The sequence below is a fragment of the Pongo abelii genome, chromosome 14 (assembly GCF_028885655.2).
Source record: "Pongo abelii isolate AG06213 chromosome 14, NHGRI_mPonAbe1-v2.0_pri, whole genome shotgun sequence".
NCBI classification, from domain to species: domain Eukaryota; kingdom Metazoa; phylum Chordata; class Mammalia; order Primates; family Hominidae; genus Pongo; species Pongo abelii.
The window spans coordinates 46,028,368-46,605,083 of record NC_071999.2 but is presented as its reverse complement, the minus strand read 5'-3'; the positions used below and the strand labels follow the sequence as shown (position 1 = coordinate 46,605,083).

The following is a 576,716-nucleotide window of genomic DNA, read 5'->3' as shown; positions in this document are numbered from 1 at the left end:
ATAAAAATTGAAGTGGGTCAAAAAAATAAATAAGCAGTTTTTAGTATATAACATAAATCTATCACTAAGGCATACGTACATAACTTTGTTTTTCTTTTCCATATATTGTATGTAAAATGGCATCTCTCAGAGTAATGGGATTTCTTTGAAAACAGAATGGGTAAATGTGTATATAATGACTCAGCTGGATCAGCTAGGTGGTGATCCTTTTAAACCACTGGCAAAATATCGCTCTCCAGTGAGATCCATTTTCCCTGCATCTGGTAAGTCTCATGCCATATGTAAATGCTCACAGCTTGGTTTGCACCAGAAAAATTCTGTAGCTATAATGCAGTCCAGCTCCTTTACTTTTCTTTAAGAGTTTTTTAAAAAATTAGTTCTTCTTCCCAACTAGATGGATGTTGGAATCCATCTGATGGAATTTTTGCCAAATACTCACAGCATTTATCAAGTCCAGTGGCCTGAGGTTATGTGATACCTTAAGGACTTAGGAGAAAATGATTTTTTTTCTGTCATGCAGTTCCTGGTGTTTGTCACAGGATAGTAAAAATCTCTCAATTCTTCATTTTTAGATAACAATCAGCAGAGACAGTGGTGAAGATGTAAGCTCCCCCAAACACGGGAAGGAGGACCCAGACAACATGCCTCACGTGGGCGGCAACACTTGGGCTGGCGGAACAGGTTGGTAGCACAGGCATTCTCCTGAGTCAGCCTTCCCGAGGTTTCCCAAGCCCATTAGGCCAGCACATCGCCCCTGAGAAGACTCAGAGACCGGCTTTCCTTCTCAGCCTCCTTCATTACTCAGTTGGATTGTTGTCTTGCCCTCTGCCCCAGCGTGACATCAAGGCATGTGAAGAGCCTGGCATTTGGAGTCCCACAGGCTCTGCCACCCTGTGACCTAAGAACATGCCGATCCTCCTCGAGTTGCTTCATCAGTCAAAGGGGGATAGTGTGAACTACCTTAAATTGTGGTGAGGATTAAATGAGATTACGATTGTTAAGCACTGAGCATAGTGCCTGGCATGAAGAATATTTTCACTAAAGTGTTAATCCCTTCTTTTAAATTCCATGACCTTGGGATCATGCCAGAAATCCACAGTAAATTCTTTCTTGAGCAACTGACTTTGAAAAGATATGGTCCTTGTCTTCCACATCTTCGAAGTATGTTGAGGATGCAAGATTTCGAGATAAGGCTGGTTGCAGTCTAAACCGATGGCCGACTCCTTCCTCTTGGCTGCCCAACTAGGGCATTGTTCCCAGGACTGCCGTCTTCCTTTTTCCTCTGCGGCAGCTGGAGCAGACACATCTGCGAGTCCACAGGAATAGGGCCAGACTGTGTGCGCACTGTCTGAGCTTATCTCACCGTGAGGAGTGCTGGCAGGAGCTCTGTACTTCACCTTCCTTAGGATGGTCTGTGCCTCTTGGCCTTGACAGCCTCGGGAGGAAATGGGTTTCTCTGCTGAGACAATGTGCTATCAAATAGGCCTGTGGACTTCTTGCCTACTCTGTTTATTCATCAAGCATCAGCTTTAAACTAAGGCTATTTTTAGAAATGTCCTTTGATCTGGAAGTTCGCATCAAGCCAACAAGATTTAATCCATATGGAATGCATTGTGGAACGAGCTGGCCAGGTGTGGTTTCCCAGCAGTGGACTACTCTGGGGGAGAAATTCCTATTTATTACCAAACTTGAATATACTAGCTCACGTATCTGTCCAGATTGAGGCTACATTTGTTTCACCTGGCTTTTAGTTTTCAATTGATCAAGGCTCCTTGGCTTCAATTTCTCTTTTTCTCTCCCCCATTCTTTTCCCTCAGAATTCTTTACTTTGAACTGAGCTCTGGCCCAACAAGTCATTTGATTCCCCTTTCTTCATCAATGCTCCTTCCTTCCCCACCCTCCCCATTCTCTTCTGAACTGGTTTGGAATGTCCAGGCTTATGCCCTGCAGTCTTAGAACCTCTGGTAAGCATTTTCATTTAAGTAGTACAAATTACAGGCTCTGGGAAGTGGAGATCATGAAGAGCACCTCCTGCTCCACCCCAGTGCTACTTTCCCCGGGGCCCTGTGACTCACGTGGCCAGTCACTCACACCAGCTTCTGATGGTTCCACCACTTTCTCCCTTTCACCAGAATGATAACATCTCAGCACCTAGGAAGCTTTCAGCCCAAATTCATGATCCACCCATACTCAGGATACCCTCCTGTAGGAAAGGAGTTAGATCCCAGAAACACCTTTTCCTCCTATAGCTCATTGTCACTGTCTAGTTACTGCACCCCTCTGCCTATTGGCTGGCCATGAGTAAGAAATGGGAGTCACACACATCCCCAGAAGGAATTTTCCACCACCCATTTCTCAATAAAAGTGAAATATGTTCCAATCAAAAGATTAAAGTAGTGTAATTAATAGGCAGTTCTCATGGTATTTCCCAAAAGGAAATGACCTACCTGGACTTTCATAAGGAAAGCAGTTCATATTGGGTTCTTGGTTTTAGTTTTGTTAGACCAGTTAAAGCTCAGTGGTAAGGTGGGGGTGGGGGTGGTGATGGTGAAAGAAAAATGTAACATAATTTACCCGAAGTCTAAAAGCCTTCAAATTTTCCACTTTATGAAACTAGAAATTGCCTAATTCTGTGTAACTAGGCTTTGTTTAATAATAATAGTAAAAGCAGTCCATTATATGGCTTTTATTATGTGCCAGATACTGCTCTAAGCATTTTAGCTTCATGACAATCCCATGAAGTAAATAATATTAGTATCCCCACTTTATAGAGAGGAGCCTGAGACACAGAGAAGTCAAGTAATTCCCCAAAGATAAATGGCTGGTGGGTTGGAGCCAGGATTCAAACCCAGGCAGTCTGGTTTAACTATATCATAATATACTCTACAATAGCAGTGTATTATAATATACTATACTGACCCTCCAATATTGGATTCTCTTCTAAGTTCTCAAGTTATATGTGAATGAACAAAAGAAACGGGTTACTAGTATTCTAATCTACCCCTAAATAGGGGTAACAATCTTATAGCCCAAAGGCCAAATCTAGCCAACAGATGTGTTTTTTTCTCTGGTCCATGTAGTGTTTTAAAATAATTTCAATTTTCATGTATTTAGACAAGGTAAATCCTAAGTTAGCCAATGTCCCCACCACTTTTTATCATATGACCTACCTGGCCTTACAGGCATTTACAATATGAACAGTTCATACAATGTTATGTTACAAAACGTAATATGTATATGTAATATGTATTATGTAAACTTGAGTTTCTATTGAAAGACTGTTCTAAAGCTGGTGGTGTTTATGTTATATATTGTTCAAACCAAAAGTCAAAGTTGGTGTAATAATTGGCTTCTAATCTTGGCTAAGCCAGTGATACGAGGTCCTGAATATGTCATTTCGCCTCTCTGTGCATTATTTTTATAATTTGCAAAACACAAAAAAACAGTATTTATAGCTTAACTGTCTAGGTTTTTTAAGGAAAACTAAGGTAATATGTGAGGGAGGGAAACAGTTGTTCATTTAATTACAAATATATACTAAGTATCTATGATATTCAAACCACTCTTACAGGTGCGGTAGTACAAAAGTAAATAAAATATCTCATCCATCATATAGTTGGTGAGAAAAATAAATATGAAAGGATAACAAATAGTACACAAGAGTATGGATCCTTACGAGGTAGCGGCATTAGCTAAGGTATCATAGAAGTTGGAGTAAACCTTGATATATAGGTAGTATTTTAATGGATGGGAAAAAGGAAAAGCATCCTAAACAAGAGAATACATCTTTTTCCAGAAGAAGGTAATTTGACTGTTTAATTACTAGTTAAGTACAATTAATATCCTCCACAAGGCTGTCCTAAAACCATGACCCAACTTTTTTTCTGTGGTCAAGTTCAGATTTATCATCTGAATTTCCACGTTTTCCTTCCAGGGGGAAGAGACACGGCAGGCCTGGGTGGCAAAGGAGGCCCTTACCGGCTGGATGCAGGCCATACGGTGTACCAGGTCTCTCAGGCTGAGAAAGATGCAGTTCCCGAAGAGATCAAGAGAGCTGCTAGAGAGATGGGCCAGAGAGCATTCCAGCAGAGGTCAGTGTTCCCATCGCATTTAGAGCAGCACTACTGCTATGGTGAAACGTCATGATGGACTGTTGGGGAAACCTAGATTTGTGTGTGTTTCCACCTCCACCTCATGCAGCAACTCGGACCTCAAACTGAAATCCACAGCTATCCCCGTCCCTAACTGAAACAGCCAAATAAACAAAATCCCCTGTTCTTTCTACTCAGGCTCCTTAAAATCTAAAGCTCAAATCACCCCATCCATGTCTATCTGTTCCTAGGCAACATAGGGAATTCAGGTAAGTCTACACAATGGTCCCTTCCTGCCCTCAGAAATCTTGCAGATTAGTGCGGAGACAGGACAAGGGAACATACATACACACATGCACAGAGTTAAGTGCTAAAGTCATAGGGTGCGGAGGCTGTCCCCTCCAGCAGTGCAGAGAAAGGCAAGTTTAGTGGGCTGATGTGAGGTGGGGCCAGAGCTCAGCTAGGATTTAGAGATGGGAAGAGAAGAGCTAGAATATTTCAGAAAGGGAAAACTAAATGAGCAGAGGCACCAGGGCAGGATGAGCATAGTGTCTATGGCAGAGAGAGGCAGCTAGCCCACTCAGGATAATGGGTACCAGCTCGGGAGGAGGGACAGTGAGTTTGGATGGGGAGGCCTCATCAGTGAGTAGAGGCCTTAATCTAGGCCAGTGAGCCTGTGGCCCTCGGACATTCCCCAGCTGTTCTGGGCCACTACAATAGGAGCCATTTAAAAAATAAGAAGAATCCACATGATGTTACCCTAGACATCCACATGTGTGTTTCAGCTAAAAGTGAAAAATACCAAAGAACCACCATATTTCCTTTTAGATTCCAGGACCTGGTAGTAGTTTGGGAAGCAGATTTACATTTATTTTTGTGCTGCATGAAAGGAGCTGGGCGCAGTTAGAAAAAAGCATGCTAAAATGTATGAGTTATGAAATTCCTCCCACGTAGAACATCTGGTATTACATTACATGCTGTGCTTCCACATCCTGCAAGTAAACAGTACAGGATAATAGAGACAAGAATGCAGGCCCTGCCGCCACACCCTCAGGAAAGCCTGCCAGCTCAGACCCTTGAGGGTTCAGCAGGTAAATAACACGCTTGATGCTAGAGGCAAGAGTGTTGCTCTTAGCCCTTCTGCTGGCTTCCCTGGTGACTATTGACAGTTTATCTGTCCTCTTTGTGCCTGAATTTGCTCTTCTGGAAATAAAATTCACTCTCCCTTTCTCCCAGGGAGGTTACGAGAACAGGTAACTATGTTAGGAATGAAAGTGTTTATACCTCTCAAAAAAGGGTAGAGAATAGTGTAGTGAACAGTCTTGTTAGAATGAAAGTTCTCTACATTTCTTATGAATTATAAAGTACCCATTTAGAAAAAGAACTAAACAATTGGACATGTGTCATTCTCCCCTCCGCAATTAATGAGTTCTATTGTTGCCAACCTTAAAACCTGCCAAATAATTGTTCAGTCTAAATTTTTGCCCAAGTGGACAGGTAGATAGAGTGTTCTGGCACACGCATAGTTCACAGGGAGGCAGAAAGGTAACAGTGCCTGGCCACAAGTATGTACCCCCTTCTCCTGTTGCCGTAATAGGAGTAAGGAGTGTGGTTCTCTTCAGGACAATGGCCCTACAGGGGAAGAAGTAAGGGGCATCTGTGCCCATAACGCAAATGAATTTAGCGGATGTAAGAGAGGAAAGAGAGGACATGGGGAAGGGATGAGGAAAATATACACCTCTAGTAAATGCTGCAGAGAAGAGTCTCAGTTGAAGTAAAAGAGAATACCATAAGGTGGTTGAAAGACAGAGGAGTTGGCCAAGCGTGTAAGAAAGGAGAGAAAGGAATAGAAACACATGGAGATCCTGAGAAAGATGGGGCACAGCAAAACACCAAGAGAAAGATGTTGCTTTCTACTTTCATGTAGAAATGGGACTTTCATCCCATTTGGTGAATATTTCATTTAATGCTGCTGAAAATTTTTCAACTTTTTATTAGGAACTTTTCAAATATAAAAGTTGAGAAGAACATATAATGAATGCGATGGACCCGACCCCCCATCTTCAAGAAGAAAAATCTGGCTCCACTCCTAGTCTTCTCTGCTGGCTTGTTTTGAAGCTAATCCAAGACTTCTATCATTTCATTGTAAATATTTCCAAGTGTATCTGCATAATATAAAAACAAAAAAATACAAACTCACAATACTATTATTGAGTCTTTAAAAAGTAATAATTCTTCACTATCATCAAATAATAGGTTTTAAAACGGTTTTGTCACTTAGGCATATGCAGAATGAGGTCAGCTCCCACCATTGATGCTTTTGTGGCATCCTGTACCTTTTCTCCATAACTCTTATCACTCTTTCCCGTTATGTGATTTGTGTGAATAATTGATTGTCTCTCCTCTGACTATAAGTTCCTGGGGGGCAGGCATCCATCTGTTTTGTGCTCTAGTATAACCCCAGGACCTACACCAAGAACCTGGTATGTAGCAAACCTTCATATGTATTTGTGGAATGAATGATACACACATGCATACAAGTAATGGACTCATCCTTTAGTACTTAATTCAGAGACTGGCTGAAACTAGGCAGTCCTAGCTGTGAGCCAGAAAGTTTGTGTAGTGCCTTGGAGAGCCTAATGCTGCTAAGTGGGTTCCTGACATCATCAACACAGCATTTTAATAGCATCTATTTGTATCTGGTTTTAAGCTAGATACCAGCCCTTACATATCAAGAATATATTAACTCAGGCAGACTAACAGAGAGAGACAAGCATAAAACATGAATAAAATAGAACAGAAACATTATACCAGTGAAAAGCAAATGAAATAGACAATGAGGTACATGTACACACTTAGAAAAGCGTCTAGGGTAGGCACCAGCTGTGGAGATTGCATCCACTACCATTTGCAAAACTAATCAGCCTCACACAGTGGATCTAAGCTTATGTTTGTTTTCCTTATAATTGATTCAAAATTATAGTATTTAAGTCTGACCTATAAGAAAAAGTAAAATGAGAACTAAAATTCCCAGACTCTTACGTAACAATAAATATACCCTTTAAAAATATACTGTGCCAACAAAATGCAGTTAGTCCACAAAGATTACTAGGATGTGAAGCAGCTGTGCCCTGCAGTTTTGATCAGGGTTAAAGAAGCAGAAAGATATGTTTCCAGCTAGTTTTGTGGGCTTGAGAGTATTAGCAATGGGTACCTCATTTGATCCAGAGGCTAAAATTTCTTTTCTTTCTACATCCCTTGCTTCAGTCATCATCTTTCAAAATTTATCAGCTTTGATTGCCTTGTAGGCGATCTTTCTGAAAACCGACACAATCTGGAATATGGTTTCCAGATTTCTTCATAATTAAAACAGCATGTGGTTTGTTTTGGGTGCAACATGATCGCACCAATGGTAGGCCTATAACTGGAGCTAATTCTGATCACTCTGCAAAGATCAGTCTGCTCCAGGTGGCTTACCAAATGGCTAGCTCCTTCCTTGATATGTATGTGTGTATGTATGTACATATGTGTTTTTATGTGTGTATATATGTTTGTATTTATGTATACACCTACAACCCATACCTCCAACATTGCATGTGTGCGTGCGCGCGCACACACACACACACACACACACACACACAGTAGTTTAGAAGATTGTGTTATGGTTAGGCTTTTGAGACATAGGTTCATTATTCCCCGTCCTAATATCAGTACCTTTTATATTTATAGAAATATACGGCATAGTACCTAACATATAGTGGATGCTGAAAATGAATTGAATGGCTGAAATAAAAATACGACTCAGGATTATTTAAATTGCAGCATCTTAAACTAACTGTAAGTAGAAAGTTCATTTGCTGGGTGATCTCTCTTGGGTTTTACAGAGTCGTATCCATAATGCGCTAATTTAATCACATATTTCTATATATTCTCTCCTCCATCCCCTCCCCACCCCATGGACAGCTGTGTCTACATTTGTTTCTAATCAGTGCTAATCTCGCTTATTTGAGAAGAAGCATATTGACATATAAACACACACCGGTTTAGGTATGAAGGGGTAGGTGGCATGTCCTGCATTGTTCATTGTGCCCAGCTTCTGTCAGCCTTGATACTTGAGACATAACTTAATCTAATAAAAAGTCATAGAGAGATTTCAGAGACTGCCAGAAACTAAATACAAGAGGTATTGTCAGGAGGTCAAGTCCTATACACGTATTTCTTTTTATTCTTCAGGACTGAGAGTTAATTAGATTTAGAAAGGCACCTTGGCATGTCACCTCAAGATACAACCATTCAGATATTATAGTGGCCTTGTCTATATTTATCTTTTAATAGTCAGTGTTTTCAAAGTGCCATCTAGCAGCACTTATTGAGTGCCACTGTGTGCCAGGCAGGTATTGTGGTAGGTACTGGAAGTTCAATGAAAAAATAAAACATGGTCCTTCTCCCTGAGGAATAGAATAGAAAACATCAGAGTACATCCCATGTAATAAAAGTATTTTTCATTAAATTTTTGGTTCAGTTATCCTATATACATACATGCATTTGTGTATACAAGATCTCAATGTAAAACATTTCCTACTATGGAAAGAAAAATTTGAAAACACCATAATAGAGGGCAACAGGCCTATCTATTAAAGCAATAAAGTATGTGAGTTTCATGGTAGATGTCTGTATAGGGCACATGAAAAGGGAATGGCCAGCTTTATGCAAGGGCTCAAGCAAGACTTCAAAGGATGTGGCCTTTGAGCTAGATCTTGAAACCTAAGTGGGTATTATCCAGTGGGGTGATAGGGCAGGAATGCCAGTCTGCCCCATGGTAGTCTAGGCCTAGCATTATGTAATTGTAATAAGCTTCTAGCGCTCTCCCCCATGGTGAATGGATTTTTCCCAGTGCTCAACCTGACAGGGAGGAATAGAGAACATTTATTCTCATTCAGTATTTGAGGTTTCTGTTTTAGCTCAAGGTGATAAAAAATACACATTAGATAAGAGTTTCAGCAATACACCTAGGATTCATATCTCTAACATTGCATGCATAAACATACACACTAGTTTAGAAGATTATGTTATTCTTGGGCCTTTGAGATATGCACTTATTATTCCTTGTCCTAATATCAGCACCTTTTATATTTATAGAAATTTATATAAATGTGTGATTAAGTTAATGTATTATGGGTACAACACTGTAAAACCCAAGAGAGTTCACTCTGAATGAACTTTCTACTGACAGTTTAAGATGCTGCATTTTAGTAATGCCGAGTTGTATTTTTATTTCAGTCATTCATTTCTACTTATTTTGAGCACCCATTATATGTTAGGTTCCATGCTAGGCACTGTAAAGATAAAGATGAGAAAGACTCAGCCCTTACCTAAAGGAGTATAGAGCCTAGTTGGGGAGACAGGAGGCAGATAGTTACAGCATGGAGAGCAAATTCTCTGAGGGAGGAATGAAGTGAGATAAGAGCACAGAAGAAAGACCCGGGGATCAGAGCAGACTTCCTGGAGGAGGCAATCATTGACTTGAGTCTTGAAGAGTAAGTGGGAGTTAGTAAGCAAAGTCAGGGGAGGGATACTCCAAGTGGGAGAGAAGCACTTGCAGGGCATGTGATGTGTACGGGGAGCTTCTAGTGTGCTGGTGGGGCTTCAGTGAAGCAAATGATAAAAACTGATAAAAAGGAGCAGCATACTGGGAAGATAGAATTTCAAAGCCACAATAATATTAAAATACAATTGTCCTGTCTAAATTACACTGTCAGCAATTTTAGAAAACTCTCACATAGGGATACATAGCAGCACATTAACTTACATTCTTTAGGCTTGAACTGTTATCTTGGTCAACCAAATACATGATCTTGATCTTAAAAAGCAACCCATGGGAACCCTCTTAGGAATCTGCCACATGAACTGATCAGCTGCAAACATCACAATATGGCTTTGGGATATAGCAATGGTGTGTACCACAAAGCCAATTCATACTGGCTCATGAGAGCCAATTGTGCACATTTTTTTCTAACTCACTGTTCATAGCTTGTAACTGATCATGGTGGCAAGGTTTACATCATGGAAATCAGCAAACACTACAAATCTAGGACTTTTTTCTTGTCCTAGTTTGTTAACTATTTACTAGCACACTACTGGATGTTACCTCCTTTGAATCTGGAAGCATAGCTGGAGACATCACTTCTTGCCTTTTCTCCTCAACAGGAATCTGAGTTTCCAAGGAGTTTGCTAAAGTTCTAGCAGGAGGTGAATGGAAGTAAAAACCCACATATACATGATTTAAGCTGTTAACTTTTTATATTCTTCTGGTCTCAGGCTAAAGGAGATCCAAATGAGTGAATACGATGCTGCAACCTATGAAAGGTTTTCAGGTGCTGTTCGGCGACAGGTGCACTCCCTCCGAATCATCCTGGATAATTTACAGGTAATCTTCTACTTATGGACCAAGAAAATAACCTGGGCCCAAACCTGGACACGTTCCTAAAGTCTTGGAGAAAATTATCTGAACCCTAATTAGCCAGTCTGAAAAAATGTATCAGTGTGAAAATGTCTGCATAAAACTGGACTATCCCATGGCTTTCTTTTTGATCATCCAGTGTATGTATTCTGTATGTCCCCTGGCTCCTCCTCTTTCTGTCCTCCCCTTGCTCTCACATTGCCTGCCCTTTTGCAGTTTCACAAAGCTCTCAATGCTGAGGAACCAGTTGGTACTGCTACTGCTCCTGAAAATATTAAGACACTTCAGTATTTCCTAAGCATGACTATTGTTTGGAGATTTCAAATTAGAAATTGTGCTCTGTGGTCAGTTTGCACAAATAATTTAGGAGGGGCTGAGTGTTCCTTAAAAATCAGAAACTAAATCAGACTATTTTGTCTAAAGAGAAAGCAAAGCCTCATTTCAGGACAAAGGAAGAAGGTTGGGAGCCAAGCTGTGCCCTGCTTCTCCATTCTACTCTGGAATCTTGTGTTTCTTTTCCATGAAGTATTTCAAGCTGATTGCCTTTCCCTTTTTGGTTCTTATTTGTAATTGTTCTTCTGGGGGAAGTTTTATTATTTTTGCTAAGTATTGGGGATTAGAACTTGTGTGATGCAGTTTTTAATCCACCATTTTAACCCAAAACTCTGGAAAAGCCTTATTTTTTCAAAAGATCTAAACCGTATCCAGAGATAATAAAAGTTCTGTCATTTCCAGGAGGAAAGATCTTTATAATAATTAACCAGATGTCTAATTTCAAAATCTAAGAAATGTAAAAATTAAACCATGTGCTTTAAAAAAAATCTATATGCAGTTGTTTAGGATGAAACAGCATAAGACTTTATATAAACTATGTGAACAACATGATATTGAATGATTGGATCTTCTTACATAGTCACTCATTTGACAAGTGTTCATTGCCCTGGACATTGAGAGCACCAGGACACTGCCAGGTTGGCTCTGAGCTTCAGGGTAAGGCAATAGTTGGCTAAGGGCCAAAATGGATGATTCAGAGGAGGTGAGAGTGATGGGAGAATGGTGCCTATCCTAAGACTTGAGAATGAGTATGGTTCAGTGATTCACTCACTTCTTAAGTTCTCGATGCACACCAGGCATTAGAGATAGAAAACTAAGATACATCTTCTGCCCTCAAAGAAGGGACTCAAAGTCAACTAAATTTCCTAAATTCTGTAGAGAATTTTGCACACAATGCTATGAGACGAAATGAGGAAAGGCTTTGTGGAGAATGTAATGTTTGAATTTACTCTTGAAAGATGCTAAGGAATTTCCCATGTGCTTAAGGAGTCAGGGCATGTCCAACAGAGGAAGCAGTATGCACAAGTGCACAGAGGTATAGGAGAGCGCAGTGAGTTCAGAGAAGGACAGAGTATTTGGTATGGCTGAGAAAAGCACACCCTGGTGGGAGACACTGGCAAGAGAGGAGGCTGCCAGAGTCGTAGGCACCAGATCCTGAATAGCCCTGGATGCCACAAGAACATGCAGACAACATTGAGTCCTACCCTGTGGGCAGAAACAGAGGCCCTTAGAGGATTCGCAGTGCTACAAAGGGATATAAGAATACATTTTTAATTGAAGGTATCAGATTCCTCATCTGGTATTAGTTGATGTCTTAATTGGTATTTGTTGGGGACTATGCTATAGTTGCTTTTACAAGCACTATCACATTTAATCCTCAGATCAGTGCTTTAGATAAATGGTATCGTGTTTATACAATCAGCCAAAAGATGAAAAGTCAGGTCCACTGCTCTGACTTCTCACAATCACACACAAATGAAGCCTGGGTTAGAATTAGAGTTAGCATCAAGGAATGGCTCTTCCGCTAATCACCACAACAGTGAGACCAGTATCAGAAAACAGTGTCCAGTTTTGCTTTCAGCTTTCAAAGAGGAATGAAAGAAAACTCTGAAGGTCTCAGGTAAAAGCAACAAGTAAGATTAAATGCATGGAAAACAAAGTAGCACCTATTTTTTAAAAATCCTTAAGGGGGTTGGAGTCAATAACTTACTAAATATCCTCAACAAGAGTAGTTATTTCAGGGGAGCTTATCCTCTTCCTCTCTGGAGATCTAAAAGAGAAAATAGGCTTAAGTAATACCAAGAAAGAGTTTTAAGATATAGGAAAGAAGACAAAAGCAATTTAATCCTTGAATAAGTAGCTAAAATAGATGTAGAACTTCCGTCTTTAGAAATCTTTACAAACAATACCAGCATTATAATAATAGCAAGCATTTACTGAGAATTTACCATGCACCAGGCATTCTACTAGGTGCTTTACATCGTCATCGTCACCAAGATCACCTCCATCATTATTGTCATTCTCTGCAGCCAGACAGCCTAGGTTCTGTAAAATGGGAATGACAGATAGTAGTGTGTTAGTGAAGAATTCAGATGATATGCTTAAACAATGCCTAGCATGCAGCATTCTCTACAGAAGGATTCGCTTCATCGTTACCTTCATTGTACTTGCTAAGATTTATCAGCCTGGATTACAGGCCGGGTACCCAGTCAGGTACTTTACATTCATTGTGCTATTTAACCTCTACAGAAACCAGTATGTATAATTTTCTACATTTGATAGATGAGGAAACATACATTGTGTCCATTCTCATAATCCTGTGAAATATTGGTTCCATTTTTGCCATCTTTTGCCCCCACTTTATGAATGAGAGACCAGAAGATTAGAAAGATGATGTAACCTGTCCTGGGCTGTATGGCTAGCGAGGCAGGTGCGGCCCAAAGCTCAGTTCATTATTGTTTGTTAGGGTCTCTTTTCTCTTTCTCCAACTCAACAATTCCATAAAAAGCATATTCTTACATATACTCATAAAACATTTTGCATCATTATCCAAATGCCAACACAGCATTTTTCAAGTGTTTTCCTTATTGAATCTATTTTTAATCCATAGGGGAGTTATTCTCAGGTGGGCCTTCTAGTCCTCCATTTAGGAAGATAGGGCTAGTTTAAAACCTAGCTACTGACCAAGCATGGACATGGCCTTGTGTAGAATATGGAACTTTAGATTGAAAACAAAGCAAGGAACCTTTGATTTGGTCCCATTTTGCCATCTTCTGCTAGTCCTGTGTGGCTCCGATTGACTCATATCTTCCAGCTGTTTTGAGGTTGCTATGTAATCCAAGTAACCATGGGTGTTTCCTTGGTGAACGGCACAAAGTTTGGCCAGGAACTAGCAAATCATCACTTGAGATGACTTTCCAAAGCACAGCCTCAGGCCCACTCATTGATTCCAGGTGGGATTTAAGGAGCAGGAAATGCTGTTGCCACCCATGTTAATGTCTGCTTTAACATGTGCCTATGTTGCAGTACATGTCTTTCCTCTCGATTAAGATAGCTATCACCAGTGACTTTCCTTGGCTTCTTTGAGTTATTGAACCTTTTCCCTTTTGTGAATCGATTGCATGAATCTTCTCATCAGTCCATAAATACTTCAATTATTCTTGGTTCAGAATCTCAATCTCTTATTGCAGCATGCATGCTCTAACAAAAGAAAACATCCATTCTTACAAAAAACCACTTGATTTTAATCATATCTTCTCTCCAATGTTTTTCTGATCTATAATCATAATTTCATTCTCAGGCTAAACTAAATTAACCTTTCTCTGATTGCTTTGGCTAGCATGATATCTCCATGAACAAACAATTATGTTCCTTTTTTCCCCCGTGGTGTTTCAAAATAAGCTTTTGTTCAGATAAATAGTGCTTTGAACACTGATTGTGTAGCACACACTGTGCTTGGCACTGAGGGCACAGAGATTGATAAGATAGTGTCCCTGTACTAAGAAAATTCTGGGCTTGAGGGGCAGAGAAGGCAGACACCTAAAGAGCTCTTTCCATTTAATATGGTAAGTACCTAGGTAGAGGGAGGCTTAGAATGTGGTGGAGCTCAGAAGAAAAGGATTCAAGGATAGATTTTGAAGGTAAGGGTACATAAGCTGAGTCTTGAGGGACACACAAGTATTAACCAGACAGAGAAGAGTGGAAACAACGCCCCAGAAGAGGGCACAGCACAGACGGATGCATGACACTGTGTGGTCTCAGGCATGAGCTGAGAGCTGGTTCTATCTTCTTTAGGAAGTTTTGTAGCCATGGAGGAGAAAGTTTCAGAGACAAGAGAGGTGGAAGCCAGGAGATTAAATCTTAAAACAGTATCAGTTATTCGGGTGAGAAGTGATAGGCACCTGAACCAGCGTAATTGAAATGAAAATGGAAAGAATGAGACAAATTCAAGAAGCAGTTTGGAGGTAGGACAAAAAGACAAGTGACACTGAATGTGAGGGAAGGGAAATGGGAGGTTTTCAAGCCCTGGAGGACAGAAATAGGGGACACAGGAAGAGGACAGACTTGTGAAGAAAGCAGATGTTTGCTTTGGATGTTATAATATGTTTTCTCACTATTGGGACACCTATGTAAAAATATCAAGCAATGATATTTAAAGTTTTCAAAACCTGAATTTGGAGTTCAGGAGCAAGGTGAGGACTAGATAGGGCTTCATGTTTATATGGCTATCTATATATGTATTTCTGTGGTCATCTGAATAGAGGGACAGCCCAAGCCAAGGGAAGATGTGTCAACTAAAGCAAGAGTGTAGAGCAAAGAGAGGGGAAGGGTGAGAACAGCCATGTCAAGGAACGTCTACATGTCACAGGAGAGCAACAAAGTGCCAGTTACTCTTTCTTAGCACATCAAGAATGGCTCATCACTCAAGACATGGTGTCAGTGGCCATGAGAGGACAACTTCATCCAGGTACAGCCTAGAAATGTAGTCCTGACTTCTAGGCTGCATGACTATGGGCATCTCTAACTCAGTCTTTGCCAGGTGACCATTAAAATTATTTAAGTAGTCAAAAGCTTTACACATGGAAAACCCCACATGTCAGGAGAAATTAATGAAGAGCGCTAGTGACATGCAAACAACTTTGAAGAATTTTTGCTAAATATACTTTGATGGGACCCCTCTCAAAGACAACTTGAAAACTTTCCTGAGAAATAGCATTATTTGTGAGTAACTGCATGAGAGCTAACAGAATGTCACTAACATCCCTTGATTAGAAAGGCAGGGAAAAGAAGAAAGAGCCCTAGAACTGGTGAGAAGCAGATCACTTGACCTCCATTTTGTTACTGCCATGCAAAAGTGTTTGAAAGCAGAAGCGCTAGGGAGGCATGGTTGTGAGAGAGGTCTAGGTTTCATGCAGTGGCTACAAGCAGGAAGCTGAAAGGTGAATAGCCCTGGAAAAAGGCCAGACCAGCCCCAACTTATACTTGGCTTGAAGACTAAATCGCAAAGGAGCCAAATGCCCAAAGTTGGCCCCATTGCAGTGGCTTTTCCAAACAAAATAAGAAATTATGTGGTGATGAAGTTCTCATGCTGGGACTGTCCACAGTTTCAATTCCTTCCCTGCTGAATTCTTGAGCTGGCATTGTAGATTTAGTTCAACCAGTTTAAAATCTCTCAAGGAGAATTCTAGTAGAAACTAAGTGGAAAGTGAATGCAACCGAGGAGCATCTGTCCAATCTGTTCCTGAACAGTTTTGTATCTCATCATTCGAGAATAAGGACACAGAAAACATAAAATAACATGGGATGTATGAAAAGGTTGTGTACTGAGGTGGAATAACAAGCATTTAAGATATTGAAGATGCTGCTGGGATAGAATATTCTTCAGAAAACATAAAATTTTTAGAAAACATCTGCTTTGTGTTCTCACAATTCAAAGAAATTTGAAGTATGTGAAATAAGACATAAATTGAAAACTATCTGGCTAAGAAGCAAGCAGAAATAATAAGGGAATTGAATGCAATAAGGAAAGATAAGAAAACTAAAAGTGCACTGCCAAAACTCAAATCTACATGAAAAGTAGAAAGAACAGACTCCATCCAGTCTTAAGTCTAAGTAGCAATGTGAACAAAAAACTTGAAAAGTTATTCCAGAGGAAATAAAGGGGTAAAAACCATAAGAAAGCTAATTAGTAAAAACAAAGTAGAGAGCTGACATTACAGAGCCCTGAGTTGTCCCAACAAATAGAACAGTACATGAAACATGGTAAGTGCTTAGTAAACATATGCTGAATGAACAAATCATATCCCCATAGAGGAGGCCACTGAAAAATATTCATAAACAGTAACCAAAGTAGTAACAAAACCATACCCAGCTGAAGAAAGGCCTAAGTCTATGGATCAAAAGGACTTTACTAAGTACCATGCAAAATTAACAAAGAGAGAAGCACTCAACACAGCTTCATGGAATTTTAACATTTCAAAAATTTTTTAAAAAAATCCTAAAAGCAGAGAAGCAGATGAAAAACAAGCTATTGTCAGAGAAAGAAAAATTAATTTTACATTAGTTGTCCCTAAAACCTTGAATGCCACAGGATAGTGGAACAAGGTCTGCAGGATTTTGAAGAGACAACTCTTGTGACCCAAGAATTCTGTGCACAGCCGAAGTACAAAGGTGACAGATATTTGCAGATATTCAGAGGCTTAAAATGTCTCTTAAGCACCCTTTTAAAAGATAACTTTGAAATAAATATATATATTTGTATAAATACTCTAGTCAATTAGGAGAGGAATCAAAGTTCCTTTGTGATATAAAAGGACCAGCAATGAGCATTAGAAGGAATTCAACACAAAATCAGGTCTAAATAATTGCGGTAAATATATTTTTTAAAAACTCAAATATCAAGAATCATTCTTTTTAAAGGTATACAATATTAAAAATTATGAATTTAATAATAATAATCAGAGCCTAAATTCTCATATTATTCTTAAAATTAAACAAAAATCAAGAAGATTTTTGATTCTGTTGGTTTTTGGTTAGTTAAATTGGTATAGAGAAGGAATAGAAGAAAGTAAAAGTGTAACAATTTATGTTACATATGGGAGAGGCAAATACCCTCATTCCTGAAAACCATAAGAGAAATATAAGTTCAATCATGCTTTTTAAAGACTTAAAGTTAACCATGTTGGTTCTTTCTAATATAGTTCTTACAAATGACAACATATTTTATAAAAATTCCTCTGATTGCTATGTGAAGAGGGAACTGTACAGGAAAAACCACTTTGGAAAACTGTTTAAAACTGAAGGAAGGAGACCATTTAGGAGGCTGCTGCAGTGCTCTAGGGGAGAGAAAACGAGGACAGGACTAAGGCTAGGCATGGAGATAGTAAGAGATGGTCAGATACTGCCAGGAGTTGAGAGGATTTGCCCGTGGATTGGGTGTGGATGTAAGGGAGTCAAAGATGACTTCTCAGTGTGGGGCCTGAACAACTGGAAGAGTGGGGTTGCCTCTTGCCCTTCACTGAGATGGGGGAGGACTTAGAGAGAACAGGTTTTCTAGAGTGGAATCCAGGGTTGAGTTTTAAACTTGTGAAGTATAAGATGCCTGTTATGTTTGCACACCGAGATGTGCAGTTCCCAGCTCCTTTTAATTACAAAATATTTAATTCTTGAAGGAAAGACCTGAAATAATTTTAGTTCATAAAAAGTGACTATAGATAGTATAGTGTTACTCAACATAATGATTTAGTTCCACATCAGCATCCAAGAATATAAACTCTTCTAATGAGAATCACCATAGATGATTCACCATTTTCCCTTGCAATGAGATATTACTTCAAGAAACATGAATCCCTTGGAATAAGGCACATATCTCCGCTTTTCTTTCACTATTTAGAGCACCTAAGAACCTACACAGATATTTAGTAAAATATTTTTAATGGCTATACCAATATGTTGAGAACCACAAAATAAAATTTTGTGTTTCCACTGATTAATAATTTATCTTATAAATTCAATATGAAAGTTTTCCTTAATCCAATAATTATTTGTTTGAGTCATACACATTTGTAGCATAAAAATATATGTTGGTTGAGCATGAAGAGATATTAAAATAATGGGAGCTAATGTTTAATAAGAGAATCGCTGTTCACAGGTACCCTCTAACATCATTTACAATTATTCATTCGCCCAACAAATATTTCTTGATGATCTTGTAGGCTTTATTCTGTAGAATGTGTACACTCTCTATAAAAATTGCTACTTAAGTCTTTTTATTCTCTTCATTAAATTCTGAAGGACTAATATAAAATTGGCTTGATTATAGAGTTTGTAGGTAAAAAAAAGTCTTGATTAATCATAACCCAAATAAGTAAAGACATAAGATTAATCCGAATGATTTCAGTGCTGAAATCATAAGACAAAGTGTCACAAACCACAAGATGATTGGTTTTTGTCAAGTTTATTTATTCTGTCTTTAGTGCTACAGATGTGTGTGTCTGTGTGTGTGTGTGTGTGTGTGTGTGTACTTTCTGGTTAAGCAAGTATTTCCTGGAAAATGAATTAACCAGAATACATCATTCTCTGAGTATTTCAGTGAGTCTAAGTATTCTTTGTGTGAAAGTAATAAAATTGTATTTCTTTTTCAGAAAGTCTGTAACATAGACTTTTTACTAATGCAACCTCATTTTATATATAATGAACTCTCATTAATGTGAATTTATGTATAATACAAAACAGATGGACATATTTACAGGGATACTTCATGCAATAGGAATATATAACAAAGAACATGTTTGGCCTTTTATTATAAACAAAAGCATATATTTAAATGCAGTAGGAACTCACTATTTCAAGAAGTATTTCACTAAGTCTCATAAAATACAGACGCCTTTATATACACAGTCCAAAACAGTAAATATTTTTATTCAGCCTTCAGTAACTTTCTAAAGAGCTCCCCCTCCAGCCCATTGCCCCCAAGAGCATTCATTCTGACAGGTCTCTTCCTGTTTCAAGTTTCCAAGTATTTGTGGGCTGGCTAGAGGATAGAAAATCAAATTTCTACCCATATTTATCTGCAGGTTACATACTTGAAAACTAATGAACAGTGCTACTACTATAAAAATGTCTTTGTGCCTAATAGTTTTGACTCAAAAGGCTGATACATATGTTTACTTCTCAAGAACAAAAACTACTGGTTCATGTTCCTAAAAATATCAATGGCAAGCAGTACCAAAGGTAATTCATTTATCTGCAAATAAAAATAAAAATGAAGGAGTATGCTATACACCAAAAGAATGGCTAAAAAAATTATTTTAAGCTGTCAATATCAAGTGTTGGTGAGGACAGAAGCAAATGAAACCCTTATACTCTGTTCACAGGAATGTAAATTGGGAAAACCACTTTGGAAAACTGTTCATCAGTATACACTAAAGCCGAACGTATCCATACTCTGTGACCCAGCCTTTCCACACAATGAAATATGCACATACCTGCTCCAAAAGAGATGTTCAGTTATGGTGGCATTATTCTTAATAGCCCCAAACTGAAATCAACAGAATTGTAGAATGGGTAAATTGTGACAAAGTCATACAATGGAATACCGTTGCAGCACAAAAGAGAATAAAGTCCTGCTACACACAACATGGGTAACTCACAGAGATAATGTTGAGCCACACAAGCCAGAAACAAGAGTATATATTGTATGATTTCATATTTATGAAGTTCAGAAACAAGCAAACTTAATTTATAGTAACAGAGGTCAGTATAGGGGTTACCTTTGGCAGGAAGAAGGTAACGTCCAGAATGGGGCACTGGGAGGCTTAGGCGGTGTGGATGATTAAGATTGTGTGTTTACTTTGTAAAAGTACATTCTTAAGATTTGTATACTTTATTACAAGTACTTAAACTTGAAAAGTTAACCCCCAAAAAGGAAGAAAAAGGTAGCAGATTTATTGGAAAAGGTGTATCCCTCTCCCTTAATCTCACTGCAAATTTTACCAAGTCCTTTTCTTTTATTGGCATATGTAATGGAAACAGTCTTCAAGCTAGAGAGTACCTTAAGGGCAGATAATCATTATGGGAAAAGAAGCAATATCAGCACAAGAAAATTGAGACCTAAAATCCCTGGATTCTTGCATGATGGTGAACAAAACTGAGAGTTACACGTTTTGCTTAATTGCATTACGTATCACAGAAAATGTAACAGCTTTCCTTGAATTTTTTGACAGGGCCTAATAGTGCTTCATGGTACTTGAATCAGTCTTCTCAACTTCTTCTAGTTTTAAGCATTCTGTGATCTATTTCATGAAATGTAGCGGTTTCTCCCTCTTTAATTGCATGGCCTGGGACATGCAGTCCTCTAGGAATTTGTCTTCCCAACAAATTTAAACCCAAATTCTTCCCCTTGGGGGAATCTTGCCTTTGTAAATCTTATTGGAAGTGTAGTCATTTCTGCAGCAAAGAATCTTGCTTCACTTATAGTGTATTTGCATCCTAATGCTCCATTTCTTTGCTCATTATTCTAATTTTCTATATAGTGTAATATTTTTGAATTGTTTAAGATAATAGTTAGGAATTTTAACTGAAGTTAAAAACAAACCTGAGCTATCAATGGAAATAATTCCGTGAGCTGATGCCTGCTATGCTCTGCCAACATCAGCTGTGTGTCCTCCAGCTACAGCAACCAGGTCACAATTAGTCCCTCTACCCGTCATCTTGACAACTTTTTTTTGCCATCAACTATAAGATATATTCTGGTTTTAGAAACACCAAAATAAAGAGGACAGTAGAATTATTAATTAGAATTTTAGCATTTTTTATTTTCTCTATGGTAAGATGGTGGGGTTTTAAATTTATTTTTACTACAATTGTGACCTGCATTAGAAATCACAAAAATTAGCTCACACCCATAGTCCCAGCACTTTGGGAGGCTGAGGTGGGAGGATCACCTGAGGCCAGGAGTTTGAGACCAACCTGGGCAATATAGCAAGATCCCCAACTCCACAAAAATTTAAAAATAAAAAATTAACCAGGTGTGGTGGTACATGCCTGTAGTCTCAGCTACTTAGGAGGCTGAGGTGGTAAGATCACTAGAGCCCAGGAGTTCAAGGGTGCAGTGAGCTATGATCATACCACTGCACTCCAGCCTGGGTGTTAGAGACCTTGTCTCAAAAAAAAAAAACAAAAATTACAAAAATGACAATCTGTAGCCATTACAGTGGCTCTTTACATGGTAAAAGCATCACTGGTTAATAAAACCATGTAGCAGCTAATGGGATTGGGTAGGGAGTCCTTGGGGTCATTGCCTTGTCAATGTATTTATGAAAACTTGGAAAATCAATGCTTCATGATGACAGTGGCATGGCCGATAAGTAACATGTTATATACAATTTCATTCCAGTTCTAATCCCACATTTCTCTTAAACCCGGCTCAAGAATCCAAGTTCCATGCCGCTTTAATGGCTGCTAACCACTGCCACCATGTTCTCTTTTACTTTCTTCAGTGCTGGTTTTCCCAGTCTAGACTAGTCTGTGAGAGTCTGTCCTCATCTGTGAAAGCCATTAGAATCCAGTGCTCTGCAGCTTGGTACCTCCAAGAGTTGTAGAATGTGAAGACTGAAGGTACATAGATGGTCATCCATAATAGCATTTCCCAGGATAAATTATCCAGGAAGCCTGAGGATTATCCACACTAGAGAACAGAAATGTTAGGAAAGAAGAGATAAGAGCTAATTCCCAATCACTGGTGCAGGGAGGGGGCCTGAAAAGGACTGTGCTGTGTGGTCAAGGTTGTCTGTCTGATTCATAGATAGACCAGTAGGAAGAGATTCTAGAAGACTGTGCACATTCCTTCCTCTTGCCACCCATAGCTGGGTATCTGATCAAGTTTTACATGATAGCTATGCTCCAGAGTGACCCATTTTCCTGAGAGATCATGGGATTCTTGCCAAGAACATCATCTGGAAAGAACATTCTCCCAAGGGTCGCATACATGGTAGTTCTTAGAATTAACTGCGCACCAAAATTAATAATCTATATGCTGGTGATGTTTGCATTAATATATCGGTATTCCAAAATGGTAATTTTGCCCCTGTTTCCAGCAAGGGTATCAGGAACAAGGAAACAATACATACTGTAATACCCAGAGTTATATTGTGTGGTGCTTCTTTGTGTAATGGCTGACCTGGCCCTAAAACAGACACCAGCTGCCTGAGGCTTAGTGGCTTTGTATTTCCAATGACAGTGCCATCACATAGCCACCTCCCATGAAACACTGATGGAAGCATGCTTAACTTAAAGTGGACTAAGTTGTCCATATGTGTTTCATCCACTGCAATAAATAATAGTACCAGCTAACACGGCTCACCAGGCTTTTTCTTAGCTGATTCCAAGTAAGATTTTATTAATTTTACAATGCTTACTAAAGTAGAGACTAGTGTTATCTTCATTTTAGAGATGAAGAAACAGAGATGCAGACAGGTTAAGTAATTTGCCTGAGATCAGATATTGAACAGTGGTGAAAGAACAGTTAGAGGCTGTTGCTGGAACACATAATCTTAACTACTACTTTAGTTTGCATGCATAAAAACATCTTAGCTATTCTTCCCACTCATTAATGTAAATATAGTAGTTGGCTGTAATAAGCATATGCCTTGATTGGGATACTATAATTCTTTATCATTTTACTGCCATAAAATTAGTCTATCTGGCATAATTGTAAGTTATTTTAGCAAAGTATTATGTGAAAAAACTTTTAGAAAGTAATCCAGAAGATTTCTGAAAATAGACAACCAGAAAGACTTGTGGGGTACAAAATGTTCACATACTATTGTTTTCAGCCATTTCCATTTGCACTCTAAGTCCCAGAGAACTTGAGTAACAAACTCTTTTCCAAAAGGTAGAATTCTGAAGGTCACATTTTCTCGGGGCTTACAGACAATGTTAACAAATTCAAGCTGATTATTTTAACTAATAAACTTTTGAGAAGCACCATGACAGAAAATCTGTAAGAAATGTGTCCCCATTATTATATTTCCAGATATTGGACATCTCTCCAGGGACTCATTTGCATACCATCTTTCATTCGTTTTATTGTTCCATATGTTGAAAGAATTAAAATGGACAAAGGGCATTTATTTGTCAGCAGAACAGAAACCACTTCATTTATATGACTGTGTTCATGCAGAACCATCACTTACTGAAAAGATCCCAGGTGTGTTTCCTGTTATTCATGCACAAAGTATGTCAGAGACCCTGCAGAACTAATTAAGGCTTTGTGTGTGTATGTGTGTCTTTTGTAGGCTAAAGGTAAAGAAAGACAATGGCTAAGACATCAAGCTACTGGAGAATTAGATGATGCCAAGATCATCGATGGGCTGACTGGAGAGAAAGCCATCTACAAACGTCGGGGTGAGCTGGAGCCACAAGTAAGTCATGGTGAACTGCTAGCCTCAGCTCTGCATAGTCTAGCCCTCTTTACAGAAACTTGCTTTCTTGGGTTGTGTCAAAATATCACAAATCCTGAATATGGTAACCAAGGAAAGCATTATGTTAAAAAAAAAAAAGAAGAAGAAGAAGAAGAAAAACCCCATAAATATTATACTATTTATTATTCAACTCAAGGTCCCAGCAAGAAACATAAAGCATGCTCAAATTAGGTAATTTAAGAAACAGTCAGTACAAAGACTATTTACAAAAATAAGGGTGGGGTTTAGGAAAATCAAAAATAAACAGTGCAGTAACCTAGGGATAGCAACAGCAGGGATCTAACTCACCCTGAGGCCTAAAAGGGCAGAATGAGAGAGCAGTTCCTGGAACCTGGAGAAGGCAGTTGATGGAGTGGTGGCCTTCAGCAGAAGGGGAGCCAACCCATGGGCAACAGCAGAGAGGGGGCCAAGGGAATAAATACTCCACCCTCACCCCCTGACTTCCACCAGTGCCTCCCATGAGCAGAACCCACTGGAAGCCAGCAGCCAAGAGGCCAGCTGATGTGGTTGTAGGGGCCAAGGGAAAACTTCCCCTTCGCCCTCTGAAGGTTCTCTGAAAATCACCTCACAAAAGGCACATTCATAGAAGAAGAGGCATACAAATGTATTAATGTGCACCGGGGTGAAACCAAGGGTGAGTCCCCCTCCACACAGTGAGGTACAGATGCTTATGTACCCTTCTTAAGGGAAAAGGAGATGGAGAAGTGTAGATGATTTTACGGGGGTAGTAAATGGTTTTAGGGCAATTCAGTGGGCCTGAAGAACAAACAGTGGCCTGGGACGGAGTCTGTTGGGCCCACAGAGCAATGGTTTGTAACCGAAGTCTGTCCAGGTGTGTTGACAGACTTCAGCCTTTCTTCCTGTGATATGAGTTCAGTTGATGAAAACTCAGGGAAGGGCCCAGAGTAACGGTTTTATTCTTTGGAGCTCTGAACTTTAGACAGTTGAAGAAACTTCAGAGAACAAATTATCCAGTGCTTTGTGGGGAGAGGGAGGAAGGTCAGTGAGACGTTGATCCTGCTTCTTCAGTTCAGCATGTCCAAGCACCATATTTAGAGGATATCGATTTCTGAGCCCCAACACGGATTGTCCATACAGATCAACTCCCAGGACACAAAGCAGGTGCCCTGGAGGGGAAACTGAAGACACCTGGTGTGTCTGTTAAGCCTAGAGAAACCTTCAAGTGAAAACAATAAAACAACCTTGGTGATTTTCTACTGTTCTCTTACTTTAAAGATCAGTGTCCATCATATAACTGAAAAAAAATATAGAAAATAAGAACGTCTCCCTTAAGTAACTATAATTGTAGTATGTAAAGTTTTAGACAGCCATAAATTTAAAATATTTGCAATGTAATAGCAAAACAAAATGGTGACAGGATGAAATATTGAGTCTCTTGGTGAGCTCTGTGATCTCCTGTATTCCTGGGTAACCAGAATTGCTGAGTTGCCACTGAGAGCTGGGGGTGCAGTGACTGGTAGGGGGAAGGGAGAGTCACTCCTTTTAAATATTTATTTAGAGAGGATCTGGTGGTGATTTGGGGAGTTCTTATTTCTGTGTCATTGGTATGAGTCAACAACTGCTTTCTTTACTGAATCACTGTGGTCAACAAATGTGTTTGGATACATCTGAAATTTTGAGTAGTCATGGAAGCATATGTATAAGTGTTCTTTATTTGGGCAGACTTAACAAGTTTTTAAGAAATATGTTGAATTTGCCTCAAACCATTACACTCTCAATACCCACTGTGTGTTCTTGAAATTACTAACTCTGCTCATTATTTTTTATATTTAATAACAGCAAATATTTAATAACAGAATAATCTGGAATTTTTCTTCTTTCTTTTTTTTTTTTTTTCTAGAGACAGGGTCTTGCTCTGTTGCCCAGGCTTTAGTGCAGTGGCACAATCATAGCTCACTACAGCCTCAAACTATTGGGCTCAAGTGACCCTCTCAGCTTACCCAGCTGAGTAGCTGGGAATATAGGCACATAGCACCACCCTAGCTGATTTGTGTATTTTTTTGTAGAGATGAGTTCTTGCTGTGTTGCCCAGGCTGGTATTGAACCCTTGGCCTTAAGCAGTTCTCCCACCTTGGCCTCTCAAAGCACTGGGATTACAGGCATGAGCCCCTGCACGCAGCCTTCTTCTTTTTTCTTGTCAGCAAAACTAACAAACTTTTTTTTTTAAATCTGCAAATTGGCAGTCATGGGTCTAAAATAAAACAATCTTGTAATCTTAATTGACAGTTGTTTCTAGATAGCAATTTGATGCCACTTTTATGCTTTCAAACTGCCAAGAAAAGAAAAGCACTAATTCAGTAATGTGGAAGGAAGAGAAGATATGCAGCTTAGTAAACACAAAAGTCATTTTTAAAATCTTTTCTTTAATTTCTTTGCCAGACCCCCAACACATAACTTCGTTTTAGGAATCTGACATTACTTGTGGCCTATGTGGAGAATAATTTTCAGGTCACTACCCAACACATACAAGTAAAATTGATATGGGCTTCCCTCCAAAATAACACAAACTCTTGCTAGAGTTACTGACTCTGAGGCATGAAGTGAAACTGACATGTCATTCCAGATTATTATTTTTAAGTCATCATATTATTTTTAAGGCATCAACCTTGGTAAGTCAACTTCACTAGAGTGAGCTTTGAAAAGACTATATTCCAAAGGAAAATATTTTCCACGTGGCCCCAACCATTAGCACAAGTCTGAAATTCTGTTTACCGCAATACAACCGATAGATGCCTTGCTACCTGCTAGGACAGCCTTGTGCAGGGCTGAGCCTATGGCTGGTCTGCCCATCTCGGGGCTGGCATGCTGGGGCTTCTATGAGATCCCCAAGACAGCCACCAGGGGAAGTTTGCCAGTTCACAAACGGCTTTTCTGTTATTCCTTCCCTCAGCTTGGCAGCCCACAACAGAAACCCAAGCGTCTGCGCCTGGTGGTGGATGTGTCTGGTAGCATGTACCGTTTCAACAGGATGGATGGCCGGCTCGAGCGCACAATGGAGGCTGTGTGTATGGTCATGGAAGCCTTCGAGAACTATGAGGAGAAGTTCAAGGTAATGACATGAACTAAGAATAATGAGAGGCATCACTGACCACGATGATGGATAGGTGGATTCAAACTCCATCCAGAGTGAATGAAAATCTTCATCCTCTCACCGGCTCATTCGTCAGTACAGAGAAAGTGAAGCTTTTGTTTTATCTGAAGTAGTAATTGTAAAATAACGCCATAATTTAAAATCTGATTACTACAGAAGAAATGCAGCAGCCATGATGTTAGAAAAAAATGAGCTGCTTAGAAGCAAAAGTCTGTTCCCAGACTCCTCAGAGCCTCCTGTGCTTATCCCAGTTCCCCATACCCACCCACTCTTGCCCCATCACTAGCCAAGCAGTCTTCCAAAGTTTGAGTCCACCCTGAAAGCTTCAGTATCACGTTCCGTTTCCACATGGGCAAGGGTTATACAGTCATTGGTGTCTCCCCAGTTAACAATGACGATGATTATCCCAAGAGAAAAGCAGCTTTCCATTTCAACTGTTTCCATTTTGGTATTCTTAGTTTGCTGCACACCCTCCATTTCAGAAGTCTGAGCATGGAGAAGGGACCCCCAATGCTGCTGTGTTACTGCTTGATATGAGCCTATTAATCCTCTCTTAATCAGCCACAGAGAGCACCTGCACTTCTGGCCCTTACCAGAGCAAACAACCTTGAATTCAGTCACATGCCATGTAATTATTATCAAAAGTTCAATCATGAGAAATGCTGTATGCAAGTGCAGACATGCATGAAGGACACACAGTCCATAGACAGACTAGATTTTATTACGGATCAAACATGTCCTACAGAAATCGGTGATGTTAGATTGCTATTAGGCTTGACATCCCACATGCACCCCAGGATTGCTTCCCTGAGTTGTGTCTCTGTGTTATGAGGTACGCAACAAGAAACAGATTGATGAAGCCCATCACTTCATGTACTTTAGGCCTATTATTAAGGATACTGCCCCCCTGAATTTCCCAGAGCCCCTTGTGTGAAGCTCTACATGAGGAATTCCTTTTAGAATTAAGTGGAAGAAGAAGGGCAGCTTCAGCTAATGAATGCTGTGCGTTGCCGGGCTCTGTCCAAGTACAGGATACGAATACAAATAAGACATGGACTTTCACCGTGGGGAGTAGCTTTGTTTCCCTTGAAGAACTAAAATGTGTTTCCCCTTGTGATTAGTGAAAGCCATGGAGCTGCTTAAGATTCCCTCTTGGTTTTAGTTGCCAGGAAGCTCAGAGCCAAAATCAAAGACCAGTTATGACAACTTTGTTATGTCTCATGGCTTGCAGACCGGTGTTCAGCTTTTTCCTTTTCTTCACCCTTGCTCCCTTCAGGTATAAGTTTTCCTTGATTTTTATTTTTTTTAATGCTTTGTGGGTTTATAGAAAATGTTTATTTTAAAATATTTTAGGTCCTTTCTAGTATGAGATAGATTATAGTTCTTAAATCACTTGGACCATTGATGACTAAAGAATTGTTAGACATCTATTGTATCAGCATAAATACCCATATCCTACCTAATGTTTTAAAACCTTTGAGTGTTGCCAATATTTGGATCAGTCCCTTCTCCTGTTTTATGGATCTTGAATTTCAGTGTTCCTCGGCTCTCTTTGAGCTATATGGAGGTTTTTTTTCCTTTTTCTTTTTCTTTTTTTTTTTTTTAAGACAGTGTCTCGCTCTGTCGCCCAGGCTGGAGTGCAGTGGCACGATCTCAGCTCACTGCAACCTCTGCCTCCTGGGTTCAAGCAATTCTCCTGCTTCAGCCTCCTGAGTAGCTGGGATTACAGGTGCCCGCCACCACGCCTGGCTAATTTTTGTATTTTTAGTAGAGACGGGGTTTCACCATGTTGGTCAGGCTGGTCTCGAACTCCTGACCTCGTGATCTGCCCATCTCAGCCTCCCAAAGTGCTGGGATTACAGGCGCGAGCCACCGCACCTGGCCCTATAGGGAGATTTTTAACCCAATGTAGACCATAGCAAATATACTACCATTAAAATTGGCAGATTCGTAGTTAGCTTGAATAAAATCTCCTGTTAGAAATAGGATTTCTACATTTTTGAGGGCAGAGCTGCTCTGACATGTGAAACTACTTCTCCCAAGTTTTTAGAAAGAAAATTCATTAGGAATTAACCAACAAATTGGTTGACACAGCTCCCTCCCCAGGACTCGGTAAAGGATAAGACAGGGAAGAAGGTGGCAAAGTTACTAGTGTTCAGGGTGCCATTCCGATGCCTCCAGGGAGGTGGTATCATTGTCGCACAGCAGGCTGAGTATTTCATTGCATCTCATGCAGCCGAGTGTATAGAAAGATCTCCATTTATTCAGTTCTCACTTATAAAAGTCTATAATATGGAAGAACTATTAATGAAACTAGACCTTTCACACACAAAAAAGGAACAATATCAAGGAAATGAGCATTTCACAAGATGTTGTTTCATTTTTTTTTTTTTATTGACAGTTACAGACCAAACTGTTGCCATATGACCTGCTGGATGTCAGTTAAATTCTGCGAAATTACAAACATTACCTGAGCACTTCCTAAGAGTAGAGCACTCTGCTGGGTAGCCCAGTGAGGGAAATGATGAAAACTACTCATTCTGATAGAAGGTTCAGTGAGCAATGTGTGAGCAGAGCATGCTTCTTCACATGTGCCTCTGTGGGTATCATCCCTAAAACAGTGTTTTGCTAATACTCTCTTCAGTTGCCACAGTAGTATAAAGAATTTCCTCAGTCTTTATCAGCACAACCACAGATCTATTGAGAAGACAACCATAGTTAACATCTGACTGAAAAATCCAAGTGAAATTGTAGCAAGACACCAAGATAAAATAAATTTTTCAGGCCTTGAAGACATTTTTTATGCCATTAAATTCTTAACAAGAAGCACGTTAATGGTTTTAGTCCCATCACATTCACTACAGTTACATTATTTAAGACCATAGAAAGTCTTAAGACACCGGTGTATTAAAATCTTTCCAACCAAAGGAAGAGACCTTAAAACATCACAAAACAAGCTCTTTGAGCCTCTTTCAGAAAAATTGAAACCTGGGTGAGTGTCTGGAGGGACAAGGTGGACCCAGCAAGGCATATGAGTCCTGTTCCTGCAAACTCCTCATTGTGTCCACAGACTTTAGAACTGGGGTCACCTCGGAGGCCATTTACTCCACCATCCTCATTCCACAGACAGAAAGCCCAGGCCCAGACACAGGTGGATTTTCCCCAAAGTTGGAAGACTAGCAGGAGATAGTAGCATAGAGCCCAGGACTCTTATTTGTTTTCCCTTTTTTTGTTTGGTTTCATTTTTAAACTTTCTCCTTTATTTCCCAACTTTCTAATTTGAAAAATTTTAAACCTACAAAAAAGATTGAAAGAAAAGTAAAACCCATGTTCCCTCACTTAGGTTCACTAATTGTTACCGTTTTGCCTCACTTGCTTTGTTTCTTTCCAAATATTTACAGTACTCTCTCTACCCCCGCCCCCAAATCATTTGAAAGTAAATTATAAGCAGCATAATGCTTTACCTCTAAATACTTCATTATATGTCTCCTAAGAGTAAGGACATTCTCTAATACAACTTCAATACCATTATCACACCTAAGAAAATTATCAGTAATCCCATACTGTCTTATAATATCCGACTCAAATTCAATTTTATCAGTTGTCTCAAAAGTACCTTTTATAATTGTCCCCTCTCCCTGCTGTCCACCTAGGATCCAAAGTTCACACCTTACTTTGCCTCTTTTAGTCTGGAACAGCCACCTCCCCTACCACTGCATTTTTTTGCTTTTCATGACAGTCACTTTCATGTCCCTCTCATGAGGGTCCAGGCCAGTTGTCTTTTGTTTTTGTTTTTGTTTTTGTTTTTGTTTTTGTTTTTGTTTTTGTTTTGAGATGGAGGCTTGCTCTGTCACCCAGGCTAGAGTGCAGTGGCGTGATCTCAACTCACTGCAGCCTCTGCCTCCCAGGTTCAAGCGATTCTTCTGTCTCAGCCTCCCGAGTAGCTAGGACTACAGGCGTGTGCCACCACGCCCAGCTAATTTTTGTATTTTGAGTAGAGACAGTGGTTTCACCATATTGGCCAGGCTGGCCCGCCTTGGCCTCCCAAAGTGCTGGGATTACAGGCATGAGCCACCGCACCTGGCCCTAGACTGTTTCTTATACTGGATTTTCTGGTTGCTTTCTCATGCTGCCATTTAACTTGTCCCGATATCCCCTGTATTTCCAAAACTCCTAACAGGCCTTCTCTCCATATGGGACTTTGTATCATCTTCCTGCCACCCCTGGCAATGTGTCTGAGATTTAAGTACCCACAAGCCACCCAATCTCTGCTAGGGCTCCCCAGGCCAATGTGCAGGGCAGGAAAGAGGTAAGATGGAGCTCCTTACATTCTGTAAGAGTTATTTCTATTTATAATTACAGTTGTCCCTTTGTATCTATGAGGGATTGGATCCAGGATCCCTCTCAGATACTAAAACCTGTGGATGCTGAAATCTTCCAGCTGGCCTTCCTCTCCATGGGTTCCACATCTGCATATGCAAAGGGCTGACTATAAATGTTTGGGGGTATATAGGTGATTGGTGCACACAGCACAAAGTGTAAGAGGTATAAAAGGAGGAAGAGTGAAGAGTAAGCCACCACCCGCCCCCTCTCAGCTCCCAGCTCCTCTCTCCAGTTCAACCACTATTAGTGGAATTATCGGTCTCTTCTCAGAGATATTTGATGCACATACATTCAGTGGCTATGTACCATGCATTCTGTTCTGTATCGTTATGTTATATGATCATATGATCATATTCAACTGAATACTTTCATTTTCTCATTTGTGAAAGGCATAAAGGGAATAGGAATAACTAACAAAAGGATTTAATTTACTCAGAAAATAGAAAATTGTGCATGAACAGAAGACAGTTTGAGGAGCTCCTAGAGAAAAATGTATATTCCATAGCCCAGAATGGCATCACACGTGGGGTCATTAGGAATTCAGCAGTGTGATCTGAGACTCCCCAGCCCCAGTTCCAGACAGTTCTTAATGTTGTCTTCCTGCAGGTATCCCTCAGTTGTAAAGGTGTCTAGTCTGTATTTGCTTTGAAACCTTCAGAAGCCGCTGGCCTGGTCTGTGATCTGGACTCTCCCCATCTCTCTTGGCGTCTGCTTTGTATTTTGCTTGGCTTGAGCACAGCTCCTGAGCCGTGGGTCATTACAGTCTAGATCCCAGAGGCTCATTTGGAGTCAGCCTCTATTTTTTATTCCACATTATCATGACCTGTGCTAAACCACAGGGACCCTAGAGCAAGAATTACTGAGAAGGAAAGGTAATTCAGTGGCAAGACACATCTCTAAGCCATTTGGAGTGTTTAAAGTTTCTCATAATTGCTCCACCAACTGAATTCAGCTATTCCCGGGAATAGCATTCACAGTAGGTCACTGAAGACTAGCGCAACGTCATTTGCTTATAATCAGCATAAGCTCCTCTACTCTTGTAGTCAGCATCATTCTTATTGTTCATGTAGTGCTTCAAATTAAAGTGAAAAGTAGAATAGTACTGTTTGTGTGAACCGTTGTCTTTTCATCAAGAAGCATTTTTTTCCTTAACCTTCATTCCAATTTGTTCCTCATGCTTTCTCCAAGCTCCTGGGAATGTTTTCACTGTAATCTTGAAATAGACCTCCTTTTCAAAGGCTCTTAATGGCTTAATTTTTTTTCAAAGTACTCAATAATACCAAAGTTAGGTAACTATTTCTCCACTAAGCACTCAAATAGTGGGACCAGAAAAGAGATTTATTTCATTATTCAGAAGTTGCACTTGGAAAAAAAAAAAAGAAACTTATTGTTTCTGTGAAGGCCTATAAACCATATTCTAGGGCAGTGGTTTTCTAACAGTGTAACAAGAACCTTTGAAGGATGTTTGGCGGTGGAGGAGGGCAGTGAGTAGGCAGCACTTTTTGCCCCATCCCCCTCCATCCCCAATTCAACTACAACAATTTCACATGTATAGATAATGCATGATGTTTCATAAGCTGGGCTTTTGTGCAGTATTTCATTTGAAGGAAGGGTTCCACTGCTAACAAATTTTTAAAGGAAAGGAAGAATTAGCCATTGTGTTAGGGATTATGTACTGGATTATTATTTCTTACAGGCTCTGAGGGCTTTCTTTCTGGAAAAGGTGCCATTGACCCTCGGATTTAGATGACTCACTCCTCCCTTGACAGAAGAAAACAAGGCATTAGGTGTTCCTAAAACTAAGAGAAGCAGGCTTTTTCATTACAATTCTTAAATATACCATTAAGTTTATATAGAATTTGGGGGGTAGGAATGGCCTTGGAAATTATTTTCACCAACCTTTTTGTTTTACAGAAGAGAAAACGAAGATTCAAAGAGGTTCAATGCTTTGCCCAAGGTCACACCATTACAGTGCAAAGCCAGCATTTCTGACTTCCACTTCAAGGCTCTTAGTTGATGTTTCATCCCTGTTTCTTATAGCCGTTTTATCTCTGTTCAATTTGGTTTTTTTAAACTGTAATTCAGGAGCAAGTGTATCATTTATGTAAGGTACTCTGTCTTCTCCTACCCTTGGCACCTCACCATCCAAGGGAGGTATAATAGACAAACTTTTCTCAAAGATACCTTGATCAGAAAGGCTGAGTTAACTCCCAGGAGGAAGTGGAAACATATGACTCACAAAACAGCACCTGCCAGGGAAATTTCTTCTATCAAGAACTTAATTCAGTATCTGTAATTAACCTCTTTCCAGTACCTCAGGAATGTTTCACAGGTTTAGAAATGGAGACCAGTCATCCTATTAGTTTAGGCTGTGAATAAATTCTTATTGCTACATGGAGATTGGACCAAAGGAGGTCGTACATACTTTTCTGAGTCCATTCAAACAAGAATTCGAATTGATTCAATTGTGGATGTAGAAATATTGGCCAACCCAACCATTCAAAAACGAGTAGAGATGGGAGGGGAGCGTAGCTGGGGAAGTAGTTATTTCTCTGTAGTAAAAACACTGGGCCGGGCACAGTGGTTCATGGCTATAATTCCAGCACTTTGGGAGGCCAAGGTGGGTTTATTGCTTGAGCCCAGGAGTTCAAAACCAGCATGTGCAATGTAGCAAGACCTTGTCTCTACAAAAAAAAATACAAAAATTAGCCAGGTGTGGCGGTGCATGCCTGTGGTCCCAGCTACTCAGGAGGCTGAAATGAGAGGATTACTTGAGCCCGGGAGGTTGAGGCTGCAGTGAGCTGTGATCGTACCAGTGCATTCCAGTCTGGCCAATGAGCAAGACCCTGTCTCAAAAGAAAACCAAAAAATAAAAACAACCAAAATGGATTTAGTGTCAGAAAACATGGGGTTTGACCAACACCCTTAAGGAAATCTGTTAGTCTCTCTAAGAATCAATTTCTGCATTTGTGACATAAGGATAACACCCCAAAGCTTGTAGAGAAAATCAAAATGAGATGAGATATATGGAAGCCCTTTGTAAAGTGTAACAAACTATAAAGTCAATAAGTGTATTGTCCTATCCTTTCAATGACCCTGGGAGGTGGCAAGACAGATATTACCCCATGTTGTCAGAGAGGTTAAGTGATTTACAAGCATACAGTGTTAGAGACTTTCTAAGCCATCATTGTTTACAAGGTAGAAACAAGGTTTAGAGAGGTTAAGTGATTTTTCTCTAAGTCAAAAAGCTTGTTAACGTCAGAGCCTAAAATCCTTGACCTTTCAGTACGTTATTCTTTTCACGTTGACTTACATGATATGAAGAAAGGTCAGCCAGCTAATGCTATAGGTTATTACGTAACTAACACTAGGGTTCCGCTAGCAATTCTCTTGACTTTTTAAATCACATATTTATCTTCTGATCCTGTGTAGCCCGTAGTTAGTGGCACCATCTGAGAATGGTGTATTTATATTTCTAGAAGGACATGAGAATTTTACACCTAGTAGTTTTAATAAATAGCCTTAGATGATTGTCTCATACCTACTTACAATGTGGCTGCATAATAAAGCATAGCATCTCCTAAAGCCAGCAAATGGTTGTCCGTCCTAATAGAAATTTACACATAAATCTTATTCATAAAATTGCTAATAGCACTTTGTCCTATGCATTCTAAACATTATAAATCATTCTTATTTGATGATAAACCACATCTTTGACCAAAATTTCAGCATTTGTTTTTGTTTGTTATACTCTTCTCTAAATGAACAACACTTCCAAAAGAAAATATAACAAAGGGGCATTTAAACAGATTTCTAAAGCAAAAAAGTATTTAAATTGGTCCTCTGCAGTTGAGGCTTTTCTTTACTACTGTGGCTTAATATTTATGTTAAATGCTAAACGTGAGACTGCACAGGGTTTTCAGGAATGCTCTGAAAAGTGCAGAAATCATGATCATAAAAATTTTGAGCTCAGAAAAAATTCTGTTCTAAATGTTAGGCGGTTTGATAATGACAGTGAGGATCTTGTTTATTGACTCCTGTGGCTCCTCCATGGAAGCATGCTCAAGGCCCTGTCAAGTTGGATTTCACAATCATCGCAGAAACCAGATCAGGTGAATGGCAGATTTAGGAGTTAGAAAATGGAAATGAATGAGAGTATGCGTCTTTTCCATTAACCCACAATTTTCAGGATTAGCAAATCACTGTTGGTAAACCATGTTGGAATCCTTGGATAGCAGATACTAGATAATTTTGATGGAGGAGTATTGCTGGTAATGGAAGCTTAATATAATCTGCAGTAACGCCAGGGTATGGTCCACATTTGGATGTACTTTAGATTCCTCCCAAGCGTTTTATTGACTTTGGGCACAGAATAATCCTCAAACCCATCTGGAAGATGAGAAACCAGGGCCTGCAAACTATTTTATAAGCTCCATCCTGTCGCTTAGGTGTCTTCTCAAGCCTTTGCAGTACTCACCAGGCACAGACAAAGGCTGGTCTTTCCTTACCACAAATAAGAGATGAGAAAGAAAAAGGAAGGGAAAAAAAGAAGAAAGAAAGGGAAGAGGGAAGAAGGAAGAAAAAGAAGCATACAATCCACCTTTCTTTGTCTCATTTGCCTAGAAAAGTATAGTATATTTTTTTTCTCCTGGGCATATATTTAAATGGTAGATAGATATATCAGTCACACAATCAAATGATAGATGGATGGTTGCTAAAATATTTCTGAACGTTTTAATCAGCCAGTATCTTGTTTTAATAAAGACCAGCTAAAAACTGTATTTGTTGACTGCTCTTTGACCAGTTACATTGACCCTGTGACAGACCATATGATCAAAGATTTCTATAGTCTCATTCACTGTCATCTAATTAGAAAGAACTCTAGCCATCAGTTAAAAGGGAGGGAAAAGTCAAACACATTCATAGCCCTCTTACCTCAGCCCAATATAAGAAACCTAGTTCCATGTCAGGGAACTGATCTTATTCCCTCATGTGTGAGATCCTGTTTAACAGATTACTTCACCAGCCCATAATGAAAGCAACCTGCCTGGCACCTTCTCAGGAGAACTTTCCCCTCTTGACTACAAACAGTTCCTGCTATGACCGTTGTCAAATCAGTCGGGGCCTCCCTGGAGTGTGCTTCCATGGAAGGATTATGCAAGCTCTCTCCACATCTGTGCCAATCCTACCACTGAACCCATGGATGACCTTAGTCAAGCCTATGCTGAAGCCAGAAGTTTCCTATCGTGAGCAATTTCTAACAGCTGAACTGAGCTGCTTTTAGTTTCAGTTTTTATTTGGTACCTTTTCACTCTATTGATAGCAAACTATACTAAGAATGATTTTTTTTTCTTATATGGAATGTGTTACATCATTAGAAATCATTTACTGTCAACCTTTTTAATGCATTGATAAATTTCCTTCGCTATTCTTTTATATTTAAACCAGGCACAGAATAATCTCCCACCATCTCACCCCCATCCATGGCCCCACTCTGGCCCTCCTCTGACCATGACCCTCCCATGAGGTGAGGTGTCTATGGGGCCAAAGGGCCTTTAAAGCCTGTTTCTAGATCATGCTCCTGGTACCTGGGATCCCCAACTATCCTCATCAAATGACCCCAGGCCTACTTCCAAGTCCTGCGTGGGCCTCTTTCCTAAGTCCATCTTCCTAGGACAGACTGGCCAATTGTGTGAGAACCCCAAGGTCTGAGAGGTGGGCAGGGAGTAACTGTTGTTTATGATGGAGTGATGGAGTGTGGATGTCAGCACTGGGTGTCCACACACATGCATTTGAGGTACCTCATGGGGTGGGACAGAGCTAGCTATGAAAAGAGAAGGGCATGGGCTATGGGCCAGGGGCCATTACTGCCCATGTGACCATGTTCTAGCACAGAACTTCCAGGAACCCAAGTATTTGAAATTTGGCCCTGGCTTTCCAGGTTATTATAACGTATATTTTATCAAAGTGGGAGGACAGAACATGTTTTATTTAACAGTTGGTAGCCTGATGTATATCTTTTACATATTTAGACATCATATATGGGCCTCCATTTATTCCCTCCTGGGGATAACTGTTAGGTCTTCACCCCTAGCCACATCTCTCCCCCAGGACACAAGTTCAGCATATCTATAATGGAACTCATCTTCCCCAGGAAACCCTTCTTCTCACTTCCTATTTTTGCATAATAACATTTTCAACCAAATTTTTTTTGTTTCGTTCCATTTAAAACAGTTTCAGTTATGTTATGGATTGTTGTTTGTCAGCTAGCATGGACTAACCACCATTTATCCCATGATTGTTGAGGGGGAAAAATGCATTCCAGCTTCAAACAGCATATTTGTAGAAGAATGTAGCCCACATGCAAGGGAAAAGCTTCTTATTGCCCCAACTTGATTGCAAACTCTCTTACAGCATTTGTGCAATAAACATGCTAGGCACTCTCTTAGATTCTAGAAATTCAAAGAGAAATAAGCTGTGGCCTCACCTTCAAATAACTCACCATTTTAAAAGGAACATACATGAAAAGAAATAACTGCATTGCTCTACAACACCTAGAGTATGTGCAACTCAAAGTTGGAGGGAACTACCTCACCCCAATTATAGTTTACCTCAGACCCCAGACTTTTTTTCCAGACTCTGTGAAAGGGTTGCACTTGACTCCCAGCTCTAGCCTTTCTCAGTAGACAGAAGTTTCTCATGTACATAGTGAGATTAGAGAATTAAACACACATCTGTCTCACTGCATTTCTTTATGGCCATATGTTGAGCAACTTTGGATCCAAAGAGTTGAACATTAAAGATCTAATGACTGTTTTTTTGTGGAGAAAAGTTTATAACTTTCTGGTTCTCTTGCATGTAGTATGACATCGTTGGACACTCTGGAGATGGCTACAACATTGGCCTGGTTCCAATTAACAAAATCCCCAAGGACAATAAGCAAAGACTAGAAATTCTGAAGGTAAATATATTTTATTACCTCTGTATTATGAAAGCTTCTATCAGATTAGGTAAAGACTAAAAGGATTCATTGAAGCAGCAGCAGATACACAGGAAAGAAAAAAACTGTTTCACAGACATTCAAGTATTGAACTGAGAAAACACCCATCATGCCTAAAATCCTTTCCTCCACCATATAAAATTTAAAATTTGTCCCCTACATATTTTTAGGACACTTGGATTTAGATTGGGATTCTACAACCTGGGCCCCCTTGTATGTCCTATATGGTTCTTCTCAGCCCCTACATGTGCAGTAGAAGGAAAAGAATGACCCCTTTTAAAATTTGTTTATTTCAATAGTTTTTGGGGTACGGGTGGTTTTTAGTTATATGGATGAGTTCTTTAGTGGTGAATTTTGAGATAGTGTACCCATCACCCGAGCAGTGTACACTGTACCCAATATGTAGTCTTTTATCCCTCACCCCCCTGAGAAACTCCCCCACCTTAGTCCCCAAAGTCCATTATATCACTCTTATGTCTTTGTGTCCTCATAGCTTAGCTCCCACCTGTAAGTAAGAACATACAGTATTTGGTTTTCCATTCCTGAGTTATTTCCCTTAGAATAATGGCCTCCAGCTCCATCCAAGTTGCTGCAAATGCCATTATTTTATTCAGTTTTATGGCTGAGTAGTATTCCATGGTGTATATATACATTTTCTTTATCACTCATTGGTTGACGGACACTTAAGTTGGTTCCATAGCATTGCAATTGCTAATTGTGCTTCTATAAACGTGTGTGCATGTGTCTTTTTCATATTAATATAATGACTTCTTTTCCTTTGGGTAGATACCTATTAATGGGATTACTGGATTGAGTGGTAGACCTACTTTAGTTCTTTAAGGACTTTCCATACTGTTTTCCATAGTGGTTGTACTAATTTACATTCCCACCAGCAGTGTAAATGTTCCCTTTTCACCACATCCACATATTTGGCTTTATTTCTGGGTTCTCTATTCTGTCTCATTGGTCTACATGCCTATTTTTATACCAGTACCATGCTGTTTTGGTAACTATAGCCTTAGTATAATTTAAAGCCCTGTAATGTGATGCCTTCAGATTTGTTGCTTTTGCTTAGTATTGCTTTGGCTATCTGGGCTCTTTTTTGGTTCCACGTGAATTTTAGGATTGTTTTTTCTAGTTCTTTGAAAAATAATGATGGTATTTTGATAGGAATTACATTGAACCTGTTGATTGCTTTGGGCAGTATGGTCATTTCCACAATATTGATTCTCCTCATCTATGAGCATTGGATGTGTTTCTGTTTGTTTGTGTCATCTGTGATTTCTTTCATCAGTGTTTTGTAGTTTTCCTTGTAGAGCTCTTTCACCTCTTTGGTTAAGTATATTCCTAGGGTTTTGTGTGTGTGCAGCTATTGTAAAAGAGATTGAGTTCTTGATTTGATTCTCAGCTTGGTCATTGTTGGCATTTAGCAGTGTTACTGATTTGTGTATATTGATTTTGTAACCTGAGACTTTACTGAATTCATTTATCAGATTTTAGGGTTTTCTAGATATACAATCATATCACTGGTGAGCAGAATGACTGCTTTTAGAGTGCTCTCTGTCCCCAATTTTATGTATAATTGATTTCACACACTTAAGCCTGCAATAGAAAAATGCACATCACAATTTTAAGTCAATTTCCTCCATCGTTATTGATGTGAGTACAATGTTTTTAGTATTATACCTTTGTTTATTGGAAACTCAACTCATTCCTTATTTTCCTCCTGTGTCATCTGCATCCTCCAATGTGATACCAAGTTTTATATTTTCTTATATTTTCTCACTTTCAGTGGAAGTGCAAACTTCCACTTAAAACTAAGTGCCCACTGTGATAGTTTTGGAATGATATCCTATATCTAATGAAATTCTATGCCAGGTACAAATATCACTGTATACTGTTGTCACTCAAATATGCAAATTAAATAGAACTAATTTAGAACGTACTACTCATGGGTAATAATTGGTATGTATGCATGCTCATGGTCAATAGAAAAATAATCATATTTGTTAAAAAAGAAGTTTCTCACCATGGCTTTTGTGCAACTTCTCTTACCTCCAGACAATGCATGCCCACTCTCAGTTCTGCATGAGTGGGGACCACACGTTAGAAGGGACAGAACATGCCATCAAGGAAATTGTCAAAGAAGAAGCTGATGAGTACTTTGTCATAGTCTTGAGTGATGCAAATCTGTCACGATATGGAATACATCCTGCTAAGTTTGCTCAAATCCTCACAAGAGACCCTCAAGTAAATGCTTTTGCCATTTTTATTGGCTCTTTAGGTGATCAAGCAACCAGGTAAGTGTCATCTGAGCATACAGAAAAGGGCAGGTACAGAGACACTGAGTAGCTAACACATGCTGTTTTACAGGCTTAGCACCATGAGGGACAGTGAGGCAGATGGAGGAAAAACAGAAACTAGAGTTGCTAGCCCAAGGGGTTTATAATCTAGTTGAGGGGATATGTTCTAGCTTTTGTTTAGATGAACAATAATAATTTTAAATCAATTATTTTTTAGTTTATATTTAAGCCACTAATAAATCATTGACAAATTGATTTGTCACTAATAAATTGGGTAGTATTTTAGACATTTGGCACTTTATATCAAGCTCCTAAGCTCAGGCTAATCATTTTGTGTTCAAATCATATTAAAAATCGTGAACATCTACTATTTTCCTTAGCATAGGAGATAGTGTGTGTGTGTGTGTGTGTGTATGAATGTCTATACATATTAGACATATATATACACACATATGTATTATATCCCCATAGAGACATCGCCTACATATATGCATGCCTGTATATATATAGACACACTCACATGTATCCCTTCTTACTGCTGGAGAGACAAGGCAGGTGAAACACTTGGCAACAACGTAAGACAATATACATATAGTTAGATACTACACTGAATATACTAAATATTCAATAGAGAATCTTATGATCAGACAATAAATACCAGCGGGTATGATTTGAAAGGAGAGATCTGGAAACACTTTCATAACTTGAACACACTAACATTTATCTTTTTGAATTACAAACAGAGCTCATGGTTTTTCTGTGTTTAAAATACCTGTAAGAAACACAAAACACCAGTGAAAGTAATCTTAAAAAAAAAAAAAAAATCCCTGCCTAAAGCATAAAGGGCCTACCTTTTTGTTATTCCACCCCTTTTACTTGTCATACTCTGTGACTGGAGTTGTTTTAATATCCAAAATGCTAGCAGCTTTTTCTCTTTCTATTCCCTTTGCCTTGCTGCAAGGTTGCAGAGTGAGGTTGAGAACAGACTTAATATCATGTAGTTATAGTCATTTTATGACATGACTTTGCATTCTTCTTAGTTTTTACAAGTTAGCACCTTGCATCTTTTAGAACCTCCACATCCTCAAACACAAACTATGCCTTTTCCACCCAGGTTTTCCTCAGCATCAGCCCAGTATTAGGCAGACAACAAGCTCAACAAATACTAGTTGAGATGAAATGGCTATTTTGTCTTTCTAGTGAACAGATCCTGTTTGAATACTTAAGAAAGCACAATAATACCCTTGTGGTTTCCTAGGGAAATGGTCCAACATCCACTGGCAAAAGATATGTTGCAGAATTAGCTGGCTTACCAGGCTACACAGGATGGTTGAATTTTATTAAATGTCATTCCAAAGCCAGACTTCACTGGCACAGTGAAAGGAGGCGTTCTTTTGAAGAGAACTGTGTCTTACAGTTTTGTTGCCTTCAAAATGGCCTTTTGTTCCAAATGATAAATTAGTATTTAAAAAAGTATCGTAACTTCAATGACATGTTATTTTTAAGGATAATTCAAATCAAAACCCATTATAAGTTTTTTAAAATTTACTTAAAAATGAGTTGGAAAAAATTTCATAAGCCTATATAACCTCAGTGTCATTGAAGCAGTAATTGGACAATCCAGATCACATTTCACATTGTGTGATGTGGACCAAAAAAAAGAGAGAGAGGCAAAGAAAGAGAGAAAGAACCACTCAGGGTTTGGCTGGGCAGTGTTTTTAGAGGCCTGTTTTCTAAGGAAGGAAAAGCACTTAGAAATACAGTGTGAGGTCAACATATTTGCTAGACCCAGGAGGTGAGCTGATTCCATATGAATCCCTATGGCTCTGTTATACCAAAAGAATATGAAATACCAAGAAACAGTAGTAAAGAAAGAAAGAAAATTTTTTCTTTTCAAATTCGCTGACTTTATCACTGAAAAGACCTTTCTTTCAGTTCCCTGCTTTTGCTGTGTCTTTCCTTGTTGCTCTTCCAAGCCTTTCATTGTTTAATGACAACTAATTCAATGGTAGGCAGAGAGCAAGGTATTAGAAAGTAAAAACTTCCTTTCCTAAGAAACCATTAGGAGGCTGTGGTTTGCCAGGGCAGGAGGTGGAAGGGAGCCCCATTTACAGTGGTAACTTCCTTTCCCTTTCCATCCTGGCAGGCTTCAGAGAACTTTACCAGCTGGTCGGTCTTTCATTGCCATGGATACCAAGGATATCCCTCAGATTTTACAACAGATCTTCACCTCCACCATGTTGTTGAGTGTCTAAGAAGTGCCCTTCGTCACCCTGATGATACCGAGATCTGAAATAAGACAAGAATAAAGAGTATTCTGAAAAAAAGAAGATACGGATGAAGTGAACCCATGCAGTGACTGGATGATTCCGGCATTCCTGGGTCTTCCTACATTTGCTCAGTAATGAGAATTCAGAAAAGCAGCCAGAAGGAGACTTGAACATGGAAAGATACTCCATTGATGAGTTTAGAAGTCATTAGGGCAAGCTAGTTGACCTGCACTTTATCAAAGGTTGGGGTTAAAGGAAGGTGGTTTTGAGAACTATGTGTTTGGTCTATTTCCAAAAACCTGAGCTGGAGAAAATACTTTGCTTTTGCCTTAACACGTCATCTGGTCACCTTAGAAAAGCGACCCCATCAAACTGAGCCTTTGATGTCACATTCTGACACAAGATGCAAGTCTGTGCAAAACCCACCAAAATGCTCCTATCCAGCAATTATTTTTATTTTCTCCCTGCTCTGTATTGACCAGAAAACAATGATTTTATAATATTTCACCCACCAAAAAGTCCCTCCAACAGCAATATTTTATGAAAGGCTGGCTGTTCTCAATAATTTCATTTTCTTGGCCAAAGCCAAAAGGAATCAAAAAATCCTTGGAGTGCTTGCCTTTCCACGTGACTTTTAAAAGGCTCTTAAAGAGCAAATGTCCTCTTCTCCTTGCTGCTAGAGTGGGAGGAGAAAGACGTCTTGCCTTAAAAGTTTACTGTTTCTTCTGTTCTTCTAGCATCTCAAAAAATTCACAGTACTCCATTTTGGGGTCCAAACTGTAATGCTCAAAACAATAAATGCTTACAAGAAAATTATTTATTGAGAATATTCATATAAAAATTACCTAAAGCAAAGTAAAAAAAGTAAAATCAAGGTGGTATATTTGAAGTGAATGGTGATTGGAGATTTTTAGCTGTAACAAAAAGAAAGAAAACAACTTTTTTTAAAGACTCATTCTTTTTTCTTTCAAAATGTACCTTATTCCCACACACTCTTGGGCTGACCTTTATTTTATCAACAGGCTCAATATCACTTTGTTTAAAATCAGATGCTTCAGCAAAAGTCATTCTCTCTTTAACCATATAATTTAAAAACTCCTCTTCACTACTGATAGCAAAATCAGAAACTTTAGGGCACCAGTGAGTTGAAAAAACTGGTCTTAAGTTGGAAAAGCTATTATTAATAATATTATCCTATCCATCCATATATATTGAAATTGTACAGGTCCATAATTTCAATTTCATTTTAATTAATTATAGGAAAGAAGAAAAGATAATACCCATTTGTTCTATCACCCCCTCTCCCTATCATTAACTATCAAATAAATAAAAGCAATCTGATTTCCAGCATGGCACTACCCGGTGAGTTTGCATGGCTTTCTTGTTCCTCTAGTGAGACACCTGCTCCATGTATTGAACCATTCAATGATGCAAACAATTTCAATCCAATATGTATCTTTAAAAATATAATTGTATTCCAACAGTCGCCACAACAGCAGCTAGCATTTACTGATTATTTACTGTGAACCAGGTATATGCTAAGTGATTGCATACATTATTTCATTCATCCTCACAACAATGCATGTAACAGGGGTATTTTTGACCTTATTTTGCAGATACAGAAAGTGAGGCTCAGAGAACTTAAGTCACTTTCCCAAGATTCCTGTTACTAGACCTTTCACTAACTATTCATGGTACCATTAACATCCTCATTTTACAGGTAAATAAACTGAGGCTTAGAGAAGTTCAAGAAAATAGGCCATGCTCACAGCCAGGCAGGGGCAAAGCTGGGCCTCCAGCCTCCAGGCCCCTTAATGCCTGTGCGTCCCTTGCAGTCCCACGCCTCTTGCTGCATCTCACAAATGTACTTGTCACACTCCTGCTGCCTTTTTCTCTTCCTTCCAGTGTGGCTTCTCTTCTTGTACCCTGTCCACATTCACAGGGCTCTCTTCCTCTCCCTTTCCTCAGAAAGTCTATCTGCCCATATTCGAGCACTCAGAGGTGTGGGGACCGAGGACATGGGACACTGTTGGGGGAACACTTCTAACTGCTCCTTCCTTGCTAGGCACAGCAGCGATCTGAGGAAGTGCCCTTCCAAGTGGCAGCTTAACCCCAAGGGATGCCCCTTAGCTAGCAGGTCACTGCCCGTGAAAGCCTTTGGAAGTGGAATCCAAGGGAGATTAAAGGAACAGCCAACCTTTAACAAATCCTCCCCATGCGTAGCTACCTGAGGAGGCAGAAGCCATTTTTTTGACATGGAAAGAATGTTCTCAAGTAATTTAATTTACCTTTCTCGACCAGCCAGACATCCTCTGCAATTGTTATTTTTAAAAAAGCACAGAACTCCTGGCTTTTCTGATTTGTGAAAGGGAAGGATGATGGGGAAAGGGAATTGAGACTGAGAAGATGAAGAGCTTATTTTCACTTCCTGCAATACCTAAGAAGTGTGTGCATTTATTATTAAATGTACTTAATTATAGAGCACTCCAAGCTGTTCCCAGGCCCTTCTTAGGGCCAAGACATTATAATAAATGCATTGTGTGCCTCGGGGGGTTCCACTGAAAGGCATCTAACCCCTGTCTCCTTAGTAAGCACATGTAATGCTGAGAAGGTTCATTGTTACCCGTGAGCAGCCAGGAGGTATGAATGCTGTGAATAGCTGCAGTATATGATGCATATTCCCCCTAGAATCCTTTGTGTGCCCGACAAAATGACCTCATCACAGATGGGGAGGCTCAGCACAGCCATAAGAAGTGGATCAGAGGGGGAGTACTTGAAGGGAACCCATCAGATGTTTGGAATGAATCACTTAATTCTTTATACTACACTCTTTCCTGTGAACTGTCAGAGGAGGAGAAATCCATCAATGCCAGCAAGATTTTCTCTAAACAAACTCTTGGGCTTTGAAAGCCGTTTGGAAGTGGTTTTCAGTAGACAGCCTTGTCATTGTTCCTGAAAGACCAACCCTGGAGGCTTCCACCCTCCCTCCACGTGGCTCCTTCCTGTGCCTGTCAGATCAGGCAAAATTAAATTAAATAAAGCTGGGAGAAACAGACAAGGGGAACAACAGGAATAGTGGCTTATTTGTTGCATTTCGATTTGTTTCCAATGACCACAATTATAAGATATTCCACAAATTCTAAGCCAGCCTCTCCTGCCTGGACAACTTGTTTCTGGAATTGCATCTTAGGAATAATCAAATGTTGACTTATATTTAATACATTGTACATAGCTTTTTAATCTTATTAAGAAACAAAATGTCCACTTTTATCATTTTTTTCCAACCAGTAACATAAATGGCTTTTAAAAATACTTAAGGTCCAATTTCTGGTCAGGAGTATTTCATAAGGTTCTTTTTCCTTTTTCTTTTTTTTTTTTTTTTTTTGAGATGGGGCCTTGCTCTGTCACTCAGGCTGGAATGCAGTGGCACAATCATAGCTCACTCAAGCCTCAACCTCATGGGGTCAAGAGATCTTCCTGCCTTAACCTCCTGAGTAGGTGGAACTACTGGTTCATGCCACCATGCCCAGCTAATTTTTTTTTTTTTGGTAGGGACGGGGTTTCACCATGTTGCCGAGGCTGGTCTCAAACTCCTAGCCTCAAGCAATCCCCCTACCTTGGCCTCCCAAAGTGCTGGGATTACAAGTATGAGTCCCTGCACCCAGCCATGAAAACTTATTGCCTTTCCTTTACTCTTGTTCTAAGATTTGCTATGGCAAAAGTACTACAGGTAACAGAAAGGAATTCCAATGCTCCAGCTTATCATGGCGAGCAATTGCAAACTCTAGGTATAATTTGTCTGTGGAAAGGAAGTTCTAGACCCTGCTCAGCTATTAAGTACCTGTGTAAACTTGGGCTAATCACTTCTGGGTCTCAATTGAATTAAACCTATGAGTTAAAGGGGTTGGACGTGAAAATCCACTGCTCCATTATCTCAAACAGGAAATTGACTTGGTCCCTCGTATCATTTACAGGAGCCACACACTTCAGTGCAACTTTTGTCTCCAAAACCCCACACATGCAAAAGATAACCTATCTCCCAGTATACAGAAGATTTTGGCACCTATATCAACTGCCTTAAAATAATGTTACTGACTGAATATGCATACTAAAAGTTATATAAACATAAAATTGAACAAAGGAGGCTTTCCCTCATCAGCTGAAAGGATTATTTCTGTTTGATAGTTATTTACAAGATTTCTGTGTATTGTCTCATGCTTTGCACTTGGCTGCCTTAAGATAAAATTACATGTCTGCTGATGGGCACATTGAAAATCAAAAAGGATCAGGAATTGGAAAACTACTGTGTGCCAAGAGCTGACCTTTGTTCTGCAGCTGAACAATGAGTAATTGTGTGTGTGTGTGTGTGTGTGTGTGTGTGTGTGTGTGTGTGTGTGTGTAATTGTTAAATCCTGTAAACAAAATTTCCTCCAGAGGGTAAAAAATGCTTGCCAAGGAAACATCTCAAGTTGAGGATGACATGACAACTCTTTTTCGAGACCTAAGCACTGCCTGGGGCTTTTGCCTTCAGAGACGGCATCTGTTCTTGCATGGTGGTGCACGTTGGCTTTGGAATACCAGGGCTACATAATTTTAAAATCAAGTGGTGCTTGTGGTATTTGGCCACTCAGAGCAAAGTATAACACTCTTTTAAAGTGGTTTGGATCCCGGGGGTGGGAAGAACGTCATGTTCTGCTGTAAGAAATCTCACCAAGGGGACATGTAAACTCGAAGGAGCGTCAGCTACTTCTCCAGATTCCCCTCTTCTGCAGGTGCCAGAGACTTGGAGTCTTTCCTCTTTTTCAAAGGCTTCAGTGGAAGTACTTTGGGGCTGCTAGCTCCTTCCCTGAAGGAACAACCAGAGTGTGTGAATAAATTCAGACTCCAAAGATGGTGAGTGTGACCACAGAGGAGTTTCAGAATATAAGAATGTATTAATATGAAATGCAGCTCTGACGCATTAAGTCATGGTAGCTGGGATTTGACCTGGAAATGGAAGAGAACAATGTCTCTCTGAACATCCTAAAGCAAGTTTGCTCCTTATGCAGGCCAGAATATGGCAAGAAAATAATGAGCCTGTCAAGAGTACTCTGTGTAATTGGTCTCATGACATCATTGCTGTACATGAAGCCTTACTGATTGAAACTTGAAGAAAAATAAGTATATTTACTCAGAGAGGACATTAAAGTTGGATTTTTCAGTGCAATGTGTTTCTATTAATAAATACTGCTGCTAATTTAATGAGACTGACCATTTCTTTATTCCAGCACTAATTCTTTCATCATCAGGACTCCAGAAACAGAGTGAGTCTCGACAAAGCTAGTTGATCCATTTCCTTTTACAGAAGATTTTACGGCCCATATGAAATTCAGCCCTAAAAATGGCCTAGAAAGGAACACTTGCAGCCCCAACAGAAATCAAATAGCAAAGCTGGGGAAGCAGCCTGATTGACTTGCCCCCTAGGGGTGGTTCCTACAGAGCCTGAGGCTTTTGGGGAATCCAACGGCCTCTGCAACAAGTGGATGCTCAGATCCAGGGTGTCACACACAAAAAAAGAGCAGATGACAGGGGCTACAGGGGAAGGCCAGGGTTTAGTTAATGGATCCATGGGTTGAATAATAAAATTGTCTATTTGGCAGTTGGCAAAGAGAGAATATTTAACTAAAAAGTTTCCTTCAGGGCTCCGGTGTTGGAGCAGCTATTTTCAAGGCTGATAGAATATGCATGTCCATACATTGCAGGCTCAAGTACAAAGATTTGATATTAAATATGTAGTGCCAGAACTGAAGAATCTCTTTTTGCATGACCTTTCGTGGTGACTGGAAGAAACGGGTATACTCTGCAGAGGTGGAAGATTGTAGCAGCTCCACAAAACCGCATGAAAGCAGATATTCAGTCACTTGGCTGGAATGCAGCTCCACACAGCTGGCCTGGCGCTGTGCCCTGCAGCATCTGAAGTCTATCTGTACAGTGGTGTTTCCCTGCAAAAGGGGCTTCTCTTTTCAACTACAAGTAGCCCTGACAGGCTACCATCATGCACCCCTTGGTCCGAATTCTTTCATTCCCATGCTTTCCTCCTAACCCCCACTGGTAGGAAGGTCCTTAGACAAGAGGGTCTGTGATGGGTTGAGGAGGTAGAATTGGCTGGGGGCCATTTGCAGCTTGGAGCATTACTCAAGCAGAGGACCCAGACCTGGGACACAACGCGATGGCAGGAGACATGGGCACCTTGGGTGACATTCTTGCCTTGGGCATATATTCTGCCGTCAGGCCTCCTGAGAGCGCTCACTGAAGGCTGTGTTGGGTTTGGATGGCAGTGCCTTGGTTCTCCTTAGTCTTGTTTTTGCAGAGACACCCAGTTTTCCACTTGTATTTTTGCCTCCATCTTATAGAAGTGCTCTGCCTTCCTGACCTCTGGGTTATGGAGGCAGGCGCAGCATGCATGTTAGGGAGGTAATTTCCTAGCTGTGATGAAAGACCTCTGGCCCAGAGGAAGGGCAAGGCCTTTGAAATGGGACATCTACTCCACAGCCTGTGGGCCATTATTTGATGATGTGAACAAATCAGATTTTTTTTTTTTTTAATTTCTAATTTGGTTTGCCAAGAGAACTCTTGCCCTGTACTGTGGGCCTTCAGGAAAACAATTTATACCACCAAGAGGCCACTACACTTCTTGGGAGCCACTTCTCTTTCCTTGCAGAAACAGGGCCTGGGTCATGCCCCACTGTTCGGCACGACAAGACATGAGGAAGTTCTTGCGGAAAGCGCATTGGAATTCCTGAGCTCCAGCCGGGTAAGGACTTAAATGAGATCAGTGTGTGCCTGTCAAACTCAAAATCGAAATATATCCCTCCTGTTGAGTGTAAGTATTGAGTACACGTCAGTGGAGTCTCCCCTACTAAGAAGTTTTCTAAAGTGCCTGTGATTCAGCCTTTAAGAAGAAGCTGTTGTGTAACAGTTTTTAAAAATCCTTGAGTATTATTTCCTTAGCACTAAAAAGACCAAGTGCCTCTGAAAAAAATGAACGTGGCCTTCTAAAAACAAAAAATAAAAACAGCTCCTTTTTCTCTTTAAGATGGTTCTCTTCAGGTACAGTGGCTCATTGCCTGTAATCCCAACAATTTGGGAGGCCGAGGCGTGAGGAACACTTGAGCCCGGGAGTTCAAGGCCAGCCTGAGCAACACTGGGAGATCCCATCTCAACAAAAAATTTTTAAAAATTAGCTGGGCATGCTGGCACATGCCTATGGTCCCAGCTGCTCGGGAGGCTGAGGGGGGAATGATCACTTGAGCCTGGGAGGTCGAGGCTGCAGTAAGCCATGATCATACCACTGCACTCCAGCCTGGGTGACAGAATGAGACCCAGTCTCAAAAAAAAAAGAAAAGTTTATCTTTTTTCCTCTTCCAAGGAGAAGCAGTTTTGTGTTTTCTGATCCTTGCTTGACAAATTACCTCCCTTGCCACTTCATTACTCCTACCCACAAAGTGCTTATAAAAAAAGATTCATGACACAATTTCCCCCTTAAAACCATGTCAGCCCTTCCCCTTGATAGTCTAATTTGTCCTGTCATTTGGACATCATTCAACTAGACTGTCCCACCTAGGTCTTCTGTAAATAGAGGTCACATGGCTGGCACCATGAAAACATTCTATATGTCAGACAAACCAAAGGATGAGCATAGAAGGAAGAGAGAAGTCGACGTTTGTGATAAGAAGAGGCACCCTAGTTGGCATAGTCAATTCCATCCCGCCAGGTCACGAATACCTGAGAAACCCGAACTCAAGTCTACTTGGTGCAGGCTTCAGAGATGGCAGGATCAGTGCAGAATCCTGGGTCTGCCTGCCCTATGAGCCCCGTGACTTGGGGCAGGTTTTCTGGTCTCTCTGAGCATCAGGTTCCTCACCTCTAAGATGAGGATCATAATCCCATCTCTTAGGGTTCATGTGAAGATTGAAATAAAATAATGAAAATGCCTCATAAACCAGAAGTGCTATCCAGTTCAAGAGGCATTTGGAGTTTGATTTGGGGTTTTCGTTTGAGGTTTCATTTTATCTGAAAGGTGTTTATTGGGATGGTCTCCCATTCATCTTGATTCAGGGAGCTTGTGGTGCTGCTCTGTCTGAAGGAGCATCTTTCTGTAAGCCTTACTTGTCCCCCTGTCGGGTAGCAGATGACAAGCTGGGCAGTCAACAACGTAAAACTCCCAGACCATGGCAGTCTTGGGGCATCTTGAGCATTTCACATCCATGACATAGCAATCCTAGCTCTGCACCAGGCATTTCTTGTTTCCACTTCTCTGGAGAGGATGAGGGAGGTCCTTTGTGAGAGGCATGTTCTCATGAGGAAGTCGTCACTTGCCCCAAAAGCAGGAGCATTTGGTTTTAAGCCCTCAGAGGGAAGTGGGCCCCTAAGAGATGAGAGTCTCTTTGACCAATTCTGTTTGGAAACCAGGTCATCCTGGTCAAACACCTCAGAGCAGATGCAGAGCCCAGAGCAGCCTCTTTGGATGAATGAAGTAGGAACCAAATGAAAGAAAAGCCCCAGGTAAAGCATGGAGGCCACTCCTCTCCCAGGACTCCGTTCCACCAGGACCATGCACAGCCTGTGCTTGCTGCCTGATTTGCACACATGGTTGTGATCCTGAATTTGTTTCCTGGTGAAAACTGTGCTTCTCAAACTCTGTCATGGCCTGCCTCTGGATGAGGCGAAATGGCCTTTCTTAGGAGTGGCTCCGAGTAGTTTGCCCTGCAACAGGTTTCTCTTGAGGAGGCTGTTAGCACTGGAACTGCCTTAAAGATGAAGACTGTAATAGAGTCCCTCTGGGATGTTTTCCTGGCCTGTTCCCTCTCCTCAAACCCAGGGAGAACCCTGACTCAGGCACTCAGCTCCCAAAAGAACTGGTCCCTTTAGTCAGTTCCTTCTGGGGGGAGTCTTAGAGGCTAAGCCTAGGGGGGGCCATGTTATGGCATATGCAAGGAGAATAATTAAAAATATTACTATTATTATTACATAAAATAATAGCAATAGCTAACTCTTACCTAGCACTTCCCATGCGCCAGGCACTTCCTAAACACTTTACATGGACAAACTCCTTATATCCTCACAACTCCTTCAGACAGGGACTGTTCTTATTCCCATTGTATTTGAAAAGCAAAGAAAACCAGTCTACCCAAAAAGAAAAAGTAAACTTGCTGACTGAAGGAGAGAGAAGTAAATACGGCACCCTGGAACTCTAAGAATGGGGCTGTGGGTCCTAACTTTCCAATATCTGGTCGCGGTTCCTTTGGGGGCTTGGATGGACCCCCTTCCTAGATAGAGACCCATAAGATGCCTTGGTGTCCTCCCAGCCACCCCCTTTTCACTTAAGCTAGCTTGGGAACCATGGCAGAGTCGTTTACTGCTCAAACATCTCCCATATTTCTCTGGGCCCTTGCAATTAGGTCAGGATGGTGAAACTGGTTCTGGCCACTGGGCTGTGAACACAAGTGATGTGTCAATAGTGGGCTAAAGCCTTTAAGAGCTAGTAGGCAACCCTCCAGCTCTCTTTCACAGAATCGGGGTGAGTGAGAAAACTATGTGTTTTAGATGGTGTAGCTCTACCTAAGATAGCAAAGCTTCAATGAACCTGGGATCCTGGGTGTTATGGACTGAATATTTATGTTCCCCCAAAATTCCTGTGTTAAATCCTAAATGCTGCTGTGACAGTATTAGGAGGTGGGGCCTTTGGTAGGTGATTAAATCATGAGGTGAAGGCCTCATTAATGGGATTGGTGCATTTAAAAGAAGAGACACAAGAGCTCTGTCCCACTCTCCACCATGTGAGGATATAATGGGAAGATAGCTGTCTGTAAACCAGGAAGCCAGCTCCTACCAGACACTGGACCTGCTGGCACCTTGATCTTGGACTTCCCAGTCTCCAGAACTGTGAGAAATAAATGCTTGTGGTTTAATCCACCCAGTCACCCACAGTAATATGTTATAGCAGCCCAAGCTGACTAAGACACTGGGTGATGGTATGGAGCAGAGACCCCCACCAATTTGCACAGCAGCCTAACAAATATAGGAGGTTAGTTAGGTTTGTTGTTTTTCTCATAACCTAATGCTCCCAGATTGAAATAAAGACCAAGAAATCCAGTAAAATTTGGATTGAAGGAAACAGTTCCTTGCTGCTGGACAGCTATTTAATTAATTGGGTCACCACCATGCAAGGCACTCAGAAAATGAGAGAAGACATTTAAGACCCTTCCCTCTAGGTGTTTTCAATCAACTGGGAAAACAGGATGCATCACCAAAAGAGTGTGGAGAAATAACTCGACAGCATTTGACACCAGCTTCTGTGGTCCTGAGGCAATTAGAATGGCCCTAGGTGCTCAGCACACTCTCTCATCATTCTTTCCATATCTACCTTCCCTGTTGTGGGAAGAACAAGAGCAGGAATCAAGTCTTGTTTGTCTTTGGCCTGGCCCTGAAAAGTGGTTAATAAATTTTTGCTGAACGAATAGCTGTGGGATGGGGAGGCACCATGGGCCTGGGAGGCAGAACGAGTTCTGGCTCTGAAAAGCAGGCAAGACCCACATGAGCCAAGAGGAGTCAAGGAGCCCCAAAAGAAAGGGAAGGTAAGTGTAGTTCGAGCAAAAGCCTGGATTTGGAATGTCCCAGGGGTAGCTGAGCTGGCAGGCCTCAGAGGACTCTTCTTCTCCTCCTCAGCTGCCACCATCCAGCCAAGCAGCTCTAGGCAAGGCCAGACCCTGAAAAGCAGCCTTCTCCTCACAGCCACTGTGGTGGCCTCTGGGCTGCCCAGCTGTTGACCCCAACCTTGACTGGCCAGGGATAAGGTGGGAGGTTGGCTGGTCAGCCCAGGCCTGCCTGGAGCCCAGGGTAATGATAGGTCAACAGAGCAGGCCTCATTATATGGAGCAACTTCGTGATGTGGCTGTTTTGTTTTACTTACATTTTTTTTTCTTCTTGGAAATGAGCTGAGAACCTTCTTTACCCAAGATTACAAGTTGGGTTGGTGATGAAAGGTCTGTCCTGTGCAGAAGGAGCCCTAAGGCAGGAATTTGCAAGTCCTTTTGTTGAAAATGGCTTGTTCTATGGCCTAAACAAAAACAAGAAAAAAGGGAAATCAACAGGGAGCATCAGAATCATCTCAGCCTTTGTGAGGCTGCCTGGGATTCTCCGGCAGATCATCATGGCTGCCAAACATTCCTACCTGCGCACAACCCAATAAGACACCTAGATTAATAAATCCCTAGAAGACTTTAGAGAAAATCACTTGGCCCATGTTCCCCAACTCAGGCAAAACTGCGCTTCAGTCCGTCACTTTGCAAAGAGCCCTGAACAACATGGATTAGTCAAATGGAATGGATGCACAACGGACAGACAGATGGACAGACGGATGGATGAATGCATGGATGGATGGATGGATGGATGGTTGGATGGATGGACAGATAAATGAGTGGGTGGGCGGTGGGTGTATGGATAGGTCAAAGATGAGAAAGTCTACTCTGTTTAAAATATCTTAGGGAAAAGAAATTCCCAGGGCTTCTGTTAGCACCCATGATAATAGGGCAGCAGAGGAGGCATCTCAGCTTTAGACCGAGCAGGAATTTTGCCATATCTGCTAGAGTGGTAGCATAGGCCACCCCTAATCCATCCACATGAGAGATGAGAAAACAACTGGAAACAATTCCAACTCAACGGAAGAGCAAATCAGACACACAAACTTGACCCTATAACAAAATCTTAGTAGTGGCAGGGACAAGGATGGCTGTGTGACATTGAACATGAATTTGTGTCTAGATCAGCCCCTGGTGACAAGCAGATACCCAGGAAGCTGTGCCCAGATAGTAGCACATAGTGACACCCAACAGAAACCATTTTTCTCTGGGTACCTGAGACAGTTCCAAGTGACCACATGCTGCCTAGCAAGCCCCAGAGGTATTGGCGCAGATGACCTTAAGTGCATGGACATTGGATTCAAATCATGACCCCATACTAACTAGTTTTCTGTCCTAAAAAATAAAATATTTTTCGGTATTTTGTATTGAAAAATACACATAATAAAATTCACCCTTTTAAAGTGTACAATTCAGCATTTTGGAGTAGATTCACGAAGTTGTGCAAACATCAGCAATCCCTAATTCTACACCCCATACTTGCTAATAGTTACTTTGCATCACTCCTCCTGTCTCCTGGCACCACTAGTTTACTTTCTGTCTCTATGCATTTGCCTGTTCTGGACATTTCACACAAATGGATTTATACATTGTGGGACTTTTTTTTGCTTCCTTCACTTACCATAATGTTTTCAAGGGTCATCCATGTTATATCATGAATCACTATTTCATTTTTTTTTACAACCAAATAATATTCAATTACATGAATATACTACATTTTGTTTATCCATTCATCAGCCAATGGGTCTTTCAGTGAATATGAATAATGCTGCTATGAACATTCATGTTCAAGTTTTCGTGCAGACATATGTTTTCAGTTCTCTTGAGTATTTAACTAGGAGTGGAATTCCTGGGTTGTGAGATAACTCTACATTTAATTTTTTGAGGAATTGCCTAATTGTTTTCCAAAGTAGCTATACCATTTTACATTCCCACCAGCAATATAAGGGTTCCAATTTTTCCACATCCTTGCCAACACTTATTCTCTGTCTTTTTGACCATCACTGTCCTAGTGGATGGGAAGTAGTAACTTGTGATTTGAATTTGTATTTTCCTAATGACTAATGATATTGAGCAACTTTTTTTTTTTAATGGAATCTTGCTCTGTCACCCAGGCTGCAGTGCAGTGGTGTGATCTCGGCTCAGTGCAACCTCCCCCTCCCAGGCTCAAGCAATTCTCCTACCTCATCCTCCTGAGTAGCTGGGATCACAGGCGTACGCCACCATACCCAGCTAATTTTTGTATTTTTTGTAGAGATGGGGTTTTGCCATGTTACCCAGGCTGGTCTCAAACTCCTGGACTCAAGCAATCTGCCCACCTCAGCATCCCAAAATGTAGGGATTACAGGCGTGAGCCACCATGCCCAGCCCAATATTGGGCACTTTTGCATGTGTTTATTGGTCATTTGTATATCTTCTTTGGAGAAATGTCTATTCAAATCCTTTGCCCATTTTTAATTGGTTATTGGTCTGTTTATTGTTCAGTTGTAAGAATCCTTTATGTATTCCAAACACTAGACCATTATAAGATATATGATTTGCAAATACTTCCCCCATTTTGTGGGTTGTCTTTTCACTTTCTTAATAGTGTCCTCTGAAGCATAAAAGTTTTTAATTTTGATGAAGTTCAATTTATCTATTTGATTTTGTTTGCTTGAATTTTTGGTGTCATATCTAAGAAACCATGGCCTAATCCAAGGTCAGGAAGGTTTACATGTATGTTTTTTCTTTTAAGAATTTTACAGTTTAGCCATTTAGGTCTTTGATCCATTTTGAGTTAATTTTAGTTTATAGTGTAAAGTAGGGGTCCAACTTCATTCTTTTATATGTGAATATCCAATTTTCCCAGCACCACTTGTTGAAAAGACAATTATTTCCCAATTGAATTGTTTTAGTATCCTTGTCCAAACATAATTGACCCACAAATAAATGTATGGGTTTATTTCTGGACTCTCAAGTCTATTCCAGTGATTTATGTGTCTATCCTTATACCACTACTATACAGTCCTGGTTATTGTAGCTTTGTAGTAAGTTTTGAAATTGGAAAGTATAAGTCCTCAAACTTCGTTCTTCTTCTCCAAGGTTATTTTGGCTGTCATGAGTCCCTAGAACTTCCATATAAACTTTAGGATTTGTTTGTCATTTCTGCAAGAAAGCCAGCTGGGATTTTGGTAAAGATTCCATTGATCTGTAGATCAATTTGGGGAGTCTTGCCATCTAACAATATTAAGTAACTCAATCCATGAACACAGGATGTCTTTCCATTTATTTAGCTCTTCTTTAATTTCTTTCACCAATGTTGTGGAGTTTTCAGTGTATAAGACTTACACTTCTTCTCAAAATTTATTCCTAAGTATTTTATTCTTTTTAATGTTATTGTATATGAAATTATTTTCTTCATTAAAGAAAATAAATTATTTTCTTCATTAAATTAAGAAAATAAATTATTTTCTTCATTAAATTAAGAAAATAAATTATTTTCTTAATTTTCAGGTTATTCATTGCTCATGTAAAGAAATACAATTGACTTTTATGTATTGATCTTATGCCCTGATACTTTACTGAACTTGTTTATTATTTCTAATGGAGCAAGTTAGAACATCAAAACGCTTACTGTTCTTACTGAGATTCAGCCACTTTTCTTAAGTAAGTGCTACCCAGATTGCTGTGTTTACTCAATTTCCAGACTTTCGGTAAAGTTGAATTCTGACCATTTTTGCCAGGATTCACATTGCTTTTATGGAGAAGAGTGTCTTTTGAGGTCCTTATTCCACCATTTTCACTGACATCACCCAGCTTAAGGAAGTTTTCTATGCCTCCATTTCCCCAACTGCACAATGAATTTCTTATCTTTCCATAATTTTTTGGAGATGATTAACCAGGTAATGTGGTAAAGTGCCTGACATGAACTGGCACTAATAGGTACGCAGACAACTTCTCGTCACCAGAGACACAGGAAGGAACTGGTGATGGATGTTCAGTAGCTGCCTGGCCGTGTTCGTGAGCACACAGCAGTGCAATCCTCGGAAGACTGAGTTTGTACCCAAATAGCCTCCTGGCTGGGCCCCGGCCTGGGTTATAGTCAGTTCCTCAGACTCCAAACCCGCCTTTCCCTCCCTGTCTCCCACAGTGCACCACCTCAGTGTCCACTCCCTACAGGAACGTGTTACCACTCCTGGAGGGGATGAACGCAATTATGCTCACAAGGCCAAGTGAGGTCCACAAAGCCCAAAGGCAGCGAAAGCCATCTCAGGCCTCAGCCAGGTTGGAGGAGGCAGAAAAATCCATCCCTTTAAACCACACCAGCTCCACTCACCTCCACTTCAGGTCAGCCCTGGTTAGTAGGACCTTCATGAGTGGTTCTGAGAAGACTAAACCTGGAGGCTATGTGGTCTGTGGTATCAAACTGAGAGAGCAACTGAGTCATGCAGTTAACCTGGACACCCATGTAGTGCCTTCTCCTGGCTGCACAGGGCTCCCAAACACATCAGCTCAGCCTCAGTAGCTCTGAGCGGGGGTTCATGAGCTGGGCGCGCACAGCTCCATCCAGATGCTCCACTCACGCCCACACTCCCACCGCTGGCCTGAGCTCCTGACCAACTTGACAGCTGTTATCCCCTTTTCTGGAAAAGCCTCTCGCTCCACCCCTACATGCTCACCCTCAGTCTTTTAAGGTCTGGTTCACGTGACCTCCCAAAAGACCCACCCTGGAATCTTCTTTGCAACTGCTTTTCCTCATACATGTACTCATGCATTCAGCAAATATTTGCTGAGCACTTGCTGTGTTTCAGACACCATCCTGGGTGCTGGAGGCACCACAGTGAACTTGCTCTTAGGGAACACACATTCTAGGGGCAAGAGCCTGCAAGTAAACGGGTAAATGTATAATATGTGGGTGGTGACAGATTCTGAGAATAAAAGGAAAAGGGTAGCTCATACCTGTAATCTCAGCACTTTGGGAGGCTGAGTTGAGAGGATCACTTGAGCCCAGGAGATTGAGACCAGCCCAGGTAAGACAGTGAGACCCCAACTCTACAAAAAAATACAAAAATTAGGCAAGTGTGGTGGTGCATGCCTGTAGTCCCAGCTACTTGGGAGGCTGAGGTGGAAGGATTGCTTGAGCCCAGGAGGTCAGGGCTGCAGTGAACTGTGATCAGGCTACTGCACTCCAGCCTGGGCAACAGAGTGAGACCTTGTCTCCAAAAAAAATTAAAAAAAAAAAAAGCGTTAGAATTCGGTTAGGGGACACTATTTTAAGTAAGGTACACAGGGAGGCCTCTCTGATAAGATAATAACTGAAGAGAAACCTGAAGGAAGGAAGGCAGTGAGCTGTGCAAATATCAAGAAGGGTGTTCTACTCAGAGGGAACAGCAAGTACAAAGGCCTTGCAGTGGGACTGTGGGAATCTTAGAGAACAGCAAGGAGGCTGGGGTGCCCAGATTGGCATAAATGAGGAGGAGAGCAGCAGACAATGAGCCCAGGAGACAGCAGGCACCAGACCTGGCCAGCCTTAGAGATTACAGTAAAAATTTGGGATGTCCCGTGATGTAAGTTTAGAATCCAGTGAAGATTCTGAACAGAAGGGTGACATACTCCAAATTGCATTTTGAAAGGACTGCTCTGGGTGCCACGATGAGAATAGACTGTGACGGGCCAGGAATAGACTCAGAGGGACCAGTTAGGAGGTGGTTGCGGTAATTCAGACCTGATAAGATGCTAGCAGAGGTGGTGAGCAGCCGTCAGAGTCTGGATATATTTGGAATGTGGAGCCAACAAGATTTGCTGATGGATTAGATGTGAAATGTGAGAGAAAGAGGAATCAAAGATAACCATAAGGCCATTGGCTTGCAATACTGAAAACATGAAGCTGCCATTTATGGAGATGGGGAAGCCAAGCATATGGAGTAGAATGGGTGAGCCTTGACCTTGACCTTCTGCCTCCAAGGTCATGCTCCTTCCTCACAGATGCAGTCCCAGTTATGGCATGACATGACTTTAGCGGTGTCTTCCCGAGCCATTGGCAGACATCTGCAAGTTTTATCTTTTGATTTGAGCACCTTGGACTTTCCAACTGAGATCCTCTTTCCTCCGGTCCCGTTGCCTGAATGTACTGGGAAGCAGCAGGGCTTGTCCAGGTCATGGTGGTGACAAGAGGCAGCTGGCTGGACACCCCTGTGAGCAGACCCGAGCTGAGGCAAAGTCAGGCTCAATCCAGCAGGGCTGGTAGGAGCGGAGGAGCGGGCATCAGGGCAGGAGGCCTCACCTCACCTGCACAGTAGAATCACAGGGGAGTTTCTGTCGGGTCCTACTCCAGGCCAATTGCCAGAATGTGGGGGTGGGAGCCAGGCATCCCTGGTTTTTAAAGTTTCCTAGTGTTCGGCCAAGGTTGAGAGCAATTACCTTCGATCAGGAAGTGCATCTTCAGTGCTTCTTGATGTTTGCTGATTCCAACTGTGCTTAGCAAAGGTCTAGGCACTGTGGGGGGAAGAAACACCCCTGTCCTTACAAATTAAGGTGAAGCAGAGAGGGGCTGCAGGACATTCTCCTCCTACTCAGCACTGAAATCAAATCAGACTCTCCAAGAAAACACTGAATCCTCCTGGTCTCGCTTAATGCCTCTCCATCTCTAGCCTGGCTTTGAAGGTGAAGCATATTTGAAAGATTATTTTTAAATGCAATCTGGCAAAGCCCTGCCCGGAAAGTCTCCCAAAAGGGCCCACGGTGTGTGGAATGTGGCAGAGAGGTGACAGAGTGTGGGCTGAGCCAGTGATGTCCTGGGCGTTCCTTTCCCAGCCATGGGCACTGGGACAGGCTGGAGTGGTAGCCAGGACCCAGAGGAGAGTGAGAGAATGGTAGTTCCCCCAGGGCACACTGACCTGCAAACAGGTCCAATTTCAATTCCAGATGCAGGAGGCTGAGAGGAAGGCTCCTGCTCCCCACATTCATGCCCATCAACAAGCCATGCCACATCCAGCAGCCAGCCAGCCATTCATTGCACAGAAGCCCCCTCCAGGCCAGCAGCAGCTGTCTCCCTTCTTCAGTCATCTGTTCCTCAGACACTTTTGTGGACAGGGCCCAAATAACTTGATTAAGGTAAGATGAAATGAGACACGTTTGCTCCTTGAAAATTGCTAACATCTGTCCTGGCTAGCAGAGCCAGCACTCTTTGTAACTGAGGAAAGAGAATCCCTGAGGAGTCTGGGTGTGGGGACGATGGCGTTCCCTGTGCACCCACCTCCCACCTGCCTGCCCCTGGGAGCCTGCAGGGAAGAGAAGGCATTGCCGTATGAGGACCTGGATGCAAGTCTTGACTCCACCAAGACTCTGTGTGCCCTTGAGGCAGGTGGTGACCTCTCTGGGCTTCAGTTTCCTCACAGGTTTGCCGGGAGGAGGAGCTAGAGGATGTGAGCAGGTGCAGCAGACATGAGGTGGTGCTCTATTTGCCCCTGCAAAGACCTCTTTCCTTCCTGTGAGCCCAGAAGGAAGAGAGTGAAATGACCAGCACATGGCCACAGACTGACCTTACGGAGGTGGCCTCAGTGGGTGGAGATGGGTCTGGCTTCAGCGTCTGGTCAGGTGAATGAATGACTTCCAAGAACTGTGCACACGGAGACGGTTGGCAGGTGGACCCAGGGCTGGCCCCAGAGAGAGATCACTGTGATGCCACTTTATAGCTGATGACATGAGGCCAAGAGGCATCTGAAGATGTTACAATGACCCATTGCTTGTCCAAGTCAGCGAGGACACAGAGAAGGAGCCAGGGATGGCGGTTCTGGCATCTCCCACGTCTACAAGACGGCATCACCTAACATGGCCGCAGCTTCCCCACTTCTGGGCAGGCTCCAGACTGGGTCCCTATGGTGGATTAATGATGGCCACAATTCCTTGTCATTCTCCCACCAAGAATTTACTTCCCTCCCCTGGACCTGAGCTGGCCACAACAGCTCAACCAAAGGAAGGAGGAAGAAGTGATGCTGGACCAGCTTCTGGCTAAGTGTTAAGAAGGCTTCTGGTTCCGCACTTTGAGGAGCCCTGAGCCTCCATGTGAGAAGCCCCCAGCTCCCTTCACCAGAAAGTCTGCATGGAGACACCGCATAGAGAGGCCATATAGGGAGTGAAGGCCTTGAGACCACGTGGAGAGGCAGCTGTTCTGGGACCCTGGGAGAGCATCCAGGGGACTCCAGCCCAGGCACCTTCTGCCTGCAGCCTCCCAAGAGACCCCAGGTGAGACCAGCCAAGAACTGCCCAGCTGAGCCTAGTCAACCTGCGGAAACATGGCAGGGAATAAACACTTGCTGTTACAAGCCATTAAGTTCGGGGTGGTTTATTACACAGCAGTGGATCACTAAAGACCTCTCCGTTGCTGTCTTTAGGTAACTTTCTGCTGCCCTCATCTAAGAGCCAGGCCCCAGAAATCGGAAATGCCCTCGCATCAGGGTCCCTGTAGGGCGTCTCCACAGCATCCCTTGTGGTGCACGTGTCTTCAGGTCACCTCCGACTTTTATATGTCACACAATGTGCAAGTGCAGAGGATGCAGGAGGCACCAGACGGACCTCGAATTGTGAAATCCCAGGAGCCCATCTCCTGGTTCTTGTGGACAGGCTTAAAACACAAACAAGCCCTTCTGATTCCTTTCATCCTCTTCCCTCTCCTGGGACTGACTCTGATTCAGCCCCTCGGAAGTGCCGTCAGCTGTGGCCGCTCAGTGCCTTTCAGGCCTGGCTTGTGCTCACGCTGTCGGCCTGGGGCCCACCCCCAGCATTGGGGCAGCTTGGTTCTTGCAGCCTCTTGAGTGCAGACTCGGCCTCCTCAAATCCCTGCAAGGCCTCCTGCTTCAGGGCAGCTCTGAGGGGATGGCCTGAGCCACGTCCTCACCAGCACATCCTGATGGACCCAGCCAGCCTCCAGCCTCCCCTAACCACTGGCACTGGGTCCCCCACCCACCTGTGACAGGAGCCCCACTCTTCCAGGTCAACAGGGAGGTATTAAAAACTCTCATTCCAAACCAAGTAATTCTCTCCAAAAGAGAACCGGGGCCTCTTCACTCATCTTGGCCCCTATTCCATGCCTTGGCCTTGGAGGGACAAGTATGGTTTAACAGATATTTTTATGAACAATTTCAAATGTATGCGAAAGCAGAGAGAGATGTAGATCAGGCCCCCATGGGCCATCCCCGAGGCTGATGGCCATTGTCGTTTCCCATCACCTAGCCTCTGTCTCTGCACTCCAGGTTACTCTGAAGTAAATCCCGGCTATCACACCATTTCATTGTAAATATTCAGGCGTGGAGCTCTAGAAGCGAGGACTCCCCTCTTCAACAACAGTGCCGTCGTCCACATGTTCTGAGAATCTCGTCTGTGCTGGGCCCTGCCCCAAATGCCTCCCAAGTAAGGTCCACTGTGGAATGCACTAGAAATGAGAGTGCAGGGCTGGCCCTGAGGTGTCAGCTCCCCAGTTTTGGATGCTCCATAGAACATGGTAGGGCCAGAAGCCAGAGGAGAGTGAGAGAATCACAAATAGACACGCAGGACAAGATTCCAAAAGCCGACTGGACTTGGACGCAGCCACAGTGCCGCTCTGTGCACCGACGCCCCCTCTCATCACCTTCCCCACTACAGCTTCCTGGCCTGGTTTTGGTGTCCTTGGGTGGCCTCAGAGCTGCAGACCCCCTGAAGGTAAAATGGCTTAGTCATTCACTGTCACCCCAAGAATAGTGCAGATTCCAGTGAACAGCCAAGACCAGCAAGGGCCATCTGCCCGTGGCCCATGCACCAATGTCCCTGTACTGCCCTTCTTGGCGCTACCCAGAATGCCTCACTCAGAAGTATGGCGGGACTCCCGGCTTTCCCATACATCTCAAACAGGGACCAGAGCAGGGGAAATAAATACGAGAAATTAAAGGCTGTTTTCATTATGTAGCATTTTGAAAACGAGTTAGCTTGCAAATTCCTAAAACGCAGTAATTATGACTTTATGCCGTTTTGTGTCTCTCATAGTTTCTATACCAGCATTTCTAACCTTGACACTATGGAATTTCAAGCCAGACAATTATTTGTTGTGGGGGGCCATTCTGAGCATTGTAGACTGCCTAGCCTGTACCCCCGGATGCTAGCGGCAGCCTTTCTTCTCCAAGCTGCAACAACCAAAAATGTCTGCAGACATTGCCAAATGTCCCCTGGGAGGCAAAGCTACCCTTTGGTTGACAGCCGCTGATCTATAAAACAGTAAGTATTGAATTCATTTGTATCTTCATTTATTTCTATTTGTCTTCAATTCCCTCTGAAAGAGATGTTTACTGACTGTGCTAGATAAATTAGAAATGGGGGGGTGACTGAGGATTTTCTCTTTAAGAGCCTCACGTTTGCCTGTCTTAAGGGTTTTGATAAAACTTGCCAGCAGTTTTGTGATCACAATGGCTATTAAGACTTCAAATATATACATTATACTTAAACCAGAAGCAGCTCAACAAAATAAAAACTAAGCAAGTAATTGTGGTATACTGAATAATAAGACTAACTCTTCTTGTTTTACAAAAATTTTTTTTTTTACACGAGATGGTCGCTAGGGTTGGAGACAGAAATAAGTCGACCTACTGTGATGTGTTTCCCATAGACTCTGAGAACTAAGATCGTAGTTTTACAGAACTTGACCAAAGATTTTTATCCATTTTTTGGATTTTTTTCTCATTCCATTATTTTTCCTTTTTTATTGCACCCCTAAAAGAGGCAAAACACCCTTCACAATGTCCACATTGCAGCAAAAGCTGTGGGATGATTTACATCTAGCTAAAAAGTTAGAAGTTTCTGCAGCGACCAGTCCTGCATTCCCCTCATTTTTGCTGATGATTTCAGTAGATGGTTTGGCCCTGCCTTGCTATCAAGAAGTTCAGCTGTCTTCCTTGAGCTCACAGATGCTGGTGCTGGGGGAAAGGTCCCAGGCTATTGATCACCAGGCCAAGGCAGGCTGGCTGAGTAGCTACAGAGATACTTACCATGGGCCTCAGGGCTGAGGCTCCAAGAACTAAGGTCTCAGGCCAGTGCTGTGTGGCCACAGTGCCTGCTGAGGGTGCAGCCTCGCGAATCCCCAGCTACAGTGCAAGGGCTTCCTTATAGATGAAGTGTCGCTTTAGTAAGCAAAGAGCAGGGCCATGAGGTAATGGACTGAGAACAGGTGGACCTGGTGAAGAAACAGAGCAAGGAATGGGTATCTGTGGCCCCTTGGAAGAGGCAGCAGAGAGCTCCATGGGAGTGGGAAGCCGGAACAGGGAGGCTGATCTGCCTCCCAAAACTGTGCCTGAGACCGAACCTCTCTCCAGCCCGAAAAGGGGCCAGGAGGGCTGGGCTGCCTGTCCTCGCAGCCTCTTTAGGGTGGGGGTGGCAAGAATGTTTCTCTCCAGCGACACATCCAAGCCTCTCCTACGTTGTCAGCCACTCTGCTTTGAGGCTTAGTTCCAACCCCTCCCAGGAAGGAGGAAGAAAAGACTCATGCCCGAGACCAAGTCCCAGCAGGCATCTCCTTAGGACGGAAGATGGAAATGTTAACCTTTTCTGCTTGCTGAGCAGGCAGTGAAAGGAAGGCTGTTGTGAAGAATAGGACCCTGGGCACACTCCGTGCTTGGGGACATGATGTGCCCTCGACCACAGTGCACAGGGCAGAGGGTTGGAAAGCACTGACCCTGCTGCACAGGGGAGGCATTCAGGGACCTGGGTTCCCACAGGGCTGGCTGGTCAGTGCCTCGCGGGTGCCCAGCTGGGCTGGGAGTGGCCCCCTCTCCCACGGTCGTAAACAAGGCTGGCCTCTGGAGGGGCTGCCCAGACAGCCCGGTACACCCAGCAGGCTGGGCCCAGCTCATTCCACTGCAGCCGTGGGGGCCCTGGGGACTTAAACAGAAGCCCGTGTCTGCTAACAGAGGGAACATTGTTTCCTGGAGTGGGCTGCACTTTTTTCTCCTCTCCCTTCATAGAGGACAGGGCCATGGAGGCGTGTTTATGTTATTGTTATTTCCAGCTTGGCAAAAATGTAAATGTGAGAGTTCACACTGATGGGATATCAACAGCATTTTCCCTGTGGACAGGTGCGGCTGTCACCCACTGCTCAGATCCAGGAGGGCAGCTCCCCCAGGGAGGCCAAGGGGCCGGGAAGGTGAGTACACACAGAAGTCAGAAGTAAAGAGCCACCAGCAAAGGTGACCCACCTGGACACCTTCACCACAGCAGCACTGGGCTCTCCCACTGTGCTGTGATGCTGCAACCCGGGCCTCATGCGTATCCCTGGGCCTGCCCCAATGCAGGCTGCCTGTGGCCCGTCCCCTTGCCTTCTCCAGGTAAAGAGTCATTCTGTCCCTGGAGCTTTCATGGTGTCTCATTTAATCTCCATAACAATAAATTCATTCATTCATTCATTCATTCATTTATTCAACCATCTATCCAGCCATATGTATTGACACTGGGTTCTGGGGTCAGAGAAGCAGATGGCACAGATATGGAGAGAGGAACTTCTGGGGAAGACAGAAAGTAAACTAACGATTACAAGAGGGATGGATGAATGGCGGCAACAACAGTACTAACTACTAATTCCCAAGACCTTGTGATGCGCTGGGCATATAGAAACTCACTGGATCTTTCCCATGCTGATTCAAAGGACTCATTCCATCCCTGCTTTACAGAGAGAGCTGAGTCACTCAATCACGGCCACACGGTTGTTAAGTGGCAGAGCGGAGGGACAGCCCCAGGAATGCCCAAAGGCTGCTCCCCCAGAGGCAGCCCTCGGTTTTCTGAGGCCCGTGGGAGTTTGGGGGCAGATACACACTGAACTTCCCTCTTGGGGTCGGGGCTGTTTGCAGAGCCCCGGCCTGCTGTGCAGGGTCAAAGGCTGGTCCTCTCCAAGTGTAAGCCAGGCCTTAGGGAGAGGCAAACACTGCTAACTGGTTCCTGCCCTCCCAATGCCTCAGTCATGCTGGGCCCTCTAACCCCATCCTGCTGGGGAAGAGTCCTAAGGTCCAGTTAGCCAGGAAGGACAAGTCTAACCCAGTGCTTCAAGAAGTGACTTAGGCAGCATCACCCATGTGTGACCAGCTAGTGCCCCAGGGCTTGGCCTAAGAGGAGAGGAGGAAAGAGCTTGGCCTGGGAGTTAAACAGCCTTCCCCTGGATCCTCCACCAATAAAGCTGATGAAGCTACTTGCTGCCACTGGCTCAATGGTGCAGGGAGCGGAGGGGGAAACCAAGGCCTCCAGCCTGGAGTGTGGAGCCTGGTGAACAGAGGCAGGGAACACTGGCAGTCAGGGAGCGTGTGGTCAGAGGAAGCAGGGTCAGTGATTCGGGCTGGAGCTCCCCATGTGGGAGGATAACTGCATGTCAGAGGGGCAGAGTGTGCATTGAACAGATGTCCCATTTGAACCCAGAAGGAGAAGGTCATTGTTTGGATCTTCTTCTTAGACAAGTGAGATTAAGAGACTGACCCCACATCTCAAAAAAACAACTATCCAGGGGCACAACCAAAAAAACATAGTCCAACACATCAATCATGGTCAACAGCTGAAAAAAGGTGGACTTGTGAAGGGACCAGAAAGGGAGCATGGGGGTTGCTGCTGCAGCCGCTGATCCCCAGCCCTCCTGACACCTGGGGAGAGCGCGAGGCACTGCTTCGTCCCCATGGCTTGCGTGGCTGCCCTTTCCTCCATACGAAGATGAGATGCAGAGAGGGGCCTTGGCCCAGTGTCCTTTGGAGACTTTGGTGAGAACTTTTTCCTGTGTGTCACTATCTCCACCTTTACCTGACAGACAAAACCAAACCACAAACCACGGCGTTCTCCATTATTAGGCCCCACGTGAATCATCCCCACAAACCACACTGCAATCCAAGTGCTGGGAGGATGGGCCCCTGGACAGGAAAGTACTCAATACTGAGAGAGTCTAGTGGGAAAATATCCTCAGAATCAGGGCTCCTGTTGAACAACTGCTCTAAGAAAGTCATGTGGCGAGGCAGGCAAGGGCACACTGCCCTGCATCCCTGGCATACCAGTACATGTGGCCCGGGGGAGGTTGCAGATGTAGGTATGAGCCTTCAGCCCTCCTCACCTTGCCAGCCTGCTGCTTCTCTCGCATGTTCCTCTCCCATCCCCTTCTGCTGCAGCAGCTGCCCTTGGCCCCACCAGATCTAGGGTGCACACACTAACAATGAGGAGTTCCCTTCAGGACAAGCCCAGGAGAGAAGCCAATGCAAACTCTGGAAGCAGGCTCAAGGCCCCCCCGAGCAGTGTTTCAGGACCCCAGTGCCCAGAATGTGGCCTAGCAGGGCAAGCATGGTTTCCTATGAGCGCATCTCCTTGGCCCTTCAGCTTCCTTATAATGTGGTTTAGGGCACAGTCAAAGGAGAGACGGAGCAGCTTTCTCAAAAAGGGGACCCAAGCAAGGGTCCTATTGCCTGACTTTAATGGTGATGCCATCTGTGTGGACAGGTGTGTGTGTGTGTGTGTGTGTGTGTGTGTGTGTGTGTGTCTAGTTCTCTCTCTGTGTCTCTCATGCATACATGCATAGTCTGAGACCCATTTAAGAACCAAGAGGCAAACAAGTCTTCATTCAACAGACCTTTGCTTAAGCAAAAACTACACCATGGCAGGATGGGTTCTTCCATCCTCACTCAAGTTTTGCTTTTTATATTTCAATTCTGGTGGGAAAGGGGACTTTTTATCATCATTATTATTATTATTATTATGTGGCATCAAAGTTATGCCAAGAATGATTCATATTTGTGAGAATCTGTTTGTTGCCACATCTCCACTATGGTGACATCACCTTCCCAGGAAGCGAGGGGAACAAGTTGCCCAGCACAGGACACAAATCATGAATGGGTCACTCATCAACCTGGGGCTGGAGAAAGAGAAAAGGACACCCAAAGGGAACAGGTATGAGCCCGAGGCAAACAGCGAAGGTGTTTTCAGCCTCCCTGCTCTGTCCTTTCAAGCAATGGTCAGGTCAGGTACGGCCACAAGAGGAGATGCAAGACAGGCACAGGAGAATGAAGTCCATTACACTCATAGGCTCCAGAAAGGGGGTCACCACATACCAAGCAGGACCACAGGGGAAGCACCAGTGTTGGTCAGGAGGCAGAACACAGGGGCGCAGGGTGAGCTTGGACCATGGCCTTTGTTGGAGTCTCCTTGGGATAGCCAGGGTGGGGTGAGCAGCTTAAGATGGGCTAGAGTAGATAATTTTGAAGGGCTTCAGGCTGTCTGGGTGGTCTCCAGCTGCCGGCACCTGGCCCTGGGATGATTAGGCAGAGGAACATAGCCTCCTGGGGTGTGCGGGCCAGATGGATGAGGTATGCCCTGGGTTGGGTAGTTTGCATATCAAAGGCATGACCTCTTGCTGTCTCTAAGGATTGACTAGCTCCAGAGAGCCAGTGTCTCCACAGCCAGAAAGGGTTTTTTAAGATGTCAAAATATAATAAACTGTGTGCAATGGTGCGTGCCTGGAATCCCAGATACTCAGGAGGATAAGGCAAGAGGATTGTTTGAGCCCAGGAGTTCCAGGCTGTAGTGCACTATGTTTGTGCCTGCGAATAACCACTACACTCCAGTCTGAGCAATAAAGCAAGATCCCATCTCTAAATAACAAAATCAGTTCCTTTGACTCCAAGCATCTTTGTGATCAGCTCCAAAAAAGCAGTCTTTTTCTGGAACTGGACAGCTCCTGAGGCTCCTCCAGGTGGTATGGAACTGTGGCAAGGATAACAGCCTCAGGCCAACCCTCCTGAAATTGTGTCTGGAGTTGGTTCCTTCTGGTGGGTTCGTGGTCTCGCTGACTTCAGGAATGAAGCTGCGAACCCTTGCGGTGAGTGTTACAGCTCTTAAAGGTGGCTTGTCCAGAGTCTGTTCCTTCTGGTGGGTTCATGGTTCTTGCTGACTTCAGGAATGAAGCTGCAGACCCTCACGGTGAGTGTTACAGCTCATAAAGGTAGTGCAGACCCAAAGAGTGAGCAGCTGCAAGATTTATTATGAAGAGTGAAAGAACAAAGCTTCCACACCATGGAAGAGGACCCCAAAGGGTTGCTGCTGCTGGCTCAGGTGGCCCCTCCCATGTCTTGCTGATTGGTCCATTTTACAGAGTGCTGATTGGTCCATTTTACAGAGCGCTGATTGGTCCATTTTTACAGACTGCTGATTGGTGCATTTACAATCCTCTAGCTAGACACAGAGCACTGATTGGTGCATTTTTACAGAGTGCTGATTGGTGCATTTACAATCCTTTAGCTAGACACAGAGCACCGATTGGTGTGTTTTTACAGAGTGCTGATTGGTGCATTTACAATCCTCTAACTAGACGGAAAAGTTCGCCAAGTCCCCACTGGACCCAAGAAGTCCAGCTGGCTTCACCTCTCAAAATCACTGGCAGAACTCAGAACTGAACCAACACTAAACACACGCACCTGATGCCCTCCTTCCCACTTGCTTTTCAAGTTAAGGTGCTTATGCCAAGTGAGCCTGACGTTATGACTCCAAATAGTGTCAAAACCATGTCAGCAGTTTTGTGGGGCAGAAAAAGATGGTTGCTCTCTCTTTGCCTGTGGCCCAGTGAGTCCTCAGAGACTGTAGCGAAGACACCAACACCACGAGGCTCAAGGGGCACCGCATCTCCTGCATCTGCCAGGTGGAGAGCAGCTGAAGGAAGCCCTTTCCCAGCCTGTCACCGGCCAACATGGAGAGAGACCACAGTGACGCATCTCACCTGTGGACCAGGGGAGGGGAGCCAGCCCCACCTGCCTACCAGCAGCAGGAAAGAACACATCCTGCAAGGAGGGGCAGCAGGGCTGCTTGCAGAAGACACTCTTGTGTATTCAGTGGGTTGTCCCCCAAGGCCAGGTAGGCACCATCAACACGGGTCTGGAGGCATTGCTCAGGACAACCCCAGGAGAGTTGACCTGCATTGAATGGAAGTTGAATGATGAGAAACCAGCCAGTCCTGCTGGCCATCCCTTCTTCACAACCATACCTGCCACCTGCTCTTCCAGCTTGCAGGTGACAAGGCCCTGTGGTGAAGACTGGGAAACACACCTGCTGTGGCACAACTGTTGTATTAGGTTCAAGCAGATTACCTTCAACATCCCCATATACAATGAAATCATCTTCGGTCATAATGAAATGAAATGAATACTAATGGCCAGAGAAATTAGTGGCAGGATTGAACTTTGTATATATAATTTTGCCAGTAAAAACTTTTTAATAAAAGCAAAATAAATATTACAATACAAAAATTAAAAAGTCATGGATTAATCATTACCCTAATGTGTTTTTTTTTTAAGTGGGGGCATACATGAAGAAACACTTCCAAAAGAGTGAACTCCAAAGCTTTAGAGACTGGCTCGCACCCAGACAGACAGAACTGAAGCGAATCCAGTTCACCAGGCTAGCCTCGTTCATTTCCACCCTACTCATTCAACACAGGAATACAGTGTAGATCCAGAGTAGGAGGAACCAACTGCCCCAGAAGTAAGCACCAACAATTCTGAATTGTCACCCTTGCAAACTGACTCTTGGAACCAGCCTGCAACTGACTCTGCTTATATCTTGTGTAATTGGAGGTGTTCCAAATTAACTTCCATGTAGAAGGCAATGTTTATTAAAACATAAGTAATAAAACGTGCACTCTTTAAGCCTGGACATATATCACTAAAAGTCAACACTAATAGCAGCAACTGTTTAGGACTTAGACTAATAAATGGTTTGGGGGGAAAGAGTAAGTACTTCATCATGGACATTGCTTAGAATAACCAGCATACAGTGATAATAAAAAGCTGACCAACATGTAGTCAGTTTTACTACTGTTTTTAATGATGCTACACACAAGGCACTCCTTTATTGCCTGCATGCAGGGTAGGCTGTTCCCACCAACTACCCTTGGTATGCCACTGTGTCCTTGCCCCCAAATTTCATCAAATCAGATGAAGTGCACTGACACTTACTGTTAGGAACTATATCATTATTGTTGCCTGACTTGCGGAGAAGTCAGTCATTTTCAGAAACAGTCTACTGCAAGAAGCTCTTTCCTCTGGAATGGCCATACAAAAGGAATAGGGGAAATATGTTTAAAAGGAAATATCAACAGGTTTCATGATCACTTAAGAACTGGAGGTTTCTGCAAGACAAAATACAGCAACAGCCAAATTTTAACTCAAGCAAGTTAGGAAAATTATTTTCCATATATATGACAGGCCAAGTGTACTTGTATTGAATGCACTCATGCCAAGTGACCAATAACAGCAAAATCCATTGATGTCCCAATATGTGTATGACAAAGACATGGACAGAAAATTCACAGATGAGAACATGTGTGCAAGATGGCCGAATAGGAACAGCTCCAGTCTACAGCTCCCAGTGTGAGCAACGCAGAAGACGGGTGATTTCTGCATTTCCAACTGAGGTATCAGGTTCATCTCACTGGGGTGTGCCAGACAGTGGGTGCAGGACAGTGGGTGCAGCGCACCGTGCGTGAGCCGAAGCAGAGCGAGGCATCGCCTCACCTGGGAAGTGCAAGGGGTCAGGGAATTCCCTTTCCTAGTCAAAGAAAGGGGTGACAGATGGCACCTGGAAAATCGGGTCACTCCCACCCTAATACTGCACTTTCCCAACAGGCTTAAAAAATGGCACACCAGGAGATTATATCCTGCACCTGGCTCCGAGGGTCCTACGCCCACGGAGTCTTGCTCATTACTAGCAGAGCAGTCTGAGATCAAACTGCAAGGCAGCAGCAAGGCTGGGGGAGGGGCGCCCACCATTGCTGAGACTTGATTAGGTAAACAAAGCGGCCGGGAAGCTCGAACAGGGTGGAGCCCACCACAGCTCAAGGAGGCCTGCCTGCCTCTGTAGGCTCCACCTCTGGGGGCAGGGCACAGACAAACAAAAAGACAGCAGTAACCTCTGCAGACTGTCCCTGTCTGACAGCTTTGAAGAGAGTAGTGGTTCTCCCAGCACGCAGCTTCAGATCTGAGAACAGGCAGACTGCCTCCGCTCAGATTAGGCTACCCCCAAGTAGCCTAACTGGGAGGCACCCCCTAGTAGGGGCAGACTGACACGTCACACGGCCGGGTACTCCTCTGAGACAAAACTTCCAGAGGAACAATCAGGCAGCAGTATTTGCGGTTCACCAAAATCCGCTCTTCTGCAGCCACTGCTCCTGATACCCAGGCAAACAGGGTCTGGAGTGGACCTCTAGCAAACTCCAACAGACCTGCAGCTGAGGGTCCTGTCTGTTAGAAGGAAAACTAACAAACAGGAAGGACATCCACACCAAAAAACCCATCTCTACGTCACCATCATCAAAGACCAAAGGTAGATAAAACCACAAAGATGGGGAAAAACAGAGCAGAAAAACTGGAAACTCTAAAAATCAGAGCACCTCTCCTCCTCCAAAGGAATGCAGCTCCTCACCAGCAACAGAACAAAGCTGGACGGAGAATGACTTTGACAAGTTGAGAGAAGAAGGCTTCAGACGATAAAACTACTCCGAGCTACAGGAGGAGATTTGAACCAATGGCAAACAAGTTAAAAACTTTGAAAAAAATTAGACGAATGGATAACTAGAATAACCAAGGCAGAGAAGTCCTTAAAGGATCTGATGGAGCTGAAAACCAAGGCATGAGAACTATGTGATGAATGCAGAAGCCTCAGTAGCTGATGCAATCAACTGTAAGAAAGGGTATCCGTGATGGAAGACGAAATGAATGAAATAAAATGAGAAGAGAAATTTAGAGAAAAAAGAATAAAAAGCAATGAACAAAGCCACCAAGAAATATGGGACTATGTGAAAAGACCAAATCTACGTCGGATTGGTGTACCTGAAAGTGACGGGGAGAATGGAACCAAATCGGAAAACACTCTGCAGGATATTATCCAGGAGAACTTCCCCAATCTAGCAAGGCAGGCCAACATTCAAATTCAGGAAATACAGAGAATGCCACAAAGGTACTCCTTGAGAAGAGCAATTCCAAGACACATAATTGTCAGATACACCAAAGTTGAAATGAAGGAAAAAATGTTAAGGGCAGCCAGAGAGAAAGGTCGGGTTACCCACAAAGGGAAGCCCAACAGACTAACAGCGGATCTCTCGGCAGAAACTCTACAAGCCAGAAGAGAGTGGAGGCCAATATTCAACATTCTTAAAGAAAATAATTTTCAACCCAGAATTTCATACCCAGCCAAACTAAGCTTCATAAGTGAAGGAGAAATAAAATACTTTACAGACAAGCAAATGCTGAGAGATTTTGTCACCACCAGGCCTGCCCTAAAAGAGCTCCTGAAGGAAGCACTAATCATGGAAAGGAACGACCGGTACCAGCCGCTGCAAAAACATGCCAAATTGTAAAGACCATCAAGGCTAGGAAGAAACTGCATCAACTAACGAGCAAAATAGCCAGCTGACATCATAATGACAGGATCAAATTCACACATAACAATATTAACTTTGAATGTAAACGGGCTAAATGCTCCAATTAAAAGACACAGACTGGCAAATTGGATAAAGAGTCAAGACCCATCAGTGTGCTGTATTCAGGAAACCCATCTCACATGCAGAGACACACATAGGCTCAAAATAAAGAGATGGAGGAAGATCTACCAAGCAAATGGAAAACAGAAAAAGGCAGGGGTTGCAATTCTAGTCTCTGATAAAACAGACTTTAAACCAACAAAGATCAAAAGAGACAAAGGAGGCCATTACATAATAGTAAAGCGATCAATTCAACAAGAAGAGCTAACTGTCCTAAATATATGTGCACCCAATACAGGAGCACCCAGATTCATAAAGCAAGTCCTTAGAGACCTACAAAGAGACTTAGACTCCCACACAATAATAATGGGAGACTTTAACACCCCACTGTCAACATTAGACAGATCAATGAGACAGAAAGTTAACAAGGATACCCAGGAATTGAACTCAGCTCTGTACCAAGCAGACCTAATAGACATCTACAGAACTCTCCACCTCAAATTAACAGAATATACATTCTTTTCAGCACCACACCACACCTATTCCAAAATTGACCACATAGTTGGAAGTAAAGCACTCTTCAGCAAATGTAAAAGAATATAAATTATAACAAACTGTCTCTCAGACCACAGTGCAATCAAACTAGAACTCAAGATTAAGAAACTCACTCAAAACCGCTCAACTACATGGAAACTGAACAACCTGCTCCTGAGTGACTACTGGGTACATAATGAAATGAAGGCAGAAATAAAGATGTTCTTTGAAACCAATGAGAACAAAGACACAACATACCAGAATCTCTGGGACACATTCAAAGCAGTGTGTAGAGGGAAATTGATAGCACTAAATGCTCACAAGAGAAAGCAGGAAAGATCTAAAATTGACACCCTAACATCACAATTAAAAGAACTAGAAAAGCAAGAGCAAACACATTCAAAAGCTAGCAGAAGGCAAGAAATAACTAAGATCAGAGCAGAACTGAAGGAAATAGAGACACAAAAAACCCTTCAAAAATCAATGAATCCAGGAGCTGGTTTTTTGAAAAGATCAACAAAATTGATAGGCCACTAGCAAGACTAATAAAGAAGAAAAGAGAGAAGAATCAAATAGACGCAATAAAAAATGATAAAGGGGATATCACCACCGATCCCACAGAAATACAAACTACCATCAGAGAATACTATAAACACCTCTATGCAAATAAACTAGAAAATCTAGAAGAAATGGATAAATCCCTCGACTCATACATCCTCCCAAGACTAAACCAGGAAAAAGTTGAATCTCTCAATAGACCAATAACAGGCTCTGAAATTGAGGCAATAATCAATAGCTTACCAACCAAAAAAAGTCCAGGACCAGATGGATTCACAGCCGAATTCTACCAGAGGTACAAGAAGGAGCTGGTACCATTCGTTCTGAAACTATTCCAATCAATAGAAAAAGAGGGAATCCTCCCTAACTCATTTTATGAGGCCAGAATCATCCTGATACCAAAGCCAGGCGGAGACACAACCAAAAAAGAGAATTTTAGACCAATATCCTTGATGAACATTGATGCAAAAATCCTCAATAAAATACTGGCAAACCGAATCCAGCAGCACATCAAACAGCTTATCCACCATGATCAAGTGGGCTTCATCCCTGGGATGCAAGGCTGGTTCAACATACACAAATCAATAAATGTAATCCAGCATGTAAACAGAACCGACGACAAAAACCACATGATTATCTCAATAGATGCAGAAAAGGCCTTTGACAAAATTCAACAACCCTTCATGCTGAAAACTCTCAATAAATTAGGTATTGATGGAACATATCTCAAAATAATAAGAGCTATCTATGACAAACCCACAGTCAATATCATACTGAATGGGCAAAAACTGGAAGCATTCCCTTTGAAAACTGGCACAAGACAGGGATGCCCTCTCTCACCACTCCTATTCAACATAAGTGTTGGAAGTTCTGGCCAGGGAAATCAGGCAGGAGAAGGAAATAAAGGGTATTCAATTAGGAAAAGAGGAACTCAAATTGTCCCTGTTTGCAGACGACATGATTGTATATCTAGAAAACCCCATTGTCTCAGCCCAAAATCTCCTTAAGCTGATAAGCAACTTCAGCTAAGTCTCAGGATACAAAATCAATGTGCAAAAATCACAAGCATTCTTATACACCAATAACAGACAAACAGAGAGACAAATCGTGAGTGAACTCCCATTCACAATTGCTTCAAAGAGAATAAAATACTTAGGAATCCAACTTACAAGGGACGTGAAGGACCTCTTCAAGGAGAACTACAAACCACTGCTCAATGAAATAAAAGAGAATACAAACAAATGGAAGAACATTCCATGCTCATGGGTAGGAAGAATCAATATCGTGAAAATGGCCATACTGCCCAAGGTAACTTATAGATTCAATGCCATCCCCATCAAGCTACCAATGACTTTCTTCACAGAATTGGAAAAAACTACTTCAAAGTTCATATGGAACCAAAAAAGAGCCCGCATTGCCAAGTCAATCCTAAGCCAAAAGAACAAAGCTGGAGGCATCACACTACCTGACTTCAAACTATACTACAAGGCTACAGGAACCAAAACAGCATGGTACTGGTACCAAAACAGAGATATAGACCAATGGAACAGAACAGAGCCCTCAGAAATAATGCCGCATATCTACAACTATCTGATCTTTGACAAACCTGAGAAAAACAAGCAATGGGGAAAGGATTCCCTATTTAATAAATGGTGCTGGGAAAACTGGCTAGCCATATTTAGAAAGCTGAAACTGGATCCCTTCCTTACACCTTATACAAAAATTAATTCAAGATGGATTAAAGACTTAAATGTTAGACCTAAAACCATAAAAACCCTAGAAGAAAACCTAGCCAATACCATTCAGGACATAGGCATGGGCAAGGACTTCATGTCTAAAACACCAAAAGCAATGGCAACAAAAGCCAAAATAGACAAATGGGATCTAATTAAACTAAAGAGCTTCTGCACAGCAAAAGAAACTACCATCAGAGTGAACAGGCAACCTACAAAATGGGAGAAAATTTTCGCAACCTACTCATCTGACAAAGGGCTAATATCCAGAATCTACAATGAACTCAAACAAATTTACAAGAAAAAAACAAACAACCCCATCGAAAAGAGGGCGAAGGATATGAACAGACACTTCCCAAAAGAAGACATTTATGCAGCCAAAAGACACATGAAAAAATGCTCATCATCACTGGCCATCAGAGAAATGCAAATCAAAACCACAGTGAGATACCATCTCACACCAGTTAGAATGGCGGTCATTAAAAAGTCAGGAAACAACAGGTGCTAGAGAGGATGTGGAGAAATAGGAACACTTTTACACTGTTGGTGGGACTGTAAACTAGTTCAACCATTGTGGAAGACAGTGTGGCGATTCCTCAGGGATCTAGAACTAGAAATACCATTTGACCCAGCCATCCCATTACTGGGTATATACCCAAAGGATTATAAATCATGCTGCTATAAAGACACATGCACACGTATGTTTATTGCAGCACTATTCACAATAGCAAAGACTTGGAACCAACCCAAATGTCCAACAACGATAGACTGGATTAAGAAAATGTGGCACATATACACCATGGAATACTATGCAGCCATAAAAAATGATGAGTTCATGTCCTTCGTAGGGACATGGATGAAACTGGAAACCATCATTCTCAGCAAACTATCGCAAGGACAAAAAACCAAACACCGCATGTTCTCACTCATAGGTGGGAACTGAACAATAAGAACACATGGACAGAGGAAGGGGAACATCACACACCAGGGACGGTTGTGGGGTGGGGGGAGGGGGGAGGGATAGCACTAAGAGATACACCTGATGCTAAATGACGAGTTAATGGGTGCAGCACACCAGCATGGCACATGTATACATATGTAACAAACTTGCACGTTGTGCACATGTACCCTAAAACTTAAAGTATAATTACAATAAAATTTAAAAAAAAAAAGAAAATTCACAGATGACAGAAAATTCATGATTTATAAAGGAACAATCATTTCCTCATAGCCAGGCTGTGAAACAAACACGAAACAAAAAGGAACAATCATAAGGAAAATTGTTTTCTTCTCAGGCACTCAACCAATGGCACTTAAAAGTAGGATATCGGTCAGGCACAGTGGCTCACACCTGTAATCCCAGCACTTGAGGAGGCTGAAACAGGCAGATCACGAGGTCAGGAGTTCGAGACCAGCCGGGCCAACATGGTGAAACCCGTCTCTACTAAAAATACAAAAATTAGCCTAGTGTGGTGGTGGGCACCTACAATCCCAGCTACTCGGGAGGCTGAGGCAGGAGAATTGCTTGAACCCAGGAGGCGGAGGTTGCAGTGAGCCGAGATCACGCCACTGCACTCCAGCCTGGGTGATAGAGCAAGACTTTGTGTCGAAAAAACAGCGGAATGTCATTTTTTATCTCTCGTAGTTCCAGTAATACGAGAGTGTAGTGAGATGAGCCCCTCTCACACTCCGTTGCCAGAAGAATAAATATCGGAATAATAATCATCCTCCAACAGTTATATCCAGTTTGCTCTTTCACATTTGATGTTGTTTATAGCATTGGGCCACAGCATTCTGAGGATTTAGACACCTTCTCCGAAGGAAATTGAGCCCCCTCCTTGAAGCTGCAACAAGAGCATCCTGAGCTCCAGCCTGAGCAGGGCTGAGAGTGTTTGTAGGAGTTTGAGATAGGAGGGTCTTCCAGAACAAGCCTTTCCCGTGTTCCGCCAACCATTGGCAAGAGAGCTCTGTCCTGTGGGGTGTAGATAACATGCACATCAGAAGCATCTTCGCCTGATTCCCAGTCTTCTGGTAGCTCCGTTCTGCCAGACAGGCAGGGCGTTTTCTTGGAAACTTGTAAGTGTCACATTTTGTGTAAACAGGGAGTTCCACTAGAGTCTTTCATCATCACAACACATAAAAGACACATTAAGAAATTCCTGAAATTGCAGCCTTAAGACAAAGGACCCAGCTCTATGCCACAGGCTCACACATTCTTCGGGTGGTAGATTGCATCTCACATTTTAAAATCTCTCAGCAGTGATGATAGAGTAGGTAAAGAAACACTATTGTGAGGGTTCAGGGCCCCACGATGGGCAGCACAGCTCACTTCTGTTCAAAGGAGTTTCATTTTACCTGCTTCCGGATACACAGAAACCTCAGTACAAGATTCCAAAGGAGCAGACTGGGGAGGATTATCACCTTCCGAACCCAGAGCTGACCTCCGTCTCACTGAGGCTTCAGCAATTCTTTCTGCAGGTGGGACATCGGCTAAAGGGCCTCTATTCCCACAGAACCCAGCCAAACGTAGGTGGGCAAGAGGAACATGCTAGGACCAGAGGCTCCTGAAAATTGCCGGTGGCTGCATCTTTTGGGAGAAACCATTTGCAATATGAATTGAAAGTCTCTGCTCTCTCAGAGCTTTTAAGATTTTTCTACATGTCATTGTCATTATAAAATTGTAAGAGGATATATTTAGATTTGAATCTTTTTTTTTCATTGTCCATGCTCAACACTCAACAGACTCTTTTATTCTAAAGATGTATTGGCTTTCTTCAGTTTGGGAATATTTTTTCTATTATTTTTTAGGTAAGAGACTGGGAGTGGTGGCTCATGCCTGTCATCCCAGCACTTTGGGAGGCTGAGGCGGGAGGATCTGTTGAGGGCAACAGTTCCAGACCAGCTTGGTCAACACAGTGAGACCCCATATCTATAAAAAAATTTTTAAAGATTAGTGTCAAATTATGACAATAATTAACAGTAAAAATAAATTCCTTTACATTAGGTAAATGATGAGTTAATGGGTGCAGCACACCAACATGGCACATGCATACATATGTAACAAACCTACACGTTGTGCACATGTACCCTAGAACTTAAAGTATAATAAAAAAATTAATTCCTTAAATAATAATTTTTAAAGCCCTTTACATGTAAAGCTAAAGCCCACCATTCCCAATCCATCTCCATGCCCAGCCTTACCTACAGGAACCACTATTATGAGTTTGAAATATAAATGCACAATGTACGCACGCACACACACACACACATTTAACAGATATATATATATTACTTTGAAGAGTTTTCATCCTTCTTTCTTTTCTTTCAACCTTCTTTCCTTCTTCTTTTTTTTAGGAATGGGTTCTTGCCATGTTGCCCAGGATGGACTCAAACTTCTGGGTTCAAGAGATCCTCATGCCTCAGCCTCTGAATAGCTAGGACTTCAGGTGCCACCTCACCCAGCTTTTTGTGGGGTGGGAAGGGAGGGCTTTTTCTGTCTTTTAAGGACTTCCCTACCCCAAAGTCAAAACCACATATTTCTTCTATGTTTCTTTAAAATATTTTATGGCTTTGTTTTGGACATTTAGGCCTTTAAAACAAGTGGGAATTTACATTCATGAATAACGCAAGGTAGAGATTCAACACCTTTTTCTTCTCTATGAATAACCAATTAGACCAACTGTGCTTACTGACCCATCTATCCCCACATACTGGAGTGCCATTTTGTCACACACCAAATGCCCATGTGTATATTGGTCTGTTCCATGGTCTGAATGTTTATGTCCCCCAGAATTCATACCTTGAAAGATAATCCCCAATGTCATGGTATTAGAAGGCACGGTGCTTGGGAGGTGACTAGGCCATGAGGGTGGAGCCCTTAAGAATGGAATTAGTGCCCTTATAAAAGGGACTCCAGAGAGCTCCCTTTTCTCTTCTGCCATGTGAGGACACAGTGAGAAGGCACCATCTATGAAGCAGGGAATGTGAGTCCTCAGCCAGCACTGAACCTGCTGACGCCTCAGTCTTGGACTTCCCAGCCTCTAGAACTGTGAGAAACAATTCTTATAAACAGTTCTTCTAAACTGTTATTTATATGCCACCCAGGCTATGGTATTTTGTTATAGCAGCCCAAACAGACTAAGACAGTCTAGTTCTTGAGTTTATTCTGTCCTACTAATCTACTTGCCTATTCTATAGCAATGTCACAATTTCCATTTCTATAACTTTAAAATATATCCTATTAGGTTGAGAAAAAAGCCCCTCTTCTGATGCTTTTGGCCATTTCTTTTTTAAAAGATGGGTAATACATGCCTAGAGTACAAAATTCACAAAGCATGGTATAAAGTCACCCTCTTTCTTTCACTGCTGTTCCCCAGCTATCCAGTTTTCCTCCCCAGAGGAAATCTCTTCCATTTTTTTCCAGGAATATCCTAGGCATATATCAGCATATGATTATGGAAGTATTCAGTATGTATTTTGTAAATCCTTCCTATCAGTATATATAAAACTGTCTCATTCTTTTACATTCCACTGTATGAAAACCATGTAATTTATTTATCCAGCCTCCCATTGCAGATATTAAGCTTGTTTCTGAGATTTTACTTTTCGAAATAATGTTTCAGCAAGTATGCATGCATATACATTCTACACATGTGAACATATCTGTCCAATAAATCCTTAGACGTGTGACTATAGTCAAAGAGCACTGACATGTGTTTTTAATTCTGATAACAATACTAGAGGTTCCACCTGTTTATATTCTTATCTTAGATATGTTAACATACTTCTCTGCACATCCCTGCCAACACAATATGCTATCAAACTTTTGGGTTTGATACCAGATAGACAAAAAATGGCATCTCATTGTCCATATTTGCATTTACTTTATTATGAGTGGGTCAGCCATCTTCTCATATGTTTAAGAACCATTCGTACTTCCTTTTCTTGTCCTTTGCTCTTTTTCTTTGATGGTTGTTCTTTTTCTTATTGACTTGAGAGAGCACATTGTTATATTCAATAATTTAATTTCTGTGGCAAATATTGTCCCCATCATTTCCCCATCAAAACATCATTTCTCTTTTGACTTTGTTTATAGTGGGATTTTTGTCTGATTGCCATGCAGAATTATTTTATTTGTATTATTAAATTTATTAATCTTTTATATGGCTTCTGAGTTTTGTGCAACACTTAGAAAGGCCTCTCTTAGTTATTTTTAAATTGTCTTAAATTTTATGCTTTCCTAATTTCATTTTATAAGGTTAAATCTTGGATCCGATTGCCATTTGTTTATATAAGAAGTGAAGCAGGGGTCCAGTTTTCTGTCTTGGTCAGCTTGGGCTGCTGTAACAGAATATGATAGAGTGGCTTAAACAATAACCATTTATTTCTCACAGGGCTGGAGTCTGGGCAGCCCAAGACCAAGGTGCCAGCAGATTCTATGTCTGGAAAAGGTCCTCTTTCTGGCTTGCAGATTACCATCTTCTTATTGTATTCTCACAGGGAGAAAAGAGCAAAGGGAGAGAGGGGGAGGAAGCAGACTCTCTCCTGTCTCTTCTTATAAGGACACTAACTCCATTTGTGAGGTCCCCACCCTCATGACCTAATCACCTCCCAAGGTCTCACCTCTAATAGCACATTGGGGGATTAAGATTTCAGCATGTGAATTTGGGGAGGGCAGACACAAACATTCAGTCCACAGCACTTTCCCAGATGGCTCTCTGGAGTATCAACATTATTTTTAACAGCCTACCTTCCTTCATTAATATGCAATGCTCTCTTATCATATATTTGTATATGTGTTTGTGTCTATTTCTGGAGTTTCTATCCTGATCCATTGATTTGTAGGTTTCTTCATACCCAGTACAATATTGCTTCAATTGCTGTGGCTTTAAAGATGGGTTTCAGTTCTGGTAGAGCTATTCCCTGAGTCCCCACCCCACTCCCCAGCCCCATCAGGTGTCTCCATCTTTTTCAGAAAAGTCCTGGCTGTGCTTGCATGTCTACTTTTCTGTAGACTTTTAGTCACAAACATTTCTTATTGGTATATTTTATTAGGGTTGTATTAGATTTATGGATTCACTTATGGAGAATTGCCATCTTCATGATATTTAATCATCCGTAGACAGAAATAGACTATGTATTTACTTGTTTTCCAAGCCTTTTTTTGGTTATCTCAACATTTTAAAGTCCTCTTCATTTAGATCTTGTATGTCTTGTCATTTACTCTTGAGTATTTTGTCACTGTGTTGTCATAGACAGGATCTTTTCTTCCATTATAACTGGTTACTATTTCTATATAGAAAAGCAAGTTATTTTGCATATTGATTTTGTATTCACCAACTTTATGAATTTCCCTTGTTATTAGAAATTACTCTTCAGCTTATTTTCTTGGGTTTTCCAGATATAAAATCACATGACAATACTTATAAATGTCTCTCTCTCTTTACAATTTATTCTTTTGTCTACATGCATGATTTAATGCTTCCAGAATAACATCAAACAATAGAAACTTCCTCCTGCTGTTTCTGACTGTAAGAATATTTCTCATTTTCTCCTACTTTGAGCATAATGGCAACTTTGAAATATGTATATTTCTTTTATTTATCATGCTTAAAATTATTTACCTATTCCTAGTTTATAAAACATTTTTGGTCAAATATGTATATTAAATTTTGCCAAATGCCGTATCAGCAACTATGAAGGTAATCATGTGAAAATCTATGCTTATCATTTTCTAATATTGAAATATCCTTCCATTGTTGGCATAAAGTCCTCCTGACCATAGTGATTTATTTTTCCAACATACTGTTGGACCCCATTAGCTAATAATTTAATTGAAACTTTGCACCAATATTAATAAGTAAAATTGCAATTTTATCTCTTTTTTTGCTCCTTTTATGATATTTTAGCATCAGTGTTTTGTTGAATTGGATGTGTTTTCTTCTTTTTCTATGGACATTGCATATATCTTCCTTCAAAGGTTTGATAGAATTCTGCTGTGAAGCCATCTTTGGTCAGGTGTCTTGTTGGGGTGGAGGGGGTATGGTGGGAAGGTGAGAGGTCTGGAGTAGAAAGGACAGAAACAAGAAATACGTGTTTTCTCCCCACTCAAAAGAGGTTGGCAACTACAGGGGTTCTTATCATTCAGTCTCTCTCTTCCATCTGCCTCATTCTCAGAATGTCTCCTGCAAAGATAGTTTACCTAAGATTCTGTCTTTCAGCACAGCCTCTCCTAGAGGAAATAGGTCTAGGGAAGTTATTGCCCTTGGTCCTGGTACCCTGTTCTCATGGTTTTGATGCAGGGTAGGTTCTTGGCTTCACCCAGGGAGGAATTCAAGAGCTACCCAGTGGTAGAAGCCAGTTTTATCGAGGCAAGCAGGGTTACAGCTCCGTGAGTGCTCCTTCAGAGCAGGGCTACCCAGGAGGCAGTGTGCTGAGAGTAGCAGCCAGGCCAGCAGTTAGACCCACTTTCATAATATGCTAATTAAGGCGCAGGCTATTCAGAACTAGCTAGAAAATGAGTGGTAAGTTCCAAGTGTTGCCAGTGGCAAGGGGTGGTAATTTCTGGATGTCGCCATGGCGATGGTAAACTGGCATGGCACTAGTGGGTGTGTCTTAAAGACCCATGCTTTTGGCACCTCTTCCCAGCTTCGTCCAGTCTTCAACCTGGGTCGGGGTCCTGCCTCCTTCCTACCTCAGTTTCAGGTAAGTTCTTGCTGGTTTGGGACCCAGTGAACCTCTCACTTTGCAGAAGCACTCTCTGCTGAATGGAGCGGATTGCTGCAGCCACAGCATCTTCAGCGTCCTCACTCCACATTCTTGACCTTCTCTTCACTGGGCAGCCCTTCCTCAAATGTGGTGCTGGGCCTCAGATGTTTCCTAGTTTAATCAAAGATTGAGTTTACATTTCTGTTTCTTATTCTCCTTGTTGTCTGGGGGCTCATACTGAGAAGAAAGTTTGAACGGAACCTCTACTCTGACATCTGAGAACTGGAAACTAGCCTCCCTTTGACTTCAAATATTCTTATACACTCTCTTTTCCTTAGGAAGTCAAGGGTCTGTTTTACAAATAGCATGAAAAAATTCTGTTGTTGTCAGGATATATATTGGATCTCCTATGGGTATAGAAAGTCCTAAATCTGTCAAACACATCCCTCAACTACATATTTTATTTTTCCTTTTGCCTCTCCTTCTGGGAAACCTCTTTTACTCAAACTTGAGAGAGCTTTAAAAACTGATGTTGTCTGGAGCCACCCCCAGAAAGTCTGATTAATTAATATAGTATGCAACCTAGACACTGAGAGCTTTAAAATCTCCCTAGGTGATTCCAATATGCAATAAAATTTGAAAAGCACTCCTCCAGCCCACTAATTCAATCTTCAGCTCTGTCCATTTAGCTCATTAACGTTTTTAACAAAATAGAATTCCAGAAGAGAACTTGCTTACAAATTAGGTGAGGGTCGGAGGGAAAGGGAGGACTCAGGGACGACACCCAGGTCTCTGGCTTGAGCCACTGGGTGGATGATGATGACTTCCCAGGATGGGAAAGACTAAGGTCAGGTGGGAGATTAGTTTGGGGTGGGAAATCAAGAGTTCTACTCTGGACAGGTTAGGTTTGAATTGTCTGTGAGACAGCCAAGAGAAGAAGACAAAAATGCAATCTCAGCACCTAATAAGTACAGTACGAAGTTACTAACCATTAAAGGAGAAAGTCATGAGCCCATACTGATAATCAATAGACAAGAAAGTACATGGGTAGGGAAAATGAAGGTCTTACTTCCAGCACAATCCAGAGGGTTGACAGGTCAGTGTGGGGGGAGTGATGGTTGGAGTCGGAAAAGCACCATGTTCCAACCATCCTAGTAAAGGTTGGGTCAGGGACAAATCATCAGCAGATGCTAAATCTAGAGGTAAATTTTGATGAGGAACAGGATATTTGTCTGGTCTTAAAGTGTCTCCCCACAGACCATATGTTATTTACAAGGAAGAGAGAGGGAATAACCAGTGATTATACAGGGGAGAAATCAAACAGCACTTTGACAAGGTGATCAAAATTACCATCGCCAATGAGGCATGGGCGGATGCTGTGTGCCTCCAGCTGTGATGCCCTGAGAAGCACACACCTAACCGATTCGTATTTCAGCAGAGCACAAGCAACCTGAACCTAATCTTGAGAAAATATCAGGCAAAACCAAAATGAGGAAGTCCTATGTAAAATTTTTTTTAAATGAGAGGGAACTGTATTTTTCAAAAATGTTAATGTACAGTGTAATATACAGTAAAAACATTAGTAAGGGTATTTTTGTGTTCTGAAGGTATTGAAAGTAAGCAGCTCTAAGATGGTCAAGTCGATGGGTATAGATTCCAACAGCGCAGGTTTGAATCCTAGCTCTGACCTTTACTAATTGTGACATCAGGCAAGTTTCTTACCCTCTGTATGTTTCAGTTTCCCTGCATGTAAAATGAGAATAATAATAGTTCTGACCTCATGGTGTGGGGGCAGGGACTATAAGGATTCAATAAAATTGTGCTCAGTTTTTTAAAAAATGTCAATGTCATAAATGACAAAGAAAGGCTGTGGAAGTGCTCCAGATTAAAGGCCAAAGAGACATCACAATTAAATGCAATATCTGACTCTAGTCTAGATCCTGTACTATAGCTTTTTAAATAAGCCCTAAGGGATATTTTTGGGTTAACTGACAAAAATTGCAATGTGAATGGTAGACAAGATAAAGCATGGCTCAGAAATCACCGCTGAAGAATGCATCCACGTAATCAAACACCACCTGTTCCCCAAAAACCTATGGAAATAAAAAATTAAAATTATAAAAATTTAAAATTAAAAAAATTAAAAGTTCAACCAAAAAAAGATAAAGCATAGTAGCAATGTTAAATTTCCTGAAGTTGATAACTGCACTGTGGTTAGGTAAGAGAAAACCTTTTATCCCTAAGAAAACTGAAGTGTTTAGAAGTAAAGGGCCATGCCTTCAAATGGTTCCAGGAAAAAAAATATACACACACACACACACATATGCATAACATTACATATTATATATGTGTGTGTTATAGCTATACATACACATAGAGGAACACACAGAGAAGAAGAAAAAAATAAAGCAAATGGAGTGAATGTTAATTTTGGGTAAATCTGGGTAAAGCATATGCAGGTGTTTTCTGTGCTATTTTTATTTTTGTAAGCTTTGTATAAGTTTGAAAAAAAATTATTTCAAAAAAGGTTGTTTTTGTTTTTGTTTTTTGAGACAGTGTTTTACTATGTTGCCCAGGCTGGTCTTGAACTCCTGAGCTTAATCAGTCCTCCTGCCTTGGCCTTCTGAGTAGCTGGGACCACAGACGTGGGCCACTACATCCAGCTCAAAAGGTTTGTTGTTGTTTTGTTTTTAATGCAATTGAATATACAAGTCTAGAGCTCCAAGGAGAGAACTAGACTAGAGACAGAAATGCAGGAGCCATCGAGACATAGTGTTGAAAGCTGTGAGAATGGAGGAGCTCATCAAGAATATTGAAGATGATGAAAAAGTGGCCAGGACCAGGGAACAGGGATGTTCAGAGATCAGCCAGAGAGAGCAAAGCCAGCCAAGAAGACAGAACAGGAACCACCACTGAGGTGAAAGGAAACCAGAGGGCTGAGGTGTCATGGAAATGAAGAAAAGACAAGGTTTCGAGAAGTGGAAAATTATCACAAATATGGCTAACAGGTTGCCTGAGATACCGACAGTGATATGACTGCCGGATGCTGGACTTAGCAAGGGGGAGGTCATGAGACACTTTCATAAGAACGGTTTCAATGGAATCATGGTAGAAAAAGCCAGATTGTAGTGGTTCCCAGAGTCAACACAGGGCGAAGAGGTACAAATCTGAATAACTCACAAGAAATACGGCGATGAAAGGAAATGAGAAACAGAGTCCACTTTCTATACCACTCCAGTACCATCCTCAATCCATCCTCCAGTAACTTCCTCAATCCTGGGGTCTGATGTTCTTCCAGCAGTTATGATTTTTTTTTTTTTTTTTAATAAAACAAGGTCTTGCTCTGTTGACCAGGTTTGTCTCAAATTTCTAGGCTCAAGCAGTCCTCACATCTTAGCTTCCTGAGTGGCTGGGACCACAGACATGTGCCACCATGCCTGGTAAGTTATGGATTTATTGTTGTTATTATTTAATTTATAAAGAAAAGAGGTTTAATTGACTCAGTTCTGCATGGCTGGGCAGACCTCAGGAAACTTACAATCACGGCAGAAGGCATCTCTTCACAGGGCAGTGGGAGAGAGAATGAGTGCCTTATTATTTTTTAACAGCTTGTCTGTAATTTCTGTGGCATACTGGGTGGAAGGAGAAGTAAACAAGTGTCTTCAGTCTACATCTTGAACCACAAATCTACATGACTTTATGTCCACTAATGTCATTTAATCCTCACCACAATCTTTTGTTTTCAGTTAAATCAAAAAGTGACATTCTTCTTGTATCAAGCCTTCTTAAACATTGAAATGCATTCATTTTTATGCTCATGTTCTTTGGCAATATTATTTCTTCCCTTTTGCCCCTCATTTCCTAAATTGTTTTAATGGGTTCATCTCTAAAATGAAGATTGTTTTATTTTCTTAATGCTACCTACTTTTTATCACCCCAATATCAAGACCTATCTAGATTTTTTTTTGTCTTTTACATGTGAAATGGATGTCAAAAATGGATAATTCACCAGCGCATTTTAAGACAACATGAAAGCAAGCATTTCAAAGCAATAACATGCCATTACATTTTTGAAAAGTAAGTATCATTGGTACTTAAAAGAAGTACTGAATTCCAGAAGCATATTCTTATATTGGACATTATTCATAATGGCAAATAAAGTTCATTTCCACAGTAATGATTTCCGATAAGCAGTTTTCTTTTTTTGTTTTTTTGAGGGTTCATTTTGACTGTTTCAGACTTAAATCTTGAATATCAGTCAGTGACTCAATCTTTAACATAACAATCAACAGTAGACTTGAAAATTGAATTGTTTCAAAAGGCAATGATAGCAAGAAAAAGCTCTTGGCATTTGAAGAGAAGTACATATACATAGAAAGAAAGTCAATCAAAATACATAACTTTGTACATGTTAGAAATATCCAATATGCCACCAACACAATTGCCCTGAAAGAAAAAAAAAAAAAAAAAAGCCTTCACCACAATCTTCTGATGAAAATGTTATCATCCGTGTCTGAAAGCTGAGAAGCCTGAGGTTGGAAAGGGTCAAGTGGCCAACACACAGCTAATCACTGATAGCTTTAGGTTTCACACCCACATTTGTTTGCTTTCAATGCTCACACCCTTTCATCCCACCATCCTAGACAGATTATGGAACACAATGTGCTACGTGGGATGGGTAAGCAATAGAAATGTAAGGTTAAAAAAAAACTATGCCTCATTCTCTTGAGTAATTTTATTATCTCCTATTTTTTCGATTTCTCTTACTTTGGTAAAGTTTCTCTTGAATACTTCAGCTTTGTTCAGCTATACTCAGAAAACAAGGAACAGGATTTATCTTGGGAAGATTATGGAGTCAAACAAACCTGGATTTGAGTCCCAGCTCCAGTGGGGCCCTGAGAAAGACCCTGGTATTTCCACCTGTAAAGTGGGGTTAAGGTTACTCTGGGCATTAGTGCTAATACGTGGAAAGTGCTTGGCATTCGGGAGATACTCTTCAAATCAAGACCTTCCCCACAAAACATCTTCCTGATTAACATCCCTATTGCAGGATGCCACTTGGTTTTTAATATCCAAACTTCAGGGAACATATGTATCTCTCTCAATGCCATTTTTTGGCCAGAATTTATCTAAGGTAAATGTAAATTTATATCCCTAAAACACAACACCCTACATTTTAAACAAAACAAGGTATCTATAAAGTCTTGAGAAACATTACAATTACACTTAACAGAATGCCAGAACTGCCTGTAGAAGATTGTATAAAGCATGGTGAACCTCAGCAAAGGGGATGAGGGTTTCCCAAGTTGTTGGCGCTGACAGGCATCACGGTGTCACTTCTTACAAAGTAGGCCTTAACAACTACAGTGTTTTAAGCTATTTTTAAGTATTTTACATCCTTTTTTTTTTTTTTTTTTTTTGACAGAGTCTCACTCTATCACTTAGGCTGGAGTGCAGTGGCTCAATCTTGGCTCACTGCAACCTCTGTCTCCTGGGTTCAAGCGATTCTCCTGCCTCAGCCTCCCAAGTAGCTGGGATTACAGGCGTGTGCCACCACGCCTGGCTAATTTTTGTACTTTTGGTAGTGATGGGGTTTCACCATGTTGGCCAGGCTGGTCTCGAACTCCTGACCTCAAGTGACCTGCCTGCCTCAACCTCCCAAAGTGCTGGAATTATAGGCATGAGCCAAGCTGCCCAGCCTAGTATTTTACATCCTAATGTGGTAGTTTATTACATATATAGATGTTTCAACACATCTAATCACATTTGGGAAGTTGATTGGTGGATGTGTGCCTTATAACCTTTTCCATTTATAATAACAGGAAACTTACACTAACAGGAACACCAGATCCCAATGCACAGCAAGTATTATTAACTATAGAGTTAATAATACTGTAATTCTTTACTTGAAATTTGCTGAGAGTAGACCTTAAATGTTTTCACCACACACACACACACACACACACACACACACACACACACAGTAACTAAGGTGATGAATGAGTTAACTAATTTGATTGTGGCTATCATTTCACAATGTATATGTACATCAAATCATCACATTGTACACCCTGAATTTTATTGTAAAGATTCAATTTTATATATTGAATCTATAATCTAAACAATTATACTTCGATAAAGCTGAAAAAGTAAAACTAAATGACAGGAATTGTTTACTGGTTGGCATTTTTACACAGAACATCTGATATTTAGGAACGGATGACTGAGCTTAACTGTCCACCACCCTCAGCAGAGGTGAGGCTGGTATATCAGCATCAAAAGAAGGCCATTTCCAAGGAGGAGCAGAGTCAGATGCCCTGTAGTCAGTTCCTATAACCTAATGCCTTGTAGGGGACAACTGTCATCTGTTTAGTCACCAAAAACCTGTATTGCCTTCTGTGTTTGTGCCCCTGCAGTGAGACCCACCTGTCACTATAGAAATCAAAAGTGCCAGACACTGGCTTCTCCAGTCTCTGTGGCAGGTAGACAAGGTAAGTGGCCTGGCTCTGTCCCTTACAAGAAGCGGCAGGTCTCCCTGCACAGCTTGTGTTCTGGCAATGGGCAGTGATGATCTTGGTGGCAGGACATCCAGTTTCTAGGTGCAGGGGCTCTGTTCCAGCCAGCACCTAGGGTTGGGGTGTTGACAGTGGGCCCTGTAGCAAAGCAAATATCTTTCCCAGATGGGTTCAGTGGCAGAAGTTAGGATGCTCTACCTGGCTGTGCAACTTCCAAACCACATGCCCCAGGGCTCAAGGGATACTATGAGCTGTCCACTGTTGTTGATAAAATGTCTCTGCTTCACCAGCCGGGGCAGTTGCTTTTGCTTGCAGCTATAAAACCTGACTGATAAAAGGATCTTGCATTTTCTTGGCTAACGAGGGGATCCCTTATGTCTGCTTCTCTTGGCTATATCAAATACCCAGTGGCCCTGGCCAATGGCCGGTGCAGGCAGAATGGCCTCCCAGTAGTCACACACTCTGAGCCCTGATACCTTTCAGATCTCAAGAAATTGGCCACCTTTCTAGCTAGTAACTGGAACATCCCCAAGAGGATGTGCGTGCCTGCTCCCCACTGTATCCTGGCTCTGTAGAAAACCATCTCTGCCTCACCACCGCCCCCCTTCCACAGGGACTGCTTGGAGCCTGTGGGCTGCCTTGCTGCTGAGTATGGGAAAGGAGACAAAGAGCTTAGGAGGAGCACATGCTTAGAAGTTCCCCAAAGCATCTAGGAGAGGCTTGTCTCTCGTTAACACTGGTTTGCAATTCTCTGCCCAAAATCAGACCAATCTGTCATCGCCCTGGGCTGACACAGGATGAATCAGACCCCGCAGATCTGGGGACTCCTCGATGGGCCCCCCAGCCACCCTTGGCACAGACACCCAAAACCACTGAGCAGACAAGCCCAGGAGGGGTTTCTAACCACGACCCTGACAAATGCCCAAACCCAATGCCAAGAGCCTCCTCCTCCATCCCCTGGGCCTCCAGATTGTGGGTCTTTTCCTTCACGTATGGCTGTGTCTGAGAAGCCTGGTGCCTTCCCAGAAGCCTCCCTATGCTAATTACACATGTGGTCTGCTGAGGAGACTCATGCTGACTTTGGAGGTCAGAGGCAGCAAGAGCTACACAGCAATAGATTGCTTCACCCGCTCCTGTGAGCGTTGGGTTCTCAGATCCACCATCTTTTCCAAGGAGCCCTCTAGTCCGGTGTCTTATCTCATGGATGTACCGCAACTCCCTTCAGGTAAGTACATAGGTTTTGTAATCTCCCTAGGAAAAGTGAGGCCAAGCAAGGGCAAGAGGGACTCCCAATGTGGCAGAAGAATTCACATGAAGCCAGATTGTGCCAACTCAGGGCTGCTGGTGCCAGTGCTGGTGACACGTCCACATTGGCCATTGATGTCATCATCCACGCTGCTTACTCTTTAGAGGACAAAGGCCCCCATTTCCTCCTTTCAGTTCTTCCCCTTTCCACCCATTAAACAAAGTATTCTTTGGAAGTTTATAGTTCTCTAAGGACTCATCAAGGGGAAGAATGAGAAGTTATCGTCACTAGAATCTAGACAACAAAAGGATGTCTTAGCTCTGCTTTCTAAGGAGTGGCTTACTCTCCAAACAAGATTTGTGTTGCTCTGTTTATCATCTCTTGCATCACGGATTGGCTTCTTCTGATGGAGCTGGCCTGCTCCAAAGCTAGGATGTCTTCCCACCCATGGGGACAGATGGCAGGGGTGATGGGTTGGGAGCAAGTTGGAGCCACCGTGAGGTGCTCTGATGCCTCAGAGGCCAGAACAACACATCCTAAGCCAGGCTGTGGGAGATGGTCACCCAAAGCCAATTCAGTCCACTATCCCCACCACATCCCTTTCTGGAGTTGGGGGTGATGATGAAAGCCCCTAGAATGCTCTATCCTCATTGTTTTTGACACCAAAAATTTCTCTTCAATTTCCCATACACAAGCTGTAATGTTGGAGAGCTGCAGGGCTTTAGAGCCTGGCCCCAGCCCCTCCTTCTACAGTCAAGGTGACCCTACTTCACACCCAATGCAAAGGCAGAATGCAGAAGGTCACGCAGAGATGTGGTCTGGGGTGTGGTGTGCAGAATGCACCCAGGTTCCATATATGGGCCTCTTTGGCCCAGCCTGAAGCCCAGCATGTGGCATAAAGGAGAAAAGTAGCTGGAAAGCTCCAAAAAGCTGACCCTGCAACTCTGAATTCTACCCACACAAATCTAGCCAATGTCCAGAATGGAGGAGAAACAGATCAGTGGCCTATTGGTTTTCAAGTCCAATTCTGATCCTCGTATGCCCTGATAGATGCACCCAGATCTAGTCAGAGTTGCAGGGACTCTGATGTTGAGGAGGATCCCCAAAGCAGTGAGTACATAAGGACACACTGAACTTCACTGAAACCATCTGTTAGACCTCTGACAACATCTTTTTCAGCTTCGCTGCTACTGAGAAAACACAAGGCCACTATTTCTCTCCACTTTGAAGTAGCTACAGTTCATTCTATATCCACAATCTCTCTCTCTCTCTCTCTCTCTTCCCCCCCATCCCCCCAACCCTGGGCTCTCCTCTCCCACAAGGAGTAGACGCTAGGCCCAAGCAGAGCCTCCATAGTTGGTTGGTGGGAAACACTAGGTAGGCTGTCAGGCTGGGGTCCATGCAAGTGGTGCCATGGAAAGGAAGCCACAGGAACCACCAGCCTCCAAGGAACCAGGAGGGGGACACATGGATCACTTTGGGTGAGGGAGGCTGTTAGGCTGAATAATTCCCTCCCACAGATATCCACGCCCTAATCCCTAGAACCTGTGAATATGCTGCCTTACACGGTAGAGCAGACTTTGCAGATGGGATTGTGTTACGGATCTTGAGATAAGGAGATGATCCTAGATGATCTAGGTGAGCCCAGTGCAATCACAAGGGTCCTTACAAGAGGGGAAAAGAATGGTGGGGGGCTCTAGAAGCTGGAATAGACAAGAAACAGGATTCTCCAGAAGACTTCAGAAGGAACGTGGCCTTGCCAACACCTTGATTTTAAACTTCTGACCTCCAGAATGGTAAAAGAATAAATTTGCATTGGTTTAAACCACTAAATTGTTGGCAAATTAACAGGGAACTACTCCAGAGATCTCAGGCATGAATTCACAGGACCAAGAGGGAGAACTGGGACAGCCTCATGGGGTGCAGTCCCTCAGGTCACAGATCTGGTAGTGGGTGATTCCATGATCTCAAGTTACAAGAAAAGCCTACATCAACTGGCTTACACACAACAAGAAGTCCAAAGGCAGGAGGCTCCAAGCTTGGTTTTTTTGGGTGACTCAGTGACATGGAGAGGACCTTGGTTCTTCCCATCATTCCCTTCTGCTCATCTCACTGCTCTCTCAGTCACAAGATGGCTGCCAACGTTCCAGGTGTCACATCTGGGCATACCATTGCCAAGACTCAGGAAAAGGAGCCATTTCATCTTTGTGTCGCTTGTTGAGAGTGAGGAAACTTTTCTCAGAACACGTATCCCTCTCTCCTGCCCCCTAGACACTAGGGGACTTCCCCTCACATCTGGCTTGTTGGCCAGAATTATACCACATGTCCATGCTTAAGGCAACCACTGGCAGGCAGTATCAGAGCTCTTTGATGAGTTTGCACACCAACTGGCACTTGCCCCCCAAAGCCAGCCTTCCTGAAGCATTTGGCTATTGGGCAAAGGGTAGAGACCAGAACTAAATCAGGGTTGTGCTGGCAAAGAAGGGGATAAATCCATGGTGGGTAGGTGCAAAATTGTCTGCTCCACTGGTGCATGGAGTGGACTTCAGAGAGACCCAGGAGTGTCTCTCCCTGGTACTGCAGACAGTCCCGGAGCTTACACAGCCTGATCTTCATGTAGGGAGGGCTAGGATTGACTGGCTTGTTTCCATCACCATGGGGCACCTCTGAGCAGCAGTCTTGCCAAGCCACCCTGGTGCCTGAGTGCCCCCTCACCTGGCCCATTGCCTTGACCCACATTGTGATGCCTGATGGAACCATCTGGGTCTCAGGTAGCAGGGCTGGGTTCTGCTAACATGCTAACATACTGACACTAACAAACTCCATCTGCGCCTGCAATTAAGATGGGGAACAATTGGGGCTACTTTCCTTAGAAAGCAGCTGTAGACATGGCAGGCCCCTCAAGCTTCATGGATTTCTCCACCAGCCCATTTAGTTACCCACCAGATGCAGAGTCTGCTCTCTTAGCCGGTTGGCCTGTAGCCTCCTCAGCCTGCTCATGACTGGTGATGGTGTCCCAAACTCCCTCTCCATCTGGCCACACTGTGGGCTTCTCCCTGCAGCAACCACTCACCTCATAGAAGGCATCAGGTGTCCTGGTGCAGAGGATTCCTGTGCTCACCTCACCATCCCCCTCACCTTGCTCTCCAGGCCTCAGACACGAAGTACGAGAGGAGGGAGCTAAAACAACAACAACCAAACAGACTGAGGGTGAAAGGAATATGGAAGGAAAAACAAAAGCAAGCTAACTGCAATGTGATATCCTGGATTTGTTCCTGGAACAGAAAAAGGACAGAATGGAAAAACTGAATAAAGCACACTCTGAATAAAGTCTGTGGAGAGTTAACTGTACTGGGCCAGTGTTAATTTCTTAGCTTTGACAAATGCGCTCTGGTTGTGTGAGACATTAACATTAGGGGGAGCTGGATGAAGGTACAGAGAACTCTCTGGGCTATCTCCACAACTTCCCCATAAATTAATGATTATTCCAAAATCAAAAGTTTATTCTCTTAAAAAAGAAAAATAAAATAGCATGAGGCCCGGCCAGGTTCCTATGCTATGTTCCCTCATCAATCCCCGTGGCTGGGGAGAATCCTCTGCCACAGCCCCCACCCTGAGACCAATCCCAAAGAGAGAAAGAAGGACTTCAGAGAGATTTGAAACCCAAACGTTTCTAGCATATATAGTTCCCAGGTATTTGGAAAAGGGGGAAAGGTCGGTATGAGAATCACTGGGATTAAAGAGGTGTCTTAACAGCAGGAGTTCTCAAAACTACTAATAGGGTCGATGCTTTCTAACTCTCCAAGAAGGGGCTATGTCATGAGGCATTTCTCAATGTTCATTTTGCTTCTCACTTAAGCCACCTTGCAGAACCAGCTCCACCCACCCCTGGGGGGCCCCTGCCCCAGCCTGACTCTCCGGTCCTCTGCGACAGCTTCTGCTGCCTTTTCAGCCCCACCTTGAGGCCCAGTTCTGACCTTAGAACTTTCCAGACACGATCCATGCCCAGCATCTCAGTCTGAGAACTGGGTCTTCATGGTATTGTATTGTGTTGGCAACCTGCCTGGAGCCCAGGCCCTTGAGATTCTCATCGCCTCATCCACATCATAAGCCCAAGCACATGGGGAAGGACAGGGCCATCCTTTTTGACAGACAAGGAAACTGAGACCCAGGGAGATTAAGTCCTTTGCCCAAGGTCACCCAGCAGACTGCTGCCAAGGCTGTGCCTTAGCCACCTAGTCCACTTTCCCCACTACTGGCCAGCCCCTCACCTGCTCCCAGAGGAAGTCCCCATGGGCGTCCCTGCCTGGGCATTTGTACACATTACCTGACCCACCATGGCATTCCTGCCAGCACCCCCCATCCACCTGGCCAGGACTTGCTGTCACTTCGTGGTTTGGCTGACTACTGCTGCTCCCTGCCTTTGTCCTTTCTGTTCCCACACCAGACCTGTTCTACCTTAGCGTTCGCAGCTCCTGCTGGCTGGGTACCCTGGCTGCAGTTATCCTGCCCTCCCCACACTCTTGGCCATTGCCAGAGTTACGGCAAAAGGAAGGAGGGGAGGCTCCGAAAGAACACACCTGCAACAGGCCCAGGGGAGAGTGAAAGCATAACTAGGAACCCTTGTCCACCTGGCATCCCAGGGTGCAGTGCACTGACCCCTCCGCCCTGTCACTGGGGCCTGGCACAGGCAGGTGGTCACTGCACTTGGCCACTGAGCCTTCCTTACTTCCTGCTCCCCTTCAAGTGACCCAGCTGCTAACCGTGAGTTATGTCAGAACTAACCTTGTCCCGTAGACTTTTAAGCTCTTAGACCTTGTGGGTAGGGTCCAGGGTGACACCCCACAATCGAATAGGTCAGTCTAGGAGCCAGTGGCACTGGTCTCATAAAACTCCTGAAGTGCTGGCTGGGCACGGTGGCTCACGCCTGTAATCCCAGCACTTTGGGAGGCCTAGGTGGGCGGATCAGCTGAGGTCAGGAGTTCAAGTCAAGCTCCAATTTATAGCCCATTTGTCAAAAGATCACCACCTGGGACTTGTAATTGGCATCTGAAGTGGGGGCTGTCCGTGGGACTGAGTCTTCAAGCTGCAGGATCTGACACCATCTCCAGAATTGAATTATAGGACACCCCCTAGCTGTGTCCACTGGAGAATCAGGTGCGGATCACCTGAGGCCCAGCCTGGCCAATCTGATAAAACCCAGTCTCTACTGAAAATACAAAAACCAGCTGGGCGTGGTGGTGGGCACCTGTAGTCTCGTCTCAGTTACTCAGGAGGCTGGGACAGGAGAATCGCTTGAACCCGGGAGGTGGAGGTTGCAGTGAGCAGAGATTGTGCCACTGCACTCTAGCCTGGGCAACAGAGCCAGACCCTCTGTCTCAAAAAAAAAAAAAGAAAAGAAAAGAAAAGAAACCTCCCGAAGTGCTTTATGCTCCACTTGTTTACTTTGAAAAGAGAGGTCTCATGCAAAGGCACTGACCTTTCTCTGATGTTACTTTGAATTGCATTCAAATTGTGACATTTTCCTTTTCCATTCACAGTCCATTCCAGAAAGATGTTTATCCTCAGCCAAAATCAGCACAGGGAAGTTTGTAATGCAAACGCTGTGAGTCTTTGCTCCTAAGGGATCTCTTTTCAGGTGTAAGTAGTAACACATTTAATATTAAATGCCAAATGAAGAGCCAAACTAAAAACCTGATATCACTGGACAAATAGGGAAACTTTAAAAAATAACGCTCCTTTATTTATTAAACATTAAACTCTAGGACTGCCTCAATTTTGGGGTGGCTGCTCCATCTCTAAGAAATAAAAACTGGGTGGATGATGACTTCTGGCATGCTGACCTCACAGTATCTACCAAGACAAGGAAACAGTCCTTGAGATGCAGTCTTTCTGCATGGCCCATGCTTAGGGCCTGTCAATTCATTTTCTTTCTGCGACCTCTAAGCCACTTACATTCATTCCAATTTTCCTTGTCACTCTCTGTCACATTCCCCTGTTTTAATTTTTCCATACCATTTGTTGCTCTCTGAAATTATTTTTTAACTATCATTTTTTTTTTTTAACCTGTCTCTCCACTAGAACATAAGCCCATGAAAGCAGAGCCTTTGCTGGTCTTGTTCACTGGTGAATCTCCTGAACCCAGAACAATACCTGGCCTGAGTAGGACCTGGAGCACAATCAATGCTGCACAGGTTAATGCCATCATCAGCTTCCACCCTCCTGGAGAGGCAGAATAGTATCAGACAACTTACTTTCAAATCCTAGCTCTACTGCTACATAGCTTTGTGTTAGATAAGTTACTTGACCTTTCTGGGCCTCAGTTTTTCCCATCAGTTAATATATGTGAAGCCCTTAGGATCGATTGTAGTGCAATCAATAAGCACTCGTTATTATTATTTAGTCAGGGCCAGCGCCAGGCAAACCCTTGCTCAGCTTCATGGTCACTGGCCTGGTCTCTTTCCAGGGCCATGCACCCAGAGCTTCCGGTTCCAACGCCCTCTCATTGTCCGTCCACGTAAACGTCTCCATCCCATTGCCTGGAGGCTAACAAATCTGATCAGACAAATTCCACCAAAGTATGTGAACAAACCTGCTGTCTCCCTGGACTAAATAGTCACTGGATTGCCAGGGTCAGCAGTGGAGTGAGAAGCTCACCATGCGTGGTTGGCTGAAGGCCCAGCCCCATGTGCTTAAGAGCTTTTCCCTCTGGGGATCTCCCCATAATGACCGCAGCCTCACTCATGGCCTCAAACAGGTTGGCTGAAGTGCAGGCACAGGAGTGCTCCTCACTGCCCCCACAAGACAGCTGAGGACAGGTTGGAACAGTTACCAACTTTCCTGAGGCTCAGAGATGACAAGCGTCTTGGTTACTAGGTGCCGTCCTCATGCTGTGTCCTCAGCTGGAATAGTCTCCCTTCTGCCTTCTCCTGGCTGCATGTGCTATCCATTAAATCTCTTTGGACATGCCACTTCCTGCAGGAAGCCCTTCCTGACCCTACCACTCTGGGTGAGTTCCCTCTCTGTGCCTCCTGAGCAGGCCCCTATTCACATAGAGTCACTTGAGTCCCAGAGAGCAGGGCCACTTCAGTCTTCCCTAAGTCACTATCCCCAACACCTAGCACAGGGCCTGGCACGGAGTGGGCCTCCAGTCACTGTTTATGTCCCCCCAGAATTTATATGTTGAAGTCCTTGCCGTCAATAGGATAGTAGTAGGAAATGGGGATGCTGAGGGGTGATTAGGTCATAAGGGTGGAGCCCTCATGAATGGGATTAGTACCTTATAAAAGGGACCTCAGACAGGATTCCAGTCTGCAACCTGCAAAACGGCCTTCCCCAGAAGCCGATCCCGCAGGCACCTTGATCTCAGACTTTCGGCCCTCAGAACAGTGAGAAGTACATTTCTATTGTTGTAAGCCACCCAGCACTGTGTTATGTCTAGGGTACTGGGTTATAGCAGCTCAAAAGGACTAGAAGAGATACTATTTGTTGAACTGCTAACCTAAAATTTATTTTAATTTCAACTTTCAGATGATGGGTTTCCTTGCTTCTGGTTGGAAATTCAGCTACTGCTGTATTGTTGGAAAACAGATTTCTGTAAAAGATGATAAAGTGAAGCGCTTCACAGGAAAAACAAGATTTCCCTCTGTCATGCCACCAGGGGCTCCTAGACAGCACCCCGGCGTCCCCTCCACGGCCAGTAGCTGCCCTGAGAAACTTCTAGGAGGTGAAACTAACACGCAGCGGGAGGGGCTGACCTGTTCTGGATGGGGCAGGCTGGAACCACCTTGTACTGTGGAAGACTGAGGTTTAGTGGCCATTTCCTAGCCTTAGGTTAAGTCCTGTCTTAGATGAGGGTACGGTGAAGACTCCCCTCAGAGGAATTCCTCTCACTCTCACGCCAACACACCCAGCGTATGGTGATACCAACCGGACCATGAGCAGTGTGGGCTTCCATGCACTGCGCTCCGTGCTCAGCGGATTCTTGCTCCTGCCTGGTCCTCTCCCTCCTTTCCCACTGGGAAAGCCATCGAAGTTCACCCAAGGGAGCCCAAGAAAGGGCAAAAGAGCCTCTTAAACTGCAGCCGTGAGGACATTGAGGAATCAGAACATGTCTGGATTAAATGTGCTCTTTCTGAGAACAGAGAGAAGAAAGGTTAGATATCTTTTAAATGGAAATGAATTTATTTTTATGCACACTATAAAAAAATTAAACAGTACAACAGGAATCTAGGGAGAACAAGTCCTTTCCCAGCTGGGATCCTCTAAGACTCCAGTCCTCTCCTGTTCCAGCTCTTTCAAATATGCGGTCTTAGCTAATTTTAATTTTAATTTTTTTGTTTTTAATGGACTGTGTTTAATTACATTTTAATTTTAATTAAATGTTAATTAAACAAATAATAAAATAGTCATTCTTATTTAGTATTAAAGATATTCTTAATGTTCTTGAAAAATATTAAAACACAATAAAGATGTTTAAAATAAAACTGACAAAGACTGAAATAAAATGGAAAAGCAACAAAATGCTAACAGTCAATGATGGGGCTAACCGTGATTTTTTGTCTCTATATACCTTTCTATTTAAAAACATTTATATCATAAATATGTATTATTGTTACATTATTAAGAAATCACTCTTTAAATCTGATACACTGAGATATAGTTGACATACAATAAACTGCACTTAGGTGTATAATTTGCTAAGTTTTAGCATGTATATACACCAATGTATCACCATAATCAAGACAAAGAACATATCTACACAACTTCACACCATATACAAAAATTAACTTAAAATAGCGCTGGAACCATAAAACTCACAGAGAAAACACAGATGCAAATCTTCATGACTTTGCATTAGGTAATGATTTCTTAGATATGACATCAAAGGTGCAAAAAAACAAAAGAAAAAAGGTAAACTGGGCTTCATCAAAATTTAAAACTTTTGTACTTCAAAGGGCACCATGAAGAAAATGAAAAGACAACAGACAGAATGGGAGAATATATCTGCAAATCATATATCTTATAAGGAGTTTGTATCCAGAATATATGAAGAACATTTACATCTCAACCATAGGACAAGCCAATTGAAAAATGGGCAAAGGATTTGAGAAGGCATTTCTCCAAAGAAGATTTACAAATGGCCAATAAGCACATGAAAATATGTTCCACACAATTAGTGATCAGGGAAATAAGATACCACTTTATACACACTAGGATGGCTAAAACAAAAAGACAGACAATAACACTTGTTGACAAGGATGAGGGAAAGAAGACATTGACTTGCAGCCAGGTTTTTACCATTGCAAATAAAGCTATGAATATTTTTGTGTACAAATCTCTCCTGGCTATCTCTTTCAAATGCAGAAGTTTTTAATTTTGATGAAGGCCAATTTATCCATTTTTTCTTTTAAAGATCTTGCTTTCTGTGTTTTATCTGAGAAATCTTTGCCTGACTGAAGATCATAAAGATCCTATGTTTTCTTCTAGATGTTTTGCAGTTTTACATTCAGGTCTATCTTTGTACCCATGGATATCCAATTGTTCCGGCACCATTTGTTGGAAAGACTCTCCCTCTAGTCCTTCAGGTGGGTCTTTCCCCATCCTTGGCTTAGTTTCCTCACATATATTCTTTGGTGCTCACTGTAATGCTCACGAGACCCCTCTGCATACTTCCAGAGTTCTTTCTCTGGGCAACTTCCTCTCCTCTTGGGCTCCCCTAGATAGCTCCAGGGTGGAGGATGGTCACCAGAAAGACCAAGCAGGATTAGAGGGTTGGAGCTTTCATCCCCAGCCCCTCCCCCAACCTCCAGGGAGAAGAGAGGGGCTGAAGGTCAAGTTGATCACCAAGGGCCAATGATATCATCAATCGTGTGTATGTAATAAGGCCTCCATAAAAACACAAAACGTCAAGGGTGCAGATGAACTTCCAGATGGCCAAACACCTGGAGGTTCCCAGAGGGTGGCGCATCCAGAGAGGGCATGGAAGTTCCATGCCCCTTCCCATACCTAGCCCTATGCATCTCCTCCCTCTGGCTGTCCATCTGTATCCTTGGTAATATCCTTTATAATAAATGGGTAAACAGAAGTAAAGTGTTTTCCTGAGTTCTGAGGCCCACTCTAGCAAACTAATCAAACCCAAGGAGGCAGTCATGGGAACCCCAATTTATAGCCCATTGGTCAAAAGTATAGGTCACCACCTGAGACTTGGCATCTGAAGTGGGGGTGGTCCAGTGGGACTGAGTCTTCAAGCTGCAGGATCTGACACCATTTCCAGAATTGAATCATAGGACGCCCCCCAGCTGTGTCCGCTGGAGAATCTGGTGTCAGGGGTGTCATGTTGAGTATGTGTCAGAGCAGGCAAAACCGATTGGTTTTTCTTACCCTGTAAGACAGGCCCACAGGAGGGTAATTCCTGCCCCTCTCATTCTACCTTGGCAGGAAGTGGAAGTTCGAATGAGTTGTTTAATTGACTAGTGGATTTTGAGAACAAATAAAAGGTGGCCAAATTCTTCTGAAAGCTCAGTTTCCTAATTAAGTTCCAAGTCTTTAATGTTGGAGGGGAATAGTCACCCCAGCCATTGAAGGCCATGTCATCTCTACTGTCCAGAAACACAAAGCAGAGATGTTTCACACTGTATGTCTAATGAATGTTGTAAAATTGCCTCTTGGAGGTCCTAAAACCTTCCACTGATCGCTTTTCTTTTCAAAATCCTCTCAAAGTCCAAGGAAAGGGGCCTTTCTTAAACTTGTAGGTGTCAAGGGGACTAACCATCACCTACCCAAACCTTAGCCTAACACCTGCCATGTTTCCCACAGAAATAATGCACATGCATAGAATAAAACCCATTAAGATGTTCGTTTTAAGTGGTGTGCCCTAAGCCAATATTCATGGCATTTTGTCTAATTTCACATCAGAGACAACTTTTGTGTCTCGTTTCTCAGCTCTTGTTCTGTTTCCTCATTTGTCTCTCCCTTGCTTTCTTCTTGGTTCTTCCTTCTCTCCTGCCTGGTCCTCAGAGGACCCTGAGTTCATTCATAGGAATTATTTTACCCCAGCTAGGGGTTGCTAGACAGCTTTTGACTCCACCTTAGAAGCCAAAATAAAAAGCAAAGAACATTAAAACTCACCTTTATCTGGAATGCTGATGTTTTTACTTTTAATATAGTAGTATATTTGGCTGCTTATTTTGGATCTGATGGAAAATCAACCCTTAGCAGAGACAAAGGTAAACAGCCTTTGTGGATGGATTATTATGTGCTGATCTTTTACAAATAATAGATACATAGAATGAGAAATCCTCGTGGAGCAAAATCATAAATGAACCTCCCCTTATAACCATCCTGTTGGGCTAGTTCTTCAACCTGAGGTCAGGTTGACCTTAGGATTTGCCTGTCCACTGGCTTGACCTCAGATCATGGTCCAGAATACCAAGGAGCCTCGACATATGGCCCAGGCTGGTCTCGAACCCCTGCCTCAGCCTCCCAAAGTGGTGGGATTACAGGCGTGAGCCTCCATACTCAGCCAAAATGAATATTCTTAAGACTCAGGGTATAATTTCTGAAGCAAATTGTGCCAATTTACACTCTTACCAGCTATGTGTGAGGGTTTCTGTTTTAGTTCTCCTTGGCATTCTTTGAGGATACTTTAAAAATCTTTGCTGTAAATCCAATTAAATCTCTTTCTTTTGTAAATTGTCCAGTCTTGGGTATGTCTTTATCAGCAGCATGAAAATGAACTAATACAGTAAATTGGTACCAGTAGAGTGGGGCGTTGTTGAAAAGACACCCAAAAATGTGGAAGCGACTTTGGAATTGGGTAATAGGCAGAAGTTGGAACTGTTTGGAGGGCTCAGAAGAGGACAAAAAAATGTGGGAAACTGCAACTTTCTAGAGACTTGAATGGCTTTGACAAAAGTGCTGCTAGTGATATGAACAATAAGGTCCAGGCTGAGGTGGTCTCAGATGGAGATGAGGAACTTGTTGGAAACTGGGGAAAAGATGACTCTTGTTATGTTTTAGCAAAGAGAGTGGTGGCATTTTGCCCCACCCTAGAGATTTGTGGAACTTTGAACTTGAGAGAGATGATTTAGGGTATGTGGCAGAAGAAATTTCTAAGCAGCAAAGCATTCCAGAGGTGCTATTAAAGGTGCTGTTAAAGGCATTCAGTTTCCTGGGCCAGGCTCAGGGCTCCCATGCTCTGTGCAGCCTAAAAACTTGGTGCCCTGGGTCCCAGCCACTCCAGCTGTGGCTGAAAGGGGCCAATGTAGAACTCAGGCCGTGGCTTCAGAGGGTGCAAGGCCCAAGCCTTGGCAGCTTCCATGTGGTGTTGAGCCTGCGAGTGCAAAGAAGTCAAGAACTGGGGTTTGGGAACCTCCGCCTAGATTTCAGAAGATGTATGGAAACACCTGGATATCCAGGCAGAGGTTTGCTTCAGGGGCGGGTGCTCATGGAGAACCTCTGCTAGGGCAGTGCAGAAAGGAAATGTGGGGTCAGAGCCTCCACACAGAGTCCCTATGGGGGCACTGCCTAGTGGAGTTGTGAGAAGAGGGCCACTGTCTTCCAGACCCCAAAGTGGTAGATCCACCAACAGCTTGCACCATGCACCTGGAAAAGCCACAGACACTCAATTCCAGCCTGCAAAGGCAGCCAGGATGGGGGCTATACCCTGCAAAGCCACAGGGGTGGAGCTGCCCAAGACCATGGGAATCCACCTCTTGCATCAGCATGACCTGGATGTGAGACATGGAGTCAAAGGAGATCATTTTGGAGCTTTATATGACTGCCCTGCTGGATTTCAGACTTGCATGGGGCCTGTAGCCTTTTTGTTTTGGCCAATTTCCCCCATTTGGAATGGTTGTATTTATCCAATGCCTGTACTCCTATTGTATCCATGGAGGAAATTAACTTGCATTCGATTTGACATGCTTATAGGTAGAAGGGACTTGCCTTGTCTCAGATAAGACTTTGGACTGTGGACTTTTGAGTTAATGCTGAAATGAGTTGAGACTTTGGGGGACTGTTGGGAAGGCATGATTGGTTTTGAAATGTGAAGATACGAGACTTGGGAGGAGCCAGGGGCAGAATGATATGGTTTGGCTCTGTGTCCCCACCCAAATCTCATCTTGTGGCTCCCATAATTCCCATGTGTTGTGAGAGGGACCTGGTGGGATACGATTGAACCATGGGGGCAGGTCTTTCCCATGCTGTTCTCATGATAGTGAATGGGTCTCATGAGATCTGATGGTTTTAAAAATGGGAGTTTCTCTACACAAGCTCTCTCTTTGCTTGCTGCCATCCACGTAAGATGTGACTTGCTCCTCCTTGCCTTCTGCCATGATTATGAGGCCTCCCCAGCCATGTGAAATTGTAAGTCCAATAAACCTCTTTCTTTTGTAAATTGCCCAGTCTCCCAGTCTTGGGTATGTTTTTATCAGAAGCATGAAAACAGACTAACACACGTGTGTGTGTGTGTGTGTGTGTGTGTGTGTGTGTTCCTTTTATACATTTAGGAATCTATTCTAAGATAACAATAAAAACTAACAGGCCAGGGCCAGGTGCAGTGGCTCAAACCTCGAATCTCAGCACGTTGGGAGCCAAGATGAGAGGAGCTTGAGCTCGGGAGTTTGAGACCAGCTTGGGCAACATAATGAGACCTCATCTTTACTAAAAATAAATATAAAAAATTAGCCAAGCTTGGTGGTGCAGACTTGTAGTCCCAGCTACTAGGAAGGCTGAGGTGGAAGAATCACTTGAGCCTGGGAGGTCAAGGATACAGTGAGCTGTGATTGCACCACTGCACTCCAGCCTGGATGACAGAACAAGAACTTGTCTTAAAAATAAATAAGTAACAAAAATGTGTGTAAAAATACTTTTTTAAGTATTATTTACCCTTGTGAAAAATTGGAAATAGCTAAATTCCTAACATTAGGGAATTGGTAACACAAATAACAGGAAAACCATCTCCTAAATAGTATCATTCATTGAAACTAATGTTTACAAAGAGTCTTTAACAACATGAAAGAATTCTTCAGCTATAATGCTATGCATTTTTTAAAAGGCAGGATAAAAGGCATTTTTTTGTAAACTCAGAAAATTTCAAATGCCAATTGTAATCATCTTTGGATAGTAGAATTGTAGATTATTTTTATTTTCTTTATTATTTTCTGTACTTTCCAAAACATGTATGTATTTTTGTCATAGTCAGAATAAAAATACTATGTGTAAAAATACAGTCCTTCCTGGAAGCAGGAGAATGGGCGTCATTCTTTCTAGTCTTGTGGTTCACATAGAGCCTCCATGGTCTTCATTTCAGATTGCACAAATTCCAGGCAGATCCAAAAATTCTCTCCCAAGCAGCCTCAGTTTATCTCATCAGAGATGAACATTCTATAGTTTTAACCTAAAGATAAAATGGAAGCATTCATTTTACAACAAACTATTCAAAGTGTAAGAACAGATTCTTATTCCAGGTTGATTAGCATTTCCTAAATCCTCTTTCTTTCTTTCTAGACTTGCTGCGCCCTCCCCAGGATTTGGAGATGGCCTCCTGGACTTAGGAGCATCTAGATTCCAGCAGATATCCTAACCAAAGTTTGGGAAATACTTTTACTTATAAATTCAGCAAAGAGAACATTGGAATGCGTCAAAAGAAACTTTTACTAATTTATCAGTCAGCCATAGCAACATAACATACAACCACAAAATCTCAGTGACACATCCTAACAAGCATGCATTTTGCTCATGCATCTGTTTATTGGCTGGAGGGCCATCTGATACAGGCTGAGCTTGGCTGAATAGCTCTAAGCTGCAAATTGGGATCAGATCTTAATCCACATATCCTTTATTCTCCTTGGACCAGTGGGCAAGCTTGGCATGTTTTTCTCATGATGGTGGCAAAGGCCTGAAAAAATAAGCCTAACCATGCAAACACATATTAAGTCCTGCTTGCGTATCTGTTAACAGCCCATTGACCAAACAAGTCACAGGGTGAGCCCAAAGCTGAGGAACAAGTAAGATCTGCCTCTAGTGGCAGGAACTGCAAAGTCACATGGGTAGAGGTGTGAACACAGGAAAGAGTGAGGAATCGGGGCCAATAAATCAATCTATCACAACCAGTAAAGAAGGAAAAACAAATAAAAATGCAAACATGGAAGGTGAAAGTTAATTTACCAAGAGCAGACTCCTCAACCAAAATCTTTTTTTTTTTTTTAATTTCCATAGGTTATTGGGGAACAGGTAGTTTTTGGTTACACAAGTAAGTTCTTTAGTGGTAGTTTGTGAGATTTTGGTGCATCCATCACCCAATGCAGTATACACTGCACCTTATTTGTAGTCTTTTATCCCTCATCCCCCTTCCCATCCTTTTCCCCTGAGTCCCCAAAGTCCATTGTGTCATTCTTATGCCTTTGTATCCTCATAGCTTATCTCACACTTATGAGTGAGAACATATGATGTTCAGTTTTCCATTCCTGAGTGGCTTCACTTAGAATAATACTCTCCAATCCCATCCAGGTCGCTGCAAATGCCATTAACTCATTCCTTTTTACGGCTGAGTAGCATTCCATTGTATATATATACCACAGGTTCTTTATCCACTTGTTGATTGATGGGCATTTGGGTTGGTTCCATGTTTTTGCAATTATGAATTGTGCTGCTATAAACATGTGTACAAGTATATATAATGCCTTATTTTCATATAATGCCTTATTTTCTTCTGGGTAGATACCCAGTAGTAAGATTGTTGGATCAAACTGTAGTTCTACTTATAGTTCTTTAAGGAATCTCCACACTGTTTTCCATAGTGGTTCAACCAAAATCTAATGGACAGCTCCTGTTCCTAGTTACCTTCTCAACAGCTCTGTTGCAACCCAGCCCCCAGATCCCCAGAACTTCAAGCATTTCTTCTACCCATCTCTTTCAGAGGAGAGACTGCAGCCAGAGATCACCTTGATAGGTTATCAGGTAATGGACATCATCCTAGGGAGAAGATGGATTCCTTGGCTTTACTCTACAGAGGAACACCAGAGGTTGACGCCTCTCCCAGCCTTCTAACCCAGTCCAGAAGGAGGCTTGATATGGTTTGGCTGTGTCCCCACCCAAATCTTATCTTGAATTGTAGCTCCCATAATCCCCATGTGTCATGGGAGGGATCTGGTGGGAAGTAATTGAATCATGGGGGAGGGTTTTTCTCATGCTGTTCTCATGATAATGAATAAGTCTCACGAGAGCTGATGGTTTTTTAAAAGGCAGTTTCCCTACACATGCTCTCTTGCCTGCCACTATGTAAGGGGTGCCTTTGCTCCTCCTTTGCCTTCCGCCATGATTGTGAGGCCTCCTTAGCCATGTGAAACTGTGAGTCCGTTAAACCTCTTTTTCTTTATAAATTACCTAGTCTCAGGTATTTCTTCACAGCAGTATGAAAATGGACTAATACAGGCCTCAAGGCCATCAGTCTGCCTGCACTCCTAAGCCCCTTCGTAGTGATAAGGAAACAGGTCTGGAGGGTCATCTCTCCAGTCTTTCCTGGAGGCAGAAGCCTGAACTACATGTTAGGTTCCTTCTAAGTGGGAGACTGGTGGATTCTATCATCACTGAAGGGGCCACCATTCATCTGAAACACAAAAAAGAGCATTCACTAATTGCCTTAGAATATGCTAAATGCAGCCTAAAAGCAACTTACTTCTCCTCCTCTTCCTCCCCTTCCTCTTCATCCTCCTTTTCAAGCCATCTGTGAAGCAGACCTGAACCTTCAACAAAGGCCCTGAACCAACCCATCCACACTGCTGGGGGCCCCGGGATGCACCAGAGTAATGATTTGCATTCCGACTTTATACTTGTGTCACTCATAAAAGTCAGGTGTTCCACCTTCTGCTGAGAAACACAGGGGTTCAGAGTGCAGATCTTTGGAGTCCGAAAGACCTGGAAGCCTGTCTCCCAATTTTTACTTACAAAGTGACGTTAGACAAATGGGTTAACTCCTCAGGTTCCTCCTTGGTAAAATAGGGACAACAATAGTAGCTACCTCCTAGGACAGTTGCATGGATATTGTGAGATAAAATCTCAAAGTGCTTAGGACAGTGCCTGCCACATCGTAATGCTCAATAAAGTTTGGTTATAATGATGAGGGGCTGTGGCAGGAGGATTGCTCGAGCTCAAGAGTTCGAGGCTGCAGTGAGTTATGATTGTACCACTGCAATCCAGCCTGGGTGACACAGCGAGACCCTGTCTCTAAAAAAATGATAAAATAATAATAATAACAACAATTTGATGGGAAAACTATTATCTCCAAGCTGGAAGATACCCAATCCTTGTGAACTCTAAGGAGCAGGCACCCTGCATCACACATCTCATGTCTACAGAATCTAAAACGCTTAAAAGACTGGACTCACCTTGAAGATGGAAGGACAGTGTTTGGGTCAGTTTGGAGTTATCCACTCCAGGGTACTCAAACGTTATAATAAAGATTTTTGTGGTCTGAGCAGGAATATGCAAAATCGCAGGTGTTGGTGGCCAGTGAACTTAAATGCGAAACCACAATCACCTAGCGATAAGCCAGGAACACCTGCTGGTATCTGTTAGATGCCAACACGTGGTGTAAAGCAGCTCTTTCCTTCTGCATCCTTGGTTGAATCAACTTAAAATCTTTCATGCAACTGAATAAGATGCTAGTTGCCATCACAACTCCACCTTAAATTGTGCCTTCTTTTGGTACATTCAATGTGTTTCCAATATATTTCCAAGGCCCCTTGGTTGCATTTGATAAGGATGTGTTGACTGTTTATACTGTGGCAGATGTTTTGGGCATGTAAAAGACAGAAAGAAAGAATGAAAATAGGCATTTTTTGAGTTCCTGCTAGGATAAACAACCTTATGGTTATTTATAACGCCCCTGCCCTACTTTGTTTAAGGGTGGATCCAGAGAAAGTTAATTTGTGTAACTAGGATTAAGGGGGTAAAATGGAAATACTGATGCTTTGTATATGAAAAAAGGAGTGAGAGACCCAGAAGAGGGGGTCCCACACTGGGCAGAGGCAACTTCCTGAAGAGGCATGAGGCTGAGATGAACAGGTGGGACCAGGGAAGGGAAGGGGAGGAGGGAATAAAGAGGAGGCAAAGGGGCTGTGAGGAGAGAATTTGAGCAGAGCAGAGCCAATTAAGGTGAGAGTGGGATGAAGCCCACTTGATCATGGTGGACAAGCTTTTTAATGTGCTGCTGGATTCGGTTTCCCAGTATTTTATTGAGGATTTTTGCATCAATGTTCATCAAGGATATTGGTTTAAAATTCTCTCTTTTTTTTTTTTCCCACAGCCAATATCATACTGAATGGGCAAAAACTGGAAGCATTCCCTTTGAAAACTGGCACAAGACAGGGATGCCCTCTCTCACCACTCCTATTCAATATAGTGTTGGAAGTTCTGGCCAGGGCAATTAGGCAGGAGAAGGAAATAAAGGGTATTCAATTAGGAAAAGAGGAACTCAAATTGTCCCTGTTTGCAGATGACATGATTGTATATCTAGAAAACCCCATAGTCTCAGCCCAAAATCTCCTTAAGCTGATAAGCAACTTCAGCTAAGTCTCAGGATACAAAATCAATGTACAAAAATCACAAGCATTCTTATACACCAATAACAGACAAACAGAGAGCCAAATCATGAGTGAACTCCCATTCACAATTGCTTCAAAGAGAATAAAATACTTAGGAATCCAACTTACAAAGGACGTGAAGGACCTCTTCAAGGAGAACTACAAACCACTGCTCAATGAAATAAAAGAGGATACAAACAAATGGAAGAACATTCCATGCTCATGGGTAGGAAGAATCAATATCGTGAAAATGGCCATACTCCCCAAGGTAACTTATAGATTCAATGCCATCCCCATCAAGCTACCAATGACTTTCTTCACAGAATTGGAAAAAACTGCTTTAAAGTTCATATGGAACCAAAAAAGAGCCCGCATCACCAAGTCAATCCTAAGCCAAAAGAACAAAGCTGGAGGCATCATGCTACCTGACTTCAAACTATACTACAAGGCTACAGTAACCAAAACAGCATGGTACTGGTACCAAAACAGAGATACAGATCAATGGAACAGAACAGAGCCCTCAGAAATAACGCCACATATCTACAACTATCTGGTCTTTGACAAACCTGAGAAAAACAAGCAATGGGGAAAGGATTCCCTATTTAACAAATGGTGCTGGGAAAACTGGCTAGCCATATGCAGAAAGCTGAAACTGGATCCCTTCCTTACACCTTATACAAAAATTAATTCAAGATGGATTAAAGACTTAAATGTTAGACCTAAAACCATAAAAACCCTAGAAGAAAACCTAGGCATTACCATTCAGGACATAGGCATGGGCAAGGACTTCATGTCTAAAACACCAAAAGCAATGGCAACAAAAGCCAAAATAGACAAATAGGATCTAATTCAACTAAAGAGCTTTTGCACAGCAAAGGAAACTACCATCAGAGTGAACAGGCAATCTACAAAATGGGAGAAAATTTTCGCAACCTACTCATCTGACAAAGGGCTAATATCCAGAATCTACAATGAACTCCAACAAATTTACAAGAAAAAACAAACAACCCCATCAAAAATTGGGCAATGGATATGAACAGACACTTCTTAAAAGAAGACATTTATGCAGCCAAAAGACACATGAAAAAATGCTCATCATCACTGGCCGTCAGAGAAATGCAAATCAAAACCACAATGAGATACCATCTCACACCAGTTAGAATGGCAATCATTCAAAAGTCAGGAAACAACAGGTGCTGGAGAGGATGTGGAGAAATAGGAACACTTTTACACTGTTGGTGGGACTGTAAACTAGTTCAACCATTGTGGAAGACAGTGTGGCGATTCCTCAGGGATCTAGAACTAGAAATACCATTTGACCCAGCCATCCCATTACTAATCATGCTGCTATAAAGACACATGCACACGTATGTTTATTGCAGCACTATTCACAATACCAAAGACTTGGAACCAACCCAAATGTCCAACAATGATAGACTGGATTAAGAAAATGTGGCACATATACACCATGGAATACTATGCAGCCATAAAAAATGATGAGTTCACGTCCTTTGTAGGGACATGGATGAAATTGGAAATCATCATTCTCAGTAAACTATCGCAAGGACAAAAAACCAAACACCACATGTTCTCACTCATAGATGGGAATTGAACAATGAGAACACAAGGACACAGGAAGGGGAACATCACACTCTGGAGACTGTTGTGGGGTGGGGGGAGGGGGGAGGGATAGCATTAGGAGATATACCTAATGCTAAATGACGAGTTAATGGGTGCAGCACACCAGCATGGCACATGTATACATATGTAACTAACCTGCACATTGTGCACATGTACCGTAAAACTTAAAGTATAATAATAATAATAATAAAGGTGAGAGTGGGGACGCTGTGCTCTCGAGTGAGATGTAAACCCCTCCCGTGTCTCCACCTGGGATCTTCTTTTCCTGCTCAGCAAGTTGAACATGCGCAGTGTGCAGAGACGGGCTTCGAGGAGAGAACAGCAGGCCTGGGGCACAGGCCATGTTTTCATTTACCTAGAGCTCTGCTATCACAGGGTTTGAGAGCTCATTTCCAAAACTCTGGTGTAGAAAATATGCCTCGGCCTGCAAACAGTTATGTGAGTAAATTGTATATGTTTAGGTGAGGAGACTTGGGAACTGGTGGGAGGGGGTCATTACTATAAAAGACAGAAACCCCATTTCTCTCCCCTTCCCAAAAATCCATGCTTCCTCTCCTTTGGCTGGATCTGCTGAGGGTACCTTGAGAATTTTTTTTTTTGAGACAGGGTGTCACTCTGTTGCCCAGGCTGGAGTACAGTGATGCCATCACAGCTCACTGCAGCCTCGACCTCCTGAGTTCAAGGAACTCTCTCATCTCAGCCTTCCCAGTAGCTGGACTACAGATGTGCACTACCACATCTGGCTAATGTTTGTATTTTTGTATTTTCTTGTAGAGACACGGTTTTGCCATGTTGCTCAGGCCAGTCTTGAACTCCTGAGCTCAAGCAATCTGCCAGCCTCGACCTCCCAAAGTGCTGGGATTAGAGACGTGAGCCACCGCACCCGGCTGGGGAATATTTTTGACAGGTGGAAAATTTTTCAGGGTTGACTTAGCGGACCCTCACACAAAAGGCACCAAAGCAGGAAGCAAGTAAAAGTTCACATCCTCTTTTCTGCTCCAGAAAAGATGAACTATGTCTGACTACCTGATGGAAAAATCCTTTCATTTTTGATTGTATGAGGGAAACACTAACTGCCTTCAGAAAGGAACTCAACACTTCAGTGGCCCAAGACAATAGAAGTTGGATCCTCATCCTCCATCAGCCTGATGTGGTGCTCCTGGTGAGCACATGGCTGGCTTCCACGTGGTGATTCAGGCACTCAGGCTCCTGCCATCCTGCAGACCTGCCATTCCTAGTGCCTCAAAGTCCCCTGCACCCAAACTGCAGAATAAAAGAGAGAGTACGGCAAAAACCCACCCACTTCTTAAAGGCCCAATCCCAGAAGTGACACACATCTCTCCACTTCCATCCCACTAACAAGAATTCATGACGTGGTCACATCCAGATAGAAAGAAGGCTGGAAAATATAAACCTTATTCCTGTTGGGATAGCAACAATTCCACACTGTGGAAAGGGAAGCTTAAATTTTTGGTAAATAGTTGGGTGCATAACATGTATGCCTGTTAATACATAGTTTTATTTCTTTTTACCTATTTCACTTCTCTCCAACAAGAGTTCCACAAGAGCAGGGATTTTATTTTGTTCACTGGAGAATCCCCAGTTAGTGATGATGCCTGAACTGAGCTTTGAAGGAGTTATCCAGGTGCAGAGGCTGGAGAGAGGCAGGCCATGCCAAGGGGGTGGATGGCAGGAAGTGTCGGGTGTGGTATGTTCTGAGTGTTGCAGTCGTCTGCTCTGGCAAGACAGGAGTGGAGTCTGGGCCATGGCATGGCAGGCTCTGAATGGGCAGGGCCCTGGCCTCACAGTAAGGCATTGAAATGGATCCTTAAACACCATAAGACCCAGAAACTCCACTCCTAGATAGTTAACACAAAACAAACGAAAACGTAGGCCCCCACAAAAACCTGTACACAAGTGTCCATGGCAGCACTATTCATAATCGCCAAAAGGCAGAAACAACCAAAATGTTCATCAGCTGATGAATGGGTAAACACAATGTGGCACAGCAACACCATGAAATGCCAATTAGCCATGAAAAAGAATAAAATACAGATACATGTTATAGTGCAGGCCAGCCTTGAACACATTGTGCTAAATGAAAGAAACCAGACACAAAAGACTGCATATTGTGTGATTCTGCTAATATAAAATATGCAGAATAGGCAAACCCGTAGAGGAAGAAGTAGATTAGTGGTTGTCTGGGGCTGGGGGGAAGGCAGATTGGGGAGTGAGTGCTAATGGATGAAGGGTTTCTTTTTTGAAGTAATGAAAACGTGGAATTAGCTAGTGATGACGATTATACAACCAAGTGACTACACTAAAGACAACAGAATTGTATACTTTTCTTTTTGAGACAGGGTCTCTCTCCGTCACCCAGGCTGGAGTACAGTGGTGTGATCTCAACTCACAATAGCCTAGACTCCCAAGTTCATGCCATCCTCCCAGCTCAGCCACCTGAGTAGCTGGGACTACATGCGTGCATGACCACGCCCGGCTAACTTTTGTATTTTTTGTAGAGACGGGGTTTCCCCATGTTGCCAAGGCTGGTCTCGAATTCCTGGACTCAAGCAATCCATCCACCTAGGCTTCCCAAAGTGTTGGGATTACAGGCATGAGCCACCGTACCCAGGCTGAATTGTACTTTTCAAGGGTGGACTCTGTGATATTTGAATTATATATTAATGAAGATATTCAGTGAAGCTGTTGTTTTAAAATCTATCTTTAAGCCAATGGGAAAGCATGGAAGGGTTTTAAGCAGGTGATGGTGAGGCCGTCAGGTGTCACACTGGTGGTGATGTCATCAGTGGATTCAGCAGTAAGAAGAACAGAGACTGGTGACCTGGGTGAGACTTAAGCCAGAGCTGAGCTAAGGCAGGGGTGTCTGGGATGGAGAGAACACGGGGACTTGAGACAGGACAGGAAGGTGGAAGCAAGGGGAGACGGTGATGGACTTGGTGACAGCTCCACATTTTTACCAATGGGGCTGAGCTGGGCTAATGAGTAGCTGGTGGAGGGGAAATCTCCTAGAGTTAACGCTGGGTCAAAGGTGGAAAAAATAGAGAAGGCACAGAACCAGCTTAGCCGCTCTCCCTGTAAAACCCCATCTACCAAGCTGGCCAAGCAAAACCTGCACAGGACATAAGAAGTGCCAGGCCTGCTTCTTGTCCAATTGTGTGCAGTTGAGGAGTCGCTGGGTCAGTCATGCTGCTGGCTCAGGGATCCACCTCCTGGGTGTTTGTCTTTTCAGCAACAGAACATGAAGCAAGTTTTCAAGGTTCTTGACTCGCCTGTCCCAGCAGCAGTGCCACTCCTAGCAACCTGGGTTGTGCAACGTTGGCTGCTGGCTTTGGGGCTCCTTGACATTTTGTCATTTAAAAAAATTAATAAATAATTGCACACATTTAAAAGCTATTTTTGTGTCCTTGGGATGTCTCCCACTGAAGGAGAGGGTGATGTTTTGCAAGTTAGTTTCCCCGGTTGCAAGAACCTTGGAAACTTTCTCCATGTTTTGGTGCTGAAAAGGCAAACTCCCTAGAGGTTAATTCTTTTTTATTTCATTTCTTTATAGAAATGGAGTGTTGTTATGTTGCCCAGGCTAGTCATGAACTCCTGGCCTCAAGTGTTCCTCCCACCTCAGTCTCCCAAAGTATTGGGATTACAGGCATGAGCCACTGAACTCAGCCAAGAAGGTGAATTCATTACCTGATTAGTGATTTGGGTAATGAATTTGGTACCTGCCAAATTTGATATCCTGTCCTATACCAAACTCTACAACTCAGGTGGGTTACGCAAACACCTGCTCTGCAGCAGGGATCAAGGAATGTAGAATGGATAGAACATGATCCATGTCCTCAGGAAGCTCACAGGCTGGTGGGAGAGAATAACTCTGAGGCAGATGGGTGCAAAGTTATGGAAATGTGGTAACAGAGGCCTGTGAGGTACATCCAACCTGAGAGGGGGGGAGTGGCTTCCAGCCTTGGGCTCCTCCATGGTCTGTGGGCCCTGAGGCTGGCCTCATGGCCATCATCTCATGGTGTAACTTCTCTTGACTGGGAGAACCCAGGGGGCATTGCAGAACTGGAAGGCAGGGGAGGAGGAGCTGGGATGTTGGGGAAACCCCAAACAAAGAAGACGTTTCAGGTAAAATCCCAAATGCAAGAACAGGAAAGTCAAATCTAGGGTTACTTTTGGGGGATATTGACTATGAAGGGCCCCAAAATGAGCCTCTGATGGTACTAATGTTCTATATTTTGATTTGGGTAGTAGTTACAGGTGTGTGTGTATGTGTGTGTGTGTGTGTGTGTGTGTGTGTGTCTTGAGGGCTATGTCAAAAAATGAGACAAAACAAAACTCTAGAACTGCTAAGACAACTGGATTATTCATTATATTTTTTCCACAACACAAAAAATTATTCACCTTGTATTTCCCATTTACAAGTGTTTTCATCTTTGTGATCTCATTCATTTCTCTTAAAACTCAAATTAACTAGGACTCATATTTTATGCCAGAAACTCAAGTTGAAGTAGGTTAGATAACTTGCCCAAATCTTAGAAAGTAGCAAAGCCAGGATTTGAGGGAGTTGTCCTAGCTCCTACTCCAGCTTTATTCTCATTATTCCAAGCTAGTTTAAAAACCTGGAGTCATTAATTTCATATTCTAACCGCAGGAATTTAAGATCAAAGTTTGTGCAAAGAGGGAAGAAGCACCTCTTACCTGCTTCTAACGCAAACTCCTTTCAATTCAGTTCATCCAAGCCTCTATCTACCACGTGTTCCTGGCAACATGGTGTGGGTACACCAGCCACACCTTTCAACACCTCATGGTCTAACGGAGGAGACAGGTTTTGTGCTAGTCTGGGCGTGGTGGAAGCAGGGTATGACACAGGTGCTATGTAGGAGATACGAGGGGCGATGTGAAGACAAATGAGGCAGCCATGGCTTCAGCTGGCATTAATCTTATTCCCAGGATACTCAACTATCTAGAGGACCAAGCTGGGTGGCTGCCACACCAGCTATCCTTGTGGCTCAGCTCCTGAGGAAACTGGTTCTATGCATTTCCCATGGCCCAGCCTGGGAAACCGAGGGAGCCCTGGTGCTTTACCCAGCTCCTTTTTTGGAAGGCATGTGTTAACTGTGGCGATGTTGACCCTGGTTCCTTCTGAAGTTGTGGGGCATTGGCTAGAAGATGAAGGAAAACACTGAATTTCATTGACAAAGTGCAAGGCTCTGAGATTTCTGCCTGATCATAGTCCCAAAGAGGCCAACCTTTGAGCCTGAATGGCAGGAGATCAACAGACCCAGATCTTTCCATGGGGGCTGCTAGTATGAAAGAAAGAGCATGTGCATAACCGCAGTGAAACTAGGTGCAGGCTGGCTCTGCCATTCACCACCACTGTGACCCAAGTCTTCCTCTCCTCATCTGTTGCCTAGGGATAATAATGCCTGCCTCACAGGGCTCCTCTGAGAATGAAATGAGAGCTCCCACGTGAAATGCCTCGTGCATGGTGCTGTTACCCATTGGTATTGCATTCCCGCCATGAGGAGATGGTCAGAGCTTCTCTAAAAGCTGGAGTGGATTCCTTTGGCATCACATTCACATAAACATCCCTCTTTAGGCCACCCTCTTTGAAAATGACTTCATGCTCCTTAAACGCTAGACTTGTCTATTTAAATCCCAGGACAGGATGTCTTTGCCCTCAGAAACTTGTGTGAGCTCTGAGGTGATCTTGCTGCCCAGAAAAGGGTACATTTCACTGACAGTCACCTTGTTCCACTGCATTGATGAGATGGAGCTGAAACAGCAACGTTAGGTGATCCCAGGTCAGATTCTCTTTTTAGCCTGCCCTGCAGCCTCCGGGCACAGAGGCGCCAGCTCACGCAGTTCCACCATGGAAGTGGTATTTGGTTCCTTAAAGTAGAAGAGCTCAAGAGGGGGTCAGTGAAGAACAGAGACCTGGGGGGAGCAGCCACAGGACAGGAAAAGCTTACGGGCTCCAGGCCCACCCTCTGCCTTCAGAAAGGGACTTCCCTATACCCTTTAGAGCAAATGATAATCCATTCTTTTGAAATGAAAAAGCCTCAGGAGAAAGCAAACCCCAACACTCCCACACACTCCCCACCAGATAAGTGTGTCCAACTTAAATGTCTTGTGCTGTCCCTTAACCCTGGGGTCCCTTGCTTGGTATGAAAAGCAGGTGACCTTATTTTTTTTATTGAGATGGGGAGCCCGTTGCCCAGGTTGGAGTGCAGTGACACCACCACGGCTCATTGTAGCCTCGAACTCCTGGGCTCAAGCAATCCTCCTGCCTCAGCCTCCTGAGTAGCTGGGGCTACAGGTGCACACCACCACACCTAGCTAATTTTTTAATTTTTTTGTAGGGATGGGGTCTCACTTCGTTTCCCAGACTGCCCGCAAACTCCTGGTCTCAAGCAATCCTCTCATCCCAGCCCCCTCAAAATGCCAAGATTACAGACATGAGCCACTGCACCCTGCCAGGTGACCTTTTTTGAGTAGCATTAAATTGCCATTCAGTCTTTTGTTCTCCAGGCTGCAAAACCCCAGTCCTCTTTGAAATAAGAGGTCTTATTACCCAACCCCTCTGTCTCCACATTTTCCATGCCTTTCTTGGATTGTGCAGCCAGTAAGAGACTTAGAAAACAAGTGTCTAATATCCGAGGGAAGAAACATAAGCCAGGTGTCTATCATCTTAGGAGAAATAAAGTAGTGATTGTCTACTTAATTATCAGGAGAAAATGCTAATCTGGCCTTTCGGATCATGTTAATGCATCTGTCTCTTTTTTCTTCCCAGGAGAAAAAAACAGTTTTGCCTTTAAAAACAGGATTTAATACAGCAGGAGCTGAATTCTGGACCTAAAGATGAGGTGGGATTAAAAAAGGAAAATTCACATGCGGGAAAATTAACTAATTTGGTATCTCAGGATCACAAATTACTAACAATTGTGTGCAGTCTGGCTCAGCTTGAAAAACCTCCAGTGAGCAGCCTGCCAGAGAGGAGCAATCTCTTCACTTTCTCAATCCAGATTTTAAAGTGTTTAAAGGATCCAGATTTTGTTTTCCCGTGTGCCTTAGGACCCACAGGGCCGTGGCCCTGATTTGTTTTGTAACCTCTGTGAGGGCCAGCTCTAATCTTAGCACAATGGGTTTCCTCGGATCAAGGTGACCTCCCTGCACAAATGTTTTTCTTGTCTGCATGCTCCTGGCTCCCTGGCCTCCCATCTTATATAACCTCTTTTATCTGTGCACACGTGCTTGGTAAGGGAACAGCCTTCTGGACACAACTAATCTCTCAGTCGGTCCTAGGTCCCCTTGAGATTATGGTGGCGGATTATATTTTGGGTTTGTGGAGCTATTTTCCCGATGGCACATTCACATCTCTGATTTCACCTTCCTGAAACGTTTTTGTTTGAGAGATGCAGTGTTTCATCACTTAATCCTTTGGCCCCAGCCTCAATTTTCTTGTCTCTGAAATGAGGCAGCTTAACTAGAGTGAGCTTTTTTGGATCAGCCCATTAGAGGCAGCACTGGCATCAGGACCAACAGCTCTCATCTTTGGAAGATGTGCTGCCAACTCACCTTCCAGGATCCTGAACTCCATTCTGCTTTAAGTTTGCTTTCCTTCAAGTCTACTTACTGCCAGAAAACTCCCAAAAAACCCATCCTGTTTCCCAAATTCCTCTCTACTGCCCAAGTTATCCCAGGAACTTACTCTACACTCGTGCTTTCCTAAGAAGCAGGAGGCCCTCCCTCGGAATCCCCTCTATGACAGTGGGTGACTCTCCTGCGCCCTTCCCCACCCAGGGCTCTCAGGGCCTCCTTCCTGCAGCTCCAGGCCTCATCTTCAAGATACCCTCAAAGGAAGGGTCACATTCTGGTCCTGCCCCTCCCAGATCTGATCTTGGCTGGGTAGGGGCTTCCTTTGGCTCCGAAGCCACAGCCAAGCCCTGACTCTTCTGGTTCCAGAACAGGCTTTGGCTCTGGGCCTAAGACAGCAGGTCACACACCTCCCAGGAGCCCAAGGGAATGGGCCCTTCCCATGTGCTGCATGAAACCCCAGTTAGGAACATAATCCTGTTCTGTAATGTTGACAAGCAAGGGCGAGCTTCCAGAGGCCATCATGCTGTTGCCAGCAGGACAGTCCAGTGAGTTGATCAACACGAGATCATCTGGGGCCCCTGCCTTCTCCTATAGGTCTGCCAATCAAGACCAATGTCTTTTGTCTTCTGTTCCCTCTAATTCATCACACACGCACACACACACACACACACAGGCACACATGTGCACACACAGACACACACACACATATGCACGTGCCCACAGTGTGCTAGTACAATGCCCTCAATGCGGCTCGGAAGACTGTGCTGACTTAGAGTCTTTGAGTTCCAAGAAAAAGTATTGATACAGTGTTAAGATCAGGGTTAGCCTTTTCCTCTACTGCCATTTGGGGTACCTGAAGTTCCACCATTAGATACTCATTCCTTTTGGCCTCAAAGTTCTCGCAGTCTTCAGAGGCCCCTGCTCCCCAAGTTAGTTATAAGTAGCTGGGGAAAGGGCTGTCATTGGCCTCCGGCACCAGTGTTGGCTCTGGATTAATTTTTCAGATGCTTTGGTAGAGTGGAAACAAAGTCCTGGAGAATGGAAAGCAAAAAAGGCCTGCATGAGGAGGCTGACCAGGCGAGGGGACAAGGCCAAAATGTATCCCACAGACACTGTGTCGTGGCCAGCCTACCTGGGCTGTGGAAGGAGTGGGAGGTTTCTCATTCATTCAATGGACATGGACTGAGTGCTTACTATGTACCAGGCACCATGCTCACTGCTAGAGATGTGGTGGCAAGCCACAAGGCTCCTGTCTTTGTGGGGCTTATGGTCCAGTTACAGGAGGGTAGGGAGACATTAACCAAAACATCACACTACTGAACATGTCATTGCAAACCAAGATGAGTGCACTGAAGGAAGGCTCTACAAGAACACAGCACCAACAAACAATCTAGACGGATCTGGAAGACTCTGAGAAAGTGATGCTTGAGCTGATCCTAAAGAAGTAGAATTAACTAGAAAAACCGAGCAGAGTGGACATTCCAGGCAGAGGGAACTGAGTGTGCAAAGGCCCTGCAACGGAGCCACCTAACGCTGCCATTGTGGATAGTCATACTCCTTAACCTTCAGTAAACCCTGAACTTGAAGGAAAATGTTCCCTTCTAAAAATGTGTTTCCCTTTCCCTTTCCCTCCCATTCACCCCAGCACTTGATACCAAGCCATGCAGAGAAGGTGAGTTGTGCAGGAGAAAGCCTTAAAAAAAACAAACCTTGCAGACAGCAGCTATGACAGCCGTTTCCTGTTTGGTGTCTGTCACTGCAAACCTTCTTAGTCAAATAAATTAACACAGGAAGGCATTTTGGAGAAGTATGTGCTTCTTGCACATACTGAAAAACCAAGAAAAATTCCATCTATTTTTCAGAGAAGAGCTGCCAGTCTGAGGACAGGGCCAGAGCCCACCAACTGTATGAATTGAACAGACCCCAGGCCATTTAGTCCTATTAACTTGGAGGAATCTGAGGCCCAGAGAGGGGAAGGGATCCAGTTCACAGCAGGACTGGGGCTTTCACCCTCTCTCCTGCCCCTTTGCCCAGTGTTTTTTCTCTGCCTTCCTCGCTGTGATTGCATTAGGCCAGATCTGCCACTTTCTTCTATCAGACAAGGAACAACAGGGCTAGAACTGCCCTCTGCAGCCTGTAGGCAAAGCTTAATTTTACCTTGGGTATGGGAGCCCAATGTCCTTGTGGTATGAAAAGGAGGAGGAGGAGGAGTGCCAGACACTTTTTCTTTTCTATATTTGATCATTGCAATGACCCTAGGAGACAATGACTGACACCTACAGTTTACAAATAGGAAACAGAGCCTCTGAGAAGTTAAATAGCTTGCTCAAGGTCACCCAGCTACTACATGGCAGAGCTGGGATTCGAACCCTGTCTAGCCTGAAAGCTCATACTTTCTCCTCCTTTCCTCAGCCCAGACCCAGGGGGATGTTCCCATGGAGAAGCTCCTCAGGATTCCCAACCTTGACTAATTGCCAATGGCCACCCATCGAGTGCCCCTCATTTCAGACATGCCTCTCACATGTGGAACATGCAATGTAGCCTGCCTCTGTCATGATCCCCCAGGGAAAAGGTATTCATTGGTTTTTCTGTCCCATTCTGGAGGCTGGCTGGTGTATAAATATTTGGGCTGGCACTAGAGCCTCTTACTCTTGGGTGTGTGCAGTATTTGTCATTTTGTTTTGCTCTAACTGTTCCTCCCTGAAGTTAGAACAGAGAATTTCCAAACTCAAAAACATACCAGCTTTGCATGCACAATATTCTACCAGCTTTCCATATACAATATCCAGTCTCGTTCTGTTCCAGAAAAGCCCACTAGCTGACACTCTCCAAATAATAATCAGGCAGTTTGCAAGGCCATGGTCTCAGCACTCAGATCTTGGAGGAAGGGGAGTGCAATAGACCCCACTGACTTGAGGTTACCTGTAAAAGCATTTCCCAAGGCATGTTCCAAGGAACACTAATGACGCTGTGGATTATTGGTAGCTTTTTCATCAACAAACAAAACAAAAACCAAAAACAGACCAAATCTCTTAGCTGCAGGATTTCTCAAAGCCTTCAATATGCTGTGGCAGAGATAACTAGTTGTTCTCCAATAGTCATTCTCTTCCTCTTTCTTTAATAATAAAACTCTTAAATTTTAGCTGAACACATATATGCCACCTAGAGACTTTTTCCTGGCCTCCCTTTCAGCTGGGAATGAGGATGTAAGATCTGAATAAGGGGATGTCTCTTCTAGTCATGTCATTTAAAGAAATAAGCCTGTGCTTGACTTGCCATTTCTCCTTTCTGCTGGCTGGGATGTAAATGTGATGACAAGAGCAGGAGCAGCCACTTTGGACCAGAAAGCCACCTACTCAGCCTTGTACTAATCATCTCTGGATTGTTAGAAAGAAACTTCCACCTTGTTTGAGCCACTATATCTTGGGGTCTTTGATCCAGAACTTAGACGGGCCCCTAAGTAATGTAAGCACTAATAGGCATAATGAATCTCTAAGTGGAGCCTATAGCATGCAGCATTTCTCAAGCTCATATGACCTTAACAGCAATTTTTGCAAAACGAGTTAGGACTGTGCTCCTTGAAACATATCTTGGGAAACTCTGAAAATACTTTTTTCAACATTCCCAGAACCCCAAACTGTGACTGAGTCCACAGCACACTTGTCCTTAAGTCATTATCCAAAAGAAGCTTATGGAATACAACTACCCGCGCCCCCTCCCCCTCTACACACACACACACACACACACACACACACACACACACTTATGTAAAGGGATCCATTTCTTTTCCCAAAACCACTGACTTTCTCCTCACAACAAGCCACAAAACTTCACACCCTACACTTCTGACTTGGGGAGTCCAGATCCCAGGAGCTCGTAAAGAAACAGCAGCGAAACACAGTTAGATCTTCCATTCCAGAAGATTCACTGTAATAAAAGTTACAGTGAAAATGAATAGCTGCTGGTGCCATGATGAAAAAAAAATTGCCTAAAGCAGATACAGATTCCCAAACGTGAATAAGAACCAGATCCAGGTAATGGAAAAATTAAGTTTTGAAAACAAGTCAAGAGCTTATTTGGTTAACAAAGAAAATATTCCCACAACTAACATATTTTATGGTGAAAGTCTGAAAGCTTTTCCTCTAAGATCAGGAACAGAATGAGGATGTGTCACCTCACCACTTCTTTTTAATACTGTACTGGAAGTTCTAACCAGGTTAAGAAGGGAAGAGGAAGAAATAAAAGGCATTCAGATTGTAAAAGAAGAAGTAAAATTATTTCTATTCACAAATAATATGATGTGTATAGAATCCACACACCCACCCTCACAAAAAAAAACTTATTAGAATTAATATAGAATTAATAAATATGTACAGCAAGGGTACAGAACACAACATCAGTTTACAAAAATCAATGGTATTTCTATGCTAGCAATGAAAAATCTGAAAATAAAGAAAACACTTCCATTTAAAATAGCATCAAAAAAGGAATGAATTTAACAAAAAGTATGCAAAAATTATACTGTGAAAACTACAAAACATAGCTGAAAAACATTAAAGAAGACCTAAATTAATTTAAAGACCTAAATAAATTTCATGTTCATGAATTGCAAGGAAGATTTAATATTGTTAAGATGGCAATACTCACAAAACTGATCTATAAATTCAATGCAATCTCTGTGAAAAATCCTATCTACCTTTTTTGCAGAAATTAATAAACTGATACTGAAATTAATATGGAAGCCAGGTGTGGCGGCTCATGCCTTTAATCCTAACACTTTGGGAGGCCAAGGTGGGAGGCTCCCTCGAGGCCAGGAGTTTGAGACCAGCCTGGGCAACAAAGCAAGATCCCCATCTCTACAAAAATCAAATAAAATAAATAAGTTAAGGAAAATGTATATGGAAATGCAGGGACCCAGAACAGCCAAATAATCTGGCAAAAGAAGAATAAAGTTGAAAGACTCATACTTTCAATTTCAACCTTGCTATAAAGCTATGGAAATCAAGACTATGGTATTGGAATAAGGATAGACATATAGATCAATACAATAGAATTAAGAATCCATAAATAAACCTATGAATAGTCTATTGATTTTCAACAAAGGTACCAATACAGTTCAGTGGGAGAAAATAGTCTTTTTAACAAATAGTTCTACTACAAATAGTAGGCTGAGGCTGCAGTGAGCCGTGATGGCACTACTACATTCCAACCTGGGTGACAGAGTGAGACCATCTCAAAAGAAAAAAAGAAAAGAAAGCACCTACAACTAAACAGAAAGAAGACAACCTAGGGAGAGGTGGAGCAAGATGGAATAGAAAGCTCCACAGATCATCACCTCCCACAAGGACACCAATTTAACAACAATTAAACAATTTAAAAGCACCTTTACTTTGCTTTAAAAGCAATTAACAATTTAAAAGCACTTTTGTAAGACCCAAAAATCAAGTGAACTCTCACAGTACCTGGTTTTAACTTCATATCTCTGAGAGAGGCACTGAAACCAGCAATTGTGAGGCATTGAATTCAGTGCTACCCTTGTTATAAGAGAAAGCAAAACCAGACCAAACTAAGCTGACACTTGCACACAGAGGAAACATTTAAACCCTAGACAGAGGGGAATCTCTGATCCCAGCAGTACGAACTTGAGTTCCCGCAAGCCTCATCACCTTGGGCTAAAGTACTCTGGAGCCCCAGATACACTTGAAAGGCAGTCTAGGCCACATGGATTGCAACACCTAGGCAACTCCTGGGATGAACTGGGCCCAGAAACAGTGGACTAGGGGAAGCACGTGACCTACTGAGACACCAGTTGGGGTGTCTAAGGGAGTGCTGGCATCACCCTCCACCCAGCCCAGGTTGCATAGCTCATGGTTCCAAAAGTGACCCCTTCCTTTTGCTTCTGGAGAGGAGATGGAAGAGTTAGGAGGACTTTGTCTTTCATCTTGGATACCAGCTCAGCCACAGCAGGACAGGGCACTGGTGAGAGTCATGAGGCCTCCATTCCAGGCCCTAGCCCCTGGACATTTCTAGCCACACCTTGACCCAGAAAAGAATCCGCAGCCTTGAAGGAAAAGACCCAGTCCTAGCAAGATTCATCACCTGCTAACTAAGGAGCCCTTAGGTCCTGAATAACCAGCAGTGATACCCAGGTACTAGGTTGAGGGTCTTGAGTGAGACACTGAGTCTTGCTGGATTCAGGTGAGACTCAGCACTTTCCCAGCTCTGGTGGCTATGGGGCAAGACTCCTCTTGAGAAAGCGGAGGAAAAAGTAAAGGGAACTTTGTCTTGCAACTTAGATATCAGCTCAGCCACAGTAGGGTAGAGAACCAAGTATTCTCTTGGGGTTCCCTATTCCAGGACTTGGCTGTTGGATGGCATTTCTAGACCTGTCTAGGGGGTCCACTCCTCTGAAAGGTGAGTCCCAGGCCAGGCAGCATTCACCACGAGCTGACTCAGGCGGCCTTGAACCTTAAGGGCACATCAGTGGTAGTCTGGCAGTACTCCATGTGGGCCTGAGGTGACAGTGATCATGGAGTGAGGCTCCTCTACCTTTGGAATGGAGAGGGAAGAGTGGGAAGGACTGTGTCTTATGGTGTGAGCGCCAGCTCAGCGACAGGAAAATAGAACATCAGGTAGACTTCTAAGGTTTTTGCCTCTAGTCTCTGACTCCCAGAAGGTACCTCTGGACCCACCCAGTGCCTGGGGGAATTTGCTGCCCTGAAGGGAAGGACACAGGTCTGGCTGGCTTTGCCACCTGCTGACTGTAAAACCCCCAGGCTTTGAACTAACATAGGCAGTAGAGAGGGAGTGGTTACAGCAGGCCTCAGACAAGACCCAGTGCTATGCTAGCTTCAGGTCTGACCCAGAGCAGTCCTAGGGGTGGTAGCCACAGGGGTGCTTGTGTCACTCCACTCCTAGCTCCAGGTGGCTCAGAACAAAGAGAGAGAGAGAGAGAGCCCATTTGTTTGGGAAACAGTAAGGGAAGAGAACAAGAGTCTCTGCCTGGAAACCCAGATAATTCTTCCAGATCTTGTCCGAGACTATCAAGGTGGTACTTCTATGAGTCTGGAAGAACCACCACATTACTGGGCTTGGGGTCTTCCCTAAAGCAGATACAGCTTAGATTGTAACACTCAAGTCCTTTTGAATATCTGGAAAACCTTGCCAAAAAGGATAGGTACAAACAAGCCCAGACCATAAAGACTACAATAAATACCTACCTCTTCAATGCCCAGAAACAGATGAACTTCTGCAATTATTAATACAATCTAGGAAAACATGACCTCACCAAATGAACTAAATAAGGCACTAGGGACCAATCCTGGAGAAACAGAGATATGTGACCTTTCACACAGAGAATTCATAATAGCTGTTTTGAGCAAACTCAAAGAAATTCAAGATGACACAGAGAAGGAATTCAGAATTCTATCAGATAAATTTAACGAGAGATTGAAATAATTAAAAAGAATCAAGCAGAAATTCTGGAGTTGAAAAATGCAATTGGCATACTGAATAATGCATCAGAGTCTTTTAGTAGCAGAATTGATCAAGCAGGAAAAAGAACTAGTGAACTTGAAGACAGGTTATTTGAAAATGTACAGTCAGAGGAGACAGAATAAAAAAGAATGAAACAAGCTATTTGAAAATGCAGTGAGAGGAGACAAAATAAAAAAGAATGAAAAAGAATGAAGCATGCCTACAGGATCTAGAAAATACCCTCTAAAGAGCAAATCTAAGAGGTATTGGCCTTAAAGAGGAGGTAGAAAGAGGAGAAGAAAGTCTATTCAAAATGATAATAACAGAGAATTTCCAACACCTAGAGAAAGATATCAATATCCAAGTACAAGAAGGTTATAGAACAGCAAACAGATATAACCCAAAGAAGACTATCTCAAGGCATTTAACAATCAAACTCCCAAAGGTCAAGGATGAAGAAAGGATACCAAAAGCAGCAAGAGAAAAGAGAAAAATAACATACAATGGAGTTCCAACATGTCTGGCAGCAGATTTTTCAGTGGAAACCTTATAGGCCAGGAGAGAGTGGAATGATGTATTTAAAATGCTGAAGGAAAAAACTTTTACCCTAGAATAGTATATCCAGCAAAATTATCCTTCAAACCTGAAAGAGAAATAAAAGACTTCCCCAGACAAACAAAAGCTGAGGGATTTCATCAACACCAGAACTGTCCTACAAGAAATGCTAAAGGGAGGACTTCAATCAGAAATAAAAGGACATTAATAAGTGATAAGGAATCATCCAAAGGTACAAAACTCACCGGTAATAGTAAGTACACAGAAAAACACAGAATATTATAACACTGTAACTATGATGTGTAAGCTACTCTTAAGTAGAAAGACTAAACAATGAACAAATTGAAAATAATAATTACAACAACTTTTCAAGACATAGACAATACAATAAGCTATAAACAGCAACAACAAAGTTTAAAAGTGGAGGGACAAAGTTAAGGCATATCATCTTTGTTAGTTTTCTTTTTGCTTGCTTGTTTGCTTATGCAAACAGTTTTAAGTTGTTATCCACTTAAAATAATGGGTTATGAGATAGTGTTTGCAAGCCTCAAGGTAACCTCAAACTAAAATCCATACAACATAAACACAAAATATAAAAAGCAAGAAACTAAATCACATCACCAGAGAAAATTACCTTCTTTAAAATGAAGACAGGTAGGAAAGAAAGGACAGAGGGGAAGGCCACAAAACAACCAGAAAACAACTGACAAAATGGCAGAAGTCCTCACTTATCAATAGTAACATTGATTGTTGGCCAGGTGCGGTGGCTCATGCCTGTAATCCCAGCACTTTGGGAGGCCAAGTTGGGTGGATCACCTGAGATCAGGAGTTCAAGACTAGCCTGGCTAACATGGTGAAAACCCATCTCTACTAAAAATACAAAAAAAATTAGCCAGCTGTGGTAGAAGGTGCCTGTAATCCCAGCTACTTGGGAGGCTGAGGCTGGAGAATCACTTGAACACAGGAGGTGGAGGTTGCAGAGAGCCAAGATCACACCATTGCACTCCAGCCTGGGTGACAAGAGCAAAACTCTGTCTCAAAAAAAAAAACAAAACAGTAACCTTGATTGTAAATGAACTAAACTCTCCAATCAAAAGACATAGATTGGTTGAACAGATGAAAAACCAAGAGCCAAGAAACACACTTCACATATAAAGACACATAGTCTGAAAATAAAGGGATGGAAAAAGATATTCCATGCCAATGGAAACAAAAACAAAAACAAAAAAACAGAAGGAGTAGCTATACTAATATCAGACAAATTGATTTCAAGACAAAAACTATAAAAAGAGACAAAGAATGCCACAATATAATGATAAAGGGGTCAATTCAGCAAGAAGATATACCAATTTTAAATATATGTGCGCCCAACACTGGAGCACCCAGATATGTAAAGCAAAAATTATTAAAGCTGAAGAGAGAGATAGACTTCAATACAATAATAGCTGGAGACTTCAACACCCCCACTTTCAGTATTGGACAGATCTTGCAGATAGAAAATTAATAAAGAAACATTGGACTTAATCTGCACTATACAAGAAATGGATCTAATAGAGAGTTACAGAACATTTCATCCAGTGGCTACAGAATACACATTCTTTTCCTCAACACATGGATCATTCTCAAGGACAGGCCATATGTTAGGTCACAAAACAAGTCTTAAAACATTTAAAAAATTGAAATAACATCAACCATCTTCTCTGACCACAATGAAATAAAACTAGAAATCAATAATAAGAGAATTTTAAAAACTACACAAATACATGGAAATTAAACGATATGTCCTGAATGACCAGTGGGTTAATGAAGAAATTAAGAAGGAAACTGAAAATTTTCTTGAAACAAATGATAATGGAAACCTAACCTACCAAAACCTATTGGATACAGCAAAAGCAGTACTAAGAAGGAATTTTATAGCTGTAAGTGCCTACATCAAAAAAGAGGAAAAACTAAAAAAAAAATCTAACAATGCATCATTTTTTGTTTGTTTGTTTGTTGAGACGGAGTTTTGCTCTTGTTGCCCAGGCTGGAGTGCAATGGCACGATCTCAGCTCACTGCAACCTCCACCTCCCAGGTCCAAGCATTTCTCCTGCCTCAGCCTCCCAAGTAGCTGGGATTACAGGCACCCTCCACCACACCCTGCTAATTTTTTGTATTTTTAGTAGAGATAGTGTCGCCATGTTGGACAGGCTGGTCTCCAACCCCTGACTTCAGATGATCCACCCACCTCGGCCTCCCAAAGTACTAGGATTACAGGTGTGAGCCACCGCACCTGTCCACAATGCATCTTAAAGAATAAAAAAAGCAAGAACAACCCAAACTCAAAATTAGTAGAAGAAAAGAAACAATAAAGACCAGAGGAGAAATAAATAAAATTGAAATGAAGAAAGCAATACAAAAGATCAGTGAAATGAAAAGTTGGTTTTTTGAAAAGTTAAACAAAATAGACAAATCTTTAGCTAGAGTAACTAATTAAAAAAGAGAGAAGATCCAAATAAATAAAATCGGAGAATGAAAAAGGAGACATTACAACTGATATTGCAGAAATTCAAAGGATACTTAGTGGCTACTATAAGCAACTACATACCAATAAATTGGAAAATATAGAAGAAATGGACAAATTCCCAGACATATACAACCTACAAAGATTGAACCATGAAGAAATCCAAAATGCAAACAGACCAATAACAAGTAACCATATCAAAGCTATAATAAAAAGTCTCTCAGTATAGAAAAGCCCAGGACCCAATGGCTTCACTGCTGAACTCTACCAACCATTTTAAGAAGAACTAATACCAATCCTACTCAAACTATTCTGAAAAATAGAGGAGGAGGGAACACTTCCAAACTCATTCTATGAGGCCAGTATGACCCTGATACCAAAACCAGACAAAGACACATCAACAAAAAAGAAAACTACCAATATCTCTGATGAAAATTGATGCAAAAACCCTCAACAAAATACTAGCAAACTGAATTTGACAATACATTAGAAAGATCATTCATCACATCTCTTGTAAGTTGTATTCCTAGGTATTTTATTCTCTTTGTAGCAATTGTGAATGGGAGTTCATTCCTGTTTTGGCTCTCTGTTTGTCTATTATTGGTGGATAGGATGGCTTGTGACTTTTGCACATTGATTTTGTATCCTGAGACTTTGCTGAAGTTGCTTATCAGCTTAAGGAGATTTTGGGCTGAGACGATGGGGTTTTCTAAATATACAATCATGTCATCTGCAAACAGAGACAATTTGACTTCCTCTCTTCCTATTTGAATACGCTTTATTTCTTTCTCTTGCCTGATTGCCCTGGCCAGAACTTCCAATACTATGTTGAATAGGAGTGGTGAGAGAGGGTGTCCTTGTCTTGTGCTGGTTTTCAAAGGGAAAGTTTCCAGCTTTTGCCCATTCAGTATGATATTGACTGTGGGTTTGTCATAAATAGCTCTTATTATTTTGAGATACGTTCCATCAATACCTAGTTTATTGAGAGTTTTTAGCATGAAGGGGTGTTGAATTTTATTGAAGGCCTTTTCTGCATCTATTGAGATAATCATGTGGTTTTTGACATTGGTTCTGTTTATGTAATGGATTACATTTATTGATTTGCATATGTTGAGCCAGCCTTGCATCCCAGGTATGAAGCCAACTTGATCATGATGGATAAGCTTATTGATGTGCTGCTGGATTCAGTTTGATTATAAATCATTCTACTATAAAGACACAAGCACACGTATGTTTATTGCAGCACTGTTCACAATAGCAAAGACTTGGAACCAACCCAAATGTCCATCAATAATAGACTGGATAAAGAAAATGTGGCATATATACACTATGGAATACTATGCAGCCATAAAAAAGGATGAGTTCATGTCCTTTGCAGGGACATGGATGAAGCTGGAAACCATCATTCTCAGCAAACTAACACAAGAACAGAAAACAAAACACTGCATGTTCTCACTCGTAAGTGGGAATTGAAAAATGAGAAGATATGGACACAGGGAGGGGGACGTCACACACTGGGTCCTGTTGGGGTTGGGGGTTAGAGGAGGGATAGCATTAGGAGAAATACCTAATATAGATGAGGGTTGATGGGTGCAGCAAACCACCATGGCATGCATATATCTATGTAACAAATCTGCACTTTCTGCACATGTGACCCAGAACTTGAAGTATAATAATAATTTAAAAAAGAAAGATCATTTATCAACCAAATGGATTTATCCCAGGGATGCAAGAATGGTTCAATATACATAAATCAATCAATGTGGTACATTATATCAACAGATCAAAGGACAAAAACCATAAGATCATTTCATTTGATGTTGAAAAGGCATTTGATAAAATCAACAGCCCTTCATGATAAAAACCCTCAAAAATCTGGGTATGAAAGGTACATACCTCAACATAATAAAAGCCATATATGACAGACCCACAGCTAATATCGTACTAACTGGGGAAAAACTGAAAGCCTTTCCCCTAAGATCTGGAACATGACAACAATGCCCACTTTCACCAGTGTTATTCATCATAGTACTGGAAGTTCTAGCAAGAGCAACAAGAGAAAGACACAAACAGCATCCAATTGGAAAGGAAGAAGTCAAGTTATCCTTGTTTGCAGATGATATCTTATATTTGAAAAACCTAAAGACTCCACCAAAAAACTATTATAACTGATAAACAAATTCAGTAAAGTTGCAGGATACAAAATCAACATATAAAAATCAGTAGCATTTCTATATGCCAATAGGGAACAATCTGAAAAAGAAATAAAAAAGTAATCCTGTTTGTAATAGCCACAAATAAAATTAAATACCCAGGGATTAACCAAAGTGAAAGAACTCTATAACAAAAACTATAAATCACTAATGAAAGAAATTGAAGAGGACACCAAAAAAATGGAAAAATATTCCCTGTTCATTGATTGAAAGAATCAATCTATGTTAAAATGTCTGTACTACCCAAAGCAATCTACAGATTTAATGCAATCCCTATCAAAATACCAATGATACTCTTTACAGAAATAGAAAAATAATCTTAAAATTTCTTTGGAACCACCAAAGACCCAGAACAGTCAAAGCTATCCTGAGCAAAACGAACAAAACTGGGAATAGCGCTGGCAAGATGACCGAATAGGAACAGCTCCGGTCTGCAGCTCCCAGTGAGATCGATGCAGAAGGCGGGTGAATTCTACATTTCCAACTGAGGTACCTGGTTCATCTCATTGGTACTGGTTGGAGAGTGGGTGCAGCCCACGGAGGGTGAGCTGAAGCAGGGTGGGGTGTCATCTCACCCAGGAAGTGCAAGGGGTTGGGGAATTTTCTCCCCCACCCAAGGGAAGCCATGAGGGACTGAGCCTGCTCCTGCTTGTCCCACAGTTTTCGAACCCACAGACCAGGAGATTCCCTCCGGTGCCTACCCCACCAGGACGCTGGCTTTCAAGCACAAAAGTGGACAGCCATTTGGTCAGACACCAAACTAGCAGCAGGAGTTCTTGTTTTCCATACCCCAATGGTGCCTGGAACGCCAGCGAGACAGAACCGTTCACTCTCCTGGAAAGGGGTGCTGAAGCCAGGGAGCCAAGTGGTCTGGCTTGGTGGGTCCCCCCTCCATGGAGCCCAGCAAACTAAGATCCACTGGCTTGAAATTCTCACTGCCAGCACAGCAGCAGTCTGAGATGGACCCAGGACGCTCGAGCTTGGAGTGGGGAGGGACATCCACCATCGCTGAGGCTTGAGTAGGTGGTTTTATGCTCACAGTGTAAACAAAGCCACTGGGAAGTTCGAACAGGGCAGAGCCCCACTGCAGCTCAGCAAGGCTGCTGTGGCCAGACTGCCAGATTTCCCTTCTCTGGGCAGGGCATCACTGAAAAAAAGGCAGCAGTCCCAGTCAGGGACTTATAGATAAAACCCCCATCTTCCTGGGACAGAGCACCTGGGGAAAGGGGCAGCTGTGGGCACAGCTTCAGCAGACTTAAACATCCCTGCCTGATGGCTCTGAAGAGAGCAGTGGACCTCCCAGCACAGTGATCGAGCTCTGCTAAGGGTCAGACTGCCTCCTCAAGCAGGTCCCTGACCCCCATGTATCTTGACTGACAGACACCTCCCAGTAGGGGCCAACAGACACCTCATACAGGAGAGATCTGGCTGGCATCTGGCAGGTGCCCCTCTGGGATGAAGCTTCCAGAGGAAAGATCAGGCAGTAATCTTTGCTGTTCTGCAGCCTCTGCTGGTGATACCCAGGCAAATAGGGTCACAAGTGGACCTCCAGCAAACTCCAGCAGACCAGCAGCAGAGGGGCCTGACTGTCAGAAGGAAAACTAACAGAAAGGAATAGCACATCCACTCAAAGACCCCATCCGAAGGTCACCAACATCAAAGACAAAAGGTAGATAAATCCACAAAGATGGGGAGAAACCAGTGCAAAAAGGCTGAAAATTCCAAAAACCAGAATGCCTCTTCTCCTCCAAAGGATCACAACTCCTCACCAGCAAGGGAACAAAACTGGACAGAGAATGACTTTGACTAACTGACAGAAGTAAGCTTCAGAAGGTAGGTAATAACAAACTCCTCTGAGCTAAAGGAGCATGTTCTAACCCAATACAAGGAAGCTAAGAACCTTGAACAAAGGTTAGATGAATTGCTAACTAGAATAACTAGTGTAAAGAAGAACATAAATGACCTGATGGAGCTGAACAACACAGCACGAGAACTTCGTGAAGCATACACAAGTATCCATAGCCAAATCGATCAAGCAGAAGAAAGGGTATCAGTGATTGAAGATCAGCTTAAGGAAATAAAGAGAGAAAACAAGATTAGAGAAAAAAGAGTGAAAAGGAATGAACAAATCCTTCAAGAAATATGGGACTATGTGAAAAGACCAAATCTATGTTTGATTGGTGTACCTGAAAGTGACGAGGAGAATGGAACCAAGTTGGAAAACACTCTTCAGGATATTATCCAGGAGAACTTCCCCAACCTAGGAAGACAGGCCAACATTCAAATTCAGGAAACACAAAGAACATCACAAAGATACTCCTCAAGAAGAGCAACCCCAAGACACATAATTGTCAGATTCACCAAGGTTGAAATGAAGGAAAAAATGTTAAGGGCAGCCAGAAAGAAAGGTTGGGTTACCCACAAAGGGAAGCCCATCAGACTAACAACAGATCTCTCTGCAGAAACCCTATAAGCCAGAAGAGAGTGGGGGCCAATATTCAACATTCTTAAAGAAAAGAATTTTCAACCCAGAATTTCATATCCAGCCAAACTAAGCTTCATAAGTGAAGGAGAAATAAAATCCTATATAGATAAGCAAAGGCACCACCAGGCCTGCCTTACAAAAGCTCCTGAAGGAAGCACTAAACATGGAAAGGAACAACCAGTACCAACCACTGCAAAAACATACCAAATTGTAAAGAACATCAACACTATGAAGAAACTGCATCAACTAATGGGCAGAACAACCAGCCAGCATCATAATAACAGGATCAAATTCACACATAACAATAGGAACCTTAAATGTAAATGGGCTAAATGACCAATTAAAAGACCCGGACTGGCAAATTGGATAAGGAGTCAAGACCCATCAGTGTGCTGTATTCAGGAGACCCATCTCACATGCAAAGACACACATAGGCTCAAAATAAAGGATGGAAGAATATTTACAAAGCAAATGGAAAGCAAAAAAAGCAGGAGTTGCAATCCTAATCTTGGATAAAACAAACTGTAAACCAATAAAGATCAAAAGAGACAACAAAGGGTATTACATAATGGTAAGGGGATCAATGCAGCAAGAAGAGCTAACTAACCTAAATATATATGCACCCAATACAAGAGCACCCAGATTCATAAAGCAAGTTCTTAGAGACCTACAAAGAGACTTAGACTCCCAGACTTTGACTCCCACACATAATAGTGGGAGACTTTAACTTCCCACTGTCAATATTAGGCAGATCAATGAGACAGAAAATTAACAAGAATATTCCAGGCTTTAACTCAGCTCTGCACCAAGCAGACCTAATAGACATCTACAGAACTCTTCACCCCAAATCAACAGAATATACATTCTTCTCAGCAGCTCATTGCACTTATTCTAAAATTGACCACATAATTGGAAGTAAAACACTCCTCAGCAAATGCAAAAGAATGGAAATCATAACAAACAGTCTCTCAGACCACAGTGCAATCAAACTAGAACTCAGATTTAAGAAACTCACTCAAAACTGCACAACTACATGGAAACTGAATGACTACTCCTAAATGACTACTGGGTAAATAACAAAATGAAAGCAGAAATAAAGATGTTCTTTGAAACCAATGAGAATGAAGACACAATGTATGAGAATCTCTGGGACACATTTAAAGCAGTTTGTAGAGGGAAATTTATAGCACTAAATGCCCACATGAGAAAGCAGGAAAGATCTAAAATTGACACCCTAACATCAAAATTAAAAGAACTAGAGAAGCAACAGCAAACAAATTCAAAATCTAGCAGAAGACTAAGATCAGAGCAGAACTGAAGGGGGTAGAAACACAAAAAGCCCTTCAAAAAAATCAATGAATCCAGGAGTTGTTTTTTTAAAAAAGATCAGCAAAATAGACCACTAGCCAGACTAATAAAGAAGAAAAGAGAGAAGAATCAAATAGACACAATAAAAAATTATATAGGGGATATCACCACTGATCCCACAGAAATACAAACTACCATGAGAGAATACTATAAACACCTTTGTACAAATAAACTAGAAAATCTAGAAGAAATGGATAAATTCCTGGACACATACACCCTTCCCAAGTCTAAACCAGGAAGAAGTCTAATGCCTGAATAAACTAATAACAAGTTCTGAAATTGAGGCAGTAATTAATAGCCTATCAACCAAAAAAAGTCCAGGACCAGATGGATTCACATCCTAATTCTACTAAAGGTACAAAAAGGAGCTGGTACCATTCCTTCTGAAACTATTCCAAACAATAGAAAAAGAGGGAATCCTCCCTAACTCATTTTATGAGGCCTGCATCATCCTGTTACCGAAACCTGGCAGAGACACGACAAAAAAAGAAAATTTCAGGCCAATATCCTTGATGAACATCGATATGAGAATTCTCAATAAAATACTGGCAAATTGAATCCAGCAGCACATCAAAAAGCATATCCACCACGATCAAGCCAGCTTCATACCTGGGATGCAAGGCTGGTTTAACATGTGCAAAACAATAAACGGAATCCATCACATAAACAGAACCAATGACAAAAACCACATGATTATCTCAACAGATGCAGAAAAGACCTTCGACAAAATTCAACACCCCTTCATGCTAAAAACTCTCAATAAACTGGGTATCGATGGAACATATCTCAAAATAATAAGAGCTATTTATGGCAAACCCACAGTCAATATCATACTGAATGGGCAAAAGCTGGAAACTTTCCCTTTGAAAACCAGCACAAGACAAGGACACCATCTCACACCACTCCTATTCAACATAGTATTGGAAGTTCTGGCCGGGGCAATCAGGCAAGAGAAAGAAATAAAGCGTATTCAAATAGGAAGAGAGGAAGTCAAATTGTCCCTGTTTGCAGATGACATGATTGTATATTTAGAAAACTCCATCGTCTCAGCCCAAAATCTCCTTAAGCTGATAAGCAACTTCAGCTAAGTCTCAGGATACAAAATCAATGTGCAAAAATCACAAGCCATCCTATCCACCAATAATAGACAAACAGAGAGCCAAATCATGAGTGAACTCCCATTCACAATTGCTACAAAGAGAATAAAATGCTTAGGAATACAACTTACAAGGGACGTGAAGGATCTCTTCAAGGAGAACTACAAACCACTGCTCAAGGAAATAAGAGAGGACACAAACAAATGGAAAAACATTCCATGCTCATGGGTAGGAAGAATCAATATCATGAAAATGGCCATACTGCCCAATGTAATTTATAGATTCAATGCTATCCCCATCAAGCTACCATTGACTTTCTTCACAGAACTGGAAAAAACTACTTTAAACTTCATGTGGAACCAAAAAAGAGCCTGCATAGCCAAGACAATCCTTGGCAAGAAGAACAAAGCTGGAAGCATCACGCTACATGGCTTCAAACTATACTACAAAGCTACAGTAACCAAAACAGCATGGTACTGGTACCAAAACAGATATATAGACCAATGGAACAGAACAGACGCCTCAGAAATAACACCACACATCTACAACCATCTGATCTTTGACAAACTTGACACAAAAAAGCAATTTGGAAAATGTTCCTATTTAATAAATGTTATTGGGAAAACTGGCTAGCCATATTCAGAAAACTGAAACTGGACTCCTTCCTTACACCTTATACAAAAATCAAGATGGATCAAAGACTTAAACATAAGACCTAGGGCCATAAAAATCCTAGAAGAAAACCTGGACAATACCATTCAGGACACAGGCATGGGCAAAGTCTTCATGTCTAAAACACCAAAAGCAATGGCAACAAAAGCCAAAATAGACAAATGGGATCTAATTAAACTAAAGGGCTTCTGCACAGCAAAAGAAACTATCATCAGAGTGAACAGGCAACCTATAGAATTGGAAAAAAGTTTTGCAATCTATCCATCTGACAAAGGGCTAATATCAAGAATCTACAAAGAACTTAAGCAAATTTACAAGAAAAAAAGACCCCATCAAAAAGTGGGCAAAGGATATAAACAGACACTTCTCAAAAGAAGACATTTATGTAGCCAACAGACTTGAAAAAATGCTCATCATCACTGGTCATCAAAGAAATGCAAATCAAAACCACAATGAGATACCATCTCTCAACAGTTAGAATGGCGATCATTAAAAAGTCAGTAAACAACAGGTGCTGGAGAGCATGTGAAGAAATAGGAATGCTTTTTTAAATTTTTTTATTTATTTTTATTTATTTATTAATTTATTATTATACTTTAGGTTTTAGGGTACATGTGCGCAATGTGCAGGTTAGTTACATATGTATACATATGCCATGCTGGTGCGCTGCACCCACTAACTCATCATCTAGCATTAGGTATATCTCCCAATGCTATCCCTCCCCCCTCCCCTCATCCCACAACAGTCCCCAGAGTGTGATGTTCCCCTTCCTGTGTCCATGTGTTCTCATTGTTCAATTCCCACCTATGAGTGAGAATATGCGGCGTTTGGTTTTTTGTTCTTGTGATAGTTTACTGAGAATGATGATTTCCAATTTCATCCATGTCCCTACAAAGGACATGAACTCATCATTTTTTATGGCTGCATAGTATTCCATGGTGTATATGTGCCACATTTTCTTAATCCAGTCTATCATTGTTGGACATTTGGGTTGGTTCCAAGTCTTTGCTATTGTGAATAATGCCACAGTAAACATACGTGTGCATGTGTCTTTATAGCAGCATGATTTATAGTCCTTTGGGTATATACCCAGTAATGGGATGGCTGGGTCAAATGGAATTTCTAGTTCTAGATCCCTGAGGAATCACCACACTGACTTCCACAAGGGTTGAACTAGTTTACAGTCCCACCAACAGTGTAAAAGTGTTCCTATTTCTCCACATCCTCTCCAGCACCTGTTGTTTCCTGACTTTTGAATGATTGCCATTCTAACTGGTGTGAGATGGTATCTCATTGTGGTTTTGATTTGCATTTCTCTGATGGCCAGTAATGGTGAGCATTTTTTCATGTGTTTTTTGGCTGCATAAATGTCTTCTTTTGAGAAGTGTCTGTTCATATCCTTTGCCCTCTTTTTGATGGGGTTGTTTGTTTTTTTCTTGTAAATTTGTTTGAGTTCATTGTAGATTCTGGATATTAGCCCTTTGTCAGATGAGTAGGTTGCGAAAATTTTCTCCCATTTTGTAGGTTGCCTGTTCATTCTGATGGTAGTTTCTTTTGCTGTGCAGAAGCTCTTTAGTTTAATTAGATCCCATTTGTCAATTTTGGCTTTTGTTGCCATTGCTTTTGGTGTTTTAGACATGAAGTCCTTGCCCATGCCTATGTCCTGAATGGTAATGCCTAGGTTTTCTTCCAGGGTTTTTATGGTTTTAGGTCTAACATTTAAGTCTTTAATCCATCTTGAATTGATTTTTGTATAAGGTGTAAGGAAGGGATCCAGTTTCAGCTTTCTACATCTGGCTAGCCAGTTTTCCCAGCACCATTTGTTAAATAGGGAATCCTTTCCCCATTGCTTGTTTTTCTCAGGTTTGTCAAAGATCAGATAGTTGTAGATAAGCGGCGTTATTTCTGAGGGCTCTGTTCTGTTCCATTGATCTATATCTCTGTTTTGGTACCAGTACCATGCTGTTTTGGTTACTGTAGCCTTGTAGTATAGTTTGAAGTCAGGTAGTGTGATGCCTCCAGCTTTGTTCTTTTGGCTTAGGATTGACTTGGTGATGCGGGCTCTTTTTTGGTTCCATATGAACTTTGAAGTAGTTTTTTCCAATTCTGTGAAGAAAGTCATTGGTAGCTTGATGGGGATGGCATTGAATCTGTAAATTACCTTGGGCAGTATGGCCATTTTCATGATATTGATTCCTCCTACCCATGAGCATGGAATGTTCTTCCATTTGTTTGTATCCTCTTTGATTTCATTGAGCAGTGGTTTGTAGTTCTCCTTGAAGAGGTCCTTCATGTCCCTTGTAAGTTGGATTCCTAAGTATTTTATTCTCTTTGAAGCAATTGTGAATGGGAGTTCACTCATGATTTGGCTCTGTTTGTCTGTTATTGGTGTATAAGAATGCTTGTGATTTTTGTACATTGATTTTGTATCCTGAGACTTAGCTGAAGTTGCTTATCAGCTTAAGGAGATTTTGGGCTGAGACGATGGGGTTTTCTAGATATACAATCATGTCATCTGCAAACAGGGACGATTTGACTTCCTCTTTTCCTAATTGAATACCCTTTATTTCTTTCTCCTGTCTAATTGCCCTGGCCAGAACTTCCAACACGATGTTGAATAGGAGTGGTGAGAGAGGGCATCCCTGTCTTGTGCCAGTTTTCAAAGGGAATGCTTCCAGTTTTTGCCCATTCAGTATGATATTGGCTGTGGGTTTGTCATAGATAGCTCTTATTATTTTGAGATACGTCCCATCAATACCTAATTTATTGAGAGTTTTTAGCATGAAGGGTTGTTGAATGTTGTCAAAGACCTTTTCTGCATCTATTGAGATAATGATGTGGTTTTTGTCTTTGGTTCTGTTTATATGCTGGATTACATTTATTGATTTGTGTATTTTGAACAAGCCTCGCATCCCAGGGATGAAGCCCACTTGATCATGGTGGATAAGCTTTTTGATGTGCTGCTGGATTCAGTTTGCCAGTATTTTATTGAGGATTTTTGCATCAATGTTCATCAAGGATATTGCATTAATAATGGGAGACTTTAACACCCCACTGTCAACATTAGACAGATCAACGAGACAGAAAGTCAACAAGGATACCCACGAATTGAGCTCAGCTCTGCACCAAGTGGACCTAATAGACATCTACAGAACTCTCCACCCCAAATCAACAGAATATACATTTTTTTCAGCACCACACCACACCTATTCCAAAATTGACCACATACTTGGAAGTAAAGCTCTCCTCAGTAAATGTAAAAGAACAGAAATTATAACAAACTATCTCTCAGATCACAGTGCAATCAAGCTAGAACTCAGGAGTAAGAATCTCACTCAAAACCGCTCAACTACATGGAAACTGAACAACCTGCTCCTGAATGACTACTGGGTACATAACGAAATGAAGGCAAAAATAAAGATGTTCTTTGAAACCAACGAGAACCAAGACACAACATACCAGAATCTCTGGGATGCATTCAAAGCAGTGTGTAGAAGGAAATTTATAGCACTAAATGCCCACAAGAGAAAGCAGGAAAGATCCAAAATTGACACCCTAACGTCACAATTAAAAGAACTAGAAAAGCAAGAGCAAACACATTCAAAAGCTAGCAGAAGGCAAGAAATAACTAAAATCAGAGCAGAACTGAAGGAAATAGAGACACAAAAAACCCTTCAAAAAATTAATGAATCCAGGAGCTGGTTTTTTGAAAGGATCAACAAAATTGATAGACTGCTAGCAAGATTAATAAAGAAAAAAAGAGAGAAGAATCAAATAGATGCAATAAAAAATGATAAAGGGGATATCACCACCGATCCCACAGAAATACAAACTACCATCAGAGAATACTACAAACACCTCTACGCAAACAAACTAGAAAATCTAGAAGAAATGGATAAATTCCTCGACACATACACTCTCCCAAGACTAAACCAGGAAGAGGTTGAATCTCTGAATAGACCAATAACAGGAGCTGAAATTGTGGCAATAATCAATAGCTTACCAACCAAAAAAAGTCCAGGACCAGATGGATTCACAGCCGAATTCTACCAGAGGTACAAGGAGGAACTGGTACCATTCCTTCTGAAACTATTCCAATCAATAGAAAAAGAGGGAATCCTCCCTAACTCATTTTATGAGGCCAGCATCATCCTGATACCAAAGCCGGGCAGAGATACAACCAAAAAAGGAACGCTTTTACACTGTTGGTGGGTGTGTAAATTAGTTCAACCATTGTGGAAGACTGTGTGGCAATTCCTCAAGGATCTAGAACTAGAAATACCACTTGACCCAGCAATCCCATTACTGTGTATATACCCAAAGGATTATAAATCATTCTACTATAAAGACACAAGCACACGTATGTTTATTGCAGCACTACTCACAATAGCAAAGACTTGGAACCAACCCAAATGTCCATCAATAATAGACTGGATAAAGAAAATGTGGCACATATACACCATGTAATACTATGCAACCATAAAAAAGGATGAGTTCTTGTCCTTTGCAGGGACATGGATGAAGCCGGAAACCATCATTCTCAGCAAACTATCACAAGAACAGAAAACCAATACCACGTGTTCTCACTCATAAATGGGAGTTGAACAATGAGAACACGTGGACATAGGGAGGGGAACATCACACACCGGGGCCTATTGGGGGTTGGGGAGGGTAGGGGTAGGATAACATTAGGAGAAATACCTAATGTAGGTGATGAGTTGATGGGTGCAACAAACCAACGTGGCACATGTATACCTATGTAACAAAACTTCGTGTTCTGCACATGTACCCCAGAATTTAAAGTATAATAAAAAAATATTTTTAAAAGGACAAAACTGGAGAAATCACATTACCTGACTTCAAATTATACTACAGAGCTATAATAACCAAAACAGCATGGTCCTGGCATAACAACATACACATAGACCAATGGAACAGAACAGAGAACCTAGAAACAAATCCACACACCTACAGTAAACTCATTTTTAACAAAGGTGGCAAGAACATACACTGGGGAAAGGACAGTCTCTTCAATAAATGATGCTGGGAAAACTGGATATCCATATGCAAAGAATGAAACTAGACCCCCTTCTCTCACTATATACAAAAATCAAATCAAAATGGATTTAACACTTAAATCTAAGATCTCAAACTATGAAACTACAAAAAGAAAACATTGGAGAAACTCTCCAAGATATCAGTCTGGGCAAAGATTTCTTGAGTAATACCCCACAAGCACAGGAAACTAAAGCAAAAATGGACTAGATGGGGTCACGTCAAGTTAAAAAGCTTCTGCACAGCAAATGAAACAATCAATAAAGTGAAGAGACAACCCACAGAATGGGAGAAAATATTTGCAAATTACCCATCTGACAATGGATTAATAGTCAGAATATATAAAGAGCTCAAACAACTCTATAGGAAAAAAATCTAATAATCTGATTTAAAAATGGGCAAAAGATTGGAATAGACATTTCTCAAAAGAACACAGATGGCAGACATATGAAAAAGTGCTCTACGTCATTGATTAGAGAAATGCAAATCAAAACTACAATGAGATATCATCCCACCCCAGTTAAAATGGCTTTCATCCAAAAGACAGGCAATGACAGATGTTGGCAAGGACGTAGAGAAAAGGGAATCCTTGTACACTGTTGGTGGGAATGTAAATTACTACAGCCACTATGCAGAGCAGTTTGGAGATTCCACAGAAAACTAAAAATAGAGCCTACCATATGATCCAGCAACCCCACTGCTGGGTATATGCCCCCCAAAAAAGGAAATCAGTGTATCAAAGAGATATCTGCACTCACATATTTGTTGCAGCTCTATTCACAATAGCCAAGATTTGGAAGCAACCTAAGTGTCCGTCAACAGATACACAGATGAAGAAAATGTGGTACTTATGCACACTGGAGTACTATTTAGTCATAAGAATGAGATTTAGTCATTTGCAACAACATGGATTGAACTGGAGGCCATTATGTTAAGTGAAATAAGCCAGGCACAGAAAGACAAACATCGCATGTTCTCACTTATTTGTGGGATCTAAAAGTCAACAGTTAAACCCATGGAATTACAGAGTAGAGGGTTGGTTACCAGAGGCTGGGAAGGGTAGTAGGAGGTCAGGGGGAGGTAGGCATGGTTGATGGGCATAAAAAATAGCTGGAATGAATGAATAAGGCCTAGTATTTGATAGCACGACAGGGTGATTACAGTCAATAATAATTTAACTGTACATTCAAAAATAACTAAAATGGTATAATTGGATTGTGACACAGGATAAATGCTTGAGGGAGTGGACACCCCATTTTCCATGATGTGATTATTACACATTACATGCCCATATCAAAACATCTTATGTGCCCCATAAATACATACACCTACTATGTACCCACAAAAACTAAAAATAAAAAAAAGTTAAAAAGACGACCTAATTTTAAAATGGGCTAAGGATTTGAATAGACATTTCTCCAAAGAAGATATACAAATGGCCAGTAAGCACATGAAAAGACATCATTAGTCACAGAGAAATGCAAAATAGGCCGGACGTGGTGGCTCACACCTGTAATCTCAGCATTTTGGGAGGCCGAGGAGGGCGGATCACGAGGTCAGGAGATCGAGATCACCCTGGCCAACACGGTGAAACTCCGTCTCTACTAAAACTACAAAAAATTAGCCGGGCATCGTGGTGGGCGCCTGTAGTCCAGCTACTTGGGAGGCTGAAGCAGGAGAATGGTGTGAACCTGGGAGGCAGAGCTTGCAGTGAGCCAAGATTGTGCCACTGCACCCAGCCTGGGCGACAGAGCGAGACTCCATCTCAAAAAAAAAAAAAAAAAAGAAAGAAAGAAATGCAAAATAAAACCACAACGCAATACCACTTCCCACCTGCTAGAATGACAAGGCAGACAATAACAAGTTGGCAAGGATGTAGAGAAACTGGAATCCTCATGCATTGCTAGTGGGAATATAAAATGGTTTTCCAAACTGCTTTGGAAAAGTTTGACAGTTTCTCAAAAAGTTAAACAGAATTAACATATGACCCAGGAATTCCACTGCTAGTTATATACCCAAGAGAAATGAAAACATATGTCCCACACAAAAACTAATACATGGGTATTCATAACAATATTATGTTAGCTAAAAAGTGAAAACAACCCAAATCTTCACCACCCAATGAATGGATAAACAAATTGTGGCATATCCACACAGTGGAATATGATTTGACGGTGAAAAGAAATGAAGTACTGATTCATGCTACACATGGATGAACTATGAAAATACTATGCTAAGAAGCCAGACACAAAAGATTACATATTCCACTTATATGAAAGGTCCAGAATAGACAAATTTGTGGAGACAGAGAAGTACATAGACAGTGGTGATGGCTACAGTACCTGTGTATATGCTAAAAACCACTGAATTGGGTGCTACAGTATGTGAATTAGATCTCAATTTTTAAAAAAGAAATAAAATATTTGAGTTCAACCCAAAAGTTTTCCTGGAAGCTTGAGGAAAAAAGTTAAAGAAAAGCAATTTAGTTTCCCGATTCCCTAAAAAACAGATCAAATATAGTAGATAGCTTTTGAAGATACAAGTAAGATTATAAGTAGTTATGTTTCGGATTTATGTCCTTTAGGAATATAGGGATTCGAGTTTTAAAATAACTTTATTCTGATTATGAAAGTAATGCCCGGTTATTTTAGAGGAGGTTTTAAAGACAGAAAAGCACAGATAATTATGAGCTTTCTTATTTTTATGCCTCTCTCCAGCCCCCACAAAGGCAAGTGGGAGAAGCGGTCAGTGGCTTCTATGTGCAAAGCCCACCCGTCAAACTCTTCGCACCAGAGGTTGGCTGGACATTCCATGAAGACCAGCACCATCAATCTTCCTCCACACACAGATCTTAGAAAAGCACCATCGTTTTCAAGTCTTCCAGCTATCTCAACTTTCCCTCGTATTTAAGTCCTGGTACTTAAATTGTAAGAACTGGTACTTCCCTTAATTCAAAGAAAGAGTCCATGCCACCTGCAATGGTGCCAAGATATGAGAAGGAGGGCAGAGACAGACTAGAAACCTAACTTCCAATGAAATCACAATCCTCAAATTAAAATTTCCCAGCAGCCGTCTGCCAGCATTTCCTTCCAGAGCACTGAATGAGCTAAAGGAACACTTTAAGTTTACTGTCCTCTTGTCTAGTGCAATCAGACAGCACCCAGGGGCCTTGCTAAGGAAACAAGAGGCATGTTACTCCCACTAGAATATTATTTGAATGGAAATATATTTTAAAAAATAAAAAGAAAAGGAAGCAGACTCCAGTTCAAATTTTATTTGTATACAAAAATATATTATCACGGGAAAACTTACTGCTATTTCCAACTATATATAATTAATTACAAATATTTTCATAAAAGCACTTTAAATTACAGGAAAGCTATGTTTTAAGAGAAAATACAATATTAGCATGGATCATCTGTTCTAATACGCTGCAAGCAGGCAAACAAAGTCAGTTTCACTGTCTAAATTGCCCAGAAATGGGATCAAGGGCTGACTTTAAGGTGAGCCTGAGAGTGGCCTGGTAGAAGGTTGAGTGCACGTCTTCATCCCCTCTGGCAGCAGATTCTAGTAGCTGATTTTAGCAGGTCCTCGGAACTTTCTGAAGCTTCTCCCTTATGATGAAAGGACCCAGAACTTCTTGTTTCACATACCTGTAAATGAGAGATAGGTAAGGTTATCCACTCAGAGGCTCACAATTCCTATGCTTAACCACATCACACTGTCTCAGACGTGCATCAAAGCACCAAACTCCATGCCGGGCTTCCCACACGATGAGTGTCTGATTAACTGGAATGACTGGGCAACCCACTGCAATTTCCATGAAGTAGACAGGCTTGTTACATGGGTCTAATACAAATTATGCTGCAATTATAATAATCCCTGTCAAAACAAGCCCTGGTCTTCTGATGTAAGATGGTGCAGTACATAAGAAAAGAGGCAATAAAATCTTCAAGCAAATAGAGATGATACAAGGACTTTCTATCCGATATTTAGGTTTGTCTGCAAGAGTGTTAAGAACATAGTTATTTTTAAATAACCAGCTTTGGATTTAATTTTTCAGAGTTTACCCGGCTCTTTACCAAAGAAGAGCATTAAATACTTCTCATAGAAAATCAACCCTTCCACTGGAAAATTAAGGGGCTGGGACAAAATTTTCCTAGCCCACTCTGTGACTAAACAGGACCCCCCATAGCAGAGTTGCTGAACCTTCCATCCCAGAAGCTGGAGTTGGTCCTCCTGGCTTTTGCAATCTTATCCTTTGGAAATAGAGTGTATAGATAGATTGTGAGGGTCCCTTCTTCTGGGCCCCTATACTGCAGTTATAATTTGATGTCTTCAGTTCTCAACATTTTTGGTCACACAAAACAGGTAACCATTAGTGTAATTCCCAAATAAGAGGCTTGCAAGTATGCATACCTAATCCAGGTCATTCAGTCACTGGCATGGGTCTCTGGCGAAAGGCCCCACAAGCCAATTCTCTCTTTTGGCACCCACATCTTAAAGTTAAATTTCACCCAAACCCTGGATCTAACCTGGGAAAATTACCCTGGCCCATGGGATGAAAGCCTTTTGGCTTGTTGGAGTAATGCACTTGTGGTTAATCAGTTCATTTCTTCTCTGAAAAGCCTGACAGGCCATCATGATGGTAATGCTCCAGTCTTGCTTGCTCTCCATTTCTCAAACAAAATGCCGTTGTTTGCTAGTGAGCTGTTCTCACTGTTTGGAAATGCACATGGTCTACTTTAACACAAGCTTATCCCAGAATTTCATTCCTAGCCACTAGAGTCCTGTTTCTTCTTCTTCTTCTTACTATTTTGACAGAGTCTCGCTCTGTCACCAGCTGGAGTGCAGTGGCGCAATCTCAGCTCACTGCAACCTCCGCCTCCCAGGTTCAAGCAATTCTCCTACCTCAGCCTCCCAAGTAGCTGGGACTACAGGTGTGTGCCACCATGCCCAGCTAATTTTTGTTATTTTTTAGTAGAGATGGGGTTTCACCATGTTGGCCAGGCTGGACTTGAATTCCTGACCTCAGGTAATCCACCCACCTCAGCCTTCCAAAGTGCTGGGATTACAGGCATGAGTCACCACCCCATCCTAGGGCCCTGTTTCTAAACCTAAAGAAGCCTTAGGATGAAACTTTCTGCCCCACGGCAAGCTGGTTAACATTACAACACTTTATCAGAAGTGTCTGTTAGTTTTTTGTTTTTTTGTTTTTAATATCAGACATGTACTTACTTGCTAAAGTTTTGTCAAGATCAGCAATGAAGGCTTCTAGCTCTTTTGTGTCTCCTAATTTAGCTGTAAAACAGGAGAGAGAGAGAGAGTTCAGTTTCCATAACAAAGACAGCTGATGACTCCACGTTGAGTTTTCCAGGAAGTTGGAACTTCCAGAGTTATAGAATGGATTATTTCTATTTTACATCTACCTCCTTATTTTCAGAGACTTAATTGAAGAGTGTCCTGGGCCAACCCTAAGTGTGTGCTCCAGTGTTTTGATACAGTAAACTCAGAAACTGATTCTGAAGACTAGCCTCAGTGTTTCTTTATTTTTTAGTTCATCACCACCCTCTCCAACCATCCCACCCCACTTCTCCCTCACATAGAAGAGGAATCTTCCTTCACTGTCTTAAATGTTTGCAGGAGAGTGAGGAGCAGGAAGGGAAGATAAAAGGAGTTTGGTTTTTGTATTGTGTAGAATATGAGTTATTAGTCAAAAAATTCAGTAAGCATAGCACTGTGCAGAGCAGACACCTAGATTGTGTCATTCCTGTGGCACTAGCCTTCTGATGCGTTCTTGCTTGTGCTGTCCCCCCAGGGCAACGCTGCAGCCCTCAGAGTTCCTCCAATATGAAATGAATGAAGAGTTCACTGTTTCTTATCAAAATGGTACAGGGAAGGCGCCATGAGTCTTCTGGGTCCAGGACAGCCTCATCCCCTCCAGGTACCCACACAAGGTAACGAGTCCTCATTCTGATTTGGTTCTCTCTAGAGCTTCAGATGTAGAGATTTTTTTCATATAGCTGACTTTATTTCTGTAGAGTTCATCACATCATTCATGCCTTCCCTGAAATGCAGTACTGGACAGTTTTATTAATTAACACCTGCTAGCTACAAATGGCTAATTGTTCTTAGCTTTTTAAGTCAATTTGCCACTACGGGCTTTTTTTCTCTCTTTAATTCCTACCTCTTGGGGATCAGGTAACAAATCTGAGCACGTTTTAAGCTACTTTTTATACTGCTCTGTCTCTGAATTCAACAGATCCATTACAGACTGAGGGCTGGATAGTGGCAGAATTCCCAGTGGGTGCTAATGTTGCTATGTTGAGAGGGGAATTTTAAAATGCCTCTTTTGAAAAAAGAGTGAAGTCCTGTCTTATTGCCAAAGTGAAAAGAGTGATGGAATTGTCATTTCTTTTTAACTATGTTCCATTTTTATTGCATTCTGCAACTATTTTCAGCAAGTATAACTTTTCTGAAGGAAAAAAACTCCTTTTGTTTTCAAAAAGGCACTTGTCCAATGTAACAGAACATTCAACTCTCTAGCTGAAGACATTTTACCAGTTCCAAAAAATAAGAAACTGCTTATGCATCTTTAAAGACATTTTAGGTCTATTAATACCACAGTAGAGACAGGCTGGAGCTGCTATTTTAAATCATGTTAGATCATAGCTTATCTAATAATGACAACCCCATTTAATTGCTAAATTGGTCATCTGAAAGCATTGGTTAAATAATTAATGCACTAAAAAGAATTCTACTATCTGCAAAGGCAAACTGCTGAGTTTTAAATTCTAGAACCAACAAGTCTGGGAGGAGACTCCTAAGAAACACTGTCATTTGCACAGTCTTGATTACATCACATGAGAGAGAAGAGTCTAGTCTCCAAATTTTCTTTTTCCCTGTGACTTCAGGTTTTCTGCCCCAAATTATCTGATTTCATGTTCACACTGATTAAAATCCTGAGAAATAAAAAAATCCACTGTATACTCTACAGTATTAAGACATTAGTCTTACCTATTTGTTTTGTACATTTGAGAAAGATTGTTTAGGGGATAAAAGGGACAGAGAAGGGATTGAGAAGGGGAGAGGAATAAAAAAGCAAAAAACTCAAATTCCAACTAATGACCTTACCTTTCTGAGGAGTGACAGTGGGAGAGAGAAGAGCTGGGGTAGAGTCTGTTGGAGAATTCAGTTTTTCATCACTGAAGCTGAAGCTGTTCCTATAAAGTGAATCTGCACTTTTCAGGAAGGAAAATATACTCATTAGAAATAGTACTCATGAGATTATAGACTTATCACTTTATAGTCTATTGATAACCAACAATTTGTCTTCAAAATAAGCCAAAGCTGCAAATCTATAATAAAGAAAACAGCCAGGCGTGGTGGCTCACGGCTGTAATCTCAGCACTTTGGGAGGCTGAAGCAGGTGGATCACCAGAGATCAGGAATTCAAGACCAGCCTGGCCAACATGGTGAAACCCCTCTCTACTAAAAATACAAAAATTAGCCAGGCATAGTGGTATGTGCCTGTAGCCCCAGCTACTTGGGAGGCTGAGGCAGGAAACTCGCTTGAATCTGGGAGGTGGAGTTTGCAGTGAGCCAAGATCACACCACTGCACTCCAGCCTGGGCGACAGAGTGAGACTCTGTCTCAAAAAAAAAAAGATTAGAAAACAGGTTTATTTCCAGGTTTTATGTTTATGCCCCCAAAATGATTCAAGACGGGGGAGAGAGAGAGTGTGTGTGTGTGTGAGAGAAAGTGTGTGTGTGAGAGTGTTTGGGTGAAAGAGTGTGTGTGTGTGTGCATGAGTGTGTGAGTGTGGGTGTGTGTGTGATAGTGTGTGTGTGAGAAAGTCAGTGGATGACTGTATGAGTGTGAGTGTGTGAGTGTGTGAGACTGTGTAAGAAAGTGTGAGAGTGTGTGTGAGATGTGTGCATGTGTGTGGAGTGTGTGTGAGAGTGTGTGTGAGAGAAAATGAGTGTGTGTGAGAATGTGAGTGAGAAGTGTGTGTGGGAGTGTATGTGAGTGTGTGTGGAGTGTGTGTGTGTGGAGTGTGTGTGAGTGTGTGTGTGTGAGAAAGTGAGAGTGTGTGAGAGTGTGAGTGAGAAGTGTGTGAGAGAGTGTGTTTGTGTGTCCAATCAAGTACACCAAAGGCCCTTGCTTCCCTAATACAGGAAGGGGGTGATAGGATCATCATGACCAGTGCTTGGTTGATGGTGGGGCTTGGTGGGGGGGGGGTAAGGATTTTAGGCAAAAGGAATCATCTCAAGTGAAATATGTCCCTTCTGCCCTCTGAGCCTCCTAAAATACAAACATCTGGTATCCCATGACTTAAGCCTCTTTCCCTGCTCAAGAGAGATCTTTGCTCTCTTGCTGTCCTATAATTTAATAATCCTCTCTTTTACTTAAGAGAGGTTTTCCTAAGAGTCTGTACTCTTCAGATAAGCCAGAAGGTCAAAGATAAAGACATCTTCTCCTGGAAGTTCATCTATTAGACACTTGGAGTGACTTCATGGCTCCCTCTATTCTCATACCTCCAAAGACTTGAACGACAGCAAGATGAGGCCCCAGAAGTTCAAGGCTGAACTGGGAGTCAAGGAGACCATCCAGTCAACTACTAAGTACTAGGGTGCCTTTGATCAAGACGGTATCTCTGGGCCTAGCTTACTGATCAATAGAATGGGAAGGTGGACTAAACAATCCTTAAAGGCACTTCTAGCTCTAAAGTTCTGAGATTCTCTGAGTCCTGCTAAGGGGAAGGAAACCAACCCACGGTTGGCCCAGCTGTGTGGCTGTGACTCAGAAAGGGGCTGCTGGCTGAGCAGCACTGACTCAAAGGGTGCAAAGGAAAGGCAGGCAGCAGAAGCAGGATGTGGCCCCTGAGGTCACAGGGAACAGCCTTCCTGGTTAAAACAAAACACAAAGCCAGCCACAGCTGGAGCAGAGAAGTGGCTCTTCAGGTATGAGAGGGCAGCTGAATGATGGGGGCCTTACCAGGTCCCCGCCTCCTCGGGATTCTTCCACTTTAAGCCAATTACCCCCAGCTTAGGAGGAGGCAAAAACATCTCTGTTTGGTCCCATTAACTGAAAAGGAATTTGCCTAAGTGACAAGAGATAGGCCCGGTATACAAAAAGTATCAGAGTTTCCGGAAGAAGAGGTTTCTGGTCTCAGGGAAATTCGGCTTTGTCCCTAAGAGGCTGCCACAACTTCTCAGGTGCCTCACCTGGCTCCCTTTCCCCCCACCCTCTCCTGCCCAGGGGCCCACCTGCCCCCTGCTCTTTTTCGCTGACACCACCATCTTGTCCACTTTTCCAAACATGCCCAGAAGATCCTTGAGAGCAACCCTCACAATCTTTGCTTCCTTCAGAGGTCCAGCCCAGCTCACCTGAAACGACCACCATCACTGGGCTTTGAGGATGAACATGGACTGAGATCCAAAACCCTGGACCTGATACCTACATTTCCCCAAAAATACATTCCTCAGAAGGCTGGTCCTCCGAGGGCTGTGTGATCAAGTACACCTGAGAAACACCAAACAGCCTTGGTCATTCCCGTGGGTATGTCCACTTCCAACATCCTGAAAAGACTTGTGGTTAAACAAAACCAGACCCATTTCCCCAGTGTACCTGACCACGGGACACTTTTTTGTGGTGCTTCTGCTACTACTTCTCAGGACCCTTGGACTCTGTGGATCCTTTCTCGGGAAGCCCTCCTGCTGGCTCCCTCAAATGAGCCCACCTCCAAAGGAGCTCTCCAATTCTCCCAAGGGAAGCCCTTTCCCCTTCACACAGGAAGCTGGCCACACCCACTGCAGACCTGCAAGGGAGCCTTACTGTTGTCACCATGCAGTCACCAGGAGAATCGCCACAAATACAGCCTGAGAAACTCATGGGGAGAAGATAAGGCAAGATTTAGGGGCGAGAAAACCACAGAGGGTCCTGAGGAGGCAGGCCTCATGCCTAGACTCTGAGCCAGAAAATACGAGGCCCTTGGCACATTATCTGTGGCTATGAAGGATACCTGAGAGCTTCGCCCTCCTCCCTGGCCCAGAGGCTGGCTGGCCCAGATCACAGGGACCACACCTCCGCTCTCTATCTCCCACAAGCAGCTGGCCTGGGAGAGCAACTTTCCACGCCACTGTTCACTCCACCCACCCGGCATGCACCACAGGCCCTACCCTGACTTTGAACTTCAGCTCTCTTCTTCCCCTACTCTCTAGCAAGTTTCCATCCACGTACACTCCTCTGCAGGGGAGAAAGACACCACAATTTTTTCACCTCACAGGCAAGGAGGCCAAACACTATTGAATGTTGGGAGAAGGAACAATCTAGATATGGAAAGGCCATTACAAAAGAGGATGGTAGCAGGAGAAAAAAGGAATCCAGCAAAGATTCAGGAAAAGCTCAGCGTAACTCATGGGGCCTGGAGAGAATCTGTAGAGAATGAGCCATAGATCCGGAATATTGCCAGGACTGCCCTCTGATCCTTTAGGTTCACAGGCTAAATGCCTTCTTGACGTGAGAATTTTTCCTTAACTGAGAAAATATACAGACAAACTGACAGCCACTCCCACAGTGAGGGAGGAAGAGGAGGAAAAATACTAGTTACAATATCTATTTATATAGAAACACACGCACACAGAGGCATGGCAGCACAGCTACACTCACTTCCTCCTGCCCGCCCCCGCCCTGGCCACCACACACACACACACACACACACACACACACACACAGACACACATTAGCTCACGCCCCAGCTCATTGCCACACCATGACTTCACTCCCTTTCCATGAGGTGTACAATCTGGGACAGACCCAACTCCAAGTTTTGAAATGTTCAACCTTCGACCATCAAGAAGAAGCTGACCGCCAGCATCCTTGAGCCAAACCTGCTGCAGCTGAGGCACACCCTGTGATGATATTTACACATTGTGTATGGCACAGATGAAAAGAGAGCCCTCAAGGCCTCAAAGCTACACCACTGGCGAGTGGGCATCTAGCATCTATGCCACTGTCGAATGGGTGTCTAGAGGCCATGTGAAAACCGCATGACCCTGTAGAGTCACTCCGTTTCTTCCTTGTTAGAAGAAGAACAATAACCTAGGTGCTCTGTGTATAATGCCTGTGGTTTTAATGATTTAATTCTAAAGTTCCTAGCAAAGTGTAGAATAGCACTCCTGAGAGGGAAAAGGTAATCACAGAGAATAAACAGAATCAAGATTCTCCCTCTTCTTGAGAGAGAGCAGCAACACTCTTAAGAGATCTTTCGCTTCGGTGGCATCCTAGAACAAACCTCCCAAGAACAAACCCTCAACACAGAAGTACCCCAAGCTCTAGACCTCTCTTTACCCTTAACCAATAAAATTTCTTTCCACAGAGTTTTATTAAGAATATACAATGGGCAAAATCTCACGCAAGACAGATTTCAAGGTAGGCAAAGTCGGACATCCTGTTCTTTTCCCTCCCCTGGAACTCTATTCCTTGCAAAAGTAATAGCCAGTTAGTCTGATTAAATGACAGCAATGTATTGCTGGCTGATCACATATTCATGTATTATTACCCTGCGTGGGTATCAGGTGCTGCTATTAATAGGGGCTCGAGGGACCTAGAACAGTGATGATTTGGGGAACCCTGACAGGTGGTAAGGCTGGATATTTGAGGGCCTTACAACATCGGCTTCAATCAGCTCCGAAGCACCATCTCACATGTATCTCAAATTCCCATTAGAAACATCCCTGGCAAGTCCAGTTAGTGTACTGAAGTCAGGAACCTCAAATTCCGGGACCGCGTTTTCTAAGGCACCATCAAAAGAAAGAAAAGCATACAAAATATACAACTAACAGAGTCTGAGAAACTCTGCTGCAAAATAGAGGCTTGTTTAAAAGGTAGGTGTGTTTTTTTAGCTCGGGGGGTTGGGAGAAAGGTAATTTAGGGTTAGCGCATGTCAACGTGCTGCTCCAGGGGGAAGTAAAACCACAGACAGTAAACCTTACCCAAGGCTCCTGTAAATATAGAACGATCCCACACACGTTTAAAGCAAGCAAACTATAGTAATTAACTGAGAAAAAGAAAGCTTTGGACCTACCTCCCTTTTGCCACAGGGAATGGCTGCGGGTGTGGGTTGAATTCTCCTCCTGAAAATCTAAATTCTGATAGCCTCGCCAAAGGGGGGCAAAATAAGAAAGAGCGTCTTTCCTCAACTTCTCCACCGTTGTCCCAGCTCCCTTTCTGGGACCGCACTGTCCCTCTATATGCCTTGCCAAGCATCACAAGACCTGTCACCCATGCAGAATTGCTAACACAGTACCAGGGAACCCTGAAGGCTCCTCACTGGCCTCATTCTCTCACAGCTTGAACAAGTTCAGGTTCTACCTCAGTGGCTTCTAAGCCACATAAGCCATCTGTCATGCTGGTTCTCCAGGGCCCACAAGGTCCCCTCTCCCAGGGCCAGGCCAGAATAGTCTAGGCAAAGATATGCAGGTGTTCTAAGTCTTGCTGATGATAAAGCAGCCAGTTCCTCATTTCCTAAATGGTCCTACAATATCATAATAACCCTAGCATACACAGTAGACTTCAGACCTTTTCTATTGAGCAGCAAAACACTTCCCACCTCAAAGGAAAAATTATGTGAAACCCCAATACATTAAAGATATAAGTGCATACCACCTTTTAAAGTTTAAGTTAATATTATAAACTTCTTATAAAGTCAACACACTGATTAAAACTTGAAACATAATGAGTTGAAATTTCATTTAACACATTTGAGAAATCATGGTGTACCTTTTACAGTTTTAAAAATACTGAAAAGAAGATATATTTCTAAAAATAAATTCAAACCAAAGGTAGTCAATTTCTAAAGCACCTCTGAGGATGAAGTTTGAGAAACACTACCCTCTTAATTGCATTGCCCTTTTCCTGCTGAAGTTAAAATCACTCCCACTAAAGTGCCTGATTTTTTTACATGTTGGAATCAAGTCTAAAGGAAAGTAACAACTCTATTTTGATCAACTACATTTGAATTCCACACCCCCCATCCCACCATGTGAAGTTATACTGCAATTGTTATTTTGGTCCTCTTCATGTCTTAAGAGGCCTCCCTGAAAGTGGGAACAGGAAGGAGTATTTCCTTATTAAATATCTGTTCTTCTTTCCTATCTGAGTAACTTTTTCTTTCAGTACAAGGAATGGCTATTTTTTGCCTTCGGGTGCAAGCAACCTAAATTTTTTTTTAATAATAATGAAAAAGTATTCTTCAAAGAACAGGATTGCTGTTTGATCTTCCTTGTAAGGTTCGTGCACCTTCAGACAGAGCTGTAAAAACTAGAGCAAAAAACAAAGGTAACATTGGTTTACAGCTTCATCCAAAATATTTTCATGCAAGACACTGGCTCCAATGTATCTATATGGTATGGCACAGCATGTACATTGTAATGATATCTTGAAAGCATTCAACAGAGCAAATATTTTCTCCCTAATAGCACTATTAAATAGCATCCTTTCAATTTCACAGCTAGAGAAAGTAAATCCCACTCATCACCCAGGGCCTTGACAAAGCTCAACCTAGGCTCCTGCCAGATGACCACCACCTCAAAGAGACACCTTCATAAACAGCCATCATTGACAAACAGGCACGTGATCTGGGCTCAAAAGGACTTCAGTCTATTCGTGAAGACACAGTTCCCATTCTAGCTAATAAATCATCATCATCATCATCATAGCAAGTGTTTGCTAAAAGTAAGCTGCTGTTATTATCCTTATCCTGGTGTGTCTCTCTCTTGATGAGCTAAATTTCAGTAGTATCTACCTCTCTTAAGCATTCTCTCCCATAGAAAAGCATTAAACAGACAAACGAGGATAACAAATGTCTGTACTCAATTCTTGGCAGCAATTAAGATACACATATTATGCTTCCTTAAGAAATTACTATTTAGATACACACAGCTTCTGCCAACAATATTTCTGACCAGCCTTGTGAGAGAAAAACTACACATTTAAAGCAAAGACAAATGTCATCTGAGCTTTCTTTATGTTCTTCCCATCACTTCTCTAACCACCAAACTAAGGGTTAGTCCGTTAACAACAAAAGCAGAAAACAGACACATATAACCTAAGCAAAACTACAAACTATCCCAGCTATCTCCCCTGAAACTGTTAAGAATGTGTTTCTATGTCTTCTCTTTAAGGCATCTGAAAACAGATCCTAGATCTGAAATCCCACCCAGTGGAAGTTGAAATCAGCCATGAATGGGCACGCTCAGACCTATTCTAGCAGAGTGAAGCTGTTGCTTAGAAAGGAGCTGTTCTTTGCCACAGAGCAGCAGTGACACACTGTCCTAGCTTTCTTTTCCATGGGAGAATCTGTATTTGATGAATAACTTGCTCCAATGCCCCAGTAGGAGGAGACATATTTAAGTTTGGCCTTAGGAATTGAGACAAATTTCAAAAATGTTAACACTTTGCTTTGAAATTGAAAATGAACCTATTCATTAAGAACAAAGTCCAAAAATTCTAAGTGGAAAAGTAACAGTACTTTCTTCCGTCCCCTTTCACCTCAAAAGCTGCAGCTTGGTCTAACTCTTTGGCAGTGCTACCAAGGAAACAAGCTGGAACTCAGCTTTCTGAGTCAAACCCTGACCAGGGTGGTGAGCGCATTCATCACTTTGCAGAAGCGCAGCTCATGTTCAAGTCTAGCCCTGAATCTTAGCCCAGGAACAAGGAAGAGCTCCAGGTTTCAAAATAAGAGAATCACAAGGAAAGGCCATTACTTTCACGTCCTGAGTCAAGGGCAGCAAAAGGAGTGACATTCATGCCTGTAACCCATCTAAGGATTAAAGCCTGAAGAATAACACAGAAGAGTTTAAAATTGACTTCGCACTTTGAAAAACAATAAGTAATTCTGGATTTAAACCAACAATCATGTAATACTAAAAAGGCACCTAATTTGCTGTTTGAGGTACCTGTAATCCTCCCAGGACATGTGAGTTCCTGGAAAAAGCTGTCTCTTTTGTTGTTGTTGTTGTTGTTATTTTGTTGTTGTTGCTGTTGTTGACAAAGTTGTTCAGGACAAAGAGACCCTGGGGTAGTCTCCATTGTGAAAAAGGTCACCAGAAAGCACCTTCATGCCCATGTGCTCTCTGGCTCCCCCTCCAGCCTGGTGGAGGACCTGGCTGAAAAATACTTGAACTCAGCTGTGCCAAAGGTTTTCATAACTGCATGCAATGGAGCAACAAGTCTGAGAGCTAACGGCCAGAAGAAAATGCAAGCAGTTATTTCATAAATCCCAAGAACAGCAGTTTGGGCTTATGAAACCTTTCCTGGTTTCATGAATATTTCCGTTCTGCGCCCTCCCATATCCCCACTGTACCCCCTCATTCCACTGGCGCTTGTGCCGCGTCTGCAAAGTTACAGCTGAGAGGGGAGAGGCACGGAAAGGAGGAGGGAAACTGTGGAAAGGCCTGCTGCAGGTCCAGGGAGTTCTGTCTGGCTGAGTCAGGACAAGCTGCTTAAACTCGCCTGCCTGGTGACACACCTGTGGGCGGCAGGTGAACCAACCTGCCCTCCAGCGACCTTTCCCGTGATTATCGTCAGGGGCCCCGCCACCACTCGGCCTACTGCGTTGAGCTTCAGGAAACCATTCCTCAGTTTACTGATAAGAAAACTGAGGCCGCAGTCTTCGCGGGCCAGGTCCTGGGAGCTGGGAGATCCCGGCGCCATCCTAGCGGGGGCCGCACTTACTCTCCGAGTCGCTGAAGCCACTGCTGTCGCTGACGCTGGCGCTGCTGCGCCGCTTCATGCGCTCCAGGTGCTCCTCGTAGTGGAAGTGGCGCTCGTGGAAGGGCGACGCGAAGTCGGCCAGCACCGCGTCAAACTCGCACAGCGCGTCCGACAGGTCCTCCGCGGCCGCCGAGTCCAGGGCCGGGGCTGCGGGCAGGGCCAGGGGCTCAGTGCACGGAAGTCAGAGGGGCAGCGGGACCACCTCCCAGGGCCAGGAGGGGCCGCCACGGTTGCCGAAAATAACTGACACTTGGCGCCTCTGCCAAGTGACAGCCACGCAGTCGCTGTTACCTTGTAATCTTCTCCACCACCCCCGAAGTGCGTTCTATTACCAAGTCCGTTTTACAGACAAGAAAACTGAGCCTTCGCCAGGCCCAGGGTCACCCAGCGACTTGGCGCGGCCAGACTCCTCCCCAGGCGCTGCGGATTACCTGTGCCCCCCGCTCCCCCCAACTCCGGGCGCGCGCGGAGCTGGTGGTGGCGGGAAGGTGGGACATGGGGGCCAGCCCGGGCCAGGAAGGAGGCTGCAGCCACCAGCGCGGGAAGACCGGGGACAGGTTCCCGCCGGGGAGGATGGAAGGGTGGGGGGTGAAGGGACGACATGGGGCCCCTCCTTTCTCACCCGACATCTGCAGAGCCGGGACTTCAAGGGGACCCCAGATCCCGCACTCACCTGCGGCCGCGGCGGCCGCGGGGCTGCCCTGCGCCGCGGGCGGCTTCATGAGGCGGCTCAGCTGGGTCCGGCGCGCGTGGCCTTGGGTCCTGCGAGGTGGCAGCCGGGGCTATTCGGAGGCTTGCTGTCCCGCACACTCCCGCCCTGCCAGTCCCTTTGGTGCTGCGCTCCAGCCGCGCCGCTCCCAGCACGGTCCGCGCCCGCCCTCCCACCGGCTCCGGCTCCGGCTCTGGCTCCTAGATCTTATAGCCTTCCGCGGCCGGAGCGGAGGCGGGGCCGGGGCGGGGCGGCGGAGGCGGGGCCGGGGCGGGGCGGCGGAGGCGGGGCCGGGGCGGGGCGGCGGAGGCGGGGCCGGGGCGGGGCGGCGGAGGCGGGGCCGGGGCGGGGCGGCGGAGCCGGGGCGACGGGTCTGTCCCCGCCGCCCTCCGAGGAGGCCCCTTCCCCCAGGCACCGCCCTCGCCACGCGCCCGCCCTGGAACCGCGGTGACGAGGAGTCGCCGGAGCCCCGGTTACAGCCCCAAATATTTACCCGCCTCTCGCCCGCGCGCCCTGACAACCCGACCCACGCGGTGTCCTCGGCGTCACCAGAGCTGACTGCTGGGCGCGAGCTCCGCGGCTTCCCGCCTCGTGCCAGGCACCTCCGCCAGCCGCAGTTCCCTCGGCTGTGAAGTGGACGTGGGCATGCAGAGCCTCCCTGGATGGCGGCGAGGGACGAAGGAGCCCTCGGCCGTGTCCCAGTCGGGTGTCGGGGACGCGGAGGTCCCCTCCGCATTGTCCCAAGGGGACTTCCGAGATGGTGGGCGGGCGGAGTGGAGAGGGTCGGGGGCGAGAGGGGCAGGAGTTGGGGGAGTCCTGAACTGTTCCCACCGCGGAGCGCGGGAGCCTGAACTATGGTCCAGGGCGCTCCCGCCAGCCTGACTTTATCTAGAAGGGGTTTATTATGGGAAGAAACTACCGCGTCCACGCAGAGCGAACAGGACGCCTTGCAGTGTTCACGGAGTAACGAGCCACCCTGCCCCGCGGCCTGCGGGGGCGAACGCCCTGGACTGTGTGCTGAGCTAGGCGCTAGCCTCTCGCCTCTCGCCACAGACGGCTAATTAAATGTAGAGCAATTAACATGCAACGGAGTGAAACATTCAGCCTCCACTCCCAGCTAGTTTTTGTATTTTTAGCAGAGACGGGGTTTGTCCGTGTTGGCCCGGCTGGTCTCGAACTCCCGACCTCAGGTGATCTGCCCACCTCAGCCTCCCAAAGTGCTGGGATTACAGGCGTGAGCCACCGCACCCAGCCAGGACTTGTTTTCAGAATATAGAAAGACCCAAAATAGGCAATGAGCAAAACATTGAAACATACACCTCACAAAAGAGTATATATTAATGGCCAATGATCATATGAATAGTCCTCCTCTCTTGTCTGCTCTGGGTGGCCTAGGGATATGCTTGTCTTGCGGAGGCGCAAGCACTGTGGGCTCAAGAGTGGGGAGCCTCTTTCCCTGGTAAGGGGAGGACACCACTGGGATCTCTGGTGCCATCTCCTGCAATGGATCTTCTGATGTTGGGTCCAACAGAACTTCAGGAGTTGATTTCCCTGGGTGGGTGGAGCGGGATCTTTCCTTAGCTATCTGTCCCTTTGCAACTAGTATTGCTGCTGCCTGCCCTCTTAGCCACTGTGGGGGGGGTCTAGCACCAGCTGTCACCAAGTGTCTGTGTATGGGAACTGGTCTAGGTATCCTTTACCAGTTACCTTGTGCCACACCTTAGAAGCAAGGGACCCGTCCAGGCTTCCTTCTGATGGCCAACCCACTTCTAATGGTGGGCAATCTATTTCCCACAAGGTTCTAAGTTCCCCTGGTGGTCTGGTGCTTAGGATTTGGCGCTCTCACCGCCACTGCCGCGTTCGATTCCCGGTCAGGGAACCAAGAAATGGAGCAGGACGAGCTGCGGACAATACTCCTCAGACAGCGGATTAACGAAAGGAGGTTTTTTTATTCTGCTGGGAGCTTCGGCAGACTCGTGTCTTAAGAGCCCAGCTCCCTGAAGGAAGACAGAGTTCCTGGCCCGTTTAAGGGCTTACAACTCTAAGGGGTTCCACGTGAAAGGGTCATGATGGATTGAGAGCACATGTGCTTAGAGTGGGGGGGAGTTAGTCTTTTCACCTCAGGCCGGCTCATCAGTGCCACCGGCTGGTCTTGACACTGACTTCATTCCTGTTGTTTTCCAACTTTTACTTCCTCCTCTTCAGAGACAGGAGACGTTAGTGAAATGGCTTCTCTCCTCAGGGCGACAGGATAATATTACTCCCAATATCGCAGGGGGTGTACACACCCCTATGAAACTCTTCTACTATCCAGAGGGAGAGAGGATGATATTACTCCCAATAGCACAGGGGGTGTACACAGCCCTGTGATACTCTTCCTAATAGCCGCAGGGAGAGAGAATGATATTACTCCCAATATCGCAGGGGGTGATACACAACCCTGTGATATTGTTCCTAATATCCAGAGCAAAAGAGGATGATATGACTCTCAATATCGCAGGGGGTGTACACCCTTCCTGTAATATCGTTCTTAATACCCTGGGAGGGAGAGGATAAGATTACATTGAATATCGCAGGGAATGTACACCCTCCCCCTCTGATACCCTGCCTAATATCCAGAGGAAGAGAGGATAATTTACCTCCCAATATCGCAGAGGCAGTACACCGCCCCCCCCCCCCCCGCCGGTGATATTGTTCCTAATATCCAAGGGAGGAGAGGATGATGCTTCTCCCAATAAAGCAGTGGGTGTACATTACCCTTGTGTTATTGTCTCTAATATCAGGGGCGCGGCGGGGGGGAGAGAGGATAAGATTCCCTCAAATTTGGCAGGTGGTTTGACGCCCCTTGTGGTATTGTTTTTAATATCCAGCGGGGAAGACAATAATACTACTCTCAATAGCACAAGAAATGTACATCCCCCTGTGATATTGCTACTAATATCCAGGGATAGAGAGAATGATGTTACTCCCAATATCGTCAAAGTGTCCACCCCCCCCCTTTGATGTTGTTCTTAATATATGGAAGGCAAGTATGATATGACTCCCAATAAGAAAGGGGGAATACACGCCCCTGTGATATTGTTCGCAGTATGCTGTGGAGGAGAGAATGATATTACCCCCAATATCACAGGAGGTGTACACCCCTCTGTGATCTTGTTCCTAAGGTTCAATAGAAAAGATAATCTTACTGGAAATATGGTAAATACACTGTGTGTCCACAGTGGCTGCTAATATGCAGGGAGGGACGGGGGTTGATATTACTCTGCGCATCAGCGGGGGGTGTCCATGCGCCTGTGATGTGGCTCCTAATACCCATGGGGAAGGGGAGTAGATATTACTCCCCGCATCACTGGGGGTGTCCACCCCCCTGCGATGTGGCTTGTAATATCGGGGGTCGGGGGGTGATATTTCTCCCCGCATCACGGGGGTCGCCTGCCCCCCTGCGATGTGTATCGTAATATCCAGGGAAGGAGAGGGGCGTGATATTACTCCCCGCATCGTGGCGGAGTCTATCACAGGTCGGGATACTATACACCCCCTGGGATATTGGGCGTACACCCCCTGGGATACTGGGAGTAATATCATACTCTTCCCCCCTGAATATTAGGAACAATATCATGGAGGGAGTGTTCACCCCCTGCCATATTGTGAGTCATGTCATTTTCTCTACCCCTGGACATTGGGAACAGTATCACAGAGGTGGTATACAACCCCTGCGAAATTGGGAGATATATCTTCCTCTCCACTTTTGGATATTAGGGACAACATCACAGGGGAAGTCTACATCTTCTGGATAATTGGGATTAATACCGTCGTCTCCCAGCCTGGATATTAGCAACAAGATCACAGAAGGGATGTACACCCAGTTCGATATTTGGAGTAATGTCATCGTCTACCCCTGGCTATCAGGAACAACATCACAGGGGGCTGTACATTTTCTGCGATATTGTGAGGAATGTCGCAATATTACTTATCACAATTAATAATATCAACTATTAATTGATACTAATAATCATCAATATTAATAACCGATAATATAATTTTTAAAATCAATACTGATAATAATCATAATTAATATTAGTTATACTAGCGATAACAATAAATGATTAATATTAATGATTAACGCCTGATATTAAGTGATATTGATCTTATTCATTAGAAAACAGTAATATTAGCTCCTAATAATTAATATTAATATTAGTAATCTGAAAACTTTTTATTAGCAATTATTTCTTAATATTAATATTGATAATTCTTATTCATGTTAATAATCAAGGTGTAATAATTCATACTAATATTACTCCTAATACCACAGTGGGTGTACACCCACCTGTGATAGTGTTCCTAATGTCCAGGGAGGGAAAGAGCATGATATTACGTTCAATATCGCAGTAGGTGTACACCCACCCGGTGATATTGATCCAAATATAATATCCAGGGGGTGGAGTACGACATTACTCCCAATATAGCAGTGGGTGTACATCCACCCGGTGATATTGCTCCTAATATTCACTGAAGAAGAGAATGCTATTACTCCCAGTATTGCAGGAAGTGTACACCCCTTCTGTGATATTGTTCCTAATATCCGGAGGGGGAGAGGGTGATATGAGTCCCAATATCCCAGGCTGTGGACACCCACCCTGTGATATTGTTCCTAATTGCCAGGATGGGAGAGCACGATATGACTCCCCATACAGCAGGAGGTGTACACTCATCCTGGTATATTACTCCCAATATCCATGGAGAGGAGAGGCTGATATGACTCCCAATATCGCAGGGGGTGTACATCCATTCTGTGATATTGTTCTTCATATTCAAAGGCGGAGAGGTTGATATTACTCCCAATATCACAGAAAGTGTACAAACCCATGTGATATTGTTGCTACTATCCAGAAGAAGAGAAGATGATATTACCTTCCATATCGCAGGAGGTGTACACCCACTCTGTGACATTTTTCCTAATATGCAGGGCGGAACAGGATAATATTCTTCTTAATAGCACTGGGTGTGTACAGCCCCCCTGTGATATTGTCCTTAATATTCCAAGTCGGAGAGGATGATCTTACTCCCAATACCGCAGAAAGTGTACACCACCCCAGTGATATTTTTCCCATCATCCAGGAGAGGAGAGGATGACATTACTTTCCATATCGCATGGGGTGGACACGCTCCCAGTGATATTGTTCCTAATTTCAACGTGGGAGAGGATGATACTACACCCAATGGCGCTGGGGGTAGAAACACTCCTGTGATATTGTTCTTCATATCCAGGGGGAAGAGGATGATATTACTGCAAATAGTGCAGAGGACGTACACCCGTCTGAGATATGGTTGGTAATTTCCAGAGGCGGAGAAGATATTACTGACAATAAAGTAAAGAGGCTGTGTGGCCACCGTGGCTCGTAATATCCAGGGGGGGACAGGGGGGTGATATTACTCCCCACATCGCGGGGGGTGTCCGCCCCCCTGCGATGTGGCTCGTAATATCCAGGGGAGACGGGGGTGATATTACTCAATTACTCCTAGGATGTTGTCTCTACTGCCACACTTGGTTAACACCCTGGGACATTATTTTCCGTATTCTAGCAAGATGCCACTACTAAAGTCACAGCGGGTATACACCCTATGATATTATTCGTAATATTGTAGGGGAATGTTAATCCTGATGTCACAGGACTCTACACACTGTGTTATTATTCCCAATATCCTAGCGGGACATTAATAATAATGTCACAATGTGTGTACACCTTGTGGTGTTATTCTTAATCTCCTAAGGGGAGGTTACTTTTATTGTCACACGGGGTATGTTCCCTTTGATATTATTCATAATATCCTAGAGGGATGTCACTCCTTATGTCACAGGGTTTGTACACCTTGTCAAATTACTCGCATTATCCTTATAAGATGTCATTCCTCATGTCACAGAGGGTGTACACTCTGTGATATTATCATCATATTCTAGTTAAATGTGACTTTTAATGTCACAGAGGGTGTACACCTTGTGAAATTATTCGTTATACTTTTGTTAATGTCACACGAGTGTACACACAGTGATATTACATGCAATATTCAATAGAAATGTTACTCGTAAATCACAGGTCCTGTACACCCTTTAATATTCTTCGTAATCTTCTAGGAAAATGTTACTACTAATGTCACAGGGCGTGTAGACCCTGTCATAAAATTCCTAATATCCTAGCGGGAGATCACTACTAATTTCACAATGCGTGTACACCCTTTGATATTATTCGTATTATCCTAAAGAGATGTTACTACTGACGTCCCAATGCGGGTACGTTCTCTGATATTCTTCGTTATATCCTTGGGGGATGTTACTTCTAATGTCACACAGGGTGTATTCCCTGTGTTCTATTTTGTAGTATCCTAGGGCAGTTTTACTTTTAATGACACAGAGGGTGTACACATTGTGATATTATTCGTGATATTCTAGAAAGATGTTACTCCTTATGTCACAGGGGTGTACACCCTCTGATAGTATTCATAATTTCCCAGGGGTCTATACTCCTATTGTCACAGAAGATAACACCCAGTGACATTATTCGTAATATTCTAGCGAGATGATACTCCTAATGTCACAGGGGGTGTACACCCCGTGATATTATTCTTCCTATTCTAGGGGGATGTTACTCTTAATGTCACAGGTGTGTTCCTTCTGTGATATTATTGAAAATATGCTAGCAGGATATTACTATTAATGTCACAAAGCGTGTACACCTTGTGATATTATTAGTAATATTCAGGGGGGATGTTACTCCTAACGTTACAGGGGTCTACACCATGTGATATTGTTCTCAATATTGTAGGGGGATGTTACTCCTAACGTTACAGGGGTGTACACCATGTGATATTGTTCTCAATATTGTAGGGGGATGTTACTCCTAATGTCACAGGGGGTGTACACCCTTCGATATTATTTGTAATCTTATAGAGAGATATTACTTTAAATATCACAGTGGGTGTACACACATGGGGTACACCCACTGGGATATTATTTGTAATATCTTCAAAAGATACAACTCCTAATATCACAGTGGGTGTACCCCATGTGTGTACACCCACTGTGATATTATTTGTAATACCCATGGTAAACATTACTTCTAGTAACCCACAGAGGGTACACCCTGTGATATTTTTCATAATATCATAGGGAGATATTGCTGCTAATAACACAGTGGGTGTACACCATGTGTGTACACTCTGTGATATGATAGCTTATATCCTAGGGAGATATTCCTTCTAATATGACAGTGAGTTTGCACCCTGTGATATCATTCGTAATATTCTAGAAAGATGTTGCTGCTAATATCACAGAGGGTGTGCCCCCAGTGACGTTATTCGTAATATCCTAGGGAGATGTTACTCCTAATGTCACAGGGGGTGTACACCCTGTTATATTATTCGTAATATTCTAGGGAGGTGTTACTTTTAAATCTCTGAGTTTCTGCAAGGTGGACAGCTGGGCAGCCAGGAGGAGGAGGAAATAAAGCAGAGAACCCAGGTCCTGGAAGCAACACGGCAAGTCATCTGCAGCTTTCGTTTTGTCTTTTCCTTCCCTTTTTCTTTATCCCCTTTTACATTCTTTTTTTCTCTCTCTCCATCCCTCATTCTCTTCGACCTGCCCCTGGCACCCACTGGTGATGCCTCGAGCTAACAGACCAGCAGCCAATCTGGGAGCTGAGGCCATGAAGCTACCTTCAAATGCAGCTCTCCCTCTGGCCAGAGCTGGGGTGCAGGGAAGTAGATATCCAACCCAGATCTTGCATGATGGCTCAGGGTCCCTGTCAGCTAAAGAATCAGTCGAGCTGATCTTCAGAGGAGCCTACAAAACAGTCCCATCTTTAACAGCTGCTATAATTTACCAAACAAATGAAGAAGGTCTTTACCCAGGAGAGATTGGTTGGCTGCTGTCAGCTGCACCCCACTGTAAGGGAACGTGCCCACACACTGGGGAGATGGCTGGGCAAGGGGCCCGGACTCAAATGGAGTGTCACCACCTCTAGGATGAGTGTCACTTTGATTCCAAAGGACTAGTACCCTCTCTCTTTCCTAATTACAAATATATTTTAATATATACGAAAACATAGAGATTGAGTAATACTGTGTGTACCCACCACCAAGAATTAACATGTTAACAATTTGTCATGCTTGCTTCCGATATTTTTGAGACCTAACTTAAACATACAATAAAGTACACAAATCTTGAGTGTACAGTTTAATAAATGTTTACTTGTGTAAACACCTGTGTAATTACCATTCAGATGAAGATGTAATATATCATCATCACCCCAGAAGGGTCTCTATGCTATTTTCTAATCAGTAGCACCCCATAATGAACCCTTATTCTGAATCCTGTCACTAGGAATTAGTTTTGCCTATTGTAGAGCTCCTTAAAACAAAATTACATTGCATGTAATCGTTTATGCCTGGCTTCTTCTGCTTAACATAATGTCTATGAGATTCATCTGTGTTCTTGCAGAATTAATGCATCCTCCTGAGGGTGGACATTTGAGTTGTTATTTTGTTGTTGTTGTTGTTGCTGCTGTTGTAAATAGTGTTGCAATGAATAATCTTGCACCTGTGTTCTTGGGTACATGATTAAGACTATCTAACATCTATATCTAGAAGTAGAATAACCAAATTGGTTTGATTAGTCACTGGCTAGTATAAAGCTGCTATGAACATCCTTGTACATTTATTTTGGTGCTCATGTATACTCACTTCTCTTGGGTTTCTATCTAGGGGCAGAATTTCAGAATCACGGGATAGGCATATGTTTCACTTCCACAGATACTGCCAAACCGTTTTCCAAAGTGCTTGAATGAATATACACTCCCACCAATGTCTAAGAGTTCCAGCTGCTCCATATTTGTGCCAACCTATGATGTGTTAGACTCATTAATATTAGCCATTCTGGTGAGCGTGTACTGGTCTCTTACTAGGATTTTTCTTCTTCTCCTCCTTCCCCTCCTCCTTACTGTGGCTTTAATTTACATTTCCCTAATAAGTAACAAATTAGCCACCTTTTCACATGCTTCAAATATTTTTGAATAAGAGAAAAGAGCAGCACAGATAAAGTTGAAACTCCCTGATCACCCTTCCCAGTCCAAGTCACCTTCCTCCCCAGAGACAGCCACTACCGTGAATTTGGTAAATACTCTCCCATCCATATTTTTATATCTAAACTATATTTATGTTTCCATAAAAAACCTACAGAATTTCTTTCTGTGGTTTTTCTAGTTTACATAACTGCTTTCATGCTGCAACATGCTTTGTTTTCATTCAGTATTGCTTTTGCACCTATTGAGATACACACAGATCTAGTTTATTCATTATCTGCCAAATAGAAGTCCATTGAATGCCTACAGCATGATTTATTCATCTACTCTCCAGTTGATAGGCACTTGGGTTATTTCCAGTGTTTCTCTCTCACAGATAATGCTACAGTTACCATCCTTGTACATATCCCCTGTGCCTGCATGTGAGTCCCCTTCTGTATGCATCTTGATTCCTTCCCTAGAAGCAGATAAAAGGCAAAGCTTAAACTCAGCCCCTTTTCTGTCCCAGGGCCTCCTCTGGTCCTCAGCCACCTGACCATAGTGACAGAGATGATGAGTGACCATCTCATCCCTCACTGAGAAGGGACAGGGAGTTTTCATCAGCCCTGAGCCTAAATCTTTCATTAGCCCTGAGCCTAAATCTTTTATTAATTTTTATTTATAATTAACATATAATAACTGTATATATGTATGGGTTACAGTGTGATGTTTCAATATATGTTTACATTGTATAATGATCAAATCAGGGTAGTTATCATAGCCATCACTTTAAACATTTATCATTTCTTTGTTGTGACATTCAAAACCTTCTCTTCTAGGTTCTTGAAATGTATACTGCGTTGTTATTTACTATAGTCACCCAGCTGTGTGATAAAACACCAGAACTTACTCTTCCTGTCTAACTGTAACTTTGTACCCGTTGACCAGCCTCTCTCTGTTCTCCCCTCCTCCCTACCCTCCCAGCCTCTGGTAACCACTATTCCCCTCTACTTCTATGAAATCAACTTTTTTAGATTCCACGTATGAGTGAGACCATGTGGTGTTTGTCTTTCTGTGTCTGGCCCTAGGCCCAAATCAACCATCACATCCTTATAGTGGGATTTACACACATTCTAAGTTCCAGAAGGTCATTTGGTCACACAGATCTCCTTCCAGAAAAAGATGAGTTAGCCTTTGATTTGAAACAGGACAACCACAACTTCTTGTATTTTTAAAGACCAGTTCTTTTTCTTAATTGGCATCTGTGTTAGTCCACTTGTGCTGCTATAAAAAAATACTGCAAACTGGGTAAATTATAAAGAACACAAATGTCCCTGGGTGTGGTGGCTGATGCCTGTAATCCCAACACTTTGAGAGGCCGAGGCAGGAGGATCATTTGAGGCCAGGAGTTCGAGATTAGCCCAGACAACATAGTAAGATGCCGTCTCTACCAAAAATTTTTTTAAGAAAATAAATTTTAAAAAAGAGATGTATTTCTCACCGTTCTGGAGGCTGGGAAATCCAAGAGCAAGGCACCAGCATCCAGGGTCTGGTGAGGGCCTTCTTGCTTTGTTCTCACGTGGTAGAACAGACAGAAGGGAATGAACCCACCCCCTAAGGCTATTACACTGGCAATTAAGTTTTAACATAAGAATTTTGGAGGACAGTGGAGACAATAGCAGCATCTCTTCCCCCGCACACTCCTGACCACTCTCTCCTTGAAACCTGTCCTGAGTATCCAGCTCCTGGCCTCATCATTCTTCTTGGGCCCCTGCTGAGTCCTCCTTCTTTGTGTGATCATTAATGTCAGTGGTTCCCTACTTGTCCTTTTCTTCCCACTCTACACTCTCTTCAGGCCATCTCCTCCCCTCTCAAAATCTTACCTAACATGCAAGAGCTTTCAAGTCTCTATTTCCAGAACTGACTTTTTTTAACTTTCAAGTCTCTTATACCCAATCACCCGATGTTCCTCCACAGACACTCTGTGGGAAAACTTCTAGTTGTTTCCTAATATCAGGTCTCCCCATCCTGTTTAGTAATGAATAGGTGGACCCATGAATTCCTGAAATAAAGACTATATTCCCAGCCTGTTTTGCAGTTAGCTGTGGTAATGTGACTCAATTTTGGACAGCAGGCTGTAAGCAGAAGTATCCTGTGAAACCTCTGGAATGCCTCCTTACGGGAAGGGGACAGGCACCCTCATCCTCGCTTCTTCTTGTTCCATGAAAGACAGACCTGAAGCTAGATTTCTCATCATGGGATGGAAGTCACTTATTGAGGATGACAACAAAAGGCAAGAGAATCTTGGATCCCTGATGCCGTGAAGTTGCTATACCCACTGTTCCTGGATTACCAACAAGAGAAAGGTAAAATAAAATGTCCACCTTGTGGGCTGGGCACAGTGGCTCACACCTATAATCCCAGCACTTTGGGAGGCTGAGGCAGGCGGATCACCTGAAGTCAGGAGTTCAAGACCAGCCTGGCCAACATGGTGAAACCGTGTTGCTACTAAAAATACAAAAAATTAGCCAGGTGTGGTGGGGTGTGCCTCTAATCCCAGCTACTTGGGAGGCTGAGGCAGGAGAATCGCTTGAATCCTGGAGGCAGAGATTGCAGTGAGCTGAGATCATGCCATTGCACTCCAGCTTGGGCAACAAGAGTGAAATTCCGTCTTAAAAAAAAAGTCCATCTTGTGTAAGCCACTATTTAGGGGATTTCTGATCTTTACAACTGAACCTAACCCTGATACCGAATGCCTCAAACAAATCCCATCTGGAATCCCTCAACCCTGGAATTGTGAGTTTAATAGACAGTCGTTTCTTTATGGCTTAAGCAAGGATGAGTCCTGTTTCAGTGACTGTATTCTTTTGCTAGGGCTGCCATAGCAAAGAGTCACAAACTGGGTAGCTTAAAACAATAGAAAGGTTTTCTCTTACCAACTTTTGAAGGTTAGAAGTTCAAAATCTAGGTGTTGGCAGGGTTGGTTCCCACTGAAGTCTCTAAGGGAGAATCTGTTCCAGGCCTCTCTGATAGGGTTTGGCTGTGTCCCCACCCAAATCTCATCTTGAATTGTAGCTCCCATAATTCCCACATGTTGTGGGAGGGACCCACTGGGAGATAACTGAATCATGGGGGCAGTTTCTCCCATACCATTCTCGTGGTAGTGAGTAAGTCTCACGAGATCTGATGGTTTTATAAGGGGAAACTCCTTTCACTTGGCTCTCATTCTCTCTCTTTACTGCCGCCATGTAAGACAGCCTTTTGCCTTCCACCATGATTTGAGGCCTCCCCAGCCACATGGAACTGAGTCCATTAAACCTCTTTTTCTTTATAAATTACCCAGTCTTGGGTATGTCTTTATCAGCAGCATGAGAACAGACTAACACACTTTCCTAGCTCCCGGTGGTCTGCTGGCAGTCTTTGGCATTCCTTGGCTTGTAGATGCATCACTGCCATCTCTGCCTCCAGCTTCACATGGTGTTCCCCATGTGTCTTTAGCTGTGTCTTTTCTCCTCATTTTAGGAGGACACCAATCATATTATATTAGGCCCACCCTAATTCAGTATGACCTCATCCTAACTTGATTACATCTGAAAAGACGCTATTTCCAAGTAAGGTCACATTCACAGGTACAGGGGTTAGGATTTGAACATGTCTTGTGGAGTGGGACACAATTTATCCACAATAGTGAAATAAACCCCAAATTGACCTATAGTAACTAAAATCATATTAAAGAAGGATAAAGTTACCCTACGTGGTTTCAAGACATACTATAAAGTTACAATAATTAAAACAGTGTGGTATTTGCCAAGGACTGGCCAATGGACCATTGGAACAGAATAAAGTCCAAAAATAGTTATATACATATTTGATTAATTGATAAATAAAACTGTCCATGAAATTCAATAAGAAAAGAAAAGTGTTTTTAAAAAGTGGTGCTGGAATAACTGGCCATCTGTACAGAAAACGTTTTACTGTAACATCTACTATATACCCCCCACAAAAATTAATTTAAAATAGATCATAGACCTACATGTGAAAGCTAAAACTATAAAACTTTCAAAATAAAACAGAAGAATATCTTCATGACCTTGATGTAGTAAAACATTTTTTTAGACAGGTTACAAAAAGCACTAATTATTTTTTAAAAAATATTTTTTTTTTTTTTTTTAAATTTCTGAAGTATTTATTGATCATTCTTGGGTGTTTCTCGGAGAGGGGGATATGGCAGGGTCATAGGATAATAGTGGAGAGAAGGTCAGGAGATAAACACATGAACAAAGGTCTCTGGTTTTCCTAGGCAGAGGACCCTGCGGCCTTCTGCAGTGTTTGTGCCCCTGAGTACTTGAGATTAGGGAGTGGTGATGACTCTTAAAGAGCATGCTGCCTTCAAGCATCTGTTTAACAAAGCACATCTTGCACCACCCTTAATCCATTTAACCCTGAGTTGACACAGCACATGTTTCAGAGAGCAGGGGGCTGGGGGAAAGGCCATAGATCAACAGCATCCCAAGGCAGAAGAATTTCTCCTAGTCAGAACAAAATGGAGTCTCCTATGCCCACCCCTTTCTACACAGACACAGCAACAATCTGATCTCTCCTTCCTTTCCCCACACTTCCTCCCCTTCTCTTCAACAAAACCGCCATCGTCCTCATGGCCCGCTCCCGATGGTCGCTGTCTCTTCGGAGCTGTTGGGTACACCTCCCAGACAGGGCAGCCGGGCAGAGGCGCTCCTCACCTCCCAGACAGGGCGGCTGGGCAGAGGCGCCCCTCGCTTCCCAGACGGGGCCGCCCGGGCAGAGGCGCTCCTCTCCTCCCAGACGGGGCGGCCGGGCAGAGGCGCTCCTCACTTCCCCGACGGGGCCGCCCGGGCAGAGGCGCTCCTCGCTTCCCAGACGGGGCCGCCCGGGCAGAGGCGCTCCTCAGTTCCTCCCAGACCGGGTGGCAGCCGGGCAGAGGCGCTCCTCACCTCCCAGACGGGGCGGCCGGGCAGAGGCGCTCCTCACTTCCCCGACGGGGCGGCCGAGTAGAGGCGCTCCTCACTTCCCAGAGGGGGCAGCCGAGCAGAGGCGCTCCTCACTTCCCAGAGGGGGCGGCCGGGCAGAGGCGCTCCTCACTTCCCAGACGGGGCGGCCAGGCAGAGACACTCCTCACTTCCTCCCAGATGGGGTGGCGGCCGGGCAGAGGCGCTCCTCACCTCCCAGACAGGGCGGCCGGGCAGAGGCGCTCCTCACTTCCCAGACTGGGCGGCCGGGCAGAGGCGCTCCTCACCTCCTAGACGGGGCGACCAGGCAGAGGCGCTCCTCACTTCCCAGACGGTGTGGCGGCCGGGCAGAGGTGCTCCTCCCTTCCCAGATGGGGCAGCCAGGCAGAGGCGCTCCTCACTTCCCAGACGGTGTGGCGGCCGGGCACAGGTGCTCCTCCCTTCCCAGATGGGGCAGCCAGGCAGAGGCGCTCCTCACTTCCCAGACGGTGTGGCGGCCGGGCAGAGGTGCTCCTCCCTTCCCAGATGGGGCAGCCAGGCAGAGGCGCTCCTCACTTCCTCCCAGACGGGGTGGCGGCCAGGCAGAGGCGCTCCTCACTTCCCAGAGGGGGCGGCCGGGCAGAGGTGCTCCTCACTTCCTCCCAGACAGGGTGGCAGCCAGGCAGAGGCACTCCTCACCTCCCAGACGGGGCGGCCGGGCAGAGGTGCTCCTCATCTCCCAGACGGGGCAGCCGGGCAGAGGTGCTCCTCACTTCCTCCCAGACGGGGTGACGGCCGGGCAGAGGCACTCCTCACCTCCCAGATGGGGCGGCCGGGCAGAGGCGCTCCTCACCTCCCAGACGGAGTGGTCAGGCAGAGGCGCTCCTCACTTCCCATATGGGGTGGCGGCCGGGCAGAGGCGCTCCTCACTTCCCAGATGGGGCAGCCGGGTAGAGGTGCTCCTCACTTCCTCCCAGACGGGGTGGCAGCCGGGCAGAGGCGCTCCTCACCTCCCAGATGGGGTGGCCGGGCAGAGGCGCTCCTCCCTTCCCAGACGGAGTGGCCAGGCAGAGGCGCTCCTCACCTCCCAGAGTGGGCGGCCGGGCAGAGGTGCTCCTCACTTCCTCCCAGACGGGGTGGCGGCCAGGCAGAGGCGCTCCTCACCTCCCAGACGGGGCGGCCGGGCAGAGGCACTCCTCACCTCCCAGAGTGGGCGGCCGGGCAGAGGCGCTCCTCACTTCCCAGAGTGGGCGGCCGGGCAGAGGCGCTCCTCACTTCCCAGAGTGGGCGGCCGGGCAGAGGCGCTCCTCACTTCCCATAGGGGGTGGCAGCCGGGCAGAGGCGCTCCTCACTTCCCAGATGGGGCAGCTGGGCAGAGGTGCTCCTCACTTCCTCCCAGACGGGGTGGCGGCCAGGCAGAGGCGCTCCTCACCTCCCAGACGGGGCGGCCGGGCAGAGGCACTCCTCACCTCCCAGACGGGGCGGCCGGGCAGAGGCACTCCTCACCTCCCAGAAGGGGCGGCTGGGCAGAGGCGCTCCTCACTTCCCATATGGGGTGGCAGCCGGGCAGAGGCGCTCCTCACTTCCCAGACGGGGTGGCGGCCAGGCAGAGGCGCTCCTCACTTCCCAGATAGGGCAACAGGGCAGAGGCGCTCCTCACTTCCTCCCAGACGGGGCGGCCGGGCAGAGGTGCTCCTCATCTCCCAGACGGGGCAGCCGGGCAGAGGCGCTCCTCACTTCCTCCCAGACGGGGTGGCAGCCGGGCAGAGGCGCTCCTCACATCCCAGATGATGGGCGGCCGGGCAGAGGCGCTCCTCACTTCCCAGATAGGGCGGCCGGGCAGAGGGGCTCCTCACATCCCAGACGATGGGCGGCCAGGCAGAGACGCTCCTCACTTCTTAGACGGGGTGGCGGTGGGGCAGAGGCTGTAATCTTAGCACTTTAAGAGGCCAAGGCAGGAGGCTGGTAGGTGGAGGTTGCAGAGAGCCGAGATCACACCACTGCACTCCAGCCTGAGCACCATTGAGCATTGAGTTAGCGAGACTCCGTCTGCAATCCCAGCACCTCGGGAGGCCGAGGCAGGCAGATCACTCGAGGCCAGGAGCTGGAGACCAGCCCGGTCAACACGGCGAAACCCCGTCTCCACCAAAAATACAAAAACCATTCAGGCGTGGCGGCGCGCGCCTGCAATCCCAGGCACTCGGCAGGCCAAGGCAGGAGAGTCACAGGAGCCCGAGGCAGGGAGGTTGCAGCAAGCCGAGATCCCGGCAGTACAGTCCAGCTTCGGCAACAGAGGGAGACCGAAAAAAGAAGGAGAGGGAGACCGAAAAAAGAGGGGAGAGGGAGAGGGAGAGGGAGAGGGAGAGGGAGAGGGAGAGGGAGAGGGAGAGGGAGAGGGAGAGGGAGAGGGAGAGGGAGAGGGAGAGGGAGAGGGAGAGGGAGAGGGAGAGGGAGAGGGAGAGGGAGAGGGAGAGGGAGAGGGAGAGGGAGAGGGAGAGGGAGAGGGAGAGGGAGAGGGAGAGGGAGAGGGAGAGGGAGAGGGAGAGGGAGAGGGAGAGGGAGAGGGAGAATATTTTTAAAATAATTTTTAAAATATTTTTAAAATAATTTTTAAAATATTTTTAAAATAATTTTTAAAAAATATTTTTAAATAATTTTTAAAATATTTTTAAAATAATTTTTAAAATATTTTTAAAATATTTTTAAAATAATTAGACCTTATCAATATTAAAAACTTTCATTGATCCAAGACACCAATAGAAAAAGACAAGCCACAGACTGGAAGAAAATATTGCAATACATATATCTGACAAATTATTCATTTATTTATTTATTTTGAGACAGAGTCTCACTCTGTTGCCCAGGCTAGAGTATAGTGACACGATCTTGGCTCACTGCAACCTCTACCTCCCAGGTTCGAGTGATTCTTACGCCTCAGCCATCCAAGTAGCTGGGATTACAGGCATGAGCCACCACTCCCACCTAGTTTTTGTATTTTTAGCAGAGACGGGGTTTCTCCATGTTGGCCAGGCTGGTCTCAAACTCCCGACCTCAGGTGATCTGCCCACCTCAGCCTCCCAAAGTGCTGGGATTACAGGCGTGAGTCACCACACCCAGCCAGGATTTGTTTTCAGAATATAGAAAGACCCATCTACAAAGTAATCACAAATAGACAACCTGGTAAAAATTAAAAATGGGCAAAACATTGAAACATACAACTCACAAAAGAATATATATTAATGACCAATAATCACATGAATAGTCAAATATACAATTACCCTATAAGCTAGCAATTCTCCTACATATTTATCCTCAAAGAAATGAAAAACAATATAAAAAGGAATATTTATTCATAATAGCCAAAAGCTGGTAACAACGCAGATGTTCATCAAAGGAAGAATGAACTCACAACTGTGGTGTATTCATGCAATAGAATACTGCTCGGCAATAGAACGAACTACTGACACACACAGGGATAAATCTTAGAAACAGTATGTTTGCAAGAGTGCTGCGGTAGGTGGAATAATGTCCTCTCAAAGATGACTATCCTAATCCCTGCAATCAGTACGTTATCTTATCTGGCAAAAGGGACTTCATATGATGAAGATTAAGGATCTTGAAATAGGGCAGTATGCGTGGGTTATCCACGTGGGCCCAGTCTAATCACATGAGTTCTTAGAAGTAGAAAACCTTTCCTGGCTGTGGTCGGAGAGAGAGATGGCTACAGAGGAATGGTAGAGATGCAACATTGCTGGCTTTGAAGAGAGAGGAAGGGGCCATGGGCCAAGAAATGCAGGTGGCCTCTAAAAGCTGGAAAAGACAAGAAAATAAATTCTCCTCTAGAGCCTCCAGAAAAGGACACAGATCAGCAGCTACCTTGACTTTGATCCACCAAAGTCCAACTCTGTTGGACTTCTAATATAAAAAACTTTACTGTTTATTAAATAATATGTATTTAAATGTGTGTTATTTTAAGCCACTAAATTTGTGCTAATTTGTTACAGCAACAACTAGAAAACTAACAGACGTGCATACTATATAGTTCCATTTATATGGATCCAAAGTCCAGATCAGTAAAATTGATCTGTGGAGCTATGTGTCAGATCAACGGCTGCTTCTAGGGAAAGGTGCTCCCCAGTGGAAAAGGGCACAAGGGAAATTTCAGAAGTTCCACCTTGATTTGGGTAATTGTTATATGGTGGTGTGCCTTTGTCAGAATCCATTGAACTGTACAGTTAAGATTTATTATGCACATAACTGTATATAAATATACCTCAGTAATACTTTTTTTAAAAGAGGGGCAGCTATGCAGTTTGCCTCCCCTGATTATCAGGATTTTCTACCCATAAGCTCTATTCTGTTTCCCTTTTCAAAAGCAAGCACATGTGAGTCTTTGCATCGAGACCCACGAAATCACCATCTTCAAGCCAAAATGCCACCACTCTAGCCATCCTAAAAAGTCCCAGAAAGCCTAGGATTTCTCTGGCAAATGGGTGTCCCTGGCACAGTCTGTAGGAAGGAGAAGCCATCCTGGCACCTGACACATATCAGACCCTTCACATTCACCCTCTGTCCATCTGACGAACCCATGATATCAGTATTAGGGTCTCCACTTTACAGAGAAGAAAACTGAGTTATATTTCAAAAATAGCTAGAAGAGAGGACTTAAAATGTTCCCAACACATAGAAACAAATACACAAGGTGACAGATACCCTAAATCCCCTGACTTGATCATTATACATCCTATGCACGTAACAAAATATCACATGTACCCATAAATCTGTATAACTATTATGTATCAATTAAAACTTTTTTAATTACAAAAAAATGAAGAAAACTGAGGTTCAAACAGCAAAGAACCCACCTGACATGATCCAGCTAATGGGATACCGTGCTTTGCACCCCATCTGTCTGACTCCTTAGTTGACCTCTTTCCATGACCCCAAGTGACCTTCCTCCTACACTGCCTCCCTAACTCCTGCTAATTGCCTGCTTCCTAGCAGGGACCACCAGTGATTTATAATAAATGAGGGACAAATGTAAGCAGAATGTTCCAGAGGTAAGAGCCCTCCTTAAAGAAAGCCTAGCATGGCTGAGAAGACGGGACTTTTTAGAGAATGAAAAATATCTGTAATTTTTTTTACAGATTTCTGTGAATATAACTGACTACAACAAACATAATTGGATACATTCACAAGGTAGCGAACATAACCAACTCCCTGCTCTATTCCCTTCTCACTCTTTCCTGTCCCCTCCCCATTCCCAGGCAACCGATGATCCATTCTCTGTCACTATGGATTGATTTGCAATTTTTAGAATTTTATGTAAATGGAATCATGCAGTATGTACTCTTTCTATAATTAGTGTTTGAGATTTCTCCATGTTGCTGTATATATCAATAGTTCACTCCTTTTTTATTGCAGAATAATATTCCATTGAATGAATACATCACAATTTGTTTATCTACTCACCTGCTGATGGACATTTGGGCTGTTTCAACTTTGAGCTATTACAAATACAAGGACAGGCAGATGCTATTGTTTTCTCCTGGGTAAATACTTAAGATTGGAAAGGCTGGTCGACGTTTTAACTCTTAGAGAAAGAAGAGCACTTTATTTTATTTTATTTTTTTTTGAGATGGAGTCTCACTCTGTCGCACCCAGGCTGAAGTGCAGTGGTGTGATCTCGGCTCACCGCAACCTCTGCCTCCGGGGTTCAAGCGATTCCCCTGCCTCAGCCTCCCAAGTAGCTGAGACTACAGGCATGTGCCACCACGCCCGGCTAATTTTTTTGTATTTTTAGTAGAGATGGGGTTTCCCCATGTTCACCAGACTTGTCTCAAACTCCTGACCTCAGGTAACTCAGGTATCTCAAACTCCTGACCTCGGCTTCCCAAAGTGCTGAGATTACAGGTGTGAGCCACCATGCCCAGCCTAAGAAAAGCACTTTCATGTGATTTTAAGCCAAAGCAACCACAGCACTTCTTGAGCAGCCTCAAAACAGGAGTTTCCCCAGAGCTGGGTTTTACAACTTTCTGCTGCCACCATCTGGGAATCAAAAAGACAAGTGGTGTCCTCAGGATCCACTCCCCGGACCCAAGGTCTACCCTGCCCTCTCTGCTCTCTCCAGCAGTGCTGCCCCCACCCCACCACACCCACAGCCTGCAACCCAAGCCTGCAACCCACTCAAAGACCATTTAGCTGACCTGGTTACTGGTGATGAATTTCTGAGTGGTTCAGCCACACCCATAATCAATGGGAAGAAGGAGAATACGACTTAAACATTTTTAGTCCTAATGTGACAGAGGAAAAAAAAATATTCCAAATGCTAGAAATAAGCTAGCACCCCCTTTGCAACCCAAACCAGCTTTGCAAATTGTGATCTATGTCACTGGTGTTTTTGTACCCTGGTGCCTGCCACTTGGTAAGTATTTAATTTACATTTGTTGAATGGATGAATGAGTGAATGATCACCACACACATTTCTCTAATTAGCAACAGTAAAGGTGCAGTTGGTTCCTAATAAGAGCACTCTGAACTAAGGGTCAGAAGACCTGGACTCTGATATTTGCCTGGCCCATAAACTAGCTGTGTGCCAGGATGTGCAACCTTTCTGAGCCTTGGCTTCCTCACATGTAAAATTAGAAAACAACCTGGCGACTTTAGCTTTTGGGAACATTTAAATAAGAGCCACAAGCAAAAATCCTTTATTAACTATCAGTGTGTCACAAATGTACAATATCAACATTTACAAATGTATTTACAAATGTATTCACAAATAAAAATAACTATACAACATGCCTTTTTACACTGTCTTCTGAAAACACAAATCTGTCTCATACATTTAGGGCTGTGTTGTTCATGAGTTAAGGAAGAGCAAATTTATGCCACCCCTAGTAAACCAAGACATGGATGCAGAGAGGTTAATTGAGTCTCCGAAGATCACCCAGGGAGTCATTTTTTGGGCAAATTTGACTCTGTCTCTCCCTTCTGAAGATACACATTCCTCTTTCTCTCCACATTTCCAGTAGCATTTCTCTGTACTGATGTCTCTGACACTGCTAAATGTGGAGATAGACTTTATAAGACTAAGTGGAAAGCAAATGCGAATTTCTTCCTTGCACCAATGAGGATGGTTCATTTATTTTATAAATGGTGTTAATTAAACTTTCTCAGATAAAGACCACCTAGTTCCAATACATAGTCCAGCACTATTAGAATACAATAAAGCTAACAGACTGTCAGGCCTCTGAGCCCAAGCTAAACCATCATATCCCCAGTGACCTGCACGTATACATCCAGATGTCCTGAAGCAACTGAAGACCCACAAAAGAAGTGAAAATAGCCTTAACTGATGACATTCCACCATTGTGATTTGTTTCTGCCCCACCCTAACTGATCAGTGTACTTTGTAATCTCCCCCACCCTTAAGAAGGTTCTTTGTAATTCTCCCCACCCTTGAGAATGTACTTTGTGAGATCCACCCCCTGCCCCCAAAACATTGCTCTTAACTCCACCGCCTAACCCAAAACCTATAAGAACTAATGAGAATCCCACCACCCTTTGCTGACTCTCTTTTCAGGCTCAGCCTGCCTGCACCCAGGTGAAATCAACAGCCATGTTGCTCACACAAAGCCTGTTTGGTGGTCTCTTCACACGGACACGTGAGACACAGACTATTAATGCAAGAGATTATTTTCACCACTGTCAGAAAAAAAAAATGATATACAGAAATCTAAAATTCTTCAGAATGGGCCAAATTCTCATCTGACCCTTATTTGTCCTCGTCTGCTCGCACCCCCACATTGCCCATCTGCTCTACGCAGAGCTTATTTTAAATGAACATCTGCTTTGGTTTGGAGTCGAGGTTGGGAATGGAGCAGTAAATCATGACTTTGTAAGGACCAGGCAGTGGGGTCTCCATCTTCTGCTATCTCACAGCCCTGTTTTGTACATTCCAGTGTGATTACTTCACTCTGCCCTGTGTTCTAACACAGGTGCTCACGGGGTAGAAATGATTAAATGAACACACACATAAACTAGGCTGACACACTGCCAGCATTGTGTGAGTGGGGAGAAGTAGAAGAATGCAATATTCCTTGCTAAGTAGCATCTTTTTCCAGATTCTTCTGGTAGAGAAAACTTCAAGATGATCACACTAATTACAATGAAATATGAATAGGGTAATGATCATGTTTTCAATAATAAGAAACAGACCAGCTACAGGGGGTCCCAGGGCTGTGGAAGCAGCACCCCTCATGACCCCATCCTGTCACGCTTAGAGTGGGGGAGAGGAACCCACTCATTGTACAGCTAGCCTCATGGCTTCCTGAATGAGGTGTTTATCCCCTTGATTTGCTCTTCAGAAAGATGACCTTTTTGAGAAGGAAACATAGTTAACTTACTAACTTCTTAAACATTTAGAGTTTGGGTAACTTTGCATGAAAAAGAAACAATGAAATATTAAGCTCTATGTTGTCAAGGTAGTAGAAAATCTTAGTGTTCAATAAAATCTACCATAAGTAAAGTTGAATATGGTAACTTATGTTAAATGCAAGGGGGAGGTCAGTGTGAGTATAGAACTTTTAAGCTCTCATTAAATGTGGCCCAACATGAGCAGCTGTTCTTTGGATCATCCCTAATACATGTGAGCATCACTAGCACCAGGAATTTGTTCTCTAATTTCACTAAAAGGAAAAAAGACTCCCTGGAGAGTAGCAGCTGATTGAATGTCTTAGAGAAGGAAAAAAGATTACTTTGAAACTGGAATATCCTATTGTTTCCAGAAAGCAAAGATGTTTTTTGAAAATGTCTGGAGTACAGCAACTTGGGGTAGGCTCCATCTGCCATGTAATGACAATTTAAGTATCATCATCTTTATATGCAGTGGAAATCAGTGATTCTCAAACCTGAGAGAGTGTCAGAATCCCCTGGAGGGGTTAAAACACACACATGGCTGGGTCCACTGCCGGTTTCTGATTCTGTGGGTCTGGAGTGGGGCCCAGGAATCTGTATTTCTAACATGTTCCCAGGTGAAGCTGCAGCTGCTGATCCAGGGTCCACATTTTGAGAACTGGTATCCTAATTGAATTGAATGAGTATAAAGTATCCTAATTGAACTGAATGAGTCTGTGAGTACCTGTAAGTTCATTATGATACTCAACAGAGAAGAGTCTATATAAAAGTTACAGAAAGGTAGCTATAAAAACATTATTACATATGTTAATATATTTGGAGGTTTGTGTCTCCTCTTAAGTACATGTTGGCTTATAAAGCATAGTTCTTCTGGAATCTGTGTAAGCAATAAATGAACACACACACACACACACACACACACACACACATATAAATCCACAAGTTAATGAAACAATTCCAGGAAAAGCAGAAACTTTACCAAAACCAGAAATCTAATCAGCACCAGCTGTACACTTATAATAAGGTAGAAAAGGATCCAGTTGTCAATCAACACATATTGCATAATAACCAATCAAAATCTTTGTATTCCAAAATGATTAACTAGCCAAATGGCCCAAAGAAGAGAGCTAACTGAGTTCCTCTTCTCCTGGAAAAGAAAACCTCCAAATGATTCATTGTAATGAGATACTCATAAGGCAGTAATGTGTTTTCAATTAAAACATCAAACAAGGTGAATACATCATAATGGCAGAACAATGAGTTTGTCAAAGCCATTTGAAACCTAAACCAACATAATTTCTGAGAAATATACCAAATTTCAACAAACCAAAATCTGTGAGAAAGTCATCGACTTAAAATTCCCATTGATTAAACAAGGGGCAACTTAAGTATAAAAGGCACTTGGCTAATGACTCAGGTTTTGCCTTAACACTGGACTATGAAATCAAATTGAGGTCTCAACCAAGAACCTCACAGATCTTGAAAGTGCAGAAGATCTAATTTTTGTTTTGTTTTATTTTTACCTTTATAATCTGATAAGATTATTGCAACTTTAGGGGGAGAAACAAATAAAATTGGATCAAATTGCTGTAATTTCAAATATGTAACTGAGAAGGCATAAGGATAAGAATAAGAACAGAGTAAGAATAAAAGCCTGTATATCTGCACAAAGCTAGCTAGCACATGAATGCCAACAGTCGCTATTTATAATAACCAAAAATTGGAAACTACCCAAATGTTCATCAACAAGTGAATGAATAAGAAACTTGGGGTATATCCATAGTATAGAATACCACTGAGCAATAAAAAGGAATGAAGTATAGATACATGCAGAAACACAGATGAATCACAAAAATATAATAAGCAAAAGAAGCTAGACTTAAAAGAGTATTGTAAGATCTTTGTGCTATTTAGTATCTGATTAAGTAGTTTTTTAGGTGTTTAAAACATTTATGAGAAGCTTGTCTGCTGGACTGATGACTTAATCAAATATTTAGAAACATTTATAAGGTGACTTTTAGTCAATATTGATAAGTATGAGGGATTATAATTGGTAAAAATTCAAACATTTTTATTTATTATTGTGGAAGTCCTGTATACATATGTAAGGGAGTATAAATTTTAATGAATAGAGGAATGCTAATTGTTTAAAGTGTTTATAGGAATATGCATTGTTACATTAAATAAGGCATAATAGAAGAGAGTGGTCCTCGCTTGCACAAAAGCCTCTTACACATTCAATAATGCATCAACATACATCAGTACAATTCACCCCCGGTCTTTGTCAGTATAGGCACATGCATATGGCAGGGCTGTAATCAGTGTTTATAGACCATCTGTGGTCTGTTGTGTCCACTTAATGATTCTTCACATATATAATTTGACCTGTAGCATCGCCCACAGCATTGTCAATTTTTGAGATATTGATAAGGCATTCCTAGTATACCACAGTTTGACAGGCTTTTTCTCCACCATGGGGCTTAAGTTCAAAAGCATGGAAGATTTTTGTTATCAACCGTTTCTTTCTTGCATTGTGCACTAGTGACAGCCAGACCCAGCTCAGAATCCCAGCTTCACCCTGTCATAGCCATGTGACCTTGCCCACCTGGCCTTTCCCAGCTTCACTTATCCCAGGGTTATGGAGAGGATTACAGAGGCACTGCAGTGCCAGGCACATAGTAGCCAGATGTGTTGAACCCTAGATCTAACATAGTTTTCAGATGTTCTTCATTCTCACTAAATATGCTCTTAAGGGCAGCGAAGCCTTTCAATTTGAGTGTAATATTAACATAGCTTCTGTTTAGGTTGCTTTTTATATTCTAGACGTAATCTGCTTTTCTTCTTTGGGAGTTCATTCAAGCTTACATTTTTCATTCCTCAAACCAGTATTTTCCCCACTTTTTTGTTTTTGTTTTTGTTTCTTCACTCCTATGCTTGCCACCTCTGCTACTCCTTCCTGTGGACCTTCTAATCATTTGTGCTGTCTTTTCTATTGGGTACATATCTTTTCAATGTTTTCTTTAGGCATAGATTAGTGTATGTGTTTTAAACAGAGTTGTATTTTATATACTGTTTATAACCTGTAACCACATGATCAGTTTCCATGTCTTTAAATATTATTTCTCATCATTTTAATAGGTATGTGGATAAACTGCAATTTAATCAGTTCTCCATTTTTTAACATTTAGATTTTTACTTTTTCACTATTGTAGATATACTCTGATAAATATTTTAAGAGCTATATTTTTAGACTCATCTATGATTGTTTCCTTAGAATAAATTTATAGATATTAAATGGCTGGGTCAGAGAAAAATATAAAATTGTAAGTCTTTGAGTGTGTATTTTCACATTACCTACAGAAAAATTATACCAAATTATGTTATAGCTTTCCACAGAAAACATAAGGCAATCTTACCATGTTGATGAATTTTGTGTGTACACTCTTATACTGATCAATCTTTAGAAATATTAATATTTTCAGTAAAATATTAACATTATTTCCTGAATACAAATAAAATGCTGAGCTCACATTTTACCAATCTGATACAAAAAGAAGTGAATACTGTCTGAAACGTCACCTTTATTAAACCAGTGCTCTGTAAGGGCACCTTACAATGTGGTACCTGGTGTTTGTTTTTTTAACTTTTTAAATTGATACATAATATTTACACATATTTATGGGGAGACATGTTTCATAAAAGCTCATTCAGTTGATTCGGAGATCAGTGTGTGCAGTGACCTGGGGGCATTCCTATCCCCTTGTTGCTCTGATTTGCCTGAGCAATGCCGAATAAGCACTTTGTTTCAACCACAAGGGTCTGGGCTCTGCATAGCTATACCATGCCTTTTAGATTAAATCTGATTTCTTCCTTCAAGTGAATGCTTTACTCTTACAGCCAACAGGGCACAGAGTTCAGAGAAAGAAGATCATGTTCTATAGTGTTTATTAATACCTTAAAAGCATGTACCCATCTGTTTCCAGTTTGAAAGAAATCAAAGGCTTATAGAAAATCAGGCACTGTGAATCAATCAATTAATTATTGTTGAGTGTTGACAATGTGCAATAATAAAATTCTTGTTATTACATAAACAAAATCAGAGGGTAAACTTAAAATACATTGGTAAATATTCTACTTTCTTTTAGGTTTACTTACTTTTTCTGGAATATTGGATGAATGCTGGTTGAATTTTTTTTCCTAGATGCTTATTTTCCCTTAACCTGGAGTAAGAAGACCATAAAATATCCTGTTTTTCCTCAAAAGATACTTTTTAAAATGATGAAATTAAGTGTCTCATCATATAAGTATTGGCCTTATGTGCTTCTTCTGTGAAATACCAATTTATGTATTTTGCGTATTTTCCGGTTGAGTTGTGTTCTTATTGATTTATAGGAGTTCTTAAAATTATTTTGATATAGAATTTTTGTTAAATGTGATACATCCTCTCTGTTTGTAGCTTATCTTTTGACCTTATTTAACACGTTGTTGATGAACACAAGTTTTTAATCGTTACGTAATGAAATCCATCACACTTCCATTTTACAGTGGGCTTTTTTGGTGTCTGATGTTTAAGAAAGCCTTCCCTACCCTCAAGATCTAAAGATATTCACCACTTTTTCCTTCTGAAAGTTTTAATTGCTTTTGATATTTGAATGGTTAATCCATCCAGAGTTGATTTGCATGTCTGATGTAAGATAGAAATCTAATTTACTCTTCATACGGATAGTAACTTTCTCCAGTGCCATTTATTGAACTCCTGATAAATAACTCTGGAAATGCAAATCAAGACCATAAAAAGATACCAATTTACATCCATTTGATTGGCAAAAATTAAGTCTGGCAACACCAAGTACTAAAGTGGGTAGATGAATAAGATAGCTTAAACATTGCTGGCAAGAGTATAAATTGCTACAACCGCTTTGGAAAACAGTCTGGCATTATCTTGTGAAGTTTTCATTCACACATCCTACTACTAACCCAGCATTTCATTCCTTGGTAGAAACCAAGGAAGACTCTGGCATGTGTGCACAAGGAGAGAGAGCCCCTTATGAGAATGTTCACCACAGTGATGTTGATTACAGCAACACATGGTAAAGCCTACACTCTGGAGTCAAGAAGGCCAGATTAATAAATTATGGTATATTCACACTGTGGAATACTATGTAGCAGTGAAGATGAATGAATCACAGCTAACCACAACAATATGAATGACACTTCGTAACAAAAAAACATTAAGTGGGGAAACAGTCCCAGAAGATTATATATGGCATGATATCTGCAATGGACTAAATTTTTGTGCTTCCCCTGCTGCACCAAGAATTCATATGTTGAAACCCTAATCCCAATGTGGGCCTGTGGGAGATAATCAGATCATGAAGGTAGAGCCCCCTTGGATGGGATTAGTGCCCTTATAAGAAGAGGCCTGAGAGCTAGATAGTGCTCCTTTCACCTTTTGAGGATACAACAGGAAGATGGCAGTCTGCAACTCAGAAGAGAGTCCTCCCCAGGGCCCCACCAGGCTGGCACTCTGATCTTGGGCTTCCAGCCTCCAGAACTGTAAGAAATAAATTTCTATTGTTTATAAGCCACTCAGTCTACAGTACTTTGTTATATCAGCCCACACTGACTTTAAAAAATCTTTTTTATAAAAGTCAAAAGCAATTAAAATTAATCATTATGTTATTGACATGCCTATATGTGTGCTAGAAATATATTTTAAATCAGCAAGTAATAAAACCACAAAACTCAGAATACACTATGTCAGGTGGGCAGAGGTGGAGGGACCCCAGAACTTGGGGCTCCCAAGCAAGGGCTGTGACGTGCTATAACGCTCTCTTTGGGGCTCTGCAGTTCCCGGCGTCTCCAAGCTTTCAGGCACCACTGCTTTCCACCTTGTCCAGACACTAGTCTGGAAGCAGAAGCCGCTTGTAGTATGTCTGGTCCAGCCGTAGCCTCGCACGAAGCCATTGCCTGTGCCGGTGCCTGGAGCTGCCCACCCTGCTGCAGATGGCACACCTGGCTGTGGGCAGTGGCCAGACCCCGTGATTGCTCATTCACATACTCCCTGCCTCTCTGTGCTTGGCTTGACTTTGGCAGGAGTGGGATCCAGGCTGGTAGCACAAGCCAAGCTCAGCCTGACGGGCCGAGTCGGCAGAACAAACCCAGTGGGTGCAAGCAAAACCCAAGCAGAGGTGCCACTGGCCACAGAGGTTTCCGGCTGGTGAAGCGACATCCTAAGGATCCTGTGATAATCCCAGGAGGCACCAGAGGGGAGCCGGAAGTGACTGTGAAGAGAAGGAAGCTGGTACAGAGCGCCTTACTGAGCACATTACCACTGTGAGAGGCTGGGCCTGAGCTCAGGTAGGAGACTCTGGGAGCTGCTGTGGAGCACTCAAGGCTATCCCACCTGACGGGCTGGGAAGCTGGGGTGTTCATCCTCCAGATCTCCTTTGTCATCCACCGAGGGCTGGTCCCAGGGCATTACCTCCCTGTCCCTCGTCTCCCTCACACTCAGGCAAAGGGGAAGCTCTCTCGGGGACAGACGTGTATTTACAGTCAGACACCCACCAGCATGTCCTGATATGAGCACTGCCCATAGGAGGTGGGTGGGGCACTGAAGCCTCTCCGCTACCAGGCAAGTCAGGACACGTCCACTTCATTGCTTCTGTCAAAATTGAAGAAGGCGCTACTCAAGTTGTCCACAGATAGATGATTAAAAAGGCGTTTGATGGACATCACTCCATAATTTTTGGCATAAAATTAAGAAAAGTTTTAAATTATTGAATGATGTTGATATACAAATTCTAATCTTCTCTGCCTTTTTATTGATTGATTGATTTTAATATATACTTAAAAATTTTTTTACTGCAGATATTTAAGGTTGACAACATGGGATGTTTTGATATAATGAAGTGGTTACTACAGTCAAGTAAATTAACATAGTCATCATCTCATATAGTTACCTTTTTTGCATATTTATTGGAATTAAGTTAATTAATATATATTGATTACAGCTATATCTCTGTAAAAATAGAGATAATAGGAATAAGTGATAGTCATCAGTATGTAATATTTAATCATTGGATACATGAACTAAAGGTTTAAAAGGCCAATAAAATTGTACTTTTATGTTGAATATTTATGAAAATATGTGGTATATTTAACTTGTTTTTAACATGCTTAGAGTCTTATGGTCACTGAAAATTTTTAAATTTCTAATTTCAGTTTACATGGGAATTTTCATTCTGGAGAACCATGTAATTGGCATCAATTAAACAAATGGAGAATTTGGAGTGGAACTATAGGTTTAAGGAGAAACCTATAATTATGTATTATAATTATGTAACCTATAATTACGTATTATATATTATATATAATATATAATTATGTATTATATATTATATATATTCAATATATATAATACAGCTGTTAAAATAAAAGTACTAAGCAGATATAATGAAGCTCATAGAGTACAGAAGTGCCCAACTAATATAATATTCAATATATTATATTGAATATTATATACAATATAATATAATATATTATATGTAATGTATATTATAAATGAGATATGTATTATATATAATATATAAAATATAAATATCAGCCTGGCATGATGGTGCACGCCTGTAGTCCCAGCTACTCAGGAGGCTGAGGTAGAAGAATCGCTTGAGCCCGGGAGGTCAAGGCTGTAGTAAGTTGTGACGGTGGCACTGTACTCCAGGCTGGGTGACAGAGCGATATCCTGTCTCAAAAATAAATAAAATAAAATAAAACTAGATTATGGTGATGGTTGCAGAACCCTTTGAATATGCTAAAAAACATTGAATTGTGCACTTTAAATGGGTGAGTTCTATCTTAATACAGCTGTTAAAATAAAAGTACTAAGCAGATATAATGAAGCTCATAAAGAGAGTACAGAAGTGCCCAAAATGCTGGGAAACTCTGAATTGGAGCATGACATTCCTCAGGGCATCTCGTGTACCTCTCTGGAGACAAACTGTCTGTATGTGTTTCCTTTCTATTCTCTGTTGTGTTACTCACAGTCACAAGCCTGATCAACATGGTGAAACCCCATCTCTACTAAAAATACAAAAATTAGCCAGCCATGGTGGAGTGCGCCTGTAATCCCAGCTATTCAGGAGGCTGAGACAGGAAAATTGCTTGAACCTGGGAGGTGGAGGTTGCAGTGAGCTGAGTTCATGCCACTGCACTCTAGCCTGGACAACAGAACGAGACTTCATCTCAAGAAAAAAAAAAAAACAACTCTCTTAGGCACATTGATTTGCAGAGATACTTGAGGGTGCCAGCCATGAGGCCAGCCCCCACTGCTTCTGTTTTTCTCTGCGCACGGTGAGAAGCAGATCAGGCTCTGTATTTACAGATGGGAACACTCAGAGCATGAAGTGGCACATGATCCTCTCTCATAACATAAATTTCCTCCTTCCATTCAGGCACTGGTCCAGCGTGTATTTTAGATTCCTTCTTTTGCATCCATCAGCACCTCTACCACTCATTTCATAAGCCAACCTATATTTTGCTCTTATATTTTTGATCTGATTGAGTAATACAGCTACTAGTCTAAGCCAAAATTGGATTGATTTACTTGTGACTATGAGTAACACAACAGAGAATAGAAAGGAAACGCATACAGACAGTTTGTCTCCAGAGAGGTACACGAGATGCCCTGAGGAATGTCATGCTCTAGTTCAGAGTTTCCCAGCATTTTGGGCACTTCTGTACTCTCTTTATGAGCTTCATTATATCTGCTTAGTACTTTTATTTTAACAGCTGTATTAAGAAGAACTCACCCATTTAAAGTGCACAATTCAATGTTTTTTAGCATATTCACAGAGTTCTGCAACCATCACCATAATCTAGTTTTATTTTATTTTATTTTTGAGACAGGATATCGCTCTGTCACCCAGCCTGGAGTACAGTGGTACCATCACAACTTACTACAGCCTTGACCTCCCGGGCTCAAGCGATTCTTCCACCTCAGCCTCCTGAGTAGCTGGGACCACAGGCATGCACCATCATGCCAGGCTGATATTTATATTTTTTGTAGAAACAGGGTTTTGCCACATTGCCCAAGCTGGTCTTGAACTCCTGGACTCAAGCCATCCACCCGACTCAGCCTCCCAAAGTGCTGGGATTACAGGCGTGAGCCACCTTGCCCAGACCATAATCTAATTTTAGAACATATTTATTCCACACAGAAGAAAGTTCGGATCATTAGTAGCTGCTCCCGATTCTTCACACCCCGTTCTATACACACACCCCTCAACTCTGAGGAATAATTAATCCACTTTTGTCTCCATAGATTTGCCTATTGCAGATATTTCATACAAATGATTCATATGATTTGTAACAGGCTTCTTTCACTTAAATAATGTTCTCAAGGTTCATCTGTATTTTAGCATGTATCAGAACTTCATTCCTTTTTATTGCCAAATAATATTCTATTATATGGATATATCACATTTTATTTATCCATCCATCAGGTGTTGGAAACTTGTATTATTTCCACTATGCGGTTATTATGAATAATGCTGCTATAAACATTTGTGTTCAAGTTTTTCTGTGGACATATGTTTCATTTCACTGAGCGCATTTACTAGGTTAAATGATCACTCTTTGACTAACATTTTGTGGAAGTGCCAAACTGTTTGTCAAAGTGGCTGCACCATTTTACATTCCCACCAGCAATGTATAAGGGTTCCAGTTCCTCCACAGCTTTGCCAATACTTATTATTTGTCTTTTTTATTGCAGCCATCCCAGTTGTTATGAGGTGGCATCTCATTGTGGTTTTCATTTATTTCCTTGAAGACTGGTGACATCAAGCATCTTTTAATATGATTATTGATTAGCCTTTTGTGTATCTATCTTCTTTGGAGAAACATCTATTCAGATCCTTTGTCCATTTGTTTTATTTTTTGTTGTTGTTGTTGTTTGTTTGTTTGTCTGTTTTTTGAGATGGAGTCTCACTCTGTCACCCAGGCTGGAGTGCAATGGCACTATCTTGGCTCACTGCAACCTCTGCCTCCCGGGTTCAAGTGATTTCTCCTGCCTCAACCTCCGGAGTAGCTGGGATTACAGATGCACGCCACCATGACCAGCTAATTTTTTGTATTTTTAGTGAAGACGGGGTTTCACCATGCTGGCCAGGCTGGTTTCGAACTCCTGACCACGTGATCCGCCCACCTCGGCCTCCCAAAGTGCTGGGATTACAGGCATGAGCCACCATGCCTGGCCTTTGAACCCATTTGTTAATTGAGTTATTTTTCTTTTTATTATTGAGTTGTAAGAATTATTTATATATTTGGAGTACAGGTCCCATATTAGATACATAGCTTTCAAATATTTTATCCCATCTTATGGGTTGTCTTTTCATTTTCTTGATGGCATCTGATAAGGTTTGGCTCTGTGTCTCCACCCAAATCTCATCTCAAATTGTAATCCCCATGCGTCAGGAGAGGGACCTGGTGGGAAGTGATTGGATCACAGTAGTGGTTTCCCCCATGCTGTTCTCATGATAATGAATGGGTTCTCACAAGATCTGATGGTTTAAAAGTGTATGGCAGTTCCCTCCTTGCTTTCTCTCTTTCTCTTTCTCTCTCTCTTTCTCCTGCTGCCACGTGAGATGTGCCTTGCTTCTCCTTTGCCTTCCCTTATGATTGTAAGTTTCCTGAGGCCTCCCCAGCTCTGCGGAACTGTGAGTCAATTAAACTGTTTTCTATATAAATTACTCAGTCTCAGGTAGTTCTTTATAGCAGTATAAGAATGGACTAAAACAGGATCATTTGCACCACAAAAGTCTTACTTTCATTTATTTATTTATTTTGAAACAGAGTCTCTCTCTGCTGCCCAGGCTGGAGTGCAGTGGTGCGATCTCGGCTCACTGCAAGCTCCGCCTTCCGAGTTCACGCCATTCTCCTGCCTCAGCCTCCCAAGTAGCCGGGACTACAGGCGCCTGCCACCACGCCCAGCTAATTTTTTGTATTTTCAGTAGAGACGGGGTTTCACTGTGTTAGCCAGGATGGAAAAGTCTTGCTTTTGATGAAATCCGATGTATACATTTTTGTTGCTTGTGCTTCATATATAAGAAACTGTTGCCTAACCCAAGTTCTCGAAATTTACTCCTATGTTTTCTTCTATGAGTCCTAATAGTTTTAGCTTATATATTTGGATCTAATTTTGAGTTAATTTTTGTGTGTGATATGAGGAAAGAATCTAACTTCATTCCTTTACATGTGGTTATCTAGTTAACCCAGTACTATTGGTTGAACTTATACTTTTATATACCTAATTTTTCCTTAATTCAACTAATCTTTTTTATGTAAGAAATATTTTGAAGAAAACTTTGTAGCACTACTATAAATGTAAATGAATATAATATGCCATAAAAAGAAGAGAATATAAATACTAAAAGACAACAACAACACTCTGGCCTGGGATGGTGGTTCATGCCTGTAATCCCAGCACTTTGGGAGACCAAGGTGGGCAGATCACTTGAGCCCAGGAGTTCAACACCAGCCTGGGCAACATGGCAAAACCCTGTCTCTACCAACAAAATACAAAAATTAGCCAGGCGTGGTGGCGTGCGCTTGTGGTCCCAGCTAATTGGGAGGTCGAAATGGGATGATTGCTTGAGACTGGGAGGTGCAGGTTGCAGTGAGAAGAACAAAAAAACCACTGTAAGATTTTAGTTAGAGTTGCAAATGTGGAAGGCCTACTTTCTTTGTTAAAAAGGGGGATCAACAACAGTTAGGGAGGCATTAGGGATATACTATCACCAAACTAAGATATTTCCAGTGAGAAGGATTGAAAGAGGGGATTAGAAAGGATGCTTGTCTCACTAAATGATTTCATGTGAATTAGGGCCAGGTCCCCATGGCACTAAGCATGGGTCCCTCCTTTTGGGAAACAATTCTCTGTAACACTGGCATGTGCACTAAAGGAAAGAGCCTGGGCTGGAGAGGGGACCCAGCATGGGTTTGAATCTCAGGCTCGCCACTTATTGTCTGAATCTAGGCAAGTTTCTCAGCCTCATTGAACCTTGTTTGCTCAGCATAGACAATTGTTTCCTAATGGGTGGTGTGAGGATTCTGTGCTACAGTAGACAGAAGGCAGGCCAACATGGGGTAAGCATATGGAAAAGTCAGTGCCCTCTGGGTGTTCTTGCTACTTCAAGAGAATCTGATGCACAAGCAGTGCTCCCCAGAATATGGATGGAGGCCTGAGCCACATAAGAATACCCTGGGGGAGATACCCCCTTCCAATTTGGTGACTACGTTGCACACAGTTTGGCAACCACTCTCATACACCTGCTGTGGGTCTCAATGGCTGTCCTGACAGATCGGCCTTGGCAAATTTTCCCAGCAGAATCTGAATCAATTCCACTCCTGAAGACACCACCTCTGACAACCACTTCCAAATTTCTCTCAAAGCTTGGAGAATTTGGTTTTATCCATAATAGGAGACAAAAGCTAAAAGCACAGAAAATCCAAACAAAAAAGCTGAAAGCATGGAAATCCAAACACATCACTAAATGATCAGCCTTCCCAGAGGCAGTATGGCGGCTTCAGCCTGTCCCACTGTCTTCCCCTCCCCAGCCTCTGCTGGTAGATACTTTCTGCAACCAAGGCCATCCTGGGCTGCAGAAAGGAGGGAATGGGAAATCCTCACCAAGAGTAATCTCCCTGAAAAACCACAAGCCCACTCATGACATGAAGAACTACTGAGCCCCTCCCATGGCCACAGTGAGGATGTTGAGGGGTATAGATGCATGAGGGGATCCAAGAAACTGCATCTAGAACCTCACTGCCTGGCAAGGGAGAGGAAGCACACATCAAGCTAAGCATTTCATGAGAGAGGCTTCCTGAGGCATGACATCTGATATGGTTTGACTCTGTGTCCCCACCCAAATCACATCTTGAATTGTACTCACATAATTTCCATGTGTTGTAGGAGGGGCCCAGAGGGAGATAATTTGAATCATGTGGGTGTTTTCCTCCATAATGTTCTCGTGGTAGTGAGCAAATCTCACGAGATCTTATGGTATTATAAGGGGTTTCTTCTTTTGTATCTTCTTCATTTTTCTCTTGCTGCTACCATGTAAGAAGTGCCTTTCACGTTCCATCATGATTCTGAGGCCTCCCCAGCCATGTGGAATTGTAAGTCTAATTAAACCTCTTTTTCTTCCCGGTTGTTATATATAAAGTCAGTGCCACAAAGAAATAGCACTCAAATATAAAATTTTCTTTTAATTCTCAGCAGGGCAAGGTACTTCTATAGAAGGATGCGCCCTTACAGATGGAGCAATGGTGAGCACACATCTGGACAAGGAAGGGGAAGGGGTTCTTATCCCTGATGCATGTGGCTTCTGCCGCTGTGTCGTTCCTCTATTGGCTAGGGTTAGACCGCACAGGCTAAACTAATTCCAGTTGGCTAATTTAAAGAGAATGACGGGGTGAGTGCTTTGGCGGGAGTCAGGGCAGCGCAGGTAGCAATTGGAATGAGTTAGGGTGGAGCTGGTGATCTGAATGAGTTAGGGTGGAGCTGGTGATAGGAATGAGTTAGGGTGGAGCAGGTGATCAGAATGAGTTAGGGTGGAGCAGGTGATCAGAATGAGTCAAGGTGGAGCAGGTGATCGGAATGAGTCAGGGTGGAGCAGGTGATCAGAATGAGTCAGGGTGGAGCAGGTAATCAAAAAAGGTTGTTTCACGAGGAAGTAGAGATGGTAAAACCCCATCTCTACTAAAAATACAAAAATTAGCTGGTAGTCCCGCTATTTGGGAGGCTGAGGCACAAGAATTGCTTGAATCTCGGAGGCAGAGGTAGCAGTGAACTGAGATCACACCACTGCACTCCAGCCTGGGCGACAGAGTGAGACTCTGTCTCAAAAAAAAAAAAAAAGAGAGAGAGACGGCTCCATAGCCCATCACCAAAGTCCCCAACCCTCTAGCTTCAAATATCTCAAATGTGGGTGTTCACCATTATAAGTATTCTGTGCTGTTCCTTCCCACCCTGACCCCTTTTCCTGTGGGAAATTAATGGAGATCTCTCATGCGTTCAGCCAAGAGTCAACATACCCATTTGCTGCTGGCAGCTGGAAATCAGCCAGGTGTGCGGTATTTATAGCACAAAACCAGCAAATTCTCCCTAGCAGGGCTTTCTCACCTCCCATCCCCTACACACCCCCAGAGTCAGTTATTAAACATTTACCAGGCTGGGCATGGTGGCTCATGCCTGTAATCCCAACACTTTAGGAGGCTGGGGCAGAAGGATTGCTTGAGCCCAGGAGTTTGAGATAAGCCTGGACAGCATAGCAAGACCCCATCTCTACAAAAAAAAATTTGTTTTAATTAGCTGAGAGTGGTGGCACGCGCCTAAAGTCTCAGCTACTCTGTAAGCTGAGGCAGGAAGATTGCTTGAGTCCAGGAGGTCGAGGCTGCAGTGAGCTAGGATCACGCCACTGTGCTCCAACCTGGGTGACAGAGCAAGACTCTGTCACAAAAAATAAAATAAAAAATTACCAGTATATGAAACTGGATCCCTTCCTTACACCTTATACAAGAATTAATTCAAGATGGATTAAAGACTTAAATTTTAGACCAAAAACCATAAAAACCCTAGAAGAAAAGCTAGCCAATACCATTCAGGACATAGGCATGGGCAAAGACTTCATGACTAAAACACTAAGAGCAATGGCAACAAAAGCCAAAATTGACAAATGGAATCTACTTAAACTAAAGAGCTTCTGCATGGCAAAAGAAACTATCAATCAGATTGAACAGGCAACCTACAGATTGGGAGAAAATTTTGCAATCTACCCATCTGACAAAGGGCTAATATCCAGAATCTATGAAGAACTTAAACAAATTTACAAGAAAAAAACAAAAAACTCCATCAAAAAGTGGGCAAAGGTTATGAACAGATGCTTTTCAAAAGAAGACATTTATGCAGCCAACAGACACATGGAAAAATGCTCACCATCACTGGTCATCAGAGAAATGCAAATCAAAACCACAATGAGATAGCATCTCACACCAGTTAGAATGGTAATCATTAAAAAGTCAGGAAACAACGGATGCTGGAGAGGATGTGGAGAAATAGGAACACTTTTACACTGTTGGTAGGAGTGTAAATTAGTTCAACCACTGTGGAAGACAGTGTGGCGATTCCTCAAGGATCTAGAATGAGAACTACCATTTGACCCAGCGATCCCATTACTGGGTATATACCCAAAGGATTATAAATCATGCTACACTAAAGACACATGCACACGTATGTTTGTTGCGGCACTATTCACAATAGCAAAGACTTGGAACCAACCCAAATGTCCATCAATGATAGACTGGATTAAGAAAATGTGGCACATATACACCATGGAATACTATGCAGTCATAAAAAAGATGAGTTCATGTCCTTTGCAGGGACATGGATGAAGCTGGAAACCATCATTCTGAGCAAATTATCACAAGGACAGGAAACCAAATACTGCATGTTCTCACTCATAAGTGGGAATTGAACAATGAGAACACATGGACACAGGGAGGGGAACATCACACACAGGGGCCTGTCGTGGGGTGGGGGCCTGGGGGAGGGATAGCATTAGGAGAAATACCTAATGTAGGTGACAGGTTGCTGGGTGCAGCAAACCAACATGGCACATGTATACCTATGTAACAAACCTGCACATTGTGCACATGTACCCTAGAACTTAAAGTATAATAATAAAAAAAATTACCAGCATATACTTCTTCTTGTATATACTTCTCTACATTTTTTCTCTACACTGCCCTTTACCATGAACATTTTACTCGTGAGAAATGCCAAGCAAAGACACTAAGTGATTATACAAGACTGAGTGTAAGTCACAGCCTCGCTCTTGTGACTTCTTTCCTCTACACCGCATGCCCTGACTTAAGCCGCCTCCCCCCACCCACACCCCTAGTTGTGATCGGCACTCCTACACTACTTCTCACCTTTCCCCTTCACCTCTTCCAACTAGATTTTTTTAATCTTTTAAAAAAATAATTTAATTTGTAATTATTATGAGTACATAATAGTTGTACATATTTATGGGGTGCATGTGATGTTTTGATACAGGCATACAATGTGTAACTAGATTTTAAGGGCAAGAAAGCACGGCACAAGAGATGAGGTAGGTACAGCTACCTACAGCTGCAGCTAGCTACCTCATCTTTTGTGCCATGCTTTCTTGCACTTAAAATCTAGTTACATATTGTACACCTGTATCAGTGCAGCAGTGGAAGTGGAGCTAGCTACACCATTTTAAAAATATACTTTTTAAAAAGTAGAGAGCAAAAGTAGCCTATGTCCTGCGGAGCCACACTTGTAATGGTCCCCATTATGAATCAGGACCCTCCAAGCTCATTTTGAGGATTTCATAGTATGTACTGAACAGGGTGAATTTGGACAGTGGTAATGACAATTCTGAAGACTAGCAGGAAATGAGAAATGAGACCGAGCGCAGTGGCTCCTGCCTGCAATCCCAGCACTTTGGGAGGCCAAGGCGGGCGGATCCCTTGAGCCCAGCCTAGGCAACATAGCAAAACCCCATCTCTACAAAAAATGAGCCAAGCATGGTGGCGTGCACCTGTGGTCCCAGCTCCTTGAGAGGCTGAGACAGAAGGACTGCTTCAGTCCAGGAGGTCGAGGCTACAGTGAGCTGTGATTGTGCCACTGCACTGCAGCCTGGGTGGCAGAAGGAGACCCTGTCTCAAATAAATAAATAAATAAATAAATAAATAAATAAATAAATAAATAAGAAAGGAAAGAAGTATTATAGTAGCAATAGATCATTTATATTTCATATTTCAAACAACAGAGACTATAGGTATGAGAGAGCAACAGACTAGATTTTTACCTATTTCCCCATATCTCTGAATCTGATTTCTTTTTTTTTATTTTCTGAGCACCTAAGTGCTATGAGAAATCTAAAGATACAAAAGCTTAGAATGCCTGGCTTGAAGTTTCCAGACTGCCTCTAGTTTTAGGTGATCAAATTTTGTGTCAAAATATGAAATATGCACATCTTTGCATTAAAATAAAATTATGGTCAGGCACAGTGGCTCACACCTGTAATCTCAGCATTTTGGGGGGCTGAGGTGGGTGGATCACTTGAGTCCATGAGTTTGAGACTAGCCTGGGCAACACAGTGAAACCTCATGTCTGTAGTCCCAGCTACTCCAGAGGCTGAGGTGGGAGGATCACCTGAGCCCAGGAAGTCGAGGCTGCAGTGAGCTGCAATCGTGCCACTGCACTCTGGCCTGGGCTACAGGAGTGAGATCCTGTCTAAAAAAGAAAGAAAGAAAGAAAAATTATGAAATGTTACCTAAGCCATTGAATTTTTATCTTTATCTTTTTATATAAACACTTACAATTTTTTTTAGAGATGGAGGTCTTGCTATGTTGCCCAGGCTGGCCTTGAACTCTTGAGCTCAAGGCTTCCTCTCACCTCAGTCTCCTGAGTAGCTGGGACTACAGGTATACACTACCGCACCCAGCTTAAACATTCATGATTTTTCATATGCTTTTTGAGGTTTAGTCTGGCTCTTTGGTCTTTGGTTCAGGAAACACTGTCAGGGGTCTTTGGGGCTGTGGGAGGACCCATCTGGAGCCTCTGATTGCAACATCCAGCCCATAAACAAATTGCTTATAAGATGCAATTGCCTCCTTGGGCTCAGAAGGTTCTAACCAGCTACCTTTCAAATAAATAAATAAATAAATAAATAAATAAAAATTTTTAAAAAGAGGCTCAAATGCTTACTAAACTAAGGAGAACAGCTCCTAAGTACAGAGTGCTGCCAGATGGACTACAATCAGACCAAATTCTAACTGCATCACCCAGGAGACACAGTAGATAAATGACTTGCCCAAAGTTATCCAACTTGAAGGGCAGCACCAAACCCATCTTACTCCAAAACCCATGTTCTTTCCTCCATGCCCTAGTCTCAGATCATGTGCTGGGAAGAGATTCAAGAACTAGGAAGATGCTGCTTTCAAATACAGCAGTGAACGGTCTCCCTTGATCCTCCCGCTACTAACCCCCAACCCAACACAGCCTCTCCACCCTCTGCAAGCTCTTCATCTCCTATCTTGTCACCTCCCAGAGAAGAGAGTCTCAGTCCCAGCTGCACATTAGAATCCCGGAGGAGCTTTAAACACAAACTACACCCAGGTCCCACCCTGGTCAGATCAATTGAATCAGAATATCTGGAGGGAGAGTCCTGAGCATGATGTATATTTTTTAACTCACTTCAAGAGATTAGAATGTGCAGCCAGCATGGAGAATCACTGTCCCAGAGCCAAACATTTGTTCTCTGCCAGGGCCACACTGGTTTTTAAAAGAAATGTCATTGCCCAGTTTCTATCCCAGGCCAAGTAAATCCAAACCTCTGATCATCATCTTTTAGAGTATTTCTCTCTACAGTTTAATGTAGGGTGTTGGTAGAATTGCCAGACTTTGTAAACCTGTTTTCTTTAGTTGGCTTATGGAATATAGTTAGACCATTACTACACACTGATAATTAAGAAAAAAAAAATAATCTCTGTGAAGGGCCCGGTTATGGGTTTCTTAAGCTCCCGGAGATGTTCTCACAGCATTCAGTTTCCTTCCAGGTATTAGAGCCCTGGAGGCCTCAGAGGTCCCAGGAGAGGGGCTAGCCACGGAGTTCCTATTGTCTAAAATAATAATAATAACTCAAGGAACAATGGAAAGCCACCTTGATCTGTAGAATCCATTAGGATCCCAAGTCCTTGTAGGATGCCAGAGCCCTGGCAAGGTGAGGTGGAGATACAAAAAGAATAATAACAATGATGATGGCAATTGAAGTGCTTTACATACGTTTAGTCCTCACTGCAGTCCTATGAAGAAGGTACCAATGCCCTATTTTGTAGATAAGGAAACTGAGGCATAGAGATGTTAGAGGCGTTTGAACCAGAGCGACTCCATCTTGAGCAGGGGCTGGGTAAAATAAGGCTAAGAGCTGCTGGGCTGCATTCCCAACCAGTTTGGCATTCTGAGTCACAGGATGAGATTGGAGGTTGGCACAAGATACAAGTCATAAAGACCTTGCTGATAAAACAGGTTGCAGTAAAGAAGCCAGCTAAGACCCACCAAAACCAAGATAGTGACGAGACTGAACTCTGGTCATCCTCACTGCTACACTCCCACCAGCACCATGACAGTTTACAAATGCCATGGCAACATCAGGAAGTTACCCTATATAGTCTGAAAAAGGGAGGCATGAATAATTCACCCCTTGTTTAGCATATAATCAAGAAATAACTATAAAAATGGGCAACCAGGATCTCTCAGGTCTCCTCTATCTATGGAGTAGCCATTCTCTATTTCTTTACTTTCTTAATAAACTTGCTTTCACTTTACTCTGTGGACTTTCCTCAAATTCTTTCTTGTGGAAGATCCAAGAACCCTCTCTTGCGGTCTGGACCCGGAACCCTTTCCGGTAACAGAGAGATTCACTAACATGCCAAAATCACACCTCTGCTAAGTGGCAGAAAAGGAATCCAAAGCCAGGCAGTGTCGCTCACCCTGGCTCAAGGAGCTTACAGTCCAGTCGCAGTGATAAGACATGAATCCAGATAATGCCCCAGCAAGTTAGTGTGCGGGAAATGGGGTATATAAGTGCTGTAAGGTAGCTCAACACATATGTGAAACAGATTAACTCCATCAGAGGCAGCAGACCAGCCTTGAAGGTTTAATGCAGTGGTCCTCAATCTCTGCTCCTGGAGGGTCTGGGAAGGTTTTCAGCTAGATACAAATGTTTGCCAGTGAAATGGAATAATGGCAGCCTTACTCTATTGGTGGGAAATAAGCAACTAATGATGTTTTTTTCCATTTCGACTTTTTCTGCCACAAAATATTCCTGAAGCTTTTATTCCTGCTACAATGTATGTGCTCATAAATGAGGGGAGAAAAAAGTACAAATTAATATTACTGGAAGTCACCAACAGACAATCTTGCTTAGTTCTCTTGTTTGTTGTCAATGGTTGCCATTTCACATTATGTAGATAAGGTAGTTATCATTTTTTCTTTTTTAAAAAAACTTCTTTTTTATTTCCCTGTTTGGAAAATACAGTTATCATTTCTGCTAACGAAATGACGCCTCTTGTAAGTAGAGATAAACAGGGGAAACCTAGAACCCCCATGTGCAGGATAACTGTTGGAAGCTAAATTCACATATACAGGGTTGCCATATTCTTCTATGTGGAACAAGTCACACTGCTGCATTAAAAGGCTTGGTTCCCGTTTGTCCCATATTCAAAACTCCCATTGTCTAAACACAGGAGCCCAGGATGAGGGCTGAGATGACTAAACGGTGCCCAGAACCATGACTGGTCCTACTCCTTCAGTTAGGAGATGGCTGCTCAGGCGTAACTCTCGGGGATTGTGATTTTGTGAAATATAAATATAAATAGTGTTCTTTGTTCCGTTTCCTGGCACACAGTCCCTAAAACTCTTGAAATCTCTGAAGTGTTGTGTCAGTGTCTTCTTTATGCTAATGAGATGTCTGGTGGGTGGGGAACGCTGGTTATCAGCCATGTGATTAGAGGGCTGGAACTTTCAGCCACCCTCCACCTCCAGGGATGGGGGAGGACTGAAGATTGAGTTAATCGGTAATGCCAAGGATGTGATCAATGATGCCTAGTAAAGCAGCCTCCAAAAAACCTAAAATGACAGGGTTTGGAGAGCTCTCAGGTTGCTGAACACTTGGAAGTGTTGAGTGAGGCACCCAGAGATGACAGGGAAACTCATGCTCCTTCCCGCACAATTCACTCTGTGCATCTCTTCATCTGTATCTTTTGTAATATCCTTTATGATAAATGGGAAATATAACTGTTTCCCTGAGTTCTGTAAGCCATTCAAGCAAATGATGGAACCCAAAGAAGGAGTCATGGGAAGCCGTGATTTATAGCTGGTCGGTCAGAAGGAGCAGAGGCCCGGACTTGCGACCGGCATCTGAAGAGGGGGCGGTCTTGTGGGACTGAGCCCTTCACCTGCGGGGTCGGATGCTGACTTCAGGTAAACAGTGTCAGGATTCAGTTGAATTGTAGGACACCCAGCTGGTGTTGGAGAATTGGTTCGTGTGTGGAAAACACCTGCACATCTGGTCACAGGACTGTTCTGTGTTGGCTCAGTGAACTATGGCAGGGCAGGGACTTGTGGGGTAACCAAAATGGGTCTGACACAGTCTTTGACTCTCAGAGCCTTCTGGTTTGTGGGTCCAGAATCATGGGATGCTGTTACCTAGATAACCCTCCTCACGCTACAGGCGAGGAACAGGGGGCCAGGGAGGGCGTGACTTGCCTGCGACCAGTCCCCGTTCTTTCCGCTCTTGTATCAGGGCCCTCTCCCACACAAAACTGCACTCAGACACATTGGCCAGATCATGGGCTTTACACATAGCAAAGGCTGTATCTGGGATTTTTAACCTCTGCAGAAGGCAATGATCAGGACATATTGGATCAGAAATCTATATATTACACAAGAAGGAAATACAGACACTTCCAACACACGGCAACAATCTCATTTCCCTGAGACAATTAAAACAAAAAACAACTCTAGCCAATGTACGGTCCTTCTTTTCATTCTCAAGAAATCAGAAAAGTAAAATTTGAATTGGAAAGCTTGCCCTCCAGTGGAGAAATAATGAATTAACCACACACTTCAAAGTTTCAGAAAAACAATTACCATATGCTAACCAAGTGTTAACTGGAAAATAAAAAAAGTATAAATAAAAGCCAAGGAAAGAATATGAGTACCTGCTGTGAGCTTAGCCTGGACCCTGCCTTTAGAGAATCTCTTTTTGAGAACATGATGGCTGCCTGTGACCCCCGCCACGGCCGATACCTCACCTTGGCTGCTGTCTTCCATGGTCGGATGTCCATGAAGGAGGTCGATGAGCAGATGCTTAATGTGCAGAACAAGAACAGCAGCTACTTTGTGGAATGGATCCCCAACAACATCAAGACAGCTGTCTGTGACATCCCACCTCGCGGCCTCAAGATGGCAGTCATCTTCATCGGCAATAGCACGGCCATCCAGGAGCTCTTCAAGCGCATCTCAGAGCAGTTCACTGCCATGTTCTGCCGGAAGGCCTTCCTCCACTGGTACACAGGCGAGGGCATGGACGAGATGGAGTTCACCGAGGCTGAGAGCAACGTGAACGAGCTTGTCTCTGAGTATCAGCAGTACCAGCATGCCACTGCAGAAGAGGAGGAGGATTTCAGTGAGGAGGCTGAAGAGGAGGCCTAAGACAGAGCCCCCATCACCTCAGGCTTCTCAGTTCCCTTAGCCGTCTTACTCAACTGCCCCTTTCCTCTCCCTCAGAATTTGTGTTTGCTGCCTCTATCTTGTTTTTTGTTTTTTCTTCTGGGGGGGTCTAGAACAGTGCCTGGCACATAGTAGGCGCTCAATAAATACTTGTTTGTTGAATATCTCCTCTCTCTTTCCACTCTGGGAAACCTAGGTTTCTGCCATTCTGGGTGACCCTGTATTTCCTTCTGGTGCCCATTCCTTCCATCTGTCCAGTTAATATTTCCCTCTTAAAAATCTCCAAGAAGCTGGGTCTCATCCAGATGCCATTTAGAACAAACCAGGTGCTGAAAACCCATGTAGATAATGGCCACCATCCTAAGCCCAAAGTAGAAAATGGTAGAAAGTAGTGGGTAGAAGACTCTATATAAAGAAGGGGATGTGATTTTCCATTCTAAAAGTTTTGGAGAGGGAAATCCAGGCTATTAAAGTCACTAATTTCCAAGTATGTCCATTTCCCATCCCAGCTTCAAGAGAGGTGTCAGCAGTATTATCTCCACTTTCAATCTCCCTCCAAGCTCTACTCTTTGGAGGGGTCTGTCCCACTCTGTCAAGTGGAATCCTTCCCTTTCCAACTCTACCTCCCTCACTCAAGCTCCTTTCCCCTGATCAGAGAAAGGGATCAAGGAGGCGGGGGAAAGAGTCCAGCCTTGGTCCCTAAGCCTCCAGAAATGTCCTCTTAATCCCCACTTTTTCTTACCCCCTAAAAAGAATGAACATCCCTGACTGTGGAATGGTGTATACTGCCACATCAGTGTTTGAGTCAATCCCCAGAGGACAGGGGAACCCTCCTCCATCTTTTTCGCAACATCTCATTTCTTCCTTTTGCTGTTGCTTCCTCCCCCACACACACTTGGTTTTGTTCTATCCTACATTTGAGATTTCTATTTTGTGTTGAACTTGCTGCTTTTTTTCATATTGAAAAGATGACATCGCCCCAAGAGCCAAAAATAAATGGGAATTGAAAAAAAAAAAAGAGAACCTCTTGTTGAAGAAACAAGACTTTAAACACACACAAGGCCAGGAAAATGAGTAAGACACAGCATGATTACTGAGCATCTGACAGACAGGAAGGAACACTCAATTCAAAATTAGAAGGAGTGAGTTTGGATCCTGCTTTGTACTAAGAAACTGTGTGGCCCTGAGAGAAGCTTACATCCTATCAGCTGAGTGTCATGGAAAATGGGGATGATAATACGACCTCTTTCACAGGGCAATGGTGAAGGCAAATGAGAGATCAGAGAAAATACTCAGTGAGTGTGAGTGTTCATCAATGACATTTATGAATATTTATTTTGCGCTGAGCTCTGTGATTCATACTCAAGATAGACATGGTTGGAGACTTTACAGAACTTACAATCAAGCTAAGTAAGTGGTCATCACAGGGCACCCAAATAGCAGGCAACTGCTAGCCCACATAAGTCCTTGCAAGATTTGAAAACAAACTGCAAAACGATGCCCTTTCTGAACATGCTTAAAATGCTCATGGAAAGAAACCAGTAGAGAGGAAGAGACTGAAATGGTACAGGACGTGATCAAGCCAAGTAAGTACCCTAAGACCTGAGGGAAAGAAATTCAGAACACAGGGAAAATTACCCTTTTGGGGAAGAAAAATGTGACAAGATGAAAGGAGGAAAAAATTCTGCAATCGGAAATAAGTTTATAGATTTAGTACAAGGAAGATTAAGAATTTGTATCTGATGGCTTCTATTTTTTGTTTAAATGGGAAGTAAGGTTATAATTTCCTTATCAATTACCCAGTCTGTGGTATTCCATCACAGCAACAAAAGAACAGACTACAACAGATGGAGATGAAAAGTATTGATACCAGGGAGATCAAGAAACTGAGAGGCCAGAGTGTTGAGTGGGTGCACTAAATAGTTGCTGAAACCACCTGGAATTTCAGCATGATTGGAGAGAAGGGAAAGTCTGTGAGTCAGAGAGGTGTATAAATGACAGCAACAAAGAGGTGTCAAGAGTAGAGCCCAATAGCATTATCCTCAAAGGAGCATGGATTTGTTTGTACAATGGTGGAAGAGTGATGGGCTAGAAATGGTGGAGAGTGAAATGCTCTGAATGCTCTTTCCAGGGAGATGGTGAGAGAATCAACAGTCTCCACTTGAAAGGGCTGCATAATGGATAGAGATCTGTTACAATTTTCAGTTAAAATTAAAAGATAAGGGGAAATGGTGAAGGCAGAGAAAGAAGATGTATGGAACTGTGAAAACATAGATTTAGTACAAGGAAGATTAAGAATGTGCATCTGCCAAAGCCATGCAGTAGAATATTTTTAGAGGGTAAATTGCAAAGAACACAAGGAAAGAGTATGGGGCTGACCTAAGGAAGAGAAAACAACAGATGGGGATGAGAGGATGGGAGAGGAAAGAGAACCAGAGAGCGCTTACGCCTTGAGTGGAACTCAGAGATGGTTACAGGTCTGCCAGAAGTATGAGTCCCTACAGATCCCTGGTGGATTAGGAATAGGGGGTAGAGGATAAGGGATAGGGGAGTAGTCCTGAATAAGCTACGGGGTGGGTTGATCATATGGCTGTAGGTTCACAGGCTCCCAGAGGCTGGGATTGAGCCAAAGCCAATATATGATCCCATTCAGGGGCTATGAAGCCACTTTAGCTACTTTACGATAAAGAACTTTCACTTATCACAACGGCTATCCTAAAGATATAAAGTCACAAAGTGCTGCTAAAATATTAACAGACACCTGTGTTCTAGAACTAACATCTACACATTCTGGGAAAGAAGAAAGGGCTAGTAGCCTTTTCCTACCATCAGGGATTAAAGTAATTTTCTTTAACAAGCTGTTAACCAAATCTATTAATGAGACTATCCTCAATAGAAAAACTCAGATCTCATGACTATCCTCTCAGAGAACAGGAGCCAGGAGGCACTGAAATCCATTGTAATTCTTATACTAAGCTTCTTAGTTACTTAAATTTACTGTCCAAATGTTTTCATTCTACTGCCTATTAAGGAACTTAAAAAGACACACTGCAGGCCAGGCGTGGTGGCTTATGCCTGTAATCCCAGCACTTTGGGAGGCCCAGGAGGGAGGATCACGAGGTCAGGAGATCAAGACCATCCTGGCTAACACAGTGAAACCCCGTTTCTGCTAAAAAATACAAAAAAATTAGCCGGGCATGGTGGTGGGTGCCTGTAGTCCCAGCTACTCGGGAGGCTGAGGCAGGAGAATGGCGTGAACCTGGGAGGCGGAGCTTGCAGTGAACTGAGACCGTGCCACTGCACTCCAGCCTGGGCGACAGAGCAAGACTCCGTCACAAAAAAAAAAAAAGACACATTGCAATAGTAGATATGGAAACAACCCAAGTGTGCATCAACAGATAAATGAATGAAGAATATGTGGCATATATATCAATGGAATATCAGCCTTAAAAAAGAGTGAAATCCTGCCATTTATGCCAACATGGATGAATATGGAGGACATTATTCTAAGTGAAATAAGTCAGTCACAGGACAAATTCTACATAATTCCACTTACATGATGTTATCTGTAATAGTCAAGCTCATAGAAGCAGAGAATACAATGGTTGCCAGGGGTTGGGAGTGGGGGAAGTGGGGAGTTGTTCAATGGGTTAAAGTTTCATTTATGCTATTGATGAATAAATTTGAGAGATCTGCTGAAAAACATAGTGCCTACAGTGAACAATACTATATTATGCACTTCAAATTTTTTAAGTGTTAAGAACACTTCATGTTGTGTTGTTACCACAACGAAAAGGACACAAGGGAACTTTGGGAGGTGCTGCATGTGTCTATTTCTTTGACTGTGGTGATGGCATCGCAGTGTTTGCATATGTCCAAACTTAACAAATTGCATACACTTAATACGTGCAGTTATTTGAATATGAATTATACCTCAATAAAGCTGTAAAAAAAAAGTGACACATTGCCACCAGGTCACCTATTCTCATCTCAAGACCTTTGCCCCTCCTAGTCCTTCTGGAACACTCTTCCCCTAAATATCTGATCTGCAAAGCTGGCTTCATTTAGATATCTGTTCAAATTTCATTTCATTAGACAGGCCTTTTTGGACCATCCTACTGAAAAACAGTAAATTCTTTCAATCACTCTATTTTGTGTAGAGGTTTTAGTATTTTATTATTTTTATTTTTAATTATGATTAAACAGATGGGGTCTTTTTAGATTTGAACTGTTGGGGCTCAAGCGATCCTCCCCCATCAGCCTCCTGAGTAGCTGGGACTCCAGGTGCGTGTGCCCACATCCAGCTTGTGTAGACTTCTATATAAATACTAGCTCAAGCTAATTGTACTGTCTTCAGCAACTCTACTCTCTGCTTCGTTGTTGTCTGCTTTATCTTTCAGTTGAGAGGGAAAGGGGCGTATTAAGATCCTCAACTACATTGTTGGCATTTCTATTTTTGTCTTCAGTTGTCTGTTTTTGCTTGATATACTTAACTTTGTGAAACATGGTCTCATTCTGTCACCCAGGTTGGAGTGCAGTGGCACGATCACAACTCACTGCAGTTTCAACTTTGTGAGCTCAAGTGATCCTCCAATCTCAGCCTCCCAAGTAGCTGGGAGTACAGGCATGAGCTACCGTGCTCAGCTAATTTTTATTTTTTGTAGAGACAGGATCTTGGTATGTTGCCCAGGCTGGTGCTTGATATACTTTGAGGCTGCAAGTGCATGTAAGTTAATGATGGTTTGTATCTTTTGGTTTTTGTTGTATTTTTTAAAACCAAAGTATAATGTGTCATATTTTGCATTAAATTCTATTTGGACTATTACCTCAGCTTTATTCTAGTTCGTATCAGCCTTGTGTTGCCACCCTTTTATTTCAATTTTTGCTTTCAAGTATGCATCTTGTAAAGAATTTTTAATACAGCTTGAGGAATCTTAACTGGCTAACGTCTAATTAACATTTATTGTAACTAGTGCTACATCAGAATTTTTGCCATCTTATTTTCTAATTGTTGTATTTAACATTGCTCCAAAAGTATTTTCCATGAAGATCTTGGTATGTCAAATCTTCTGAGACTTATATGCATAAGAGTATTTTTAACGTGCTGTCACAGTCTACAGCTAATTTAATTGGATTTAAATCTTATTTTTCTTCAATGCTTTTTAAAAACCTTCCATTTTCTTTTCTTTTTTTCTTTTGAGATGTATTTTCACTCTTGTTGTCCAGGCTGAGTGCAATAGTGCAATCTCGGCTCACTGCAACCTCCGCCTTCCGGGTTCAAGCGATTTTCCTGCCTCAGCCTCCCGAGTAGCTGGGATTACAGGCATGTGCCACCATGCCTGGCTAATTTTTTGTATTTTCAGTAGAAATGGGGTTTCTCCATGTTGGTCAGGCTGGTCTCAAACTCCCAACCTCAGGTGATCTGCTGGCCTCAGCCTCCCAAAGTGCTGGGATTAGAAGTGTGAGCCACCGCTCCCAGCCTGAAACCTTCCATTTCCTTACGTTCAATGCTTTAGATAAATCTCATGTCACTGATTCTCTTAGAGAGTAATCTTCTGTTACATTTTTAGACGGTTGATATTCTTGAATTTCACTATAACCACATTACTATCTATACTCATACTCTGCTTATCTTCACAGAAATGATTACTGCTTGATATTATATATTTGTTTCCCTCTCACCCAACTGGAATATAAACCCCAGGAGAATAAGGGCCTAATTTTGTTCATTACTGTATCTGTCATACCTAGAACAATGTCTGAAATATAAGTACTCAACAAATACAGACTGAGTGAATGATTCTTTCCCTCTTATCACAATAGAATGTGAGCAATTCCAGTGATTTTGTCAAATTTTTCACTGTTATCCTCGACATATAGGAAACCACCTGGCATGTAAAAGGCACTCAGCAAAACACCTGTAATCCTTATCATATAGAAAAGTACCTGGCACATGAAAGATACTTTGTTAGGATGAACATACTGAATAAAAGGAGAGTTCTATAACCTAGCAAAAGTGTGAAGATGCTTGGATTAAAATATATACATAAAATTCATCCTGGCTTTAGGCAGGAAAAAAATGGAATTCACAGGTTATTTCTAATATTTCACTTTGCACAAACTTTTGTAGCTTTAGGGCCCACAAACTACAGCCTAGCCTGAAAGTCAAATCTGGCCCATACCTTATGTTTCTAAATGAAATTTTATTGGTAAACAGTCATACCCATTAGTTCTGGCTAGGCTGCTTTTACAACAGCAGAGTTGAATTGTGACAGAGACCAGCATGAGAGCTTCAAAGCCTACATATTTACTGCCTGGTCTCTTACTGAAAGTCTGCTGGCCCTTGTTCTAGCTAACAACTCAATCCAAGATCTACTATGGTTCTTGACTCTGTAGACTCTTGCCCATTAAATTCACTCAGTTCCTCAAAAACAAATCACAGGAAACCTGAAGCCAAATTCTTAAATTATTACCCTATGCCTGGAATCTTTGTGCCTTCTCCTATCTGTTCTGGTAAACTTGACTGGATCACCTGTAACAAACTTTTGTTTTTCTCGTGAGACTAAAGACTTCTCTAAGTGTCTGGCTTTCAGATGCTTCTCCTTTGGGGTTGGCCTATTCTCCTTTAACTTTCTGGAGACTAAAAAGGCCTCTCCCAAGGTTGGGGGAATGGTAAAGGTACAGGGTGGAGAGACACGACACAACCCGCCTTCCTTATCCTAACGAAGATTCCTGCCCATGTCCCAGGTCTAGGATGTTTATTTTATACTGGAAGTGGAATGCAGACAGGAAGGAGAATGGAACCAGTATATACTGACCAATACACTACTGTTTTCACTAATTTCAGTGTCCCTTTACCTTGCCTCCCATACATGTACCTCAAATTTTATTACTCACATCTCAACTGCATCTGCCCCAGAACTCTCAAACTCTAAATGACTCCAGTAAAATACTTTTTAAAAGGCTGTTGCTGAAAGCACAATTTCCACATTATGAGTGGCATATTTTATGCAAATGTCATTTTGCTGAAAGTAACATGAATTATGTATGTGTCAGGATACTTCATGACAAAGATGAACTACAGATGTTCCTCGACTTATGCTAGGGTTATGTCTCAATAAACCTGTTGTGAGTTGACAATTTCATAAATCAAAAATGCATTTAATATACCTAACCTGCTGAACATCATAGCTTAGCCTCGCCTACCTTAAATGTGCTTACAACACTTACATTAGCCTACAATTGGGCAAAATCTTCTAACACAAAGCCTATTTTATAATAAAATATTGAGTATCTTATGTAAAAGTACTGTATTGTACATCTTAGTCCAGGAAAAGACCAAAATCCAATACTCGAAGTACAGTTTCTACTAAAGCATATCACTTTCGCACCATGGTAGAGTTGAAAAATCCTAACTCAAACTATCCTAAGCCAGTGATCATCTGTAGTTACAAAATTATTAAAATACTAAAAGACAAGCTACTGCAGCACAAAAATATACTTTGTAGGTGGTTACGGAGAATTACATTTTTATAAAACTTGAAAAGATTAAGGTGATTAAGTTTTTACTTCCTCAAAGAACATTTTGCAGAAAATACTGGTAGTGTAAAACAGTAACAAAACACAAACATAAATAAGCAACTGTGTACAAAATAATTTATTATAGCATTATCTACGTTGGCATTATTTTACAGTGAGTTTTTCCCGTCTCAATAAGTATGAATCTAAATACATTAGGGTGAAAAGAAAATGTGTGTCTAAATAAAATCTCCCTTTTTGAATGTATATTTGTCTTAATAAAGGGAAGCATTAATATTACAGACATATTTACAAGGTTCTGAACATGAATGATTCCATTACTGTTTTCTGTACAAGATAGAACAAAAAGCTACCCACCCGCCCCCCAAAAAATACTGTTTAACAACACTATGTTTTAAGAGTTAAACTAACGAGTTTCAAATCTCATTTTGCTGAGATACAAAAATGCATTTAATGGTCAATGCATGGCTATAAGAATAACAATGTTTCATTTTAATTTGTTTTCTGCCCTATAATGCTCCCTTGAAGCACACCTCAGTATAAGCTACTTCTTAACACTCGAAGTAACTTAGTTAAGAAAGCATTAATTCTTGCCTGTGGGCTTTTAAGACTGGGAGAGAGAGATATGCAACAATTTTACCAGTGAATTTCCATGACTGACAGGCAAACCAGCCTTCACATTCTGAAATCATCTACATAAAACTAGAGTACCCTTATTCAACCAGAAAATATCATTTTCATGAATACTACAAAGGAAACAGTAAACCATGAAATATTACAATGAAAAAAGGAGGAATTAAATTTTAAAATAAACTTCAATATCTGCCAAGAGGAATTCCTTTTTTTCGAGATGGAGTCTTGCTCTGTCGCCCAGGCTGGAGTGCAGTGGCGTGATCCCGGCTCACTGCAACCTCCACCTCCCAGCCTCAGCTCCTGAGTAGCTGGGATTACAGGTGCATGCCATCACGTCTGGCTAATTTTTGTATTTTCAGTAGAGAAGGGGTTTCACCATGTTGGCCAGGCTGATCTCGATCTCTTGACCTCAGGTGATCCGCCAGTCTGGGCCTCCCAAAGTGCTGGGATTACAGGTGTGAGCCACCACGCCCAGCCTCCATATTGTTTTTAACATATAGTTAACACTTTAAAACTGATGTGCTTTAATTAAAAAGCAAGCAAATAAACAATAAAACAAACAGACAAGGAATCAAAGCACAGATCCTGAAATCAGAATCTAAAGAAAATAATACAGTGGGGTTGTATACAACTTAGCTTAGTAAGAAACTGTAATTATACAGAAGCAATAGGAGCTACCACAAAACTATAAGAATAAACAGGTAATTTTAACAGATGGTTATGTAAACTGGCAGGTCAGGTAAAGAACAAAATAAGCTTACAGAATATGCCATTTAAAAATCCTAACCAAATATTTCATTTCATACGTATATTAAAATGCACCCTGGAAAAGAAACCCTGATCTCAATTCAGCTTTGAGTCTATAGGAGTCTACTTTCTAGAAGATTTCAAATTTCATTTGCCAAGACATCATAATTAGCTGTATGGTTCAGTGCCACATTAGGATTGTCGACTTCATTCACAGCAGGCAAGAAGGCAGATGTAAAAGGAAGCAGGTTATGACAGGCCATCCTATATTCTTCATATTGGGAACTACAGTTCCCAAAGCCGCCATCAAGCAGTGCTTCAGAAACCTTTATTAATGTCTAGTGAAACAAAACGAAAACACAAATTATTTAAAAATAATAAGCTCGCAGTTAATAACCACTTTAATCAAAAGATGCAATGTGTTAATCAAATTGAGAAAGCTGCCTCGGTCTAAAATAACGCCTTACAATCTACACAGTAAGCAATCACCTCAAAAAAGGCACATTAAAAAATCAACCCCGAAAAAGGCAGTAAAATTCTAATAACTGAAAAAGAGAACATTTTAAAACTGTGATCACTAAAAATCAAAGTGTCCTTTACTAACAATAGCCCACATTTACTGAGTACCTAACAACGTGCCAGGCACTAAGCACTTCACGTTTTATTATTTCAGTTAACTCTCACATGGATTCTGTGAGCGCAGTAGTATTTTCATCCTCATCTTAAAAATGAGGAAAAAGAAGCTAAGAGACATAACTTGCCTAAAGTTACATATCTCATAATTGATAGAGGTGGGATTAACATCCAGGCGTAATTCTGAAGGCCTATTTAAGAATTATGCTGTATATTCTCACTCATAGGTGGGAATTGAACAATGAGAACACATGGACACAGGAAGGGGAACATCACACTCTGGGGACTGTTGTGGGGTGGGGGGAGGGGGGGAGGGATAGCATTGGGAGATATACCTAATGCTAGATGACGAGTTAGTGGGTGCAGTGCACCAGCATGGCACATGTATACATATGTAACTTACCTGCACATTGCGCACATGTACCATAAAACGTAAAGTATAACAATAATAATAATAATAATAAGAATTATGCTGTAAAGACAAGTTTTGTTAGATCACTGTGTAAGCATAAATCAGCCAAAGAAAAAAACTTACCTTTACATCTTTATCTTTTATAGTTTCATCTAGTCTAGTGGCTATAGCAATTGCTTTCTCCTGCCTTGACTTGTCCAGAAAATACATCATTTTAGCACCTGAAATACCAAGGCATTTCAAAATGAATAAACACCTATACTTTACATTTTATGTGATATCAACTGGCCAGTGACTTAAAATATGGTTTTAAGTGTTTAATCAGTGGTAAGCTGGAGCTGGCTCCTACCAGCTCAAGAGAGCCAAGTGTGACATTTCTTCCCTGCCTCCTATTCAGTAGCATCCCATTGACAGGCCATGATCAGAGTATTTATATCATGAAAATACACTATAAATCAGAGCTTTTTCCTTCACAAAAAGATGGTTATTAAACATTTATCAGATGAACAGTGACTTAACAACTTCCTCCCCTTAGAAATAAAATTCAGAATGTAAATATGGACTGCCCTGTGGCATCAATCAGTATTTCAGCCAAAACTATAAAAAAAGATATTCTAAAATAAAACATCTAAGGAATAAATTACTGTCACAGAGGAGGAGAGTAGGGGCAGGGAAAACAGGAAAATGTTTGCATATTCAAAAAGAAAGTAAAATTTTAAAAAATGAAACACAGTTTATATTTCTCCTATAAATTAGAAGAAAAAACATACTCCAGCCTGGGCGACAGAGTGAGGCTCCATTTCAAAGAAAAAAAAAAGAAAAAAGAAATCATTTATAACCACACACCCCAAATCAACATTAAAGCTTTCGTAGACACTTCCCTTCAGTCTTTTTCCCATGCATAGTTGAGATTATAATGTATGTTCAATCCCGCACATTTATTATAAAAGTATTTGCCCCTGTTATTACAAACCCTCTGAATAAACATCACTTTAAATCTGGTATTACATCCTATGAATCCATCCCTGTTTCCCCTATTATTGAACATAACTTAAATTTGTCCACATTTCTCTCCCCATACTTACACACAGTACTGTTCATTTGCTTTACATTTTGGGGGTGTCAAAGCTTTCTCTTTGTTCGCTTTTTCCATAAGTATTTTAACCCTGGGGGCTACAAACAAACCTGAAAGTAGATGCTGAAGAGAGGTAGCGTTACGTTTCAGAAAATCCTCATTAAAACTTTCCAAATCCTTGTTGACAAATATTTTCTGCATTTCTTGAGATAGAACTTTGCTCACAATGTCTGGAAGATTACTATGATTAGACACTATAAAAACAAAAACATTTGGATTTTTTGTTTTTGATCTGTCCTTTGAAAAAAAACCTATTGAAAACCCTTTATGGCTGGGCGCGGTGGCTCACGCCTGTAATCCCAGCACTTTGGGAGGCTGAGGCAGGCAGATCACTTGAGGTCAGGAGTTTGAGACCAGCCTGGCCAACATGGTAAAACCCCATCTCTACTAAAAATACAAAAATTAGCCGGGCGTGGTGGTACACAACTGTAGTCCCAGCTATTCAAGAGGCTGAGTCAGGAGAATTGCTTGAACCCGGGAGGTGGAGGTTGCAGTGAGCCAAGATCGTGCCATTGCACTCCATAGCCTAGACAACAGAGCAAGACTGTCTCAAAACAACAACAACAAAAACCTTTATTATTAAACTTGATTTTACATAGTACAATTATTCTTCTTCTTTTGGAATATAAATACATCCTAGCCTAAAAATGCACTAATTTCTACCATCTCTTGGCTAACATGTTTATTTTATAGACACATGTTCATTTAACTACTATGTAAATTATTATTATTTTGCTTTACATTATTGCAAATCTCTTTAATGTCCACCAGCTTAATGTAAGACAACTTATATTTGCTTCTCTCAGTGGCATCCCACTGACAGCTTGGGCCATGATCAGAGGATCTGTATCATGAAAATACAAATCAGGGCTTTTTACTTCACAAAGAGAGGGTTATTAAATATCAGATCAACAGAGATTTAACAACCTCCTCCCCTTAGAAATAATTCACAAATGTAAATATGGTCCTTTTTTATACTTACCAGATTTAGAAAATCTAATTAAACATTCATGTAACCATGGGTTATTACTGTTGATGGCAAAAGCTCGTTTGACAGACTGCAGCATTAACAGAAACTTTCCTGTGTCAGAAAAAATACAAAAGTAATAGCATTAATACTTACACAGTATTTTCTTCACTTTATTTTAGTCTCACTTAAGTTCAACAACAAAACACTACCTTTTTTATAACACTCGTAAGCAAAATTAAAGTTGACTCTGGCTATCAAAGTCAACTATGGCTTTCTAAAGGAAAGCTTGAAAAATCAAAAAAATTGCTTCAGGTAGACAATCTGTATGGTTGTTCAAACTATTCTTATACTGGATTTGATAGTACTAAATTTATTACCCACCTAAGTTTTGAGTAGCCAAGGAAAAGAGCCTTTGTAGAAGGCTAAAATGAAAATCTAAGAAATAAAAATAGATCTAACTGACAAAGATTACACGGAATATGGTCACAAATATAATTAAAGATTAAAAACTGAACTCAAACTATTTATTACCTTTTCTAAAATATATTTCAAATGCTAACAGATGAGTGTCAATGTTATCAGCAACAAGGTTCTTAAGAGGTATAAGGAACTTAACGGCTTCCTCTAATGGATTTTCTACCTATTTTGAAACAGAAAGGAAAATTATTTAAAAAACATCAGCACAAGTCAAATTTCCCCTAAAATTTTATATTAACATATGTCTAAAGTAATTTAGACAGCTTTATAAAACCAAATAACAAGAAAACATTTAAAAATCATCTGTAAATAAATTCAAAGTACACAATCAATACTTTTCAAAACAGAAATAGCTTTTTTTCTGGTTACAAAATCAAGATCATTTTATTAAAAACAAAAAAATACATAAAGTTATTCCACAGACTTAAAGAGATGGTACATCATGTACTGACAATCCCCTATCTACTATAAACATTTAAAGTAAGGAGACAAATAAAATGGCATCAAATAGTAAGGAGATGGTAATAAAATTTAAAATGCTTATAATACAGTTGACCCATGAACAACATGAGCATTAGGGGAGCTAACCCACCCCCTGTGCAGTTGAAATCTATGTGTAACTTCTGACTCTCCCAACTTCACTACTAATAGCCTACTGTTGACTGGAAGCCTTACCAATAACATGAACAGCTGATTAACACATATTGTGTATGTTACATGTATTATATACTGTATTCTTACAATAAAGTAAGCTATAGAAAATAAAATGTTATTAAGAAAGTCATAAGGAAGAGAAAATATATTTGCTACTCATTAAGTAGAAGTGGATCATCATCCTTATCTTCATGTTGGGTAGGCTGAAGAGTGAGGGGCTGGTTTTGCCACCTCAAGGATGGCAGGGGTGAAGGAGGTGGAAAGGGAGGCAGAAGAGGCAGGCACATTCCATCTAACTTTATGTAAGTACAATTTTTTTGCTTTTTCATTTATTTAAAAATGTTTCTGTCCAGTACCAATCTTTCCACTGTTTGCTTTGGTTTCAATGCCTGTATCATAGAAGGGTCCATGTCATAAAAGTCAAAAAATAGTCGTGAATAATCGGAACCCTTCTGCCAGAATGTCTAATGTCCATCTGTTTTCTGGCACTACTGCTTCTATGTCTTCTTCCTCATCATCTGGCAATGGTTTGGAAGCACTCATCTCCATCAAGTTGCCTTCTATTAATTCCTCTGGTGTGGCATCTATTAGCTCTTGAATTTCTCCAGGTTCCCTAATCTTGAAGCCCTTTATCGCCATCTCCACTTTTTTTTGTTTGTTTGCCATATCCACAATCTCTTTTATGATTTCCTTGATTGGCTCTGTCATAAATCCTGTGAAGTTGTACACAACATCTGGGCACCAGCAGGGATTGTTTCAGGCTTGATGGCTTTCAAGGCTTTTTCTGTTAACAATGATGGCATCCTCGATGATGTAATCCTTCCAGACTTTCATAATGTTCTACTGGGGTTCTCTTCCATAGCGTTGAAAATCCTTTCCATAGAGTACCAGGCGTAATGAGCCTTAAAGGTCCTTATCACCCCTGATCTAATCTAGAGGCTGAATTAGAGACATGTTTGGGATCAGGTAGGCCACTTCTACACTTTTGGAGTTGAACTCATGAGGTTCTGGATGGCCAGGGGTTCTGTCCAGTATCAAAAGAACTTTAAAAGGCAGTCCCTTACTGGCAAGGTACTTCCTCACTTCAGAGACAAAGCATTGATGGAACCAATCCAGAAAAAGTTTTCTCACTGTCCAAGCCTTCTTGTTGTAAAACCAAAAGACTGGCAGCTGTTATCTTCTCCCTTCAAGGCTCAGGGGTTAGTAGCTTTATAGATAAAGGCAGCCATGGTCATAATCCCAACTGTATTTGCACAAAATGGTACAGTTAGCCTATCCCTTCCTGTCTTAAATCCTGGTGTTCGCTTATTTTCCTTACTAATAGATGTCCTTTGTGGCTTTTATTTTTTCCTGTGATAGAGCACTTTTTTTCTACATTAAAAACCTGTTCAGGCAAATACCTCTTCTCCTCAATGATTTTCTCAATGGCATCTGGAACTTCTCTGCCAGCTCTTGGTGAGAAGTTGATTCTTCTGTTAAATGGACATTTTTTAACCCAAACATCTTTCTAAAATTATCAAACCATCCTTTGCTGGACCCTCAAAATTCAAATCTATGTTGTTCAAAGGCCAACTGTACTAGACTTACAGTGAATAAACCAGAAAACTAAATATTTCCTTAAATCTGATCCCAAAACAACTATTAACACTTGAGAAAATCCTGGAGGTGCTATCTCTTTGTAGCTAAAACATTTCTAGTAAGACATATAAGGTAAAATGATTCCATATGTAATGGACGATTGTACTGCTGCTGTAACAAATTACCAAATAGTTATTGACTTAAACAACGCACTTATTATGTTATAGTTCTTATAGGTTAAAAGCCCAACACAGTCTCACTGGGCTTACAATCAAGGTGTCAGCAGGACTGCATTCTCCTTTGGAGATTCGAAGGGGGAATCCGTTCAATGCCTTTTTCAGCTTCTCTAGACTGCCCACATTCCTTAGCTTGTGGCACCCCCCTTCCATCTTCAAAGCCAGCAACAGCAGGTTGAGTCCTCCTCACATTGCATCATTCTGACCTCTGCTGCTGGCATCCTCAACTTTTAAGGCCCCTTTTGATGATATTAGGACCACATGGACAATCCAGGCTAATCTCTCTATCTTGAGGTCAATTCATTACAACCATAAATTCCATCTCCCACTTTAATTCTCCCTTGCCATGTAAGGTTACATATTCACAGGCTGGGGGGATCAGAACACAGAAACCTTTGCAGGGCCATTATTCTGCCTACCACAATTGCAATTCTATGTATAACTTGCATTAGCCAAAATTTGTATATTGTCTCTCAAAGATAATTGACAGCTATTGTAAAAACCTTGAAATATTTCAAATGGCTTCTTACAGATTTAAATAAATCACGTTAACTGTCAGAACAGAACCAAATAGCATAAATTTTACCAAATAACAAAGATAGTAAAACCCATCTCACCCTTTCTAATTTTTCAGGTATAAGTTCTTCCTTAAGGCCACTGGCTTCTTCTTCTTCTTCATCTCTTTTTTTCTTTTGATTTTTCTGTTGACGTTCTCTTTCTGCATGCTTTCTTTCTTCTTCTAGTTTAGCCTTTTTCTGAGCTCTTCTCTGCTTGCTAAGCATTTTCTTCAATTCTTTGGCTGACAGGTTTTCTATAAATATTCAAATGAACAAAATTCTGAGTCAATGTTTGCATTTTCCTCTTATTCTTCTGTGATACATACTGTTAGTATGGTTGTCCCTTGGTATGAGTAGGGGATTGGTTCATGACCCCCACCCCCCCAAAGTCCACTGATACTCAAGCCTGTGATATAAAATGACACAGTATTTGCATACAACCTATGCACATCCTCCTGTATACTTTTAATTAGATCAGCTTTAAATCTTTCACCTTTCTTTTGCTTTAAGTTGCATATAATGACTTCACTTTTTCATAAATTATATTATGGTCTATAGGTATGCCTAAAATAATGTAAATGCTATGTAAATAGTTGTTACACTGCATTGTTCAGGAAATACTATAATGACAAGAAAAAAAGTCTGGACATGTTCAGTACAGATGCAATTTAAAAAAACATATTTTTGATTTGTTCCACCCATGTGGAACCCACAAAAATGGAGGGCCAGCTGTATACTTTTTTTTTCTGTTTTTTGGCTGGGCAAGGAGGGATGCAGGGGCAACCCATATGAAAGTTTTTAGAAAGTGTATCCCCAGTGACTAGCACAAAATTGGGCACACAAAGGACAGCCAGTAAATGCTGCATTAACTAAAATTGACCAACTGTAGCCCAGTTCTGCCTCCTACATAATACATGACTCTAGGCAAATCACTTTGTCCTTCTCAGTATCAAGTCTTTCAAGAATAAGTGAGATAATACATATAAACACCTGTGATCTCTAAACACTATATAAATATTAGAAATGAACAGTTACCTAGGAATATCTGAGATAGTTATCTAGGCCCATTTCATGATAACTATTTCTCAAATATTCCTAGATATTAACATTCTAGTGAATAAAAACCTGTACAGATATTCTCACTGATAATCTTATTTTTAATAAAGTAGGAACTAGAAATTTTAAGATTATATATTTTTCCCTAAGGAGCGCAAAGCTATTTTCAGTTATAATTTTTTTAAAAAGAAAGAAAAAAACTAGTCTACAGACATTTCTGTTTCCTAAACTCGTCTTTTTAAAATTTTTGTAGCAACAGGGGTCATGCTATGTTGCCCAGACTGGACTTGAACTCCTGGCCTCAAATGATCTGCCTGCCTTGGCTTCCCAAAGTGCTGTGATTACAGGCGTGAACCACCATACCTGGTTCTTAAATTGGTCTTTCTGAAGATAAAAATAAAAAAAAATTCTAAGTTGTTCCATTAAAGTAATTTAGAACCATCAGCTACAGAATATCATCCCACTTTTTTTAACTCTCTCTGCAACATTTTTGTTTTTTGGCATATGAGTTATCTAATGTTTGTCTTCAACTCCAACAGACAATATATTAATATTTTTCTATGTATTGTTTACACTAATGGCATTCTGAAATTTAGTGTTCTTTTAAAATCTTTTAAGTTCCTATTCAGTTACCTGAGTTTATTTCTTGTTGTTTGCTTTCATTGGTTAAGGGATTATCATACAATTTCAAGTATATTTCAATCGCTGATCTAGCAGCCTTGAAATAAAAGGCATGTCTTCTGAGTATATCTTCTAATCTCAAAAGGTCAACATAGGCACGAAGGGTCATCTTTCTCATGCAGTATGTATGGAAGTCGAATTGGTCATCAGTTATCTCAAAAAAATGCTTAAAAACAAAAATCACAAAATTAACCTTTACATTTATGTCAATAATGTCTACCTTTTGAAAAAAAAAATTGTAAAAAGCCCAAAAAACAATTTAAACAGTCACAATTTTCACTTAGCTGCCCTCTCCAATGTTTTACACTATAAAGGATATGAATTTTTTTTGGCTTTCAACTTGAACTTTCTCTTCCTACAAACCATGCCCATTCCCTACAAATCATGTTTTGTGATGATACTCAACTTCTATATAAGTCAAAAGATCAGGTTATTTTTTAAACCTGAAAATTAGTATATATTAATATTTTAGTTTTAATGAAATATTCTTCCTCCATATTCCCTAAAAACCAGCATGGCACAGTTAAACAGAGCTCTGAATGAAGACTAAATATGTGTAGGTTCACACTAAATATTTACAAATCTGACTGCTCTACTCAACTCAAGGGCAATCCTTACCCACTGCCTGCCACAGGGCCTAATACATAGCAGACATTCAATAAGCACAGTATTTGCCCACTCAAGAGATAAGCTTCTTATTAGGGATGTGACCTTGAATAAGCCTTTTAATTTCCTAGACAATTATTTAATCTAAGTTAAGAATAAAGAAATCCATACAGCCAATTTCTTAAGGTTGTTAAAGGATCAAATAATATATTTTAAAGTTCATTTTCAACGGTAAACTGTTATATAAATACAGAACTTTATGGTTTTCTCTTACTCTACCTACATTCCATTTTAGCAGAAGTTCTGAAACTGGAGTCTTATGTATAAACAAGCATAAAAACTTCTTCCTAAGGAGAGAGCTCAAAACTTTCATCCAATTTTCAATGGATCCATGGCCAAAAGAGGTTAAGAACTAATCCCTTCCATGAAAGGTGAACACTAACTCTCTGCCCCTCCCCCAACAAAATAATCTTGTACTTATACTGTTTCCCCTGCATGCATTTCCATCTCCGACTTCTCTCTTTTTTCATACTTTAGTTTTTCTAAAATCATATAGAAAAATGAGTGATTCTATATTTACACCAATATTGATCAAGCTTTCCTACTAGTTCATGTTCCCTCTGTCCTGGGGATAGTTAAGTCACTCTGCAGAGGACATATTAGTAATTGTCCATAATCATCTGATAATTATCTTGGTAATTAGAAACACACTATATACAGAATTATATTAAGTACCTGAGACTTTAAAAGAAAAATTATAAGAATAAAAGTACATAGTATGGAGGGCAAGAAACAGAAAAAGTGAACATTTCACATTAGTTTATGACTAAAAAGCCATGCTTTAATGTTATATTTGAAAACTGCATCTTTCCCACCAATAAAATCAAATCGTGAATATTAACATGAACTTTTTTTTTTAAATCAAAGGATTACATATTTCATAAAGTTGTTAGTGGTTTCTCTTAATGTAAATCAAGTTATAACTAGCACAAGAATATTTTAAAAATTCAATACAGTTAACTAAGGAAAAATGGCGGCGCTAAAAGTGCTGGAACACATAATCAGATGAAAACATCTAAGAGATGACAGGACATTCTTTTAGGTTGAGAAACATCTGAAAAAAGGCAGATGACAAACTTCAAAAAATATTCCTAGCAGCATTAATAGAGATTTTAAGTCTTGGAGGGGGCCGTATGTAACCACAAATATTTAAGCCACCACTTTATCAGTAACAGCCCATAGGCTGCCTCTCTCCAGTTAATGTCTTCCGTAAATTGGGTGACCAACTTACCCTAGTTTGCCAGAGGCTCTCTCAGTTTTTCCACTGAAAACACTGTGTCTTGCGAACCCACTCAGCCTCAAGCAAACCTGGCTTGTTAATCACTCCATAATAAACTAATGGTGATAGACAGAATATGGCTAAATTAAAAACAAGTGGGATACTGCAGCTACAGCTGATTGTAATATTTGCTTTTGGAAAAAAACAGTGTATTGCACAATACTATATAGAAACAACTAAATAATCTTGGGTTGAATTTTTTTTTAACTTTTTGTTTTGGGTTATAGATACAGAGGAAGTAGCAAAGGTCCTGTATACCCTTCCCTCAGTTTCCCCCAAAGGTTACAGCCTACATAACTACAATACAGTATCAAAACCAAGAAACTGACATTGGTACAATGTGTATATAGTTCTATGTGATTTATCATTTGTAGATTCATTTAACCACTACCATAAGAAACACAGAACTACTCCATCACCATGAAGCTCCCCCTTGGGTTGATTTTTTAGTCTCTAAATTTGTAAAACACAAAAATATGCTACACAACACCAACAGATAAAGTTAGTTTCCCTGTACCTTTTGGCCAAACATGAAGGGCATGACAAAAATCACTTAGCTCACTGCAGAAAACTACGTATTCAAATCTTAACATACAGCTCATGCCCTTAACTCTCTCCCCGTAAGCAACAATTAAGAAAATTAAGAAAATTAAGAAAATTAAGAAAATTAAGAAAAGCCGTTCACAGCTTTAGATTGTAGTGTTTTTATTTTTTTAAGGAACTCCTTATTAGGCCCTCTCTTCTAGACCAGATTCTCCTTCCCACTACCTCTGAGTTCCCGGATGTGACTAGTAAGAGCTTATACACAGAAAGGCAACAAAAACCTCTGGATTTAAAAAATAATAACTAGGTCAACTAGGAAAATAAGCAACTCAATTTACTTAATAGAGAATCTGTTGTTATAAAGCATGTTATCAATTTGATAAAGATTAAGATACAATAGAAGATAAAGTTATGATCTTCCTATAGTTTAGATCTATCAGAAGTCCTAGGTCTTATCAAAGAGTTAGAAATATATATATCGTTTCCCTGTTTCATATCTAAGTCAGTATTCTAAAATAATGATAACCCAATCACCAGAAGTCTAATAGTAAAAGAAAAAAATGGAAAGAAAGAAAACTCAGTTCTTGAAAGATAAAATAGATTAAAATGTTATTCTGAACACAGGTTTAAATCTAATATTTTGAAGAAGGTTGTTCTGTTTGTTTTAATAAAAGTCAAGTTTCAAACATCAGATTGGGTTGGACTACAAAATCTTAAAATATAAACCCTAAAATCTTATGGGGGGGGGGCAAGATGAAAACAGAAAAGATACTACACTAGCTTATTCCAGAATTCTAACTTTTCAAATCCAATTACTAAGAGCTCAAAGCAGTATGTATCCTGACTGAAACTGCCTTCAACAAAAGAACTCTTGAATGACTTCTTCAAAGCAGAATAAAGACCTAACCCTTATTTGAACTTATTTCGCAATTCACTAACCTTCTATTTAGAAGGTAAACTGCAAAGTTTTATTTCTGAGAGGTGTCCGTGTCCTTATTAAAATATTTAAAACCCAGGCATAAGGTAACTCATGTAGATACCTATTATAATAAATCTGAAGCTTGTAATTACTCCTAAATCCTTCCAATGATATCATTAAGAATTTTAGATATTAGAAAATTTAGATATTAAAAATTAAGAAGCATTAATCATTCCATCAACCTAGTCACCCTATTTATACGAAACACATTTCTACATATAACCACACATGTAGAATATACATAATAACTATAAAAGAGTTGTCTTATTTGCTTTTAGTATAGATATATTCATTTTAGACTAGCATACAATTGGCATTAGAGTAGGTTCTTTTCTTGTTTATGTTTCTACTTCTTTCTAATCTCAAATGTTAACAGTAAACCCTAAAGTTTCTAGTGATAGTAATTATGTAACATGACCAGAGGGTGATGATTTCTGCCATTTTAATCTGTGACAACCAATGATTTTCCTGTAATTTCTTTCTTCAAAAATGCTTTTTACCAATTAATTTCTTGAACTATGTCAGTAGATCTTCTGACATTACAGATTTTTTTTCCACGCAACTCAGCCAAAATCACTAAAAATTTAAGGGAAAGCATAATCTAAATGAAACTTAGTAACGGAAGATCCACTTATCATATTCTAAAAATTCTCAAAAATTATTTTAAAAAATAAAGCAATATAGTCATCAATGTTAGAAGAAATGGAATTTAAGTTCAAGAAGTTCACAACTATAATGATCCTTAGGATATTCAAATTTCATTTAAACAGAAAATTTGGTAAGTTTCTAGTTATGGTCTTGCTCAAATTACTAATTCGTAAGTGCCTAGCAGCCTCTTCATAAGGGAAACAATTTACCTCTCACTGAGAATGTCCTCGTTAATGAAAATGTATCTTTCCTTAATAACAAGCAGAATGCTCTTAAAATAATGGTCCTCTAGGGAGTGTAACAAGCTAGTGATCTGTGGTTTTATGAAGGAAACAAGAGCCTGATTTAAACTAGAACGCTTGGGCATTTCACCTATCATCCCAAGGGCTTTATATTTTTCAAGGAGAAGATGAGGAGGATTTTCCCCAGAGATAAAGCCATCAAGCCCAGGCTTAAAAGGGCATGAAAAACAAACAAACAAAAAACAAAAACAGAGCAAAAATTAGGTTATTTCTAAAAATGCTTGGGTATAATCCTAATTCCAGTCCCCATCAAAAGCCACCCCCTAAAATTTAGCCTTCCTTGTGGGTAATCTCAGAAGTTTCACATGGGAAAAAGGCCAAAGTGACTGCCACGGTGCAGACATCAGGCTCACCTGACTACGATGCCTGTGGTTCTATACTGCGTCAGGATGGGAACAGTGGTGCCGACTGCCCCCACAACTGAGGGCTGCTGAGGACTGCCTCAGGGGTGCATTTGCGGCTCTTTTCCTCCTGTGGTCCATGTGGAAGGAGAGTGCTTCAGAGATGACAAAGAACAGGAAAACAAAAATTCACACAAAGGAAAAGAAAAGTCCCCTCACTAAGGCACATCACACACATAATCCTAAAAGCAAGCAATAAAATAAGCCTGCAAACTGGCCATAGATTGTTATACAGAATACTGAATGTGAGAGCAAATATCCTGGGAAGACAAACTGGAGAGAGGCTGACTGCGGACCAGATCCTGATGTTTTAAAGGGAAAAGAGGTTGCCATCAGCTGTGTGTCCTCTTAGGGTGGTGATGAATATCAAATAATGGCCTAATTAGGGAACAGAAATTTTCAATTTATGTTAATAGCAATAACCATTTACTAACAATCTTTTTCCTTCAGACAAAAATATATAGACATGTCAAAAGCATGATCACTTGAGGATCAATAAAGCAATCCATTGTTTACAACTTCTGAATGTAAAGAAGGTTAAAGATCAAGAATTTTTTTCACAATGAAGCTCCCAGAGAAGTTAGAAGAGGCAGATGATCCTGTGTAGAAATCTACCTGCTTTTTATCACCTTACAGAGAAAACTGAAGTCGAAATTCTAACAACTTACCCTTTCTACTTCATGACATTTTTTCAAAGCATCCCCGTATCTCCCCAGACGCTGATAAGCTGAAATGCATTCTGTCTGAAACCACATACACTGCATTTCATTTAGATTTTCCATGGCAGATGTTCCTTCCTGAAATGGAAGCATTCAAAACTATAGAGAGCAAACAATGAAACAGATCCTAAAAATCATTTCCTCTTTACAACTAGGGCTACAGTACTATTATGACAATAGCAGCAATTAGCAAATATATCAGTATGTTTCCAAACATGGTTTTATATTACAATAGTCTCTCCTTATCCAAGGTTTCACCTTCCATGGTTTCAGTTACCACAGTCGACCATGGTCTAAAAATATTAAAGGGAAAATTGCAGAAATAAACAATTCATACATTTTCAACTGCATGCCATTCTGAATATTGTGATAAAATCTTGCACCATCCCACTCTATCCCACCCGGAATGTGAATCATCCCTTTGTCTAGTACATCCACACTGTCTGCTACCTAACTGTCACTTAGGAGCCATCTCAGTTATCAGATGGAAAACACACATATACATAACGTCTTATTTACCCAGCTCTGCTGGGGTATTCAACACTCTTCATAAAAAAGACTCCAAATTACTAAATCTTAGTTTTTAAACACCAAAGTTTTTATTTCAACTATTTAAGAAAGCAGTCATACGAAGTATTGTCTATCTTCTGCCTTTCAAGCAAAAGCTATTTCAGCCTTCCTTGCTGACTCGGGGTCACTGTTATGTATATTCAGTATTTGTCAAATCTGTTAGTAATAGTTGCAGGTCTGTTTTTTGGTTTCCCAGTGTCCCTCCTCCATTGTCACTTTCTTTGTGCCCACATGTCTGCTTCTATCAGCATCACCTGTTTCATGCCGACTCTTCTACTTTAATATTTCTCCTTTGCAGTCGGCTGACAAAACCAAATAACTGAATTTGTTAATTCAGGCTCAATAAAAATTCTGAGAGGAGTGTGAGACATAAATTAACGAATTTTAAGTGCAAGGATACTCAAGTTTTGTCACAGTTTAGAAGAGACATTTAAAATATATTTTATATGACCCCAGGAAAGGATGGCAAAGGTACACTTACATAAATGATTTCAGTCTACAGTTTTTACTCACATTTTGTGTATCAGTTCAATTTTCAGAACACATTAAAAGTCTAAAAACTAGTTAACTCTGGGTGAACAGAATTATTGATATATTTTCTGTCTTCATTATGGTTGTGTTATATTTTCCATTTTGTTAATGGTCACACATTTTTGTAAGAGGAAATCTGTATTACTTTTCATTTCAAAAAGTTTATCAACTAGAACTATCCCACATGCATCAGCAACTTTGTACAACAGTTCTAAACTGAAAAATCTGCGAGAAGGAAATATGCGCCCTACACTCATTTATTAGCAAGCAGATATATCCTGATTATTCAGGGTCATTTGCAGTTTTCCTCCCCTGCCTCATTATGTTGTTCACCACATATTATGGATTTGCCTGGCCAACAAACTAGTGTGGATAAAGTGAACAAGCTTGCCATACAACATGGCAACTTGTCAAAAGTGGATGATCAGAGGCAGTTATGAGCAAGCCGAGCCACAGATTTTGGTGACTACTCTCCTTAAATAACCAACTCCTCTCACCTTCTTTCTCATTCTCCTGTGCCTTTAAAGACGCATTCCAGTGTCACTGGGTTTTTTGTTTTCTTAAAAATCACTGAACTTCTTTAAGTTTTGCATAGATTTAGTATCGCTTATCAGAAATGTCTGGAACCAGAAATGTTGCAACGCTTCTCAATTTTGGAATATTTGCATTATACTTACTGGTTGAGCATCCCAAACCCAAAAATCCAAAATCCAAAATGCTCCAATGAGCATTTCCTTTGACCATCATACCAGTGCTCAAAAAGTTTCAAGTTTTGGAGCATTTTGGAATTTGGATTTTAGATTTGGGATGCTCAACCTGCATACTTCATATTTAATTGCATTTTATTTCCTATCGCTACCTTGGCCTTCCATGTGGTACTTTTCTCTGAAAACATAATTGGTTTTATGTTTATTCCTTATACTCTCTTCTTAATTTCAAACCTGTGATATAGTGGAAAGGGCATTGAAGACTTTGAACCTAGTGCTATTTACTATGTGGTAGCTGGGACTATAGGCACATGCCACCATGCCCACCTCAGTTTTTCTTTTATACTTTATGCTTTTGGTTTCAAGAAATGCTTCCTACCTCAAGCATAAAGAATGCTTCTTCATCCTAAAGATAAACTCCTATATATTTTCTTCTATAAGTGTAAGGTTTGCTTTCCATATTTGATCTTTAATCCACTTGGAACTGATTCGTGTACAGTGAAATTTTCTATTATATTAGATTATATTATAATTAGTTGATCCTAAAGATAAACTCCTTTATATTTTCTTGTATAAGTGTGAAAGGTTTGCTTTCCATATTTGATCTTTAATCCACCTGGAACTGATTCGTGTACAGTGACAGAGAGGGATATTGGCAGCTTTTTCCCCAACAGGAGTAACTAATTGTCCCAGCAATACATTTTCATCTCTGATTTTTACAGTTATCTCTGGGTATATCCCATTTTCCAAATATGTGTGAAATCTGTTTCTGAGCTTTCTACTCTGTTTCATTAGTCTACTTATATTTTTAACCATAAACATGTATTATAACAGAAAGTCTGTGGAAAAGGATATAAAGGGATGGTGACGGAGGGAAAAGGGATGGATGTGTAGCCCATCTCAGGAAACTTAAATTCCTGAATGTCACAGAGACTAGTTCTGAGCAATTAGTTCTACAAAGAAAGAACTCTATGAGCAAGTTAAAAGTAAGACAGAATTAAAAAGCAGTCACAAATTATTAGGGGGACAAAGGATTTGAGATATAAATCAAATTTTACACGTAAGTGCTAAAGTATAGCATACTGTTTATATATGTACCAAGATATTTTGCTCTTGCTATTGTTTTTTAACCATCCCCTACCAGAAACACATACACAGATACACAACCACAGTAAGAAACCATTCTTAGGATAAGGGTTAAATGGGATTTAAAAAATAATAAAATGAATTTTTATGAACTTCCACTGAAGTTCTTCACAAACTGTCTTAATTTAGACAAACTTCACAAACTGTCTTAATTTAGACAATTACATGCTCATGCATGCTATTTCCTACCCTTGTGAACTTGGAGCACATTTCCTCTGCTTCTTTTATCATATTTGCTCGAAGCATGTATTTTGCACATTTGGAATTGATGAATCTATCAGCTGTGTCCAAAGACTGTGCTTCATCCATCCACTTGGCAGCTTCTTTGAGATTACCTATATGCTATAAAAGATAATTAAAGGAACCACAATTTATAATCAAGAGAATATGAGTACAATAAAATGGAAAATAATTTACACTGACAAAAAAGAAATCTGTCACCATTTGTCAAATTTATTTAGAAGTCAAAATTACAGTTCACATTTACTAAGACCTCAATCAAATGATTACGCATCTAATTACACATTGATTATAACATGAAACTACACAGAATTACTAGAAAAAGATTATCAGGGTGCCCTAGAACTTGTTTCCACAAAGAAAAACTCCAAGGATTCTTAAAGTAGCTGAATTCTTCAACTACTCAAAAAACAGGATTCAGATTTTACCTTGTAAATTTTTGCTTTCATATAGAATAATTCTATTAGAGTTGGAGTACTAGCAATTGCAGCATTAATATAATCCAAAGCCAAAGAATACTGTCCAAGTTTATCAAAGTGCTGTGCCAGGAAATACTGAACCCAGAGTAGTGTTGTCGGGGGTTCCTTCTCCCCATTCTCTGCAATCAAACAAATATTAAATTATTATAGGAAGAATGTAAAGCAAATCACATATTTTCTCTCTCCTAATTCATAATGAAATGACTATTGCAATAATAATAAGCAAGAAAAACTCAGCAAAAACTACTAATTTCAAAAGAAAAAGGTATGTCTTCATGAAGTTCAAAAAGTGGCAGCCATGTAGAGAAATAAGATTGTACTTTGACGGGCTTCTAACCCCAATCTCACTCCAAAGAAACAATGCTGGGGAAAGGACATACATCAAACTAATTCTGTGAACTCTCAGCCTGAAAGCAAAAGGGCAGCAAGACCAGGAAAAGTCAAGGAAAATAACTTGGCAAAGAGATTTCCTAACTACCACTGCAAGATTTCGGCAGAGGCAAGAACTGCCAAACCGTTGTGGCTTACCATTTTCCAGGCCTCAATACTAAATCAGGGATACCCAAAGTTGAAGACTATGACCTATAGGAAGAAGATACACCTGACAAAGTAGAAACAACCCTACCATCTGACAAAAACCTAAGTAGAAAAAACACAGCCCAGTCCTCTTAAAAAAGCAGTCACATATATACACTTACCTGAGTTCTATCCTGTTCCCCATCCTGTACCCTCTAACTACAGAGGAGTAGAAAAGAAATACCAAGCTCTCAAAATGGATTTCAGAAGGGAAGACATACTGGTGTAAAAATGAGGAGGAAAGAGTGAATATACCCACACTACATCAAAACAAACAGGTTTCCTAGCGTAGCTGATCAAATGACATGCAAACATACTATAGCACACATTAAAACACAAATAATAAAATAAAGGCAATGAGTTAAGCATCTATTCTGTTCCTCTTATATAAACTATATTTCAAGGGAACCAAGTATTTCATGAAGGAAAGTTCTTTATAAGAAAAATTCCAGCTAACAAATGCAGAAGAAATTATTAGAATCAACAAGGGATCTAGGCAATGATCTTCAATTGCTGAGAGGCCAATGAGGAATTTTTGTCTTGTTCTGTCACCAATGCTGGAGTGCAGTGTGGCATGATCATAACTAACTGTAGCCTGGAACTCCTAGGCTCCAGTGATCCTCATGCCTCAGCTTCACAAGTAGCTGGGACTACAGGTGAGAACCACCGAATCTGGCTAATATTTTAATTTTTTGTAGAGACAGGGTCTCACTTTGTTGCCCAGGCTGGCCTCCAAATCCTGGCTTCAAGAGATCTTTCTGCCTCAGCATCCCCTACAGTGTTGGGATCACAGGTGTGGAGCCACCGTGCCCCCATGCCATCATGGACCTTTTTAATGAGTATAACAGGCTGACAACATCTGAATCTTTATCAATCTTAACATCAAAAAAGAGAGACAACCAGAATGTCTCAAGCTTCCTGATATGACACAACACGAAGCACAAAGCACCACCCGTATTTAAACAGAACCTGAATCTAATCCAGCAGGTAAACCTAACTATAACCTAAAAGAAGTATGAATGACAGTGAAATACAGCAAATGATACCATGAGAAAGGCAATCAACCAAATCTAGAATACGGGATATGTAAGACAAATGACCTTTCAACAAATGACTGTTTTTTTGAAAGGGAGGGGAGAGTTATTGTTCTAGATTAAAATAATGAGACATAACCATCAAATTATGGAGATATAACAACCAAATATTTTGTGTGAACCTTAACTGGATCTATACTCAAATAAACCAAACACAAAGACTTCTTTTGGATAATGGGGGAAATCTGAATGCGGACTGGGTATCAGATATTATGTTATGAGGTTTTGTGTGACATGGCACTGCGATGACTTCTTCTGTTTAAGTGTTTTAAATAGAGATGCACACTAAGATATTTACAGATGAAACAGTAAGTCTGGAATGTGCCTTAAAAAAACTCATAGAGGGTGTGGCAGCTGATATCTGTAATCCCAGCACTTTGGGAGGCTGAGACAGGCAGATCGCTAGAGCTCAGGAGTTCAAGACCAGCCTGGGCAACATGGCAAAATCCCATCTCTACAAACCTCCCCCAACCCCCCACGCGCGTGCACACACACACACACACGCACACACAATTAGCCAGGCATGATGGCACACGTCTGTAGTCCTTGCCACTCAGCAGGCTGAGGTGGGAGGATCACTTGAGCCCAGAAGTTCAGCTTGGGCAACACAGTGAGATCCCATCTCTTAAAAAACATCAGAAAAATACTCAGAGTAATGACATGTAAGAGACACATAAGGAACCCGCAAGTTACTATGTGCACAACTGAAAACATTCTAGTGTTTTCTAAAGTAAGTTGCCTTGATTTAAATATGCTCCTACAAATATAGAAACAAAGGACCAAACTAAAAAGGATTAAAAGTAATAAGAGGGTAGAAAAAGCAGAGAATTTAGGGATTCAGGAAAAATAGGTTCCAATATAAACTAACTACATGGTCTTAGGCAACCCATTCAACCTCTCAAGTCTGTTTCCTTATGTTAAAACAAGGTTAAGCCCAGGTGTGGTGGCTCACGCGTGTAATCCCAGCACTTTGGGAGGCCGAGGCGGGTGGATCACGAGGTCAGGCATTCGAGACCAGCCTGGCCAACATGGTGAAACCCCATCTCTACTAAAAATGCAACACTTAGCCAGGAGTGGTGGCAGGCACCTGTAATCCCAGCTACTCAGGAGGCTGAGGCAGGAGAATCAGTTGAACCCAGGAGGCGGAGGTTGCAGTGAGCCAAGACTGTGCCACTGTACTCCAGCCTGGGTGACAGGACGAGACTTCGTCTCAAAAAACAAACAAACAAACAAAAAAAACCGCACAAGGTTAACTCCCATCTCACAGGATTATGGAAAATTTAAATTAAGTAAGATTGAAAGTGCTCTCATTTCATTCACCAATTTGAAAGCCATTTATTAAGTAGCCATTAGGTAGCACACACATAATATACATAAAAGAGCATTACTGTGATTAAAAATGAAATGAGTAATCAAATTCCAATTCAATCTAATTTAAACTTACCATATGGGCTAAAAAAGTCACACGTTTTAAGAGAGGCTTCATAATTAGTAACAAGTTCCTGGATTATAGAAACCTGTTAAAGAAACATATTTTTAAAATTTAAAAATATTTTATTGAAGGTATTTTTACCTATTATGGTTTAAATTACATTTGGAAAATATACAGCTTATTTCAGAACTATAAATTAATTAAAATACTAGGGTATCTACTTTGTCCCCATTCCTAACATGAATATTTCTCCCCTTTGGAGAAGGGGTGGAAAAAAAAAATAATGGACATTGCTATATATATGGACCACTCACAAGACAAAAAAAAAAAAAAAAAAAAAGGACCACTGCTATAAGGGACAAATTATCCATTATATAAATATTCGGATTTTCTAAAATGTCATGCATTACAAAAAAGTGAAATGATTCAAGGTTTGAAAATAAGTGAAATTAAAAATGACTCTTTTGCTTATTATTGTTAGCAATTCTACAATATAATAATTGTATTGTACTTGCTATAATTACGGGGTTTCTTAACCAATTTACTTATCTACCTACTACAAAATAAGGTCTGGTGCTCACTTCAGCAGCACATATACCAAAATTGGAACAATAAGAGATTGGCATGGCACCTGTGAAAGGATGACACACACATTCATGAAGCGTTCTGTATTTTAAAAGGAATATTTCTTCACTGTTTTGTGAAAACTGCGGCTTTGACATCTTTATTTTCAGAAAAACAATTATATTTCTCTTATCTCCCTACACCTCTTTACAAACTAACCAAAATTCACTATGGTTCCCCTGACACTGAAGTGGTCATGTGTCACAAACTCAACAGATTTTTGAATATATGGCTACAAAAGAAACCTCTTCACGCACACCATTTAATATCAGAAGGTATAATTTAATTAGCTTTATTTTGAATCCAGATTACTCCTCATGCCACAAAGACACAGGACAGTGATCATCCTAGACACTAGTCAAAACACAAGGCCAAATTGTAACACTTTTCAGGCCTATATGATAGCTTTCTCACATGATGCTGCAGTATACGGCAGGATCTCTAGTAGAGTTCAATGGACAGACAATGCGGAAATAAGGTAGGACTATACATTAACAGTAAGGAACATGTGTAAATAACAGAAAAAGCAGAATGTGAAAAAAATTTACACATACTATGACTTCACTAAAACATGTATGTACAGATACCACATACTCAATGAAAATATGACCAAAGACATTAGGGTAGTGGAAAATGGGTATATTCTTTTTTTAAAAAAAACAAAGATTGTTTAATTTAAAAACAGTGGTTCTGAAAGTGTTATCTTCAGATCATTAATAATACTGTCAAACATTAGTGTCACCATCACGTGGCAATCTGTTAGAAATATTCTGTACAATCTGTTTTGGGGGGGGTGTGTGTGTGTGTGTGTGTGTGTGTAAGAGACAGGGTCGCCCTCTGTCACCTAGGCTGGAGTGCAGTGGTGTGATAGTCGCTCACTGTAGCCTTGAACTCCTGTGCTCAAGCAATTGTCCTACCTCAGCCTCCCAAGCAACTAAGACTACAGGCATGTATTACCATGCCCTGATAAATTTTTTTTTTTTTTTAAGAGACAAAGTCTCACTATATTGCCTAGGCTTGTCTGGAACTTCTGGGCTCAAGCGATCCTCCCGCCTCCACCTACCAAAGTGCTGGGATTACAGGTGTGAGCCACCATGCCTGGTCTGTACAGTCTGTTTTTAACAAGCCGTCTGTAAATTCTGATACACAATTAAGAGTTTGAGAACCACTGATAAAAAAAATTGCAAAAAGACTTTTATTATAAAGCAAAATTAAAGTTAACAGACATTTTTAACCCACCATAACCTCCCAACCAATCTCACCTAGAATATCTCAAACTTAAAAACCTTTTCTACAAACTTAGAAATTTAGTACTCAAGTTGTTAAACTTATAAAGGCAAAGTATTTTTTCAGGAACTTGCGCCATCTACTGGTAGTTGCTAAAACTGCAACCAGAGGTGGCTTTTAAAAGGGCGGACCTTTATGCATCTCTAGGGTGAAACCTATGTGGGTTTTTTTTTTTTTTTTTTTTTTTGAGATGGAGTCTTGCTCTGTCACCAGGCTGGAATGCAGTGGCGCAATCTCTGCTCACTGCAACCTCCGCCTCTCGGGTTCAAGCAATTCTCTGCCTCAGCCTCCTGAGTAGCTGGGATTATGGGCACCCGCCACCACACCCGGCTAATTTTTCTATTTTTAGTAGAGATGAAGGGGTGAAACCTATTTTTAAAGAAGTCAATTTTAACAGTAAAGGGTACCACAAAACATACACTGAAGTTACATATAATCCTTCATAAAAGAACATAAATACTTCTGAATAAAACAGATCTCCAGATTCAGAACTTCAAAACAAGATCTGATTACAGGTGAAAAAAGATAATGGAAAATTCATAGGAAATCTCCTACATTTAAAAAAATAACAAAGGGGACTGACCATTCTGGTTCATTAGGCATACTTCTTGAATATATTTTATATATATATAAATTTTTGTTTTTTTGAGACCAAGTCTCACTCTGTTGCCTAGGCTGGAGTGCAGTGGTGTGATCTCAGCTCACTGCAACCTCTGCCTCCCAGGTTCAAGCAATTCTCCTGCCTCAGCCTCCTGAGTAGCTGGAACTAAAGGTGTGCACCACCATGCCCGGCTAATTTTTGTATTTTTAGTAGAGAGGGGGTTTCGCCATGTTGGCCAGGCTGGTCTCCAACTCCTGACCTCAGGTGACCCACCCACCTCGGCCTCCCAAAGTGCTGGGATTACAGGCGTGAGCCACTGTGCCAAGCCAAAATTTATAGTTACTTTATTTCTTGAGACGGGGTCTCACTCTCTCACCCAAGCTGGAGTGCAGTGGTGTGAACTCAGCTCCCTGCAACCTCCACCTTCCAGGCTCAAGCCATCCTCCTGCCTCAGCCTCCTGAGTAGCTGGGACTACAGGCATGCACCACCACACCTGGCTAATTTTTGCATTTTTTGTAGAGACGGGGTTTTGCCCTGTTGCCCGGGCTGGTCTCAAACTCCTGAGCGCAAGCGATCTGCCCACCTTGGCCTCCCAAAGTGCTAGGATTACAGGCATGAGCCACCACCCCCGGCCTTATGGTTACTTCTCATTCAGTAATTAAGTGAACAATTTTCTAAATTTTCTATGAAAGTTAATCTAAGAAGTTTTACTCAAGTATAAGACTTATTTTGCTCAAGTTTATTTACCATTTATATTTAATTAGGTAGTGTGTAATATGACGAATTAATATGTAATAGCTATTCTTCTTTAAAATGGTGTTTTGCCTCCATTATTTTAAAATCAAGAAAGCCAATCCACTTAAGTACCTGAGATCGCAACAAAAACATAAATGGCCACCTTAAATTTTATGGCCCACATTTTTCTTACAATGTGAAAAATTTTCCAAGTTCAGCCACCTTCTCCTGGTTTACTTTCTTCTAACAGCTACATTAGGTCAGGATGGAAGAAGCTTTTTATCTTTGTTAACAAAATCTAACCTAAGATAATACTGTAACTGTTATAATTTCCTAAAGTATGTCCTTGGTGACCAGCTTTGCTTATGTAAGAGTTAAAAGAACTCTTTATTAAAACCTTAAAGACAAAGTCCCACAACATCATATCCGATACACATTTTTTTCACAATAGAGACAAATCACAGGTTTAAAATGTCACTGCAATATGAAAGTTACTAAATTAAGTACACTAGTTTATCAACAAGAACCAAAATTGCTGAATTAGGTTCTGATATAAGCGCAATTACTAGTGATAATTTTGGTACTAAAGGGGCTAGTTACAGAGGTAAACTGTCCAAGAACAATGACAATAAAATAAAAGTAACTACAGAGATGAGGTGTGAGAAGGGTGGGACTTACCATCTAATTTAGAGAGTAAGGGAAAATTACCATTTCTTGAACATATTCAAACCAAGTACTTTACAAACTTTATCATTTAATTAAAACACACACCAATGCTTTATGTATTATTTTCCCCAACTTTATGAAAATACAAATATTCATATTCAAAGCACATGAGCACTGATGTCCAACTTCAATGGAATCAAAGTGTACCAACCTAGGCAAACCTGGATGTTGACTCATTGAACGTCTTCACTTAAGAGCCTGACACTCACAAACGAATGGCTAAAAAACAAGTACTTTCTAACAGTGAATATGGAAGTCCCAAATTAATGTACACCTCTTCTTAGAGCCTTTAAACATTTTGGGGCTGGGTGCGGTGGCTCATGCCTATAATAATCCCACAGCACTTTCGGGGGCTGAGGCAGGCAGATCACTTAAGCCCAGGAGTCCAAGACCAGCCTGGGCAACATGGTAAAACCCCATCTCTACAAAAAAATACAACAAAAAGTTAGCTGGGTGTAGTGGCCCGTGCCTGGAGTCCCAGCTACTTGGGAGGCTAAGGCAGGAAAATCGCTTGAGTCCAGGAGGTGGAGGTTGCAGTGAGCCAAGATCGTGCCATTGCGCTCCAGCCTGGGCAATGGGAGTGAAACTCTTATCTTAAAAAAAAAAACAAAACTGGCCTGGCGCGGTGGCTCAAGCCTGTAATCCCAGCACTTTGGGAGGCCGAGGCGGGTGGATTACGAGGTCAGGAGATCGAGACCATCCTGGCTAACATGGTGAAACCCCGTCTCTACTAAAAAATACAAAAAAACTTAGCTGGGTGTGGTGGCGGGCGCCTGTAGTCCCAGCTACTCGGGAGGCTGAGGCAGGAGAATGGCGTGAATCTGGGAGGCGGAGCTTGCAGTGAGCCAAGATTGCGCCACTGCACTCCAGCCTGGGGGACAGAGAGAGACTCCGTCTCAAAAAAAACAAAAAAAAAAAACAAAACTGATTTCCTTTTTTGGCCAGGGAAGCGGGGAGACAGGGTCTCGCTCTGTTACCCAGGCTGGAGTGCAGTGATGCAGTCTAAGTTCACTGCAGCCTTCACCTTCCAGGCTCAAGTGGTTCTCCCACCTCAGCCTTCCAAGTATCTAGAATGCGCCACTGTACTTGGTTGATTTTTGTATTTTTTTGTAGAGACACTGCCTCACTACATTGCCCAGGCTGAGCTCCTGAGCTCAAGAAATCCTCCTGCGTTGGCCTCCCAAAGTGCTGGGATAACAGACATGAGCCACCACGGTGGCCTGGCACATTTTGGTTTCATGTTTGACTTTTTTTTTTGAGATGGAGTCTCGCTCTGTCACCCAGCTGGAATGCAATGGTGTGATCTCAGCTCACTGCAACTGCCCCCTCCTGGGTTCAAGCGATTCTCCTGCCTCAGCCTCCCAAGTAGCTGGGATTATTCCACCACGCCCAGCTAATTTTTTTGTATTTTTAGTAGAGATGGGGTTTCACCATGTTGGTCAGGCTGGTCATGAACTCCTGACCTCAGGTGATCCACCCACCTCAGCCTCCCCAAGTGTTGGGATTACAGGCATGAGCCACCACAACCGGCCATGTATGACATTTTAAAAAGTATACAGACTGTTACCTTTAGTTGAACAAAAATTAAACCAAATTAAACTAATTTTACTAATTATCTTTTTGAATAAATACACATTTTTATCCTTCAAGAAAACCTGTTTTTCCTCACTAAATCAGCAAAATAAAAGACAAACATATGTAACACATAGCACACATAAGAAAAAAAAAAAAAAGGACCAGGCACAGTGGCTCGTGCCCATAATCCCAACACTTTGGGAAGCCTAGGTGAGAGGATCACTTGGGCCATGAGTTTGAGATCAGCCTGGGCAACATAGCAAGATCCATCTCTATAAAATAAAAAACTTAGCCAGGCGTGGTGGTACATGCCTATAGTCCCAGTTACTTGGGAGGCTGAGGTAGTAGGATCACTTGAGCCTAAGGGTTTGATGCTACAATGAGTTACAATCTCGCCACTACACTCCAGCCTGGGTGATAGAGCAAGACCCAATCTCTAAACAAAGATTTAAAAAAGAAAAAGAAAAAAAAATTAGAAAAAAGACCAAACTAAACCTAAAACAAGCAAAAGGACACAATAAAGTGAAAATTAATGAAATAGAGGAGGAAAGTCAACAAACCCAAAACTTGGCTCTTTAGATCAAGAAAATTGGCAAACCTTTAGCTAGACTGACAAAGTAAAAAACAGAGAACACTCAAAATATTAAAACCAAAAATGGTAAGAGGGGATATTACCACTGACTTTATAACAATAACAGACTATGACACACATATGCCAATACTGTATAACATAGATGAAGTAGACAAATATCTAAAACCATGAATTTCCAAAAGCCAGTCAAGAAGAAATAGAAAATCTGAATAAACCAGTGATGAAGAGTTTGAATACATAATAAAAAACTACCCACGAAGAAAAGTCCAGGCCCATATGACTTCACTGGTAAATGGTAAGTTCTACCACACATTTAAAAAAGTAATAATACCAATTCTCACAAACTCTTCCCAAAAAAAAAAGGAGAGAACACTTCCCAATTCATTATGAGGCCAGTATCACCCTGATAGCAAAATCTGATAAAGACATGAAAAGAAAACTAGACCTTTATCTCTTAGGAATATAAATGCAATATCCTAAACAAAACACTAGCAAATCGAACCCATCAATATAGAAAAAGAATTACCCACCATGACCAAGTAGGCTTTCACCCAGCAATGCAAGACTGGTTTAACATCAGCCAGGAGTGGCGGCTCACGCCTGTAATCCCAGCACTTTGAAAGGCAGGTGCATCACCTGAGGTCAGGAGTTCAAGACCAGCCTGTCCAACATGGTGAAATCCCGTTTCTACTAAAAAATAGGAAAACTGGCCGGGTATGGTGGTGCACGCCGGTAGTCCCAGCTACTTGGGAGACTGAGGCAGGAGAATAGCTTGAACCCGCGAGGTGGAGGTTGCAGTGATCCGAGATCGTGCCACTGCACTCCAGCCCGGGTGACAGAGTGAGATTCAGTCTTGAAAAAAAATAAAAAATTGGTTTAACATCTGAAATCAATTAATGTAAATATACCATATATCAATAGATTTGTTTTTTAAAAAAAACCTACATAATCTTCTTAACACAGAAAAAGCAAGTGACAGAACTCAGTAACAGACTTTCATGATAAAAATGCACAATAAACTAGGAGTTGAAGGGATCTTCCTTGACATTACAAAGGACATATATGAAAAACCCACAGCTAACACAATACTTAATGGTGAAAAATCTAGATGCTTTTCCTCTAAGAGCAGGAACAAGACAAAGAACTCTCACCACTTCTAGTCAATATTGTACTGAAGGTACCCAGGGCAATTAGTCAAGAGAATGAAATAAAAAGGGTATGGATTGGAAAGAAAGAAGTAAAACTTTCTATTTGCAGATGACATGATCTTGCACATAGAAAATCCTAAGGAATCTATTAAAACATCTATAACAACGAATAAACAAGTTCAGCAAGGTTTCAGAAGACAAAATCAACATATAAAAATCAACTGTATTTCCATATACTAGCAAAGAATAATCCAAAAATGAAATTATAAAAACAATTTCATCTAGACTGCCATCAAAAAGAATGGCATGCTTAGGAACAAATTTAACATAAGATGCACAAGACTTGTACAATAAAAATTACAAAATACTGGTTGAAAGAAATCAAAGACCTAAATACAAAGAAAGACATCCCATGTTCAAAGATTGACTTAATATTGTTGAGGATACTTCCAAAATGATCTGCAGATTCAACAAAATCCCCATCAAAATCCCAGATGGCTGCTTTGCAGAAATAGAAAAGCCAATCCTAAAATTCAAATGGAAATAAAAGGAACCCCGAATAACCAAAATAGTCTTGAAAAACAAACATAATAAAAAAATAGTCTTGAAAAACAAAGTAGGAGGAGTCACACTTCCTGATTTCTTTTTATTTATTTTTTTATTTTTTGAGATGGAGTCTCACTCTGTTGCCACGCTGGAGTGTAGTGGCTCAATCTCGGCTCACTGCAACCTCCGCCTCCTGGGTTCAAGTGATTCTCCTGCCTCAGCCTCCCGAGCAGCTGGGACTGTAGGCGCTCACCACCACGCCAGCTGATTTTTGTATTTTTAGTAGAGGTGGGGGTTTCACCATGTTGGCCAGGATGGTCTTGATCTCTTGACCTCGTGATCCACCCACCTCAGCCTCCCAAAGTGCTGGGATTACAGGCGTGAGCCACCGCGCCCGGCTCACACTTCCTAATTTCAAAACTTACCACACTGCTACAGTAAGCAAGACAGTATGGCACTGGCACAGATGGACTTTCAGCTTTTCTTGTATACTGATGTTTAACATGTTAAAGAACATTTGTAGCTATTTGAGAAACTGTCCCTCCAGGGTCTAGCCAATTCTTAAAGATAACAAAGGGCCCAGCTAGGAGTATGTCTTTAATATGCAAGCTATTCAAAATCCAGAGCCATATCTCCTCTATCTGGCCCTTATACCCCAAGAGGCACTATTCCTCTGCCTAATCATCCCAGGGCCAGGTGACAGGCAACGAGACCACCCCGCCAGTCTAAAGTATGCCAAAATTATTCAAACTAAACTGTTCACCCTGCCCTACCCTAAGGAAACCTCGATGAAGGCAGTAGCCTAATCCTTCCCTCCCTCCTAACCACCCTAGTGTCTTCCCCAAGTGGCCCAGCATGGCATGGCACAGCATGCCTCTTGTCTCTAGGACCTGTATGATAAACTTTGTTTTTTCCTGAGCCTCTCCAGTGTCTCCTATTGTGGTTGAACCTGAATAACAATCTCATAAAAGAATAATACAAAACAATAAAGACAGTCATACACATCAGTGGAACAGACTTGAGAGTTCAGAGGTGAACCCTCGCATTTATGGTTAATCTTTTTTAGACAAGGCTGCCAAGATCGTTCAACAGGGAAAGAACAGTCCCTTCAACGAATGGTGCTGGAAAACTGGATAGTCACACACAAAAGAATGAATTTGGTCTCCTACCACACCATACACAAAATGAACTCAAAATAGAGTGAATGCCTCAATGCAAACTCTTAGAAGTAAACATGTTTATAAATCTTCATGACGTTAGACTTGGAAATGGTTTTTAGATAAAACACAGAAAGCATGAGCAACAAAAGGAAAAAAAAGATAAGCTGGACTTCATCCAAATTAAAAATTTTTGTGCATCAAATGACACCATTAAGAAAATGAAAAGACAACCCGTAGCAGAACAGAAAATACTTTCACATAATATATCTGATGAGAGATTTGTATCTGGAATATATTTTTAAAACTTCTGGCCCGGCGTGTTGGCTCACGCCTGTAATCCCAACACTTTGGAAGAGTGAGACGTGCAGATTGCTTGAGTCCAGGATTTTAAGACCAGGGTCAGCAAATGGTGAAACCCTGTCTCTACAAAAAATGAGCCAGGCATGGTAGCGCATGCCTGTAGTCCCAGATACTCAGGAAGTGGAGGTGGGAGGATCACCTGAGCCCAGGAGGTCAAGGTTGCAGTGAGGTGAGATCGCACCACTGTACTCCAGCCTGGGTGACAGAGTGAGACCCTGCCTCAAAAAAACGAACAACAAAAAAACCTTAAAAAACCCCACAAAAACAAAACTTCCTTAAACTGAACAGTAAAAAGAGAAATAACCCAATTTAAAAATAGGCAAAGAAAATGAATGACATTTCCCCAAAGAACAGATACAAAGGCCAATAAGCACATAAAAGATAATACCAACGGTAACCAGGAAATGCAAAGCAAAACCTCAAGAAATTACCATTTCACACCCACTATGATGGCTATCATCAATAATAACAAGTGTTAATGAGGATGTGCAGAAATCAGAACCCTCGTATACTGCTTGTGGGAATGTAAAATGGTGGAAGAACTTTGGAAAAAGAGTCTGACAGTTCCTTAAAAGTTTAAACATAGAGTTACCATTTGACTCAGCAATTCCATTCCCAGATACACACCTAAGAGAAATGGAAGCATGTCTACACAAAAACTTGTACACCAAAGTTCACAGCAGCACTATTCAAAATAACCAAAAGGTAGAAACAATCAATGTGGTATATCCATACAATGGAATGTTACTTGGTCATAAAAGGGAATGAATTACTGATTCATGCTACAATTGCAGATAAAAATATTAAATAAAAGAAGCCAGACCCAAAAAGACTATACATTAGGTAAGTCCATTTATATAAAAGGTCCAGACTGGGAAATCCATAGACAGAAAGTAGGCTAATGGTTGCCTATAGCTGAGAGGGACATGAAGGTTGTGAGAGAATTACAGCTAAAGGATATGGAGTCTCTTTGGGGGATGACAAAATATTACATTGCAGTGATGACTGCACAACTCTGTGAATATACATTGAACTGTATACTTTTAATAGGTAAATGTTATGATATATTAATTATATCTCAATAAAGCTGTTACCAAAACAAAAATACTGGTGGGGAAGCTACTGACATCTTGATAGTAGAGGCCAGGGAGTTTGCTAAACATCCTACAATGCACAGGACAGCCCTACATTACAAAGAATTATCTAGCCCAACATGTCAACAGTAGAATTATTTGTTAGGAAGGCTGTCCTGTACCTTGTGGAATATTTAGCAGCATCCCTGCCTCCACACACTGGATGCCAGTAGCACACCTCACCTCACTGCAGTGACAATCAAAAACCTCTCCAGACATTGTAAAATGTCCCAAAGGGAAAAAATCCACTCCCCAACACCCTCATTAAAAAGTGCTGCTCTAAAGAGGACTTTCCAAGATGGTTTTAAAACAAGAGATGAACTTCCATAACAGAAATAAAAATCACCAAATCTGGTTCCACTAAATTTTTAACATTTCCATGTTAAAACAAAAACAGAAAAACAAACACAAGACAGGAAATATTTCAGGCACACTGCTAGTGGGAATACAAATTGATATTTACAACCTTGTGAAAAACTAATTTATCTGTGTTTATCAAGAACCACAAAAATGTTCATGTCCTTTACCCACTGAATGACTCTGAGAGAAGAAAACATGAGAAGAAAATAATGCTAAGCAAAGCTAGTATAAAGATATTTAATAATAATAATAATAACTTGAAAAACCAAATTCAACAATGGAGGGATGGTTCTAAAAGGTTATGTAATAACTAAAAAGGATAATGAAGATTATATAACAACACAGTAAAAGCTTACGAAACTGCGGGGGCAGGGAGGTGTGTGTAGGTTCACACCTACAATTCTCAGCACTTTGGGAGGCCAAGGCAGGCAAATCTCTCGAGTCCAAGATTTTGAGACCAGCCTGGGCAACACAGTAAGACCCCATCTCTATAAAAAAAATTTCTAGGCCGGGTGCAGTGGCTCACGCCTGTAATCCTAGCACTTTGGGAGGCCAAGGTGGGCAGATTGCCTGAGCTCAGGAGTTCGAGACCAGCCTGGGCAACATGGTGAAACTCCGTCTCTACTAAAATACAAAAAATAAAATAAAATTAGCCGGGCGTGGCGGTGTATGCCTGTAGTCCCAGCTACTCGGGAGGCTGAGGCAGGAGAATCACTTGAACCCAGGAGGCGGAGGTTGCAGTGAGCCGAGATGGTGTCACTGCACTCCAGCCTGGTGACAGAGCGAGATTCCAAAAAAAAAAACCCAAAAACAAAAACAAATTTTTAAAAAGAAACTGCTAGGGGGAAAACGAAGAACAAAATTTATGGTCAAAATGACTACATACACCACAATTAAATTCACAGTAAAAAAAAAACTGTAAAAGGAATTACATTTAAAATGCTCTTAGAGCTAGGCGTGGTGGCTCACACCTGTAATCGCAGTGCATTGGGATTCTAAGGCAGGAGAATCACTTGAGCCCAGAAGTTTGAGATCAGCGTGAACAATACAGCAAGATCCCATCTCTACAAATTAAAAAATTAACCAGGCATTGTGGCACGCATCTACTCAAGAGGCTGAGATGGAAGGATCACTTGAACCCAGGAAGTCAAGGCTACAGTGAGCTATGATTGGGCCATTCATTGCTCTCCAGCCTGGGAGACAGAGCAAGATGCTATTTCATTTATTTATAAAATAAATAAATAAATGTGTAAATGCTCTTAAATTGTATAGTCACGTGGCAGTTTATAATTGGGTTTTGTTTGGGCTTCCCTCCCATTTTTTAAGATCTTTCCTCTGTTTTCCAAATTTTCTATATTGTAATTATAGCACTTTTTTGATGAAAAATTACTTCTAAACTTTTGTGCCAAGTTACTCAGCACTTTTACTATTTGAGAACATGGAAACTGATGGAAGAGTGCTACAAACTTACACAAATGCCAATAGAAAAGTGAGGAGGTAAGATTCCTTATAAATATCATCAATGTGAAAAGGTAATACACAACACACATTAGTTGTGTACCATATGAAATGGCTGGTCAAACATCTAACTCACTGTCCCACTGGACAACTTATCTATGGGCGTTATAGAAATAATTTGTTGGCATGACGACTCAGACCACCAGCAGACTATGATACATGTAAAATCTTCTCATTAAACTGCTACAGATGTTGTGAATACTGTTAGTTGTTTGTTTCTAGTTTTGATTTTTTATTATTGCTGTTATGCCAACTCGGGAACAGAATGATTCTGAGACCCAATCAAAAAGATTACTAGGCAAGGTTCTTTATTCACACTTCGAAGAAATGGACACTAATTTATAGAGCCAGTAAGCAATTATTCATAATAAAATTTGGCCTGGGCCGGGCGCGATGGTTCACGTCTGTTAACCCTGGCACTTTGGGAGGCCAAGGATGGCGGATTGCCTGAGCTCAGGAGTTCAAGACCAACCTGGGCAACACGATGAAACCCTGTCTCTATTAAACTACAAAAAATTAGCCAGGCATGGCAGTGTGTGCCTGTAGTCCCAGCTACTCGGGAGGCTGAGGCAGGAGGCTCGCTTGAACCTGGGAGGCGGAAGTTGCAGTGAGCCGAGAGCGCGCCACTGCACTCCAGCCTGGACGGCAGGGCAAGACTCTGTCTCCAAAAAAAAAAGAGAGAGAAAGGCCGGGTGTGGTGGCTCACGCGTGTAATCCCAGCACTTTGGGAGGCCAAGGCGGGCAGTTCACGAGGTCAGGAGATCGAGACCATCTCAACGAACACAGTGAAACCCCGTCTCTACTAAAAGTACAAATAAACTACCCGGGCATGGTGGCAGGCGCCTGTAGTCCCAGCTACTCGGGAGGCTGAGGCAGGAGAATGGCGCGAACCCAGGAGGCGGAGCTTGCAGTGAGCGGAGATTGCGCCACTGCACTGCAGCCTAGGCAACAGAGTGAGACTCTGTCTCCAAAAAAATAAATAAATAAATAAATTTTTTAAAAAAAAGTTTGGTCTGATACAATATGTGAGAGACTACAATACAAAGTGACAGATGAAAACATCTGTGCACTTCAAGGTCTTAACAGTTATTCTCTAAAAGTAGGAGGTGTTCTTATTTTTTTCTTAGACAGGGTCTCAAGTCTGTGGCACAGGCTGGAGTGCAGTGGCCTGATCACAGGTCACTGCAACCTTGACCTCCAAGGCTCAAGAGATCCTTCCACCTCAGCCTCCCAAGCAGCTGGGAGTGCAGGTACATGCCACTATGACCAATTGTCTTCATTTTTTGCAGAGACGGAGTCTTGTTATGTTGTCAGGCTTGTCTTGAACTCCTGATCTCAAGCGATCCTCCCACCTCAGCCTCCCAAAGTGCTGGATTACAGGCATGAGCCACCACGGCTGGCAAGTTGTCCCCTTTTTCTTGTAATCACTCGTAAGAAGAAAACAGTACATATTACCAGAACATTTAAAGGTGGTTATTACCTATAAATACACAACTGATATTTTCAATGAGATGATATCCACAAAAAATTAAGTTAGAAATATTCTTACCATTATCTTCATTAAAAATGATACTATTTCAGTGAAGCATGAAAGATACTGGAATCCCTATGATATATATAGCAATCTAAATATCCAGGAGTTGAACTCATCTCTGTACCAAGCAGACCTAACAGACATCTACAGAACTCTCCACCCCAAATCAACAGAATATACACTCTTCTCAGCACCACATCGCACTTATTCTAAAATTGACCACATAACTGGAAGTAAAGCACTCTTCAGCATTTTGTAAAAGAAAACATATCACAACAAACTGTCTCTCAGACCACAGTGCAATCAAATTAGAACTCAGGATTAAGAAACTCACTCAAGCTGGGCGCGGTGGCTCACGCCTGTAATCCCAGCACTTTGGGAGGCCGAGGCGGGTGTATCACGAGGTCAGGAGATCGAGACCACGGTGAAACCCCGTCTCTACTAAAAAATACAAAAAAAATTAGCTGGGCACGGTGGCGGGCGCCTGCAGTCCCAGCTGATCTGGAGGCTGAGGCAGGAGAATGGTGTGAACCCGGGAGACAGAGCTTGCAGTGAGCCAAGATCGCGCCACTGCACTCCAGCCTGGGCGTGATAAGAGAGACTCCATCTCAGAAAAAAAAAAAAAAAAACTCACTCAAAACCGCACAACTACATGGAAACTGAACAACCTGCTCCTGAATGACTACTGGGTAAATAACAAAATGAAGGCAGAAATAAAGATGTTCTTTCAAACCAATGAGAACAAAGACAAGACATACCAGAATCTCTGGGACACATTCAAAGCAGTGTGTAGAGGGAAATTTACAGCACTAAATGCCCACAAGAAAAGCAGGAAAGATCTAAAATCAACACCCTAACATCACAATTAAAAGAACTAGAGAAGCAAGGGCAAACAAATTCAAAAGCTAGCAGAAAGCAAGAAATAACTAAGATCAGAGCAGAACTGAAGGAGATACAGACACAAAAAACCCTTCAAAAAAATCAATGAATCCAAGAGCTGGTTTTTTGAAAAGATCAACAAAATGGACAGACCCCAAAGCCTCACTCAAAGACTGGCAATTTTTTTTAAGTACTTTTCAAAACAAGTAAGCAAATGTATATCATCTCAGCAAGTTATCTGTTATGGACAGGACACCTATATTCGAATGGTTAATAAGAAACAAAACAATATTAACTTTAACAAAATCTAACTTAAAAGGGATATAAATATATTTTTAGTAACATTTTGTTCTTATTTACAAAAGACAAGAACACCTTGATATCAGAGTTTATAGAAGATTCTATTTCAACATTAAAGAAAGCTGGGAAAATGAGAATTTCTCGAAACTTTTCTTCACCAAAGATTTCTCCAAAACCTCACTGACAAAAGTAAAATGAGTGCCATTTCAAATACCTACCTATGTTTTTAAAAACCTTATGGAACTTAATCGGGCGCAGTGGCTCACGCCTGTAATCCCAGCACTTTAGGAAGCCAAAGTGGGTGAATCACCTAAGGCTAGAGTTCAAGACCAGCCTCGTCAACATCATGAAACCCTGTCTCTACTAAAAATACAAAAAATTAGCTGGGCATGGTGACAGGCACCTGTATTCCCATGCTACTTGGGAGACTGAGGCAGGAGAATCGTTTGAACCCGGGGGGCGGAGGTTGCAGTGAGCCGAGATCGCGCCACTGCACTCCAGCCTGGGCAACAGAGTGGGACTTCATCTCAAAAAAACAAAAACAAAACAAACAAACAAAAAAAAGTTATGGAATTTGTCTGACAACCACTCATTGCCTTCCACTCTACCCAAACTCTAGTTTGCCAAGAAAATTTAAATGCTGGAGACATTTAAGAAATACATTTTTTGCAGCTGTACTACATTCTAAACTAACTTCAAAAGACAATTTCATTTTCATGCTACCAACATGAATTACTCTTTAATATTTGGAAACTTACAAACAATAGCTGTTTATCATACTTCACCTCCTTGAAATCCTTCCTCGAAAGTTAAAAATCCAGCTAACTACTAAAAACAGGTCTCACTGCTAGTTAGAAATGTGCAGTTTTTAAAATGGTTTCGGGGTGCAGTACACACTGCTCAGGTGATGGGTGTACCAAAAATCTCAGAAATCACCGCTAAAGAACTTGTCCGTGTAACCAACCACCACCCACTCCCCAAACACTATTGAAATAGTTTTTTTGAAACCACAAAAAAAGTCAAACACAAAACTTACAAAATTTAATTGAAAAATAATTAAAAAATAAAATAAATAAAATGGTCTCATGAGCAATCACAGATACATGTGGCCACAATTATTTGAGAAACAGTTCTTAGACTTGCAAAGTTTTTCTCACTATACTAAATTCAGATAACTTGAGCTCAATTTTCTGCAGTTTAATTCATTTTGCAAACACACTTGGTCTTCTGGCATTTCTAATAAAATAGCATTCCTGTTGCTTGCTTTAAAATTAACACTGAAGAGATGGTTCCTATATGAATTAGTGTATTCTCAGTGCCTTATTCAAAAATATAATTTTCATGCTTTATATAAAATACCAAAAAAAGTTTAGCATTTTTGTAATGGCAACTTTGGATCAATATTAGAAGAATTTTTAAAAAGTAAAAAGCCTATGCCTGTGAACAACACCCTGTGAAAGCCCCATGATGGCTTAAGAGACACAAATCCTTTAATGTCCACTGTAGTCAGTAGCTGCTGCAAGACTGTTATAAAAGAAGTATTCTAATTCACATACATAAGATCTCTTTTTATTTCTGACATTTCATCTAACCTTTCTTCTCTGTCACCCTCACCAAAAAGAACAAAACAATTTTACCCAATGTTAAATAATCTAGATAAATTATTGGCAGGCACCGGGTACACGTTTACACAGAAATCAATCACTATCTCTCAAAAAACTGACAGCAGAAACACTGCAGTCAAATAGACCATACAATAGACATTAAAGAATTGTAAGGTTTTTTTTTTTGGTTGTTTTTTTTAACATAAATGATGTTTTTTTCTAACTGGGTACTAGATATCATCAGTTGTTTCTTTTGTTTATGAAACCTGCTGCCACAGGTAGGAAAATGCCAATCAACTATAACTGATGTTTCCAACATTGTATTATTCACAATTACTGCAAATTTACAAATTATTATGAATCAAAGCTAAATAAATACGACAGAAGCTTAACTAAAAATTTTTTGGCATTTCTAATAAAATCTTTTCCTTATCCAGTAGTAACTTTAAAAAACTGACTATAGAAAAAACAAGATTTTAGACTTTAATAAGAAGCAACACTTGGAAATACAAGTATAACTTGCTTTCTATTAACTTTTAATTATCTTTCTAATTGAAGACCAAGATTTAAGTGCCTATTTTCTAAAAAAATTTTTTTTTTGAGACGGAGTCTCGCTCTGTCACTCAGGCTGGAGTGCAGTGGCATGATCTTGGCTCACTTCAAGCTCTGCCTCCCGGCTTCACGCCATTCTCCTGCCTCAAGCTCCCGGGTAGCTGGGACTACAGGCGCCCGCCACCACGCCCGGCTAATTTTTTGTATTCTTAGTAGAGACGGGGTTTCACCATGTTCGCCAGGATAGTCTCAATCTCCTGACCTCGTGATCTGCCCACCTCGGCCTCCCAAAGTGCTAGGATTATAGGCGTGAGCCACCACACCTGGCCTATTTTCTAATTTTAAAAAGCAGAAAGACAATTCTTTATTCAAGAACTAGCTAAACCTGTATTTATTAAAATGTAGCCTACTGATTAAAACTAGTAATTTGTACCAGTAATTTGACCAAATTGCATTTTACTGTTGCACTAACTCAATTATCCAAGCTCTAACTTTAAAACCATGCATAACTAATTTAAAAATCCATAATTGTACCATAAAATAATAATCACAGAATAAATATATACCTTTGGTAACAATGTCAAATTTAAAATCCTACTAAAAAAAGTATACCCATTAAAAATAAACAACCTTTATAATCTTAGTGCTTTCATAAACGCTTTACTTTGATATTACTTATACTACAGGCATGTAATTTCAGTAATTAGACTGAAAGTAAAGTAACATTACTGAAACAGAGAAAATGATTAAGTAATAACACATTATTTACATGGACATCTTTCTACAATTTAGTAAAAAGACTATAGCAAATCTGAATAAATACCAAATTTTACCTTTTCTGTATTGTAATATAAAGATTTCAAAGTAGTAAACAAGGGTGGGCAGCCTTTACTGAAGTTAACCCTCAGGAACTTATCCATTAGTTCTCTAAATCTTTCACCTAGAAACAAAAGCATACTTTGTTATTCTTTGGTTCACGCAAACAATTCTTAAAATGATTTTCTAAATAAAAATAAAGCTCCCTCAGAAACAATTATGCTCCTATCCAATTTATAAATCCAAAAAGTCATACAGTTTTAAGTAAAAGTTATCAACTATCCATTCTGAATTTAGCACAATATCAAATATCTTTCCTAATCTCTCACTGACTAGCACACTCAGTCTACAGCTCAAAACCCTGCAGACATGCATAAAGCACTCTGCAGCAGACTACTGTAACCAGCACTATATTCAAGTGATAGCCAAAAGATCTTTTTAAACACTAAGCTGGTGTTTACAAATGTTTTCCCAAATCAACTTGTCATTTACTTCAACACTCATTCATTCATTCATTCCACAATAATGTGTCAAGCACTTACTACGTGCCAGGTACTGTTCTAGGTATTGGGGATAGAGCAGTGATTAAAATAAAAATAAAAAAAAAAAATTTTTAATAGAACTTAACATCTCAGTGAGTGAGACCAACAATAAAAATAAGGTAAATTTATGTTAGACATTAGACTGAGCCATGGGCATTCTAACATTACAACTAAAATAAATACCCTATTTGCAACATCAAGTAAATAATTCTTTCATTGCTAAACCCCTACAAATGATTTTTGTCGTCACCTTTTGAAAGCAGAGAATATTCAAAGAATTTTAACTTTAAATACAAAGATACAAGAACTTTTTGACAGTATGGACTAATACATAAGGACATGGATTTACCTAATCATTTGGAAAGAAAAAACAAAAACACATGTATGTCATGAATGATTTAGCCTCAAGTAAGATGACTGAAATGACCTCCTATGGTTTCTTAATGAATCACAACACTGCAAAACAAAATCTAACAACCCAAAATGGTTATTTTTATTTGTTGTGACTGACCATGTTGAACAAAACATGCATGCATACTCAATATAATTAGATGTCATAAAAAATTTAACTCCATTAACTATAAAGATTGTATTTTGATAATCTCTAATCTCTTATTAGATCATACACAAAATACTGGTCTTTTGAAAAATCACAGATTACGAAGACAACATAAAACTTCATCCTGGGTTAAATTATACACCATTGCTTCTTTAAAAATCAAAAATAGTTTCAGAGACCGAATCTTTCCAGTAATTCCTCTGGTATACAACGAAATTAACAATACTGTGGTAGACAATAACAGATGCTGTTTTTTAGAGGAATGCAGACTTCTCCACTTATTTGTGTGCAACCTTGGGCAAATAACTTGTCCATTAAAAACCTCAGTTTTATCACTGTAAAATGAAGGCAATACCATCACTGACCTCAAGAGTACATTTGTATGGCTCAAACGAGATAAGAATATAACAGTAAACAATGTCTTCCACATAGTAATCACTCAATAAATGTCTCTTATCTTCTCTGATATCTGACAGTTTTTATATTTTAGAGTTAATATTCTGTTTTCTATTCTTGCAATCACCCGCTGAGAAAACAAGCCTTTTATCTTCATGGCAGAAGCCACTCTGAACTCCTCGGTCAACTTTCTCAGTCTATTCAGATCATATTGACAAATTTGATTAGATTGTGCAGGTATGAAAAAGAATGAGGAAGCTCTTTAAGTGCTGATCCAGGACTAATCTCCAAATACGAGGTTAAGTGAAAAGAAAACCCAGGTGTGCAGCAATCCATCAATCCATGTTACTGAACTTTTGCAAAAAGCACAGTGGGTGGGTGACCTTAAACAAATCTCCCACACATATTTTGGCTCACACATGCACAATGTATTTGTAGAAGAACACACCATCAGCTGATCACAATGGATGTCTTCAGGAAAGTAAACTTAGTTGCCAGGGGACAGACAAGAAAAAGACTTCACTTATAAACTCTTTTTACCTAATTTGCAACTGTGTGAATGCATCACCTAAACAAGAAGCCTACACAGCTACCCAACTGCTCAGTCACACACCACATCCCCAGATTACTTATGATTTATATATCTCATTTTTTCCATCAATTATTATGTGCCTGTTTAGCATTACTGCTCACAAAACAGGTTACCTGAATAATTCTCATCTAGATACATTAGCATGATGTCCCCAAAACATGATGTCCGTATTTACATGAATTCCTAAAATAATCAGTGTAAACAGCAAGAATAGACTGTTTCTTATTCACTGGAAATCCGTTCTAAATAATGGAGCAAAATTTAATTAGTATTCTATGTTTAATACTCTGGATTATTTCCTTCCCTCTCTCTACCCTTCAGCCGGTGCATAACAGAACATGATGAACTGAACTGATTATTTTGAAAAGTAGCTTTATCCGTTCATTATTTTTAGAGTGCTTAATATTTTCGGGTGTTAGAAAATTTCCTTATTGTTCTGTAGCTATGAAGCCCTTTTATCTAAAAAATGGAAAGGCTTTTTCAAAACTTTCACCTTGCATTCTCAAGATGTATCATGTTTCTTGAGGAAGATCTTACTGCTTTTGATAATGCCAAGATGGCTTTCTAACTGCACATAAAAGCACTTCTAGACAGGCAAAAAAATCATGAAATATTCGGCTTTGCACAGAGAAAATTAAGTATTTGCATAATTATATATATATTCACTGGAGCTTTGTAAATACACATTTGTCAGAACCTCAAAGCGATGATGACCTTGAAAGCCTATGCCATCAGACCCCTCCATTGAGACCTGTTTTGTAAAAAGATTTTTATGGCATTTCAAAGACAGCATGTCCTAGAGAGTCTAGGATGGTTCCACTTTAACCTAAATCACACTTTACAATAAAAAATATATGTATATTTTTACTCTTCCAGTAAAAATATATTTCCTACCCTATACTGCCACATACTAAGGGCTTTTAGCAAACTTATATTGTCTATGGAAATAAATGTAGGCAGTACAAATCTGAAGCCCCATGTTCCAAATGAGAAAAAGAGAACAAAGAAGTCTTGTTTGTAATCTTAAAGCTAAGCAAGGTTTCTTTCTTTCCTAAGAAGCATATGAATGCATTTTAAAGCTCCTAAGGAAATATCCCCCCTACACACAATATATTGTGAAACACAAAATATACCTTGAGACCAATAAAAGGAGGAGAAGTCAGACACTAAAGACCACATATGGTATGATTCCATTTATTTGAAATGTCCAAAAACAGGCAAATCCATAGGTACAGAAAGTAGATTTGTGGTTGCCAGGTGCTGTGGTTGAGGGGTGACAGGGAGTGAAATAGGTATGGGGTTTCGTTTTGGGGTCATGAAAAATTTCTGAAAGCAGACAGAGATGATGGTTGCACAACATGATTAATATACTAAAACACTGAATTGCACACTTTAAAAGTGAGTTTTACGGTATATGAATTATATTTCAAAAAGCTATTATTTTTTAAAACAAAGAGAAGGAAGAAATACAGAAATGTAAGCCTAAGCATCTTCCACAAGACACTTTTACTGGGGAAAATACTCCTCACTTCACATATACTCCCATCTTTGAAATTCACAAAGTGTATATTAAAAGCTCTGAGAAGTCCTATAGAAACCTGATAGCTGTGTCTAACCCAGTTTCCCAAACTTACTTGGCTGAAGAACAGCAAAAGCACACTAACACCCTCCCTACCAAGCCTATTAATATCCACTTGGATTTAATGTTCCCTGGAAAACATTAGAGAAATCTGTTCTCTGTATTCTACAAAAACAAAACAAAAAAAAATGAAGGATCAGAAGAACACTACTCTTCATATGTGGAATTGAAATGCAACAGTATAAAATGAATTTTTAAAATCAATTTCTATCTACTGTCTAATCAAATACATTTCTACAAGGTATTTCACAAGTCAGTCAACTAAAAATGTTTAATTTTCATCAATATTTTGGTAAAAATAAACTTATAACCCAAGTATTTAAACAAATATTTGCCACTATGAGAATAGAAAATATACTCCTCGCCTCTCCAGAATACTTTTAAGTTATATTAGCTTTCCAGAGTCTGATTTGTGTCAAAAGAAATACCAGAAGTCCCAATATACAATTCATAATCTATAGCACTTACAACTAAAATTAAAGACTTCAACAAAAACACATAATTTTTTAAAAACTCAACAAAGATATTAGCTACCTGAAGAGCTAATATACTGTCTACCTCCTATGTAGCTCAAAAGCAAATGAGTTCAGCTACATACAATAACTTGACTCAAGGTCATGAATATACTATTGTACAATAAAAGCAAATCACAGAATATATACCGGAGTACTCCTATTTATATAAAGTACAAAAGCTGTTTTTGTTTTCAGGAATACAAAATACATGGAGCTCTAAAAATAAAAGTAATGGCAAGAGAAAAAGCAAAACTCGGGAAAGTGGTTAACTCTGAGGGAATGATGATGTTCTGTTCTTAAAACACCATGGTAGGTGCAAACAGCTCACAACTATTTCTTTGAATTTATGCTCAAAAAAGAAGATAAAAACTTCAAAACTATAGCTTGAGCCCAGGGGTTTGAGGCTACAGTGATTGCGCCACTGCACTCCAGCTCCAGCCTGGTAACAGAGCAAGATCTTGTCTCGGAAAAAAAAAAAAAACAAAAACTAAAAAACTTCAAAACTTTTACCACTCAAATCATGATACCACATATAATTTGTCACTAATTATAGGGAATTTACCTTCTAAATACGGTGCTTTTTAAAAAGTCACATAAGAAAAAGCAGTTTTTCTACCAATACATATTATTTGTATATATTTAGGCAGTACATGATATTTTGTTACATACAGAGAACGTGTAATGATCAAGTCAGGGTATTTAGGGTACCTATCGCCTCGATTACTTATCATTTCTATGTGTTGTGAACATTTCAAGTCCTCTCTTTTGCTATCCTGAAATATACAATATATTGTTGTTAACTACAGTCCCTTACTCTGCAAACACTGGAACTTATTCCTTCTAACTGCATGTTTGTACCCATTAACCAACCTCTCTTCATCTCTCCCCCACACCTCCCTTGCCAGCTCTGGTATCTATCATTCTACTTTCTACCTCTATGAGATCAACTTAAGAAAAGCAGTTTTATATTTATATAGATAACTTCAAATATTAAAATCAACATTTAACTACACATTGAAGTATCACACTCTTATTAACATATAAATAATACACTCATAACTGTTCACTCCCAACTCCAAGATTGCTGTAAACATAAACTCTATACCAGAAACACGTTTCTAAAATATAAATAACATTGAGTAATTCTGACAAATAATTAGTATTATAAAAGACATCTTAATATTACCTGGGACAAGAGTCAAAGGTAATCTTCTGGGTGTAATTGCTTTGGGGTGCTGTTTACTAATTTCTTCATAAATTTGAAGCCTCTCTTCTAAAGTGCCTATTATCAGTAAATATGGGTGAGATTCATAGCATCAAAACTTTTATCTATGGTAAAATGCTAACAAACTTCTAAAATTTTGTTATAAATAAAATTGCATTAACAATATTAAAGCTGCTTTCAATTTTGGTAAAAATGACATTTAAAACTCTGTGGTGGCAAAATACTATAATCAGTTAAGTCACTGTTTTAAACTCATCTCCAGAGAAATCCAAAACTTCTCTCATCGCAAGATTCTAAATACAACCCAAATCACATATACAAGCCATCACAGACTCAAGATATGCTGCACTTCTCTATATTCCTTTAGCATACAACTCATGGAAAAGAAAATCTTTTTATAACGTCATCTCTAATAACATATCCTACGTAAACACGCTGAATCAAAGAAACCTACATATATCCCCATAAAAGCCTATAATGTCTGTTGATTAGGCTCAAAGGAGCAACAGTTTTAGGATTACGATTGCAAATGTTTAAAATACAAAAAGATAAACTAAACTTCCATGTTAACTTTAACACTTAAAATCTTCAATGAAACTCCATTATCCTTCCAAAAGATATAAATTACACTTCTAACAGAAAGTTGTATCTTCCCAACCAAGAGCCACCTAATTTTATAGTACCACATAAAGGACGTATCTATACATAAACTACATGTTACTCTGAAACAACAATAAGCAAGCAAACAGGATCTGGGTATAGTTTATCTTTCTAAAATAATATCCTGCATAATTCACAAAGATTTATAAGCAATAAGATAATTTATAGTGGAATTTTAAGAAAAAGCAAACAAACCTGTTTTTGAACTATAAAGTTTTAAGTAGATTTTAATCCAAATTCTGTGGTCTAAACCACAGAAAAATAACTATCCTAAGAATAACCCTGGGTGCTAGCAGACAAGGTATCTCTGTAGTAAATGTAGTGTTTATAAGCATTGATATTCAAGATTAATATCAAGTATCAAGATTGTAAACACCACATTTGAAGGGGTGTGATCTTGTTTAGACACATTCCTTCCCCCAGTAATATGTTTTGGAGCTCCAATGTGGTTGGATTTTAAGACCAAGGATATGTGGGGGGGGAAAAAAAAAAAACAAACCTTGCTCTCTGTTAATGATTTGGAGACTTCACAAAATATTAAAGACCCTGATACTAACACATAAATGAACTGCATATAAGTATTTTAAAAATACTCTCATGTTCGTGCCTAATCTTAGAGAATGACAAGCGCCAAGTATGAAAAAAAAATTCTCCACTACCCTAGATATAACAAGCCGTATAAATCCTACTTAAAGTCACAAGTTGGAGCTCCAGAACTTACCACGGGGAAGGAAAGGTCGTAAGTTACCTAAAACAATAAAGTAGTGTAATTAGTTTTGTAATCAATACATTTTATAGTAACCAAGAATCCTGACATATGGAACATATTATTCATTTTAGTAAAACATGAAAATATTTTTATAAATTGTAATGTTACTAGTTTAAAGAAAAATCATAGTTAACCCATGTTTTCAACCTTCACACGAGTTTTGCTGTTTTCTTCAGATTACTTTAATCAATATTGTGATTTTAATCATTTTCTTAAAATAAATTTTTAACAATTTGTAGTGTTAAATTTTAAACATAAAAAGAACACCAGAATTAATTAATACCAGTGAGGATACAACAATTAAACTTTTCTTGTAGCTTATACTACTATAAATGAATGTGGGTAGCTACCTATTTACCAAACTTTTTAAATTTAAAAATTCTAAAAAAAAAAAAAAATTCTGCTGTTTCAACATCTTTGAGCCAATTTCATAATTATTTCAGGAATATATTTATTCATGAGTAAATATGATTTTAGGAATATTAACAGTTCCTGCCAACAATTATGAAAATATACAAAAATCTTGGACTGACACTAGATTTCTGAAAAGGGCCAAAGTTACCAAATTTCAAAGGAAGATATGTAACATTTTGCTCTACACAAATTAGCCTAGTTTGAAATCAAAGCAAATATCCTCAACAATAATTATTTGGCCCAATTCTTATATTTAGAGGTTGAAGGTAATGAATCTCTACTGATTTTAAAATATTAAATAGTTACAACACTTCCCAGAAAGGGAATGCTCATTTTCTTTCCCATGTCTCTACTCTAAATTGGTATGGTTTTTTTTTGTCTCACCTTCCAATACCATCACAGGTAAGGGTCAAGGAACCTAACATATCTGCAACCACTTACACTTAAGTGTAACTATTTGAATTCATTTTTACTCCCATGTTTAACCTATAATTTTACTAAATGGAAAAATGAGTACTAATGCTAAAATTATTTGTTCCCAAGTATTATTACAACTTTACATTTTATTATACTTCAATCAGTAGTTACGAGAAAGAGGAGAAAAATCATTACATACTAATTTGTAGAGCTTTTTCCAAGCCTTCGTAATAACACCAATTTTCTGCATTCCGATCAATCAAGTTTTTGAACACTTCACTGGCTTCTTTTAATCTTCCCAATTTCAACAGTATTTCCCCTGAAATGAAGTTTAAAGACATATTCATTTTAAACATTAAATATCTATCTGACCCCAGGGACTTCACTAAACATTATCAGTGAACAGATGGTTAAAAAGACAGAACTCTGTATCCTTCCCCTTTGGGCATGTTGCAGTTTATGTAACTAAGCACAGCTTGCCTTCAGAAGTGAACCTTCATTTGTACCTTTATTTTTGGCTCCCTCTTACACTCCAAACAAATACATAGGACATTAATTTGTTAGTAAAAAAACTTTTGCATTACACACATCTTATACTCTTTGAAATAACTAAAGACACACACAAACACAACAAAATTAGACTGGCAAGTAATTCTAGTGAAGCATTCCTATCTTCCTACTACAAGATTTAAATATATCTTTCCTATCAGTTCATATATTAATTCTCCACTCAATTCTCATTGTTTCCTTTCAAGGTCACTAAAACTGGAGAAGTTTAACTCAGTGAAATTACAACACTAAACACCACTTTATAACAGGAAACCACACAAGCCATGTTCACGTACAGGTCAGCTCAGCGGGTTGGTACAAGGTCAAATCCTTTTACTAAGCCACACAAATTAAGAGGAGGTGTGGAGAATGAGGACCCAGACCTCTCAAATACGATGGAAACACAACTAATCCAAGATAAAGGGGAGATTCTCAAAAAAGAACATACCTCAGCTTCCTGCCCTCAAGATTACCCATTCCCCAAACAATCTATTTCAAACAACCCTTTAAAATGTCTTCAAGTCATACTATTTCTCCTTTCATCATGTTGGAAGAGGCAGTATATTATAGCAGGTCTTATGAACTTTTTTTTTTTTACTATTTTTATATCATATATCACTCAAACTCTAGAATAAAACTGAAATAGGAATAATTACCAACTCCATCACTAACTAGCTTTGTGACGTGGAGAAAGTGGGTAGTCAGCACACTGCCTGTCACAAAATGAATACATATAAATGTCTGCTACTTAAAACTTTAAACATGCCCCATTCCTCCACGATTATCTTCTGGCCAATTTTTACCCTGCTTATCCCAGATATAATAGACAACAGCGTATTTTTCATTTTCAAAAAACATCTGTTATTTGCTACTACCATGAAGCAAAGGTTATTACTAGAGGAATGCATAGGACAAATATATATATATACCTACATATTCATAAATAAGTGGAAATCTCCAACTTTTAAAGCTTTTTAAAGGATCGTAAAAAGTTAATGACCACAAAGAAAACTGTGTGAATATCAAAGGTCTCTGGACCTACAAAGTTCAGTGAAAAACTAAAAGTAATACCATGATCTGTCTCTGTAGATAACAGAGCATGGGCTACGTATTCAAATTAACGGCCCCCAAATTAGCCTCACTAGCAATATAAGGATAAATGTGACTATGAGGCAATCTGCAGATTTATTTTTGTTTTTTGAGACAAGGTCTTGCTCTGTCATCCACTGAAGTGCAAGTGGCACAATCACAGCTCACTGCAGCCTCAACCTCCCAGGCTCAAGCAATCCTCTCTTCTCAGTCTCCCAAGTAGCTGGGACCACAGGCATGTACCACCACACCCAGAAAATTTTTTAATTTTTTGTAGAGATGGAGTCTGTGTTGCCCAGGCTGGTCTGAACTCCCGCACCTCAAGCAATCCTCCCGTCTCAGCCTCCCAGTGTTGGGATTACAGGTGTGAACCACCATTCACAGCCTATACTAACTTGAATTAATTTCACTGAACCATATTTACTTTTCAAAAACTGCATTCCCTATTTGTTTTTGTTTTGAAGATTAAATAGTATAACCTAACTGCATTCCCTATTTGTTTTTTTTTAAGATTAAATAATCTAACGTATGGATTATATTGAATGCACTTCCTATTGATGCTACAGGACAAATACCAAGAAAGAGAAACAGCAACCTGAGTTAAGATTTAATCAGGAAACGACAATAATATTTCAGAAAGGAAAAATAATTGCCTTTTTTCCTCTTTGCTACCATCAATAAGTAACAGAACAAGACAGAAACCAGAATATTTATTTACCCATATTTTATCAATAACTTTTAAAAGTGTCATTAATATGAATCACAATAAAAACTAAATCACTCATGTGCTATACATTAACCAGAAAGAGTATAGTAGTTAAAAGTAAGACGCTCATGAAAAGGTATGGAAAAAAGAACATACACTACTAAGTGAAAGAAGCCAATCTTTCTCAGGCAAGAGATGGTTTGGCAAAAATAAAGCCAATCTGAAAAGGCTACATACTGTATGATTCCAACTATATGATATTTTGGAAATGGCAAAACTATGTAGAGGGTAAAAAGATCAGTGGTTGCCAGGGGTTTGCAGGAGTGAGGGATGGAAAGGTGAAACAAAGTATGTTTAAGGCAGTGAAACTACTTTGTATAATACTACAGTGGTGAATACATGTCATTATACATTTGTCAAAACCCATAGAGCATGACAGTGGGAAAGGCTGTGGGTATACAGGGATATATGGGAACTCTCTGTACCTTTTTCTAGATTTCACTGTGAACCTAAAACTGTCCTGAGAATGTCTATTTTTTAGAAAAAAGTAAGGGCTCTGAAGTCAGAAGGACGTGTTGATGTGCTTGGAAACTGTAACTCTACCACTTAAAAAGCTGGATGACTTTGGGCAAGTCCTTAACCTCTCTAAGCCTCAGTCTCTTCCACTGTAAGATGGGGTTAGTAAATAGTATCCACCTTAAAAGTGCTAAAAAATTAAATGAAATAAAGCAATTTAAGCAATTACCATACTCAAATAGAAGAAGAGTTTTAAAATCTATATTAGCTATTATTTTTATTAAGCTTCAGACTTCAGAGGTCCTACAACTGTATGGAACTTTAGTTCTAAACTATTATTTTAGCTGGACATTCAATTTAATACAATATTGCTCAGGGAAAGGGAATTAATGAGCAAAGCTTTGTGAAAATTTTTGTTTGACCCCTTGTTGATGAATGCTGTTAAAACTATAGGGATCCTGTCTTCATAATTAGCCCATAATGAAAATAAATGACCTTCGTGTTCATGATGATCCCAGTGTCATCAGTTATGGTTCTCACTGTATTTAATTAACTATATATGGATATACAGAGATACATATTCAATATGAAGGCAGTGTAATATACTGCTTAAGAGAATGAAATCTGGATTCAAATCCAGCACTCTCCAGTTTACTGAACTGTATGATTTGGGGCTACTCAATCTCTCAGTTCCCCCATCTCCAAAACAGATATAATAACTACAACATAGGGTTGTTATGAGAATTAAACTAGTTAATAATGGCTTAATAATAAAGTGTCTGGAACCTTGCCGGATACATAACAACTGCTACATTAAGACTTAGGAAAGAATAAAATATATAGTTTTTTTGTTTTCTGTTTGAGGCCATTAAAAAAAGGCAAGCCAACTTACCTTTAATTTCTTCCACCAAAAGTTTATCACATATTTGTTTCTCATATGTTTCTATATGTTCCAAAGATTCCTGAAACAGATCTGCCTCTCTCATCACTTGATTCTGGTATAATATCAGTTCACTATATTCATAATCTATTTTGTTTGGAGGAACCTGAAAAAGAATGACCAAATTACTTTATTTCTATAATTATATAAAGCAGTTACAGACCTTTAATTAAACTGCCTTGCCTTCTCAGGAGTCATTCACACAAACAAGAAAGCAACCCACAAGCAGATACAAACAGAAGAGTGATTAACAACACCAAAAATGAATGCATTATTTAAAACAAATAATAGGGTGGTACTTCTGTCTATCCCCAAGTGGCACAGGTCAACAAATCCTACATACAAATATAAAAATGGTTGAAATACTACAGAATCTACAAAAAAAAAAAAAAAAAAAAAACCTACTAGAGTTAATAAAAGTGTTTACCAAGGTCACAGAATAAAAGATCAATGAAGAAAAATCAATTACAGGTATACCTTGGAGATATTGTGGGTTTGGTTCCAGACCACCATAATAAAGTGAGTGACACAATTTTATGGTTTCCCAGTGCATATAAGTTCCATTGGCCAGGCATGGTGGCGCACATCTGTAACGCCAGGTCTTTGGGAGGCTGAGGTGGGTAGATTACCTGAGGTCAGGAATTCGAGACAACCTGTCCAACATGGTGAAACCCCGTCTCTACTAAAATACAAAATTAGCCTGGCGTGCTGGCGCATGCCTGTAATCCCAGCTACTCAGGAAGCTGAGGCAGAAGAATCGCTTCAGCCCGGAGGTGGAGGTTGCAGTGAGCTAAGATTGCGCCACTGCACTCCAGCCTGGGCAACAAGAGTGAAACTCAGTCTCAAAAAAAAAAAAAAAACTAAACTAAAAAAGTTATATTAACACTACACTATAGTCTATTAACAATGCAGCAGCATTATGTCTTAAAAAAAAAAACAACATTGTCAGGCACAGTGGTACACCTGTAGTCCCAGCTATCCTCCTGCCTCAGTCTCTGGAGCAGTCCTAGCTAGGAGTTCAAGTCCTAGTCATAGCCTAAGAGTTCAAGACTGTAGTGCATAGCCACAGCACTTCTGCCTGGGCAACACAGTCAGATCCTATCTCCAAAAAAAAGGTAAAGCAAAGAAAACAGAAATTGGCCGGGCACGGTGGCTCACACCTGTAATCCCAGCACTTTGGGAGGCAGAGGCAGGTGGATCACAAGGTCAGGAGTTTGAGACCAGCCTGGCCAACATGATGAAACCCAGTCTCTACTAAAAATACAAAACTTAGCCAGGCCCAGTGGTGGGGGCCTGTAATCCCAGCTACTCGGGAGGCTGAGGCAGGGTAACTGCTTGAACCTGGTAGATGGATGTTGCAGTGAACCGAGATTGCACCACTGAACTCTAGCCTGGGTGATAGATCAAGACTCTGTCTCAAACAAAAGAAAGAAAGAAATTGCAAACACCTAAATTTAACCATCAAAATGTCATAATTTTGTGTTTAAAGGAAAGTTTTTTTATCAAGTCCATCAAATGTGATACAGTACTATCTTTTGGTCAGAACTTGATTCTTGGATAAAAACAAAGAACCAGTCTAATCAATTCTCTGGTGTGAGGTAAAAAGCTAAAAACCTAAGTAAAGACGGTGGCCTTACTACAAAATTTATTTCCTCCCTTAAGAGAGTAAAAATAGCAGATTAAAAAATATAAAAACCCATAAATAGAGGATACTATTTAAGATTTCAACAAATTTCTAGAAAACAGAATGCAAAGGAGTAAGTGAAATAGGATGGAAGAAGCTCAAGTCTAGAGTATCCATAAAGAGGAAATTACTACAGAGAATGCCTATCTGTCCTAGAAAACTCCAGACAGGGTCAAGATTATGAAATGACAGATAAACAGAGGAGTGGAAAAGAGACTCAAGGTTGGGGGATTAACTCTAAGTGAAGTGACTCAATCCACACCATCTCCATCAACTTGCAGCTGAATCCACATGTAGAATATTCTCCATTGAAACGTGGAGGCAGGCGTGGTGGCTCATGCCTGTAATCCCAGCACTTTAGGAAGACGAGGCAGGATGATCATTTGAGCCCAGGAGTTCGAGACCAGCCTGGACAACATAGCAAGACCCCGTCTCTTTAAAAAAAAAAAAAACAGAGAGAAAACATTCCTACATTTTAACTGTTTCCAATTACGTCAAAAAGTTTTCCAGTTTTCCATAGGTTTCAAATACTTTAATTCCCATTTGAGAGCAGGGACAATTTAGAAGTCAACTACTCCGTTTGTGAAGGTAGAAGGAAACATTAAAATTCTTACTTGCTGAGTTTGTCTAAATTCTTCCAACAGTTTTAGGGCCATATCATAATCTTTCAGCAAATGGTATGCAATAGCATATCCAATCCAGGAGGCACGCTGTGTGGGGCGCAACTGAAGAAGCTGGTATCTTGTCTCCTAAAAAAAAACGTTTTAACTTGCTAAACATTCTCTAAAACATTATTTCATCAGTTTTAGGAAAACAATCTAACCTTTAACACATTTCTAATGAACTATATCAACAAAGATCAGTTTCAGAATAAAACAGAAGTACTTTTTATGTTTCTTACCTAAATTACTAAAGTTCTAGAATATCCTGTAATACTCACTGTGAGGCTGTCACTGAAACATCATTGGGGCCCATGCCTTTGGACTGCCTTATTAAATTACTTTTAAATAATGAGAATTTTTTTTTTTTTGGTAACTAAATATTCTGTAAGAAGACTAAGATGGTTTTTTATTAAACTAGATTTTGCTACTTATAAAACTATTATATGAATTACATGTATTTACAGTGTAAATACATTGTAATAACTGGCCAGACACAGGACAGACACAGCCAGGGGAAACACCCAAACATCTGATTATCCCTTATTTTTACTGTTGCTTCTCTGTCATTCCCAAATCCTTTATTAAAGTCTAGGTCAGTATTATTTTCTCTGCCAACTCTTGGTGTTATCCTGGGCAAATGCAACACTAATGTGTATCACCCATCCCACAACCTATCCTCTAAGCCCCAAGATTTTCTAATCTTTAATGATTTTCTCCTCCACTCCATTCAGAGGCCCACTCCCACAGCCATAGCCTAGATGTTACTGCCACCCAGAAATCATAAATTTAGGTGTCTCACTCTCTATCCACAGCTCCCATGCTGCCAACACTATCATTTGATGACATTCCTACCCCTGTTCTTTTGTTCTTTGACACCACCAGTGTCTGTACTTCCTGGGCCCTTCACACTTTCACCACCAGCTCTCCTTTTTTTCTTTCAGAGACAGAGTCTCCCCATGTTGCCCAGACTGGACTAAACTCCTGAGCTCAAGCGATCCTCTTACATCAGCCTCTCAAGTAGCCAGGACTAAGACACATAAATACCAAGCCTAGCTCTCTTTTAACTTTATTTACTTCACAATCCACTTTAGCAACCACTGTTTTGCCAATATTCTTAATTTCTATGCCTCATTCCTAAAGATAACTGATTTTAACTCCAACCGCATCTAAGCTGCTAAACACAGCTGAAGAAAAAAATACACGCTTTGAAGAGTGGTGCCATTATTATTATAATAAGTTCAGCAGAGCCCTTAAAGTGGCTGCAAAAATCTAGGCATGGGGTATGAGGGCTTATATGGCAGTAGAGGGCAAAAGTAAGAAGTATATAAATAATGTATTTAAAGGAAACTGTTAGAACCTAGTGGCTTCCTTCTCATAAGAAAGTAAGAGAATTCCATGTTGGACATACTGATTCTAGGATACTAAGTGGAATAAGCACATGGAAATGTCCAGGAGAGAGTTGAAGATGCAAATCTGAAGAGGTCTCAACTACAGAAAGACTGATTTATGGCAACGCTTCTCACATTTTTAAAATATTTACTAACCAATAATTTTTAAAAGCTACTTTTATGTTTAGGTGTCAATTATAAAATCCTTATTAGTTTATCAAATTTGTAAATATCAAACCCACAAACAATCTAGTACAGCAGCTGCACATAGATATTCCAGTTAAACATTTATGGCCAGGCATAGTGGCTCATGCCTGTAATCCCAGAACTTTGGGAGGGTGAGGTGGGAAGATCACTGGAGCCTAGGAGTTCAAGACTAGCCTCGGTAACATAGCAAGACCTTGTCTCTATTTTTTAAATAATTAATGAATTAAGAATGTTTTAAAAACCAGTTTTTTTTGTTTTTGTTTTTTGAGAAAAAGTCTTGCTCTGTTGCCCAGGCTGGAGTGCAGTAGCATAATCACGGCTCACTGCAGCCTCAACTCTTAGGTTCAAGGGATCCTCCTGCCTCAACCTCCTGGATAGCTGGGACTGCAGGTGTGAACTACCACACCGGGCTAATTTTCTTATTTGTAGAGGCGGAGTCTGGCCTATGTCGCCCAGGCTGGTTTCTACCTCCTAGCCTCAAGTGATCCTCCCATCTCAACCTCCCAAACTGCTGAGACTATAGGCGTGGGCCACCTCACCCCACCAGTTATTCTTTTTGGATACTCAAGTAGAAATCTAGTGCCACAACTATGACTGAGGAGGAAGGTCCCAAGCGACATACACCTTCTAATGAACAATCAAATCTACCTGATCTTGGCTTATGCTCACCTCATTCTGAATTGACACGCTCTTAGATTTTATCTACTGTAAAATCATGTGCATTTAAGAATGAAGTACTTACTCGGTAACCTTCAAGGTCCCTCATTTGGATCTGCAACAGTGAGAGATCCCTCAAAATTTGCAGGTTATCTTTATCTAATTTGAGGGCATTTCGGTAACATTTTATAGCTTCATCATATTTTTTATCGGAACGTTGCAAGAGTCCATATACATGCCAACCTATTAAGTTAAGGAAACAAAGACATACACAGACACTAGAATATTCTATGCTACATATCTAATATAAAACTTACATTAAAGAAATGGTATTTTGCCTGGGATTTGTTTCAGAATGATCTGGAGTCTGAGGGAGGGGAATGGTGAGGGGAAGTTAAAGACGAAATCAAGGCAGGCTGGGCTGATAATTGTCAAACTGCTGAACCTGGGTAATGGCCACATGGGGAGGGGGTCATTATTCTGTTCTCTCTACTTGTGTACATGTTTGAAATTTTCTGTAATATTTTAAGTAACCTTAAAGAATGCTTGACAAAAATTCTTCACATTTTCTACCCTCTATCCCATCACTTTCCTACCCCAGCAACCTCAACATTCACCTATTCTTCATCAGGATGTCTTGAAACAGAATATATACAAAAACTGCAACTACTTTTTGAAACAAATTTAGTCAATCAATTCTAAAGTAATGTGTAACTATCACCTACTTCCCTAGTTATATTAAAGGCCACAAAAAATAAGTTGTATTTCTTATAAAATAAAGTCTTAGCATATCTTGGAGCCAAAAGCCCCACAAAACTATCATACTTACATGCCCTTCTCTTCACTCTGGGGTTAGCACTGGGATAAAGAAATAAGTACTCAGTAATTTGAGAAAACTCTAAGCTAAATATGTGAAAACACTACTAAGCTTATTCGTGTTCAATACCAGTATGTGGCTAAGTGAATTAAATGTAACAAATTAAAATGCAAGGGCAATATGTGAAAAAAAAATGCAGATAAACATACAGATAAGCAAAACAAATGAAAATCAATTTCAATGCTCCATCCTTTAAAAAAAAATTTTTTTTTGGCCGGGCATGGTGGCTCACGCCTGTAATCCCAGCACTTTGGGAGGCTGAGGAGGGTGGATCATCTGAGGTCAGGAGTTCGAGACCAGCCTGACCAACATGGCGAAACCCCATCTCTACTAAAAATACAAAAAGTAGCCAGGCATGGTGGCGCACACCTGTAGTCCCAGCTACTCGGGAGGCTGAGGTGGGAGAATCGCTTGAACCCAAGAGGTGGAGGTTGCAGTGAGCCTAGATCATGCCACTGCACTCTAGCCTGGGTGACAGAGTGAGACTCCCTCCCCGCAAAAAAACAAAAAAAATTTTTTTTTACACACTGGGATATTACCCAAAGAAAAACACAATTATAAAGATCAAATTAAGTAACAGCTATGTCTCTGTGTTAACAGAAACCAAGCTCAAGAACCAATATCATACTTAAGTAAAATGTTTTAAAGTAAGTTTAAGTTTTTCTTCTCAAATGTCTAAAAGAAAGTTTAAGACACACAAATTTTAACATATGATTAACTAAAAGTCAGTATTTGGAATAATAGGAAAGTATTACCCTGTTAATTATGTTTAAGAAAAAAATGGGTTTCAAGTCACATACAATTATCAAAGTAACTTTTCTCCAACACTAAGCACAACAGAAGTAAGCACATTTTATAGAGATTTCCTTTAAAATACTCCAATAAATAAACACGGGGTAGGGAACAAATGAAATTAATATAGGAGGAGGGGCACGAGCAAAAAAGAAACTAATATTACAAAATGTTGATAATGATTATGGTTGAGTAATGGATACACAGAGTTCATTAAATTCTCTCTTCTACGTAGGTTTGGAATTTTCATAGTACAAATTTAATTTGAATTAGGAAAAAACTAGCTAAAACATTATTTAACTACTGCAAAAGGATACAGACATGACTCTTGACATCATTACGAAGTCCTTTACGAACAAATTCATAAGCTTCTTCTTTTTTTCCTAAACAGTTCAGTGTTAATCCTTTCATAGCCAAAGTCTCTGAAAAATAATTTTTAAACTCTATTTACAAATGACAGAATACTATTCTCTTAATAGTACTTTAATAGTTGAGATCTGAAGGATTACTACGGCTCCAATTCATCTTTTTAATCTCACAGTTTGAACTTCTCTCCAAGTAGAAAAAGTAAAACTACATTTAAATATTTACTTAAAGCTTAGCAGCCCAAGTCCTTTTCTGAAATTCCTTAGTTTCAGAGTTGCTAAAATGGTTTCTGCCCTTCACAAGACTCTGTAAAAGTGGTTGATATTATTCTGCTGAAAAAATTAACAAAGCAGGCCAGGCGCAATGGCTCACGCCTGTAATCCCAGCACTCAGGGAGGCTGAGGCGGGTGGCTCTCCTGAGGTCAGGAGTTCGAGACCAGCCTGGCCAACACAGCAAAACCTCGTCTCTACTAAACAAAAATTAGCTAGGCATGGTGGCATGTGCCTGTAATCCCAGCTACTTGGGAGGCTGAGGCAGGAGCATTGCTTGAACCCAGGAGGCAGAGGTTGCAGTGAGGCAAGATTGTGCCACTGCACTCCAGCCTGGGCACCAAGAGTGAGACTCTGTCTTAAAAAAAAAAAAAAAAAAATTAATAAAGCAGACATGAGTCTTATGGAATTAAATCTACCACAGCAGTTCCACAGCTTTTACCTAAGGTCAATTCTAATCAATCATCAATCTGATTTACAACCACACAAAAACACTCAATCTACCTTAATAAAGACAAATACATAATTTAAAAATCACTTTATTCAATATTGGAACAGACTTCATTTTTGATAAGTTTATTCCAACAAATTCTACTTAGGCTAATTAACATAAGTTCACATTTCAACAGCACAACACTGGATGATGGTAGTGGCAACAAAAAACATGTAAGGAAGTTAATACAAGACGGTTTAGGATGAAATAATTCTCTGAATTATCCACAAGAATGGAATTACGCAAGAAGAATGATTTTCAAACTCTATGGTATTCAGAACATGGTGATCCTGTGGCCCAAACCCTGCTCCAACACCTTTTATCTGTTTTACATATTGAACTTTCCCACAGGCACCATTTGGATAAAGGTTCCACAGCTAAAAAGCTTGAAAACAAGCTTTAAAATTAATTCTATGAAATGAAGATTTCTTTCCATTTCCTTCAAAGAATCTTTTAAATGTTGTTAGAAAAGTGAGCAAGGTCAGCCTATTTTCCCAATAAGATGATGTCAACCATTATCCAAGTCTGATATTGAGTAATCTCAACCAGCTTTGCTATGCTACAGGATCGTAATTTTCATGTCTATCCTAATCCACCCTTCTAACACTGGCTGTTACTGAAAAAGGACACAACAAGAAAATACAAACTTCATTAACACCAGTGTTAGAAAAACAACTCAAAATATAAAATCTAATGGTAAATTAGTAATATCATATGTAAATGTCAGCACATACTAAAAAAAAAAAACACATCTACCAAAGAATAAAGTGCAGGTGACCATATCTTCACACTTTTATATTGCAAATTTTGTCCTAATTTTACACACAGGAAACCAAGGTATAAACTTTAAATTCTATTCAAAGTAATAAAGGAAATCAGGTGCATAAAAATACTGATACATACTTTCTCCAATTTTTTCCCCAATAGATAAACGAACCATCCTAATCTTATCCTTAAGTATACATACTTAAGGATAATACAGGTAATCTAGAAGACTCATATAAAGCATTAAAAAAATGCTGAACATTTATGCACTCTAATAGAGAACTGCAAGGCCTTGGAATCTGGGAAATACTCTTCTTTCACTGTTAATCCTTGGTTTTAGAATTTGATTTCCCTAAAGCAATCTCTCACATGAGACAATACCTCCATGTTCAGCAAATTTTGGGTTCGACAGAATCATCTTGCAAAACTTGAGGCCATTTTTGTACTGCTTCTGTTCATAACATTTCTGTAAAGAAATATGAACAACAGTTATTTTATCAAATGAATACACAATGGAGCAACTTTTCACAGCATCATATATTCTTAATTCAAGATCCAAAATCAGGTCTAAAACGTGATGGAAAAGATATCACTTACAAACATGCAGTGTACTTTTGTTACCTATTCTTGTCAAATTGTTCTAAAATCTACATATTTTCATTTTTATAAAAGACCATGAAAAAAGACATTTAAAAAACAGGAAATGTGGCTGAGCAAGGTGGCTCATGCTTGCAATCCCAGCACTTTGGGAGGCCAAGGTGGGCGGATCGCTTGAGCTCAGGAGTTCGAGACCAACCCGGCCAACATGGTGAAACCGTCTCTACTAAAAATACAAAAATTAGCTGGGCGTGGTGGCGCGTGCCTGTAACCCCAGCTACTCAAGAGGCTGAGGCAGCAGAATCGCTTGAACACAGGAGGTGGAGGTTGCAGTGAGCAGAGATCACACCACTGCACTCCAGCCTGGGCAACACAGCGAGACTCTGTCTCAAAAAAAAAAAAAAGAAATTACAAAAATTAGCCAGACGTGGTGGCGCATGCCTGTAATCCCAGCTACTCGGGTGGCTGAGGCAGGAGAACCACCTGAACCCAGGAGCTGGAAGCTGCAGTGAGCCGAGATCATGCCACTGCACTCCAGCCTGGGCGACTGAGTAAGACCCTGTCTCAAAACAAACAAACAGAAAAAAATGACAATTCATCAATCAATACTGCCACAGAATTTTTTATTTTGTTTCCCTTTCCTAGTACGCAGAATTTTTTAATTCAAAATAATTCCAATGCTTTGGGAGGCCAAGGCGAGAGGACTGCTTGAGCCCAGAAGTTCAAGACCAGCCTGGGGAATAAAGCAAGACCTCATCTCTACAAAAAAATTAAAAATTACTCAGGCGTGGTGGTGCACATCTGTGGTCCTAACTACTTGGGAGGCTGAGGTGGGAGGATCACTTCAGCCCGCGAGGCTGAGGCTGCAGTAAGGCATGACTGTGCCACTGCACTCAGCCTGGGCAGTAGAGCAAGACACTATCTCGAAAAAAAAAATTTAAGCAAAAACATATGTGGCAACAGAAAAATACCAGAAACTGCACTAAAAGCCTTTGCTACTGCAAGAATGAAACCAAAGTGCATGGATGTGCACACACACACACACACACACACACACAAATACTACCACTTATTGAGCAGCTATGATATGTCTGTATAAAATTTGTAATCTCTTACTTAATACCAATTCTTTAATGTAGGTGTCATTACTTCCACTTCAGAGATGTGGAAACTGAAACTCCAGAGGTTCAAAAACTTGTTTATAAGCTGCTCAGCTTAGCTGCAAACTCTGGTCTTACTCCAAAGACCATCATTAGTCCAATGCAAAGATAAGCAACATCTTTATTTCCGAATGCCACCAGCCAGGGTACGCAATTAACATCTCTCCCTGGCAGCCACTGATGCGGAGAACACCCTATCGCTTTCCACTCTTCCCTGGCTTACGTTGTTCAGTCACACTGGGTGTTACATTACTCAACATGCCAAGCTTATCCCCACCTCAGGCCTCCTACACTTGTGTTCCTTCTGCCTGAAATGCTTTCCTAGATCTTCCCATGGATGGTTCCTCATTATCCAAGTCTCATATGTCCCCTACTTGCCCACTTTATCAAATACTCCCATCCTCCTTCCTTCCCCAACATATTCTCTACCATGTTACTCTATTCTCCACACAGTGCTATCATTTCCTGAAATCTTATTTATGCTATTATTTAGTGTCTGTCTTCCCCACCATCATATAATGGATCCTTAGAACAATGATCTCACCTATCTTTCTTATTTTTTAGAGACAGTCTCACTCTGTTGCCCAGGCTAGTGTGCAGTGACACAATCACCATAACCTCAAACTGCTGAGCTCAAGTGATCCTCCCACCTTAGCCTTCTGAGTGGATAGGAAGGACTACTTCCATCATGCCATCATGCCTGGCTAAAATTTTTTTTTTTTTTTTTTTTTTTGGTAGAGATGAAGTCTCACTCTGTTGCTATGTTGGTCTTTTGCTCCTGGGCTCAAGTGATCCTAGCTCCCAACTCAGCCTCTCAAAGTGCTGGGATTACAGGCATGAGGCACTGCGCCGGCTTTACTGCTGCATTGCCATGGATAAACAAATAAGAAACTGCTCCATAAATACAGCCTACTAAGTTCAAAGCAAAATGCCACTAGCAATGGATGAGACCGTCATTAAGCCTTGCAGCACGGGCTGGATGTGAAAGGAATTAGAAAAGTCTTCATGGAAAAAAAGTTTATATTGAGGCCTCTTGACAGCCTCTGGGGAAGGGAACTAGGTGGTTCTGGGATAAGGATAGGAGAGAAACCTAAATTTTGAACCACGTGAATATAGAGCCTATTCCAAAAATATTTTAAAATAAAAAATGACAATCTGAGTTTGACTACAAGAGTCTGTCTCACAAATGACAAGAAAAAAACAAGTGGAAGGAACTACTGAGAAAGACAAATAGAAATACTAGTTTTTCTGACTTACCAAGTTATCTGAAAATAATAATAATCATACTGCCAATAACAGTAATAATAGTTAACACCTATTGGAAGCATTTACTATACATCCAGACACTGTTATTTTTTCCTTCATCCCATGACAGCTTATTTACTCTTTATTTAAATCCCAGGAAAGCCTATGAGATGCATGATATCCCCATTTAGATAGAGAAACTGAGGCATAGTTATAGAGTTTATATAACTATTAAGTGCCAGAGCCACAACTCTTAACCAGGTAGTCTGGCCCCAGAGTCCAAGTACTCAGGTAAAGACAGGTCTACCTGTAATCTCAGCTACTCGGGAGGCTGAGGCATGAGAATCGCTTGAATCTGGGAGGCAGAGGTTGCAGTGAGCTGAGATCTTGCCACTGCACTCCAGCCTGGGTGACAGAGCGCTACGCTCTCGCAAAAAAAAAAAAGACAAATCAACATTCACTCAGGAACCGTTATATACTAAGCAGAAACGATAGATTCTAGTCTCAACTTTGCTACTAACCAGACAGAGAACCTTAGCCACTTGGTCATTTACCATCCTTAGGTTTGTCTCTTTCTAAAACAGGGCATGGAATAGCTCCAAAATTCAACAAACTGTAACGCTAATTAATATCCAGTCTGGGGAATAAGACATGCAGATATAAGCCACGTAGAACATGTAAAAAACCAGCTGGTCAGTTTGTGTGGATGTGTTTGAGTTTTTTCAATAGAAAAAATTTTACTGTTGGTGGCAAAGCACTTTAATCCACTAAACTTTAAAGATAATTTAATTACAGAAACTTCTGTTTGCTATGGAATTTGTTGTAGCCAAATTTTACCCACATTTATTGCAATTGTGAAATGATAAAATCATTCGTTTATGCAGAATCCTCCTAAATTCACGCAACCTTATCAGAAACATTTCATACCTAGATTTAAAAATGTTTAGCTTGGCGGAGCACAGTAGCTCACATCTGTAATCCCAGCAATTTGTGAGGCTGAGGTGGGATGACCGCTTCAAGCCAGGAGTTCCACAGTAGCCTGGCCAACAAACCGAGACTTCCATCTCAAAATAATTGATTTTTTTTTTAGTGGTTACCATTTCCCAATTTATTTGGGGATAAACTCTACCTTTTTTGTAATTTGAGAATAATGTAACTTTTTCCTTATGACACTGACCCATAATTTGAACTACAAAAAACTCGTATAGAGAGAAAAGAAGTGCTATCATCTTTAAAGTATGATGCCAAATGTCCTGAAATCCAACTAGCGATTTATAAATGATATTATCATTAATGTTTCAGATTCCCGGGGCAAAAAAAAATTAAAAATTAAAATAAATAAGTTACTTCTTCAATTCCATGCTGTGTAAAATAAAAGGGCATGAGAAGTAAAATTAAAAAATACAAAGCCCAATGAAGCAACCTGCCACGTGCTTTAATTATTCGTATTTTTAATGTTCTCACATTTGTATCTTATTATTGGTTCAAAACTAAGCACCACATAATATTTAAAATTATTATCCCATCTACTATGTATCCTAATCTGAAGACTAAGTGTGAAGTTTCTATCGACTTGAAACAGAACAGCTACTATGAATTATCTGCCGCTGTTAATACTTAAAATTACTCTAAAGTTAGTATTTTATTTATAGTAAAGTTAAGCAACAACTAACAGCCATATAGCCAACCCAGCTTTCAATAAATTCACCTTTAAACCTAAATGCATGTTTAGCAAATAAAAGTTTTTTTTAGGTGAAAAGATAAACTAGAAAAGACAGTTACCTACTAACAACATTAGTTTAAAACCTAGGGTAGCCAGAGGATACTAAGGAAAGCAAAGGAATGCTGCCTCTTCTCCTTGGAAGAACAGAACCTGGAAAGCCACCAGGGACGCTGGCACACAGCCCACAGAAAACTGCCCACCCGGCTCCGCAGTGGTCATCACTACGGGGCCATTATTCAGGATTACGCTCCGCAATAAAGTAAAAATGCTCCCCTCAAATGCAAAACCAGCCAGTCCACGCGGCGTTAATTACTCAAGCAAGGCCTGTGCGACTAGAAAGCAAAGAGCTGTGTTGAAGTTGGTGACAACTCAGAAACGCACTTCAAGTCAACTATTCACTTCCAAAGAGGGTAAATAAGGTACATTACAAACAGGCAAACTTTTTCCCAAAGGGAGATGGTGCCAGACTTGGCTTCCTAGAGTTGCCGGTTTTATTTCCTCGTAACCAGGAAAAATTCCACCATCGCATCGATCCCGCTTTAATAGGTATGCGGGTGCGCTGTGCAATCTAATTAAACGCAAAGCAGAAAATGCAGAACGCAAAACACCTCGCCGAGGGGAGACTGGCAAAATAAACCAACCGGGGAGGATCCCTGAGGGGCTGCTGCGAGCCCGCCGCGGCAGAGAGCACGGCAGCCACTACCGGCCGAGGCGGCTGTGCCCGGGCACTGCGGAGGGCGGCGTGAAGTTTCTGGAAAGAGCGCGGCGGGTGTGAGGCGAGCGCCGCAGACTGAGGAAAGGAAGCGCGCGGAGGAGCGGCTCGGCGGCCCCCGTGGGCCGGCCGGAGCGGGAAAGTGGGGTCCCGCGAGCTCCGAGATAAACAAAGAGCGGTGGTCAGCGAAGGCCAAGCCTGGCCCGCGCCGGCCGCCACCAGACCGCTTGCCCTTAAGGCCCGAGGACCCGGGGACCGAGGGGCGGCAGCGCGGCCTACGGCCACTCACCAAGATGCGTTTGAAGAGGTTGCTCTCCTTGGGCGGCAGCAGCACGTTCGGCATCGTGGCCGGCGGGGAGGCTAGGTGCCGGGGCGCTCCGTTTCGCGGGGGTGGGCACCGGGACGAACCGCTGCTGAGAGTCGGGCTGCGGGCGATGGATTAGTTCATTGGTCTACAGTTGCAGTTGGGCAGCCTGGCTGTTCGGCACGGGTGGCAATGGAGAAGGAAGGCGGTCTGAGCAGGACACGCTTTCCCTGGGCTCCGCTTTTTGGCCAGCGGCGGCGGCAGTTCCCGCGCGCTGCAAGATGGCAGCCAGGGTCCGCCTCCCGAGCCGGACTCTGTGCGCATGCACGGAGCGCCCTGCGGCGAGGGGCTGCGGGTGACTACGGGGGCGGGGACCAACTGCGTGGATTTGCCTTGGGCTGCGGCTCCCCTCGCCGCAATCTCGGCACCCCCTGGGGCTTAAGCGAGCTTTCACCAAAACCCTGGAGTCCCACGGGGTGGTGAGTCACCACCCTCATTCACCATTGCTCCTATGCATCAGAACGCCTCATAAGACTCCTACTTATTGTCTGCTTCTCCTTGCAATAAAGTAATAAATAAAAATGAGAATTTTCCTTTAAGTAGAAAAGAGAAGACACTGACTTGTATTGCACTCTTGATAAGCTTGTGGCCCAAGATAATGTTAGTTATGACTCTGAAGAGTCAGAGTTTTTTGCATTTCTCCCCATTTAGGAATTTAAGTGTCCAACGCAAAGTAGACTTTTGATGTAAGATGAACTTGTTTTCCTTCCTTTTCCTCCTTGATTCAGACTCTAAGGAGAAGCCTTTTCTTTCCAGTGCAAACCAAACAAATATTTACAATCTTTGTTTTTGTTTGTTTGGTTGGTTGGTTTTGAGATGGAGTATCGCTCTTGTCGCCGAGGCTGCAGTGCAGTGGCGCTATCTCGGCTCACTGCAACCTCCGCCTCCCGAGTTCAAAGGATTCTCCTGCCTCAGCCTCCCTAATGGCTGGGATTACAGGCATGCGCCACCACGCCCGGCTAATTTTGTATTTTTAGTAGAGACAGGCTTTTACTACGTCGGCCAGGATGGTCTTGATCTCTTGACCTCGTGATCCGCCCGCCTCAACCTCCAAAAGTGCTGGGATTACAGGCGTGAGCCACTACGCCCGGCCGGAATTAGGGTTTTATAAGGCCACTGGTCTTCTGAGTCTACCTACCCTTTCTCTTCAGATGGTTCCCCTTCCTACAAGCCATATAATAATGGGAGAAACAGGCTTCAAATTCAGGATCTTCCAACTCTGGGATACTTTCTACAACAAATAAAAGGCAGCATATTGGTGGTAATGTGTGAATCTAGAAAGATACAACAGTGGCAAGAATAAACTGTACATTCAGTGTAGGGTTAGTATTAAGGTGTGTGTAAACATTAGGTACATAAGTTTATTCATACATGTGCTGAATCTTAATGGGTGCATATTTCTGAGACTATAAAGTAATTGATGAGTAACTGCATTTAGTCGGCTGTAATCAGAACTGGGCTGCCCTTTTTTATTTTCCTTTTTTTGAGACGATGTTTCACTCTTGTTGCCCAGGCTGGAATGCAATGGCGCTATCTCAGCTCGCTGTAACCTCCACCTCCCAGGTTTAAGCGATTCTCCTGCCTCAGCCTCCCGAGTAGCAGGGATTACAGGCATGCACCACCACACCCGGCTAATTTTGTATTTTTAGTAGAGACGGGGTTTCTCCATGTTGGTCAAGCTGGTCTCAAAATCCCAACCTCAGGTGATCTGCCCACCTCGGCCTTCCAAAGTGCTGGGATTACAGGTGTGAGCCACAGTGCCTGCCTATTTGATTTTCCTTCTTTCTAGCCTAAGTTGGTTGGAGATGAAAGAATCATAGGAGTCTTTTTTTTTTCTTTCAATCTCCTACGTTTCACACAGGATCATAAGAGTCCTTTAAAATAGGGAAAGTACTGTCATTAAAATTGGGGGTCCACAGCAATCCCATTGCTGGGTATATACCCAAAAGAATATAAATCGTTCTACCATAAAGACACATGCACGGCCAGGTGCAGTGACTCACGCCTGTAATGCCAGCACTTTGGGAGGCTGAGGCAGGTGGATCACCCTGAGCTCAGGAGTTGGAGACCAGCCGGGGCAACATGGCAAACACACACACACACACACACACACACACACACACTAGCTGGGCATGGTGGCAAGTGCCTGTAGTCCCAGCTACTTGGGATGCTGAGGTGGGAGGATCAATTGAGCCTGAAAGACAGGTTGCAGTGAGCCAAGATCACGCCACTGCACTCCAGCCTGGGCAACAAAGTGAGACCCCTGCCTCAAAAAAAAAAAAAAAAAAAAAGACATGCACGTGTATGTTCATCGCAGCACTATTCACAATAAAAGACATGGAAGTAACCTAGATGCCCGTCAGTGGACTGGATAAAGAAAATGTGGTACATATACACCATGGAATACTACACAGCCACAAAAAAGAATGAGCCCATGGCCTTTGCAGCAACACAGATAGATCTGGAGGCCATTATCCGAAATGAATTAATGCAGGAACAGAAAATCAAATACCACATGTTTTCACTTACAGGTGGAACTATAAACACTGAGTACTCATGGACACAAATAAGGGAACAATAGGTCCATTGAGGCCTACTTGAGGGTGGAGAGTAGGAGGAGGGTGAAGATTGAAAAACTACCTATAGGGCATTATGCTGATTACCTGAGTGACAAGACTATCTGTACACCAAACCCCCACAACATGCAATTTACCCGTGTAACAAATCTGCACATTACCCCTTGAGTCTAAAATAAAAAATGGAAAGAAAAAAATAAAAGTGGGGTTTCAAGGGCTTATGTGTACTCTGCAGAGCTCCCACGCTGCCCAAGCTGTTAGGAAGTGGGCAGGTATAGCTGCTTTGGAAGCTTGCCTGAATCGCACCTGAACAAATGGCAGTCCCCCACCCAGAGAACTGAGCAGGCACACAGAAGTGCCTCCTTTCAGCACCCTCATACTCAACCACTGCCATAATTCCTAGCCACAGTTTGCTTACCAGGGCATTACTAATTCCTGAAAACCTTTGGCTCCCAATTTATCTACATCATCATGTATCTACATCATCAGAGGTAAAGGGTTACTCATGGGAAGAGCCAAACCTTCAGTGCTTCAGTCAAGCCCTCACTTGACCCTCATAGGACATGGACTTTTCTAGACCTATTTCAAAATGACAAATTAGATTTTTAAAAGAAATATACAAGAGAAGGGAAGAAAAGCATAGTACCAACTGTAAATATTTTGAAGACAAGGAACGTTTATCTTTTATGAAAGTTTCCTGTGGGCCTCTTCCAGCCTTATTTACTACAAATCATTAACTAACCTCACTCTCTGTGGTAGCAGCTAAATCATAATCCTCATTCACCATTGCTCTCCCCAACCCCTAAATCAGCAGCCCAGGAAGGTTCTTCACGTGCACTCTGCAGCCTCCTACCCACTGCCAACTTCCCCTTCCCAGGACACACAGCTCCGTGCCAGCATCTCCCAGGGAAGCACAGTCACGCAAAGAAAATCTGCAATCCCAAATACTAGAAAGCAGCACTAGTTGGCTACTAGTTACAAACTATAGTTATATATAGTTATAAATACTCATATTTAATATTTTCTTCATCTGTCTTTCACACACCATACACACATACCTTTTGTATTAGTCTGTTCTCACATTGCTATAAAAAATTACCTGAGACTGGGTAATTTATAAAGAAAAGAAGTTTAATTGGCTCACAGTTCCACAGGCTATACAGGAAGCATGGCTGGGGAGGCCTCAGGAAACTTACAATCATAGTGGAAGGCAAACGGGAAGCAGGCACGTCCTACATGGCTGGAGGAGGAGGAAGAGAGTGAAGGAGGAGGTGCTACACACTTTTTTTTTTTTTGAGATGGAGCCTCATCTGTCGCCCAGGCTGGAGTGCAGTGGCATGATCTCAGTCACTGCAACCTCCACCTCCTGGGTTCAAGTGATCCTCCTACCTCAGCCTCCTGAGTAGCTGGGACCACAGGCATGCACCACCATGCCCAGCTAATTTTTGTATTTTTAGTAGAGATGGGGTTTCACCATGTTGGCCAGGCTGGTTTCGAACTCTTGACCTCATGATCCACCCGCCTCAGCCTCCCAAAGTGCTGGGATTACAGGCATAAGCCACCATGCCCAGTGGTGCTACACATTTTTAAACAACCAGATCGTGAGAACTCACTCACTATCATGAGAACACAAGGGAAAATCTGTCCCCATGATCCAGTCACCTCCTACCAGGCCCCTCCTCCAACACTGGGGGTTACAATTCAAGATGAGATTGGGGTGGGGGGGGGCACGAATCCAAACCATATCACCTTGGTTGTCTACACTAGTGTGGGAGTGAGGGGAGAGGGAGGGAATAGAAAAGAACACCAATCATGGTGCTGGTAGTTGTCATCCTGAACCTTATGTGTACAAAAGATGTAATGTATGCACAATCAGAAAGCCTAGATTAACCAGTAACTATAATCTTATTACTGACTTCCTGTTTAGTCTGGAACAGATCTTGTTTCTACCTTTCAACAGAAAATGGGGTTATAATAACATTATTATAATGTGTTTCACAGCAGTGTTATGTGAATTTAATGCTTAGTCATTTCAAAGCCTGTGATAAAAAACAAATACTGTGTAAATCTGAACTCACTGTTTCTCAGGAAAAATGCTGATGTCCCTTTGGGGCCATCATGGACATCCACCCAGATGCTCCTTCCTGGCACTTCAGACAGTGCATACCTCCTTTAGAATCATGCATAAAGTAAAATAACAGTAACCACATCTGTAAAGACCTTTGCAGTTCCCAAAGCCCTTTTTACATACGTAATATGGGCCACTGATTCTTTTCGTTCAGCCTAGTAGATAAGGAGAAAAGAATCTGGAAAAGGATTTTCTCCACCCCATATACATGCATGTCTTTCAGAGCCATCTGGCAACCTAAAATCAAATAGTTTGCTGCTATTCCCACAGCCAATTTAACTATATAATTAAAGGCTGATGGGAAAATAACTTATCAGGTTACACAACGTGTTCCACCCCAGACTTCCCGATGTTTCTGTGCTCTCTTCCATGTTCTTGGCTCTTCTTTTTTTTTTTTTTTTTTTTTGAGATGGAGTCTCACTCTGTCTCCCAGGCTTCCCAGGCTGGAGTGCAGTGGCGCGATCTCGGCTCACTGCAAGCTCTGCCTCCCGGGTTCACCCCGTTCTCCTGTCTCAGCCTCCGGAGTAGCTGGGACTACAGGTGCCCGCCACCACACCTGGCTAATTTTTTTTGTATTTTTAGTAGAGACGGGGTTTCACCGTGTTAGCCAGGGTGGTCTCAATCTTCTGACCGGGTGGTCTCGATCTTCTGACCTCGTGATCTGCCCGCCTCGGCCTCCCAAAGTGCTGGGATTACAGGCGTGAGCCACCGCGCCCAGCCGGCTCTTTTTTCTGAGAAAGAAAGGTACTCTCATTCCTCCCTTTGAGTTCTTCATCTCATCCCTTTTTGCTTTTCCTCAAATTTTATTCATCAGTTACTCTCCTTCCAGTTTGCATGTTCTCTCTCTTTACATAGTTTATATCCTAGTGGGAGGAGACAGATTATAAACACATAAACAAATAGATAAGGTAATTCCAAACTGTATGAAGTCCTATGAGGGACTTACAGCAAGTCCTATGAGGGACACAAAGCAAGGTCATTTGAGAGCAATGGGGACTGAGGGAAGGACTACTTTAAACCAAGTACACAGGAATGAGAACCCTTTGGGGAGGTGATAATGACAATTGAACAGAAACCTGAGGATGAGAAGGAAGTTTGGCTGGGAGATCCTGGTGGGGGACCACATGTCATGGGATGGCATATTCTAAACAAAGGGAACCACACGCAAATGCCCTAATGCAGGAAGAAGATTGGTATGACGAAGGAATAGAAGGGAAAGGTGAGAACTTGTCTCTCCTCTCTGGTTAAAGGACGTGGCTGGAGTGTAGCGCAGGAGAAGTAAAGTGGTATGCAATACAGTTGAAAATATAGACCAGGTTGTGCAGAGTTCACGGTCTCAGGCAATGTGGTTTTGTTTTTGTTTTTGTTTTTAATCTTAAATTCAATGGGAATCCACTGAAACATTTTCAGAAGGCAAGTTACATGATCTGATGATTTAATTTTTTAAAAGTCATTCTGGCCAGGCACAATGGCTCACACCCATAATCCCATCTCTTTGGGAGGCCAAGGCAGGAGGATCACTTGAGCTCAGGAGTTCAAAACCAACCTGGACAACATAGTGAGACCCTGTCTCTACAAAAAATTTTAAAAATTAGCCAGACATAGTGGCATATGCCTGTAGTCCCAGCTACCTAAGAGGCTGAGGTGGGATAATAGCTTGAGCCTGGGAGGTTGATGCTTCAGTGAGCCATTATCACACAACTGCATTAAATCACTCTGACTACATGAGGAAAACAGATGAGAAATAGTTGGATATTGTTTAGGAAAGTGGCAACTCTATTGAATACTTAAGATTTGGCTTCTGTGCCCAACACTTTTCTGAAAGTGTTTTCTGAAATATCACCAGTTCATTTGTTCTGCGTTGTGAAACCTGAAAAAGCCAGTCCTTCAAGATAAATCCTTAGTGTCTAACTGGGCCTGAATTGAAAATAGAGCCAATTGGCCATTTGCTGATTAGAGATCATACATGTACTCTGAGTTCCTTACAGGCTTTTGCTTAACTTTGCAACTTTCATAGCTGCCTGTTCCTGTTTAGGCACCTGAACCAACCAATAAGCTGTAACCTATGTCAACCAATCAAAACTCAGCAAACATCAACCAATCAGATCTAAGCAAGTTTGCATCCTTCATCTACATAAATGGAGGAGCATGGGAACCTGGGTAGGTACTTTCTATGTAAAAACAATCCCTCCCTTTGTTCTCTGGAATGTACCTTCCTTTTGTACCAAAGGCTGTGTCTCCCCAGTTTGCAGACTGTTCATTGGAACAGTCTCTTTCTTCTAAATTCCTTTTCAGAGAATTTTTGTTCACAGTATTTATTGTCGAATACCTACGATGTTACAGGCAGTCTTCTAACAGTCAAAAATATCTGCTCTCAGCGGAAGCCCAGGCACACACGTCTGTAGTTCCAGCTACTTGTGAGGCTGAGACAAGAGCATCACTTGAGCCTAGGGATTTGAGGCTGCAGTGCACTGTGATTGTGCCTGTGAATAGCCACTGCCCTCCAATCTGGGCAATAAGTAAGATCCTGCCTCTAAAAAAAAATCTGCCCTCATGGAGCTTATATTTTTAAGAATTGGCCAATTCCAAAAAGTTTCTCAGTCCACAGGGTCCTTAATCTCTCATTGGCATTTCACACAGCAGACCACCCTCTCCTTCATGAATTTCTCTTTCTTATGTCACCAGAAAGGGCTCCTAATCCAGACCCCAAGAGAGCGTTCTTGGATCTCACCGAAGAAAGAATTTGGGGCAAGTCCACAGTGCAAAGCAAAAGCAAGTTTATTAAGGAAGTAAAGTGGTGAAGGAATAGCTACTCTATAGACAGAGTAGGGCGTTCCTGAAAGTAAGAGGAGGAACGCGCCCACCGCTAGGTACAATGTTTATTTATATATAGGATAACAAAAAAAAAAAAAAAAAAAACATGGGGAGATTTGCTCTGCTACAAAGGTTTGTGATTTAAACAATTAATTTTCTTAATTACTATATTTTGCAAGAATCGATATTTATCTTTCAAGCAAAATTAGGAGTGCTTTTGTTTTCAAGACATCAGGATATCAGGACATTCCTGAGTCTGGGTCTGTTAGTAAACGTTATTAATCTGTTCCGTTAACCTAGAGGCTAGGAATACCTACCCTCCTGGGAATGCAGCCCAGCAAGTCCCAGCCTCAGTTTTCTTAGCCCTCACTCAAGATGGAGTAGCTCTGGTTCAAATGGCTCTGACACTTGCATCGCCAAGACCCTGCAGAATTCTGGGTTTTCTCCTGTACCTCTTCTTGGTCATCCTTTGGGTCCTCAATCAAGTCCTCGTTCTTCTCCTAAATGTAGATTATCTAGATAATTATATTTTCTTTTTCAAAAACAACAATGGAACATGTTCATTGAACACCTGCTATGTGCAAGACCAGCATGTACAGAATTAATGCACTAGCAATACAAAATTAATAAATTATCTTGCTCCCATAGCGTCATTATTAACACCAAGTAGATTATTTCAAATCTGTCTCCAGTTTCAAGTCCCCTTTTGATCTCCTGGCCTTCATTCTCATTGTTTTATATCTCCATCTGGATGTCTTATAAGCATTTCCTACTTTAACAGTTGAAATAAAATTTATTATCTTCCCATCAAAGTAGTCCAAAAAAAAAGAGAAAACTACTCTGTTTTTGTTATTGACACCACTCTTGCAGTTAGCATCAAATATATATACATATAAAATAAAAATAAATCAAAAATAAATAAATAAATAAGAAAGGCTCTTTCTGGAATTTCTTATCTGGAATATATATATTCCAGCCTCTTGAGTAGCTGGAATTACAGGTTCCATCTACTCAAGGTGCTCTCTTGAATAGCTGGAATTACAGGTTCCAACTACTCAGGTGCCACCACACCCAGCTTGCCTCAAAATTTTATAATCAATTTTGACTGCTGTTTCTTATTCTCAAGTTGCCAAGTGCTTTAGATTCTAGATCTAGGCCAGGCGCAGTGGCTCACACCTGTAATCTCAACACTTTGGAGGCCAAAGCAGGAGGAACACTTGAGCCCAGGAGTTTGAGACCAGCATGGGCAACATAAGGAGGCCCCATCTCTACAAAAAGTAATTTAGCCAGGCGTGGTGGTGCACACCTGTGGTCTCAGCTACTTGGGAGGCTGAAGTGGGAGGATCACTTGAGCCCGGGAGGTCAAGGCTGCAGTGAGCCATGATTGTGTCACTGCACTCCAGCCTGGGTGACAAAGCAAGACCCCATCTCAAAAAAAAAAAAATTAAAAAAAAAAATCCAGATCTAGTGTGTTTCTCCCTTTTCTTCCCTGTATTGGGGCACAGAAATGATTCCCCAAATATAGCCATGCTGAGTGCTTTTGAAAATCCTCAAAAATAAGCCTGAGAACAAAGGTCTCTCTCTCTCTGCCCCTTCTCCCACCTTCCTGTCTCTCGGATCCTGTTTCCAGAAGCACCCTAAGAAGGACTCTTGGCCAAGCATGGTGGCTCGCACCTGTAATCCCAGCACTTTGGAAGGCCGAGGCGGGTGGCTCACCTAAGATCAGGAGTTCGAGACCAGCCTGGCCAATATGGTGAAACCCTGTCTCTACTAAAAATACCAAAATTAGCCAGATGTGGTGGTGGTGGGTACCTGTAATCCCAGCTACTCGGGAGTCTGAGGCAGGAGAATCGCTTGAACCTGGGAGAGGGAGGTTGCAATGAGCCAAGATCATGCCACTACACTCCAGCCTAGGCAACAGAGGGAGACTCCATCTCAAAAAAATAAAAATAAATAAATAAATAAGAAAGACTCTTTCTGGAATTTCTTATCTGAAGAAGAAAGTTTAAATACAATTGTCTTAAGACTCCCTCCCTAGGAATCTCATCAAATAACTAGGAAAGATCAACCACCAGAGAAGAGACTGGGAGTCATCCCCACACCCAGACAGACTTTTCATCTGTTCTTCTGAGAGCAGCACCGAGAGATTTTATCTACATAAAATCTTTATCTACATAATAAGACAGACTTTGTTTCTGTGCAGCTCTGGTCCTTGCCTTTCTTTTTATTTTTATTTTTCTTTTTTTGAGACGGAGTCTCGCTCTGTTGCCCAGGCTGGAGTGCAGTGGTGAGATCTCAGCTCACTGAAACCTCCACCTCCTGGGTTCAAGCTATTCTCTTGCCTCAGCCTCCCAAGTAGCTGGGATTATAGATGCCCACCACCACATCTGGCTAATTTTTGTATTTTTAGTAGAGTCAGCGTTTTACCCTGTTGGCCAGGTGGGTCTCAAACTCCCGACTTCAGGTGATCCATCCACCTCGGCCTCCCAAAGTGCTGAGATTACAGGCATGAGCCACCGCGCCCAACCTGTCCTTTGCCTTTCTATATCATCTGCCTCCCACCTCCCAAGTCAATACATCTCTCCCCTCTGAAAACAGGTACATAAGCTTCTGTATAATAGTGCGTTGTTGGATCACCATTCTGCGATTCCCCCAGGCTAGCCACGTGAAAATAAAATTGTGTATGCCTTTTCTCCTATTAATCTGCCTTTTGTCAGTTTTCAGTGAACCTTCAAAGGGTGAAGGGAAAAGTTTCCTATCCCCTGGTGAATGCAGAGTTAATTCCACTACCTGCGCTTAGGAGGGTATACATCTTTGCCTTCTTAGGGAACTTTACTCCTCTCTCCTATCTCTCCTTTCTCTTCTCAATTACTGTAATCATTTCATCATAACTGTTATTGAACACTTACTCTGTAGTAGACACTATATGCAATTTGCTATTTCTTATTTAATCTTTATGAAAACCCTGTGAGAAAAATACTATTATCCATGAGAAAAAGAGAAATAGCTCAGAGCAATCTGATCTATGTGAGGTATGCAAAATGTATCAGGCCCAGAGAAACATGAGTATGGAGCTTCAGTCATGCCCCATGCACCCAGGCAATTGTTTAAAGGCATTTTGTTCTTGACTAGCTGCCTCACCCATTATCTTCATGTTCCTGAAATTTGTGATACAAAGAACAATGTATAGCCAATCAATAACTTATGTCATTTTAATGTAAAATCTTGGTAAACAATTTAGGAATTGCCTCTTTTTTATTTTTTTGCTTTAAAAACCACTGGTAAGGCTGGGTGCAGTGGCTCATGCCTACAATCCCAACACTCTGGGAAGCTGAGGCAGGAGGATTGCTTGAGGCCAGGAGTTCAGGCCCAGCAAGACCCTGTCTCTAATTATTTTTTTAAAATGTTTAAACCACTTGTAATTACAGCAAACAGAAGTGTGTATTCAGGGAAACTTGAATCTATGCTTTTGGGTGGCCATCTTCAATCTTTGAGCTCAAGTAAACTCTATGCTTAATCATATTTTCTGCATCTCATTCTTAAGGTTGACATTTTGGTGACCCAAACAGGACCTAAAGCAGACCTCCAGTGATCACTGTCACTTCACTGACAACTAGAGAACTGGTGCCAGTAGTTTATCCAACCTTGCTGGAGTCAACAACAATCTCTAGAAAGGCTCCTCTCGAGTCTGAATCTTTCTGGCTTTCTTGAGGATTGAGACATTATTTGAGCTACACACATCCCTAAATTTAAAGGGCTAAAATTGAAACTCTACTGTTCAGTAGGAGTTTCATTTGTTATTCTTTAGTGATTTTGCTGACCACAGATTTGTAAGTTTCACTTTTTCTCTGATATTAAGGTCTTATTTGAATTATGCCTTAGAGCTTTTCAAACATTTCTCTCATTCAGAAGTTTGGTCAGGGAGATAGCAGTTTATCACTGAAAAAAAAAAAAGTCTTTAAAACTGGCCAGATTGTGAAGCTCAGTTCAACTGGCAAATTTAAACTTTTCTTCTTGAGTGATCGAAATTCTTCCTGCTAGGTCTTTTTGGCCATTCAAAAGGAAAGTCTTAATTATGGGCAATCTTACTTCTATAACGGAGGCTTCCTCCTTAAGTAGAGATCCACCACTAGAAACACCAGCTGGATTCCTGTTTAATATTCGCAGCACCTCCTCATGCAAATATCTAGAAAAAAATGGATTTCATATTACTCAAGATGACCCCAAGTTCCAATGGCCAAAATGAGGTACCTTTGAAATACCTAAACTAGTTTATCTGCATGATCCATTAGTAAAAGCCGGCTCTAAAAGAAAAGAAAATAACTGGGAGCTATTTTCAATGGTACTTAGCCTCTAAAAGAGGTTGTGATAAAGCCAATTCTCTGCAACAGTAAGACAAAAGTACAAAACAATTTCTGAATTTAAAAATACTACCAAAATTTCTCCCCCTTCTTCAGCTCCTCTTTCTCTCTCTCTCTCATTTTTTTTTTTTTTAGATAGAGTCTCACTCTGTCACGCAGGCTGGAGTGCAGTGGCGTGATCTCGGCTCACTACAACCTACACACACACACACACACCCAGGTTGAAGTGATTCTCCTGCCTCAGCCTCCTAAGTAGCTGGATTTACAGGCGTGCGTCACGCCCGGCTAATTTTTGTATTTTTTAGTAGAAACGGGGTTTTGCCATGTTGGCCAGGCTGGTGTCAAACTCCTGGCCTCAAGTGATCCGCCTGCTTTGGCCTCCCAAAGTGCTGGGATTACAGGTGTGATCCACCGCACCCGGCCTCCTCCTTCTCTTTTGACAGAACTTCCTTGTCCAGATTTACCTCCCCTTCCTCCTCTTCCTCCTTCTTCCGCTGTTCTGGCTCCATTTTGGAAATACCTTGTGTCCATTAGAGGAGAACCTGACTTGATATATCAACCGTGGTTCAAAAGTAGAACTTAAAAGCATAATTTAAAAATTCCCAGATCCTCTTCAGGACCCCATCGAATTTGCTAGAAAATGTGATTTAAATGTTTGAGCTTATAATCCCAGATTCTCTGGTTTATACCAAGTGATTCGCATATTAGTGTCAGAAAGTAAAGCCAAAGATTAGACAGCAAAGGCAAATTGGAGAACTTGTTTAAAGGACTTCCATAAATTTTCTGAAGCAGATCATGAATGGGCCTACAATACTGCCAAAGCTTTGCTAAATCCTATCCCCTTCGTTTTCCAAAAGTAGTTAATTGGAGCAAAATATAACAATGCAAACAAAATCTTGATGAGCCTGTAATGTTATACTATGAGAGTGTGAAAAAAAAAAAACTATTTAAACAATATTCAGACCTATCAGAATAAATGTATGCTAACTTACCAAAATGATGCTCTCCTTAACTAAAACTTCGTAAATGGATAAGATGAAGAACTGGCATTTGTAACAAAGAGACAATGCCCCAGTTGGACTGCCTCTCAAACTCATGAGCTAGTTAATTTTGCTGATCAAATATCCCATACCCTAACTAAGGAAGAAAAAGAAAAGAAAGCCAAACAGAGGGGAAAAGCAAAAAAGATCATGAGTTTGCAACTAAAACAATTGTCTAACCTAATAAGTTCCAAAACCAACCTAATCCTCTGCTTTGCAATTACTGCAAAAATCCTGGACATTACAAAAAAGATTGTAGATTATATAATATTCACAGCTCCTTCTCTGAAAAAAAAAGGGAAAATATATTTAGAATTAAAAGATAAGATTGAATTATTAGGTTCAAGAATTTTTTTGAAATCTGATTCTATTAATTTATAAATTGCAGTTTATATTGTCATAGAGGAAATCAAATTGTTAAATAATGAACAGTTATAAGAGGAATTAAAGGCCTGGCATGGTAGCTCATGCCTGTAATCCCAGCACTTTGGGAAGTCGAGGCGGGCAGATCACTTGAGGTAAGGGGTTTAAGACCAGTCTGGCCAACATGGTGAAACCCCATCTCTACTAAAAATTAAAAAAATTAGCTGGGCGTAGTGTCATACACCTGTAATCCCAGCCACTCGGGACGCTGAGGCAGGAGAACCACTTGAACCCGGAAGGCAGAGGTTGCAGTGAGCCAAGATATTGCCGCTGCACTCCAGCCTAGGTAAAAAAGCAAGACCCAGTCTCAGAATAAAAAAAAAAAAAAAAGCAATTAAAAGTAGTACCTGATCTCTTTGGCTTTTGGAGTACCAGGGATTACTTTGTATTGTGAGAGAGAACCTGACTTTTGTATGTGTAATGGCAAGTTACTGGCAAAAGCTACAGTTACTGGCAAAAGCTGCAGTTTTGGAAGTGGCAGCCAATGGTTGCAGTGAGTGGTTGTTACTTCAGGGGGCTTAGATAAAAAGGAAGTTTTGAAACCTTGGAGATTGTGGGACCACTCAACACCAAAAGATAGGACTATGGTGGGCTAATCACAGAGTGGGCTGATTGGCATTGGGTCACCTACTAGCCTTGGGGAATGTCTTTGTAGTGAGATGTACTGTGGAAGTGTTGACTTTGGAAAACAAAATACAAAAAGAATCAGCAGTATTTCAAACAAAAATTTATGTAATCATTTTAGTGCTCCATCAGTTCGGTCCCTTGTAATTCTTTTTCTGCCTGATGTTGACTTAACGATCCTCATGAATGAGTCAGTCTTTTATTAGAATTCTGGGAGTTTTTATTTAGTCCATTTATCTTAAAGTTATCAGAAATCAGTGTTCAAGAGTACTTATTAGTCTTTTCCATGAAAAGCAATTTTGGACTAAAGCTGATTGCAAATGCGTTTAGAGAAGAATTCAAAACAACAGCTGTGGATGATAAAAACTTAGAATAGGCATGATTAAAATCTGATGAAAGTTCCAATTGACCAGGAAATTTAGTTATTGCTATTACATGCAGCATTTAAAATATCTAGTAGATGCAACCAGAATTATGACTGACAGTGTCACATCAGGACCATCAGAATTTTATAACTTTTATATAATTTTTAGAATATTTAAATTAATAACATATTCATACAAATGTAACTTTAACATAGCAATCAAAAATCATAATAAAATTATGACAGACAAAATATTATATTTTTATTAATTTGTATGATTTTGGAAACACATATCAATAACATACCCATAAATGTAACTGAGAGAAGATCTAATATTATTGTTATTTGACAATGCCTACCATACAATTTACCAAATAATTTAATATCTCTACAAAATGAGAGATACATTCTTTGATGTTTCCAGGGGCCCAACTAGAATATCCCAAAGTTAATTTTAAGCCAAAAAAAAGTAATTTAGAATTTTGATCCTAGTGAAATCTGCCAAAGATGTCAAAAGGTTTGAAACATTTGATCAAAAGAGAATCATGGGCTGGGTACAGTGGCTCAGGCCAGTAATCCCAGAGATTTGGGAGGCTGAGGTGGGAGGATTGCTTGAGGCCGGGAGTTTAAGACCAGCCTGGGCTACATTAGCAAGATCTCATCTCCACGAAAAGTTTTTACAGCATGGTGGCTCATACCTGTAGTCCCAGCACATTGAGAGGTCAAGGCAGAATGATTGCTTGAGGCCGGAAGTTCAAGGCCAGACTGGGCAACGTAGGGAGACCTGGTATCTACAAATAAAAATGAAAAATTAACTGGGCATGGTGACACACACCTGTAGTCCTAGCTACTCAGGAGACCAAGGATTGCTTGAGCCCCAGAGTTCAAAATTACAGCAAGTTGTGATTGTACCACTTGACTCTAGTTTGGGCAACAAAGCAAGACCTTATCTCTGAAACAAAAAATGAAAAAAAAATTTAATTAGCTGGATGTTCTGGCATGCATCAGTAGTCCCAGCTATTCAGGAGGCAGAGGTGGGAGGATCACTTGAGCCTAGTTTATAGTGAACTACGATCACACAACTGCACTCCAGCCTGGGCAACAGAGCAAGATCCTGTCTCAAAACAAAAACAAAAACAAAAACAAAAATCCGAAAAACAAAACAATCACAGGTCACTGTTAAATAATAGTTATTCATTTAACCAGAGTGATAATCATAAAACTTCAAAAGCTATATAGAAGTTACATGGTTGTGAAAACCTTAACCCATTTAAAGCTCAGTTTTCCTAAGTAACCAAAATCCTAATAAAGACAACACAAGGATTATCTCGATAAAATGTAAAATCTTTTTTTTTTCAGACCTGTTACCAAAAAGGAAAAGAAAAACCTTCTGTAGTGTAATTGCTTTTCCTCATGCGAAGCCCATTTAGATAACCTGGAAGTCAAACCTGATGAAAAAGCTACTTGAATTTAAGCAGACAGAGGAAGAGTTTGTCCAGGATTATGACGTACAATTTATTATGGAGAAATGTAAACAAGAAAACTAGTACCTTGTGTAGCGACACAAAGTAGGGACTCTTAGTAACAACACGGATGTTTCCTGGTTATACTGAACAATGCAGACCTATAAAGAAACCCCAAGAGTACAGAATCAAGTTATACTGAAGAAAAACATTGCTTTTCTACACCTTCAAGATAAAACATTTCAGTGTCAGGCCACAACATCAGTGTTAGAACCAGAACAAAAGTTACAGGAATTGGTAAAAACATTGAAGGAGAGAGTTACCATCCCAGCCAAGCAAAAAGATGTACCTTTCCCAGGGATAAAAAAATAGAAGGCAATGACATGTGACCTGCAAATCACATGCAGCAAGATACAGTAAAAGTTGAACTTCCAAGATATAAGTCTGAGAAGTTTTAAAAAGATACAGATTTCAGAATTAAAAATTCAGAACCTCTGAATTTTACTAAAAGCAAATCGATACTTGATGAAAAACTTGTTATTCTAACATAGAGAACCAAAATTTTAGTTTTGTATTAGTATAATTTAATATCAAAGCTCAATCTTTAGAAAGACTTATAAGTAATTTCCTTTTAATTATAGCCAACTTGATCACATGCAAATTTCCTTTCATAAATTTTCTTTTCACAAACCTTATCACAACATACTCTGACAATATGTACCATAGACAATATGCTTGAAATTTCTGCTTTATCTTATACTTTTGCTCTCTTAAATTTTACCTTAGGACACAAATTTACCATATAAAGTTTTTTCTCATATAACATTATTATCTTTTCTTTTTAACCTTTCTTATCAAAAATATGTTTTCATATCTATACTTTCTTCACATATCACTCTCCTACTTACTGGTTCTTTCCTATCTGTTCTATATTTTGAAACAATGTTTAATTAACCTCCAAATTAGACAAAATTATTTTTTCTTAATAAAGAACATAACTTTGTCCCTTTCTTTCTTTTTTTTTTTTTTTGAGATGGAGTCTCACTCTGTTGCCAGGCTGGAGTGCAGTGGCACAATCTTGGCTTACTGCAACCTCTGCCTCTTGGGTTCAAGCGATTCTTCTGCCTCAGCCTCCCCAGTAGCTGGAATTACAGGCACGTACCACCACGCCCAGCTAATTTTTGTATTTTTAGTAGAGACAGGGTTTCACCATGTTGGCCAGGATGGTCTCAATCTCTTGACCTTGTGATCCACCTGCCTTGGCCTCCCAAAGTGCTGGGATTACAGGTATAAGCCACAGTGCCCAGCCACTTTGTGACTTTCTTATAATTTTTTTCTATCAAAAATACATTTTGTATATATATGTACTCTTTATATACAGAATTCTATATATTGATTACAATTTTTAACTCTTAAATTTAATGAAACCTAGGAAGCAAGATCTTGAATTGTCTGTCACATATCAGTATTTTACCTTTAATTTCTTTTCTTTTTTTACCTACCTGGTTCATTTTCAATATATCAATATTTATCATGAGAATCATTTTGTAATTTTTAGAAACACGTTTCCCTATAATACAATTTTAAAATCTTATTTGATAGTGACCCAGATTTAATTAGTATCTATTAATTTGACACAACTTTAAGATATCAAATTACATTAAAATTTCATTTATGGAAATTTATTTAATTTACCTAATTTATTCATTTTAGCAGATAACCTAGATTATTTCTGAAAACTGAGGTATTAGACAAAGTTAGTCATGGTATCAAATTATTTCTTTGTTATCCATTTTTATAGCCTGTGACTATCAGGTGTTCACTTAAATAAGAACCTTAAAGTTAAGTATATTGGTATTTTGCTGATAAGCCAGAAGATATGGCTGTAACATTAAATTAGTCTTATCACAAAATTACACAAAGATCATTCTGTTTTAGGCTGAGTTTATACTTTTATAACCTTTGTGTTAAACCGTGACAGCTTCAGATATCTAGCAGAGAAAGATATAAAACTGTCTGACCAGTAAACCCAGGTAAAGTGTATGCTGACAGTTCTGAAGACATTTCTATTTTTATTTTACCAATAGTTTTAAAATCATCTTATTCATTAATGCTTTACTCATTTCACATAAACTAAAAGCCATTAGGGTTAATTACTATATATTTTATATGAGCACTCATTTATCCTTAAGAGATTTCTGGTCGACTATGCCAGATTTTACCATGTAGACACAGCATATAATACATGTATATATGTATAAATACATCTAAACACACACACACACACACACACAAAGATTTCACAGCTTTCATTTTAGAATTTTAGTCATGAGATAGTAATAAAAACTCACTGGTTCATAGAAGACAATTGGATCCAAATTATATTTCTGACTAAATTGGAATGTGTTCACATGGCTAAAATTTAACTGCCCTTACAGATAATCTAATGAAGACTGTGGACCAAAATTTCAGGCAAATAAGTTTTTGTGGCAGTTTGATTTTAGTTTTTTGGTGATAGTGTCTCACTCTGGCACCCAGGCTGGAGTGCTGTGGCATAATCGTAGTTCACTGCAGCCCTGAACTACTTGGCTCAACCAGTCCTCCCACCTCAGCTTCCTCCCAAGTACCTAGGGCTACAGGCGCATGCCACCACCTAGCTAATTTATTTTTATTTTTATTTTTATTTTCATTGAGATGAGGGTCTCACTATTGTTACCCTGGCTTGTCTTGAACTCCCTGCCTCAGATGATCCTCATGCCTTTGCTTCACAAAGTGCTAGAGCAGTTTGATTTTGGTAAAATCAATTTTACCCTTTTTTTCAGTTTCAAATGAGTTTAAGTTTAATTTTTTTTTTTTTTTTTTTGAGACAGAATCTCCCTCTGTCGCCCAGGCTGGAGTGCAGTGGCGTGATCTCTGCTCACTGCAAGCTCCGCCTCCCGGGTTCACGCCATTCTCCTGCCTCAGCCTCCCGAGTAGCTGAGACTACAGGCACCTGCCACCACGCCCAGCTAATTTTTTGTATTTTTAGTACAGACGGGATTTCACCGTGTTAGCCAGGATGGTCTCGATCTCCTGACCTCATGATCCTCCCACCTTGGTCTCCCAAAGTGCTGGGATTACAAGCGTGAGCCACCATGCCCAGCCAAGGTTAAATTTTTAATGTTTACATTTTGGCTAGGACTGGCTGAAATGAATAAGAAAAATAAAATCCCCAATTATCCTTGAATTAGTAACAAATCTATCTTTTGTTTACCAGTCTGGTTTGCTTGATTAACAAACGTGGACAGGAAAGAATAGAGCAGTTTCTCTCTCGCTCTCTCTCTCTCTCCTTTCAGCTTTTTGTTTTTGTTTGTTTTTTGTTTTTGTTTTTGTTTTTGTTTTGTTGGTCTCTGCATAACAGAAAAAGTAAAACTTTTGTATTGAACAGGGATTCCTTATATTATTGCTCCAAGCTCAAGATTTTGATCTGTTTGATCTAAGAGCCTAACTTTTATAAACACTTATATAGTTCTTTCTCTTTTAGATTTCTAATTTTTCAATAAGTGTTCCATTTTAATGGGGGCAGCTGAATATATTTTACCAATGACAGTGGAAGACTAAGATCACAAAAGGTCCAGGAATGCTTGCAGTAAATCATAAGTGGCATTTATTAGTCCCAGTTTAGAAAAAATTTGTTGGATCTGTATTTTAACAATCTCAGTAGTTTTATTCTTGTTCTGTAGCTGTTCTGTTTGCTTATCTGTTCTACATTTAAATACCTTTCCCTCTTTTGAGAGAAAGAAATGTATGCATTGTGAAATTCCAAAAGTCTCTACCTAAGAGATATATGAAAGCTAGAGGTACAAGCAGAAAGGAATGATCAAATAAGGGAGTGGGGGTGGGGAAGGAGCCAGAAGGATAGGGAGAAGCAGTTGGAGGTGAAAGGGAGAAAGTTGCTAAATCTTTTTCAATTTAGAAATAGTTTCAGGCTGACCAGGTGCGGCAGCTCACCTGTAATCCCAGCACTTTAGGAGGCTGTGGCGGGTAGATCACTTGAGCCTGGGAGTTCAAGACCTCCCTAGGCAACATGGCAAAACCCTGTCTCTGCTAAAAATACAAAAATTAGCCAGGAGTGGTGGGGTGTGCCTATAGTCCCAGCTACTAGGGAGGCTGAGGTGGGAAGATCAGTTGGGCCTGGGAGGGCAAGGTGACAGTGAGCTGTAATCATGACATTGCACTCCAGCCTGGACAACAGAGCAAGACCCTATCTCAAAGAAAAAGAAAAGTAAAATAGTTTCTGGTATCCTTTTATTTACCTGTTGAATAGAGGCAACTTTTTTCAAAATTTCTTTCTTTTTTTTTTTTTTTGAGACAGAGTTTTGCTTTTGTTGCCCAGGCTGGAGTGCAATGGCGCGATCTCGCCTCACCACAACCTCTGCCTCCCAGGTTCAAACAATTCTCCTGCCTCAGCCTCCCGAGTAGCTGGGATTACAGGCATGCACCACCACACCTGGCTAATTTTTTTTGTATTTTTAGTAGAGACGGGGTTTCTCCGTGTTGGTCAGGCTGGTCTCGAACTCCTGACCTCAGGTGATCCGCCCACCTCAGCCTCCCAAAGTGCTGGGATTACAGGTGTGAGCCACCGCATCCGGCCTTTACAAAATTTCTTTTATAGGTTGGTGCAAAAGTAATTGCAGTTTTGGAGGGTGAATTTTAAATCATTATAACTAGGTTCAAATATATCTTTATTAATCAAAATAAGAACCATTACAGGCCAAGCACAGTGGCTAACACCTGTAATCCCAGCACTTTGAGAGGCTGAGGTGGGCGGATCATGAGGTCAGGAGTTCAAGACCAGCCTGGCCAACATGGTGAAATCCCATCTCTACTAAAAATACAAAAATTAGCTGGGCACTGGGGCATGCGCCTGTAGTCCCAGCTACTTGGGAGGCTGAGGCAGGAGAATTGCTTGAACCCAGGAGGTGGAGGTTGCAGTGAGCTGAGATTGCGCCACTGCACTCCAGCCTGGATGACAGAGCGAGACTCCATCTCAGAAAAAAAAAAAAAAATTAAATCCACTTTTCATTGCACAAATCCAATCAAGAAATAGTTCGTTGTTGTTGCGTAGAATAAGAGAAGACAGCACTTCAAAAAAAAATTTTTTTTTTTAAATTTTTGCTTAGCTCATGAGGCACTCACTTCTCAAGCTTTTTCACCTTTCCAATTTGCTTCAAATGCCAAATGACCATAGAATGGTCAACGTTGAGTTCTTTAGCAACGTCTTGTGTAGTTGTAAGAGGGTCAGCTTTGATGATTGCTATCAATTGGTCATTGTCAACTTCTGATGGCTGGCCACTACGCTCCCTATCTTCAAGACTCTTGTCTCCTTTGCAAAACTTCTTGAACCACCACTGCACCGTATGTTCATTAGCAGTTCCTGGACCAAATGCATTATTGACATTGCGAGTTGTCTCCACTGCTTTATGACCCATTTTGAACTCGAATAACAAAATTGCTTGAATTTGCTTTTTGTCTAACATCATTTCCATAGTCTAAAATAAACAAAAAATAAACATCAAGTAATGTCATTACAAAAGAAATAAAGTGAAAAATACTCACTAAAATGATGTATATCATAACCACATTATTTAAGAATGTATTCCAATACCAAATGGCAAATTCCAACAATGCAAAAACTGCAATTACTTTTGCACTCACCTAAATAGAAGCTTCTAAGTGCTGGTGACAGTAAGCCTCCCACTCAATTTGTCTAAACCCATCTTTTTCCAATTGTGCACGTGAATTAATTATTTTAGCATTTTTGAAAGATTCCCATTTTGGGCTAAGGGTGAGGTGGCATGGACAACGACCTTGGTACCCCATCCCCTGCCACCTGCAGCCATGCACCTGCCTACCATGCTTCTATCCCACCACTTCTTGCCTTAGTGCGTAACCACCACTGCCAGGGCCCAGCGAGTGACCCAGGTGCAAGCCATCAAGTGTGTGGTGGTTGGAGATGGAGCTATAAGTAAAACTTGCCTACTAATCAGTGTTACACCCAATGCATTTCCCAATGCATTATCACTATTGTCTTTGACAATTATTCTGCTGCCAATGTTAAGGTAGATGGAAAGCCAGTGAATCTGGGTTTATGGGATACATCTGGACAAGAAGATTATGACAGATTATGCCCCCATTCTATCTGTAAACAGACATATTTTTAATATGCTTCTCTCTTGTGAGTCTTGCATCATTTGAAAATGTCTGTGCAGAGTGGCATCCTGAAATGCAGCACCATTTTCCCAACACTCCCATCATTCTTGTGGGAAGTAAACTTGATCTTAGTGTTGTTAAAGACACAACTGAGAAACTGAAGGAGAAGAAGCTGACTCCCATCACCTATCTGCAGTTTTTAGCCAGGAATAAGGAGATTGGCGCTTTAAAATACCTGAAGTGCTTGGCTCTCACATAGCGAGGGTTCAAAACAGTGTTTGACGAAGCTATCTGAGCAGTTCTCTGCCCACCTCCTGTGAAGAAGAGGAAGAGAAAATGCCTGCTGTTGTAAATGTCTGAGCCTCTCATTCTTAGCCCTGCCCTTTGAAACTGTTGTACATTTTGCTTAAAAAATGGTAGTGCCTTCTCACTCAATGCCAAATTTTAGTTACAGATTAATTTTCCATAAAACCGTTTTGAACCACTCAGTCACTTTAAGATTTTGTTTGTTCTATAGATAAAAGTTGAGACTCACATTCTTTAAAATTTAGCTCTGAAATGACAAGACTTCTTAAAGCCTTATTTTTTTAGATCCCCTTAATATGGTTTGAATATGTGTCCCCTCCAAATCTTATGTTGAAATGTAGTCTCCAGTGTGGATCATGGAGGCAGATCCCTCATGAATGGCTTGGCACCATCCCCTTAGTGATAAGTGAGCTCTCGCTCTGAGTTCACATGAGATCTAGTTGTTTAAAAATGTGTTGCACCTACTCCATCCTCCTTACTCCTGCTCTGGCCATGTGAGGTGCCTGCTCTGTCTTTATCTTCCGCCATGAATGAAAGCTCCCTGAGGCCTCCCCAGAAGCCACACAGTTGCTGGAGCCATGCTTGCACACTGCAAAACTGTGAGCCAATTAAACCTCTTTTCTTTATAAATAACTGAGCCACATTGTTGTTCTTTATAACAATGCAAGAATGGCCTAACACACCCCTATTCTTACTTAGATTAAGAGTTGACAAAATACCTTCTGAACTAAGTTGCATTGTTATGTTAAGAACACTAAGCATTAAACTATTTAAAGACCTTGTCTTTGGGAAAACTGTAGCTTCTAAAATAGGAAATGCAGACATTTTCTAAGTAATTTTCAGATAGGTAAAGCAGAACAGCCTCCTTAATGAAACATTGCCATTTAATGCACCAATAATTTATCAACCCATGTTCATTACATAACATTGTACTGTATATCATAATGAAATGAGTATAACAAACTCAGCTCTTTGGATCAGTCTTTTTTATTTTATACTGAATTTTTGTTAAAAAAAAATTGACCAGTTTTGCTAAGATTTTGAACAGAACTCTGATTCACATGTTTCCTGTAATGAAGTATTCTGCTCTTAGTTGTGGGTGTACTGGAGTGGAGTGTGTGAAACACTTGATATGATCAAAGGATGAAGATTGTATTTTGATATATGAAGTAGAGATTAATTTACACTCATTTCACAAGGAATAATCAAACTGAATAAAAATGTCATGGGTAAAACAATTGTTTTTAAATCCCCATTTTGCCAGTGCTGCTTATGACTATCCTGGGTTAGCAGGTCCGCTTATCTAAGTACTTGCAAGTAGAAGGACCATAAGTATTATACATAAAATCATCTGATGTTGACAGAGATGGTGCACCTTCAGTCTTAGAAGACCCATTTTCTATCTTGGTTTTGAGCAAGACAAACTATATAGTGGATCAAGTGCTCTGGCTAGAGTATTTCTTCCTATATATTTCACCCAACAGGCTGAAAAGATTCTTTTATGTATCTTGGATTCCCAAATCACTTCCAAAGAAGTGGCAGGATGCTCACGGGCAAGAGATGATCAGTCTTTAGAAAGCCTGTCAACTAAGCAAAAAGTTGTGTGAGTATTCTCCTATAAGATTGCTACATATTTTGGGTAGTATGTCTGACACCTCTGCTAGTTTCAGTTTTCCCATTTGTTTTTGTTGTTGTTGTTGTTGTTTGTTTGTTTTTTTCGAGACAGAGTCTTGCTCTGTCACCCAGGCTGGAGTGCAGTGGCTTGATCTCGACTCACTGCAACCTCCGCCTCCGGGGTTCAAGTGATTCTCCTGCCTCAGCCTCCCAAGTAGCTGGGATTACAGGCTCATGCCACCACTCCCGGCTAATTTTTGTATTTTTAGTAGAGACAGGGTTTCGCCATGTTGGCCAGGCTGTTCTCGAACTCTTGACCTCAGGCGATCTGCAGGGTTGGGATTACAGGCGTGAGCCACCACGCCCGGCCCAGTTTTCCCATTGGGCTGGAGGCAGTGAGTGTCTCAACTTCATGCAATCAAAAAGGAGAAAGGAAAAGGTTGTCTCTCCCCAAAATTCCAGGACAACAATTCACAGATCTCCTATTTTACCCTGCCCTAGAATTCTACCCTTGCCTTGAACTCATAGCAGTAACCCTGTGTCCGAAAGAGTCTTTGTGCCTCCCAGCCAAGGAGGATACCAGCTTCAATAAACCAGAACTTTGACCAAGATGGGAAGTTTATTGATTCTGAAGGAACTTGTCTGTAGCATCCAGCAGGGCCATCAAGTTCAGGAATGCAATGGGTTTGTTGCCAGTACCTGCAGAGGGTCAGAAGCCATGCTGGGTGATCCAGGGAAATCACTCTGAATTCCTGCCAGCTACACCAAAAATGTCAGCCAAAATTAAGGCTGTTGGGACAGAAATAATTTGATAAAAGTTTACTGAAAGACAACTGTGAAGATCAACCCAGGAAGACACGCCAACCAAGTTGGGAGTTTTCCAGAGTCTGTTACAAGTTGGAAGGCTTTTATAGGAGAGTTTAGAAGAAGGGAAGAGGACTCCTCATACCAGAGTTGTCCTTTTTCATTAGAGGATACCATCATTGACTACAGACTGCAACATACAAGCTAAAATGTCCACGTGCAAGACAATAAGTAAAACTTCATGATTCAGAAATAAATCAGCATCCTTTTTATTTCAGTATCAGTAGAACATACGTTAATCAGTAAGTCAACAATTTGAGGAACTCACAATAAGATTATTTACTCAGGGAGATGATGTTGCCATGAATCATAATACCTCCTCAAGGGGAGTAAACTTAAAAGCCTGTTGACAGGCCGGGCACAGTGGCTCATGCCTGTAATCCTAGCACTTAGGGAGGCCAAGGTGGGTGGATCACCCAAGGTCAGGAGTTCAAGACCAGCCAAGCCAACATGGTGAAATCCCGTCTCTACTAAAAATACAAAAGTTAGGCAGGCGTGGTGGTGGGTGCCTGTAATCCCAGCTACTCGGGAGGCTGAGGCACAAGAATCGCTTGAACTTGGGAGGCAGAGGTTGCAGTGAGTCGATATCACGCCACTGCACTCCAGCCTGGGTGATAGAGGGAGACTTTGTCTCAAAATTAATTAATTAATTAATTTAGAGCCTGTTGACTATTAAAGTAAACTGCCAAATGTATCCTGTAGGTTATCAGAGAAATTTTTTTTCCTTTTTTTTTTGAGACACGGTCTCACTGTGTCACCCAGGCTAGAGTGCAATCTCTGCTCACTGCAGCCTCTGCTTCCCAGGTTCAAGTGATTCTCCTGCCTCAGTCTCCCGAGTAGCTGGGATTACAGGCCTGGCTAATTTTTGCATTTTTTTTTTTTTTTTTTTTTTTTTTTAGTAGAGATGGGGTTTTGCCATGTTGGCCAGGCTGGTCTCAAACTCCTGGCCTCAGGTGATCCTCCCACCTCAGCCTCCCGAAGTGCTGGGATAACAGGCATGAGCCACTGTGCTAGGCCTAATCAGCTAATTTTTAATTTTTTTGTAGAGATGGTGTCTCCCCATGTTGCCCAGGCTGGTCTTGAACTCATGGACTGTAAAGTTCTAATGGAGGCTACAGATAGGAAAGTGTTGATAGAATTAAGGTAAAAGTTTATAGAAAAGTTAGTATGTTTGAACACAATGTAATGTGGTTGCGTCTTACCTGATTGTGTTATGGGGATGGACATTGTACCCAACTGGGGAATGTTTCCCCCACCTAGTGCTGTGAAACAGGAGGCATGTCAATCTGCCCTTTAAGCAATATTATTTGAACAGGGTAAACGGGAACAAATAAGATTGTCAGAGCTCACACAGAATGTAGAGTAGAAGCTGGAGTGCTGGTATGAACAAATTCTCTGTTCGTTAGCCCTATGTGGAATGTAAACCGGAGCTTAAGGTAAAAGTCCGTGAGCACCTCTCAGTGACAATTACTGGAACCTTGGACTAAAGCATTTCCAATGAAGGGGCATTTGCTACCTTGATATGGGACATTAATTGAAGCTACCCCTATGACTGAAGGACACAAATGATCTTGAAACCTGATGTCTTGGTCAGTGTCAGAGAGACACTCTAATGGGGACAGCAGTGCCTAGAGGAGTTCCATGATAAAATGGAAATGGTTTATACAGGATCAACCACCTGAGGAATACAAGGAAGGGATAAACAGAGAAAACTTTTCCCCCTAAGATTAAGTCTGGAACTGTGTGAAGAGAGCTGCTAGATTCTATCATCGCGTGGATAGTGCCCAATGAACAGCTCTCAAATGACTGACAAAGATCTGCTTAGCTTGTGAATGGCAGTTTCAAGGTGAATGGACATCATCTTATTTGGGAGGATACCACCCCAATCAAAGAAAGTAAAAACAAATCAGCTTGGTGGGCAGAATTATGTGCTATTTTCCTAGCAGTGATGGAAGATTTGAACAGTGGTAAAAAAGACCTTATGTTTGGGTTTTTACTGACCCATGGGCAGTGGCCAATGACCTGGCCACACAGTCAGGCAGGAGGGCAACGGAATCCAATTAAAGGGAAGCCCATATGGGGCATAGCCCTATCAAAATTTGAGGCATTCATTAAGTAGGACATGGCAATGCCCACCAAAAGATACCCCTTCCAGATCTGGCAGGTGATAAGAATTATCAAACAAATATCCCCATGTGCTCTCTTGAGATTGTAACTAAACTCAGGTCTAGCCACTCATTGCTTGAAAGCCAAAAACTTAAGGAACAAGTTTTGGTGAAAAGAAAGTTAACTTTATTCAGAAAGCTAGCAATGTAGGGAAGGCAGTCAACTAGCATTCAAAGACTACCTTTCCAAGTTGGGCCTCCAGATCTGGGGCTTTTAAGGGAAATTAGGGAAATGATGATCAAAACATTCTTGTGAAATGTGCACAGTTTCAGGCAGGCAGTTAATTATTACTTCTCTTTTTCTGAGACAGGGTTCTGCTCTGTCGCCCAGGCTAGAATGCAGTGGTGCCATCTCACTGCAGCCTCAATCTTCCAGGCTCAAGCAATCCTCCTGCCTCGGCTTCACAAGTAGCTGGAAGTATAGGTACATGCCACCATGCCCTGATTATTTCATTGATTTTCAGAAGAGATAAGGTCTCATTCTGTTGCCCAGGCTGAATCATTGCTTTCTTGTCAATGTTTTGTGACCTTCTGCAGTCGCCATTAGCCTATTCTTACCAGCTGGTCAGCCTATTCCCAGAGCTGTTAGTCAGAGTATTTTCTTTTTTTTTTTTTTTTTGAGACGGAGTCTCGCTCTGTCACCCAGGCTGAAGTGCAGTGACACAATCTCGGCTCACTGCAAGCTCTGCCTCCCGGGTTCAAGCGATTCTCCTGCCTCAGCCTCCCAAGTAGCTGGGATTACAGGCGCCCACCACTACGCCTGGCTAATTTTTTTTGTATTTTTAGTAGAGACGGGGTTTCACCGTGTTAGCCACGATGGTCTCGATCTCCTGACCTCATGATCTGCCCACCTCAGCCTCCCAAAGTGCTGGGATTACAGGCATGAGCCACCGCGCCCGGCCTGGGCAGAGTATTTTCTTTTATCTTTGTTGAAGATCCTGTTTTCCTGATGCTGTTTTTAGTAAATAATCTACAAATTCAAGCAAAGCCATAATTCTATTCTAGCAAACAAGCTTTTCTCTAACATGGAGTCAGTACTGTTACAAATTGGCCACCTGGGCCCATGGAATGGGTGGATATGGGGATACTGCAACAATGCAGAGATGGGCTAAATCTAAACACGTTCTTTTTGCACCCTCTCAGGCACATAATGCCAGTAAAAACTGTTGTGTCTATCAGCACAAGATATAGAGACTGCCAGTGGCTATGGGCAGATTCCCTGGTAACAAGGCCCTGAACATGGTTGGCAAGTGAGACTGATACTGGTAGCACTCGCGGCTTACAAATGGGCCTTCACAGGAACAGACATTGACTCTGGACCTGGCTTTGCTTACCCAGTGGAAAATACAAATTCTCAGAGTGCTATTTAAAAAAAACAAAAACAGACAAACAAACAAAACAGACCAGAAGATATTGCATGGATTTGGATGGCTGACCACAGTTTCCTCAGACCAAGGAACACACTGTACAGCCCATAATGTCTAACAGTGGGCAGGAAAATCTCCTCCTCAGAGTAATAGTTTGATAGAGGAGTGAAACTGGCAATTAGAACATTGGTTGTCTAAAACAGAGAAAGATAAATGCATGAAGGGCTGGCTTACACGCCTTCCTGAGTGTGTGCTCACACTCGACATGAGGGGTGTCCACACTGGATTCTCCTGTTATTCTGGTTGGTCTAGGGAAGAGGGTGTGGGGACAATGCTGATATGATATACAATTCTTACCAAGGGAGGTGTATACTGCTATAATGATTGTAGTTTCTTTTCTTTCTTCCCCACGTCACCTCAACTTTTTCCCCGCTACCTGATGCAAGGGTCCTAGGATCAGGAATGCAACTACAAATGCTGGAAGCAAGAATGATTCCTAAGCAAGAAACTGCCACAATGTGTTTAAACCTTATGCCAAGATTCCTAGGGACCTGATGGAGGTGGGTTGTAGCTTTACTCCACCTGGCAAAATAGAGGTGTCAATAAAAAGAACCAAGCTCTGTAAAATATTTGAAGAGATTTATTCTGAGGCAAATATGAGTGACCAGTGGCCTGTAGCACAGCCCTCAGGAGATCCTGAGAACATATGCCCAGGGTGGTCAGGGTACAGCTTGGTTTTACACATTTTAGGGAGACATAAGACATCAATCAGTACATGTAAGATATACATTGGTCCAGAAAGGTGTGGCGAGAAAAAGAGTCAAAATCTGTAAAATATTTTAAGAGATTTATTCTGAGCAAAATATTAGTGACCACAGCCCGTGACACAGCCCTCAGGAGGTCCTGAGAACATGTGCCCAAAGTGGTTGGGGTGCAGCTTGGTTTTATATATTTTTAGGGAGGCATGAGACATCAATCAAATACATTTAAGAAATACACTGGTTTGGTTCAGAAAGGCAGGACAACTCTAAGCGGGGGAGGGGGGGGTGCTCCCAGGCTATAGGTAAATTTAAACATTTTCTGGTTGACAATTATCTGAGTTTATCTGAAGACCTGGGATCAATGGAAAGGAAAGTTCAGGTTAAGATAAAGGATTGTGGGCCGGGCGCGGTGGCTCAAGCCTGTAATCCCAGCACTTTGGGAAGCCAGGGTGGGCGGATCACAAGGTCAGGAGTTCAAGACCAGCCTGGCCAACATAGTGAACCCCATCTCTACAAAAAATACAAAAATTAGCCAAGCATGGTGGCGCATGCCTGTAGTCCCTGCTACTTGGGAGGCTGAGGCAGGAGAATCACTTGAATCTGGGAGGCGGAGGTTGTGGTGAGCCAAGATCGGGCCACTGCACTCCAGCCTGGGCGACAGAGCAAAACTCTGTCTTAAAATAAAATAAAATAAAATAAAGGATTGTGGAGACCAAATTTTACTTTGCAGAGGGATCTCTCAGATACCAGTCCTCAGAGAGGGAGCAGGTTGTAAAATGTTTCTTATCAGACCTAAAAGGGTGCCTCTTAGTTGATTATATCCTGGATCTGGGAAGGAAGGAAGGAAGGAAAACAACGGGGAAAGGGGATTTTCTATAGAATGTGGATTTTTCCCATGAGAGACTTTGCAGGGCAATTTCAAGGTATGGCAAGGAAATATATATTTTGGGGTTAAATATTTTTTCCGTGTCTCATAATGTTATGCCAGAGTCAGGTTGAAAAGTAAGTCATGATATATAGGGTCAAATAAAACCCATCTGATGAGAATTTATGGTTTGTAGGGCATGACTCCCTACACCCCTTAGGTAATAATTTGGGCCAGATAAAAAATCAGAGCTTAGTCCTCAGGTGGAAGAACTAGAAGTGAGGCTTCCAAGTTATAGGCAGATTCAAATATTTTCTGATTGGCAATTGTTTGAAAGAGTTATTATCTAAGGACCTGGAATCAACAGAAAGGAATGTTTGGGTTATGTTAAGAGGCTGTGGAGGCCAAGGTTTTATCAGGCAGATGATGCCTCCAGGTAGCAGGCTTCAAAGACAGAATCATTGTAAATGTTTCTTTGAAGACTTAAGAGTTGGCTGGGCACGGTGGCTCACGCCTGCAATCCCAGTACTTTGGGAGGCTGAGGCAGGTGAATCACCTGAGGTCAGGAGTTCGAGACCAGCCTGGCCAACATAGTGAAACCCCATCTCTACTAAAAATACAAAAAATTAGCTGGGCATGGTGGCAAGTGCCTGTAATCCCAGCTACTCAGGAGGCTGAGGCAGAAGAATTGCTTAAACCCGGGAGAAAGAGGTTGCAGTGAGCTGAGATCATGCCATTGCACTCCAGCCTGGGCAACAAGAACAAAACTTCATCTCAAAAAAATAAATAAATAAAATAAAATAAAAAATAGTTTGTTTTATCAGTAATTCTGAAAAGGAGGAAGGGAAGGAGGGTATAACAAGGCATGTTCAGCTCCCCCTTCCCATCATGGCCTGAAACCAGTCTTTCAGGCTAACTCTGGAATGCTCTTGGCAGAGGAGGGGTCCATTCAGATGGCTGGAAGGCCTTAGAATTTTATTTTTTATTCACAGGAGCTAAGAGTGAATGTAGCTATATTGCCTGTTGGTAAAGATGGCTTATTAGTTCTTCATCTGTGTTCTTATCCTATCTGAATGAGAATGGACTGAGGGGAAGTCACTTGCTAGACTTGCCTGCAATCTAGACCAATGCAGTGGCCGATTCTAATGTCTCTTGCAAAGGTGGAAAAGTTTGGATATTAGTGGAGAGAAGAAGGAATAGTGAGGCAGGGTTTGGAAGCAGGGAACATAAGGCCAATTCACACTCCAGCTATAACAGGAAATAGCCTCTCCATAGAGGATAGGCCGTAAATGACTTTGTAACTTTACTTCATCCTCTCCATCTACATAGGGCATATCCCAAGTAACCAATGGAATCCTAGGGGGTATTTAAACTCACAAAAACTCTGTAACAGGGCCTTTGAGCCCCTATGCTCAGGCCCACTCCCAAACTGTGAAGTGTACTTTCATTTTCAATAAAACCCTACATTCCTTCCTTGCTTTGTTTGTGCATTTTGTCCATTTCTTTGTTCGAGATGCCAAGAATCTGGACACCCTCCACCATTAACAATAGTAGAGAAGGAGGTTAAAGGAATGAATAAATGAGTTATACCTTGAGGGAAATCTAAAATTGCATTAACACCTTGAAAGAGGCTTGGAGCATCTCAGGAACCTGACAAGATGGAATGGAAGCTTGCAGACCTGAGTGGCCTCACTCTGGCAGATATTCACCAATATAATGAACTGGACTGATTATTAATGATTAAATGGGATCCTAGTAATATAGCAGTATCTTTTGAGTTGTATATCCTTTTGACATAAGAAGTTTGTGAGTGGACTGTAGTACAGTGAAATACACATTTGGTCTTTGACCCAGTGTCCCGTCATATAACTCCTAAAATCCCCAAAGTGATATCTGTTGTATGCTAATGAGCTGACTGATGGCTGGCAGCCCCTAGGTAACTTTATGATGGGGGCTGGTAACCAGAAAGACCAAGGTAGGATTAGAGGGTTGGGACTTTCAGCCCCACTCCCTAACATTCAGGGAGGGGAGAGGGGCTGAAGGCTAATTTGGTCACCAATGGCCAAAGGTTAAATCAGTCATGCCTATGTAATGAAGCCTCCATAAAACCCCAAAAAGACAGAGTTTGGAGAGCTTTTGAAGAGCTAAGCATGTGGAGGTTTCTGGAGGGTGGTGCTCCTGAAGAGGACATAAAAGCTTCACACATCTTCCCCATAACTTGCCCTATGCATCTCCTCTTCTATATCCTTTGTAATATCCTTTATAATAAACTGGTAATGTAACCAACTGATGGGTTCTTCCTGCCTGCTGCACAAATAAAGACCATGGCATTGCAGTAAAGAAAGAGTTTGGCAGGACATGGTGACTCATGCCTGTAATCCCAGCACTTTTGGAGGCTCAGGTAGGTGGATCATCTGAGCTCAGGAGTTCGACACCAGTCTGGGCAACATGGTGAAACTCCATCTCTACTAAAAATAAAAAAAATAGCTGGGTGTGGTGGCATGCACCTGTAGTCCCAACTACTCAGGAGGCTGAGGTGGGAGGATCGCTTGACCCCAGGGGCAGAGGCCGCAGTGAGCCAAGATTGCACCACTGCACTCCAGCCTGGGTGACAGATAGAAGAAGACCCTGTCTCAAAAAAAAAAAAAAAAAAGTGTAATTGATGTGAGGCCAGCCACAACACATGGGAGACAGAGTTATTACTCAAATCAATCTCATCAAAGGCTCATAGGTTAAGGGTTTTTCAAAGTTAGTTAGAGGGAAGGGGTGGGCGTGGTTATGCAATAAGTGCTTGCTGCTGATTGGTTGGGGCAGAGATGAAATCATAGGGAGTTGAAGCTGTCCTCTTGCACTGAGTAGCTTCTGGGTGGGTCCAGGTGGAGCTATGGGTGTCAGATATGCAAAAAGCCTGAAAAGATACCTCAAAAGGACAATAGGTTCTACAATAGTGATGTTATCTGTAGGACCTTTGGAATAATGGCTGGCAATCATTTACGTCTACTCCTTAGCAGAATTCAGGCTTCTCTCTTCCCCCAAGCCTGGAGGTCTCTCATTGCTTTACAAAGGCAGCTGAGTTTGGGGGAAGGCTCATTATCATTTAAACTATAAACTAAATGTCTTCCAAAGCTAGCTTGAAAGCTAAAGGCAAGAGAGGGGTTGGCTATATCAGATCACCTCTACTGCCATAATTTTCTCACTGTTATAATTTTTGGAAAGGTGATTTCAGTAAGTGTAAAAAAAAAAACTAACTAAAAGATGATGACAGCTGGAATGACATCTGCTTTCCTCACCACTGAGCCCCAGCACTTAGCAGAGTGCTTGGCACATGGTAGGTATTTAATAAGAACAGATTTGGCCAGGTGGGGTGGCTCATGCCTCTAATCCCAGCACTTTAGGAGGCCAAGGCAGGCAGATCACTTGAGGTCAGGAGTTCAAGACCAGTCTGGCCAACATGGTGAAACCTCATCTCTACTAAAAGTACAAAAATTAGCCAGGTGTGGTGGCACACACATGTAATCCCAGCTACTCGGGAGGCTGAGGCACAAGAATCACTTGAACCCAAGAGGTGGAAGTTGCAGTGAGCTGAGATCAATGCCATTGCACTCCAGCCTGGGCAACAGAGTGAAACACCATCTAAAAAAAAAAAAGAACTGATTAGATGAAGAGAATTTTAGTGACTTGCAATCTAGGCAGAGGAATTAGTAATGCCAAGAAAAACTGTTAAAGACTTTGAAATGGGTGAAAGATTATGGGGTGTCCTGTTATGTAAACTGCCTTTAAGCCATTTTACAACTTCTATAAGTTGTAGAAAACTGATAATAATGCAAATGTTTATTGCCCATAGAAATGTAAATTGTGTACAATGGAGGGGCAAGTGATTATGGCCTTGCAGTTGTTCATCTTTTAACCCTTTTCCCATTTAGGAAAAAAAAAGTGCAGCTAACCCTCGTTTAATTTGACATAAATATGCTCTTTGAGCCTGGAGCAAATCTGACTGATTTTCAGTGTGAAAATAAAATATAAAAACTGTTCTTAGGCTGGGCGCAGTGGTTCACGCCTGTAATCCCAGCACTTTGGAAGGCTGAGGTTAGCAGATCACCTGAGGTCAGGAGTTCGAGACCAGCCTGGCCAACATGGTGAAACTCTGTCTCTACTGAAAATACAAAAATTAGCCAGGCATGGTGGCGCATACCTGTAATCCCAGCTACTCAGGAGGCTGAGGATGGAGGATCGTTTGAACCCAGGAGACAGAGGTTGCAGTGAGCCAAGATCACGCTGTTGCACTCCAGCCTGGGCAACAGAGCAAAAACTCTGTCTCAAAAAAAAAAAAAAAAAGCTGGGCGCGTTGGCATACGCCTGTAATCCCAGCACTTTGGGAGGCCGAGGCGGGCAGATCACGAGGTCAGGGTATGGAGACCATCCTGGCTAACATGGTGAAACCCCATCTCTACTAAAAATACAAAAAATTAGCCAGGCATGGTGGCGGGTGCCTGTAGTCCCAGCTACTTGGGAGACTGAGGCAAGAGAACGGCATGAACCCGGGAGGTGGAGCTTGCAGTGAGCTGAGATCGCGCCACAGCACTCCAGCCTGGGCAACAGAGCGAGACTCCATCTAAAAAAAGAAAAAAAACTTATTGGAGTTACTTCTAAACAGAACTAACATCAGAATTGTCTGAATCATCAGAATCAACTAATTTGGAAAAACCTGATTGATCAAATGAATCTTCAGCCAACAACTGTTCAAGAATGATGTTAACATCATGCATAGGAATGCTATGTTTTCTAGGATTTGACATTTTCAGTAATCAAGAATTACTATGTTTTGTAAATGGAAGTACCACAACTAAAAACAGAATGCTATAATAAAATGATGTCTTTTGTTTCTAAAGTTGGTACACTAGAGTGATATGAAAATAATAATAATAGGCCGGGTGCGGAGGCTCATGCCTGTAATCACAGCACTTTGGGAGGCCAAGGTGGGCGAATCATTTGAGGTTAGGAGTTTGAGACCATCCTGGTCAAAATGGTGAAACTCTATCTCTACTAATAATACAAAAATTAGCCAGGTGTGGTGGAGCACGCCTGTAATCCCAGCTACTTGGGAGGGTGAGGCACAAGAATCACTTGAAAACAAGCAGCAGAGTGAAACTGTGTCTCAAAAAAAAAAAAATAATAATAATAATAATTATTATTATATAATTATTTTTGGTAATAAAATCAAGATATTTCATGTCAAAGTTATCATGGAGTAAACATTCCAGCCGCAAGCACTGCCAGCAAGTATTCTCAGGGCAAACAGGAAAGGGGTTCAACAAATTTGTTTCAGAATTCCTTATGGTGTACTTATGTGTCTTGGCATTTTCTTTAACCAGTTATAATATCTACCAGTTTTCTGATTTATTAATAAATTAATCATTTTGGCACACGTTCAACTTCATATTTGTACAAGGGTCATAACTTTACCTTTTAAAAACATGCTTTAGCAGTACAAACAAAAAAATAAGTTTGAAAGTGTGTTTTCAGGAAATAAGTCATCCTCGAGCTGAAACATGAGGATCTTGGAGGATGTCATTAAAGTCACCTCGAGGTGGAGCCAAGATGGCTGAATAGGAACAGCTCCGGTCTACAGCTCCCAGCGTGAGCGACGCAGAAGACGGGTGATTTCTGCATTTCCATCTGAGGTACCGGGTTCATCCCACTAGGGAGTGCCAGACAGTGGGCGCAGGTCAGTGGGTGCGCGCACCGTGCGCAAGCCGAGGAAAGGCGAGGCATTGCCTCACTCGGGAAGCGCAAAGGGTCAGGGAGTTCCCTTTCCTAGTCAAAGAAAGGGGTGACAGATGGCACCTGGAAAATCGGGTCACTCCCACCCGAATACTGCGCTTTTATGACAGGCTTAAAAAACGGCGCACCAGGGATTAATATCCCGCACCTGGCTCAGAGGGTCCTACGCCCACGGAGTCTCGCTGATTGCTAGCACAGCAGTCTGAGATCAAACTGCAAGGTGGCAGCGAGGCTGGGAGAGGGGCGCCCGCCATTGCCCAGGATTGCTTAGGTAAACAAAGCAGCTGGGATGCTCGAACTGGGAGGAGCCCACCACAGCTCAAGGAGGCCTGCCTGCCTCTGTAGGCTCCACCTCTGGGGGCAGGGCACAGACAAACAAAAAGACAGCAGTAACCTCTGCAGACTTAAATGTCCCTGTCTGACAGCTTTGAGGAGAGCAGTGGTTCTCCCAGCACGCAGCTGGAGATCTGAGAACGGGCAGACTGCCTCCTCAAGTGGGTCCCTGACCCCTGACCCCCGAGCAGCCTAACTGGGAGGCACCTCCCAGCAGGTGCAGACTGACACCTCACACGGCCGGCCAGGTACTCCAACAGACCTGCAGCTGAGGGTCCTGTCTGTTAGAAGGAAAACTAACAAACAGAAAGGACATCCACACCAAAAACCCATCTGTACATCACCATCATCAAAGACCAAAAGTAGATAAAACCACAAAGATGGGGAAAAAACAGAGCAGAAAAACTGGAAACTCTAAAAAGCAGAGCACCTCTCCTCCTCCAAAGGAATGCAGTTCCTCACCAGCAACGGATCAAAGCTGGACGGAGAATGACTTTGACGAGCTGAGAGAAGAAGGCTTCAGACGATCAAATTACTCCAAGCTACGGGAGGATATTCAAACCAAAGGCAAAGAAGTTGAAAACTTTGAAAAAAATTTAGAAGAATGTATAACTAGAATAACCAATACAGAGAAGTGCTTAAAGGAGCTGATGGAGCTGAAAACCAAGGCTCGAGAACTACGTGAAGAATGCAGAAGCCTCAGGAGCCGATGCGATCAAATGGAAGAAAGGGTATCAGCGATGGAAGATGAAATGAATGAAATGAAGCAAGAAGGGAAGTTTAGAGAAAAAAGAATAAAAAGAAACGAGCAAAGCCTCCAAGAAATATGGGACTATGTGAAAAGACCAAATCTACGTCTGATTGGTGTACCTGAAAGTGACGGGGAGAATGGAACCAAGTTGGAAAACACTCTGCAGGAAATTATCCAGGAGAACTTCCCCAATCTAGCAAGGCAGGCCAACATTCAGATTCAGGAAATACAGAGAACGCCACAAAGATACTGCTCGAGAAGAGCAACTCCAAGACACATAATTGTCAGATTCACCAATGTTGAAATGAAGGAAAAAATGTTAAGGGCAGCCAGAGAGAAAGGTCGGGTTACCCTCAAAGCGAAGCCCATCAGACTAACAGCATATCTCTCAGCAGAAACTCTACAAGCCAGAAGAGAGTGGGGGCCAATATTCAACATTCTTAAAGAAAAGAATTTTCAACCCAGAATTTCATATCCAGCCAAACTAAGCTTCATAAGTGAAGGAGAAATAAAATCCTTTACAGACAAGCAAATGCTGAGAGATTTTGTCACCACCAGGCCTGCCCTAAAAGAGCTCCTGAAGGAAGCGCTAAACATGGAAAGGAACAACCGGTACCAGCCGCTGCAAAATCATGCCAAAATGTAAAGACCATCGAGACTAGGAAGAGACTGCATCAACTAACGAGCAAAATAACCAGCTAACATCATAATGACAGGATCAAATTCACACATAACAATATTAACTTTAAATGTAAATGGACTAAATGCTCCAATTAAAAGACACAGACTAGCAAATTGGATAAAGACTCAAGACCCATCAGTGTGCTATATTCAGGAAACCCATCTCACGTGCAGAGACACACATAGGCTCAAAATAAAAGGATGGAGGAAGATCTACCAAGCAAATGGAAAACAAAAAAAGGCAGGGGTTGCAACCCTAGTCTCTGATAAAACAGACTTTAAACCAACAAAGATCAAAAGAGACAAGGCCATTACATAATGGTAAAGGGATCAATTCAACAAGAAGAGCTAACTATCCTAAATATATATGCACCCAATACAGGAGCACCCAGATTCATAAAGCAAGTCCTGAGTGACCTACAAAGAGACTTAGACTCCCACACATTAATAATGAGAGACTTTATCACCCCACTGTCAACATTAGACAGATCAACGAGACAGAAAGTCAACAAGGATACCCAGGAATTGAACTCAGCTCTGCACCAAGCGGACCTAATAGACATCTACAGAACTCTCCACCCCAAATCAACAGAATATACCTTTTTTTCAGCACCACACCACACCTATTCCAAAATTGACCACATACTTGGAAGTAAAGCTCTCCTCAGTAAATGTAAAAGAAAAGAAATTATAACAAACTATCTCTCAGATCACAGTGCAATCAAGCTAGAACTCAGGATTAAGAATCTCACTCAAAACCGCTCAACTACATGGAAACTGAACAACCTGCTCCTGAATGACTACTGGGTACATAACAAAATGAAGGCAGAAATAAAGATGTTCTTTGAAACCAACGAGAACAAAGACACAACATACCAGAATCTCTGGGATGCATTCAAAGCAGTGTGTAGAGGGAAATTTATAGCACTAAATGCCCACAAGAGAAAGCAGGAAAGATCCAAAATTGACACCCTAACATCACAATTAAAAGAACTAGAAAAGCAAGAGCAAACACATTCAAAAGCTAGCAGAAGGCAAGAAATAACTAAAATCAGAGCAGAACTGAAGGAAATAGAGACACAAAAAACCCTTCAAAAAAGTAATGAATCCAGGAGCTGGTTTTTTGAAAGGATCAACAAAATTGATAGACCGCTAGCAAGATTAATAAAGAAGAAAAGAGAGAAGAATCAAATAGATGCAATAAAAAATGATAAAGGGGATATCACCACCAATCCCACAGAAATACAAACTACCATCAGAGAATACTACAAACACCTCTATGCAAATAAACTAGAAAATCTAGAAGAAATGGATAAATTCCTCGACACATACACTCTGCCAAGACTAAACCAGGAAGAAGTTGAATCTCTGAATAGACCAATAACAGGAGCTGAAATTGTGGCAATAATCAATAGCTTACCAACCAAAAAAAGTCCAGGACCAGATGGATTCACAGCCGAATTCTACCAGAGGTACAAGGAAGAACTGGTACCATTCCTTCTGAAACTATTCCAATCAATAGAAAAAGAGGGAATCCTCCCTAACTCATTTTATGAGGCCAGCATCATGCTGATACCAAAGCTGGGCAGAGACACATCCAAAAAAGAGAATTTTAGACCAATATCCTTGATGAACACTGATGCAAATATCCTCAATAAAATACTGGCAAACCGAATCCAGCAGCACATCAAAAAGCTTATCCACCATGATCAAGTGGGCTTCATCCCTGGGATGCAAGGCTGGTTCAATATACGCAAATCAATAAATGTAGTCCAGCATATAAACAGAACCAAAGACAAAAACCACATGATTATCTCAATAGATGCAGAAAAGGCCTTTGACAAAATTCAACAACCCTTCATGCTAAAAACTCTCAATAAATTAGGTATCGATGGGACGTATCTCAAAATAATAAGATCTATCTATGACAAACCCACAGTCAATATCATACTGAATGGGCAAAAACTGGAAGCATTCCCTTTGAAAACTGGCACAAGACACGGATGCCCTCTCTCACCACTCCTATTCAACATAGTGTTGGAAGTTCTGGCCAGGGCAATTAGGCAGGAGAAGGAAATAAAGGGTATTCAATTAGGAAAAGAGGAAGTCAAATTGTCCCTGTTTGCAGATGACATGATTGTATATCTAGAAAACCCCATTGTCTCAGCCCAAAATCTCCTTAAGCTGATAAGCAACTTCAGCAAAGTCTCAGGATACAAAATCAATGTACAAAAATCACAACCATTCTTATACACCAAAAACAGACAAACAGAGAGCCAAATCACGAGTGAACTCCCATTCACAATTGCTTCAAAGGAATAAAATACCTAGGAATCCAACTTACAAGGGACGTGAAGGACCTCTTCAAGGAGAACTACAAACCACTGCTCAAGGAAATAAAAGAAGATACAAACAAATGGAAGAACATTCCACGCTCATGGGTAGGAAGAATCAATATCGTGAAAATGGCCATACTGCCCAAGGTAATTTACAGATTCAATGCCATCCCCATCAAGCTACCAATGACTTTCTTCACAGAATTGGAAAAAACTACTTCAAAGTTCATATGGAACCAAAAAAGAGCCTGCATTGCCAAGTCAATCCTAAGCCAAAAGAACAAAGCTGGAGGCATCACACTACCTGACTTCAAACTATACTACAAGGCTACAGTAACCAAAACAGCATGGTACTGGTACCAAAACAGAGATATAGATCAATGGGACAGAACAGAGCCCTCAGAAATAACGCCGCATATCTACAACTATCTGATCTTTGACAAACCTGAGAAAAACAAGCAATGGGGAAAGGATTCCCTATTTAATAAATGGTGCTGGGAAAACTGGCTAGCCATATGTAGAAAGCTGAAACTGGATCCCTTCCTTACACCTTATACAAAAATCAATTCAAGATGGATTAAAGACTTAAACATTAGACCTAAAACCATAAAAACCCTAGAAGAAAACCTAGGCAATACCATTCAGGACATAGGCATGAGAAAGGACTTCATGTCTAAAACACCAAAAGCAATGGCAACAAAAGCCAAAATTGACAAATGGGATCTAATTCAACTAAAGAGCTTCTGCACAGCAAAAGAAACTACCATCAGAGTGAACAGGCAACCTACAAAATGGGAGAAAATTTTCGCAACCTACTCATCTGACAAAGGGCTAATATCCAGAATCTATAATGAACTCCAACAAATTTACAAGAAAAAAACAAACAACCCCATCAAAAAGTGGGCAAAGGACATGAACAGACACTTCTCAAAAGAAGACATTTATGCAGCCAAGAAACACATGAAAAAATGCTCACCATCACTGGCCATCAGAGAAATGCAAATCAAAACCACAATGAGATACCATCTCACGCCAGTTATAATGGCAATCATTAAAAAGTCAGGAAACAACAGGTGCTGGAGAGGATGTGGAGAAATAGGAACACTTTTACACTGCTGGTGGGACTGTAAACTAGTTCAATCCTTGTGGAAGTCAGTGTGGCGATTCCTCAGGGATCTAGAACTAGAAATTCCATTCGACCCAGCCATCCCATTACTGGGTAGATATCCAAAGGACTATAAATCATGCTGCTATAAAGACACATGCACACGTATGTTTATGGCGGCACTATTCACAATAGCAAGGACTTGGAACCAACCCAAATGTCCAACAATGATAGACTGGATTAAGAAAATGTGGCACATATACACCATGGAATACTATGCAGCCATAAAAAATGATGAGTTCATGTCCTTTGTAGGGACATGGATGAAATTGGAAATCATCATTCTCAGTAAACTATCGCAAGAACAAAAAACCAAACACCGCATATTCTCACTCATAGGTGGGAATTGAACAATGAGAACACATGGACACAGGAAGGGGATCATCACACTCTGGGGACTGTTGTGGGGTGAAGGGAGGGGGGAGGGATGGCATTGGGAGATATACCTAATGCTAGATGACGAGTTAGTGGGTGCAGCACACCAGCATGGCACATGTATACATATGTAACTAACCTGCACATTGTGCACATGTACCCTAAAACCTAAAGTATAATAATAATAAATTTAAAAAAATAAATAAATAAAGTCACCTCACAGTGTTAACAAGAATTCTGGACAGAAATATAGTTATAATTAACCATTAATCCAGTAGCACTTTAGCCTACTTCCTTGTAACCAAAAGTCACATAGCACCAGATAGTGACCGTTTGTATGTATTCCCATTGTTCCTGTGAAAGTAAAATAAATCTTAGGGCCCCCAAATCACTAAGCTAAAGGGAAAAGTCAAGCTGGGAACTGCCTCCCATTCTATTCAAAGTCACCCCTGGGCTCACTAAGACAAATGGATATCTGATTGCCTCCTTTGGAGAGGCTAATCAGAAACTGAAGGAATGCAATCATTTGTCTCTTATCTACCTATGACCTGAAAGCTCCCTCCCAGCTTGGAGTTGTCCCACCTTTGCTTTGAGTTGCCCCACCTTACCAGACCAAATCAATGTTCAGCTTACATTTTTTTTTTTTTTTTTTTTGAGACGGAGTTTCACTCTTATTGCCCAGGCTGGAGTGCAATGGCGTGATCTTGGCTCACTGCAACCTCCGCCTCCCAGGTTGAAGCGATTCTCCCGCCTCAGCCTCCCGAGCAGCTGGGATTGCAGGCATGCACCACCACACTCGGCTAATTTTGTATTTTTAGTAGAGACGGGGTTTCTCCATGTTAATCAGGCTGGTCTCAAACTCCTGACCTCAGGTGATCCACCTGCCTCGGCCTCCCAAAGTGCTGGGATTATACCCAGCTCATCTTACATATGTTGATTGATGTCTCATGTCTCCCTAAAACATATAAAACCAAACTATGCTCTGATCACCTTGGGCACTTGTTATCAGGACCTCCTGAGGCCGGTTCACAGGTGCGTGTCCTCAATCTTGGCAAAATAAACTTTCTAAATTAACCGAGACCTGTCTCAGATATTTGGGGTTCACATTTTGGTAACCATGGAGGGCTTCCAAGTGAAGATACCTCTAACCTTTGACAAATTTCCTGTTGGTGCTTGGTACCAGCATGAGCTAATTTTGTGGCTCAAATCCATGGGACAATTTGCTGAGGTCTGGGAGCACCCCTCCAGAAAATCCCCGATCTCCCAAAATTTGGTCAAGATCTAAAGTTTATTTTGCTGTGCAACTACCCACCCCCTGCCCCTGCCTGCCTTTTTTTTGGCATTTTACTTGCTTCCAACAAGGAAGGCAAAATTTTCTGCTTCCATGATGATGGAAGGTAAGTAAATCCTTTATGTAGTTTGAACTCGCACACAGCAGGGAAGATGAGTTCAAGTGTTTTTCTTGCTTCTAGGATGGTAGAAGGCAGTCTTTAGCCTGAGACTCATCCCTAGGTAAGTTGCTGAATTGGGATTTTGTCTTAACTGAAGTTTAACAATAACCTGGTCTTAATTTCTCCTTACCATTAGAGTGCTCAGTGATGTGATCATATTGTTGGGTTTTGTTGTTGTTGTTACAGTCTTTCTCTCATCAGATTTGACCAACTCTACCTCACTTGGTCAAATCTGAGTGAGAATTCCAAGATATGGGTAATAAAGCCTCTCTAATTTGGCTAAAATTCCTCACAGCTGCAAAAGAGGAAAAACAAAAATCAAAAAATCATGCACTTGGTTTCTGTGTTTGCTTCCTATCTTTAAAACAAACAAACAAGCAAATGTTCTTTCATTTAGTTTTTCTTCCACCCTATACCTCCTTCCCCTTTGCCATCTGCAGTACCAAAAAAATCTAAAGAAGGCTTTTAATGACTTGAATCCCTGTAAAGAATTCAGAACAAAGGCACCACTGACACTTTTTGTGGTGTTCTGTTTTCTTTGAAAAGTTTCAAGAGTCATAAGCAGATTGTTCTTAGGTCTCAAGCTCTGTTTTTCTGTATTACATGACCTGATCTCTTTGGTTTTGGGGGTACCAGAGATTACTTTGTACTGTGAGAGGAGTTGACTGTGGCATGTGTAATGGCAGATGAGAGCTACAAAGTTAGGGGTGGCTGAACACAGTTTACAGGAAGTGGTCTTGGCTGTTTTTTTTTTTCCTCGGTTAGGAAGTTGTTGTTTAAGGATCCTGATTCTAGTTCAGAGCTGCTTTCTAAAGGGTCTTCTCTTTTCCTTTTTCTCCTTAAGTTGATCTCAATTCAGCTTGTCTGTGTGCATTTGCATGAGGAAATGAACAGTTGTTTTCACAGGTTAACAAGAGACTGAGTTTTCTCAGTTCCAAAGAGAAAGGGCTTTTGCTCCTCCCAGCAGAATGGCACCCCTGGGCGACCAGGGGCCTTGTGGGAGTGTCTTGGGGGTTGACCCCTGTGATGTGTAGTGGCCCTACTGGAAAATCCCAAACAAAAATTAATTTTTAAAAAGGCTCGTCCAGGAAACGCATATAAGAGCTGATCACCAGGTGTTTTAAGCCCTCTTGGAGATCATAGACCTCGGAGAGAGAAACTAAAACATGAAAGAAGATGGAAACGACTCAGTGGTGACACACTGTGTTGTCCTGCCCACAAGCAGCACACATCAATCCACTACACAAAAACCCTAGGCCACAGCTCGGTTCCTCCTTTTAAGAAAAAAAGTGGGAAACAAATAATCTAAGAATGAGGAGAAAGCAAGGAGAATGACCCCCTTTTGAGCATTCTGTAGGTTTCATGGCTTCTATACTTGCCAGAGTTTATATAAAATGGAAGTCGTATGGTCTTTGTGCACATTTACATTAAGGAAAAAGAGCCCTAAGGTCAACCTGCAAACTCTAGAGTTCCTAAATTCTCTTCTCTATTTTCTTTTCTGCCTGCTTTAAATCTGCTGTTATTTGTCTATTAAAATAAAAACCACTGTTTGGATTCAACAGGTTTTTTGCAAGCCAGTGAATTTGTATTTATCTCATGTCTAAAGTTTTGAAGTAAAAGCTATATGGTGTGTGTGTGTGTGTGTGTGTGTGTGTGTGTGTGTGTGTGTGTGTGTGTGTGTGTGTGTGTGTGTGTGTGTGTATTTAAAAGGCCTTTGGGCTGGGAGCAGTGGCTCACACCTAGAATCCCAGCACTTTGGGAGGCTAAAGCGGGTGGATGACCTGAGGTCAGGAGTTCGAGACCAGCCTGGCCAACATGGTGAAACCCCATCTCTACTAAAAATCCAAAAAATTAGCCAGGCATGGTGGCGCATGCTTGTAATCCCAGCTACTTGAGAGGCTGAGGCAGAATAGCTTGAACCCCGGAGGCAGAGGTTACAGTGAGCTGAGATCACACCATTGCACTCCAACCTGGGCAACAAGAGTGAAATTTTGTCTCAAAAAAAAAATTAAGTGAAAAAATAAAAAGCCTTTATAATTTATATGGTTTTATGTTTAATTAGCAATTAAATTCATTTTAATTTTTCTCTAGCACGTCAGACTTTTCTCTCTGTACCTTATCATGTAAATTTTGCTGTTTGATTTTTACCTAAGTTGTTTCCTTTAATATGCAAATTTAAAGCTATTTAGCTAACAACTGCCTAGGGTAGTGAGACAGGTTATCAAGAATTTGAAAGAGGAAAAAAAGCTGTTTATGAATCTGTAAGATGTACTTCTATCAGCATCCCTAATATGTCTATGTATTTATGTGTTATGTACACAATGTTTCACTACTGAAAATAAAAGAGCTCTAATTAATTAACTTAAGAAAATAAAAATATGTGAATCAAATATTTTAATCAGAAAAAAGACTAGTTAAATGCTTTTTCAAGTTTACATAACTTAAGTAAAATCTTTAATAAATAAGCTAGCTTTGAAATTATTGGTAAAGTAATATTAGAAATGTCATAAAAATTGCCAACATAAATTTTTGTTTGCATTTATTAATCAAGAAATTTCACAATTATCCTAACCAAATACTATAAAGTTTCAAAATTTTGCATAGGGGTTACAAAACTATAAACCCAGCCCAAAATAGAATAAACTTTGCTATGTAATTTTTAATAAACAAGACATTGATATTGGCTTAATGGAAATAGCTACATCTTAAATTTAATAAGATTACTATAACTTCTAATCTTGTGGCTTTAGGCAGTCTAGTCCACAGGCAGTAAAGTTTGTTTTGGGAAAGGACTCTTATCTTTGTTTCAAAGCTAAACTATAAACTAAGTTCCTCGCAAAGTTAGTTTGGCCTACGCTCAGGAATGAACAAGGACAGCTTGGAGATTAGAAGCAAGATGGACTCAGTTAGGTCAGATCTTTTTCACTGTCCCAGTTATAATTTTGCAATGGCGGTTTCATAACTTTAAATCATGACTATCACAGTTTTCATAACTAAAATAGGTAAATGATTAAAATAAAATAATTAGGTAAATGTAATGGGATAAATGTAGAAAAACTCATAATTTAGAATATAAAATTATATTAAATTAAATAATAGATATTTTGTTATTTGGGTATTTTCTAATAAAAATATATTGTAGGAAAACATTCTAATAAAGTGTGTCCTTTTTTAAAAAAGTGAACAATTTTTGTCTAATTGAAAGCTTATTTAAAGGTTATGTACAAAACAAGGTAAAAGGGCGGGTGTGGTTGTTCATTCCTGTAATCCCAGTACTTTGGGAAGCCAAGGCAGGCAGATCACATGGTCAGGAATTCAAGATCAGCCTGGCCAACATGGTGAAACTCTGTCTCCACTAAAAATACAAAAATTAGCTGGGTGTGGTGGCACACACCTGTAATCCCAGCTACTTGGGAAGCTGAGGCAGGAAAATTGCTTGAACTCGAGAGGCAGAGGTTGCAGTGAGCCGAGATCATGCCATTGCACTGCAGTCTAGGTGAAAAGAGTAAAACTCCATCTCAAAAACAAACAAACAAACAAACAAACAAGGTAAAAGGAACCAGGAAATAAGTGAGGTGTAAAGGAAGTTATAAAAATAAAGAGGTTTTGTTTTTGGTAAGAAAGCTTAAAGAGAAATAATTTTATATAAGAAACAATCTTGTATGGTAAATTTAGTCCTAGAATAAAATGACTGGTTGTTTTAAAAAAAAAAAGGGATTGCACGTCAAACCAGAAAGTCCAAGCATGTCATGAATGGTCTGTGTAAGTCACAAGAATAGGATTTATAAGAAAAAAAAACCAAAGACTTTTATATGATCAAGTTATCTAAAATTAATGAGAAATTATAATGGTCTCTCTAGGGATTGGGCTTCATGTAAAAAAAGAAAACACTTATACACTAAATAATTAGAACAATAAAATTAATTTTCTTAAGGGATTGATTTACTCAATAAATTACAGCAGATTATAGTTTTCTTAATAGAAAGTTCAACTTTTATTGCATCTTGTTTTTGGTTTTCTCTCCCCTTTTAAAGAGTGAAATAGGAACACTCTTCTTCAATTCATTTTCAGCTCATATAAGTTTTGTTTCCCCTTGAGTTCTGTTTGTTGTAGCCTAATGCTAAAATGTTTTCCTAAAGGTCTAAAGGAAATGTTTTCTTTTTCTTTTCTTTCATCTTTTTTTGAGACAGAGTCTTGCTCTGTCACCCAGGCTAGAGTGCAGTGACGTGATCTCAGCTTGCTGCAATCTTCACCTCCCGGGTTCAAGTAATTCTCCTTCCTCAGCCTCCCGAGAATGACTTATAATGATCTGTGATATCAAATGTTTTTAAACCTTCGATATTTGACAAACTTTCTAAAATCAAATTATAAATTAAGTCTTTTTTTGATCTAATTAATCCTTTAAGATATTAGTTTCCCTAAAGTCCAAAAATGACATAATTTGGCTTATTTGGTACAAAAATTACACAGGAAGCATTGTCAAATATGAAATGGTGTTTGGTTACTCCCATACCATTACTATCTGCCTAAGTGATTTCTTCTTAATTCCTGAATCAATAGCATTTCTGATGTTAGAATTATAAGGCTTTTGTTTAAGGATTAATTTACATCCCCATTGCTCTTATAGATAGGATCTCTGATATTAGAATAATAAGAAATTTGTTTTTAGCATTTTTAGCAGACATGGGGTTTCACCATGTTGACTAGGCTGGTCTCAAACTCCTGGCCTCAAGTGATCCACCTGCCTTGGCCTCCCAAAGTGCTGGGGTTACAGGTGTGAGCCACCATGCCCAGCCCGAGTTCTAAATTTCTAAGTTGTTCTGCATAGTCAGAACAACTTGGCTGCCATAACAAAAAGCATAGAATAATAAGAAATTCAGATCCTGAATTTCAGTGGAATAGCTGATGCCAACCAGTTTGAAGATGCTGGGCAACATGATGAAACCCCTTCTTTACAAAAATACAAATAATAATAATAAGATTAAAATAAAAATTAGAAATCCTAGAAATTGTTCAGAAAGCAAGCTTTTTAATTTGATCACCTTTTTTTTTTTTCTCAACAGTTTCTCACTCTGTCGCCCAGGCTGGAATGCAGTGGTGAATCACAGCTCAGTACAACCTTGATCTCCCAGGCTGAAGTGATCTTCCCATTTCAGCCTCCCAAGTAGCTGGGACCAGAGGCACACAGAACCACACCTGGCTAATTTTTTTATTTGTAGAGGTGAGGTCTTGCCAGGTTGCCCAGGCTGGTCTCAAACTCCTGAGTTCAAGTAATCTTCCCAACTTGGCTCCCTAAAGTGCTGGGATTACAGGTGTGAGCCACAGCACCTGGCTTTTGATCACTTTTTTACTTTAGAAAAGTTTTTATTTTTCTTTTTAAAAATGACAAAGCAAAGAAAATCAACAGCTGATGAAGCAACATTTCTCTTTAGAGAGGTTCTAGCTAATCAATGAAGAATGAGTAATAAAATATCACCATTTTGCCACACCTAGTGAAAAAATGGATCTAGGCAATGAAGAGCTTCTAATATCATTTTAAAAGACATAACTTTTAAGAGCCTCCCATAAGCAAAGTACACATAACCACAGAGCATAACCACAGCTATGAAGTAGTTTTGCCAAAAACAATTTAAACCTGAATTTGATCAAGTTTCTAGACCAGTTTACAGGAGATACAGGGAACAAAGGACACATGATATACCACAAGTCTAGAAAAATCTTAACTGTGTGAAACTCCTCAGGGCTAAGGATCCAGTTTCTTCAACAAATACATTGCAAGGAAAAAAAAGAAGAAAAGGAGAATCTAAAGATTAAAATAAACCAACAATATAATAACCAATTGCAATCTATGTACTTTATTTGAATCCTGATATTAACAAACAAAATGCCACAAAAAAGAGAAAAAAAATCTGACACTGGGAAATTTGTTTTTTTTTTTTTGAGACAGAGTTTTGCTCTGTCAGCCAGGCTGGAGTGCAGTGGCCCCTGATCTCGGCTCACTGCAAACTCCGCCTCCCGGGTTCATGCCATTCTCCTGCCTCAGCCTCCCAAGTAGCTGGGACTACAGGCACCCGCCACCATGCCTGGCTAATTTTTCGTATTTTTTTAGAAGAGACAGGGTTTCACCATGTTAGCCAGGATGGTCTCAATCTCCTGACCTCGTGATCCACCCACCTCGGCCTCCCAAAGTGCTGAGATTACAGGTGTGAGCCACCGCACCTGGCATCACAGGGAAATTTGAACACTGACTGGACATTAGATAATATTAAAAAGCTGTAATTTTCTTAAGAGAGAAAGTCTCACTGTTTTTTGTTTTGTTTTTGTTTTTGTTTTTGAGATAGCATCTTGCTCTGTCACCCAGGCTGGGGTAAGGTGGCACAATAGCTCACTGCAGCCTCTACTTCCCAGGTTCAAGTGAGTCTCATGTCTCAGCCTCCTGAGTAGCTGGGATTACAGGTGCGTGTCACCGTGCTTGGCTAATTTTTGCATTTTTAGCAGACATGGGGTTTCACCATGTTGACTAGGCTGGTCTCAAACTCCTGGCCTCAAGTGATCCATCCGCCTTGGCCTCCCAAAGTGCTGGGGTTATAGGTGTGAGCCACCATGTCCAGCCCGAGTTCTAAATTTCTAAGTTGTTCTGCATAGTCAGAACAACTTGGCTGCCATAACAAAAAACCATAGACTGGGCCAGGCGCAGTAGCTCACACCTGTAATCCCAGGATTTTAGGAGGCTGGGAGTTTGAGACCAGCCTAGTCAACATAGTGAGACCCCAATCTGTATTTAAAAAAAAAAAAAAAAAAAGCCAGGCGCGGTGGCTCACGCCTGTAATCCCAGCACTTTGGGAGGCTGAGGTGGGCGGATCACAAGGTCAAGAGATTGAGACCATCTGGCCAACATGGTGAAACCCCATCTCTACTAAAAATACAAAAATTAGCTGGGCGTGGTGGTGTGCACCTGTAGTCCCAGCTACTCGGGAGGCTGAGGCAGGAGAATTGCTTGAACCCGGGAGACGGAGGTTGCAGTGAGCCAAGATCAGGCCACTGCATTCCAGCCTGGTGACAGAGCGAGACTCCGCCTCAAAAAAAAAAAAAAAAACACAAAACCACCAGCTGGGTGGCCTAAACAACAGAAATTTGTTTCTTAGCCTCTTGTGAGATTGGGAAGTCTAAGATCAAGGTGGCAGCAAGGTAGGTTTCAGTCTGATACCTCTTCTCTTGGCTTGTAGGTGGCCACCATCTCACAGTGTACTCACATAACCTCTTCTTTGTTTGGGCAGGGACAGTGAGCAAGATCTCTGGTGTCTTTTTAGGAAGGCACTAATCCTATTATGTCAGGGCTCTACTCTTATGACCTCATCTAACCTTAATCACCTTAAAGGCCCTATCTCCAATACAGTCACATGTATTGGAGGGGTTAGGGCTTCAATATATGAATTTTAAAAATAAATATTAGTAATATGAACATAATTATGAATATAAACAATTCAGTCCATAGCAGTAAGACTACTTTTTTTTTTGAGATGGAGTTTCACTCTTGTTGCTAAGGCTGGAGTGCAATGTCACAATCTTGGCTCACTGCCACCTCTGTCTCCCGGGTTCAAGCAATTCTCCTGCCTCAGCCTCCGAGTAGCTGGGATTACAGGCATGCGCCACCACGCCCAGCTAATTTTGTATTTTTAGTAGAGATGGGGTTTCTCCATGTTGGTCAGGCTGGTTTCGAACTCCTGACCTCAGGTGATCCGCCAGGCTCGGCCTCCCAAAGTGCTAGGATTACAGGCGTGAACCACCACGCCCGACTAAGACTAATTTTTTAAGGAGAATAAAGCTTTATATATATAACTCAAGTTATATAGCTGAAAGCACAAATCAGAATAAATAAAGAACTTTTTGGATAACTTAGGAGAATGACTTTATGTAGATCCTTTGGAACTTTTCCCCTACTGGAACATAAGCTCCATGTGGGAAAAGGTTTTTGTCTTTTCTGTTCATTGCTAAATTCTCATGACTAGAATAGTGAATAGCACATAACTGGTGTTTAGTATTTATTGAATACATGATTGAAGGTTTTTTCTTTTTTGGAGCAGGGAGGCCCTATATCAGAGCTTAGGAGCCACAGATCATTAAAGCAGATTGCCTTAATTGAGTCTTGGCTCTATCACTTACTGTTTTTCACCTTGGAGTAGTTACTTTAGCTCTGTGTGCCTTAATTTTGTCCTCTGCAAAATGAGTATTTTAAGGTTGTAAAAATTAAATGAATTAATAGGGTAAAACCATTTAGAACAGTATTTAGTACATAGTACATAGAAGTAGGTAACTTGAAGTTGGTTATAAACGTTAGATATTATTTTGCATATATAGCTAATTCTCCTTTCTATGTATGTGATTATAATCTAAGAAAATACTCTGTAAAGTCAGTAATATGGTACATTTTTTGCCTTTTCTTTCAGGAAGAAAAATTGAGGCATGGAGATAGACTGTAAATGTGATAGCCAAGGGCTGGATCCCACTGGATTAGTCAAAGTAGGACAATATGCTTGCATTTTCCTGCAATTGTTTATTAACTTGAGTTTTCATTCTTCAGTTAATCAGTGGTTCATAAGCTATGAATCTAGGTTGAGCCCCTACATTCCCACGTGCAAAGAACATTATAAAATCACTAACATGTGGAAATACACGGTCTCCTAACTTTTGGGGCTGTTACTACTTTTAAAATACAAATTTATTTGTATTATCCTTTAGTCATTAGGTATTTTCTGAAGCAATGGAAGCTGAAAGTATAGAAACTACACGCAGAATCTTCTACATTTGTGGATGATGTAAAAGGAGTCTTTATTTTTTTAAAATATCAGAAAACAGTGCTTTAGGGGCTTCTAATATATAGGGAAATTATTGTAATTTCACATGCAATATGTTCTAAATCTTGATCTCTTAATCAGAATCGTAAAGAATCTCTCTTCTAGGTTTGCAGTTAACGGTGAAAACCAAAAACTCCACATTTGGCTAGATAGTTAGTGGAGGCGGGGGTTGGAGGCTGCCGCAAGGTAAACTTCAACTCCCAGGATTCTTTGGCGGGCGCTCTGGGAGTTGTAGTTTAGTCCCACCTTGGCCCCTCCCTCCCTCCCTCCCACCATCTCCACCCCCGCTCTGGGCTCACGCTCTGGATAACGACGGCACGGGGGCGGTTGTCTGATAACAATTTCATTCTCGTTTTGTCATTTTTCTCATTTAGCTCATTTTTGTCATTTTAGTCCATTGTTAGGCATGCTCGAGGACAACTCCTTCGGAGACCGGTCGTGGCGGAGGAGGGGCCGGGAGCGTGCGTTAACCCGGAAGAAGTGAACCAGGAAGTGAACGTGATCTCGGTTTGTCGGGCTGAAATGTGGCGGGTCTCAGAAGCTTCCGACCTCATTAAAGAGACCTAACGTGTATTCTTCTTTTTCTGAGGTACTCACAGTTCTTTCCTGATCTTCCCCGCCGCCTCCTGTATTGCCTCTTTGTGGAATCACTCCATATACTGAGTTACACAGCATGGTTTGCCCGTGCTGCTGCGCCGCGGGCTGTCGCTTCTGACCTGCCTACACTCAGAACTTTCCCCAAAGCATCAGAGTAATACTGTTACTGTGATGGGTAATGGAGAAGTCGTGCTGTTCTCAGGTGTAGTTAACCTTGGAGAGTAAACGTTTTGTTTTGTTTTCCTTAATGTTGAGATTCAAGACCTTGAATATTACGCATTCTACTACTGTTCCTAAAATGGAAATTTTAGCAATAAGTATTCGTACAAACATATATTTGTCATCCTTTTATTCTGTCTTTTAGCAAATGGATACACTTTAACGTGCTTGAAATACGGGGGTGGTGGAGTGTAACGTTTGTGACAGCTGGCTATTGGTGCTTTCTTCAACAGTTCTTTTAATAATGTGGTGCAGTATCCTAAAATCTATCAGTAGAACTCTGGAAACTGAATATTTTAAAGACCATTCTGAATGGTTTATTTCCTAGGTGATAATGCTAAGTTAACACACTTATAGTGAACAAATGAGCTAATATATCAATATACCTCCTAGCATAGTAGGATCACTGGAGACAGTAAAGTTTGATTTTGATAAATGTTGATCCTTCTTTTTTTGAGTTGAGTCTCACTGTGTTGCCCAGGCTGGCCTTGAACTCCTTGGCTCAAGTGATCCTCCTGCCTCAGTCTCCTGGGTAGCTGGGACAATAGGTGCATGCTACTGTGCATGGCTTGACCCTTATTTCAACTTTGAACCTTAGAGTTTTTCTAAGAACACTTTATATTTTCCCTTTCTTACTCAGTAAGACCATTGTGTACTTTTGTTAGCTCTTGATTATCTCTGTTGGAGGGGAGGAGAACAGAAAATTATTGTACACAGCCAATTTCACCTAACCTGTAATTTTTTAAACTAATCTTTTTTTATGATTATGAAAGTATTCCATGCTATATGTGCAAGAAACTTGGAAAACACTGAAAAGTAGAAAAAATAGCAAGCAAAAGGTATTCATAATCTCACAACTAGAGATCATTTTATTAACATTTTGGTATGTTTCTTTTTTTTTTTTTTTTTTGAGACGGCGTGTTGCTTTGTCGCCCACGCTGGAGTGCAGTGGTGCGATCTGAGTTCACTGCAACCTCTGCCTCCCAGGTTCAAGCGCTTCTCCTGCCTCAGCTTCCCGAGCAGCTAGGACTACAGGTGTGTGCCATCACGCTCAGCTAATTTTTTTGGTATTTTTAGTGGAGACGGGGTTTTCCCATGTTGGCCAGGCTGGTCTCGAACTCCTGACCTCATATGATCTGCCCGCCTCGGCCTCCCAGAGTGGCAGGATTACAGGCGTGAGCCACTGCGCTCGGCACATTTTGGTATGTTTCTTATTTAACTTTCTTTTTAAAAAATACTCTGTGCTTTTTTTTTTTTTACATGTATACCATATATTGTAGAATATTTTTTAAATGTAATTGAGATTCTATTTTGTTCCTTGCTTTTCTTGCTTAATATAATTGTCACCATTTAATATAATTGTAGAGCTTTTCACCGGCCCTACTTTCTTGGTCTATTGATACTTGAACTTTTCTTCCTTTAGGATCTCAGCTAAAAGGGAAGCATTTTTGAAAAGTGATTGCAGAATTGAGAGTGAAAATTACTGAGTCCTGAACAGGCAACTTACATTCTAATACCAGCTCTGTCTCTCTCCAGCCGACTGAATAGTCATGATTAAGTTACTTGACTTCCTTGGATATCTATATCCTTAAAGTTAAAGAATTATACAAGATAATAATAATATTTTCTTCAAACTTTAGAAAATGACTTTATGAACCGCCTTAAGTTTGTATGTTTTCATAGCTTTCAAGAGCTTGTTTACACACTCAATTCTAGATTCTAGATACTTTCTAGAAAATAACTGACTTAACTCATTCAATTGATATATTTGTTAGTTGTACTCCTACTCATATGCTTCAGTTAATTATATATGTTGAACAGGTAGGAAGCAGTGCTGTTTTTATTTATTTTAATATGTTATTCATACATTTGAAGAATTATGTTCTTTCTGTAGGCAGCTGAATTTTTTTTTTGGGGACGAAGTCTTGCTCTTGTCTCCCAGGCTGGAGTGCAATGGCATGATCTCGGCTCACTGCAACCTCTGCCTCCTGGGTTCAGGCAATTCTGCTGCCTCACACTCCCGAGTAGCTGGGATTACAGGTGCCTGCCACCACACCTGGATAATTTTTGTATTTTTAGTAGAGACAGCGTTTCACCATGTTGGCCGGGCTGGTCTCGAACTCCTGCCCTCAGGTGATCCGCCCGCCTCAGCCTCCCAAAGTGCTGGGATTACCGGCGTGAGCCACCACTGCCGACCGGCAGTTGAATTTTAAGACTGTGGAGCTGTCTGAGGCAGTAAATGAAACAAGATTTCTTGATGTTCCTTCCAGGTTTATTATGCATGTATCTTTAGAGCTGATTTTTTTTTAAAGACTGTGTTTATTGTATTTCAGATGCTGAGATGAATCGTCACCTGTGTGTTTGGCTTTTTAGACATCCATCTCTTAATGGTTACCTCCAGTGTCACATCCAGCTCCATTCTCATCAATTTAGACAGATACATCTTGATATAAGGCTGCAAGTTTTTAGACAAAACAGGAATTGCATTCTTCATCTGTTAAGTAAGAATTGGTCCAGGAGATATTGCCATCAAGACACTAAGATGCTCTGGAAGCATAAAGCACTACAGAAATATATGGAGAACCTGAGTAAGGAGTACCAAACACTTGAGCAATGTCTGCAGCATATCCCTGTGAATGAAGAGAACCAAAGGTCCTTGAACAGAAGGCATGCTGAGTTGGCACCTCTTGCAGCCATTTACCAAGAAATCCAGGAGACTGAACAAGCAATTGAAGAATTAGAATCCATGTGTAAAAGTAGGTAAAAGATACTTATGTGTCCTGCATAAGGGCTATGAAAAAAAAACCACACACTTATATGCGTGTGTGTAAGTACAGATTTGATTTTCTGAGTTAAAGCTTTATTGAACTTAGTCTTTGTTTTTTTTTCCCACAGAAGCAGGGTCCCACTTGTTGCCCAGGCAGGAGTGCAGTGACTCAATCGTAGCTCACTGTAACCTGTAAGTCCTGGCCTCCCACTTCAGCATCCTGAGTAGCTAGGACTATTGTGCCAGGGCTTTCCAAAGCGATGTGATTATAGCCACCGAGCCACTGAGGCTGGCCTGAACTCAGTCTTTTAAAAAACCTACAAGTAATAAGCTCAACACTTGGAAAGAACAGGACTCTGTACCCAGAGTGTTTGACACACTTTAGCTACTAAAGATCAACTCTACTTAGTAACCAGGCTCCTCGTGGTACTTCCCATGGTCTCAAGGTCTGGGAGACAAAATGTTGGTCTTTTCAGAAGCTTTATTTTATTGAGCAGACCTTTATTGAACACTGTACCTACATACTAGGGCTACACATACAGTTCCTACCCCATCAATGGGCTTCTGTGGTCCAGTGAGAGAAACTTATTTAAGTATTGTTTATAATGTGAGACCTGCTCTACTAGAGGAAGGCACAGTTTCATGGGAGCAAAGAGGAGAGGGCACTCAAACCAGCCTGGATTGATTGGGTAAAGCTTCCTGGAGAGGACTACGCGTTAGTGGAGCCAAGAAGGAAGCTTTATTTTTTATTTTTATTTTTTTTGAGACAGAGTCTTGCTCTGTCACCCAGGCTGGAGTGCAGTGGCGCAATCTCAGCTCACTGCAACCTCTGCCTCCTGGGTTCAAGCGATTCTCCCACCTCAGCCTCCCAAGTAGCTGGGACTACAGGCGCCTGCCACCATGCCCAGCTAATTTTTTTTGTATTTCAGTGGAGACGGGGTTTCACCATGTTGGCCAGGCTGGTCTCAAACTCCTGACCACAAGTGATCCACCCACCTTGGCCTCCCAACGTGCTGGGATTACAGGCATGAGCCACCATGCCCAGCCAGTACTTTATTTCTTTTCATTACTGAATTATATTCCATTGTATGGATATACCACATTTTATTTATCCATTCATCAGTTGATGAACATTGAGTTGTTTCCACTTTTTGGTTATTATAAATAATGATACTGTGAACTTTTGTGTATAAGTTGTTTTGTGGACATAGATTGCTGGTTCATGTGGTAACTCTGTGTTTAACCTTTTGAGGAACTGCCAGACTGTTTTCCAAAGTGACTAAAACGATTTTACAGCTCTACACACAGTGTATGAGGGTTCATTTTTCTCCACGTACTTGCCAACACTTATTATCTGCCCTTTCAATTATTGCCATCCTATGAGTGTGAAGTGGTATGTTATTGTGGTTTTGATTTGCATTTTCCTGAGGATTAATGATGTTGAGCATCTTTTCTGGTGCTTATTTGGCCATTTATGTATCATCTTGGGAGAAATGACTGTTCAGATCCTTTGCCAGTTTCTAAATTTAATTGTCTTTTCATTATTGAGTTGTGAGTGGTCTTTATATTCTAGATAGAAGTCCATGATCAGATATATGATTTGCAAAAATTTCCCATTCTGTGGTTTTTCTCTTCACTTTTTTGATACTGTCTTTTGAAGCATGATATTTTTAAATTTTGATGATGTCCAATTTATCTTTTTTTCTCTTGTTGCTTGAGTTTTGGGAGTCATGTCTAAGAAAATTGCCTAATCTAAGGTCACAAAGGTTTACATCTGTGTTTTCTTATAAGAGTGACGTATTTTTTATTTTTATCTCATGCATTTAGGTCTTTGATCTATTTTAGTTATTTTTGTATATGGTGTATTTATTTTTTATCTTTTTTTTTTTTTTTTTTTTTTTTTAAGGGATGGTCCCTCACTCTAACTCCGGGGCCCAAACAATCCTCCTGCCTCAGCCTTCTGAGTAGCTGGGACTACCGGCTATTTTTTATCTTAGTTTTTTATTTTAGTGTTTCTCAATACTGCTATTTCCTCTACATTTTTTCTCTTATGAAAATTTTCGAAAATTTTTATACAGAAGTTGAGAGAAAATTTTAATGAACTAACCTATGATTCAACATTTATCCAGATTTGGTATTAACTTTTTAGTTTCTAGATTTTCTTCTGTGCTTCATCTTGTTTCATTTAGCCTTAGCAGTATTATGTGATATACAGGCCAATCACTGTTATACCTGTAAAGTCCTGGATTTTTGAAGCCTTCCATTTTTCTGCCTTCTATTGATGGTACCCCAAGTCTCTTACGTAGGTTTAATGGAGATATTTTTTACTCTTTTGCATAATGCCACACAGATTTGTAATTAATTAGTTTTGAGAAGGTTGTTTGTATATAGTAGAAGTTTACGAAATGCATTCTAATTAAATTGGCATAACTTCTTTCAGCCTTGGTTGTATCATGTATAATATTAGATTGGATTACATCATTTCTAAAGGCTCTACTACCTCTACAATTTTTCTATAATAATAGTAATAATAGCTACATTTACAAAGTCCTTTTATGTGCTAGGCACTAAGCTCAGTGCTTTACAAATATTATCTCATTTGAATGCTCAGGTAACCTTATGAGGTAGGATATATGATTATTCCCCCTCCCCCTTTTTGTTTTTTTTCAAGAGACAGAGTCTTGCTCTGTGGCCCAGGTTGGAATGCAGTAGCATAATCATAGCTCACTTTAACCTTGAACTCCTGGACTCAAGCAATCCTCCAACCTCAGCCTCCCAAGTAGCTGGGACTACAGGTGTATGCAACCATTCCCAGCTATTTTTTTTATTTTTAGTAAAATGAGGTCTCACTGTGTTGCCCAGCCTGTGTTTTCCCTCATTTTATACATTTTATAGATGAGGAAATTGAAAGTTAAATTTGCAAAGATCACTCAGCCAGCGAGGGGAGAAGCAAGGATTTGAACCCAAGCAATGAGATTCCAAAGCCTCTGCTCTTATCCGCTGCTTGATGGATGATTCAAAGTCCAGTAGGGTCTACCTCTGTGGTGTATCTTGCATGAGTCCCCTTCTATTCCTTCCACTAATTTATATCTGCATTACATCTCTGACTTAGCTGATTGCAATCAATTCCTAACTTGTAGCCCTACCTCTAGGCGTTCCAGTTCAAGTACAGTCTTATTCATGTTACTCACCTGTTCCCATTGTCTATAAGTAGAGATTTCTTGATTTGGTATTTAAAAGCTCCTGCAGAGTAACCCCAGCCTCTCCGTGTACTATGTTAATTCTCCTTGCATATTCTGCCTTCCAACCAAAACAGACAACTTGCCATTCTCTGGATATATTCATGCTGTCCCATGTCTGTATCTTTGCCCACATTGTTAACATACCTGTTTCACCTTGTTAAAAGCCAATCCTCTTACAAAGCTTGGCTGAGATGTCATACTTTGGCTTCAGTACCCTTTGCAAAACAAGTGTGGTTACCTTTCTCTGTTTTGTATTATAATCCTTTATGTAACTATCTTAACCTAAGCCCCTAACCCCATTGTCTCTTCTTCAAGGTCAGGTCCTGTGTCTTACTCATTTTTCTATCTTCTGTAGCATGAAACATGGGACATAATAGGTTCTCGAATCTTTGTTGATATAATGAAATTGAATTAGACGGATTCTACAGGTTTACAGCAAATAATAAGAGAACACAAAAATAATTTTATATGATTGCAAATCAGAAAGTTTTTCTGATACCTTTGAATCAGCAGATATCTATTAAGTAATGTCAGCCTGGTTTCCATTTGTGGCATATGTGCACAATGTGGTACTAGTGGTGACATTAAAATTCTACAACAGGCTGGGTGCGGTGGCTCATGCCTGTAATCCCAGTACTTTGGGAGGCCGAGGCGGGTGGATCAGGAGGTCAGGAGATCAAGACCAGCCTGGCCAACATGGTGAAACCCTGTCTCTACTAAAAATACAAAAATTAGCTGGGTGTGGTGGTGCATGCCTGTAATCCCAACTACTTGGGAGGCTGAGGCAGGAGAATTGCTTGAACCTGGGAGACAGAGGTTGCAATGAGTCGATATCACGCCACTACACTCTAGCCTGGGCAACAGAGCGAGACTCCATCTCAAAAAAAAGAAAATTCTACAACAGATGATCCATAATTAGAATTAGTTCTGATGACACCTTAGCCAGGAAGCTCTCATTAACTGCTAAAGTCTGGTTTAGTCCCCTTCATTTATGCCCCCATGGCACACTGGCACTCCCCCATCACATATTGTAATCATGTGTATGTGTTTGCCACCAGACTGGGCCACTTGAGGCCTGAAGCCATGTTTTTTTCTTCCTTGTCTCCCCAGCAACTAGCAGAGTGTCTAGCAAAATGTTAAATGTTGAAAGCTAGAATGAGGCACAGAATCCGACCAGACCCTAATGACTTCCATGACTAGAGAATAATTTAAAAGAGTCTTCTCTTCTTTATAATTGTGATTCTTCATTTCTATTTTCTTTATAATTATTATTAAGGGTCAGAATTTTTTACCTCAATTTGCAGCAATGGCCACTGACAAATAAAGTCTCCAAGCCTCTAAAGCAGTGGAGTCAAAGGTCATGAGGTCTACCATCCTTGGTCAATAACTAGATCATTGTTATCTTGTTTTGCTAGAGTTCCATGATTTAACTTTCTGCTTTGGAAATAACAGAAAAAGTCCCATTTTCTCCATACAGGACAGGTTACAAAAATGTATGTTTTGTCTGACACACGTGATATGTATTTTATTTTTTTTAAGACAGAGTCTTTCTCTGTCACCCAGGCTGGAGTGCAGTGGCGTGACCTTGGGTCACCGCAACCTCCACCTCCTGGGTTCAAGCAATTCTCCTGCCTCAGCCTCCGGAGTAGCTAGGGGTACACGCGTGCACCACCATGCCTGTATAATTTTTGCATTTTTAGTAGAGATGGGATTTCACCACTTTGGTCAGGCTGGTCTCGAACTTCTGACCTCAAGTAATCTGCCTGCCTTGGCCTCCCAAAGTGCTGGGATTACACGCATGAGCCACCGCACCTGGCCATGATATGTATTTTAAAGTACCGTGCTAAGCCAGGCACAGTGGCATGCACCTATATTCTCAGCTACCTGGGAGGCTGAAGCAGGAAGATCGCTTGAGTCCAGGAGTTTGAGGCTGTAGTGTGCCATGATCACATCTGAGAATAGCTACTCCAGCCTGGGCAACATAGTGAGTCCTCATCTCTCTTAAAAAAAAAACAATGTGAACTGAGTATGAATGTATCAAGAGATTTTAAGAATTCTTATTTCTGACTTCTCTTGGATAATATGGAAGTTGTAGCTGTGCTGGACCATGTCACAGTATGCTGAGTTACAGCTGCTACCTTTGGACAGGAAATGCTCACTCCAGTTTGCTCCAAATCTTGTCTTATTTGGGTTTATATTTAATTAGCTAGTAGCTTTTTAAACCTGTTTGATTAATCACCAATTTATATAATTATAGACATTCAAATAACAAGCTTTGTAAATGTGGGTTTGTATATTAAGCATATTTTTGTTACTACTGTTAATAGGTTGATTTGTTTAGAGATGAAATGTTTTAAGCTATTTTACCTTTAAAAAAAAAAAACAAGGTTTTGGGAGGCACGATTATATTGCTTTTCACATTGAGTTTTTTGGAAATGCTTAGCAAATGCTTGTTAATTGACATTCTCCAAATATTCTAAATGTTCCTTTGTATAATCCCTTGCCTTTGCAACTGAAATAAAACTTAGTAGCCAAAGAGGAACATGGCTACTTAGGAGTTTCTCTGTAAGTATTTAAAAACTTTATCATTATTTCTGTTTCTGGCTTTTAGGCCTAAATAAACAAGATGAAAAGCAGTTACAAGAACTTGCACTGGAAGAAAGGCAAGCCATTGATCAAAAAATCAACATGTTGTACAATGAGGTAGGTTTTCAGAGGTCGACTAGTTTCAGTAGTGCTGTATAAAGGAATGCTGTTTTTGCTAGACTCTGCTTCGGTGCTCAAAGTGGTTTCCAAACACTGTTTTAAGTGTTCTCTTATGATAAGTGATCAAGCTGGTCTCCTATAATTTGCTGCAGAATGAGAATGAAGAAATTACGATGTCAAATAATAAAGACTCCCAGGGTAAAAAAAAAAAAAAATTCAAAGTTGAGTCTGTTAACTTGTTAAGCAAGAGAATACATGCTGGTAAAGAAATTTAGTTCACCACAGGGGAGAGTCAGAGGATTTTAAGAGTGAGAAGAGGAGGAGGAGTTCATGGTGGCTGTTAATTAAGGATTGGAAATTTGCACTCTGGATAGAATGGAATGAATCCAAAGGTATAGAAATAGTTGGTTAACACACATCTTTAGTTAGGTCTAGTAAGGGTGTGGCATACTGGAGCCTCTCAGGGTTCATGATACTGTGTCAGCATCAGCTGATATCTCCTAGACATGGAAATGGAAGATTTCCCTTCCATAGTAGTCTCTTTTCCTTCTTGCTTAATGGATGGTTTGTCTACAAAGACAATGAAGAACACACTACTGTATACCATGTTTCCCTCTGTCACATTTGCCATCCTCCTACCTTCAGTCTTTGTTACTCTGGGAATCCAAGAGAGGGGCTTTTTGAAAAGTTAAGGGGGAGGTTACATGGGATATCAGTTATTTTTATTACAAATTGAACCAGTTAATCAAAGGCAGAAGATGTCTGACTCTTAGTCTGATTTTCTCTCCCATAGACTATATCATTTCTAGCAGAGATGGAGTATTTCAGAAATTGGCAGTAGGGAGAGTCATGACACATAGGTACTTTTAGTTTGATTTGAAAAACCTTTTAGTAATAATTAAATTACTTCCCTTTTCTTCTTAAGAGGAAAGTTGGTTACTTTCTTTATTAGGAAGCCCTTTTTTTTTCTGGTCACAGCTGAGAAACTCATTTTGAGCCTTATCTTGGGAGCCCTCAACATAGTCTTTAATTAGAGCGACTCTGCTGAGAAGGCACAGCATGGTTGGTGTCTGCTGTCAGTTACAGCAGGAGATAATATGAAATCATTTCTCAAAGTGAAGACTTTCAAAGCCTTGCTTCATTCATTAGATGAAAGAAGCTACTGTTCAGAACTAATTATAAGAGCCAAAATCTGAAGAAAATTGAATGGAACACTCTGGACTTTGATCTGAACTTCTGCATTCTAGAAAATTAAGATAATCTGGTAACAGTGCAGAAAATATACTGACAAGTAACTCCATTGTTAACATGAATTGATCACCTATTTTAGGGCTAATTAGTTCTACTTATTATAGCATTTTTGGAATACCCTGTTTGGGATACTATATGATTTTGCCAATTATTGATTTTTTCAATGTTTTTCGGGCCTTTATTTAAATTCAGTAATAGTGTACTGGGGAAAATATACACACAAATGCTGATTTTTATTCCAGCTTTTCCAGAGCCTTGTGCCAAAGGAGAAATATGACAAAAATGATGTTATTTTAGAGGTGGCAGCTGGAAGGACTACTGGAGGTCAGTAAACTTACTTTATTATTTAAATGATCTAAAAAGTCCTTGAATTTTACCTTATTTGATAACACTAACTTTAAAAGTCCATTAAATGTATTTAAATTTGGAAATAGTTATTCTTTATTTCCTAAAGGACTTAGTTTTAAGGATGGCTTTCTGAAATTTGTTCTGACTAAATATTTTTCGTATTTTGTTTTAGGTGACATCTGCCAACAATTTACCCGAGAAATATTTGACATGTACCAGAATTATTCGTGCTATAAACACTGGCAATTTGAACTTCTGAACTATACACCAGCAGATTATGGTAGGCATATTGAGGAATTTGCCCGTAGGTGATACTGAAAATTATTTTACCTCTGATCTTGATTAGAACCCTATTGTCCCATTTTTTTTTGAAACTTTTGGTGTATATCTACTAAATACTGTGGCATAGGCTCATCAATCACAGTGGCTTACTATTTACTTAGTAGAGTTGTTAGCTAGGAGAAGAGGGTAGAAAGGAGGGAAGCATTTGCTTAGGGAGAAATATGTGAATTAGAGAAAATTCCCCTGAGGAACTTAGATACGTATCTTGCCTCAAAATCATTTTTCTCTGTTGTTGAAAGCAAAGGTATATTAAGGTTTTTACTTTAAATAACTTTATTTATAAAATAAGTATTACTAATTAGACTAAGTGGCTAATGTGTTTGATTTTTATAAGAATGCAGAAAAAGTTAATCATTTGTCTTTATTTTCAAGAAACTTCTCTTTTGGCTGATAAAAATTTATACAACGGCTGGGCACTATGGTTCACGCCTGTAATCCCAGCACTCTGGGAGGCCGAGGTGGGTGGATCAGCTGAGGTCAGGAGTTTGAGACCAGCCTGGCCAACATGGCAAAACCCTGACTGTACTAAAAATACAAAAATTAACTGGGCATGGTGGCACGTGCCTGTAGTCCCAACTACTCGAGAAGCTGAGGCAGGAGAATCACTTGAACCCGGGATGGGGAGGTTGCAGTGAGCCAAGATCACGCCAGTACACTCCAGCCTGGGCAACAGAGCAAGACTGTCTCAAAAAAAAAAAAAAAAAATTTATACAACATAGACAAACAGTGCAGTTCTTTACCTTTAAATACTCAAGTATATTGATTCAAAACATGATAATCTCTCATTTGTCTCATTCTGAAAGTTTTCCTCTGCTTGGTTACACAATGAGACATTGTAGTAGACAGAGGAGTCATCAATAATAAACCACAAACTATCAAAGCGGGGAGAGAGAATTCATGTAAGTTGAGCAGTAAAGGGAAATAAGAACCAGCATACAGCATAAGGAAGTTGTACTTGGTACAGATTTCAGATACAACCAGTGGTCAGGAAAGGGGATTATCCATGAGCCCAGAGGGAAAAAAACAACCTGAGCAGCAGCATGCTGGTGGGAGAGGTCTTGGTGTGTGGGGAAGGGAGTGGGGAGGCCAGTTTACCTATAGCTTGTCAGGGAAGTAATCTCTGAAGCAGGTTTGAGTGGATAGATTTTGAACAGCTTTGACTGATGGGCAATAGGAAGCTGTTGAAAATTGCATTAATAAGAATATGATTTGATAAAATATATATTTTAAGGAGATTATTTTGACAATAGTGATGGATGGATGGATGGATGGATGGATGGATGGAAAGGCTAGATTTAATGCAGACTGCAAAGAGGTTATTAGAGTAATCCAGATATGACTAAGAGTTAGAATGGGGAGTAGAAATATCTGTCAGAGACCTGCAAAGGATGAATAGGCATAATTTGCTAAGTAACTAGATGTGAGAGGGGCTGTTGCTTACCCAGTATGTCCTGTGTGCACAACTTCACACCCTTGTGAAATAGATATTACTAATCTCATTTTACAGATGAGGATCTAGGCTCAGAGAGTAAGTAACTAATCCAAGACTACACAATAAGTAGTGGCAATCCTGGGATTACATTTTAGTCTGTTTGATCCAGAGCTGCACTACATCCCATTATTCTATTCTGACACAAAGGAGATGAGCCACAGGGAGTCTAATCTTTCTAGCTGAGAAGACTGTGATACTCATTCATGCCACTGAATGGAATAGAAGTTGGAAGGCAGAAACCATTTGGACAGAATAATGATGAATGGTTTTTGAATTACTAAGTTTGAGGTTATAGTGAGCATCCACTTAGAAATAGTCAGTAAATAGCCTGGGCACAGTGGCTCATGCCTATAATCCCAGCACTTTGGGAGACAGTTCGAGACCAGCCTGACCAACATGGTAAAACCCTGTCTCTACTAAAAATACAAAAATTAGCTGGGTATGGTGGTGCGCACCTGTAATCTCAGCTACTTGGGAGGCTGAGGCACAAGAATCGTTTGAACCCAGGAGGCACAGGTTGTAGTGAGTCGAGATCGCACCACTGCACTCAGCCTGGGTGATAGAGTGAGACTCAGTCTAAAAAAAAAGAAATATTTGGTGTAAATATTGAAGTTGAGTAACCAGATCTTTGGTGAGACAACAGAACTCAGGCAAGCTATTTGATACCTGTTAGCTCAGAGATAATGTCTGATACTGAGAGAATAAGTGAGGGAGAGTCTAGAGAGAGAGAGCATTCAGGGCAACAAGCTTTGGAGAATGGCCACGTTTAGGATAAACCAGTTAGCAAAATAAAAAGAGGATTCAAGATAATCAGAAAAAGGATGAGGACAGTAAAATATTATGGAAGCAAAAGAAGAGAGAGTTTCAAGGAGAATATAAGAAGAAACAGCAGCATTATGAAAAGGAGAGTAGTGGAAAATATCCTGAGTGAATTCTGATAAGTGTATTTTGAATGAGACTTTCAAGAATAAAAGGGAGATAACCTCAATAACAGGAAGAGAGATTCTGTTCCAGGTTTGTAGAGCAACCTAAACAATGATTGGGAAAACTTTCCTTTAGACACACTAACTCACTGGCAAAATAAAATAAAAATATTTTGAAAAATTAAAAGCCCTCTTTAAAAAAAAAAATTACAAATATTTTACTCATATACCTTTAAAATTAAAGACTAAGGGCTGGGTGTGGTGGCTCATGCCTGTAATCTTAGCACTTTGGGAGGCCAAGGCGGGTGGAGCATTTGAGGCCAGGAGTTTGAGGCCAGCCTGGCCACCATGGTGAAACCCCATGTCTACTACAAATACAAAAATTAGCCAGGCGTGGCAGTGCATACTTGTAATCCTAGCTTCTTGGGAGGCTGAGGCATGGGAATCACTTGAACCCAGGAGGCAGAGGTTGCAGTGGGCCGAGATCGTGCCACTGCACTTCAGCCTGGGCGACAGAATGACTCCCATCTCCAAAAAAAAAAAAAGAAAGAAAAAGAAATTAAAGACTAAGAATAAACCTTTATTCATTGAAATTATAAGATAATTTCTAAAAAATTGATCTCTTTCTTTTTTGAGGCAGAGTTCCACTCTGTCACCCAGGCTGGAGTACAGTGGCGTGATCTCGGCTCACTGCAAGCTCCGCCTCCCGGGTTCACGCCATTCTCCTGCCTCAGCCTCCTCAGTAGCTGGGACTACAGGCACCCGCCACTACGCCCGGCTAATTTTTTGTATTTTTAGTAGAGATGGGGTTTCACTGTGTTAGCCAGGATGGTCTCCATCTCCTGACCTTGTGATCCACCCACCTCGGCCTCCCAAAGTACTGGGATTACAAGCGTGAGCCACGGCACCTGGCCTAAAAAATTGATTTCTTTATTAGAAGCAGTTAGGAGAAGAAAAGGATATGGATAAAGAAAGGGCAAAAAGCACCTACCTTATAATATATACATGTTAAATTACATATATGTGCACACAAATATTTTTTTTAATGTTTAATTGAAATGGAGAGGAACTCATAGATAACCACAGAGATTCACATAGCACTAAAAGCTAAAACTGAAAAGAAACAGTTTCATGTACAAATTCATACGTTAAGTGACTTTCAAAGTCATGTCGTTTTGTGGCAATAGGTACAGATAGAGACAATATTTAACCATTTCAGAAATAGTTCAAACTAAATGATTACAAGATAGTCTAGGGAAGCAGTGGAGGGTAATGACTCTAGATATGTAGTGTAAGTCTGACACTATTGATCTGTAAACCTGGTATCAAATGAATTGAAATATTTTCCACATTAAAGGGATTCTATGAAATATATTGCATTATCTCCTCAGCCCTCGACTGATGAATGTTTATAATTATGTTTTGTTATTCTCTACTCACAAGTTGAATTTGGGGAGGGGTGACTTACTGTAATGTAATTGTGAATTTTATATGTCCAGATGACTCACCTTTCACCACAACTGTGAGAAACATATTTGTCGGGGAGCCCCAGCATCCTTCAAGAGCTCTGTGATCACTCTTCTCTGTAGGTCAGACCATACAGTGGGAACTTTGGTCACTGAACTGGGAAACCTAAATGTAGTAGGAGTAATTCGATCCCAGGGTGGCAGGGGCCAACTGGTGGTACCCCACTGCCAAACGCCAAGTAGTAGGCATAGTTACCATCAGACAGCAGAGTCAAAATAGAAAGCAGAGGCTGGGCGCAGTGGCTCACGCCTGTAATCACAGCACTTTGGGAGACTGAGGCGGGTGGATCACCTGAGGTCAGGAGTTCGAGACCATCTTGGCCAACATGGCGAAACCCCGTTTCTACTAAAAATACAAAAATTAGCTGAGTGTGGTGGTGCGTGGCTGTAATCTCAGCTACTCAAGAGGCCAAGATAGGAGAATCACTTGAACCCGGGAGATGGAGGTTGCAGTAAGCCAAGATCGCACCAGTTTCCAGACTTGAGCCAATTTCCAGACGCACAATACATTGAGTGAAGGGGAGTGTGTAGGTCCCCTTGAGGAAACACCCCAGGATACTGCCAGAACTTTTCCCCAGCCTCCCCAAAGGGACTTACAGCCTTTTAATACGGTAACTATGCTTTGGAGAAAAGAAAATAATCAGAACTTTTGAGGACTTCTAGTCACTGTCTGTAAGCCAACACTAATTCTAGGACATTCAAAAATGTCACTGTGATCTAATCAGGATAGGGGCTTGTGTGGAGGTCAGGTGATCGATGAGTTTTAGCTCATGCCCATCTCACAGTGGGCCCAATGTGAAAATAACCAATTCTGTGGTTATTTTGTGGTTTTTTTCCTGGTTCCCGAATGCAAAATTGGAGTAGACATACTCAGCAGCTGGTAGAATCCCCACACTGGTTCCCTGACCTATGGAGCAAAGGCTATTATGGTGGGAAAGACCAAGTGGAAGCCACCAGAACTGCCTCTAGGAAAATAGCAAACTAAAAGCAATACTGCAGTTCTGGAGGGATTGTGGAGATTAGTGCTACCACCAAGGACCTGAAAAATGCAGGAGTGGTGATTCCCGCCACATCCCCATTTAGCTCTCCTATTTGGCCTGTACAGAAGACAGGTGGATCCTGGAGAAATGATGGATTATCGAAAGCTTAACCAGGCAGTGAATCCAATTGCAGCTGCTATACTAGATGTGGTTTCATCAGTTGAGCAAATTAACATAATCCCTGGTACCTGGTATACAGCTGTTGATGTGGCAAATGCCTTTTTCTCCATCCCTGTCAATAAAAGCCACCAGAAGCAGTTTGCTTTCATCCAGCAAGGCCACAATACACCTTCATTGTCCTCCATTAGGGTATATCAGCTCTCTAGCCCTTTGTCACAGTTTAGCTCATAGGGAGCTTGACAGCCTTTGTCTTCCACAAGATTTCACACTGATCCAGGAAAGCCAATGGCATAGTTCCAGTTACTACTGATACCTCTCGACAGCTACATGTCAACACTGTACTAAATGTTCTGCATGTATTTATCTCAGTTATTCCTCACAAAAACCCTTGGAGAGTAGATTGAATTTCAAGGCTGTGTTGTATGCCTGCATATGCCTTGAGGCACTACTCATATACTCTTCAATGTGAATGTTTCTCCCTTCAGGTGTGCGGTGCTGTAGCCCTAGTTATATACGATTATTTACACATAAGCAAACCAAAGCGTGGAACTAACTTGCCTGTGGACAGACAGCTAGGAAGAAGAGAAGCTTGAATTTTGAACTCAGGTAGCCTAAGACTGGCTGTTTTAATCTATACCAAATAAGTCACAGTCTTCTCTTATAATATTCAAGTATTTGCACATGACATGAAGTAAAGGGGATGGAGGAGTAATTTTAAAGTACAGTGTGAGTATGAGATGGGGAATTTAAATTTGTTGTGGCATCACTCTGTTTTAGTTCCTGAATAATCTTTCATAGTATGTCCATCCTACCACACTGAGTATGAATGTTAAACCATTTGATTTTTCATATCATCTGTGCCCTAAATGCATGTCAGCTTCTTTATTTGGTATGAAGATTATTATCCAGTAATATGTTTTATTGCTGGAGGAAGATCAGCTATGTTGGACTTATTAAGAGACAGTATGCCAGTCTCTCATAAGACACCTTCCTAAGGCATTTTCAAGGGTAATCTAAAACTATACTCAATTTTTGTCTAACATGCTGACTTTAGAAACCAAATGGTTATATCTTCATTAGAAATGCATTAGGAAGATGGCAGCTGCAGTAGCAGCATAGTTTTCAGTCTCTCTGAATCCCCATGCAAAAACACATATAGCAACTAGATAGCAAAACCAAAAACCCATGGATAGCACTGACAGCATTCAGTTGCAGGGTATACCTACAAAACCCCAAAACAAACCACCAATTGCCATAGAACCTGCATGGTCTAAGCATCTGTGCAGGAGGAAGAAGGAAGCAACGGGGTGGCATCTGCCAGATCTAAAAACTGGAGAACCCTCTCATAACTCATGGTTATTCTCTGGAATTTGGGAGCCAGTTATGAACATGAGCTGGAGCTGGGAGGAGTTTTACGCTCTCCAGTAATGAGTAAGTGTTCAGACTTTAGGTAAGGAGATTTAAAGAGGCCAGAGCAGTCTAGCCCCCGTGACCTCTCAAAACAGATCCACTAGGGCGCCCTTCCAAAACAGGCCCCCACACTGAGGAAGGACTGCTGGGAGGAGAATCAAAGTTGAGCAGGACAGGGATAAAGAGGGAAGAAGGGAAAAGAAGGTCTAATCCAAAGTCAGGGAGAACAGCCAGGAAGTCCCAGAAAGCAGGTTGCTATTTATTTGAACATTACACAAAGCCACAGAAAAGAGAGCTCTGTGAAGTTAGAAAAGCCTTCCTAGACTCATTCTAAAACATACGGAAAAGTAATCTCACAGAAAGATAAACCATAGAAAAGTATTAAGGTTAAATTCCATACAAAGTTTTATGAGAAACAAGAGAGTAAAGGGTAGAATAAGATCCCTACAGACAATGAAAGCACATTAGAAAGATACGACTACAAAATAGGTCAAAACTATCATCTGCTATTTCAAAATAAGTAATTAAGAGGCTGAGCACGGTGGCTCACACCTATATTCCCCAGCACTTTGGGAGGCCAAGGTGGGAGGATCGCTTGAGCCCAGGAGTTTGAGACCAGCCTGGGTCCCACATGGTGAGATCTTATCTCTACAAGAAATTTTAAAAATTAGCTGAGCATGATGGCACACGTCTGTAGTCCCAGCTGCTCCAGTGGCTGAGGTGGGATGGCTTGAGCCCAGGAGGTCAAGGCTGAAGTGAGCCAAGATTGTGACACTGCACTCCAGCCCAGACAACAGAGTGAGACCATGTCTTCCAAAAAAAAAAGCAATATGAAGTGTCAAAGAATCTGATAAATCAGGATTAGAAATGAAATGACAGACTCAGGAAATAATTAGAAAGCAAAGAAAAATCATTTTAGGAATGAATAAATCAGAAGGAACATATGAGCAGATAAACAGAACATTTAATGCCTTAAGAAAGTAGTAGTTAAAAAGGAAAATTTTTTTGAAATCAAGAAGAAATGAAGAAAGATAATAAAGGAGTGAAGAAAATGACAAATATTGTTGATAGGCAAAAAGATGGATTAGATGATAAAAGTCAGAGCAGATACTATATTTGTTATTTATTGCTGTGTAACAAATTACCCAAAGCTTAGCAACTTTAAAGCAACAAACATTTTTTATCACAATTTATGAGGGTCAGGAATCAGCTGCTTTTTTGAGTGGCACAGGGTGTCTCATGAGGTTGCAGTTAAGCTGTTGGGTGGGGTTGTTGTCATCTCAACACAAGACTGGGGTGCCAGGGCCTGCTTCCAAGCTCACTCACGTAGTTGTAAGCAGATACCAGCTTTTCACCACGAGGGCCTCTCCACAGGGCTATTCCCAACATAGCGACCTGTTTCTCCCAAGTAAGTGATGCAAGATGGAGGCCATGGTTCTTCATAATCTAACCTCAGAAGGTGACATAGTATCACCTCTGTCATACCATATGCTATTGATCATACAGAACAGCTGGGAGGGAACTGTAAGGGTATGAATACCAGCAGACAGGGATCCTGGGGGGGCCACCCTTGAGGCTGCCTATGACAAATACTAACATCTATATTTCCAGAGAACTCTTCTGAAATAGAAATAAAAGATTTGAAACCATGTGCGCATCTGAAAATATCCAGCTAGAACGACCAACACTAAGACATAGGCTAATAAAATATTTGGACTTACAAAAAAGGGAAAAGATCCATTAGGCACGTAGAAACAAAGACCTTGAGACTTATAAGGGAAGGATTAGATTTCCTTCAGACTTTTCAGTAACAACACTTTGTGCCAGAGAGAGATAGAGTTCACCGAAAGAAAGAAAGTTGAGTTAAGGATTTTATAATCAGCCAAACTGACTTATAAATGTGAAGGGAACAAATTGTTATCATTATGCAAGAATTCAGGAAATACTCTTCCCATGATCCCTTTCTGAGGAATCTACTAGAAAACAAGCTTCAGACAACTAAAATGAGAGATAGCAAAATAAGGAGTAGGGGTGAACATTAAATATGCAGTTACCTGAAGAACTGGGACTAATTGAGGGCTAAGGGGAATAAATTTGTTACATGAGGACTATGATCTGACAGTGTAGATATAGTACAATCATTTGAAAAATGGGAGGCAAATGGCAAGAGCATATGCAAAAACGTTTTAATGTTTTTAGTAATTGTATTGGTAGAACTAGTATTAGTATTCTGAGACTGTTAGGTGTGTAGTGTAATATAAAAACAGATGAGTAATTTTGGGATATTTTAATTCTAATGCCCTCTCTTTGAGAACCAAGATTCTTGGTATGGGAAGAAACACAATAAAAGTATAGTAGAAAAGAGGTTGAAGTTGAATTTAAATTGAAAGTGTCAGCTGTAAAAACTCTGAAAGGTCTGAGATTTTACCCTACTTGCAAGCTAACAAGTTAGCCTGCTGCTGTTTCATGGGTCAGCAGTGAAGGACAGTTTATTACTCAGGGTTATAGCAGTAGCCAGAGTATCAGCATTTTTGTACCAGTTCCCTGAGCCCAGAGTCCCACAGGGCAACAACTAAGAAGACCAGATGATACCTGCCCACACGGTAGGTTGCATTATAGGAGAAGAGCACTGAACTTAAGGAAATTGAATCTTTTTTTTTTTTTGAGACAGGGTCTCACTCTGTCTCCCAGGCTGGAGGGCAATGGCACCATCACAGCTCGCTGCAGCCTCAACTGGGCTCAAGCCATCTTCCCATGTCAGCCTCCCAAGTAGCTGGGACTACAGGCACACGCCACCATGCCTGGCTAATTTTTTTATTTTTATTTTTTTAATTTTATTTATTTATTTTGAGATGGAGTCTTGCTCTGTCACCCAGGCTGGAGTGCAGTGGCACGATCTCGGCTCACTGCAACCTCCACCTCTCAGGTTCAAGCGATTCTTCTGCCTCAGCATCCTAAGTAGCTGGGATGACAGGTGCACGCCACCATGCCCAGCTAATTATTGTATTTTTAGTAGAGACATGGTTTCATCATATTGGTCAGGCTTGTCTTAAACTCCTGACCTCGTGATCTGCCCGCCTCGGCCTCCCAAAGTGCTGGGACTACAGGTGTGAGCCACAGCGCCCGGCCATAATTTTTGTATTTTTTGTAGAGATGGAGTTTGACTGTGTTGCCCAGGATGGTCTTGAACTCCTGGGCTCCCGCTGTCTGCCCGCCTCAGCTTTGCAAAGTGCCAGGATTACAGGCATGAACCACTGTGCCCAGCCATTTTTTTTAATGCGCAGTAAGCATGCTGCACATTGCTCTAGAAAGAGACACTATCTCTGTCTTCCAAGGCTGTGGAAACTTGTCCTTTGCTCTGGAGGGACACATTGTTTCCAAGGCTGTTCGCTACACAGACCGCCTTTAAAAGATATTTTAGAGTGAAATAGCCAGCAATGCTTCATTTTTAAGATGTGCAGGAACATAGGAGACCCATGGAAAATTGGGTCTCAACATCACATGAACTCATGAGGTATTTCCTATCTCTGGCCACTGAAAAGGCTTAGAAAGTACAACCAAATCCAGTAGTAGTGGACAACCCTAGCCCCCAAATTGTGATTTTGAAATACTGTTTTTCTCTTGAACCAGGGCTTTTTGGAGACATGGCTGATTCCAGTTGTAGGGTAAAAAATGTTCAAGATAATCCTGGAATATCTTGTTATGGCATACAAATGGGACATGTCCCATACAAATGGGGCATGTCAAAAGAATTCAGAAGTCAATTTGAAGAGGCTCTATGGGCCAAAGATGGGACTAGTTGAGCTTTAATAATAATTGTGCTTGATTTAATCATGTTAGATGTGTTTCAATCCTTGAGTTCATAATGATAATTTAAACTTTTAATTGGTCATCTTCAGAGGATTAAAATGAACCAGTTCAGTGTATTACAAAAAAAAAAAAATGTTGGTATCTTGGTAGAGCTGGTAAAAGGGACAGAATCAAACATTTATCTTGCGTTTCCTATGTAATTGTATCACCAGGTCATCAAATGGTAGACAAGGGGAAGTGTCTCTTTATTAGTGTATTTTAACTAATAAGTGAGAAAGGAATGATAGAATTAGATTATCACCATTTTGTAACCCCAGTGATGCATTCAGCGTCAAAGGCTGTCAAGACTGTAAAAAGAGAGACATCCAGACACCGTATACCTCCTGTTGTCTTGCCAAAGGGCTCGAGCTGGTGTCTGATCCAGTGTCTGCATCCAGCTGCCTAATTGCTGCCAATACAGATGGCAGCAGAACAGGGTGACTTGCACCAAGAATAAGCAATCTGCAAAAACAGACTGTTGGAAATTCTACAGGTCAGCAGCCCAAGTTTTTCACCAGATCATTTGTAGGAAATGAAAGCGATGGATGATGAGCATGTGGACTAATAGACTAAAAAGATACATCAAACATTTTTAAATGTGCAGGACTAAACTGTAGTGCCTAGGGCTACACGTTTAGGTAATGAAGTTATGATAAAGGAATAAAAGTCAGGATAATGATTACTCATAGGGAAGAGAGAGGATTATGTCTGGAAATGGCATTTGGGAGGGCTTGTGAAGTGACTAGCACAGTTCTTTTTCTTGACCTGAGTAGTGGACTCTAAACCATATATTTGATTTGTGTGTTTTTCTGTCTTTCATATATTATTGTATCATAAAAAAGATTTTTAAAAAAACATTAGGTAAGAACAAGCGGCCGGGCATGGTGGCTCACGCCTGTAATCCCAGCACTTTAGGACCCCGACGCAGGTAGATCATGAGGTCAGGAGTTCGAGACCATCCTGGCCAACATAGTGAAACCCCGCCTCTACTAAAAATACAAAAAATTAGCCAGACGTGGTGGTGGGTGCCTGTAATCCTAGCCACTCAAGAGACCGAGGCAGGAGAATCACTTGAACCCAGGAGGCAGAGGTTGCAGCGAGCCGAGATTGTGCCACTGCACACCAGCCCCGGCGACAGTGCAAGACTCTGTCTCAAAAAAAAAAGAACAAGCTAGCCTAGGTGTTAAGATGCTTTTGTGATACTCTTCCCACTCCATAGATAAGCAAGAGCTGACTTTCAATAAATTCTTGAAAACTTGGCAGGATCTGTAGAGTTATTCAACATTATGAAATTATTCTACTATTGAGCATTCTTTTATATATGATACCATATTAGCCTAAGACTACACAGGGTAGTTCAATACAGAAAACATCCCAGTATTATTTTTTGTTCTAATAGTAGTTTTCCCTTATTATAAAAATAAAACTGGTTCATTATAGAAAATTTGGAAATAAAAAAAGTCTATTATTCTATTCCCCAGACATAACCAAATAATATTTTGGTATGTTTCCTATTGTTGCATCACTAGCTCCTATAATTAATTACATTTTGGTATGTTTCCTTTTGTATTTTAATACATTTACATTGGGAAACTGTAGTTTTGTGCATACTTTATGTCCTCTTTTCTTCTTTTTCTTCAGAGGCCCTTGTTCTCCCATGCTTTATGTTCTCATCTTAGGCTCTGTACTCACATTCAGGCCTTAGATTAAGGACATTTAGGATCCTGATCTTTTTGAAAGGAGAATTCATTACTATTTCTGGATTGTTGTTCCCCTAGGTGGACTACATCATGCAGCCGCCCGAATTTCCGGTGACGGTGTCTATAAGCATTTGAAGTATGAGGGTGGGATTCACCGAGTTCAACGCATCCCCGAGGTGGGCCTGTCCTCAAGGATGCAGCGCATTCACACAGGAACGACGTCGGTTATTGTCCTTCCTCAACCAGATGAGGTAACCTCAGGAGGAGGCATGGGAAACTCACTCCATGTCAACGGGTATTGTGCTGGAAGCCTTAGCTTCTAGGAAAATCTGTCCGTTTTTTTTTTTTTTTTTTTTTTTTTTTTTGAGACGGAATCTTGCTCTGTCGCTCAGGTTGGAGTGCAGTGGTGCGATCTCTGCTTACTGCAACCTCCACCTCCCTGGTTCAAACAATTCTCCTGCCTCAGCCTCCTGAGTAGCTGTGATTACAGGCACATGCCACCATGCCTGGCTAATTTTTTTGTATTTTTAGTAGAGACAGGGTTTCACCATGTTGGCCAGACTGGTCTCAAACTCCTGACCTCGGGCAATCCGCCTGTCTCGCCCTTCCAAAGTGGTGGGATTACAGGTGTGAGCCACCGCACCCAGCCGAAATCTGTTCTTTTCATGGCTACAGATTGGACTTTATAGTCTCTAATGGGAAATCTTTAACTCTGCCCCAGGCAAAGTTGCCCCTCTTATCATTGACCAAGATGTTTTGTTTGCTTTTCAATAGAAGTCACTTATTTTCAAAAAAAAGTTCATTTAATGTTGCTGCCTAAATTTTATCTTAAGAAAGAAAATGAATTCCAGAGATAATATTTCAAGGTCAGTTGTATAATATCAGTATGGGGACCATATATCTATCTTTTTAGTTGAATACAGCCATCTGCTCTATATTTTTCTTTTCCCTAACCTTTTTTTTAAACATACAGAAAATTTAAAGGATACCACAATGAAAATTTTATAACCTTCACCTGAGGTCGGTTGTTTACATTTTCTCACATTTGCTTGATTCCTATATATATGTGTATACATTTATTTAAATGAACTATAAAGGTTACAGCAGACACCATGAGACCTTACCTTCCAAATCTTTCACATACATCTCCTAGGGCATTCTCCTATATAAGCACACTACCATTACCTATGAAAACTAACCATAATTGTATAATGTCTAATATCTAGTACATTTAACAGTTTCCCTAATCAGCCCCCAATTTTTTTATAGCTATTTATTTATCTATTTTTGGAGGCAAGGTCTCGCTGTGTTGCTCAGGCTGAACTTGAACTCCTGGGCTCAAGGTGATCCTCCTGCCTTAACCTCCTGAGTAGCTAAGACTACAGGCATGCCATTATACCTGGGTATAGTGATTTTTTTTTTAACCAGGATCCTGTCAAGTTTCACACATTGCAATTAGTTGCTATGTTTCTTTAAGTTTGGAACAGTTTCCCAACTTTTTTTTTAAAGTGATAATGACTTTTTGAAAAGTCTAGACCATTTTTGTCTTGAAGAATGTCCCACATTCTGGATTCCTCTGACTGTTCCTTGTGGTACTCTTTAACTTGTTCCTTTATCCTCTGTATTATATTGAAAGTTATATCTACATGTTCCATTCTGTGCAGGTTACACATTTTGAGCGAGAATACTTCATAGGTGCAGTTATAGTCATGTTGCATCTTATCAGAAGACACATAATGCTAGATTGTCTCACTTTCATTGTGCCTTAGTTTTAGTAGTTAGTGAAGATGGTGACCACAGAAATATCTCCATTGTAAAAGTATATTTCTCCCTTTGCAATTACTAGGTAATTTCTAGGGTACATATATCCTGTTCCTAATTACCTTTCATCCATAGTTTTAACATCCATTGGTGATCCTTGCCTGAATCAGTTCTTTACTTTGGAGTTGCAAGACGGTGATTTTCTTATTCCGTCATTCCTTCCACATTTATTAACTGGCATTCTTCTGTAAAGAACTTTCCTCCCTACTACCTTCTCACCTCCTAGCCCACACTTTATTGCGTTCTTTTTCTAGTATATGATTTCATTATAAACTCATGTATCAAGTTTCACGTATTAACCTCATTATAGACTCATGGATTCATGTTTTAATTCACTTATTTATAGTTACTATTCTTCTTTATGTTCAAATAGTCCCAGATTTGGTCTATAGTAGCCTTTTAGGGTACCCCTTTTGTCCTTTTGAAATGATACCATCATTTGAGTGCATCTATGCTTTCTGAGACAGTTAGATTCCCAGGCCCATTTTGTACTATCCTGCAGAGTCAGCCTGGTTCATTTTAGTGGGGAATGTATCCAGAAATCAAGATCTAGATAGTAAGTCTGTTCATTATCGTTAGTGTCATTACTTCTGGACTCTTTCAGTGGCTATAGCCAGGAAATACATGTTTTGAAATCACAGTTTCATATTATTACTACCAATTCAAATTTAACATTACAGAAATTTTTGTCACCCTTCAACTTCTTGCGTTTTGTATTTACATCTCTCCATTAATATAAAAAATCTTGTTTCATAATCACTTTAATATGTTTATTTGGTTTATTATATACTACATATAAAATAGTTTCAAAACTACAGTATCGACATCACTAATAGTAAACTACTGAGTAATGTTTAAGATTTTTTCCCTTAGAATATATTCTACTAAGAATGTATAGTCAGGCTGGGTGTGGTGGCTCATGCCTGTAATCCCAGCACTTTGGGAGGCCAAAGCAGACGGGATCATTTGAGGTCAGGAGTTCAAGGCTAGCCTGGCCAACATGGTGAAACCCTGTCTCTACTAAAAATACAAAAAAATTAGCCAGGCGTGGTGGCACGTGCCTGTAGTCCCAGCTACTCAGGAGGCTGAGGCAGGAGAATTGCTTGAGCCCGTGAAGCGGAGGTTGCGGTGAGCTGAGATCATGCCATTGTATTCCAGCCTGGGCGACAGAGTGAGACTCTGTTTCAAAAAAAAAAGAATGCATAGTGTGAGCACTATGCTCAGAGATCATCTCAAATAATTTTTTTCTGTGTGGTTATGTATTACAATAAAATATTTTGGTTCATTTATTTCTGTTTTTATTTCATTTTAGGATTTGATTTTTCTTTTCTCTTTTACTTAATTTTATTTTTATATATTAAACGTTTACATGGTTAAAAAATCAAAACCATAGAGTTATCTTGCTTCAATCCTTATTTCTTCTACCCCATTCCCACTTACCCTGTTTTTATTGTCATATTCTTTTTTTTTTTTGAGACAGATTCTCACTCTGTCACCCAGGCTAGAGTGCAGTGGCCCATCTTGGCTTACTGCAACCTCTGCCTCCCAGGCTCAAGCGATTCTCCCACCTCAGCCTTTTGAATAGCTGGGACTACAGGTGTGTGCCACAATGCCTGGCTAATTTTTATATTTTTTGTAGAGATGAGGTTTCGCCATGTTGCTCAGGCCGGTTTTGAACCTCCTGAGCTCAAGTGATCTGCCTGCCTTGGCCTCCCAAAGTGCTGAGATTACAGGCGTGAGCCACAGTGCCGGGCCTGTTTTCATATTCTTGAAAATTAAACTCATTTAGTGGCATTTCACTATTCTAAAAGTACAAGGTTATGTTCTCTTAACTGACATTTAAAATGCTTTATCTGCCCTAAGTCACCATTTCTGTACCCAGAGTTCCCCAAAAGTCATTAGATCATTTCTGTAACATTTGGGAGAATGTGACATATGAGATCCACACATTTTCTACGTAACTACTTAATATACTATAGCCATATGAAATGGTAAGTCACTTTTATCTCTTCAGTATTTATTGAAGTCTTAAGGCAGCCAACTCTAACATATATTAACAAAAGCTGTATAATCTTTTTCTTCACTGTGTTGCAGTCATTTGACAAGAAACATACAAAAGAACAATCAGCTAAACAGTATATTAGATTCCAGCCTTGACCCAGTTACTAGTTACTGTTCAAAGAGAAAAGTCACATTTGCTTTCTGTCATTCATACTAATAAATGATGAATGTGGAACAAAATGTTAGCTGTCCCCTTAAAAATAGCATATTTGTTGTAGGCTGGGCGCAGTGGCTCATGTCTGTAATCCAGCACTTTGGGAGGCCAAGGTGGGTGGATCACAAGATCAGGAGTTCGAGACCAGCCTGGCCAACACGGTGAAAACCCATCTCTACTAAAAATACAAAAAGTAGCTGGTAGTGATGGCATACACCTATAATCCCAGCTACTTGGGAGGCTGAGGCAGGAGAATCTCTTGAACCTGGGAGTCAGAGGTTGCAGTGAATTCTGAGGTCATGCCACTGCACTCCAGCCTGGGCAATAAAGCAACTCTGTCTCAAAAAAACAACCAAAAAAACAAAAACAAAACAAAACAAAAATATTTGTTAACTATGTGTGTGTGTGTGTGTGTGTCTGTGTATCTGTCTGTCTGTCTGTCTGTCTGTGTCTGTGTATAAGTTTCCAAACTCTTGAACCTGGGAGTCAGAGGTTGCAGTGAATTCTGAGATCGCGATAGAATTCACTCCAGGCTTTGTTGCACTCCAGCTTGGGCAACAAAGCAAGACTCTGTCTCAAAAAAAAAAAACAAAAAACAAACAAAAAAAAAATTTGTTAACTATCTGTGTGTGTGTGTGTGTATGTGACCATTCTCTGGTCATTTCTATAGGAGAGCTGCCACAAGAAGGCAGAGTGTTACATTGTCCTACTTCAGCTGGCAATGGGCAAATGTGGAGCAACTCATATTTCTCACTGCCCTATGCATGTCTGCAAATGACTGTGGAAGTGCCTTGGGTGTTGACTTGTGGATACAAATAAATTTCAGTGAATAGGCAGAATTGCAAATAGATATTCTGACAGTAATGAGAATCAACAGTATATAGTATATATGTGTGTATTTTATATATTTTTGGGGTTTTCTTACATGTAACTTTGGGATGATGAATGATGAAACTTTTGAAAGATTGAAAACTCAGTGATCTCATAACATCCTAAATCAGTGCTTAAAAATGGAATCCCAGGGCCAGGTGTGGTGGCTCATGTCTAATCTCAGCATTCAGGAAATCCAAGGTGGGAGGATCGCTTGAGGCCAGGAGTTCAGGACCAGCCTGGGCAAAATAGCAAGACCCCATCTGTACAAGAAATTTTTAAAATTAACATGGCATGGTAGTGCGCACCTGTAGTCCTAGCTACTCAGGAGGCTGAGGCAGCGGGATCACTTAAGCTCAGGAGTTTGAGGTTACAGTGAGCTATGATTGTGCCACTACACTCCAGCCTAGGCAACAGAGGGAGACCCTGTCTCAAACAAACAAAAAATAGCATCCTATTGGAATGGGGAGTTTATGGCTCTTTCTTTGGTGTAAGTTACTTGTCTTAGTCTAAACGCTATAATTTATCTTAAAACAATACAGTTTATTTGAAAAATCATGGAATCGATTTTATATCAAAGTATTCACAGAGTGTAGAATTATGCCATGCCTTCTGTTCTAGGTGGATGTGAAATTGGACCCCAAGGATTTGCGAATAGATACATTTCGAGCCAAAGGACCAGGAGGGCAGCATGTTAATAAAACTGATAGTGCTGTCAGACTTGTCCACATCCCCACAGGTAAGCAAGCCCCTTGGCTTTGTACTTTTAACCATTTTTCCATCTTACTCAGCATTTGGAAGGAAATAGTCCTATGTGAGTGTCTGGTTCCTTGCACAGCTCTTTAAAAATGTCACTGGGGTTGTGGATCAGGATGGCTATTGTGTTCATATTCCCCTTCTGTTTGGAAAGATTCCTTGCTGAAAAGATGCAGACGGTGAGCAGACCTATTCAGGGAAGCTTCCCAGGTATGCTGGACAGGAGTGCGCAAACAGAGGTGCCCCAGCCTAAATACAGATGAAACACAGAAGCAGCCTTGCACGGGCCACCACCATGAATATTCTGTCACCTTGTAGCATGACGGCTAACTCCATTAGGCTTTGCTGCACTAATGCTTTTATTTTGAATATTGGTAATTTTGGTATACTCTGAGGTAGTTTTGCAGTCCGTAATGTGATTTTAAATATTCCTACCGTTTTTCAAATTAAAATTTTATTTAACTCCTTAATTTTTTTAAATTAATTTTTACATTTCATGTATATGGTTTTAAAAGTCTAATGGCAAAGTCCTATAACAAAAAAACCAACAGCTCTCTGGTCTTGTTCCCACCCTCTTCCTACTTCCTGTACCCTCAGTTCCCATTTCCTAAAGACAACCACTTTAAATTCTTTTAGCTCACTTCTCTAGCTGCAAAAAACAAACAAATAAACCTCTTTTAGCTATTTCTTCTGGTAATTACCTCAGTATTTCTAAATAATAGGCAAATACTGCTCTTCCGACCAACTATAAAGATTATATATTTATGTCTTAATGTGGTAGATGAGAATTTTGCCCTTCTTATATACCTTTTCTTCTTCCAAATATTTATCTTTTGGCAACATTAATTTACACTGTGTTCATATAATGAACAGATAGTGTTTGATGCTGAGCCCATTAGTATACAGTCCTGTGATTTCATTTCCTAGAGTTAATAATTACCTCATTGATTTTTCATTTGCCTACTTTTCTTTGACTCTGAGTCTGCCTACATCTTCCAAAAGTTGTGTAAAATGAAGTCACTCCAGTGCTCTCTGGAGACTCCATGACAGAGCACTCCATCATCTTGCTTCAGTGTGGACCAGCTGCTCCTTAGGACATTGCACAGGGGTTGTCCTGGTCATCAGCAGTTGGGGAGTTCCTTTCATCTCTGTTCTGTGTTGGATCCTCCCGTTTCTTGGGTTCCATATCGTCTTTTCTCTTTGTTACTCTGTCATTTTAACAAAGCTCATCTTTAAGTGGCTTCCTGAGAAAAGATTTGTGACATGTAAATATTTCAAGGCTTTGTAGATCTGAAAATAGCTTTATTCTAACTTCACACTTCATTGATCATTTCATGGAAATAATTTCCCCTTAGAACACTGAAAGTCTTTTTCATTCCTTGTATTTGTTGCTTTCAGAGACTCATGCCTTTCAGCTCTGAAATACTTTCTTCAATAATTTCTTACGTAACATTTTATTTATTCTTCCTGGGATTTCTATTAGTTAGATGTTAGACCTCTTGAATTTGTTTTTTCCTCATATTGTCTGTCACTTTGTTTTTTAGTTCTTTTTCCTACCCTTTTTCTGATTGTAAAAAATTTATTTTTTTTAACTTTTGAGAGCTCTTTCTTGTTCTCAGAATTGTTTGCTCATAGCATCCTTTTCTTATTTTGTTGATACTTATTTCTTTTTTTTATTACTGAAGGATATTAATTTTAGTTTCCCTGAAGTTTCTCTTCTGCTTTCTGCAGTGTCTCTGTTTCTTCTGAGTTTTTGTTTCATTCTTGCTTTACTTTTCCTTTTTTTCTTTTTGAGACAAGGCCTTGGCCTGTTGCCCAGGCTGGAGTACAGTGGTATGATGACAGCTCACTGCAGCTGTGACTTTCCCAGGCTCAGGTGACCCTCCCACCTCAGCACCACTCCCCTGCCCCCCACCCTTCCTGGTAGCTGGAACTACAGGCGCTTGCCACCATGCCTGGCTAATTTTTGCCTTTTTTTAAATTTTTTTGGTAGACACCAGGTTTCTCCACATTGCCCGAGGTGGTCTCCAACTCCTCGGCTCAAGTGATCTGCCTGCCTCAGCATCCCAAAGTATTGGGATAACAGACATGAGCCACTACACTCAGCCCATTCTTACTTTCATGTTGGAAATTTCTAGGAATTCTTGGCTGTCTGTACATATTTAAGAGTCAGGTTCTGAAGCTCTGAGTGCACTTATCCACATACTCATTAGTGAGTTCCACTGTAGAGCAGTTAGAGGATTAATCAGCTTTTTTATTAGGGACCCCCAGATATCTATGTCTGTAGACCTTTTCTCTTGTGAGTTTGTTTTCTCCTGAGAAGGATCTTCCAGGATACAGCTGAGAGTAAGGTCAAGGTCTCACCGTTCAATAGCAGTTGTTTACTTAATCCTCTTGTCTTCCCACCCATGCTCCACACTTGCCCTCCCTTGTAACTAGTCCCAGATCTAGAATTTTCCTGATTTAATTATCCAGAAATATACCTCCTGCCTTCTGCAGATTGAGGAAGGAGACTTGAGGATCTATTTGTTATTATAGGCTTTCTGTATTTAGCCCTAGCTCCTCAAGCCTGACTTCTGAAATACCTGGTGTCTCTATTTCTGAGCCTTTCTGACACTTAGCAGGGCAAAGTGGCCAGTTTCTGGTCAGCATCTCCCTCTACAGGGAATTAAGTCTCACCTTCCTTGCAGCTGCTAAGTCATTTACCATTCTTCCATCACTTTCTGTCTTTAATAGATCATGTTTAGGGATTATACACATCACCTAGTTTTATTTCAGATGGAGTTTGGGTTTCTGTTCTTTGTTCTTGTTGTAGTGTGATTAAAAAAGGGGGGGGACAGGTGCAGTGTCTCACGCCTATAATCCTAGCACTTTGGGAGGCTGAGGCAGGCAGATCCCCTGAGGTCAGGAGTTCGAGACTAGCCTGGCCAAAATGGTGAAACCACGTCTCTACTAAAAATACAAAAAAATTAGCTGGGTGTAGTAGTGTATGCCTGTAGTCCCAGCTACTGGGGAGGCTGAGGCAGGAGAATCAGTTGAACCCAGGAAGCAGAGGTTGCGGTGAGCCGAGATCATGCCATTGCACTTCAGCCTGGGCAACGAGAGCAAAACTCAGTCTCAAAAAAAAAAAAAAAGGAAACCATCTTGAAGTCAGACATCATTATGAATGCTTGTATTGTTTGTTGTATGAAAAACTAAAACAACCTAAATATCCAACAATAGGATAATTTCATACTTTCTCTTAAGTTTCCTTTATTGATTTTTATTCCATAGGAAACTGTTTAAAAAAAAAAAAAAGGCCCGGTGCAGTGGCTCATGCCTGTAATCCCAGCACTTTGGGAGGCCAAGGCAGACAGATCACCTGAGGTCGGGAGTTCAAGACCAGCCTGACCAACATGGAGAAACCCCATCTCTACTAAAAATACAAAATTAGCCAGGCTTGGTGGCGCATGCCTGTAATCCCAGCTCCTCAGGAGGCTGAGGCAGGAGAATCTCTTGAACCCGGGAGGCGGAGGTTGCAGTGAACCGAGATCACGCCATCGCACTCCAGCCTGGGCAACAAGAGTGAAACTCCGTCTCAAAAAAAAAAAAAAAGAAAGAAAAGAATATATGCATGAGCAAAAGAACATAAAACATCCGTAATAATAACCCAGTAACCATTGTTGGCATATATCTTTGGTATACATCCTTTCAAATTCTTTTCTGTACATATAAAAATATGCCATTTTTTCCCCCAAAAATGAAGTTATACTTCTTTTTATTTTCTTAGACGGAGTCTAGCTCTGTCACTCAGGCTGGCATGCAGTGGCCAGTGACCCTTGGTTCACTGCAACCTCTGCCACCAGTGTTCAAGCTATTCTCCTGCATCAGCCTCCCAGGTAGCTGGGACTACAGGTGTGCACCACCACACCTGGCTAATTTTTGTATTTTTAGTAGAGATGTAGTTTCACCATGTTGGCCAGGCTGGTCTCGAACTTCTGACCTCGAATGATCTGCCCACCTCGGCCTCCCAGAGTGCTGGGATTGCAGGCATGAGCCACCGTGCCCATCCTGAGGTTATACTTTTTGTAACTTGCCATAATTTATTTCAACAGTCCATAAATTGTTGGATACTTAATGTGTTTCACCTAAACCCTGTATTGTTGGATATCATTTTATATTATATGCAGTCCAGAACAGTAATAATTAGCTTAAGATGAATTAAAAATTAAAATGGGTAAAAAATTGGGTAAAAGGTGATCAAAACTCTGACAAAATAAACCAGAATACTTTAAAACTTAAAGGTTGTAAAGCCACCCTATGTAGCCATAAATTGCTGACTTTACAGAAAGTGACTTACAGAGAGTAGAACTGTGGTTATTAGAGACTAGGAAGGGTAAGGGGGAGGGGAGGATAGAGAGAGGTTGGGTAAGGGATACAGAATTACAGCTGGATAGGAGGAATTAGTTCTGGTGTTCTGCAGCACTATAGCGTGAATATGGTTAATATTGATTTATTTATTGTGTATTTTCAGAAAGCTAGAAGAGAAGATTTTGGATGTTCACAACACAAATAAATGATAAATAAATTTTGAGGTGGTGGATGTGCTAATTACCCTGATTCGATCATTCCACATTGTATCGAAATACCACTCTATATCCCATAAATATGTACAATTGTTACCTGTCAACTAACAATAAAAGGAAAAGAAAGTGACTTATCATTGTGCTGCCAGACTTACCTTGGGCCAATTATTTTTTAGCCACTTAGATCTGAGTCTTTGGTTTCAAAGAGGCCTGAAGGCCTACCCTCAAACCTTCCCTTTAGGCAAGCAAGGCATGTCAAGACCTAACCCTTATGAAGCCATGCAGTTATGACCAAGTGATTTCTTCAGCCTACTTCTTCCATATTTTGAGGATTGCCATGGTTTCAGCATCTGCCTCAAGGAACTCAGTCTTTCTTCCATTTCTCCCATTCTTTCTTCCATACTAAGACCTTAGACTAGGAACCGTCCCTGCTAGAATTCAAAGTGAGAACTATATAGCTCATTCTTCTATTTTCTTTTTTTTCTAACCACTGCTTCTGGATAACTTCATTTTCCACCATTGGAAGAGTTATTCATAGGGGTATGGTTAAATGTTTATACAGGGGAATATTACCTTTCTTGGGAAAATTTATCCCAAGATAAGGATGAAGACAAATGAATATTCTGTGCATTAAAGTGGGCTTTTTAGTTTATTACCAGTTGGTGAGTAAAAGATGGCCTCTGTAATTCTTTGTTTTTCTTTCTTTCTTTCTTTTGAGACTGGGTCTTCCTCTTGTCCAGGCTAGAGTGCAGTGGCATGATTATAGCTCACTGACTGTAACCTCAAACTCTTGGCTCAAGCCATCCTCCTACCTCAGCCCCATGAGTAGCTGGGACTATAGGTGCAGCTACCACGCTGGCTAGTTTTTGTATTTTTAGTAGAGAAGAAATCTTGCTGTGTTGCCCAGGCTGGTCTCAGAACTTCTGGCCTCAAATAATCCACCTGCCTTTGCCTCCCAAAGTGCTTGGATTGCAGGTGTGAGCCATTGTGCCCAGCCCCCTTCTATTATTCAATATACCTTCCCTCCCTCTACATCTTCTATTCTTAAAGGAGTACTCATTATTAAATACTCCTCTATAGAAAGTACATTATAATAAAATACATAATAAAGTGATTCCCTTAGGAATTACTGAGCTGGAAAGTAATAGTTTTGATTTAAAAGTTCTAACCTGAGTGAGTAGATAGGAATAATACAGGTGCTTAGGTAAAAATCAGTACAGATCAGCTGACAAGAAGAGGAATGTGGAGGAGAGCCCATGAAAGCCTGGCCGTCTTAAAATGGAAATGTTCATATTCTTTTGGGTAGTACAAAAAGGATACGAGAGTCAAGGAAACTCCAGACAAATACCTGGAAGATGGGGGCCAGCCAGTGTCCCCAGTTCAACCAGATGGCCACAGTAAAGCAGTCAGGAAGTGATTAAACTAGTAGAGGTGAAACCTCAGTGCCCTACTAAAAGTATTAGCAGGTAGTGACTGTAGCTTATTTAGACAGGGAGAAAACATAGTTCAGAGAATAGAGCTTTATAGAAATTCTTTACATCTCCAGCAAAATATTTACCACTGTATTGGTGCAGATAGGCTAAGCTAATGGGGCTTTTGGTTTTTAGTTTCTGTGATTCAGAAAGAAAATCCCTTTCTCCTCTAATGTACTGAGGAGCAGGATTAGACACGGACCTCAGAGTGGTAGCTTCAAAGTTAAGAACAACACAGCCTCAAGAAGTGATCGTTTCAGAGCTGGATTTGGGCCAGGAACTGGACTACACAGTGGGCCAAACCCACCCAAATGCAGAAGCTGGCCAGCCAAAACTTGTGTGTGGTTAGATGTATTGATTATCTGGACCCCAGCTAACTCAGACTACGCAGAACAACTTAGAAATTTAGAACTCAGAAACGTTCACTCTAAATTATTCTTTTTAAAGACTCTGAGTAGCATCTTTTCATTGGCTTTTTTCTATAAAGGTTTTTTTTTGTTTTTTTTGTTGTTGTTGTTGTTGTTTTTGTTTTTAACGGAGTCTTGCTCTGTCGCCAGGCATAATCTCGGCTCACTGCAACCTCCACCTCCCAGGTTCAAGCGATTCTCCTGCCTCAGCCTCCCAAGTAGCTGGGACTACAGGCACGTGCCACCACGCCTGGCAATTTTTTGTATTTTTAGAGATGGGGTTTCACTGTGTTATCGAGGATGGTCTCGATCTCCTGACCTTGTGATCCACCCGCCTCGGCTTCCCAAAATCCTCAGATTACAGGTGTGAGCCACCGCGCCCGGCCATTATAAAGGTATTTTTAAAACCTCAGCTCTGTGTATGTTTGTGACTGAAAGGGGAAAAGGCAAGTTCTTCTTGAGTTGTACAGAGAATGGAGCAGCGCAGTATAGGGAGTAGCAGTAGTTTGCTGTTTGTTGAGCTGCAGAAATGCCTGGATGAGCTAGGAGGAAGAGGCCAAGCTTGGGGACTGAAAGGACAGGTAACCATCTGTGAATGCTGCTGCTTTCTGGGTGCTCATACGGAGTTCTTATTTACATATCAGAATCTAAAGAGCCAACTACAGCTATAATCATAACCCAGCTAGTTTCTGAAGTGTGCTAAACCTAAAATGTTTGTATCTTTTGTGATCTTTTCCTGATTAACCTGTCTCATTTAACTGTTCCTTGGTTCTATCTTAATTTGGTGGAAGCTACAGTTTACCTTCTGATCCCTGTTATTTTTCAGGGCTAGTAGTAGAATGCCAACAAGAAAGATCACAGATAAAAAATAAAGAAATAGCTTTTCGTGTGTTGAGAGCTAGACTCTACCAGCAGATTATTGAGAAAGACAAGCGTCAGCAACAAAGTGCTAGAAAACTGCAGGTAAGATTTACTTGGTATAATAATTTAGCGACTGTTTAAAGAAAAGTCATTTTCTGTAGAGAATGCAGTGTTTGTTCTTGCTTAAATGGGAATGTTTTAGAGCATAGAGAAATGTGCTCCTTTGTAAATAAGCAGTAACTCAGTACAAATGAACTGATGGGTAATGGCTAAACTTGGGCGCCCCAGTTTGCAAGTTAGTAAATGTAAGATGTATAAACTAAAAATTATTTCCTAGTTGTTTCCCTCTTGTGTTTATATCATTACTGTCTTAAGAAGAAAATGGTTTAAAAGACAAATAATTCTTTGAGAATTAAGAACGTTTTTGATTTTTAAAAATTAAAACCTATGCTTGTATTACAACTCTGTGTGAGATCAAATACAAATGGCACTGCAAAAAACTGGGAACAGTGAATCCTACTGATGGAGACTAGGGACAAAGGGTAGAAAGGAAATTTATTTTTCATTATGTATCACTGGTACTTTTTGAATTTTGTACTATATATGGTATAGTGTTACTTTTTCAAATAGATAAATAGATGAATTCTAAGCAAAATGAATAAATGTCATTATTTTAAGTAAATCTAATATATAATTTAAATTCTCTTTTTTTTTTTTTTTTTTTTTTATGACGGAGTCTCGCTCTGTCACCAGGCTGGAGTGCAGTGGCATAATCTTGGCTCACTGCAGCCTCTACCTCCCGGGTTCAAGCGATTCTCCTGCCTCAGCCTCCTGAGTAGCTGGGATTACAGGCACGTGCCACTACACCTGGCTATGCTACAGTAATTTAAATTTGGAAGATTTTGTGGCCTTTTAGGATAATGAATTGTCTAGACCTAAGCATTAGTTATACTTTTCATCTAGATGTGTCCTAGCTTTTTCACACTTTTGCGTTTCTAGCTTTCTTTACCTACATGCTAACTTGCAGGTAATAAAAGTGACAGGATAAATAATATTAACACTATTAGTGGCAATCCCAGATTGTAGCGCATCATCAGTGTATACACTTGCAGATAGGAATGCTCATTTACAAACCATAACTTATTTTTGTTTTTAACAAGCAAACAATATACCCTGAGTACACACCATCACTTCTTGGCAAATAAGTGATAACCACAAACACTATGAACTCTGCCACATTTGAATTTTAAAAAGACATTTGGATTTACTTGCCGTTTAACATTTTGGCACCAGACGCTCCACAAAGTTTTTTATTTTTTTTTGAGACAGATTGTCTCTGTCACCCAGGCTAGAGTGCAGTGGCATGATCTTGGCTCACAGCAACCTCTGCCTCCCAGGTTCAAGTGATTCTTGTGCCTCAGCTTCCCGAGTGGCTGGGATTACAGACATGCACCACCATGCCTGGCTCATTTTTGTATTTTTTATAGAGATGGGTTTTTGTCATGTTGGCCAGGCTGGTGTCAAACTCCTGGCCTCATGTGATCTGCCCACCTGAGCCTCCTAAAGTGCTGGGATTACAGGTGTGAGCCACTGCACCTAGCCCACAAAGTAATTTTTAAAATAGGTATTCAAGATTGGCTTTATGCAAATTGTTCATGTGTCTTCTTCAGTAGTCTGATTGACGAGCCAAAAAAGATGTCACTGCCTCTTGAATAACTTATCCACCTACCTGAAATGTTTTAATAGGGATTTCTAAGGCTTAGAAGTTTTTTTCTTCAACCAGGGTATACACTTGGCTTTTATACAGAAGGCATTATGCCACATTCCCAATCCTGGTTCCACTGATCACCTAACAAACTTTCGTAGATGCCCAGGCCCCACCCCAGAGATTCTGATGTAACTGATCTGGAATGAGGTCCTGGCCATTAATATGGTGCTTTGGGACAGTGGTTTCCAAACTTGGCTGATTGTCAGAAGAGATGATCTGGGATGTTCTCAAAATACATAATTCTGATCCATTATATCTGAGGTTGGGCTTAGGAATCCATAATTTAAAAAAATTCTTCTAATGGTCAGGAGTTTAGTTTCATATCGCTTGCCTTAGGGTTTAAGACAATAAGTTATAGAAATATCTTATTTTAAAAAGTGACAGCAGTTGAGACAGGGTGCTGTGTATATCGAGTGTTGGGGAGGTGGAGGAGATGAGCAGACTAAGAAGAATACAAATAACTGTAGCATGAGACAAACTGTGGTGTGCCATGAAGAACATTCCAAGTACAATGGATTTCAGGGAAGAAGAGAACGTATTTCAATTGCTGGGGCCAGAAAGGCAGAAATGGTAGGAGAGTATTAGAGAAGGGCATCCCTTGAGATGATGTTTTATAGCAGAGATAACCGACACACACATTATAATGACATAGTATTATTAGTGGCATTATGGAGAGTCACATAATTTTCAGAAATAACAGTGGGAAGATTGGCCATGTTACAAAGTACCTTGAATGCTGAGTTGAGTTGTGTCTGCTCAGTAGACAAGAAGGAACCAAAGAAAATTTATCAGAAAACTGTACTGTAGGAAGAGTAAGCAGGGCAGCACAATGTGAGCAGAAAAATGGGAGATTAATCAGGAGATTTTTGCAGAATTGTAGGTGAAAGTAATGAATCCATGAGTGATAGTAGAAATGGAAAGGGCAGGATATAATAAGAGACCCATGAAACCAGTTGGAAATGGGCAGTTGGAGAATGGGATGAATTGAAGATGGTCTCTCCCTCCGTGTGCATCTTTGTCAAAGCCTGGCATAGTAAACTCAAACCCACAAAATGTTTGATAAATTGCAGAATGTCAGAATTTTCTACTTGGATAAAAGAGAATACATGGTGCTGTCATTTATAGAAACCAGGAGGAGGAACTGATTGGAGTGGAAAGATGATTAATTTGATTTTAAGGATTTGGAGTTTGAAATATCAAAGAAGCATTCCTTCTTATTCTATAACTGAGCTCTACAAACCTGTAGTATTAAACATTAAGTTCTGCCCATTCTTTTTCTTTGTCGTTTTGTATATATGACTTTTATAAAGTATCTAAATTGTTGAAATGGTCATTTGCCAAGTGCTTTTTCCATTGTAATGAAGACATTTATAAAGGTAAAATACAAATTGCTTTTTGTTATGGCACAGGTGGGAACAAGAGCCCAGTCAGAGCGAATTCGGACATATAATTTCACCCAGGATAGAATCAGTGACCACAGGATAGCATATGAAGTTCGTGATATTAAGGTAATACTACTGAGTATGCTTTGCCTACCTTTGGTTTCAGAAGAAAATATAGTCAAATTCTAGAACCTATATGTAGATATTACCAAGTATATCTAAAATATTACCAAGTAATTTAAATCATTAAGCCACCCGAAAATTTACAAACACTTTTATTAGTTTCCTGGTTAAAAAAATAATGATCTTTATGCCGTTTTGAAACAATGATCTTTTCTAAATTCCAAATTCTTCGTTATGCAATCACAATGCATGAACGTATATTCAGTCTGCATATATACATGGGTATTGGTTTTCTATTGCCAGGTAACAAATTACCACAAATATAGCAACTTAAAGCAGTACCCATGATTAAAGTATTATCTCATGATTTCTGTAGGTCAGAAATCTAGGAACAACTGAGCTTAGTTATCTTCTCAGGATTTCACAAGGCTGAAATCAAGGCATGGCCAGGCTTCATACTCTTCTGGAGCTTGGGGTCCTCTTCCAAGGTTACGTGGTTGCCAGCAGAATGCCATTGCCTTCGATTGTAGGACTGAAGCCCCCATTCCCTTGCTGGCAGTCAGCTGGAGGCTGCTTTTCAGCACATAAATACTGTTGGAAGTTGTTTCCCAGTGGCTCCCTCCAGAGACTCTCTCCCACTTCAAATGTCTTCTTGCAGGAATGACTCGGGCCTTTTTAAGGGCTCACCTGTTTAGGTCAAGCTCACCTGGATAATGTTCCTTTTGATTAACTTAAAGTCAACTGCTTAGTCACCTAGGCACTAGAATGATACGCCATCATTTTCACAGGTCCTGTCTGCGCTGAGAGGGAGTTATTCACAGTGTGTACACCAGGGGGCATCTTAGAATTCTCCCTACCACAATGTGTCTTCATTAGATTGAGGTGTTACAGTTAGGCTCTTGGGGAAAAGACTCGGTCAAGATTGTTCGAACATTAACCTATCTAAATTGCATCTAGCAAAGACCAGTGACATAAATATATAAATATATTAATGATGAAGCACAGAAAAATGTCTGTTTTGTTGCCACTGAAGGAGAAAGTGAACCGGTCCCATAAAGGACTATGTGGAAAAGGCAGCAGACAGAAAGCTTTGATGTTTTTCCTTGGTGCCAAGTGATACCTAAGGCTTCTTTCACTTGACTCTGTCCCATTCTGTTCTCAAAATTAAAGTCCTAGTTTTACAAGGGAAATATACCTTGTAAAAAAAGTCCTAGTTTTACAAGGTTAATATGTTTGTCAATTTCTGTATGTCTTATGCCACATCCTCTGTCTCCTCAGCAGGATGAGGCTATCTTGCATAGGAACATAGTAGCCATGTTGAAAAGGAGGAAAATATTTGCTAATTTCCCTTTCCTCCGGAAACACACAGTATTAACCAAACATGTTTGGCCATATTGTTCTAATTACACTGTGTTCTTTCAGTTGTTTTTCTGGTAATGGTGACAATTTTTTTGGAGACAGCCACATTCTTATGACCAGTAATATCTTTTAGATGGGACCATAGGTGCATAGTATAGTATTCGGTTGTGAAACAAAGGGAAGGTAACTAACTGGCTTCTGTAGTTATAAAATATCTGACTTTGGCCTAAATAATGAAATATCACTAACCAAACTAGCATGCCAGACTCAGAAGTAATAAGGAAAAAAACATTGGTAAGCTCTAATAATCACTAACTAGTCTACTGGAAGAAGACATTCCATAGTAGTGAAAGGAACAAAGTTTGAAAACAGCATGAAAAAAGGTAGCTGTAGTAAAACATTAAAATCTGTGTGAAGGACAGTAAAGAGACTAGTAAGAGTGAATAATTGGCTGGGCATGGTGGCTCACGCCTGTAATCCCAGCACTTTGGGAGGCTGAGGTGGGCAGATCACGACGTCAGAAGATGGAGACCATCCTGGCTAACACGGTGAAACCCCATCTCTACTAAAAATACAAAAAAAAATTAGCTGGGCGTGGTGGTGGGCACCTGTAGTCCCAGCTACTGGGGAGGTTGAGGCAGGAGAATGGCATGAACCCGGGAGGCAGAACTTGTAGTGAACCGAGATCGCACCACTGCACTCCAGCCTGAGCGACAGAGCAAGACTCTGTCTCAGAAAAAAAAAAAAAAAGAGTGAATAACTTAGAAACCGAATCATAGATGAAGCTGGAAAAGTGATAAGGATCTTAACCCCAGGGCAACAGCTGTTGCACAAATGGAAGGGGTAGATAGGAAAGAATGTGAGCGTTTTTGGAACTTTTTGCCTAGCTTTCCACCCTTATTCTAGAACTTGCCCTTCGTACCACATCCACAGTTTCTGACAGAGCTGCTGCATTCTTACATGATCATGATCCTGACCCAGGACAAAAGTGGATTTGTTTGGAGTGGACACCCAAATAAGTCCTAGCCAGTGAGTTTCTTCCCAGGATTTTAAAATCAGAGATGGAGAGGATTATTCTCTCTCGGTGGCTGAAACTGCAATATATAAAGCATGTAAGAGGTTAGAAGCCACATTTTCAGCCACTAAGAGAAAGCATCTTCAGTGAGAAAAGAATGAAATTGATACATGGAGAAAAGCAAAAATGAGAAATAGAAAGAACCCTGATGATATGAGTCCCTACATTTATTTATTCCCAAGGCTCAGTCTCATTCCACGGGTGGTAGTCGTGACCCTGCACATTCCACATTCCTATCCTTGGGTTCTGTGAGATCACCTGGTATTCTCATTATGACTTTTTCTGTAGGTAACTTTCTTACTTTTATTTATCGAGCTAATAAGCACAGACTACCATATAATGTATTGTTTCACATTTTTATTCTGTTTCTCAATGTCCTTGTGCAGATTTCTTCACATCAGCCTTATCTCCTGCTCTATATTCCAGTTACATTGGAAATTTCCCCTGGCCTTAGAGATTTAAATGTACTTTGTTTTCCTGTTTTGTTTTTTTGTTTGTTTGTTTTGAGACAGATTCTCACTCTGTTGCCCAGGCTGGAGTGCAGTGGTGGAATCTCTGCAGCCTCTGCTTCCTGGGTTCAAGTGATTCTCCTGCCTCAGCCTCCTGAGTAGCTGGGATTACAGGTGTGTACCACCATGCCTGGCTAATTTTTCTGTGTTTTTAGTAGAGAAGGAGTTTCACCATGTTGGCCAGGCTAGTCTCGAACTCCTGGCCTCAAGTGATCCACCCACCTTGGCCTCCCAAAGTGCTGGGTTTACAGCCTGAGCCACCGCGCCCAGCAGTTTTCCTGTCCTAATACTCATTCTTTTTTTTTTTTTTTTTTTTTTTTTTTTTTTTTTCTGAGACAGAGTTTTGCTCTTGTTGCCCAGGCTGGAGTGCAATGGCGTGATCTCAGCTCACTACAACCTCCACCTGCCAGGTTCAAGCGATTCTCCTGCCTCAGCCTCCCGAATAGCTGGGATTACAGGCATGCACCACCATGCCCAGCTAATTTTGTATTTTTAGTAGAAACAGGGTTTCTCCATGTTGGTCAGGCTGTTCTCGAATTCCCGACCTCAGGTGATCCGCCTGCCTTGGCGTCCCAAAGTGCTGAGATTAGAGGCGTGAGCCACCACACCCAGCCTCTAATACTCCTTCTTTTGACGGAAATGCCCAGCTCATTTCTATTTGGGAAAATACTATTCTCTTTGTAAAACCAAATTCAAAACTTTCTGGCTTCCTGAATCTTTCCCTGATGCCACCTTTCTTCAAAATTCATGGCTCCTTACAATCCTTCCTTTCTTCTCCTTCATTTTTTAATTTATTATATTGTTTTGTGATGCTTATGTATTTGTCTAGCTGTTCTACTTAGATTGTTAGCCTCTGAAAGTTAGGAACTATGACTCATTCATCTTTGACCTTTGTATCTCCTGCACTCTGGTTAATCCAGTTGAATCTAATGTGTTTGACTCCCAGTAGAGGCATAATACTTTTTACATCAATTCCAAAGATGATTACCTTGGCAATACTATAATGATTTGAGTACCAGGTACACTTTTTTTTTTTTTTTTTTTTGAGACAGAGTCTTGCTCTGTTGCCCAGGCTGGAGTGCAGCGGCGCGGTCTGGGCTTACTACAACCTCCGCCTCCCGGGTTCAAGCAATTCTCCAGCCTCAGCCTCCTGAGTAGCTGGGACTACAGGCACACACCACCACACCTGGCTAATTTTTGTATTTGTAGTAGAGACAGGGTTTCACCATGTTGGCCAGGCTTGTCTCAATCTCCTGACCTCAGGTGATCTGCCCGCGTCGGCCTTGCAAAGTTCTGGGATTACAGGCATGAGCCACTGCTCCTGGCCTAGTCACACTGATTTTAAAAGCAATTTCATATTATGCTCAAAGTGATATAAACCTTAATTTTAAAGTTATATCATAGTGTTTTTGCTTTCTGTTTAATTTCAGAGTTTGAGGTTTTACTATATGCTGGTACTTTGGGGAATACAGAAATAGTAAGATGTATCCTTTACCTTAATTTGAGAGATATGTGTGTACACTTCCTAAAGTTCAACTTTAAGACCATTCAAGAAAGACTTAACTATAAGATTAGTTCATAACTATATCAAAACTTTAAATATTTCGTGTTCCAGATGCCAACATTAAAGTATTTTCATTAAGCCAGTGTCTAAATTTCTAAATTTCCCAACAACTTTACTACACAGAATTTCTGTTTTACAGGAAAAGTTCTTGAAGTCATTAATTTAGTCATTTTTCAGAGAACTGTAGACAAGACTTCAGGGAAGTCAACTGAAAACAGTTTTCACCCAGTGGAGTTATTTAGTGGTAAACATGAAAATTTTTTTCTCAACTTTTTATTTCAAACTTTTTCAAGTTTACATAATGTTTAAAGATTGGGTCGGCTGGGCACAGTGGCTCACGCCTATAATCCCAGCACTTTGAGAGGCAGAGGTGGGAGGATCGCTTGAGCTCAGGAGACCATTCTGGGCAGCATGGCAAAATCCTCTCTCTACAAAAAATACGAAAAAAAAAAAAATTAGCTGGATGTGTAGCATGTGCCTGTAGTCCCAGCTACTCGGGAAGCTAAGGTGGGAGGATTGCTTGAGCCCAGGAGGCAGAGGTTGCAGTGAGCCGAGATCACACCACTGCACTCCAGCCTAGGTGACAGAGCAAGAGCCAGTCTCAAAAAAAAAGATTAGTCAATCAGCACAATATAGACTATACCTAGATTCAACAGTTGTTAATATTTTACTGTGTTTTCCTTCTCTTTCCCCCACCATTTCCTCTGTCTCTCTATAAACCTGTGTTGCTCTTGAACCATTTGAAAGCAAATTGCAGACCTCAAAGACACTTCACCCCTAAATATTTCAACAAAAATATTTTTCAGTTACACAGGACTTCTAGATCATCATGTTTTCGGTTTAAAAATAAAACTGTCATAAACCACTTACAGATGAAATAATCTAAACTTTGAGGATTAGCAGAAGGGTGAGCTTGAATGGTTGGGGGAGGCTTCCTCTCAGCCAGATCCAGAGGAGTTGGCAAGGAGCAGTATGCGCATTAATGCACAAAATGCTTGTAGAACAAAATGCTTGTGGAATTTAGACCTTTCAGTCTTTTTTCTTTGGGAAATAACATAATGTGAGTGAAAAGGGTAGAATTTTCAGGACAAGAATAAAAGCAATTTTTTTTAGGGTACAATAAGAGAAAATTCAGCAAACCTGTTCTCCTAAAGATGGTTTGAGAGCCTAGAATGGTGTTGTCATAAAAGCCAATCAATGGAATTTTAAAGGGAGGGAGGTGCTCAATTTCAAAAGTCCATCTTGATCTCTTTGTTTTGTTGTCTCTGGAGTTGTTAGGAAAATCCAAATCTCAGAAGATTTATTTTAAAATAAAATGCTAACTGAATTCTTCTACAGAGTGAGGATCTTCCCAAGTTAGCAATTGTGTTCATTGTACTATAGAACATTAGTAATCCTTTATTGTTATTAAATAATGATTGCAAAGAAATTAAATAAATAAACACTAAAGTCTTTGCTTATATTTCTAATCATTAGGTTTCATAATAGCTCTCTCTTTTACCAGGAATTTTTATGTGGTGGGAAGGGCCTGGATCAGCTAATTCAGAGACTGCTTCAATCAGCAGATGAAGAAGCCATTGTTGAACTTTTGGATGAACACCTTAAATCAGCAAAATAAATACTAACTTATTATTATTTATGATTATATAAATGAAATGGACCTATATTAAGAGGCAGACTGAAGCTTGGAAATCATTATGAATATTTGTAAATTACAGCTTTAAGAACACATTACACATAAATATATGTTTTTTAATTAATCGAAGTCACATTTCCTGACCTAAGGATTTATTTTAGGTTTCCTGTAAAGTACAATCCAACTCATCAAGTAGAAAATAAGCGTGTATTGTTGAAAAGAGAAAGTATTGAGAATTGATTGTGTGATTTAGGACAAGTCACTTGTTCTCTTTATATGCCGTTTTTCCCCAGCCATCTATGAATTAATTTAAATGTATTTTTAATCTATTATTTCAGGAAAATATGGTAAAATTTAGTGAAATATGAATTATAGACTTATAAACCTTTTATTTAAAGACAAAGTACCTTGGCCTATAGTGGATGCTTATGCCTGTAATCCCAGTGCTTTGAAGGGCCAAAGGGGGAAGATCTCTTGAGGTAAGAATCCGAGACCAGCCTGGGTAAAATAGACCCCATGTCTACAAAAAAACTCAAAACATAAAGAAAAACCATAATACTGTTAATCATGTTAAAGTTAAGACTTAGATTGCAACTTTTAAATAAAAATTATGAAGAATATGAGTCATTCAATAACAATGAGCATCTAAGTACAGACTGTAAAGCCCTTTGATTGCTGTATGAATTCCACACTATATAAACAATAAGCTGATATTTTAAATAGACTCTCTGTTTGACTTCTATTTCTTGCTTTTTCTTTCTTTCTTTTTTTTTACTCCTGGCAAGCTGGAGTAAAAAAGTTATTGTTTGCTGGCTTAACTTAATGAGCATCAACAGACGTGGTGTAATATGAGTAATACACTGAGATCAGTTTTGTGCAGCATTATATAAAACCCAGTCCTTATCTTAAAGAGCTTGCAGTTGACTGAAGGATTTAAACATGTAAATCACCAACTAATACAAAGTGGCATGATGTATTTAGTAATTGTTCCGAAGACGTTTCAAATTAAAAAGAGAGGAATGGCTGGGCACAATGGCTCATGCCTATAATCTCAGCACTTTGGGAGGCGGAGGCAGGCAGATCACCTGAGGTTAGGAGTTCAGGACCAGCCTGGTCAACATGGTGAAACCCCATCTCTACAAAAATACAAAAACTAGCCGGGCATGATGGCGGGTGCCTGCAATCCCAGCTACTCAGGAGGCTGAAGCAGGAGAATTGCTTGAACCCAGGAGGTGGAGGTTACAGTGAGCTGAAATCGCGCCACTGCCCTCCAGCCTGGGTGACAGACCAAGACTCCATCTCAAAAAATTAAAAAACAAAACAAAAAAAAGGAATTATTATTTTAGATATTCCTCAGAGAAGAATTTATATGCCAAGAAAGACTAGTTAAGAGTTTTAAGGCCAATGGAATTGTTTGTATGTAAACATTAGAGAGGAATGTTTTCCCTAATTTTTATTTTGAAATATTCAAGCATAATGAAAAGTCTAAAATAAATTATTTATTTATTTATTTTTGAGATAGAGTCTCGCTCTGTCACCCAGGCTGGAGGGCAGTGGCATGATCTCAGCTCACTGCAACCTCCGCCTCCCGAGTTTAAGAAATTCTCTGCCTCAGCCTCCCGAATAGCTGAGATTACAGGCACGTGCCACCACGCCCAGTTAATTTTCTTGTATTTTCAGTAGAGATGAGGTTTCACCATCTTGGCCAGGCTGGTCTTGAACTCCTGACCTCGTGATCCACCCACCTCAGCCTCCCAAAGTGCTGGGATTACAGGTGTGAGCCACTGCGCCCAGCCAAATTATTTTTTTAGAGACAAGGTGACACTCTTGCCCAGGCTGGAGTGCAGTGGCATGATCATAGCTGACTGTAACCTTGAACTCCTGAGCTCAAGCAATCCTCCCACCTTAGCTTCCCAAGTAGCTGGGACTACAGGCATGCATCACCATGCCCAGATAATTTTTTTATTGTTGTAGAGATGGGGTCTTGCTATGTTACGCAGGCTGGTCTTGAACTCCTGGCCTTAAGTGATCATCCTGCCTCAGCCTTTCAAAGTGCTGGGATTACACATGTGAGCCTTTGTGCCCAGCCACAATAATTTTTAAGAAATAGTTCAATCAGGAGAGGCCTGAGCAAGATGGCTGAATGTAGAAACCTTTACCAATTGTCCCCCAATGCAGCAACACTGATTTAACAACTATTTACACATACAAAAAGCACCTTCATAAGAACCAAAAATCAGGTGAGCAATCACAGTACCTGATTTTAACTTCATATCACTGCAAGAAGGTAGGGAAGATAGTCTTGAATTGGTAATGCTGCTCCTTTCCCGTTCCCCTAGCAGCAGCAGGTGCTGTGCCCTTGAGAGAGGGAAAGCACAGCAATTGTGGGACCCTGCGTTGAACTCAGTGCTGCCTGGTCACAGCAGAAAGCAAAACTGAGTTAAACTCAGCAGATGCCCATCCACAGAGGGAGCATCTAGACCAGCCCTAGCCAGAGGGGAATTGCCCATCCCAGCGGTCAGAACCTGAGTTTCAGCAAGCCTCAACACTCTGCTAAAGTGTTCTAAGGTCCTAAATAAACTTGAAAGGCAGTCTAGGCCACAAGGACTGTAGTTCCTAGGTAAATCCTTGTTCTGTGCTGAGTGCAGAGCCAGTGGACATGGGACACCAGTTGGGTGGCTAAGGAAGGGCTTGTGCCACCCCTCCCCAACCCCAGGCAGTGCAGCTCACAGCAATAAAAGTGACTCCCTTCTGCTTGAGGAGAGGAGAGGGAAGAGTAAGGACTTTGTCTTGCATCTTGGATACCAGCTCAACCACAATAGGACAGGGCACCTGGCAGAATTGGGAGGCCCCCATCCTAGGCCCTAGCTCCCAGACAACATTTCTAGACACCCTGGGCCAGAAGGGAACCCTCTGCTTTGAAGGGAAGTACTCAGTCTTGCAGGTTTCATCACCTGCTGACTAAAGAGCCCATGGGCCCTGAGTAACCAACAGTGATGCACAGGCAGTATGCTGTGGGCCTTGAGTGAGACTCCGACATGCCAGCCTCAGGTATCAGCTTGGCTATAGTGGTGTAGAGCACCAACGGGCTCTTGGGGTCCCCAGGTCCAGGCTCTTGGATAGCATTTCTGGATCTGCACTGTGCCAGCGGGGATTTCACTACCCTGAGGGGTGAGTTACAGGCCTCGCAACATTTGTCACAGCTGACTGAAGAGCCCTTGGGCCTTAAGTGAACACTGGTGGTGGTCTGACGGAATTTGCCATGGGTCAGTGGTGGCAGAGGCCATAGGGAGAGGCCCCTCTGCTTGTGGAAAGGGGAGGGAAGAGTGTGAAGGATTTTGTCTTGTGGTTTGGATGCCAGCCTAGTCACAGTAGAATAAGACACAAGGTAGACTTGTAAGGTTTTTACTGCAATCCCTGGCTCCCAGACAGCATCTCTGGACCTGCCTGGGGCCTGGGAGAACTCATCATCCTGAAGAGGACACAAGCCTGGCTGGCTTCACCACCTGCTTATTGTAGAGCCTTACAGCCTGTGCAAACATAGGCAGTAGCCAGGTGGTGGTTACAATGGGCTTTGGGCAAGACCCAGTGCTATGCTGGTTTCAGGTCTGCCTCAGGGCAGTTACACTGGTGGTGGCCACATGGGTGTTTGCATCACCTCACCCCCAGTTCCAGGCGGCTCAGCACAGAGAGACTCTGGGAGAAAATAAGGAAGAAAACAAGAGTTTCTGCGTGGTAATCCAGAGAATTCTTCATAATCTTATCCAAGACCACCAAGGTGGGACTTCTATGAGTCTGCAAGAACCGTAGCATTACTGAGCTTGGGGCCCTAGTCCCTCTGTATACCAGGAAAGCCTTCTCAAGAAGGGCAGGCACAGATTGCAAAGCCCAGATGGCAAAGACTATAATAAATTCCTAACTCTTTATTGCCCAAACATCTACAAGCATCAGCACCAGCCAGGAAAACATGATCTCACCAAATGAACTAAATAAGGCACCAAGGACCAATCCCAAAGAAACAGAGATGTGACCCTTCAGACAGAGAATTCAAAATAGCTGTTTTGAGGAAACTCAAAGAAATTTGAGATAACACAGAGAAGGATTTCAGAATTCCGTGAGATAAACTTAACAAAGAGATTGAAATAATTAAAAAGAATCAAGCAGAAATTCTAGAGTCAAAAATGCAACTGACATACTGAAGAATGCATCAGAGTCCAGTCCCTTAATAGCAGAATTGAACAAACAGATGAATTAGTGAGATTGATAACAGTCTATTTGAAAATACACAGAGGAGGCCGGGCACTGTAGCTCATGCCTGTAATCCCAGCACTTTGGGAGGCCGAGGTGGGTGGGTCATCTGCAGTCAGGAGTTCAAGACCAGACTGACCAACTTGGTGAAACCCTGTCTCTCCTAAAAATACAAAAATTAGCCAAGTGTAGTGGCGCATGCCTGTAATCCCAGCTACTTGGGAGGCTGAGGCAGGAGAATCACTTGAACCCGGGAGGCAGAGGTTGCAGTGAGCCAAGATCACACCACTGCACTCTAGCCTGGGTAACAAGAGTGAAACTCTGTCACACACACACATACACACACAATACACAGAGGAGAGGAAAAAAGAATCAGAAAGAATGAAGCACAACTACAAGATCCAGAAAATAGCCTGAAAAGGGCAAATCTAAGAGTGGCCTTAAGGAGGAGGTAGAGAAAGAGATGGGGGTAGAAAGTTTCTTCAAAGCGATAATATCACAGAACTTCCCAAACCTAGAGGAAGATACTGATATTCAATACAAAAAGGCTATAGAACACCACGCCAATCTAACCCAAAGATGACTACCTCAAAGCATTTAATAACCAAACTTCCAAAGCTCAAGGATAAAGAAAGGATCTTAAAAGCAGCAAGAGAAAAGAAACAACATACAATGGAGCTCCAGTATGTCTGGCAGCAAACTTTTCAGTGGAAACTTTACAGACCAGAGAGAGAGTGGCATGACATATATAAAGTGCTGAAGGAAAAAACTTTTATTCTAGAATAGTATGTCCAGCAAAAACATCCTTCAAGCATGAAGGAAAAATAAAGACAGAAAAACAAAAGCCAAGAGATTTCATCACCAGACCTGTCCTAAAAAAAAAGCTAAAGGGAGTCCTTCAATCTGAAATAAAAGGAGGTTAATGGGGCCGGGCACGGTGGCTCATACCTGTAATCCCAGCACTTTGGGAGGCCAAGGCGCGCAGATCACCTGAGGTCAGGAGTTCAAGACCAGCCTGATCAACATGGAGAAACCCTGAATCTACTAAAAAAAATAAAAAATTAGCCAGGCATGGTAGCCCATGCCTATAATCCCAGCTATTTGGGAGGCTGAGGCAGGGGAATCACTTGAACCCAGGAGGCAGAGGTTGCGGTGAGCCGAGATTGCGCCATTGCACTACCGCCTGGGCAACAAGAATGAAACTTCGTCTCAAAAAAAAAAAATCATCTGAAGGTATAAATCTCACTGGCAATAGTAAACACATCAGAAAACACAGAATATTATAATGCTGTATTTGTGGGGTGTAAATTACTCAAGTAGAAAGACTAAATGATGAAGCAGTCAAAAATAATAACTACAACAACATTTCAAGACATAGTGCAATAGGACATAAAGAGAAACAAAAGTTGAAAAGTGAAGGAAGACAGGAAGGAAGGAAAGAAAGAAGGGAAGACCACAAAACACCAGAAAACAAATCACAAAATGGCAGAAGTAAGTCCTTACTTATTAATAATAACATTAAATATAAATGGCCTAAACTCTCCAACAAAAACACGTAGAGTGGCTAAATGTATGAAAAAATAAGACCCAATGATCTGTTGCCGACAAGAAGCACTTTTCACCTATAAAGATACATATAGACTGAAAATAAATGGATCCTATAAAGATACATATAGACTGAAAATAAATGGATGGAAAAAGATATTTCATACCAATTGAAACAAAAAAGAGCATGAATAGTCTGGGCGCGGTGGCTCACGTCTGTAATCCCAGCACTTTGGGAGGCTGAGGCAGGCAGATCACAAGGCCAGGAGATTGAGACCATCTTGGCTAACATGGTGAAACCCTGTCTACTAAAAATACAAAAAATTAGCCGGGCATGATGGCGGGTGCCTGTAGTCCCAGCTACTCAGGAGGCTAAGTCAGGAGAATGGTGTGAACCCAGGAGGCGGAGCTTGCAGTGAGCCGAGATCGTGCCACTGCACTCCAGCCTGGGCAACAAAGTGAGACTCCATCTCAAAAAAAAAAAAAAAAAAAAAACCAGCATGAATAGTTATATCAGACGAAATAGATTTCAAGAAAAAAACTATAAGAAGAGACAAGGTTATATAATGATAAAGAAAGGGGTCAATTCAGCAAGAGGACATGATGATTGTAAATTTGTATGCATCCAACACTGGAGCACCCAGACATATAAAGCAAATATTATTAGAGCTAAAACAAGAGATAGAGGCTGGACATGGTGGCCCACACCTGTAATCCTAGCACTTTGGGAGACCAAGGCAGGAGGATCACTTGAGCCCAGGATTTCAAGAACAGCCTGGGCAATATAGCAAGACCCTGTCTTTACAAAGAAAAAAATTTTAAGAGAGATAGACATCAATACAATAATAGCTGGAGACTTTAACACCCCACTTTAAGCATTAGACAAATCTTCCACACAGAAAACCAACAAACATTAGACATAATGCTTCAGTATGTCAGTTGCATTTTTCAACTCTAGAATTTCTGCTTGATTCATTTAGAAATAAATGGAACTAATAGATATTTACAGAGCCTTTCATATAATGGCTGAAGAATAGACATTCTTTTCCTCAGCACATGGATCATTCTCAAGGATAGACCGCGTATGTTAGGTCACAAAACAAGTCCTAAAACATTCAAAAAAAGAAGTGAAATAAAATCAAGCATCTTACCTCAATGGAATAAAACTGGAAATCAATAATGAGGAATTTTGGAAACTATACAAATGCATGGAAATTAATATGCTCCTGAATGACCAATGAGTCAATGAAGAAATTAAGAAAGTAATTGGAAAATATCTTGAAACAGATGATAATGGAAACACAGCATACCAAATCCTATGGGATACAGTGAAAACAGTACTAAGAGGGGATTTTATAGCTACAAGTACCTACACCATAAAAAAAGAAAAACTTCAAATAAATAACCTAGCGGGGCATCTTAAAGAACTAGAAAAGCAAGAGCAAACCAAACCCAAAATTAGTAGAAGAAAAGAAATAATAAAAATTAGAGCACAAATAAATGAAATTGAAATGAAGAAAACAATACAAAAGATTAATGAAATGAAACGTTGGTTTCTTGAAAAGATAAAATTGGACAGACCTTTAGCCAGACTAACTAAGACAAAAGAGAGAAGACCCAGATAAATAAAATCAGAGAATAAAACGGTCACATTACAACTGATACTGCAGAAATTCAAAGGATCATTACTGGTTACTATAAGCAACTATATGCCAGTAAGTTGGAAAATTTAGAGGAAATGGATAAATCCTTAAACACATACAATCTACTAAGATTGAACCATGAAGAAATCCAAAACCTCAACAGATCAATAACAAGTAACAAGATCAAAGCTGTAAAAAGAAAAAAAAAAGTCTCCCAGTAAAGAAAAGCCTGGGGCCTGATGGCTTCACCGCTGAATTCTACCAAACGTTTAAAGAATGGACACCAATCCTATTCAAACAATTCTGAAAAACAGAGGAGGAGGGAATACTTCCAAACTCATTCTGTGGGGCCAGTATTACCCTGATAACAAAATCAGACAAAGACACATTAAAAAAAAAAAAAAACACAGGCCAATATCCCTGATGAATATTGATGCAAGCATCCTCAACAAAATACTAACAAACTGGATTCAGCAACACATTTTAAAACATCATTCATCATGACCAAGTGAGACTTGTCCCAAGGATTCAAGGATAGTTCAACATATGCAAATCAATCAATGTGATACATCATATTAACAGAATGGAGGACAAAAAACATATGATCATTTCAATTAGTGCTGAAAAAGCATGAATAAAATTAATAAAATTCAACATCCCTTCATGTTAAAAAAAAAACCCTCAGAAAACTGGGTACAGAAGGAATATACCTCAACATAAAAGCCATGTATGACAGACCCACAGCTAGTATCATACTCAATGGGGAAAAACTGAAAGTCTTTCCTCTAAGATCTGGAGCACAACAAGGATGTCCACTGTCACCACTGTTATTCAACATAGTACTGGAAGTCCTGGCTAGAGCAGTCAGACAAGAGAAAGAAATAAAGGGCATCCAAATTAGAAAGGGAGAAGTCAAATTGTCCTTGTTTGCAGATATGATTTTATATATGGAAAAATGTAAAGACTTCACCAAAAAACTATTAGAACTGATAAAAAAAAATTCCGTAAAGTTGCAGGATACAAAATCAGTAGCATTTGTTTTTTCTATTTCTGTGAAGAATACCACAAGTGAACAATCTGAAAAAGAAATCAAGAAAGTAATCCAATTTATAATGTCTACAAATAAAATATCTTGGAATTAACCAAAGCAGTAAAAGATCTCTATAATGAGAACTATAAAACACTGATGAAAGAAATTGAAGAGGACACCAAAAAAATGGAAACATATTCCATGTTCATAGATTGAAAGAATGAATATTGTTAAAGTGGCCATACTACGCAAAGCAATCTACAGATTCAATGCAATCCCTATCACAATACCAGTGACATTCTTCACAGAAATAGAGAAAGCAATTCTAAACATTATATAGAACTACAAAAGACCCATAATAGCCAAAGCTATCCTGAGCCAAATGAACAAGACTGGAGGAATCACATTACCTGGCTTCAAATTATATTATAGAGCTATAGTAACCAAAACAGCATGGTACTGGCATAAAAGCAGACACATAGACCAATGGAGCAGAATAGAGAACCCAGAAACAAATCCATACATCTGTAGTGAACTTATTTTTGGCAATGGTGCCAAGAACATGCACTGGGGAAAAGACAGTCTCTTCGATAAACAGTGCTGGGAAAATTGGATATCCATATGCAGAAGAATGAAACTAGACTCCTACCTCTCATCATGTACAAAAATCATATCAAAATGGATTAAAGGCTTAAACCTAAGACCTCAAGCTATGAAACTAGAAAAAGAAAACATTGGGGAAACTCTCCAGGACATAGGAGTGGGCAAAGATTTATTGAGTAATACCCCATAAGCACAGGCAACCAAATAAAAAACTGATAAATGGGATTATATCAAGTTAAAAAGCTTCTGCAAAGCAAAGGAAACAACAAAGTGAAGAGAGAACCCACAGAATGGGAGAAAATATTTGCAAAATACCCATCTGACAAGGGATTAATAACCAGAATATATAAGGAGCTCACACAACTCTATAGGAAAAAAATGAATAGTCTAATTTAAAAATGAGCAAAAGATCTGAATAGACTTTTCTCAAAAGAAGACATATAAATGGCAAACAGGTATATGACAAAGTGCTCAACATCATTGATCATCAGAGAAATACAAAACAAAACCACAGTGAAATATCTCATCCCAGTTAAAATGGCTTTTATTCAAAAGACAGGCAATAACAAATGCTGGTGAGAGTATGGAGAAAAGGGAACCCTTGTACAGTGTTGTTGGGAATGTAAATTAGTACAACCACTATGGAGAACAGTGTCCAAAGTGTCCATCAACAGCTGAATGGACGAAGAAAATGTGGTACATATACACAATGGTGTATTCACCCATAAAAAAGAATGAGATTCAGTCACTCGCAACAACATGGATGGAACTGGAGATCATTATTTTAAGTGAAATAAGCCAGGCACAGAGACAAACTTATGTTCTCACTTACTTATGGGAGCTAAAAATTAAAACAATTGAACTCATGGAGATAGAAGAAGGATAATTACCTGGGAAGGGTAGTGGGGGTTAGGTGAGGGGAGTGGGGATGGTTAATGGGTACAAAAAATAGAGAGAATGAATAAGAAAAAGTATTTGATAGCAAAACAGAGTGACTACAGTCAATAATAATTGTAAATTTAAAAATAACTACAATAGTATAAATGGATTTTAACATGAAGGATAAGTGCTTGAGGCGATGGATATCCCATTTACCCTGATGTAATTATTATGCATTGCATGTGTGTATCAAAATGTCATGTGCCCCATAAATATATATACCTACTATGTACCCAGAAAAATTAAAAATTAATATTTCAATCAACACCATATACTCGAGATTCAACTACTATTCCCATTTTGCTGCATTTGGCTTTTTTCTGTCTGCACACACACACACTTCTGTGGTGGTGGTTGGATGATTGAAGAGTTAATTGCAGACCTCAGCAAAATATTTCAGAATGCATCTCCTAAGAATAAGGACATTCTCCTCCAAAACCAACACCATTATAACACCTAATAAAATTAACAATCATATAATAGACCTAATAGCTCTTATATATTAAAATTTCTTCAGTTTTCCCCCAATATGTCTTTTTTAGCTGTTTTTGTTTTGTCTAATTCAGGATCCAACTAAGATTCACACATTGCATTTGAATGTCTGTTTAGATTCTAGATTAATACCCTGTCTTAGTCTGTTTTCTGTTACTATAACAGACTATCTGAGAATAAGTAATTTATGAAAACACATTATTTCTTATAGTTCTGCAGGCTGGAAAGCTGAAGGGACTGGCACTGGCATCTGGTGAGGGCCTTCCTGCTGTGTCACAACATGGTGGAAGGCATCACATAGAGAACAAGAGCGTGTAGCTCAGGTCTCTCTTCCTCTTCATATAAAGCCACCAGTCCCATCATGGGGATCCCAACCTGATAACCTTATCTAATCCCAATTACCCCTCAAACACCCTACCTCCAAATGCAATCAACAGATGAATTTGGGAATTAGGTTTCCAACACATGAAATTTGGGGGACACATTTGAAGCATAACATCCCCGTACCTTTTTTTCCCATGTGACGTTGACTTTTTGGAGTCCAACAAAGTTGTTTTGTAGAATGACCTATATTCTGGATTTGTCTGGCTATTTCCTTATGATATTGGTAACTTTCATCCATCCACTTAATTTAATGTATTTGGTTAAATCAATATACTTGTATTAGGCTGTTTTTGCATTGCTATAAGGAAATGCCTGAGGCTCAGTAATTTATAAAGAAAAGATGTTTAACTAGCTCACAGATCTGCAGGCTGTAAAAGGATGCCACTGGCATCTGCTTTTCTTCTTGGGAGGCCTCAGGGAGCTTTTTACTCATGGCACAGGTGAAGCAGAAACAGGGACATCTGAAGAGCAAGAGGCAGGGGAAGGGGTGCCACATAGTTTTAAACAACTAGATCTCCTGAGAACTCACTGTCGCAAAGACAGCACCAAGTTGGCTGGGTGTGGTAGCTCACACCTGTAATCCCAGCACTTTGAGAGGCCGAGGCGGGCGGATCATTACTGAGGTCAGGAGTTCGAGACTAGCCTGACCAACATGGAGAAACCCCGTCTGTACTAAAAATACAAAATTAGCTGGGTGTGGTGGTGCATGCCTGTAATCCCAGCTACTCGGGAGGCTGAGGCAGGAGAACCGCTTGAACCCGGGAGGCAGAAGTTGTAGTGAGCCGAGATTATGCCATTGCACTCTAGCCTGGGCAACAAGAGCAAAACTCCATCTCAAAAAAAAAAAAAAAAAAAAAAAAGCACCAAGCCATGCAGGATTTGCCTCCATGACCCAAGCACCTCCCACCAGGCTCCACCTTTAACACTGGGGATTACATTTCAACATGAGATTTGTGGGGACAAATATCCAAACTACATCAGTACTATAAAGTAAAATCAAGTTTAAGACTAATGAAATTCAGATTAAACACACCTGGCAAGACTATCTTTTAGGTGATGTGAAATTCAAATTGCATCATATGAAGAGGTTCCACTATTAGTGATACTAAGTTTTGAGAACTGCAGAACTCTTGGCACATGACAGCTGCATACAAACCTCTGCACTAAGAGACTTGACCAAACTCTAGCACGGAACCTAGCAGCATGAGACTGGGTCCCTAGGATGACCCCCAACCCCTTTGTAAAATGCCTGCCTGAGAAAGCTCAATGTTGCCAGGAAAATGTACTATTTGTTCTGGCCAACACACATTTGACGATAGGCCCATGACCTCCCTTTCTTAGAGGATTTGTTATAAAGGGTTTGCAATTGTTATTGTGTATCTCTTGCAACTCAGAAGCATCTCTCTCAAGGATCTGAAAGTTAGTCCTTTGAAATAGAATCACCAGGAAGGATAGGCCCTCTATCTCCCCGTCTCTGGGAATCCTATCTTCGATAACTAGCAGCTAGTAGACTCAGCTGGCCTAAGCACATTACACTGACCAGCCCTTTGTACTATTTCACTTCTCTGACTCTGCTGAGTCCCTGCACTCTCACCTCTCATCCTCCCTTTAAAACACCCAAATCACCGCTGTAAAAATCAGAAAGGAGCTACGCTCTTTCCGCTACTGTCAGATCACTAAATAAAATCTGTTTTCACCACTTTATCTAATGTCCAGCTGTGTTTATCTTTGACAGTATGGGCACTAATATAATGATACTAGTACATGTTCTCCTTAATAATTAGTATGAAATCTGTAGGGTAATACTTTGGCATCATATAAACATTGGTTCCTCATTGGGCTAGGCAGCTTCTGAGAGGACCCCAGTGATGCCCACTGCTGGCATTCATCTGCTGCTGTAATCTCCCTTTGAATGTGGACTGGATCTATCAACTCTTCTAACAAGTAGAATACAACAGAAGTGGTGGGATTGTCACCTCCAATATTAGGTTATAAAAATACTATTGTTTCTGGCTTGGCCTGTGTTTCTCCTTCTCACACTTGTGCTGGTGGAAGCAAGACTGATGTATCTCTATGGAGCGGCCTACATAGTGTGGCAAATCTGAGGCCCTTAGTCCAAAAGCCCTCAGAGAACTGAGGCCTGCCAAGAAGCACAAGTGAACTTGGAAGCAAATCACTCCACCCCAGTCATGTTTTGCAGCGACTTTGTCCCCGGCCAACAGTTTAACTGTAATTTTGTGGGGAGAGACCTTGAGCCAGCAGTAACTCCCTAAGCTGCTCCACGATAACCTGGACCCTTGGAAACTATGAGTTGATTAATGTTTGTTGTTTCCAGCTGCTAAATAGTTAGGCCACAATACATAACTGTTACACCTAATGAACTTTTATATCATGGATTTAACATCAATTAATGATTCTTGCTTTGCCTGAGTCAGCTGTTGTATTGGGAGTTACAAAATGGTGATGTTCTTGGTGTGGTGGTTCACGCCTATAATACCAACACTTTGGGAGGCCAAGGCGGGCGAATCACCTGAGATCAGGAGTTTGAGGCCAGTCTGGGCAACATAGTGAGATTCCATCTCCACAAAAAAATTTAGAAACCAGCTGGGTGTGATGGTGTGTCCCAGCTACTTGAGAGGCTGAGGTGGGAAGACCACTTGAGCCCAGAGGTTGAGGCTGCAGTGAGCTATGATGGCACCACTGCACTCCAGCTTGAGTGACAAAGTGGGACTCTGTATAAAAAAAAAAGGGCCAGGCGCGGTGGTGCACGCCTGTAATCCCAACACTTTGGGAGGTTGAGGCTGGTGGATCACGAGGTCAGGAGTTCAAGACCAGCCTGGCCAATATGGTGAAACCCCCATCTCTACTAAAAATATAAAAATTAGCCAGGCATGGTGGCATGTGCCTGGAATCCTAGCTACGCAGGAGGCTGAGGCAGGAGACTTGCTCAAACCTGGGAGGCGGAGGTTGCAGTGAGCTGAGATCATGCCATTGCAGCACTCCAGTCTGGGTGACAGAGCGAGACTCTGTGTCAAAAAAAAAAAAAAAAAGAAAGAAAGAAAGAAGCAGAATGAGAAAGAGATCTGGGGCCTGGCTGGGGTCTGTGATTCTGCATTTCTAACAAGCTCCCAGATAAGAGTGGATACTGCTGACCCACAAACAACACTTGGAGTAGCAAGAATCCAGGACATCTATTACTCAATTAGTACGTATTTTTAATTGTTCTACACGATTTCATACAGTGAAACTTGATTAAACGCATAATCCTGCTTCACTAAGATAGACCTATTAGTCTCCCAAAGTATGGAAATCAACTTGACATCTTTTAACTGTTAATAGAAAAATGTTAAGAAATGAAGTAGAAGCCAAAACTACGTCAGGATTCTTGTTAAAAATCTGGAAAGCCAAAATTTATTGTTTCTTATGCATAACATCTTTAGAATATCAAGGAATAACAAACTTTATATCAAAGTATACTTTAGATATATTTTAAATTGAATTTGAAATTGAGTCAAGCAACTTAGGATCAACAAACTACTACTGACAGTCAAAAAGTTAAAAGAAATTATTTTTTAAAGTGTGACTCTCATTTTGTGATGCACAATGGCAATTAGGGGCACTTGGGTTGGAGCTGGGGAAGTGGAGCCTCTGGGATGCTGATAATGTTCTATTTCTTGACCTGAGCGGAGGTTACACAGGTGTATTTATTTTGTGATAATTCACTGCATTTACAATTTTTATTTGTCCCATTTTCTGTGTATATACGTATGCTATACTTCATCTTTTTTTTCTTTTGAGACAGGGTCTCGCTTTGTTGCCCAGGCTAAAGTGCAGTGGCATGATCTCAGCTCACTGCAACCTCCATCTCTCAGGCTCAAGCAATCCTCCCACCTCAGCCTCCTGAGTAGCTGGGACTAGAGGCCTGCGCCACCATGTCCAGATAGTGTATGCTATACTTCAATACAAGTTTTTAAATAATAAAATTAAAAGTTAAGAGGCTGAGGTGGGATAATCGCTTGAGTTCAGGAATTTGAGACCAGCCTGGGGAACATAATGAGACCCTATCTCCCTATCTCTTAAAAAAAAAAAAAAAAGGCCGGGTGCAGTGGCTCACGCCCGTAATCCCAACACTTTGGGAGGCCGAGGCAGGCGGATTACGAGGTCGGGAGATGGAGACCATCCTGGCTAACACAGTGAAATGCCATCTCTACTAAAAATACAAAAAAAAAAAAAAAACTAGCCGGGCATGGTGGCGGGCGCCTGTAGTCCCAGCTACTTGGGAGGCTGAGGCAGGAGAATGGCGTGAACCTGGGAGGTGGAGCTTGCAGTGAGCCAAGATAGCGCCGCTGCACTCCAGCCTGGGCGACAGAGCGAGACTCAGTCTCAAAAAACAAACAAACAAAAATGGTGTATAACAGGTTTGAAACAAGTTAGCTGCTATGAAATAATGTGGAACAGAAGTCACTCCCTAAGGCAACCTGCTCACTAGGTACCCTCCAACTCAGGTAGGGGAGGGTGGACCCATAAGAACTCTCATGGTAGCCAATGACTAAAGGCAGTGTGGAGTTGTATTAGTCCATTTTCTCTTGCACATACCAGAATACCTGTAACTGGGTAACTTACACAGAAAAGGAATTTGGCCAGGCGTGGTGGCTAATACCTGTAATCCCAGTACTTTGGGAGGCCGAGATGGGCAGATCACTTGAGGCCAGGAGTTCGAGACCAGACCGGTCAATATTGCGACATCTCTACTAAAAATACAAAAAATTAGCTGGGCATGGTGGTGCACCCCTGTAATCCCAGCTACTCAGGAGGCTGAGGCAGGACAATCGCTTGAACCCGTGAGGTGGAGGTTGCAGTGAGCCAAGATAACACCACTACACTCCAGCCTGGATGACAGAGCAAGGCTGTCTCAAAACAACAACAACAACAACAACAACAACAAGAAAAGGAATTTATTTCTTACAGTTCTGGAAGCTGAGAAATCCAAGGTCAAGGGGCCATGTTTGGTGAGGGCCTTCTTGCTGGTGGGTAATTTGCAAAGTCCCGAGGCAGTACAAGGTATCACATGAGAAGGGGAGTTGAGCCTGCTAGCTCAGGTCTCTCTTCTTATAAAGCCACCAGTTCCTTTCCCACAATAACTCATTAATCCATTAACCCATTATTCCATTAATCCATTAACCTGTTAACCCATTAATCCATGAGTGGATTAGTCCATTCACGAGGGCAGAGCCCTGTGATTCAATCACCTACTAAAGGCCCCATCTCTCAATACTGCCACATTGGGGATTATGTTTCAACATCAGTTTTGGAGGGGACAGTCAAACCATAGCAGAAATCATTTTGAATACAGAAATAAAAGCGTGAATAGTTTGTAGACTCTACTTAAAAATCAAAGTAAAAACAATACTGATGGGCCCAGGCTGTACAGCTGGCAGTGCCTGACAGCCTACCTGACGCTGAGTTGGTTGGGGTACAGCATAGGGAGCAGTATCTGGGCGAGGTAGGAGAAGGGAGTCGGGGTTATAACTTACAAATGGCACTGAAACCTAAACTCTGAAGTGAGTAGGTGCTGTGCTTTCATGGGCCTCTTTATGAAGCAAAGTATGTAAAAGTTGCCATCGAGGACAAACAAGTGAAATACTTTATACATTACGGTGGTTAGGATGAAAATTGGAATGAATGGGCTCCAAAAAGTAGAGTACTCAGGTACATGAACACCAATCTGTAGAAACAGGGAGAACTTTGAGAAGGAAATCAGGAACAAAATTCACAGGGGAAGAGGAGACGGGCTGCCCCAGCAAAGAAGACATCTGGTCTGCAAGGGAAAAATGTTGAAATCATGTGGAAATAGAAATGGAGCAGTACCAATGAGATACTTCAGCCTCCTCAGAGGAGCCCCAGTAGATGCCGCTGTTGAAAACATTCATGAAGAGAGTTGAAGTTAAAGATTTCTGAAGAATTAAAACCATGTTTTGTTGATGAGTGAGACATAATGACCAAACAAAAACAGCTTTATCTTCCTGCCAGGAAAAATGTGGATTCTATTGTAGAGGATTATGTAAATTAACAAGAAAACTTGAGGGACCACAGATAATAAGGAGTATGTTATTAATACAGTTGTGGCAACAATGGAAAATACTTGAATATAATGTTAGGCACTCAGATACTTTACAAATTTGAAAGACTGCAGCATGCTGAAATCCTTGATTACCCAGAGGTACTCAAGTTCAGGTGTATGGAAGACCACATCTGTTGATATAATTTGTATGAATTGGACCAATGTTGGCCCAAACACCTCTAGAGGAGAAGAACCTTGCTTTATGACTGAACTATCTTCATAATAACTTCCTGGTAAAGAATTCTGCAATTTTATTTAATGCCAACAATTATGAAGTGGCTGTTCCTGAGAGGATAATTACAGTACATAAAATGCACAGATCTGAAGAGTACAGTTTATTGAGTTCAGCAATTGCATTCACCCATGTAACCACCAGCCCAGTCTAGAAGAACACATTTGCATCAGCCCTAGACATTTCCTCATGTTCCTTTCTAGTCAGTCTAGCAATTTGCCACCTCCCCACTACCCCTTACCCAAGAGAGGAAGCCTGTATTATGATTTTTATTCATCAAAGCTTATTTTCAGTGTTCTGGAACTTCACACGAATGGTCATACAGTATGTACTCTTGTGTATCTGGCTTCTTTTGCTCAAATAAAATTTTTAAGAACCATTCACATTATTATATATCAGAGGTTGTTTCTTTCTTACTTCTGAGTACTTTTACACTGTAGGAATATGCTGATATGGTTTGGCTGTGTCCTCACCCAATTCTTATCTTGAATTGTAGCTCCCATAATTCCCACATGTTATAGGAGGTACCCGGTGGGAGATAATTGAATCATGGGGCAGTTTCCTCCATACTGTTGTTGTGGTAGTGAAAAAGTTTCATGAGATCTGATGGTTTTATAAGGGGTTTTCCCTTTTTGCTTGACCCACTATTTTTTCTCATTCTCTCTTGCCAGCTGCCATGTAAGATATGCCTTTCAACTTCTGCCACGATTGTGAGGCCTCCCTAGCCACGTGGAACTGTGAGTCCATTAAACCTTTTCTCTATAAATTACCCAGTCTTTATCAGCCGCATGAAATGTCTTTATCAGCCGCATGAAAACGAACTAATACATATACTACATTTTTTTTCATTCTCCTGTTGATGTATATTTGGATTGTTTCTACTTTTGGGTACTATGGATAAAGCTACTGTTACGCAGCATAATGCTTAGTGACCTAAGTGAATTTCTACTCTACCTTAACTCTGCTTATGCCTGAGATTAGAAGTTCCCCATTGTGACCAAACTGGCAAAGACTGGTGGGATCCAAGATGTCAGCTCACTTGACCTCTGAAGAACTTCTAACTTCGTTATGATCTAATCTCTATGTTAAATGACACTCCTGCCAGCTGCATGACAGTTGACAATCACCATGACAATGATCAGAAGAAACCATAAAAGGACAAAAAGTATTGTGGCACTCTGGTTTCCAAGTTCTTCACACATGCCAAGAAAAAACATGAATATTCCTCCCCTTGCTTTTTCTTTTTTGAGATGGAGTCTCACTCAGTCACCCAGGCTGGAGTCCAGTGGTGTGATCTGGGCTCACTGCAACCTCCGCCTCCCGGATTCAAGTGATTCTCCTTCCTCAGCCTCCTGAGTAGCTGGGATTACAGGTGTCCGTCAACACATCCAGCTAATTTTTGTATTTTAGTAGAGACAGGGTTTCACCATGTTCCCCAGGCTGATCTGGAACTCCTGGGCTCAAGCGATCTGTCTGCCTTGGCCTCCCCAAGTGCTGGAATTACAGGGGTAAGCCACTGTGCCCAGCCCCACCCCTTGCTTTTAATACCCATCCCCTTCATTAAAGATGCCCTATATCTGTGACTTCCCGGCTCTCAGAAGCTGAGAAATTGATTTGTGAGCCATGCTCCTGCTTCTCAAATCCATGGCCATGGAATAAAACCTGCACTGCTTGATGCTCACTTTCAGTTTCACGTCTTGGCTTCATGACATAGAACAGGGAAAAATCTCATCTTCACAGGACCAGCTTTGTCAGTAACAGTTATACAGGTGTTTTTGTGGATACATGTTTTCATTTCCCTGGGGCAACTGCCTGGGAGTGAAATTACAGGGCGTTTAACATTAAAAGAAACTACAAAAGAGTTTTCTAATGTGGTTATACCAATTTATATTCCTATTATTAGCATATGAGAGTTCCAATGGCTCAGTATCTCCACCATAGTATCATTGATGTTTTTAAATTTAGCCATTCTAGGGGGTAGTCAGTGTTTTCTTGTTGTGAATTTAATGTGCATTGGCCACCGGGTATACATGTTACCAATATTTTTTCCCAGTCTATGGTTTATCTTTTGTTGTTTTCACTGCCTTTCCACAGGCAGCAGCTTGTAATTTTGTTGAAATTCACTTTTTTTTTTTTTTATGATCTATGTTTTTGGTGTCCCAAGAAAACTTTGCCAACCGCAAAGCTATAGTCTTCTATGTTTTCTTCTCTTTTTTTTTTTTGAGATGGAGTCTCACTCTGTCGCCCAGGCTGGAGTGCAGTGGCGCGATCTTAGCTCACTGCAAGCTCCGCCTCCCGGATTCATGCCATTCTCCTGCCTTAGCCTCCCGAGTAGCTGGGACTACAGGCGTCCACCACCACACCCAGCTAATTTTTTGTATTTTTAGTAGAGACAGGGTTTCACCATGTTAGCGAGGATGGTCTCAATCTCCTGACCTCATGATCCGCCCGCCTCAGCCTCCCAAAGTGCTGGGATTAGAGGCGTGAGCCACAATGCCCAGCCCTATGTTTTCTTTTTGAAGCTTTATAGTTTCCACTTTTCCATTTAGTATTAAGAGAAATTTTGAATTAATTTTTTGCTTATGGTGTAAGGTAGGGGCAAGGGCAACTTTCTGTCTTACATTCTTGATCCATTTGTTCCAATAACATTTGTTGAAAAGAATTTTCTTTCTTCATTGAATTGCATTGGTATCATGCTGTATTTCTAAAATTTTAAATTTAAGTCCTCAGTTGCACTAGCCACATTTCACGTACCCAAGAGCTACATGTGGCTTCTGGCTACTGTATCAGCCAGCACAAATATAAAATATTGCCAAGTTTTATGGGACAGCACATAGTTCTAGACCTTAGGGAACAGTGCCTAATACATATCTTCAATTGTGTGACAGGTAACCTAAACCAAATTAACACAACAAGAGCAGATATATATGAGGTACCTAGAATAGTCAAAAGTCATAGAGACAAAGAGTAGAATGGCAGTTGCCAGAAGTAGGGGCTAGAGAGTTACTGTTTAATGGGTACAGAGCTTCAGTTTTGTGATAGTGGCAAAACCGTGTGAATATATTTAATGCTAAAGAACTATACATTGAAAATGTTTAAATGGTAAATTTATGTTATGTATATTTTACCAGTATTTTAAGAAGTTTTTTAAAATGGCCATTCCTGCGCTGGGCATGTGGCTCATGCCTGTAATTGCAGCAACTCAGAGGCTCAGGCAGGAAGAGTGCTTAACACCAAGATTTCCAGACCAGGCTGGCAACACAGTGAGACCCTGTCTATAATTTTTTTTTTAATTAACTGGGTGTGGTGGCGTGCATCTATAGCCCTAGTTACTTGGGAGGCTGAGGCCAAAGTATTGCTTGAGCACTGGAGTTTGAGGCTGCAGTGAGCTATTATGGTGCCACTGCGCTCCAGCCTGGTTGACAGCGCAAGACCCCATCTCAAAAAAGAAAACAAAAGAAAAAAGAAAAAAGGCTTTTTTCCCCAGCTGGTATTCACTGCAAGTCAGGAAACAATCATTGTTACTGATAATGACTGACTTAATTCTCTCTGGTGTATCTGAGGGATATCTAACATCTCTTTTTATTTACAGAGGAGTTATTGGAGCCCAGAGGCTGAATTAATTTAATGTGTCTACCCTAGAGTATTTCCAGTGGACTTCAGCTGATAAGTTGAAGTTATCTTCAGCTGATAAGAGAAAAACAATTTGAAAGTTATTCTCTTGTAATGTGTTATCCATACATGCATGTAATACTGATGGTTTTCTTTATTAGGTTATGGTAACATAACAAACTAGCAGCAGGAGCAGTCACTGGTTTTGTAATAAAAGTTATCTGAAAAAGTCTGTTACTGGTGGAGGGTGTCCAGGTTCTTGGCAAAAAATTGGACAAAAAATTGGACAAAACACATAAAGCAAGGAAACAATGAAACAACAAAAGCAGAGATTTATTGAAAATGAAAGTACACTCCAGTGTGGGAGCAGGCCTGAGCATAGGGGCTCAAGGGCCCTGTTACAGAATTTCTGGAGGTTTAAATACCCTCTGGAGGATTCCACTGGTTACTTGGTGTACACCCTATGTAAATGAAGAGAATGAAGTAAAGTTACAAACTCATTTACTCAGCATACACCCTATGGAGAGGATATTTCCTGTTATAGCTAAAGTGTGAATCAGCCTTATGTTCCCTGCCTCCAGACCCTATTTTCCTGCCTCAAATCTCCAATACTTGATTTTGATGATTTAATTGTTGATCCCAATGCAAATATAAAAGACTTTGTAAAGCATAGACTATACTATATATTAATTCAAGGAATGTCAGGGCATCTACTGATGCTGAATTCTGAGAATCATGTGCTTTTGTACAGAACAAAGTCTGTTTGTTGAAATATTTTGAGTTAAAATACTCCCTAAAACTCCTTAATAAAGGGAGTTACATAATCTGTTAATTGATTTGTGGAACGGCAGTGAAAGAGGCTGTATTAGACGACTTGAAAACACTTATACTTGGAGCTTAATGAAAATACTCCTGCTCCCCAGAGATGAAATGTTAGTGAGAGCAGCAAATAATCTATTTTTATATTCCCGATTTGCATATTTGAGGCCATCTATTAATACTGTTCTTTAGGACCTCAACCTAGTCGTCTAAGACATCCTTATTAAACGAGACCAATAGATATCATTTAATATTGAAAATATTGTTAATGCCCTTCAAAATCTTTCGAAGGAATAAACATTAAAAATTAGAAGTTCTTTGTAAAATTTTGCGGTTTAAAATAATACTCGGTTTCAATTTAGTGGGTGCCTCATTTATCATAAATTATAAAAGAGAATCTAACAATTATTGGCTACATTCTAGGCACGGGGTAACGCTTTATTATTATTCTAACCAAAAACATACATGTATCTAAGTATCCAATGTAAGGTAACATTCAACCGCACAAAACCCTATGAAATGCTGGCAGGGCGCGGTGGCTCACGCCTGTCATCCCAGCACATTGAGAGGCCGAGGCAGGAGGATAATTTGAGCCCTCAGGAGTTCAAGACCAGCGTAAGCAACAATAGTGAGACCTCGTCTCTTCACCATCAAATCCAGGAGAATTAATTTCTACTGTTAGAGCAGTCAACGAAAGGACAGCTCGCGATATTACACAAACTACTACTCCCAATATGCAAAGCGGTTTCTTTCCCTCTGTCCCCGCCCGGCCGTCCGAAAGCCCCAGCAGGCCTCGGGGCGCGAAAGGCAACCTGGGAACAGTAGTTCTCCTGGGCGCCTAGCGGGATCGCCAGCGCGGCAGTGGGGGCTTCCGCGGCTCCAAGCCAGCGGGTCCTGTGAGGGCGAGCGGAGGCGGAGAAAGGGCGCGGGAGTGAGAGAGGGTGAGTCAGCCACTGTCTACGCAATAAAGGGAGGCCTCACCGCGGGATAGGGCTGAATTCAGAAGTGCGGCCCGTGCCGCAGTCTGTTCCAGGACGCGGCTTGTCTTAGCGTCAGCGAGGGAAGGTTGAGGAGGAGCCAGAGCCTGGTCCTGCAGCCTTTCTCGCCGTCAGCGCCCGTCGCCATCTCCACCATGCAGTCCCGGGAAGACGCCCCGCGCTCTCGCCGCCTCGCCAGTCCCCGTGGTGGGAGGCGGCCCAAGAGGATTTCCAAGCCCTCGGTTTCGGCCTTTTTCACGGGTCCAGAGGAGTTAAAGGACACGGCCCATTCTGCAGCCCTGCTGGCACAGCTCAAGTCCTTCTACGACGCGCGGCTGCTGTGTGATGTGACCATCGAAGTGGTGACGCCTGGCAGCGGGCCTGGCACGGGTCGCCTCTTTTCCTGCAATCGCAACGTGCTAGCAGCTGCGTGTCCCTACTTCAAGAGCATGTTCACAGGTGGCATGTACGAGAGCCAGCAGGCCAGCGTGACCATGCACGATGTGGACGCCGAGTCCTTCGAGGTGTTGGTCGACTACTGCTACACGGGTCGTGTGTCTCTCAGTGAGGCCAATGTGCAGCGCCTATACGCGGCCTCCGACATGCTCCAGCTGGAATATGTGCGGGAAGCCTGTGCCTCCTTCTTAGCCCGACGTCTTGACCTGACCAACTGCACTGCCATCCTCAAGTTTGCAGACGCCTTCGACCATCACAAGCTTCGATCTCAGGCCCAGTCCTATATAGCTCACAACTTCAAGCAGCTCAGCCGAATGGGTTCAATTCGGGAGGAGACTCTAGCAGATCTAACCCTGGCCCAGCTGCTGGCTGTCCTACGCCTGGATAGTCTGGACATAGAGAGTGAGCGGACTGTATGCCATGTAGCTGTGCAGTGGCTGGAGGCCGCTCCCAAAGAGCGGGGTCCCAGTGCTGCAGAAGTCTTCAAGTGCGTGCGCTGGATGCACTTCACTGAAGAAGATCAGGACTACTTAGAAGGGCTGCTGACCAAGCCCATCGTGAAGAAGTACTGCCTGGACGTTATTGAAGGGGCCCTGCAGATGCGCTATGGTGACCTGTTGTACAAGTCTCTGGTGCCAGTGCCAAACAGCAGCAGCAGCAGTAGCAGCAGCAACTCTCTTGTATCTGCAGCAGAAAATCCACCCCAGAGACTGGGTATGTGTGCCAAGGAGATGGTGATCTTCTTTGGACACCCTAGAGATCCCTTTCTCTGCTATGACCCTTACTCAGGGGACATTTACACAATGCCATCACCTTTGACCAGCTTTGCTCACACTAAGACTGTCACCTCCTCAGCTGTCTGTGTCTCCCCAGACCATGACATCTATCTAGCTGCTCAGCCCAGGAAAGACCTCTGGGTGTATAAACCAGCTCAGAATAGTTGGCAGCAACTTGCAGATCGCTTGCTGTGTCGTGAGGGCATGGATGTGGCATATCTCAATGGCTACATCTACATTTTGGGAGGGCGAGACCCTATTACTGGAGTTAAGTTGAAGGAAGTGGAATGCTATAGTGTTCAGAGAAACCAGTGGGCATTGGTGGCTCCTGTCCCTCATTCCTTCTATTCCTTTGAACTCATAGTGGTTCAGAACTATCTTTATGCTGTTAACAGTAAGCGCATGCTTTGCTATGATCCTAGCCACAATATGTGGCTGAACTGTGCTTCTCTTAAACGTAGTGACTTTCAGGAAGCATGTGTCTTCAATGATGAAATCTATTGTATCTGTGACATCCCAGTCATGAAGGTCTACAACCCAGCTAGGGGAGAATGGAGGCGGATTAGTAATATTCCTTTGGATTCAGAGACCCACAACTACCAGATTGTCAATCATGACCAAAAGTTGCTTCTCATCACTTCTACAACCCCACAATGGAAAAAGAACCGAGTGACAGTGTATGAGTATGATACTAGGGAAGATCAGTGGATTAATATAGGTACCATGTTAGGCCTTTTGCAGTTTGACTCTGGCTTTATCTGCCTTTGTGCTCGTGTTTATCCTTCCTGCCTTGAACCTGGTCAGAGTTTTATTACTGAGGAAGATGATGCACGGAGTGAGTCTAGTACTGAATGGGACTTAGATGGATTCAGTGAGCTGGACTCTGAGTCAGGAAGTTCAAGTTCTTTTTCAGATGATGAAGTCTGGGTGCAGGTAGCACCTCAGCGAAATGCACAGGATCAGCAGGGTTCTTTGTAAATAGTATTTTGAGATACTAAGATGTTTCTACTGCTATGGAATGTATTTTAAACACATATCCTTTCTCTTTCTTGGAAAAAAAAAAGTTGATTAGGACCACAGATTTGGTTTAGAAAGGGTAATATTTTGAAATACTACAAGGTTTAAACAGTCCATGAAATCGACCTGTGTAATAATTTAACATGCTGAAAGTCCAGAATTAAAATATGGAAGCAAGAACTATATAATTGATTGGGATGCTTGGTAGGTTTTTTTCATTGTTCAAATATTCATTGCACAGTGGATTGTTTTGATTAGTTAGTATGCTTTTTTTTTTATTATTAATTCAGTCTTCTGTTAAATTTTAAGTTTTGGTTAGTGCCACAAGGAATTTAACTTTTTAATTTGTATAATAGAAAACTGAACTAGGAATTGTTGGCGGGGTTTTGAAGGATGTGTACTTTCCTTCAAAATAAAGTGGTAGATTTTCAAAATTTTACTAGAATATAAAGAACTAGTCAGTTCTTTATATTCTAAGTTAAATGTAGTTTGTAAAATTATTTTGGTTTTCTTCTACAAAGGAAAAAATTGGATTTATATATATAATGATTTGAATAATGATTTCATTTTGATAATGTGCAGAATGGCCTCACAAGCTCACAGAAAGTAAAAAAAAAAAAAAAAAAATCAGGATTCCACTGTTTTAAAAGAAATCTCAGTTTTTATTTTGGAATATAAAATGTGTATTTGGTGTATGTGACCAATTTTCTATCCCAAAAAACACCCATTCTTAGTAATGTCATGAAGTAAACACCCTTCTAAACCAAAAAAAAAAAAAAAAGGTAACTTGCTTTTTACATTTGTGTTTTTAATTTATGCCCAATACATGCTTTATTGACTCAGAGGAACAATTCCTGGACATATAATTGGGTAATGAAAATTTTTATCCACTGGTCATGACTTGTCTTAAAATGTTTACTTGCCTCCCTAAAATATTTTGGCTGTATAGGTTTGGTGTTTGTCCTAGAGGATTCTTCAACAGAAAGTGATTTAATCTTTACTGTTCTGTGAGGTAATATGGTTTAGAACATATGTATAAGCTAAAAACAGTATTTTACTCAGATCAGTAGTTATCGTGTCTATCAGCTATAAAAAAAATCAAGTGCCAGCCAAGAACTTTAAAACTTTAAGCTGTGTATTATAGAACCGTTTTGTGTAGCATTGGAATATTGTCCATTTTGTTAGTCACTGTGAATGTTCTTAATTATCAGCTTGAAGGTATTTTTGTATTAAAAGTTGACATTGAAGAACCTAAGTGGATGATGGGATTTGGGGCCAGTAGTGAAAGTATGTTTCCTCTAAGATATTTCCCTAAACAGTGGTATACATGGTTATTTTATTACGAGATTTGTATATGTTCTGTTTCTCTGTGAACCATGTTTCAGTCTCTCTGTCACCATATGTAAGGGAAAGTCCATAAATATAGACTAAATTGCACAAAACTAAAATTGTTAATTACAAGAAAATATAGGTGCTTACCTTTTGAAGGTTTATTAATACATATGGTTGTCACAATACGTATATATGATAAATGGTGTACATATACAGATGTTTATGGTGTATAAATTTTTCTATACCCAATTAGAATTATCTTCCTGATTCTTTATTCAATAACATGCTAATTCCTCTTCTATGTTTTGTAGTGACAGAATGCTAGCTTTTCTTATACCCTGGCAGAGGACAGAGGAGTTGGTCTAGGATGGGGAACTGAATTTTTGAACGAAAAGGAAAGAGAAAGGATAAAGAAACAAACAAACAAAAAAACGCACGATAATGTTTCTTAGTCATTTTGATTGGCCATTTGAACAGTCTACAAGTTTAACCTTATTTCTAGTGAAGTAAGATGCCTGCCCTAGCAATACATGTTTCTTCAAAAGGGTAAACATGCTTTAGTGACCTAAAGCTAAATTTTGTTCATTTGACATCAGGGATGTTATAAGTACTGCACTTAATACAAAGCTATTTCTCAATTGTGTTATTTTTGAGCCAAATTTTTCTTCACCATTAACTTCTTGTTGGTAGCTTTTTGTTTTGTAAAAATTGAGAGATGGCAATGCTTATCTCAACCAGATTATCCATCTGCAGAATTAAGGTATGCAACTGGTAAATAAAAGACAAATGTTCCAGTTTGTCTTTCTCAACCTTTGAGTTCTTAACCTTTGAGTTAAAACCTAGTCTAAATAGTGGGAATGTCTTGGTTTACAGTAAGGTTTTCTTGGGAAGGATCTTGGTTTTGTGATCTATTTGTGAATTAAGGAGTAGATGTTAACCATTATTTTATAGATAAGTGATTTGTACATGGTTAGTTATAAATAAAACTGGTACTAGAACCCAGGTTTCCTGACTTTCTAATTCAATGGTTCTGCTAAATGTACAAAATTCTTGCTGTGCAGTGAACTAGCAGTGTTGAAATATCTTCATGACAAGAACCCTTTTCTAAGTTTTCCAATTAATCAGCACATCGTTTAACAAATGCTTTCTATAATGTCATTTGTAGGACTGCCATTGGTAAGATTTAGTTTTATTTCATATGTTTTTAAATTCAAACAGTAAGTAATACTGGTGTTTTCAAAAAGGTAAAATAGAAGACTAATTTAGCAAATAACTTGTTTAAATTTAGTTTTAGGATTAAGTTATAATAGCCCCTCATATCTCCTCTAGTTGAGCAGTGTTGTTCTGTTTTGGTGCCTGGATCTTAATAGAGAATATGATGAAAACTTTTGACCCATTCTTCAGGAAAATGCATATGTTCATAATTTCATAATTTTAAGGGTATAATGACATTTCTGAAGTTCATCCACACACCCAGGGTAAAAACTCTTGTGACAAGGTCTCAAGAACATGTCTACAAAAGGAAATTTGCATTTTTCACAAGACACATAGCTCAAATGTTTGTAGGGTGAAAGAGTAATTCCCCAAATAGGGTGAAAGAAATAATATACGTCCAGGCGTGGTGGCTCACGCCTGTAATCCCAGCACTTTGGGAGGCCAAGGTGGGCAGATCACGAGGTCAAGAGATCGAGACCATCCTGGCCAACATGGTGAAACCCCGTCTCTACTAAAAATACAAAAATTAGCAGGGCATGGTGGCATGCGCCTGTAGTCCCAGCTACTTCGGAGGCTAAGGCAGGAGAATCACTTGAACCCGGGAGGCAGAGGTTGCAGTGAGCTGAGATCGTGCCACTGCACTCCAGCCTGGCGATAGAGCGAGACTCCATCTCCAAAAAAAAAAAAAAACAAATAAAAAAAGAAATAATATACATGATCATCTGAAAGAAATGTGAAAATCAGTACCTCAGAATGAAGGCAAAGTTCACATTTCTGAAATTCTAATTTCCTCATGATGAGTAATGCAAGAATGAGTAACGAAATGTAAACTATTCAAAGGATAAAGTGCACTAGTGTATATGAAAGCTTTGAAACTTAAGTGTTATACAAATGTAAGTGATACGATTATTGTCCAAGAAGGCTATGTATATATTAGGATTTAAAGCAAAATACGTGGTTCAGATGTTTCAAACTACTGGCACCATGGCTCATTACTAGAAATATATCTTAGTAGCAAAAGTTCATTGTCTCTTCATAAATAGGAAAACAAGTGGTTGGAAAAGTGCATCTACCTGAAAGGGATCTATAGTAAATGTAGTCAAAAAATATAATCAATCTGTTAAACCCCGCTCATTAAACCAGGAACCAGTGCTTTGCCTGATGTGTTTTTACCAATTTGTGCTGAAGTGAAAAACTATAAAACACAATGAATGAGTTGTGAAGATAAAAATTATTCTATTATATTTGTTTTATTGTTCATTAATTGGAAATGTAAAAATTTTTCAGCCTTATATCAGTCCCCTAAACACTAAAAGAAAATTGACTGGTCTTTGAAATCCAAAAATCTGATAACCAGAATGTAAATATCCTTTCTTCAAATCTCTACTTCCCATATCTATTTGAAACTTCAACACTGTTTCATCTTTATATCTAATTTTAAAAGAATATTTGTTATAGCAAATATAATAAAGCAGAAAGTATTAGGAGGCAAAATTATAGAAAAGGTGACTAGCAATCCCAAGAGAATTAATTGATAATCTATTTGAGAACCATAGAGTTGATTATATACAAGACAGCTTTTAAATGAAAAACAACAACAAAAAGGTACCGTTCAGAGAAGTTGCCAAATTTTAGAGGAGTATCTTACAGGCAATAGGTTTTATGCCCTTTTCTTAACTCTGGGCTATTTTGTCACCTAGACCTTTGCCAACAGCTTCTGTTTCTCAGTTTACCCTTATTGACTCAACATGGTCCAAGGCACAGGGCAGGCAGGGAACAAATATTGTTGCATATTATTCTCTCCATCTCTGAGACATTTTCTCCTACTCTGTGGGGAGTCTCTCCAATGGAGATCTTTCACACTGTCACTGCCAAAGCAATTTTGGCTACTTGGATCCACCATATTTTGTTTTTTTTTTTTTTGAGATGGAGTCTCACTCTGTCACCCAGGCTGGAATGCAGTGGCATAATCTCGGCTCACTGCAACCTCTGCCTCCCAGGCTCAAGCAATTCTCCTGCCTCAGCCTCCCGAGTAGCTGGGACTACAGGCGCGGTGCCACCATGCCTGGCTAATTTTTTTAGTAGAGACGGGGTTTCACCATATTGGCCAGGCTGGTCTCGAACTCCTGACCTCGTAATCCACCCACCTCGGCCTCCCAAAGTGCTGGGATTACAGGCGTAAGCCACTGCACCCAGCCAGACCCACCATATCTTAATAAAGAATATTCTTTTAGGGACAAATTATTCGTTAATTTTGGGGAACCTAGCAAATAGCAATGGTTCTCACCTCAAGGCACAGCCTGATCCAGAGTGTCAATGTCTTCAAGGCTTTATTAGTACAGAGAATATGTCATAGGACGAGGTTTTCTCTCACTTTATACATTAGTTAGCACATAAGTTGGTTGTATGCAAGAGAGACCTTATAGATCTTTAAAAGGATTTCTCATATAAAAGTCCAATCTTTTACGTGGATCCTGATCTATAAAGTTATCTGAGACCCAGGCTTGTTGTCTTCCTGTTCTACTGCCCTTGGAGTGTTACCCTGTTTCACATGGTCCAAGGTGGTTCACCCTCATGTCCATATTCCAGCCATCAGGATGGGAGTGTTGGAAGGGCATGACCCTGTTCTGTAAGGGAAATTGTACATATCACTTCTGGTCACATGACATTGGCCAGATGTTAACTACATGGCCACACCTAGCTGCAAGGAAAAGGTAATCTTTATTCTGTCAACATGTATCCAGTTAAAATTCAGTGGTTCCTTCTTGAAGAATGCTGAGAAAGAACATTGGGATACAAACAGCAATCTCTACTACATCATCTATCAGGCTAGATTTTTATCACCTGACAGCTAAAATGACTGCCAGGAGTCCCAAGAACTGCAGTGTACCAACTTAGAAACCCCATTGGTATGCTTCTCTCTTTATATTAGTAATTTAGATAGTAATACTTTTTTTAAAAACCCAGTGGAAAGCAGCAATATTTTATGTATTCTCTGGCAGAAAATTCCCTGTGGGTTCTAGAACTCTGACCACTTGTAAGAGATAAAGTTGGGAAATGTTGAGGAAAACCAATAGGTAAGCAAATAACCTCAATAAAGGTTATAGTTCCTATTGTGGCAGATTCTACAGAGACTGCAGAGTTGCAAAGGTGGGAATGTTCAGAGTACGGCATGTATTTTGATGTAACCTGATCCTAGGATGGAAGGGGAAGCTTGGCATAAGAACAAGCTGGAAAAGTTGGTAGGCATCAGCTCTTGAAGGTCTTATATGCCGTCAAGGAGTTTGGACTTTTTGATTTTTTTGCATACAATGTGAATTCATTGAGAATTTTAAAATAGGGATTTGACAAAATTGGATTTGTTTTATTGAGACCCTTCTGGATGTACTGACAGTGCAAGATTGTGGCAGCAAGAAGAACATTTAAAGGGATGTGTTGTTATAGTCCAGACAGTGACATAATGTGGTTCTCAACAGGGGGAGTAGTTATGGAATTGATGAGGAAGGAACAGATAAGTCAGTTAAATTGATCTGGACCTATAATTATATGTTTGGAGATGAGGGAGCTGTAGGGAGTACGACTAAAGTGATTTTCCATTTCTTGCTTGGATGTTGTGTTAGAGTACAGGCCAAACTTCCATATCAAAGAGGCCTTGGAATGTAAGGTAGAAACCTTTTTGTATACATTCAGTCCGGAAGTGAACAGCCAAGTGTTGCAGGCTAGTTCTGCCCCATGGGGTTGTTCACAGGCCCAGGTTCTTTTATCGTTTATCCTCCCAACCCCCAGTGAGTTGTCTGTCCTCATGAGCAAAGCACATTCACCAGAATTGTATCTGTGTTTTCAGCCTGTGAAAAAGGGGAAAGAGGAAATGGAAGGCAAAAAATCTTTTCATTTTAAAAGACTTTTACATCACTTTTGCTATTTTTTTTATTGGGGAGAACTTAATCATATCACCATGCCCAGTTGCAAGATGAACTGGGAAATATTGTCACTAAATGGATGTGCCTTGCTAAAACTCGCGGAGCTCTATTAATAAATAGTGTTAATAAATGAATATATTTTAATATAAACGTGTTCAGTTTTCTGTATTCAAATGCAGGTGGTTCACAATGTCATGCAGGCGTTATTGTTATCATGGTCATTTCAGATATCCCTACAATTATCCTTCTACAATAAATTCACAGCCAAAAGTTAAATTTCATATCATGCTGAATAATGATTTTTTAATAAACAAATGGGCGCCTGCATACCTTTAACACAGAGAGACACAAACTTGCCTCATATTTTTGCTATTAGGTCTAGTATTCCTAGGAGTGGCAGAAATTAAGCCTCCAAGGTGCCCAGGGTTCTCTCCTTTAATCTCTAAACTTTTTCCAATCCCCTTGCCTTCTCCTCTAGGAACTTACTGGCTTAGCCTTCTCACTTATCCCATATCCCAAAAGCTCTATTACTAAAAGGAAGGAGAATGGATGAGGGCACAATTAGCAATCTCCATCACAGTTGACTAAATGGATGGTGCTGCTGTTTAATGGATTTGGGAACATGGGAGTCTTGAATTTGGAGACATTAGTAGATGTATTTGGTGTCCCATATCACAGGCCTTTGGCCCACCTCTGATTTAAGCTGCAGCTATGGCAGAAGGGAAAGGTTGATGGAGATGAATTCCTGGGTATGGCTTTGGACTTCAGGTAGCTTATACCTCTAATGTTTTCTTTCTTTGAATTAGAATGCAAGAATTTCTGCTGAAAGGGGAGCCCCATGGGCAAGGGTGCTTGAAGAGAGGGTGAACCTACTAACTGGTAAGCTTCCTGAGATAAGGGGATAAGGTTTATTTCATCTTTTTAGCCCTCATAACACTAATCAAAGAGCCTTGAACAGAGTTGAAGAAACATTTAAGATCGGAAGTGTTACTGTAAAATAGAACCACTCATATTCTAGATCTTAACAATATAAGATATATATAATATAAATTTATGTTTTTACATAATCCTTTAGTGGCTTGAATTTCTGTGTATTGTTCTTCATCATAAGTTGATTCTTAATTTTTTGTCTGTTAGAATCATGAATAGTAGAAACCAATTTTCTTTTTTTTTTTTTTAATTGAGACAGGGTCTCACTCTGTTGCCCAGGCTGGTGTCTAGTGGTGCGATCACAGCTCACTGAAGCCTCAACCTCCCTGGTAGAGCCCAGTTTTCTTATATAAACCCAAGGAACTTTAAATAATTTACCAAGGCTTGTACTGCTAGTTATTCATAAAACTGGAATTAGAACTGTGTTTCCTATCTCTTAAAGCACTTTCTAGTACACAATCTTGCCTGCTGAGTAGCACTACCTCAAACAGGACTCAGTAAAATCACTATTTTTCTTTTTTTTGTAGAGACAGGATTTTATCATGTTGCTCAGGCTGGTCTTGAACTCCTAAGCTCACGGGATCAGCCTGCCTTGGCCTCCCAAAGTGCTGGAATTACAGACGTGAGCCACCACGCCTGGACTATTGTTCTGCTTGAGATTTATTTGGTCCTCCAGTCTAGTCCTGATGCACCTTAGGGCATGTGGTCTGGAATTTCTGACTCCTTACTCAGAACTCTGAATCGAAAGAGGGCCCAACTAAAAGTCATCTTAGAACAATGGAGAAAGAGTGTGAAAAATTGGCTTTAATTGAAAACAAAACCCAACCAAACCCTTCAGTGATGATAAGTTTTAAAGTATTAAAACACAGTATTATTTTTAGTATTATATTATGCTTATATTTTAGTATTCTATTTAGTACTTTTTTTTTTGTATTTTATTTTGACCATGTCAGTTCAGATAATCTCAATGAGAGCATTTAGCTAATTTAATAAATATTAAATTATTTTTATATTTAAATTCACAGTTATGATATAATTATATCAAGGTAATAATAAGATGTACCTTCCCAAATACTACCTATGTTCTGTGTATTCACTGAATAAGAATTGAATGAATGCTTAAGGAGCAATAAAATCATTTCTAAATCTAAACAATTTGCACAGTATTACAGTAAAAATTTAAAGATATCACATCATATTTATTTCAAAATGCAATCTAAATTTTTCAAAAGCCTTTTTGCGTTTAGTATCATGAGATATTTAATTATAGCTGGAATCAACCTTAAAGTTACCATGCTGATAATAACGCTTGAGATCTCTGAAATACCAAGGACTCTTAATACCTGTGTAGCCAGTTCACAATTTTCTAAGAACTTAAGTCCTCTCTTTTTCTCATGTCAGCTCTGTTTGTTAATGTTAAAGAAGGGAGAAATGTTGGGAGGCCAAGGTGGGTGGATTGCCTGAGGTCAAGACCAGCCTGGGCAACATGATGAAACCCTGTCTCTACTAAAATACAAAAAATTAGCCAGGTGTGGTGGCATGCGCCTGTAGTCCTTGCTACTCAGGAGGCTGAGACAGGAGAATTGCTTGAATCCGGGAAGAGGAGGTTGCAGTGAGCCAAGATCACGCCACTGCACTCCAGTCTGGATGACAGAGTGAGACTCCATCTCCAAAAAAAAAAAGAAGTGAGAAATGACAGAAAACTAGAATCAGCCAACTGTACAACTTGTCAGGAAACCCGGAAGATTTGGAAAGGGGAGGCATACCCTAGTGTTTAAAATGAGATCTGTGGAGGTGAGGCTTTAATGGATTTCACATCTTTTTGATGAAGACATACCAATAATATATCTAAAACAAGAATTCCTCTAAATATGTAAAGTCCTCAAATCTTACCATAGCTAAAACATTTTATCAACATAGAAGGGTTCCATTTTGCCTTGAAAGTAAATATGACAAAATTAAATTGAAGTCTTTGGAATAGCATGCTGGGGACACATTTTATGAGCGATACCTTGAAATTTCTTCAGATTAGATATTAGACACCAGAATATGCCATTTTTAGGCTGAGCACGGTGGCTTATGCCTGTAATCCCGGCACCTTGGGAGGCCTAGGCAGGATTGCTTGAGGTCAGGCATTCACGATAAGCCTCAGCAACATAGTGAGACCCTGCCTCTACAAAATAAAAATTAAAAAAAAAAATTAGGTATGGTTGTGCATACCTGTTGTCCTAGCTACTTGGGAGGCTGAGGAGAGATGATCACTTGAGCCCATGAGTTTGAGGCTGCAATGAGCTATGATCATGCCATTGCATTCCCGCCTGAGTGACAGTGAGACCCTGTCTCTAAAATATCTATCTATATCTATATATATAGATATATATATATTTATGAATTTTTTTTAGTTATACGAGGGATAAGAAATATACCATATTCAGTTTTAACTCAGTTCTAGCATGTTCCAAGCATCTTGGTGGAGCTTTGTCTTGTTTAGCTTACTACAGAATCATTCATGCCTGTACTTGTTGAAACACCTACGATTCTGCAATTCTATTTTAAATGAATCACACATATGAATGTTTTAGGAAGGGGTACCTCACCAAAGTTAGGCTACAGAGCATTTTCTGTGCCTGAATCATTTTTGCAGTGGCATATGGAGTAATCTACTTATCTGCCCTTCTATTGAAGCCCACCTCATTAGCCATAATAATCTATTCAGAACTTAGTTGCTCACTCAGTTCTTGTGCTGTCTTTATCTTAATCAGGGTATACTAGTATTAATATATTCAAGATATATTTACAGTATCATTTTGTGTGTTTATAAAAACCTCAAAACAGCTGCCAGAGAATATTTTGAATTGCTTCTCTCAACTATGTAATATAATTTTCCTTATATAATTTCTATTATGAGCTATGAGACTCCTTTTTCTGTTTTATAAACAAAAATTTGAGACTATTGTAAATTCACATGCAGTTGTAAGAAATAATAGAGAGATCCTGTATATCCTTCACTTGTTTTTCCCAATGGTAACACTTTGCACAACTATAGTAAAATATCACAACCAAGAAAATGACATTGATACAAATCATTAAAATTCACATTTTACCACTTTTACATGCATGCGTTTGGTGTGTGTATATTTAAATCTATGAAGTTTATTAACATGTAGATTCATGAGAACATCAACACAGTCAAGATATAAAATAGTTCTATTACAAATATCCCTTGTGCCATGCCTTTTTTTTTTTTTTTTTTTTTTTTAGACGGAGTTTTGCTCTTGTTGCCCAGGCTGGAGTGCAATGGGGCAATCTCAGCTCACCGCAACCTCCAACTCCCGGGTTCAAGTGATTCTCCTGCCTCAGCCTCTCGAGTAGCTGGGATTACAGGCATGCTCCACCACGCCTGGCTAATTTTGTATTTTCAGTAGAGACAGAATTTCTCTGTGTTGGTCAGGCTGGTCTTGAACTTCCGACCTCAGGTGATCCGCCTGCCTTGGCCTCCCAAAGTGCTGATATTATAGGCGTGAGCCACTGTGCCCAGCCAGTGCCTTGCTTTTATAGCCACAGGCTTTTCCCTCCTCATCTCCCTAGTCAACCCCTAATCTGTAATTCATCTCTGTAATTTTGTCATTTTAAATTTGTTATATAGGGTGGGCATGGTGACTTATGCCTGTAATCCCAGTGCTTTGGAAGGCTGAGGCAGGAGGATCATGTGTGGTCAGGAGTTTCAAACCAGCCTGGGCAGCATAGCAAGACCCCATCTCTACAAAAAAATTTTAAAATTAGCCAGGTGTGGTAGCTGTAGTTCTAGCTACTCAGGAGGTTGAGACAGAAGGATCACTTGAGCCCAGGAGTTTGAGATTACAGTGAGCTATGATTGTGCTGCTGCACTCCAGCCTGGGCAACAGAGCAAGACCCCGTCTCAAAGAAAAAAAAGTTATATAAATGGAATCATACTGTATTTAACCTTTTGAGATCATGTTTTCACTCAGCATAATTCTCTTGAGATTTATCCAAGTTATCATGTATATCAGTAGACATTCCGAATGGTACAGTAATGTCGCACCGAAAATCTGCTCCTCCATAAAAGCAATGAGGACATTAGCAAAAACTGTTGACATAAACTTATTAGAATTGTGGAAATTAACTAAAGGCTTGCCACATTCCAAGGAATGTTTACCTAAGAAAAATAGCTGAATCTCAGTAAGAACAGAAAGCCTATGGTGTTTTAACTTGCTCTAATCCTATACACCTCTCCCCAGCTCCATGGAAGCCTTGAAACTCAATAGCTTCACATTTATAGTACTTGTGGAAAGTACAGCTTAGCAGCCACTAGAGGGAAAAGCACAGATTTGAAGCCCAAAAAGGCTTAGTCCCAGAGAATTAGCACAAGTTGACTTAACAGCTCACTGAAAATCTCCATAATCAGGACTTCTTTTAATTTGACCTATTTCAGAGTACACTCTGCATACAGCTTGATGTACAGGGCGTTTATTTTTTAAAAAACAATCAGTAGTTCAACAAAAGAAATTAGACTTAACCAAAATTAAACTTTTGTGCTTCAAATTATAACATCAACATACATAATGTGAGTGAAAAAAAAAGTAAAAAAACAACTCACACACTGGGAGAAAATATTTGCAAATCATATATCTGATAAGTGACATGTGTCTAGAATATGTAAAGAACTGATACAATTCAACAATAAAAAGACAAATGACCCAACTGAAAAATTGAGAAAAGATTTGAACAGACATTGCTTCAAACAAGATAGACAAATGACCAACAAGCACATGAAAAGATACTCAACACATTAGGGAAATGCAAATGAAACCACAACGAAATACCACTTTACACCTACTTGGATGGCTATAATAAAAAACAAAAGCAGATCCTTTTGTAGTTTATAAGTGTGATGACTGGGGTTTCACGTGCATGTGTGAAATGTGCCTTCCCCAAGCCTTGTTACGACCTCATTGGAACATTACCCCTTTGACATGAAAATTCAAAAAAAGACAAAAGCAAGGATGGCAAGGATGTGGAAAAACTGAAATCCTCATACCTGCTGGTAGGAGTGTAAAATGGTACAATGGCTTTGGAAAACAGTTTTCTGTTCCTCAGAAAGTTAACAGAGATACCATATGACCCAGCAATTCCACTCCTAGGTACATAACCAGGAGAACTGGAAACATATGTACAGAAAAAACTGGTACACTAATGTTCATAGCAGCATTATTCATAACCGACAAAAAGGAGAAAAAACCCGAATGCTCATCAACTGACAAATAGTTGAGCAAAAGGTCAATATCAGTGCAATGGAATCTTATTTATCCATTAAAAAAATAGAGTTCTGATGCATGCTATAACAGAGATGACTGTTGAGTATATTAAGCTAAAGAAGCCAGAAACAGAAGGAAACATATGTATGATTCCATTTATATGAGAGATCCAGAATCAGCAAATCCATAGAGACAGAGTATAGATTAAGGGTTGCTTAGGTCTGGGGCGTGAACATATGGACAATAAGGTGGAAATGGGGAGTAACTGCTAATAGATATGGAGATTCTTTTGGGAGTAATGACAGTGTTTTGGAATTACTGGTGATTTTTGCACAATTATCTAAGTAGTGTTTGTATTGTCAGTGTTCTAAAAACAACTGAACTGTAAACTTTAAAAAGATGAACTTAATGGTATGTGAATTATATCTCAATAAAGCTTTTATTCTTTAAAAAAAGTTCATTTCCTTTTTATTGTCAGAGTATTCCATGGTATGTATATAACAGTTTGTTTAATCATTCATCCACTGAAGGACATTTGGTTTTATTTGCTTGTTTCCAGTTTTTGGCTATTATGAATAAAGCTGAAATAAAACAATACTTTTTTTTTTTTTTTTCTGTCGCCCAGGCTGGAGTGCAGTGACGCAATCTCGGCTCACTGCAACCTCTGCCTCTTGGGTTAAAGCGATTGCCCTGCCTCAGCCCCCCGAGTAGCTGGGACTACAGTCATGTGCCACCACGCTCGACTAATTTTTGTATTTTTAGTAGAGACGGGGTTTCACCATGTTGGCCAGGCTGGTCTTGAACTCCTGACCTCAGATGATCCGCTTGCCTTGGCCTCCCGGCCTCCTAAAGTGTTGGGATTATAGGTGTGAGCCACCACGCCCAGCCCAAAACAATACTGTTTTAAAACACACAAATAACTCTTATTTTAATGTTGAATCCTAATTCAAGAATTCTGGGAATTTACGTGTTAAACCTTTCTAGTAAAAAATGATCATGCTTCAGTTAGCAGTTTCTTCCCTTAAATTATTTTTACTAATAAAGACTGTAAGACTCCATTCTTTTTTTCCTTCACTTTACTAGAGCTCATATAGCCTTAAAGGCAAGATTTATGATATGACCAGGTGCTTCTCCATGTCCCATACTGGAGCAACCCTTCTCTGCTTGTCCAGTTTCAGAGACCACTGCTTTCTCTACCGAAGGGCCTTAAACATGCTGAAATTATTCCGTTTATCTTTTTTTTTTTTTAACTCTTTATTATCGGTCTTCTCCATTAGATTGTTCACTCCATCACGGGAGGGACCATGTCTGTTTCACCAGTTCCTAGCATAGTGCCAGGCATGGAGTCAGTGCTCATGAAAGAAATAAATGAATGTATTTGGTTCTTGTTTGAATTCATATGACAAACACTTGCATCTGTAGCTCTCATCATTTAGTGAGTTCTCCAGCTTTCAGGGAGAGCTGTTATTACACCATTGTTTTTCTGGTTGTTATAGCAACCCACTGGCCTCTAAAACTACAAGTTAATTCTGATGTGCTCATTTTCCCAGACAATGAAACAGTATTTTCAATTATGAAATAATGTTATTATAAATCATGTTTCTCACACTATAGAGGGACGCTGAGAGGTTTTCTTATCTTTCATGAAGATGGCAGAGAATCAGCAAAGCAACAAATCTATTTGAACCAATAAATGCTAGGAAACAAAACCAAAGCAGTAGGACACACATATTCACTCCCAAATCTTTTTTATTTCTTTCAAATTCTCTAACCTTTCCACAGGCATCTGTAAATTCGACTGGGTTTGTCTGTCAAAGTTGTTAGGGAAGTTTTGAAAGGTGATTGTTGCAAAACAAAGAACTCTGAAGAGCTCTGTTACAGTCTAAGTATTTCCTCTATTTTTCCTCATTGCCGGTTGCTTAAATTTCATGTCAAATTAGCAAATGATAATAGTACAAAAATTGAGATTTCTACAGAAAAGGTCCAGTATAAGGTACTTTCCCAACTTTTCCCACCTCCCTATCCCCTCACATTGTAGGTACAGAAACTGAGAAGAGTTTTATCCAACTGAATTAGTCATTCTAAGGGTTACTTGTATATTACACTGCATTTTCTCTTCCGTAGGTTTTGGTCACAAGCACTACTAAGAGTCATGTTCCTGGCCAGGCATGGTGGCTCACACCTGTAATCCCAACACTTTGGGAGGCTGAGGCAGGTGGATCACGAGGTCAGGAGTTCAAGACCAGCCTGGCCAAGATGGTGAAACCCCGTCTCTACTAAAAATACAAAAATTAGCCAGGCGTGGTGGCGGGTGCCTATAATCCCAGCTACTCGGTAGGCTGAGGCAGAGAAGTGCTTGAACCCGGGAGGTGGAAGTTGCAGTGAGCCGAGATCACATCACTCCATTCCAGCCAGGGTGACACGGCGAGACTCTCCGTCTCAAAAAAAAAAAAAGAGTCATGTTCCATGGCCTATCTTGGAATATGCCAGCTCCAAGATATATCCTATAATAAATAGTTTACTACACCTTCCCCTATGCAGTTCTGAATGCTTTTCTCATAAACAGGGTTGTGATACCCACCAGTTAACAGTCCCATAACCTTATGGTTATGGCTTTGACATTATAATGGCTTTGACATTATAAAAGCAGTATCTACTTCAATACATTCAGCCATCTTCACAAATATACAGTGGGGATACTGTCAAGAGAACAATAAAGAAGGGCATTATAGAGTGCAGTGTCAATATTGCAGATTTTCAGATGGGCATGGTGGTGTGCATCCGTAATTCCAGCTACTCAAGAGGCTGAGGTGGGAGGATCACGTGAGCCCAGTTCAAGTCCAGTCCGGGCAATATAGCGAGACCCTGTCTCTAAAAATAAGATTGAAGATGTTGGTGTCATAACTCCTGCTGTATTTTGATTTATGTACTTGTAAGAACTTCATTTTAATCTTATAAAAGTCTCCAAGCTTATTTATGTGTGTATGTATTTTTGCTTATTGCGAACCTGTCTTTGGACTTTTCTATTCTTTTAAATAAACACTGAATACTATACAACTCTAAGTCATATATCAAACATTTGAGACAGTTAAACCTAGATATCTGCCTACTGTTAAAAATTGAAAATGAAAAAAAATATTGATGATGATCCAATGAAATAGAATATTTGCCAGGGGAGAATCAGGTGTCCAGCCACACAGGTCTGGTAACAATTTCTTGGTAGAGTGACCATGTTCCAGGTTTATTTCTCTGCTTTAGAAGTTTAGATATTCAGGTATTGCTACACCTTGATGTGATGGGGTTTGGGTACTGAATCAGGTTAACCTGTTGCGGGAAGTCAGGGACCCCGAATAGAGGGACAGGCTGAAGGAATGGCAGAAGAACACAAATTGTGAAGATTTCATGGACATTTATTAGTTCCCCAAATTAATACTTTTATAATTTCTTATGCCTGTCTTTACTGCAACATCTGAACATAAATTGTGAAGATTTCATGGACATTTATCACTTCCCTAATCAATACTCTTATGATTTCCTATGCCTGTCTTTACTTTAATCTCTTAATCCCGTCATCTTCATAAGCTGAGGATGTACATCGCCTCAGGACCCTGTGATGATTGCGTTAACTGCACAAATTGTTTGTAAAGCGTGTGTGTTTAAACAATATGAAATCTGGGCACCTTGAAAAAAGAACAGGGTAACGGTGATGTTCAGGGAACAAGGGAGATAACCATTAGGTCTGACTGCCTGAGAGCTAGGTGGAACAAAGCCATATTTCTCTTCTTACAAAAGTGAACAGGAGAAATATTGCTGAATTCTTTTTCTCAGCAAGGAACAGCCCTGAGAAAGAGAATGCATTCCCAGTGGTAGGTCTCTAAAATGGCCACTCTGGGAGTGTCTGTCTTATACCGTTGTAGATAAGGGATGAAATAAGCCCTGGTCTCCTGTAGCACTCCCAGGCCTATTAGGACGAGGAAATTCCTGCCTAGTAAATTTTAGTCAGACCAGTTGTCTGCTCTCAAACCCTGTCTCCCGGTAAGATGTTATCAATGACAATGTGTGCTCAAAACTTCATTAGCAATTTTAATTTTGCCCCGGTCCTGTGATCTTGCTCTGCCCCCATTTGCCTTGTGATATTTTATTGCCTTGTGAAGCATGTGATCTCTGTGACCCACACCCTATTCATACACTCCCTCCTCTTTGAAAATCACTAATCAAAACTTGCTGGTTTTGCGGCTTGAGGGGCATCACGGAACCTGCCGACATGTGATGTCTCCCCCGGACACCCAGTTTTAAAATCTCTCTCTTTTGTACTCTTTCCCTTTATTTCTCAGACTGGCCGACACTTAGGGAAAATAGAAAAGAACCTATGTTGAATTATTGGGGGCTGGTTCCCCCAATATTAACCAAATCAGTAAGAATCAAATATACAAAAAATATGATACTGATACATTAATTTACAATTATAAAATAAAACTTTCATATCAATCAGCTAGATACTGGTGATCCCTGATTAGCACATATTCTTGTGGCCTAATTTTCATGAGAGATGAATTACTGTCAGAAGCTCGCTGGGTGGACATGGACATAGGATTCACAGAGCAATTTGGATGACCTTAATGACCATTGTCAAGGTGGTGTGAGAAGCAGGTTCATTTGTCTTCACTGTAGGGGGAGACCCGAATGGACAGTTTTTCTGGACAGAGCCAGATCTAAAGGTCCATAATTGCATGGCCAAGTCTTTCCTAGGCTTCTGTGCTGGAGCTCCTCCTACCCTCCTCTGGTTGCTACATACTTTCTTGTACGCTTTTTTTTCCTTTGCATTATATCTGTGGTTACATCATTTCTTCAATCAGATTAATATAAAGTGGAACCCATTTTTCCTTTTCAAGATTACATATGTCAGCTAGGCACAGTGGCTCATGTCTGCAATCCCAGCATTTTAGGAGTCCAAGGCAGGAGGATCACATGAGAAAGGAGTGCAAGAACAGCCTGGGCAATATAGCAAGACCCCATGTCTATAACAAAACTTAAAATTAGCTGGGCATGGTGGTGCATGCCTGTAGTCCCAACTAGTCTGGAGGCTGAGGTGGAAGGATCTCTTGACCCCAGGAGGTAGAGATTACACTGAACTATGATTCCATCACTGCACTCCAGTTTGGGCAACAGAGCAAGACCGTTTCTCTAGAAGAAAAAAAAGATTACATATCTGCTCTGATTTGTATTTATTTCCTTTGGAAATGAATTTTTTAAAGGCTGTCATACATATTCCAATGTTTAATTTTGTGTGTATTTGGTGGGGATCTGCATGTGCCTCTGGCCTCCATGTGCTACTGTGTCTTTATTTATTTATTTTTTTTGAGACAGAGTTTCACTCTTATTGCCCAGGCTGGTGTGCAATGGCATGATCTCGGCTCACCACAATGTCCGCCTCCTGGGTTCAAGCGATTCTCCTGCCTGAGCCTCCCGAGTAGCTGGGATTACAGGCATGCACCACCATGCCTGGCTAATTTTGTATTTTTAGTAGAGACAGGTTTTCTCCACGTTGGTCAGGCTGATCTCGAACTCCCAACCTCAGGTGATCCTCTCACCTCAGCCTCCCAAAGTGCTGGGATTATAGGCATGAGCCACCACGCCCAGCCCTACTGTGTCTTTAAACTGTCAGCATATCATTAACTATGTATCACTGGTGTGGATGTCTAAGTACTGTTCATTTTTATGAAATGACAATGTGCAGAGAGCACAGGAAGAGACATTTATGATGTGTTTATGATGAATTTCATAGATTTGAGGATGATCAACTATGTTATTTTTATTATAAATGTAATGAAATATTGAACATAATGTCTACTATAATATCATATATTACTTTCCAGATTTCATTTTGCTCAGTATTTCTCAAAGGCTCATAAGTTTCAGATGAGTATATTTTATTTAAAAAAAGAACTCAAGGAAAATAGACATGTGTGGCATTGCACCAAGTCAAACAATTCAGTAATGGATTCCGTCCTATACTTCTCATGCTTGGAACATGTAATTATTGAATGATTAACTAATATGCTCAGCTGTATATTAAATGGAAATCCTAAAACACACTGTTGGTAGAAAAGTGTAAACCAAAAATTATTATTTTTGTAGAAATGCAGTAATTGTGCAAATCTCAGCAAAATATATTTTCAGAGATCTTAGTTTCATTAAAATAATGTAAGATAGCACATAATACAATGTTTAGCATAAACTAGATGATCAAAAAAATTACTGTCTCCTAATATTACAAAGAAAATGTCCAACATATAATAAAAAGTATCAGTCATACCAAGAACCAAGAAAGTCACAACTTGAATGAGAAAAAGACAATCAACTGATACCAATACCGATGAATCAGGTATTGGAATTATTTGACAAGTACTTCAAAACAGCCTTCATAAAAATGCTTTAATAGCCTATTAAAAATTCTCTAAAAATGATGGGAAAAAAAGTGAAAAATCTCAGCAAATAAATTGAAGTAATAAAAAAGAACTAAGTGGAACCTATAACGCTGAAAAATAGAGCTGGGTGTGGTGGCATGCACCTGTGTCCTAGCTATTCAGGAGGCTGATGCAGGAGGATCATTTTAACCCAGGAGTTTGAAGCTGTAGTGTACTATAATCATGCCTGTGAATAGCCACTACACTCCAGCCTGGGAAACATAGTGAGACCTCATCTCTAAAACAAAAACAAAACCAGAAGATAAACTAACAAATAAACAGCAATAGTAGAATGGACAAAACAGAGGATAGCATCAGAGTCTTTCAGGACAATCAGTGGAATTCACTCAAATTGAACAACAGAGGGAAAAACAGACTGAGGGAAAAATGAACACAGGCTCAGAGACTTGTAGGATAATAACAAAATAGCCAACATTTGCATCACCAAAGTTCCACGAGAGTGGTGGTGGAAGAGAGTGAAACTGAAGGAATACTTGAAAAAATAATTGCTGAAACTTCCCAAATTTGTTGAAAAACAGAAAACTACAGATTCAAGAATCTGAGCAAATCCCAACAGGTTAAACCCAAAGAAATCCATTCCAAGACACATCAAAATTAACTTCTTGGCCGGGCGCGGTGGCTCATGCCTGTAATCCCAGCACTTTGGGAGGCCAAGGCGGGCAGATCACGAGGTCAGGAGATCAAGACCATCCTGGCTAACACGGTGAAACCCCGTCTCTACTAAAAATACAAAAAATTAGCTGGGCATGGTGGCGGGCGCCTGTAGTCCCAGCTACTCGGGAGGCTGAGGCAGGAGAATGGCATGAACCCAGGAGGCAGAGCTTGCAGTGGAGCCGAGATTCCACCACCGCACTCCAGCCTTGGCGACAGAGCGAGACTCCATCTCAAAAAAAAAAAAAAAACCAAAAATACTTCTTAAAAACTAAGTGCAAATTTAATCAGTTAAACTTCTTAAAGAAAAGATCTTAAAAACCAAAGAAAAATGACACATTATTTGTAGGGTAATATCTATTTGAATGACAATTTCTCATCTGAAACCATGGAGACCAGAAGGAAGTGGCACAGCTATTTTTTTTTTTAAACAAAGTGGGTCTCACTCTGTCACCCAGGCTGGAGTGAAGTGGCTCAATCATGCCTCACTGCAGCCTCCAACTTCTGGGCTCAAGTGATCCTCCCACCTCAGCTTCCTGAGTAGCTGGGACTACAGGTGAGCACCACCATGCCCAACTAAGTTTCCCTCTCCCCGTCCTTGAGACGGGATCTTGCTATGTTGCACAGGCTGGCCTCAAACTCCTGGCCTTAAATGATTTTCCCACCTTGGACTGTGGAGTCACTGGGATTACAGGCCTGAGCCACCTCGCCCAGCTGGTACAGCATTTTTTAATTGCTAAAAGAAAATAACTTTCTACTGAAAAGTTCACATTTACCAAAATTATTCTCTAGGAATGAATTCTCAGATGAATGAAAAATAAAAGAATTTGTTGCTTGCAGACTTATCCTTAAAGATTGGCTACAGAAAGTTCTTTAAATAGAAAATAAATGATCAAATATCTCAGAGGATTAGGAAGGAAAAAGGAACAACAGAAAGAGCAGAAATACAAACATAAACAAAAGCATGTTTTATAAATCATACAATGGTATGTTTCATAAACCATGAATTTTATAAATCATATTTGATTATTGAAACAAAAATTATAGGCCAGGCATGGTGGCTCACGCCTATAATCCCAGCACTTTGGGAGGCTGAGGCAGGTGGATTACCTGAGGTCAGAGTTCGAGACCAACCTGACCAACCTGGTGAAACCCCATCTCTACTAAAAAAATACAAAATTAGCCTGGCATGATGGCACATGCCTGTAATCCCAGCTACTTGGGGAGGCTGAAGCAGGAGAATTGCTTGAACCTGAGAGGCAGAGATTGCAGTGAGCTGAGATTGCACCACTGCACTCCAGCCTGTGCAACAAGAGCAAAACTCCGACTCAAAAAAAAAAATGTATAGGAATTAGTCCGAGTGGAGCGAGCAAGCGAGCTGAGCGGCTGCGTGGTCACATCTCAGAAACCGGTAGCACTTGCAGCATGGCTGACCAACTGACTGAAAGGCAGATTGCAGAATTCAAAGAAGCTTTTTCACTATTTGACAAAGATGGTGATGGAACTGTAACAACAAGGAATCAGGAACTGTAATGAGGTCTCTTGGGCAGAATCCCACAGAAGCAGAGTTACAGGACATGATTAATGAAGTAGATGCTGATGGTAATGGCACAGTTGACTTCCCTAATTTCTGACAATGAAGGCAAGAAAAATGAAAGACACAGACAGTGAAAAAGAAATTAGAGATGCATTCAGTGTGTTCAATAAGGATGGCAATGGCTATATTAGTGCAACAGAACTTCACCATGTGATGACAAGCCTTGGAGAGAATTTAACAGATGACGAGGTCGATGAAATGATCAGGTAATCAGATATTGATGGTGAAGGTCAAATGATCTATGAAGAGTTTGTACAAATGATGACGGCAAAGTGAACAACTTGTACAGAATGTGTTAAATTTCTTGTACAAAATTGTTTATTTGCCTTTTCTTTGTTTGTAATTTATCTGTAAAAGGTTTCTCCCTACTGTCTAAAAAATATGCAAGTGGTGGGGCTCGGTGGCTCACGCCTGTAATCCCAGCACTTTGGGAGGCCGAGGTGGGCAGATCACGAGGTCAGGAGTTCGAGACCAGCCTGGCCAATATGGTGAAAGCCCGTCTCTACTAAAAATACAAAAACTAGCTGGGCATGGTAGTGGGCACCTGTAGTCCCAGCTACTCGGGAGGCTGAGACAGGAGAATCGCTTGAACCCAGGAGGCAGAGGTTGCAGTGAGCCGAGATCACGCCACTGCACTCCAGCCTAGGAAACAGAGCAAGACTCCATCTCAAAAAAAAATTTAAAAATAGATAAATAAATAAATAAATAAAAGCAAAAAAAAAAAACCTACTAGAGATGACAGAGAGAGATAATACATGTTAATGAAAAGTTCAATTGACAAGGAAGACATAATGATCTCAAATGTGTATAAACCAAAAAACAGAGCCTTAAAATACATGAAGCAAAACTGATAGACTTAAAAGGAAAAACAGACAACTTCACAATTATTATTGGAAAATGCAACATGATCTCTCAGCAAGTGACAAAGCTACTAGACAGTAAATTAGCGAGAATGTAGAAGATCTGACTAATATAATCAACCAATCATGGAGTGACACATCACTCCACCCAATAAGCAGAGTACACTTTTTTTTTCAATTGTTCATGGAAGATTCATCAAGATAGACCATGTCCTGAGCCATAAAACAACTTCAACAAATGCAAAATAAATGAAAGTATATGTAGCATGTTTTCTGACAATACTGGAATCAAACAGGTAATCAATAACAAAGACAACAGGAAACTCTTTAAACACAAAGAAACTGAACAACATAAATTTTAAATAATTGTTGGGACAAAGAGGAAAATCTCAAGTTAAAAATGAAACTTAAGGAATATGAAAATACAACATACCAAAACATGTTGGATACAGCTAAAGGATTTCTGAGAGCAAAACTGTAGCACTAAATGTTTACATTAAACATGAGAAAAGGACTCAAGTCAATCTAAGCTCCTACCATAAGGCACTAGAGAAAGCAGAGGAAAATAAACCCAAAGCAATCAAGAAGGATGAGGTCAGGCTTGGTGGCTCACACCTATTATCCCAGCACTTATGAAAGCCAAGGCAGGGAGGATCACTTGAGCCAGGATTTCAAGACCAGCTTGGGCAGCATAGCGAGACCTCATTTCTACAAAACATTTTAAAAATTAGGCATGGTGGTGTGTCCTGTAGTCCCAGCTACTCTGAGATAGGAGAACTGCTTGAGCCCAGGAGTTCAAGACTGCAGTGAGCTATGATCACACCACTGCACTCCAGCCTGGGTGACAGAGTGAGAGTCTCTCTTTCTTAAAAAAAAGGAAGGAAATACTATAGAGATCAGAACAATAATTAATAAAATTAGAAATAAGAAATAGCAGAGGAGAAAAATTTAATGAAATAACAGACTATTTCTTTCTTTTTTTTCTTTTTTTTTTTGAGACAGAGTCTTGCTCTGTCACCCATACTGGAATGGAGTGGCACGATCTTGGCTCACTGCAAGCTCCGCCTCCCAGGTTCACGCCATTCTCCTGCCTCAGCCTCCCGAGTAGCTGGGACTACAGGCGCCTGCCACCATGCCTGGCTAATTTTTTGTATTTTTAGTAGAGATGGGGTTTCACCGTGTTAGCCAGGATGGTCTTGATCTCCTGACCTCGTGATCCGCCCGCCTCGGCCTCCCAAAGTGCTGGGATTACAGGCGTGAGCCACCGCACCCGGCCTGTTTCTTTTTTAAATCAATAAAATGTATAAACTTCTTTCAAGAGTCACAAAAATTAAGAGAAAACAGATATCACCAATATGAGGAATAAAACAGGGGATGTCACTTCATATCCTGTAGCCACTAAGATAATAAGAAAATATTACACAAAGTTTTATACTCTAAAACAGTTTTTTACTGAAAACGCAGAAGTAATGAAGCATTTTGAGGAACCACAAACTACCAAACACAACCAAGATGAAACAGATAATTTAGGTAGCCCTATATTAACCATTAAAGAAACTGAATTTATTTTTAAAAATCTCCTAAAAAATCCCAGGCCCAGATGGTTTCACTGGAGAATTCTACAAAACATTTAAAGAGATAACAATGCATTTTCACAATCTTTTCCAGAAAGAGAGAACAGTCCCCAACTCATTGTGAGGCTAGTGTCCCCCGAATATCAAAACCAGTACAAAAAAATAAAAACAACAACAAAAAAACAAAAAACTACATACTAATAGCTTTCATGAACATAGATTCAAAGGTCCTCCACAAAATATTAGCAAACTGAATAAAATAACAAAACATTATGCACTGTGACTATCTTAATTCAGGCTGCTGTACAAGAATATCAAATGTTGGGTGACATAAAGAACAAACATTTATTTCTCATAGTTCTGGAGGTTGGGAAATTCAAGATCAAAGTGTTAGAAGTTCCAGTGTCTGGGGAGGGCACTCTTCTGGGTTTCAGATCACCCTCTTCTCACTGTATCCTCTCATGGCTGAAAGAGATATAAACTCTCTCATGTTTTGTCTTATAAGGGCACTATTCCCATTCATGAGGGCTCCACCCTCATTACCTCCCAAAGGTCCTACCTCCTAACACTGGGGAGTTAGAGTTTCAGCATATAAATTTTGAGGGGACACAAACATGCAGTTCATAGCCTTGACCAATAGGGATTTATTCCAGGCATCCAAGGCTAGTTCAACATTTGAGAAATCAATGTAATACACCAGCTCAACAAAGCTAAAAAGTCATATGATCATATCAGTTGACACAGATAAAGCATGTGACAAATTCCAACACACATTCATGGTTTTTAAAAAAGGGCGGGGTGCTGGCCGGGTGCAGTGGCTCACGCCCGTAATCCCAGAAATTTGGGAGGCCGAGGCGGGTGGATCACTTGAGGTCAGAAGTTTGAGATCAGCCTGGCCAACATGGCGAAACCCCATCTCTACTAAAAATACAAAAATTAGCCGGGTGTGGTGATGTATGCCTGTAGTCCCAGCTACTCGGGAGGTTGAGGCAGAAGAATCGCTTGAACCCCGGAGGCAGAGGTTGCAGTAAGCCGAGATCACACCACTGCACTCCAGCCTGGGAAACAGAGCGAGACTTTGTCAAAAAAAAAAGAAAGAAAGAAAAGGGTGTGGTCGGGGGTGGCATGGTGGCTCATGCCTGCAGTGGCCCAATCTCGGCTCTCTGCAGCCTCTGACTGCCGGGTTTCAGCAATTCTCCTGCCTCGGCCTCCCGAGTAGCTGGGATTACAGGCACGTGCCACCACACCCAGCTAATTTTTTTATTTTTAGTAGAGATGGGGTTTCACCATGTTGGCCAGGCTGGTCTCAAACTCCTGACCTCATGATCCGCCCGCCTCGGCCTCTCAAAGTGCTGGGATTACAGGCGTGAGCCACTGAGTCCGGCCTCCTATATCTTTATTTTCTAATTTCTTCTTTTTTTTTTAGACAGGTTCTCAATCTGTCAGCCAGGCTGGAGTGCAGTAGTAGCACAATCACAGCTCACTGCAGCCTCAAACCCCTGGGCTCAAGTGATCTTCTGACCTCAGCCTCCCAAGTAGCTGGGACTACAGGTACACACCACCATGTTCTGCTAATTTTTTTTTTTTTTTTTTTTTTTTTTTTTGTAGAAATGGGGGTCTTGCTATGTTGCCTAGGCTGGACTTGAACTCCTGGCCTCAAGTGATCCTCCTGCTTTGGCCTCCCAAATTACTGGGATTGCAGTTGTAAGCCCAGTCTGTACCCTATTGTTTCCTATGTTATTTGAGAGACAAATGTAGAAAACAGTAATTATAAAGTATGCTAATGGGCACACAATGTATAAAAGATGCAATTTGTGACAATAACAAAGCTGTATAGGAATAGATTTTGTGTATGCTACTAAAACTTAGTTGATACCAATTCAAACTGTATTTTTATATATTTAGGATGTTTTTTGTAATCACCAGAGTACTCACAAAAAAATAATTAAAATATATACAGAAAAGACACTGAGGAAGGAATCAGAATCGTACACTTTAAAAAACATGAAAGACACAAACACAAAAAGACAGTATTTGGGGAACAAAAAGTGTATGAAACTTGTAGAAAACAATAGCAAATGATAGAAGTAATTGCTTTCTTATCAGTCATCACTTTTAATGTTAAAAAATTAAACTCACCATTAAAAGACAGAGATTGGCAGAATGGATTTAAAAAATACATTTTGAGTTCAAAAAGACAAATATATTGAAAGTAAAATATATTGAAATAAAATATATTGAAAGTAAAATAATGGAAAAAGATATTCCACACAAATGGTAACAAAAGGAGAACTGGGGTGGCTATGCTAATATCAGTCCAAATAGACTTTAAAATGAGGGATATTATTATATATTCATAAAAGGGTCAATTCACTACCAAGATGTAACAATTATAAATATATATTCACCAAACAGCAGAGCCCCATAATATGTGAAGAAAACATTAACAGAAATAAAGGAGAACTAGTTCTACAACAATCATTGGAGATTTTAATAACCCACTTTCAATAATAGATAGAACAAAACAAAAAAAGAAAAGTAAAAATAATAGAACATCTAAATAGCACATGAATAAGTAAATAGAGGACTTGAACACTGTAAATTAGACCTACTAGGCACATATAGAACACTCTACCAGCAGAGCAGAGTCCTTACTGTTCTCACACATGGAACATTCTACAGAATAGATCATACTTTAGGCCACAAAATAACTATAAATACACTTAAAATACTTAAATCATAGAAAGTATCTTCTCTGACCACGATGAAGTGAAGCTAGAAATCAACAACCAAAGGAAAATGGAAAATTCACAAATGTATGGAAATTAAACAACACACTCTTAAACAACCAATGGATCAAAGAAAAAAATCAACAAGGGAAATATGAAAGTACTATATAAATTAAATGCAAAACACAACCTACCAAAACTTACAGGATGCAGCAAAAGCAGTGCTCATAGGGAAATCATAGTTGTAACCGCCTACATTAAAAAAGAAGAAAGATCACAAATCAATAACCTAACCCTATTCCTTAAAGAACAGAGGAAAAAGAAAAGTAAACTAAGGACAAAACTGGTAGAAAGAACAGTCTCTTCAATAAAAGGTACAAGACAACTGGATATGCACATGCAAATGAATGGAATTAGACCCCCATCTCATACCATATACAAAAATTAAGTTGCAATGGCCAATGACCTAAATATAAGAACTAAAACTATAAACTCTCAGAAGAGTTAGGGGTAAATCTTCATAACTTTGAATTTGGCCATGGAGTCTTACATGTGACACTGAAAACACAAGCAACAAAATAAAAAATAAATTGGACTTTCTCAAAATTAAAAACTTTTGTTTGTCAAAGGATATTCTCAAGAAAGTGAAAAGACAACAACAGAATGGAAGAACATATTTGCAAATTATATATCTCATAAGGGTCTAACATCCAGAATATGTAAAGAATTCTTACAACTCAACAACAAAAAGACAACCCAATTTAAAAATGGGCAAAGGACTTAGACATTTTTCCAAAGATGATAAACAAATGGACAAGTACATGAAAAGATGCTCAAGATCATTAGTCATTGGGGAAATGTAAATCAAAACCACAATGAAATACAGCTTCATACCCACTAGAAATGGGTATAATTACACAACTATGGCTATTAAAAAGGATGAGATGGGGAAATAGCAAGTGTTGGTGAAGATGTCGAGAAATTCAAACCTTTGTACATTCCTGGTGGGAATGTAAAATGGTTCGGCCTCTAAGGAAAACAATTTGTTAGTTCCTCAGTAAATTATATATATATAATTACCATATAATATACCATATATATATAATATACCATATAATATACCATATAATATATACCATATAATATACCATATATATATAATACCATATATATATAATATACCATATATATATAATTACCATATAACCCAGCAATTTCACTTCTAAGTATATATCCCAAAGAATTGGCAACAGGTATTTTAACAAATACTTGTACACGAATGAATGTTCATAGCAGCCCTATTTGCAATAGCCAAAAGGAGGTGGAAACATCCCAAGTGACCATCAATTGATGAGTGAAAAAAAACAAAATGTGGCATATTTATTCCATAGAATATTATTCAGCCATAAAAACAAATGAAGTACTGATACACTCTACAACAAGGATTAACCTCAAAGGCAAATAAAATGTTCACTTCAAAATTGTTAATTTTACATTATATGAAATTCACCTCAATCACCAGTTCCACACGGTGGAATTTCACAGTGAGCAAGCCTATGCAAACCAACCACTAAAATTCCAAGGAAGCTGAGATTCAAAGAAAGAGCCTTACATATCCAGTTTCTCAGGAAGAAACTTTCCTTCCTTCCTTCCTTCCTCCCTTCCTTCCTTTTCTTTTTCTCCTTCTCCTTCTTCTCTCTCTCTTTCTTGTTTTTTGAGACAGAGTCTCACTCTGTCACCAGGCTGGAGTGCAGTGGCATGATCTCAGCTCACTGCAACCTCCAATTCCCTAGTTCAAGCAATTCTCCTGCCTCAGCCTCCCGAGTAGCTGGGATTACAGGCATGTGCCACCACGCCCAGCTAATTTTTGTATTTTTTGTAGAGATGGGGTTGCACCATGTTGGCCAGGATGATCTCGATCTCCTGACCTCATGATCCACCCGCCTCGGCCTCCCAAACTGCTGGGATTACAGGCGTGAGCCACCATGCTCGGCCTCTTCCCTTCTCTTGTCATCTCTTCTCTTCTCTCTCTCTTTCTCTCTTTCTTTCCCTCCCTCCCTCCCTTCCTTCCCTCCTTCCTTCCTCTCTCTCTTTTCTTTCTTTCTCTCTTTCCTTCCAAACAGGGTCTCACTCTGTCACCTAGGCTGGAGTGCAGTGGCATGATCACAGCTCACTGCACCCTTGAACTCCTGGCTCAAGCAATCCTCATGCCTCAGCCTCTGCAGCTAGGACTAGAGACATGTGTCTCCATGTCCAGCTAACATTTTTGTGTTTTGTAAAGGGAGGAGGGGGTCTCACTATGTTGCTCAGGCTGGTCTTGAACTCCTGGCCTCAAGTGTTCCTCCTGCTTTGCCTCCCAAAGTGCTGGGATTACAGGCGTGAGCCACTGCACCTGACAGAAATATTTAATAGTGACTTATGAATAGAAACCATGTCTGTGTCTCAGGTAGTGTCGAGACAGGTTGGTGGATCCCCACGCCATTACACCCAGAACCAAGGCTTATATACCATGGGGAAAGGGTATATGTGATACAGAAGTGATGTGTAGGACAATTATTCAAGGGCAGGACTTAAGGTAAGTACATGATCTTACACAAGGAACAGTAAGCAAAATAAATAATTAAAAAAAAACCTTAGAGGCCTTTTTGGAAATGGGGTTAATCAGAATTCAATATGGCAGATCAACATCCAAGATGGAGTTGCTTTAGCCCCCACACTCCATCCCTCTTAATCTCACACACCCTCCTCCTCTTCTGGGCCTTTAGGGAAAGTGCTTGATATTGTGCAACCTTAGCAGCAGTGGGTTGGCAGGGAAAACAGATCAGACCCAGTAGCATTCCAAATTAGGGAGATTCACAGGCTTTGTTTTGTCATCTCTAGTCATTGGAATACCGTGACTTTGGTTTTCTTGGAAGAAGTAAAAGGAGAGATATAACATTAATAATTTGAATAGTAGAAATATAATGCACACAAAGATTATAATCAAAAAGGGCATGAAGACAATTAAATCTCAGTTTTTCTTTAGAAATCTGTAGCCAAGAAATAATTCAGGGTTCAGTTTGAATTATAGGCAAATAATAAAACTCAGAAACGATGATTAAGGCTACAGTCTAATAATGAGCATACTATAGTTTTCTTCTGAAACATAGTTTTTCTCAACAGTTTTCCCATTTCTACTAAGGATAAATCAAAGTAGGACCAATTTACTTGTGAAATAAATTTAGTCTCATTAACTTGACCTGACTATTTGCATAAAGTGCAGGGATTGGCCATATTGGCTCCTTTTAAGATGGCTTCACTGGGACACTTTTCATAAGGAATCTCAGATTAGACTTCTATAAGCCCTGAGGCTAACCAAGTCAAGGATTCACTATCCGATTGTGCCTGTCATACCTGTATGAATGGGTGTATTCCTCTCTTCTTGAGGCCCAAAAATAACTTGAGGTTCCTGGGCCTGCCAGAAAGTGACATTTTTTACTTACCAGAGGTAGGCTGGCCTTTCCGTGGGGGTTTTATCAGCTCTACAACATCAACCTCATTTCCTCAAAGCAATGTGGTCATATCTGAAAATATGCCATTCCAGTCAAGGCCTTGATAAAAGAACCTGTGTCTCCAATTGTGTCCTGTTACAAAAGAAAACAGATTCTTACTGAACTTATGCAAATAACTGTATTCCCATATCATACGAATATATGAATAGTTTCCAATTTTGGAGATATCAGGTAGAGAGACAGGTAAATTTTGTTCACAATAGTATACTTTACAATTAGAGTAGCAGCCTTCCAAACAGGATATTGTCCTTTCACCTTGGAACTGCCATCCACAAACCAAGCAGCTCTTTGTCAGTCAGGTGAGAGCTGTTTATTGGGCACTGTAGAATCCAGCAGCCCCTCACACAGTTTCAGAGTCACTCCTAGGGAAAAAGAGACTCCCTGCTCATATCTCCTCCTTGCATTCTTCAAATAGCATGATCCTACACAAACCATTCCCATTTTATTAGTGGAACCCTTTTGGGTGCTGCTATCCTCATTAAAGTGTTTCTCTGACATTCAGACATTATTATTTCAGGTGTCAAGGCCATTTTATGCCCTTCAATCATAGCAGTAGCTTCAGCTAACATCTAATTACAAGGCAGCAAATACCCCCAAATGAAAATTCTCTAGTGAAGGTGCTCATAGACTTTTGCCATAAGCCCCAATAAAAATTCTACAAGGAGCTATCCAGTGGATAATTTGTTCCCTACCAGCACTTCGGCTTCTACTCTACACTTTGTGGGCTTGGTCAGTCTTACTGGTTCCCACTGAGCATGTCCAATTAATATTGCTCAAAGGGAAGATTTACATGCTTTCTGCTTTACAGTACTAGGAAGGGGAATCATCCTCCAGTCATATACAATGTCCATTCCCAGAAAACATTTAGGTAAAGGAGACACAGCTACTTTACATAAAGCCTGTTCAAACATTTTAACTCTTAAAATCCTATCGACCCTTACATTTTATGTTGTAGTCCCAGGAAACTTTTTCTCCACCCCTAGACCATTTTACCCTTTCTTGTGAAAAAGGATTTGAGTTCCCAGCAGGGAGTTGAGCCAAGACACTTGGGCTCATTGGTCAATCTTTATCTTGATTAACTGCCTCAACATTGCCCCAGACAATTTTTGGTTGGCTTTCTCATTGTAATCTTTACCTTCTGATTTTTTTCTTAAATTTCACAAATCTGGGGCAAATACAGAAAACTGATTTGAGCTCTGTAATGTTTGTAGACAGGCAGGGCTCCCTCTGGTCTACTCAGTCTTTGATAGTGTTGTATTAAGACCTTTGTTTTAACCCCATCAATTTCTGTTTTATTTATCCCATTTTTAATAACTATTTAAACATGTTTACCCTGCTGGGATGAGTCCCATGACTCTCCCCTTTCTTTTTCCTTTCAGTTTCACCCTTATCAATGCTCTCTGTATTCTTTTTTTTTTTTCTGACATGGAGTCTTGCTCTTGTCGCCCAGCCTGGAGTGCAATGACGTGATCTTGGCTCACTGCAACCTCCACCACCCGGGTTCAAGCGATTCTCCTGCCTCAGCCTCCTGAGTAGCTGGATTACAGGTGCCTGTCACCACGCCCGGCTAATTTTTGTATTTTTGTAGAGACGCGGTTTCGCCATGTTAGCCAGGCTGGTCTCTAACTCCTGACCCCGTGATCCACCTGCCTCAGCCTCCCAAAGTGCTGGGATTACAGGCGTGAGCCACTGTGCCCAGCCTATTCATCTTATTTCTTAATAAACATTTAAAAATTTACACCCTTCTGGGATAAGTCCTTTGACTCTGTCCTCTAACCTTCATCATGTTCTTGTTAATTAACCTAACTTTTTAAATTAATATCCGTAAGACTCATCAAGGAAAGCTGAGACAAGTTTGATAAGGCTTCTAGGACTCTTGTTCCATTTTTCAGGAGTGATGTCATTACATGTGGTACCCATGTAGAAGGGGTCCCCTTAACCACAGCATTTACCATAACCTGGGTAACAGGCATATTCAGTGGGTGAATATCCTGGTCCTCATAAAGCCAATCCCGCCTGGCTTGCACATGCTTCATCTGAATTACCCAACTTGGCATTTATAGGGGGAGTTGAACAGACCCCCTTTTCAGGGTAAAAAGATCTTACAGTGGCTTTTATCCAGTCCACCAGCCCAGTTCTTCTCTCAGGAATAACCTCCTATGTGTCTGGATCATATATATGAATCTGCAATTGTTCTATAGTGACCTGTGGGTCCTGCATCACCCAAACATGTTTTTCCACTGTGCAGCATTTCAAACCAAAGCCACTGCTTCCAAATTAGTTACTCTCACAATCCATTTTGGTAAAAGTTCCTCAGGGAGCTGCTGATACTGTTGTACGAAATGGGATGATTCTTTCATACTATACCCTATGGTTTCAACTGTTGCTTGCTTTTGCCCTTCTGCCACATTGACTACCCACAAGTATCACAGGTACTTTCTGTTGTGCTGGCATACTTTTTCTCCCTTGTGGGTAGATTTGAGGCTAAGAACCTGAGCTCAGACAGACCCGTATCTGAGGTTGGTCCAGGCTCAAGGCCCAACCAGGCACTCTCTTTTACTTTCATTTTAGCTTTTATAGATAACAATAACTAAAAGGAAAATAAAATCTTAAGTACCCCACATCACGATGCCAAAGGTAAATATAAAGCTTGGGAACAGATTCATGCAAAAATGGCCTTCCTTTTGTTCCTAAACAGAAAGCTGCAATGATAGAAGGCCACATCTCTCTCCAGGTGGCCTCCCTCACAAATTTCTCACAAGGAAATTCCTTGTGGGCCCCCAAATCGCTCAGAATAAATATCCCTTCAATAAATTAACCCTAAAACAATAAATTAACCCTAAAACCCTCAATGCCACACGAAGCACCTAAAAAAAAAAGTATCAAGTATCATAGGATAGAACATGGGCCTAGAACCCCTGTATGCTCACTGTTCAAGCTGGCCCTGCAGACTGGTCAGTTCTGCAGTTCGGACTATACCAAGTATCTGTTAAGACAAACTTTGCTGTGGACCCCTGAAATAAAAACTGGATGAGGTTTCCTTCTCATTTTGTTTTATGTCCTTGAAAGCTTGACTTTCTCACCAAGTGGGGGTACTCTCTTAGTCTCCACTATCTGGAGGGCAGGAATTTTCAGGTTCACATCAAGAAGTCAGTCTGCAAAGATTGGGAATCCAAGACATCTAATATTTTAAGCAGTACACTTTTTGTTTCAAATATGTCAACTTCTTAGGGAAGTTTTTTCTTAAAAGATCTTATCCCTATGGGGTTTTTGTCATCTTTTGCTGTCTTAAATCTATTTCTAAGAGTGAATTTTTAGGGATCATGGGGACTGCCTCCCTTCTGCCCTCTCCAGGAATGTAAAAACTTTTTCTAAGCCTAGAAAATTATGACCTGGGCTTTACACAGAGAGATTTTTGGATTGAGTTGCTAGGGAAAACCAAATTTTAAAAAGGACACATAACAGTGTCATGGCTAGTCTTGAGAATTCGCTTGAGCAAAATCTAACATAAAAAAAAGTGTAAAATCTTTAAAAGCTCAAAATTGCTCTAGATTCCCTCTAGGAAAAACAATGGAACACCACCCCATGCTGTAGTTCAGTAGCTAAGGTTCTTCCCTTTTCACCTTGGTGACCTGGGTTTGTTTTCCAGCCAGAGAATGAGTCCTTTCTGGTTTGATATTTGTATGACTTTTCAAATACCAGCTGTTTGTTATGGCAAAAATCTGGTGATAAGAGAGTTTAAAAGTTGTTTTTTTTTTTTAAAAAAAGAGCTCAATAGTCAAAAGTAGACTTAACTAAAACTGTTATCTAGGGTATATATGTACACACTCACACACACACACACACACACACACACACACTAGTTTTAAGCCTCTGTCCTCTCTTTGTAAAAACTTTTTGTCGGCTAAATTGTTTCTCCGTTTACTTCTGCCTGTCCCTCCTTTCTCTTGCCACCTTCAATGCCACATGAAGCACCTAAAAAAAAAAAAAAAAAAAAAGAAGGAAAAATGGAATTTCTGACAGCCTGGGATCCACTGGGGAAACAGAAAAGGCACCAAAGACTTCTCTGTTTGAAAGAAATCTGTTTTTCTTCATGTCATCCCAGGAGTTGTAAGCAGACCAGTTCACTCACATCTAATAAAACTCTATTCTCTTTTGCATTGTGTTACCTGATTTTGTTTTACTTTTGGGGATACCTAAAATTACTTTGCATCATGAGAAAATAACTTTGGTGTATACAATAGGTAGATAAGAAATACACTTTTAGAAATGGCTGATGGCAGAGGCTTACAGTGAATAGTTATGACCACATTGTTTTACTCATTTCCTTGTGCATGTATATGAGAAAAGTGAGCTTTGGGGCATGTAGAAGCTGTGGAAACATCCCCACTCCTGACTGAGAGATAAGTCTCCTGTGGGGGATAAGATGATCACAGAGTCAGCCGACTGGCATTGGGTCACCCACCATCCTTGGGAGAACAGAATATCCTTGCAGCGAGGAGCACTGTAAAAACTTTGAACTATCTTGTCCCATGGTGTTCCCCTCTCTTTGGGAACCACAGATGGAGTGTAAAAATGGTATCCTTGGTTTTGGAGGATCTGTTCTGCCTTCCAGCTATGCTTGCTTCACACGTATTTAAATATCAGGCCATAAAAACTGCGTATTTTCCTTCTCATATTCATTAAAGGGCTCCACCCTAAAGCCAATAATCTAATTGAGAACAAGTTAAGTTTAAAAAGCCAAAATACAACTTTCAGGCATGTAGCTGGCTATCTGAAAACTCTTTCATAAAGTAAATTTACATCTTCAAGGAAATTTGTATTTGTAATGGTATCTCCCTATGTACATCAGAAACTCTTCCCATTGCTTTAAATTCACAAGTCATACCTTTGTTTAAAGTACTTTTCCAGGCCATCTTAACTAAAATTTACTTACACCATTGTTTTTCCCTTGGCTTGAGCAAATGATGGTACAATATTTAGGCCTACTGTGTTAGCTCTGTGCTTTTAAAATGCAAACTGTCTATTTTGCTTCATCTAAGAGTTGTTTGTTTAGAAATGCAAATTTTGAGCTGTCTAGCTGACAATTGTCCAGGGCAATGAAACAGGTTATCAAGAGAACTGATAGTCTAAAGTTGGGGAGAGATATTTTGAAAGCTGACAAATGAACAATCATATAAATCTATAAGATCTGCTTCTGTCTATGTCTGCATGTCTGTGTGTTTACACAAGTCATGTGTATGTGATGTTTCACTACCAAAATATATAAAAGAGCTCTAATTAATTGGCCTAAAGAAAAAAGTAAGTGCTTAAATAAAATTTTTCACCAGAAAAATAGAAACTTTAACTCAAATGCCTTTTAGTTCATGTAACTTTAGCAATATTTGGTAAATAAAACTAGTTTTTAAATTATTGATAAAAACATCTCCAGAATTTAATTTAGACTTTTGATCTAAACTAGTTAGGCAGGTTAAATACTGTGCTAAATGCTTAAAGACATAAAACTTTGCTTCTACTTGTCTATAAACTTATGAACCTCCTAGGTTTATCACCAAAAATAAGAGTTACTAAGAGGTAACATTATAATTAATGTATTTAATTAAAACTACTAGATACATACAAAGTGTATTTTAAAAGCAGAATATGTTTCGGTTAAAAATATGGTTTATAAGAAGGCATGGGAATGTGGATTTTTTAAGGGAACATAATTTTTGTCTAGAAGTTCTAAGGATGAATTTGTTTATAAGATTTTATTAAAAATAGCTTTTGCATTAATAATATCGTATGCAAAGGTAAAATTTGGTTTTCTCTTTTGAATAAGATTTTCATGTAATATTAAGATATAATGGGCTGGGCGCAGTGGCTTACACTTGTAATCCCAGCACTTTGGAAGGCCGGCGCGGGCGGATCACCTGAGGTCGGGAGTTCCAGACCAGCCTGACCAACGTGAAGAAACCCCGTTTCTACTAAAAATACAAAATTAGCCGGACGTGGTGGCACATGCCTGTAATCCCAGCTACTCGGGAAGCTGAGGCAGGAGAATAGTTTGAACCTGGGAGGTGGAGGTTGCGGTGAGCCAAGATCGCGCCATTGCACCCAGCCTGGGCAACAAGAGCAAAATTCCGTCTCAAAAAATAAAAAACAACAAAAAAAGATATAGTAAAATATTTTTGTTTGCCTTTTGAATAAACTGCAAAAGAAAAAAAAAGAGAGGGAGAGGAGAGCTAGATTCAGTTGGCCTCACGCTGACTTTACTAGGTCTTATTGTTTGAGAAACTGAGTCTCCTCTCTATCAGAGTAAAGGTTTTTGCTTTTTAAAAATCTTTGAATTATCATTTTGGCCAAATGAATGACTTATTTTACAGTAACCTAACATCCGGATTTGTAACATCATGTGTTTTTTTTTGTTTGTTTTGTTTTTGTTTTTTTTCTGAGATGGAGTCTTGCTCTGTCACCCAGGCTGGAGTGCAGTGGCGCGATCTCGGCTTACTGCAACCTCCACCTCCCAGATTCAAGCAATTCTCCTACCTCAGCCTCCTGAGTAGCTGGGATTACAGGCATGTGCCACCACGCCTGGCTAATTTTTTTGTATTTTTAGTAGAGACGGGGTTTCACCATATTGGCCAGGCTGGTCTCAAACTCCTGACCTTGTGATCCACCTGCCTCAACCTCCCAAAGTGCTGGGATTACAGGCATGAGCCACCACGCCCGGCCCTGACATCATGTGTTTTAAACCTTTGATATTTGACAAACTTTCCAAAATCAAGTTTCAAATTCAGTCATTAAACCTCATTTCTTTTTTGATATTAGGTCCCCTGCAGTCCAAAAGAGACATATCTGGCTTATTTGATATGTTCAATCACACAAGAACCATTGTCAAATATAAAGTGGTGTTTAATTTTCTTTGGGTTATGTTTATATAAATGTGTTATTAGTAAATGTTCCAAAAGTGTATGAGATTCCTATAATTCTGATATGTTTTAGTACATATTATCAATAATAATAATAATCATTATGTGTAATTGTTGTATGCCATAGTACTAACCAAATATCTTGGTCAGTTGTGTCTTTAACCATGGCTGTTCTAAGACTTTTGTCATCCACAATTATTTGTTTCACCTTGATTCTTCTCAAAAAGTGGTTTCTAAAAAGCAACAATCTAAAATTTGCTTCTTGGCCTGGTGTAGTGACTCATGCCTATAATCCTAGCACTTTGGGAGGGCAAGGCAGGTGGATCACTTGAGGCCAGGCGTTAGAGACCAGCCTGGCAAACATGGCAAAACCCTGTCTCTACTGAAAATACAAAAATTAGGCACAGTGGCATGCACCTGTAGTCCCAGACACTTGGGAGGCTGAGGCACCAGAATCATTTGAACCCCGATGGCAGAAGTTGCCATGAGTCAAGATCATGCCACTGCACTCCAGCCTGGGTGAGTTTTAGCGAGACTCTGTTTTAGAAAAAAAAAAAAAAAAAAAGGTCATAAAACTTGCTTCTTTAAGGGAATTCATGGAAAGGACTGATGGGTGCTCTTAAATGGAAGTTTCAGATAACCTTGGAGACTGTGTCATTGTACTAAAGAATAAAAAACTTCCAGGACTCTCATTAAAAAGAGCTAATGTGTTCATGAGGATTGCTGACTCAGTATCAAGCAGGACAGGGGTTAACTGCATGGACTGAACTGATGGAAGGCTGAAATAATTTTTCAATGATGTTTTTGTTTGAAACATTGTTGATTTTTTTTATCAGAATCAAGAAAACTTTTTTTCTTTTGAGCTATTTACAGCTTTTAACAATTGAGTAAAGTACAAGTCTTATAAGCAAAATTTGAAGCATATTTCTTTGTCTCTCCCTGATTTCTAAAAAAATTTGGAAGCTATCTGTGAATATTCTTAATTTGTGGCAATGCAGTTATTTGCATAAATTCAATGAGAATCTGTTTTCTCTTGTAACAGGACACAAATCATTCACCTCCTCGTTCACCCTTCCCCACTCTTCCCCTCCTTCCTCTGCTGCTTGCTCTTTTTCCTTTAAATATTGAAGTGCTCAAGACTCTAGAAAAAGCACAGGCCACAGATCCTACTGTGACTTGTGTCTTTTTTTTCCCTTGTGTGTCCTCAACATTTGCAAAATAAAGTTCTAAATTAATTGAGGTTTTTCTCAGACACTTTTTGGTTTACAATAACCAACGGATTTAATATTTCACATTTTGGTTATTAGTTTGCATTTCCTTATGTATCCATTGGCCCAACTCTCTAGGAGTTGAATTCATCTCTAAATTCCACTGGTAACTTTTACATTTAGTAACTGAATGCAGTGCAGCAGCTCTATGCCATGGGTGATCACATGGGCACCCGGGAATCAAAGTTTCCTCATTCCTCATCTATTTATCCTTTTCCTTTTTATGCATTAACTTTTATCTACATCATTTATTTCCTTCATTTTGAAACATTTAACCTCTAAATTAGACAAAATTAGTTCTCCTTTACCAAAACCGTATCTTCACGTCTTTTTAAAATAAACTTCCTGACCAAAACCACATATTTTTTATACACTCTGTATATAGAATTATTTTTCTTGTATCTAGTAGTTTTATTATTTTTTATTTTTATAAAAAATATTTTTATAAAATCATGGCTCACTATAACCTCAATCTCCCAGACTTAAGCAATGCTTCCACCTCAGCCTCTTGAGTAGCTGGAACTACAGGCATGAGCCACCATACCCAGCTAATAGTAGTTTTTAATTACACATATTAACAACTATTCTAACTCTTAGTAACCCTAATTTCAGTGAAAAACCTAGGATTACTTAATTTAACATAATATGACTTTAAGATTTTAAATTACTGAAGAGAATTTTGAAATTGAAACCACTTTTATGAAATTTTAAAAGGCCACAAGATTAAAGTTATGGTGGGGGCTGAATTTTGTTAAGATATTTATCTTTCTCTCAGATCTCTTCCTCCTCCATGCATGATTGCTTGCACATAGTCATTTCAATAGACACTAATAATTTACTACCTCCTTGTCTTACCCCAGGCAGGCTGCTCACAAGATTAATGAAGTTTTTTCTTCAAAGACTAATGATCCTTAGATTATGCATATCCTCCCTATGGCTTCCAGAAGTTGGACTGACCAGAGAGAAGGCTGAGCAGCTTTGATCACCAGGGATTTCACCTTACGCAAACTTTTCTACTAAGCTATAGTCATGGTTAAATAATAATCCACCATTGTTTCCCAGCTTGCTTTTCCATAGTAACCAGCAGTCACAAACACTATTGTGAAACCTAAGACTGGTCTTTGAGATATTTTACAGACTTTGCCTCTAACAGCCTGGACCAACTGATGCCAACTGTACCTGTGGCCCATGAGGGTAACTAAGGAACTGACTTGACTTGTATTGTGACTTCTCCATGGCCTAATAACTGATTTAGCACATGAAGACAGCTCTGGCACCCCTATGGTTTCGTCCCAGACCAATTAGCAACACCCATCCCTTAACCCCCTTCCCACCAAATTATCCTTAAAACCCTAGCCTCTGAATTCTCAGGGAGGCAGCTTTGAGAAATCTCCCATTCTCCTTCCTCAGTTCCCTTGTGATAATTAAAGTCTTTCTTTACTACCACACCTGCTGTCTCAGTGTTTGGCTCTATCTGGGCAGTGGACAAGAACCTGGTTAAATGGTAACAAAACTAGTTTTATTTATCAATGATTACTAAAGTCATGTGAACTAAAAGTCATTTGAGTCTAGTGGCCAATGCCATTTGGCCCCTTGGAGGTTCATTGAAAAATCACTGACATGAGGTAGATGAATGGGAGAAAAGGCATATACATTTATTTAACATGTATACACAGGATCCTTCAGAATGAAGGCCCAACTCCCCAGTGAGTTTTACAAGCTTATATACCATCCTGGCAAAAACAAGTTAAGGAAGGGGAGAGAAAAGAAATGCTGTTGAGAGGATTACTAGGGAGAATGATTTACTTGTAAATAGTTCTTTTTGACAGTGAAAAGATCTGTTCAGGTGTGGTTGCATTCTTGGTCTTACAGGGAGGGAAGAAAAAAAATTTTTTTTTTACCATCATGCTTTATGTCCATGTAAAGAAAAAACAATTTTTTTCTCTGCTGGGTCTGGACTTTAGGCAGATAAAGGAACTTCAGCTTCTTTGAGAGAGACCGTGGGTGGTGGGGAGGTCAGAGAGGCCTTGATCAAGGTTTCTTCAGTTCAGCATGGCAATGCACCATATTTTGGGTATTTGTTTCTGAGCCCCAACAGGAGCTAGCTTTTATTTTTCTGACAAAGTATTTTATTTAAGCACTTACTTTTCTATAAGCCAACTGATTAAAGCACTTTCATATATTTTGGTAGTGTAATATCTCATACAAGTGATACATACATATAGACATAAACACACACAGAGGCAGATCTTATAGATTTATAAGATTCTTCACTCATCAATTTTCAAATAGTTTCTTTCCCACTGTTAGACTATCAATCATTCTTAAAGACATGACTCAGGTGAAACAAGGTAGAAAATTTACATATCAAAGACCCAGAACTTAGACTTAAACACCATTATCTGAAGACAAGATTTTGAGGGAAAGTGTCTTTTCAACTTAGCTTGTTTCTTAACTAGATTACTGACTTGAGGTTGGAGCTTTTAATGAATAGGGCAAAGAAAGCATGCAGTTTTTAGGGCCTAAACCTTGCTCTTCTCAAATGCCCAAAGAAATAAGTAGGCCCCTGTAGTAATAACCAGTTACTATAAGGAACTGTCTCTCAGCTACCTCTAATGCTGTAACTCTCACCTGTGACTCACCAGTCATTACACGTGGCAAGATCAAGTCCTCAAACTTAAAAAGTAATTTCTTGTATCCTCAAAATTCAAAGAGATCAAGTAATGCAATACAAAAGAGAACAGGGTTTTATACCTGAGAGGAATCTGTCTGCTTACAATTCTTGGGGTTCCATAAGAAAAAACAGAGGTTCAGCCCCAAAAAGAAGTCTTTGATACCTTTTCTGTTTTCCTTAAGTGATCCCAGATTGTTAGAAATCCTTTTAAGATCTACCCATGTGGCATCAAGGATGGCAAGGAGGGACAGACAGAAGTAAATGGACAAACACCGAGAAATCAGTCAACTGAGTTGTTTTACAAAGCGAGAGCAGAAGCGTTAAAAATGTATACATATGCATACACACATTGCCCAAATATCAGGTTTAACCAAATATCAGGTTTAACCAATTTGACTATAGAGTCTTTAACTTTTGACTATAGAGGTCTTTTAAAAAATATATCTCTCCTAATGGTAATTCCTCCTCAAGCTGTTTTATTTTGCTTCTGCTGCTGAGAGAGGAGGAAGGAAGAAACTGGTCAGGCAGACAGTTAGGGTGTCTGCTTGGTTAAACTCCTTCAAAGAACAGCCTGAAAATCACTACAGGCCCCACATCCTTGAATGGAAATGTCTACTTTATGAAACAAGATGAACAAATTCCACTCGTTTTTTGGCTCTGACTTTTCACCTACTTTACATATGCCTACCTTTCTGTGATTGGCCACAGGCCAAGTCTTCATTTACATATGGCGAATCATCACTTCAGCCCCTGATTGGTCCTGGGCCAAGCCTTCACCTCTACCTCCAACTGGTTCTCCAAGACAGCCTACAGATCAGTCAGCACATTCCTCCCCTTCCAGTCCATAAAAACCTGGGACTCAGTCTCATAGCTGGCAACCCTCTCAGGTCCCACTCTCCACTGTGGAGAGCTTTCTTCTTTGGCTTTTTAAACTTTCGCTCCAACCTCACCACTGGTGTCCACGCTCCTTAATTTTATTGGTCATGAGACAAAGAACTCCGGGTAATACCTCAGACGAAAAGACTGCAACACTGCTAGGTGGGCTCCCCCATCACCAAACAGGCAGCCTATAGAAGCAGACATCTTACTGCAGTGGCTACTCACCACCCTTCCTTACAGCAGTATGATAGATGGTTATCAGTTAACAATTGCTCTAAACCCACCAGCGTTTTCAGGGCATCCTCATTCTCATGCAGTGGTCCACAAATGTCTAAAAGGTGATCCACACCACTCCATATGGAGTGGATGGCCATGCTGGGATTTCCCCCATGGATGCTACATACCTTTTTCCCATTTATTGATCTCTCAGCTTCTGGCCTGGCTCACCACATGTTCCATGGTGGGCAGATCTGTATAAATCTGCCCCCAATAGTCTAAGGACACTGAGAGGCTGAAGAAAAAGGCTAACATATCAGTTTTCTCAGAAAGAAACATTTAATAGGAACTTAGGAAAAGAAGTCATGTCTGTGCCTCAGGCAGCAGCAAGAAAAGATGGTGGGCCCCTGAACCATTACCCTCCATACCGCTAGGTTATATATCATAGGCAAAGAGTATATCTGATTCAAAAGGGATGTGTAGGACAATTGCTCAAGGGCAGGACTTATCGTAAGTACAATAATATCAAGATTCTTTTGGTCTAATGGCAGGATTTATGGTAAATACATGCTGTTACACAAGGAGTAGTAGACAAAATAGAAATCTTGGCAGCATTCCAGGGAGTGGGTTTAATTAGAAGTCAACAAGGCAGATTAAGCATCCAAGATGAAGTTGCTTTTCCCTCTACACTCAATTTTCTTAATGCAAAAGAAAAAGAAGAAAATGTTTAGCAAACTAGGATTAGAAGGGAATTATCTCAACTGGATGAATTTGATGAGCATCTACAACAAAATCCTACAGCTAACATTAGACTCAATGACAAAAGACTGAATGCTTTTCCTCTATGATCCTGAACAAGGAAGGGATGTTCTCTTTACTATCTTTCATCTTTTTTCTTTTTGAGACGGGGTCTCACTCTATTGCCCAGGCTGGAGTGCAGTGGTGAAAACACCACACACTGTAGCCTTGACTGTCATGGGAATCAGGAGACTGGAGAGACCAATAGGTGGAACAGGAGGATTTTTTTTGAGTGCACTCAGACCCAGTGGATTTACAACCAAAATTCGGGCCCAGAACAAAGACAGCACTTGACTTTTACACACACTTCTAAAAGAGGGTGGGCTAGCTTGAAACAAGCTTACAGTGGCATGAAGCATAGTGGCATGAAAGCAAGGATACAGAGGCAGAACAAAGGCAGTTAATCAAATTGTGACAGGTGCATAACTCAGGATTACATGCAACTCTTGCTATGTGGCCCAGATGGCTGTTATCTAGGCTTGCTCTAGTGCCTTGCACGGGCTTATCTCATAACTCTCACTATGGCACCTAGATGGCTGCAGCCCAGGCCTGCTGAGGCATGTCTTATAAACTTCAATGTGCTGCTCAGATAAAAACAGAACACTTGAAGTTATTAGTTACAGAAAACAGGAATCTATAACATTATAAAACCTGCAGAGCAAGGTACAATCACAAGGAGGGGGGTAGGATTCAAGAGGGAAGTTTCCTTATACTAAATGAGAGAGGAAAATGTATTTTCCTTATCCTTATGTTGAGAGAGTGCTGAGAGAGTCTCCAGATCACATTCTTTTGAGCTCTGGCTTCTTAGATAATGTTATTGAGACTTCACCTGGGTCCAGGCTTTGCCTGTTACTGCCTTTAGGACGAGTCAGCCTAATATAGAAAGCTTGTTTTTCTCTTTTTAATTTTATTTTTCTTTCTTTAATTTCCTGCCTCATGACCTCCTGGGCTCAAGCAGTCCTTCTGTCTCAGCCTCCCAAGTAGCTGGGACCACAGGGGTGCATCAGAACACCTGGCTAGTTTTTTTAATTTTTATTTTTTGTAGAGATGGGGTCTTGCCTCAACATAGTACTGAAAGTTCTAACTACTGTAACAAATCAAGAAAAATAAATAAAGCATAAAGTTTGAAGTGCAGAAAATAAAACTATTTCCAGATGACATAATTATCTACATAGAAAATCTCTAGGCATCTTTAAAAATTTCCTAGAAGTAATAAATGAATTTAGCAAAGTCACACACAAAAATCAATCACATTTCTATCTACTAACAATGGACAGGCAGAATCAAAATAAAAAACACAAAACTGTTATCATAATAGGTATATTGCAAGATGCCCACAGCAAGTCAATACACAAAGACACCAGGTGGCTTCTGAGAAAGAGGTTTAATCCTAGGGCTGCCAAATGAGAAGATGAGAGGAAATCTCAAATCTGTCTCCCTGGGGCGTATGGAGATAGGGTTCCTAAGGGTTTTGGAGTGGGACAAAGTGTGGAGATTGAAGAGTGCAGGGTGAGGTCATGGGACAGAGAGATGAAGAAACTGTGTTTTCATGCTGATTAGTTTCCTCTGTGGGGGTCTTCAAACTGGTTGGCATCAGCTGTTTTGCTGGAGTTTAGAATGTGAAAAACATCTTAAGCAACACTTAAACAAAAGCTTTATGATTCTAGGGTCAGAAATCCTATCTATAGGAACAATGGGGATGCAAATGGTCAGTGTCTAGTGACTTTCAGTTACAAGGAAGTGGGTCAAAGTACAGAGTGATTAATGCTTAATTATAACTATATTTCTGTCCAGAATTCTTGGTAACCCTGGCCAGGTGCAGTGGCTCACGCCTGTAATCTCAGCACTTTCGGAGGCCGAGGTGGGTGGATCACGAGGTCAGAAGTTTGAGACCAGCCTGGGCAACATGGTGAAACCCCATCTCTGCTAAAAATACAAAAATTAGCTGGGTGTGGTGGTGCACATCTGTAATCCCAGCTACTCAGGAGGCTGAGGCAGGAGAATTGCTTGAACCCAGGAGGCGGAGGTTGCAGTGAGCCGAGACAGCATCACTGCACTCCAGCCTGGGTGACGGTACGAGACCATCTCAAAAAAAAAAAAAAAAAAAAAATTCTCGGTAATCCTGTGAGGATGGCTTCAAAGCCATTTACAATCGCTCCAAACAAAATAAAATACTTAAGTACAAGCTTAACAAAATATTTTAACTATGCTGAAAAGTACAAAATGGTAATGAAAGGAATTAAAGAAAACCAAAGTTAAATGGAAGGACATGCTGTGCTCATAGATTGGAAGACAATGTATTAAAGATTTCAATTCTCCCTAAGTTAATCTATAGTTTTAATGCAATGCCTATCAAAATGTGAGCAAGATTTTTTGCAGACATAAACAACCTTTATTCTAAAATTTGTATGGAAAGCCACATGCACTAAAATAGGTAAAACAATCTTGACAATGAAGAATAAAGTGGGAAGAATTACTCTGTTTGATTTTAAGGTTTATTTCATTGCTATGTAGTCAACCCAGTGTAGTACTGGAAGAGGAACAGACACATAGATCAATGGAACAGAAGAGAGATCCACAGAATAGAAACACATCCACATCAATATACTCAACTGGTTTTTGACAAAGCTTCAAATGCAACTGAGTAGAAGAACGATGGTCTTTTCACCAATTGGTGCTGGAGCAATTGGATACCTATCAGGAGAAAAAAAAAATGGACCTCAATCTAACCTTCACATCTTATACAATAATTAATCTGAAAATAATCAAAGACTTAAATGTAAAATGTAAAACTGTAATAATTTTAGCAAAAATAGGTAAAAATCTTTAGCATCTAGGGCTAGTGATATAATTCTTAGCCCTAACATGGAAAACACATGTCAAAAATGCAAAAATTGATAAATTTGACCTTATCAAAATTTAAAACTTTGCTCTGTGAAAGCTCACATGAAGAGAATTAAAAGACAAGTTATAGATGAGGGAAATATTTTAAAATCACGTATCTGACAAAGGACTAGTATCTAAAATATATAAAGAACTGTCAAGACTCAACAATGAGTCAAACAATCCAATTGACACAGAATTTTTGTTCCTTAGTTCAGCTGAAACTGTGTTCTTGTCATATGACAGGAAAGATTAAGCACATGGACACACTGAAAGGTGAGGGGAGCAGAATGTATTGGGCGAAAAGGAAAAAACAAACCAAAAAAACTCAGCAAAGTGAGAAGAAGTCTTGTCAATAGGCTCCCACCTCACAGATTGGATACCAGGCCACCTCACAGACTGGATACCAGGCCACCTCACAGATTGGATACCAGGCCACCACACATGAGCTGAAGAGGCCAGGTTCCTCCCCACTGCACAGGGCGCAAACTTCCTATGGCTCCACCCCATCTTCCCAGTGCACAGGCGAGTACACAGACCATTGCGGGCATGCCCAGACAAAACGCTAGGCAGGTTCTCTCATCTGCACAAAAGCATCTGGTGTAAACACTTGTGGGGCAGGTGGGAGGGTCTCCCGGGACCTCCCTTATCTGTCTCCTGCATCTATGACAATTAGAAATGGGCAAAACATATGAAGAGACATTTCACCAGAGGTGATATACAGATGAAAATACCTTCAACATCATTAGCCAGCAGGGGAATGCAAATAGATATCACTATACATCTATCTGAATGGCTAAAATTTCACAACTGACAACATCAAATTTTGGCAAAGACGTGCAGAAACTGCATTACTTACACATTGCTGGTGGAATGTAAAATGATATAGCCACTCTGAAAAAATGTTTGGAATTTTCTTACAAAACTAAACATGTAATTACCATATAACCCAGCAAATGTACTCTTGATTATTTATCCCAGAGAAATAACAACTTAGGTTCACATTAAAAACTTGTACATGAATGTTATTTCATAATTTTTTGAGACAGAGTCAGGCTGGAATGCAGTGGTGTGATCTCAGCTCACTGCAACCTCCACCTCCTGGGTTCAAGCAATTCTTGTGCCTCAGCCTCCCAAGAAGCTGGGACTACAGACATGTGCCACCACATACAGCTAATTTTTGTATTTTCAGTAGAGATGGGTTTCACCATGTTGGCCAGGCTGGTCTTGAACTCCTGGACTCAAGTGATCCACTGGTCTTGGCCTCCCAAAGGATTACAGGTGTGAGCCACTGCACCCAGCCTGCAATTTTAAAATAATAGCTGAAAACTGGAACTAACTAGCCCAGATACCTTCAACAGCTGCTACTCATTCTCTGTTGGTCTCTGGTCTCTGTAGATAGATAAAACTAGTTTTTTAAAAAAGCATTTCTCAATTCATTCCACATGACCTGTGCACTGGATTACAACCATCTGTCCATCAAACTCTTTGTTGCCTCACCAAACGAAAATGAAGCTAGATCCACTTGCGAAAAAGGTACCAGGCAGGAGTAACTTTGGCAGAGAAGAGTGTTTTGTTGGACAAGTTCTTAGAGACAGACTGCAATTTTTCAACCACATAGAAATGATCCAGTCCTCCTCTAGTGTTCTGTTGACACCAAGCAATAGACGAAGGTCTCTTTTATTTAAAGTCATGATCCCAGGGAGATTATCTGTACTCCGTGTGTGCTACTCCTGGAAGACACAAAAAGCTGGGGTGATACTACCACTAAAAGTCAAGTGCTGGCCAGGTGTGGTGGCTCACACCTGTAATCCCAGCACTTTGGGAGGCTGAGGTGGGCAGATCACCTGAGATCAGGAGTTCAAGACCAGCCTGGCCAACATGGTGAAACCCCATCTTTACTAAAAATACAAAAATGTGCTGGGCATGGTGGCTTGCACCTGTAATCCCAGCTACTTGGGAGGCTGAGGCAGAAGAATCACTTGAACCCGGGAGACAGAGGTTGCAGTGAGCCGAGATCTTGCCACTGCACTCCAGAATGGGCAACAAGAGCAAATCTCCACCTCAAAAAAAAAAAGTCGTGTCGGCATAAACAATATACTGACTATATATGTAATTATATATAATAATAAATATATAGTACATCAATATAGTAATACATTGTATATCAATGTTTTTATATCATTCTATTCTATTTATATTATATATTATATAATACATATAATTATATAAATCTATGATTTATGTTATACATATTGTATAATACTATATAATATTCTATTGCACAATATCATATATTGTATATACAATTTATTCACATGATAGATTGATCACACTATAATTAAATACATAATACTGAGTGATATATGAAGGCTCTGGTATTAATAGTTGGGAGGTTTACTGTTTAGTCAGGTTTTTTGAGCCCCTCCTGTGTACTATGTATTATAGGAACTATCATTTCTGCTTTGGGTTTATAGTGAAGTTGGAATTCCACCAGGTTTGGGTAATCAAACTACAAAAAACTGATTTAAAAAACAGACTGCTAATTTAAACAATTTAAGAAAGGGTATGATTTCATTTGTTCTTTTTGACCTTTTTATTTTGTATAAAGAGGCTCTACAAACAGAGAATCCTTTCCAAATTATCAGTTGTGTTCATTATATTAAAAACCCACATTATTATTAATCCTTTGTGGCTATAAAGTAGTAGCAGTTAAAAACATGAAATAAATATACACTTGTTTTTTTAATAGCTCTTTTGCCAGGAATTTTTTTTTTTTTTGTGGTGAGAAGCCACAAGGATCTGCTAGTTCAGAGACTTCTTCAATCAGCAGACAGAAGAAGCGATCGGTGAACTTCTAGATGACAACCTTAAATCCACGAAACAAAGCAAAGGAAATGGGCCTATACTAAGACCGAGGCATGGCAATCCTTACGAATTTTGATAGTGTAGCTAAAAGTAATAGGACTAGCAAGTATATTTTTTTGATGAATCAAACCACATTTCTTGACCTGAACAGTTTATGTTAGGTTTCCTGTAAAGGATAGTTCAACTCTCCAAACAGAAAATAAGCACATCCCATTGGAAAGAGAAACACAGTACTGACGATTGAGTTAGGACTGGTCACTTGATCCTTCTATGAGCCTTTTTAAAAAACCATACACAAATTAAATTAAACACTTTTTTTTTGGCCAGGCACAGTGGCTCACGCCTGTAATGCCAGCACTTTGGGAGGCTGAGACAGGCAGATCACCTGAGGTCAGGAGTTCAAGACCAGCCTGGCCAACATGGTGAAACCCCGTCTCTACTAAAAATACAAAAATTAGCCGGGCATGGTGGCAGGCGCCTGTAATCCCAGCTGCTTGGGAGGCTGAGGCAGGAGAATCACTTGAATCCAGGAAACAGAGGCTGCAGTGAGCCAAGACTGCACCATTGCACTCCAACCTGGGGGACAAGAGTGAGACTTCGTCTCAAAAAAAAAAAAAAAGTTAAACATTTTTTTCATCTACTACTTCAGAAAAATTGTAGTAAAACTGAGTGATGTAAGACTTATAAGTGACTTTAATATCCCTTGTTTAAAAACAAAGTATTATTAACCATGTGAAAGTTAGGACTGTGGGTGCTACTTTTATTTTTAAGCAAATGTGAATATTAAACTTTGTGCAAAACAGCGAAAAATGAAGACAGTCTATTCTCATAGTACGTCAAGAATAAGAACATACGTCATTGAAACAACTTTACCTTTCAAAAAGAAAGGTAGATCAAAAATCTGAAACAGTGAGACAGTGTTTTTCTCAAACTTTAGTATACACAGGAATCACCAGGAGCTCTTTTTAAAATGCAGATTTTGACTCAGTATTTCTGGGGCCATTTTTTTTAACTAGCTCCTAGGCAATGCCAGATGCTGCTGGTCCAGAGACCACACTTAAGTAGCAAGAATCTCAGACATCTATTATTCAACTAATTAAGTGATTTCATATGTTATACTCTTTGATACAATGAGATTCAATGAAACCACATCATTCAGCTAGACCTATTAGTCTCCCAAAGTACAAAGATAAATTTGACGGCTTTTAAATGTTAATGGAAAAATGTTAAGAAATGGACATATAAACTGAAAATATTTCAGGGTTTTTATAAAACTTCTGGAAAACCCAAGTTTATTACCTCATATACACAAAATCTTTAGAATAACAATGAAGAAAAAACTTTATTTCAAAAATATAATTTAGATTTAAAAAATTAAATTGAAATTGAGAGCACCATAGGATCAATAAAGTACCAACAGTCAAAAACAATTAAAAGGAATTATGAAAATAAATTCTTTTCAAAACTCTATGACAGGTTTTAAACAGGTGAGCTGCCACTAAATAATATGGAAAAGATGTCATTCAGCAGGCAGGCTCACTCACTAGGCACTCCAGCTGAGGGACAGAGGACCCATAAAAACTCTTGTGGTAGCCCGTAAGTAAAGTGCAGACTATGGTGGGGATATTCACTTTGGCTATAGAGAAAGAGGACTGCCCAGTTTCAAGACTCGATTTAAAAATCAGATTATTGTAATCAAGACATCTTTCATATTTTGAAGGCTTCAGATGCTCATACTTACATGAGGTGTTTAGTATACTCAGTGAGATAGTCTGGATGTTTGTCCCTCCAAATCTCATGTTGAAATGTGATTCCCCATGCTGAAGGTGGGGCCTGGTGAGATGTGATTGGATCATGGGGGTGGATCCCTCATGAATGGCTTAGCACCATCTCCTTGGTGATGAGTGAGTTCTTGCTCAGTTAGCTCACAGGAGAGCTGGTTGTTTAAAAGAGTCGGGCCCTCCCCATCATTCTCTTGCTCCCACTCTAGCTATGTGACATGCTGGCTCCCCTTCACCTTCCACCATAATTGTAAGCTCACCAGGAGCTGAGCAGATGTTGGCACAGTGCTTCTCATACAGCCTGCAGAACTGTGCGCCAATTAAAACTCTTTTCTTTATAAATTACCCAGCCTCAGGTCTTCCTTTATAGTGATCCAATAATGTCCTAATACACATGTGTTCATGTCTCTAGTTTACATGTTGATTGCTCCAAACCAATGGTCTCACATATATGCATTAGTGTACTACCAATGAATAAAGTTTTATCATCAATTTAGAATTTTGTAAATTGGCATTTTTCATTTTTTCAGATATGTTCTTAACATATAAAATCATATTTTTAATTATCTATGTTATCTAAAATAGAACGCTGAAATGAGAAAAACTTTACTATACATTATGTATGGTTGTTATCACCATACTGTGGATATCCATGTCTACAGAAACAATGACACAAATGAATTCATCTAACCCTCTTTAAAAATATATAGTTTTCCATTTTAATACCACTAACTGTGGTACAGGATTTAGTTTACAGTGTTTGTAGGTCTGGGGAGGTATTAAGGACTCCACACTCAGATAATCAAACAGACTATTCAATTTAGATGGGACTTTGTATACCATCTCTAGATTATACACAGCCCTTGCTCTAAAACATATTAGGACAGAATGACATGCTTATTTCTATTCCTGGACCAGAGTTTCATTTTTAAGTGCAGAAAAGAAGAGGGAATTCAGAGTTTAAAAATTTGAGAGGTAGAGGGTAAGATCTAAACCAAAGTACTCAAATACCTTAGGCAGCAGATCAGTCAATAAGGCTTCTTGGTTGCACTTGGTTATTTCAGAGAAAATAGAACAGGTAGTATATATAGTTAATTTTGACTGTATGTGTAATCATAAAGGAAATAATTTACTAAAAACTTATTGTATGCCAGGCACTACTCCAAATAATTTCAATTTATTTCATTTAACCCTTTAATCACCCTGTGCACTAGGAATTGCTGTCATTTGCTATATGAAGAATAGTGTTGACTTTAAATTCCTAATCACCCTAACAATATATATATTATAAACTATTGAGAAAAATAATAAAATTTACACTAAGAACAATTTTTGCAAATTGATGTATTCTTTTATTGAGGTATAATCTACAGTAAATAAAATGCATAGATATGAAGAATACATTTCAGTGGGTTTGGCAATTGTGTACACTATGTAACTGCCAGCCCAATTAAGAAAAGAACATTCCCATCACTTCTGAAAGTTTCCTCATGTTCCCTTCCAGTCGATCCAGCAATCCATCCCCCTACTTGCTGCCCAATAGTGACAGACTCTATTATTATTTTTATTTACCGTACCTTATTTTCCCTGTTCTGAAATTTCACATACGTACAGTAAGTACTCTTGTACATCTGGCTTCTTTCGCTTAGTATAAAATGTTTGAAGCTCATTTACATTTCGTATGAGTCAAAAGTTCTTTCATTTTCTTTCTTAATAGTATTGTACTGCATGAATATACCACAATTTATTTATTCATTCTTCTGTTTATGGGTATTTAATAGTTTCCAGCTTCTAGCTATCATGAATAAAGCTACTGTGAACATTCTTGTATGAGTCATTTTATGGACATATATTTTTATTTTCTTTGGGCAAATCCTAAGGTTGAAATTGTTGACTAACTGTAAAAGAACTGCCAGGCCATTTTCTATTGTGAACATACCAATTATACTCTGACTATTAATGTACAAGAATTCCCGTTGCTTCACATAATCAAGTATTATTCACGTAATCAAGTATTATTCACATAATCAAGTAGTATTGTTAGTCTTTAAAATTTTCCCCATTCTAATGAGAGTGAAATGGTATTTCATTGTGATTTGAATTAGCTTTCCCCTGATGACTAACAATGTTGAGACCTTTTCATGTTTTTTAGCAGTGCATATATCTTCTTTGAGGAAATGTCTTTTCAAGTCTTTTGCCCATTTCACATGACAAATGGCTATTTGGAATACATATTTTAAATTATATATATTTATATATATTTAAAATATATATATATTTAAAATATATATTATATTCTTTGAGGTAAAATATTTCAAAATAAATATTTCGGATAGTCATTTGTCATGTGCATATATAGAGTAAAAATTTTTCCCAGTCTGTCATTTATGTTTTCCTTTTATATCAGTGTCTTTTGATAGAAGATTTTAGTTCTGATGAAATTCAGTTTGTCAAGTTTTTTTCTCTTATGATTAGTGGTTTGTTGGTTTGTTTCCTACAGAATCTCTGCTTACCCTCAAATCACAGAAATAGTATTCTGTGTTATCTTTTAGAAGCTTCACAGTTTTAGCTTTTCTGTTCAGTAGTTTTGGGAAAACCCTCAAACCATGTTTTTCCTCTGCTCGCATACCACAACAACAATCATCAACACAAAAGAAAACTTCTGTGACCAAATGTGTGGAGGTTTTCCCCCACACGCCAAGCAGCACACACCAGCTGGGTGTCCTCCAATTCAGTTCTGACACTGTCTACCTGGAGATAGTGTCACATCCCACAGGTTGAGGATCAGTCCTCAAGACTGCCTACTGCCAGCCCCTGCGACCCTCACTCCCGCCGCAAGTTCAGGCCTCTGGAACTTCTTTTTAATTAATTTATTTTTTTGAGACAGAGTCTCGCTCTGTCACCTAGGCTGGAGCGCAGTGGCGTGATCTTGGCTCACTGCAACCCCCATCCCCCAGGTTCCAGCGATTCTCATGCCTCAGCCTGGGATTACTCAGTAGCTGGGATTACTGGCATGCACTACCACGCCCCGCTAAGTTTTTGTTTTTTTTAGTAGAGATGGGGTTTCGCTATGTTGGCCAGGCTGGTCTCAAACTCCTGGCCTCAAGTGACCTGCCTGCTTCGGCCTCCCAAAGTGCTGGGATTACAGGCATGAGCCACTGTACCCGGCCTGGAACAGATCAGCTTCAAGTTGGGGTTCCCACGACCCTCTCTTTGGGTTCGGTTAATTTGCTGGAGCAGTTCACAAAACTCAGATAAACGCATTCAGTGGTTCATTATAAATGATATTACAAAGGATACAGATGAAGAGACACGCAGAGCAAGGTACAAGGGAAGGGGCGCGGAGTTTCCATGCCCTCTCTAGGCAGGACACCCTCTAGGAACTTCCATGTGTTCAGCTACCTGGAAGCTCTCTGAACCCAGTCCTCTTGGGTTTTTATGGAAGCCTCATGACATCAGCATTTCTTCCCCCAGAGTACAAGGCAGGATTCTCTCTGGAATGAAGATCTTATGACCCACAATCAGAAAGGTGAGGGAAAATTAGAGTCCTGCCTTGGGGCAGGTGAAAGGAAAGTTAGAGAAAGTCAGAGAGATTCTGTTTCCTGAGGCCTGCCCCTGAGGCCTAACACACTCAAGATTATAACAAAATCTGTAACAAGGGCTATGGAAGTTATGAACCAGGACCATGGATGAAAACATATATACGTATAATAACACCACAGTACTGATATTCACCTTGACTTAATTTTTGCATATGGTATAAAGTAAGCATTATCAACCAAACAAGCAAATAAATTGATTTTATTCAGGCTATTGCAATAAGGAGAGCACCCCACATTCAAAGATTAGAGTGCTTGGCAAGATGCTTTTACCTTATGGTTTATAGGGAGAAGTAGACTTGTTTTAAATGGAATGATTTCTAGTTGGGATTGTTTTTGTAAACAGGGGACATCTCAGTCAGCTGCACAGAAAATGTTTATCTCTCTGTCTAGATAGTTTGGGGTTGACGGGGGCATGTGGTGTACTAATAGCTCTAATTTCAGCTAATGATTCATGAGATAAATGACAGGAAGTGGGAGACTCGTGTCTGGTCTTGCCAGCAAGTTCAGGCAAAAATGAAAAGGCTGTGTTTGGCCTTTTCACAGGTAAACAAGGTAAGGAGGTCATCAGTGAGTCTTATGGTAGGCATGAGAAAAAGCAGACAGAAAGTCATCTACGTCATACAGGAAGGATGGTTCGTTGTGTAAGCCATTTCCCAGAGCACAAAAGAGTTGGGAGATTTAGGAAAACAAAACTTTGTGGAATTTAACTCCACGATCTTGATCTCCATGGGTAAAATTGTCAGTTCAGATTGAAATTCTGTCTGGGAAGTCAGTTGGAAGCAGAGTCACCCTTTGGTCTACCAGATCATGATACATTGTTGAATAATAATTTGTGAAGACAGATAGCTGTGTAGTAGTATTTAAGACTAGGCATGATGTACTGCCCAATTGCAAGGTATAAGACTACAAACAGGAAAATAATTAGTGTATTAGGCCATTCTTTCATTGCTATAAAGAAATACCCGAGACTGGGTAATTTATAAAGAAAAGAGGTTTAACTGGCTCACGGTTCTGCAGGCTTTACAGGAAGCATGGTACTGGTACCTGCTCAGTTTCTAGGGAAGCCTCAGGAAGCTTAAAATCATGGTGGAAGGTGAAGAGGAAGCAGGCATATCACATGGTGAAAGCAGAAGCAAGAGAGGGAGAAGAGAGAGAGAGAATGGGTGGAGGAGGTACCACATATTTTTAAACAAGCAGATCTTGTGGGAACTCAAAGCGGGAGCTCACTTATCACCAAGTGGACAGACAACACAAGTCATTCATGAGGGATCCGCCCCCATGATCCAAACACCTCCCACCAGGCCCCACCTCCAACACTGGGGATCACACTTCAACATGAGATTTGAGCGAGGACAAATATCCAAACTATGTCAATTGGTAATGTTTGTAATACAGCTCAAAACCGGGTCTTCTATTTCTAAATCTTGCCCAGGAGAACATGTCTCAGGCTATTTGAATTTACCTTAGAAAGCCAACTAGCCTTTTCCTTGAGTTTAGTAACTAAGCATCCACTTGTCCTGTTGTGTTTATTCAAGTGCAAAAAGAGATTTTGGCTATGGCACAGATACCTCCCTGTCTAGCTAGAAGGAAGTTGAAAGTTGTAGGATTGGCCATAACAATTTGGGCCTGTGCGTTTAAACTTATTTTCTGTACTTCTAAGGCCAAAGTGGTATAATTTTCTTCTTCTACAAAGGTTAAGGAGAGGCTTGAACTAACTTTTCTTTTTTTTTTGAACTACCCTTTTTAACTGTATTAATGCCATAGTGGGTGTCAAGGACCCTCATGGTGCATATGAAAAGAGAATCATTGATATCCCTAGGAGGTTTTCCCCAATTCCCTGTAGTTGCCTCAATTTGGAGGTAATTCCAGAAGGACACACCATTGACAGGTGGGATAGCAGCTTTAAATATTTTGAAGTCCCAGACAATCAGTCCAAATGCCCCTGGGGAAGGCATGAAAAGTGGTATCCTATGGGGAAACAGGTGGGGTCTGAGGTATAGTAATTATTAACGATTACTAGGATTAACAACTGGGTAGATCCCTCAGAAGAGCAGAGTCTTTGTGTGGAACTGAACGCAGTTTGTAAGGCTGGTTAGGAAGTGGTGGAAGAGAAAATGGTTATTATTGGGGATAAAAGTGCTCCTACATTTTTTCCTACACTTGATCCTGAAAAAGTGGAGTCATTGAGTTTGGAGATTTCAAGAGACTCATTAATCATGTTAAGAATTAAGTTTCATTTAGTACATGCTGAGAAATTGGGGATAATAGAAGAGTCAGGCCATAAGGCATCAGACTCTGGGCAGGTTGAGTTCCTTAAAGAGTTTGGCTAGTTTGAATATAAGAGTACCACTGGCCTGCTTGTTTCATTTTTCCAGAGGACTGGTAAGGAGACTGCAGTTTTTGTAACATTGGAAGAACTTGTTGAAGATCCTGAATAACCTTATACTGAAGTGAGTTCCTCCACTGTTATTAAAAAAAACAGAGATCCCTAAGAGGAGAAAATTCTTTCTGGTATCAGGTTAAATTCAGTGGTGATAGTAGCTTGTTTACAGAGAAAAGCTTTTAACCATGCTGAAAACATGCCACCTATGGTTAGAACATATTTGTACCCATAAGACTTTGAGAGTTGATATATTTTCCAATGAAAACAAGGACTAGAGAGAGTTGACTCTCATGCTTGTCCCACTTTACATATTGACTAGGATTGTGTTTCTGGCAGATGGGGCAAGTTGAAGTTAACTGCTCAATATTAGGGCATCCCCAACAATATTTGTGGAGAAAGATTTTCTTTGCCATAATGTGTAATCTCATGGAGGCTGCAGAACAAATTTTGAGTGAGGGACCAAGAGAAATCAAACAGTTGTCTAGGTGTCTCCAAAGCCCATCTGAGTAGATAAAACATCCAGCTTGTTGCTTTTTTGCTTTTTCAGTCTCAGGTGCTAGCAGCTGTTATATCTTAAGTTTCTTAAGAGTTTCTGTCTTTAGAGTAGGTTGAGCAAGGAGAAGTATACACGTGATTCAGGAGGTGTTTTCTTGGGAAGCAGCAACCTTAGCATATTTTCAGCCAGTTAAGTTTCCTTTAGCTTTGTTAGTCCAGCCACTAGTGTGAGCTTTGATTTTTGAGAATAGCTAATTTCTGGATAGCTGTAAAGACTTAAATAGGGGGGCTGGGCGGTGGTTCACGCTTGTAATCCCAGCGCTGTGGGAGGCCGAGGTGGGTGGATTACCTGAGGTCAGGAGTTTGAGACCAGCCTGGCCAACATGGTGAAACCCCATCTCAACTAAAAGTAAAAAAAAAAAAAAAAAAATTAGCCGGTCATGGTGGTGGGCGCCTGTAATCCTAGTTACTCAGGAGGCTGAGGCAGGAGAATTGCTTGAACCCGGGAGGCAGAGGTTGCAGTGAGCCAAGACTGCGCCACTGCAACTCCAGCCTGTGTGACAAGAGCGAGACTCCATCTCAAAAAAAAAAAAAAGACTTAAATAGGTTAGTGAGTTGGGTTCTGATTGGTACTCCTCAGTTGTCATAAACCTCTTTCCATAGCATACCAAAATAACGTACAATTCCAAAAGTAAACTGGCTGTCTGTATAAATGTTAGTTCCCTTATCTTGTGCTAACATGCAAGTTTGGGTGAGTGCTTAAGAATTCAATGATTTGGGCCACGTTAACTTAGGTGGAGATTTCAACTTAATAGGCTGTTGAAAATCTGCAATAGTGTATCCTGCTTAAAATTCCCCATTTGTACTCCTGAGGTAAGAATCATCTACAAAGAAGGTGATATCAAGGTCTCTGAGAGGAGTTCTGGTGATGTCAGAGTGAGGAAATGTGAATGACTGTGTGCCGGTGATTCAGTCACAAGGTTGTCCTTCAGAGGGAATGGGAAGAAGACTGGCTTGGTTGTTTTGACTACTGTGGACAGTGATGAGAGAGGAAGACAGTGGCAGGGTTTCACAGGAGGTGAGTCCAAAGTGGAAACGTGTTAGGTGTTCTCAGTGACTTCTAATGTTTGAACTGCATAGGTAAGTAAAGGTTGAGTGAATGACTAAAAATAAAGTCAGCTCTGATGGAGCAGCAACTTCATACAAGCAAGGGGAGAAATGCTTGAGCCATTGGGTCTAAAAGGATGCTAAATTACCAACCAGGCCTCTGGCTTCCATTGTGTTTTGGGGTGAGGACCCCCTAAAGCATGTCTCTTCTTTTGTGTAAAAAAGGGAAAGGGGTACTGAATATTGGAGAGACCAAGTGGGAGAAGTGGCTACAGAGGACTTCACGTCTGGAAGGAAAGTCTCAAAGTCAGGTGACTGGAGGTGGTCTCCTTTTAGTCATGGCAAGTAAGGACAGGCAATTGTGAAAAAGCCAGGGATCTAATTCCAGTAATAGCCAACCAATCCTACAAACCCTGAGTTATCTTTTGGTACCAGGGAGAGGCATAGTGAGTAAAAAAAAAAAAAAAAAAATAACTTCTAATGGATGCATACACTAATACAAGATGTTAATAATAAGGGAACTGTGAAGTGGGGAGAGATATATGCAAGTTCCCTGTCCCTGCTGCTCAATTTTTCCGTAAACCTAAAAATAAAATCTAGTTTACACACACACCCACACGCCCCTAAAAAGGGATCTCTACTGGAACTTGCAAGGTTTTCTGTTTTGGGGGGTTTTTTGTTTTCCTACAGGCTCATAATTTCAAATTAGTGATGCTTCCTTTTTTTTTTTTTTATAAAGGCTGGAAGAAAACTTATCGAACCTTTACATTCTAAGAACTGAGTAATTATTCTACAAACCAACAAATATTTATTAACAGCGTCCTATAACCAACTCATGTAATCTTCACACAATCCTATGAAATACTACTGTTCACATTTTACAAAAGAAGAAACAGTTCAAAGAGATAAGTCAAACAATACATACTAGAACGAGGCGACTACTCTGGATTCCAAAAACCACACTTCCAAACCACAAAATCGAATCTAGGAAAATTGGCGCTCTCGAGTGTCGTCAGCTAAAACAAGGAACACCAGAGAAGGATCGCGATATTACACCAACTACTACTCCCAACATGCAAAGCGGACTCTTTCCCTCGGTCTCCGCCCGGGAGTCTGAGAGCCCCAGCAGCCCTCGGGGCGCGAAAGGCAACCTGGGAGCGGGAGTTCTCCCGGGCGCCTAGTATTGTCGCCCACGCTGCAGTAGCGGCTTCTGCGGCTCCAAGCCAGCGGGTCTTGTGAAGGCGAGCAGACGCGGAGAAAGGACGCGGGAGTGAGAGAGGGTGAGTCAGCCACTGTCTAAACGATAAAGGGAGGCGGCTCCTCGGGGTAGGGCTGAATTCAGTAAATGGGCTCGTGCTGCGGTCTCTTCGGAGACGCTGCTATCTTAGCGTCAGCGAGGGAAGGTTGAGGAGGAGCCAGAGCCGGGTCCTGCAGCCTTTCTCGCCATCAGCGCCCGTCGCCATCTCCACCATGCAGTCCCGGGAAGACGCCCCGCGCTCTCGCCGCCTCGCCAGTCCCCGTGGTGGGAAGCGGCCCAAGAAGATTCACAAACCCACAGTTTCGGCCTTTTTCACGGGTCCAGAGGAATTAAAGGACACGGCCCATTCTGCAGCCCTGCTGGCACAGCTCAAGTCCTTCTATGATGCGCGGCTGCTGTGCGATGTGACCATCGAGGTGGTGACGCCTGGCAGCGGGCCTGGCACGGGTCGCCTGTTCCCCTGCAATCGCAATGTGCTGGCCGCGGCATGTCCCTACTTCAAGAGTATGTTCACAGGTGGCATGTACGAGAGCCAGCAGGCCAGCGTGACCATGCACGATGTGGACGCTGAGTCCTTCGAGGTATTGGTCGACTACTGCTACACGGGTCGTGTGTCTCTCAGTGAGGCCAACGTGGAGCGCCTATACGCGGCCTCCGACATGCTCCAGCTGGAATATGTGCGGGAAGCCTGTGCCTCCTTCTTAGCCCGACGTCTAGACCTGACCAACTGCACCGCCATCCTCAAGTTTGCAGACGCCTTTGGCCATCGCAAGCTGCGATCCCAGGCCCAGTCCTATATAGCTCAGAACTTCAAGCAACTCAGCCACATGGGTTCAATTCGGGAGGAGAGTCTAGCAGATCTGACCCTGGCCCAGCTGCTGGCTGTCCTGCGCTTGGATAGTCTGGACGTGGAGAGTGAGCAGACAGTGTGTCATGTGGCAGTGCAGTGGCTGGAGGCTGCTCCCAAAGAGCGGGGTCCCAGTGCTGCAGAAGTCTTCAAGTGCGTGCGCTGGATGCACTTCACTGAAGAAGATCAGGACTACTTAGAAGGGCTGCTGACCAAGCCCATCGTGAAGAAGTACTGCCTGGACGTTATTGAAGGGGCCCTGCAGATGCGCTATGGTGACCTGTTGTACAAGTCTCTGGCGCCAGTGCCAAACAGCAGCAGCAGCAGTAGCAGCAGCAACTCTCTTGTATCTGCAGCAGAAAATCCACCCCAGAGACTGGGTATGTGTGCCAAGGAGATGGTGATCTTCTTTGGACACCCCAGAGATCCCTTTCTGTGCTGTGATCCATACTCGGGGGACCTTTACAAAGTGCCGTCACCTTTGACCTGTCTGGCTCACACTAGGACTGTCACCACTTTAGCTGTCTGTATCTCTCCTGACCATGACATCTATCTAGCTGCTCAGCCCAGGACAGACCTCTGGGTGTACAAACCAGCTCAGAATAGTTGGCAGCAACTTGCAGATCGCTTGCTGTGTCGTGAGGGCATGGATGTGGCATATCTCAATGGCTACATCTACATTTTGGGGGGGCGAGACCCTATTACTGGAGTTAAGTTGAAGGAAGTGGAATGCTACAATGTTAAGAGAAACCAGTGGGCATTGGTGGCTCCACTGCCCCATTCTTTTTTATCCTTTGACCTAATGGTAATTCGAGACTATCTCTATGCTCTCAACAGTAAGCGCATGTTCTGTTATGATCCTAGCCATAATATGTGGCTGAAGTGCGTTTCTCTGAAGCGCAATGACTTTCAGGAAGCCTGTGTCTTCAATGAGGAGATCTATTGTATCTGTGATATCCCAGTCATGAAGGTCTACAACCCAGTTAGGGCAGAATGGAGGCAAATGAATAATATTCCCTTAGTCTCAGAGACCAACAACTACAGGATTATCAAGCATGGCCAAAAATTGTTGCTCATCACCTCTCGCACCCCACAGTGGAAAAAGAACCGGGTGACTGTGTATGAATACGATATTAGGGGAGACCAATGGATTAATATAGGTACCACATTAGGCCTCTTGCAGTTTGATTCTAACTTTTTTTGCCTCTCTGCTCGTGTTTATCCTTCCTGCCTTGAACCTGGTCAGAGTTTCCTCACTGAAGAAGAAGAAATACCAAGTGAGTCTAGCACTGAATGGGACTTAGGTGGATTCAGTGAGCCAGACTCTGAGTCAGGAAGTTCAAGTTCTCTTTCTGATGATGATTTTTGGGTGCGTGTAGCGCCTCAGTGAAATGCACAGGATCAACAGGGTTTGTTGTAACTAAATTGAAACACTAAGTTGTTTTTACTGTTTTGGAAAATATCTTAAATATCCTTTTTGTTCCTAAAGGAGAGGAAAAGTTGATTAACTTCTGGTTTGGTTTAGAAAAAGTAATGTTTGAAATACGAAGGTAATTTAATGTTACAAATTTTAACACTCAAATCAACCTTTTAATAATTTTCTGTGCTAAGGGTCCAGTATTTATTTTATTATTTAGTGTGTTTATGTTTCATGACACTAATTTAGTCTTTTGATAAATTTTACACTCTGTTTACTGCCACAAGCACTGTGGCAATAATTTTTCAATTTTAATTTTTATAATAGAAAAATGATTAGGAATTGCTAGATAGTGTTTTGAAAGCGTATCTTTTTCTTCAGGACAATGTAGATTTCCGAAATGGTTAACCTAAGGGGTCTTTACAAAATATGTTATAAGTTAAACATAATTTGGGAAGTTTTACTTTTGTTTTCTTCTATGAAGAAAAAAATGCAGGCTGGGCGCGGTGGCTCACGCCTGTAATCCTAGCACTTTGGGAGGCCGGGGCGGGTGGATCACCTGAGGTCAGGAGTTCAAGACCAGCCTGGCCAACATGGTGAAACCCCATCTCTACTAAAAATACAAAAATTAGCTGGGCATGGTGGCATGCGCCTGTAATCCCAGCTGCCCAGGAGGCCAAGGCAGGAGAATTGCTGAAACCCGGGAGTCAGAGGCTGCAGAGAGCCAAGATTGGGCCACTGCACTCCAGCCTGGATGACAGAGTGAGACTCCGTCTCAAAAAAAAAAAAAAAAAACAAGAAAAACAAACAAACAAAAAAGCATATATGTATTAGGGTGACTGAGTGGTGATTTCATTTATAATAATACAGAGAATAGCTATAAGCTCATTGACAGTAAAAACAAACCAGGATTCTACTGGTTTCGTTTTAATTTTGGAATTTAGAATGTATATTTGCAAAGTCACCAATTTTCATCTAAAAGATTATATTCTAGTTGTGTCACCAAATTATCAAAAAACCTTAAAAAAGAAGTAACTTGCTTTGTAGGTTTGTATTGTTGATCTCAACCTGATACATGCTTCATTTAATCAGGAATAATCCTTTTTTCTGCTGGACATGTATAAATTTCACTGGATTGTATAAATTTTTATCTATTGCCTTAAACATTTATGTGATTCTCAATATGTTTTAGCTGCACAGTTTTGGTGTTCATCTTAGAGGATTCTTCAGCAGAAGTGATATTTCTTTACTGTTTTGTGAGGTAATAATGATTTTGAAAATATATATAAGCTAAAAACAGTATTTCGTTGATATCAGTAGTCGTTGTGTTAACTATAAAGTCAAGTGCCAGCAAAGAACTTTAAAACTGTAAAGCTGTGTATAGAACTGTTTTGTGTAGCATGGAAATATTCTGTCAGCTTTTTAAAGTCACTAAATGTTCTTGATTATCAGCTTGAAGGTATTTTTGTTTTACAAGTTGACAGTTGCTGGGTGTAGTGGCTCATGCCTGTAATCCTAGCAACTCAGGGGGCTGAGGTGGGAGGATTGCATCAGCCCAGGAGTTTGAGACCAGCCTGGGCAACATAGCAAAACCCCATGTCTACAAAAATAAAAAATATGTCTGGGCATGGTGGCCCAAGTCTGAGTCCCAGCTACTTGGGAGGATCACTTGAATGTAGGATCACTTCAGTCTAGGAGTTCGGGGCTGCAGCTGTCATCTGCAGCTATAATCATAGCTCGCTGCAGCTATGATCATGTCTCTGCACTCCAGCTTTGGCAACAGAACGAGATCCCATCTCTTAGAAAAACAAAGTTGATAGTTAAAGAACATAAGTGGATGATGGCATTTGAGGCCACTAGTGAAAGTATGTTTTCTCTAAAATATTTCTCTAATAGTGATATAAATGGCTATTTTATTATGATGTTTGTATGTGTTTTGTATTTCTCTGTTAAACCATGCTCCAGTCTTTGTTTTTCTGTTACTGTAATGTAAGAGAAAGTCTTGGAATGGAGACTAAATCCCACGAAACTGACATTGTTAAACACACTAAAACAAAAGTACTTACCTCTTGAAGATTTAATATATAATGGTTGACATGATACATGTACATGATAAATGACCACATGCTTATGGTCTATATTTTCCTTTATCCTGTTAGTATTACCTTCCTTAATCTTTGTTCATTAACATGCTAATTCCTCTTCAGTGTTTATTTTCTAGTGACAGAATGCTAACATTTCTTACACCCTGGCAGAAGGGAGAGAAATGTGTTTTGGGGTGGGTAACTAAATTTTGGAGTGAAATATCATAAGATGAGAATGGAAAGAGGGAGACACAAAAAGAGTTATAACAAAAAAAAATGGTTTTTTTAGCCATTTGACTGGCTCTTTAAATAGTCTACAAGACATTCATGTTTAACATCACTTTCAGTGAAATAAAATGTGCCGTACTAGTATGTGCTTCAAAAGGGCAAATGTGCTTTAGTGCCCTAAGGCTAAATTTTGGTCATTTGACATCAGAGATGTTATAAGTATTGCACTTAATACACGCCTATTTCTCAATAGTGTTATTTTTTGGCTAGCATTTTCTTTACCATTATATTGTTGATAGCTTTTTGTTCTCTAAGGTTGAAACATGACAGTGCTTATCTCAAACAGATTACCCATCTGCAGAATTAAGGAAAGCAATTTATGTATGAAAGAAATTCTCGAATTCGTCATTCTCAACCTTTGAATTAAAGCTTAGACTAAATAGTAATATATCGTGGGAAGGATTTTGGTTTTGTGATATTTCTGTGAATTAAGGAATAGATGTTAACCATTATTTTGTAGAAAAGTGATTTGTATGTGGTTAATTATAAATAAAACTGGTACCAGAACTTATGCTTCCTGACTTTTTACTTCAGTGATTCCACTAAATGTATAAAACTTTTGCGTGTGCAGTTAATCAGGGGTCCCCAGCCCCCAGGCTGCAGACCTGTACCAGTCTGTGGCCTGTTAGGAACTGGACTCACACAGTGAGCTGCAGGCAAGCAAGCATTAGCTCTGCCTCCTATTAGATCAGCAGTGGCATTAGGTTCTCATAGGAGTGTAAACTCTATTGTGAACTGCATGTGCAAGGGATCTATGTTACATGTTCCTAATGAGAATCTAATTAATGCCTGATGATCTGAGGTGGGACAGTTTCATCCTGAAACTATCCCCTTACCCCTAGTCATGGAAACTGGTCCCTGGTGCCCAAAAAGGTTGGGGATCACTGTAGTGAATGATAAAACTAGCAGTGCTGAAATCCCTTCATGACAAGAAAATGTAACTGTCTAATTTTCCAATTAAGCCACACATATTTTAGCAAACGCTTAATAGAATGTCATTTGTCAGACTACCATCTGTAAGATTTAGAATGACATTAATTATCTTTTGTATTTATGTCCTTGTAGTCTGAAAAGCTGAGAACCCAAATTATTGCAAATTCTTTTAAATGCAAACGATAGGTAGTATTAGAGTTTTCAAAAGGATAAAATAGAAACAAATTTAGCCACTAACTGTTCTAAATATGGATTAAAGATTGAAATTAAGTTGTAATAGCTCTTTTTCATCATTTTTAATTGAGCAGGGATTTATTTTTTAATTTTTATATCTTGTTGAGAATCTGAGGAAAGCTTTTGATCCATTCCCAAGCAAAAGGCACATAATTTATAATTTCAAGGATGTTTCACTTTTCTGAAGCTCATCAGACCCAAGGTAAGAGCACTTGTAATAGGATCTCTTTTGCCATACCTGCTTAAAAATTTCAATACCCCTTTTATTATTCTAAATAACCTGATTTGTTTTGTTTTTAAATAGAGATAGGGTCTGTATTAGTCTGTTCTCATGCTGCTAATAAAGACACAAGAGACTGGGTAATTTATAAGGAAAAGGAGGTTTAATGGACTCACAGTTCCATGTGGCTGGGGAGGCCTCACAATCATGGTGGAAGGCAAAGGAAGAGCAAAGTCACGTCTTACAGGCCAAGCAAGGTGGCTAACACCTGTAATCCCAGCACTCTGGGAGGCCAGGGTGGGCAGGATCACATGAGAGCAGGAGTTCAAGACCAGCCTGGCCAACATGCAAAACCCTGTCTCTACTTAAAAAATACAAAAATTAGCTGGGCGTGATGATAGTCACCTATAGTCCCAGCTACTGTGGAGGCTGAGGCAGGAGAATTACTTGAACCCAGGAGGCAGAGGTTGCAGTGAGCTGAGGTCGTACCACTGCACTCCAGCCTGGGCAACAGAGTGAGACTCTATTTCAAAAAAAAAAAAAAGGGTCACACCTTACATGGCGGCAGGCAAGAGAGAGCAAGTGCAGGGGAGCTCGCTTTATAAAACCATCAGATTTCATGAGACTTATTCACTATCAGGAGAACAACACAGAAAAGACTCACCCTCGTGATTCAATTACCTCCCACCGGGTCCCTCCCATGATGTGGGAATTATGGGAGCTACAATTTGAGATTTGGGTGGGGACACAGACAAACCATATTAGAGTCTCATTATTCTGCCTAGGCTGGAGTGCAGTGGCACAATCATAGCTCACTGTAAACTTGAACTCCTGGACTCAAGCCATCCTCCCACCTTAGCCTCCTGAGTAGCTAGGACTACAGGCACACACCACCATTACCAGCTAATTTGTTAAATTTTTTGTTGAAATGATAAACTCCTGGCCTCAAGTTTTATCCTCCAGCCTCAGCCTCCCAGAGTGCTGGGATTACATGTATAAGCCATGATGTCCAGCCTTATTTATTTTTATTTTTATTTTTATTGAGACAGAGTCTTGCTCTGTCTCCCAGGCTGGAATGCAGTGGTGCAATCTCAGCTCACTGCACACCCCCCACCCCCCCCCGCCCCCCCCCACCCCCCCCCCCCCCGGTTCCTGGGTTCAAGCAATTCTCCTGCTTCAGCCTCCTGAGTAGCTGGGATTATAGGCACCTGCCACTACACCCAGCTAATTTTGGGTTCAAGCAATTCTCCTGCTTCAGCCTCCTGAGTAGCTGGGATTATAGGCACCTGCCACTACACCCAGCTAATTTTTGTATTTTTAGTAGAGACGGTGTTTCACCATGTCGGCCAGACTGCTCTCTTTTAACCATGTAAGGTCTTCCACGGCTGCATCCCAAGTCTGCATTAAGATTTCAGATGCCCAGGTTGGTCTCAAAATCCTGGGCTCAAGCCATTCACCCGCCTCTGCCTCCCAAACTGCTGGGATTACAGGCATGAGCCACTGTGCCCAGTACCTTTAAGTTTATGGGAGATAAGTAGAAATGAAATATAGAATGGAGTCACATACTTGACAGAAGTAGTTATCCTAAATGTTTTCTGAAAGCTGTTTTGAAGTTTTCACAAACCGAAAAAAAATGACACTATATGTATATATTGACTAAAGCACAATTTACCTGAACTTAGTACAAGAAATGGGCAAGAAACTAAGTTTTGAATAAACTATTGTGGCTAATGGTCTGAACTTCAACAAAGGGGGAAATAAGTAGATTACTTTCACACTGCACTGCAAAGATGATTCAGGCACAGAAAATGCTGTAATGTTGCTAGATAGCCTAGTTAGCTGTAAGAAATTTCCAGTTTTCGGCCGGGTGCGGTGGCTGACGCCTGTAATTCCAGCACTTTGGGAGGCCAAGGCAGGCAGATTATGAGGTCAGGAGTTCAAGACCAGCCTGGCCAACATAGTGAAACCCATCTCTACTAAAAATACAAAAATTAGCCAGGCATGGTGGCATGCATCTGTAGTCCCAGCTGCTCGGGAGGCTGAGGCAGGAGAATCACTTGAACCCAGGAGGCAGAGGTTGTGGTGAGCCGAGATTGCACCACTGCACTCCAGCCTGGGCAGCAGAGTGAGACTCCATCTCAAAAAAATAAATAATTAAAAAATAATAATAATAAAAATAGCCTTTCTCCCCTATCCTACAAGGAGCAATGGCTAAATTCTAACTAGATACATGTTGATCCAGAATAGAGACTACCTCTCCCAGGCATCCCTGCAGCTAGATGTGGCCATGTAGTTAAGATCTGGCCAATTTCATGCGACCTGAAGCAATATGCACAACTTCTCTTACAGGGACAGTCGTGCCCTCTCCTTCCCTTTCTTTCTTGATGGCTGGAACATGGACATGAGGATGAACCACCTTGGACCATGTGGGTCAGGGCAACACCCTAAGTAAGGATAGCAGAACAGGAAGACAGAAATGCCTGGGTCTCAGATGACTTCGTAGATTAGGATCCACACAACAGACTGGACTTTTATATAAGGAACTTATTTAAAGGACTAGGGAGTCTCAGCCTGAGCAACATAGTGAGACCTTATCTCTAATTAAAAAAAAAAAAAAAATTAAGGCCAGGTGTGGTGGCTCACGCCTGTAATCCCAGCACTTTGGGAGGCTGAGGCAGGCGGATCACCTGAGGTCAGGAGTTCAAGACCAGCCTGACCAACATAGAGAAACCCTGTCTCTACTAAAAATGCAAAACTAGCCGGGCGTGGTGGTGCATGCCTGTAATCCCAGCTACTTGGAAGGCTGAGACAGCAGAATCGCTTGAACCCGGGGGGCGGAGATTGCGGTAAACCAGAGCCGAGATCACGCCATTGCACTCCAGCCTGGGCAACAAAAGCAAAACTCCGTCCAAAAAAAAATTAACCAAGCATGGTGGTGCATGCCTATGGGCCAGCCACATGGAAGGCTGAGTTGGAAGGATCACCTGGGCCCAGGCGATTGAGGCTGCAGTGAGCTATGATCATGCCACTGCACTCCAGCCTGGGTGACAGAGATTCTGTATCTAAAAAAAGAAAAAAGAAAAGAATTATAGGGTCTCTATTACATATGACCAACCTATGTGCTAACTAATGCATAAAGTGAGAGAAAACATTGTCCCATGATATAGTCTCTGTATTATATATATATTTATTTCTCTGTATATAGAGAAAGCCCTGTAAACATTGAGACTCTGGATAAGGCTGTGTTTGAAGTGAGTGCCATTGCTGGATTTTCTCATGATAGGCAAAAAATCCTATTTTGTTTTCTTAAGATTATCTAAATTAAGGTTCTGTTGCTTATAATTGAGATTCCTGACTCCTCTCCTTCTTTAAGGCATATTCGTTTTAGAAGAATATTTTGGCCCCACTTACAAAAATTGGATTTGGCTAGTTTTCCAAGAATTAAGGATTAGTTTGCCCCAAAAGAATATTCCTGATTGAGACATAGCAGTTCCAAGCAGCAATTTTAGCTTTGGAGGTAAGAATGTAAAAGCTTGACTCCATTGGAGAAAGGTGGCTCCATACTAACTACGGTTTTTTGTTGTTTTTTATGAGACAGGGTCTTGCTCTGAAACCCAGGCTGGAGTGCAGTAGCATGATCACAGCTCACTGTAGCCTTGACCTCCAGGATTCAAGCAATTCTCCCACTGCAGTCTTCCAAGTAAGCATGTGCAACCACACCCAGCTAATTTTTTTTTCAAATGAATCATAGCCAATTTATTCCAGTTCTTCAAAATGTATACTCAATATGTTGTTTTTAAAATGTACATCATCCTTTATATAATAGTTCTTTCTTTCTTTCTCTCCTTGTTTCGAGTCTTGTTTTGTCACCCAAGCTAGAGTGCAGTGGCGTGATTTCAGCTCACTGCAACCTCCGCCTCCTGGATTCAAGTGATTCTCCTACCTCAGCACCCCGAGTAGCTGGGATTACAGGTGCCCGCCACCACACTCAGCTAATTTTTGTATTTTTAGTAGACGGGGTTTCGCCATGTTGGCTGGGCTGGTCTCAAACTCCTGACCTCAGGTGACCCACTCTGGCCTCCCAAAGTGCTGGGATTACAGGTGCGAGCCATCGCACCTGGCCTATAGTTTTTTCTTCTTTTCTTTATAGTTCTTCAGTAGAAGCCAGAATCTTGAGTTGCCCAGTTAGGAGCCTGTGACCTGCTATTCTGATTAAGTTTCTTTTCAATATTCATGGACAACATCTGACTTCTAAAAGAAAAGCTTTTGGTCTTTTCAATCACTTGCTGATAGGGTGAGACTGCATTGTTATCCATACCTACATGATCTAATTTAGAATCAATCTTGGCATCCAGTCTTACATGTCTAATCAAATTTACAGTCCACCTTTCAGCTTCTTCTGGAGTCATGTTCAGTTTGTCTGCCAACATGTTAATGCTGATATACTGATAGCTGTGACAGAAAGTCTCAAATGTGAAGAGACGGGCATTATCAGTGAAATCCTCAAGACAAGCCACCAAGAAGAAGTCATTCACAAACACTGACTCACATTCCCTCAACTTGTAAAACCCTAGGGCAACTTGGTAAAACCCTACCTCTACAAAAAATAGGAAAATTAACCAGGAATAGTGGATGTGCCTGTGGTCCCAGCTACTTGGGAGGCTGAGGTAGGAGGATCACTTAAGCCTAGAAGGTCAAAGCTGCAGTGAGAGCCGTGATCATGCCACTGCACTCCAGCCTGGGTGACAGAGTGAGACCCTTTCTCAAAAAACAGAAAGTAGGGTCAGGTGTGGTGGCTCACGCCTGTAATCCCAGCACTTTGGGAGGCTGATCACCTGAGGTCAGGAGTTCGAGACCAGCCTGACCAACATGGTGAAGGCCTGTCTCAACTAAAAATACAAAAATTAGCCAGGTGTGTGGTGCACACCTGTAGTCCCAGTTCAGTTTAGTTTAAACTTAAAAGTTTTAATTTACACTTAAAAGTTTTTAACTTAAAAGTAAAAACTTAAAGACAATTTTTTTTTTTTTGAGATGGAGTTTTGCTGTTGTCGCCTAGGCTGGAATACAGTGTCGCGACCTCAGCTCACTGCAACCTCCGCCTCCCGGGTTCAAGCGATTCTCCTGCCTCAGCCTTCCAAGTTGCTGGGATTACAGATGCCCGCCACCACGCTGGCAAATTTTTGTATTTTTAGTAGAGACGGTGTTTCCCATCATGGCCAGGCTGGTCTCCAACTCCTGACCTCAGGTGGTCCACTTGCCTCTACCTCCCAAAGTGCTGGGATTACAGGTGTGAGTCACGGTGAAGACAAGATTTTTTATATATGCTATGACCGGACTCTTCTCCATATTTTACACTAGTTAGTACTTGTTTGGTATCATGATCCCATTGCTTGCTTTACGGTAGGGCTCTTCTCATGCTGCAAGCATTCAGTTTATCGATCTGTTCATTCTTTATTATGTGTCTCCTCCATTAGAGTATATACGAGGCTGGGCGCAGTGGCTCATGCCTGTAAATCTCAGCACTTTGGGAGGCCAAGGCATTGGATGGCTTGAGTCCAGGAGTTCGAGACCAGCCTGGACAACATGGCAAAACCCTGTATCTACTAAAAATCCAAAAATTAGCCAAGCATGTGGTGTGCACCTGTTGTCACCAAAAAAGAAGAATGTATATGCCGTCATGTCATGGACCATATTTATCTTTTTTGAAGTTCCTAGCAATAGGACCAGGTGCGGCATTGGCACTCAATGAATATTTGTTGAAATAAATGTGTTTGGTACTTGTTCACATTTATATGACAAACACCTACATTTATAGCTCTCATCTTTTTGTCAATTTTCCAGCTTTGCGGTAGAGCTATTATTAAACTGTTTTGTCTGGTTGTTATAGCAACCCAGAGGCTTCCAGAACTACAGGTTGTTTCTGATGTGCATATTCTACCAGACAACCAAACACACACAGTGTTTTTAATCATGGAATAATGATGTTATTATAAATCACATTTCTCTCACACTATATGTTTTTCTCTTTTATGAACATGGTGGAGAATTAGAATGGAAACCCAAATCTGTTTAAACGAATAAAAGCTAGGGGGAAAAACAAAGCAAAGTGACACACACCTCCACTCCCAACACATTGTTTCCTGCTAGTTTCTCCACCTTTCCACGAGCACGCGTGAGTTTAGTCAGGTTTTCTGTCCAAGTTGTTAAAGGAGTTTTGAAAGGTAATTGCTGCGGAACAAACTCTGAAAAGCTCTGTTACAGCCTAAACATTTCCTCTTTTTATCTTGTTTGCCTATTGCTTAAATTTCATATTAAATTAGCAAAATGGTAATAGTTTTCTAAAATTGAGACTTGCTCTGAAAAAGACCCCAAATCAGGTACTTGCCCACCCCTATCCCTCCACTCACATTTTAGGGGCAGGAACTAAGAAGAATTTTCTAGAAATTTTTTTTAATTAATTAAAAATATTTTTTACAGACAGAGTCTCACTCTGTTGCCCAGGCTGGAGTACAGTAGCACAATCGTAGCTCACTGCAGGCTTGAACTCCTGGACTCAGGGGATCCTCTCACCTCAGCCTCCCAAATAACTGGAACTACAGGTGCAGCCCACCATAGCCAGCTAACTTTGTTTTTTTTGTTTGTTTGTTTTTGGTTTTTTTTTTTGGTAGAGACAGGGTCTCACTATGTTGCACAGGCTGGTCTCAAACTACTGTCTCAGCTTCCCACAGTACTGGGATCACATGTATGAGCTATCACGCTAAGCCTAATTGTTTTAAATTTTTTTTTTTAAGAGACTGGGTCTTGTGTTGCCTAGGCTGGAGTGCAGTGGCTATTCACAGGTGTGATTCCACTACTGATCAGCATGGGAGGTTTGACTTGCTCCATTTCTGTGCTGGGCCAGTTCACTCCTCCTTAGGCAACCTGGTGGTCTCCTCCTCTTGCAAGATCACCATATTGATGCCTAACTTAGTGCAGACACTCAATCAGCATAGTGCATTACCGCCCAGAACTCCTGGACTCAAGCGATCCTCCTGCCTCAACCTCCCAAGTGCTGGGACTACAGGTGCGTGTCACCGTGCTTAGCCAGAAGGGTTTTATTAAACTAGGTTAGGTTATCATAGAACACTCATCATTAGTTCAACTGACAAGGTTTATATGAGCCAACCCATCAACCATGTATATAGTTTTTAAAAGGCAGAGTTTATTTTGTAATGGTAGATACCCTACGGGGAGTTTATGGAGTTTACATGAATTTTCTTTTCTGTAGGTTTGGGCCATGCATACAAAAGAAAGCCAGGCAGGCTGAGCACGGTGGCTCACACCTGTAATCCCAGCACTTTGGGAGGCTGAGGCAGGCGGATCACGAGGTCCGGAGATCAAAACCAGCCTGGCCAATATGGTGAAACTCCGTCTCTACTAAAAATACAAAAATTAGCCGGGCATGGTGGCAGGTGCCTGTAGTCCCAGCTACTCAGGAGGCTGAGGCAAGAGAATAGCTTAAACCCGGGAGGCAGAGGTTGTAGTAAGCTGAGATTGCGCCACTGCACTCCAGCCTGGGTGACAGAGTGAGACTCCGTCTCAAAAAAAAGAAAGTCAGGCACAACCCAGATTTAATACTCACCAGTGAACAGCCCCATAACCTTATCTAAAAGAAGTTATATTGCAATTAGCTTACTTGCTGGACAGTTTTGGCATTATAAAACTAGTATCCACTTCAGTACATCCAGCCATCTTCAATAATACACTGGTGGCACTCTCAAGAGGACAAAGTGAAAGATAAGAAGGGGCAATATAAAGAGTGGTATCAAGATTTCAGATTTCAATGTCAGAACCCCTGGCTATTTTGAGTTGTATATGTGTAAGAACTTCATTTTAGTCTTCTGGAAAACTCCATGCCTTTTTATTCTTTTAAGTAAGCACTGAATGCTACACAACACTAGGTCAGAAATCAAACTTTTGAGAAAGCTAAATCTAGATATCTGCTCACTGTTAGAGACTGAAAGTGGTCCAGGGAAATGGAAGGTTCGCCAGAGGAAGGTCAGGTGTCCAGCCCACAGATGTTGGAAAGATTACCTGTCAGAGAGCCACTGTATCTCAGGTCTAGTTCTCTTCTTTAGAAGTTTGGATATCCAATTGCTACTACACCTTGATGTGGTTGGGTTCAAGTACAGAATCATATAAACCAAACCATCAAGAATCAAAAATATAAAAGCCATAATACTGATATATTAATTTACAGTTACAAAATACAACTTTTGGCCAGGCGGTGGCTCATGTCTGTAATCCCAGCACTTTGGGAGGCCAAGGTGGGTGGATCACTTCAGAGCAGGAGTCATGACCAGCCTGGCCAACATGGTGAAATCTGTCTCTACTAAAAATACAAAAATTACTAGGGCATGGTGGCGCATGTTGTAATCCCAGCTACTCGGGAGGCAGAGGCACAAGAATCATTTGAACCCAAGAGGCAGAGGTTGCAGTGAGCCAAGATCATACCACTGCACTCTATCCCCAGGAATAAATAAAATAAAACTTTTCTTTTCTTTTTTTTTTTGAGACAGAGTCTTGCTCTGTCGTCTAGGCTGGAGTGCAGTGACGCGGTCTCAGCTTACTGCAACCTCCGACTCCCAGGTTCAAGCAATTCTCCTGCCTCGACCTCTTGAATATCTGGGATTACAGGCGCATGCCACCACGCCTGGCTAATTTTTTTTGTATTTTTACTAGAGACAGGGTTTCACAGTGTTGGTCAGGCTGGTCTCGAACTCTTGACCTCATGATCTGCCCACTTCAGCCTCCCAAAGTGCTGGGATTACAGGCATGAGCCACCACACCTGGCCAAAATAAAACTTTCAAACAGACTAAATACATGCTGGTTTTCCCTGATCATCACATATTCTTGTTGCCCAGTCTTCATAAAAGACAAAATCTCACATTTCCTGGTATTAAAACTTATTACAAAACTATAGTAATCCAGATATTGTGGTACTAGCATAACCTCTTACTGTCATAAGAGGTTTCATGTAGACCAATAAACTAGAACTGTTAGTCCAGAAATAAACGCATAGATCTGTGGCCAGTTGATTTTGGTTAAGAGCGCCAGGGCATTCAATGGGGAAAAATAGTCTCCTCAGCAGATGGTGCTGGAATAACTGCATGTTCACATGCAAAAGAATGAAGGTGGGCCAGGCACGGTGGCTCATGCCTGTAATCTCAGCACTTTGGGAGGCCGAGGCGGGTGGATCACCTGAGGTCAGGAGTTCAAGACCAGCCTGACCAACATGGTGAAATCCCATCTCTACTAAATACAAAAAATTAGCTGGAGGTGGTGGCGCTTTCCTGTAATCCCAGCTACTTGGGAGGCTGAGGCAGGAGAGTCGCTTGAATCCAGGAGATGGAGGTTGCAGTGAGCCAAGATCAAGCCACTGCACTCCAGCCTGGGCAACAAGAGTGAAACCCCATCTCAAAAAAAAAAGAGAGAGAATGAAGGTGGAGGCTGGGCACAGTGGCTCATGCCTGTAATCCCATCACTTTAGGAAGCTGAGGCAGGTGGATCACTTGAGGTCAGGAGTTTGAGACCAGCCTGGCCAACATGGTGAAACCCCGTTTCTACTAAAAATACAAAAAAATTAGCTGGGCATGGTGGTACGTGTCTGTAATCCCACCTATTCAGGAAGCTGAAGCAGAAGAATTGCTTGAACCCTGGAGGCAGAGGTTGAGGTGAGCTGAGATCATGCCACTGAATTCCATTCTGGGTGATAGAGCGAGACTCCATCTCAAAAAAAAGAAAAAAAAAAAAGAATGAAGGTGGAAAAAATAACATTGGACACTGATTTAATAGTCTGTTTCTCCAAAGAAGATACACAAATGGCCAAGAAACACATGAAAAGATGCCCAACTCATCATTAGTCATTAGGGAAATGCAAATCAAAACCACAGTGAAATACCACTTTGTACCTACTAAGATCGCAGTAATAATAATAATAATAAAAGGAAAAGAGCATGTGTTGGTGAGGAATTAGAACCCTCATACGTTGTTGGGGGGAATGTAAAACAGTGCAGCTGCAGTGGCAAACAGTTTGGCAGATTGTATAAAAGCTAAACGTAATATTACCATATGTTAATATGGCAACTCCACTCCTAAGTATATGCCCGAAATAATTGAAAACAGGGACTCAGATACTAGTACTCCAATGCCCATTTCAGCAAATCACAATAGCCAAAAGATGCAAACAACCCCATGTCCATCAAATGGTGAACAGCTAAAGAAAACGTGGTATTTATGGGGCTGGGTGCAGTAATCCCAGCACTCTGGGAGGCCGAGGCAGGCGGATCACGTGACATCAGGAGTTTGAGACCAGCCTGCCAAACATGGTGAAACCTGGTCTCTACCAAAAAGTACAAAAATTAGCAGGGCATGGTGGCACATGCCTGTAGTCCCAGCTACTCAGGAGGCTGAGGTGGGAGGATCGCTTGAACCCAGGAGGTGAAAGGTGCAGTGAGCCAAGATCGCGCCACTCACTGCACTTCAGCCTGGATGACAGAGTAAGACTCTGTCTCAAAAAATAAATAAATAAATAAAAATAAAGAAAACATGGTATATGTTCACAATGGACTATTATTCAGCTATAAGAAGAAATAAGGTACTGATACGTGCTAAAACATGGGTGAACTTTGTTGTGAGGGCTAAAGCAATTCCATCTTGAATGCCAATCCACCATGTGGACTTCTGATTAAATCCAATTCCTGGAATGCCTCTAAGATTTCTATTTTATGTACTGTTCCTTGTGTAAGAGCATGTACTTACCATAAATCCTACTGTTAGGTCGACAACCTTGATGTTATTATACTTACTACAAATTCTGCCCGTAGGCAATTGTCTTATACATCCCTTCTGAGTCACCTATACCCTTTCCCTACCATAAGCCCTGGGTCTGGCGAGTAATGTCACAGGGATCCACCATCTTGTCTTGCTGCCCTTGGAGACTATGGCTTCTGTTTTTAAGTCCCTATTAAATGTTTCTTTCTGAGGAGCTGGTTATATCAGCCTCCATGGCCTCTCAGCTTTCTCAGACTTTGGGAGTAGGTTTGCTTAGCCCTGCCCACTGCAGAACACTTGTAATCATCATTCTGGGTGAAATAAGCCAGACACAAAAGGATAAATATTGTATGATTCCACTTGTATGAAATGGAGTCATATGACTATTGTTATGAATTATATGAATATCTAGAATAGGCAAATTCATAGAGACAAAGTAGATTAGAGGTTTTCAGGGGCTGGGGATAGGAAGGAATGGAAAGTTACTCCTCAAATGGTTATAGATCTTCTGTTTGCGGTAACAAAGATGTTTTGGAAATAGTAGTGATTGTTGTATAACACTGTAAGTATAATTAATGCCACTAAATTTTAAGGGCATTATATGCCCTTAAATGCCTTTAAATGCCTTTATTATTATTATATTATATGCCCTTATATTATTAAGGGCATTATATGCCCTTATATTATTAAGGGCATTATATGCCCTTAATATTATTAAGGGCATTATATGCCCTTAATAATAATATAGGCATTTAAATGCCTATATTATTTAAATGCCTTTATTATTATATTTAAATGCCTTTATATTTAAATGCCTTTATTATTATTATATTATATGCCCTTATATTATTAAGGGCATTATATGCCCTTAAATGCCTTTATATGCCCTTAAAATTGTTAAAATGGTCAATTTTATTGTTGGGTGCAGTGTGGTCCCAGCTACTCATGAGGCTGAGGTGAGAGGATTGCTTGAGCCTGGGAGTTGGAGTTCAGTCTAGGCAACATAGCAAGACCCCCATTTACAAGACAAATAAATAAATGAATAAATACAAAATTTTTAAAAATGGTAAATTTTATGTTATTTATATTTTACCACAAGAAAAATAAATAATTTGTCAAGTGGTAATTTTTAAATGAAGACTTTTTGTGTTTTTTAAAAGTCAGAGACGAAATAAGAGAAAATAGCTTCTTGGAATCAGTTAATAGAGTGCAATTTTTTGTTTTTTTAATTGAGACAGAGTCTCACTCTGTCATGTCACTAGAGTACAGTGAGGTGATCTCAGCTCACTTCAACCTCCACCTCCTGAGCTCAAGTGATCCTTCCACCTCAGCCTCCTGAGAACCTGGGACCACAGGTACACACCATCACACCCGGCTAATTTTTTGTATTTTTGGTGGAGATGGGTTTTCGCCATGTTGCCTAGGCTGGTCTCCAGCTCTGTAGCTCAAGTAATCTGCCCTCCTCAGCCTTCCAAAGTGCTGGAATTATAGGCGTGAGCCACCACGCCTGGCCTATTTTTAAATTTTAGTTTTAAACTTGGTAAGTATAACAGCACACATTATAAAAGTGCACATCATATGATCCCAAAGCACAGTATGTTACAAAGTACGTGTATAAAACGATTGTATAATTTTGTAGGTGAGCCCTGCATCTCTCTGGTGCTAGGAATCAACTCTCCTGGCTTTCCTCCTCCTTCTCTGATTCTGCTCCATCTCCAACATCTATTCTGCCTTCTAGTCAATCTTCTCTTCCCTTGAACGTTTCTGACCCTCTAGCTCCTGCTTTGGCCATCTTCTTTCTCTATATTTCTCCTTCTCTCTGTGCCACTGCATTAAAGCGTGGTTGATGTTGATGACTTCCAAATCTGTACCTCTAGTTCATCTTTTCTTCTGAGCTCCAGAACCATATATTCAGTTATCTTGTTCCACAGCTCTACCTGTACTAAGATTATTCCAAACAGATCTCTTTTTCTTCACCTAGTCTCACTTCCAAAAAGCTGCTTCTCTTTCCATGCTTGCTGTTGTGATGGAGGTCCACTCAGATACATGGCAGGAGCCCAGACATCATCTTTCCCTCCATCTGCCTCACTGTCCACATCCATTCAATTACTCAACTCTACTTACTTGGCTCCCAAAATACAGCTACATGTTCCCCACTTCTCTCTATCCCTGCTGTCTTCACGCTAGCCCACATATATTCTGGCTTGGGCTTCTATAATAACCTTCTATCTGGTTTCTTCTTTAATTCAGGGTTTATTACATGGAGTGTGAAGACCCCCCCACACCAAAGAATGTAGGTAGAATTCAGAGAGCTCATGAACTTTGGTGAGAAAAAATATACATTTATTTTCACTAATCTATAACTAAAACTTAGTATTTCCTTTTTATGAATGTAAGCAATAAGCCACAATAATATTAGCACTACCTGTAACTTTACTAACAATAGAAATTATAAATATTTCAAGTCCGGGTGCAGTGGCTCACACCTGTAATCCCAGCACTTTGGGAGGCCGAGGTGGGTGGATCACTCGAGGTCAGGAGTTCAAGACCAGCCTGGCCAATATGGTGAAACCCCATCTCCACTAAAAATAGAAAAATTAGCTGGGTGTGGTGGCGGGTGCCTGTAGCACCCACCACCCTACTTGGGAAGCTGAGGCTGGAGAATTGCTTGAATCTGGGAGGGGGAGGCAGAGGCTGTAGTGAGCCGAGATCAAGCCACTGCACTCCAGCCTGGGTGAGAGTACGACTCCATCTCAAAAAAAAATGAAGAAATTGTAAATATTTTATATCATGTTGCAGTTGTTGCAAATATCTCAAATTATCATTTATACTCATTAGTTGTCTGAAATATGGTAGTTATTGATAAGACCTACTGCTAGATCTAGATCTTCCTGTGTATAAAGAAGCACATATAATACTATCTTTTTTTTTTTTTTTTTTTGAGACAGAGTTTCACTCTTTTTGCCCAGGCTGGAGTGCAATGGTGCGATGTTGGCTCATTGCAACCTCCACCTCCCAGGTTCAAGCGATTCTCCTTGCTCAGCCTCCCTAGTAGCTGGGATTACAAGCGCCCACCACCACGTCCAGCTAATATTTTGTATTTTTAGTAGAGATGGGATTTCACCATGTTGGCTGGGCTGGTTTTGAACTCCTGACCTCAGGTGATCCACCCGCCTCAGCCTCCCAAAGTGCTGGTATTACAGGCATGTAATCCCATGAGCCACCACTCCTGGCTCAATACTATCTTATGCTTTTAAAATATTTTAGGCTGGGCATGGTGGCTCATGTGTATAATCCCAGCAGTTTGGGAGGCCGAGGCAGGCAGATCACCTGAGGTCAGGAGTTCGAGACCAGCCTGGCCAATAAGGTGAAACCCCATCTCTACTAAAAAATATATATATAAAAAAAATTAACCAGGCCTGGTGGCGGGCGCCTATAATCCCAGCTACTTGGGAGGCTGAGGCAGGAGAATTGCTTGGAGGCAGAGGTTGCAGTGAGCCGAGATTGCACCATTGCACTCCAGCCTGGACAACAGAGTGGGACTCCATCTCAAAAAAAAAATTTTTTTTTGAAACCTGTATTTTAAAATAATTGGATTTGTTTGTAATCCTATGTATTTTTAATAGCTTTATTGAGATACAATTGACATATCATATAATTCCCCATTTAAAGTATATAGTTCAATGTTTTGTATATTCACAGAGTTGTACAACTATCACAACAATTAAACATTTTTTTCATCACTCCCAAAGAAACCCTGTACACATTAGCAGTCACCTCCCATTTCTTCTCAGCTTCACCCGTCTCCCTCAGACTGAAGCAACCACTAATCTACTCTTTGTCTCTATAGACATTTTATATAAGTTGAATTATAGAATATCATACAATATATGATCTTTTGTATCTGGCTTCTTTTACTTAGCATAATGTTTTCAAGGTTCATCTACGCTTTGGCATGTATCAATATTTCATTCCTTTGTATGGTCTAATATTCCATTGCATGGATATACCATATTTAATTTACACATCTTCGTTTGGTGGAAATGAAGGAAACTCTAACCCCAGTACAAATGTGACTGTATTAGGAGATACCTTTAAGGAGGTAATTAAGTTAAAATGAAGCCAGTAGGGTGTCCTTATAAGAAGAGGAGGCCGGTCATGTTGGCTCACGCCTGTAATCCCAGCACTTTGGGAGGAGTTCAAGACCAACTGGCCAACATGGTGAAACCCCATCTCTACTAAAAACACAAAAATTAGCTGGGTGTGATGGTGGGCGCCTGTAATCCCAGCTACTCAGGAAGCTGAGGCAGAATTGCTTGAACTGGCAGAGCAGAGGTTGCGGTGAGCAGTGCGCCGCTTCACTCCAGCCTGGGCGAGAGAGGGAGACCCTGTTTCAAAAAAAAAAAAAAAAAAAAAAAAAAAAAGAGGAGATTAGGACACACAAGAAACACCAAGAATGCACTGGCACAGAGGAAAGGCCATGTGAGAACACAGAGATAAGGTGGCCATCTGCAAGCCAAGGAGAAAGGCCTCAGAGGAAAACACACCTGCTGGTACCTTGGTCTTGGTCTTCTAGCTTCCAGAACTGTGAGGAAATAACTTGCTGTTATTTAGGCCATCCAGTCTGTGACATTTTGTTATGGCAGGCCCAGCTGACTAATACACTGTGCATTTTCACTTTCTTTATTGTATTCTTTGAAGCACAAACTTTTTTTATTTTGATGAAGTCCAATATATTTTGCTTTCATTGTTTGCACTTTTGGTGTCATGTCTCTCCTTTTTTAACTTTAATTTTTTTTCTTTTTTATGAGATAGCATCTTGCTCTGCCACCCAGGCTAGAGTGCAGCAGCACAATCATAGATCACTGTAACTCCAGACTCTTGGGCTAATGTGATCCTCCTGCCTCAGCCTCCCAAGTAGCTAGGTCTACAGTCATGCACCACCACACCAGGCTAATTAAAAAAAAAAAAAAAAAAATTGTAGACACAAGCTCTCGCCATGTAGCTCAGGCTAGTCTCAAACTCCTGGCATCAAGCAATCATCCTGCTTTGGCCTCCCAATGCGCTGGGATTACATGCAGGAGATACAACACACAGCACATTGTCATGTCTTTCCCTAACATAGGTCATGGAGATTTTCTCCTACATCTTCTTCTCTGCATTTTCTAGTTTTACCTCTTACATTTAGGTCTATGATTCATTTTGAGTTAATTTCTGTGTATGGTGTTATGAAGGAGTCAAACTTCATTTCTTTTACATGTGGATATCTAGTTGTTCCAGGACCATTTGTTGAAAAGACTATTCTTTCCCCCATTGAATGGTCTTGGCACCTTTGCTAAAATTCAATTGACCATAAAAATAAAAGTTTATTTCTGGAGTCTCAATTCTATTCCATTAATTTATGTGTCTACTCTTATCCTAAGCACCACAATGTTTTGATTACTGTAACTTTGTAGAAGTTTGAAATCAGGAAGTGTGACTTCTCTAAATTTGTGCTTTTATTTCAGGATTATTCTGACTTATTCTTCATCCCTTGCATTTCCATATGAATTTTAGGAACAAGTAGGATTTTGATCATGATTGTTTTGAATGTAGATCGATTTGGGGAATATTTCCATTTTAACAACATTGTCTTCCAATCTATGAACATGGTCTGTTCTTCATTAATTTAGGTATTCTTTAATTTCTTTCAACAATAATTTGTAATTTTCAGGGTACTAATTTTATTTTATTTATTTATTTGAGACAAGGTCTCACTCTGTCACCTAGGCTGGAGTGCAGTGGCACGATCTTGGCTCACTGCAGAATTAACCTCCTGGGCTTAGGCAATCCTCCTGCCTCAGCCTCCTGAGTAGCTGGGACTACAGGTGAATGCCACTACACCTGGCTAATTTTTTTGTTTTTCTGGTAGAGACAAGGTCCCACTATGTTGCCCAGGCTGGCCTCAAGCACCTGGGCTCAATCAGTCCTCCCAGTTGACCTCCCAAATTGCTGGGATTATAGGCATGAACCACCGTGTTCAGCCAACAGTATGAATTTTATACTTCTTTTATTCCCAAGTATTTTCTTCTGTTTGAGGCTATTGTGAATAAAATTATTTTGCTAATTTCATTTTTTGTGTGTATTCCTACACATTTTCTTTTAGGCATTTAAATAATTATTCAAGATGGGATCTGTAGGCTTTACCAGATCACCAACTATGTCCAAAGAACAATAATAAAAATATTTTAGACCCTGCTTTATGTTGCAGCTCGAGTGATCTTGATAAAATACAAATCTGATCATGTCTCTTCACTGATTAAAATCTTTAATTGGCTGGCCATAGCAATCAGGTGCAAGACCAATTTACTTAAAATAGCTTATAAATTTCTTTATACATTTTCACTGCTTGCCTTTCTGGCTCATCTTTATACCTGTGACTCATCCTCACGATTTTTTTTTTTTTTTTAACAGGATCCCAGCTCTGTTGCCGAGGCTGGAGTGCAGTGGCGCAATCTCGGCTCACTGCAACCTCCCCATCTCAGGCTCAAGCAATCCTCCCAGCTCAGCTCCCTGAGTAGCTGGGACTACAGGTGCTTGCCTCCATGCCCAGCTAATTCTTTCTGTTTTGAGACGGAGTCTTGCTCTGTCACCCAGGCTGGAGTGAAGTGGCATGATCTCGGCTCACTGCAACCTCTGTCTCCTGGTTTCCAGTGATTCTCCTGCCTCAGCCTCCTGAGTAGCTGGGATTATAGGCACGTGCTACTGCGCCCAGCTAATTTTTGTATTTTTAGTAGACATGGGGTTTCACCATGTTGGCCAGGCTGGTCTCGAACTCCTGACCTCAGGCAATCCGCCCACCTTGGCCTCCCAAAGTGCTGGGATTACAGGCATGAGCCACCATGCCTGGCCGCCCAGCTAATTCTTTATGTATTTATTGTAGAGATAGGGTTTCACCATGTTGCTCAGGCTGGTCTCAAATTCCTGGACTCAGGGGATCCACCTGCCTCAGCCTTCATCCTCACATTTGATATATTAATATAGAACACGCTCTAAGATCAGAAGCAGTTTATATAGTATGCAGTCATTTTGTAAAAATAAATAAATAAATAAAAACAAGAAGGAGAAAGACATGCATACTTCAATCATAGCAAATTATTTTCAGATTCTGGAAAATACACAGTTTCTTCTTCACTGTCAGACCTTTTCTCATTGTACCTTGTGGCCTCACTAATGCCCACTCACTCTGCAGGTTCCAGATTAGATATCACTTTCTCCAGGAAGACTTCCCTTACACTGACATCTGGTTGGTGCTCCTTGGATGGGCTCCCATGGTTCCCAGAGCTTCCACTGACAATGTGTGTGCTATAATTGCCTGTCTACTTATTTGTATCCTCACTAGATTATAATCTTGATGACAGCAGGGTCTCTGTCTTGTTTTCTCGGGTTTCTCCTGGACTCTGCAGGCAGGAAAAGAACTTGGTCTGAAAGACATTTTTGTTTTTTTGCTTACAGCTGTGTTGCTCAGGCTGTAGTGTAGTGGCACAATCATAACTCACTACAGCCTTGAAATCCTGGGTTCAAGCAATGCTCCCCCAACAGCCTCCTGAGTAGCTAGGACTACAGGTGCTTACCACCACACCTGGCTAATTTTTAAATTTTTTGTAGAGATGGACTCTCACTGTGTTGCCCAGGCTGGTCTTTTTTTTTTTTTTTTTTTTTTTTTTGAGACAGAGTCTCACTCTGTCACCCAGGCTGGAGTGCAATGGAGTGATCTCGGCTCACTGCAACCTCTGCCTCCCAGGTTCAAGTGATTCTCCTGCCTCTCCTGAGTAGCTGGGATTACAGGCACATGCCACCATGCCTGGCTAATTTTTGTATTTTTAGTAGAGACGGGGTTTCACCATGTTGGTCATGCTGGTCTTGAACTCCTGACCTCGTGATCTGCCTGCCTCGGCCTCCCAAAGTGCTGGGATTACAGGCGTGAGCCACCGTGCCCGGCCCACCCAGGTTAGTCTTAAACTCCTGGCCTCAAGCAATTCTTCCACCTTGGCCTTCGAAACCCCTGAGATTCAAGGGGTAAGCTACCATGCTTGGCCCATTGTATTAGTCCGTTTTCACACTGCTACAAAGAATACCTGAGACTGGAAAATTTATAAAGAAAAGAGATTTGACTCACCATTCTGAATGGCTGGGGAGTCCTCAGGCAACATAAAATCATGGTGGAAGGTCAAGGGGAAGCAGGGCACATATTACATGGCGGTGGTGGTGGAGGAACTGCCAAATACTTTTAAACCATCAGATCTCGTGAGAACCCACTACTGTGAGAACAGTGGAAACTGTGAGAACATGAGGGGAAAACACGCCCCCATGATCTAATCACTTCCCGCCAGGTCCCTCCCTCAATACATGGGGATTACAATTTGAGATGAGATTTGGGTGGGGACACAAAACCAAAGCATATCACCCATGGAAAGACATTTCTAACTCTGATGGGTTTTAGGTCTGCTTCAGGGTCCAGATGATTCTCTAGTTTTTGGAATTTCCTCGTTTTAATATATAGTCATGTACCACATGTTTCAGTTAACAATGGACTGCATGTATGATAGTGTTCAGAGCAACGGGCTATACAGTACAGCCTAGGGGTGTAGTAGGCTGTACTATATAGATTTGTGTAAGTAAAATCTATGATGTTCACATAATGATGAAATAACCTGACGATGCATTTCTCAAAATGTATTTCTGTCATTAAGTGACATGTGGTTGTATAACACCAAGCTTACTCCACATTTTAGTCTAAAAAATTGAGATTTTTTTTTTTTTTTTTAAATTTTGAAACAGGGTCTCACTCTGTTGCCCAGGCTGGAGTATAGTGATGCGATCATGGCTCACTGCAACCTCCACCTCCTGGGTTCAAGTGATTCTCCTGCCTCAGCCTCCTGAGTAGTTGGGACTATAGGCGCATGCTACCACGCTTGGCTAATTTTTGTATTTTTAGTAGAAACGGGCTTTCACTATGTTGGCCAGGCTGGTCTTGAACTCCTGACCTCAGGTGATCTGCCTGCCTCAGCCTCCCAAAGTGTTGGGATTACAGGCGTGAGCCACTGCGCCTGGCAAAAATTAGGATTTTCATGTTTATTTTACTTTATCACTTAGTTGCAGTTAGTCATCAAGGTAAATTGAATTATTTTCCATATTTTATTTCAAGTTATTGTCTGGCTCTACTTGTGGACACCCAGAATGATAGAATTGGAAATTACCCAAAAATCAAACAACCAGTTTTGCCAGTTACATGGCATTTTTGACAAATGGCCATTCATATTCTGCTTGAATATCACCAGTAATCGAGTTCTTTATTTTACGCTTCCAAATTTGTTGCACATTGCTCAGATTAGAAAGGGAAAAATGATTTTTTAAGTTGAACAAGGAGGTCTCAAAAAAAAAAAAAGAAAGAAAAAGGAGATGGAGTCTAGGATTTAGGATACCACTGTTATGGGATCTCTGGGTTATCAACTTTGGCTGGAAACCTCTGTGGCCATGGTGCCTTTGCCCGAGTTCTTGTCCTGTATCCAGGAAGAATGAGGTATGCAGACAAGTGAAAGGTAAAGAAGAGTTTTGTTTTTTGTTGTTGTTTTTTTTGAGACGGAGTCTAGCACTGTTGCCCAGGCTGGACTGCAGTGGCACGATCTCGGCTCACTGCAACATCCGCCTCCTGGACTCAAGTGATTCTCTTGTCTCAGCCTCCAGAGTAGCTGGGATTACAGGCAGGCGCCACCACACCTGACTAATTTTTGTATTTTTAGTAAAGATGGCGTTTCCCTATGTGGGTCAGGCTGGTCTCGAACTCCTCACCTCGTGATCCGCCCGCCTCAGCCTCCCAAAGTGCTGAGATTACAGGCATGAGCCACTGTGCCTGGTCAAAGAAGAATAGTTTTATTTAGTGTTAGAACAGGTCAGAGGAGTGGGTAGCTCCTCTCTGTAGGCAGGTCGTCCTGTGGAGTGGTCAGCTCTCAGCAGAGAGGAGGCCCTGGAGAGGGTGCCTCCTCTCTGCAGGCAAGTAATTTGGACGTCTCCGCAGGTCTCTGAAGCTCTTAGCAGAGAGAGTAGCTCCAATCTGCCGGCAGGTCGTTTCTGCAGCTCTCAATAGAGAAGGTACTCCTCTTTGCAGCTAGTTGCTCCCTCTCTGCGCCCTCTATGTCATCTGGCCGTTGTCTGCTCTGCGCTTGCTGAGCCCAGGGCTTTTATGGACCTCCGTGGGGAGGAAGTGCATGCTGATTGGTCCATGGGCAGCCATGGGTGGGCCTAGAAGAGTCACCACGAATTCCCACTCCCGCCAGAGAAAATGGCAGCCCAGCCCTCAGCCTTCAGGTGCTCCCTGGCCTGAGGGTGAGGCCTTACTGGGGACCCTGTCCCATTCCGCCCAGGACTCTATCTTCCTCCTGCAGCCATTCATGGTCCTGGGGCTTGGTTCCAACTCTGCTCCGAGATCAGAGAGGGTGTGGGGAGTGGAGAGAGGCCAGGCAGTGAGAGCAGACACCCCTGAGCCTGCAGGGACAGGTGGTGGGGGTTGGTGGGGGGTAGGGATGTGTGGGGTGGGGCTCCCGCTTGTCCATGGCTCCTGCCTGTTCCTGGAGCCGGAGGCCCAGATCTGCAGCTGCGGGGGTCGCAGCTGCAGCTACATCTGGGAGGGCAGATCCTACCTGTTCCCAGCTCCCCTAAGAGCACAGGGAGGCTGGGATCCGTTGCTGCATTTTGGGCGGCTGTAGCCCTGCCCAGGAGGGTGGGGCTCCAGCCTGCTCGGTGGAGTAGAGCAGGAAGCCTGGATCTGCAGGTGCGTTTTGGGCAGCTGCAGCTGCACAGGGAGCTCACATCCCCACTTAGAAAGGGCCGGGCTCCCGCTTGCTCCATGGAGTGTGCAACCCCAGCTGCACTTCCCTGCTGCAGCCGGCATGATGGCAGCAGCCCCTGCCATCACCACCGTACACATGAGGTCATTTACCCGTCTGGATTTAGGTTTACCATCTGTTACTTGCGGAATTTCAGACTATGCTCCAATCCACCTACCTTTTCATTATTTGTTTTACACAAGGGATACTGTTGATGTCCTCTACTAGAAAATATGCAGATATGAGCCACACCATCTATTGGAAAAATCAGGTCAGCAAAGATTTCATGAAACAGTTGCATTTGATACTGCTTTTTCAATTTTAAGACTTCCTTTGTCTGTATTTTAAACAGTAGAACAATGATAAGCCTTAACGTAAATAAGAACACGATAATACTGATAGGCTATTTGTGATAATTGAGCATTCAGGTTAGGCCCAGGTCTAGCACAGGAGCCAATAAAGTAGTAAAAATATTGTGCTTTGCAATAAAACAAATATTGTTGCATCAGAACAAGTTAGAATAATTAATAATTTTATATAACAGTTTGTTTATTTGTTGTTTTTTTTTTTTTTTTTTGACGGAGTCTTGCTCTGTCGCCCAGGCTGGAGTTCAGTGGCGGGATCTCGGCTCACTTCAAGCTCCACCTCCCGGGTTCATGCCATTCTCCTGCCTCAGCCTCCCGAGTAGCTGGGATTACAGGTGCCTGCCACCACTCCCAGCTAATTTTTGTATTTTTTTTAGTAGAGATGGGGTTTCACCCTGTCAGCCAGGATGGTCTTGATCTCCTAACCTCGTGATCCTCCCGCCTCGGCCTCCCAAAGGGCTGGGATTACAGGCGTGAGCCACCGCACCCAGCCTGTTTTGTTTTGTTTTTTTGAAACGGAGTTTCGCTCTTGTTGCCCAGGCTCGAGTGCAATGGCACAGTCTTGGCTCACCGCAACCTCTGCCTCCTGAGTTCAAACAATTCTCCTGCCTCAGCCTCCCAAGTAGCTGGGATTACAGGCATGTGCCACCACACCCAGCTAATTTTGTATTTTTAGTAGAGACGGAGTTTCTCCATGTTGGTCAGGCTGGTCTCAAACTCCCAAACTCAGGTGATCCACCTGCCTCGGCCTCCCAAAGTGCTGGGATTACAGGCATAAGCCACCGCACCTGGCCTATATAACAGTTTTCAACTTATTTTTTAATGCTATACTTGAGGGAAAGATGGGTTTAATTTCAAGAGAATGAAGAGGTCTTGTAATTTAGAAATATATAAATTCTTCTTGGAGTAACAAGTTATAATATACTTTTAAATTTTAGCCATGATTAGGATTTTTTAATTTTGTTTTATTTCTTTATTTATTTTGAGACGGACTCTTGCCTGTCACCCAGGCTGGAGTGCAGTGGCGCGATCTCTGCTCACTGCAACCTCTGCCTCCAAGGTTCAAGTGATTCTCCTGCCTCAGGCTCCCAAGTAGCTGGGATTATAGGTGCTTGCCACTATGCCCACCTAATTTTTTGTATTTTTTTTTTTTAGTAGAGAGGGGGTTTCACCATGTTGGCCAGGCTGGTCTTGAACCCCCAGACCTCATGATTCACCCACCTCAGCCTCCCAAAGTGCTGGGATTACAGGCGTGAGCCACTGCCCCCGGCCGATTAGGATTATTTTTATGTATAGTAGGAAAATACTCAAAGACAATAAAGTTTTATCTATCAAAGCAAAATGTTCTTTCATATAAACAAATATCTAGTAAACAAACATTTATACTACAGAGTCTTATGCTGCCATTAAAAAGAATGAGATGGATCTGTGTGTATTTATATAAAAAGATGTTCCCACAGAATTTGTTGTTATATGGATTGTGTGGCATCCGAAATCCCTTTGTATGCTTGGACAACCTTATATTGGGCGTGTCTCCTTGTGACCAGGGATTATCTGCAGAAGGAAAAGCAGGCACTCCTGGCAGGGAGGCTGTGGAAATGAGTTGTGAACACGTGTGGTCTTTTCCAGGATTTTGAATCTCAACAAGTGACACAAAGAAGAAAGGTATTTAGAATTCATTCTGGTGGTGGCAGCAGTAGTAACATCCATGTTCTGGAGCTGCATTAGAAGTGTATTAACAAATTAACAATAATTTTTTTTTTTTGGAGACAGAGTCTCACTCTGTTTCCCAGGCTAGAGTGCAGTGGCGTAATCTCAGCTCACTACAACCTACGCCTCCCAGGTTCAAGCGATTCTCCTGCCTCAGCACCCCCAGTAGCTGAGATTACAGGCATGTGCCACCACACCCAGCTAGATTTTGTATTTTTAGTACAGATGGGGTTTCACCATGTTGGCCAGGCTGGTCTCGAACCCCTGACCTCAAGTGATCATCCACACACCTTGGCCTCCCAAAGTGCTGGGATTATAGGCGTGAACCACCATGCCCGGCCAATTAACAAGAATCTTTAATGTGACTTTTTACTGACTTTTTGAATTGGTATTACATCAGTTGGTTCAAAATCCAAAGCATATAAAGAATATACAGTAAAAGGTCTCTCCTGTCCATCTTATCCCTGTTTTTCGTTTTTTTTTTTTAGACAGAGTCTCACTCTGTTGCCCAGGCTGGAGTACAGTAGCGTGATCTCGGCTCACTGCAACCTCTGCCTCCCTGGTTCAAGCGACTCTTCTGCCTCAGCCTCCTGAGTAACTGGGACTACAGGCACACACCATCACACCCAGCTAATTTTTCTATTTTTAGTAGAGATGGGGTTTCTGGCCAGGCTGGTCTCGAACTCCTGACCTCGTGATCCACCTGCCTCAGCCTCCCAAAGTGCTGGGATTACAGGTGTGAGCCACGGTGCCTGGCCCCCCGTTTCTTAAACACCTTGTGATAGTTAATATTACGCATCAGCTTAATTGAATTAAGGAATACTGAGAGTACTGGTAAAGCATTATTTCTGGGTGTTTCCAGAGGAGATTGGCAGGTAAATCTGATTGAATTGGAAGATCTCCCCTCAATGTGGGCAGGCACAGTCCAATTAGCCAGATGGAAAAAAAAGGCAGAAGAAGGGTAATTTCTGCTCTCTGCTAAAGCTGGGATGCTCTGCTCCGATCCTTAGACATCAGAACTCCAGGCTCTTTGGACTCCAGGACTGATGCAGGCAGCCCCCTGCCTTCTCAGGCTGAGAGTTGAGTTACACCATCAGCTCCCCTGGTTTGAGACATTCAGACTTGGACTGAGCCACATGCCCAGGATCCCAGACTTTCCAGCTGCAGTGGGACTTCACAGCCTCCATAATCTCATGAGCCAGTTCCCCTAATAAGGGGAGTTCCCTAATAAGCCAGTTCCACTCATCTATCTGTCTGTCTGTCTATCTATCTATCTATCTATCTATCTATCTATCTATCTATCTGTCATCTATCTATCTATCAATCATCTGTGTGTCTATCTATCTAGCCATCTATCCAGCCATCCTATTGGTTCTGTCTCTCTGGAAGTCCTTGATGAATATACTCCTAGTTTTCTTTTCCAGTGTTATCAATTTTGTGTGTATCCTTTCAGGCTTATTTTATGCATATACATGACAGTATGCATATCTTTTCGCCCCATGTTTTGTTTTACTAAAACTGCAGCATACTATATGTCAACAGAAAAAACCACTGGGTGCAGTGGCTCACACCTGTAATCCCAGCACTTTGGGAGGCCGAGGTGGTTGAATTGCTTGAGCTCATGAGTTCAAGACCAGCCTGGGCAACATGGAGAAACCCCGTCTCTACAAAAAAAATACTAAAATTAGCCTGGCATGGTGGCATGTGCCTATAGTCCCAGCTACTTGGGAGGCTGAGGTGGGAGGATGGCCTGCGCCTAGGAGGCAGAGGTTGCAGTGAGCCAAGATGGCACCACTGTACTCCAGCCTGGGGTATAGAGCCAGACCTAAAATCAAACAAACTGTAAAATATTGTATTTTATTTTTGAGAGTCAGAATCTCACTCTGTCACCCAGGCTGGAGTGCAGTGGCATGATCATGGCTCACTGCAGCCTCAGACTCTCAGACTCCTGGGCTCACATGACCCTCCCACCTCAGCCTCCTGTAGCTGGGACTGCTGACACACACCACCACACCAGCCTAATTTTTAAATTTTTTTTTTTTTTTTTAGACAGAGTCTCACTCTGTCACCCAGGCTGGAGTACAGTGGTGTGATCTTGGCTCACTGCAACCTCCGCCTCCTGGGTTCAAGCGATTCTTCTGCCTCAGCCTCCCGAGTAGCTGGGACTACAGGCATGTGCCACCACACCCGGCTAATTTTTGTATTTTTAGTAGAGACGGGGTTTCACCATATTGGCCAGGCTGGTCTTGAAATCTGACCTTGTGATCTGCCCACTTCAGCCTCCCAAAGTGCTGGGATTACAGGCGTGAGCCACCGTGCCTGGCTTATATGTCTATATATATATATACACACACACACACATATATATATATATATTTTTTTTTTAAGAGATGGAATCTCACTATGTTGCCTAGGCTGGTCTCAAATTCCTGGGCTCAAGCAATTCTCCCACCTTGGCCTCCCAAAGTGCTGGGATCATAGGCTTGAGCCACCGTGCCTGGCCCTGTGAAGTATTTTAGAGGTTTATTCTGAGCCAGTATGAGTGATGGAGGCCCAGGGAAAACACAAACCCAAGAAGCCTTGAGTAAGTGGTCCTGAGGCAGTCTATGGCCGTGAGTGGTGGCTCAAGCCTATACTCCCAGCACTATGGGAGGCCTAGGGAGGCGGATCACTTGAGATCAGGAGTTCAAGAATGTAACTTTGTTTTATACATTTTAGGGAAGCAAAAGTTACAGCCAAAACCATAAATCAATACATGGAGGTTATACACTAGTTTAGCCCAAAAACATGGGATATCTTGAAGCAGGGGCCTACAGGTCATAGTGGGTTCAGAGATTTTTGAAATTTGCAATGGGTTAAAGGAACAAAAAGCTTTGTCTAAAAACTTGGAGTTAGCAGAAAGGAATGTTGAAATTAGAATAAGGATGCTGTGTCAGAGTCCGGTTGTGAGAGCAAGCTTCAATATACTGGGTCAAAATGACCTACTTATCAAGACAGATGGCCTGCAGGTGTGACCTAAACCTTGCTTTGCATGGCTTTAGGTCCTGTTTATAATTTGGTGTTTTATTGCCCCAGAGTTTGTTCTGTCAGTCTTTTGATCTCTATTGTAACATTATTGCTAGTCAGTTGTGTCTAAATTCCAAAAGAGAGGGGATGTCATGAGGCCTGTCTGACCTCCTTTCCTGTCATGGCCAGGAACTCATTTTTAAGGTTTCTCTGGTGTCTTCTTGGCTAAGAGGGGGTCCATTTAGTCATTTGAGGGCTTATAATTTTATTTTTCATTTACATGTGTGTATTTTTGTACATATATAAAATACATATATATTTTACATATATAAACTGCTTCTAATGCTATGTAGCATGTCCCATATCAGTACATCAAGGACCTGCTCACTCTTTTTTTTTTTTTAATCTTCAGAGTAGACATTGTAAAAATGTATCATAATCCACCAAGTTTCCACTGGTGGACATTTAAGTGACTTATAATCTTTTGCCATTACAGTGCTGTTGTGAATACTCTTCTACTTCTATTATTTCACATCTAAGCCAAAATAATTTTAGAAGCAATTTCTCAAAAGGTGTGTACATTTGGCATTTGGAATTTTGACAAGGTATTACAAAAGTGCCTTCTGGAGCAGTTATGCCCATTTATGCTACCACCAGCAATATATAATGGTGCCATTTCACCCATCCCTCCTAGAAATGTGTTATCAGACTTATTGATATTTGCACTGACTTGAGTTTTGCTTTAGTTCTGGCTGCCAGAGAAATATTTGTTCTTTCACATTTTCTGAGCTGGTTGTTTGCCCTTCCAATCAATTTTGCATGTGGCGTCCTTTCAACAAATTCTTTTTTTTTTTTTTTTTTTTAGAAATAGGGTCTCTCACAGACAAACACACATATGAACTAATGTGTAAAATAAATGTTTTTGTTCCTCCTCATTGATGACAAAATGATGGAACAATGCTTAAAGATCATGAGTTCTACAGTCAGACAGCCTGAGTTGGAGGCTCATCTTCACTTCTTGCTGTGTGACCCTGGGCCAGTGACTTAACTTCTCTATGCCATTTTCTTATCTGCAAAAGGAGGGTAATACTAGTATCTGTCTCATAGGGTTGTAGTAAATTGCGTATTAATTGCTATATGAATATTCATGGAAAACATAAATAGTTCATATTTCTTTTAGCAGACAGTTTTTGACATGGACATATGTTTTTGACATGGACATAGGTTCTCATGATTCTCATATTGTGTACATATAATGTAGTCTTGTGAATTAAGTAGATGTTTCTCAAGGGACACTATAACACTTAGAGGCTCTGTCATTTGAATAAATTTGAGCCCACCAATGTAAAACATGCAGAAAATCTTGAGTCATATGTTCAGTCTCTGTTCTGTATCTTGCCAGCTTTTTAACCTCATGCGAGTTGCCTAATATTTCAATCTCAAATTTTTAATCTGTAAAATGAGTTACTTATATTTATGTAACTTCCAGAATTTTTCAGTGCTCAAATAAAACATTACAAAATATGAAGCCAAAAAAAGAGGGAAAGAAACAGGGTCTCATTCTGTCTCTGAGGCTGAAGTGCAGTGGCATGATCATAGCTCACTGCAGTCTCCAACACCTGAGGTCAAGCAACCCTCCTGCCTCAGCCTTCCAGTAGCCAGGACCACAAGCACACACTGCCACATCTAGCTAATTTTTTTTTTGTCGTGACAAGGTATCAATATTTTGCCCAGGGTGGCCTCAAACTCCTGGCCTCAAGCACTCCTCCTATTAGGGAAGCAGGAGCCTAGGAGAGCCAGTGACACCATTTAAAAATCAACCCCATCTTAAAACTAGCAAGGCACATTCCTTGCCAGTGATGACCCATGGTCTTCAGATGTTTACAATTAAGAAAGCAGCTTGATAATGCCTGTAAGGACAAACTCCTACAACAACGGAAAGTCCAGATGTCCTGATCCCCATAATAATATATCCTTTTACATAATTATAGTTGTGCTTTAATGTACTTACACACTGAAAGGTCAAGCATAGTTTTCATTAAATCAGTAAAATAAGAAATTTTGTCATGCTGTCTGCCCGTCTGCACGTACACAACTGAGCTTAGTCTTTACATTGACAAGAACCCTATATAAGAAAAACGTGGCTGGCTGGCCAGGCGCGGTGGCTCATGATTGTAATCCCAGCACTTTGGGAGGCCAAGGCGGGTGGATCACTAGAGGTCAGGGGTTCAGGCCACCCTGGCCAACATGGTGAAACCCCTTCTCTACTAAAAAAATACAAAAAAGGCCAGGCGCAGTGGCTCATGCGTGTAATCCCAGCACTTTGGGAGGCCAAGGCGGGCAGATCACGAGGTCAGGAGATCGAGACCATCCTGGCTAACACGGTGAAACCCCGTCTCTACTAAAAATACAAAAAAAAAAAAAAAATTAGCCGGGTGTAGTGGCGGGCACCTGTAGTCCCAGCTACTCAGGAGGCTGAGACAGGAGAATGGCATGAACCCGGGAGGCAGAGCTGGTAGTGAGCCGAGATCACGGCACTGCACTCCAGCCTGGGCGACAGAGCGAGACTCCGTCTCAAAAAAAAAAAAAAAACTCTCTCTCTCTCTCTCTCTCTATATATATATGTGTATATATATATATGTATATGTGTATATATATAGAAAAAAAATTAGCTGGGCGTTGTGGTACACTCCTATAGTCCCAGCTCCTCGTGAGGCAGAGGCAAGAGAATTGCTTGAGCTTGGGAGGTGGAGTTTGCAGTGAGCCAAGATCGTGCCACTGCACTCCAGCCTGGGCGTCAGGACAAGACTCTGTGTAAAAACAAACAAACAAACAAACAAAAACTTGTGACTCCGTGTAAAAAAAAAAACAAAAAAACAAAACCCAAAAACTTGTGATTCCAGCACTTTGGTAGACTCCACCCACCTAACAATTGTTTGGGACACCCAACAATTCTGGATTAACTTCATTTATCCAAATTGCACTAATTCCATTAGCATATTATGGCAACAGCATTCCTGGATACATCAAAATTGGCCACCCAAAAGACTCGAATGCAACCTCATTGGAAAAATTGAAGCTGTGCTAGGTATACTGGGGCACGGTGAGTCTATAGCTAATGTAATGTAGGAATGTAGAGAGGCATTCCTTAGAGAAAAATTCCACGTAAAAAATAGGCCACATAAAAGGAATGCTATTCCAAGACAAGGGAAAAGGATGGGAAGCTGCCTTAAAAAGATAATCTAGTACTCATCAAATGGATAGAAGAAACCAGACTAAACATGAAAACTTACTCCCAAATGCAAAGGTGGGAACAATCATGTACTCTAACCCAAAAGGGCTCATGTCTATGTTTTTACAAGTGGAATCTTAGGTAGCTATGAAGCAGTGACCTGCAATCCTCAGTGCTAAGGCACAATCCAAACACCTATAGAGAGTATGTGGTCCCTCAAATGTATGGAAATTTTTGGATGGTAAATGTGACCTCAAATACTGCATTCTCAAAGCACATGCACCAAAGTTGAATAAGGCTTAAAAGTATTCTGTTGTCTAAGTGGCAGGCATTGGGATTGTTGTAAATAATGCAAGAATACTCCTCATGGGAAATAGGTGGACTATTTTAGCTAACGATAATGTTACTGGTTGGTATCTGAGTTATCAGCAGTAAATCCCTGTGTGGCTACAGCAACCTCAATCTTGCCTCCTCAGAAGAAAGCATTCAACTGAGGGGCATAAGGCAGAAAAAGAGACTGAGGCAAGTTTCAGAGCAGGAGTGGAAGTTTATTTTAAAAGCCTTTAGAAGGTGAAAGCATTCCCTTTGAAAACCAGCACAAGACAAGGATGCCTTCTCTTACCACCCCTATTCAACATAGTATTAGAAGTCATGGCCAGGGCAATCATGTAAGAGGAATAAATAAAGGGCATTCAAATAGGAAGAGAGGAAGTCAAATTATCTTTGTTTGCAGATGGCATGATCTTATATCTAGAAAGCCCCATAGTCTTAGCCCAAAAGCTTCTTAAGCTGATAAACAACTTCAACAAAGTCTCAGGATATAAAGTTAATGCACAAAAATCACTAGCATTCCTATACGCCAACAACAGGCAAGCAGAGAGCCAAATCATAAATGAACTCCCATTCGCAATTGCTACAAAAAGAATAAAATACCTAGGAATACAGCTAACAAGGAAGTGAAGAACCTCTTTGAGGAGAACTACAAACCACTGCTCAGATAAATCAGAGGGGATAAAAACAAATGGAGAAAAATTCCATGGTCATGGATAGGAAGAATCAATATGAAAATGGCCATATGCTCAAAGTAATTTATAGATTCAATGCTATTCCCATTAAACTACCATTGACATTCTTCACAGAATTAGAAAAAACTATTTTAAAATTCATATGGAACCAAAAAAAAAAAAAAAAACCTGAATAACCAAGCCAATCCTAAGCAAAGAGAACAAAGCTGGAGCATTATGCTACCTGATTTCAAACTATACTACAAGGCTACAGTAACCAAAGCAGCATAGTACTGGTACAAGAACAGACAGGTCAATGGAACAGAATAGAGAACCCAGAAATAAGACCCCACACCTACAGCAATCTGATCTTCAACAAACCTGACCAAAACAAGCAATGGGAAAGGATTCCCTATTTAATAAATGGTGCTGGGAGAACTGGCTAGTCATATGCAGAAAATTGAAACTGGAACCCTTCCTTACACCATATACAAAAATTAACTCAAGATGGATTAAAGACTTAAATGTAAAACCCAAAACTATAAAAACCCCAGAAAAAAATCTAGGCAACATCATTCAGGATATAGGCATGGGCAAAAATTTCATTACAAAAACACCAAAAATAATTGTAACAAAAGGAAAAAATGACAAATGAGATCTAGTTAAACTAAAGAGCTTCTGCATAGCAAAAGAAAGGATCACCAGAGTGAACAGACAACCTACAGAATGAGAGAAAATTTTTTGCAATCTATCCATCTGATAAAGGTCTAATATCCGGAGTCTACAAGGGACTTAAACAAATTTACAAAAAAAAAAAAATCCCATTAAAAAGTGGACAAAGGGCCAGGTGTGGTGGCTCATGCCTGTAATCCCAACACTTTGGGAGGCCGAGGTGGGCAGATCACCTGAGGTCAGGAGTTTGAGACCACCCTGGCCAACATGACAAAACCCCGTCCCTACTAAAAATACAAAAATTAGCTGGGCATGGTGGCGCATGCCTGTAATCCCAGCTACTTGGGAGGCTGAGGCAGGAGAATTGCTTGAACCCAGGAGGCGGAGGTTGCAGTGAGCCAAGATCACACCACTGCACTCCAACCTGGTAACAGATTGAGACTCCATCTCAAAAAAAAAAAAAAAAAAAAAAAGAAAGAAAACAAAAAGGATGGCTGGGTGTGGTGGCTCACGCCTGTAATCCCAGCACTTTGGGAGGCTGAGGCAGGCGGATCACGAGGTCAGGAGATCGAGACCGTCCTGGCTAACATGGTGAAACCCAGTCTCTACTAAAAATAAAAAAAATTAGCCGGGCGTGGTGGCGGGCTACTTGTAGTCCTAGCTACTTGGGAGGCTGAGGCAGGAGAATGGTGTGAACCCAGGAGGCAGAGCTTGCAGTGAGCTGAGATTGCGCCACTGCACTCCAGCCTGGGCGACAGAGCGAGACTCCATCTCAAGAAAAAAAAAAGGGGGGGGATGCAAAGGACATGAAATGACACTTCTGAAAAGAAGACATCCATGCAGCCAACAAACATGAAGAAAAACTCAACGTCACTGATCTTTAGAGAAATGCAAATCAAAACCACAGTGAGATACCATCTCACACCCGTCAGAATGGTGATTATTAAAAAGTCAAGAAACAACAGATGCTGGCAAGGCTATAGAGAAATAGGAACACTTTTACACTGTTGGTGGGAATATAAATTAAGTCAACTATTGTGGAAGACAGTGTGGTGATTCCTCAAAGACCTAGAGGCAGAAATACCATTTGACCCAGCAACCCCATTACTGGGTATATACTCAAAAGACTATAAATTATTCTATTACAAAGATACATGCACACATATGTTCACTGCAGCACTATTTACAATAGCAAAGTCATGGAATCAACCCAAATGCCCATCAATGATAGACTGGCTAAAGAAAATGTGGTACATATACACCATGGAATACTATGCAGCCATAAAAAGGAATGAGATCATGTTCTTTGCAGGGACATGGATGGAGTTGGAAGCCATTATTCTCAGCAAACTAACACAGGAACAGAAAACCAAACACCACATATTCTCACTTGTAAGTGGGAGCTGATTGATGAGAAGACATGGACACATGGGGGAAACAACACACACTGGGCACCTGTTGGGGAGGATTGTGGGGAGGGAGATCATCAGGAAGAACAGCTAATGGATGTTGGGCTTAATACCTGGGTTACGGTGGCCAGGCGCGGTGGCTTAAGCCTGTAATCCCAGCACTTTGGGAGGCCAAGGTGGGCGGATCATGAGGTCAGGAGATCAAGACCATTCTGGCCAATATGGTGAAACCCCGTCTCTACTAAAAACACAAAAATTAGCTGGGCATGGTAGCTCATGCCTGTAATCCCAGCTACTTGGGAGGCTGAGGCAGGAGAATCGCTTGAACCATGGACTCGGAGGTTGCAGTGAGCCGAGATTGTGCCACTGCACTCCGGCCTGGCAACAGAGTGAGACTCCATCTCAAAAACAAAAACAAAAACAAAAAACCCTGGGTTATGGGATGATATGTGCAGTAAATCACCATGGCACATGTTTACCTATGTAACAAACCACATCCTGTACATGTACTCCTGAAGTTAAAATGAAAGTTGAAAGAAAAGAGTGAAAAGAGAAAGGCTTTAGAACAGGAAAGAAAGTACACATAGAAGAGACCCAAGCAGGCAACTTGAAGGACAAGTGTGGTGTTTAACTGTGATCCTAGGACTTTATAGCGTGGCCCACTTCCCATGATTCTTCCCTTAGGGTGGGCTGCACACAGGTGCAGTGCCCTCTTTACCCTTGGGAAGTGAGCATGTGCAGTGTATTTAGGAAGTTATATGTATGCTCATCTGAGGCTTTCTTCCCTTTTCCGGTGGAGGGTCCCTAAAGGTCATACTCCGCTATTTTGCCTCTTAATGTGCATGACTGGGAAGTTGCCTCTCCCTGGCACCTGCATTCAATTAACACTTTACCGTGGCAGCTGTGGAACATCAGGAGCTTGTCTCTCCCTGGTGCCAGCTGCCAAATTATCATTTTAGAGAGGGAATGTGATAATTTTCAAGCCATCACTGATGATCACCTGACATTCCTGCTGAGTGGAGGAGATCCCTTTTCTGCCCCACTCATGCCTGTCTCTAACTACCTATAACAGTAACACATGGCATCACAGCTCCCTCTCAGATTGTGAGAACAGAAAAAAAGAGTGCCTTCAAACCACTTGAAACCTTGATTTTTCCCAAACTTCACCACTAATATCCATCTCCATGGGACATAACATTTGGTATATGGAAAGAGCCATTTTTGTTGAGAGGAACAAAATGACACCATAGAATTATATGACCTCCTGTAAAAAAACTCCTTTTGTCTCCCAAATACCAATGGGGCAATACAGAAGTGGTGGGAGAAAACAATTTGTCTATTAACAAGTCTTATGACAATTTAGACATTAAGGACCAGATGCTTCTCAAATTTGATTTATACTATCCTCAGGATGTTATACCTATGGAGACTGTATTAGTCCACTCTCACACTGCTATAAAGAAATACCTGGCTGGGCACGGTGGCTCACACCTGTAGTCCCAGAACTTTGGGAGGCCAAGGCAGGTGGATCATTTGAGCTCAGGAGTTCAAGGCCAGCCTGATCAATATGGTGAAACCCCGTCTCTACTAAAAATACAAAAATTAGCTGGGCATGGTGGTGGGTGCCTGTAATCCCAGCTACTCAGGAGGCTGAGGCAGGAGAATCGCTTGAACCCAGGAGGCAGAGATTTCAGTGAACCAAGATCGTGCCATTGCATTCCAGCCTGGGCAACAAAGCAAGACTCTGTCTCAAAAAATAAATAAATACATACCTGAGACTGGGTAATTTATTAAAAAAAAAAAAAAAAAAGGAGGTTTAGGCCAGGTACAGTGGCTCACACGTGGAATCCCAGCACTTTGGGAGGCCGAGGTGGGTGGATCACCAGAGGTCAGGAATTCGATACCAGCCTGGCCAACATAGTGAAACCCCATCTCTACTAAAAATACAAAAATTAGCCAAGCATGGTGGTGTGCGCCTGAAATCTCAACTACTCAAGAGGCTGAGGCAGGAGAATCGCTTGAACCCGGGAGACAGAGGTTGCAGTGAGCCGAGATCGTGCCACTGCACTTCAGCCTGGGCAACAAAAGCGAAACTCTGTCTCTAAATAAATAAATAAATACAACTAAAAAAATAAAGAAAGGTGGTTTAATTGGCTTACTGTTCCACAGGCTGTACAGGAAGCATGGCTGGGGAAGCCTCGGGAAATTTATAATCATTGTGGAAGGCAAAAGGGAAGCAGGCACATCTTACATGGCTAGAGCAAGAGGAAGAGATAGAAGAGGAGGTGCTACGTACTTTTAAACAAGCAGATCTTATGGCAACTCACTCACTAGCACAAGAAGAGCAATAAAGGGGAAATCCACCGCCATTACCCAATCAACTCCCAGCATGCCCCAACTCCAACACTGGGGATCACAATTTGACATGAGATTTGGGTGGAGACACATACCTAAACTATATCAGAGACCAGTTGGCCAGAAGAGAAATTAAATCTATTGGGTTGTGATTTGATGTTGGTCCTATGATCCTCAAATAAGATTGATTTATCATAAGGTTTAAGTGGCCCTCGATAAGAAGGGTAAAGACATTGTCAGTCTGATCAAAAAGCATGATGATGCATGCAGGAGACTTTTTGGCTGGTTAGGTGGTTTACTGCCCTATGATTCTACCTATAACTCTCTTGGATGACTAATCTTCACCATTTTTATGATGCTTGTTGCTATATTATTTTTGTTTGTTTGTTTGTTTTTTGAGATGGAGTCTCGCTCTGTCGTCCAGGCTGGAGTGCAGTGGCGTGATCTCGGCTCACTGCCAGCTCCGCCTCCTGGGGGTTCATGCCATTCTTCTGCCTCAGCCTCCCGAGTAGCTGGGACTACAGGTGTCTGCCACCATGACTGGCTAATTTTTTTCTTTTTTTTTTTTTGTATTTTTAGTAGAGACAGGGTTTCACCGTGTTAGCCAGGATGGTCTCGATCTCCTGACCTCATGATCCACCCGCCTCGGCCTCCCAAAGTGCTGGGATTACAGGTGTGAACCACAGCGTCCGGCCATCTTCATGATTCTTATCTTAACCCAGACAGTCCCTTCTATTGGTTCTAGGTCTTTAGACAATAACTTAACTCTTTCAACCAATTACTAATCAGAAAATTCTTAAATCCACATATGACCTGGAAGCTCCACGTATGACCTGGAAGGCGGAGGCTGCAGTGAGCAGAGATTGCGCCACTGCACTCCAGCAGGGACAGAGCAAGACTCTGTCTCAAAAAAAAAAAAAAAGTTAAATATCTCCACAGATAGTTATTCTATGTTCACCTTATCTCATGTAAAGTGCCGATTTACTGAGCGTGTGATGAATAATACATAATTGACTATTCCCCTGCCTGCTCCTTTTCTCTTGCAACATGTGGATTCAGTAATGTGATCACACCCTCCCTCTTTCCCCTCCAGCCTGCTTTTCCGCTTTAAATATTGAAGCCCTCAAAATCATCTTTGGAGAAAGGCACTGACCACAGACTTTCTGTGGTTCCGTGTTTGTTTCTTCCAGGCACATTCTTAACCTTGGCAAAATAAACTTCTAAACTAATTGAGACCTGTCTCAGATACTTTTTGGTTTACAGTGTCTTGCAGAATTATCCTTCAAAAGTGAAGGAGAGGCCAGGCACGGTGGCTTATTCCTGTAATCCCAGCATTTTGGGAGGCCAAGGTGGGGGGATCACTTGAACCCTGGAGTTCGAGACCTTGTCTCTACTGAAAATCAAAAAAATTAGCTGGGCATGGTGGCATGGACCTGTAGTGCCAACTACTTGGGAAGCTGAGGTGGGAGGATCGCTTGAGCCCTGGAGGTCCAGCTGCAGTGAGCCATGATGGCACCACTGCACTCCAGCCTTGGTGACAGAGTGACCTTGTCTCTAAAATAAATAAAGTGAAGTATTTTCTTAGACAAACACTGAGGGAATTTCTCACAGTAGACCTGCCTTACAAGAAATGTTTAAAAGAAGTTCTTCAGAGAGATGAAAAATGGCTGGGTGCGGTACCTCATGCCTGTAATCCCAGCACTTTGGGAGGCCGAGGTGGGTGGATCACGAGGTCAGGAGTTTGAGACCAGCCTGGCCAATATGTTGAAACCCTGTCTCTACTAAAAATACAAAAATTAGCTGGGCGTGGTGGCGTATGCCTGTACTCCCAGCTACTCGGGAGGCTGAGGCAGAAGAATTGCTTGAACCCAGAAGGCAGGGTTGCAGTGAGCCGAGATCATGCCACTGTACTCCAGCCTGGGCAACAGAATGAGACTCCATCTCGAAAAAAAAAAAAGAGGAAAAATGATATAGGTCAGGAACTTGGATGTACATAAAGACAGGAAGAATATCAGAGTAGGAATAAATGTAAAATACATTTTTTAATGATTTTTTTTTCAATAGTTTTTTTGGGGAACAGGTGGTTTGGTTACATGGAGAGCTCTTCAGTGGTGATTTCAGAGATTTTGGTGCACCCATCACCCAAGCAGTGCACTGTACCCAATGTGCAGTCTGTTATCCCTCACCTCCCTCCTACCCTTCCCCACTGAATCCCCAAAGTCCATTATATCATTCTTATGCCTTTGTGTCCTCATAGCTTAGCTCCCACTTATAAGTGAGAACACCCGGTATGGTATTTGGTTTTCCATTCCTGAGTTACTTCACTTAGAATAGTGGACTCCAGCTCCATCCAGGTTACTGCAAATGCCATTATTTTGTTCCTTTTAAATTAATTAATTAATTAATTTTTTTTTGAGACAGAGTCTCACTCTGTCACCCAGGCTGGAATACAGTGGCATGATCTTGGCTCGCTGCAACCTCCACCTCCCAGGGTCAAAAGATTCTCCTGCCTCAGCCTCCTGAGTAGCTGAGTAGGACTTTCACTCTCTTGCCCAGGTTGTTGTTGATCTCCTGGGCTGAAGCAATCCTTCTGCCTCAGCTTCCCAAGTAACTGGGACTACCAGTGGGGACCAGTGCACCTGGCAAACTATTTTGATTATTCTTAATTGATATAGCAGACAAATGTTCACAGTAATAATTGCAACAATGTAATGGGTGATTTTAGTGTATGGATAAGTAAAATCAATGGCAACAATGTTCTAAGAGATGGGAGGAATTGTGAAGTGGTATAGGTATTTGAAAAAGGATTTAGATTTGCTGATTTAGATTGAAAACTCTAGGGTAACCACTAAAGAAATTTTAAGACCGGGTGTGGTAGCTCACACCTGTAATCCCAGCACTTTGGGAGGCCAAGGCAGGTGGATCATCTGAGATCAGGAGTTCGAGACCAGCCTGGCCAACATGGTGAAACCCTGTCTCTACTAAAAAATACAAAAATTAGCCGGGCGTGGTGGCATGTGCCTGTAATCCCAGCTACTTGCGAGGCAGAGGCAGGAGAATCATTTGAACCCAGGAGGCAGAGGTTGCAGTGAGCCAAGATAAAGCCATGGCACTCAAACCTGGGGGACAAGAGTGACACTTCTCTCAAAAAAAAAAAAAAAAAGGCCAGGCGCGGTGGCTTATGCCTATAATCCCAGCACTTTGGGAGGCCAAGGCGGGTGGATCACGAGGTCAGGAGATCGAGACCATCCTGGCTAACATGGTGAAACCCCATCTCTACTAAAAATACAAAAAGTTAGCTGGGCGTGGTGGTGGGCGCCTGTAGTCCCAGCTACTCGGGAGGCTGAGGCAGGAGAATGGCGTGAACCCGGGAGGTGGAGCTTGCAGTGAGCCAAGATTGCGCCACTGCACTCCAGCCTGGGTGACGAGCAAGACTCCGTCTCAAAAAAAAAAAAAAGAAATTTTAAAATGAGCCATAATTGATATGCTAAGAGAGGAGAGCAAATGGACTCATATAAAATACACTTCAATACCCTCTAATCAGTAATTGACAGATCCAACAGGCAGAAAATCATAAGAACATAGCTAAACTGAATAGCACCATCAGTTAACTGGATCTAATTGATACTTTAAAGTACTTCATCTAACAACAGCAGAATACTCATTCTTCTCAGATTCACGTTGGACATTTATCAAAATATGCCACATTCTGGGCTATGAAACGCACCTTAACAAATTTCAAAGAATAGAAATCATATAAAGCATGCTTTCAGATCACAATGGAATTACATTAGAAATCCTAACAGAAAGCTGAAAATTCCCAAATATTTGGGAACTTCTAAATAACACATGGGTAAAAAAAGAAGTCTCAAGAAATTTTAAAATGTTCTGGATCAAACAAAAATGAAAATACAACTTAAGACTCGTGGGATGCAGTGAAAGCAGTCCTTAAAGGGAAATTTAAAGCATTGAATGAATGTGCTAGAAAAAAAGAAAAGACCTAAAATCAATCATTTAAACTGCTAACTTAGGAACTAGAGAAACAATAGAAACCTAAAACAAGCAGAAGAATAGAAAAAAATTAGAGCAGAAATCAATGAAATTAAAAATAGGAAATCAAGAGCATGTCTACAAAACCAAAGCTTGTTCTTTGTAAAGTTCAATCAAATTGATAAGCCTCATGCAAGCTAACCATAAAAAAGAAACAAATTACTAATATTTTATTAGCAATAAAAGAGAGGTCGTCAGTACTACCCATGGACATTAAAAGGACAATAAAGCAGTATTATAAACAACTCTATGCACACAAACTTGATAACTTAGATGAAATGGACCAATTCTTTGAGGCACCAATTACCAAAACTTATATAGATCCTCTGAATAGGCCTATATCTATTAATGAAATTGAATCAATAATTAGTAATCTTCCAAAAAAAAAGCACCAGACCATATGCTCCCCTGATGAATTTTACCAGTTAATGGGGATATATGATTCCCATTTATGTCATCCTTCTTTTAAAAAAATATTTTCGTCATCCTTCTTTTAAAAAAATATTTTCATCATAAGTTTGCTATAATTAGAATGTAATGTTTTCAGAGGTCAGGAGTTTGAGAACAGCCTAGCCAACATGGTGAAACCCTGTCTGCACTAAAAATACAAAAATTAGCCAAGCATGATGGTGCGTGCCTATAGTCCCAGCTGCTTGGGAGGCTGTGGCAGGAGAATTGCTCGAACCTGGGAGGCTGAGGTTGCAGAGAGCTGAGATCATGCCACTGCACTCCAGCCTGGGGAACAGAGTGAGACTTTCTCTCAAAAAACAAACACACAAACAAAAAGAATGTAATGTTTTCAACGTAGAAATAACCAATTAAAAGACAGATAAGTAGCCTGTTTTGAAAAATGAGATGGAAGTCTTAAATGCTGATAGATTTGATATATTGAGATTAGTAGAGAAGGGAAATTTGCGGAGGTTTACCATGGAAGATTATTCTGTTGGTTCTGTGAAGGATGAGCTAGAATAGCAAAAATTGGGAGTGCAATAGTATTCTAGGCTTGAAGTGAAGATGGCTTAAACTAGGCTAGTGAGTTTACCATTAAAAAAAAAAAAGTACTAGGCTGGGCGCAGTGGCTCATGCATATAATCCCAGCATTTTTGGAGGCTGAGGCAGGAGGATTGCTTTAGCTCAGAAGTTCGAGACCAGCCTGGGCAACATAGTGAGACACTCGTCTCTACAGAAAAAAAAAAAAAGAAGAACCAGCCAGGTGGGGTGGCATGCCTGTTTGCCTGTAGTCCCAGTTACTTAGGAGGTGGAGGTAGGAAAATCACTTGAGCCCAGCAGGTCGAGGTTGCAGGGAGCTCTGATGACGCCGCTATACTCTGGCCTGGGTGAGAGTAAGATCCTGTCTCAAAAACAAAAAATATTGAATAAATACAGGAGGTTGGCAGAAATAAGTTTCTACAAACTCTTTTACGATTTAGGAAGGCCGAAATGATGTTTACAATACAATGTGAAATTGAATGCTGGTTTTTTTTTTTGGTGGTAAAATATACATCAAATTAACTACTTTATATATATATGCATACACATACATGCATATAAATATATATGTATGGGTATATAAAAATATATAAATATATTTTATATAGATTTAATATTAATATATCTACTATCAATTTAATATTAATTTAACATTAATTTTAATATTATAAATATTTATATATTTATATAAAAATATAAATAATATATAATATATAAATATATGTTCATATATATTTATGTATTAAAACTATATATATATGTATTTCTTTTTTGGTAGAGACAGGGTCTTGCTATGTTGCCCAGGCTGGTCGTGAACTCCTAAACTAAAGCGATTCTCCCACCTCAGCCTTCCCAAATGCTGGGATTACAGGCATGAGCCACTGTGCCTGGCCTTAACAATTTTTAAGTGTACTGTCGAGTGACATTAAGTACATTCACACTGTTGTATAACCATCACATCATCCATCTCCAATGAATTAATTTTACGCTATTTTAGCCTGAGAATCAAAAATCAAGAGCTTTGTTTGATTTACAAAAGAAACCACACAGAATACATCAAGCCATTTAGAGAATATCTAAATTGCAATAATTGGCCTTTGGAGTTGTGTAAGATGAGAGTATTGGGAAGAGAAAAAGGAATGAGTCACGGTGCTAATGGCTAGAAAGTAGATGCTGTTTAGTGTTTTTATTTTACATTTTGTCTATTTTTTTTTTTTACATAAATGATACCAAGATTTTGAGTTGTTGCTATGTTACAATGCCTGTCACATAGCAACAACTCAAAATCTTAGCTAGTATCATTATAAACCAGTGCTTTAAATACACATTAAGTCATTCACTCCTTAAAACAAAACTGGGAGGTAGGTACACTTACTGTTTTACAAATAAGAAAAGGAAGACATACAGAGATGGAATAACTTGCCCAATCTTACAAGCTATTAGGTAGCAAAAGAGGGAATGGCAATGATTGGTACTAGAACTTCTGTTCTAACCAATGCACAATTTTTACCTTTCTGGAGTTTGCTTCTTTGACCTAACAATGTATCCTGGAGATCAATCCATGTAAGTACATATAAAGTTCCTTTAACAGCTGTACACCATTGCACTGACTAGATCTAGCATAATTAATGTAACCAGTTTTGCACTGATAGCCCTTAAGGTTGTTTCCAATTTGATTTAGAAATAATGTCACATTTATTAGTCTTACATATCATCTCTTACATGTGTGAGAGTATCTATAGGAAATATTTCTCCAAGTGGTATTGCAAGGTCAACAGATAGGTGCTTTTAAATTTTGATCTATTGAAAAATTGCTCTCTAAAGAGGTTATATCAATTTATACTGTTCTAAGAAAGTAAACGTTGGATATGGTATGGTAAAGTCAGTTCGGCCCCCAAAGGAGATGATATTGAGGCTTGGAAGGAAGAACTCTATTATACTCACAGGTCCTAAAGAAGGGGTCATCATGTGCCATGCAGGGCCTCAGAGGAAGCACCAGGTTTTGGTTAGGTAGTGTAAGACAGGATAGAGGGGAAAGTCTAGCCCAGAGCCTTCATTGTGGTTTCCATGGGAAAGTCAAAGCAGGGCAAAGTAAACTGTTTAGGATTGGTTAATATAATTCTGGCAGGCTTTGGGCTGGCTATAGGAGTGGTTGCTAGTTGCCTGGTATCTGGCCCTGGGATGATTTAGGGCAGAAGAAATACTGGCCTGATGTGTGAATTAGACCAGGTGGGTGTGGCTACAGATTAGGGATTAGTTGGTTTGCATAAGAAAGAGTGCTCTAGGTAGCCCTCAGTTATCTCTAAGAAGGGGCTAGCCCTGGGAGAGGCATCCACTTCCTGGCCAACAAGCTTTTTAAGATGTCAAAACATCAAAGTACAGGAAATTAAGTGAACAAAACAAAGCTCTTGCCCTCAGGGAGTTTACTTTTTTTTTTGTTTGAGATGGAGTCTGGCTCTGTCACCCAGGTCAGTCAGTGGCATGATCTCTGCTCACTGCAACCTCCGCCTCCTGGGTTGAAGTGATTTTCCTGCTTCAGCCTCCTGAGTAGCTGGGACTACGGGCGCGTGCCACCATGCCTGGCTAATTTTTGTATTTTTAGTAGAAATGGGGTTTCGCCATATTGGCCAGGTTGGTCTCGAACTCCTGACCTCGTGATCCACCACCTCAGCCTCCCAAAGTGTTGGGATTACAGGCGTGAGCCACTACGCCTTGCCCTGGGAGCTTACATTTCAAGTAATGTTCAGGGCCCATATGGAGAAAACTACATAACTTCGGAAAGACATGAAAGAACTGACTAAATGAAAAGACACACATGCTGATAGATAAGAACAATCAATGTCAGAAAGATTGCAATTATTATCAACTCAATTAAGTTTAGCACAAAATCACAAGGAGTTCTTTTGAGGCGAGTAGGGAAGACAACTTGACAAAAAGTTATTTGATATAATGAGTGGATATTTCTATGAATATCTTGAAAAAGTAGTTCAAAGTATGAAGTAACATAAGGATATGTGCTGTACCAGAAGTTAAAACAGACTATAAAAACACAGTAATTAAATCAGTATGATACTGGCACAATAAAAGAAATCCAGAAACAAACTCGTTTATATATAATGTGCATAAATGTGGCAAGTATTTTATTTTTAAGACAAGAGTCTCCCTCTTGCTGCCCAGGCTGGAGTGCAGTGGCATGTTCATGACTTACTGTAGCCTTGACTTCCTGGGACCAGGTGATTCTCCCTCAGTCTCCTGAGTAGCTGGGACCACAGGCGCATGCCACCATGTCCAGCTAACTTTTTCTATTTTTCGTAGTAGAGATGGGGTTTTCCCCTATTGCCCAGGCTGGTCTCGAACTCCTGGACTCAAGCAATCTGCCTGCCTTGGTCTTCCAAAGTTCTGGGATTACAGGTACGAGCCACCATTCCCAGCCTTTACTGTATCTTATAGATTTTTAATTCATAAATATCTGGTAGGGCTGATTCCCCTAGTACAGTTCTTGGAATGTATTAAAAACTGCATTAAAAAAACAAAAACTACTTTTGGTTGTTTGGATCATGTTTCTTTGAATATGGTTTCATTCAGATAGTGGACCTCATGGGTCCAGATGTCATAAGGGTTACCCATATATACCCAGTGTTAACATGTTGAGAAAAATGGAAAACCCCATAGTGGTCATGGAAAGGGGATGACAGATTACTGAGATTTTCTAAAATCTTATTTCTCTATTATTTGGATTTTTATATTTATTAAAAAATTACTTTCATTATCTATCTATCTATCGATCGATCGAAAGGTAATAGTGGAAATGATATCAAATACTTATGAAAACATCCAAGTAAGTTAAAAGCTGTTATGTTCTCTATTCCTCCAAAGCAGATGGAATATTACTATTTTTCATGACTCGATTTACTAAAATATTCGTGTTTGTTATTATCAAGTCTTTTCTGAGCAATCCTTATAACCATACTGTTTACAGAGATTTACCTTGCTTTCAGTTTTTGAGAATACTACTTTCAAAAGTAAAGGAGATTGTTTTAAAAATCATCAAAGAGAAACTTTACATGAGGTCTAATCTTAAAAATGCCTTCAATTTTGTATTTTTTAAGAGCTAAATGTGGGTAAAGTATAGCACCACTGCATTTACAATCCATTATTTTTTCCACCTGAGAAGAGTGAAGCACCAGAATGCACTGCTCAGCTAGATGACGAATGGGCTATCAAGAATTATAAAGTATCTCTTCCCAATGAAGGGGAAAGTTTAGGCTTTCACACTCATAAAATACCCAAAAAGTAGACAGAAAAAAATGCAAAGACAAATCTCCAAATACTATCTCACCAATGCTAAGGTGATTCTGACTGGAATTAGAATAATAACAATATTTAACTTATTCTTTGATCAAGTTTTTAATAAGCTATTTTTTTACATGTACACTAGTAATCTTAAAAAGACAAATATTAACTATTATAAGTTAAATACTATACAATTTATGAGAAATGTAATTTTGTGAATTTGAAAAGTAAAAGGGAGGTAACTACTAAATGGATTAAAGAAGAAAATTCTACTTTTTAAGACATTTTAACCAGACAGAAAGTGAGAAATTACTAATTTAAGTAAACACTAAAAACTTTTACTGAAGTTGGAGACCTTATACTATTTTAGATCAAGCCTTCATCTACACAGCTTTAAATAAACTTTAAAAAATCTTTTCTAGTACATATAAGGCTGCTAAAAAGAGTGCATGACTGGGGGGAAAAAGGCATATGCTAGAATGTGAACTCCTGAAGAACAGAAATACATTTCATTCATCTTTATCCCTGGATTCCTAACACAATGCCTGGTTCAAACTCAAATGCTTAAACAAGGTTTGCTGCTTTGAAGTGAACTGGGGCAAATACACCTTTCCACCTCTGGTCCAGTTTTCACTCCATATTAAGCACATCTGAAGTACCTGAGCTGCCCCTGGCTGTTGGCTTTTGACTTTAAATTGAGTAAGGTAAGCGAATATGCATACATTTTTTACATCAGCTTTCTCACATCAGCCTCAGAACCAAATCATCACTGGGCTGTGAATATTCTCATGTACTCCGATACTTATTTGTTGGACAACAGTTAATATCAATGTGCAAAAGTAATGCATTTTCAATGCAGGATAAATATGCTCATATGAATATGAATGGAATAAAGGCCCTGTTTCTCCATGTTTTAAATAACAGATACATAGCATCTTAAATTATGACTTAATTAGCAGTTTTTAGACACTGAACATAATACACTGTATTACAATGCAATGTGGTAGGCTTCCATTTTAGGAACCGAAATAAATTTCACATGAAAAAATATTTATTTTAATTCACATCAAATACATTTAGAATAAATCTAAATTTTTAGCATCAAAATACTTACAAACAAACACAGATAAACTTTGGATGTATAAGTCTCCATTCTGTCCTAAATGCATATACAAAAAGCTCTCCTACAACTATTGATCATCACCTCGTTGCCTTAAATTTCTAGATTTTCCATTTTCAGTTCTTCTCTTTTTGAAGACTGGGGCCACTCCATCTGCCATAACTCCAAGGGAAGTGACTGTTTTTTCTTTAAATACCACTTTGGGTTCTCCACCACCATCAGCTTCTGAAGTTGATACATACTCATTTTCAGTGCTTGGAAGTTCCAAATCTACCTCCTCACTGGAAATAGAGTTAAAATAAAACTCTATTTGACAGGGTAAGACAACGTTTTCATATAACCAATGCCCCCAAGATCAGCTTTCTAATGACAATACATTAGAAGTTGCTCATTTTGGAGTAGGAACTACTTTAAAATACTGACTTTACAATATTATTTAAGATACTGAGCACTTATTCAGGTGGATAAATCTGGGAGAAGTTCTATGTATTAATTTATTCCTGTTGCACAAAGGATGCATTATCTAAGAAAATGCTTGGGCTTATACATAAGCAGTACAAGTAAAGAGATAAGGGGGTTGGGTGCGGGGGCTCAAGCTTGTAATCCCAGCACTTTGAGAGGCCGAGGCAGGAGGATCACTTGAGCTCAGGAGTTTCGAGATGTGCCTAGGTAACATGGCGAAACCCCACTGCTACAAAAAATACAAAAATTATCTGGGCATGGTGTCATGTGCCTACAGTTCCAGCTACTCGAGAGGCTGAGGTGAGAGGATCACTTCAGCCTGGGAGGCAGAGGCTGCAGCGAGTCGAGATCTCATTTTCCTTGTGTAGAAGACTGAATGGAACTGTATGCCTAGCACTCCTTTTCTAAGAACTAGCCCTTCAACCATCCACATGATTAATTATAAATAATCAGTTGAGTGGTCCTGATATCAGCACCTGATTAAAAAGAGCCTATCACAGTACCGTACTCCCTAGATAGTCAACTGGTCTGTGAAAGAGTAAATTAGTCACATCACACCCATCAGTCCCATCTATGAGATTCTGGAACATGGACCAGAAAGATCATTATGTTTAAGTAGCTGAGAGCATAAAACCTGTTGAAAAACACACATCATCCTATTTGGAGAATGGAGCTCTGCAGAAGGCAGTCTATTCCGAGGATTTTTTCTTTTTAGGAGAGTCTTGCTCTGTCTCCCAGGCTGGAGTGAGTGGTGCCATCATAGCTCACAGCAGCCTCCAACTCCTGGACTCAAGTGAACCTCCTGCCTTAGCCTCCCAAGGTACTGGGATTATAGGCGTGGGCCACTGCACCTGCCTGGCCAGCAAGGACCTTCTTTGCTATCAGTTATCATAGGCTGTTTTAAGTTATAAAACTAAATAGCAACACTGAATCCTATAGAAATGTACTTTGCTGAGTAATACTTGAGTTGCTGCAATATTTGCTTATCTATTTAGTTTTTACTTTTTTTTTTTTTTTTTTTTGAGACAAGGTCCTACTCTGTTGCCCAGGCTGGAGTGAAGTGGTGTGAACATGGCTCACTGCAGTCTCAACCTCCTGGGCTCAAGTAATCCTCCCACCTCAGCCTCTCAAGTAGCTGGGAACATGATGTGTGCCACTATTCCCTGCTAAGTTTTTTTTTTTTTTGGTAGAGAGAAAGTTTTGCCATGTTGGCCAGGCTGGTCTCGAACTCCTGACCTCAGTTGATCTGCCTGCCTTGGCCTCCTGAAGTGCTGGGATTACAGGCGTGAGCCACCTCACCCAGCCAAGCTATACTTTTTTTTCTTTCTTTTTTGAGATGGAGTCTTGCTCTGCCACCAGGCTGGAGTCCAGTGGCGCAATCTCAGCTCACTGCAACCTCCACCTCCTGGGTTCAAGCGATTCTCCTGCCTCCACCTCCTGAGTAGGTGGGATCACAGTTACGTGCCACCACACCCAACTAATTTTTGTATTTTTAGTAGAGACAGGGTTTCACCATGTTGGCCAGGATGGTCTCATCTCTTGACCTCGTGATCCGCCCACCTCAGCCTCCCAAAGTGCTGGGATTACAGGGGTGAGCCACCGCACCTGGCCTCAAGCTATACTTTTAATAAGCACAGCATCCTTGAAATTACTTACTGCAATTTAGGGAAGTACTAGGATGTAAAATCACTTGTAATAACAGTGGAATTAAAGCTCCAGGTACTTACTGAGACTCAACCTCTTGTTTAATTTCTTGCCATTCTCCATATGGGTTTGATTTCTTAAGAGTTTTCGATTTTTCTTCATTTGAACCTAATGAATTCTGTTTCTGAATACTTTTTTCTTTCTGTGTTTCTGAGTCACTTCCTCCATCACTATTTTTATTTTTTTCCTGAAATGTAAAAGCCAAGAAATAATACAGTTCAAGCAAAACTACCAAGACAAAAATAAAATTTAAGGCTTTTAAAGGTATTGTTATAGATTTATAAACAATAACTCACTAACTCAAATTTGCACATAACACAATAAATATACATAGAAGAACTTTACTGCTTGATTAGGTTTTCCATGTCTGAAATGTTGATATACCATGACAAAGGCTCCTTAAAGCATCACCTTAATGTCTTAAGTTCTACAATTAAGGACATATAAACAGGGCTCTCTTAACTTCTCTTTTCTGCTTTCTTGCTTTACTTGCATATCCAACAGTGACTCCCTTTATAATTGTTGACTCTGTTGAATTTTTCTGGGAAGTGGCAAGATTATAGGGAGTTTGTCCTTGTTTACCTGTATTTTGTAATTTTTTTCCTTTTCCTATAATTTATCTTTTAAAAAATAATTTAGGGGGCACAAATGCGTATTTCTTACACGTATATATTATGTCACGGTGAAGTATGGGCTTTTAGTATATCTATCACCTGAACAGTGAACAAACCCAATAGATACATTTTCAACTCACCTCCCTCCCACCCTCCCACCTTTTATGGTCTCCACTGTCTATTAGTCCATTCTGTATGTCCACGTGCACCCACTGTTTAGCTCCCACTTATAAGTGAGAACATGTAATATTTGACTTTGAGTTATTTCACTTAGGTTAATGGCCTCCAGTTCCATTCACATAGCTGCAAAAGCTATCATTTCATTTTTTATGGCTGAGTAGTATTCCACGGTGTGTGTGTATATACCACATTTTTTTTATCCAATCCTCCACTGACAGACACTTAGGTTGATTTACTTTTTGCTATTGTGAACAATGCTGGTACAAACATATGAGTGCAAGTATCTTTTTTGTTTAATGATTTCTTTTCCTTTGGGTAGATACTCAGAAGTGGGACTGCTGGATTGAATAACAGTTCTGCTTTTAGTTCTCTGAGAAATGTTTTCTATAAAGGTTATACTAACATACATTCTCAGTAACAGTGTATAAGTGTTTCCCTTTCTCTGCATCCTTGCCAGTATCTGTTGTTTTCTGATTTTTTTTTTTTTTGAGACAGAGTCTTGCTCTGTCACCCAGGTTGGAGGGCAGTGGCATGATCTTGGCTTACTGCAACCTCCGCCTCCCAGGTTCAAGCAATTCTCCTGGCATGTGCCACCATGCCTGGCTAATTTCTTTTGCATTTTTAGTAGAGATGAGGTTTCACCATGTTGTTTAGGCTGGTCTTGAACTTCTGACCTCAAACGATCTGCCAGCCTCAGCCTCCCAAAGTGTTGGGATTACAGGTGTGAGCCATTGCATCCAGCCATTTTCTGACTTTTTAATTACAGCCTTCTGACTGGTATAAGATGGTATCTCCTTGTGATTTTCATTTGCATTTCTCTGACCATCAGTGATGTTGAGCATTATTCATGTGTTTTGGCCACCTGTGTGTCTTTTGAAACATGCCTGTTCATGTCCTTTTCCCCCTTTTCAACGGAGTTGTTTTTTTCTTGAGTCCCTTGCGGATTCTGGATATTAGTCCTGTGTTGGATGCATAGTTTGCAAATAGTTTTTCCCAATATGTGGGCTGTTTATTTACTCTGTTAATTGTTTCTTTTGCTGTGCATAAGCTTTTTAATTAAGTCCCTCCCATTTGTCTATTTTTATTTTTGTGTTTACTTTTGAAGACTTTGTCGTAAATTCTTTACTTAGGTCAATGACCAGATGAGTTTTTCCTAGATTTCCTTCTAGGATTTTTTTTTTCTTTCTTTTTTTTTTTTTTTTGAGACAGTTTCACTCTTGTTGCCCAGGCTGGAATGCAACGGCACGATCCTAGCTCACTGCAACCTCCGCCTCCCAGGTTCAAGCAATTCTCCTGCCTCAGCCTCCCGAGTAGCTGGGGTTACAGGCATGCGCCAGGACGCCCAGCCAATTTTCTATTTTTAGTAGAGATGGGGTTTCTCCATGTTGGTCAGGCTGGTCTTTAACTCTCGACCTCAGGTGATCCGCCCACCTCGGCCTCCCAAAGTGCTGGGATTACAGGTGTGAGCCACCATGCCTGGCCTCCTTCTAGGGTTTTTATAGTTTCAGATCTTTAAACATTTAAGTCTTTAATCCATCTTAACTTTTGTACATGGTTAGAGGTAGGGGTCCAGTTTCATTCTTCTGCATATAGCTAGCCAGTTTTCCCAGGATCATTTCTTGAATGGGGTATCCCTTCCCCAGTGTATATTTTTGTTGATTTTGTTAAAGATCAGTTGGTTGTAGGTATGTGGCTTTATTTCTGGGTTCTCTATTCTGTTCCATCAATCTATGTGTCTATCTTTATACCAGTACTGCGCTGTTTTGGTTACAACAGCCTTGGAGTATAGTCTGAGGTCAAGTAATGGGATGCCTCCACCTTTGCTCTTTTTGCTTAAGACTGCTATGGTTATTGAGGCTCATTTTTGGTTCCACATAAATTTTAGAATTGGCTTTTCTAATTCTGTAAAAAAATGAAGTTGGTGATTTGATAGGGATTGTGTTGAATCTGTAGATTGGTTTGGCCAGTATGTCATTTTAGTGATATTGATTCTTCCAATCCATAAGCATGAGATGTTTTTTCATTTGTGTGTATCATCTATGATTTCTTTAATCAGTGTTTTGTAGTTCATTTTGTAGGGATCTTTCACTTCCTCGGTTAAATGTATTCCGAGATTTTTTTTTTGTAGTTATCACAAATGGGATTGAGTTTTTTATTTGGTTCTCAGTTTTCCCATTATTATATAGATATAGGTATACAGAAATGCTACTGATTTTTGTACAGTGATTTTGTATCCTGAAACATGACTAAAGTCACTTATCAAATCCAGGTGTGTTTTGGAGGGGTCTTTAGGGTTTTCTAGGTATTAAGATCATTTAATCAGCAAATAGAGACAGTTTGACTTCCTCTTTTCCAATTTGGATGCCTTTTCTTTCTTTCTCTTGCCTAACTGCTCAGGCTAGCACTTCCAATATTATGTTGAAAAGGAGTGGTTAAAGTGAGCATCCTTGCTTTGTTTCATTTCTTAGGGAGAATACTTTCAATGCTTCCCCATTCAGTATAACGTTGGCTGTGTGTTTATCATACATGGCTCTTTTTTGAGACAGAGTCTTGGTCTGTCACCCAGCATGGAGTGCAGTGGCACTATCTCAGCTCACTGCAAACTCTGCCTCCCAGGTTCAATTGATTCTCCTGCCTCAGCCTCCCAAAGTGCTGAGATTACAGGCATGAGGCACCGCACTCGGCCTCATATATGGCTTTTATTATTTTATTATTATGAGGTATGTTCCTTCTGTGCCTAGTTTGCTGAAGGTTTTTATCATGAAAGGATGCTGAATTTTAACAAATGCTTTTTATCTACTGAGCTGATTAAATGGTTGTTTTTAATTGTTTATGTGGTGAATCACATTTATTGATTTGCATACTTTGAACCATCCTTTCATCTCTGGAATAAAGCATCCCTTTATCATGGTGTATTAATCTTTCTGATGTACTGCTGGATTCAGTTTGCCAGTATTTTGTTGAAGGTTTTTGCATCTATGTTCAGCAGGGTTATTGGCCTGTATTTTTTTTTTTGTTGGAACACATTCATTTTGACGAAAGAAATTAATCATTTCTATCCTAAGTTGGATACTGGATTACCTAAATCTGGCTGGCTATAATCATTGTGAGATGGCAACTACAATGAAGGCTTTGCTGTTGCTCCTCCGTAAACTGGACATAACCCTTACTCTAAGTTCCATCAAGATTTGTGAAGTTGGTAGAGAAACTGCAGGCAATGACAAGATCCTAGGTGTAGCCTAGGTATTTAGGAACTCTGATTTTCCTACATTTCTCAGGCCAACAATTGCAACCATTGCTCAATGCTAATAATGTGTCTTCTCTGCTTTGACTCATGGGCTCCTGAGTGTTCCCGGTTTTATTTATCCAGTTGCCAAAATATGTCTTAATTTCTATGTTGTATCAGAAGACTTAAGGTCTGTAGAGCTTTTCAAAAACTGATGTCAGCTGGGCGTGGTGGCTCACGCCTGTAATCCCAGCACTTTGGGAGGCCGAGGAAAGTAGATCACGAGGTCAGGAGATCAAGACCATCCTGGTTATCAACATGGTGAAACCCTGTCTCTACTAACAAAAAAAATTAGCCCGGTTTGGTGGCACACGCCTGTAGTCCCAGCTACTCGGGAGGCTAAGGCAGGAGAATCGCTTGAACCCGGGAGGTGGAGGTTGCAGTGAGCCAAGACAGTGCCACTGTACTCCAGCCTGGGGACAGAGCAAGACTCCAACTCAATAAAAAAAAAAAAAAAAAAAAAAATTGATGTGAAGAGTAAAATTTAAAAACCTACCTTAAACTTTATTTTTGGCTTTTCTGTCTCTGTAGAGACCTCTCCTTCTTCTGCTTCCTGTTCCCCATCAGAATCACTATGCGAATCTGATGATTTGGATTCATCTAGGGTGCCAAGTGAATTTTCATTGACCTTACTAGAAGGCAGATCACTAGTGTGTGGAATGAAATCATCAGGTTTCTCCCATCTGGATTCTGCTCAACACATTTTAAAGTCATGTTATTTAGTTATTAATTCTATTCAGATGTAATTGCAACATAACATTTATCACTTACAATTATTAAATGACAATACTGTATGTATTTCATACTATCTCTTGATAAAGAAGATAACAGAGTTCCTAAACCTCTTGCTCTTGTATCTTTCAGAAACTGATTTCAAACAGCCTGGATTTACTAGATGTGTAAACTATAACTCCAATGGAATGAGAGACCTAAGAACTGGGTGATATTTCTAACGGTTCACAATTTATCTGACACCAATTTCAGGAAACATATTGATAATGAGCAAACAAGAGATTTCCTGAAACTTACTTATCACAGAGATTTCCTTTCCTGGCCCCACTGTGGTGGCTTATGCTTGTAATTCCAACACTTTGAAAAGGCGAGGTAGGAGGACTGCTTGAACTCAGGAGTTTGAGACCAGCCTGGGCAACATAGCGAGACCCTGTCTCTACAAAAAATTAAAAAGTTAGCAAGCATCATGCCATGTTCCTGAAGTATCCACTACTCAGGAGGCTGAGGTGGGAAGACTGCTTGAGCCCAGGAAATAAGAGGCTGCAGTGAATCATGATTGTGCCACTGCACTCCAGTCTGGGCGACAGAGCAAGACCTTGTCTCAATTTAAAAAAAGAAAAAATTCCTAAGATTTTCATGAAGTGAAATTACATTGTGAAGCACTAAGTGAATATTAAATTCTCATTTTTATTATGGTGGTTTGGTGGGGGGGCAGCAATGGGAATCTCAATTGACTGAACTCTACTGCCATCCAGTGGTTCATTGGGCTTTTAGTAAAACAACAGTATTTCTAATTACCTTGTAATTAATTCCCTATTTTCAACTGGGAGAGTTTTAAGAGTGAAAGGGGCTGCCGTTAATAATTATTCTGGTCCAGGAATAAACCAAAATCATTCAAGGCAAATCAATATATACAGCACCTTAATTAATACAGAGTTCTTAGCAGGATTAATGAAAAACATTACTTTTCCTAATCCACATTTCACACAAGTAACAACAGAACTTTCAAGAATTTATTTATTTTATTTTTATTTATTTATTTGGCGTCATCTCAGCTCACTGTAACCTCCACCTCCCCGGTTCAAGCGATTCTCCTGCTTCAGCCTCCCGAGTAGCTGGGACCACAGGCAAGCGCCACCACGCCCAGCTAATTTTTGTATTTTTAGTAGAGACGGGACTTCACCATGTTACCCAGGCTGGTCACGAGCTCCTGACCTCAAGTGATCCACCTGCCTCAACTTCCCAAAGTTCTGGGACTACAGGTGTGAGCCACCACGCCAGTTCAGGAAGTAATTTATTTAGCACCTATTATGTGCCAAGCACTGTTATTGGAACTTTATGACATATGACATTCATGACCTTACAGAGCACATATATTTATTCTATTTCACTGAAAAGTGACTATAGGCTCAGTAACTTGCCCACAGTCACATCACTGGTAAGGAAAGAAGCTGTGCATTGAACTCAGATCTGTCTAACTCTAAAGCTATATCACTATACTATTTTATATGTATAAAAATCCCAACCTTCAATTGTACTGGAATATAAACATTGCTATAACTGGGCAGGCTAAATATCTACTTGGAGGTTAAAAGGGCCTTTTCTTCCTAAAAGATTTAATGCTATGCAATGAGCTAACAATAACAGGAATTAAAAAAACAAGAACAAGCCTCTCCTAAAGTTACATTAATGTTATAGCTATTCTGATAAATTCAACTGTTTATGATGTTAAATTAGATGAAACATTAATTTGAAAGTTTTAGATAACAATTAGTATTTATGCATGCTTCATAAGTATTTATGCAACTGAAACATTGTTAAATTTTCACTTTTACTAATTTGTTAGACACTACTAAATAGCTTCATAGCTTCAGTTTTATTTTTTATTTTATTTTGAGACAGTCTTGCTCTGTCGCCCAGACTGGAGTGCAGTGGTGCGATCTTGGCTCACTGCAACCTCTGCCTCCTGAGTTCAAGCGATTCTCTGCCTCAGCCTCCTGAGTAGCTGGGACCACAGGTGCCCACCACCACGCCCAGGTAATTTTTTAGTAGAGAAGGGGTTTCACCATGTTGGTCAGGCTGGTCTCAAACTCCTGACCTCAGATGATCCACCTGCCTTGGCCTTCCAAACTGCTGAGATTACAGGCGTGAGCCACTGTGCCTGGCCTAGTTTTTTTTTTTTTTTGAGACAGAGTTTTGCTCGTTGCCCAGGCTGGAGTGCAATGGCACGATCTCGGGTCACTGCAACCTCCGCCTCCCAGGTACAAGATTCTCCTGTCTCAGCCTCCCAAATAGCTTGGATTACAGGCATGCATCACCACACCCGGCTAATTTGTTTGTATTTAACAGAGACAGGGTTTCACCATGTTAGTCAGGCTGGTCGCTTAACTCCTGATCTCAGGTGATCCACCTGTCTTGGCCTCCCAAACTGCTGGGATTACAGGCATGTGCCACCGTGCCCGGCCACAGTTTTATTTTTAAAAAGGAAAAGGCAAGTTGAGCTAGATGATCTCTAAGCTACCTTCCAAGGTAATGACTGTATTTCTAAAATAATTATAAAAATAGTAACGTCAGAGAAAGCTAAAATGATTCTATTTTTAAGTTTGTGAATGCAGTATCAACTGAGAATAACATTGGTGAACAGCACAATACGAATAGGAATCTTTTTGCTTTTCCACTGTATTGTTTTTAAATTACAAAAAATAATTCATGCTTACTACACAAATATGTTTATCGTATACTAAAATTTCCAAGTTCAGATGATTAATCAGCAGGCCAATAAGCAATTCCAGGTACAATTTTAAACAGTTAAGATAATCAAAGGTAATACTTACCTCCTGTTTCTGTATTATAATAATAGGTAAAACCATCTTCACTTAAACCTTCTACCCAAACGGTCTTCACTGCTGTCTAACAGGAGAAAAAAAACCCAGCATAAACTGAGGATAACCATGATTTTCTATTGAATAACTCAGACAGAGTCAGCCACCCTTGCCTCTCCTCCTGACACCTGGTGATATCATCTCGATCTGCATCCCCACCCAAATCTCATGTAGAATTGTAATCCTCCAAGTTGGAGATGGGGCCTTGTGGGAGGTGACTGCATCACAGGAGTGGTTCCTCATGGTTTCAACACCATCCACCTTTGGTGCTGTTGTTAAAATAGTGAGCAAGCTACCCTGAGATCTGGTCATTGAAAAGTGTGTGGCACCTCCCCGCTAACCCCTTGCTCCTGGTCTGGCCATGTAAGATGTGACTGTTTTCCCTTGGCCTTCTGCTGTGATTTTAAGTTTCCTGAAGCCTCTCCAGAAGCTCATGCCACCATGCTTCCTATACAGCCTGCATAACTGTGAGTCAATTAAACCTCTTTTCTTGATAAATTACCTAGTTTCAGAAGTATTTCTTTATAGCAATGCAAGAACTGACTAATACACCTGGGTATTAGGGGTGGTAGTACTAATCATGGCCAGGAAGCTTGGTTTTTGCTAATAAAGAACCAACTTTCAAGCAGTGAATGTCTCACCTTTGAAAGCCAGGAACAATTCTTTCCAAATGGACAGGAACATGTGAATGGCAACCGACGGCAAACCAACTAATATTTGGCCTGAATGCAGTTTTTGGATAGATATCAGTACTTTTTTTTTTTTTTTGAGATGGAGTCTTACTTTGTTATCCAGGCTGGTGTGCAGTGGTGCAATCTTGGCTCATTGTAACCTCTGCCGCCCCAGGTCCCAGTGATTCCCCTGACTCAGCCTCCTGAGTAGCTGGGATTACAGGCAACTGCCACTGCACCTGGCTAATTTTTTTGCAGTTTTTAGTAGAGATGGGGTTTCACCATCTTGGCCAGGCTGGTCTTTAACTCCTGACCTCGTGATTCACCTGCCTCAGCCTCCCAAAGTGCTGGGATTACAGGCATGAGCCACTGCACCCGGCCAGATATCACTATTTCATCTCCATCCAGCCTTCTAACAAAAGCATTATGGGAAAAAAAAGGACACAGTTTGGGGGTGGAGGGAGTAGAGTATTTGTAAGTAAAGTTGCTTAACGAAACTCTACAAAAACCCAAGAAACGAATCACTTTAAAGAATAAAACAAAAACACTATTAATATGCTTCAGTTACCTTTTTTAAGTTTCCTTGAAATCCTTCAGGTTTCTCCCACTGAGATGCTTAAAGCAAAATATATTGCATTTATAAAATCTTTTTGCTTTAAAAAAATACTTTCCAAAAAATTTGGACAAAATTTACAGTCATTATGTACAAAACACTACAGGTCTACAATTTAAAACATATTTGAAAAATAAAACAGAACATACATCCCAGTACTGTGCAGAGAATATATGTGAATGCTATGTAACCAAGAAAGGACAGAACGAGGGATTAGAAGTTACTGGAACTTCCAAAGGAATTTTAGAGCCAGGCAGGGTTTCTCGTAAAGGTTTCACAGAATTCAGGTTTGATAAGTTTCAAAGGGCTTTTGATATCTTGGGGCAAGGGAGAGTGAGAGATAAATTGAATAAGGACTCAGAAGAGGAACAACTAGTATGCAGAAATTAAAAACATGTATCATGGAGAGGAAGAGTATATAAAGTAGGATGCTGAAAAAAAGAAGCAAGCAATAAGCATTGGAAGGGAGAAAAGAAATAATAGTTTGTAAGTAAATTTGAGAAAGACTTCTAATTGCTAGTACATAAACATTTATGGTATCTTCATTGCTAAACTACAATATGCATGTCACTTAAAGCTCAGTGCAAACTCTAACAGATTAATATTTCTACATAGTCCAAAGATAATTATGATCCTAATGATAATAGTCATTACAGTAAGATTGTTAGCCCAAGGATTTCTTCATGATTAACTCTCTGATCTTATTTCCTACCTTCCTAGCATTCTTAACCTTCTTTTGCTGGCTTTTCTTCTATCCATTCCTTTAATATATGTAACACTCACCTTCTTTACTTCTTGCTCTATTCTCTCTGCTTGTGATCTCATATACTCCTAAAGGTTAACATATTATCTACATCCCCAGACTCAATTTTGCTCAACTCCACACTGTAACCATCAATTAGCTACCAAAAGTTGTCATATGAATATTCTGTAGGTACCTCAAATTCAACATATCTAATTCATTATTGTCCCCATTAAACTTATTTTCAGTTCCTTATCTCATATCTAAGTAAATGGTGCCATCATTCTCTCAGCCCTCCATAAGATGGCCCCAATCTACCTTCCAGTCTAACTCTACTAAGACGTCTTCAAAGAACTGCATGTTTTACCTCGACCACTATTTCCCAATACTTTCAAACCTTTTTTGGGGTTCATATTGTTCTGTGTGGATTCTGTACCTCTTAATAATCTGCTGAAATCTTCTTTAATCAAAACACAGAGTGTCTGCACTGTGCTAGGCACTATATTAGGCGCTACGGATACAATGGTGAGTAAGGCATCATTCCTGATGTCCCTATCTTAATTTAGAGATCAGCTCAAAAGTAATTCCTATGATAATCTCTCAAAGCTACATAATCACAATGAATTCAACACTATGAGTTCCCGTATAATCTTAATTACACTTCTATTACAGCACTTTAAAATGCCTCCTTTTATCAAGCTATTTGTCGCTAAATTTTATGACTCTGGAGATTAAGATGCTACATAAATGTAGAATAAATGTATTAACTTATTCCAAAATGTATACAGAATAAAAACCCCAAATACATTTAGTTTTTAGGAAAAACAAAAAGATATTTTTGATATTGTTACTGTAAAACGACACTGTGTTTTTTCTTTCTTTTTTTCTTTTTTGAGATGGACTTTCGCTCTTGTTGCCCAGGCAGGAGTGAAATGGCGTGATCTCGGCTCACTGCAAACTCCATCTCCTGGGTTCAATTGATTCTCCTGCCTCAGCCTCCCAGGTAGCTGGGATTACAGGCATGAGCCACCTCGCTTGGCTACTTTTTTTTTTTTTTTTTGAGGCAGAGTCTCGCTCTGTCGCCCAGGCTGGAGTACAGTGGCCCAATCTACGCTCACCGCAAGCTCCGCCTCCTGGGTTCAGTGCCCCAATCTCGGCTCACTGCAAGCTCCGCCTCCTGGGTTCACGCCATTCTCCTGCCTCAGCCTCCCACGTAGCTGGGACTACAGGCACCCACCACCACGACCGGCTAATTTTTTGTTTTTTTAGTAGAGACGGGGTTTTACCATGTTAGCCAGGATGGTTTTGATCTCCTGACCTCGTGATCCGCCCATCTCAGCCTCCCAAAGTGCTGGGATTACAGGTGTGAGCCACAGTGCCCAGCCTAATTTTGTATTTTTAGTAGAGACGGGGTTTCACCATGTTGGTCAGGCTGGTCTTGAACTCCTGACCTCAAGTGATCTACCCTCCTCAGCCCCTCAAAGTCCTGGGATTACAGGCATGAGCCACCGCATCTGGCCATGGCACTGTGTATTTTTCTGTTGGGTATCAGTTTCCAGTAAAATACACAGTGCCATTTTTCAGTAACAATATCAAATCAATCAAGGCAGCTACAGAAAAAAGAAATCAGTTACTGGCTCCCAGAAGAAAACCTCTACTGTAGAATATTTTATTTCAAGTACCCCTACAATTTGTGAAGTGGATTTGAAATTCCTTATTTCTATGCAAAATTCTTTATTTCCATGTATACTTACAGAAGTTTCTATTGAGAAAACATAAAGCTATAGTTTATATGTAAGAAAGTCATTATCAAAGGCTTTGACTAAGTATGACACTTAGTCACTACGAGAAGGGTACCTTTTTAAAGGGCACATAGTTTTCTTACCTTTGGGGCAAAAATGAAAAACTGGTCTTTCATTATTTAAAATGCTCCAATATTAGATAAAAATCCTAACATAAAATAAATTGTTCTATTCTACTAGTGACACTGTTCTTTACCAGTTTTATGCCTAAATGACTTACCTCCCGAGATAAGATCATAATAGTAATGGTAACCCTCAGAGGTTATGCCTTCTACCCATCTGCCCTTTGAAGGATCTTTTTTTCTTTTCTTTTCTTTCTTTTCTTTCTGTTGATTTGATGTCGAGGTAGGTGGGATAGTGCTGGTTACTGGTGTTATGCTTGGCTCCAAAATTTCTAAAGAGATGAGAGAAGGGTAAAGCAGCTATAGTAACTACTATTTTTTATTGTTGCTGGCATAAAACATTAATGTTATTCCAATCAAAAACCTGGTAAGATTCTTTTGAGAACTTAACACATTATTATAAAGTTCATTCGGAAAAATAAACATGTAAGGGCAGGAAAACTGTGATAAAAAGAAAAAGGAGACTTTAGTTCTACCAGGTATTAAAACTTATTCTAAAACTATGGGTTAAAAAAACAGCCAGCAGTGTGGAACTGACATAGAAATAGGCAAGCATATAATTGAAACAAAATAGTCCAGATACAGAGCCAACTTCAGGTTGGCTGGTATTCCATATCAGAGGATAAAATCATTAAAAAAAGAGGGTTTCAAATTACCTACTGGGTACAACATTCACTATTCGGGCAATGGGTATACTAAAAGTCCAGATTCCATCACTATGCAATATATGCATATGAGAAATCTGCACTTGTACTCCCTACATCTATTTAAAAAAAAAAAAAAAAAAAGAAATAAAGAAAGCATGCTTAAAAAGAAAGTTTTTAGATTAACTGGTTAATTATTTGGGAAAAAAGTACAGCTGTTCTCCACTCCCTGCTCCCTTCCCCCTTTTTTATTAAATACTAGGTCAAAGATAGTTACAAAAAGAACACCAAGTAAAATAATGTTAAATTTGACTACATAAAAACTAAGATATTCTGTATGACAAAAATAAAAAGAAAAAACATATATAAGACAAATTAAAAAATATTTACGGTAAATATGGCAAAGGGTTAATATTCCTAACAAAGATCCTTTACAAATCAAACATTCTAATAGAAAAATGGACAACAATTACAAAGACAATTCAGATAATTAACATTTACTTATTTTTTCTTATGTTGCCCAGGCTGGAGTGCAGTGGCGAAATCATAGCCCACAGTAGTAGCCTTGAACTTGTCAGCTCAAGCAATCCTCCCACTTTAGCATCCCAAGTAGCTGGGACTACAGGTGTGTACCACCAAGCCCAGTTAATTTTTTATTTTTATATTGTAGTAGAGGTGGGGTCTCACCATCTTGCTAGGTTGGTCTTGAACTCCTAGGCTCAAACAATCCTTCCACTCCGGCCTCCTAAACTGCTAGGATTACAGGCATGAGCCACGGCACCCAGCCAATTAACATTTACTTTTGCTAATATTCAAAGAAATGTTTTGTTGTTGTTTTGCAGAAGATCAATAAGTAGTGAAAAGAATGACCAAATCCAGTATTAGTTTGATAGATCAGGTATTTACATTGGTTTGAAAAAATGGGTAGTTTTGGTGGGGGACAGTGGCTCATGCTTGTAATCCCAGCACTTTGGGAAGCCCAGGCAGGTGGACTGCTTGAGGCCAGGAGTTCCAGGTCAGCCTGGGCAACATGGCAAGACCCCGTCTCTACCAAAAAATAGCTGAGACTGGTGGCGAGCTGAGGTAGGAGGACCACTGGAGCCCGGGAGGTCGAGGCTACAGTGAGCCATGATTCTGCCACTGCACTCCAACCAGGTGACAGAGAGAGACCTGTCTTCAAAAAAAAAAAGAGAAAAATAGTTTTTATGGCTTTACTTTCCAAAGGATTGGCTAGTTACTCCTAAAATGGGTTAATAAACTTATTTTTGTTCTAATGAAAATGTAAATCAGTCCATTTCTGGAGACAATGTGGTATTAGCTATCAATATAAAATATATTCACACTTTGATACTGTAACTTCCAGAAACTGAACCTACAGAGAAAAATAAGTGTAAAAAGATACATGCATAAAGATGCTTAATGCCGCACTCTTTACGACAGTGAAAAATGTTAAGCAACCTAAATGTTAACCAGGAAAAGATTAAATAAATTATAGTACAGAGACAAAATAACAGTGGCTACCATTTATTCACCATTTGTTATGTGTGGTCATGTAATAAGCAATTTATACCATAATGTTTCTTAGTTTTAATAAAAATCAAAAATCATAACTAGCAAGAGGAAATTCTGTTTGACTCCAAAGTCTGCTCCTACCATATAAAAATGATACATCTCCCTAATTATTTAAAAGAAAAAATACATTTGATATATCACTGAGGGAAAAAATAAAACAACCAGCAAATAGACCACAGCACAAAATATGTAATTTAAAAAAACATCTAAAGAAGAGGTCTGCAAAAAATCTTAACAGTTAGTGAGTTTTTAAAAACTCTTTTCTTTGTACTGCATTGTTGCATGTTTAAAGGAATATATATCCTATTTGGAAAAACAAGGCTATAGTAATATTTAATAGGAAAAATCCATTTAAATATAAAATGGCAAAATTTATTTGCTCAAAGGGCAGCATAATGGAATGTCTCAATGCATATAATTGATAATAGTTGGACTCTCATCTACTCCTAATTCCCCAGGAATGCCTAAATCCTTTTTCCTTTCAAAATGAACATATGGCTTTATCCTCAAGGAACCAAACAACTTTCACAACTTTCCCACCTTTTAATTACCAATGTCCAGGATAACAAAGTCTGGCTACAACTGTTCTTATTTAATGAACACAATGCCAATTAACTGGTACTCTGCTTAAAACTTTAATTGAAAGCTGTTTTTATTAGAGGAATACCATGACATGTTGATGACTGCAACCACTACTAAGATCAACAACTGAGATCTGCTATATGCCTGGCTTAAGGAAAATGGATTTGATATGGAAGAATTATTCACAAAATCCTCCCAGTTTAAAGCCTAAATTCAATGACAAGATAGATGCAGTCTAGTTAAATAAGGTCTTTCTTCTGGAACTTCCTTCTAGTAGTAAATATCTGCCTTCTAATAGTAAAATCTGCTAGTTGTCCACAAAAGGCTAATTCACTACATATTCACCCATATAAATATACAAGACTCATAATTTTGACCATATGGACACAGTTAATTGTAATTATAATGCAAGGCCTATTTTTAAATGAATAGTGTCTTTTAGCCAAATAACTAGAATACTTAAAAAACTCAAAGTGTCTCTGAAATGAACCACTTAGCTAGGAAAGAGCTAGGATTAGGTGACCACAAAAGTAGTATGGCTGCTATGAATGAAGGTGTTAAAAGATAAAACATTAAAAGTACAACAAAAGGGCATGAGCAAACTTCCACAGTCTAAACAGGGCTATTATGCATAATAAAAGCACTGAGAGTATACTGAGTTTATAACCTCTTTATGGAAACAATCAAAGCTTACTTAGCATGACCTCTGATGTTACTTTTAAAACATGCTGGCTGCTTTTTTTTTTTTTTTTTTTACCTGACTCTAAGCCAAGTCTTTTCAAATCCTCTTGGTATGCTTTCAGGGCAGCTGCCTCCATTGCAGCAAACTCCTTTGATGCCTTTTCTTCTTCCTTTGCCTTATCCAGGCTTTTCTGTTTAATCTATGTAAGACACACATAACAGTGAAATTGAGATAAAGGACTGACATCTGCATAGAAAAATTAGCAAATAAACAATCTAAATTACCTCACTGATTCTTTTTGCCACATTTTCCTTATGATTCTTTCCTCTTTCATGAAATTCAACGCTCTTGAAAATGAAAAGAGAAAATAGAAAACTACATAATCATAAAATTCATCGTAAACATAATAAACAATTTTCTCATAAACATGAGAAAATTAAAATTAAAATGAATGGCAGAAAAGATGAAAACATTAATTTAATGCAAATTGGCCCTTTTAATCAAATGATGCTAGGGAACTACATTGTTTATTATTATGTCCTCTGACTAGGTTTCCTTTGGTTCTTAAAATAAACCATGATGACCTTATTAATGGAGAAAAATACAAGGTACACTTGATGACTAATCTAGTGACTATGATTGTAATGAGGACTCAAACATGACATGAAGCTTTTAAAGACTGGGGAAAAAATCTTAAACAACTTTCAACATCAAAAGCCTTTAGAATTTTATTGCTCTATTTGTCATAAGGAGGGACATAGAGAACAATGATTTTATTGCTTTATTCCTCAAAATTAGGAGAAAAGTATGTATTTTAAGAATCCTCGTAAATTATAAGCAAACACTTTTATACCATGTGGTAATGGTTCAAAATGTACAACTTCCATGGAGGATAACTTGGCAATATCTATCAAGACTACAAATACATTTACCCTTTGACACAGCAATTTCATTTCTGGTAATTTATCCTATAGATATATCTGCACATGTACAAAATCATGATATATACAAGCTTACTGACTGCAGCACTTGTTTGCAATAACAATACGGTATCCATCTCTAAGGGACTGACCGGTTAAACTATGGTACATTCTCATAGTCTACTGTAACAGAGAAAAAGCAGCTCTTTATGTATGGATACAAAGGGAGCTCCAGTTACATACTGTTCAATTTTTTAAAACTATAGTGCAGAATAATATATACAGTACATTACCTTTTATGTATGCTGGAATAAGAACTTGTGCCTACATGCATGTAGAAACAATGGAAGGATAGGCAAGAAAATGAAAAAAAAAATGATAACCTATGGGGAGTGATGGCAACTGGATGACTGGGGACAGGGCGGGTGAGTGAGCGCAATTATCTATTTAAATAATCAGAAATGCTCCCTAAATTACAAGTTTCTAGTTAAATGCAGTAAGAAATTCCTGGCAAGCTCTGCAAAATAAGTTCTGTCAATCAAATCTTACATGATGCATTAACTGAGCTACTCTAAAATACTACCATGAATTGATCTTTAAAGTGTGACTTTGTAAAGCAGATAATTCTCCTGTTTTTCATATATTGGGTTTCCTAAAGTTGATTACACTACACAAAGAATACAATATTAAAGGACCATTCAAAATTAAATTAATTTTGTTTCTAATTAAAGGTTAAATCAATGTGTATTACCAATTCAAGAAGATGAAGACACACTACACTGGAAGGGATTACTTACTCTAGATAACTCACAATTCATTTTACAGCCTAGGTACCTCCAAGAAAGAGAGACTTTAAGTGATCTGTGTGGTTTTAAAAATTCATGGTATTTATTTATAAGGATAGCCTAGGTAAAATAGTGAAGAACTTTAGCAACTATCCAAAAAGACCAAAACATCAAAAAAAATCCAAATCCTAAACACCTTGCAGGTAACAGGAAGTAAATGTCTACAGAAGAAATCCACAGCATTGTTAAAATATGAGACTACTATTCTTTGTGCATCCAACTTTGCCAAGTAAAAACGGTATCAACATAAAATATATTTAACAGATACCCTAGTGTTTATGTGGTATGTACATAGTATTTTGACATGCAAGAGGGGAGAAAAATCAGTGGTGTGCTTTTTGCTTTACATCTTCAAAACTGGATCTCAACTATGAGACAGACTAACAACATACCTAAGACTTGTTACTTTGTTTCATGAGAAAGGAAATAATGGTGTTCTTTCAAATCTAAGCATCTAAAGATACACAGCTCTGCATTAAATACACTTATTTCTAGAGCAGAAAATATACAAGAAAAACTAAAAATGTTGCTTTTATTTTTTAAGGGCTTTCCACAATTCTTCGTGTATGACAGTATTATGAACACCACCATTATAATACAGGTGCTTCATAACGTGAATGAGATGACCTACTCATCGCCCATTTCCCAAAAGGCCACAGAGAAATAATTTCACTTAATATACAATCAAAGTTAGGTTGATGAAAAGGAAGAAGGCTCACAGCTTTCATAGGGGACTGAGAAGACAGAAATCTTCTGATGTTTTGAAAACACAAGAGCAATGTACATAAAAATGCTTTGTAAATTGAGTTTACATCAAAAAGGAGCACTTCATTCAACACAATTATTATTAGAATCTCTAACAGCGGAATTATCATACAGGCCTATTGTCTGCTATCCAGCACTTGCAGTAATCACAGAATTTCTTTGGCTGTGACTTCCAGTAGTCCGCCCTGAAAAAGAGAGAAAACAAGGCTAAGCTCATGTAAAACTTAAAAAAGGTTAAATTCTGCATGCTTTACATTTTTTAAAGTTTGAAATATATGCCCCTGCTACTAAATCTTGTCTTGTTATATATAGTCGTTTTATTATTTATCTGGTTGGAGCAGTCAATTGAAATTCTGTTGCCAGCAGAGTAGGAAAAGTCTGTATCTGATTCATTACAAAACTCCCTTTAATAAAATGGCTTTCAAAAATTCCTCACTTGTTATCGTCATCGTTATGAAAAACTAAGGAACATCTTAGAGAACATTTATCCTTTGTGGCTTTGGGGGAGGTTGCTGTAATGGAGACCCGAGGAAACTCATAAAGTTTGCTTTAAATCAAGTCATTCCCACCAAAAGAACAACGTACAAGACTACTCCGGGGGAAAACTGTAGTTCCTCCGAGACTATCAGTTAAAACAAACTGTTCTTGAGCCTCAAGGCAAGAAAGAACTGGAAAAGCCATGGGACTTCGTAGACGGCCGACCAAAAAAAAAAAAAAACAAAAAAAACAAAAAACCATTACGCTATCCAGGGCTGGCCGCTTCCAGTGGGCGGGGGAAGCCGCAGCCCAGCCCTAGTTTCACAATACCCTAGGGTTCAGGGGCTTCGGAGCCCCAAGGGGCGCGTGCGACCCCCGACAGCGTCGTGGAGAGAGCACAGCGTCGCTTCACCCACGGCCGTCCAACCAGCCCCCTGAACCGGCCGCCGGCCTCCCCCTAGAGCCCGTGCCCCATACCCCAGGGCGTTCGGCGGGGTAAGATTTCTACCCCGCCCTGAGAACCGGCCCTGCAGGTCTGGGGCCGGTCCCGAGCGAGTTAAGAACGCGTCCGTCACGCCCCCGGCCGAAGGGCGGGAGGAGAGGAGGGGAAGACCCGGGCGAGAAAGGGCCGCCCAGAGAAACAACGCCTCGTTGTTTAGGGCCTGAGACCCAACTCACATGACTGCGCCAGCCGCTCTGCAAGTCGTCCAGGGTTCCACTCAGACTTGCGCTTTCCCAGCGGGACAAGTCGGGCTCTTCCAGCCGCCCGAGGCCCACCCGAACCTCCCTCCGACCCGGACACCTTACTCAGTCCCCGGGACCAGCGTTCCGCAGTTCCCAACTACGGGTGCCCAGACGACCCAATCCGCGTTCGAAATCGCCTCCTCTCCCCTCCCCCTACAGGGGCGGTACTCCCGGCTCCAAAGAGGTGGGGTCGGTATAAAGGGGTTGAGGTCACCGGGAAGGGGTAAAAGCGCGACGGGACCTGAGCTGAAGGACGGGATCTCAAGCCTCAAGTCCCCGCGCCATCCCGCCGTCTCTGTGTCCTCCCCTGGGGCCCAGAACCTCCATCCTCCTTCTAGGCTCGCTGGCTCGAGGCCAAGGAGCTCGCGCGCCGCCTCCGCCCCGAACGCAAACAGCTGTTCCCAGAGACGTCGCCGCTCTCAACTTTGCCAACTAGTCCGCACGCACTTTGACCAGCGGAGCAACCGGGATCTGTGGGTCGGGGTCCTCTGGCGGAGTTAAAAAAAAAAGAGGTGAAGCTGCGGAACCAGCACTGCGAGTCGCTAGGCTTCGCCTCAAACTTTGCTGTTGCAGCGGAGCGGCCCCGCCCCGCCCCTCCTCTCCCCTACGACGCCCGCGAGCTCGGACGGGGCTTGTTCCCTAGCTCGGGAGCGCGTGGGCAGCAGCAGCAGCAGCAGCGGCGGCGGCTTCAGTAGCTCAGAGGCGGCGGTGGCGAGAGGCACGGCGGAGGAGGCAGAAGCCCTTATGCTTGTCAGGTGGGTCAGGGCAGTTTCTCATAGCAGCACTTCCCATATGGTCTAGCGGTTAGGATTCCTGGTTTTCACCCAGGCGGCCCGGGTTCGACTCCCGGTATGGGAACGCTGTCTTTTCTTTTTTTCCAACTATTGGTTTGGAGGGCTGACTTTTTAAATCTTGTGTTCTGGCTCCTTTCTTGTCCCCCTGTCTGGGTGAGTTTGTAGAAAATGAGCATTACTGTAGTTAGTGGCGCCAGGAGCTGGGCTGCGGCTTTTGGAGCCTCGAGTGCCGCGCGGTGCCTGCTGGAGAAGCGAATGCGCTCCGGATCCTTCTCCCTCCCGCCTCCGGCTCGCGGGGCTGGTGGGCCCCTAGGGAGTTTCACTTTCCCCTGGGCTGTTCCCCCGCCCCTCCGGCCCGTAGTTTTCCAGACGCCCGGGAGGTGATGATTAACTCCGGCCTTGCGTTATCTCCTCCCAGCGCCCCCCTCCGGCCCACACCCTCTTCGGCCGCTCTTGCGACTCTTCCGATGCAGGAAGGGCTGACCCCCTACCCTGGGCGCCCCGGAGCCCGCGCCCGGGCCGGTAGCTCTAGTGGTTCTCTGGCCACAGGGTATTTACGAGGCCCCACGGAACACAGTGTGCTTTCCGCGCCCTCCCGGGGGGGCGCGCTTTCCCGGCCGCGCAGCCGCCCGGCGCCCCTTTCCGCCGCGTGTGCGCTCGCGTCTCCACCCGCGGCCCCTGAGCAAGCGCGAGGCCGGCCCGCGAGGTCTTCCCAACTTGACATATTAGGGGCGCTGGTCGCAGTCACGGAAAGTACCCTCGAAAAAAGGCCTTTGGGAACGAGAATCTTTTTTCTTTCCCTTTAAAAACACACACCACGAGCTATGGAGAAGAAAAATACCACTCTGATGAGATGGCTTTAAATAAGTAAATCGACTTTCCAAAGGGTCTAACATGTTGAGCGCCGTTGATTTAAAGAAAAAAATTGATTAAAACAACAACAAAACATCCTGGGGTGGAGGTGGGGCTTGGGAAAGAGAAAACTGGCTGGAGACTGGGAAGGGGACGTTAAAACAAAGTTTCACTGTATTTTTAAATATAGAAGCCCTGTGTTTATTACAAAGAAGGGGCAGCTGTGTCAGCAGCATGTGAGCTGTAAATGAAACAAAAGCGTTATCTTAAATGCAAGCTGAAATTAGAAAATAGGGTCGGCTATAATGTTTATTGGGCCTCTGGGAACAAACGAAGAAGGAAAAAGTGACTCTTGTAGATGGGTTTCTGGTCAGTGCCATTACTGAGAGCAGATGTTTTGGTTGTTAGTATGTGTGTTCCCAGACTATTTTGTAGCTTTAACTGCACAGTAAATTTGTTAATGTGATCTGCGTGATTAAGGATTAATTAGGCTTACCTTGTTAAAAAGAAAGAAAAAGCCTAAGTATTTAAAATCATCTTCATTAATTCAAATATTTGTGTGTTTGCTACACACCAAGCACCACCAGATGCTTTCGAAGTTACTGATGTTTGTATTCTTTATGTTCGCTAGTGGATAGAATACTGAATGGAATAATATTTTGGTCTTTGTGATTAGCTGTGTGATGAGACTTTTCACCTTCTCTGTTCTCTGGCTTTAGAGCCATACATTTTTGACAGCACGTATCACTCACAAATTTTAAATAGAGTTACAAGAATTGTTGCGCGATTCCTGAATAGATAATGAAAGTGGAAGTTTCATTTAAATAGGTAATAGTGTGTCATTATTAAGAAGCAGTTCCTAAAGAATTACAGTAGTTGAAAATTTGGAAAGAAGGCAAGATAACTCGGATAACTCTGCCTTAATTTCCCCCAGAGAGGGCTTAACTTTTGACTTTTGTTGTTGTTGTTGTTGTTGCTGTTGTTGAGACGGAGTCTCGCTCTGTAACCCAGGCTGGAGTGCATTGGCGCGATCTCAGCTCACTGCAACCTCGGCCTCCCGGATTCAAGCTATTCTCGTGCCTCAGCCTCCCCAGTAGCTGGGACTACAGACACCCGCCACCACGCGTGGCCAATTTTTGTATTTTGAGTAGAGACAATGTTTCACCATGTTGGCCAGGCTGGTCTCGAACCCCTGACCTCAGGTGATCCACCCACCTCGGCAGCCCAAAGTGCTAGGATTACAGGCGTGAGCCGCCACGCCAGGCCTTGACCTTGTATTTTGTAATAAGTTTACAACATTGTACCAAATGGTGCTAAAATGGATGTTATTTTCAACTGTGCACTCAGTAATTGCAAATAGTTGTACTATATACCTGCGGGTGAACACAAAGAAAGTAGTTGCGTCATCTCTGTATAAAACACAGATTTATCTTTCGTGTAGTTGTGCATTACGTAGAATATGGTAAGGCAACATCTGAGTTGTAGAAGTGCTACTGGAGTAACAGAGGTGAGGAATCGGTTCTGCTCAAGGGAGAGGACTGGAGAAGATACCTTGAGGGGAGAGTGGACCTTGAAGAACTGATTGGATTTCTCCTAGTGGGGAATGTGACTCATAAAGCTGAGGTAGGGGGAACAAGTATGAGGCTGGCAAGTAGTCGGTTTGGCAGGAGCACAGAGTGCCTGCAGGGAGGGCCATGGGAGATCAAGCTGGGAATGTAGAAAGGAATTTTAACTTGATAAATTTTGACTAGGTAACAGGTTCTTTTATCAAGGAGTGACATTTTATGTCACAAAAATTTTTAAACCATTTTCTGTCTCTTGGAAAACCCAAAGATAGCAGTGGCGTGTGAAAAATTCTTGTTTTAAAAGATTCAAACAATAAAGAAACGTAGAATATTTTGTGTCTGTAGATTTTATGTTTAGGGGTTGAATATTAATTTGTAATTAATAGAATGGAGAAAAGCAATCAGTTAATTAGAATTCACTTTATAGGAATGAAATCTAGGCTTAAAGTGTGAGAATAATCTGTCTTGCTTTGTTGAAAGTGACCTTGGGATTCGAAGACAGAGCTGCTCATTACTGTCAGTAAGACGTATATCTTAAATTGATTAAGGCTAGGTAATCAATTTGTGAGGATTCATTCTTACGCTTGTGCCATTGGCAGGCATATTTTAGGTGCTCTCTCGGGCCATAAATTAGCGACACTGAGTGCTGTGGATTTACCCAAATAACCTCTTTAATATTTGCTACTGTTAGGTGTAATTAGAAGATACATGAAAGAGGCAGGGTGTGGTGGCTCATGCCTGTAATCCTAGCACTTTGGGAGGCTGAGGCAGGTGGACCAACATGGCGAAATCCCATCTCTACCAAAAATACAAAAAATTAGCCAGGCGTGGTGGCACCCGCTGCACCTGTATCAGCTATTCAGGAGGCCAAGGTGGGAGGATCGCTTGAGCCCTGGAGGCAGAGATTGCAGTAAGCCAGGATCTCAGGATCGTGCCACTGCACTCCAGCCTTGGAGACAGAGGGAGACTCCACCTCAGGGGGAAAAAAAAGAAAAAAGAAAAAAAGTGAGAGAGCCTGGACAACATAACAAGAGCCTGTCTCTACAAAAATAAAATTAAAAAAAAATTAGCCAGGTGTGATGCCACATGCCTGTAGTCCTAGCTACTTGCAAGCCTAAGGTGGGAGGATCCATTGAGCCCAGGAGTTCAAGGCTGCAGTGAGCTGTGATGGTGCCACTACACTCCAGGTGACAGAGCAAGACCCTAAGACCTTATCTCTTAAAAAAAAAAAAAAAAAAAAGACGTGAAAGTTCAGTAAATGTTTGCAGAGCTGAACGCTGGTATTTAAAGAAGTAGAAGGGATTTTAAAGCAATTACTGCATTTCAGCTAAAATCCGAAGACCTTATCATGGTCTTGTAGGTCCAACAGTATCTGGACCTTACCCACCTAACCTCAGGTCGACTACGTTATCTACCACTTCATTGTATCTTGGCTACGTAGGCTTCCTTTTTGCCATGCCAAACTTATCCTTGTCTCGGAGTTTTGTTACTTGCCTTTTTCCTTTGCCTAGAATATTCCCCCTGTAGCTCTGCACATCTCAGGTCAACATTACCTTCTCAGAGAGATCTTTTGTGACCACTTTAGCTTGAGACTTCCTCTTCCTTGGTTACTTTCTGACATTTTTTTCATTTTCTTAGTATCTGAAATTAACCTGTTTATTTGTTTCTGTTTATTTCTTGTCTTATTCTGTCAATATAAGTTCCCTGAAGGCAAGGTATCATATAATGAGATCGTTCTTGTTCTGTATGTAGTAAAGATTCAAACAATAGTAAAGAAGTTGGAACCCTCATACGGTGCTGCTGGAAATGTATAATGGTGCAGTTTCTTTGGAAAACAGTTTGGCAGTTTCTCAAAATGTTAAACAGTTACCATATGATCCAGTATTTCCACCCCTAGGTATGTACCCAGTAGAAATGAAAACATGCCCACACCAAACCTTGTACACAAATGTTTATAGCAGCATTATTCATAAGCAAAAAGTAGAAACAACCTGAATGTCCCTCAACTGATGAGTGAATAGGTAAAATGTAGTGTATCCACACAATGGAATATTTGGGAATAAAAAGGGGTGAGGTACTCAATCACAAGAACATTACACTAAGGAGCCAGGCATGAAAGACCACATTTTTATTCCATTTATATGAAATATCCAAAATAGGCAAATCTATACAGAAAGAGGGTAGATTAGTGGTTTCCTTGGATTAGAGGGGATAGGGAGGTTTGGGGTGAGGTGACTGCCAGTGTGGATAGTAAATTTAGGGTGATTGAAAGTCTTAAAATAGATTACAGTGATAGTTCTATAACTCTATAAATGCACTAAATAATGTTGAATTGTACACTTTAAATAGATAAACTTCATGATATGTAAGTTTTATCTCGACTAAACTCTTAAAAAGGATTGAAGCAATAAAAAGTATATAGAATATTTTCTCTCTTGATTTTACATTTATCATTTGGATATTATCTGTTTTAAAATAATAGCAGCCTGGGCAACATGGTGAAACTTCATCTCTACCAAAGAAAAAAAAAACAAAAATTAGCTGGTGTGGTGGTGCATGCCTGTAGTCCCAGCTCCTCAGGAGGCTGAGGTAGTAGGATTGCTTGAACCTGGGGGGTTGAGGCTGCAGTGAGCTGTGATTGCACCACTGAACTCCAGCCTGGGCAACAGGGTGAGACCCTCTCTCTAGAAAATAAAAATTAAAATAATAATGGAATAATTTAATGGGGAAACTTCAGCTCCTAGTTAGTTCCACACATGTGGCAAGTGCTCATTAAATAACTGATGGAGGAGGTTAGGTAAGTATACAGATAATTATGATACAATACATAGTTTGATAAATGCTCAGAGGGGACTAAGCCAGGGGTCATAAGTGTTTGATAGTGTTCAAAGTCCATATCTGAGTTTGTGTGAGGGGAATGAGGAAAGGCCTCCTGTAGGAGGCAGCATTCGAGATAAGCTTTGAAGGCTGGTTAGGCTTTTGCTGGTAGAGACAGGGATGGGGACAAGGCATTGAGAGGAAGCAAGCAGGAGCAGAGGCACGCCAACAGTTACTAGCACATGGGTGCAGGTAGGATAGGAATGGGAAATAAGGCTGCAAAAATAGATTAGAGTCTGTAGTGGGCAATGTGTTTTTACTATCCTCCTGATGCCTAGTGTGCCTCCAATGGCTCATACTTAGGAAGAACGATACCTCTTACCTGCAGAGAGCTGGAAGTGTCTGGGGACGTATCCTCCTCCCGCTCACAGACTGTCCTGTCAGGAGTGTAACTTCGGAGCAGGGGCTTTGACTTGTTTCCCTCTGTATCATCAGACTTGAAGCAGGGCTCGGCACCTGGTAAACATTCAGAAAACTTTTGAATGAATGAATGAAAATCAAGAAGTGGCAAGGTCTATTTAAAGCAAAGTAAAGTTTATTTTATGAAGCCCCTTGACAAGGAGATTTTGGAAGCCTCTTGGATTTGGAGCTAAGGAGTTCAGTTAGGAAAAGAGATTTCTGGTAATACGAGGAATGTTTTAATGAAACGAATTTGGTAGTAATGTGCAGGTTGAACTGGAGGATGGAAGGATTATGTCTGTGCTCTCCATCTCCACTGTCCCTTTCCTGTTCCCACTCCATTAGGCCTTGACAAAGGTCAAGGACTTCCGGCAGTCCAATAATAACCTCCTAACATCTCTCCTTGCTTCTACTCTCTCCCTAAATAGGGTGGTGGCAGCAGAATAGAAAGGATCAGATACAAGAGATAACACTGAAGGAAAAAATCTACGACTTCAGAAAGTAAATATTTCTAAAAGAAATAGAGAAGTTATGAAACACAGATTTTATTGCAGGGGACTGGCAGTTTTTACTCTTAGGGTTGGCCAGCTAGTAAATTTACTGCATACCTGCATGTGTCTGTGGCTTTCAAACTCTGAAATTGTGCATTGACTCCATGAACAAGTTAATACTGTGAGACTGCCACCCTGTGGACAAAATATCAGGACTAAAACCATCAAGAATTAAAGTTTCATTCATTTGTGATTTACTGTTTTAGAACTGGCTTTGGTTTTTCCATGTTGGTGCATGCAGTGATGCTCATTAAATAGAAAGCTTGAAATTAATTTGTTCTCTGAACTTTTTCTGAGGCTTTTAAATAAAGAGAATCTAAAATGGAACCAGTAGTTTTAAAAAGCTGCAATGATTCAAGAGTGCTTTTTAGATGGTACTTCTTTGCTCCAGAAATTTCATATGAAAGGGTTGGTTTTTTAAAATATTGTGGCAAGTAGGCCTGTTGTGAAATGGTCTTTTATCCCTTTTGTTGTACTGATTTTTTTCATCCCATTTTATAAGACATATGATATTATCCTTGAGAGTTATATTTTTTGAGAAATATATCAAACATCCCCCCACACCCTTTTTTTGCTAAGTGAAAGTGGCCTTCTTGCCTTGTTTTTTTGTGGATTTGGTTTTAGTTGTTAAAAGTTCTCTATGTTTTGGATGGATTGCCTTAATTGTATTTATACAAATGAGTTTGGTTTATATTATGCTACTTATTTAGAAGGACACTCTGCTCACAAATTATACTAGTTTGGTAGTTTCATAAACTAGCTTGAATCAAAATAAAATGGTGGTTGTGAAATACTTATTTGCTCACTGCAACTCAGGAAATGTTTCAGTTTTGGACTCACGACCAAATAAAACTTTCCCGAGAGATGAACTGTTTACAGCCAATAATGTTATAAATGTCTTACACACTTGAATTCCCAGAGGTGTCAGAAGGGGTGGGGTAGCCATTTAGGGCTTGAAATTTGTGTCACCAGTAAAGCAGAAGTGGGTTGAAGCAGCCATCGGAGGTCAGCAATTGTGCCTTATTTAAGAAGGTGATATCCACACTGAGGAGAATGGATGAATCATTGATTGACCCCCTTGCCACTGATACTTCACCATAGGGACCTGGTACTTTACCATAAGGACCTTACGTTTTGGTAATGTACTAATGGTCAACTATAATGTTAATGATCTTATTTTTTTTTTTTTTTTTTTGAGACGGAGTCTCAGTCTGTCACCCAGGCTGGAGTGCAGTAGCATGATCTCGGCTCACTGCAAGCTCTGTCTCCCGGGTTCAAGCAATTCTCATGCCTCAGCCTCATGAGTAGCCGGGATTCCAGGCGTGCACCACCATGCCCGGCTAATTTTTGTATTTTTAGTAGAGATGGAATTTCACCGTATTGGCCAGGCTGGTCTGGAACTCTTGACCTCAAGTGATCCTCCTGCCTCAGCCTCCCAAAGTGCTGAGGTTACAGGCGTGAGCCACTGTGCCTGGCGATTTTAATTATTTAAATATTTCTCTGAGTCAGTTCTGAAAAATGTAGTGTGACAAACGCAATAAACTTTAAGTGTTTGGTTTTATTTAACTTTTTCAAAGTAAATATATGGAGTTGTGGGTAACTTTTCAAAATTATTTTTTGCTAACACGTATGTCTTACATTCTACAAACAGTGCTATGTAATTGTAAGTGAAGTAGACTATGATGAAAGTGCATGTTTATGTAGGTCTACAAGGTAAATTGCCATATAATGTAGATTATTTAGATTAGGTTAGTATTATTTAGATACAGTTTAAGAAATGTGACTTACTTTCTTAAATTTATTTTTAAGTATTTACTCATTTATTTATTTATTGAGACAGGGAGTCTCTCTGTCTCCCAGGCTGGAGTGCTGTGTCATGATCATGGCTCACTGCAACCTCTAAATGCTGGGTTCAGGTGATCCTCCCGTCTTGGCTTTCTAAAGTGCTGGGATTACAGGCGTGAGCGACTGTGCCCGGCCAAGGAAGGTAACTTTCAAAATACTTGGTGATCTATTTACTCTTCACCTAGGTATTGAATGAAGAGTCAATAAACTTAAAGATATATTTGTTTTCTAGTCTTCTTTAATGGTTTTGCTATGATATCCTTTTTAAAATTGTAAATGACAATGAACTTATATAAATAAATTTTTAGTTTAACATTTCACCAACACTTAAGAAACTTTATCACACAATATCTTTCTACATTTTTATGCTATAATGGTTACTATTTCAAGATTAATGGAAGTGTTCACTGCTGAGTTCATTTCACAAATTTAAATACTAAAACATTTTGTTCTTTGAAAAGTAATTCTGGCCAGGTGCAGTGTCTCACGCCTATAATCCCAGCACTTGGGGAGGCTGAGGTGGGCAGATCACTTGAGGTCAGGAGTTCAAGACCAGCCTGGCCAATGTGATGAAACCTCATCTCTACTAAAAATACAAAAATTAGCTGGGCATGGTGGTGCACACCTGTAATCTGAGCTACTTGGAGGGTGTGTCAGGAGAATCACTTGAACCTGGGAAGTGGAGGTTGCAGTGAGTCGATATCATGCCATTGCACTCTAGCCTGGGCGACAGACTGAGTGAGACTCTGTCTCAAAAAAAAAAAAAAGAGAAAAAGAAAGAAAGAAAAGTAATTCTAATATAGATGACTTGAACTTTGAAAAAACAATAACTATTGTATAAATTTTGTGTGTATGCAAACTTTAAAACATCTTTTATTTTTGAATGCACACTAATCACTATTGAATACACACCTTTGATTTAAAACATTTTTGTGCTTCATTTTAAATTTGTGGGAAGATGCCTAGCCTAGTGACTTTTTGATCCAGAGAGTCATTCTAGATTGTCGTAAATCTTTATTTGCAGTTTAATCTTACTACTTAAAGTTTTTTGAATTTAGAGTCCAGAGACCAAGATACATTTCTGATTTAGAATGTGTTGATATATTGCTCTATATGAAACTTTTTTATCCGTTTTCGGGTGTGTGTGTGTGTGTTTTTCATTTTCAGCTCTAATCAAACATTTAATTCAACTTTTCAAGGTTGTAATGGGATTCATTTTACCTCAGCTGTTCAAACATCTGTGTTTATCATCGATACCCTCTAATGCCAAGGTGCACAGAGCTGAAATAGAAAGGAAGGGTACAGCCACAGGCAAAGAGAATGGGATAAGGTGTCCCAGCGCGTGAATCGGGGGCAGTAGTGAAGGAGGAATATCCTGAAGGGAGGCAAAACACAGAAGCTTAAGGAATTCGGAGCTCCAGGCAGGCAGGTGGCATCAGAGAATTTCAGATATGAATGGGAATGCCTTTCATTTGTTTTTTTTTCCCTTTGTTTTTGTGCCATTTCACATGAACTACAATATTACTGTCCCTTAAGATGCTACTTTTAAAAACTTTTTTCTTTTGCATTGCCATTACCTTCTAGAAGGTTGTTTGTTTATGGAAAATATTTTTAGATGGCTTTTTGCCACAAATGTGTAGGAAATGAAGGCACATAAAGTTTATATGAAAGCAGTCACAACCTGATACTCATTAGGATGGGTCCTATTAAAACAAAACAAAACAGAATATAATAGGTATTGGCAAGGATGTGAAGAAATTGAAACTCTTGTACAAGAATTCCTGTGTTGGTGGGGATGTAAAATGTTCTGGCCACAATGGAAAACAGGATGGCACTTTCTAAAAAATCTGAAAGAGGCCGGGCGTGGTGGCTCATGCCTGTAATCCCAGCACTTTGGGAGGCTTAGGCAAGTGGATCACAAGGTCAGGAGTTCGAGACCAGCCTGGCAAATATGGTGAAATCCTGTCTCTACTAAAAATACAAAAACTAGCCGGGCGTGGTGGCAGGTGCCTGTAGTCCCAGCTACTTGGGAGGCTGAAGCAGAAGAATCGCTTGAACCTGGGAGGTTGCAGCGAGCCGAGATTGTGCCACTGCACTCCAGACTGGGTGACAGAGCGAGACTCCGTCTCAAAAAAAAATTTTTTTTGAAAGAGAATTATCATAATCCAGCAATTCTGCTTCTTGATATATACTCAAAATAATTGAAAGCAAGGTCTCAGAGATATTTGTATGTTCTTAGCAGCGTTACAATAATATTATTTATGTTACTAAAAGGTGGAAGCAACCCAAAGATCAATCAGTGGATGAATGGTTAAATAAAGTGTGGTGTGTACATACAGTGAAATGTGATTCAGCCTTAAAAAGGAAGGAAATTCTGACACATGCTACATAACCTTGAGGACATTATGCTAAGTGAAATAAGCCAGTCACAAAGAAGATATACTGCATGATTCACCTTATATGAGGTACCTAGAATAGTCTCATAGAGACTTAAGTAGAATGGTGGTTGCCAGGAACTGGGGGTAAGGGAGAATGGGGGGTTATTGTTTAATGGATATAGAGAGAGTTTCAGCTTTGAAAGATGAAGAGTTTTGTTGCACCACAATGTGAATGTACTAAAGACTATTGAACTGTATACTTAAAAAGGATTAAGATAATACGTTTTGTTCTACTTTACCCCAATTAAATAATTTTAAAAAGCAAATTTCAGTTTGTATGTGGATACTCTATGCACATTATTTATGAATGTAAGAAGCATCTGTAATAATGAAGTTTCTTATTTCACCAATATGTGAGTGTTAGATGCTGGGATAAAACAATGATAAAAGCTGACAAGATCCTCATGAAGCTTACAGTTTAGTGGGAGAGACAGACATTGATTGAACAAGTAAAAAGTGTGCTTAAGTGTACACACATGGCAGGGAGACCCCTAACATAGTGTGGGAAAGGGCTGGATTGAGAAGGCTTCCCTAAGGACATGACGTTTCTGCAGAGATCCAAAGGATGGCTAAGCCTTATGTAAGAGAGGGAGAAAAGGGAAGAGAGAGTAGATTGAGGGAGTAGCATTTTGCAAATGGTCTGCAAGGAAGAAAGGGTGTACTTTGGGAAATGAAAGGCCTGGTGGGCTGTCATGTAGAAAGTGAGATGCGATGGGAGATGAGGCTGCAAGGTATCAAATCATATAAGACATTCTAGGCCATGTTAAATATTTTGAATTTTATCTTCAGCAGAGTGGGCAGATATTGATGGGTTTTAAATGAGGGATTATGGAGGTGGAATGGCATAGGAGCAAGAAAAGTGATGTACTTTTTTGTACACTTGGTCTTTAACTGTAAACTACCTGTTTAGTATGGTGCTTGAATGTTGGAGGGGATTATATATTGGCCGCCATTGTGGGCTGTTCGTATGGTAAAGTGTACTTAAAGGGTGAACTTAAGAGAATTTTCAAGGGTAATTGAAGATAAATGATTTTCACCTTGATACTGTGACTTGGTAGTTTGAAGCCCTAGAAATTGATATTTGTCTTGGGAGAGTCTGGAGTAAGAAGAAGACTTTGAGCTTTTAGGACTTCTAGTGGTAAGTGGTGAGGAGGTGGGGCAGAGAAAACCGAGAAAGAGTAGTCCAGAATTGGCGCAAAATCAGGAGAGTGTTATCACAGAAGCCAAAGAAGTGTTTAAAGTGATAGGTCTAACAACAAGTTCTGAAAGTGTTCATTGGATTTAGCCCTGGGAGGTCATTAACTTTAGTTAGATTTAGTGGCATAATAGGGGCAGAATTAAGTTAGATTAGGCTGGTTTGAAGAATGAGCGGGAGATGAAGAAATGAGTAGGTAAGGACAGTATATACACATCTTTTGAGGAAGTTTGGCTGTGAAAAGCAGGGAGTGAGAATGAATAGTAGTTGTAGTTGGGGTTGCGGTGTGTGACAGGGTGCCAATTTGGGTTTTCTTTTTTTTTTTTAAAGGAAAAACTTGAATTAAAAAAATACCTTCGGCTAGGCATGGTAGCTCACACCTGTAATCCCAGCACTTTAGCAGGCTGAGGTGGGCGGCTTGCTTGAGCCCAGAATTTTAGACTAGCTGGGGTAACATACTGGTATCCTGTCACTACAAAATATTTAAAAATTAGCTGGGTGTGGTGGTGTGCCCATAATCCCAGCTACTCAGGAGGCTGAGGTGAGATCACTTGAGCCCTGGAGGTCAAGGCTGCAGTAAGCTGTGTTTGCACCACTGCACTCCAGCCTGAGTGACAAATGGAGACCTTGTCTCAAAGAAAAGGCTGTAGGCAGTTCCAAGATGGCCGAATAGGAACAGCTTCAGTCTACAGCTCCCAGCGTGAGCGACGCAGAAGACGGGTGATTTCTGCATTTCCAACTGAGGTATCGGGTTCATCTCACTGGGGCTTGTCGGACAGTGGGTGCAGGCCACTGAGCGTGAGCCGAAGCAGGGCGAGGCATCGCCTCACCCGGAAGCGCGAGGGGTCGGGGAATTCCCTTTCCTAGCCAAGGGAAGCTGTGACAGACGGCACCTAGAAAATCAGGTCACTCCCACCCTAATACTGTGCTTTTCCAATGGTCTTAGCAAATGGCACACCAGGAGATTATATCCCGCACCTGGCTTGGAGGGCCTCATGCCCACAGACCCTCGCTCATTGCCAACACAGCAGTCTGAGATCGAACTGCAAGGTGGCAGTGAGGCTGGGGAAGGGGCACTCGCCATTGCTGAGGCTTGAGTAGGTAAACAAAGTGGCCTGAAGCTCGAACTGGGTGGAGCCCATTGCAGCTGAAGGAGGCCTGCCTGCCTCTGTAGACTCCATCTCTGGGGGCAGGGCATAGCCAAACAAAAGGCAGCAGAAACCTCTGCAGACTTAAATGTCCCTGTCTGACAGCTTTGAAGAGACTAGTGGTTTTTCCCACCACAGAGTTTGAGATCTGAGAACGGTCAGACTGCCTCCTCAAGTGGGTCCCTGACCCCCAAGTAGCCTAACTGGGAGGCACCCCCTAGTAGGGGCAGACTGACACCTCACATGGTCAGGTACCCCCTGAGATGAAGCTTCCAGAGGAATGATTAGGCAGCAACATTTGCTGTTCAGCAATATTTGCTGTTCTGCAGCCTCTGTTCTGCCCACTCCATACCCGGGCACACAGGGTCTGGAGTGGACCTCCAGCAAACTCCAACAGACCTGCAGCTGAGGGTCCTGACTCTTAGAAGGAAAACTAACAAATAGAAAGGACATCCACACCAAAAGCCCATCTGTACGTCACCATCATCAAAGACCAAAGGTAGATAAAATCACAAAGATGGGGAAAAAACAGAGCAGAAAAACTGAAAATTCTAAAAATCAGAGCATTTCTCCCCCTCTAAAGGAACGCAGCTCCTCGCCAGCAACGGAACAAAGCTGGACGGAGAATGACTTTGACGAGTTGAGAGAAGAAGGCTTCAGACGATCAAACTTCTCTGAGCTAAAGCAGGAAGTTTGAACCCATGGCAAAGAAGCTAACAACCTTGAAAAAAGATTAGGCAAATGGCTACCTAGAATAACCAGTGTAGAGAAGTCCTTAAATGACCTGATGGAGCTGAAAACCATGGCACGAGAACTACGTGACGAATGCACAAGCTTCAGTAGCCGATTTGATCAACTGGAAGAAAGGGTATCAGTGATTGAAGATCAAATAAATGAAGCGAGAAGAGAAGTTGAGAGAAAAAAGTAAAAAGAAACAAACAAAGCCTCCAAGAAATATGGGACTATGTGAAAAGACCAAATCTGCGTCTAATTGGTGTACCTGAAAGTGACGGGGAGAATGGAACCAAGTTGGAAAACACTTTTCAGGATATAATCCGGGAGAACTTCCCCAATCTGGCAAGGCAGGCCAACATTCAAATTCAGGAAATACAGAGAACACCACAAAGATACTCCTTGAGAAGAGCAACTCTAAGACACATAATCGTCAGATTCACCAAAGTTGAAATGAAGGAAAAACTGTTAAGGGCAGCCAGAGAAAAAGGTCAGGTTACCCACAAAGGGAAGCCCATCAGACTAACAGCAGATCTCTCGGCAGAAACTCTACAAGCCAGAAGAGAGTGGGGGCCGATATTCAACATTCTTAAAGAAAAGAATTTTCAACCCAGAATTTCATATCCAGCCAAACTAAGCTTCATAAGTGAAGGAGAAATAAAATCCTTTACAAACAAGCAAATGCTGAGAGATTTTGTCACCACCAGGCCTGCCCTGCAAGAGCTCCTGAAAGAAGCACTAAACGTGGAAAGAAACAACCAGTACCAGCCACTGCAAAAACATGCCAAATTGTAAAGACCATTGATGCTAGGAAGAAACTGCATCAACTAACGAGCAAAATAACCAACTAACGTCATAATGACAGGATCAAATTCACACATAACAATATTAACCTTAAGTGTAAATGGACTAAATGCTCCAATTAAAAGACACAGATTGGCAAATTGGATAAAGAGTCAAGACCCATCAGTGTGCTGTATTCAGGAGACCCATCTCACATGCAGAGACACACATAGGCTCAAAATAAAGGGATGGAGGAAGATCTACCAAGCAAATGGAAAACAAAAAAAGGTAGGGGTTGCAATCCTAGTCTCTGATAAAACAGACTTTAAACCAACAAAGATCAAAAGAGACAAAGAAGGCCATTACACAATGGTAAAGGGATCAATTCAACAAGAAGAGCTAACTATCCTAAATATATATGTACCCAATACAGGAGCCCCCAGATTCATGAAGCAAGTCCTTAGAGACCTACAAAGAGACTTAGACTCCCACACAATAATAATGGGAGACTTTAACACACCACTGTCAACATTAGACAGATCAACGAGACAGAAAGTTAATAAGGAAGGATATCCAGGAATTGAACTCATCTCTGCACCAAGGGGACCTAATAGACATCTACAGAACTCTCCACCCCAAATCAACAGAATATACATTCTTCTCAGCACCATATCACACTTATTCCAAAATTGACCACATAGTTGGAAGTAAAGCACTCCTCGGCAAATGTAAAAGAACAGAAATTATAACAAACTACCTGTCAGACCACAGTGCAATCAAACTAGAACTCAGGATTAAGAAACTCACTCAAAACTACATGGAAACTGAACAACCTGCTCCTGAATGACTGCTGGGTACATAACGAAATGAAGGCAGAAATAAAGATGTTCTTGAAACCAATGAGAACAAAGACACAACATACCAGAATCTCTGGGACACATTTAAAGCAGTGTGTAGTGGGAAATTTGTGGCACTAAATGCCCAAAAGAGAAAGCAAGAAAGATCTAAAATTGACACCCTAACATCACAGTTAAAAGAACTAGAGAAGCAAGAGCAAACACGTTCAAAAGCTAGCAGAAGGCAAGAAATAAGAGCAGAACTGAAGGAGATGCAGACATAAAAAACTCTTTAAAAAAATCAGTGAATCCATGAGCTGTTTTTTTTTAAAAGATCAACAAAATTGATAGACCACTAGCAAGACTAATAAAGAAGAAAAGAGAGAAGAATCAAATAGACGCAATAAAAAATGATAAAGGGGATATCACAACCGATCTCACAGAAATACACACTACTATCAGAGAATAGTATAAACACCTCTATGCAAATAAACTAGAAAATCTAGAAGAAATGGATAAATTCCTTGACACATACACCCTCCCAAGACTAAACCAGGAAGAAGTTGAATCCCTGAATAGACCAATAACAGGCTCTGAAATTGAGGAAATAATTAATAGCCTACCAACCAAAAAAAGGCCAGGACCAGACGGATTCACAGCCAAATTCTACCAGAGGTACAAGGAGGAGCTGGTACCATTCCTTCTGAAACTATTCCAATAAATAGGAAAAGAGGGAATCTTTCCTAACTCATTTTATGAGGCAGCATCATCCTGAAACCAAAGCCTGGCAGAGACACAACAAAAAAAGAGAATTTTAGGTCAATATCCCTGATGAACATCGATGCAAAAATCCTCAGTAAAATACTGGCAAACAATCCAGCAGCACATCAAAAAGCTTATCCACCATGATCAAGTGGGCTTCATCCCGGAATGCAAGGCTGGTTCAACATATGCAAATCAATAAACGTAATCCATCATATAAACAGAACCAAAGACAAAAACCACATGATTATCTCAATAGATGCAGAAAAGGCCTTTGACAAAATTCAGCAGCCCTTCATGCTAAAAACTCTTAATAAATTCTGTATTGATGGGACGTATCTCAAAATAATAAGAGCTATTTATGACAAACCCACAGCCAATATCATACTGAATGGGCAAAAACTGGAAGCATTCCCTTTGAAAACTGGCACAAGACAGGGATGCCCTCTCTCACCACTCCTATTCAACATAGTGTTGGAAGTTCTGGCCAGGGCAATCAGGCAGGGGAAAGAAATAAAGGGTATTCAGTTAGGAAAAGAGGAAATCAAATTGGCCCTCTTTGCAGATGACATGATTGTATGTCTAGAAAACCCCATCGTCTTAGCCCAAAATATCCTTAAGCTGATAAGCAACTTTAGCAAAGTCTCAGGATACAAAATCCATGTGCAAAAATCACAAGCATTCTTATACACCAATAACAGACAAACAGAGAACCAAATCATGAGTGAACTCCCATTCACAATTGCTTCAAAGAGAGTAAAATACCTAGGAATCCAACTTAAGGGATGTGAAGGACATCTTCAAGGAGAACTACAAACCACTGCTCAATGAAATAAAAGAGGACACAAACAAATGGAAGAACATTCCATGCTCATGGATAGGCAGAATCAATATTGTGAAAATGGCCATACTGCCCAAGGTAATTTACAGATTCAGTGCCATCCCCATCAAGCTACCAATGACTTCACAGAATTGGAAAAAACTACTTTAAAGTTCATATGGAACCAAAAAAGAGCCCACATTGCCAAGTCAATCCTAAGCCAGAAGAACAAAGCTGGAGGTATCATGCTACCTGACTGTACTACAAGGCTACAGTAAGCAAAACAGCATGGTACAGGTACCAAAACAGATATAGACCAATGGAACAGAACAGAGCCCTCAGAAATAACACCACACATCTACAACCATCTGATCTTTGAAAAACCTCACAAAAACAAGAAATGGGGAAAGGATTCCCTATTTAATAAATGGTGCTGGGAAAACTGGCTAGCCATATGTAGAAAGCTGAAACTGGATCCCTGCCTTATACCTTATAAAAAATTAATTAAAGATGGATTAAAGACTTAAATGTTAGATCTAAAACCATAAAAACCCTAGAAGAAAACCTAGGCAATACCATTCAGGACATAGGCATGGGCAAGGACTTCATGTCTAAAACACCAAAAGCAATGGCAACAAAAGCCAAAATTGACAAATGGGATCTAATTAAACTAAAGAGCTTCTTCACAGCAAAGGAAATTACCATCAGAGTGAACAGGCAACCTACAGAATGGGAGAAAATTTTTGCAATCTACTCATCTGACAAAGGGCTAATATCCAGAATCTACAAAGAACTCAAACAAATTTACAAGAAAAAAACAACCACATCAAAACGCGGGTGAAGGATATGAACAGACACTTCTCAAAAGAAGACGTTTTTGCAGCCAACAGGCACATGAAAAAATGCTCATCATCGCTGGCCATCAGAGAAATGCAAATCAAAACCACAATGAGATACCATCTCACACCAGTTAGAATGGTGATCATTAAAAAGTCAGGAAACAACAGGCTGGAGAGGATGTGGAGAAATAGGAACACTTTTACACTGTTGGTGGGACTGTAAACTGGTTCAACCATTGTGGAAGACAGTGTGGCAATTCCTCAGGGATCCAGAACTAGAAATACCATTTGACCCAGCCATCCCATTACTGGGTATATATACCCAAAGGAGTATAAATCATGCTGCTATAAAGGCGCATGCACACGTATGTTTATTGTGGCACTATTCACAATAGCAAAGACTTGGAACCAAGCCAAATATCCATCAATGATAGACTGGATTAAAAAAATGTGGCACATATACACCATGGAATACTATGCAGCCATAAAAAAAGGATGAGTTCATGTCCTTTGTAGGGACGTGGATGAAGCTGGAAACCATCATTCTCAGCAAACTATCGCAAGGACAAAAAAACAAACACCACATGTTCTCATAGATGGGAATTGAACAATGAGAACACTCGGACACAGGAAGGGGAACATCACACACTGGGGCCTGTTGTGGGGTCGGGGGAGTGGGAAGGGATAGCATTAGGACACATGCCAAATGTAAATGCGAGTTAATGGGTGTAGCACACCAACATGGCACATGTATACATATGTGACAATCCTGCACGTTGTGCACATGTATGCCAGAACTTAAAGTATAATAATAATAATAAAAAAAAAAAAAAAAAAGAAAAAGCTGTAACCCCAGCACTTTGGGAGGCCCAGGCAGGCGAATTACTTGAGGTCAGGAGTTAAAACTGGGCAAAGTGAAACTTTGTCTTTACTAAAAATACAAAAATTAGCCGGGTGTGGTGGCATGCAGCTGTAATCCTAGGTACTCAGGAGGCTGAGGTAGGAGGATCCCTTGAACCTGGGAGGCGGAGGTTGCAGTGAGCCTAGATCGTGCCACTGCACTCCAGCCTGTGTGACAGAACAAGACTGTCTGAAAAAATATAAATACGTAAGTAAATAAATAAATAATATCTCCTATAGAGTTTAGGAAATATTTGAAAAATACACACTTTGCTTAAACAGGACCTACTGAATACAAATGTGACCTTCCCACTGACTTAGTCTAAATATGGTATTCCGGGATTGTGTACACACAGATATTGAGGTGTGATGGTCTGTATGTTACTATACTAACTTCTGATCATCTGGAAAGTAAAAAATAGAGAATCTTGGGTCCACCTAAGACCTACAGTTGAATCTTTAGGTGTAGGACTCAGGAGTGTGTGCATCTTTAGATGATTCTGGTGCATCTGATCTATGGACTGGCTTTTTGAAGTCTTCTGGATGCCCTTTTTTTTCCCCCTGGAAACAGGGTCTCACTCTGTTGCTCAGGCTGGAGTGCAGTGGCGCAATAATGGCTCACTGCACCCTCTGCCTCCTTAGCTCAAGTGATCCTCCCTTCTTAACCTCCGAAGTAGGTGGGACTACAGGTGCGCGTCACCACACCCGGCTAATCTTTTTGTGTTGTTTGTAGAGACAAGGTTTCTCCATGTTGCCCAGGCTCGTCTCCTGAGCTCCAGTGATTTTCCTGCCTCAGCCTCCCAAAGTGCTGGGGTTACAGTCATGAACCACTGCACCTGGCCCTGGATGATTTTTAATAGTTCTGTCTTGAGGATTAAATGAGATGTGTATGTCAAGGACTTAGCAAAGAAAGACTTTGAAAATGTTGTCTGCTTATACAGTTAGGATGGTGTAATAGGTTTTTGTTTTTTTTTTTTTTTGATGAAACCAGCTTGATCCTTTTTTTCTTACTGTAAAAGTGCTGCATGCTTTGTATAGGTTCTTCTCTAGCTGCTTTTCGTACTTCTTCCCTCTCCTCTTTGCATTCTAGCCATGATGCTTCCTCCTACTCCACTGCCTTTGTTTTTGCCTATAATTTTCTCTCCTGATGGTATGCTTCCTCAGCCTCTTTACATGACTGGCTGCTTAACATTCAGGTTTCATATCCACAGTCACCTTTTCAGAAAGGCCATCCCTAATCACTCTATCTAAAATAGGTTTTCCTGATCATTCTTTGTCACTTGTTGATTTCCTTCAAATGGGGACAGGGACCATGTTTGAATTGTTTACTTTAGTTTGCAGAACAGTGCTTGGCTCATAGTAACTACTTAAATACCGGGTAACAAATACGAGTCATAGAAATCTTACTAGCCAGAGTAAGTACTGTTAACTTTTTGTGCAGGGATCCCCAGCCCCCTCAGGCCTGCAGACCTGTACCCATCTGTGGCCTGTTAGGAACCAGGCGGCACGGCAAGAGATGAGCGGCAGATGAGCGAGCATTACTGTCTGAGCTCCACCTCCTGTCAGATCAGCAGCAGCATTAGATTCTCATAGGAGTATGAACCCTATTGTGAACTGTACATGTGAGGGATCTAGGTTGCCTGTTTCTTAAGAGAATCTTATGCCTGATGATCTGAGGAGGAACAGTTTCATCCCAAAACCATCCTCCCCAACCCCTGCCCCCCATCCGTGAGAAAATTGTCTTCCACAAAACTGTCCCTGGTACTGAAATGGTTGGGCACTGCTGTTTTAGTTGACCATCATTGCATATACTGAAATGTAGATCATGCATATGTAAGTATTATGTGATCACATACTGTTTTGTAACTTTTATATTTCACTTAAATATATCCTGGAGATTTTTCCATATCTGTACCATTTTATTTAGACAATAGCAGTACGGTACATTCCATATAATGGGATATAGTTTCTGTGACATTTCCCGATTTACATAATAGTTTGTTTCTAGTTTCTTACTACTTTGAACAATATTGTGCTGAATATATATCTACATCTTTGCATATGTATTTATTTTGTTAGAATAAATCCCAAGGACTGAAACTGCTAGACAAAAAGATAGAGGCATTAAAGTCTTTTGGTTGTGAAGTTGCCTTCTAGAATGATACTCTTTGAACTCTCATAAATAAAATATGAAAACATTTTTTTCCATGTACCCTCTCTAATCATTTGAATCTTCGCTAATTTAATTTAGTAGGTGAAAAATGGCATTGTTTTTCTGCTCTGAGGTTGTGAGAATGAACATATTTTCCTGTATTTGACTACATTTCTTCTGTGAAGTGCCTATTCATGCCTTATGCCTGTTTTTCTATTAGGGTATTTGTTTCAATTAACAATAGCTTTTTCCCTCCATATTTTATTATGAAAGTTTTAAAACACACAGCAAAGTTGAAATTTTATAATGAGTACTCATATACTCACTACCTAGATTTTTATTAAATTGCAGGTATTAGTACATTTTCACTTAAATATTTTAGCATGCATGTCATTGAACAGTGTTTTAGTATTTTAGTTTTTTTCTTTTGAGATAAAAAACTTACTTAGAACTAAATACATGTATCTCTTTACCTTAAACACTTTATTTTAACTTAAAACATAGAATTGGATGTTAATTGATCAATCTTTTGATGAAGGGTCCAAGACCATTTTCTTTGAGAATGAGCCCACTGTTGCAGTTCTGTATTTATCGTCTTAACTGCACATCCACAATATATTGCCTAAGATTTCTAGTTTTAATTTTTTAAGTGAAGCAAGAGATATATTTTGGAAAGCATTTGCTGAGTTTTGACAAATGTATTTGCCTGTGTAAGCTAAACTTAAGAATAGATTTTTTTTTTTTTAAAAAAAGGACTTTTTGTCATATTTTTCCCTAGTTTGTTCTTAGCCTTAGCTTTGGTTATGGTAATTTTAAAAATTATTTATTTACTTACTTATTTATTTTTTAAGGTGGGGTATTGCCATGTTACCCAGGCTGGTCTCAATCTCTTGGGCTCAAGTGATCCACCTACCTCGGCCTTCCAAAGTGCTGGGATTACAGACGTGAGCCACTGTACCTGACCTAGGTTATAGTGCATTTACATTTTTATGTAGTAAAATGTCATCCTTTTCCTTTACTTTTTTTTGTGCCTTTTTGTCATACATAGAAAGTCTTTTTTTTTTTTTTTTGGCAAAGTCTCTGTCACCCAGACTGGAGTGCAGTGGCGCAATCTGGGTTCACTGCAACCTCTGCCTCCTAGGTTCAGGCGATTCTCCTGCCTCAGCCTCCCAAGTAGCTGGGATAACAGGTGTCTACCACCATGTGTGGCTTATTTTTGTATTTTTAGTAGAGACAGGGTTTCACCATGTTGGCCAGGCTGGTTTTGAACTCCTGACCACAAGTGATCCACCGCCTCTGCCTCCCAAAGTGCTGGGATTACAGGCGTGAGCCACTGTGCCCGGCCAGAAAGTCATTCTTTATGAATTAGTGTATAAATGTTTATCCATATTTTATTCCGTACTTTTACATTTAAATGTCTAGTTGGAATAATGTGATATAGGGACTTAAAAATTTTTGGCAGTGCTTTTAAATTGTTAGCTAATGCCATTTGATGAACAAACTTCCTTGCTGTGAATTTTTTCAGACAAGATAGAATCTAATGTTTTTATGGATACCTTTTCTTTGAGACGGGGTCTCGCTGTCACCCAGGCTGGAGAGCAGTGGTGCCATCTCAGCTCATTGCAACCTCGATCTCCTGGGCTCAAGCAGTCCTCCTGCCTCAGCCTCCCCAGTAGCTGGGACCATAGGCGTGAGCCACCATGCGTGGCTAATTTTTGTATTTTTTGTAGAGATGGGGTTTCAACATGTTGCCAGGTTGGTCTCTAACTCCTGGGCTCATGTTGTCTGTCCACCTTGGTGGCCTGATACCATTTTTATTATCATCACTGCCCAAACTGCTGGGATTACAGGCATGAGCCACCTCACCTGGCCTGATTCCATTTTTATTATCTAAGTTTATATGTAATATCAGATCTTTTTATTTTACATCCTGTCCTATTTATTCCTGTACTTAGCTGCTTGAGGTAATTTGTGGCATATTCCTCCTCACTATTCCTTTTTTTTTTTCTTTTTTTTAAGGTTTCTTCACTTTGCTAACATAGTCTTTCTTTGGGTGAACTTTAGCAGAGCCTTGAGGGATGGAGAGAAAAAATATAGTGGGGAGACAGTAGCAAGAGTGAAAGTAGGTTGGTAAACTCTGGAGATTTACCTCAATAACTTGTAATTGAATTCTTAGTCTGTGTAGCACATTATACATGCGTATTTTTGTATCCTTAAATTTGGGAAATGTCTGTTGAGGATGTTCAAACTAATTTCTTTTTTCTATTTTTTTTTTTTTTTTGAGACGGAGTCTCGCTTAGTCACCCAGGCTGGAGTGCAGTGGTGTGATCTCGGCTCACTGCAACCTCCGCCTCCCAGGTTCCAGCAATTCTCCTGTCTCAGCCTCCCGAGTAGCTGGGACTACAGGCATGTGCCACCATGCCTGGCTAATTTTTATATTTTTTAGTAGAGATGGGGTTTCACCATATTGGCCAGGTGGTCTCAAACTCCTGACCTTGTGATCCATCTGCCTCGGTCTCCCAAAGTGCTGGGATTACAGGCATGAGCCACCGCGCCCAGCCTCAAACTAATTTCTAAAGTTTAAAATATTTTTGAGGTTTGAGGTTTGAGGTTTGGGATGTTATAGAAAGGGCATAGGATTCTGGAGTGAAAATGGATTTAAATGTTGGCTTTAAGTTTACTAACCATGTGGCCATGGGCAAGTCGTAATTTTTGACCAAATGTATGTATCACAGATATTATTTCTCATTATTCTGTTACTTGACCGGGTGATTCTTGAGATCTAGGCTGACCCATCTTGGCCTAAAGGCTTAATCGCCTTCAGGAGAGAGACTTGGAGACAGAAACTTGAGAACATTAAAAACGCTTAGCACATTTTATATGACGCTTAGCACATTGTATGTGCCAAAGAAACATTTCCTAAAATGAACGTAAGTCTAAAATACTTTTAAGTTTTTTTTCTATAGATATGTATTTTATTATACTTTAAGTTCTAGGGTACATGTGCACAACGTGCAGGTTTGTTACATATGTATACATGTGCCATGTTGGTGTGCTGCACCCATTAACTCATCATTTACATTAGGTATATCTCCTAATGCTATCCCTCCCCCCTCTCCCCACCCCACAACAGGCCCCGGTGTGTGATGTTCCCCTTCCTGTGTCCACGTGTTCTCATTGTTCAATTCCCACCTATGAGTGAGAACATGCGGTGTTTGGTTTCTTGTCCTTGGAATAGTTTGCTGAGAATGATGGTTTCCAGCTTCATCCATGACCCTACAAAGGACATGAACTCATCATTTTTTATGGCTGCATAGTATTCCATGGTGTATATGTGCCACATTTTCTTAATCCAGTCTATCATTGATGGACATTTGGCTTGGTTCCAAGTCTTTGCTATTGTGAATAGTGCTGCAGTAAACATACGTGTGCATGCGTCTTTATAGCAGCATGATTTATAATCCTTTGGGTATATACCCAATAATGGGATGGCTGGGTCAAATGGTATTTCTAGTTCTGGATCCCTGAAGAATTGCCACACTGTCTTCCACAATGGTTGAACTAGTTTAAAGTCCCACCAATGGTGTAAAAGTGTTCCTGTTTCTCCACTTTTAAGTTTCAAAGTGTCATTTGTGTCAGTGATTTGACTTCAAGTATGGAGGGAGAGAAGCAGAGCAGTTTAGCTATAGCCAAAATGTTTCATTTGTCATGATAGTAAAACACGAGTTCAAAGAAAGTATTAATTGTTCATCTATATGGCATTAAGAAATATGAATAAATAAAGCCAGAGTCTAAAATCTTATTTGAGCATTCCTTTTTACTGAAACTTAGCTGCTTGCTTCTAATTAGAAAAAAAATTTTTTTTGGCCGGCCATGGTGGCTCATGCCTGTAATCCCAGCACTTTGGGAGGCCGAGACGGGTGGATCACGGGATCAGGAGTTCAAAACCATCCTGGCTAACACGGTGAGACCCTGTCTCTACTAAAAATACCAAAAAAAACAAAAAACAAAAAAATTAGCTGGGCGTGGTGGCGGGCATCTGTGGTCCCAGCTACTTGGGAGGCTGAGGCAGGAGAATGGCATGAACCCAGAAAGTGGAGCTTGCAGTGAGCCGAGATTGCGCCACTGCACTGCACTTCAGCATGGGCGACAGAGCAAGACTCCGTCTCAAAAAAAAAGAAAAGGTTTTTTGTTGTCATCAATTTTTGTTGTTGTTGTTGTTTTTGTTTGTTTTTTTCCTTAGCAAGAAGTTGTGTAAGTAAAGGCCTGAAAGTGACAGAAGACAAAAGTCAAAGGGAAGGGCCACTTTACCCTAATCTTTTGGGAGTTTTCCTTTTTTTTTTCTTTTTGTTCTTTTCCTCATCTCTGTATCTCTTTCTCTCTGAAGTATTATTTTTTACCTATTAATGTATGGGGGTGTTGAGGTATAGACCCTGGGTCAAATCCAGAAGCTATTCTCTCTTTACAGATGCAGAGCTTTACTGCTGTAGACTTGATTCCCAAACAGGGCTACCATACCCATCCTAACCCAGCTGTTCATAGAATTTAGATTAAGTCAGGAAAGTGAGAAAGTGGCCTTGGCTTTTTGTGTACTTTAGACCTATACAGTGGTCTAAATGACCTGAGAATGGTTCAATTGGGTGGAAAAGGAAAAAAAAAAAAAAGGTTTATCATTGAGCCAATAATTAGTTCAATTTCTGAATGTTTCATTTAGCAGATATTTATCAAATAACTACTGTGGGACAGGCATGCTATTATGCTGAAATAAATGACCAATGAGGCGTGTAAACAAATGATACAGAATATAATGTTCTTTACCAGGTATTCTAGCAGAGTAGGAAGAGTATTCCAGTAGGAAGAGTTCTGAAGGAAATCTGTTCATCCTTGAGTGCTCAAAATGCAGAGAGTGCTTTGCACATAGCAGTAACCGTGTGTGTACGAATGAATAAACATGATTCAAACAATATGATTAGATCATTTACAAAATACTGTGAGAGCACAAAGGAGGAAGTGACCAGTTCTTCCTTTTAATGACACAGTGAGGAGAGAAAGGCTCTTGGGAGATTCAGTAGGTGGAGAAGGCCTGAAAAGGTAGAGTGAAAAAGCATGACAACGCTCTGAACTAGCAAGTTCAGATGTAGAGTATATGCTGGGCGGGTGGAATGCCCAGAGGTAAGGCATGATAAGGTAGACTGAAGTCAAGATGGATAAATGTTTTATATTGGAATTTATTCTGTGGGTGCTGATAGGCCAGTGAAGGTTTTTTTTTTTTTTAATAGGGATATTAAGGGGTAGAATTTGAGACATTCCTTTAAAAATAAATTATTCTTGAATTGGGAAATCAAATGATAGAATTGTAAAAGTTATAAGCATATATGTTGGCAATGAGTATGGCTAATAAGTCGTATAATATATGGTGGAATCTGTTTTATCCCTTTCAGACAACATATAATCTTAGGTAAAACCATTTTAATCAAAATACGCATGATGGCATCAGTTTGTTTTTGAAAGAAATTTATTTTTGCTTTGTGAAATTTTTACAGACTTTATTCTTTCTTAAAGATTCTGGCTTTTTTAAAAAAACTTATTTTGAAATGATTTTAAGTTTAGAAAAGAGTTTCTTAAATAGCACAAAGATGTCCTGTATATTTTTTATTCAGTGTCCACTGATGTTAACGTCTTAATGCAGTCATAGTATAGTGATGAAAACTAAGAAACTAACATTGGTACAGTGCTATTAGCTGTAGACTTTATTAAGATTTTCCCAGCTTTCCCACTAATGTCCTTTTTCTGTTCCAGGATCTAGTCCAAGATATACCACACTGCACTTAATTGTTCTCTCTCTTATCCCCCCAAATCTCTTTTTTGACCTTGACCCTTTGGAAGAGTACCAGTCAGGTATTTTGTAGAATGTCCCTCAATTTGATTGTATCTCTTGTTTTCTTGTGATTATGGCCTGAAGTAATGAGTTTTGGGGCTATTGGAGGTTTTTTAAAATTTCATTTATTTTTCAAATTATCATAAATTAAAGTTGACTTTTTTGTGTACAGCTCTGAATTTTGACACGTCTAGGTTTGTGTAACCATCACCATAATCAGGATATAGAACAATTCATCACTTCCCAAAATCGTCATGCTCTCTCAGTAGTCACACCCTCCCCAAAATCTGTATCCCTGGCAACCACTGATCTGTTCTCCATCAATGTAGTTTTGTCTCTTCAAGAAATGTAATATAAAATGGAATCATACAGTATTCAGTGGTCCCTAACCTTTTTGGCACCAGTGACCAGTTTCATGGAAGACAATTTTTCCACAGAAGTTGGTGGGATGGTTTCAGGATGAAACTGTTTCACCCCAAATCGTTGGGCATTAGATTCTCATAAGGAGCGAGTAACCTAGATAGTTTGCATGCACAGTTCACAATAGGGTTTCCTCTCCTATGAGAGTCTAATTCTCTGGCTGCTCTGACAGGAGGCGGAGCTCAGGTGGTGATGCTCGCCTGCCTTGGGGTTGAGGACCCCTGCAGTATGTAACCCTTTGACACTGGCTTCTTTCACTCAGCATAATGCTTTTGATTGTCATCTAAGTTGTATTTATCAATAGTTAGCTCCATTTTATTGCTAAGTATGGATGTACTGCAGCTTGTTTATCTGCCTCTTTTCGTTATGTATTTGAGAACATACTATGTGTCCTGGCACTATAACAAGTAATTTAAGTGAATTATTTTGTGAAATAAGGATTGTAACTGTCCCTTTCACAGATGTGGAAACAGAGGCTTAGAGAGTTTAAGTAGCTCTAAGTTAAAAACTAGTCAGTAGTAGAATTAGGACTCAGCCTGGGTCACCCACTCCAAACCCCATGTTCTTAATCATGAGGCTACACGGCTAGTTGCTAATGTTAGTTTCCTCATTTCTCTGTTTTGACCAGAAGTGTAACTAAGAGAAGTTAAAGTTCACATTTCTTTAATGTGTCCTAAAATTCCCTTTCTTTTCTCTTTTACCAAAGAGAAAATAATAATAATAGCAGGGGTAATTTTTTTAAAAATCATTTTGGGGGCTAAGGGTTCTGTGATTCAGGCCTAAAGCAAAAGGTTAAGCCAAGTCAGTCATCAGTCCGTAGGACATTATGACTTAACATTTAACATTGAGTGCTTCTGTTTATGAGCATTGTAACCATAGTACTGAGTTTTTTCTTTGCTTTGTTTTTTTTTAAGAAACAAGATCTTGCTCTGTCACCCAGGGTGGGTGCAGTGGTACAACTGTAGCTCACTGTGACCTCAAACTCCTGGGCTCAGGAGAATCTTCTGCTTTGGTCTCCTAAGTAGCTGGGACTACAGGCTTGCACCACCATACCAGGCTAATTGTTTTATTTTTTGTAGAGACAGGGTCTCACTGTGTTGCCCAGGCTGGTCTTGAACTCCTGGCCTCAAGTGATCCTCTCACCTCAGTGCTGGGATTACAGGCACGAGACACTGTGCCCGGCCCTGTTTTTTCTTAATCTCCTTATAAATAGAATCTTTGTTTTACAGATAATTAATAAATATCGCTGGGCGCAGGGGCTCACGCCTGTAGTCCCAGCACTTTAGGAGGCTGAGGCAGGAGGATCACCTGAGGTCAGGAGTTCGAGACCAGCCTGGCCAACATGGTAAAACCCTGTCACTACTAAAAATACAAAAATTAGCTGGGCATGGTGGTGCATGCCTGTAATCCCAGCTCGGGAGGCTGAGGCAGGAGAATCACTTGAACCCGGGAGGCTCAGAGGTTGCAGTGAGCAAGATTGCACCATTGCATTCCAGCCTGGGCAACAAGAGCAAAACTCCATCTCAAAAAAAAAAAAAAAAAAGTAAATAAATAAATGTTAAATAAAAATAGAGAGGCATTCTAAATCAGCCTGGTTTAAAATAAGAGGGTTGCCTTCTATGATATTGCTTTAAATTTTACTAATGGCAAAGGTAGTTCTCTTTTTTTTTTTTAAGAACTGAAATTTTGGTGTATTTAAGATGACCCTTTTTGAACTTGTGTGCTAACAGCCCATTTGCTGAAATATTCTACTGCTATAAGATAAAAAGAATGTTTCTAGAATGTTTGTGTAGTATTTCTACATTTAATTAGTGAAGTATGGTATGTATAATTACATTTTCGTGGATTTTATAAAACTTCTATGTTATTCTGGGTATCTGGTAACTTTATGTGTTGCCTTATTAGCAAATTATATAACAATTCGATGAGGAGACTTTTTTTTTTTTTTTTTTTTTTTTGACACGGAGTCTTGCTCTGTTGCCCAGGCTGGAGTGCAGTGGCGCAATCTTGACTCACTGCAACCTCTGCCTCCCGGGTTCAAGCAATTCTCTGCCTTAGCCTCCCTAGTAGCTGGGATTACAGGCACCCACCACCACCCCTGGCTAATTTTTTTGTATTTTTAGTAGAGACGGGGTTTCACCATCTTGGCCAGGCTGGTTTTGAACTCCCAACCTCGTGATCCACCCACCTCAGCCTCCCAAAGTGCTGGGATTACAGTCATGAGCCACTGCGCCTGGCCGAGGAGACTTGTTTTAAGTGTAGCCTCAGTTTGATTTTTCGTTCTCAGTTCTGTAGATACTATTCTGAGAACCTGGAGAGGCTGTAAAATCAAATGTCAGAATTGGAATGGATCTTCAAAATTATCAGCTCTCTAGAGCTTTTACAAAAGCTTTTACAAAAAGCTTTTACAAAAGTTTCCTTTTACAAAAAAGGAAACCGAAATCCCGTAGTAGTGTGAAATAACTTGTCCACACTTAACAGTTAGTTGTAGAAGCTGCACGATACAGTTCCTGCTGTCAGGTACATTACTGGTTAATCAGTGTAGAAACAGACTTGTACAAAACTGACAGTAATACAAAATGGAATGTTCTAGATAGCAAAGGTACTGCTTTTCTTTTCTTTTTTTTTTTTCTTTCTTTCTTTCTTTTTTTTTTTTTTAAATAGGGTCTCACTCTTTCACCCAGGCTGTAGAGCAATGATGCCATTATGGCTTACTACAGCCTCAACGTCTTGGCTTCAATCCTCCCACATTAGCCACTTGAGTAGCTGGGACCCCAGGCGTGCACTACCATGCCTGGCTCATTTCTTTTATTTTTTTGTAGAAATGGGGTTTCATCATGTTGCCCAGGCTACTGTTGAACTCCTAGGCTCAAGTGATTCACCTGCCTCAGTTCCCCGAAGTGCTAGGATTATAGGCGTGAGCCACCATGCCTGGCCAGATACAACTTTTCTTAAACAGTCTTGTCACCTCCCCACTGCGCCCTCCCCCCCAAAAAAAAAACAACCCAAATCAACAAAGCTTTCTCTTGACCCTTTCACAACAAAATTACTTTCTTTTTGTGTGTGAGACAGAGTCTCACTCCTACCCGGGCTGGAGTAAAGTGGCATGAGCATGGTTCACTGCAGCCTCAATCTCCTGGGCTCAAGCAATCTTCCCACCTCAGCCTCTCCAGTAGCTGGGACCACAGGCACAAACCACCAAGTCTGGCTAATTTTTATTTATTTTTATTTTTTGTAGAGACAGGTTCTCACTGTGTTGCCCAGGCTGGTCTTAAACTTCTGGGCTCAAGTGATCCTCCTACCTTAGTCTCCCAAAATGTTGGGTTTACAGATGTGAGCCACCACACCTGACCCAAAATTGTACTACACATTCTGTATTCTGTTTGCCTTCAGCAAACGCCTTAACTGGTTGTGGTTCTTCATTTGGTGGGGTGACCCAAAGCTTCATTCTTAAAGGGTCTGGGCTATTAGTAGACCTTCCTGGATTGGGTTGTTGTAGTTTCCCGTTGACTTATTTAAAGGGCATGATAATACAAAGAGATGCCCCAAGGGATCTCCTGTATTCCAGACATACTCTTCTTTACCTGCACTGTGAGTTAGTAGTCCAGCTTCCCATTCCTAGTTTAGATTAATCACCCCCAGCTATGTTGACTCAGAGGCATGAGGAGCCCAAAGTGACTGGATGGTAGTTTTGACTCCAGTTCCATGGAATCATTGTTGTGTTTCCTGGTGGAAGTATTCCTCTCTCTGGAACTAAGACTTCTAGGCCACAAGAGCATAAAGTTACGGGAACAGGAAGCAAAAATTTTGCTAGTGGGTAATGGTGAGTAGTGCCATTCCTATTTGTATTCCTTGGTTCAGGAAACAAGGAATATTGACTCCTGGCTGTGGGAAAAACAGTACCATGTAGTGGATGCTAACTCAGAATGTATACAGCCTTCTGGAGAACCTAGTGCTAGACCTGCAAGGTATTACCACCTAGCTGGCACTGTAACTGAATCTTCTAAGGGCCATTTCACCATCCTGTCAAGCTAGCTGCTTCAGGATGGCAGGGAACATGGTAAGACCAATGAATTCCATGAGCTTGAGCCCATTACCCCACTTTTGTGACTGAGATAAGTTCCATGGTCAGAAGCAATGCTGTGTACAATGCCATGATGGTAGATAAGGCGTTCTGTGAGTCCATGGATGGTAGTTTTGGGAGAAGCATTGTGTGCAGGAAAGGCAAATTTGTATCTAGAGTGTCTATTGTGGTAAGAACAAACTGCTGCCCCTTCTGTGATGGAAGCAGCCACCAGGTAGCTGGCAGATCACCCTAGGGAATGGTGCCATACTGGGGGCTCATTGCTGGTCTCTGCTGCTAGCAGATTGGGCACTCAGCAGTGGCCATACCCAGGTGAGCTGTAGTGAGTGGAAATCCATGTTACTGAGCCCGTGAATAACCTCTATCCCTGCCACCATGTCCAGGATGAGCCCCCTGGGCAATGACAGGTGGCTGGGGAAAATGGCTGAATGTTACCCATAAAACAGGTCATGCTATCCACTTGATTATTAAAGCCCTCCTCTGCTGAGGTCACCCTTTGGTGAGCATTCACATGAGACAAATATCTTCACATCCTTTGCCCAGTTAAGAGAGATCTGTTCTGCCCCAAATTTCTTTGTCACCAATTTTCTAGTTATGTTCCTTCGAAGTCCCTGAGCATCCTGCGAAACCATTGTCTGTTGCCTATGCATTGATGTATAATCACACGTCTGGCCATTTCTCCTTCACAGCAAAGTGTGTAACTGGGTGTGCTGCCCTAAGTTCTGCCTACTGGGAAGATTTCCTGACTGGGAAGATTTCATGACTGGATGTTCCAGAAAAAGGGCTGTAGCACTGCAGCTGTCCGCTTTTGGGTGGTGCTCGCATGTCGTGCAGAACCATCTGTAAACAAGGCTCTGTCAGCTGATTGTAGAATATTCCTCATGAGGCCAGAGGTACAATCTGGGTGAGAAAAGACAGTGTAGCACCAGGAACCATGGGCATTTGGGCCATTTCATGTAACTTGTGCCTTTAGGACCTACACAGGCCCAATCACATATATGTTACCTCCACCTGATGATTTTCATGGTGCTGTGCACGCCCAGCTTTGTGGCTTGGAGTGGGTCAGGTAACACCCACTTACAAGTAGATTGCATGGTAACTTGGTGGCCCATGGTGAATGTTCAGTTTCTACTAAGGTCCAGTAGCAGGTCAAGAGCTGTCTCTCAAAAGGGAAGTATTATCTGCAGTTGATGGCAAGGTCTTGCTCCAAAATCCTACAGGCCTGTGCTGTGATTTACCTATAGAGAGAGGCCTGCCAACTGCTGATACCTCAAGTACCATTGGATCTGCTGGGTCATATGGCCCAAGTGGCAGAACAGCTTGCAGAGCAGATTTGTTACAGATTTGTTACAGAGCCTTCTATTCTGGGCCCCCCTCAAAACTAGCAGGTTTTCTGGTCACTTGGTAATTGGGCTGGAGTAACACTCAAATGAGGAATGTGTTGCCTCCAAAATCTAAATAAAGGAGTTAAGTGTTGTGCCTTTTTCTTGGTAGTAGGAGGGGCCAGATGCAACAATTTATCCTTTACCCTAGAAGAGATATCATGACATGCCTCACACCAGTAGACCCCTAGACATTACACTGAAGGAGAAGGCCCTTGAATTTTAGTCAGATTTATTTCCCAACCTCTGACAATGCTATGTGTTATCATTAAGCCTAGAGTAGTTGCTACTCGTTGCTCATTAGGTCCAATGAGCATAATGTCATTGATATAATGGACTAATATGTTACCTTGAGGGGAAAGGTGATCAAGATCCCTGTGAACATAGGTCTAGGGGGTTGATATATCCCTGAGTTAGGACAGTGAAGGTATTTTTGGCCTTGCCATTTGAAAGGAAACTGCTTCTGGTGGGCCTCATGGACAGGTATGGGGGAAAAAGGCATTTGCCAGGTTGATAGCTATATGTAACAGATACCAGGAGATCTGTTGAGGCTAAAGAATGAGCTCACATCCGGTACAGCAGCTGCAATCGGAGTCACCACTTGGTTAAGCTTATGATAATCCACCGTGATTCTCCTAGATTCATCTGTCTTCTGCACAGGCCAAATAGGGTTTATTTATCAGCAGTATGTCTCTTTTGTTTGCTGTATAGCAAGGGGCTAGAACAGTACCTGGCACATAGTAAGTGCTGAGTAAATATTTGTTAAATGAATGACAAAGAGTTCCTCAAATCAGTCACTAACTTGACATTGGGAAGTCACTTTGTACAGACCTCTTATCTCTATTTTTAAAATGAGATTGGATTGGATTCGTGTTTTAAGCTGTCCTACAGTGAAGACTTAAATGTATGGAGTGTCAAGGTTCCTTGAAGCCTTTATAAAAATTCAGCTGCTTAAGTAAAAAGTTTAGAAACCACTGGACTGGATAAAGTATCTCTAAGGTCTCTTTCAGTTCTGCGATAATCAGTTCTCACAGTAATTGTAAGTGGGGCTGTTGAGGAGATCCTTCTGTAGAGGAGGCATTGAAATTGAGACTTGATGGATGGATGTTCGTTAGGCAGAGGTTGGGCATAGGATGGGAAATAAGGTAAGTGCTTTTAAGGCCCAGGGAACAGTGATAAGGAAGTGAGACAAATAGGAATGGAGCAATTCAGGAAATTTCTATACAGCTGTCAGGGGCTGGGGAGTGAGGGGGAGTCAGGAAGATAGGGCTGGAAAAGTTAGGGAAATTAAAGTCAGATTGTGAAAGCCTTGAACACCATAGTAGTCTGGCTTTTAATTTTGCTTCTAAGAAATCAGTTATTTTATTTCTTTTTGTTTTTTGGGCAGTAAGTGATAATCATTTCACTCAGAGTTGTTCTTTAAGAGGACTTCTGTAATAGCAGAGTGGTGGGTGAATTTAAAGTAGGCAGTTGGTGGTAGAGAAAGATTCTGTCACTTAGGAGGAGACTGTGATATTATTTTTCCTGTGATGTGATGAGTACTCTTTTACCTGAAGAGTAGCAAAGGAGGAGCTTAAGTTTCACTTTAAACTCAGTATAAAAATTAGATTTCCTCTCTGCAACATTTAGAGATCATTGAATAGTAGGTTAACAAATGTCTTTGAGTGGCTGCTGTGTGAAGAGCAGTAACTACAGTAGATGCTAGGGCTACATAGAAACAGAGCAGTGGTGGCCATGTGTGGTTGTTCATGCCTGTAATCCAAGCACATCGGGAGGCTGAGGTGGGCGGATCGCTTGAGCTCAGGAGTTTGAGACCAGCCTTGGCAACATGGCAAAACCCTGCCTCTACAAAAAAATACAAAAATTAGCCAGACATTGTGGTGCATGCCTGTAGTCCCAGCTACTCAGGCGGCTGAGGTGGGAGGATCACCTAGGAGGCAGAAATTGCTGTAAGCTGAGGTGCCAAGGTCCTGCCACTGCACTCCAGCCTGGGTGACAGAGCAAAACTCTGTCTCAAAAAACAAAAACAGCCACCCCCCCCAAAACAAACAAACAAACAAACAAAAACAGCAGTGGTTCTCAAAAGTCTGACTTCCACCTGCACTACTGAATCAATTTCCAGGAGTTCGCATGTGTCTTCATAAAGCTCCTTCAGGGGTGCATTCCTGGTTACAGGCTACTGAAGTAAAAGATGCATTATTTTTAATATTGGATTTAAAATTTAATTATGAGAGATAAAATATGTCTCTACAAACAGCTTGAGATTGCAGTCAGCATATTACCTGGGAGCTTTATAAAGAATATAATCATACCATCAATTCTTGGTTATTTTTAATATCAGAGGAAACAGTAACACCCAGAATAATACCTGCAATAGAACCTTGAATTTATCTATATCAAGTCATAGGGGCCAAGTCATGTCTTTAAAGATATTTCAATGTTTACTAAAATCCTGATATGCTACATTTTTCCCCTCAGTGAGCAGTTTTAGGAAAGTCACTCATTCATGTCTCTGAGTTTCTGCTGAGTTTTGGGCCTTGTCCTAGGTGATGAGAATATAGTGCAGACAAAAGCCATGGCCCCTTTTGCCTTTGATAAGCCCCTGAAAATACATAGACTGTTGCCTAAGAGGCCTGCTTTCTGTGGGTGGTAAAAAGTACCACCTAGTTACCTGTCCGTGCAGAAGTGGGAAAGAGGATTTGGTTTAACAAAGCTAGTGACAGAGCATAGAAAATTAACTATATTTTATGTTTAAGCTCACATGTGGAAATTCTACACAGTTCTTGGAACCTGGGATTATACTTTTGAGAGGCATTAGCATCAACAAAATAAATTCTGCATGATTGAAAGATTCGTAACACTCATTGTCCGTCTTCTGAATTTTATTTTTCTATTTAAATAGTGGGGAACATTGATTTTGGTCATTTGCCATTTTAATGGTGTGATCTTTTCTTTTTCCATCTCTGATAGTCATAGCATTTTAGCTCCTGACCTATGGGGCGAATTCAAACAAAGCTTTTTTTAGCCCAAGTTTCCTAGATATGGAAATTAGAGTATTCTATATTTTTGTACTAGAAGTTTTCAGATTTGAGTTCAAAGGGAAGAGGTAAGTAGAAAGGAAAAATGAGCCCTAGCACAATAAATTCTTTTTATAAATTCTGTTTTGGTGGAGGAAATAAATAGTATCTGAAATTTAGTTGGCATTTAAATTCATTCAGTTGACTCAATCTCTGTCAGCTAATAGTTCAAATATACATGTTGACAATTCCATGAGCAGCCATGAAAGCTTTATATAAGGTATATACTGACTTGATCCATATCTAATTTTATAAATAAACATACCCACAGTATGTACATTTCATATGCCTAAACTAGATTTATTTCTTCCTTCCTCTCCTCCTCCCTTTCTTTCTTTCTGTTCTGGGGTACATGTGCAGAACTTGGATATTTGTTAAAAATGTGGAGGTCTGACACAGAGTCTTGCTTGGTCACCCAGGCTGGAGTGCAGTGGTGCAATCTTGGCTCACTGCAACCTCCGCCTCCCAGGTTCAAGTGATTCTCCTGCCTCAGCCTCCTGAGTAGCTGAGATTACAAGTGTCTGCCACCACACCTGGCTAATATCTGTATTTTTAGTAGAGACGGTTTCACCATGTTGGCCAGCCTGGTCTCGAACTCCTGAACTTCAGTGATCCGCCTGCCTTGGCCTCCCAAAGTGCTGGGATTACAGGCGTGAGCTAACATGCTTGGCCTAGATTTCTTTTTTTAAAGTCAGTTTTATTGAGGTATGGTTTATATGCAGTACAATTTGCCCTATTTAGTTTTATAGCTCTATGAATTTTGACAGTGTACATAAGTCATATACCGGTACCACAGTCAAGGTGCAGAATATTTCCGTCACCCTAAACAGTTCCTTGTCTTCCTTTGTAGTCAACCCCCTCCCCTCATTTCCAGCCCCTAGCACTGATAGGATTTCTGTGCCTTCTGTTTTGCCTTTTCCATTATGTCACATATAAATGGAATCATACAGAGTCATAGAGTCAGTCTTATTTTGTTCAGCCTAATGCTTTTAGGTTCATCCATGTTGTCACATATATCAGAAATTCATACCTTTTTCGTTGCTGAGTAGCATTCCATTATATGGATATAGTATACCATTCCATTCCATGGATTTATCCATTCACCCATTGATGGACATTATTTGGGTTTTCAATATTTGGTGAATGATAAAACTGCTATATATATTTGCATAGAAGTTTTAAAACAGACATGTATCTTCATTTCTCTTGGGTAAATGCCTAGGAATGGGATTACTGGATCATGTGATAAATGTATGTTTATAGAAACTGCTAAACTATCTTCCAAAGTGGCTAAACTTTTGCATTCCCACCAGCAATATATGAGAGTTGTAGTTGCTCCATGTTCTCATCAACACTTGGTATTATCGGTGGTTTTTGTTTTGTTTTGTTGTGGTATTGTCACATTAATTTGCATTTCCCTATGGAGTATTGATGTTGAGATATTTTCATGTACTTTTTTTGTCATCTCTATCACTTCTTTAGTGAAGTGTCTATTCACATTTGACCATTCAAAAAACTGGATTGTTTTCCCATTTTTGAGTTGTGAAAGTGCTTTATGTAGTCTGGATAGCAGTATGTGGACTTATTTTAATCCTCATAATCTGTGTGGTAGATAGTATTAGGCTAAATGATAGATAAATAAGTTATGATGCAGGATTGTTAAGTAATTGCCCAAGATTACATAGCTAATAAGTAGCAGAGCTGGGATTCAAACCCAAGTGGATTGACTAGAACCTGTCAAACTGTTTGCCTTTTTTTTTCTCTTTGATCCTCTCATATGCAGAGATTGACTTATTGGGGCTGTAAATAAAACAAGGATCCAGTTCCTGTAGGTGATAGAATAATGCTAATAGGGACACCCCTGGGCAGAGGGATAATATATTGTAATGGCAGCTCTGGAGTCATCTCCTTAGGAACAGCTAAGATATTTGTTTCTGTTGAAGAGGTGTAATTATTTTCACTTTAATTCTCTTCACATTACTGGTGGCCAGAGTACTTCCTTTAAATTATGTTTGGAATATTTACTGTTATTAAGTAATGAGGTGCTTTATATAAATGGATTTTCTCAATAGCGGAAACTTATCCTTTTAGATATCTGTTCTTCATAAAACATCTCACACACTTGATGTTACACACTTTGGCTTTCGAAGGCCTTGTCTTAAACTAATGCTGACTTGGAGACACTTAGTGTATGGTAATATACTTAGGGAATATTACAACTTACTGACCTTATATAATGGCTTCATATCTGAATACTTTTAAAGTTATGTTTATTTTTAGTTTTATAAGGTGGGGTTTTTTTATGTCATTATCAGCTCTTTCACTTTTTCTGACATCCTTTTATAATACTGTTGCCCTCTTTTACCTGTTACAATTTTTATTTCTAATTAGCCAAAAGAAGATAATCAAATTGTTAGGTTTACATTCATATTATCTAAAATAAATTTCAGATATGGAAAATTACTTGGGGGGAACTTTCCAGGGAACAAGTGAATCTCCCGTGACTGCTCAGCGGACCTTGTTTCTTGGTGCATGGGCTCTGAATAGTCATTTTGTGTAAGTGAACTAAAGTAAGCTAAATATAACATTTGACAGGAGAAAACATGGTCTATATTTCTTTTTAACAAATTTTTAATTAACAGTTTGTAAAACCATGGAGATTATTTTTCAGTAAAAGGATAAACCAAGCAATCTTCAGTGTAAGGAATAAATAGACAATAGGCAGAAAGTCGGTTCACAATCATTGCTGTTTTGCAGCATTTTGTAAAGTTCCTAAGTTAGTGACAGCTTGTGCTCTCGTCTATGCCTCTGGTAAGCCAGAATAAACTCCCAACTAATTAACTAAAGGGAGAAAACCTTGCTAAATCCTATTTACTTTTTGTAAGATACCAGGACGAAGGCTATCTATATTGAGTTGCATTTATCATTTCAAGCGCTTTGGAAGTACTTAGTGCTTTCAAGCCATTTTGATTAATTTAAGCTCTTAGAATAAATTAATAGGTATTCACCCAGAGGCCAGGATAAGTAGGTGTAGTAATATTTCAGTGGCTTGGGCACTTTGTCGGATGTATTCTGACTTGGAAGGCAGAGCTTCACTGGCCACAGTTGTCCCCTTAGGCTGGCCTTGCCACAATTGCAGTGGAGCTGTTGCAGGGTGCCTCGCACAAGAGGCTTGAAATACATGTAGAAAATTTTGCTTGAAAGGTAAATCAAACTGTGGCTATCATTTGGAAGTAGTAGAGTTATGAACTATGATCGTACCAATACTTTTTAAAAAGGGTTTTGTCAAGCTTGCAGTTTATTTAAAAGCATTTTGCTTTGTTGGACTTTAAATTCCTAACACTGGGGTGTGGGTTTTTTAAAATTCTGTAAACCAGTTTAATTCACACTTATTTTTCCACTGAACTTTGAATTTTCTAGTGGATTTTATCTGTTTAGTGAACTTACAGATCTGCATCTGGCTTTGTAGTTTGCTAGCCTTTCCAGACTACATAGCAATATATCTCTTTCATATGAGGGTTAATGAGTAGCCAGATTACACTCACCAGTCCATTGTTACATTAAGAGCCACAGAGTTTGCTATCTCCCTTCCATCCCCTTTCATACTTTTTTCCTTTCACAGTTTTATTTGATATAGTAAAGTAACTTTTAAAAATTGAGATTTTTGTATTTTAAAACAATATGTAGTTTTTAATTTTGCTCCCTTGTAGGTTCTTACTTTATTGTTAGTTTTAAATTATGGCAATTAATATGAGCTTAGTAATGGTCTAATGAAGGTAGATCTTGCTCCTTGCCTCTTCTTCCCCACTTTCCTATACCGTTTTTACCTGCAGATTTGCATGTTTGACCTAGCAGAATAATTGGGTCCACAGCAACATGGGCGTGCCTCCCTTAGAAACACTTGGTTTCATGTATGACTCATAAGCTGAAGCACAGACACCACTTCCCCAATCTACAGGAGCCATTTTAACAGCTAAAACTTGTCGGATTGCTTTTTATTTTCAAGCTCAAAAGACGATAGAGAAAGAATACTTGAAGGTAACTTGTTGCGATTTTCTATGTTTGCTTCTGGCATTTTCTTGAGCTGATAAACAGAGGGTGGTTCTTACCTGTTGAAGAACATGGCTGAATGTGTTCTTTAACCCTCTGATAAAATGTGTGTGGTCAGTCACATGCCTGATTGAGCTTAATTGCTAGGGGGAAACAAAGCACTGAAATTCTGGAAAGTTTTAGATCTTCTTGTTAAAGCATTTTGTATGTCTTTGTGATTTTTTTTTCCTATGTAATTTAAGAATAAAAGAGGCTTTTTGTTTGTTTATTTTTAAGTACCACAAAGCAAGGTAAGGTCAAATTTTAATTTAAAAAATCTAATTGTATTTTTTGGGGTAGTTGAAGTTACAGTTAAGTAAACCGTATTATTCCCGTGTGATATGGATGTTAAAAATCCAGGGGCAGTGGCTTTGTTTTGGCATTTTAGCTAAGGGTGAAGTTTTGGGACAACTCAGTCATAGGTGTTGCTTATTGACTGTTATTTATTTTTTTCTCCCTCTCTGTTTTTTAAAGTTAATGAAATTATATTAAATGTTTTATTTTGGAAACCCAATAGAAATTTAAATGAATTGTTATTTAGATAATAAGTAAAAATGAATATTAGATTATTTAGATAACAAGTAAAAGTGAATATTAAATAAAGAGGAAGAAAGACTAGAATGATTCATTTACTATTAGAAAAAAATAAAGTTTTATAATTCACACTGAAAACTTGTTCTGAGTAACAACCTTAGAAGTAAAGCTGTCTTCTAAGGAAACATAGTTATTTCAATTTTGTGTAAAGAGAAAAAGTGATGAGTATTGGCCTTCCTTTTGTATTACTGTTCTTAAAATTTGCCTGCCTTGAATTAAAAACCTTCTGTAAATGAAAAGATTGCTCAGTCTTTTCCTGAAGTACTTGTCATTGTAGTTATGAGATTTTGGCTGGCGAGTATACATCCTGCTGTGCCTTAAAGTTCTAGGTACTCTGTAAAGATGAGTGCAAGTAGTATTTTATTTCTGAAACATATTTATGAAGATAAAATTGGAATATGCAGTGATTCCAAAAAATAAAGTTTTTGGATATAAAACTTGCCAAATCATTTCTTGTTGACCAAAATGATATTTAGCTAGTTCTTTGAGAATTTGCTATGCACTTTGTAAGTGCTTGAAGGCCTGTCAGATTAAAGGGAAGAGAGAAAGTCAATCAGTTATTATTTCTTACTCTTTTGTAAGGATTGTTGATATTAACAGATCTCAATTTTGCAGTCTTACAAGAAAGACACAGCAGACATTTTACCAATTCATCTGAGCCATTTGCTATCATATTTGTTTGCATATTGCTGGTTTAGTCAGCCTTTAAGTAAGCAAAAGCTGTATTTACTTCTAGTCTGGTCTATGTGAAAAATCTAATGAAGACTTTTCTATTTTTTTTCTTAACTTTTTTAAGGTGGTGATCCATAAGAGAAAAATCAAGAGGCACACAAATAAGCGGCATAATTAAGATCTTATTTATTAAAGAGAAGTAGAGGAATTTGGTTTCTTAAATTTAAGAAGCTGGTACAGTTTAAGTAAAATAGACATTGTTTATGTATTTTCTTATGTGATAAAGACTGAAGTGGAGCTTCAAGGAGAAGGGAGAAGGGGGGAAAAAAAGAAGAGAACCAAGAAAAGACCAGAACAGTTTATTAAGTAGTTCCCTCTCCACGTTTTTCCTTCCATAAGATTGAATGTAAGTTTGAACTGACCCATCAGAATTAAATTTAGAATTACTGATTTATAGAACTTTAGTGCTGAAAGTGACTGAAGATTGTCCAACTGCCTTACTTTTATAGATGAAGAAACAGTGGCCCACAGAGGTCCTGTGATTTGCTTGAGGTCATGCAGTACCTAATGGCAGGGCTTCGCAGTCTGGAACTGCTCGTGCCAGTCACAACAAGTGATGCTTTGTTTGAAATGCTCTATATTTCCTTAACAGTAAATAAAACCTTAATTAAGATGTTTGGTGATAATCTTGGTGACAAGTTGCAACCAAATGGATCAACCAATGATTTTGAAAATGTAGTTAGTTTTCTTTTTCATCAGAAAGATGATGCATTCATTTTATTTCTACAACTTTTTGTTTCTCACTGTTAGAATTTTTTTGTTCATGACATTGCTTGTTTTAAGATGGCTTTAGATGGAAATATAAAGAGGTGGGAATTAAATTTGAGCTTCTAGATACAAAGACAGTTTTATTTCTGCTTTAGTTTTACCTCATATTCTTTTTTTTTTTTTTTTTTTTTGAGACGGAGTTTCACTCTTGTTGCCCAGGCTGGAGTGCAATGGTGCAATCTCAGCTCACCGCAACTTCCGCCTCCCGGATTTAAGTGATTCTCCTGCCTCGGCCTCCCAAGTAGCTGGGATTACGGGCAGGCGCCACCACGCCCAGCTAATTTGGTATTTTTAGTAGAGACAGGGTTTCTCCATGTTGGTTAGGCTGATCCTGAACTCCCGACCTCTGGTGATCCACTCCCCTCGGCCTCCCAAAGTCCTGTGATTACAGGCACAAGCCACTGTGCCCGTCCTTGCCTCATATTCTTTTCGGAGGGCAAATATTGTTTAATGTGATACCTTGTTATACTAAAGTATGTGTACGTGTAAAACTTTGCATGTGAATTTACAAAATCCAGAGGTGTCTAAGCTTTAACATTATACTTATCTTAAATTTGACCTTATTATAAGATAGTAATCTCATTTTATTTATCTTTGTCACATCTTCTCCTCCTCCTTTGAAATAAGAGAATTGTTTGGTATATACAAAATCTTTTGTCTGTTAACTTTTTGGTGTGTTTTATTGGGGTGGTTGGAAATTCTCTAGGTCTGAAATTCAGATTTTTAATAGTTTATGCATAACTACTGAATAATTTCTGAGTGCCCTAACTCAATTCAGTGTGAAATCGTCCACAGTGTGGCCATCATTATCCTAAACAACAAAAAGCACAAAAGGCTAGGAACATGGGCTTTATCTTCATAAAGTTAAATTCTTGTTGGGAAAACAGGGCTTGTTAACAAGTGAAATAAAGAATAGAACCAACCACTGACTAGGTAAATTCAGGTTCAGATTGCCTAGAGATAAAAGATGACTGAAAGAATACTCAGGAGAGTTTATCTTGAAGGAATGATGAATGTTGAAGGTTGAATAGCATTTACCTATGTTAAGAAGAGTGTCTTCATCAATAAGAGTAAGAATATATGCTGTTTGAGAGGAGAAAGGTTTTATTCTGTTTTTCTGTCTTTTTCAACCTTTGACAAAGTACCAAGCACATATGAGTAGACAGGTATTATTTGTTGTATTAAACCTTTGGCTACTCTTTTTTGCCATCTTATGTGACAAATTCAGTTGGCCATCTTGCTGAAGTTAAAGATGGCACATCTTTAAAAAGCATGTGGCCCTCAGCTTAATCTCTGAGTGGTGTCTGCGTGTTGTAGGTAATACTGTCTGATAGTATTACCTTTAAAGCTGTAATTGTTAACCTTTGGTGTAACAAAGAATCACCCAGTTTTAACTCAGAAATTCTGATTCATTAGGCCTAGGATTTGCTTAAACAACCAGCATTTTTTACTGTGTACCCTAAATGATTAAGATGTAGGT

The 576,716-nt window shown here is 40.9% G+C and overlaps 9 protein-coding genes, 2 long non-coding RNA genes, 3 other non-coding genes and 2 pseudogenes across 29 annotated transcripts in view; 11 read left to right on the top strand and 5 right to left on the bottom strand.

Moving 5' to 3' along the window:
• The window catches only part of VWA8 (von Willebrand factor A domain containing 8), a 398,456-nt gene extending 354,163 nt beyond the window's left edge, over positions 1-44,293 (top strand). Inside the window, exons 38-45 of the mRNA XM_024230913.3 lie at positions 573-681; positions 3,935-4,091; positions 10,410-10,518; positions 23,682-23,807; positions 26,779-26,937; positions 38,225-38,323; positions 40,424-40,662; positions 42,812-44,293. Of these exons, the coding sequence (XP_024086681.3) occupies positions 573-681; positions 3,935-4,091; positions 10,410-10,518; positions 23,682-23,807; positions 26,779-26,937; positions 38,225-38,323; positions 40,424-40,662; positions 42,812-42,920 (1,107 nt within the window). The 3' untranslated portion in view covers positions 42,921-44,293. The remainder of the gene's footprint in view (positions 1-572; positions 682-3,934; positions 4,092-10,409; positions 10,519-23,681; positions 23,808-26,778; positions 26,938-38,224; positions 38,324-40,423; positions 40,663-42,811) is intronic.
• Positions 44,294-146,918: 102,625 nt separating this feature from the next.
• RGCC (regulator of cell cycle) lies at positions 146,919-160,393 on the bottom strand. The gene is made up of 5 exons (XM_024231036.3): positions 160,110-160,393; positions 159,398-159,583; positions 150,794-150,895; positions 148,898-148,960; positions 146,919-147,312 (listed from the first exon to the last, which is right to left on the bottom strand). Exons 1-5 carry the CDS (start codon positions 160,156-160,158, stop codon positions 147,305-147,307), a joined length of 408 nt encoding a protein of 135 aa, XP_024086804.1. The 5' UTR covers positions 160,159-160,393; the 3' UTR covers positions 146,919-147,304.
• A 44,047-nt stretch (positions 160,394-204,440) lies between these two features.
• Positions 204,441-205,067, top strand: LOC100436557 (tubulin beta chain). Its single transcript, XM_002824215.6, has one exon. The coding sequence runs from the start codon at positions 204,447-204,449 to the stop codon at positions 204,885-204,887; it is 441 nt and encodes a 146-aa protein (XP_002824261.4). The 5' UTR covers positions 204,441-204,446; the 3' UTR covers positions 204,888-205,067.
• Positions 205,068-212,547: 7,480 nt separating this feature from the next.
• On the bottom strand, positions 212,548-279,249 carry NAA16 (N-alpha-acetyltransferase 16, NatA auxiliary subunit). Of its 3 annotated transcripts, XM_054528940.2 has the most exons (21): positions 277,992-278,325; positions 272,647-272,731; positions 270,689-270,793; positions 268,788-268,945; positions 266,403-266,537; positions 264,057-264,210; positions 260,504-260,623; positions 259,426-259,452; positions 258,006-258,101; positions 252,594-252,700; positions 234,538-234,610; positions 231,373-231,542; positions 230,894-231,046; positions 227,700-227,828; positions 222,166-222,379; positions 220,537-220,730; positions 217,506-217,614; positions 216,987-217,085; positions 216,055-216,198; positions 214,993-215,090; positions 212,548-214,162 (listed from the first exon to the last, which is right to left on the bottom strand). In XM_054528940.2, the coding sequence occupies exons 1-21, from the start codon at positions 278,043-278,045 to the stop codon at positions 213,965-213,967; spliced, it is 2,622 nt and encodes an 873-aa protein (XP_054384915.1). In that variant the 5' UTR covers positions 278,046-278,325; the 3' UTR covers positions 212,548-213,964. The 3 variants fall into 3 exon arrangements, with proteins under 3 accessions (XP_054384915.1, XP_024086844.1, XP_054384916.1); XM_024231076.3 differs by lacking the exon at positions 259,426-259,452 and having other exon boundaries at positions 277,992-279,249; XM_054528941.2 differs by lacking the exons at positions 266,403-266,537; positions 268,788-268,945; positions 270,689-270,793; positions 272,647-272,731; positions 277,992-278,325 and adding an exon at positions 266,051-266,234.
• LOC112128626 (U6 spliceosomal RNA) lies at positions 235,099-235,201 on the top strand. Its single transcript, XR_002911120.1, has one exon. It is a non-coding gene; the product is annotated as a U6 spliceosomal RNA (small nuclear RNA).
• Positions 277,304-285,640, top strand: LOC129049506 (uncharacterized). The gene is made up of 3 exons (XR_008512635.2): positions 277,304-277,409; positions 284,806-284,930; positions 285,456-285,640. It is a non-coding gene; the product is annotated as an uncharacterized LOC129049506 (long non-coding RNA).
• Positions 285,641-292,818: 7,178 nt separating this feature from the next.
• LOC129049504 (histone-lysine N-methyltransferase SETMAR-like) lies at positions 292,819-301,026 on the bottom strand. The gene is made up of 4 exons (XM_054528948.2): positions 300,287-301,026; positions 299,055-299,390; positions 293,947-294,020; positions 292,819-293,187 (listed from the first exon to the last, which is right to left on the bottom strand). The coding sequence occupies exons 2-4, from the start codon at positions 299,385-299,387 to the stop codon at positions 293,151-293,153; spliced, it is 444 nt and encodes a 147-aa protein (XP_054384923.2). The 5' UTR covers positions 299,388-299,390; positions 300,287-301,026; the 3' UTR covers positions 292,819-293,150.
• On the top strand, positions 299,462-300,403 carry LOC100436176 (ras-related C3 botulinum toxin substrate 1-like; annotated as a pseudogene).
• Positions 301,027-302,487: 1,461 nt separating the features above from the next.
• Positions 302,488-459,574, bottom strand: LOC112128569 (uncharacterized). Of its 7 annotated transcripts, XR_010136759.1 has the most exons (5): positions 459,444-459,567; positions 446,013-446,093; positions 430,585-430,725; positions 429,844-430,009; positions 428,282-429,494 (listed from the first exon to the last, which is right to left on the bottom strand). It is a non-coding gene; the product is annotated as an uncharacterized LOC112128569 (long non-coding RNA). The 7 variants fall into 7 exon arrangements; XR_010136761.1 differs by lacking the exons at positions 428,282-429,494; positions 429,844-430,009 and adding an exon at positions 302,488-302,670; XR_010136757.1 differs by lacking the exons at positions 428,282-429,494; positions 429,844-430,009 and adding an exon at positions 358,894-360,159.
• MTRF1 (mitochondrial translation release factor 1) lies at positions 329,934-420,600 on the top strand. Of its 8 annotated transcripts, XR_010136755.1 has the most exons (12): positions 330,007-330,310; positions 332,871-333,293; positions 339,158-339,249; positions 340,746-340,827; positions 341,024-341,131; positions 353,332-353,504; positions 358,781-358,898; positions 366,186-366,322; positions 369,398-369,496; positions 393,545-393,610; positions 407,804-407,876; positions 408,187-420,600. XR_010136755.1 is itself a non-coding variant. In XM_054528946.2 (11 exons), exons 2-10 carry the CDS (start codon positions 332,879-332,881, stop codon positions 393,596-393,598), a joined length of 1,278 nt encoding a protein of 425 aa, XP_054384921.1. In that variant the 5' UTR covers positions 330,007-330,310; positions 332,871-332,878; the 3' UTR covers positions 393,599-393,610; positions 393,855-394,555. The 8 variants fall into 8 exon arrangements, 7 of the variants coding, with proteins under 7 accessions (XP_002824259.1, XP_054384922.1, XP_054384921.1 ...); XM_054528946.2 differs by lacking the exons at positions 407,804-407,876; positions 408,187-420,600 and adding an exon at positions 393,855-394,555; XM_002824213.6 differs by lacking the exons at positions 393,545-393,610; positions 407,804-407,876; positions 408,187-420,600 and adding an exon at positions 375,505-376,360 and having other exon boundaries at positions 329,934-330,310.
• LOC100434200 (kelch repeat and BTB domain-containing protein 7) lies at positions 395,017-401,311 on the top strand. Its single transcript, XM_002824211.5, has one exon. It carries the CDS (start codon positions 398,437-398,439, stop codon positions 400,489-400,491), a length of 2,055 nt encoding a protein of 684 aa, XP_002824257.1. The 5' UTR covers positions 395,017-398,436; the 3' UTR covers positions 400,492-401,311.
• Positions 412,816-412,922, top strand: LOC112128659 (small nucleolar RNA U13). The gene has a single exon (XR_002911148.3). It is a non-coding gene; the product is annotated as a small nucleolar RNA U13 (small nucleolar RNA).
• LOC134759887 (calmodulin-1-like) lies at positions 421,768-424,839 on the top strand (annotated as a pseudogene).
• Positions 459,575-459,645: 71 nt separating the features above from the next.
• Positions 459,646-464,919, top strand: KBTBD6 (kelch repeat and BTB domain containing 6). Its single transcript, XM_002824208.5, has one exon. It carries the CDS (start codon positions 459,989-459,991, stop codon positions 462,011-462,013), a length of 2,025 nt encoding a protein of 674 aa, XP_002824254.1. The 5' UTR covers positions 459,646-459,988; the 3' UTR covers positions 462,014-464,919.
• A 45,739-nt stretch (positions 464,920-510,658) lies between these two features.
• On the bottom strand, positions 510,659-532,797 carry WBP4 (WW domain binding protein 4). Its single transcript, XM_002824206.6, has 10 exons — positions 532,659-532,797; positions 531,616-531,688; positions 529,258-529,320; positions 529,049-529,172; positions 525,592-525,765; positions 522,783-522,829; positions 521,496-521,571; positions 518,426-518,619; positions 513,873-514,036; positions 510,659-511,964 (listed from the first exon to the last, which is right to left on the bottom strand). Coding segments are annotated over exons 1-10 (1,128 nt in total). The 5' UTR covers positions 532,661-532,797; the 3' UTR covers positions 510,659-511,753.
• A 713-nt stretch (positions 532,798-533,510) lies between these two features.
• On the top strand, positions 533,511-533,582 carry TRNAE-UUC (transfer RNA glutamic acid (anticodon UUC)). Its single transcript has one exon. It is a non-coding gene; the product is annotated as a tRNA-Glu (tRNA).
• The last annotated feature ends 43,134 nt before the right edge of the window (positions 533,583-576,716 follow it).

Coding starts and splice junctions, on each gene's coding strand:
- KBTBD6 (XM_002824208.5), top strand. CDS start 459,989: ATGCAGTCCCGGGAAGACGCCCCGCGCTCTCGCCGCCTCGCCAGTCCC.
- LOC129049504 (XM_054528948.2), bottom strand. CDS start 299,387: ATGGAAATGATGTTAGACAAAAAGCAAATTCAAGCAATTTTGTTATTC. Junction 294,021..299,054: donor ATTTGAAGCAAATTGGAAAG/GTGAAAAAGCTT, acceptor GTTTCTTTATAG/GTCTGCATTGTTCAGTATAA. Junction 293,188..293,946: donor ACTTTGTGTCGCTACACAAG/GTACTAGTTTTC, acceptor TTTTATTTGTAG/ATACCAGGTCTCCCTACGTT.
- LOC100434200 (XM_002824211.5), top strand. CDS start 398,437: ATGCAGTCCCGGGAAGACGCCCCGCGCTCTCGCCGCCTCGCCAGTCCC.
- NAA16 (XM_054528940.2), bottom strand. CDS start 278,045: ATGCCGAACGTGCTGCTGCCGCCCAAGGAGAGCAACCTCTTCAAACGC. Junction 264,211..266,402: donor AATTTAGACAAACTCAGCAA/GTAAGAATTTTA, acceptor ATTCTTTTTCAG/GTTCCTCCAAACAAAATAGA. Junction 259,453..260,503: donor GGAAAAAGCTCTACAAATTA/GTATGTAATGAT, acceptor TTATTGTTTTAG/GTAACTTACGACCTTTCCTT.
- WBP4 (XM_002824206.6), bottom strand. Junction 529,173..529,257: donor TGGCAAAAAGAATCAGTGAG/GTAATTTAGATT, acceptor TGTCTTACATAG/ATTAAACAGAAAAGCCTGGA. Junction 518,620..521,495: donor TTATAATACAGAAACAGGAG/GTAAGTATTACC, acceptor TGTGTTGAGCAG/AATCCAGATGGGAGAAACCT.
- RGCC (XM_024231036.3), bottom strand. CDS start 160,158: ATGAAGCCGCCCGCGGCGCAGGGCAGCCCCGCGGCCGCCGCGGCCGCA. Junction 159,584..160,109: donor CGCGGCCGCCGCGGCCGCAG/GTGAGTGCGGGA, acceptor CCCTGCCCGCAG/CCCCGGCCCTGGACTCGGCG. Junction 148,961..150,793: donor CACTGTCACTCCTCAGAAAG/GTAAGGTCATTA, acceptor CCTGTTTTACAG/CTAAATTAGGAGACACAAAA.
- LOC100436557 (XM_002824215.6), top strand. CDS start 204,447: ATGATGGCTGCCTGTGACCCCCGCCACGGCCGATACCTCACCTTGGCT.
- MTRF1 (XM_002824213.6), top strand. CDS start 332,879: ATGAATCGTCACCTGTGTGTTTGGCTTTTTAGACATCCATCTCTTAAT. Junction 339,250..340,745: donor TCAACATGTTGTACAATGAG/GTAGGTTTTCAG, acceptor TTTTTATTCCAG/CTTTTCCAGAGCCTTGTGCC. Junction 353,505..358,780: donor TCCTTCCTCAACCAGATGAG/GTAACCTCAGGA, acceptor CTTCTGTTCTAG/GTGGATGTGAAATTGGACCC.